This window comes from Apium graveolens, chromosome 1 (genome assembly GCF_009905375.1).
Source record: "Apium graveolens cultivar Ventura chromosome 1, ASM990537v1, whole genome shotgun sequence".
NCBI lineage: Eukaryota > Viridiplantae > Streptophyta > Magnoliopsida > Apiales > Apiaceae > Apium > Apium graveolens.
In genome coordinates, this window is record NC_133647.1 from 56,578,310 (window position 1) to 57,155,025 (window position 576,716).

General features: G+C 36.2%; 5 protein-coding genes, 2 long non-coding RNA genes and 2 other non-coding genes across 13 annotated transcripts; 5 read left to right on the forward strand and 4 right to left on the reverse strand.

Annotated features, from left to right (window-relative positions):
• Nucleotides 1-2,718: 2,718 nt before the first annotated feature.
• On the reverse strand, nucleotides 2,719-2,824 carry LOC141681550 (small nucleolar RNA R71). The gene has a single exon (XR_012558984.1). It is a non-coding gene; the product is annotated as a small nucleolar RNA R71 (small nucleolar RNA).
• Nucleotides 2,825-120,136: 117,312 nt separating this feature from the next.
• LOC141671793 (uncharacterized) lies at nucleotides 120,137-122,583 on the forward strand. The gene is made up of 3 exons (XM_074478185.1): nucleotides 120,137-121,286; nucleotides 121,755-122,179; nucleotides 122,281-122,583. Exons 1-3 carry the CDS (start codon nucleotides 120,137-120,139, stop codon nucleotides 122,581-122,583), a joined length of 1,878 nt encoding a protein of 625 aa, XP_074334286.1.
• Nucleotides 122,584-138,264: 15,681 nt separating this feature from the next.
• Nucleotides 138,265-374,823, reverse strand: LOC141671929 (dol-P-Man:Man(7)GlcNAc(2)-PP-Dol alpha-1,6-mannosyltransferase-like). Its single transcript, XM_074478418.1, has 12 exons — nucleotides 374,616-374,823; nucleotides 374,448-374,506; nucleotides 374,204-374,275; nucleotides 316,440-316,503; nucleotides 311,372-311,468; nucleotides 296,315-296,326; nucleotides 218,147-218,160; nucleotides 191,732-191,755; nucleotides 140,659-140,731; nucleotides 139,227-139,292; nucleotides 139,008-139,121; nucleotides 138,265-138,376 (listed from the first exon to the last, which is right to left on the reverse strand). The coding sequence occupies exons 1-12, from the start codon at nucleotides 374,821-374,823 to the stop codon at nucleotides 138,265-138,267; spliced, it is 915 nt and encodes a 304-aa protein (XP_074334519.1).
• On the forward strand, nucleotides 275,973-276,824 carry LOC141719824 (uncharacterized). Its single transcript, XR_012574168.1, has 4 exons — nucleotides 275,973-276,154; nucleotides 276,301-276,383; nucleotides 276,493-276,629; nucleotides 276,709-276,824. It is a non-coding gene; the product is annotated as an uncharacterized LOC141719824 (long non-coding RNA).
• On the forward strand, nucleotides 277,705-279,111 carry LOC141719826 (uncharacterized). 5 transcript variants are annotated; one of them, XR_012574169.1, is made up of 5 exons: nucleotides 277,707-277,862; nucleotides 278,002-278,114; nucleotides 278,420-278,666; nucleotides 278,768-278,876; nucleotides 278,986-279,111. XR_012574169.1 is itself a non-coding variant. In XM_074522198.1 (4 exons), the coding sequence occupies exons 1-4, from the start codon at nucleotides 277,794-277,796 to the stop codon at nucleotides 278,819-278,821; spliced, it is 483 nt and encodes a 160-aa protein (XP_074378299.1). In that variant the 5' UTR covers nucleotides 277,707-277,793; the 3' UTR covers nucleotides 278,822-278,902. The 5 variants fall into 5 exon arrangements, 2 of the variants coding, with proteins under 2 accessions (XP_074378299.1, XP_074378304.1); XR_012574170.1 differs by having other exon boundaries at nucleotides 277,709-277,862; nucleotides 278,771-278,876; XR_012574171.1 differs by lacking the exon at nucleotides 278,986-279,111 and having other exon boundaries at nucleotides 277,705-277,862; nucleotides 278,002-278,104; nucleotides 278,768-278,902.
• A 430-nt stretch (nucleotides 374,824-375,253) lies between the features above and the next one.
• LOC141664011 (uncharacterized) lies at nucleotides 375,254-386,027 on the forward strand. The gene is made up of 5 exons (XR_012551783.1): nucleotides 375,254-375,400; nucleotides 375,487-375,596; nucleotides 383,291-383,372; nucleotides 384,489-385,564; nucleotides 385,646-386,027. It is a non-coding gene; the product is annotated as an uncharacterized LOC141664011 (long non-coding RNA).
• A 101,123-nt stretch (nucleotides 386,028-487,150) lies between these two features.
• On the reverse strand, nucleotides 487,151-487,257 carry LOC141681043 (small nucleolar RNA R71). The gene has a single exon (XR_012558491.1). It is a non-coding gene; the product is annotated as a small nucleolar RNA R71 (small nucleolar RNA).
• A 20,820-nt stretch (nucleotides 487,258-508,077) lies between these two features.
• Nucleotides 508,078-510,352, forward strand: LOC141672007 (uncharacterized). Its single transcript, XM_074478521.1, has 2 exons — nucleotides 508,078-509,252; nucleotides 509,635-510,352. The coding sequence occupies exons 1-2, from the start codon at nucleotides 508,078-508,080 to the stop codon at nucleotides 510,350-510,352; spliced, it is 1,893 nt and encodes a 630-aa protein (XP_074334622.1).
• A 43,496-nt stretch (nucleotides 510,353-553,848) lies between these two features.
• LOC141672090 (uncharacterized) lies at nucleotides 553,849-554,430 on the reverse strand. Its single transcript, XM_074478613.1, has one exon. It carries the CDS (start codon nucleotides 554,428-554,430, stop codon nucleotides 553,849-553,851), a length of 582 nt encoding a protein of 193 aa, XP_074334714.1.
• Between the last annotated feature and the right edge of the window lie 22,286 nt (nucleotides 554,431-576,716).

Genomic DNA, 576,716 nt, shown 5'->3' on the forward strand with positions numbered 1-576,716 from the left:
CTAGATATTCTAGAATGGAAATGGGAGCATTTAGCAATGGATTTCGTAGTAGGACTTCCAAGGACCAGGGCAAATCACAATACGATTTGGGTTATCATTGACAGATTAACCAAGTCAGCACATTTCCTTCCAATTACCGAAAGGTTTCCACTTGACAAATTAGTACATCTATATCTCAAGGAAATTGTAATGCACCATGGGGTGCCTGTATCCATTGTATCTGATAGAGATCCCCGTTTTAACTCAAGATTTTGGAGACAATTCCAGGAATGTCTAGGAACCAAGCTAAACATGAGCACCGCTTATCATCCACAAACAGATGAGCAAAGTAAAAGGACTACCCAGATGATTGAGGATATGTTACGTGTTTGTGCAATAGATTTTGAAGGCAGTTAGGATGAGCATTTACCGCTAGTGGAATTCTCTTACAACAACAGCTATCATGCGAGTATTGGAATGCCACCTTATGAAGCTTTATATGGAAGAAAATGCAAATCACCTACATGTTGGGATGAAGTTGGAGAGCGCAAAATTCTGGGTCCAGAGTTAATTCAACAGACCAATGAGAAAGTAGAACTTATTCAAAAGCGACTCGAGGCAGCGCAAGATCGACAATATAAATATGCTGATCCAACCAGAAGAGATATAGACTACCAAGAAGGGGAACATGTATTGCTGAAGATATCACCCTGAAAGGGATTGACTAGGTTTGGCAATAAAGGCAAGTGATAAGTGGATTTTATATCCACTTGGAATGCTTTATTACAAGCTTAAATTGGTGTTTTGGACTCAAGTTGTTGGTATTTTGATGTGTTTTTGTGTTATTACATTTCAGGTATCAATTATATGAAGAAATGAGATTTTAAAGGAAATATGATAAAAAGTGATCAGATTCGGAAGCCAAGTCCATTGCCAAGTTGTAGAGAATCTCGTTAGCTTCACGTGGGTAGTTGAATTGCCTAATTCTGACGAGTAGAACTCAAGTTATGGCCAAAACAAGATTCATCATAAAATTTTCGAGACAGGAGCTGAGGGCCCGCCCAGGAGAGCTAAGCGCCCGCCCGGAGAGCTCAACGGCCGCCCAAGGCGCGGTTGGTCACTGATTTCGCTGAAAAAGCTTTTTTTTGAGTGGAATTTGATGATTTTAAGGGTCCAGGTCCACTAGGGGCGTATATATACTTAAAAAAAGGGTTTTCATCATCCGGGAAGATTGGGATACCAAGGAGAAGACCTAGAAGCACAGAACAACTCCGAAAAAGAAGATCTTGTTTTCAACTTGTGATTCTTTAAATTAGTTATAACTTTGGATGCTCATTTTCGTTCTTGTTGAACCTAGATCTCGTTTATTCGTACTTTAATTATTATTCACTTTTTTAAGACCTTGTTTATACCATGCTTTCATTGGAACCCATGGTGACGATGAGTTCGATTATGGGCTAATCATTGTCATGGGGTTCTAGCGGATTTACTTATGGATTTCAATAGTTAATTATTTTGATATCTTGGTGTGTGGTGATTGATTGATATCCTAGTATTGGTTGTGCTTATTCGTATTATGTGCGTAGCTAACATATAAGATAGCGTGTTAATCTCTATTGAAGCGACAGTGAATATAGAGGTTTAGAACTTGCCATGCTAGCATAGGTTCATGTATTGTGTGCATGATTAGTGGGTAACTCTAACCGTTTTACTTGCCCTATGTAATCATTATGGATAATTTATGCTTAAACCGTTATGTTGTCAAATTCTATAGACATATAGGGTCTCAATATAATTGGTGCCTATTCAGCTTCTATATCATTTATGGATGCTGGTAGAATGGTACTCGTGCAACAAAAGTTGGCGTTTAGCAATTTCATGTTATCTGATTAGTGTCATCACCATCACATGCTAAGGTTAAGAACAATAAGGCTATTGAATGAAGTAGTAATGAAGTTAGAATCCCATGTTTGTCATATATAGTAATTCAACCTCAATTCTCTTAGTTATAATTGTTAGTTTAATTCTTAGTTTAATAAAAACCCAATTTGTTATTTGTCTTAGCATTCAACGATAACCATACATTGTTGCATAGGTGCATAAATTGAACTTAACCTAAACCAGTCTCTGTGGGAACGAATCTGATTTATATCTTATACTACTTGCGAACGCGTATACTTGCGTGAATATTAGCGCATGTTTTCGCCCTAACAAGTTTTTGGCACCGCTGCCGGGGACTAGGTGTTAATTTTTAGTTTATGTACTTGTCATCAGTGGTCGTTAAAGTTTACTGACTCGGATTCTTTTACTTTCACGATTTATTTGTTTATGTTTCAGGTACTCATTACAATGGGAGATCCAGCAGCACGAACGAAAGCCTTGATGGATTTTTCTCAACCCAAGATCAATGACATTCAATCTAGCATTGTTCGGCCTGCTATCACAGCTAATACCTTTGAGATCAAGCCTGGAATAATTCAATGGGTGTAAAATTCAATCCAGTTTGGGGGTTCTCCAACAGAAGATCCCAATATGCACATTAGGGACTTTATTGAGATTCGTGATACCTTCAAGTTCAACGGTGTTTCTGAAGATGCTGTGAAGCTGAGACTGTTCCCATTCTCTCTGAGGGACAAGGCTAAGAGATGGTTACACTCTCTACCAGCTGGTTCAATTACTACTTGGGAAGATCTTGCTCAGAAATTTCTTACTAAATTCTTCCCTATGGCGAAGATAGCTGCAATCAGGAATGCTCTTACTCGATTTGTGCAGCAATCAGGAGAATCTTTATATGAAGCTTGGGAGCGTACAAGGAGATGCTTAGGAAGTGTCCTCATCATGGAATGCCTGATTGGATGATCATCAATTGTTTTTACAATGGGTTGGGAGCACAGTCCAGACCCATGCTCAATGCAGCAGCAGGTGGAGCATTATGGGTAAAGAGCTATGAGGAAGCTTATGATCTAATTGAACTGATGGCTGCTAATGAATATCAGTATCCATCCCAGAGATTGCCCCAGAGCAAGGTAGCAGGAGTTCTTGAGGTGGATACAGCTACGTCTATCACTTCTCAACTAAAGGCGTTGTCTATGAAGATCGATTTTCTGGCTAACTATGGTGTGAATCATATAATTAGTGTTTGTGAGCTGTGTGCAGGTTCGCATTCGACGGAGCAATGCGCTATATCTAGTGAATCAGCTCAGTTTATGAGCAACTTTCAAAGATCGCAGCAACCAGTTCCAGACACTTATCATCCTAACTTCAGCTGGAGCAACAATTAAAATACGATGCAACAGCCGTTCCAGCAGTTTGAAAATAAGGAATTCAATCCTCCTGGTTTTCAGCAACAACTCACATCAAGACAACAACTCCAATTTCAAACTCAAGATGCAGGTCATTCGAATGAAAAATCTGAATTGGAGGAGTTGAGGCTTATGTGCAAAAACCAGGCTCTTATATGCCAAAGCTAGGCTGTTTCTATCAAGACTCTGGAGGACCAAATAGGGCAAATTGCTAATGCCTTATTGAATCGACCACCAGGAACACTTCTTAGTGATACAGAAGCCAATCCAGGAAAGAGGGAAGTTGAAGAACAGGTGAACGCCATCACCTTGAGGTCTGGAAAGATCACAAGCCCCAAAATTCAGCAAGATGAAGAGCCTGAAAAATCTCAAGATTCAGAAAATGCGGTTGTGGCTGAAGAAGAAGTGCAGAAGGAAGCAGAGGTGGAACCAAGGAAGACTACTGTGGAACACACTCCTCCTGAGGGTAATACAGGGGAGAAACAAATCTATCATCCACCTCCTTTTCCTAAGAGGCTGTAGAAGAAAAAGCTGGATAAGCAGTTTGAGAAGTTTTTGGAGGTGTTCAAGAAACTTCATATCAATATACCTTTCGCTGAAGCTCTTGAACAGATGCCTAGCTATGCGAGGTTTATGAAAGGTATTCTCTCTCAGAAAGTGAAGCTCGATGACTTAGAGATCGTTGCTCTAACGGAGGAATGCAGTGCTGTGCTGCAACAGAAGTTTCCTCCGAAGCTTAAAGATCCTGGAAGCTTTACTATTCCTTGCACCATCGGAAACTTGTTGTTCGATAAGTGTTTATGTGATTTAGGAGCTAGCATCAATCTGATGCCCTTATATATCTTCAAGAAGCTTGGTCTGCCTGATCCGAAACCAATATACATGTCATTATAACTAGCTGTCCGTTCCATCGCTTATCCACGAGGTATAATGGAGGATGTCTTGGTCAAGGTGGATAAACTCATCTTTCCTGCTGACTTTGTAATTCTTGATTTCGAGGAAGATAAGAAGATTCCCATTATCTTGGGAAGACCATTCTTGGCTACAGGCCAAACTATGATCGATGTGCAAAAAGGAGAGCTTTCGATGAAGGTTCAAGATCAAAAGGTCACTTTTAATGTGTTCAAGGAAATAAAGTTACCTACAGTTAAAGAGGAGTTCTTTAAAGTAGAGCAACTACAGGTTTTGAATGCACCTCCGTGGAAGAGGAAGTTGGATATGCCATTCGATTCTCTTGGGTTAGCAGATGATGAATGGAACACCGCGATCCTTGATGCTAGAAATCTCTCGATTAGTTCATTGGTTAGAGCACTATTTTTGAAGACGATTGAGTATTTTGATGAAATGCGTTTGGAAATTGCAACCGGTTTATCTAAAGGTCGGTTGTTTACTAATCATGCAAGCAAGAGGTTGAGTCGGTCCATTGTGCGTGCTAGGGGTCATAGTGTTAAAGTCTATGATCAAAATTCTTTGTTGTTTGAAGTAGTCACTAAGAAAGTTGTCCAAAAGGGGAGGAATAAATATACCGTTAGGATTCCCGAGTACTTGTGTTCTTGTGGAAAATGGCAAACGTATCGTATTCCTTGTTCTCATGTTATAGCATGTTGCGCGCATTTGAAATTAAGCCATGAATCGTTGGTTGACGAAATCTATAGGTTAGAGAATGTATCGATGGTTTACAATGGTGTTTTCGAACCCATTCCGAGCAAAGGAGATTCTCGTTGACCGACGGGTATTAACTTTCCAAACGTGATCCAAGATGTTGAGAAAAAAAGGAAGAAGGAAGTCGACGAGGTATCAAAATGCGATGGATTTTCAAGAACCCAAGGGGAAAAAAATGAGTTATTTTAGTGATTGGTTTAGTAATAATGTTGCCTAAAAAATGTATTGAATTTGGAGATTTTTATTGATCATTTTAATGTATTCGTGTGTTTTGTTATTGTCAATTTAACTATATGCTTTAATTCCATGAAATAGCAAAAATTTTATAGCGTTTTGATGTATTTTAGTAAAAAATTAAAAAAATTCCAGTAGGTAGTGAAAAGAACAGAAGCCACTGAAGTTTATCTGGAAAAACGGTTCTTTAAATGGTATTTAGCATAAAACGGCGGTTCGTCTTACGTTTTGGTCCTAAACGTTTCTTTAACCCCAGTTTTACTTTTTTTTTTTATTTTATAAAATAGGAAAACATTTCTTAATGTGTCGTTTATTATATTTATTTTATTTAAATAATCATCAGCATTTACACTCTAAACAATTTTTAACCCCCCTTTTAGTTTTTTTATTATTTTACAAAATAGGTAAACATTTCTTAATGTGCCGTTTATAATGTTTATTTTATTTAAATAATCATTAGCATTTACCCTCTAAATGATTCTTTAACCCCCGTTTTACTTTTTAAAAAACAGAAAAATGACTTTTTAACTTCCGTTTTAGCTTAAATGTACCGTTTATGTTTTTTATTTTATTTTAATAAAATCATCAGCATAACGATTTATTAAGTGCTGTTTTACCTATTTTAATTTCTTTTAAAAATGTAACGGTTTACGATACCACATTTTAGAGGTTTTTACTGTACTCCCAACAGTACACGAAGTTCCGTTTTATGTTTAAAAAAAACGCTAGATGAACTTCTATTATGAGGTGACATATAGGGCCTTAATTTTCAGAGATGACAATTTGGACCATTATTTACACAAAAGTGACAAATAAAGCCACCACCCATAATTTTGTTCATATGTGATATTCAAGTCTTTGGCTCTTGCTAAAAACATCCCACGTTTATATTGTTCTCTCCCAAGATACAATATAATGCCTATAACTACACGTTAAAGTCACTCCCATGATCAATCAACATATAATTATAAACTGTTAAAATCCAAGAAATTCATGTTTCATAACTTGCATATTAATCTCCCAATTAAGTAATTAAATTATGTATATCGCATCATAAACTATAATTATAAATCCTCTCCCGATTCTTTACAATTCCTAAAGATACAACAAAGGGCTCGCGACTTCCTCAAATGTGTTAGGCACTCAACAACAGATTAGCAAGGCAGAGAAATCATAGTACAGTCACACAATCATATTTAACTAATGAGTACTACCTAATTCCCAGATTATGATATTAGTTACTCGTAATATATTGTTAGGTAATGAATAACACACAGAGGATGGTGAATGTGTTTTAGTGTTTTAGTGTTTTTATGCTTTTCTTGGTTTATGAATGGTGATGAACAAATTAAATTAAATCTTGTAGTGAAATGTGTTAAAGTTGAAGTTTAAACATAAAATAATTATAACACTGATCTTTCAAAACTCACTTAATTTTATATTAAAATTAAGAATGTCTTGCTACAAAATTTCTAGGCTCTTTTTTAATAAAGAGCTTAGCTTCTTCCTTGAGAGAATACAAGATTTTTCTGATCTAAATTGTTACTCCTAAACAAAGCACCCAGTGTTTAATTTATAGAACAGTTAAACACTGGTTATTACACAACGTGCATTAGTATGTACTAAACCCTATTTTTGGATAATCAAATCTTTCTATTTCTGGCTTAGTGTATCTTTGCTAATCTTGCACGCTTGTGACTTTATTTTGCCTTTTAATCTTGGCCCTTCATCTTGTACTCTTCAAGCTGCTTTTGTAGACTTGTCAATCCAACTGATTAGATTGTTTGTTGCTTGATAATCTTGAATATTGAACTGGTCTGTAATTTGTACTTTGAGATTTACCTCGAGATCTCCAGTTAGGGATATAGAGAACTTGACATCTCGATAATTATATTGACTTATCGAGATCTCTAATCACTGTATAGTTGTTTTGACTTGTAGAGGTCTCTGAGTTCTCTATAAGAGAATTTAGCTTGTCGAGATCTCTCATCTTCATATCTTCACTTTGACTTATCGATATCTCTGAGTTCTCTAGTGGCAAATGACTTATCAATATCTCAAAGATCTCTAGTGATATTTTGACTTGTTGATATCTCTAGAGTTCTCTAGTGAAGAAATGACTTGTCGATATCTCCAAATCTTCATGTCTTAAATTTGGCTTTTCGATATCTATGAGTTCTCTAGTAGCTTTCCTGACTTCTCGATAAGTCATTCTGGAGTTCTCGAGTGACTTCTCTATAATACTTAATCTGTGACTTGTAGAGAATTTTACTTAGAATATTTTTCCTAGAACAGATTTATTCAATTCTAAGCTTCTTCATAATTCTTCTGAGGCATGATCTTCTTGATCTTTTTCCAGATAGAATTCTTAGGCTTGATACTGTTTACAGAAAAAGACTCCAGTCTGCCCTTGAACATTTTTACAGACTTAAAAATTACAATACATAATGCAAACATAGATTATCATACAACTTACTTAGGGTTGTCAATTTGATTTAGTCTTGTTAATGTACAAGCATGTCTTGCACAACAATCTCCCCTAATTTGTGAGAAGATTGCTTAACATAAATTTATTCCTGTTAATAAGACTAACCCCAAGCTAAAATGGAAAATGAGACTAATATATAAAAATTGACACAATTACAATCATTTATATAATTAGGTAAAGACAGTTTTTGCTTCTGTTTCTTCTCTAATGAGATCCTCTAATTAAACAAAAATTTCTAGTTCTTCTATGATTTGAGTCCCACTTAGAGCTTCCACAAGCTTGAGTCTGTCTGGATTTGGATACCCATCTAGTATATCAATCCTGAATTTTGTGAATTTTCCAGCTTTTATATTTAGAATTTTTCCATCCTTGGAAATTCTGCTCATTCTTTTTGCTTTGAGTTCTTCTGATCTTTTGTTGAACATTTAAATCTCCTCACCATACTTCCTCTTTCTCTCCTCATTTTCATCCTTATTCATTTCTCTTCTTTCCCCCTTACAATCAACCACTCAGTCAAAACAAATCTCCATGCTCTTGTAGCAGTATCCTTATCTTTTAGCAAACTTATCACTCTCTTGATTTCTGTGGGGGAGAGAGAGTCCATTAAGGTACATCCAAGAAATGTGAATGACCCATCTTCATAGTAGATTTTTACTTCCCTTAGTGTTACAACCCAGACTATAACTATTTCCTCAGCTAGTTGTTGAAAATAATCTCCATCTGAGATGCACCAATTTAAAGGTAGAAAGTCATTTTGCTTCAAACAATTCTAGATGGCCCTTTCAGTAACTTGTACTTTTTCAGCATCCTTAGTCCTCTTAGGTTTCCTCCCAACAGTCTTGTAGTGAATTTTGAGTGAAGGCTTGACAGAAGGTAGGTTTGTGATTTTCTTAAGAAATGTTTGGCTTGATGTGATTGGTAATTTTAGAAAGGTGTTAGCAGTTTGTTTTTATAGGAATTTAGGCTTAGAGGTTTGAGGTGGTTTGATGATTGAGTTTTTTGGCTTTGAAGGTTGAGCTAGATTTGTTTGGATTTTTAGGGTTTGTTGTGGTTCTGAACCATCATGCCTTTGCCTGCTTCTCCTTTCTCCTCTTCTTTTCTTGTCACCATCCTTCTTCTCATCCTCCTTCTTTTCTTTTTGCTTCTTGTCCTTGTTGCCAGTTGCTTTAGAAGATTTACTTGGATTTGAGCCATAAGGCTTTTTTTGTCATACTTCTGCTCATCATCATCCTTGTCTTTTCTTAAATTGTATTGAGTATTTGGCAACACGGTGTCAGCATTTATAAGATATCTGTCTAATATTTGTATATCTCCACATTATCATGCTTCTTATTCCTTTTGTACTTTAGATCAGACCATGAAGTCATGATCGGCCTCATATTTGATCTAACACAGTGTTTAGGAATAAGAAGATGTTTGCTCTGTTTGGTTATTGGATAAACGTAGACTACTCCTTTGTTTGGATATAGATAGGCTTTAGGAAAAGCTGCTATTTGTGCGTTTTTGAGCTCATGGAGAAGTTGAGTGTCTTCTGGAATTACTGGATTCAGACTGTCAATCATTACATCCAGTTCAGATGCTCTTAAAGTTTGAAGATTTGGAAGAGTCACCTGAAGACACATGTCCACACCACCATCATTAATGTTCACAACAATCCTTTTCTCCAAGAAGTCATCATTTTTCACAACCACTGCCCTGATGAAGTTGATGTTCTTGGCCAAAGCTTTCTTGCAGGTCACATAATTATTTTGAAGAGACATTCTTAGTACTTGCAAGAAGTTTACTGAATTCCTGATCTTGATTGGGTCCTTCTGCTGCCTTTAGAAGTCTTTCTTTTCCAACATCAACTTGAGAGGAGCTTTGACCAACCTGAATAGGCTCTTTAGACTTTGCTTTAGCATCCCTAGATTGTTGAATCCTAGCCTCAATCTCCCCCTTACTCTTGGTGACAGGCATGAGTAGGGGAGTTGGTATTTCTGGCCTTATTTGTTCAGGTAAAGAGGGCAATGGTATGTTGAGCTTCCCCATGATGACCCCCAAAGCAACAAAATTATGCATTTAGAGATGTTTGTGAGAGTCCACCAGGGTCTGGATATCTGATTGTTAAATCTTCACTAGAGAAGTCAAGGCTTGAATTTGAGCATTGAGGGAGGCATTTGAGGTCTGTAAGTCTGAGACTTGTTATTGAAGAGATTGGATTTGAATATTTGTAAAGGTTGAGATAGGATGATGAGAACTTGTAGATGTTGAGAAGCCAAAAGTTGCTTCCACGGCTTTTTTGATGCCATCCATAAGCAATGCAGAAGGCTCATATCTGTTCTGGTGAAGCTGGTCCGGCTTGATCTTTGTATCATTTGAATTTGTGATTTGTTGTTGAACCACTACATAAAGAGCAATGAAAGATTGTTTGAGATTTTTGACATCTTTTTCAATAGTAGTCAGATCTATCCTTGCCATTTGATCAGCAAAATGTTTGAACTTAGAAGTGATCTTGACTTGTGATGGTATAATCTCATCCATCTTCTCTTTCACTAGTTTCCTTATTTTGTCATCATGACCAACCAACTTGAGTTCTAGTGCTTTTCCAAAGAGATGGAAAGCTTTGAGTTGAGCCTTGGAAACTTCATTAATTGCATCATAAACTTTACCGGGTGTCAGGGCTTTAGCATTGCTTCCCAAGATAGTGAGATAGTCTTCCCTGAATTTTGTAAAAACATCCTCCATCTAAAGATTATAGTCCTTGTTCATCCAAGCATCACATCTGCCATCCTGTTCAGCTTCATTAACAATTTTATCTTGTTGTTTTTAGACAGTTGTTTGATAAGAGAGCATAATGGCTTGGTAATTCTGGTTAGACATATCTGAGGTTAAAAGTTGCTGAGAGATCTGTGCAAGTCCTGGTCGTTGATTCACCCTAAAATCTTCAAGATTTGATTGAGGTGCAGCTTCTTGTAGCCAGTTGGAGACAAGGTGTGGTTGTTGATATTGTGAGATTGAGGGTTGTGGAGTTGGATCAGAACAACCTGTGACAGAAGTCACAGTTTGACTCAGAGTAGGTACTATGGTTATGACAAGTTGTTGTTCCACACTAGTTGTGGGAACCTCCAATTTGAATTGGAGGGGATTTGACTGGGTTATTGTTATGTACACCAGTCTCAAACCCCTGTGTGTCTTGCACCACACTGTTACTTGAATGTGCTATTCTTGCCTCCTCTATGACAGGATCATTGACAATTGTACTCTTAGCATCTATTGCTAATGCAATTTCTGCTAGGGTTTTGAGGGGAGTTGTTCCTGGAACAGGAACCTCCAATTGAATTGGAGAGGATTTAGATAGCTCCCCCTCAGGAGTACTACCCTCAAACCTAACAGCCTGTGAGGGATGATTTGCACATGAAGGTGTATTTGTGACATCCATGGGGTCTTTAGTAAAAACTGATGAATCCCCCATGGTTTTGATGGTGTCTTTAAGGTCTACCCCAGCTAGTAGCCTCTCACCATCTAAATTTAGTATCTGGGTGGTGAGTAAGGTTTCTTGAACCAAGTCACTTGATTGGGGCAACACTTGAGAATTTGATTCAAGTGTTTTAGTAAATTGAGAAGAAATATTTGATATAGGATTTTGAAGTTCAGAATTGAGTGTTGGCATCTCCCCCGGAATGGATGAAGGAGCTTCAAGGGATATGCTCTCCTTGTGTGTACCATCCTTATTTCTCCTACCATACATTTGAATTTGTTCAGGTGTTGGTTGTGTAGACTCTTTACAAGGTGCATTGGGGATAATGCTCTTTTTAGTAGAAACACCCTATTGAGAGGATGCTTCTAGAGTCTGTTTAGGCCTCATTTTTACAACTACATCCTTTTGGGAGGATACAGAGGTGGTATGAGTGGTCAGCTCAGTTTTCTTAGCCTTCTTTGTCTTTTTAACCAATGCTGACTTAGGTTCTGTATGTTCCACACCACTCTCATTTATGATTGGTAAAGGTGCCTGCTTTCTCTTTTTTTTACTCACTTCATCCTTTTGGGAGGATGAAGTAGTTAGTTTCCTAGATGCTATAGGTATAGAAGGAAGGGTCTCAGCGTTGGAAGGTCCCTGTTGGTGTTCCTGTGTTTGTACTTCCAAAGGTTCAGGGACCATTGTTGTACTAGATTGAGCATTAGCCCTCATGTCAGGCATGGGTTAAGGGTAAGTCCTAAACCTCTCCATCATGAATAGAGCGATTTTGAGACTTACAGGTACCCTGTTCTTTGTAATAAGTTATCCAAATAGAATTTGGACACTTGCTTACAATTGCCTATTTATGATCTATCTACACCATTTATCAAATATATGTCATTCACTTTATAGTTCAAAGCAGACATAATGAATCTAGGAAGAAAAATTTCCTTACCTCTTGACTCCAATGGCATTGTTAGCTTGGTGCTCAACTCCTCTAGTATGTAGTGACCTACATTGATCTGTTTGTTGTGAGCCATTGAGTAGACCAGCTTCTAGACAATACTAGATATGTTGTCGAACCCTGATTTCCTGCAAGTGAAGGCCCTTATCACTGACTCAAAAAGAAATGACCATTCCCTCCTTAGATACTTCTTGTTCATGCTTGACATGTTGATCTTCTCAGAATAGTTAATGAAGTCCATAAATTCATAGAGTTCATCCTGAGTTGGAGCCTCCACCAGCTTGTCAGTAGGTATTTCTAATGCCATATTGACATCATTCTCAAAGATCTCCACATGTTGTCCCTTGATTGTGTAGTTTATTACAATTGATGCATCCTGGTTCTTATGCATGATTGTCCTTGTTACTGCTGTGTTCCAAAAATCCCCTAACACATCCAAGTGAAGCACATGATTAGCAGTAAGAGCCCTTACAAAGTAAGTCTCAGACAAGAACTTGACAAAACTTTTGAAAGTTTTAGGAGCTTGATTTGCATCTAAGAATGTAAGGAAGTTAGTCTCCTTTGGGATGAAGGGTACAATATTGTTTGTTGCCATTGTTATGAGTATGAAGTTTAGTGGGTAAGAAAAATTAATGAGAGAAAGCTTAAAATGAGAGAAAAATCAGTTTTGGATTGAAAAAGCTAGGTCACTTAGAGTTCTCGAAGGCGTAAGTATATGTATCTAGATGTCTGGGTATTTATAATAAAAGCAGATGACTTATCGAGAAGTCAAAAATAGACGTATGGAATATGCTTATCGAAAAGTCATTTTGAATGAGAATTACATATCGAGAAGTCATTTTTATTTACTCTTTTAGAGAACTAAAAATTAACTTATCGGGATGTTTAAATAAATACCCAGTTTGTCCAAAATGGACTGAATTATTTCCAATTTTTATTTGAATAAATCAAACTAAAAATTAGAATAATTTTGTCAAAAGTATTTTACCAAAATAATTTATTGGATTAAATTATTTTAGTTCTGAGTTATTTATAAGTCTAAAAAGATACTTGTAGAGAACTCTGTGAGTTAGTACTTATAGAGAACTCTACAATGACTTATCGATAAGTCATTAAAAAGCTTATCGAGAAGTCACTCGAGAAGTCAATAAATTGATTTATCGATAACTCACTCGAGAAGTCTTAAAATGACTTGTCGAGATGTCAGTTCTCTATATATTTTTGATCACTTTGATTCTGCCTTGTGTTAATTTTACATATTACACATGTAAATTAACAGTTAGGCAGTTTTCTTAGAATTTGGAAAATTCCAAGAAGGATTTTGAATTTTGAAAGATAAATATGCAGAGATTTCTGAAATATTTATAATTCATATTTCAGTTAATCTCTAATTAAATCAAATTAATTTTGATTTACTAGAAATTAATCTGCTGCAACATATTTGCTGAGTTCTTGCCTTAGGATGAAAAATTTAACATTCCAATTTCACCTATAAGTCTAGTGAAAGTTGCTTCATTCAAAGGTTTAGTAAAAATATCAGCTAATTATTTTTTTTGTTAGAACAAAAATGAGCTCAATGGTACCATTTGCAGCATGTTCTCTAATAAAATGGTACCTTACATCTATGTGCTTTATCCTAGAATGATTAACTGGATTATCCATAATAGATATATCACTAGTATTGTCACACATAATTGCAATTTTGTGTAACACTAGGCCATAGTCCATTAGCTGATTTCTAATCCAAAGCACTTGAGCACAACAACTTCCAGCAGCTATGTATTCTGCTTCAGCTGTGGAAGTTGACACATATTGTTATTTCTTACTATGCCTGGATACAAGTCTTTGTCCAAGAAACTGATAGCTTCCAGTAGTGCTCTTTCTGTCCACCCCGCATCCAGCAAAATCTGCATCAGTATATCTAACAGCTTCAAAACCAGTTCCCTTAGGATACCATAATCCCAAGTTAGGAGTCCCCTTCAAATATCTGAAAATTCTCTTAACAGCCATCAAATATGATTCTTTTGGATTGGCTTGAAATCTTGCACATAGACATGTTGCAAACATGATGTCTGGTCTACTTGTAGTTAAGTAAAGCAATGATCCAATCATTCCTCTATAGCTTGAAATATCTACACTTTTGCCTTTTCTATCTTCACCCAACTTTGTTGCTGTAGACATAGGTGTAGAAGCAGGTGAACAATCAATCATACCAAACTTTTTCAATAAATCTTTGACATACATAGTTTGGCTGATGAAGATCCCATCACTTCTTCGACTGGCTTGAAGTCCAAGAAAGTAACTTAATTTCCCCATCATACTCATTTTATATTCACTCTGCATAAGCTTAGAGAATCTTTGACAAAGCTTTTCATTTGTAGAACCAAAGATAATATCATCCACATAGATCTGAACTAGGATCATATCATCATCATGCTTTTTGTAGGAGAGAGTCTTGTCTATGGTACCTCTAGTAAAACCATGTTTAAGTAAGAATTCTGACAATGTATCATACCAAGCTCTAGGTGCCTGCTTTAGTCCATATAGAGCCTTGAGTAACTTGTGAAGGGTTTTTAGCACATAAACGCAGCGAAAACGTAAATTCAATCTTAAAAAAAACCGAAACCCTCCGCAGGATCCATGCGAAAAATAATATTTAATTCGTAGTTCAGTATGTTTACCTTAAGAAGATTTACGTTAATGGAAAGATGGAGGTCTTTAATAGCGATCCAAGAACGATGAACGGAGATCCTTAGCAGCTGCTCCCCAAGTGTGAAGCACTCCACCGGTATCCACGAAGAAAATGATGTAATGAAGGAGGAGAAGATGGAGAGAATTAGGGTTTTGTAAATCTTTTTGGTTGAGGCAAAAATAGGGTTTATAATAGTATATTTATAGGCAAAATTTTTAGGTGAAAATTTTCCCATAAAATATTATTATTATTAACCCTTTATTGTTCTCACTAATAATTAAAACACCTTTTAATTATTAATCCTTTTTCTAAACTCTTTAGAAATAATTCTCTCACTTGATTTAATTTCCAAAAATTAAATTCTTAATTAATAATATTTAGAACCTTTTCTTAATTAATTTATAATCAATTAAATCTCATTTAATCAATTATTAAATTTTCCAATTAATAATTTATTTCATAAATAAATAATTATCAGCCATTATTAATTAATTCCTCCACCTGGATTGGACTGATATCTGCTCGTCACACTAATTGAATAAGCAACATCAGGCCTTGTACACAACATCGCGTACATGATAGATCCTATTGATGAAGCATAAGGAATCTTACTCATACGCTCTCTTTCCTCAGGTGTCTTAGGAGACATTTTTTCGGAAAGGGATACTCCATGGCTCATCGGTATGAGACCTCTTTTGGAGTTTTCTATGCTAAACCTTTTAAGCACTTTCTGGATGTATGTACCCTGGGTAAGACCTATCATTCTTCTAGATCTATCTCTATAGATCTTCATACCGAGAATGCAAGATGCTTCTCCCAAGTCCTTCATGGTGAAGTTCTTTGATAGCCATACTTTGACTGATTGTAGCATCGGTATATCATTTCCTATAAGAAGTATGTCATCCACATACAATACAAGAAATGTTACCGCGCTCCCACTAACCTTCTTGTAGACACATGGTTCATCTATATTTTTGATAAAACCAAACTCTTTGATTGTCTCATCAAAACGGATGTTCCATCTACGAGAAGCTTGCCTTAAACCATATATGGTTCGCAGCAGCTTACACACTAGGTGTTCATTTCCCTTGGAAAGAAAACCCTCTGGCTGTGTCATATACACTTCCTCCTCAAGTTCCCATTGAGGAAGGCCGTTTTCACGTCCATTTTCCAGATCTCTTAGTCGTAGTAAGCAGCAATCGCAAGCAAAATCCGAATTGATTTTAACAGGGCTACAGGCGAAAAAAATTCATCAAAGTCAATCCCTTGCCTTTGTTTGAATCCTTTTGCCACGAGTCTGGCCTTATAGGTCTCCACCTGACCATCTGCTCCAATCTTTCTTTTGTATACCCACTTGCACCCAATAGGCTTAACACCTTCAGGCGCCTCAACCAGAGTCCATACTTGGTTGGTATACATAGATTCCATTTCGGATTTCATTGCACTATACCATTTCTCTGAGTCAACACTACTCGTAGCCTCATTATAGGTCACAGGGTTGTCATCATCAATGATTGACAACTCATTGTCATTCTCAATGACAAGGCCATAATACCTCTCAGGTTGGCGAGCCACTCTCTCTGTCCTACGAATGGGCTGTTCCACAGAAGGTTGTTCAGTCTGAACAGGTGTTTCCACTTGATCCGTAGTAGTTTGTGCTTCTTGAACTTCATCAAGTTCAATTTTGCTCCCACTGTTTCATTCAAGGATAAACTCCTTTTCCAAGAAGGTAGCATGTCTGGAGACAAACACCCGATGATCGGTGTAAAAGTAATACCCCAAAGTCTCTTTAGGATATCCTATAAAATTACATTTTACGGATCGAGATTCCAGCTTATCTGGGTCAAATTTCTTGATAAAAGCCGGACATCCCCAAATCTTAACGTGTTTAAGACTCGGTTTCCTTTCTTTCCATATCTCATATGGTGTTTGAGGAACAGATTTGGAAGGCACCTTATTCAGTAAATATGCTGAGGTTTCCAATGCATAACGCCATAGGAATACTGGAAGATTCGCATAGCTCATCATGGACCGAACCATGTCTAACAAAGTTCGATTTCTCCTTTCAGATACCCCATTTAACTGTGGAGTATGTGGAGGAGTCAACTGGGAGACTATACCATTTTCTTTGAGATAATCTAGAAACTTTGCATTCAAGTATTCACCACCTCGATCTGATCGAAGAGTTATAATACTGTGTTTGGTTTGTTTCTCCACTTCATGTTTATATTCTTTGAACTTTTGAAAGGCTTTAGACTTGTGTTTCATCAAATACACATATCCGAATCTAGATCTATCATCCATGAAAGTAATGAAGTACGAAAATCCACCCATGGCTTGCGTAGACATTGGTCCACATACATTTGTGTGTACCAATCATAGCAAATCTGCAGCCCTCTCTCCATGTCCACTAAATGGAGATTTGGTCATTTTACCCAATAGACAAGACTCGCATGTAGGATATGATTCAAAATCAAAGGGGTCAAGTAACCCTTCCTTATGCAATGTCCGCAGTCTATTTTCACTAATATGACCTAGCCTACAGTGCCATAAATAGGTCAGATTTTCATCATCTCGTTTTCTTTTATTAGTTTGTTCAATCTGAAGTAAATCATGCTCTACGTCACATACATACAGACCATTATTTAAAATGCCACGTCCAAAAAGAACATTATCTGTAAGGATAGAACATTCATTATTCTTAATAATAAATGAAAAACCATCCACATCCAACATAGGAATAGAAACAATATTCCTCACAATAGAGGGAACGTAATAACAATTATTTAAAATAATAGTCTTGCCCGTAGGCATATGTAAACTAAATGATCCTACAGATATGGCCGCAACACTTGCTCCATAGCCCATACGTAGAATCACCTCATCTTTTTCAAGAGTCCTACTTCCCTTTAGTCCTTGCAACGAATTACAAATATGAGAACCACAGGCGGTATCTAATACCCAAGTAGAAATTTGACCTAGTGACATATTAACTTCGATCATGAAAATGCCTGAATCAGAAGCGGTAGTCTTACTACCCTTCTTCTTCAATTCTGCAAGGTAAACCTTGCAGTTCATCTTCCAGTGCCCCAACTTGTTACAGTGAAAACAAACAGCTAAATTAGGACCAGTCAACTTGTGAGCATCTAGTATGCTCCGGAGTGATAGTGTAGAGGACATGACGAATATAGTAAATTTGAAAATGATAAACACATAACAACACTTAGCAAATATTCAATTTCATTTCAAAATACTATATGAATCGGGTCTTTATTCATAAGTGTATCCCACTAGTTTATCTAATTTATTCAACCCCCTAAGTGAAAATTAAGCATTCATAATGCTAGTGGGAATAGGGATCCTACATTCCATCACACAACCTAGGCTGTAGCACGAAACGTCATGTGATGTTCAATAGGAAGGCAACTCTTGTCAATTATATCTTATGTTATTCCTTAATATAAGTTTAGCCTCTTGAATAATTGAGTCATGGCTGTGGTATGACAAACTCAATATTCTAAGTCAAGTCTAACCCAACATTTCGTACAATTGAATCAGTCTCCAACGGCCCACGGCTGTAGCACGTACCGACCTTTAGATTCTAATTCAATGTACACATCTCTATGTAATAGACAAGTATTTCTTATTTCGAAATCAAAGCCCTCGGCTGTAGCACGAAATGACAATGATTTAAAAATAAGAACCAATTTCTACCATGTTGGAAGGCTATGACCGACACAAGCCCGTTGTGTCATTGGCCAATTACTACTTGATATTATTTAATTTTAGAGGGATTATATTACGTTACAATCATAATCATATTATAAAGAGATTCTTCCTTTTAAATTAAATATTTCAAATCAATAATCGATAATCAGATGATTCCCAGATCGGGTGGAGCATTGTCAAGAGGCGTCACTTAATAACCCTTTCTTACAGATAAAAATCTGTTGTTGACAGAATCATCCTTTCTCTCAATATTGAAAATTCATATTCAATTACGTGTTTCATAAACACAAGAATCTCATGATCGTATTCATAATATTTATTGTTAAGGCAAGAAAAATGATTTCTATTCTAGATTTTCTAGAGCACGCCTTATATTGATTTAAGTTCACCTAAATCTATCATCGCATGGTACACATAGGCATATATCTCATATATAAAATTAAATAAACAAGTAAATGTAAAGTACAATAAAGTAAATGTGTTTGGTTATGGCCCCATCCTATGTGATCTTTATCAAGCTCATGATAAAGATCAAGGTCAATCTAATATGGTGATGAAAATAAATACAACTACTTATTACATAAGTCTTCTTCTTTGTTTAAACTTCTTGTATGCCTCGTCTTCTTCTTTGTATCACCTCCATTGGATAGCCTTCTTGAGTCTTCAATTACATTACATGATTGAAAGTAAAACTAATCTAATAAACTTACAAGAATAACTCGAGTTACATTCGAGATTTATGATTACAAAGATTGACGATATGCAAGTCGTATTTAAAACCAAAACCAAAACCATTACACTAAGGTCGAAAGGCCATAACCATCCACCATGCTCATACAACACATAAAAGCATGTTAAAACACATAATCTGATCTTAACATATCATATTATCCATGATCTAATCATAAAAAGAAAATATGACAAAAATTAGAAAAATCAGAATCAAATTAGAAAAACAAGAATCACTGTTTACGGGTAGTAAACGACGTCAAACGCCTTACAGACGAGTCGTTGATACCTTTAGCTATTAGTTTTGTTCAGACGCTCATTTACCTATGGAATAGGGTATTCGTTTGCGTAAATCGGACACCAGACCCAAATTTCAGCAAATCTGCAGCAGCCAATTCAGAATCCGTATCTAATATGATTCTCATAATTAGAACAAATATAAATCATGTATATATCAGTATATATACAGATTACATAATCATCTTAAGATTATACAACTCACATGAATATCATATATTCAAAACCATACATATATAAGCATATTAAATGAACATCAAATCATGGCGAATCAGGTACATGCTCATATATCGAAAACAGTTAAACACATAAACGAATTAAAAACTTTTCGCAAGTAGCTCTGATGCCATTGAAGGGTTTTTAGCACATAAACGCAGCGAAAATATAAATTTAATCTTAAAAAAAACCGAAACCCTCTGCAGGATCCATGCGAAAAATAATATTTAATTCGTAGTTCAGTATGTTTACCTTAAGAAGCTTTACGTTAATGGAAAGATGGAGATCTTTAATAGCGATCCAAGAATGATGAACGGAGATCCTTAGCAGCTGCTCCTCAAGTGTGAAGCACTCCACCGGTATCCACCAAGAAAATGATGTAATGAAGGAGGAGGAGATGGAGAGAATTAGGGTTTTGTAAATCTTTTTGGTTGAGGCAAAAATAGGGTTTATAATAGTATAATTATAGGCAAAATTTTTATCTGTAAATTTTCCCATAAAATATTATTATTATTATTAACCCTTTATTATTTTCACTAATAATTAAAACACCTTTTAATTATTAATCCTTTTTCTGAACTCTTTAGAAATAATTCTCACTTAATTTAATTTCCAAAAATTAAATTCTTAATTAATAATATTAAGAACCTTTTCTTAATTAATTTATAATCAATTAAATCTCATTTAATCAATTATTAAATTTTCCAATTAATTATTTATTTCATAAATAAATAATTATCATCCATTATTAATTAATTCCTCCACCATTAAATCATTCTCTTTTATGGTGTGACCCTGTAGGTTCAATATTAAGCCGATAGTAGAAATAAATAATAATAAAACTATTTTATCATTATTTATATAAATTCTCTAATTCATTAAATATGATTAATTAATTAATCATATTTATTCTACATCGTGAGGGATATTTCTCAGAATATCGCGACTATCCGGATAATACGAATTCACTGCTTAGAATACCAAGAACCTATTTAGTGAGTAGTTACCGTACAATTAATTCCTTCTACCCTGCAATATCACGATTAAATACAATGCATGGAACTTGTGTCAAGCCTATCTTATTTAATCACTTGCTTTCCAATTCACTATGCTTAGTTCTATTTAATGTAAATTAGAAACTCCTTTCTAATTTCATTCACTCTGGCCAGAGATTCCTGAACTAACATAAGTGGATCAGCATTGAACATTCTCTTCCTACACTGGAAGGGGTAGATCCTTTATTGATCATACACTATCTTCGTGTACAAATTCCTATACCCAGTAGAGCCCTTATAATTGTCCCTTGAGACTAAGAACTAAACCAAAGCATAGTTCAGTGTACACAAGATGACTATGATGACCTCAAGTCTAAGGATACTTGTAAAACTATCACTATGTGAACAACTGCTGACACGTGAGTGAACTCCATCAGTTGTTCCGCTGTGTGAGTCATGTTCAGTGAACTTATTCTATAATAAGCACCTACATACTAGCTATAGTGTCATCACACAAATGTCTATGAGAACAGACATCCTTCATAATGAAGCAAACATAGTATGTACCGATCTTTGCGGATTATTAATTACCAGTTAGTAATCCTACGACCAGGAACTATTTAAGTTTAGAGTTATCATCTTTTAGGTCTCATTATTATTATCTCATCACAATCCATAAAAAGCTTTACTCTAAACTGTGGTATATCTAATTTAAACATTTAAATAGATAGAGCCCACAATAAAAACAAAACAAGTCTTTTATTAATATCAATGAAATCAAAACAAATTACATAAAAGTTATTCCTAAATCCTCATACATGATTGGACTTAGGACATATCTCTTTCAACTTGTACATAAAATTTGGAAATTCTGGATCTTCAAAGCCAGGTGGCTGTTGCACATAAACTTATTCTTCTAACTCACCATTTAGGATGACACTCTTAACATCCATTTGATACACTTTGAAATTTGAATATGTAGCAAATGCTAGAAAAATCCTTATTACTTCAAGTCTTGCAACTGGAGCAAAAGTTTCATCATAATCAATTCCTTCTTCATGTGAGTAGCCTTTTGCAACCAACCTTACCTTGTTTCTGGTAACTATACCATTTTCATCCATCTTGTTCCTGAACACCCATTTTGTTCCAATTATACTTCTATTCTTTGATACAGAAACTAGCTCCCAAACTTTGTTTCTTTCAAACTGATTAAGCTCCTCTTGCATGGTAGATATCCAATCAGGATCCATTAGAGCTTCTTCAGTTTTCTTGGGGTCTACTTGAGATAGAAAGCATGCATGTAGACACTCATTAGTAGTTGTACTTCTAGCCCTTACACCAACATTTGGATCACCAATTATTGCATTTGGATTATGACTTCTATCCCATTTTCTGGTGTGAGTTTGTTGATTGGTGCCTTCATCATTTTCTTCATTATTGGTATGATTTGTAGATCATTCTTCTCTTTCTCCCCCTGAGTTTGTGCTATCAAAATCAGGTGTTTGAGATGAGCTTCCAGTTTCATGATTTTCCTGTTCAATAGACTCTTCATTCATTATTTGTTGTGCATTGACTTAACCTTCTTCATCAGAATCACTGTTAATGTTGAGATTTTCAAATGCAAGGGCTTCAGCTTCTTTATCATCAAGGCATTCCAAGCGTGGACACTTGTTATCATCAAAAGTCACATATGTGCTCTCCATGATTTTCTTTTGATCAATTACATAGACTTTGTAGGCAGTTTTCTCCAATGAATATCCAAGAAAAATTGCTTCAAAAACCTTTGAGTCAAATTTTCCCACATATTCAGAGTTGTCTTTTAAAATGTAACACTTGCTTCCATACACATGAAGATGCTTATAGTAGGATTTCTTTTAGACATGATTGAGTAAGGTGATTTGCCATGTATCTTGTTGATGAGATATCTATTTTGAGTGTAGCATGCAGTATTAACAGCTTCTTCCAAAAAACTAGTTGGCATCTTGTAGCATGGTCCTTTCCGCTTCTACTAATGTTCTGTTCTTTCTATCAACTACACCATTTTGTTGAGGTGTTCTAGCAGCAGAAAATTCTTGAACAATGCCTTTGCTTTTGCAGAATTCACTCAATGTTGCATTTCTAAATTCTGCCCGTTATCACTTCTCAATCTCTTACACAGTTTTGATCTTCAGCCTGTTTTTCTCTCTTCTTTATGTGCTCAATTATGATGTGTGAAGTTTCATCTTTAGAGTGTATAAATTCTTCCCAAGTATATCTTGAGAAATCATCCACCATCACAAGTTCATATTTGTTCCTTGAAATTGATAAGACATTTACTAGCCCAAACAAGTCCATGTAAATAAGTTACAATGGTGCACTTATGAAATTCACAGTTTTTGACTTATGACTTGATCTTTTCATTTTTCCTTTCTGACAGGCTTCACAGACTTCAATTTGAGCAAACTCTAATTTTGGCATGTCTCTCACCAACTCTTTCTTGACTAGAGTGTTGATTTCCTTGTAGTTTAGATGTGAGAGTTTCTTATGCCATAACTTACTTTGCTCTGTGGATGCCTTGGTGTAGAAGCAAAAAATTTCACCCTTATTTGTTGAGTCCAAGTCTTCAACAAGCAAGCTTCCTTTCCTTGCTCCTTTTAGAGCAACTTCATTGGTTTTCTTGCTGATGAAGATGTATTTTTCTTTGTCAAATATAACTATAAAACCCTTGTCTGCAAACTGGCTGACACTGAGAAGATTTACTTCAAGACCAGCTACCAATGCTACATCATCAATGACAACATTTCCAGAAATAATCTTGCCATATCCCATTGTGAATCCTTTGTTGTTGTCTCCAAAGGTCACCAAAGGGCCAGCTTTCTCCTCAAATTGTGACAACAGGGCCTTATCACCTGTCATATGTCTGGAGCATCCACTGTCTATGATCCATATGACCTTCTTCATTTTTCCCTACACACATTGAGTTTTAAGTGTGTTTAGCAACCCAAGAAGTGTTGGGTACTTTCTTCTTGTTAACTGATTTAGCAGAAGTAGAGTTAGAAGTCTCAGAAAGAATAGTGTTCATAGATGTTCGTGCATTCTCCCTTGCAGCTGTAGATCCAATATTAACTTCTTTAAGATATACTCTCAGCTTGTGGCAACCCTTTATTACTTTTAAATTACAGGGAATGCAGTCAAACTTATCACATAATGAATATGGATAATTTGTCTTGGCTTTATTATACTTGAAGGCTCCCTCAACTAGCTTGCTAACCATCTTTTTACAAAGATAGGTTAGGTAATTAACAGAGCCACACTTTTCATATTTGTTTCTTGGAGCATCTGCAACATAATCAAAGTTGTTGCTTTTGTTTATTCCAATTTTACCATTCATATTCTTCTTCTTCTTTCTTGCATTTTGAGTTTTTATTTCCTTGACAGGTGTCTTGAAGTCTTAATTATCCATGAGCTTCATTTTAACTTCAATAACAGGAGAGCTTTCTTCACTTGTCCTTGCAGCATCTTCATCTGCTAGCTCTTGTTTGAATATTAACTCATTTTCACTAAAGTTAATTTCTCTAGCCTTGAACACAGGTGACTTTACTTTTCTCAGAATTACTGGGACATCTTCACTAACAATGCTCTTGTCTTTATCATCTGCAACTTTCTTTTTTCTATTCAAGGCTTCATAATCAAATCCAATGGCTATGTTAGCACATGGTTTGTTTTTCTTATGATATAATCCAACCAACTCAGATGCATTCTTGAAGGATTTTAATTTAACTTCATTTTTCTCTAGCTTCCCCTTAACACAGCTTCAACCTCATTTGCACACTTGAGCTTATTTTTCAAGTAAGCGTTTTCTTGTTTCACAACTTCAAGCTCTACCATCAACAATTCAGTTTTTTGTTTCTCATTTTCAAGCTTCTCATTTATCTTTGTCAGTCTGCTAACTTCTTCATTAGCAACAACCATACTTGTATGAATGTGAAATATTTATGTGCTCATCTTTTCAACAGTTTCCTTTCATTGATTCACATTTAAATCAATGATGGTAAGAGTTGGTACCTGTGTTTTTGATGAGGATGACTCTCCTTGATCCAAGGCCATTAGTGCATAATTTCCAACTTCCTCATCTTCATCATTATTAGAATCATCCCAACTCTTTCCCTCTGCAATATAAGATTTGCTTTGTTGTTTCTTTAGAAGAGCTTCATACTTTGCTTCTAACTCAAGATAAGCTTTGTTTTTCTTTGATTTCTTGGGTTTCCTGCATTCTATAGCAAAATGGCCTCTCATCACAGTTATAGCACCTTATCTTTGATCTGTCAACAGATCCAGTTTTGTAACCATTTTTGCTATCAGATGTGTACTTCCCTTTTCCTTTCCGGTTGCTATCTTTGTTGAAGGATTGTCCTTTACCCTTGAAGAATCTTGGCTTATTTACTCTAATGTTAGAGAAATTTCTTGCCAGATAGTCCATTGACTGATCTAGCTCATCAAGTTCATCCAGGGTGTAGAACTCATCTACTTCCAATTCCAGTATGACTTGTTCCTGTGAATCATTATTTCTTTGCTCACTTGTTGAGGCAACTGGAGTCTGAAATCTTGGCTCATCATTAGAGGTCTGGTTTTTACTAACAATAGGAGCACTTGAACCATCTACAACATGCCCTTAACCAGATCTTAATGATTTCTTTGAATCATTTCCAATTCATATGTTTTTAAGATTCCATATAAGACTTCCAAAGTTATTTTTCTCAAGTCTCTCCCTTCTCAGATTGCTGAGATTTTCTGTTCCAAATGATCAGGGAGAGTGAGCAAAAACTTCAAGTTCACTTCTTCAGTTTTATAATATTTATCATGCAACTGCAAGTCATTTATCAGCTTTTTAAACCTTTTAAACACATCAGTAATGCTTTCCTTTGGCTTAGCCATGAAACCCTCATACTATGAAATCAGTATACTTCTTTGATTTGACCTAACTTCCTCAGTTCCTTCACATAATATCTCTATCTTTTCCCAGATCTGCTTAGCAGTGTCACAGTTGACAATGTTGTTGTACATTACATTGTCAAGTGACTCTATTAAGATCAGCTGCAAGCCACTATCTAGGGAGACTTTTTCTTTCTTAGGCTCAGTGTATTCTGAAGGATCTTTAGGAGCATAATAAGATGGGATAACCATGTCTCCATCTGTAGATTCCTCAACTCTCATCATAGGAGTGAAGGGCCCATTCTTAAGGATCTAAATGTATAGTGCATTGGCCATCCTGACAAACAACAATATTTTCTTCTTCCATAGAGTGTAGTTAGTTTTTTCAAAAGTAGGGATTTTGATGCTACTGATTTTCTGTGTATGTTAGGAAATGAATAACACACAGGGGGTGAATGTGTTTTAGGTGTTTTTGTGCTTTTCTTGAAATTATTATGGTTTAAACAAAGTAAATGTAATCTTGTAGTGATATGTGTTAATACTGAAATTTAAACAATCAATAACAGTGAACACAGATCTTTCAAAACTCAATTAATTTTATATTAAAATTAAGAATGCTTTGCTACAAAATTTCTAGGCTCTTTGTTAATAAAGAGCTTAGCTTCTTCTTGAGAGAAATATAAGATTTTCTATCTAAATTATTGTAACTAACAAAGGACCAGTATTAAATTTATATTTCAGTTAACTACTGGTTTACACAGTGTATAATAAGATATGCTATTCAATTTAGTAAGCTGTCACTAATTATTTTCATTTTGGGAAAAGTATAACTTCCATTTCTGGCTTAGCATATCTTTGCACCCTGTTTTAACTTTGATCTTCCTTTGTCAGTTAATCTTCACCATTGATCTTGCACATTCTTCAAGATGCTTTTTGTAGACTTTTCAATCCAGCTGGTTGGATTATTTGTTGATTGTAAATCTTGGATATTGAACTGGTCTGCAATTTATACTTTGAGATTTTACCTCAAGATCTCCAGTTAGGCATATAGAGATCTTGACATCTCGATAAGTATAATGACTTATCAAGATCTCTAATTCTCCATAGTAGATTTGACTTGTAGAGGTCTCTGAGTTCTCTATAAGAGAATTTGGCTTGTCGAGTTCTCTCAGTTTCATGTCTTCACTTTGACTTGTCGATAACTCTGAAATCTCTAATGATATTTTGACTTGTCGATATCTCAGAGATCTCTAGTAATATTTGACTTGTCGATATCTCTAGAGTTTTCTAGTGAAGAAATGACTTGTCGATATCTCCAATCTTCATGTCTTCAATTGGCTTGTTGATATCTCTGAGAGTTCTCTAGTAGCTTTACTGGCTTCTCGATAAGTCATTTGGAGTTCTCGGATGACTTCTCTATAACACTAAATCTGTGAATTTTAGAGATCTTGACTTAGAAATTTTTTATCAAAACAGATTTAGTCAACTCCAAGCTTCTTCATAATTCTTCTAAGGCATGATCTTCTTGATCTTCTTCCATATAGAATTCTTAGGCTTGATACTGTTTAAACAAAAAGACTCCAGTCTGCTCTTTGACATTTTTACAGACTTTAAATGTTACAATACAAAATACAAACTAAGATTACAATACAACTTACTTAGGGTTGTCAATTTAACATAGTCTTGTTAAAGTACAAGCATGTCTTGCACAACAATCTCCCCCAATTTGTGAGAAGATTGCTTAATACAAATTCATGCCTGTTAACAAGACTAACCCCAAGCTAAGATGGAAAATAAAGTAATTACATGAAAATTGACACAATTACATCTTTTATACATTAGAAGATTTACAAAGTTTGAGTAGTTACAAGCATCAGGTAAAGACTGTTTTTGCTTCTGTTTCTTCTCTAATGATATCCTTTAACTGAACAAGAAGTTCAAGTTCTTCTACAATAGGTATCCCACTTAGAGCTTCTACAAGTTTGATTATGTCTGCTTTTGGATAACCACTAATTAGTAAATCGATTCTAAATTTAGAGAATTGGCCAGCTTTGATGTTTAGAAACTTCCCATCTTTAGATATTCTTCTCCTTCCCTTTGCTTTCAGTTCTTCTGACATTTTTATGAACATTTCAATTTCCTCATCATATTTTCTCTTTGTTTCCTCATATTCAGCTTCATTTCTTTTTCTTCTTTCTTCTCTTTCAATCAACCACTCAGCCAGAATTGATCTTCATGCTCTTGTAGCAGAATCCTTATCCTTTAGCAGGCTTATCACTCTCTTGATTTCTGTGGGAGAGAGAAAATCCATTAAAGTGCAACCAAGGAAGGTGAAGGACCCATCTTCATAGTAAATTCTAACTTCTCTTAGAGATACAACCCAGACTCTAACTATTTCCTCAGCAAGTTGTTGAAAATAATCTCCATCTGAGATGCACCAATTCAAAGGTAGAAAGTCAGTTTGATTGAAACAATTCTAGATGGCCCTTTAAGTGACTTCTACTTTTTCTGTAGGCTTGGCTTTCTTAGGCTTCCTCCCAACAGATTTGTGATTGACTTTTAGTGAAGGCTTGGCTAAAGGTAAGTTTGTGATTTTCTTGAGAAATGTTTGGCTTGTGGTGATTGGAATTTTTAGAAAAGAGTTAGTTGTTTGTTTGTATAAATTTTTTGGCTTAGAGGTTAGAAGTGGTTTATTGATTGATGTTGTTGGCATAGAAGATTAAGCTAGAGGTTGAGCTAGAGCTGTTTGGATTTTTAGGGTTTGTTGTGGTTCTGAGCCATCATGTCTCCTCTTACTTCTTCTCTCACTTGCTCTCTTCTTCTCATCATTTTTCTTTTCATCCTCCTTCTTCTTCTCTCCACCCTTGCTTCCAGATAGCTTAGTGGATTGACTTGGATTTGAGCCAGAAGGATTTTGATCATCTTTCTTCTGCTCATCATCATCCAAATTATCCTTGTTGATTTGAGTTTTGGGCAAGTTGGCTTCAGCATTACTCAGGTATCTCCCCAACAGCTTTATCATCTCTACATCATCAAAATTCTCATTCTTCTTTGATTTTAAACCAGTTTCCAGAATCATGATAAGCTTCTTGTTGGAAATGACACACTGTTTAGGGATTTGGAAGTGTTTGAAGTGTTTGGTGTTAGGACATATGTATGTTATTCCCTTGTTTGGCTGTAGGTATGCTTCAAGAAAAGCAGCCACTTGTGCATTTTTCAATTCAGTTAGCAGTAGGGTGTCTTCATGAGTCACAACTCTGACTTTGGTTATCAGAATGTCCAACTCAGATGCCCTCCTTGAGACAAGATAATTGAGGGACACCTGCATACACCTATCTATCCCAGAGCCATTTGTATTGATCACTATCCTCTTTTGTTGAAAATTGTCTTGAGTTACCATGATCACCCTTAAGAAGTTTATTGTCTTGTCCAGGGCCTTTTTGTATGTGAAGTGATTATTTTTGAGAGAAGCTTTTAGAGCCTTGAGCAATTCATCAAATTCTCTTCTCAGACTTGGTCCTTCAGAAGCCCTAATAAGCCTCTCCATGTCAAGATCTACTTCTTGATTTAAGCTCTTTTCAGCACCCTGGACTTATTGATTAGATGATCTGGATCTTGCTAGCCTAGACTCTATCTCCCCCTTAGTCTTGTTGTCAGGCATGAGGAGGGGAGTAGGAATTTCAGGCCTTATCTATTCTGAAAGTGTTGGTAGAGGGATGTTGAGCTTCCCTGTGGTGGCTCCCAAAGCAACATAGTTTTGCATTTGAAGGTGCTTATGAGAGTCCATCGGGGTCTTTATGTCTGTTTGTTGACTTTTGACTAGAGAAGTCAAAGCCTGAACTTGAGTGTTGAGAGATGCATTGGAGGTTTCCAGAGAAGCTACTTGAGTCTTGAGTTCTTGAATGTCTTGTGAAGAGGAGCTTATAGTAGATAGAGTAGTAGATTGTCCAAAAGTAGCTTGCACAAATTTCTAAATTTAATCCATGACCAAAGGTGAATGAGTGTATCTTGCAGTGTGCATTTGATCCAACTTCAACCTTGTGTCATTGGATTTAGTGATGTGATCTTGAACTACTTTGTGCAAGGCTACAAATAATTCTTTGAGTTGATTTATACTTTTATCAATCCCACTGAGATCATACCTTGACATCTGTTCTGAGAAGGTTTTGAATTGGTTTTTTATCTCAGTTTGAGAGGGGATGATTTGGTCCATATTTTCCCTGGCCATCTTCATGACTTCGTCTTGATGTCCATTCAATGTGATTTGTAATGCTTTTCCAAAGTTATGGAAAGCCTTGATCTGAGCTTTGTAGACCTCATTGATGGCATCATACACCTCTTGTGGAGTGAGGGATATGGCATTGCTTCCCAGAATTATAATGTAGTCCTCCCTGAATTTTGCTAACACAACATCCATCTCAATTGTGAATTCCTTGTCCAACCAAGCATCACAGTTAGCATCTTGACCAGCTTCACCAATAAATTTTGCTTGATTATCTTCAACATCATCATGGTAGAAGAGCTGTTGTGAGATTTGAGCAAGGCCTCCAAGTTGATCAACTCTAAGATCTTCAATTGTAGAAGGTTGATTTTCAGTGTCTTGGAGCCATTGGGAGATGAGGTGTGATTGAGAGGTGGAAGGGTGTGAATCAAAACCACCTGTGACTGAAGTCACAATTTTACTCACAGATTGCTCTGTGATTTTGACAAGTTGATGTTCCTCACATAAAGTGGGAACCTCCAATTAAATTGGAGGGGATTTGACTGGGTTACTGTCATGTGCACTAGTCTCAAACCCTTATGCTTCTTGCAAAGCACTATCACTTGAATGTGACAGACTTGCCTCTCCTATAGCAGTTGTATGCAACCATTATGAAATGAGATATGGTTGTTGACGTTGAGAGGTTGAAGGTTGGTGTGTAGGGTCAAAACAACCTATGACAGGAGTCATAGTTTGACTCACAGGTTGCTTTGTGTTTATGACAGTGTGTTGTCCTCCACTTGTAGTGGGAACCTCCAATTAAATTGGAGGGGATTTGACTAGATTACTGTGTAATAACCCCAATTTTTGGAATTTTTGAAACCCTTATGAATAGTGTTTTGCTGATTATGCTGAATAAGAAAACTTTTCATGCCACACTATGTAGGGGCTCTTTTATTGATCTTCTGGGATATTATTAGTACTCTATATGATAAATAAGTGTATGTAAAGATCGTCAGAATCCAATTCGAACATTTTGATTTTTCCCGAAAATCTACCAGATACAGAAAGAATTGAGTATAAGGTAACAGAATAAAAAGGATTTAAATTGAAGGATTAAAAGAGAGGATCATGAAAGGAATATAATGTATTGAGAAAGGTTAAAGAAACCTAAGTAATAAGATCCCGGGTATGATCCCTCAAACGATAAACAAAAACGAAAGTTAAGCGAACCGTATAACAGATCAGCGGTCATTAGGCAAGCAATTAAGAGTTAATCAAGGAGGTTAGGGATGATGATGTCATCAAACCAACAAGAAGAGGACAAGTATGGAGGGTGACATCACATGATGACCAAAGCATGACATAAAGGAAAGAAGTGTGGTTGATTTATAACCACACAATTTTTTTTTCATGGTTAAAAATGATTAAAACAAAACAAAAGTCAACCAACCAAGGCAAATCAAAACAAATCACAAAAAACACAAAAGCTCTTCCCTTTTCTTCATCAAGCTCTCGGCCAAAATAAACACAGCAACTTCAAACTGCCATATCTCCTTCAATACTCACTCAAATGTTGTGTTCTATAGCTCGTTGGAAAGGTATTGAGATGGCCTACAACTCTTGTTCACACGTCTCTTCCAAATAAGCAGGGTAAGACCCTCATTTTTACAGTTCTTTCAATCAGACTTTTAGAAACTTTAAAGCCTAACTTTTTGTTCTTGATTTCTTTGGAAAGATCAAGCTTGTAGGAGGCTCCATAAGGCTTCCTAGTAACTTTCCACCCTCCAAGAAAGGTATAAATCTTCACACCCTTTAGTAATAAGTTTGAATGTTGAAGTTTGGAGATGGTTTGGATGGATGAGTAGTAATTTGAATGATAAGCATGATTCGAGCTTAATTGTTAAGTAGTTTAGTTGAATTTGGAGATGTTATAATATATTATTGGATTGAGGTCCTTGAGCTTATTATGACTGAAATCATTAGCATTGATGTGTATCTTGAGTTGTTGTTGATTGGTAGTTGGATTGATATGATTTGGAATGGTAAAAATTTGGGAAATCGCGTAAACATAGTCGTCGTAATGTCCGATTTACTTTAGACTATTTTTGCTCTTAACATCAGGACCCGAGAACTCCCTGTTAGGTTTTGACCATTGCCATGATTAGATAGTTCATGTTACGAGCTTCGTTTTGATATGTGGTTCGTTTGAATCCGATGTACGGTTTAGGAGAAACGACCGTTTTATGTAACGGCATTTCGCGACCGAACCATTACCCCTCGCCTTACTTTGAAACCTTGGTTAAGGACTTTAAATGACTATTTGGGGTATGAAACATTTATGTAAAGTGGATTAGGCAGTTGGTAAGGTGCTCGTAAAAGAATCGCCTTAAAACTCTTAATGGCTAATTTATTAAAAATGGTGGAGCCGAGGGTACTCGAGCGACTTAAGTGAATCGTTAAGCGCGAAAGCGAACATTAGGACTCTAAATGGTTAAAGTCTAGTTTCTTAAGCGACCGGGGTTTAATTCCGACTTATGTTGTTGTTCATAGGTTATCGGACCCACTCTAAGCTTAAGTCTATCCGGGAGCACTCAGGAAAGTTTTCTACCCGTTATACTGTTGTTGTGATGTATATATGTATATGCATTATCTTGTGATAAGTGCATGATTGTTATTAGCAAATTCTTGCGATATATTGGAGCATGTTGATATGATATATATGCATGCCTGTTTCGTATTCTTGATTTATATATCTGTTGGTTCAAATGCTTATTAGTTGCATATTACCTATTCTAGAGATAAACAGTAGTTGCGTATACCCTGAGTGTAGGGGACCCAAAGGTGAACCCTTTTCTAAAACTGGGAGTAGATGTTCCCGAGTATATTATATTGTTAGGAATATGTGTATTAGTTTGATGATAAGTTCATCAAAACACTTAAGTAGAAATCTAGTGTTTGTAGCCTCAACGGATAAGACCATCTTGGCTATCCGTTGAAGGAGTAGCCTTACTTAGCAATAAATTTGGTATTGTAGCACATCTCACTCTCTGGTTTCAAGCTGTAATTCTTAGATGTTGTTAGGAGATAATCAGTCATGTTGACTACTAATGGATGTACAAGTAGGAGGGCTAATTGTAAATATTTCATGCCTTGTAATTTTGTATAAGTGAAGAAGTATCAACTGATATTGAAGATCTTCAACGGATAAGAAACTAAGCTTCAACGGATGTCTCTAACGCTTCAACGGATAAGCGCTTCAACGGATAAGTGCTTCAACGGATAAAGCTTCAACTGCTAGAGCATCAACGGATAAAGCCATCAACGGATGAAAGCTTCAACGGATGCTCAGTCTCATAGCAGTTGATAGTGACAGTTAACAAAGCTGACAGAGGCACATGGATTGACAGAGATGTGGTAGCCTATTTCAGGAACAGCAGAAAAAGCAGCCGTTTTTAGTCTGGTTCAAAATGGAAAGTCAACAGATAATTCCATATTACACTGGATAAAAATGGAATAGAAACAAGTGGAGAACTATTGTCTTATTGTACTTTATCTTTGTCTTAACTTGTAAACTTGGGATATATAAACCAAGTAGTAGCTAGTAATTAGATATGAATTTTCCCTGAGCTGTTTAGAAATATCAAGAGAGAAAATCATCTAGTTTGTACTAGGAAGCAGCTGTGATTTAATTTTGAATCATAGATTTTCTGAAATAACACATCTCTGGTGGAATAACAAATCCACTAGAAAAGTTTTTAAGTTCCTCGTGTTCATTACATTTGTGTTTGAATATATATCTGTCTGCATCAGCTCCAAGTAATTCACACACATTTGATCACTCAAACACTTAGTCTTACAAACTGCTTAAAACTTGAAAAAGTTTTGAGATTTACATTCAACCCCCCTTCTGTAAATCTCATTGTTAGTCCACTGGGAATAACAATTGGTATCAGAGCAAGCTCTTAACATACAGAGAGTTTAAAGATCTATTCTGCTAACATCATGAGTAAGAAGGACATTGGTATAAAAATTCCAATCCTGGAAAGAGATAACTATCATCACTGGAAGGTGAAGATGCATTTACATCTTCTCTCTCAAGATGAAAGCTACATCAACTGCATTGAGAATGGTCCTCACATCCCACACAAGGTGGCCACAGCTGCTACTGCTACAGTTGCTGTTGGACAGTCTATTCCCAAGCCAAAGGCAGAATGGACTGTTGAAGATATTGAAGAGGTCCACAAGGACAAGAAAGCCATGAACATTTTGTTTAATGGCCTGGATCAAGATATGTGTGACAATGTCATCAATAGCTAAACTGCTAAGTAAATTTGGGATACTGTGCAGCTTATCTGTGAAGGCACGGAGCAAGTTAGAGAAAACAAAATGCAGCTTCTCATTCAACAATATGAATATTTCCACTTTGAAGAAGGAGAATCATTGAATGATACATTCAACAGATTTCAGAAACTATTGAATGGATTAAAGCTGTATGGGAGAATGTACCAAGTCAAGGACTCCAATCTAAAATTTCTAAGGTCTCTACCAAAGGAATGGAAGCCTATGACTGTTTCTCTAAGAAATTCTCAAGATTATAAGGACTTCACACTTGAAAGATTATATGGAATTTTGAAGACTTATGAACTTGAGATGGAGCAAGATGAGCTGTTGGAAAAGGGAAAGAGAAAAGGAGGATCAGTTGCACTTGTAGCTGACAGTGAAAAAGTTGAAGCCAGAAATGAGGGAAAGACAATGCCAAGTCTCAAAATTGGCACATATAAATCAGAATCAAGCAAGGGTAAAGAGCAAGTTGCTGAGGATGAAGACAATTCCAGTCAGGATGAATCTGATGATATTGATGAACATCTGGCCTTTCTGTCCAGGAGGTTTGCAAAGATGAAGTTCAGGAAAAACACAAAGTTCACTAAGCCAAACAAAAACATGGTGGACAAATCAAAGTTCAAATGTTACAACTGTGGCATTAGTGGACACTTTGCAAGTGAGTGTAGGAAGCCAAATTCTGAGAAAAAGAAATTTGAGCAAGTTGATTACAAAAGGAAGTATTTTGATTTGCTCAAACAAAAAGAAAGAGCTTTTCTCACTCAAGATGATTGGGCAGCAGATGGGGTAAATGAAGATGATGATATGGAATATGTCAACCTAGCCCTGATGGCTAATTCTGATGAAATTGAAACTAGTTCATCAAGCAACCAGGTAATTACTACTGATCTCTCTCAGCTTTCTAAACATGAATGCAATGAAGCCATAAATGATATTTCCAATGAATTATATCATTTGCGTGTTTCTCTTAAATCACTAGCTAAAGAAAACACTAGGATCAAAGAAAATAATGTGTTTTTAAGTGATAGGAATGCTGTGTTAGAGAGTCAGGTAATTGAGCTTGAAAAGATTAAACTTAAATGCTTGACTGTCGAGAGTGAACTAGAAGAAGCTGTTAAGAAAGTAGAAATTCTTTCTAAATAGTTAGAAAGTGAGCAAGAGGTAATCAAGGCCTGGAAAACATCTAGGGATGTTGGTGTTCAAATTGCCAAGGTTCAGGGAATTGAATCATTCTGTGAGGATGCCTGGAAGAAAAACAAAAAGAAGTTAGAATTAATTGATGGATTGTCAACGGATGTGGAATCAACGGATGATGAAAGTTATTCGTTGAAGGAAGAAAAGGAGCATCCGTTGAAGGCTCATCAATTAAAACAGGCAAGTTCTTTTAAAAATAAAAAGAATGATTCAACTCTCAAGAACTTTGTCAGAGAAGGAGCAAGTACATCCAGAGATGTCAGTAAGGTGAATATAGGACACATGACTTTAGATCAGTTGAAAGATAGGCTTAAGTTGGTTGAGGATAAGAAGGAAACTAAAAGAAAATCTAAAAGAAATGGGAAGGTAGGGATTAATAAACATAACAATTACACACCTGATAGGTATGCTCCTAGAAAAAGCTGTGTACATTGTAAAAGTGTTAATCACCTATCTGATAATTGCAAATCTGTTAAAAATGCTCCCATGCCTTCAAATCCCTCCATGTCTAACATGTCTATGTCACCTCTGCATGATATGCCTGTTATGTCTCACCAGAATCCCCATGCACATTTTGCAAACATGCCATACATTAACAATCCTTACTTTACTGCATTTAGTATGCCTCAAATGCCATACAATATGCCTATGTGGAATAACATGTTTGCACAACCTATGCCTTATCAAATTCAATCAAATGTGTTAAATGATTCCGTGACTAACCCTACACTTCAACCAACCACATCTGAGACCAAGGTTGATCCAAAGTTACCTAAGTCAAAAGATGCAGGAGGAATGAAGTCTAGGAAAAAGACTAACAAGGCTGGACCCAAGGAAACTTGGGTACCAAAATCAACTTGATTGATTTTGTTGTGTACAGGGACAAAGAAGGAATCTATGGTACTTGGACAGTGGTTGTTCAAGACACATGACAGGAGATTTCACCCTGCTCACAGAATTTAAGGAGAGAGCTGGCCCTAGCATAACCTTTGGAGATGACAGCAAAGGATTCACTATGGGATATGGCTTGATTTCAAAAGAAAATGTCATCATTGATGAAGTTGCATTGGTTGATGGTCTCAAACACAATTTACTGAGCATCAGTCAACTATGTGATAGAGGGAATACTGTTTCCTTCAATTCTGAAGCCTGTATTGTCACAAGTAAAAAGGACAATAAAGTGGTTCTAACTGGAGTTAGAAAAGGAAATGTGTACTTAGCTGATTTCAACTCTACAGATGCAGAATCCATTACTTGTCTTCTCAGCAAAGCAAGTACAGTTGAAAGTTGGCTATGGCATAAGAAGCTGTCCCATTTGAATTTCAAAACAATGAATGATCTGGTCAAAAAGGACTTAGTTAGAGGAATGCCTCTAGTGGAATTCACAAGGGATGGACTGTGTGATGCTTATCAGAAAGGAAAGCAAAAGAAAGTATCATTCAGTAAGAAGCTTGAATCTGCAATTGATGAACCACTGCAACTTCTTCACATGGATCTCTTTGGACCAGTCAATGTACTGTCAATTTCAAGGAAAAGATACTGCCTAGTGATTGTAGATGATTTCTCAAAGTTTTCATGGGTTTATTTTCTTGGATCAAAGGATGAAGCTAGTGAAATCATCATCAATCATATCAAGCAAGTCAACAATCATCCTGATTTCAAAGTAAGGAATATTAGGAGTGACAATGGAACTGAGTTCAAGAATTCAACCATGAAGATGTTCTGTGGAGTAAATGGGATCATGCATGAGTTCTCAGCTCCAAGAACTCCACAACAAAATGGTGTGGTGGAAAGGAAGAACAGATCACTAATTGAAGCTGCAAGGATAATGCTTGAGGAGTCAAAGCTCCCAACTTATTTTTGGGCTGAGGCTGTTAACTGTGCATGTTACACTCAGAATATTTCTCTAATCAAACAAGCAAAATGCATGACTCCCTATCAATTATTCAAGAGAAGAAAACCAACTTTAAACTTTCTACATGTCTTTGGTTGCAAATGTTACATCTTAAGGAATCAATCTGATCACAAAGGAAAGTTTGATGCAAAGGCTGATGAAGGAATATTTGTTGGTTATTCTGCTGGAAAATCATATAGGGTCTACAATCTAAGAACCAACATTGTCATGGAATCTGTACATGTTGTGTTTGATGATAAAAAGATTGATGGACTAACAGATGAGGGACATCATGAAGGACTCAAATTTGAAAATATTGAGATATATTGTGATGATAGTGAAGATGAGAATGATGAAGAAGACATCTCAAGAAGAAACCAGAGTCTGTCTTTGGATAATGCACAGAATGCTGCATCCGTTGAAAGTCAGAATTCAGCTTCCGTTAAAAGAAGCAATGCAGCATCCGTTGAAAGACAAAGTGCATCATCCGTTGAAGTTCATAACGAAGCATCCGTTGATCACAGTCTGTCAACGGATAATCACTTCACCTCATCAGTTGATAGAACTCCCATTTCCTTTCAAAGGATCAGCAACTCAGGGGGAGTTTCAACAAATCAACATTCTATCTCTCATCATGACAATACTGAGGCAACCTCATTAAGGGCTAATCTACCACCTCAAAGGAAATGGACCAAGAATCACCCTTTTGAACTGATCATTGGTGATGCTACATCAAAAGTACAAACTAGAAGGGCTACTCAAGATGAATGTCTGTATAGTAGCTTTCTATCACAGGAGGAACCTAAGAGAGTGGAAGAAGCTCTATTGGATCCAGATTGGATTTTAGCAATGCAAGAGGAGCTAAACCAATTTGAGAGGAACAAAGTATGGAAGCTGGTACCCAAGCCAAAGAACAAGAGTTCTATTGACACAAAATGGGTATTCAGAAACAAGATGGATGAAAATGGCATTGTCAAAAGGAATAAAGCCAGATTGGTTGCCAAAGGCTATTCTCAACAAGAGGGAATAGATTTTGATGAAACATTTGCTCCAGTTGCAAGACTAGAAGCCATCAGAATCTTTCTAGCCTATGCAGCTAATGCCAATTTCAAAGTCTATCAGATGGATGTCAAGAGTGCATTTCTAAATGGGGAATTGGAGGAAGAAGTTTATGTAACCCAACCTCCTGGTTTTGAAGATCCAAATTTTCCAGACAAAGTGTATTATTTGTTGAAAGCACTCTATGGACTAAAGCAAGCACCTAGAGCCTGGTATGAGACTTTATCAAAGTTCCTTCTAGATAATCACTTCACAAGAGGTACTGTTGACAAAACTCTCTTCTTTAGAAATGTTAATGGCTCTAAGATACTTGTACAAATTTATGTAGATGACATTATATTTGGATCTACAGATGATAAACTTTGTAAAAAGTTTGCTAAATTAATGTAAAGTAAATATGAAATGAGCATGATGGGAGAGCTAACTTACTTTCTTGGTTTACAAGTTAAACAAGTTAGTGGTGGAATTTTCATTAGTCAAACTAAATATATTTATGATCTTTTAAAGAAGTTTGACTTAATGGATTGTTCACCTGCAAAAACTCCCATGGCCACTGCAGCCAAGCTTGAATTAAACAAGGCTGAAAAGTCTGTGGATATTACAAGTTATAGAGGCATGGTTGGCTCACTTTTATATTTAACTGCCAGTAGACCTGATATTATGTTTTCTACATGTCTCTGTGCTAGATTTCAAGCTGACCCTAAAGAATCTCACTTAGTGGCTATTAAAAGAATTTTCAGATATCTCAAAGGGACTCCAAATCTAGGAATTTGGTACCCTAGAGAGTCTGGTTTTGATCTAATTGGCTACTCAGATGCAGATTATGCAGGTTGCAAATTAGACAGGAAAAGCACAACAGGCACCTGTCAATTTCTAGGAAACAAGCTTGTATCATGGTTCGGCAAGAAGCAGAATTCTGTTTCCACATCAACAGCTGAAGCTGAATACATTGTAGCTGGTAGTTGCTGTGCACAAATACTGTGGATGAGGAATCAGTTATTTGACTATGGTATAACTGTTGACAAAATTCCAATATTTTGTGACAACACAAGTGCCATTGCCATTACTGAAAATCCAGTGCAACACTCAAGAACCAAGCACATTGATATCAAGTACCACTTCATTAGGGAACATGTGATGAAAGGTACAGTGGAACTTCATTTTGTTCCAAGTGAAAAGCAGATTGCAGACATATTTAACAAGCCACTTGATGAATCAACATTCACAAGATTAGTAAGTGAGTTAGGTATGCTTAACTATTTATAATCTATATCATCTATGTAATCTGTCTTGTAGCCTGAAATGAATCTGCTGCAAGAACAAAGTTGGCTTTAATCAAGACTTATCCTATCAACGGATATTCCCTATCCGTTGAAAGCCAAAATTGTTCTATCAACGGATATTCATTATCCGTTGAAAGACAAATACATTTCTAGTAATTTTATCCTTCAACGGATAAAATAATGTTGTTCATCAACGGATAACTATTTACCTTATCCGTTGATGTGTCACGTTAGTGAGTCACAGCCGTTGATTCTTTTACTCAACCGTTGATACAGATATACAGTGTTGTATGTATTTGTATTTACGGTAGTTTTCAGAATTTCTACAGTTTCTTTTATTCCTGAACGGCTTTCACTTACTTAAAAGTATCATTTAATTGTTTTAAGTTGTGTTTTAATTCAAGAAAGTATAAAAGCCCAATTGAATTCTTATTTTCACTTTACGCTTTCTTGCAATTATCATTCTCTTTCTCTCTCAATTCTCAAGTTCTTCTCTGCAACCTCTACTCACAAAAATGGCACCAGTAGTCAAAATTATGTCTCAAACAGGATTTGTTTATGAAAAGAATAATTTCATAGTCTTGGTTGAAAAGAAGGAAGCCCATTCTGATTATCACAAGATGATGGACTTCATAAAGAACTGCAAACTGAGCTATGCAATGCTGGAAGCCCCAACCATCTACTGTGAAGGGATTGAGGAGATTTGGACAACTGCAGAGTTCAACTCCACATATATGACCATTGCCTTCTCTCTCAAAGGTAAGGACTATTGTATTAATTGTGATGATTTACAATCTTGCTTTAAGTTGCCTGAGAATAATGCCATGACACCACACACTGATAAAGATGTCTCTGCTATGCTAGATTCCATAGGCTATGCTTTTGATTCTACTAGTTTAGGTAGTATTAGAAGGAAAGGCCTTAGGAAAGAATGGAGTTTTCTTGGAGATGCCTTTATTAAGGTTTTCTCTGGGAAGATTAGCAATTTTGATGCTATCACTTCATCTCTTGTTAATATGCTCTATATGCTAGTTTCTGATAGGTACTTTAATTTTAGCAACCGTGTTATGCTAGAATTAGGTTCCAAATTAGGTAACAAAGCTAATAGACCACATAACATCTACTTTGTTAGATTCTTTATGTTATTGGCTAACCATGTTGCTGAAGGTTTAGTTATATCCAATGAGAATAATAAACTCAAATGCTGGGCACAAGAGAAAAGGGTCCTTGCAGACCTTTTGAGAATGAACCTCAACAGCCAGGTGCCATTGGTATACTTGCCAATCATGAATGCACCACAGGTAAGTGAGGTAAATGTTTCTATAACTCCTACCATTTCCAACCCCAATGTTTCTTTGCCTTCTAGTGTGGCTATGGAACCTGTGTCATTGTCCAAACAGGCTCCTACCAAAGCCACCAAATCTAAAATCTCCAAAGTCAAGTCAAAGAAACCTACCTCTGTTGTTTCTCAAAAGACAACAGTTGTAACAACTACCATAAACCCTGAAGGGAGTGAACAGGGTGTGAGTGGTGAGGGGAGGGGTGAACATCAAAAAGCCCCCCAGGATAAGGTGAGAGAGGTGAGTGGTACCCATTCCAGCCAAGCCACGGTCTCTCAAAAGACTGTAGTGGTTCAAAAGGAGTCCATCACATCCCTAGTTGCATCCTCCCAAAAGGATGTAACTATTGAAAATAGTCCCCACCCAGGGAAACAGAACAAAAGAGGGAGGGACACTGAAGCTAAACATTCACCAATTCAAGCCTTTTCAAGGAAGAAGAAGGCCAAAACCCTAGTTTCCACACAAGGGGCACACACAGCACAAATACACCCACCAGTATCTGTGCCTTCTCAAATTCCGCTTGATGTGATTCCAGCAAATGTGGAATCACAACCCCATTCTCTCAATATAGACACACACCATTCCTCAAACTCTCCTACTCCCTCTCTGGATGTGGATATGATATTCACATCAATTCCTGATTCTCCCTCATTAAAACTCAGGGAGGAGCCCCACTCAAAACCTGGTGATCATCATCTTTTAGATGATTTGTTGGATCATCAGCCAATTCTTTCAGATGTAGTTGCAGAATTTGTGTCACCTCACTTAAAATCAATCCACACAGATTCAAAAATTATATCACTTTCTATCTCTACATCATTTCCTTCTTCAACGGATATCTCTCATCCGTTGACAAGTGGTTGTTCTTCAACGGATAAGCTTAACAGAAGTTATCCGTTGATACCATCAGTTTCCACTTCAACGGATACTCCCTATCCGTTGATGGCCTCTACACACTTAACAGAAACAACTCCAACTGTAGAGGACATGGCAACTGTACAATCACTTTTAGGCTTGAGGGAAGGGAGTGATTTTTTGAGTGAGAGGCTGGGTTGCTCCCAGGAAAAAGGAGAGGATGAGAGTCACCAAATGCATGCTATTTCTTCCAGCATGGCAAAAGTAAGTGAGAGGAGTGCCACCTTAGAAGGTGAAGGTGAGGGTGTGAGGGTGTGTGTGAGCCAGGGGGAGCCCCTGATGCAAGAAAAGAGAGAAATTGAGAGAAAGGCAGGTACAGAAGCTATAAGGGTGGATCCAGCCATTGCTAGTGAGTTAATGAAAGTGGATGATGCAGATAAGGGAAGACAATTTCAGCAACACTACAAAGCAGTCATTGATAACATTTCCTTGGATGCTGACACTTTTACTCACCCTGTTTCAGCCTATCAATTATTGGCTGCACAGGGCAATGTGGAGGCAGAACAGACACTACACATTGTACACACTTCAGAATCTCTTCTAAGAGACAAAGCTGCTGTTAACAGGCTGCCTTCTCAAGCTGGTGAGCCACACAATCTAAGTGTGGATGAGCTCAAGCTGGACATTGCTGATCTGAAATCCTACAATGCTGAGAAATTGGATTCAGTTATACCCTATGGTACTATGCAAGATTTGTTGGGGAGACTAAGGAAGGCCTCTGATGCTGATAAGAGGTTGGCCAGATTGGAAGATAGGGTTCAAATAATTGAAGACTCTATGGTCGCCATTCTTCAGAATCAACAAACTCAAACAAATCTCCTCATGCAGCTGGCACAAGCACAAGGCTTGACCCCTACCCTTGATGATAATAAAAAGGGGGAGAATAAAGGGGAAGGGGAAGGAGATCCATCTACAACAGTTCACATTTCTCAAGTGCTAGTTCCTGTCATCACAATTTCTCCACCAATTCAAGTCAAAGGAAAGCTAGATGTAATTGATCTAATCCAGATAACAGCAGCTGAATTGCAAGTCAAAGAGCAAAGGAAGAAGATTGATGAAAAGATGCAACTAATATTTGGTTCTACAACTTCTCAATCACAATCTGTGAAGCATAGCATAAAAGTGGAATCAATTATTATGGAACTCAAGCCAGTAGGGAGGCATAAGGATGGAGAAACTTCTTCCAAAGATCTGCAACCTATGGTTCTCAAGCCCAACAACAGATCCAATAAGGACTCTACAAAGAATCCTCTAAAAGAGGTGGATTTTCCTCTTCCAAAAGCAGATGAGGACAAGCTTTTAGGAAGGAGTATTGCATATCTCAAAGAGACCATGGATGAGGCTGTAAGGAGAAACATGGCTATTATTTTCAGAGAGGGAAAGAGCATATGTGTGATGCAAGGACATCCCAAATTCTCAATAGCCAAGAAGGAAGAAACCAAAAGGTTGAAGGAAGAAGCCAAACAGCTAAAGGCTGACAAAAGAGCACAAGCAAAGCTTGAAAAACAGCTAGAGTCAAGTCAGGCTGAAGATCAAAAAGTAATTGAAGACAAAGGTGAAGATGAAGCTATGGGGGACATGGTTGGTACTGAGATGGAGGAAAGAAGTAAGGAAGAATGGCAGAAAGGGAAAAGAAAGAAGGTCAATGCAAAGAGAAAGAAGGTAGATAAGACTGAAGAAACCCAATCAATATCCAAACCACTACCCTCCATTCCTGAACCCATTGTACCTGACCCCTTCATGAACATTCATGGTGAAACAATCATTCCCAAGGAGGAACCAATTGATTGGGACACCATCAAATTGCCCACCTTCCTAACCTCTTCTCCATCATCAAAGAAGCAGAAAAGAAGAATCAAATCAACACCCTCTAAAGCCTCAATCAAATTCACACAGAAGCCTAAGTCCAAACCTCAAAACTCTAAAGATGATTATGTTCACATCTGTGACATAAAAGAATTTTCAGACATTGAACTCTATCTGGATGAGCTGGAGGATGTAAGGGGAATAGCTGCCTACAGACAGCTATCAGAAAGACTAGTGTTCAAATACAAAGGAGCTGGGGAAAGAACATGGCCTCTTCACAGAATTCTGAATGAAGGCTACACTACCTTGATTAGAGTCTACTCAGCCATACATAAGGATTCTGGCTTTACCAGAACTGCCAGGACTGAGATTCTCAACAAGATTGCCAACATAAGGAAAACTTGGAGGGAGCCCAATGCTTTGCATAGAACTTTACTTATTCAAGAGAGAGGTATTACAATTCACAAATCACCTCATTGGTTGATGGAGTTCAGAGACAACAAAGGAGTCAGAAGATTTTTCAGAATTGAAGATCAGCTAAAGATTGCCAGTAATGAAACTCTCAAGGATATGCAATCTAAGTTAGATATCAATGAAGAAGATGAAGCTGAATTCTACAGACAACTTCAACTTCAAATGGAGGAAAATGACAGGAGGCTAGGAAAGAAAACCAGGGATCAAAGGAAAAGAAAGTAATTTGCTCAAGCTAAAGGAGCACCCTTGGAAACAATGTATTTCTTCAATTTCATCTCAGCATATACATTTTTGCAGCACTTTTGAATTTCTGCTTAGTTATAGTTTATATATTTGTTAAGTGTTTTGTTATCATCAAGCTTAACCCAAATTTATGCCTACAGTTCTAGTAGACATAAATAGAGGGAGACTGTTAGGAATATGTGTATTAGTTTGATGATAAGTTCAGCAAAACACTTAAGTAGAAATCTAGTGTTTGTAGCCTCAACGGATAAGACCATCTTGGCTATCCGTCGAAGGAGTAGCCTTACTTAGCAATAAGTTTGGTATTGTAGAACATCTCACTCTCTGGTTTCAAGCTGTAATTCTTAGATGTTGTTAGGAGATAATCAGTCATGTTGACTACTAATGGATGTACAAGTAGGAGGGCTAATTGTAAATATTTCATGCCTTGTAATTTTGTATAAGTGAAGAAGTATCAACTGATATTGAAGATCTTCAACGGATAAGAAACTAAGCTTCAACGGATGTCTCTAACGCTTCAATGGATAAGCGCGTCAACGGATAAGTGCTTCAACGGATAAAGCTTCAACTGCTAGAGCATCAACGGATAAAGCCATCAACGGATGAAAGCTTCAACGGATGCTCAGTCTCATAGCAGTTGATAGTGACAGTTAACAAAGCTGACAGAGGCACATGGATTGACAGAGATGTGGTAGCCTATTTCAGGAACAGCAGAAAAAGCAGCCATTTTTAGTCTGGTTCAAAATGGAAAGTCAACAGATAATTCCATATTACACTGGATAAAAATGGAACAGAAACAAGTGGAGAACTATTGTCTTATTGTACTTTATCTTTGTCTTAACTTGTAAACTTGGGATATATAAACCAAGTAGTAGCTAGTAATTAGATATGAATTTTCCCTGAGCTGTTTAGAAATATCAAGAGAGAAAATCATCTAGTTTGTACTAGGAAGCAGCTGTGATTTAATTTTGAATCACAGATTTTCTGAAATAACACATCTCTGGTGGAACAACAAATCCACCAGAAAAGTTTTTAAGTTCCTTGTGTTCATTACATTTATGTTTGAATATAAATCTGTCTACATCAGCTCCAAGCAATTCACACACATTTGATCACTCAAACACTTAGTCTTACAAACTGCTCAAAACTTGAAAAAGTTTTGAGATTTACATTCAACGCCCCTTCTGTAAATCTCATTGTTAGTCCACTGGGAATAACATATATATATATATATATATATATATTTATATATATATATTGATGTAGTTTTCAAAACTATTAATCGAATAAGGTTTATTAGATAACTTTATATTATTTAATGAATATTATTTCGAATATTCATTCGGGGGCTTATGACTCCTTTTATTTTATTTAATGAATATTATTTCGAATATTCATTCGGGGGCTTATGACTCCTTTTATTTTATTTAATGAATATTATTTCAAATATTCATTCGGGGGCTTATGACTCCTTTTATTTTATTTAATGAATATTATTTCGAATATTCATTCGGGGGCTTATGACTCCTTTTTTTATTGAATATTATTCGAATATTCATTCGAGGGCTTATGACTTCTTTTATTTTATTTAATGAATATTATTTCGAATATTCATTCGAGGGCTTATGACTCAGTTTATTTTATTAACTGAATAGTATTTGAATATTCATTCGGGGACTTATGACTCAGTTTATATTATTTAATGAATATTATTTGAATATCCATTTGAGGACCTATGACTCCGATTATTTACTGAAATATATTCTTTATTTTATTAAAGAATAAGGTGTCGATAATCAAACTTATTTTTGATTATTCAAATAAAGATAGTACTTTCGTATAAGTATCTCTTTGGTTATTTAATACTCATTTCAAGTATAAGTTTTACAACTTCTACTTCAATTATTTGTATAAAGATTATTCTTTATTGGAATATTATTTAAATAATAATATTCAAATATTTTCTAATATATTGGGACTGATTTACTTTATTAAATCAGCATTACTCCAAACACTCTTTAAAGCGTTTTCGAGTCTTTAAAATGATTTTTAAAAGTTAGAGCGGATCCCAAAACTCATTTTTGCCTTTTTCTTAGTGCTCATAGAACCTTCCCATTATATATTTAAGATCTTCCTTTTAAAGGGGATTTAAATACTCGCTCAAAACCAGAGGGATCCGGCTCTGTGGTGTATTTTATATTCGCAACAAGGTTGCGGTTTTGGTAAATGAATTGATTACTTACCCAACGTTCGGGAAGTAAGTCCATCTATTTGAGTCGGCATAAGCAACATGGGCTCAGTGGGCGCCCATGAAAGTGTAAGTGGCTCAGTGGGAGTCCATCAAATGCGTAAGTGGCTGAGTGGCAGTCCAGCATAAGGTCCTATTGCGACCAGGGTGATGACCAGTGGGGAATTCGTCCGTCTACTAGTAGAAAAGGTTACTTATTGGTATCTTTGCCTGATCAGCAAGATATCAGGTTTATGCCAAGGTTTTCTCCTTTCCAAAATTCATTGGATATTGCAACTCTGTTTATAATTTTTATAACAGAGGTTTTCAAGGAGTGTATGAAATGTATATATATATAGGTGTATATATATATATATATCGGGACTTAATGAAGTATCTCGTAACTTCATTATTTATAATGATATTTCAAGGATTGAATCTATTCAAGTCTTATCTTGTAGTCTCATCTGGGTGATGAACTTTTGAAACTGATTATAACTTGAACGGTGGTAGTTCAAGAGGTATTCAGATATAAGTATATTGGAGTATCTTGTAACTTCATCTTTTAAACTTATATCTAGTAAATGATTATTTTGTGCATGTCAAAGATTTCGGAAAAACGTTGAGACAAGGTTAGATATAGGAGATCACCTTGCAACGATATTTTATACAGTTATAAACTGGAACTCTGTGTAAATTATACATGTCAGAGGATTTCAAAGATTGTGAAAAGTATATATGTATATATATACTGAATATTTTGTGACTTGGTCACGTTAAGGTATCAACTTGGTTCATTTCTTCTTGACCAAGACTTTCATGAGTACTATGAGAATGCTCATATATTGTTAATTATTATACATATTTTTTCGGTGGGCTTGTTGCTCACCCTTGCTTTCTTCTTTCATCACACAACATCATATAGACAAGATGAACAGGACCAAGCTCCCAATTCACGAGCGGATAGGAAACATTCCGCAGTTTTCTATAGGCGTTGATGTCGCTGTAGCTGAGGTAGGAACTACCAATAGGCTAGGCTTTCAACTTTTGATGTATCAGACTTATGTATCTCTATCAATTGTAATAATGGCAAAGAAATGTAAATTTATTCAGAAACCCTTTTAAGGTGTAATGGCATATAATTTTGGAATAAAATGACTCGTGTTATTTTTGGATATTCATCTCTGAGACTATAACTTGTGGTGTGTGTGTTTATTATGGGGTCACAGTACAGAGTAGTTGATTTTTATTAAGATTGGGTGTTATTAAGGGAAATGGAACTCGTGACAACCCAGATCCCCGACCCCGGATTTGGGGGTGTTACAGAAATGGTATCAGAGTTAAGCGTTATAAACCTCAGAGATGATATGACGTTAAAATAATAAGTTCACTAAGATAATAAGAACTCTTGCCAAGTCATAGTCGGGCTACCTAACGTAGTACTGACAGTTAAAACCCTTATGGGAACCCTTATAAATATCGTGATAGAAGCGTAGTTCGTTATCGTAGATGGTAGCGGGACTCCGAACCCTGAGGTTGAGGAGCAACAACGCGATGATGTTTTATTACTAATTGGAGATCGGATTGTGGATCCGATAGAGCGTCCTAACGCAGGACCGGATGATGTTCATATTGAGGATGTAGTGGTTGAGGATGTTGTCCTAGATGGGATTGTTGCTGAGGAGGATCTCGTGGAGGATCCTAACAAGAATGAATAAAGGACCACTGAGGAATTGATGACCATGGTTAGGGCGACTACCAGAGGTAGGATTGGCCGGTCACTACAAAATGTTCGTTCAAGTTTGTAAAGATAGTAGCCCCTTTAATGCGGCTTACTCATAAGACTGAGAAGTTCGAATGGACAGAGAAATGTGAGAACAACTTTTAAGAACTGAAGCAATGATTGGTGACGGCCCCTATGATGGCATTGCCGGATGGAAAAGGAGATTTTGTGATCTGTAGTGACGCTTCGCATAAGGAATTAAGGTGCTTATTATACAGCACATCAAGGTAATCGTGTACGTGTCAAGACAATTAAGGGAATATAAAATTCGATATTCCCACCCATGAGCTTGGGCTCGTGGCAATAGTTTTGCCCTAAAGATTTGAGGCACTACTTGTATGGAGAGAAGTGCGAGATTTACCTAAGCCATAAGTGCTCTAATACATTTTCACGCAGAAAGAGCTCAACATGCGCCAAATGAGGTGGTTAGAGCTAATCAAGGATTACGATTATGAGATTCTTTATCATTCGGGGAAAGCCAATGTGGTGGCTGATGCCCTTAGTAAAAAGGAGAGACTCAAGATGATAATGTCTTTGAGAGAGTTTATAAGAGGTTTTGAGAAAATGGAAATATAAGTGAAGGTAACCGGAGCCGGTACCGAAAAGCTGTTTGAGATTGCAATACAGCCCGAATTATTGGAAAACAACAGATTGTGCCAGAAAAATGATGAATGAAGGCAGAGAGCCAACAAATAGATAAGAGATTAATACCGAGAAAGATGATAAGGGAATAATGAGGTATTCCTACAGAATTTGGGTTCCAAATGTTCAGGAGCTTAAAGATGAGATCTTAGATGAAAGCTAGTTTGAGGAATAAGATTTAGAGCAAACCCTGAACGTGATAGTCAGGGAGGTCGCCATCAAGATAGAAGGAACCCATAACATGATGAAGTGGAAAATGAGGATTTAAAATATGTAGGAGGACCCCGATTATGGGGAGGAGGAGGGAATGTTCAGACTAAGGAAACAGAAGTTGAGTAAGGAAAGGAGACCCGAGACGGTACTCCTATACGAAAATTTATGGACCTTTCTAGACAGAACTTAGACTATTATCCCCAACGACCACCCTGAGGAAACAATGCGGTGAGAAATTCTTTCAGGACCTTTAAGTCGCTAAGCCCTTAGAGTTCCAAGGAACAAGCTGACCCAGTCGAGGCAAGAGCCTGGCTAAAGGAAATATAGGAATCATTTGAGATTCTAAATGATGGACGAATCACAAAAGACTATTTTTGTCACTTACCCTCCTAAGAGAAGGGCCACCACTGGTGAAAGACCAAGAAAGACACAGAGCCAAAGGTTAGAATAAACTGATTAAAGTTCAGTCAATTGTTTTCGGGAAAGTAATTCCCAAGGTTATTGAGATAGTGTAAAAGCTTTAGAGTCAGAACAAAGGCGGACGAGTATGATGAAATATGAAGCTAAGTTGTAAAAGTTGTCAAGATTCGTTCTGATGACAAGAATCCCAGAACGATGTGATGCTTGAAGTCAATGATTAGTGGGTTCATGAAATAATGATAAGAGAAAGGAAAATAAAAAGAAACTGAAGTGGAAAGGAATATAAAGGCAATAGAGTTTGAGGAATGATAAAGGAGTTGGGTATGAGGAAACCCTAAAGACTCGTAGCAATAGAAATAGAAAAGTATGTAATCGTCAGGATGAGGGTGATTCACCATGAGTTAAAGTTGATGATTGAAGGAATAAGAGATATATATATTTTATCCCCTGTAAGTTGGGAGGATTTGAGGAAACCTTGAGATAGTTCGAAGGATAATTATTGAGACGCGGATAGACTGAGGAGACAAGGAAGTAAGAAATTAGGAAAATTGGATGAAGGAAGTGACCTTCAAGAATGTGAAGTGTAAGACCGGTGGCTTGATACCCAGGAAGGGAGACGCCAGGTATGAGAGATATCCCAACATTGAGCTGACTGTTGAGATAAACAACAAAAGTAAATACAGAATTATTAAGAAGAAGTTCACGTTGAACACGACCAATGTCTTCCAGAACATCCTTGTTATCGTTACCAAATCAAGCAAGAAAAGTAGATAACCGTAGTTATCTTTGGAGGCCATATTGATTGACCTCATTTTGAATACAGATGTTATTGTGAAATTAGGCATATACTATCGAGGTGGGAATGATTGAATAAGACACCCTTATCAGGGATATATGACTTGATTTATCCATGGAAGGATGCATGTACCTTTTTAAAGGTGGCATTAAAGATAGAACATCGGTAACTTAAAATGAATCCTAGGGGAATGCATAAAGGTTGGCATTTCACCCTTTATAGGGATAGTATGAGTTTTGACAGTATGAATTGGAAAGGATTAAGGTAATAATAACGTTTAAGTATCAGTGGGGAAATTTTTCAGAAACATATAGACAATGGTTCTAGTATTAATAAAGGGTATTTCGATATGCCCTGTATCTAGGGAATACAGGAGGAACGATTCAAGGATAACCTTATAGGTTTTACAAGGAGAAAGGTAATATTCAAAATTCTCAGGAGTAAAAATGTTGATAAAGGAAATATGACGTAATTATAATAATGCCAAGTGGGGCACGTGTTAAACCACGAGAAAGTATGGATCGAACCAGTAAAGGTCGAAATTGTTCAGGGCCATTAAGGCCTAAGATAAAAGATGTTCTAAGTATGATTGAGAGTCAGTCGTGGCAATGTTCACATCTAATGACTAAGGCAATGACTTATGGAAAAAAATGGTGATTTTTTTTTCTTCTCACCAGGATTTAAGAAAAGCATTTTCACATAAGCAGTGATTGAAATGAGGTAGAAATTTTAGTTGGAGGTGGTTAAAATGACATTGATTGTAAGGAAATTTTACTATCAGGAAAGGCCAAAGAGGTGGCCGACACTTTAAATGTAAGAGGATAATTATAGGCGCTCGTGTGAGAGGAATACATTGATGATGGTTGAAGCCGGGAAGGTTGTATTACGGTTCGGAAGATTGACATTCCTTCTGATGACTGTGCAATACTCAACCGTAATAGTAGTTGGGTAAAGGTTTAATTCGTGTAATCGCCATGAGCGGGCTATCTATCTTAGAAGGTACTATCTTGAGATAAGCCAGGACCATGTTTCAAGAAGGACTAAACGAACCTTTGAGTTAAGTCTTCTATTGAAGGCATATGATTAAGAAGGGTATTAACCTGCTATCGTTGCTTTGATTGAAACTCTTCTGCAATTTTATCTGCTTCATGTCATGAATGTACGCCAGGATCTGGAGTGTTCTTCATGAATTATGAATGGTGATTATGTTAACTCCTTAGAAGAATTCGATAAGGTAGGTATGGACTTTGTATGGTTATATATAAAGATTTCATGGAAAATGAATGACTACAGTAGGTCAGTGGTAGACCATAGTAATGCTCCAATGAGTCTATTAATAATGAGACAATGACAACTGTGAGAGTTGTACTGTAATGAATGTTGAGATTGAGTACCACTAATGGGTCATGGTGATGTATAAGTTATCATTGAATAGACTAATTAAGTAGATTATTTACCTATTGAATATTTATTCCTCCTTATCAATAGAGGGTCGTATGACTATACGAGGAAGGTTACGATGCAAGCATAGAATTCTAGTAACGATGATGTCTAGAATGAGATCCCAGATTTGATTTTCAATGTCGAGGGAGTTTCAAAGGTGATTGTGTATAAGCTCGAGGAAGAGCATGGGTCCATAGAATGATGGACGGAATAGCAAAAATATTTAAGCATGTGAAATGCGATGCGATAATACTTGATGTTGATATATATACGTATATGATTTGTTCTCCTATGACAAACCTCTATAGTTCAGAGGTAGATTCCAAGCCAGATTTTTTGTGGCAGTATATTTTATATATATACAATTCTCTTCAGTTCGTTCTTTTCTCTCCTTTTCATTTCATATAAGCTGAGAAGAACAACCCTTCCAGAAGGGGAGGTATTACCGAATGACTATCTATCTGTGTGATAGAAGCCTAGTAGGATACCATCTATTGTTTAATTGCTTGTCAAGTACTAAAGGCTGACCACCTTCTGTACTAACTATGCGATATAACAAGTGTTCATGATCATAGTGATATCTCAATAAATTCTTTTACTTCTATATGAAGGACCAAGCTTTCGACGATGGAAGCAACTAAAGGAAGTAGTATCAGTACGGTGGTATTCCGATTCTAACGCGTTCGTGATACTAAGGTTGACGTGGTTATTAAAAGGTTATAGAACGCTAACGAGCAAAAGTGTAACCAGTATAGTATTATGTACGGAAGATAGTAATGACTACAAACTGGAAAAGAATGGGTATTGAGAAGCAAAAGCCATAGTGCTAGAAGCTATGATGAGAGTCTGTGCAATAGACTTGAATGAATTTAGAATGATTACTTAACGCGGATTGAGTTTTCTTATGAAAATAGATCATATGTCATTATCGAGATATCGCCTTATAAGATCCTTGAGGGAAGACAATGTCGATCTCCCTTATGATATGATGATGTTGCAGAGCGCAAGATGCTTAGACCAGCAGTGGTCCAAAGGACCAAGGATATAATAGATTTAATTAGAGGACGGCTGGTAGTAGCCCAAGATGGGCACACGAAGTATGTTGATTTGATATGAAAAGACAGGGAATAGGAAGTAGGGGACCTAGTGCTGTGATAGGTATTCCCTTGGAAAGGATGGATGAGGTTCGGAAAGAAAAGAAAGCTAAGCCCACGAATTGTTGGACCCTTTGAGGTATTAAGATGTACTGGGAAGTTAGCATATGAGCTAGCCCTACCCCCGAACATGTAGCAAGTTCATAACGTGTTCCACGTATCAAAATTAAGGAAGTCTAATTCGGATGCCAGACAAATAAGGGCATATGAGCGCATAGACATGCAACACGACGTAACCTATATGGAGCAACCAGGAAGGGTTATAGATTGAAAAAGGAACAAGTGCTTAGGAGAAGGGTTATCAAACTATTCAGAGTTTGATGGAAGAACCACAATGTGGGAAAATTTACTTGAGAATTAGAAAGTGCAATGCTAAGAAAGTATCCCAATTCATTTTCTATCTGATTCCGGGACGGAATCCTTTTAAGGAGGGGAGACTGTAATAACCCCAATTTTTGGAATTTTTGAAACCCTTATGAATAGTGTTTTGCTGATTATGCTGAATAAGAAAACTTTTCATGTCACACTATGTAGGGGCTCTTTTATTGATCTTCTGAGATATTATTAGTACTCTATATGATAAATAAGTGTATGTAAAGATTGTCAGAATCCAAATTCGAACACTTTGATTTTTCCCGAAAATCTACCAGATACAGAAAGAATTGAGTATAAGGTAACAGAATAAAAAGGATTTAAATTGAAGGATTAAAAGAGAGGATCATGAAAGGAATATAATGTATTGAGAAAGGTTAAAGAATCCTAAGTAATAAGATCCCGGGTATGATCCCTCAAACGATAAACGGAAACGAAAGTTAAGCGAACCGTATAACAGATCAGCGGTCATTAGGCAAGCAATTAAGAGTTAATCAAGGAGGTTAGGGATGATGATGTCATCAAACCAACAAGAAGAGGACAAGTGTGACGCCCTCCAAACCCGGGGTCTAGATTTGGGGGTCACTTGCCACTAAATTATAATAAAATAATCACAGCGGAATAATATAATAAATACGACCCCTTTACCTGCACTGGATCGATCACAGGTTATAGTATGGAACAGGCACTACTACAAATCAAGTGTTATTACAACCCATAAGTCTAATTAGTTTTACAGATTATTCAAATTTTATTACAAACCTCTAGACTATCCAAGCGTCCCAAAACAGTCTACCTGGAGTACACACCACTATTTACAAACACTCGACTTCTGACCAAACCTGGATCTCAAGCTTGCTCTGGCTTAGCTGAAAAATTAGATTGATAAACAAGTATGAGCGAAAGAAATGCTCAGCAAGCAATATAAAATGTACTTGTAATGATAAACCACATTCCAATAATAACTGAACAAAAGAATAAAAGCAGTAATATTTGATCATTAATAAAAGCTTCACAAACTATCAACAATAAACGATAACTTTTAGATTGGAATCTAACTCCGACGGACGTACTATCACATGCTGATCAGCCCGTGTGATAGCACAAGGTCATGATTCATAGAAACATGTCCCCAAAATACGAGTACTCAATTAAAAAGGCAATATACCTGCCTGTGGCAAAAATGGTGTCATAGTATTTCATACAACACATAGAAATAGCCCTCCGCTGGACCGTCCGTCCCGGTCACTTACGCATTCATCCAATCCATAAAACCATTTTCCGTCAAAGGAGTCGAATCAAATGACATCCTTAACCATATAACTCCCCATTTCTCATGGTCCGGAGTTTTCTCAACAACCAATGGCGAAATAACCAGAACAATTAGTTATTCGCTAGTCTCAATTCAAAGCTTCACTGTATAGAGTAAGTTATAGCGAAATGTAAAAATATTTAACTATTCTGAACTTAGAATAGTAGAGAAATTGAAAGAATAAAGTTCAGAGTCAATATCGATTGAATGATAAATGAAGATATAGGTACTTGCATAATATAATTCAAATTAAACGTCACTTGAACAATAAGTGAAGTCAGGGATACTTGCCTGGTATGCTCAATAACTTCTTACTTTAACTCTGCTTATAACTGCTGGCTACTATCTCCGTCTAACACTTGACTGTACTCCTTGCTACTCGATTCTATAAACAAAAGGACTATTTTAATTGACAAAACTAAACTCAATTGACGTAACTATACGTCTTGACATCTACCCGATCGTTTATAACTAGCATGGCATTTTAAAACTGTAACAGACAGCATGTATATCACGTATCACGTAATCATGGTATTTATATAACACATACTCACATATTTTATGTAACACATAAGTCAAATCATTAAGAGATACATCTCCGTGCGTTCAGAATAAAATTTAGGTCATTATTAGCATTTACCGACCAAATACCGACTTAAACTGATACACAAATCAAATGACATTGCAATACAAAAGAAATTAGGTCTCAAAAGTATTTTTATTAAAAGCGCAATATTTTTCTGAATCTGTACGCGTTCGTTTCGTATTAAACGGACAAACGGTTGATTTATTATGAATTTTTGAACATTTTTCGGAATAAAACGGGTCTCCGAATCATTTAATAATTAAATAATAAGGCTCGAACACTCGAAAATAATTTTATAAAAATTATCGAGTTTGGAAAATAATTTAAAATAATATTTTAAAGCTCGAAACTATTTTTCAGAATTTTTAAATCAATTTTAAATAATTAAATCTAATTAAATAATCAATTAAAATTAATTAATAACTAATTAAATTAATTAATCAATTAATATTTAAATTAATTGACTAATTAAATAATTAATTATCAACTAAAATTAATTAACAAAATAATTTGGATTTATTTTTGAATTAAAATAAATTTTCAGAATTAAAATAATGATTTTTAAAATAAAAATAAATTTTCAGAAATTAAAAATAGGATTTTTGAATTATTTGTAAAAAGAAAATCCAGAAACATATTTTTAGAAATGTTAATGGACAGGCAAGGATCAAAGTCGGGTTTTCTGGCGGGTCAAAACCCGGGTCATAATTGACCCGAACGGGTCGCCTAAGTCTGAAGAACACGGTGGTCGGGAAAGAATCCGGCGAGACAATTCTTGACAGAAACGGGGCTGCTGAACTCGATTAGTGCGGGGTTATCATTCTAAACTCAGCCAGGAACACATTGGAATCGTTTAAACCAACAACTTACTTCCTGAACTCTGATTCCGGTGAAAATCGAACCAAGCCCGACGAATATCCGGCGAGCTTCGTTCATAGTCTTCCCGGAATCGATTGTAACATTAAGATATATATTTCGACTGCAAATCGAGCCAGGAACATAATCATGCTATCATAATCAGCTAATAAACCCTAGTTAAGAAATACCCAAAATTAATCAAGAACATTCAACAAATAAACCCTAATTCGAATTTTTAACAGAATCAACCCCATTTTCACCATGTTATTGACCTCTATTTTTGACATATAATATACCAAATTGACCAGAAAAACATGCTCTACAACATGGAAGCATCAAATCACATCAACAACATCAAGAACAAAAATTCGTAATTTAATTATCAAATAATTCGAATATAAATAATTAAATAAGAAAATTACTGTGATTTCTGGAAAGAAACTGATGATTGATTCAGATAGAAGATTTCGAGAGCTTCGTTTTGATATGCTGCACGCCCGAATCGGAGTTCGATAACGCCTTCGTTCGTGTGTTTGATTCTCGGGAACGTATCGGTTTTCTCGGGTTTTTCTCTGTATTTACGGTGTTTTAACTGGTTGCAAATGAAAAACGGAATAAACGAAATAAGAAATAGGCTATTTATATTTATGGAATATTGGATCGTTCTGGATCGTTTTGGATCATTTTGGATCATTAAATTAGTTGCTTAGCCGCTAAGTAACTGCAGTAACGATCCGATTCAATACCAAAATTGGATAATTATCAAAACCGGGCTTTTTATAAAACACCATATACGAACATAACGTAAAAATATCCCGTCTCTCGAAAATACGGGTTTTATTGATTACCGAAATAACTATCGTATCGAAAATATTGCGCCGGGCCGCGCACGGGTCAAACCGTAATCCGGATCGAAAAAGTCAAAACACGGAAAATGTCCGGAATTACCAGATTAGGTTAGGAAGGAGTTTTCGGAAGAGTTTCGGGTTGTAAAAACGCAAAACGGTTGAAGTTGGAAGATTCCCGGCTTTATAAAATAATTTTATAATTATTCTGAAAATAATTAATAATTCATAAATCATTATAAATTCATATAACACTCCAAAAATTACCAGAAAAATACCACAATTATCTATATTTTATTCTGGACATATAAAAATTCAAATATTCAAATAATGTCACATATAACATTCAGATATCTATTCTACTTTTCAGATAATTTACCAAAAATTCACATAAAATCACATAAACAATTCCAAATAATAATAATAATATTTGAAAATATATGGGATATTACAATCTACCCCCCCTTAACAGGATTCTGTCCTCAGAATCAGCCTAGGAAAATAAATAAGGATACTTGGATCGCATTTCGCTTTCCAATTCCCAAGTCGACTCTTCAATCTTGGGATTCCTCCACAAGACTCGCACTAAAGATACAGACTTATTCCTAAGTACTCTTTCTTTCTTATCTAAAATCTGTACTGGTTGCTCTACAAAAGATAAATCTGGTTGGATCTCGATTGGCTCGTATTCTATCACATGGTTCGAATCAGGCAAATAATACTTCAACATTGACACGTGGAACACGTTATGAATATGTTGCATGTGAGGGGGTAACGCTAATTCGTAAGCAACCTTTCCCACAAGCTTCAAAATCTCAAAAGGGCCAACATAACGCGGACTTAGCTTTCCTTTCTTTCCAAATCTTGATAAACCTTTCCAAGGTGAGACCTTTAATAGCACTGCTTCACCAACTTCAAATTCCATATCTTTTCTGGTAGGATCAGCATATTTGCGTTGACGATCTTGAGCTGCTGTTAGTCTTTTCCGAATGAGTTCTATTTTCTCCTTCGTCTGTTGGATCAATTCTGGACCCAAAATCTTTCTTTCACCAACTTCTTCCCAACATATTGGAGATCTGCATCTTCTACCGTATAAAGCTTCGTAAGGCGGCATTCCAATACTGGCATGATAGCTGTTGTTGTAGGAGAATTCAACTAATGGCAAATGCTCGTCCCAACTACCTTCAAAATCTAGTGCACATACCCTTAGCATATCTTCAATAGTCTGAATCGTTCTTTCACTTTGACCGTCTGTCTGCGGATGATACGCGGTACTCATGTTCAGCTTCGTTCCGAGACAATCTTGAAAACTTCTCCAAAATCTTGAGTTAAATCGAGGATCTCTGTCTGAAACTATGGATACTGGAACTCCGTGTCTTGTCACAATTTCTTTAAGATATAACCGTACCAATTTATCCATTGAGAATCTCTCGTTGATAGGAAGAAAATGCGCTGACTTCGTCAATCTGTCGATAATAACCCAAATAACATCATGATTCGCCCTGGTCCTCGGTAATCCGACTACAAAATCCATCGCTATATGCTCCCATTTCCATTCTGGAATGTCCAATGGTTGTATCAGTCCACTGGGCCTTTGATGTTCCGCTTTGACTCGCTGGCAAGTGTAACACTTATTTACCCATTCTACAATTTCCTTCTTCATGCTTGGCCACCAAAAGTTTTCTCTTAAGTCTCTGTACATCTTCGTACTCCCGGGATGAATTGAATATCTAGAGTTGTGAGCGTCTCGAAGAATTTCATCTTTCAACTCGGCTACATTGGGTATCCATATTCTGGAAGAAAATCTTAATATCCCTTTATCATCCTTTTGACTCCCTGTTTCTTCTCCTGTCAAACTGTCTCGTTTATGGCTCATCACTTCTTCCTGACATCTTCTTATTTTCTCTAATAATTCTGGTTGAAAAGACATTGCACACAATACCTCTGTAGACATACTTGGAATATTAACCTCTATTTCCAGCTTCTCAAATTCCCTGATTAATTCCTCGGATGAAGTTATCATGTTCAACCTTTCTTTTCTGCTCAGCGCGTCGGCCACCACATTTGCTTTGCCTGGATGATAGTTAATAGTACAGTCGTAATCCTTGATTAGTTCTAACCATCTTCTCTGCCTCATGTTCAATTCCTTCTGGGTGAAGATATACTTTAAACTCTTGTGGTCCGTGTAGATCTCGCACTTTTCCCCATAAAGATAATGCCTCCAAATCTTCAATGCAAATACTATAGCTGCCAATTCCAGATCATGTGTTGGATACTTCTCTTCGTGTGGTTTCAATTGTCTTGAAGCGTAAGCTATCACCTTGTCATGCTGCATCAAAACACATCCTAATCCTTTGTACGATGCGTCACTGTAGATCACAAAATTTCCTTGTTCATCTGGCAAGACTAGTACTGGAGAAGATACTAATCTATTCTTTAATTCCTGGAAACTTTCTTCGCACTTCTCATCCCATTCAAATTTCTGGTTCTTCCTGGTGAGCTTTGTCAATGGCGTAGCTATTTTTGCAAAATCTTGCACAAATCTTCTGTAGTAACCTGCCAATCCCATGAAACTTCTTACTTCCGTTGATGTTTTTGGCCTCTCCCAGTTGATTACGGCTTCAATCTTTGCTGGATCCACTTCCACTCCTTTATTGCTAATTACGTGCCCAAGAAATCGTACTTCTTTTAACCAAAATTCACACTTGGAAAACTTTGCGTATAATTTCTCCTGTCGCAGTATCTCCAGAACTATCCTCAAATGTTCTACATGCTCCTCTTCTGTTTTGGAATAGATCAAGATGTCGTCTATAAACACGATCACGAATTTATCCAAATACTTTTTAAATACTCGATTCATCAGATCCATGAAAGCTGCTGGTGCGTTAGTTAATCCAAATGCCATCACTAGAAACTCATAATGCCCATATCTGGTTCTAAATGCGGTCTTCGGAATGTCTTCAGGCTTGATCTTTAATTGATGATATCCGGATCTTAAATCAATCTTAGAAAACCATACAGCGCCTCTCAATTGGTCAAACAAATCATCGATCCTTGGTAACGGATACTTGTTCTTAATGGTTAGCTTATTCAGTTCTCGATAGTCGATACACAGTCGCATACTCCCATCCTTCTTTTTGACAAACAGTACTGGTGCGCCCCATGGGGATACACTGGGTCTTATAACTCCTTTCTCCAAAAGATCTTGCAGCTGAGATGCCAATTCTTTCATTTCCACTGGTGCCATCCGGTACGGGGCTTTAGAAACTGGTTCTGTTCCGGGTGCTAGATCAATCGCAAATTCAATTTCTCTGTCGGGAGGTAATCCTGGTAGATCATCTGGGAAAACATCTGAAAATTCGTTGACAACTGGAATCGCTTCTAGTGCTGGAACTTCTTTACTGGTGTCTACCACATGGGCCAAATATGCTTCACAATTCTGACGCAATAACTTTTTCACTTGAGCGATCGTTAAGAACTTCTTCTCTTGCTTATTTCCTCGAAATATTATCTTCTCTTTACTATCCAAAGTCTGAAGTCTCACTTTCCTATTCTTACAATCAATCTGAGCGTTATTTTCTGACAACCAATCCATTCCTAAAATAACATCAAATTCTCCCAACTTAAAAGGTATTAGGTCGGCATAGAAATGATGTCCTCCTATCTTAATATCGCACTTCGGGCACACTCGGTCGACGGAAACTTGATCCTTATTAGCTAACTCTATCATTAATGCTTGTTCTAACAACTTAACTTCACAATACAGTTTATCGACAAAACTTTGAGAAATAAATAACCTTGTAGCTCCAGAGTCAAATAGAACTTTAGCATCTACGGAATTGACTGGAAGCGTACCTGCAACCACGTCTGAACTCTGAACAGCATCCTTCATAGTCATGTTAAATGTCCTGGCTTTTGGTTGGTCCTTTGCTGGTGGTCCTTCAATTCTTGGCAGGTTCTGAGATGGAGCACCTGTAAGCCTTGGGGTGTTGCTCGTCGTAGCTTGTGTTGGGCAATTCCTGGCGATATGTCCTGGCTTTCCACACTTATAACATCCAGTTCCCACATTCTGACCTTGAGTCTGATTCTGACACACATTAGCAAAGTGTCCCTTCCTGCCGCACCTGAAACACGTCACATTAGCATTACAATTTCCAAAGTGCTTCCTACCACAAAACTGACAATCTGGTATTGGTGGACGATTGGGCCTCTGCTGATTTGAATTCTGAAAACGGTTGCCTTGTCCTCCATTTCCTGATAATGGTCTTCTGAATCCCATATTCCTATTACCCTGAAAATCTGGCCTTTTGTTGAAACGGCCCTGAAAATTACTTGACTGCTGACCTCCCTCTGAGGTTTCCATTTTCCTTTTCTTCCCATCTTTTCCTTTCTGAGACATATCACTCCTACTCTCAATCACCATTGCCTTCTGAACCACTGCCACATATGAAGTCAACTCAAACATGGCCACTCTGTTCTGAATCCAAAATTTCAATCCCTGTTCAAACCTTCTTGCTTTCTTTTCATCTGTATCAACCTGGTCTGGCACGAACCTTGCTAACTCAGTAAACTTAGCCTCGTACTCAGCCACAGTAAGATCACCCTGGGTCAGGTTCAAGAACTTAATCTCCATTTGATTCTTCATATACCTCGGGAAATATTTCTCCAGGAACAACTCTGTGAATCTCTCCCAAGTTATAAACTCACCTCCTTCCAATGCTCGCGTGGATTCCCACCAATAGTTCGCCTCGCCCTTCAAAAAGTAGCTTGCAAACTTGGTCTTCTGCTCAGTTCCCGCTCCGACTAATTCAAAAGCCTTTTCCATTTCCTTGAGCCATGCATTGGCTTCCACAGGATCAGCACTTCCCTTGAACTCAGGTGGCTTCACTGCTTGAAACTGCTTAAAAGTCACTACAGATGGTGCTGCTCGCTGCTGCTGTTGCTGCTGCGTAAGATGTAACATCTGCTGCTGCATTAGTCCCAACATCTGGATAATCGCTGGATCTGTACGACTCTCGGTACTACCCTCTCCTGAATTATTCCTTCTCTTTGGTGCCATTATTCTGGTAAGAAACAAGCAATATATATAATAATCTGTCAAGCATTGTGTCAAATATGTAGCAATTCCTTAGCATATTAAAGTTCGCAAACACTATCTCTTCTCCAAAATATCATAAACTTGCTACCATATTAACACAAGCGACATGATTATCACATAATCCTGCTTATTATCTCGAGAATAATAACATAAAGAAAATTTACCCCGAATTATCCAAACTTTTAAAATCCTCTCTTGAAATCTTAACTAAACCAACAAAATAGCAGGGCAATGACATAAGGCCTAAAGCTAAACGCAAAACAGGAAACCTAACAACTTAACTATAACCCAGCCCAATATCCTAAATTTAATCCTATAAAAGCTAAACTACACGCACCTATCTTATGTGATTTTCCTATGACTCATCTATGACAATCCTACGCCTGTTTCAGTGACCATAACCTGTAGCTCTGATACCAACCTGTGACGCCCTCCAAACCCGGGGTCTAGATTTGGGGGTCACTTGCCACTAAATTATAATAAAATAATCACAGCGGAATAATATAATAAATACGACCCCTTTACCTGCACTGGATCGATCACAGGTTATAGTATGGAACAGGCACTGCTACAAATCAAGTGTTATTACAACCCATAAGTCTAATTAGTTTTACAGATTATTCAAATTTTATTACAAACCTCTAGACTATCCAAGCGTCCCAAAACAGTCTACCTGGAGTACACACCACTATTTACAAACACTCGACTTCTGACCAAACCTGGATCTCAAGCTTGCTCTGGCTTAGCTGAAAAATTAGATTGATAAACAAGTATGAGCGAAAGAAATGCTCAGCAAGCAATATAAAATGTACTTGTAATGATAAACCACATTCCAATAATAACTGAACAAAAGAATAAAAGCAGTAATATTTGATCATTAATAAAAGCTTCACAAACTATCAACAATAAACGATAACTTTTAGATTGGAATCTAACTCCGACGGACGTACTATCACATGCTGATCAGCCCGTGTGATAGCACAAGGTCATGATTCATAGAAACATGTCCCCAAAATACGAGTACTCAATTAAAAAGGCAATATACCTGCCTGTGGCAAAAATGGTGTCATAGTATTTCATACAACACATAGAAATAGCCCTCCGCTGGACCGTCCGTCCCGGTCACTTACGCATTCATCCAATCCATAAAACCATTTTCCGTCAAAGGAGTCGAATCAAATGACATCCTTAACCACATAACTCCCCATTTCTCATGGTCCGGAGTTTTCTCAACAACCAATGGCGAAATAACCAGAACAATTAGTTATTCGCTAGTCTCAATTCAAAGCTTCACTGTATAGAGTAAGTTATAGCGAAATGTAAAAATATTTAACTATTCTGAACTTAGAATAGTAGAGAAATTGAAAGAATAAAGTTCAGAGTCAATATCGATTGAATGATAAATGAAGATATAGGTACTTGCATAATATAATTCAAAATAAACGTCACTTGAACAATAAGTGAAGTCAGGGATACTTGCCTGGTATGCTCAATAACTTCTTACTTTAACTCTGCTTATAACTGCTGGCTACTATCTCCGTCTAACACTTGACTGTACTCCTTGCTACTCGATTCTATAAACAAAAGGACTATTTTAATTGACAAAACTAAACTCAATTGACGTAACTATACGTCTTGACATCTACCCGATCGTTTATAACTAGCATGGCATTTTAAAACTGTAACAGACAGCATGTATATCACGTATCACGTAATCATGGTATTTATATAACACATACTCACATATTTTATGTAACACATAAGTCAAATCATTAAGAGATACATCTCCGTGCGTTCAGAATAAAATTTAGGTCATTATTAGCATTTACCGACCAAATACCGACTTAAACTGATACACAAATCAAATGACATTGCAATACAAAAGAAATTAGGTCTCAAAAGTATTTTTATTAAAAGCGCAATATTTTTCTGAATCTGTACGCGTTCGTTTCGTATTAAACGGACAAACGGTTGATTTATTATGAATTTTTGAACATTTTTCGGAATAAAACGGGTCTCCGAATCATTTAATAATTAAATAATAAGGCTCGAACACTCGAAAATAATTTTATAAAAATTATCGAGTTTGGAAAATAATTTAAAATAATATTTTAAAGCTCGAAACTATTTTTCAGAATTTTTAAATCAATTTTAAATAATTAAATCTAATTAAATAATCAATTAAAATTAATTAATAACTAATTAAATTAATTAATCAATTAATATTTAAATTAATTGACTAATTAAATAATTAATTATCAACTAAAATTAATTAACAAAATAATTTGGATTTATTTTTGAATTAAAATAAATTTTTAGAATTAAAATAATGATTTTTAAAATAAAAATAAATTTTCAGAAATTAAAAATAGGATTTTTGAATTATTTGTAAAAAGAAAATCCAGAAACATATTTTTAGAAATGTTAATGGACAGGCAAGGATCAAAGTCGGGTTTTCTGGCGGGTCAAAACCCGGGTCATAATTGACCCGAACGGGTCGCCTAAGTCTGAAGAACACGGTGGTCGGGAAAGAATCCGGCGAGACAATTCTTGACAGAAACGGGGCTGCTGAACTCGATTAGTGCGGGGTTATCATTCTAAACTCAGCCAGGAACACATTGGAATCGTTTAAACCAACAACTTACTTCCTGAACTCTGATTCCGGTGAAAATCGAACCAAGCCCGACGAATATCCGGCGAGCTTCGTTCATAGTCTTCCCGGAATCGATTGTAACATTAAGATATATATTTCGACTGCAAATCGAGCCAGGAACATAATCATGCTATCATAATCAGCTAATAAACCCTAGTTAAGAAATACCCAAAATTAATCAAGAACATTCAACAAATAAACCCTAATTCGAATTTTTAACAGAATCAACCCCATTTTCACCATGTTATTGACCTCTATTTTTGACATATAATATACCAAATTGACCAGAAAAATATGCTCTACAACATGGAAGCATCAAGTCACATCAACAACATCAAGAACAAAAATTCATAATTTAATTATCAAATAATTCGAATATAAATAATTAAATAAGAAAATTACTGTGATTTCTGGAAAGAAACTGATGATTGATTCAGATAGAAGATTTCGAGAGCTTCGTTTTGATATGCTGCACGCCCGAATCGGAGTTCGATAACGCCTTCGTTCGTGTGTTTGATTCTCGGGAACGTATCGGTTTTCTCGGGTTTTTCTCTGTATTTACGGTGTTTTAACTGGTTGCAAATGAAAAACGGAATAAACGAAATAAGAAATAGGCTATTTATATTTATGGAATATTGGATCGTTCTGGATCGTTTTGGATCATTTTGGATCATTAAATTAGTTTCTTAGCCGCTAAGTAACTGCAGTAACGATCCGATTCAATACCAAAATTGGATAATTATAAAAACCGGGCTTTTTATAAAACACCATATACGAACATAACGTAAAAATATCCCGTCTCTCGAAAATACGGGTTTTATTGATTACCGAAATAACTATCGTATCGAAAATATTGCGCCGGGCCGCGCACGGGTCAAACCGTAATCCGGATCGAAAAAGTCAAAACACGGAAAATGTCCGGAATTACCAGATTAGGTTAGGAAGGAGTTTTCGGAAGAGTTTCGGGTTGTAAAAACGCAAAACGGTTGAAGTTGGAAGATTCCCGGCTTTATAAAATAATTTTATAATTATTCTGAAAATAATTAATAATTCATAAATCATTATAAATTCATATAACACTCCAAAAATTACCAGAAAAATACCACAATTATCTATATTTTATTCTGGACATATAAAAATTCAAATATTCAAATAATGTCACATATAACATTCAGATATCTATTCTACTTTTCAGATAATTTACCAAAAATTCACATAAAATCACATAAACAATTCCAAATAATAATAATAATATTTGAAAATATATGGGATATTACAACAAGTGTGGAGGGTGACATCACATGATGACCAAAGCATGACATAAAGGAAAGAAGTGTGGTTGATTTATAACCACACAATTTTTTTTCATGGTTAAAAATGATTAAAACAAAACAAAAGTCAACCAACCAAGGCAAATCAAAACAAATCACAAAAAACACAAAAGCTCTTCCCTTTTCTTCATCAAGCTCTCGGCCAAAATAAACACAGCAACTTCAAACTGCCATATCTCCTTCAATACTCACTCAAATATTGTGTTCTATAGCTCGTTGGAGAGGTATTGAGATGGCCTACAACTCTTGTTCACAAGTCTCGTCCAAATAAGCAGGGTAAGTCCGTCATTGTTACAGTTCTTTCAATCAGACATTTAGAAACTTTAAAGCCTAACTTTGTGTTCTTGATTTCTTTGGAAAGATCAAGCTTGTAGGAGGCTCCATAAGGCTTCCTAGTAACTTTCCACCCTCCAAGAAAGGTATAAATCTTCACACCCTTTAGTAATAAGTTTGAATGTTGAAGTTTGGAGATGGTTTGGTTGGATGAGTAGTAATTTGAATGATAAGCATGATTCGAGCTTAATTGTTAAGTAGTTTAGTTGAATTTGGAGATGTTATAATATATGATTGGATTGAGGTCCTTGAGATTATTATGACTGAAATCAGTAGCATTGATGTGTATCTTGAGTTGTTGTTGATTGGTAGTTGGATTGATATGATTTGGAATGGTAAAAATTTGGGAAATCGCATAAACATAGCCGTCGTAATGTCCGATTTACTTTAGACTGTTTTTGCTCTTAACATCAGGACCCGAGAACTCCCTGTTAGGTTTTGACCATTGCCATGATTAGATAGTTCATGTTACGAGCTTCGTTTTGATATGTGGTTCGTTTGAATTCGATGTACGGTTTAGGAGAAACGATCGTTTTATGTAACGGCATTTCGCGACCGAACCATTACCCCTCGCCTTACTTTGAAACCTTGGTTAAGGACTTTAAATGACTATTTGGGGTATGAAACATTTATATAAAGTGGATTAGGCAGTTGGTAAGGTGCTCGCGAAAGAATCGCCTTAAAACTCTTAATGGCTAATTTATTAAAAATGGTGGAGCCGAGGGTACTCGAGCGACTTAAGTGAATCGTTAAGCGCGAAAGTGAACGTTAGGACTCTAAATTGTTAAAGTCTAGTTTCTTATGCGACCGGGGTTTAGTTCCGACTTATATTATTGTTCATAGGTTATCGGACCCACTCTAAGCTTAAGTCTATCCGGGAGCACTCAGGCAAGTTTTCTACCCGTTATACTGTTGTTGTGATGTATATATGTATATGCATTATCTTGTGATAAGTGCATGATTGTTATTAGCAAATTCTTGCGATATATTGGAGCATGTTGATATGATATATAAGCATGCCTGTTTCGTATTCTTGATTTATATATCTATTGGTTCAAATGCTTATTAGTTGCATAATACCTATTCTAGAGATAAGCAGTAGTTGCGTATACCCTGAGTGTTGGGGACCCAAAGGTGAACCATTTTCTTAAACCGAGAGTAGATGTTCCCGAGTATATTATATATATATATATATATATTTATATATATATATATTGATGTAGTTTTCAAAACTATTAATCGAATAAGGTTTATTCGATAACTTTATATTATTTAATGAATATTATTTCGAATATTCATTCGGGGGCTTATGACTCCTTTTATTTTATTTAATGAATATTATTTCGAATATTCATTCGGGGGCTTATGACTCCTTTTATTTTATTTAATGAATATTATTTCGAATATTCATTCGGGGGCTTATGACTGCTTTTATTTTATTTAATGAATATTATTTCGAATATTCATTCGGGGGCTTATGACTCCTTTTTTTATTGAATATTATTCGAATATTCATTCGAGGGCTTATGACTCCTTTTATTTTATTTAATGAATATTATTTCGAATATTCATTCGAGGGCTTATGACTCAGTTTATTTTATTAACTGAATATTATTTGAATATTCATTCGGGGACTTATGACTCAGTTTATATTATTTAATGAATATTATTTGAGTATCCATTTGAGGACCTATGACTCCGATTATTTACTGAAATATATTCTTTATTTTATTAAAGAATAAGGTGTCGATAATCAAACTTATTTTTGATTATTCAAATAAAGATAGTACTTCCGTATAAGTATATCTTTGGTTATTTAATACTCATTTAAAGTATAAGTTTTACAACTTCTACTTCAATTATTTGTATAAAGATTATTCTTTATTGGAATATTATTTAAATAATAATATTCAGATATTTTCTAATATATTGGGACTGATTTACTTTATTAAATCAGCATTACTCCAAACACTCTTTAAAGTGTTTTCGAGTCTTTAAAATGATTTTTAAAAGTTAGAGCGGATCCCAAAACTCATTTTTTTATATATTTAAGATCTTCCTTTTAAAGGGGATTTAAATACTCGCTCAAAACCAGAGGGATCCGGCTCTGTGGTGTATTTTATATTCGCAACAAGGTTGCGGTTTTGGTAAATAAATTGATTACTTACCCAACATTCGGGAAGTAAGTCCATCTATTTGAGTCGGCATAAGCAACATGGGCTCAGTGGGCATCCATGAAAGTGTAAGTGGCTCAGTGGAAGTCCATCAAATGCGTAAGTGGCTGAGTGGCAGTCCATCATAAGGTCCTATTGCGATCAGGGTGATGACCAGTAGGGAATTCGTCCGTTTACTAGTAGAAAAGGTTACTTATTGGTATCTTTGCCTGATCAGCAAGATATCAGGTTTATGCCAAGGTTTTCTCCTTTCCAAAATTCATTGGATATTGCAAGTCTGTTTATAATTTTCATAACAGAGGTTTTCAAGGAGTGTATGAAATGTATATATATATAGGTGTATATATATATATATCGGGACTTAATGAAGTATCTCGTAACTTCATTATTTATAATGATATTTCAAGGATTGAATCTATTCAAGTCTTATCTTGTAGTCTCATCTGGGTGATGAACTTTTGAAACTGATTAAAACTTGAACGGTGGTAGTTCAAGCAGTATTCGGATATAAGTATATTGGAGTATCTTGTAACTTCATCTTTTAAACTTATATCTAGTAAATGATTATCTTGTGCATGTCAAAGATTTTCGGAAAAACGTTGAGATAAGGTTAGATATAGGAGATCACATTGCAACGATATTTTTTACAGTTATAAACTGGAACTCTGTGTATATTATACATGTCAGAGGATTTCAAAGATTGTGAAAAGTATATATATATATATATACTGAATATTTTGTGACTTGGTCGCGTTAAGATATCAGCTTGGTTCATTTCTTCTTGACCAAGACTTTCATGAGTACTATGAGAATGCTCATATATTGTTAATTATTATACATATTATTTCGGTGGGCTTGTTGCTCACCCTTGCTTTCTTCTTTCATCATACAACATCAGATAGACAAGATGAACAGGACCAAGCTCCCAATTCGCGAGCGGATAGGAAACGTTCCGCAGTTTCCTATAGGCGTTGATGTCGCTGTAGCTGAGGTAGGAACTACCAATAGGCTAGGCTTTCAACTTTTGATGTACCAGACTTATGTATCTCTATCAATTGTAATAATGGCAAAAAAATGTAAATTTATTCAAAAACCCTTTTAAGGTGTAATGGCATATAATTTTGGAATAAAATGACTCATGTTATTTTTGGATATTCATCTCTTAGACTATAACTTGTGGTGTGTGTGTTTATTATGGGGTCACAGTACAGAGTAGTTGATTTTTATTAAGATTGGGTGTTATTAAGGGAAATGGAACTCGTGACAACCCGGATCCCCGACCCCGGATTTGGGGGTGTTACAGAAATGGTATGAGAGCTAAGCGTTATAAACCTCAGAGATGATATGACGTTAAAATAATAAGTTCACTAAGATAATAAGAACTCTTGCCAAGTTCATAGTCGGGCTACCTAACGTAGTACTGAGAGTTAAAACCCTTATGGGAACCCTTATAAATATCGTGATAGAAGCGTAGTTCGTTATCGTAGATGGTAGCGGGACTCCGAACCCTGAGGTTGAGGAGCAACAACGTGATGATGTTTTATTACTAATTGGAGATCGGATTGTGGATCCGATAGAGCGTCCTAACGCAGGACCGGATGATGTTCATATTGAGGATGTAGTGGTTGAGGATGTTGTCCTAGATGGGATTGTTGCTGAGGAGGATCTCATGGAGGATCCTAACAAGAATGAATAAAGGACCACTGAGGAATTGATGACCATGGTTAGGGCGACTACCAGAGGTAGGATTGGCCGGTCACTACCAAAGGTTCGTTCAAGTTTGTAAAGATAGTAGCCCCTTTAACGCGGCTTACTCATAAGACTGAGAAGTTCGAATGGACAGAGAAATGTGAGAACAGCTTTTAAGAACTGAAGCAATGATTGGTGACGGCCCCTATGATGGCATTGCCGGATGGAAAAGGAGATTTTGTGATCTGTAGTGACGCTTCGCATAAGGAATTAAGGTGCTTCTTATACAGCACATCAAGGTAATCGTGTACGCGTCAAGACAATTAAGGGAATATAAAATTCGATATCCCCACCCATGAGCTTGGGCTCGTGGCAATAGTTTTGTCCTAAAGATTTGAGGCACTACTTGTATGGAGAGAAGTGCGAGATTTACCTAAGCCATAAGTGCTCTAGTACATTTTCACACAGAAAGAGCTCAACATGCGCCAAATGAGGTGGTTAGAGCTAATCAAGGATTACGATTATGAGATTCTTTATCATTCGGGGAAAGCCAATGTGGTGGCTGATGCCCTTAGTAAAAAGGAGAGACTCAAGATGATAATGTCTTTGAGAGAGTTTATAAGAGGTTTTGAGAAAATGGAAATAGAAGTGAAGGTAACCGAGCCGGTACCGAAAAGCTGTTTGAGATTGCAATACAACCCGAATTATTGGAAAAGAACAGATTGTGCCAGAAAAAGTGATGAATGAAGGCAGAGAGCCAACAAATAGATAAGAGATTAATACCGAGAAAGATGATAAGGGAATAATGAGGTATTCCTCTAGAATTTGGGTTCCAAATGTTCAAGAGCTTAAAGATGAGATCTTAGATAAAAGCTAGTTTGAGGAATAAGATTTAGAGCAAACCCTGAACGTGATAGTCAGGGAGGTCGCCATCAAGATAAAAGGAACCCATAACATGATGAAGTGGAAAATGAGGATTTAAAATATGTAGGAGGACCCCGATTATGGGGAGGAGGAGGGAATGTTCAGACTAAGGAAACAGAAGTCGAGTAAGGAAAGGAGACCCGAGACGGTACTCCTATACAAAAATTTATGGACCTTTCTAGACAGAACTTAGACTATTATCCCCAACCACCACCCTGAGGAAACAATGCGGTGAGAAATTCTTTCACGACCTTTAAGTCGCTAAGCCCTTAGAGTTCCAAGGAACAAGCTAACCCAGTCGAGGCAAAAGCCTGGCTAAAGGAAATATAGGAATCATTTGAGATTCTAAATGATGGACGAATCACAAAAGACTATTTTTGTCACTTACCCTCCTAAGAGAAGGGCCACCATTGGTGAAAGACCAAGAAAGGCACGGAGCCAGAGGTTAGAATAAACTGATTAAAGTTCAGTCAATTGTTTTCGGGAAAGTAATTCCCAAGGTTATGGAGATAGTGTAAAAGCTTTAGAGTCAGAACAAAGGCGGACGAGTATGATGAAATATGAAGCTAAGTTGTAAAAGTTGTCAAGATTCATTCTGATGACAAGAATCCCAGAACGATGTGATGCTTGAAGTCAATGATTAGTGGGTTCATGAAATAATGATAAGAGAAAGGAAAATAAAAAGAAACTGAAGTGGAAAGGAATATAAAGGCAATAGAGTTTGAGGAATGATAAGGGAGTTGGGTATGAGGAAACCCTAAAGACTCATAGCAATAGAAATAGAAAAGTATGTAATCGTCAGGATGAGGGTGATTCACCATGAGTTAAAGTTGATGATTGAAGGAATAAGAGATACATATATTTTATCCCCTGTAAGTTGGGAGGATTTGAGGAAACCTTGAGATAGTTCGAAGGATAAATATTAAGACGTGGATAGACTGAGTGGACAAGGAAGTAAGAAATTAGGAAAATTGGATTAAGAAAGTGACCTTAAAAAATGTGAAGTGTAAGACCGGTGGCTTGATACCCAGGAAGGGAGACGCCAGGTATGAGAGATATCCCAACATTGAGATGACTGTTGAGATAAACAACAAAAGTAAATACGGAATTATTAAGAAGAAGTTCACGTTGAACACGACCAATATCTTCCAGAACATCCTTGTTATCATTACCAAATCAAGCAAGAAAAGTAGATAACCGTAGTTATCTTTTGGAGGCCATATTGATTGACCTCATTTTGAATACAGATGTTATTGTGAAATTAGGCATATACTATCGAGGTGGGAATGATTGAATAAGACACCCTTATCAGGGATATATGACTTGATTTATCCATGGAAGGATGCATGTACCTTTTTAAAGGTGGCATTAAAGATAGAACATCGGTAACTTAAAATGAATCCTAGGGGAATGCATAAAGGTTGGCATTTCACCCTTAATAGGGATAGTATGAGTTTTGACAGTATGAATTGGAAATGATTAAGGTAATAACAACCTTTAAGTATCAGTGGGGAAATTTTTCAGAAACATATAGACAATGGTTCTAGTATTAGTAACGGGTATTTCGATATGCCCTGTATCTAGGGAATACAGGAGGAACGATTCAAGGATAACCTTAGAGGTTTTACAAGGAGAAAGGTAATATTCAAAATTCTCAAGAGTAAAAATGTTGATAAAGGAAATATGACGTAATTATAATGATGCCAAGTGGGGCACGTGTTAAACCACGAAAAAGTATGGATCGAACCAGTAAAGGTCGAAATTGTTCAGGGCCATTAGGGCCTAAGATAAAAGATGTTCTAAGTATGATTGAGAGTCAGTCGTGGCAATGTTCACATCTAATGACTAAGGCAATGACTTATGGAAAAAAATGGTGATTTTTTTTCTTCTCACTAGGACTTAAGAAAAGCTCACATAAGCAGTGATTGAAATGAGGTAGAAATTTTAGTTGGAGGTGGTTAAAATGACATTGATTGTAAAGAAATTTTACTATCAGGAAAGGACAAAGAGGTGGCCTACACTTTAAATGTAAGAGGATAATTATAGGCGCTCGTGCGAGAGGAATACAGTGATGATGGTTGAAGCTGGGAAGGTTGTATTACGGTTCGGAAGATTGACATTCCTTCTGATGACTGTGCAATACTCAACCCTAATAGTAGTTGGGTAAAGGTTTAATTCGTGTAATCACCATGAGCGGGCTATCTATCTTAGAAGGTACTATCTTGAGATAAGCCAGGACCATGTTTCAAGAAGGACTAAACGAACCTTTGAGTTAAGTCTTCTATTGAAGGCATATGATTAAGAAGGGTATTAACCTGCTATCGTTGCTTTGATTGAAACTCTTCTGTAATTTTATCTGCTTCATGTCATGAATGTACGCCAGGATCTGGAGTGTTCTTCATGAATTATGAATGGTTATTATGTTAACTCCTTAGAAGAATTCGATAAGGTAGGTATGGACTTTGTATGGTTAGATATGAAGATTTCATGGAAAATGAATGACTACAGTAGGTCAGTGGTAGACCATAGTAATGCTCCAATGAGTCTATTAATAATGAGACAATGACAACTGTGAGAGTTGTACTGTAATGAATGTTGAGATTGAGTACCACTAATCGGGTCATGGTGATGTATAAGTTATCATTGAATAGACTAATTAAGTAGATTATTTACCTATTGAATATTTATTCCTCCTTATCAATAGAGGGTCGTATGACTATACGAGGAAGATTATGATGTAAGCATAGAATTCTAGTTACGATGATGTCTAGAATGAGATCCCAGATTCGATTTTCAATGTCGAGGGAGTTTCAAAGGTGATTGTGTATAAGCTCGAGGAAGAGCATGGGTCCATAGAATGATGGACGAAATAGCAAAATTATTTAAGCATGTGAAATGTGATGCGATTATACTTGATGTTGATATATATACGTATATGATTTGTTCTCCTATGATAAACCTCTATAGTTCAGAGGTAGATTCCAAGCCAGATATTTTGTGGCAGTATATTTTATATATATACAATTCTCTTTAGTTCGTTCTTTTCTCTCCTTTTCATTTCATATAAGCTGAGAAGAACAACCCTTCCAGAAGGGGAGGTATTGCCGAATGACTATCTATCTGTGTGATAGAAGCCTAGTAGGATACCATCTATTGTTTAATTACTTGTCAAGTACTAAAGGCTGGCCACCTTCTGTACTAACTATGCGATATAACAAGTGTTCATGATCATAGTGATATCTCAATAAATTCTTTTACTTCTATATGAAGGACCAAGCTTTCGAAGATGGAAGCAACTAAAGGAAGTAGTATCAGTACGGTGGTATTCCGATTCTAACGCGTTCGTGATACTAAGGTTGACGTGGTTATTAAAAGGTTATAGAACGCTAACGAGCAAAAGTGTAACCAGTATAGTATTATGTACGGAAGATAGTAATGACTACAAACTGGAAAAGAATGGGTATTGAGAAGCAAAAGCCATAGTGCTAGAAGCAATGATGAGAGTCTGTACAATAGACTTGAATGAATTTAGAATGATCACTTAACGCGGATTGAGTTTTCTTATGAAAATAGATCATATGTCATTATCGAGATGTCGCCTTATAAGATCCTTGAGGGAAGACAATGTCGATCTCCCTTATGATATGATGATGTTGCAGAGCGCAAGATGCTTAGACCAGCAGTGGTCCAAAGGACCAAGGATATAATAGATTTAATTAGAGGACGGATGGTAGTAGCCCAAGATGGGCACACGAAGTATGTTGATTTGATATGAAAGGACAAGGAATAGGAAGTAGGGGACCTAGTGCTATTATAGGTATTCCCTTGGAAAGGATGGATGAGGTTCGGAAAGAAAAGAAAGCTAAGCCCAAGAATTGTTGGACCCTTTGAGGTATTAAGACGTACTGGGAAGTTAGCATATGAGCTAGCCCTACCCCCGAACATGTAGCAAGTTCATAACGTTATCCACGTATCAATATTAAGGAAGTATAATTCGGATGCCAGACAAATAAGGGCATATGAGCGCATAGACATGCAACACGACGTAACCTATATGGAGCAACCAGGAAGGGTTATAGATTGAAAAAGGAACAAGTGCTTAGGAGAAGGGTTATCAAACTATTCAGAGTTTGATGGAAGAACCACAATGTGAGAAAATTTACTTGAGAATTAGAAAGTGCAATGCTAAGAAAGTATCCCTATTCATTTTCTATCTGATTCCGGGACGGAATCCTTTTAAGGAGGGGAGACTGTAATAACCCCAATTTTTGGAATTTTTGAAACCCTTATAAATAGTGTTTCGCTGATTATGCTGAATAAGAAAACTTTTCAGGCCACACTATGTAGGGGCTCTTTTATTGATCTTCTGGGATATTATTAGTACTCTATATGATAAATAAGTGTATGTAAAGATCGTCAGAATCCAAATTCGAACACTTTGATTTTTCCCGAAAATCTACCAGATACAGAAAGAATTGAGTATAAGGTAACAGAATAAAAATGATTTAAATTGAAGGATTAAAAGAGAGGATCATGAAAGGAATATAATGTATTGAGAAAGGTTAAAGAAACCTAAGTAATAAGATCCCGGGTATGATCCCTCAAACGATAAACGAAAACGAAAGTTAAGTGAACCGTATAACAGATCAGCGGTCATTAGGCAAGCAATTAAGAGTTAATCAAGGAGGTTAGGGATGATGATGTCATCAAACCAACAAGAAGAGGACAAGTGTGGAGGGTGACATCACATGATGACCAAAGCATGACATAAAGGAAAGAAGTGTGGTTGATTTATAACCACACAATTTTTTTTCATGGTTAAAAATGATTAAAACAAAACAAAAGTCAACCAACCAAGGCAAATCAAAACAAATCACAAAAAACACAAAAGCTCTTCCCTTTTCTTCATCAAGCTCTCGGCCAAAATAAACACAGAAACTTCAAACTGCCATATCTCCTTCAATACTCACTCAAATGTTGTGTTCTATAGCTCGTTGGAAAGGTATTGAGATGGCCTACAACTCTTGTTCACAAGTGTCGTCTAAATAACCAGGGTAAGACCCTCATTGTTGCAGTTCTTTCAATCGGACTTTTAGAAACTTTAAAGCCTAACTTTGTGTTCTTGATTTCTTTGGAAAGATCAAGCTTGTAGGAGGCTCCATAAGGCTTCCTAGTAACTTTCCACCCTCCAAGAAAGGTATAAATCTTCACACCCTTTAGTAATAAGTTTGAATGTTGAAGTTTGGAGATGGTTTGGATGGATGAGTAGTAATTTGAATGATAAGCATGATCCGAGCTTAATTGTTAAGTAGTTTAGTTGAATTTGGAGATGTTATAATATATGATTGGATTGAGGTTCTTGAGCTTATTATGACTGAAATCAGTAGTATTGATGTGTATCTTGAGTTGTTGTTGATTGGTAGTTGGATTGATATGATTTGGAATGGTAAAAATTTGGGAAATCGCATAAACATAGCCGTCGTAATGTCCGATTTACTTTAGACTGTTTTTGATCTTAACATCAGGACCCGAGAACTCCCTGTTAGGTTTTGACCATTGCCATGATTAGATATTTCATGTTACGAGCTTCGTTTTGATATGTGGTTCGTTTGAATCCGATGTTCGGTTTAGGAGAAACGACCGTTTTATGTAACGGCATTTCGCGACCGAACCATTACCCCTCGCCTTACTTTGAAACCTTGGTTAAGGACTTTAAATGACTATTTGGGGTATAAAATATTTATGTAAAGTGGATTAGGCAGTTGGTAAGGTGTTCGCGAAAGAATCGCCTTAAAACTCTTAATGGCTAATTTATTAAAAATGGTGGAGCCGAGGGTACTCGAACGACTTAAGTGAATCGTTAAGCGCGAAAGCGAACATTAGGACTCTAAATGGTTAAAGTCTAGTTTCTTAAGCGACCGGGGTTTAATTCCGACTTATGTTGTTGTTCATAGGTTATCGGACCCACTCTAAGCTTAAGTCTATCCGGGAGCACTCAGGCAAGTTTTCTACCCGTTATACTGTTGTTGTGATGTATATATGTATATGCATTATCTTGTGATAAGTGCATGATTGTTATTAGCAAATTCTTGCGATATATTGGAGCATGTTGATATGATATATAAGCATGCCTGTTTCGTATTCTTGATTTATATATCTGTTGGTTCAAATGCTTATTACTTGCATAATACCTATTCTAGAGATAAGCAGTAGTTGCGTATATCCTGAGTGTAGGGGACCCAAAGGTGAACCCTTTTCTAAAACCGGGAGTAGATGTTCCCGAGTATATTATATATATATATTTATATATATATATATTGATGTAGTTTTCAAAACTATTAATCGAATAAGGTTTATTCGATAACTTTATATTATTTAATGAATATTATTTCGAATATTTATTCGGGGGCTTATGACTCCTTTTATTTTATTTAATGAATATTATTTCGAATATTCATTCGGGGGCTTATGACTCCTTTTATTTTATTTAATGAATATTATTTCGAATATTCATTCGGGGGCTTATGACTCCTTTTATTTTATTTAATGAATATTATTTCGAATATTCATTCGGGGGCTTATGACTCCTTTTTTTATTGAATATTATTCGAATATTCATTCGAGGGCTTATGACTCCTTTTATTTTATTTAATGAATATTATTTCGAATATTCATTCGAGGGCTTATGACTCAGTTTATTTTATTAACTGAATATTATTTGAATATTCATTCGGGGACTTATGACTCAGTTTATATTATTTAATGAATATTATTTGAGTATCCATTTGAGGACCTATGACTCCGATTATTTACTGAAATATATTCTTTATTTTATTAAAGAATAAGGTGTCGATAATCAAACTTATTTTTGATTATTCAAATAAAGATAGTAATTCCGTATAAGTATATCTTTGGTTATTTAATACTCATTTCAAGTATAAGTTTTACAACTTCTACTTCAATTATTTGTATAAAGATTATTCTTTATTGGAATATTATTTAAATAATAATATTAAGATATTTTCTAATATATTGGGACTGTTTTACTTTATTAAATCAGCATTACTCCAAACACTCTTTAAAGTGTTTTCGAGTCTTTAAAATGATTTTTAAAAGTTAGAGCGGATCCCAAAACTCATTTTTTTATATATTTAAGATCGTCCTTTTAAAGGGGATTTAAATACTCGCTCAAAACCAGAGGGATCCGGCTCTGTGGTGTACTTTATATTCGCAACAAGGTTGCGGTTTCGGTAAATGAATTGATTACTTACCCAACGTTCGGGAAATATGTCCATTTATTTGAGTCGGCATAAGCAACATGGGCTCAGTGGGCGTCCATAAAAGTGTAAGTGGCTCAGTGGGAGTCCATCAAATGCATAAGTGGCTGAGTGGCAGTCCAGCATAAGGTCCTATTGCGACCAGGGTGATGACCAGTGGGGAATTCGTCCGTCTACTAGTAGAAAAGGTTGCTTTTTGGTATCTTTGCCTGATCAACAATATATCAGGTTTATGCCAAGGTTTTCTCCTTTCCAAAATTCATTGGATATTGCAACTCTGTTTATAATTTTCATAACAGAGGTTTTCAAGGAGTGTATGAAATGTATATATATATAGGTGTATATATATATATATCGGGACTTAATGAAGTATCTCGTAACTTTATTATTTATAATGATATTTCAAGGATTGAATCTATTCAAGTCTTATCTTGTAGTCTCATCTGGGTGATGAACTTTTGAAACTGATTATAACTTGAACGGTGGTAGTTCAAGCAGTATTCGGATATAAGTATATTGGAGTATCTTGTAACTTCATCTTTTAAACTTATATCTAGTAAATGATTATCTTGTGCATGTCAAAGATTTTCGGAAAAACGTTGAGACAAGGTTAGATATAGGAGATCACCTTGCAACGATATTTTATACAGTTATAAACTGGAACTCTGTGTAAATTATACATGTCAGAGGATTTCAAAGATTGTGAAAAGTATATATGTATATATATACTGAATATTTTACGACTTGGTCGCGTTAAGATATCAGCTTGGTTCATTTCTTCTTGACCAAGGCTTTCATGAGTACTATGAGAATGCTCATATATTGTTAATTATTATACATATTATTTCGGTGGGCTTGTTGCTCACCCTTGCTTTCTTCTTTCATCACACAACATCAGATAGACAAGATGAACAGGACCAAGCTCCCTATTCGCGAGCGGATAGGAAATGTTCCGCAGTTTCCTATAGGCGTTGATGTCGCTGTAGCTGAGGTAGGAACTACCAATAGGCTAGGCTTTCAACTTTTGATGTACCAGACTTGTGTATCTCTATCAATTGTAATAATGGCAAAGAAATGTAAATTTATTCAGAAACCCTTTGAAGGTGTAATGGCATATAATTTTGGTATAAAATGACTCGTGTTATTTTTGGATATTCATCTCTGAGACTATAACTTGTGGTGTGTGTGTTTATTATGGGGTCACAGTACAGAGTAGTTGATTTTTATTAAGATTGGGTGTTATTAAGGGAAATGGAACTCGTGACAACCCGGATCCCCGACCCCGGATTTGGGGGTGTTACAGAAATGGTATCAGAGCTAAGCGTTATAAACCTCAGAGATGATATGACGTTAAAATAATAAGTTCACTAAGATAATAAGAACTCTTGCCAAGTTCATAGTCGGGCTACCTAACGTAGTACTGACAGTTAAAACCCTTATGGGAACCCTTATAAATATCGTGATAGAAGCGTAGTTCGTTATCGTAGATGGTAGCGGGACTCCGAACCCTGAGGTTGAGGAGCAACAACGCGATGATGTTTTATTACTAATTGGACATCGGATTGTGGATCCGATAGAGCGTCCTAACGCAGGACCGGATGATGTTCATATTGAGGATGTAGTGGTTGAGGATGTTATTCTATATGGGATTGTTGCTGAGGAGGATCTCGTGGAGGATCCTAACAAGAATGAATAAAGGACCACTGAGGAATTGATGACCATGGTTAGGGCGACTACCAGAGGTAGGATTGGCCGATCACTACAAGAGGTTCGTTCAAGTTTGTAAAGATAGTAGCCCCTTTAACGCGGCTTACTCATAAGACTGAGAAGTTCGAATGGACAGAGAAATGCGAGAACAGCTTTTAAGAACTGAAGCAATGATTGGTGACGGCCCCTATGATGGCATTGCCGGATGGAAAAGGAGATTTTGTGATCTATAGTGACGCTTCGCATAAGGAATTAAGGTGCTTCTTATACAGCACATCAAGGTAATCGTGTACGCGTCAAGACAATTAAGGGAATATAAAATTCGATATTCCCACCCATGAGCTTGGGCTCGTGGCAATAGTTTTGCCCTAAAGATTTGAGGCACTACTTGTATGGAGAGAAGTGCGAGATTTACCTAAGCCATAAGTGCTCTAATACATTTTCACGCAGAAAGAGCTCAACATGCGCCAAATGAGGTGGTTAGAGCTAATCAAGGATTACGATTATGAGATTCTTTATCATTCGGGGAAAGCCAATGTGGTGGCTGATGCCCTTAGTAAAAAGGAGAGACTCAAGATGATAATGTCTTTGAGAGAGTTTATAAGAGGTTTTGAGAAAATGGAAATAGAAGTGAAATTAACCGGAGCCGGTACCAAAAAGCTGTTTGAGATTGCAATACAGCCTGAATTATTGGAAAAGAACAGATTGTGCCAGAAAAATGATGAATAAAGGCAGAGAGCCAACAAATAGATAAGAGATTAATACCGAGAAAGATGATAAGGGAATAATGAGGTATTCCTACAGAATTTGGGTTCCAAATGTTCAGGAGCTTAAAGATGAGATCTTAGATGAAAGCTAGTTTGAGGAATAAGATTTAGAGCAAACCCTGAACGTGATAGTCAGGGAGGTCGCCATCAAGATAGAAGGAACCATAATTTGATGAAGTGGAAAATGAGGATTTAATATATGTAGGAGGACCCCGATTATGGGGAGGAGGAGGGAATGTTCAGACTAAGGAAACAGAAGTCGAGTAAGGAAAGGATATAGGAATCATTTGAGATTCTAAATGATGGATATAGGAATCATTTGAGATTCTAAATGATGGACGAATCACAAAAGACTATATTTGTCACTTACCCTCCTAAGAGAAGGGCCACCACTGGTGAAAGACCAAGAAAGGCACGGAGCCAGAGGTTAGAATAAACTGATTAAAGTTCAGTCAATTGTTTTCGGGAAAGTAATTCCCAAGGTTATGGAGATAGTGTAAAAGCTTTAGAGTCAGAACAAAGGCGGACGAGTATGATGAAATATGAAGCTAAGTTGTAAAAGTTGTCAAGATTCATTCTGATGACAAGAATCCCAGAACGATGTGATGCTTGAAGTCAATGATTAGTGGGTTCATGAAATAATGATAAGAGAAAGGAAAATAAAAAGAAACTGAAGTGGAAAGGAATATAAAGGCAATAGAGTTTGGGGAATGATAAGGGAGTTGGGTATGAGGAAACCCTAAAGACTCGTAGCAATAGAAATAGAAAAGTATGTAATCGTCAGGATGAGGGTGATTCACCATGAGTTAAAGTTGATGATTGAAGGAATAAGAGATACATATATTTTATCCCCTGTAAGTTGGGAGGATTTGAGGAAACCTTGAGATAGTTCGAAGGATAAATATTAAGACGTGGATAGACTGAGTGGACAAGGAAGTAAGAAATTAGGAAAATTGGATGAAGGAAGTGACCTTCAAAAATGTGAAGTGTAAGACCGGTGGCTTGATACCCAGGAAGGGAGACGCCAGGTATGAGAGATATCCCAACATTGAGATGACTGTTGAGATAAACAACAAAAGTAAATACGGAATTATTAAGAAGAAGTTCACGTTGAACACGACCAATATCTTCCAGAACATCCTTGTTATCATTACCAAATCAAGCAAGAAAAGTAGATAACCGTAGTTATCTTTTGGAGGCCATATTGATTGACCTCATTTTGAATACAGATGTTATTGTGAAATTAGGCATATACTATCAAGGTGGGAATGATTGAATAAGATACCCTTATCAGGGATATATGACTTGATTTATCCATGGAAGGATGCATGTACCTTTTTAAAGGTGGCATTAAAGATAGAACATCGGTAACTTAAAATGAATCCTAGGGGAATGCATACAGGTTGGCATTTCACCCTTAATAGGGATAGTATGAGTTTTGACAGTATGAATTGGAAAGGATTAAGGTTATAACAACCTTTAAGTATCAGTGGGGAAATTTTTTAGAAACATATAGACAATGGTTCTAGTATTAGTAAAGGGTATTTCGATATGCCCTGTATCTAGGGAATACAAGAGGAACGATTCAAGGATAACCTTAGAGGTTTTACAAGGAGAAAGGTAATATTCAAAATTCTCAAGAGTAAAAATGTTGATAAAAGAAATATGACGTAATTATAATGATGCCAAGTGGGGCACGTGTTAAACCACGAGAAAGTATGGATCGAACCAGTAAAGGTCGAAATTGTTCAGGGCCATTAGGGCCTAAGATAAAAGATGTTCTAAGTATGATTGAGAGTCAGTCGTGGCAATGTTCACATCTAATGACTAAGGCAATGACTTATGGAAAAAAAATGGTGATTTTTTTTCTTCTCACCAGGACTTAAGAAAAGCATTTTCACATAAGCAGTGATTGAAATGAGGTAGAAATTTTAGTTGGAGGTGGTTAAAATGACATTGATTGTAAGGAAATTTTACTATCAGGAAAGGCCAAAGAGGTGGCCGACACTTTAAATGTAAGAGGATAATTATAGGCGCTCGTGCGAGAGGAATACAGTGATGATGGTTGAAGCCGGGAAGGTTGTATTACGGTTCAGAAGATTGACATTCCTTCTGATGACTGTGCAATACTCAACCGTAATAGTAGTTGGGTAAAGGTTTAATTCTTGTAATCGCCATGAGCGGGCTATCTATCTTAGAAGGTACTATCTTGAGATAAGCCAGGACCATGTTTTAAGAAGGACTAAACGAACCTTTGAGTTAAGTCTTCTATTGAAGGCATATGATTAAAAAGGGTATTAACCTGCTATCGTTGCTTTGACTGAAACTCTTCTGCAATTTTATCTACTTCATGTCATGAATGTACGCCAGGATCTGGAGTGTTCTTCATGAATTATGAATGGTGATTATGTTAACTCCTTAGAAGAATTCGATAAGGTAGGTATGGACTTTGTATGGTTAGATATGAAGATTTCATGGAAAATGAATGACTACAGTAGGTCAGTGGTAGACCATAGTAATGCTCCAATGAGTCTATTAATAATGAGACAATGACAACTGTGAGAGTTGTACTGTAATGAATGTTGAGATTGAGTACCACTAATCGGGTCATGGTGATGTATAAGTTATCATTGAATAGACTAATTAAGTAGATTATTTACCTATTGAATATTTATTCCTCCTTATCAATAGAGGGTCGTATGACTATACGAGGAAGGTTGCGATGTAAGCATAGAATTCTAGTAACGATGATGTCTAGAATGAGATCCCAGATTCGATTTTCAATGTCGAGGGAGTTTCAAAGGTGATTGTGTATAAGCTGGAGGAAGAGCATAGGTCCATAGAATGATGGACTGAATAGCAAAAATATTTAAGCATGTGAAATGCGATGCGATAATACTTGATGTTGATATATATACGTATATGATTTGTTCTCCTATGACAAACCTCTATAGTTCAGAGGTAGATTCCAAGCCAGATATTTTGTGGCAGTATATTTTATATATATACAATTCTCTTCAGTTCGTTCTTTTCTCTCCTTTTCATTTCATATAAGTTGAGAAGAACAACCCTTCCAGAAGGGGAGGTATTGCCGAATGACTATCTATCTGTGTGATAGAAGCCTAGTAGGATACCATCTATTGTTTAATTGCTTGTCAAGTACTAAAGGCTGGCCACCTTCTGTACTAACTATGTGATATAACAAGTGTTCATGATCATAGTGATATCTCAATAAATTCTTTTACTTCTATATGAAGGACCAAGCTTTCGAAGATGGAAGCAACTAAAGGAAGTAGTATCAGTACGGTGGTATTCCGATTCTAACGCGTTCGTGATACTAAGGTTGACGTGGTTATTAAAAGGTTATAGAACGCTAACGAGCAAAAGTGTAACCAGTATAGTATTATGTACGAAAGATAGTAATGACTACAAACTGGAAAAGAATGGGTATTGAGAAGCAAAAGCCATAGTGCTAGAAGCTATGATGAGAGTCTGTGCAATAGACTTGAATGAATTTAGAATGATCACTTAACGCGGATTGAGTTTTCTTATGAAAATAGATCATATGTCATTATCGAGATGTCGCCTTATAAGATCCTTGAGGGAAGACAATGTCGATCTCCCTTATGATATGATGATATTGCAGAGCGCAAGATGCTTAGACCAGCAGTGGTCCAAAGGACCAAGGATATAATAGATTTAATTAGAGGACGGCTGGTAGTAGCCCAAGATGGGCACACGAAGTATGTTGATTTGATATGAAAGGAAAAGGAATAGGAAGTAGGGGACCTAGTGCTGTTATAGGTATTCCCTTGGAAAGGATGGATGAGGTTCGGAAAGAAAAGAAAGCTAAGCCCACGAATTGTTGGACCCTTGGAGGTATTAAGACGTACTGGGAAGTTAGCATATGAGCTAGCCCTACCCCCGAACATGTAGCAAGTTCATAACGTGTTCCACGTATCAATATTAAGGAAGTATAATTCGGATGCCAGACAAATAAGGGCATATGAGCGCATAGACATGCAACACGACGTAACATATATGGAGCAACCAGGAAGGGTTATAGATTGAAAAAGGAACAAGTGCTTAGGAGAAGGGTTATCAAACTATTCAGAGTTTGATGGAAGAACCACAATGTGGGAAAATTTACTTGAGAATTAGAAAGTGCAATACTAAGAAAGTATCCTTATTCATTTTCTATCTGATTCCAGGACGGAATCCTTTTAAGGAGGGGAGACTGTAATAACCCCAATTTTTGGAATTTTTGAAACCCTTATGAATATTGTTTTGCTGATTATGCTGAATAAGAAAACTTTTCATGCCACACTATGTAGGGGCTCTTTTATTGATCTTCTGGGATATTATTAGTGCTCTATATGATAAATAAGTGTATGTAAAGATCGTCAGAATCCAAATTCGAACACTTTGATTTTTCCCGAAAATCTACCAGATACAGAAAGAATTGAGTATAAGGTAATAGAATAAAAACGATTTAAATTGAAGGATTAAAAGAAAGGATCATGAAAGGAATATAATGTATTGAGAAAGGTTAAAGAAACCTAAGTAATAAGATCCCGGATATGATCCCTCAAACGATAAACGAAAACGAAAGTTAAGCGAACCGTATAACAGATCAGCGATCATTAGGCAAGCAATTAAGAGTTAATCAAGGAGGTTAGGGATGATGATGTCATCAAACCAACAAGAAGAGGACAAGTGTGGAGGGTGACATCACATGATGACCAAAGCATGACATAAAGGAAAGAAGTGTGGTTGATTTATAACCACACAATTTTTTTTCATGGTTAAAAATGATTAAAACAAAACAAAAGTCAACCAACCAAGGCAAATCAAAACAAATCACAAAAAACACAAAAGCTCTCCCCTTTTCTTCATCAAGCTCTCGGCCAAAATAAATACAGCAACTTCAAACTGCCATATCTCCTTCAATACTCACTCAAATGTTGTGTTCTATAGCTCGTTGGAAAGGTATTGAGATGGCCTACAACTCTTGTTCACAAGTCTCGTCCAAATAAGCAGGGTAAGACCCTCAGTTTTACAATTCTTTCAATCGGACTTTTAGAAACTTTAAAGCCTAACTTTGTGTTCTTGATTTCTTTGGAAAGATCAAGCTTGTAGGAGGCTCCATAAGGCTTCCTAGTAACTTTCCACCCTCCACAAAAGGTATAAATCTTCACACCCTTTAGTAATAAGTTTGAATGTTGAAGTTTGGAGATGGTTTGGATGGATGAGTAGTAATTTGAATGATAAGCATGATTCGAGCTTAATTGTTAAGTAGTTTAGTTGAATTTGGAGATGTTATAATATATGATTGGATTGAGTTCCTTGAGCTTATTATGACTGAAATCAGTAGCATTGATGTGTATCTTGAGTTGTTGTTGATTGGTAGTTGGATTGATATGATTTGGAATGGTAAAAATTTGGGAAATCGCGTAAACATAGCCGTCATAATGTCCGATTTACTTTAGACTATTTTTGCTCTTAACATCAGGACCCGAGAACTACCGGTTAGGTTTTTACCATTGCCATTATTAGATAGTTCATGTTACGAGCTTCGTTTTGATATGTGGTTCATTTGAATCCGATGTACGGTTTAGGAGAAACGACCGTTTTATGTAACGACATTTCGGGACCGAACCATTACCCCCCGCCTTACTTTGAAACCTTGGTTAAGGACTTTAAATGACTATTTGGGGTATGAAACATTTATGTAAAGTGGATTAGGCAGTTGGTAAGGTGCTCGCGAAAGAATCTCCTTAAAACTCTTAATGGCTAATTTATTAAAAATGGTGGAGCCGAGGGTACTCGAGCGACTTAAGTGAATCGTTAAGCGCGAAAGCGAACGTTAGGACTCTAAATGGTTAAAGTCTAGTTTCTTAAGCGACCGGGGTTTAATTCCGACTTATGTTGTTATTCATAGTTTATCGGACCCACTCTAAGCTTAAGTCTATCCGGGAGCACTCAGGCAAGTTTTCTACCCGTTATACTGTTGTTGTGATGTATATATGTATATGAATTATCTTGTGATAAGTGCATGATTGTTATTAGCAAATTCTTGTGATATATTGGAGCATGTTGATATGATATATATGCATGCCTGTTTCGTATTCTTGATTTATATATCTGTTGGTTCAAATGCTTATTAGTTTCATAATACCTATTCTAGAGATAAGCAGTAGTTGCGTATACCCTGAGTGTAGGGGACCCAAAGGTGAACCCTTTTCTAAAACCGGGAGTAGATGTTCCCGAGTATATTATATATATATATTGATGTAGTTTTCAAAACTATTAATCGAATAAGGTTTATTCGATAACTTTATATTATTTAATGAATATTATTTCGAATATTCATTCGGGGGCTTATGACTCCTTTTATTTTATTTAATGAATATTATTTCGAATATTCATTCGGGGGCTTATGACTCCTTTTATTTTATTTAATGAATATTATTTCGAATATTCATTCGGGGGCTTATGACTCCTTTTTTTATTGAATATTATTCGAATATTCATTCGAGGGCTTATGACTCCTTTTATTTTATTTAATGAATATTATTTCGAATATTCATTCGAGGGCTTATGACTCAGTTTATTTTATTAACTGAATATTATTTGAATATTCATTCGGGGACTTATGACTCAGTTTATATTATTTAATGAATATTATTTGAATATCCATTTGAGGACCTATGACTCCGATTATTTACTGAAATATATTCTTTATTTTATTAAAGAATAAGGTGTCGATAATCAAACTTATTTTTGATTATTCAAATAAAGATAGTACTTTCGTATAAGTATATATTTGGTTATTTAATACTCATTTCAAGTATAAGTTTTACAACTTCTACTTTAATTATTTGTATAAAGATTATTCTTTATTGGAATATTTTTTAAATAATAATATTAAGATATTTTCTAATATATTGGGACTGATTTACTTTATTAAATCAGCATTACTCCAAACACTCTTTAAAGTGTTTTCGAGTCTTTAAAATGATTTTTAAATGTTAGAGCGGATCCCAAAACTCATTTTTTTATATATTTAAGATCTTCCTTTTAAAGGGGATTTAAATACTCGCTCAAAACCAGAGGGATCCGGCTCTGTGGTGTATTTTATATTCACAACAAGGTTGCGGTTTTGGTAAATGAATTGATTACTTACCCAACGTTCGGGAAGTAAGTCCATCTATTTGAGTCGGCATAAGCAACATGGGCTCAGTGGGCGTCCATGAAAGTGTAAGTGGCTCAGTGGGAGTCCATCAAATGCGTAAGTGGCTAAGTGGCAGTCCAACATAAGGTCCTATTGCGACCAGGGTGATGACCAGTGGGGAATTCGTCCGTCTACTAGTAGAAAAGGTTACTTATTGGTATCTTTGCCTGATCAGCAAGAAATCAGGTTTATGCCAAGGTTTTCTCCTTTCCAAAATTCATTGGATATTGCAACTCTGTTTATAATTTTCATAACAGAGGTTTTCAAGGAGTGTTTGAAATGTATATATAGGTATATATATATATATCGGGACTTAATGAAGTATCTCGTAACTTCATTATTTATAATGGTATTTCAAGGATTGAATCTATTCAAGTCTTATCTTGTAGTCTCATCTAGGTGATGAACTTTTGAAACTGATTATAACTTGAACGGTGGTAGTTCAAGCAGTATTCGGATATAAGTATATTGGAGTATCTTGTAACTTCATCTTTTAAACTTATATCTAGTAAATGATTATCTTGTGCATGTCAAAGATTTTCGGAAAAATGTTGAAACAAGGTTAGATATAGGAGATCACCTTGCAACGATATTTTATACAGTTATAAACTGGAACTCTGTGTATATTATACATGTCAGAGGATTTCAAAGATTGTGAAAAGTATATATGTATATATACTGAATATTTTGCGACTTGGTCGCGTTAAGATATCAACTTGGTTCATTTCTTCTTGACCAAGACTTTCATGAGTACTATGAGAATGCTCATATATTGTTAATTATTATACATATTATTTCGGTGGGCTTGTTGCTCACCCTTGCTTTCTTCTTTCATCACACAACATCAGATAGAAAAGATGAATAGGACCAAGCTCCCAATTCGCGAGCGGATAGGAAACGTTCCGCAGTTTCCTATAGGCGTTGATGTCGCTGTAGCTGAGGTAGGAACTACCAATGGGCTAGGCTTTCAACTTTTGATGTACCAGACTTATGTATCTCTATCAATTGTAATAATGGCAAAGAAATGTAAATTTATTCAGAAACCCTTTTAAGGTGTAATGGCATATAATTTTGGAATAAAATGACTCGTGTTATTTTTGAATATTCATCTCTGAGACTATAACTTGTGGTGTGTGTGTTTATTATGGGGTCACAGTACAGAGCAGTTGATTTTTATTAAGATTGGGTGTTATTAAGGGAAATGGAACTCGTGACAACCCGGATCCCCGACCCCGGATTTGGGGGTGTTACATACTGTCATGTATACCAGCCTCAAACCCTTATATTTCTTTCAAAGCACTATCACATGAATGTGATATACTTGCCTCTCCCATAGCAGGGTCATTGGCAATTGTACTCCCAACTTCAATTGTTAGAGCAATTTCAGCCAGGGTTTTGAGGGGAGTTGTTCCTGGGATAGGAACCTCCAATTGAATTGGAGAGGATTTAGATGGCTCCCCCTCAAGAGTACTACCCTCATACCTAACAACCTGTGAAGGCCGATTTGCACATGAAAGTGCATTTATAACATCCATGGGGTCTTCAGTAAAAACTGATGAATCCCCCATGGTTTTGATGGTGTCATCAAGGTCTACCTTAGCTAGTAGCCTCTCACCATCTGAATATAGTGTCTGGGTGGTGAGCAAGGTTGCTTGAACGAAGTCACTTGAGTTAGTTTGCACTTGAGAATTGGATTCAAGTGCTTTAGGTAGAGAATAAATTTGTGAGATTAGAAGTTATTGCTCAGTAATGAGTGTTGGCAGCTCCCCCTGAATGGATGAGGGAGCTTCAAAAGATGTGCTCTCACCGTGTGTGCCATCCTTATTTCTTCTACCATACACTTGGATTTGATCAAGGGCAGGCTGTGCAGACTCTATACAGGATGCATTTGGGTGAATGCTCTTTTCAATAGACACAACCTGTTGAGAGGATGTATCTAGAGTCTGTTTAATCCCTATATTTACAACTGCATCCTTTTGAGAGGATGCAGAGGTGGCTTGAGTGGCCAGCTTAGATTTCTTACTCTTCTTTGATCTTTTGACCAATGGTGACTCAGTCTCTGTTTGTTCCTCACCACTCTCATGCATAACTGTTAAGGTTACCCTCTTTCTCTTCTTTTTACTCACCACATCCTTTTGAGAAGATGAGGTGGTTGGTTTCCTAGCTACTACATGATTTGAAGAAATTGTTTTAGCTTGGGAAGGTCCCTGTGGGTGTTCTTGTGTTTGTACTTCCACAGGTTCAGGGACCATGGTTGTGTTAGTTTGTGCATTAAATCTCATCTCTGACATTGGGTAAGGGTAAGTTCTAAATCTCTTCATCATATATGGAGTGATTTTCAGACACACATTTACCTTGTTCTTTGTAGTAAGTGAGCCAAATATTATTTTGGACACTTACTTATAGTTTCCAATTTTAATGTTATTTATACCATTTAATAAGTTTATGTCTGTTACTCTATTATTTAAAGTAGACATAATGAATCTAGGAAATAATATTTCCTTACCTCTAGTAGATAGGGGCATTGTCAGCCTGGTTGCAAGTTATTCCAGGATCAATAGACCAACATTCAAGTGTCTGTTGTGGGCTATTGAGTACACCAGCTTTTGCACCACACTTGAAATGTTGTCATACCCTGTCTTCCTGCATGTGAAGGCCCTCACCATAGAATCAAAGACAAAGGACCACTCCTTCCTTAAATTGGTCATGTTCAAGCTTGACAAGTTGATTCTTCCACCATAATTTATGAATTCCATAAACTCAGTCAGGAGTTGGCACCTCCACCAGATTTGCAGTTGGCAGCCCCAAAGCTTTATTCACATCTTGTTCATTAAACTCTATTTGTTAGCCTCTAATTATGCAGGTTACCACCATAGAGAGAGAGTTATCATTCATATCTGTCCTCACTTCTGCTGTTGTCCAAAATTCATGCAGAACATCCAGATACAGAACAGGGTTAGCAGTCAAAGCTCCTGAAAGGTAATATTTAGACAAAAGTTTCAAAAACCCCCTGAAATTGTCAGGAGCTTGGTTAGCATCAGTAAAAGTGAGGTAATTTGTTCCTTTTTCTGGAATAGTATCTCTTATAATATTGAGTGCCATTGTTGATTGATGAGAGTGAATGAGTAAGATTTTTTTTTGAGAAAGGAGTAAAAATGAGAGAGAAATCGGTTTTGGATTGAAAAGCTAGGTCACTTGAGTTCTCGAAAATGTAAGTATGTATATGTATCGAGAAGTCTGGGTATTTATAGTAAAAGTTAATGACTTGTCGAGAAGTCAAAAATAGACGTTTGGCATATACTTATCAAGAAGTCATTTTGAAATGAGAGACATATCGATAAGTCATTTTATTTATTTTTGTAGAAAATAAATAAAGATTGACTTATTGAGATGTGAAATAAATACCCAGTTTGTCCAAAGTGGACTAAAAAGTTTCTAATTTTTATTTGAATAAATTCAAAATAAAATCATAATATTTCTGCCAAGAGTATTTTACCAAAATAATTTATTGGATTAAATTATTTCAGTTTTAAGTTATTGATAAGTCTAAAAATAATACTTTTTTATCGCAGGTCACCTTGTCGAGAATTCACTCGAGAAGTAAGTAAATTGACTTGTTGAGAACTCATTCTAGAAGTCTTAAAATGACTTGTCGATAAGTCAATTAGACTTATCGAGAACTCGGTTCTCTATATACTCCTGATTAATTTAATTCTGACCTGTGTTAATTTTACATATTAAGAATGTAAATTAACAACTGAGCATTTTACTTAGAATTTGGAAAATTCCAAGTTGAATTTTTATTTTTGAAGAATAAATATGCGGAGATTTCTGAAATATTCATACTTCATATTTCAGTTAATTTCTAATAAAATCAAATTAATTTTGATTTACTGGAAATTAATCTGCTGCAATACATTAACTGAGTTATTTCCTTAGGATGAAGAATTTAGCATTCCAATATCACATATAAGTCTAGTGAAAGTAGCTTCATCCAAAGGTTTAGTAAAAATGTCAGCTAATTTTTTCTCTGTTGGAATAAAAATAAGCTCAATGGTACCATTTGCAGCATGTTCTCTAATAAAATGGTACCTTACATCATTGTGTTTTGTCCTAGAATGATTAACTGGATTAGCCACAATAGATGTAGCACTAGTATTGTCACACATAATAGGAATTTTGTGTAACACTAGGCCATAGTCCATTAGCTGATTTCTAATCCAAAGCACTTGAGCACAACAACTTGCAGCAGCTATGTATTCTGCTTTAGTTGTGGAAGTTGACACATATTGTTGTTTCTTGCTATGCCAGGATACAAGTCTTTGTCCAAGAAACTGACAGTTCTCAATTGTACTCTTTATGTTCACCCTGCATCCAGCAAAATCTGCATTTGTGTATCCAACAGCTTCAAAACCAGTTCCCTTAGGATACCATAATCCCAAGTTAGGAGTCACCTTCAAGTATCTGAAAATTCTTTTAACAGCCATCAAATGTGATTCTTTTGGATTGGCATGAAATCTCGCACAAAGACATGTTACAAACATTATGTCTGGTCTATTTGCAGTCATGTAAAGCAATGATCCAATCATTCCTCTATATCTTGAAATATCTACACTTTTTCCTTTTCTGTCTTCATCCAACTTTGTTGCTGTAGACATAAGTGTAGAAGCAGGTGAACAATCAACCATACCAAATTTCTTTAATAAATCCTTGACATACTTAGTTTGGCTGATGAAGATTCCATCATTTCTTTGACTAACTTGAAGTCCAAGAAAGAAACTTAATCCCCCCATCATGCTCATTTTATATTCACTCTGCATAAGCTTAGAAAATTTTTGGCACAACTTTTCATTTGTAGAGCCAAAGATAATGTCATCCACATAGATCTGGACTAAAATCATGTCATCACCATGGTTTTTATAGAAGAGAGTCTTGTCTATGGTACCTCTAGTAAAACCATGCTTAAGCAAGAATTCTGACAATGTATCATACCAGGCTCTAGGTGTCTGCTTTAATCCATATAGAGCCTTGAGTAACTTGTAAACAAAATTTGGAAATTTTGGATCTTCAAAGCCAGGTGGCTGTTGCACATACACTTCTTCTTCTAACTCACCATTTAGGAAGGCACTGTTAACATCCATTTGATACACTTTGAAATTTGAGTGTGTAGCAAATGCTAGAAAAATTCTTATTGCTTCAAGTCTTACAACTGGAGTAAAAGTTTCATCATAATCAATTCCTTCTTCCTATGAGTAGCCCTTTACAATCTGGCTTGCTTTGTTTCTGGTAACCACACCATTTTCATCCATATTGTTCCTGAACACCCACTTTGTTCCAATTACACTTCTATTCTTTGATGAGAGAACTAACTCACAAACTTTATTTCTTTCAAACTGATTAAGCTCCTCTTACATAGCAGATATCCAATTAGGGTCCATTAGAGCTTGTTCAGTTTTCTTGGGCTCAACTTGAGAGAGAAGGCTTGCATGTAGGAACTCATTAGCAGTTGTACTTCTAGTCCTTACACCAGCATTTGGATCACCAATTATTGTATTTGGGTAGTGACTTCTATCCCATTTTCTGGTTTGAGTTTGTTGACTGGTGCATTCATCATTTTCTCCATTATTGGTATGATTTGTAGATTCTTCTTCTCTTTCTCCCCCTGAGTTTGTACTGTCAAAATCAGGTGTTTGAGATGAGCTTCCATTTTCATGATTCTATTATCCTGTAGATTCTTCATTTATTATTTGTTGTGCATTGTCTTCACCTTCTTCATCAGAATCACTGTTGATGTTTAGATTTTCAAATACAAGGGCTTCAGCTTCATTTTTATCAAGACATTCCAAGCCTGGACATTTGTCATCATCAAAAGTCACATATGTGCTTTCCATGATTTTCTTTTGATCAACCACATAAACCTTGTAGGCAGTTCTCTCCAATGAATATCCCAAAATAATTGCTTGAAAAACTTTTGAGTCAAATTTTCCCACATATTCAGAGTTATCTTTTAGAATGTAACACTTGCTTCCAAACACATGAAGATGCTTTACTGTAGGCTTTCTTTTAGACATGATTGAGTAGGGTGATTTGCCATGCATTTTGTCTGCAATTTGGCTAACACTGAGAAGATTCACTTCAAGACCAGCTACCAGTGCTACATCATCAATGACAACATTTCCATAAACAATCTTGTCATATCCCATTGTGAATCCTTTGCTATTGTCTCCAAAGGTCACCACACATCCCGCTCTTGCAATCTACGCTCTATCGGTATCCAGACGAATGCTTGAACTCAAGGATTGAATGTGTACTAGCACAAACTCATTTCTTCTCGCTCTCTCCATCTTCTCCCTTGGTGGCTAGGGTTTTAGTAAAAGTCTTGCTTACAAAATCAGCCACACAAGAGATATTATATAGAGAGTATAATAAGAATTATAAATCTTAACTAATTAGGAGTTATTATTAATTCGAAATTCCTATTTGTATAATAATTAAGTCGCACTTAATTATTTAACAAATGAATTTTATAATTAATATTAGTAAATTCGAATATCAATATTTATCTAATTAATTAAGTCATACTCAATTAATATTATAAATAATTCGAATTACTTTAATATAATTTAAATCCAATTTAAATTAAATAATCCTTCAAGCATTCTTAGTGTGTGACCCTATAGGTTATTATTACGTTGGCAATGAATTTTAAATCTAATTTAAAATCGTAAACAATGAGCGGCATCTAGTAATACATCATTGTTATCCAAGTAATAATAATTGAATCGGTGATCGATTAAACCTTTCGTGAATAACGTACAATATAATATAATCCATTTAACCAAATATTATAGAATTGCATATCATATTCCAAGGATATTTTTTAATCTAAAATTTATATCGCAATAAATTAAGAATTAATAAATTATAAAGAGAAAAATTGATAGAACATAAACATTAATAATCCTAATGTCTTAAACTAAAATATCATAGTGTTGTCTCTAGGGCACAAACACTAACAATTACGATAGTCTATCTGAGCATCATGCTTAGATAACCAATCCATTCCTGAAATAACGTCAAACTCTCCTAACTTAAATGGTATCAGATCCACACAAAACTTATTACCAGAAATTTCAATCTCATAATTTACACAAACTTGATTAACAGATACACGTTCTTGATTGGCTAATTCTACAGTCATTATTTCAGTTAAACACTCCACCGGATAATTTAGCTTATTAACAAAATCCTGAGAAATAAACGATCGAGTTGCCCCCGAATCTATTAATACTTTGGCATAGGGGTGAGCAAACAAAAACCGAAAAATCGAAACCGGACAGAAAAACTGAAAAACCGCACCGAAAAAACCAAAACCGAAGAAAACCGAAGAAAACCGTAACCAAACCGAACCGATAGAACGGTTTGGTAATGGTTATGGTTTTTCCCTTATAACCGAACCGAAAAACCGAACCATTTATATAATATAATAAAATATAAAAAAATAAAATATTAGATGATTATATACAGTGCATTATTGACTATATGCTAAGATAATGCATACAGAAACTAATGTTTTTTTCTTTTGCTTTTTTGCTGTAAACTAACCTCTGGCCCCTGAAGAAATTCTATGCAACATCTTCTTCATAAATAGCTTATATATTTTAGCAGAAAAAAATGAAAAGACCTACAATTCCATGGATGTGTGTTGTCAATATACAATCCAAACCCTATAGTTTTATGTTAACTGAAACTTTACCCCTGTAAATTTATATTAATTTTCTTTTATGTTATAATAATTTTAAGTTTTTTACAAAATTTGTACAAAATTTTTTAATTAATTAAAAACCGAAAAAACCGAAACTGATTCACGGTTAACTGAAGTGAAAAAAACCGTTATGAACGGTTCAGTTACGGTTAATAGCTAGAAACCAAACCGAACCGACATGCACGGTTTGGTAACGGTTTCGGTAAAAACTGAGCCGAACCGAACCGTGCACACCCCTGCTTTGGCACATAAAGAATTCACATTAAGCATACCTGCCACGACATTCAACTTGTTACAAACTCCTCCATGTTTCTTCTCACATACCTGACAATCTGGAAAAGTTAACCTTAGCTAATTTGGCTGGTTCACATTGGCTGGACGGTTGCCTTGACCTCCTTCGCCTGCATTTTATTTCTTGAAATTAAAATTTCTCCCTGGCTGAAACTTGCCTTTCTTTTGGTTGAAATTTGGAAACTTCCCTGCTTGGGTCTGACCTTCAGTTCCTTCAAACTTTCTTTTCTTACTCTCCTTCTCCTTTTGTGATATTTCACTCTCCGTCTCTGCAATCATGGCCTTCTATACAACTCTTGCATAGGTATCCAATTCAAATATGGCTACCTTCCCTCTGATCCATGGCTTTAAACCTTGCTGAAATCTCTTAGCTTTCTTCCTATCCGTATCATCCACATATGATGGTACAAACCTTGACAATTCCTCAAACTTACTTTCATAATCAGCTACCGACATATTCCCTTGCATTAGTTCCAAGAACTTCAACTCCATTTGATCTTGAACAAACTGAGGAACATACTTCTCTAGAAACAATTCTCTGAATCTCTCCGAAGTAATAGCATCTATACCTTCCAATGTCTTCACAGTTTCCCACCAGTAGGTGGCTTCATTCTTCAAATAATAACTTGCAAACTCAACCTTCTGTTCCTCCTTTACCTTAACCAAAGCAAATGACTTCTCTATTTCCTTTAACCAAACACTTGCTTCAATTGGATCTAAAGAACCTTTGAATTCCGGTGGATTCACTGCTTGAAAAGTCTTAAAAGTTACCTGAGGGTTAGTTTGTCTTTGTTGTTGTTGGGTCAGGTTGAGGGTCTGTTGAGCCAAGATATGAAGAATCTGGGCTACTGTTGGGTCTATGGGACCTGGATTTGCATTCTGGTTGTTATTGTCTTGGTTTTTGTTGTTGGTTTCTTCATTCTGGTTGGTAGAACGGGTATTTCTTCTGGGAGGCATTTTCTGTATAGAATCAAACAACTTATTTTGCCTTCAAATCAAATCCTTTTTATGAAAAGTTTTTGTAAAACAAAAATATCTCTTTTTGAAAACATTTATAACAGTAGAACTAAGTAAATTGCATGCTTCTTTACAGAATTTAAACAGTTAAGGGGATAGGGTACATGGTATCACAAGAGTTATAACTGGTACAATAAATAAAGTAAAATAGAACAGGTGCAATAGCGTAAATGAGAATGCTGGAAAAGAAAAGGTACTGATATATATAGATCAAAGTTTTGGTATTACAAGCGTGAAAATGTTTCAAAAGTAAAAGCAAAAGGGTACAACAGGCCTACACACTACTCAGCAGATCTAGTCTATAAATACAAGCCAAAAGTCTACTGATAGACACTACACACTAATGTACATAATAAAACAACCACAACTCTAGCTCAGCATCTCTGACTCTGCATCTTTGTCTCTAGCTCATGGCAAATCTGGACCTCCAATCTCTTCAAGCTCCTCTAAAACCCACTTAGCCCACTCCACAAGAAAGTCAGGGGTAATATCCTCATGAGTATCCTCAGTTATCTTCACAGCAGCCGCTCTCCGAAACACCTGAATCCTCTCTCTGAGCCGCCTCTCTCCACTCCCAATATCCCTGGTACGTATAATATGTAGTAACTCCCGAATCTGTCCCTGTAGATGTCGATGCTCCATAAGACAAGCCTCAAACTGATGGTAAGGAACAGGGTGCGGAGAAAACTGAAAAGGTACACCCGTAACTGAATGCCCAGTAGAATCTGAACCAGCAGGTCGGGGGTTCTCGGATAGGTGGCCTCATACTAGGAGGTGGAATAGTCCGCAGTGGTACAACCTTTGTCACAACAAGAGGTAGTATAGCCAACACCGGTGGAATAACATGATGCGGATCAGCTGACGGTCCTCCTACTGAAGGCTCTAAATGATCAGATGGTACCGGAATGATAGAATCTGCCATCTCTGCTATCTGAGATCATATCGCAAGAATAAGAATCTCGAATCACCTCACGAATCATACTAATACCTATTATTCAATCGCACTCAACCTCTCGACGTTCTATCTTTCTATTCTTACTTCTAATTCTAACCCTCTACTCATTCCCGACAATCTGGGCTTGTGTCAGTGACTTATAACCTGTAGCTCTAATACCAAACCTGTGGCGCCCTCCAAACCCGGGTCAGAAGTTTGGGGTCCACAACAACCACACACACAATATATATATATATACCTGCTTATAACAATAATAAAGATAATAATAATAATATGCAGTGACCCTACTTACCAACATACACGGATCGCAACAGGTTTAAGTTTGCACACAAGCCACACACACACACACACTTATATTACAAACGCCCAAATCCCAACTATTCAAACCTACAACTGAATATTAAGCGTTCTTACAAACTCCCAAATATAACTATTATAAAAGTCTTCAGCTAGCTTAATCTGCTTAACCTGCAATCCTAGCTCGTGCACTTGGTTGGGGATCCTCGTTACGAACAGATTCCTTCTTAACTGGAAAAGAACATAAACAGAATCGCACAAATGAGCCAACTAGCTCAGTAAGTCATATTGACAATACTGAGATTAAACAATGATCAAGTGAAATGATTTAAGGTATCAAATGTATGGCTAAGCAATGATTTAGAATTGGATATTAACTTTTCATTTTAAAAACCAAGGTTAGGCTGCTGATTAGTCACGCACTAACCCCGAGCAAGGCACACAGCTCTGCTATAATTAATGGATCCAAGGCATACATTGGCCTAATATGACCATCAATCTGGTCTGACCACGAATCTGGTCCGACCACGAATCTGGTGCCCATTTAATAAAATAATCCAATTCTATAATAATAACAGGATAAAATAATGTAAAGTAATAAACAGAATTATAAACAACATGAAGTGCCAAGTATAAGATGGTTCTCAATCTTCACAAAGGAACAACATGGTAAATAAAAAGATTGACTATCAAATAGTATAAAGGTTTGAGTGTTTAACAATCTCGGTTCGGTGATTAGTATTTAGTTTGTATGTATTTGTGAAGTAGTATCGTATATCTGTGGTTCGTGTTTGGGTGTTCAACAATCAATGGTTCAGAAAGAATAAGACTTATGGCTCAAAGATCAATAACTGGAATCAAGGTTTAGGGTTCAATACTTCAAAGCACTTGCAATATAAAACAAAACTATCAATCATTCACAACATATCTTGAGAAGGTTCAGAACACATGATGTTAGTCCCTTAACAATATAGCAAGAATTACAGAAGGGGGTTGAATGGAATTCTTGAACCTTTTTCTTGAAATAAAAATGTTCAACTCGAATATAGATATAAGTGTTTTGATAGCACAATACGGAATAGAAACTTAATTGAATCAAAACATAAGTAATTAAAAATAAGAGTCTTTAAAAACTTTCTGGTGGATTTAAACAATTCCACCAGAGATATATATATTATATATCGAGAGGACTCTGTGTGCAAGAATGCTTACAGCTGCTTACAAATCGAACTACTGAGAATACAGGGAAATGCTAAGAATTCTGCTTACAAAGATTTCTCTATTTTGTATCTCAGCTATCTTCTTTTATTTGCTACGTTCTTGGTTTATATATTACCAAGATTACAAAGTCAAAAAGACTAAATAAATATAAAAACTATCCGTCTTAAGCTTTGCTACTTTTCATTCCTAATTACCCAGTTAATGGGCTTCCACAATAGATTTGTATACATTTCGACGGTTGTGCTCAGTTTTCACTGTTCAACTGCTGTTTGAATTCTTTATATGATCATCCGTTGGACTTTATGAATATCCGTTGGATATATGATCATCCGTCAACTTTCTGAATCATCCGTTGATGGCTTCATTGATCATCCTTCGACTGCTATATTAAACATCCGTTAATAGTCATTTGATCATCCGTCGATGGCTTTGTTAATCATCCGTCGGTAGCTATTTTGGCACTTGACTTCATTTCACTTATGCAGAATTACAAGACATCATTTATATACAATTAATCAACCTATTCTGTATATCTAGTTAAAGTCAACATGACTTATAGGCTACTACACAATCTATACAAAGATGTATACATAACTGTGCTACAGACTCAATATTACATAAGCTACTCATTTGATGGATAATAAGTTAACATCCGTCGGGACTATAATGAGTTATCCGTCGGGACTATAATTCTTATCCATCGAGTGCTACATTATTTCACTAAGTAAAATATACTTAGATGTTTTGTTTATAAAATCATCAAGTACACAACATATGCACAACAATCTCCCCCAATTTATGTTTACTGGAATTATAGCCATAAATTAAGAGATACTTGATGATAACAAAACATCCAAAACATACAGCTTTAAAGATAAGCAGATAATACTGAAAGTGTTTCAATTAATCAAAATGTACAAAGTTTGGCTCACAGTCATTTCAAGATGCTCCTCTAGCCTGAGCAGATTTTTCTAGTTTCTTGAAGGTCTGGATCTTCTTCCAAGCTTCCTGTTGTTTTCATCAATCTGATTTTGGAGCTGCATGTGGAATTCCTATTCATCAGATTCTGAGAGATCTAGCTTCTCTTGCATTTCCAAGAGAGACTCATTGCTAGAGATACTCAATTGGTCTTCTAACCTGAAGAATCTTCTCACACCTTTGTCATCTATGAACTCCATCAGCCAGTAGGGCCTTAGATGCACTCTTCTCCCTGTGTATGGGATGATTAGAGTCATTGGGAGTGCATCTTTAGCTCTAATACTCCTTAGTTCTTCAATCTTCTTCAATACTAGTCTTCTTGTAGTTACATTGAACCCAAATTTCTTCTTGAAGGATGAATAAACTTTAATTAGTACAACTTGGCTTTCTTGAAGAATCCTGTGAAGTGGCCACACAATCTCCTTTCCTCCTTTATACTTGAACACTAACCTTTCAGGTAGGTTTCTGTATGCATCAATTCCCCTCACTTCATCTAGTTCATCCATATAGAGGTTTAGATCAGAAAATTCCTTGATGTCACACAAGTACAAGTAGTCTCCCCTGTTAACTTTGGGTTGAACTTTAACCACTGATTTGGATTTGAGAGGTGACAGCTTCACTTTCTTGAGTGCCCTTGACTTTGTCCTTTTTGGCTTGCTAAGGATTGGTAAACTGAAGTCAGGAATTGGTATTTTATCCCACTCTATTGGCTCATCCTTAGGCACAATAGGTTCACCATGAATATTCCTGTAGGGATCCACCACCCTTATATCTTCAAATACCACAGAGGGCTTTGATGCTTGAGTTGTAACTGGTGTGGGTACCTTAGGAAATTGATCTTCCAATCCTTTGTCAACATTATCCAGTTTCCTTTTTGTTCTTCTAGACAATTCTTTCTTTCTTGGAGATTTCTTCTGTTCTTCAATTTTCTTCTTTGATTCAGCAGCTTCAGATGGTTGAGAGGGAATTTGTTGAGATGAATTCACAGCCTGTAGTTTGGCCAAGATAGCAATCTGCTCTTTCTTTTGTTTAGTCTTCTTTGCATCTAGAGCAGCTTGCTTCTTTTCCTTCTTTAATCTGGCTTTTTCTTCTCTCTTTGATTGAGCAAATTGTGGATGTCCATCTACCACACAAATTTCCTTTCCATTTCTGAATATCTTAGCAATTCTCCTTTTTGAAGCTGAATCAGCTGGATCTTTATAGAAGACAATTGATCTTGACAGAAGCTTCTTCTCATCAGGCTTGGGTGTCTCATACACAGTGTTCAAGGGGTTCTTTAAAGATGATTTTGGATAGTTTGCCCTTGGTTTAAGAATTATTTCAGCCTTTGTAGACTTGATGCATGAAGATTGTCCTCTTTCCAGATAATTCATGCTCATCTCATTCACACTGATTTGCTTGAGTTGAGAGTGATGGATGGCTGACTTAACTGGCTCCTTAACAAGTTCAAACTTTTTATGTATCTCCTCATCAATCTTATCCCAGTTGATCAAACTCAACTTTCCTTTCTCAGCAACTTTCAAATTTGCTGCTGCTGCTTTAATTAGATCTATACCATCTGCAACTGGTGGCTTGGAGACAGTAATTGAAGGTACAATTACTTTGCTGATTTGAACTTGAAGTTTCTCCCCCTCACTTGGTTCTCTCTCCCCCTTTTTGTTATCATCAAGTTGAGGAGTTAGGCCTTGTGCTTTAGCCAGTTGCATGAGAAGATTTGTCTGAGACTGTTGATTTTGAAGAAGGGTAGCCACTGAATTCTCAATAATTTGAACTCTATCTTCCAGCTTGGCCAGCTTCTTTTCAGAATCTAATTCTCTCTTCAGTCTCAGTAATAGATCCTGCATAGTACCATATGGCATGATTGAATCCAGCTTATCAGAATTGTAGGTCTTCAAGTCAGCTATATCCTTTTTGAGTTCATCCACACTCAGATTCTGTCTTAATTGATGGATCTTCATGAGATGTAGAGAGTCTAGGTGAGCTTGAAGAATAGCCTTGGTACCAGCATTTGAAGTTTCCTGAAGGGCCTTTTGAATAGGCATAACCTGCTTAACCAAAGATACACCAAATTGTCCTGGTGTAGATTCCTTTGTCCATGCCCATTCTGGTAAATTTGGAACATAACTTGGGCTTTCATCTCCCCCTAAGTTCATGCTTCCATCCAAAGAACCAGAGTCATCATCATTAGAATTTACTTCAAATTCTTCAGATGGCTCACCAGCTTGAGAAGGCATCCTATTGACAGCAGCTTTATCTCTTTGAAGAGATTATGAAGTGTGTACTAAGTTTAAAGTCTGTTCTGCCTCCACATTACCCTGAGCAGCCAACAGTTGATAGGCTGGCACAGGGTGAGTAAAAGTGTCAGCATCCAAGGAAATGTTATCAATTACAGCTTTGTAATGTTGCTGAAATTGTCTTTCCTTTTCAGCATCATCCACAATCATTGACTCACTAGCAATGGCTGGATCCACCCTTATAGCTTATGTACCTGCTTTTCTCTCATAATCTCTCTTTTGTTGCATCAGGGTCTCACCCTGGCTCCCCACCCTCACACCCTCACCTTCACCTACTAAGGTGGGACTCCTCTCACTCACTTTTGCCAATCCTGAAAAAATGGATTGCTGATTTTCACTCTTTTCCTCTCCTTTTTCCTGGGAGCAACCCAGCCTCTCACTCAATACACTCTCCTCTCTCAGTCCTAAGAGTGACTGTACAACCACTAAATCTTCTGCACTTGAAATAATTGAGGTTTGAAGTTGTGCAGAGATACTCGACAGATAAGTGATATCCGTCGAGTGAGTGGTAATGCTATCCGACGGATAACTGCTGTTAAGCTTATCCGTCGGGATACAATCACTACTCGACGGATGAGCAATATCCATCGAGAGAGTAGAAATGAATGAGGTGGGAAGAGAAACTATTGTTGACTCTGTGTTGATTGAAGATATTTGGGGCACATATGTCACAATAGAATCTGAAAGAATTGGCAAGTGAGCCAACAAATCATCTAAAAGATGATGCTCACTTGCACTAGATTTTGGCTTCCCCAACAGAGTTAAAGAAGGGGAATCAGGAATTAAAGTGTTTATCAAATCCACTTCCAGAGAGTTTGTTGGTGAGTATGGTGTTTCAGATGCTTCTATTATTAGAGATTTTGTCTGTGACTCCACATTTATTGGAGCTACATCAAACTGAATTTGAGAGAGTGCAGGGACTGTGTCTTTAGCACCAGTTTGCACTGTGTGTGTGCCCTATGCATCCCCAAAGGTCATAGATTTCTTATTTCTTGTGTAAGTTTGGGGTGAGATTGTGTCCCTAACCCTTTTGGCCAGTGCTCTTGGCTGAGAGCTTTGTTAAATAACTGCATCCTTTTGGGAGGATGTAGCTAGAAGTGAGCTTTTATCCTTTTTAAGCACTGCAATTTGTTGGGAAACTGCAGTGTGGCTAGGCTGGGATTCACTCAACTCTCCATCCTTATTCTTGGGGTTTCTTTGATGTTCACCCCTTCCCTCACCTGACTTTCCCTCCTTCACACTCCCCTCTTTTGGTTTTGTGGATTTTACAACTGGTATCTTTTGAGAGATACCAGAGGGGGTTTTCTTTGATTTAGATTTGGAAATTGTAGAGGGTTTGGAGGCTTTGGTAGGCAACTATTTGGTCATTGGCACAGTTGCCATAGCTATTCCTGAAGTCAAAGAAATAATGGAGGTTGGAATAGTTGTAGGGATGGATGAACTTACCTCCACTTACCTGAGGTGCCTGCATTACAGGAAAGTAGAACATTGGCACATCCCTGTGATGGTTGGCCCTGTTCAGATCTGCAATTATCCTCCTCTCTTGAACCCAACAATCAAGTTTGTTGTTAGGGTTCTCAAGAACTATTTCTTCACAGAGGTGGTTAGCCAATAACATAAAAAATCTGGCATAATAAACATTCTTCCCTCTTTTATTTAGCTCTCCTAATTTGTATCCTAACTCAAACATGATAAGGTCACTGAAGTTGTAAAATTTATCTGTAACTAGCATGTATAGCATGTTAAGCATGGAAATATTCACTGAATCAAAATTACTGATTTTTCCAGAGAAGACCTTAGTAACTACATCACACATGAAACTCCATTCCTTCCTAAGACCCATTCTCCTAATATCACTCATTTTAGAAGTGGAAAGTGCATATGAATGGAATTAAGCATATTGATAATATCAGTGTCAGTGTGTGGTGAAGTCACATTGTTATCAGGTATTTTGAAACATGCTTTTATCACATCACTATTGGTACAAAATTCTTTACCTTTGATAGTTACAGTGATGGTCTTGTCAGTAGAGTTGTATATAGCAGTGGTCCACATCTCTTCAACCACTTCACAGAAGATTGTGGGTGATTCCAGCATGGCGTAATTGAGCTTGCAATTCTTCACGAAGTCCATCATCTTGTGGTAGTCCTCTGATTGCTGAATACCCTTATTGACCAATGCAGTAAAATTGTTCTTCTCATAAATGAACCCAGTTTGAGACATAATCTTTACTACAGGTGCCATTGTTAGAGAATGAAAGCTTGAAGAGAAGGAAGGTAATTACTTGAGAGAGAATGGAATTAGAGCAGTTGAATTTGAGAATGATAAAAGAGAACAATTGCAATAAAATAAGCTTTTATACTATCTCAAAAATAACTGATAAAAATAATAAAGTAAAGTAAATTAACCAATAGAAATCGCCTAAAATAGCCGTTTAAAATTAAACTGTAAAAATTCCACCCATTATCCGTCATGTAATGCTTACAAACTGTAAGTATACTCGATGGATAATGTTCAGGGAATTAACGGCTGAGATTTAGACAATTCGACAGATGAGGATAAACTGATATCCGTCGAGACATAAAGTATTCCAGAAAAATAATTGACTTTTATTAGCAAGTAGTATATCGACGGATGACTAAACTCGATGGATAAGGGTCATCCGTTGAGATGCAAATTTTGACTTAGCCAAAATTTCATCCAAGATTTAAAGATCAATTGAATTTCTGGCTGCATTACAACTTGCAACATAACTCAGATAAATTTAAGAGTAATTAAGCATACCTAACTCACTTACCAACCTTGAAAAGGTGGATTCATCCATTGGCTTGGTAAAGATATCTGCAAGATGCTTCTCTCTTGGAACAAAATGTAATTCCACAGTACCATTCATTACATGTTCCCTTATGAAATGGTACTTGATGTCTATGTGCTTTGTCCTTGAATGTTGCACTGGATTTTCAGTGATGGCAATTGCACTTGTGTTATCACAGAAAATAGGAATCCTTTCAACTTGCAAACCATAGTCTAGCAATTGATTTTTCATCCATAAAATCTGTGCACAGCAACTGCTAGCAGCAATATATTCAGCTTCAGCTGTAGAAGTAGAAACTGAATTTTGCTTTTTACTGAACCAGGACACAAGCTTGTTTCCTAGAAATTGACAGGTTCCTATTGTGCTCTTTCTATCAATTCTACAACCTGCATAATCTGCATCTGAATAACCAGTTAGATCAAAGCCAGAATCTCTAGGGTACCAAATGCCAAATTTTGGTGTTCCCTTCAGATATCTGAAAATTCTTTTAATAGCTATCAAGTGAGATTCTCTAGGATCAGCCTGAAATCTAGCACATAAACATGTAGCAAATATTATATCTAGCCTACTAGCTGTTAAGTACAGAAGTGAGCCAACCATGCCTCTATAACTTGAAATATCCACAGACTTTTCAGTCGTGTTTAGTTCAAGCTTAGTTGCAGTGGCCATGAGAGTTTTTACAGATGTGCAATCCATTAGATCAAACTTCTTTAAAAGATCAAAAATATATTTAGTTTGACTAATGAATATTCCATCACTAACTTGCTTAACTTGCAAACCAAGAAAGTAAGTTAGTTCTCCCATCATACTCATTTTATACTTACTTTGCATCAATTTGGCAAACTTTTTGCAAAGTTTCTCATCTGTAGAGCCAAAAATAATATCATCTACATAAATTTGAATAAGTATACTAGAGCCATTAACATTTCTGAAAAATAAAGTTTTATCTACAGTACCTCTTGTGAAATGATTTTCCAAAAGGAACTTTCATAAAGTGTCATACCAGGCTCTAGGTGCTTGCTTCAGTCCATAAAGTGCTTTCAGAAGATAATAGACATATTCTGGAAAATTTGGATCTTCAAAACCAGGAGGTTGACTAACATACACTTCTTCCTCCAAATCTCCATTTAGAAAGGCACTTTTGACATCCATTTGATAGACCTTGAAATTGGCATGGGCTGCATAGGCTAAGAAGATTCTGATGGCTTCAAGTCTTGCAATAGGAGCAAAAGTTTTATCAAAATCTATTCCTTCTTGCTGACAATAACCCTTAGCAACCAATGTAGCTTTATTCCTGATTACTATGCCATTTTCATCCATCTTGTTTCTGAATACCCACTTGGTGTCTATTTGATTCTTTCCTTTAGGCTTGGGTACCAGCTTCCATATATTATTCCTTTCAAATTGGTTTAGCTCCTCCTGCATAGCTAAGATCCAATCAGGATCCAACAAAGCTTCTTCTACCTTCTTTGGTTCTTCCTTTGATAGAAAGCTGCTGTATAGACATTCTTCCTGAGTTGCTCTTCTTGTTTGAACTCTAGAAGAAACATCACCAATGATAAGCTCAAAGGGGTGATCTTTTTTCCATTTTCTTTGCTGAGGTAGATTAGCTCTAGATGAAGAGACCTCATGATTGTCTTGATGTGTGATTGAGTTTTGATTGCTAGAAACCCCCCCTGAGTTTGTGGATCTTTAATTTGAGAAAGGAGAATTTTCTGTAGGTGATCTGTCTTGACCTCCTGCTCCTTTTGATAACCTGACGGATGGTGAATTTTGAGTACCGACGGATGAGGCAGGTTGTCTTCCGACGGATAACACAGATTTCCTTCCGACGGATGAAGCATTATGCAACTCGACGGATGTTGAGTTTTATGCTTCATTGGTGGTAGATTTGTCTGCATTATCCTTAGACACTGTTTCTTGATCACTCTCATCATCACTGTCATCACTAACCATCTCCACATTGTCGAATTTGAGGCTCTCATGGTAATCTCCATCTTCCAGTCCTTCAATCTTTTTATCATCAAACACAACATGTATAGATTCCATAACAATGTTGGTTCTTAGATTATAGACTCATATGCTTTACCAACAACATATCCAACAAAAATTCCTTCATCTGCTTTAGCATCAAACTTCCTATTTTGATCAGTTTGATTTCTCAGGATATAGCATTTGCAGCCAAAGACATGAAGAAAGTTTAGAGTTGGCTTCTTGTTCTTAAACAATTGATAGGGAGTCATGCATCTTGCTTGATTAATCAGAGAAATGTTCTGAGTGTAGCATGCAGTATTTACAGCTTCGGCCCAGAAATATGTTGGTAGTTTAGATTCTTCAAGCATTGTCCTTGCAACTTCAAAAAGTGATATGTTCTTCCTTTCCACTACTCCATTCTGTTGTGGAGTCCTTGCTGCTGAAAACTCATGCAGTATCCCATTTTCTTCACAAAATGCTCTCATGACAGAATTCTTAAACTCTATTCCATTGTCACTCCTGATTCTTCTAACTTTGAAATCAGGATGATTGTGACTTGCCTTATGTGATTGATGATGATTTCACTAGCCTCATCTTTAGACTTTAGAAAATATGTCCAAGAGAACTTTGAGAAATCATCTACAATTACTAGGCAAAATCTTTTCCTAGAGATGGACAATACATTGACTGGTCCAAACAAATCCATGTGAAGCAGTTGTAAAGGCTCTTCAATTGCCGAATCAAGTTTCTTCCTGAATGATGCTTTGATCTGCTTCCCTTTTTGGCAGGCATCACACAGTCCATCCTTTGAAAACTCCACTAGAGGAATACCTCTTACCAGTTCTTTCTTTACCAGCTCATTCATGGTCTTCAAGTTTAAATGAGATAGCTTCTTGTGCCATAGCCAACTTTCATCCTGACTTGCTTTACTGAGAAGACAAGTTACAGATTCTGCTTTAGTTGAGTTAAAATCAGCTAGGTACACATTTCCTCCTCTCACACCAGTGAGAACCACTTTGTTGCTTTAATTATTAGTCACAACACAGGCTTCTTTGTTGAAGGATACTGAATTTCCTTTGTCACAAAGCTGGCTGATACTCAACAGATTGTGTTTGAGACCATCCACTAAGGCAACCTCCTCAATGATGACATTGTCTTTTGAAATCAAGCCATATCCCACAGTATAACCCTAGTTGTCATCTCCAAAAGTAATACTTGGGCCAGCTCTCTCCTTAAACTCTGTGAGCAAGGTAGAATCACCAGTCATGTGTCTTGAACAACCACTGTCCAAGTACCAAAGATTCCTTCTGTTTCCCTGCACACATCAAAATCAAATCAAATTGATTTTGGTACCCAAGTTTCATTGGGTCCTGCCTTGTTAGCTTTCTTCTTCTGTTTCTTAGGTCTTAACTCATTTGACTTAAGAATTTCAGATTCTTCCTTAGTCATTTGGGTTGGGCCTTTGAAACTGTTTAATGCAACAGAATTATCATGCATATTATGGCTAACAGGAAATGGCATGCTTGGTGTAAACATGTTATTCAAGTAAGGCATGCTAAATGGCATTTGAGGCATACTGTATGCAGCATAATATGGATTAGGTGCAAATGGCATATTAGCAAAGTGTACATTCATGTTCTGTGTAGGCATATCATTAACAGGCATGGGAGGCATTGCATTCATGTTAGGAAATTGAGACTGAACAGACATGGGAGTAGGCATGGCAGATTTGCAATTAACAAACAAATGGTTTACACTACCACACTTGGCACAGATTTTTCTAAGAGCATATTTATCAGGTGTGTAGTTATTGTATTTGTTAATCCTTACTTTACCATTCCTGTTGTTTTTCCTTTTAGTCTCTGTTTTTATCTCAATTTTCTCAAGTCTGTCACTTAACTGTTTGACAGTCATGTGACCAACATTAGCCCTTTTTCCTTTCTTAACTTGACTTGACTCTCCTGAAACAAAGTTCTTGGAAACAGACCCATACTTCTCATTTAGCTTGATTAGTTTGGCTTTGCTAATGGGCTTGCTCACAGCCGACAGATGAGGATTTTCATCTTTCGACGGATAACACTTTTTGTTATCCGACGGATAGTCCTCATCATCCGTCGAGTCTACATCTGTCAGCAAACCATCTACCAAATTAGGTTCTAGTTTCTCTTTGCTCTTTTTCCAGGCTTCATCACAAAAAGACTCAATTCCTTGAACTTTGGTGATTTGAGTATGGACATCCCTGAATGTTTTCCATGCTTTAATCACCTCTTGTTCATGCTCGAGCTGCTTCTTTAAAATCTCTTCCTTTTTCAAGGACTCAGTTAATTCCTCCTTGGCAATCTTACACTCAATCCTTAGTTTCTCAAAATCAACAAACTGAGACTCAAGCACATTATTCCTCTCACTTAAAAATAAGTTTTTTTCTTTGATTTTAGCATTTTCTTTAGTGAGCGACTTAAGTGTAACACACAAATGATATAATTCTGTAGACATGTCATTTATGGCATCATTACACTCAGCTTTAGATAAATGTGCAAGGTTTGTAGTAATTACCTGATTGCTTGAGAAACTTGTCTCTGTTTTATCAGACTTGGCCATTAGGGCTAGATTGACATAGCTGACATCTTCATCTTCACCCAAACCATATGCTGCCCAGTCATTCTCTTGTGTAATAAAAGCCCTTTCCTTTTGTTTGAGTAGATCAAAGTATTTTTGCTTATAATCCACAGACTCAAACCTTTTCTTACTGGAATCTGACTTTCTACACTCATTTGCAAAATGCCCTGCCAAGCCACATTTGAAACATTTGAATTTTGACTAATCCACCATGTTTCTATTTGGCTTGGCTGCTCCAAAGTTCTTTTTAAAATTGAGCTTGGCAAATCTCCTGGAAAGAAATGCTAGGTGCTCATCAATGTCCTCCATATCATCTTGACTCAATGAATCTTCACTTTCTACTGCAAGCCCCTTACCCTTGCTTTCACAGACCTTAGAATTTGACTCAACAGCTTCCATCTTCACTTCCTTCTCCTTTTCCAAATCAGCAACTAGTGCAATGGATCCTCCTTTCTTCTTTCCTCTCTCCATCCTTTCATCCTGCTCTATCTCAAGCTCATAGGTCTTCAGGATGCCATACAGTCTCTCCAAAGTAAACTCTTTATAATCTTGTGAGTTTCTTAATGAGACTGTCATTGGTTTCCATTCCTTTGGAAGAGATCTAAGGAATTTCAGATTAGAGTCTTTAGTCTGATAGACTCTTCCATGCAACTTAAGAGCATTCAATAGTTTTTGGAATCTACTAAAAATGTCAGTGAGTGACTCAGTTTCCTCATTGTGAAAATGCTCATATTGCTGAATCAAGAGCTGCATTTTATTTTCTCTAACTTTCTCGGTGCCATCACAGATTATCTGTATAGTATCCCAGACTTCCTTGGCAGTTTTGCAGTTAATAATGTTGTCAAACATGTCTGCATCAACTCCATTGAACAGAATGTTCATGGCCTTTTTATCCTTCCTGACTTGTTCAATGTCAGGATCAGACCATTCGTGCCTTGGCTTGGGAACTGGTGGCTCATTTCCTGTTATAGCTCTCATTGGAACATGATGACCTCTTTCTATGCAGTCCACATAGGCCTCATCTTGAGAAAGCATATGAAGATGCATCTTTACCTTCCAATTATGGTAATTATCTTTATCTAGAAAAGGAATCTTGACTCCAACGTCTTTCTTGTTCATCTTGCTGAATTGTTTTGATCTTTAAACTCTTTGTAGATTAAGAGCTTGCTCTGATACCAATTGTTAGTCCCTTAACAATATAGCAAGAATTACAGAAGGGGGGTTGAATGGAATTCTTGAACCTTTTTCTTGAAAAAAAAATGTTCAACTCGAATATAGATATAAGTGTTTTGATTAGCACAATGCGGAATAGAAACTTAATTGAATCAAAATATAAGTAATTAAAAACAATAGTCTTTAAAAACTTTCTGGTGGATTTAAACAATTCCACCAGAGATATATATATTATATATCGAGAGGACTCTGTGTGCAAGAATGCTCACAGCTGCTTATAAATCGAACTACTGAGAATACAGGGAAATGCTAAGAATTCTGCTTACAAAGATTTCTCTATTTTGTATCTCAGCTATCTTCTTTTATTTGCTACGTTCTTGGTTTATATATTACCAAGATTACAAAGTCAAAAAGACTAAATAAATATAAAAACTATCAGTCTTAAGCTTTGCTACTTTTCATTCCTAATTACCCAGTTAATGGGCTTCCACAATAGATTTGTATACATCTCGACGGCTGTGCTCAGTTTTCACTGTTCTACTGCTGTTTGAATTCTTTATATGATCATCCATTGGACTTTATGAATATCCGTTGGATATATGATCATCCATCGACTTTCTGAATCATCCGTTGATGGCTTCATTGATCATCCGTCGACTGCTATATTAAACATCCGTTGATAGTCATTTGATCATCCATCGATGGCTTTGTTAATCATCCGTCGGTAGCTATTTTGGCACTTGACTTCATTTCACTTATGCAGAATTATAAGACATCATTTATATATAATTAATCAACCTATTCTGCATATCTAGTTAAAGTTAACATGACTTATAGGCTACTACAGAATCTATACAAAGATGTATACAGAACTGTGCTACAGACTCATTATTACATAAGCTACTCACTCGATGGATAATAAGTTAACATCCGTCGGGACTATAATGAGTTATCCGTCGAGACTATAATTCTTATCCGTCGAGTGCTACATTATTTCACTAAGTAAAATCTACTTAGATGTTTTGTTTATGAAATCATCAAGTACACAAGATATGCACAACACATGCCTTGTCTTATCTCGCTAACACTTCACTGGCTTTCGATCACTATCTCTTATTCCTTGACTACTTGCTTCCCTTTCCTACGCCTGGCTTCTTCTGTTCAAACACCATAAGTATCTATCAATACGAATCTCACTTGACTCTATACTGTATAAGCTTCTATCTACCCTTCGTTTCACCCAAATCCGATTTACGGATGGAAATTTACGATTAAAACAGTCAAACGATACACGTATACACATATAACACATCAATAAGTTCACATATGGCACATAACACATACAATATTCAATAAAAATACTTTTTCAAAGAGGATTTGATGTTAAAATGATTTTTCAGAGATTTAATATGAATTTTTGAATATTTTTCGGGATTAAAACGGGTCGTTGAATCATTTTAAAACAATAAACAGGGTTCGATTGCCCGAATCTGACTTTAAAATCATTTTATAGTAATTACCGAGCCTTGAAAATATTTTAAAATAATATTTTAAAACTCGAAACTATTTTTTAAAAAATTTAAATCAAATAAATAATTAAATCTAATTAAATAATTAATTAAAATTAATTAACAATTAATTAAATCAATTAATCAATTAATTTTTGAATTAACTGACCAATTAACTAATTAATTATTAACTAAAATTAATTAACTAATTAATTCAGATTTATTTTTGAATTAAAAATAATTTTTAGAATTAAAATAATAATTTTTAGGATTTTTAATAATTAAAAACAAAATTTTATAATCAAAATAAATAACAAATATGATTTTTAAATATTTTTAAAACAGGAATCCTAAATATGAAAATTCTGGAAACCTTGGGAACTAAACTGTATCATTTTCGAAAGTACAGTGGCCTGTGCAATTTTTGCAAACCCCGTCGTCGACTCGCCGGAGATTGGCCGGAGAACACGAGTCCGGCCACCTCAGGCCACCAAACTCTCCAGAATTAAAGTATGGTTACAAGGAACATGTACGAGCAATCAAAACACACAACCCTTTCCAGAATCAGCCGAAAAATGATCAAGAAACTCATCGTCTCCGGCGAGTTTTGTTTGCTTCAATTTGAGCAAATCAAGAATCGTCTGTTGATGTACTATACATGAATCGTTTGCAAATTCAACCAGGATCACGATGCAATCAACAAAAACATCTAATAACCCCTGGGGAAGAAACCCCCAAATTTCAATTAAAAACATTCATACGGGTTATAAATCCTAATTTTGAAATTCGAAATTAAAACACAGATTTGAGCATGTTATTGAACTCCAAATCAGTCATATAATATATCAAAATCATCAGGAAGAAAAGCTCTACAACATGCAATCATCAAATCATACAAACAATCCCTCGAACAAAATTTATATTTTAAATCAAATTAATTCAAAAATAAATAAAAATATAGAAAATAAACCTTTGATTCTGCAGTTAAACAAGCTCTGCAATCTGAAAGTACTCTTCAAATCCTTCGTTTTGGTTACTTGAGCGTTCCAATCGGACTTCGGTAACGCCTTGAAATTAGGGTTTAATTCTCAAAAACATATATGAATATATTGTTTTCTCTGGAAAATTATATAATTAACTTCTTGCAAATGATTTTTTTGTACGAAATAAAATACGGTAAAGGCTATTTATATTTACGGAATATTGGTACCCCATTGGATCATACCGGATATAAATTAATACGTTTATTTGAGAAAACAGATCCAAAACGGTACCAGTTTTAGGATAATTATCCAAATCTATACATTTTGTACTGCGGTCTTGGTCTCAGCGCTTTGGTTACACGTACTACGAGATGATAATTATAATAGTTTAATAAAAAGATCCCGTTTCTCGAAAATACGGGTTTTATCGATTTACCGAAACCAATTTTGTATCGAAAATATTGCGCCGGGACCCGTACGGGGAAAACCGTACGCCGGATTGAAAAAGTCAAAACATGGAAAATGTTCGGAATATTGGAATTAGGATAGGAAGAAGTTCTCGAAAGAGTTTCAGGTTATAAAAACATAAGAACGGTTGAAGCCGGTTGGTTCCCGTTATACAAAATAGTTTTTAATTACTCGGAAAAATAATGTATTAAATCTATAAATACTTTATACAATCATAAAGCAACATAAAAATTAATAGAAAGATATGACAATTATCTATAATTTATTTTGAACATATAAAAATTAAAATACCCAAACTATATCATTTTTAAATATCCAACCACATATGTCACTAAACAAATAGTTCACGGAACAATTAAGATAAATACATAATATACATTTATTAGCAAAAATAATTACACATTATGTCCCAGATATTACAAAGTATACCACTTTTTACTTCTTTTTTTCTTTTTTCTTTCTTTCTTGCGTGTAATTTATTACTAATATCATACATCTTTTTTTAAAGACATGTATACCCCCATAGTTTTCCCCAAACTAAAGCATTTACGTACCAAGTTCAAAAGGGAATAGTCAAAATTCTAACTATTAACAAGTAGTTATTCCTCAAGAAACAAGGATATCTAAATCTCAGTTCTAGAGCATAATAAAGTTGTGTCAAGAAATAAGTTTTTGCACTTGTAACACTATGCATGTAATATCATTAAAATGCGATCATAGCAAAAATCAGTCAAAAACAAGCTACACATAGTATCATCATCGGTCACTAATTTGGACTACTACTAATATGAGATCATGATGTAATATGTGATGCAATTCAACTACATGGTACAATGCTATTTTTTATGTTTTCAATTTGTTTGTTTATAATATACTTTTTACTACTAATACACTTCTAGATAACTCACACATACATAAACACACCCCCCAACTTAGCATGTTCCTTGTCCCAAAGGAACAACAATCACCAACTATAACAATATGCATAATTAAGCTAAAATAGATACGTAATAGAATACAACAGTAAGGAGAAAGGAAATTAACTTCCCCGATTCATGGTAGCGATGGCTTAAAGCTAACAAATGCAAGTACACATAGCTAATTCTCAGCCTAGTGTTAATTGAATTGCTTCTGTAATAATGAACAAAACCAAAGTACTCAGTTGCTCCTAGAGTGTGCAAAACACTTAGAGTACAAATCAATTTGCGCCTAGAGTGAAACTCATTGCCTTGGAAAATTGCTTAGTTGCGCCCAGAGTATTATAAAGTGTTTGTCTTAGAATTTGTTTCCACTTGCGCCAAGAAAGGAGAATATGCCTTGGAGATTTTAACTCCAAAGGGAAAACAAAATTCTTGACTTAGAATTATTTTTTCACTTGAGCCAAAAGGGAAAGGCTATTGTGCCTTAGAAAATTTCAGCTCAGTTGTTCCTAGAGGTGACCATGGGAACCCCACTAGCGCCTAGAGTGGGAGTGCTTCCACACTTGGAATATTTTCTAGGTTTCTTGAGTAAAGCTCTAATCTTTCCCTTGTTAATCCTCTCTTTTTTATAACAGCCTCATTTCTTCTGAATGATTAATTTAATCCTTTTCTGATGTGCTGACGTTTAAAGCGCTGGTCTGGTTCATAAAAGACTCGCACTGAATTGGATTTACTCAATCTTATTTATAATTCTGAACTAATACAACCTTTTGGTCATTCATTACTTTAATCATTGAAACCCTTGATCTTCAATACTTCAAATCAATACATTTCTTTATCACAATAAGTCCTTTGACATTTTATTCTTCACAGAGGCTTAAACATATTAATGAACTTCTTTCAATGTCCTAGTTACAGACTTGGAGCATTAATTCCATGTTTTGATTCTTTGTATTTATCCAATCTTCATCTTCATGGTTCATGTGCTTCAAAGTTAATATTATTTATCTATTTCTATTTCATGTTGAGTTATAATTCCTCAATTACATATTGCGTTACATAATGCTTTACACCACTTCCTTCAACCTCAAGGTATAAAGACATCATGTAAGGTGGGTTGGTAGTTCCTAGAGTCACGACCATTGAGAACTCATTCCCCACGGGCTGAGAGTTTAATGGCGTGTGCAGCTGTTTAAGGGGGGGTTCGTTTCTTGGAGAGTTGAGGAATTCATCCCTAGAGGTGGATCTTGGATCAGGGTATTCGTTCCTTGAGGTTGGGCGTCAGCAGCCGGTGCTGGAACTCCTCCTCTTTGTATGGCTTAGGTCAAGTGCACTGGGATCTCAACGGAGGACGAGATTGTCCTTGTAGGGATTGAATCGCCAGTTTCAATGTTAATTCTGCTTCATGTGTTTACCATGGTTGTTGTTGTTGTTATCTTCACACGGACGATGCCAAATATTGTGAAATGAAAACTAGAGTTTGTTAGTATTTAATGTTAAAATTTGTGAGTTTCGAGTTTTAATGAGTTCTCGTGTTCGTGAACTGGTTGTCCTCGCAAGATGCCTAGTATCTCTATGTTGTAGAGAACCAAGCCAAAAATATAGTTCTTGATTGAGGGATAAAGCCATTTATATAAAGGTGGGTCTACGGTTAGAATTGTGTTAGGAGACTCGGTGGACAAGTCTTCAACTTAGATGGTAAATAGGAATCTTGTAAGGCAGCGGACTCTAAATCCTTCCTTGTAGGAGTTAGTGTCCTTGGACGTCATGTCTCGAGTCTTCCAACCGTATTGGGCCTCGTCTACGAACAACTTATGTTTGTGGGATTTAACGACCCAGATCGTTCTTAATTCATGACAGGCCTTGACCGACCGGGTTTGTATTGGATTTGAATATAAATTTTAAGTGTAATTATTTGACATTTAATGTGTTTTTAAAATGTATTTTTCATCCATATCAATAATCATCACTAACACAACACTCTTACACTAATTTAACAATATTTTTTTTTGTATGAAATGTGATACGACTCCGTGAGTCCATATCAAGTAACATTCTCAGCTACAATTAGATCGAGTCAAATTCACGAGAAACAAAATACAAATTCGCGAAAATCGTTCTTTTAATATGTCACTTTGAATATAATTTTATTTGAGGTATTTAGTATATGGCAACTTTCAAGATTTTATAAAATAGTGTCTTAAGTAGTTTTTATTAATATTTTATATTTTTTTGGGGTTTTACATTGGTTTTTAAAGTATTAAGTTAATAATTATTAATTTTAGATATAAGCGTTAATTCTATTTCAACAATTTTTAATATTTTAGGGTTTAATATTTTTCATTTGAATTTTAGATTTTTTTTAAAAAAGTAATAATTAAATCGATTTAGAGTTAATATTTAAGGCCTATGGCATAAAGACTCTATACCCTAAACTAAGCGGTGACCATATTTAATAAATTTAATATATTAAGATTCACAATTTTCAATTTAAATTTCAGAAATGTAATTTAAAAAATTATTATTTGTATTTGCTTAACACCACCTAAAACGGTGTTTCCACTTTATAACACGAGTTAAGTGATGGTAAATTTTTTACTATACACATAATGGAAACATCCGTTTTTTTAAGAATATTATATTGTTATGGATCAAAAACTAGAGTATATTAATTGTTGTGCTTATTGCTAAGGTTCGGGAGCTCAAGGCCTTTAATGGCTGCTCTCGTGTTTCGTGACTTAATTATGCCTTTACGAGATGCCTACGTATCTCTGTGAATTAGAGAATCAAGCCAAAAAACGTAGTTCTGATTTGTGGGGTGAGACCCCTTATATAGATGTTGGGAGTCCTTAAATTGGACTTGGGTTAGGAGACTTGGTGGACAAGTCTCTGAATTAGAATGGACTTTGGAGTCCTAAGAAGTAGGAAGCTGATTCCTTATCCCATGAGGTTCCTTGGAGGCCAATCTACAAGGATTTATATCCTCACTAGGACTCATCTTAATAGTTGTTTTTCTCCCTTATTAATTAATTACGAAATTAATTGATATTCAGGGTTTTGGGCATTCTTTGTTCCATCAGGCCTGATCTGGTCCATCAGGCCTGATCAATGTGTTAACCTTTTTGGTTTGAATGTCATACATCTTCTTATTGGGCTTCGTGGCCCAAGTCATGTGTAATTAATGCAATATTAATTACGTAATCACGATTTATTTACTCCCTATCAGTAAAACATATATTGAAACTAAGTACTTAATAGTAATGAAAGACGTAACTCTTTTTTTCATTCTCCCTTATTGTAGAATAAGATTTATTAAAAGAAGATAAATTTGTGTGCATTGCAATAGTAAACATCTCTTTTAGTTATGTAAACACGTTTCATTTGACGGTAGCAGGCCTGAGACTAGGTGTTGTACGGGGACCAATTGTATATAATTAATTAGTTACCACAGCAGACTAGTTAGCAGACTAGTTACCCAATGACCCTAGAATGGAATATAAATAAGCTATAGGACCATAATATGAAGAACGAGACAAGACAGTCAACTGCTTTGTGAATGTTAGATTCTCATTTACCCTGGTTTTCCAATGAAACTAGGCATTTTCTTTTCATCTCCACTCAGCAATAGTCAGAACTCAGAAGGGCAGTAGTCCGATAAAAGTTGCAGTCTCGCAGAATACTGATTTCCGTTAGGATATCACGCCAAAGCTCTCTTTAACACTTGGTAAGTGGGGAAATATGCCGACACGTCACCACTATCAACCTTTTATTCGCCAACTCCAGAACATTCTTGCCAATTTTCACCGGAGACATACATGTTTGTTATACTTCCAAGAATATGCACTTTCGGCTCTTTGACCTGCAACAGAGACAATGGTGGACTTTTTTTGTAATATCTTTTTTATTATATAGGATACAAATTTATGCAAGTCCTAAGTCCTTGTTAGAATTTCAAACTCTTTTAGATTCATTATTAATATAATTAACTTCTTGGAGTAATATGAATGAAAGAAAATAAGAATCACATTAATAGTAATACAACTATGGAGTTGAAGGTGCATGCATGAACCAGTTGGAGAAATCAACGAGAAAGAATCACTGCAGCTGTAAAATTTCAAAAGAACAATAAAAGTCAAAGAATGTGGCTATCTAGAAGAATTATTAGTAGAAATGCAAAGCTGGAACCTGGTTGTTAATTAATTATCCCATGAAAAATGGTGGTCTGTAGTTTGACAATCTTTAGGAGCCTGCATGGTAATCTGGTCATACTAGAAGATACAATTGTTGCTGATCGGATAGTCTAGTTTGTAGGCTGTAGTATTAATTAAGGCATGATGTAAGGCATGATGTAAACTCTAAGTCTTAAGACTATAAATAAGGCACCCTCTGTGTAATATTATGTATTAAGTGAATTGTAAGAGTAAAAAGAAAAGAGCTGTAGCTCCAGAGAGATAAAAAGGCTGAAGCCTGTGAAAGAAAATCTGTTGTATGCTCTATATACAAAGTGCGTTGAGTGTGAGTTTTATTATCAAAATAATATAAACATACAGCCTGTGTTCTTGAGTCAAAGAAGTTGTGTAAAGCCCATTCACGTTTCCAACAAGTGGCATCAGAGCTAAGGTTCCGTTCGTGAAAAATGGCGACGATGGTGCAACCACAAATCCCGAAATTGATGGCAACAAATTACGAGAACTGGAGTATCCAAATGAAGGTGTTACTCGGTTCATACGATAATTGGGATATTGTTGAAAGTGGTTATGACGAGCCCGTAGATGCTACCACTGAAGCGGCCCTTTCAAATGCGGAGAAGATGATTTTGAAAGAGACCCGGAAAAAAGATAAAAAGGCGTTATATACAATTATTCAAGGAGTTGACGAATCAACCTTTGAAAAAATTTCAAATGCAAAAACGGCGAAAGAAGCATGGGAGATTCTGCAAAAATCATTCCAAGGAGTCGAAAAAGTCAAAAAGGTGCGGCTCCAGGTGTTACGCGGGGAATTTGAAAATTTAAAGATGAAGAATTCAGAAAATATTGGTGAATTTGTTACGCGCTTGAAAGCCGTGACAAACGAGATGAAAAGAAATGGTGAAAGTCTCGATGATATTCGGGTGATGGAAAAATTACTCCGTTCGTTGACGAGGAAATTTGATTACGTTGTTACTTCTATCGAGGAATCAAAGGACTTGTCCATAATTTCTATTGATGAGCTCGTAGGTTCACTTCAAGCTCATGAGCAGCGGATGAACCAGTATGATGATGCAAGCCATTTGGAAAAGGCGTTGCAAAGTAAGGTGTCTATTGGTGACAGTTTTGGAAGTAGCAGTTCTGCACGTGGAAGAGGTGGCTTTAGAGGTGGCTACCGTGGTGAACGAGGACGAGGAAGGCAATCCTTCAATAGAGGCCATAATTCTGAAGGGTATCGGCCATCTAGTCGTGGTCAAAATTTCAGAGGCCGTGGAAGAGGCGGATTTCAACAACGAGGTGACAAGTCTCAATTTCAATGTTATAATTGTAATAAATTTGGTCACTTCAGTTATGAGTGTAGAGCACCAAAAGTGGAAGAAAGGAGTCACTTTGCTGCAACAAAAGAAGATAAAGACGTTGGCACTGCTATGTTCCTCACTTATAAAGGAGATGAGGAAAACAAGAAGAATGTTTGGTATCTTGACTCAGGGGCCAGTAATCACATGACTGGTCACAAGGAATTATTCACGGAGATAGACGACACCATCAGCGGAGAGGTTACTTTTGGTGACTTGTCAAAGATTCCGGTGAAAGGAAAAGGTACCGTCACGATCATGTCAAAGAAAGGTGAAAAGAAATATATAAATGATGTTTATTATATTCCTGCATTGAAAAATAATATTATCAGTCTTGGCCAGCTTGTGGAGAAATGATATAATATATAGATGCAGGACAATTCCCTCATTATCAGAAATCAAGCTCGGGAATTGATTGCAAATGTGGAGATGTCAAAGAATTGTTTGTTTACGCTTGATATGCAAACAAATATGAAGAAGTGCTTAAAGTCGGTCATTAGAAATGACTCGTGGTTGTGGCATTTGAGATATGGTCATCTTGGATTTTCTGGTCTGAAATTATTGTCAAAGACAAAAATGGTGGATGGTTTGCCAGAAATCAACGAACCAGAAAATTTGTGTGAAGCATGTGTAAAGGGGAAGCAACATTGACAAAGTTTTCCCGTTGGAAAATCTTGGAGAGCCAGGAGGCCATTGGAGATTGTTCACACAGATATTGCTGGTCCATTTGATATCTCATCACTTGGAGGTAATATGTATTACCTAACTTTTATTGATGATTTTAGCAGGAAAAGTTGGGTGTATATCATCAAAGAAAAGTCAGAGACTCTTGATAAATTCAAGGAGTTCAAAGCACTGGCAGAAAAGCAAAGTTGTCATTATTTGAAGGTACTCAGATCAGACAGAGGAGGCAAGTATACTTCTAATCTGTTTAAAAGCTTTTATAGAGCACATGGAATCAATCATCAGTTGACAACGACCTATACTCCTCAACAAAATGGCGTTGCAGAAAGAAAGAATCGCACTATTCTTGACATGGCAAGGAGCATGGTGAAAGCAAAACACTTGCCGAGAACCTTTTGGGCCGAAGCCGTTTTATGTGCAGTTTATTTGTTGAATCGCTGTCTAACAAAAAGTGTTAGAAACAAAACTCCAAATGAAACATGGAGTGGTAGCAAACCATCAGTGGGACATCTCAAAATTTTTGGGTGTATTGATATGCCCATGTTCCTGATCAGAAAAGAAAGAAGTTGGATTATAAAGGCGAGAAGTGCATATTTACTGGATATGACAAAAGGAGCAAGGCGTACAGACTTTACAATCCCCTGACGAAGAAATTAATCATTTCTCGAGATGTTGAGTTCGATGAATCAGATTACTGGAGATGGAGCGAGGATGAAAGAAAAGTTGCTGGTTTATTTTTCAATGGCGATGACGATAACGGTGATAACCAGAACATTAAAGATGACGGAGATGATGATCAAACTCCTCCACCAAGTCCAAATCAACAAACTCCTAGATCGACACCATCCACGGGATGAAGCAGCAGCTCAGGGGGAGCACCACGAAAGATGCGGAGTCTGGATAATATCTACGAAGCTACAAGTCCGGTACAAACATCCTTTGATTATTCCTTGTTTTGCTTAATGGCTGAATGTGACCCAGTTACATTTGAGGAAGCTTCTGAAGAAAGCAAATGGAACAAAGACATGGATGAAGAAATTGGCGTAATCAAGAAAAATGATACATGGGATCTCACAGATCTTTCAGAAGGACAGAAAGCAATTGGTGTCAAATGGGTCTACAAGACCAAGACGAATCAAGATCGAGAAGTGGAGAAATACAAGGCAAGGTTGGTGGCTAAAGGCTACAAGCAAAGATACGGAATTGACTATGATGAAGTGTTTGCTCCAGTTGCACGAGTTGACACAATCAGACTTCTTACAGCAATTGCCGCTCAGAATCAGTGGAAGATTTATCAGATGGATGTGAAGTCGGCATTTCTAAATGGTTATCTCGAAGAAGAAGTTTACATCGAGCAACCTCCCGGATATGTTCAAAAAGGCCAGGAAAATAAAGTCTACAAACTGAAGAAAGCACTATACGGGTTAAAGCAAATCCCGAGAGCATGGAACACAAGGGTTGATGAATACTTCCAGAAAAATGGTTTTGTAAAGAGTCCATACGAGCATGCCCTCTATACGAAGACAAATTCAGGGGGAGATATTATGATTGTGTGCTTGTACGTGGATGACATGATCTTTACAGGAAACAACCCTGGTATGTTTGATGATTTTAAGAAAGTTATGACTAACGAATTTGAGATGACAGATATTGGTCAAATGTCATACTTTCTTGGAGTCGAGGTGAAGCAAAACAAAGACGGGATTTTTATGTCTTAGAAAAAATATGCGGAGCAGATTTTAAAGAAGTTCGGAATGGAGGAATGCAAACCAGTGAGCACTGTTATTCCCAGTGGACTAACAATAAGATTTACAGAAGGGGGGTTGAATGTAAATCTCAAAACTTTTTTAAGTTTTGAGCAGTTTCTAAGGCTAAGTGTTTGAGTGATCAAATGTGTGTGAATTGCTTGAAGTTGATGCAGACAGATATATATTCAAACACAAATGTAATGAACACAAAGAACTTAAAAACTTTTCTGGTGGATTTGTTGTTCCACCAGATATATGTTATTTCAGAAAATCTGTGATTCAAAGAATTAAATCACAGCTGCTTCCTAGTACAAACTAGATGATTTTCTCTTTTGATATTTCTAAATAGCTCAGGAAAATTCATATCTAATTACTAGCTGCTACTTGGTTCATATATCACCAAGTTTACAAGTAAAGACAAACTGTAAAATACAATTGAAAAGATTCTTCACATGTTTCTTCTTCATTTCTCTATCCAATGCAATCTAGGATAATCTGTAAATCCTTGAATACTTCCTTGTTTGCATCAGAATGGAAATGCTGCATTTTCTTGATTCCTCCTAGAGGCTTCCACATTCCAGTGTGTCTCTGTCAACCCATGTGCCTCTGTCAGCTTGTGAATTGTCACTATCAACTGCTAATGAACTAAGCATCCGTTGAAGCTTTCATCCATTGATGCCTTATCCATTGAGGCTTTATCCGTTGAAGCTTTATCCGTTGATGCATTATCAGTTGAAGTCTTTATCCGTTGAAGCACTTATCCGTTGATGGATATTATCCGTTGAAGCATTAGAGACATCCGTTGAAGCTTTGTTTCTTATCCGTTGAAGGTCTTCAATATCCGTTGACACTTCTTCACTTATACAAAATTACAAGGCATGAAATATTTACATTTAGCCCTCCTATTTGTACATCCATTAGTAGTCAACATGACTGATCATTTCCTAACAACGTCTAAGAATTACAGCTTGAAACCAGAGAGTGAAATGTGCTACAATACTAAACTTATTGCTAAGTAAAGCTACTCCTTCAACGGATAGCCAAGATGGTCTTATCCGTTGAGGCTACAAACACTAGATTTCTACTTAAGTATTTTGCTTAACTTATCATCAAACTAATACACATATTCCTAACAATCTCCCCCTATTTATGTCTACTAGAACTGTAGGCATAAATTTGGGTTTAGCTTGATGATAACAAAACACTTAACAAATATATAAACTGTAATAAAGCAGAAATTCAAAAGTGCTACAAAAATGTATATGCTGAGATGGAATTGAAGAATTACATTGTTTCCAAGGGTGCTCCTTTAGCCTGAGCAAATTACTTTCTTTTCCTTTGATCCCTGGTTTTCTTTCCTAGCCTCCTGTCATTCTCCTCTATTTGAAGTTGAAGTTGTCTGTAGAATTCAGCTTCATCTTCTTCATTGATATCTAACTTAGATTGTATATCCTTGAGAGTTTCATTACTGGCAATCTTTAGCTAATCTTCAATTCTGAAAAATCTTCTGACTCCTTTGTTGTCTCTGAACTCCATCAACCAATGAGGTGATTTGTGAATTGTAATTCCTCTTTCTTGAATGAGTAAAGTTCTAGGCAAAACATTGGGCTCCCTCCAAGTTTTCCTTATGTTGGCAATCTTGTTGAGAATCTCAATCTTGGAAGTCCTGGTAAAGCCAGAATCCTTTTGTATGGCTGAGTAGACTCTAATCAAGGTAGAGTAGCCTTCATTCAGAATTCTGTGAAGAGGCCATGTTCTTTCCCCAGCTTCTTTGTATTTGAACACTAGACTTTCTGGTAGCTGTCTGTAGGCAGCTATTCCCCTTACTTCCTCCAGCTCATCCAGATAGAGTTCAATGTCTGAAAATTCTTTTATGTCACAGATGTGAACATAATCATCTTTAGAGGTTTGAGGTTTAGGCTTAGGCTTCTGTGTGAATTTGATTGAGGCTTTAGAGGGTGTTGATTTGATTCTTCTTTTCTGCTTCTTTGATGGTGGAGAAGAGGTTAGGAAGGTGGGCAATTTGATGGTGTCCCAATCAGTTGGTTCCTCCTTGGGAATGATTGTTTCACCATGAATGTTCATGAAGGGGTCAGGTACAATTGGTTCAGGAATAGAGGGTAGTGGTTTGGATATTGATTGGGTTTCTTCAGTCTTATCTACCTTCTTTCTCTTTGCATTGACCTTATTTCTTTTCCCTTTCTGCCATTCTTCCTTACTTCTTTCCTCCATCTCAGTACCAACCATGTCCCCCATAGCTTCATCTTCACCTTTGTCTTCAATTTCTTTCTGTTCTTCAGCTGACTTGACTTTAGCTGTTTTTCAAGCTTTGCTTGTGCTCTTTTGTCAGCCTTTAGCTGTTTGGCTTCTTCCTTCAACCTTTTGGTTTCTTCCCTCTTGGCTATTGAGATTTTGGGATGTCCTTGCATCACACATATGCTCTTTCCCTCTCTGAAGATAATAGCCATGTTTCTCCTTACAGCCTCATCCATGGTCTCTTTGAGATATGCAATACTTCTACCTAAAAGCTTGTCCTCATCAGCTTTTGGAAGAGGAAAATCCACCTCTTTTAGAGGATTCTTTGTAGAGTCCTTATTGGATCTGTTGTTGGGCTTGAGAACCATAGGTTGCAGATCTTTGGAAGAAGTTTCTCCATCCTTATGCCTCCCTACTGGCTTGAGTTCCATAATAATTGATTCCACTTTTGTGCTATGCTTCACAGATTGTGATTGAGAAGTTGTAGAACCAAATATTAGTTGCATCTTTTCATCAATCTTCTTCCTTTGCTCTTTGACTTGCAATTCAGCTGCTGCTATCTGGATTAGATCAATTCCATCTAGCTTTCCTTTGACTTGAATAGTTGGAGAAGTTGCGATGACAGGAACTAGCACTTGAGAAATCTGAACTGTTGTAGATGGCTCTCCTTCCCCTTCCCCTTTATTCTCCCCCTTTTTGTTATCATCAAGGGTAGGGGTCAAGCCTTGTGCTTGTGCCAGCTGTATGAGTAGATTTGTTTGAGTTTGTTGATTCTGAAGAATGGTGACCATAGAATCTTCAATGATTTGAACCCTATCTTCCAGTCTGGCCAGCCTCTTGTCAGCATCAGATGCTTTCTTCAGTCTCCCCAACAAATCTTGCATAGTACCATAGGGTATAACTGAATCCAATTTCTCAGCATTGTAGGATTTCAGGTCAGCAATGTCCAGCTTGAGCTCATCCACACTTAGATTGTGCTGGTAATGCTGCAACTGCAAGAGATGCAGAGATTCCAGATGAACTTGAAGAATTGCCTTGGTACCAGCATCCTGAGTCTCCTGAAGGGCCTGCTGAATTATCATGACTTGTCTGACCAAAGTGACACCAAATTCTCCTGGTGTTGATGGTTTTGCCCATGCCCATGCAGAAAGATTAGGAACAGAACTTGTGCCTGCTACTCCCCCTAAGTTCATGCTCTCATTCAAAGAATTAGAGTCATCATCATTAGAATTTACTCCAAATTCTTCAGATGGCTCACCAGCTTGAGAAGGCAGCCTGTTGACAGCAGCTTTGTCTCTGAGAAGAGATTCTGAAGTGTGTACAATGTGTAGTGTCTGTTCTGCCTCCACATTGCCCTGTGCAACCAATAATTGATAGGCTGAAACAGGGTGAGTAAAAGTGTCAGCATCCAAGGAAATGTTATCAATGACAGCTTTGTAATGTTGCTGAAATTGTCTTTCCTTATCTGCATAATCCACTTTCATTAACTCACTAGCAATGGCTGGATCCACCCTTATAGCTTCTGTACCTGCCTTTCTCTCAATTTCTCTCTGTTCTTGCATCAGGGGCTCCCCCTGGCTCACACACACCCTCACACCCTCACCTTCACCTTCTAAGGTGGCACTCCTCTCACTCACTTTTGCCATGCTGGAAGAAATAGCATGCATTTGGTGACTCTCAACCTCTCCTTTTGCCTGGGAGCAACCCAGCCTCTCACTCAAAAGATCACTCCCTTCCCTCAAACCTAAAAGTGATTGTACAGTTGCCATGTCCTCTACAGTTGGAATTGTTTTTGTTAAGTGTGTAGAGGCCATCAACGGATAGGGAGTATCCGTTGAACTAGAAACTGATGGTATCAACGGATAACTGCTGTTAAGCTTATCCGTTGAAGAACAACCACTTATCAACGGATGAGAGATATCCGTTGAAGAAGGAAAAGATGTAGATATAGAAAGTGACATAATTGTTGAATCTGTGTGGATTGATTTTAAGTGAGGTAACACAGAATCTTCAACTACATCTGAAAGAATTGGCTGATGATCCAACAAATCATCTAAAAGATGATGATCATCAGGTTTTGAGTGGGGCTCCTCCCTGAGTTTTAATGAGGGAGAATCAGGAATTGATGTGAATATCATATCCACATCCAGAGAGGGTGTTGGAGAGTTTGATGAATGGTGTGTTTCTATATTGAGAGAATGGGGCTGTGATTCCACATTTGCTGGAATCATATCAAGCTGAATTTGAGAAGGCACAGATACTGGTTGATGTATCTGTGCTGTGTGTGTCCCTTGTGTGGAAACTAGGGTTTTGGCCTTTGTCTTCCTTGAAAAGGCTTTAAATGGTGAATGTGTGGCTTCAGTGTCCCTCCCTCTTTTGTTCTGTGTCCCTGGTTGGGGACTATTTTCAATAGTTACATCCTTTTGGGAGGATGCAACTAGGGATGTGCTGGACTCCTTTTGAACCACCACAGTCTTTTGAGAGACTGTGGCTTGGATGGTTTGGGTACCACTCACCTCTCCCACCTTATCCTGGGGGGCTTTTTGATGTTCACCCCTCCCCTCACCACTCACACCCTGTTCACTCCCTTCAGGGTTTATGGTAGTTGTTACAACTGTTGTCTTTTGAGAAACAACAGAGGTAGGTTTCTTTGACTTGACTTTGGAAACTTTAGATTTGGTGGCTTTGGTAGGAGCCTGTTTGGACAAAGACACAGGTTCCATAGCCACACTAGAAGGCAAAGAAACATTGGGGTTGGAAATAGTAGGAGTTATAGAAATATTTACCTCACTTACCTGTGGTGCATTCATGATTGGCAAGTATACCAATGGCACCTGACTGTTGAGGTTCATTCTCAAAAGATCTGCAAGGACCCTTTTCTCTTGTGCCCAGCATTTGAGTTTATTATTCTCATTGGATATAACCAAACCTTCAGCAACATGGTTAGCCAATAACATAAAGAATCTAGCATAGTAGATGTTATGTGGTCTATTAGCTTTGTTACCTAATCTGGAACCTAATTCTAGCATAACACAGTTGCTAAAATTAAAGTACCTATCAGAAACTAGCATATATAGCATATTAACAAGAGATGAAGTGATAGCATCAAAATTGCTAATCTTCCCAGAGAAAACCTTAATAAAGGCATCTCCAAGAAAACTCCATTCTTTCCTAAGGCCTTTCCTTCTAATACTACCTAAACTAGAAGAATCAAAAGCATAGCCTATGGAATCTAGCATAGCAGAGACATCTTTATCAGTATGTGGTGTCATGGCATTATTCTCAGGCAACTTAAAGCAAGATTGTATATCATCACAATTAATGCAATAGTCCTTACCTTTGAGAGAGAAGGCAGTCATATCTGTGGAGTTGAACTTTGCAGTTGTCCAAATCTCCTCAATTACCTCACAATAGATGGTTGGGGCTTCCAGCATTGCATAGCTTAGTTTGCAGTTTTTGATGAAGTCCATCATCTTGTGATAATCAGAATGGGCTTCATTCTTTTCAACCAAGGCTATGAAATTATTCTTTTCATAAACAAATCCTGTTTGAGACATAATTTTGACTACTGGTGCCATTGTTGTGAGTAGAGGTTGTAGAGAAAAACTTGAGAATTTAGAGAGAAAGAGAATAAGAATTGCAAGAAAGCGTAAAGTGAGAATAAGAGTTCAATTGGGCTTTTATACTTTCTTGAATTAAAACATAAATAAAATGATTGAATGATTATTTTAAGTAAGTTACAGCCGTTCAAGAATAAATAAAACTGTAGAAATTCTGAAAACTACCTTAAATACAATTACATACAACACTGTATATCTGTATCAACGGTTGAGTAAAAGAATCAACGGCTGTGACTCACTTATAGTAACTGACGTGACACTTCAACGGATAAGGGAAATAGTTATCCGTTGATGAACAACACCATTTTATCCGTTGAAGGATAAAATTACCAGAAATGTATTTGTCTTTCAACGAATAATGAACATCCGTTGATAGAACAATTTTGGCTTTCAACGGATAGAGAATATCCGTTAATAGGATAAGTCTTAATTAAAGCCAACTTTGTTCTTGCAGCAAATTTCATTTCAGGCTTCAAGACAGATTATATAGATGACATAGATTATGAATAATTAAGCATACCTAACTCACTTACTAATCTTGTGAATGTTGATTCATCAAGTGGCTTGGTAAATATGTCTGCAATCTGCTTTTCACTTGGAACAAAATAAAGTTCCACTGTACCTTTCATCACATGTTCCCTAATGAAGTGGTACTTGATATCAATGTGCTTGGTTCTTGAGTGCTGCACTGGATTTTCAGTAATGGCAATGGCACTTGTGTTGTCACAGAATATTGGAATTTTGTCAACAGTCAGACCATAGTCAAATAGTTGATTCCTCATCCATAGTATATGTGCACAACAACTACCAGCAACAATGTACTCAGCTTCAGCTGTTGATGTGGAAACAGAATTCTGCTTCTTGCTGAACCATGATACAAGCTTGTTCCCTAGAAATTGACAGGTGCCTATTGTGCTTTTCCTGTCTATTTTGCAACCTGCATAATCTGCATCTGAGTAGCCAATTAGATCAAAACCAGACTCTCTAGGGTACCAAATTCCTAGATTTGGAGTTCCCTAGAGATATCTGAAAATTCTTTTAATAGCCACTAAGTGAGATTCTTTAGGGTCAGCTTGAAATCTAGCACAGAGACATGTAGAAAACATTATATCAGGTCTACTAGCAGTTAAATATAAAAGTGAGCCAACCATGCCTCTATAACTTGTAATATCCACAGACTTTTCAGCCTTGTTTAATTCAAGCTTGGTGGCAGTGGCCATGGGAGTTTTTGCAGGTGAACAATCCATTAAGTCAAACTTCTTTAAAAGATCATAAATATATTTAGTTTGACTAATGAAAATTCCACCACTAACTTGTTTAACTTGTAAACCAAGAAAGTAAGTTAGCTCTCCCATCATGCTCATTTCATATTTACTTTGCATTAATTTAGCAAACTTTTTACAAAGTTTATCATCTGTAGATCCAAATATAATGTCATCTACATAAATTTGTACAAGTATCTTAGAGCCATTAATATTTCTAAAGAAGAGAGTTTTGTCAACAGTACCTCTTGTGAAGTGATTATCTAGAAGGAACTTTGACAAAGTCTCATACCAGGCTCTAGGTGCTTGCTTTAGTCCATAGAGTGCTTTCAACAGATAATACACATGGTCTGGAAAATTTGGATCTTCAAAACCTGGAGGTTGGCTTACATAAACTTCTTCCTCCAATTCCCCATTTAGAAATGCACTCTTGACATCCATCTGATAGACTTTGAAATTGGCATTAGCTGCATAGGCTAGAAAGATTCGGATGGCTTCAAGTCTGGCAACTGGAGCAAATGTTTCATCAAAATCTATTCCCTCTTGTTGAGAATAACCTTTAGCAACCAATCTGGCTTTATTCCTTATGACAATGCCATTTTCATCCATCTTATTTCTGAATACCCATTTTGTGTCAATAGAACTCTTGTTCTTTGGCTTGGGTACCAGCTTCCATACTTTATTCCTCTCAAATTGGTTTAGCTCCTCTTGCATTGCTAAAATCCAATCTGGATCCAATAGAGCTTCTTCCACTCGCTTAGGTTCCACCTGTGATAGAAAGCTACTATACAGACATTCATCTTGAGTAGCCCTTCTAGTTTGTACTTTTGATGTAGCATCATCAATGATCAGTTCAAAAGGGTGATTCTTGGTCCATTTCCTTTGAGGTGTTAGATTAGCCCTAGATGAGGTTGCCTCAGTATTGTCATGATGTGAGATAGAATGTTGATTTGTTGAAACTCCCCCTGAATTGCTGATCCTTTGAAAGGAATTGGGAGCTCTATCAACTGATGAAGTGAATTGATTATCCGTTGACAGACTGTGATCAATGGATGCTTCATTATGAACTTCAACGGATGATGCACTTTGTCTTTCAACGGATGCTGCATTGCTTCTTTCAACGGAAGCTGAATTATGACTTTCAACGGATGCAACATTCTGTACATTATCCAAAGGCAGATTCTGAATTCTTCTTGAGATGCCTTCTTTATCATTCTCATCTTCACTATCATCACAGTATATCTCAATGTTGTCAAATTTGAGTCCTTAATGATGTCCCTCATCTGTTAGTCCATCAATCTTTTTATCATCAAACACAACATGTACAGATTCCATGACAATGTTGGTTCTTAGATTGTAGACCCTATATGATTTTCCAGCAGAATAACCAACAAATATTCCTTCATCAGCCTTTGCATCAAACTTCCCTTTATGATCAGATTGATTCCTTAAGATGTAGCATTTGCAACCAAAGACATGTAGAAAGTTTAAAGTTGGTTTTCTTCTCTTGAATAATTGATAGGGAGTCATGCATTTTGCCTGATTGATTAGAGAAATATTCTGAGTGTAACATGCACAGTTAACAGCCTCAGCCCAAAAATAAGTTGGGAGTTTTGACTCTTCAAGCATTGTCCTTGCAGCTTCAATTAGTGATCTATTCTTCCTTTCCACCACACCATTTTGTTATGGAGTTCTTGGAGCTGAGAACTCATGCATGATCCCAATTTCTTCACAGAACAACTTCATGGTTGAATTCTTGAACTCAGTTCCATTGTCACTCCTAATATTCCTTACTTTGAAATCAGGATGATTGTTGACTTGCTTGATATGATTGATGATGATTTCACTAGCTTCATCCTTTGATCCAAGAAAATAAACCCATGAAAACTTTGAGAAATCATCTACAATCACTAGGCAGTATCTTTTCCTTGAAATTGACAATACATTGACTGGTCCAAAAAGATCCATGTGTAGAAGTTGTAGTGGTTCATCAATTGCAGATTCAAGCTTCTTACTGAATGATACTTTCTTTTGCTTTCCTTTCTGACAAGCATCACACAGTCCATCCCTTGTGAATTCCACTAGAGGCATTCCTCTAACTAAGTCCTTTTTGACTAGATCATTCATTATCTTGAAATTCAAATGGGACAGCTTCTTGTGCCATAGCCAACTTTCAACTGGACTTGCTTTGCTGAGAAGACAAGTAATGGATTCTGCATCTGTAGAGTTGAAATCAGCTAAGTACACATTCCCTTTTCTAACTCCAGTTAGAACCACTTTATTGTCCTTTTTACTTGTGACAATACAGGCTTCAGAATTGAAGGAAACAGTATTCCCTCTGTCACATAGTTGACTGATGCTCAATAAATTGTGTTTGAGACCATCAACCAATGCAACTTAATCAATGATGACATTTTCTTTTGAAATCAAGCCATATCCCATAGTGAATCCTTTGCTGTCATCTCCAAAGGTTATGCTAGGGCCAGCTCTCTCCTTAAACTCTGTGAGCAGGGTGAAATCTCCTGTCATGTGTCTTGAACAACCACTGTCCAAGTACCATAGATTCCTTCTTTGTCCCTGCACACAACAAAATCAATCAAGTTGATTTTGGTACCCAAGTTTCCTTGGGTCCAGCCTTGTTAGTCTTTTCCCTAGACTTCATTCCTCCTGCATCTTTTGACTTAGGTAACTTTGGGTCAACCTTGGTCTCAGATGTGGTCGGTTGAAGTGTAGGGTTAGTCACAGAATCATTTAACACATTTGATTGAATTTGATAAGGCATAGGTTGTGCAAACATGTTATTCCACCTAGGCATATTGTATGGCATTTGAGGCATACTAAATGCAGTAAAATAAGGATTGTTAATATATGGCATGTTTGCAAAATGTGCATGGGGATTCTGGTGAGACATAACAGGCATAGCATGCAGAGGTGACATAGACATGTTAGGCATGGAGGGATTTGAAGGCATGGGAGTATTTTTAACAGATTTGCAATTATCAGATAGGTGATTAACACTTTTACAATGCACACAGCTTTTTCTAGGAGCATACCTATCAGGTGTGTAATTGTTATATTTATTAATCCCTACCTTCCCATTTCTTTTAGATTTTCTTTTAGTTTCCTTCTTATCCTCAACCAACTTAAGCCTATCTTTTAGCTGATCTAAAGTCATGTGTCCTATATTCACCTTACTGACATCTCTGGATGTGCTAGCTCCTTCTTTGACAAAGTTCTTGAGAGTGGAATCATTCTTTTTATTGAGACTTTTATTTTTAAAAGAACTTGCCTGTTTTAATTGATGAGCCTTCAACGGATGCTCCTTTTCTTCCTTCAACGGATAACTTTCATCATCCGTTGATTCCACATCCGTTGGCAATCCATCAATTAATTCTAACTCCTTTTTGTTTTTCTTCCAGGCATCCTCACAGAATGATTCAACTCCCTGAACCTTTGCAATCTGAACACTAACATCCCTAGATGTTTTCCAGACCTTGATTACCTCTTGCTCACTTTCTAACTGTGTAGAAAGAATTTCTACTTTCTTAACAGCTTCTGCTAGTTCACTCTCAACAGTCAAGCATTTAAGTTTTATCTTTTCAAGCTCAATTACCTGATCCTCTAACACAGCATTCCTATCACTTAAAAACACATTATTCTCCTTGATCCTAGTGTTTTCTTTAGCTAGTGATTTAAGGGAAACACGCAAATGATATAATTCATTTATGGCTTCATTGCATTCATGTTTAGAAAGCTGAGAGAGATCAGTAGTAATTACCTGGTTGCTTGATGAACTAGTTTCGTTTTCATCAGAATCAGCCATCAGGGCTAGGTTGACATATTCCACATCATCATCTTCATTTACCCCATCCGCTGCCCAATCATCTTGAGTGAGAAAAGCTCTTTCCTTTTGTTTGAGCAAATTAAAATACTTCTTTTTGTAATCAACTTGCTCAAATTTCTTTTTCTCAGAATTGGGCTTCCTACACTCACTTGCAAATTGTCCACTAATGCCACAGTTGTAACATTTGAACTTTGATTTGTCCACCATGTTTTTGTTTGGCTTAGTGAACTTTGTGTTTTTCCTGAACTTCATTTTTGCAAACCTCCTGGACAGAAAGGCCAAATGTTCTTCAATATCATCAGATTCATCCTGACTGGAATTGTCTTCATCCTCAGCAACTTGCTCTTTACCCTTGCTTGATTCTGATTTGCTTGTGCCAATTTTGAGACTTGGCATTGTCTTCTCCTCATTCCTGGCTTCCATCTTCTCACTGTCAGCTACAAGAGCAACTGTTCCTCCTTTTCTCTTTCCCTTTTCCAACAGCTCATCCTGCTCCATTTCAAGTTCATAAGTCTTCAGAATTCCATATAGTCTTTCAAGTGTGAAGTTCTTATAATCTTGAGAATTTCTCAAAGAGACAGTCATTGGCTTCCATTCCTTTGGCAGAGACCTAAGAAATTTTAAGTTGGAATCCTTGACTTGGTACACTCTACCATACAACTTCAATCCATTCAACAGTTTCTGAAACCTGTTGAAGGTATCATTTAATGATTCACCTTCTTCACAGTGAAAATATTCATACTGTTGAATAAGAAGCTGCATCTTATTCTCTCTGACCTGCTCGGTACCTTCACAGATGATTTGTACAGTATCCCAAACTTCCTTTGCAGTTTGGCTATTGATGACATTGTCAAACATATCTTGATCTAAGCCATTAAATAAAATGTTCATAGCTCTCTTATCCTTGCGGATTTCTTCCATGTCTTCAATAGTCCATTCTGCTTTTGGCTTGGGAATGGACTGTCCAACAACAACTGTTGCAGTAGCAGCTGTGGCTACTTTGTGAGGGATATGAGGACCATTTTCAATACAGTTGATGTAGCTTTCATCTTGAGAAAGAAGATGTAAATGCATCTTCACTTTCCAGTGATGATAATTATCTTTTTCCAGGACTGGGATCTTTACACCAATATCCTTCCTACTCATGATGTTAGCAGGATGATTCTTCTGTGAACTCATGATGTTAGCAGAATAGATCTTTAAACTCTTTGTATGTTAAGAGCTCGCTCTGATACCAATTGTTATTCCCAGTGGACTAACAATGAGATTTACAGAAGGGGGGTTGAATGTAAATCTCAAAACTTTTTTAAGTTTTGAGCAGTTTCTAAGGCTAAGTGTTTGAGTGATCAAATGTGTGTGAATTGCTTGAAGCTGATGCAGATAGATATATATTCAAACACAAATGTAATGAACACAAAGAACTTAAAAACTTTTCTGGTGGATTTGTTGTTCCACCAGAGATGTGTTATTTCAGAAAATCTGTGATTCAAAGAATTAAATCACAGCTGCTTCCTAGTACAAACTAGATGATTTTCTCTTTTGATATTTCTAAATAGCTCAGGAAAATTCATATCTAATTACTAGCTGCTATTTGGTTTATATATCACCAAGTTTACAAGTAAAGACAAACTGTAAAATACAATTGAAAAGATTCTTCACATGTTTCTTCTTCATTTCTCTATCCAATGCAATCTAGGATAATCTGTAAATCCTTGAATACTTCCTTATTTGCATCAGAATGGAAATGCTGCATTTTCTTGATTCCTCCTAAAGGCTTCCACATTCCAGTGTGTCTCTGTCAACCCATGTGCCTCTGTCAGCTTGTGAATTGTCACTATCAACTGCTAATGAACTAAGCATCCGTTGAAACTTTCATCCGTTGATGCCTTATCCGTTGAGGCTTTATCCGTTGAAGCTTTATCCGTTGATGCATTATCAGTTGAAGTCTTTATCCGTTGAAGCACTTATCCGTTGATGGATATTATCCGTTGAAGCATTAGAGACATCCGTTGAAGCTTTGTTTCTTATCCGTTAAAGGTCTTCAATATCCGTTGACACTTCTTCACTTATACAAAATTACAAGGCATGAAATATTTACACTTAGCCCTCCTATTTGTACATCCATTAGTAGTCAACATGACTGATCATTTCCTAACAACGTCTAAGAATTACAGCTTGAAACCAGAGAGTGAAATGTGCTACAATACTAAACTTATTGCTAAGTAAAGCTACTCCTTCAACGGATAGCCAAGATGGTCTTATCCGTTGAGGCTACAAATACTAGATTTCTACTTAAGTGTTTTTCTTAACTTATCATCAAACTAATACACATATATTCCTAACAAGCATGCCAGCAGAACCGAGCATAAAGCTCAGAGTTGATTCAACGAGGGAGTCGGTAAATCCGACACTATTCAAAAGTTTAGTTGGAAGTCTGAGGTACCTAACTTTTACTCGTCCAGATATTATGTATGCAGTTGGATTGGTTAGTAGGTACATGGAGAAGCCAAAGCAAGATCATTTCATGACGGCTAAAAGAATTTTGAGATACATAAAAGGTACGCTAGATCATGGCTTATTTTACACGCATTCTCAAGATTCGAAATTAGTTGGCTACTCAGACAGTGATTATGGCGGTGATTTGGATGACGGAAAAAGCACACCGGGATATGCTTTTCATATCGGTTCAGCAATATTTTCATGGTCATCAAAGAAGCAACAGACAGTTGCCCTCTCAACATGTGAGGCGGAGTACATGGCAGCAGCAGCATGCGCATGTCAGGCTATGTGGCTAGGCTACATATTGGGCGAGTTAAATCTTGCGAAGGAAGGTCCGGTTAAAATTTATGTGGATAATAAATCTGCAATTTCTCTAGCGAAAAATCCAGTATCACACAGTCGGAGCAAGCACATCAATATCAAATATCACTTCATTCGAGAACAGGTGAACGAGAAAATTGTGAAGTTAGTGCACTGCAAGACAGAAGAAAATTTAGCGGATATATTTACAAAGCCGTTGAAGCCGAACGTGTTCTATAAAATGAAAGAGAAGCTTGGAATGCAAAGTCGAGTTTGAGGGGGAGTGTTAGAATTTCAAACTCTTTTAGATTCATTATTAATATAATTAACTTCTTGGAGTAATATGAATGAAAGAAAATAAGAATCACATTAATAGTAATACAGCTATGGAGTTGAAGGTGCATGCATGAACCAGTTGGAGAAATCAATGAGAAAGAATCACTGCAGCTGTAAAATTTCAAAAGAACAATAAAAGTCAAAGAAGGTGGCTATCTAGAAGAATTATTAGTAGAAATGCAAAGCTGGAACCTGGTTGTTAATTAATTATCCCATGAAAAATGGTGGTCTGTAGTTTGACAATCTTTAGGAGCCTGCATGGTAATCTGGTCATACTAGAAGATACAATTGTTGCTGATCGGATAGTCTAGTTTGTAGGCTGTAGTATTAATTAAGGCATGATGTAAGGCATGATGTAAACTCTAAGTCTTAAGCCTATAAATAAGGCATCCTCTGTGTAATATTATGTACTAAGTGAATTGTAAGAGTAAAAAGAAAAGAGCTGTAGCTTCAGAGAGATAAAAAGGCTGAAGCCTGTGAAAGAAAATCTGTTCTATGCTCTATTTATATAATATATATACAAAGTGCGTTGAGTGTGAGTTTTATTATCAAAATAATATAAACATACAGCCTGTGTTCTTGAGTCAAAGAAGTTGTGTAAAGCCCATTCATGTTTCCAACAGTCCTTTCAAGCCAGATCCTGAAAGTATCAATCACTGTAGCATCTGGCTGGCTAGTGAAGGGATTCATTGAATAAACTGCGTAGCAAGTTCGGCTGTCTTTGTAACAAATTTATGGCATTCTCTACTTGGGCACAACCATTAGGTTGCATGCTAATTTCCCACCTTGCATCGACATGGAACTTATATTAAACCTCACAATTTTTGCCCTCAATCCAAGAAAGGACACCACTCTCCAAGACAATAAATCTAAACTAATCATCAGTGTCCAGAAGCTCATGCAGAACTTTAGTACAAACTGGTCGTCGTATAGACATACAGATGTATTTATGGGCTTAAAGGGTCAGAACCAGCTGTAACGATCTCTTCTTCCCATTCGTTCATTCTTCCTTTCTCGCAAGAATGGCACAACATTTTTTGAAATAAGAACAAGTCCATTTGGAGGAACCTTGTATAGCTTAGTCTTTGTTAAGCATATGTAATTTCAACTAAAGCGGATGGACAGTTAACCCTCCTCATTAAGTTTTTTTGTGGTTCAATATTGATGCAGGAGCCTCTTTGTGACACAACAGATTTATGAGCAAGATTTCGAACCTCGGTAACCCCAAAATTTTGGAAACATATCATTGGTGACATTGAGGTCTAATATTGCTGGCTCCTACTGATCCACTCTTTAGCACCAAATGGGATTTCAAGTGAGGGGGCGTAATGACATAAAATTTATAATTATATCGAGTCCTCCAATCACCTTACGATTTCAGAAAAGTTGGTAATCTTACAATATATATATAAAAACCTAGAAAATGTGAAGCTTACCAGTGAAACCTGGGGAAAACCAGTTTGAAGTTGAAGATGCGAGAAACCATTTACAGTAAATAAACACTTGAAACCTCTGATATCGCGGTTCTCACTACATTGAATATGGATGTCAGAGAAGATACTAAGCTCAAGAACTATAACATTGCAGTTCATTGCTGGTAATGTTTTTTAAGAAAAAATAAATATTGGAACTCACTTCAGAAGATACGTAAATTTTCTGTGACGGTATTCATCCAGAGGTATATCCTCTTCTTTAGAATACCTGGACACCAAATCAACCCAAGTACAAATTGTCAAACAAACGTGCAGGTAGGAGATATTAATGATACTAGAACATAATATGGCAATCATCTTAGACTTTGTCAAGAAAGCAAACTCACATAAAAGAACTATGGTGGCTTACATAAGCAAATTGCTCATTCTACAAACATTCAATAAAATGTGATGCATCCAATGCTAATGCAAAAGATGATATTTGAGACATTCCAGTTAGTTAATAAATAATTCATATAGTACATGATTGCTCTGGAATACTATTTGCGGCACAGTAGAAAGATTGGTTTGGAATTCGAGTAGATGGCAGGCATATCACCATCTATTTCACAAAATATGACAGAAGATTGTTATATATTGACGCACATCAAAGATCAAGCCACGTCTGAATTAAGGGGGCGTTTAGTTCGTACTAGGTAAACGGATTGGAGCTTAGAAAGGAAAAGAAGGAGATAGGAAAGAAATAACCCAGAATCATTTCCCCTGTGTGCCTTTGATTTGAAACAGAATGAACAACCCCTAACTTATTTATTTATTCTTTTGAAAAAATCAATATCATTAGATTGATTTTTGTAACGAGTTGAACCCTAAGCAAAAACAAGAACATCTAATTAATACAATCTAGTTACCCATTTCGTTTATACGCATATGAGTGAGTGAATTTGCAGAGTAAACATGTTGATATCTAGATATGATGCACATCAAAGAGAAAGCCACGTCTAAATTAAAGGAGCATTTAGTTCGTATTAGGTAAAAGGAATGGAACTTAAAAAGAGAAATAAGGAAAAGGAAAGGAATAACCCATAATTGTTTTCCCTATTTGGATTTGATTAAAAACAAAATGAAGAATCACTTAAATATTATTTTTTATGAAAAACCTCAATATCATTATATCGATTTGTAACAGGTTCACCCTAAGCAGAAAAAAGTTAGAGAAGAATAGGGACATCTAATTGGGCCGGAGGAATGAACCTATTTCAAGTGGCTCATATCGTACCAGAAAAGCCTATATCGTACCAGAGGGCGGGAGAGAGGGGAGAGAGAGGGGGAAGGGAAGAGAGAGAGGGGGCGAGAGACGGGGGGAGAGAGACGTGGAAGATTTCCTAAACGGTAAAAGTTATTCCTTAGCATTGAGGCCTAGTAAATACCTCTTAACGATCGAGGGTTTAAGGCTCAATGAAGGCTGGGGTGTAAGTATTAATTGACCATTGAGAAAATATAAATATATTCAACCCAATTGTAATCAAAATCAAATTCATCTTTTGCATGAATGGTTACTACGACAACAAAAGGAAACAGTTTACTTAATGACAGTGACAAAGTTTTAGCTAAATTACTGAAATTCATTACTACACCTCCATGGGAAACCATTTTCACAGAATCTGGATACTCCATTCATTGCAGAGAAGGTATCTACGTCAACCCACACTTTTTAGCTAATGATGAAACATAATTTTTCTTTGTCATCTGTACTGTTGGTGACATAACCTGTGTACGTAGAACAAAATTACTTTATATGAAAAAACTAAAGAAATTATAAAAAAAACATATCTAGTTCTACTGACATCAAGAGATTTGTACTGAAAAAGGTGAAAGAGCACAAACAAAAATGCGCAAGATGGTTAATGGGATTGCATTTTAAGACTATTAATCGAAGGCCTAGCTCCACAAACTGTTGAACCAAAGATAAACAAGAGGAATATATGCAAACCATGAAATTTACTACGCTTGGTTTTTATTTAACAAAGTGCGTGTATGTGTGTAGGGAAACAACTTCTGTGGAATTTGACATTACGGCTCTGTTTGGGATTGTTGTTAAAAATTGTTGTGCTGGTAGAAAAAGTGCTGCTGAAAAAAGTGTTGTTGTAAAAATCAGATGACTGTTTTGTAATTTTTTTGATACGTATATGTTTTGATGCAAAAAATTAAAAATAATGATGCTTTTGATAAGGTTTGATGGTGAAATCGACATCTGCTTCCCGCAACAGCTGAAAAACAGCTTTCTCTAAAAGCATGGGGAACTTACTTTCTCTAACAACAGCTTTTAGGCTAAAAGCACTTTTCCGAAAAGCAGCTTTTAAATTTTACCAAACAGTTTTTTAACTGCGCTGTTGTTGCTGTCTGCAACAGCAATACCAAACACACCCTACATTACGATCAGCAACAGCAATATCAAACACACCCTACATTACGATCAAAATTATGATTGATTGATATTCAAGAGTGGTATGTATTGTCCAAGCCCATATGTTTAGACTGCACAAACCAGAATGAACACCTTAATCTGGTGCGGTGGTTTTATCATATATATGATACTGATGCCATGACTCTCAAAGTGAATGCAACCCAACATAGATCACCCTGTTGGTAGCTCTGGCATGATAGTTTTCCTTTGTGCTTGATTTCGAGAACTTCCTATTTAATAAGTGCACCAGGTAATCTGAGGATGACCAATATAGGCTCATATTCTGTGACAGACAGACAGGTACGGTGGGGGTGCAGGGATAGCATGAGAGGATGCTACGTTCCTTATGTCAAAGTTGCAAGGAATATATAGTTATTGTTGCAGGATGGGGAGGGGTTAGTTCATCAGGAGTAAATTTTAAACTGCAGCCAAAGGGATAACAATTCAAATAAGTACCATTTACCAAGGAATAAACCCATCCACACTGACAAAACAAAATAGTTTTAGCAAATAGCTATTCTCATGGATCCCAATTATACTTCAACCTGCCACCCGTCCTGAGATTAAAGTTAATGCGTGTAAGATATTAATTTGGTGTATTCTGCACACCCATAACACAGGGTTGCAAGTTATATATATAGCAGAGTTCATTACAATTTATCACCGGTTGGATATACATGAGATCCACAAATTTAGAGCTACAAATATATCTTGATACAATGAGGAGATAACTATTAACCATAACATTATGTGTTATCATCGTTATCCTTATCTAGAGATTGACTAACTCTAACAGGCCCCCTCAAGCGAAGCGGATGTGAAACAACCGTGAGCTTGTCACGAAGAAGCAGGAACCGAGCACGAGATAAAGGTTTGGTAAGAGCATCATTAATCTGATCTGAGGTGTCAATATGCTGAACAATGAGTTGTTTTTGAGCAACTCTCTCTCGAACAAAGTGAAAATCAATTTCCACGTGCTTAGTTCGAGCATGGAAGACAAGATTCTTGGTGAGAAAAGTGGCACCTAGATTGTCACACCATAGGACTGGTGGTGGAAGTAAACCGATGTGAAGCTCACACAGCAATTGTTGAATCCAAATAGTTTCCGTAGTGGCACATGCAAGGCTTCGAAATTCAGATTCGGTACTCGAACGAGATACTGTATTTTGCTTACGAGAACTCCAAGAGATCAGATTTGGGCCCAAGAAAATACAAAATGCACCTTGAGATCTACGATCATCGGGGCAACCTGCCCAATCAGCATCAGAGAACACTTGAAGAGTAAATGAAGGACATTTCTGAATTAACAAACCATGGGAGATAGTATCCTTCAGGTAGCGTAAAATACGCTTCATAGCCACCCAATGTAATTGTGTAGGAGACTGCATATACTGACAAACCTTGTTAACCACGAAAGAGATGTCAGGTCTCGTAATAGTTAAGTACTGGAGAGCACCAACTATACTCCGATACAATGTTGGATCTGGAAATAATTCACCAATATGGGAACTTAAGCGGGTTGAAGCAGACATAGGAGTGGCTATGGGCTTACACTCTCCCATTTTGGTTCTCAATAATAAATCCTTTATATATTTCTATTGGGACAACATCATGCCAGCAGGAGTTTGTGAAGCTTCAATACCCAAGAAAAAATGAAGAGAGCCAAGATCTTTCAACGCAAATGATAATGATAATGCTTGAATAACCTTTTCTATATCTTCAGATGATGAGCCAGTAATTAATATGTGTCAACGTAAACTAAGACATATGAAACAGAAGAAGAGTTATGCTTAATAAAAAGAGAGACATCAATATGTGATTCCACGAACCCCATTTGAAGTAAACTGTCTAAACCATTCACGAGGTGATTGTCGTAAGCCATATATGAAAGGAATATGTCCTAAGTCCAATCATGTATTAGGATTTAGGAATAAGTTCCTGTGTAATCTGTTTTGATTTCATTGATATTAATAAAAGACTAGTTTTGTTTTTATTACGGGCTTTATCTATTTAAGTGTTTAAATAAGATATACCATAGTTTAGAGTAAAGCTTTTTATGGATTATGATGAGATCATAATAGTGAGACCTAAAAGATGATAACTCTAAACTTAAATAGTTCCTGGTCGTAAGATTACTAACTGGTAATTAATAATCCGCAGAGATCGGTACATACTATGCTTGCTTCATTATGAAGGATGTCTGTTCTCATAGACATTTGTGTGGTGACACTATAGCTAGTATGTAGGTGCTTATTATAGAATAAGTTCACTGAACATGACTCGCCCAGCTGAACAACTGATGGAGTTCACTCACGTGTCAGCAGTTGTTCACATAGTGATAGTTGTACAAGAATCCTTAGATTTGAGGTCATCATAGTCGTCTTGTGTACACTGAACTATGCTTTGGTTTAGTTCTTAGTCTCCAGGAACAATTATTAGGGGTCTACTGGGTATAGGAATTTGTACGCAAAGATAGTGTATGATCAATAAAGGATCTACCCCTTCCAGTGAAGGAAGCGAATGTTCAAGGCTGATCCACTTATGCTAGTTTAGGAATCTCTGGCCAGAGTGAATGAAATTAGAAAGGAGTTTCTAATTTGCATAGAAGTAAGTATTGTAAATGGTAAGCAAGTGATTAAATTAGATAGGCTTGACACGAGATCCATGTCTTGTATTTAATCGGGATATTGTAGGGTAGAAGGAGTTTATTGTACGGTAACTATTCACTGAATAGGTTCTAGGTATTCTAAACAGTGAATTCATATTATCCGGATAGTTGCGATATGCTGAGAAGTATCCCTCACGATGTAGAATTAATGTGATTAATTAATTAATTATATTTAATAAATTAGAGAATTTATATAAATAATGATAAAATAGTTTTATTATTATTTATTTCTACTACCGGCTTAATATTGAACCTACATGGTCACACCATAAAAAGAGAATGATTTAATGGTGGAGGAATTAATTAATAATGGCTAATAATTATTTATTTGTGAAATAAATAATTAATTGGCAAATTTAATAATTGATTAAATGAGATTTAATTGATTATAAATTAATTAAGAAAAGTTCTTAATATTATTAATTAAGGATTTAATTTTTTGGAAATTAAATCAAGAGAGAGAATTATTTCTAAAGTGTTTAGAAAAAGGATTAATAATTAAAAGGTGTTTTAATTATTAATGAGAATAATAAATGGGATAATAATAATAATATTTATGGGAAAATTTCAGCTGAAAATTTTGCCTATAAATATACTATTATAAACCCTATTTTTATTCTAACCCCAAAATTTTATAAAACCTAATTCTCTCCACCTCCTCCTCCTCCTTAACATCGTTTTCTTGGTGGATACCGGTGGAGTGCTTCACGTTTGAGGAGCAGCTGCTAAGGATCTCCGATCGTTGCTCTTGGATCGCATATTAAAGGTTAGTAATCGATCCCTATATTTTTACCACGATTTATATGCTTTTATTTGGATTTTGTATGTGTAAAAGTGCTTTTACATGCTTCCGCTGCGATTAAAATCCAACATTGGTATCAGAGCTTAGGTTGTATGCATATAGATATGTGATAAAAATTTCAGAATTTTATGTGCTTGTATGAATTAATTATGATTTTTACAAGTTATATTATGGATTAATTTTGTCTGATGAGAAATCGTTTCTCATAATAATTTTGAATGTTGATCTGGGTTCTACAAGTGTTGTAGATCGTCTGAGTATTTTTTTCATAATTTTATGATGTATAGATTTTTTATCATGAATTTTTGAATTTGTTGCAATTAAATTCGTAATTAAATAATCATATATATATAAAAATTGTTAGTACGTATATATATATATCTGCTGTGTTGGGTTCTACTGTTGAATGCACGGAAGAAAAGGTACAGAAAAGACAGTCAGGACGGCGACACGCTAATCGAGAAAAGGCGGCGACTCACAGCAAAGGGAAGGACCGCGCGACTAGCGTTCACGTACGGCGCGTGCCGGACACGCGCTGGTCAAAGGTCAGACGGATGCTGACGTCATCAGATGACGTCATGCTGACGTCAGCACAGGGGTTCGGGCGCGTGGGGAACAGTCACACACGCGCCTGACAGTGCGTGTGCACGTGGCCGCGCGTGGGGAAACTTCTTTCGGCGCGTGAGGGCGCGTGCGAGCTCAGAATAGGGCGATTTTGGTGCCGTTGGATTCGTCTTTTCGAGACGCTTCTAATGGTATATTATATGATATTTTATGAAATTATTTCGAACTGTTTATAGCTAACATAAGTGTTTTTAAGCTGTTTTTGACTGTTTTAATTGCTTTTAAATGCTTCATGTGATACATAGAGATGTATAATGCTTAGACTAATGTGCTAGATGATATAACATGCCTACCTTGATGTTTATTCATGTTTATATATGTGATATATGCTTAGTTTATCATGCGATGATAGATTTAGGTGAACTTAAATGAACATAAGGCGCTTGTTAGACAATCTAGTATAGTGAAATTGTTTCATAACCTTAAGAATAATATTATGAATACAATCATGAGATTCTTGTGTTTATGAAACACGTAATTGAATATGAATTTTCAATATGAGAGAAAGGATGATTCTGTCAACAACAGATTTTTATCTGTAAGAAAGGGTTATTAAGTGACGCCTCTTGACAATGCTCCACCCGATCTGGGAATCATCTGATTATTGATTATTGATTTGAAATATTTAATTGAAAAGGAAGAATCTCTTTATAATATGATTATGATTGTAACGTAATATAATCCCTCTAAAATTAAATAATATCAAGTAGTAATTGGCCAATGACACAACGGGCTTGTGTCTGTCATAGCCTTCCAACATGATAGAAAAGTAGTTCTTATTTTTGAATCATTGTCGTTTCGTGCTACAGCCGAGGGCTTTGATTTCGAAATAAGAAATAATTGTCTATAACATAGAGATGTGTATATTGAATAACAATCTAAAGGTCGTTACGTGCCACAGCCGTGGGCCTTTGGGGACTGATTCAATTGTATAGAATGTTGGGTTAGACTTGACTTAGAATATTGACTTTGTCGTGCCACAGTCGTGACTCAATTATTCAAGAGGCTAAAGTTTGATTAGGGAATAACATTAGATGTAATTGACAAGAGTTGTCTGCCTATTGAACATTACATGGCTGTTCGTGCCACAGCCGGGGTTGTGTAATGGAATGTAGGATCCCTATTCCCACTAGCATTATGAATGCTTAATTTTTCACGTAGGGGGTTGAATAAATTAGATAAACTAGTGGGAGCCACTTATGAATAAAGACCCGATTCATATAGTGATTTGAAATGAAATTGAATATTTGCTAAGTGTTGTTATGTGTTTATCATTTACAGATTTACAATATACATTATGTCTTCTACACTATCACTCAGGAGCGTACTGGATGCTCACAAGTTGACTGGTCCTAATTATGCTGACTGGCTTCGAAACTTGAGAATTGTTCTCAGGATTGAGAAGCTGGAATACGTGATTGACTCACCTAAGCCTACTGAACCTGCTAGTGATGCACATAATGATGAACATGTTGTGTATCGTAAGTGGATAGATGATGCAAATGTTGCTCAATGCATCATGCTAGCTTCCATGAACATTGAGCTACAGAAGCAACATGAGCATATGGATGCTCACACTATCCTCATGCATCTACAAGAGTTGTATGATGTGGCGGGGATGACAGCTCGATATGAGATATCGAAGGAGCTGTTCGGTTGTAGGATGTCTGAGGGATCATCTGTGAATGACCATGTACTTAAGATGATCAATTTGATTGAACGTCTTGGACAACTTGGTTTTGCCATGGATGGGGAGCTGAGCCAAGACTTGGTCTTGCAATCGCTTCCGAGTTCGTTCTCGCAGTTTGTTGTGAACTTTCACATGAATAAGTTGGATGTCAGCCTGCCTGAACTCCACAACATGTTGAAGACTGCGGAATCGAATTTTCCCCCTAAGAAGAGTTCTGTTCTTCTAATTGGTGAAGGTTCCAATCCTAAGAAAAGGAAGAGAAACTCTTCCAAGAAGAAGAAAGTAGGTGAAGAAAAGCCGGTTCCACCAAAAGCTGAAGACCCCAAGAGCAAAGTTGTTTGCTTTCACTGTAACAAGGTGGGGCACTGGAAGAGGAACTGCAAGGTTTACCTTGCAGAATTGAAGAAGAAGAAGGGTAGTGAGAATGCCGCTTCTGATTTAGGTATGTTCATGATAGAAGTGAATATGTCATTAAGCCAAATTTCTACTTGGGTATTATGTAACACCCCCAGATCCGGGGTCGGGGATCCGGGTCGTCACGGTCTTTCTTTCCACAATATCACTTCACTTAATTAATAAATAACCTTATGCAGTGACCCCACACTAACACACACCACAACCCGTTATAGTCTCAGAGATGAAATTTAAATAAGTACAAGTCTTTGAATCCACAATTTAAAAGTTATTACAACCCAAAATGATTACTTGATAAATTTACAGTTAATTGCCATTATCTGCCACAAGTTATAATTATACATAATTGATTCTCGAAAGTAGATGGTCTGATCTACAATAGATCTACCTCTGCAGCTATAGCAGCTACAACATCAACGGGAAGACGCAGGACGCTTCCCACGCGCTTGCGCTGGGTCTGCTGGAGTCTGGCCATCTTTCCTAACTGTTGTTGTGTGATGAAGAAATAAAGCAAGGGTGAGCAGCAAGCCCACCAAAATAATATGTATAATGATTAACAATATATGAGTCTTCTCATAGTACTCATGAAAGTCTTGGTCAAAAGAAATGAACCAAGTTTGATATCATAATGCGATGAAGTCGCAAAATATTCAGTATATATACATATATACTTTTCAAAATATTGGAAGTCCTCTTCCATGCATAATACACACAGAGTTCCAGTGTATAACTGTATAAAAATATCGTTGCAAGGTGATCTCATATATCTAACCTTGTCTCAACATTATTCTGAAAATCTTTATCATGCATAAGATAATAATTTACTAGATATAAGTTTAAAAGATGAAGTTACCAGATACTCCAATATACTTATATCTTTTCCAAATACTACTTGAACTACCACCGTTCAAGTTATAATTAGTTCAAAAGTTCATCACATAGATGAGACTACAAGATAATACTTGAATAGATTCAACCTTTAAAATATCATCAAAATAAAATGAAGTTATGAGATACTTCATTTGATGCAAACATTATTTTGAAAACTTGACCCTGCCAACACTCAACAATCGCCCAACCGTAGCCTTTCTATCGAAGTGCTTTGGGTAGTGTTGCAGAAATATCCAATTGGATGATGAACTCATTACGGGAGTTTACCGCGCCAGGAAGACCACTTACGATGATCAGTCGTAGTAGTACAACCCCACCATTTTCTACATGTAGAGGAGAACCTGTCGGATTTACTTGTCAACCGAACACTGAACTCCTAAGGAATGGACCGCCTTAGCGGAACTTCCAGGCCATTTGGGCCAATATAATAAGGCTGGGCCGGCGCTACTCGACCACTTACGCCACTCCTAGTTCAGATGAAATCCATGACTCTGAAACGTAAAGCTCGTTTCCCCCTTTCCCCAAGTAGAAACTTGTTGATACGGCTCCACCAAGAAGTCGTACCTAGTTGGAAAGGAAAACTCACCGATATTTCCCAGGCGATGCCTGTTAATGGATTAACTTGTTCCAAGAATTTTACTTCCCGAATATTGGGTAAGTAATCAAAAACTCTTTTACCAAGACAGCAACCTTGTTGCGAATATAAAACACACCACCGAGCCGGATCCCCCAGGTTTTGAGCGAGTATTTAAATCCCCTTTTTAAAAGGAAGATCTTAAATATAAAAATAGTTTTGGGATCCGCTCTAACTTTTGAAAATCATTTTAAAGACTCGAAAACACTTTAAAGAGTGTTTGGAGTAAAACTGATTTAATGAAGTAAATCAGTCCCCAGAATATTTAGAAAATGTCTGAATATTATTATTTAAATAATATTCCCATAAAAAAATAATCTTTATAAAATAATTGAAGTAGAAGTATTAAAACTTATACTTGAAATGAATAGCAAATAATCAAAGATATACTTATACGAAAGTAATATCTTTATTTGAATAATCAAAAATAAGTTTGATTATCGACACCTTATTCTTTAATAAAATAAAGAATATATCTCAGCAAATAATCGGAGTCATAGATCCTCAAATGAATATTCAAATAATATTCAATAAATAAAATAAGCTGAGTCATAATACCTCGAATGAATATTATAAATAATATTCATTAAATAAAATAAAGGAGTCATACATCCTCAAATGAATGTCCAAGTAATATCCAATAAATAATGTAAAGGAGTCATACGCCTTCGAATAATATTCGAAATAATATTCAATAATAAAATAAAGTTAAAGTTATCGAATAAACCTTATTCGATTAATAGTTTTAAAAACTATATCCATATATATATATATAAATAAATATATATATATATAATATACTCGGGAACATCGAATCCCGGTTTAGAAATATGTTCACCTTTTATCCCCTATACTAAGGGTATACGCAACTACTTGCTTATTTCTAGCATAGGTATTATGCAACTATAAGTATTGAAATCAACAGATAGATAACCAGATTACGAAACAGACATGCATATATACCATATTAGCATGCTCCAATATATCGCAAAATTTGCTAATAACAATCATGCAATATCACAAGATAATGCATATACATATATTTACATCACAACAACAGTATAACGGGTAGAAAACTTGCCAGAGCGACTGGGGTTACGAATGGCTCGGGACGAGTCTGGTAACCTATAAACAACAAGTAAGTTGGAATTAAACCAAAGTCACTTGTAAATCTATACTTTAACTAACTTAGACTCTAACGCTTGTTTTGCGCTCACTGATTCGCTTAAGCCACTCGGGTACCCTCGGCTCCACCATTTTTAATAATTTAACCTTTACGAGTTTTAAAGCGATTCCTTCGCGAGTGTCTTACCAACTGCCTAACACACTTACCATAAATGTTTCATACATTAATTAACCCTTTTTGGTCTTTAACCTATGTTTCGAAGTAAGGCGAGGGAAAAAGTTTCGTTCACAAAACGCCGTTACTTGAAACGGTCGTTTCTCCTAAACCGTGCATCGGAATCGAACGAACTACATATCAAAACGAAGCTCGTAACATGAGCTATCTAAACATGGCAGTGGTCATAATCTAGCAGGGGGTTCTCGGGTCCTAATGCTATGCACAAAAACAGTCCAAAGAAAATCGGACGTTACGACGGCTATGTTTACGCGATTTCCCAATTTTAAGCCATTCAAAACCAACCACAAATCAACCCCAAATCAATCACACAACCAATATCCCTCCAAACCACATCATAACAGCCCCAACAAATCCACATTAACCATTTATACTTATTCCTCACATGAACTAAAAGCTTTACTTAGGTTCTTTAACTAATTACCAAGATTTACAACTCCAACAATGCAACAAAACCAACTAATCTCTACAAACTCAACCAAACTTCAACCAATCAAGCATCATGCTTCACATATGCTATATCAAACACATTCAATCCTAATTACTCAAAACTAAAGCTAGGGTTTGTAGTTTATACCTTCCTTGAAGTGGTGGGTGGAGCTAGGAAGCCTTAAGAAGCTTTGAGAAGTCTTAAGAATGCTTGGATCTTCAAGAAAACAAGAAAAAGTTCAAGTTAAAAACTTGAAAACACTATTCATTGTCTTCTTCTTTGATTAAATGAAGAAGATTGAGAAGGAATTAATGGCTTAAACTCATGATATAGTCCTAACTAAGCATGAAGATGATTAGGGAATTATCTTACCAATTTAGGAAGCTTGGATCTTGGATTTTGAATTTCTCTTGCCTTTTGAATAGTGAAAAGCCGTGAGCAATGAAGAACAAAGCCTTGGTTGCTTTTGATTTTTGATGAAAATGATTTTACTTGGCTTGGTTGATTGGTTTTTGTGCTTGCTTTAGTCAATTACCTTCTTGCCCTTGGATTTGTGTGGTTACAAAGCCACCACACCTCCTTCCTTCCCATGTCATGCTTATGTCATCCTCATGATGTCATCCTCACTTCCTTGTCCTCTTTCTATTGGTTGGATGACATCATTCCCACTAATCCCTTTGATTAACTTCCTAATCGTTTGCCTAATGACCGCTGATCTGTTATACGGTTCGCTTAACTTTCGTTCTCGTTTATCGTTTGAAGGATCATACCCGGGATCTTATTACTTAGGTTCCCTTAACCTTTCTCAATACATTATATTCCTTTTTATGATCCTCTATTATAATCCTTTACTTTAAATCCTTTTTATCCTGTTACCTTATACTCAATTCTCTCCGTATCTTGTGGATTTCCGGGAAAAACCAAAGTGTTCGGAATTGGATTCTGACGATCTTTACATACACTTATATACTTCATAGAGTACTAATAATACCCCATAAGATCAATAACAGAACCCCTACATAGCGTGGCATGAAAAGTTTTCTCGTTCAGCAAAAACACTATTCATAAGGGTTTCAAAATTTCTCAAAAATTGGGGTTATTACAGTCTCCCCTCCTTAAAAGGATTCCGTCCCGGAATCAGATAGAAAACAAATGGGGATACTTTCTTAGCATTACACTTTCTAACTCTCGAGTCAATTTTCCCACATTGTGGTTCTACCACCAAACTCTGCCTAGTTTGATAATCCTTCTCCTAAGCACTTGTTCCTTTTCACTCTATAACCCTTCCTGGTTGCTCCATATAGGTTACGTCGGGTTGCATATCTATGCGCTCATATGCCCCTATTTATCTGGCATCTGAATTACACTTCCTTAACATTGATACGTGAAACACGTTACGACCTGCTACATGTTCGGGGTTAGGGCTAGCTCATATGCTAACTTCCCAAACGTCTTAATATATCCAAGGGTCCAACAAATTGTAGTCTTAGCTTTCCTTTCTTTCCGAACCTCATCAATCCTTTCCAAGGGGTACCTATAACATTACTAGGTCCCCTATTTCATACTCTTTATCCTTTCGTGTCAAATCAACATACTTATCATGTCCATCTTGGGCTACTACCAGCCGTCCTCTGATTAGATCTATCATATCCTTGGTCCTTTGGACTACTGCGGGTCCGAGCATCTTGCGCTCTACAACTTCATCCTAACATAAGGGAGATCGACATTGTCTTCCCTCAAGGATCTCATAAGACGATATCTCAATACTGACATATGATCTATTGTCATAAGAAAACTCAATCCGCGTTATGTGATCATTCAAATTTCTTTCAAGTCTATTGCACAGACTCTCATTATAGCTTCTAGATTTATAGCTTTTGCTTATTAATACCCATTCTTTTCCAGTTCGTTATCGCTATCACCTTCGGTTCCTAATATTATACTGGTTATACTTTTGCTCGTTAGCGTTCTATAACCTTTTAATAACCACGTCAACCTTAGTATCACGAATGTGTTTCCATTCCGCATACTACCACCACTTTATTACTCCTTTTTCAGTTGTTTCTATTTTCCAAAATTTGATCAATCAAATAGAAGTAAAGGAATTTGTTGAGAGATCACTATGATCATGAACACTTGTTATATCGCATAGTTAGTACAGAAGGTGGCCAGCCTTTAGTACTTGACAAGCAACTAAACAATAGATGGTATCCTACTAGGCTTCTATCACAAAGATAGATAGTCATTCGGCAATACCTCCCCTTCTGGAAGGGTTGTTCTTCTCAGCTTACATGAAATGAAAAGAAGAGAAAAGAACGAATTGAAGAGAATTGTATATATGAAAAAAATATACAGCCACAAAATATCTGGCTTGGAACCTACCTCTGAACTATAGAGGTTTGTCATAGGAGAACAAAACATATATGTATTTATATCAACATCAAGTATTATAGCATCGCATTTCACGTGCCTAAATATTTTCGCTATCCCGTCCATCATTCTATGGACCCATGCTCTTCCTCGAGCTTATACACAATCACCTTTGAAACTCCCTCGATTCCGAAAATCGAATCTGGGATCTCATTCTAGATATCATCGTTACTAGAGTTCTATGCTTGCACCGCAACCTTCCTCGTATAATAATACGACTCTCTATTGGTAAGAAAGAATAAATATACAATAGGTAGATACTCTACTTAATTAGTCTATCAATGATAACTTATACACTACCACGACCCGATTAGTGGTACTCAATCTCAACACCCATTCCAATACAACTCTCACGGTTGTAATCAGCGCAATACTCGCAGAATCATTGCTGCCTTACTATGGTCCACCACTGACCTACTGTAGTCATTCATTTTCCATGAAGTCTTAATAGCTAACCATACGGAGTCCATACATCTCATATCAAATTCTTCTAAGGAGGTAACATAGTCACCATTCAGGATTCATGGAGTACACTCCTGATTCTGACATACATACATGACATGAAGCAGATAAAATTGCAGAAGAGTTTCAATCAAAGCAACAATAGCAGGTTAATACCATTCTTAATCATATGCCTTAAATAGAAGACTTACTCAAAGGTTCGTCTAGTCCTTTTTGAAACATGGTCCTGGCTTATCTCAAGATAGGACCTTCTAAGATAGATAGCCCGTTCATGGCGATTACGCAAATTAAACCTTTACCAACTACTATTACGGTCGGGTATTGCACAGTCATCAGAAGGAATGTCAATCTTCCAAACCATAATACAACCTTCACAGCTTTAACCATCATCACTGTATTCCTCTCGCACGAGCGCCTATAATTATCCTCTTACCTTTAAAGTGTCGGCCACCTCTTTGGCCTTTCCTGATAGTAAAATTTCCTTACAGTCAATGTCACATTAACCACCTCCAATAAATTTCTACCTTATTTCAATCACAGCTTATGTGAAAATGCTTTCCTTAAAATCTGATGAGTAAAAAAAAATCACCATTTTTTCCATAAGTTATTGCCTCAGTCTTTAGAGGTTAATCACTGTCAAGACTGACTCTCGATCATACTTAGAACATCTTCTATCTTAAGTCCTAATTGCCCTGAACAATTTCGACCATTACTGGTTCGATCCATACCTTCTCGTGGTTTAACACGTGCCTCACTTGGCATCAATATAATTACGTCATATTTCCTTTATCAACATTTTTATTCTTGAGAATTTCGAATATTTCCTTTCTCCTTGTAAAACCTCTAAGGTTATCCTTCAATCGTTCCTCCTGTATTCCCTAGATACAGGGCATATCACAATACCATTTACTAATAGTAGAACCATTGTCTATATACTTCTGAAAAATTTCTCCACTGATTCTTAAAGGTTGTTGCTACCTTAACCCTTTCCCAATCATATTGTCAAAACTCATACTGTCCCTATTAAGGGTGAAATTCCAACCTTTATAAATTCCCCTAGGATTCATTTTAAGTTACCGATGTTCTATCCTTAATTCCACCTTTAAAAGGTACCTGCATCCTTTCGTGGATAAATCAAGTCATATATCCCTGATAAGGGTGTCTTATTCAATCATTCCCACCTCGATAGTCTATACCTAACTTCATAATAGCATCATTATTCAAATTGAGGTCAATCCATATGGCCTCCAAAAGATAACAATGGTCATCTGCTTTTCTTTCCTGATTTGGTAATGATCACATGGATGATCTGGAAGATATTGGTCGCGTTCAACGTGAACTTCTTCTTAATAAATCCTTATTTACTTTTGTTGTTTATCTCAACAGTCATCTCAATGTTGGGATATCTTTCATACCTGGCGTCCCCTTTCCTGGGTATCAAGCCACCGGTCTTACACTTCACATTCTTGAAGGTCACTTCCTTCATCCAATTTTCTTAATTTCTTACTTTCTTGTCTCCTCAGTCTATCCGCGTCTCATTATTTATCCTTCGAACTATCTCAAGGTTTCTTCGAATCCTCCCAACTTACAGGGGATAATATATATGTATCTCTTATGCCCTCAACCATCAATTTTAACTCATGGTGAATCACCCTCATCCTGACGATTACATACTCTTCTATTTCTATTTCTACGAGTCTTTAGGGTTTCCTCATACCCAACTCCCTTATCATTCCTCAAACTCTCTTGCCTTTATATTCCTTTCTCTTATCGTTATTTCATGAACCAACACAACATAAGCATTGATTTCAAACATCCCGTCATTCTGGATTCGTGTCTTCAGAACGAATCTTGATAACTTTTATAACTTAGATTCATAATTCATCATACTCGTCTGCCTTTGTTCTGGCTCTAAAGCTTTTACACTATTCCATAACCTTGGGAATTACTTTCCCGAAAACAATTGGCTGAACTTTAATCAGTTTATTATAATCTCTTGCTCCGTGCCTTCCTTGGCCTTTCACCAGTAGGTGGTCTCTCTCTCTTAGGAGGGTGAGTGATAAAAACAGTCTTTTGTGATTCGTCAATCATTTAGAATCTCAAATGATTCCTATATTTCCTTTAGCCAGGCTCTTGCCTCGACTAGGTCAACCTGTTCCTTGGAACTCTGAGAGCTTAACGATTTAAAGGTCATGAAAGAATTTTCTGCCGCATTGTCCCCTCAGGGTGGTGGTTGGGGATAATAGTCTAAGTTCTCTTTAGGCAGGTCCATGAATTGCCGTATAGGAGTACCGTCTCGGGTCTCCTTTCCTTACTCGACTTTCCGTTTCCTTAGTATGGAATGTTTCATCCTTCTCCCATACTTGGGGTTATCTTGTACGTTAAAATCCTCATTTTCCACTTCATTATGTTATGGGTTCCTTCTATCTTGATGGCGTCCTCCCTGACTATCACATTCAGGGTTTGCTCTAACTCTTATTCCTCAAACTAGCTTTCATCTAAGATTTCATCTTTAAGCTCTTAAACATTTGGAACCCAAATTCTATAGGAATACCTCATTATTCCCTTATCATCTCTCTCGGTATTAATCTCATATCTATTTGTTGGCTCTCTGCCTTCATTCATCACTTTTTCTGGCACAATATGTTCCTTTCCAATAATTCGGGCTGTATTGCAATCTCAAACAACTTTTCGGTACCGGCTCCGGTTACCTTCATATCTATTTCCATTTTTTTTTCAAAATCTCTTATCAACCCTCCCAAAGTCATTATCATCTTGAGTCTCTCCTTTTTACTAAGGGCATCAGCCACCACATTGGCTTTCCCCGAATGATAAAGAATCTCCCAATCATAATTCTTGATTAGCTCTAACCGCCTCCTCTGGCGTATGTTGAGCTCTTTCTACGTAAAAAGGTACTAGAGCTCCTATGGTTTGTGTAAATCTTGCACTTCTCTCCATACAAGTAGTGCCTCCAATCTTTAGGGAAAAACTATTGCCACGAGCCCAAGCTCATGGGTGGGGATATCGAATTTTATATCCCCTTAATTATCTTGACGCGTACGCGATTACCTTGCTGTGCTGTATAAGAAGCACCCTAATTCCTTATGCGAAGCGTCACTACATTTCACAAAATCTCATTTTCCATCCGGCAACGCCAACATAGGGAACGTCACCAACCTTTGCTTCGGTTCTTAAAAGTTGTTCTCGCATTTCTCTGTCCATTCGAACTTCTCAGTCTTACGAGTAAGCCGCGTTAAAGGGGCTACTATCTTTACAAACTTGAACGAACCTCTGGTAGTGACCGGCCAATCCTACCTCTGGTAGTCGACCCAACCAGGGTCATCAATTCATCAGTGGTCCTTTATCCAATCTCGTCAGGATCCTCCATGGGATCCTCCTTAGCAACTATCCCTTCTAGGACAACATCCTCAACCGCTACATCCTCAATATCAACATCATTCGGTCCTGCGTTAGGACGCTCTATTGAATCCACAATCTGATCTCCAATTAGTAATAAAACATCATCGCGTTGATGTTCCTCAACTTCAGGGTTCGGAGTCCCGCTACCATATACGATAACGAACTACGCTTCTATCGCTACATTTATAAGGGTTCCCATAAGGGTTTTAACTGTCAGTACTACGTTAGGTAGTCCGACTATGAACTTGGCAAGAGTTCTTATTATCTTAGTGAACTTATTATCTTAACGTCCCATCATCTCTGAGGTTTATAACGCTTAGCTCTGATACCACTTCTGTAACACCCCCAGATCCGGGGTCGGGGATCCGGGTCGTCACGGTCTTTCTTTCCACAATATCACTTCACTTAATTAATAAATAACCTTATGCAGTGACCCCACACTAACACACACCACAACCCGTTATAGTCTCAGAGATGAAATTTAAATAAGTACAAGTCTTTGAATCCACAATTTAAAAGTTATTACAACCCAAAATGATTACTTGATAAATTTACAGTTAATTGCCATTATCTGCCACAAGTTATAATTATACATAATTGATTCTCGAAAGTAGATGGTCTGATCTACAATAGATCTACCTCTGCAGCTATAGCAGCTACAACATCAACGGGAAGACGCAGGACGCTTCCCACGCGCTTGCGCTGGGTCTGCTGGAGTCTGGCCATCTTTCCTAACTGTTGTTGTGTGATGAAGAAATAAAGCAAGGGTGAGCAGCAAGCCCACCAAAATAATATGTATAATGATTAACAATATATGAGTCTTCTCATAGTACTCATGAAAGTCTTGGTCAAAAGAAATGAACCAAGTTTGATATCATAATGCGATGAAGTCGCAAAATATTCAGTATATATACATATATACTTTTCAAAATATTGGAAGTCCTCTTCCATGCATAATACACACAGAGTTCCAGTGTATAACTGTATAAAAATATCGTTGCAAGGTGATCTCATATATCTAACCTTGTCTCAACATTATTCTGAAAATCTTTATCATGCATAAGATAATAATTTACTAGATATAAGTTTAAAAGATGAAGTTACCAGATACTCCAATATACTTATATCTTTTCCAAATACTACTTGAACTACCACCGTTCAAGTTATAATTAGTTCAAAAGTTCATCACATAGATGAGACTACAAGATAATACTTGAATAGATTCAACCTTTAAAATATCATCAAAATAAAATGAAGTTATGAGATACTTCATTTGATGCAAACATTATTTTGAAAACTTGACCCTGCCAACACTCAACAATCGCCCAACCGTAGCCTTTCTATCGAAGTGCTTTGGGTAGTGTTGCAGAAATATCCAATTGGATGATGAACTCATTACGGGAGTTTACCGCGCCAGGAAGACCACTTACGATGATCAGTCGTAGTAGTACAACCCCACCATTTTCTACATGTAGAGGAGAACCTGTCGGATTTACTTGTCAACCGAACACTGAACTCCTAAGGAATGGACCGCCTTAGCGGAACTTCCAGGCCATTTGGGCCAATATAATAAGGCTGGGCCGGCGCTACTCGACCACTTACGCCACTCCTAGTTCAGATGAAATCCATGACTCTGAAACGTAAAGCTCGTTTCCCCCTTTCCCCAAGTAGAAACTTGTTGATACGGCTCCACCAAGAAGTCGTACCTAGTTGGAAAGGAAAACTCACCGATATTTCCCAGGCGATGCCTGTTAATGGATTAACTTGTTCCAAGAATTTTACTTCCCGAATATTGGGTAAGTAATCAAAAACTCTTTTACCAAGACAGCAACCTTGTTGCGAATATAAAACACACCACCGAGCCGGATCCCCCAGGTTTTGAGCGAGTATTTAAATCCCCTTTTTAAAAGGAAGATCTTAAATATAAAAATAGTTTTGGGATCCGCTCTAACTTTTGAAAATCATTTTAAAGACTCGAAAACACTTTAAAGAGTGTTTGGAGTAAAACTGATTTAATGAAGTAAATCAGTCCCCAGAATATTTAGAAAATGTCTGAATATTATTATTTAAATAATATTCCCATAAAAAAATAATCTTTATAAAATAATTGAAGTAGAAGTATTAAAACTTATACTTGAAATGAATAGCAAATAATCAAAGATATACTTATACGAAAGTAATATCTTTATTTGAATAATCAAAAATAAGTTTGATTATCGACACCTTATTCTTTAATAAAATAAAGAATATATCTCAGCAAATAATCGGAGTCATAGATCCTCAAATGAATATTCAAATAATATTCAATAAATAAAATAAGCTGAGTCATAATACCTCGAATGAATATTATAAATAATATTCATTAAATAAAATAAAGGAGTCATACATCCTCAAATGAATGTCCAAGTAATATCCAATAAATAATGTAAAGGAGTCATACGCCTTCGAATAATATTCGAAATAATATTCAATAATAAAATAAAGTTAAAGTTATCGAATAAACCTTATTCGATTAATAGTTTTAAAAACTATATCCATATATATATATATAAATAAATATATATATATATAATATACTCGGGAACATCGAATCCCGGTTTAGAAATATGTTCACCTTTTATCCCCTATACTAAGGGTATACGCAACTACTTGCTTATTTCTAGCATAGGTATTATGCAACTATAAGTATTGAAATCAACAGATAGATAACCAGATTACGAAACAGACATGCATATATACCATATTAGCATGCTCCAATATATCGCAAAATTTGCTAATAACAATCATGCAATATCACAAGATAATGCATATACATATATTTACATCACAACAACAGTATAACGGGTAGAAAACTTGCCAGAGCGACTGGGGTTACGAATGGCTCGGGACGAGTCTGGTAACCTATAAACAACAAGTAAGTTGGAATTAAACCAAAGTCACTTGTAAATCTATACTTTAACTAACTTAGACTCTAACGCTTGTTTTGCGCTCACTGATTCGCTTAAGCCACTCGGGTACCCTCGGCTCCACCATTTTTAATAATTTAACCTTTACGAGTTTTAAAGCGATTCCTTCGCGAGTGTCTTACCAACTGCCTAACACACTTACCATAAATGTTTCATACATTAATTAACCCTTTTTGGTCTTTAACCTATGTTTCGAAGTAAGGCGAGGGAAAAAGTTTCGTTCACAAAACGCCGTTACTTGAAACGGTCGTTTCTCCTAAACCGTGCATCGGAATCGAACGAACTACATATCAAAACGAAGCTCGTAACATGAGCTATCTAAACATGGCAGTGGTCATAATCTAGCAGGGGGTTCTCGGGTCCTAATGCTATGCACAAAAACAGTCCAAAGAAAATCGGACGTTACGACGGCTATGTTTACGCGATTTCCCAATTTTAAGCCATTCAAAACCAACCACAAATCAACCCCAAATCAATCACACAACCAATATCCCTCCAAACCACATCATAACAGCCCCAACAAATCCACATTAACCATTTATACTTATTCCTCACATGAACTAAAAGCTTTACTTAGGTTCTTTAACTAATTACCAAGATTTACAACTCCAACAATGCAACAAAACCAACTAATCTCTACAAACTCAACCAAACTTCAACCAATCAAGCATCATGCTTCACATATGCTATATCAAACACATTCAATCCTAATTACTCAAAACTAAAGCTAGGGTTTGTAGTTTATACCTTCCTTGAAGTGGTGGGTGGAGCTAGGAAGCCTTAAGAAGCTTTGAGAAGTCTTAAGAATGCTTGGATCTTCAAGAAAACAAGAAAAAGTTCAAGTTAAAAACTTGAAAACACTATTCATTGTCTTCTTCTTTGATTAAATGAAGAAGATTGAGAAGGAATTAATGGCTTAAACTCATGATATAGTCCTAACTAAGCATGAAGATGATTAGGGAATTATCTTACCAATTTAGGAAGCTTGGATCTTGGATTTTGAATTTCTCTTGCCTTTTGAATAGTGAAAAGCCGTGAGCAATGAAGAACAAAGCCTTGGTTGCTTTTGATTTTTGATGAAAATGATTTTACTTGGCTTGGTTGATTGGTTTTTGTGCTTGCTTTAGTCAATTACCTTCTTGCCCTTGGATTTGTGTGGTTACAAAGCCACCACACCTCCTTCCTTCCCATGTCATGCTTATGTCATCCTCATGATGTCATCCTCACTTCCTTGTCCTCTTTCTATTGGTTGGATGACATCATTCCCACTAATCCCTTTGATTAACTTCCTAATCGTTTGCCTAATGACCGCTGATCTGTTATACGGTTCGCTTAACTTTCGTTCTCGTTTATCGTTTGAAGGATCATACCCGGGATCTTATTACTTAGGTTCCCTTAACCTTTCTCAATACATTATATTCCTTTTTATGATCCTCTATTATAATCCTTTACTTTAAATCCTTTTTATCCTGTTACCTTATACTCAATTCTCTCCGTATCTTGTGGATTTCCGGGAAAAACCAAAGTGTTCGGAATTGGATTCTGACGATCTTTACATACACTTATATACTTCATAGAGTACTAATAATACCCCATAAGATCAATAACAGAACCCCTACATAGCGTGGCATGAAAAGTTTTCTCGTTCAGCAAAAACACTATTCATAAGGGTTTCAAAATTTCTCAAAAATTGGGGTTATTACATATTAGATACCGCCTATGGTTCTGACATCTGCAATTCATTGCAGGGACTAAGAAGAAGTAGGACTCTTGAGGAAGAGGAGGTGATTCTACTGATGGGAAATGGAGCAAGAGTTGCTGCTGAAGATGTAGAATCATTTCATTTACATAGGCCTACGGGCAAGACTATTGTTTTTTAAATAATTGTTATTTTGTTCCCTCGATTGTGAGGAATATTATTCCCATGTTAGGATTGGCTAAATTTTCATTTATTATTGAGAATAATGAATGTTTTATTCTTAGAGATAATATTCTTTATGGACGTGGTACTTTAAATAATGGTCTGTATGTATGTGACATAATTTACTTCAGATTGAACAAACTAATAAAAGAAAAGGGATGATGAAAATCTCACTTTATAGTGGCACTACAGTCTCCATTTAGAAGACATGGAGAGAGGACTGCAAATTTGCTAGGAATGGTACACACAGATGTATGTGGACCAATGTCTAAGCAAGCCATGGGTGGATTTTCATACTTCATTACTTTCATAGATGATAGATGTAGATTCGGATATGTGTTTGATGAAACACAAGTCTGAAGCCTTTGAAAACTTCAAAGAGTATAAGTATGAAGTGGAGAAACAAACCAAACATAGTATTATAATTCTTCGATTAGATCGAGGTGGTGAATACTTGAATGGAGAGTTTCTGGATTATCTCAAAGTAAATGGTATAGTCTCCCAGTGGACGCCTCTAGATTGGTATCTGAAAGGAGAAATCGAACTTTGTTAGACATAGTTCGGTCCATGATGAGCTATGCAAATCTTCCAGTATTCCTATGGGGTTATGCATTGGAAACCTCAGCATATTTACTGAATAAGGTGCCTTCCAAATCTGTTCCTCAAACTCCGTATGAGATATGGAAAGAAAGGAAACCGAGTCTTAAACACGTTAAGATTTGGGGATGTCTAGCTTATGTCAAATAAGTTGACCCATATAAGCTGGAATATCGATCCGTAAAATGTAGTTTTGTGGGATATCCTAAAGAGACTTTAGGGTAATACTTTTACACCGATCATCGGGTGTTTATCTCCAGACATGCTACCTTCTTGGAAAAGGAGTTTATCCTTGAAGGAAACAGTGGGAGAAAAATTGAACTTGATGAAGTTCAAGAAGCACAAACTACTACGGATCAAGTGGAAACACCTGTTCTGACTGAACAACCTTCTGTGGAACAGCCCATTCGTAGGTCAGGGAGAGTGTCTCGCCAACTTGAGAGGTAATATGGCCTTGTCATTGAGAATGACAATGAGTTGTCGATCATTGATGATGACGACCCTGTGACCTATAATGAGGCTATTAGTAGTGTTGACTCAGAGAAATGGCAAAGTGCCATGAAATCCGGAATGGAATCTATGTATACGGTATACAAAAGAATGATTAGAGCAGATGGCCAGGTGGAGACCTATAAGGCCAGGCTTTTGGCAAAAGGATTCAAACAAAGGCAATGGATTGACTTTGATGAAACCTTTTACCTGTAGCCCTGTTAAAATCAGTTCGGATTTTGCTTGCGATTGCTGCTTACTACGACTATGAAATCTGGAAAATGGTCAGATGGTTTTCTTTCCAAGGGAAATGAAAACCTAGTGTGTAAGCTGCTGCGAACCATATGTGGTTTAAAGCAAGCTTCTCGTAGATGGAACATCCGTTTTGATGAGACAATCAAAGAGTTTGGTTTTATGAAAAACGTAGATGAACCAGGTGTCTACAAAAGGGTTAGTGGGAGCGCGATAACATTTCTTGTTTTGTATTGAAATGGAGTTGACACATATAACAACATAGCAGATCCACTCACAAAGCTACTTTCTGAAAGTCACTTTGATCGTCATAAAGACTAGATGGGTATTAGATACCAGAGTGATTGGCTTTAGTACAAGTGGGAGATTGAAAGGAATATGTCCTAAGTCCAATCATGTATTAGGATTTAGGAATAACTTCCTGGGTAATATGTTTTGATTTCATTGATATTAATAAAAGACTAGTTTTGTTTTTATTACGGGCTTTATCTATTTAAGTGTTTAAATAAGATATACCATAGTTTAGAGTAAAGCTTTTTATGGATTATGATGAGATCATAATAGTGAGACCTAAAAGATGATAACTCTAAACTTAAATAGTTCCTGGTCGTAGGATTACTAACTGGTAATTAATAATCCGCAGAGATCGGTACATACTATGCTTGCTTCATTATGAAGGATGTCTGTTCTCATAGACATTTGTGTGGTGACACTATAGCTAGTATGTAGGTGCATATTATAGAATAAGTTCACTGAACATGACTCGCCCAGCTGAACAACTGATGGAGTTCACTCACGTGTCAGCAGTTGTTCACATAATGATAGTTGTACAAGTATCCTTAGACTTGAGGTCATCATAGTCGTCTTGTGTACACTGAACTATGCTTTGGTTTAGTTCTTAGTCTCAAGGGACAATTATTAGGGCTCTACTGGGTATATGAATTTGTACGCGAAGATATTGTATGATCAATAAAGGATCTACCCCTTCCAGTGAAGGAAGCGAATGTTTAAGGCTGATCCACTTATGCTAGTTCAGGAATCTCTGGCCAGAGTGAATGAAATTAGAAAGGAGTTTCTAATTTACATAGAAGTAAGCATAGTAAATGGTAAGCAAGTGATTAAATTAGATAGGCTTGACACGAGATCCATGCCTTGTATTTAATCGGGACATTGTAGGGTAGAAGGAGTTTATTGTACGGTAACTATTCACTGAATAGGTTCTAGGTATTCTAAGCAGTGAATTCATATTATCCGGATAGTCGCGTATGCTGAGAAGTATCCCTCACGATGTTGAATAAATGTGATTAATTAATTAATTATATTTAATAAATTAGAGAATTTATATAAATAATGATAAAATAGTTTTATTATTATTTATTTCTACTACCGGCTTAATATTGAACCTACAGGGTCACACCATAAAAAGAGAATGATTTAATGGTGGAGGAATTAATTAATAATGGCTAATAATTATTTATTTGTGAAATAAATAATTAATTGGAAAATTTAATAATTGATTAAATGAGATTTAATTGATTATAAATTAATTAAGAAAAGTTCTTAATATTATTAATTAAGGATTTAATTTTTTGGAAATTAAATCAAGAGAGAGAATTATTTCTAAAGTGTTTAGAAAAAGGATTAATAATTAAAAGGTGTTTTAATTATTAATGAGAATAATAAATGGGATAATAATAATAATATTTATGAGAAAATTTCAGCTGAAAATTTTGCTTTTAAATATACTATTATAAACCCTATTTTTATTCTAACCCCAAAATTTTATAAAACCTAATTCTCTCCACCTCCTCTTCCTCCTTAACGTCGTTTTCTTGGTGGATACCGGTGGATTGCTTCACGTTTGAGGAGCAGCTGCTAAGGATCTCCGATCGTTGCTCTTGGATCGCATATTAAAGGTTAGTAATCGATCCCTATGTTTTTACCACGATTTATATGCTTTTATTTGGATTTTGTATGTGTATAAGTGCTTTTACATGCTTCCGCTGCGATTAAAATCCAACAATATATAGATTTGTGTAAGAGACAAACATGATGAGGAAAACGTGGATCAACAAACCCAATTGGCTGTTTCATATAAACTTTTTCTTGAAGAATTCCATGTAAAAAGGCATTAGAAAAATCCTACTGCTTTATGGACCAGTTATATGTAACAACAAGACTGATAATTAAAAGAATGGTTACCGGCTTAATGACTGGACTAAATGTCTCTTCAAAATCAACTCCATGTTGTTGATTATAGCCTTTAGCCACTAAACGGGCCTTAAATCTTTCCACGGAGCCATCAGATTTGCGTTTGATACGGAAAACCCATTTATTACCAACAATATTTTTGTCTCGAGTAGGTGGAACCAATGTCCAGGTGTTATTCTGAATGAGAGCTTTGTACTCATCTGCCATTGCTAATTGCCATCTTGGATCCTTTGCTGCAGAAGTATAAGATGTGGGCTCTATTTCTGCAGGACAAGATGTTAGCAAAGCATATTTTGGATTAGGTTTGCGTATACCTAATTGGGATCTGGTTTGCATAGGATGAACAGAAATCTGATTTGGAACAGAAACAGTACTATTTGATATAGCAGGAGAGGATGTCCGTCCAGGTCCTAAAGAAGTGGTTTGATGACTTTCAAAAGTTGAGTCTGCGGTAAATGATTGATGAGTAGTGCCAATCGGGGGACCAGGTAATGCAATAGGAATGGGACCAAGAATGGATGGTTCACTAGAATGGGGAACAGATTACAGAGACCTATCTCCTACAAAAGGAAAATTGGATTCATCAAATACCACATTGCGGGCAATATAAATGCGACGAGATTCAAGATGAAAGCATTTGTAACCACGATGACGACCACTATAACCCAAAAACACACACTTAGCAGAACAATATTGTAATTTATTTCGGTTATATGGTCTCAGGTGAGGATAACAAGCACAACCAAATACTTTCAAAAATGTATAATCTGGAGGAGAGTGAAATAATTTGTGCCAAGGAGAGACAAAACCAATGACTTTGGATGGCAAATGATTAATTAAAAAAGTGGCAGACTCAAAAACATCAAACCAGTAGCTAAGCGGCACAGAAGCATTAGCAAGGAGTGTTAATCCAGTCTCGACGATGTGTTTATTTTTTCGTTCAGCGGATCCATTTTGCTTATGTGTATATGGACATGATTGACGATGTGTAATTCCTGATCTTAAAAAGATAGAAGAAAGTGCTTTGAACTCAGTTCCCCCATCTGAGTGAAAAGATTTAATTTTACGTTCAAAAAATATTTCAACTTTATTTTTAAAATATAAAAAAATAGTTGAAACTTCAGATTTGAATTTCATTGGAAATATCCATGTATATCGACTAAAAGCATCAACAAAATGGATATAATAATTAGCACCACAAACAGAAGAAATAGGAGCAGGTCCTCAAATATCTGAATAAATTAAGTCTAAAGGATGTTGAACAATGCTAGTACTGGGAAAGAATGGCAATTTATGACTTTTGCCAAGTGGACAAGAATTACAAAAAACTTCAGATTTATTTGATATTGGTAAGGAAAATTTTGACAAAACACGTCGAGTTATAGCAGGGCTGTGGTGTCCAAGACGTTGATGCCAAATATTTATTGGAGCTCGCTCAGCAACTAAAGCATGATGATTACTTGGAGCACAATGGGAGGAATTTGAAAGTCGATACAAACCATCTTTAAGCGGTCCCTGGAGGAGTACAGTTCCTGTCCTGTTGTCCTGAACATTAAAACCAGAAGCATTGAATTGAAAAGTACTATCATGATCTTTGCAAAACTGAGAAACATAAAGCAAATTTTTATTTATGGAGGGAACATGAAGAACATTATTTAAAACAAGAGGACCATGAGATGTTTGAAGAGAAGTGGAACCAATATGTTGAATAGGCAAACCTGTACCATTACTGACGACTATCTTTTCCGTTCCATTGTACGATGAATGCAGCGAAAGATTGTTAAGATCAGTAGTAAGGTGATTTGTAGCCCCAGAATCAGGATACCAATTGGAATCATAAATTGGTGATTGTGCTGCAATAAAGGCAGATGGTTGTGAGTTTCCACCTTGATAAGAGATATCAAAACGATGACGATAAGTGATTGCAGTATGGCCTGAAATTCCACAGAGTTGACATTGAATGGTTCCACCAGAATGTGTGTGTGGTCTATTACTTGAAACATTAAAGTTACTACGACCACGTCGATGAAAATTACCATTGCGGTTAAATGAACCACTACGATTGCTTCCAGAATAATGAGACTTGGTAGAAGTATTTCCACCACTATTATAAGAAGATGTCACATTGGCAACAGATGCAACATTTGCTGATAACGGAACTGGGTCCATTCTAGGATGTGCATGACATTTGAGACGTCGATCATAACTTAATAGAAAGCTGTGAACATCATCAATTGACAGATCATCTAATTTTGTGTAAACGGAGATGACAAAAGTGTCATATGTAGGTCCCAGACCATTTAAAGTATAATCGATAAGATCCTGTGATGAGACAACATTTTCGGTTGCTGCAAGAGAATCAGAAAGAGATTTAATTTGCTTAATATAATCAGCCATTGAAAGTGATCCTTTGGTGACGTTAGAGAGATCATGTTTCAAGTCATGAATTCTTGTTCGAGAAGATGAAGCAAATAAAGTTTGAAGTGTTGTCCAGGCTGAATGAGAAGTCTGACAACTGATTACTTGGGCAAGAACATTTTCTTTAAGAGAAGAAAGAAGCCAACCAAGAATCAACTGATCTTGTTCATGCCAAGCCGTGTACTCTGGATTTGGGTGGAGTGGAGCAGAAGAAGCAGAAGAGCCCGATTCTGATGTCGAGGAAGAAGAAGAACTTTGAAGAAATTGGGATGGACAAGGAAATGTTCCATCAACATAGCCTAGAAGCCGTAAGCCACGTAAAGTAGGAAGAAATTGAGCCCTCCATAGGAGATAGTTCGGACCATCAAGCTTAACAGAGACCATATGAAAAATATTTTTATTTTGCATTTGAGTGTCCAAGGAGGGTAAAGGAGAAGAAGAAGCCATGAAGGAAAATAAGACGATTAGTCTGTGAGGACGTCTGATACCATGTAAGATATTAATTTGGTGTTTTCTGCACACCCATAACACAGGGTTGCAAGTTATATATATAGCAGAGTTCATTACAATTTACCACCGGTTGGATATACATGAGATCCACAAATTTAGAGCTACAAATATATCTTGATACAATGAGGAGATAACTATTAACCATAACATTATGTGTTATCATCTTTATCCTTATCTGGAGATTGACTAACTCTAACAATGCGAGTCAAAAAAAGAATACAAGTATCAATCCTTTGCCACATCCTACTTATATGATGCACAAATCCTTCCTTTACTAAAGCCAATGACATGATACACAATCTGTACCCTTCAAAATCTCATCTCTGTTTTACATATATTGGCGTCTCAACGATGTAAGGTTTAAATGTAGAAATAGTCTATCACTCACACATGATATATTGGTTGAGAACTGTACACAAACTGATTGAAGCAATTATATTACCTAGGATATGTAAATATAGCAAGATCAAAGAGAAACAACTCTGAAAATGAAAACTAAAAACTAATCTAAGCCTTGGACCAATCTAATTTAATGGCCCCTTAAAGCAACCACAGAGTATTAAACTACACCCTCCCACACAATCTCAGCTATCCTCACCCTCCCACAGAATCTCAGCTATCCTCCCGTTTTGAATTTAATTTTTCTCATTAAAGGGCAAGTATTTTTTGAAATCCGACTTCACTAATTTTTCTCCATATATCAACAATCAGTGTGCATATCGTATGTGCTATATTTCGACGCGATTTAGAATTTTTTTTTATTTTAGTTTCTAGTTTTCATTATAAGGAAGTTTTCAATGAAGTAAGACCCAATAAATATATAGTATCATGATGAGTTCTTTTTATCTTCTTTTTTAATTAATTTATGATGAGTTTTTTTACTCTTAAAATATAAATTTTCATGTTAGTGTTTAGTGTTTATTTTCCCATGTCACATAATGTACCGTTGATTATTTATATCCTATAAAATTAAGATTCCATCTTCATTAATGTTATTCATGTGGAAAGATAACTCCAAAGTCATGTCAAACAAGTAGTCTGGTAAACACAAATAGGTAACAGGGATCAACATCTTGTTTGCTATCAAGATACCTAGGGTTTAGTGACACCTATGTAATTATATAATTTTAAATTTCGGCTTACACCCAAGACTCGACTTATTTATGGCAACCAAGAATTTTGGTATAAATACAATTCATCTCAGATCATTGCTCCAAAAATTTGTATGGTTGTACCACTTATTATATCTCCCAAAAAAAATTTAGCCAACAAATGATAAACATCAGACAGAATAAATACAACATGTAAACTTTATACACCTTGTTCATTGAAAAATAATCAGATGCTGGATTCAACTAGATGGTGGATTCAACTGTGGGCAAGAACTCACGTGAACAGGGCAATACTATTATTTAACGCATTATTAACACCTTTACACTAGATTTCGAGGATATGTTGTACAAGAGAACCAAGTGGTGATAACTTAATTTAGCAAGAAAAAAAGTGGTGATAACTTGGTATATTATTTGAGCCAGATCCAGCACCTACGTACAACCTCTTTCATTCACTAATCCTTATTACTTTATACTGGAGGTTTTCCCTTATGCTTTCTACATCTTGCCAAGTTGAGATGCAGGACCCCTATACCACATCTTCGGAGAAGTACGGAATCGATAAGTACATGGAAAGAAAACTCAACACTACAGAAAAAATAATTTCAATTTATTTCCCAAAAGACAGGATGTGTATCAACATAATTACACACATTACACATAGTGAAGGGCCAGAAATAACCAAACCCAAATAAAAGAACAGAAGCCCAGAGAGATAACACCTCAGGCCCAAACTGGGGTGGTTCCTGGTGCCACGTGACACAGGACAAAAAAGTCAACTGTCTCATGTTACCCAAAATGGAACAATTGCATCACAGCCATTCATGTGCGAAGATCCCAAGGCAACACTGGTGGAAGAAGGACACCTGAGCCCACAGTCCATCCAAACCGTCCAATCAATCACCAACCAAAAATGATCAAAGGTTAGGATGAAGAGGTACAAACCCCAAAAACCCTAAATCTTGGGACCTATAAAAGGCCCAAAAAAGAGGGTTTTAGGGGTTGAAAAATATTTGACTGCTACACACCTATACACACACTACTATACATATTTTTGAATAGCTCCTTCTTCCCTCTTCTTCTTCATCTTCTTTTTCTTCTTCTTCTTCTTCTTCAAGAAACCCCATTTCTTATTCTCACACCGGAGTTGCCTCGAGAAACAACCCCCCTCTGGTTCTGTTTTGCAGAGTCCCCTACCAAGTAGGTTAACCTCACTCCGGCTGCCACGTGGACAGGGCTCTAGCGTATGTGAGAGAGGAGAAGACCCAGGAAGAAATAGAGTTAACATTGGCGTTAGAAGGAGGGCTCGAACCTCCGGTGGTGTGGTGCCATCTCCAGCTACATTACACAGCTCCAAGAACCAAGAAAACCCCCTCCCAAGTATGAACAAGACCCTCACGACTCATTTTTCTTATCTTCCCTTCCAAACACAGTCACACACCCTGTTGCACCTTGTCTACCGTTCCCCATAATCTGTTCTGAAAAAATGACCACAAGAAAGAGCAAAACTTTGGTCTCGGGAACTATTCAACCCACCGTTGTCCCACCCAGGGATGGCGAGATGGAGGAGATAGAAGAGGAGCCCCCCATAACTCGTGCTTCATCTCAAATCCAGCCCGGAGACCAGAGAGTAACTGTAGAGAAAGCAGCCCACAAGTATGCAGAAACCTCAACAAATCCTTGGAGAAACATGACTCCGGAGCAGATCCAAGAAGCTATGGATCTGTGGAAAGAAAAGAACAAGGCCCCTGAGATCCATCCCGGGGACCAAGAAGAGCACTCTGAAGAATCTCGGGGTTCAGTCTTGGTCCGGATTGGCAAAACTAAGAGGCCATCAGAAGATGTCTGGGACGAGATCAAGAGGGCTACACTCCGGGACCGCATCCGGAAGGAAGAAGAGGCCAATGCCAACATTGAAAAGAGGATCCAAGAGGAGGAGGCGAAACAAAAGAAGAGGACACGCAGGGTTCATGACTCTTCAGATTCAGAGTAGGAGAAGGAATCTAAACAGGAGCAGTTGGCCCGGGCTCTCCGGGATCTTAAAAGAAAAGTTGAGGGGGACGTGGAGGTCGGAGCTGAAAGAGATATGTCCTAAGTCCAATCATGTATGAGGATTTAGGAATAACTTTTATGTAATCTGTTTTGATTTCATTGATATTAATAAAAGACTTATTTTGTTTTTATTGCGGGCTCTATCTATTTTAAGTGTTTAAATAAGATGTACCACAGTTTAGAGTAAATACTTTTATGGATTGTGATGAGATCATAATAATGAGACCTAAAAGATGATAACTCTAAACTTAAATAGTTCCTGGTCGTAGGATTACTAACTGGTAATTAATAATCCGCAAAGATCGGTACATACTATGCTTGCTTCATTATGAAGGATGTCTGTTCTCATAGATATTTGTGTGGTGACACTATAGCTAGTATGTAGGTGCTTATTATAGAATAAGTTCACTGAACATGACTCACACAGCTGAACAACTGATGGAGTTCACTCACGTGTCAGCAGTTGTTCACATAGTGATAGTTGTACAAGTATCCTTAGACTTGAGGTCATCATAGTCATTTTGTGTACACTGAACTATGCTTTGGTTTAGTTCTTAGTCTCCAGGGACAATTATAAGGGCTCTACTGGGTATAGGAATTTGTACACGAAGATAGTGTATGATCAATAAAGGATTTACCCCTTCCAATGAAGGAAGAGAATGTTCAATACTGATCCACTTATGCTAGTTCAGGAATCTCTGGCCAGAGTGAATGAAATTAGAAAGGTGTTTCTAATTTACATTAAATAGATCTAAGCATAGTAAATGGGAAAGCAAGTGATTAAATAAGATAGGCTTGACACAAATTTCATGCCTTGTATTTAATCGTGACATTGCAGGGTAGAAGGAATTAATTGTACGGTAACTATTCACTGAATAGGTTCTTGGTATTCTAAGCAGTGAATTCGTATTATCCGGATAGTCGCGATATGCTGAGAAGTATCTCTCACGATGTAGAATAAATATGATTAATTAATTAATCATATTTAATGAATTAGAGAATTTATATAAATAATGATAAAATAGTTTTATTATTATTTATTTCTACTCCCGGCTTAATATTGAACCTACAGGGTCACACCATAAAAGAGAATGATTTAATGGTGGAGAAATTAATTAATAATGGCTGATAATTATTTATTTACGAAATAAATAATTAATTGGAAAAATTAATAATTGATTAAATGAGATTTAATTGATTATAAATTAATTAAGAAAAGTTCTTAATATTATTAATTAAGAATTTAATTTTTGGAAATTAAATCAAGAGAGAGAATTATTTCTAAAGTGTTTAAAAAGAGAATTAATAATTAAAAGGTGTTTTAATTATTAGTGAGAATAATAAAGGGTTAATAATAATAATTATTATGAGAAATTTTCAGCTGAAAATTTTGCCTATAAATATACCATTATAAACCCTATTTTTGCCTCAACCCAAAGATTTATAAAACCCTAATTCTCTCCACCTCCTCCTCCTTCATTACATCGTTTTCTTGGTGGATACCGGTGGAGTGTTTCACACTTGAGGAGCAGCTGCTAAGGATCTCCGCTCGTTGTTCTTGGATCGCTTTTAAAGGTTAGAAATCGATCCCTCGATTTTATTTACGATCTGTATGCATATTATATGGATTTTATATGTGTAAAATTGTTTTGCCATGCTTTCCTGATAGATAAAATCCTACAATGGTATCAGAGCATAGGTTGTATGCATATAGATCTGTGGTAAAAATTTCAGAATTTTATGTGCTTGTATGAATTAATTATGATTTTTACAAGTTATATCATGGATTAATTATGACTAATTAGAAATCATTTCTCAGAATTATTTTGACTGTAGATCTGGGTTCTATAAGTGTTGTAGATCATCTGGGTATTTTTTTCATAATTTTATGATGTATGGATTAATTGTTATGAATTTTTGAAGTTGTTTCAATTAAATTCGTAATTAAATAAATAAATATATATATATAATCTATTAGTATACATATATATTTTCTGGCTACTGTGGTGTTATTGTGAGGGCACGATGCTCGAAGAAAGAACAGGGTACGGTGGCACATCGTTTGAGGAGCGGCGGCGGCAACAGTCTGAAACGGGCAGAGGAGCACGCGTCTGGCATGCGCGTGTGGGGCATACCCGCTCGTGTGTCACGCGCGGCGCGTGTCAGACACGCGCGGGTCAATGGTCAGCGTATTGCTGACGTCAGCAGATGACGTCATGCTAACGTCAGCTTAGGGTTTAGGGCGCCTGAAGCGCGTGCGCGCGTGGGGGCGCGTGGAGGACAGTCACACACGCGCCTGACAGCGCGTGTGCGCGTGGGGGCACGTGGATTTGCTTCTTTCGGCGCGTGCTTTGTCAGAATGAGGCATTTTTGGTGCCGTTGGATTCGTCTTTTCGAGACACATCTAATGGTATATTATATGATATTTTCTGAAATAGTTTCGAACTGTTTATAGCTAACAATAGTGTTTTAAAGATGTTTTTGACTGTTTTAATTGCTTTTAAATGCCTCATGTGATACATAGAGATGTATAATGCTTAGACCAATATGCTACATGATGTAACATGCATACCTTGACGTTTATTCATGCTTATATATGTGATATATGCTTAGTTTATCATGCGATGATAGATTTAGGTGAACTTAATTAACATAAGGCGTTTGTTAGAAAATCTAGTATAGTGAAATTGTTTCATGACCTTAATATAAATATTATGAATACGATCATGAGATTCTTGTGTTTATGAAACACGTAATTGAATATGAATTTTCAATATTGAGAGAAAGGATGATTCTGTCAACAATAGATTTCTATCTGTAAGAAAGGGTTATTAAGTGACGCCTCTTGACAATGCTCCACCCGATCTGGGAATCATCTGATTATCGATTATTGAATTGAAATATTTAATTTAAAAGGAAGAATCTCTTTATAATATGATTATGATTGTAACGTAATATAATCCCTCTAAAATTAAATAATATCAAGTAGTAATTGGCCAATGACACAACGGGCTTGTGTCGGTCAAAGCCTTCCAACATGGTAGAAAGTAGTTCTTATTTTAATATCATTGTCGTTTCGTGCTACAGCCGAGGGCTTTGATTTCGAAATAAGAAATACTTGTCTATTACATAAAGATGTGTACATTGAATTAGAATCTAAAGGTCGTTATGTGCTACAGCCGTGGGCCGTTGGAGACTGATTTAATTGTACGAAATGTTGGGTTAGACTTGACTTAGAATATTGAGTTTGTCGTGCCACAACCGTGACTCAATTATTCAAGAGGCTAAAGTTATATTAGGGAATAACTTAAGATGTAACTGACAAGAGTTGTCTGCCTATTGAACATCACATGACGTTTCGTGCTACAGCCTAGGTTGTGTGATGGAATGTAGGATCCCTATTCCCACTAGCATTATGAATGCTTAATTTTCACTTAGGGGGTTGAATAAATTAGATAAACTAGTGGGATACACTTATGAATAAAGACCCGATTCATATAGTATTTTGAAATGAAATTGAATATTTGCTAAGTGTTGTTATGTGTTTATCATTTTCAAATTTACTATATTCGTCATGTCCTCTACACTATCACTCCGGAGCATACTAGATGCTCACAAGTTGACTAGTCCTAATTTAGCTGTTTGTTTTCACTGTAACAAGTTGGGGCACTGGAAGAGGAACTGCAAGGTTTACCTTGCATAATTGAAGAAGAAGAAGGGTAGTAAGACTACCGCTTCTGATTCAGGCATGTTCATGATCGAAGTTAATATGTCACTAGGTCAAATTTCTACTTGGGTATTAGATACCGCCTGTGGTTCTCATATTTGCAATTCGTTGCAAGGACTAAAGGGAAATAGGACTTTTGAAAAAGATGAGGTGATTCTACGTATGGGCAATGGAGTAAGGGTTGCGGCCATATCTGTAGGATCATTTAGTTTACATATGCCTACGGGCAAGACTATTATTTTGAATAATTGTTATTACGTTCTCTCTATTGTGAGGAATATTGTTTCTATTCCTATGTTGGATTTGGATAGGTTTTCATTTATTATTAAGAATAATGAATGGTCTATCCTTAGAGATAATGTTCTTTATGGACGTGGTATTTTAAATAATGGTCTGTATGTATGTGACGTAGAGCATGATTTACTTCAGATTGAACAAACTCACAAAATAAAATGAGATAATGAAAATCTGACCTATTTATGGCATTATAGGCTAGGTCATATTAGTGAAAATAGACCGCGGACATTGCATAAGGAAGGGTTACTTGACCCCTTTGATTTTGAATCATATTCTACATGCGAGTCTTGTCTATTGGGTAAAATGACCAAATCTCCATTTAGTGGACATGGAGAGGGCTGCAGATTTGCTAGGATTGGTACACACAGATGTATGTGGACCAATGTCTATGCAAGCCATGGGTGGATTTTCGTACTTCATAACTTTCATAGATGATAGATCTAGATTCGGATATGTGTATTTGATGAAACACAAGTCTGAAGCCTTTGAAAAGTTCAAAGAATATAAACATGAAGTGGAGAAACAAACCAAACACAGTATTATAACTCTTCGATCAGATCGAGGTGGTGAATACTTGAATGGAGAGTTTCTAGATTATCTCAAAGAAAATGGTATAGTCTCCCAGTGGACTCCTCCATATACTCCACAATTAAATGGGGTATCTGAAAGGAGAAATCGAACTTTGTTAGACATGGTTCGGTCCATGATGAGCTATGCGAATCTTCCAGTATTCCTATGGGGTTATGCATTTGAAACCTTAGCATATTTACTGAATAAGGTGCCTTCCAAATCTGTTCCTCAAGCTCCATATGAGATATGGAAAGAAAGGAAACCGAGTCTTAAACACGTTAAGATTTGGGGATGTCCAACTTATGTCAAGAAAGTTGACCCAGATAAGCTGGAATCTCGATCCGTAAAATGTAATTTTGTGGGATATCCTAAAGAGACTTTGGGGTATTACTTTTACACCGATCATCGGGTGTTTGTCTCCAAACATGCTACCTTCTTGGAAAAGGAGTTTATCCTTGAAGGAAACAGTGGGAGCAAAATTGAACTTGATGAAGTTCAAGAAGCACAAACTACTACGGATCAAGTGGAAACACCTGTTCAGACTGAATAACCTTCTGTGGAACAGCCCATTCGTAGGACAGGGAGAGTGTCTCGCCAACCTGAGAGGTATTATGGCCTTGTCATTGAGAATGGCAATGAGTTGTCAATCATTGATGATGACGACCCTGTGACCTATAATGAGGCTATGATTAGTGTTGACTCAGAGAAATGGCATAGTGCCATGAAATCCGAAATGGGATCTATGTAAACCGACCAAGTATGGACTCTGGTTGAGGCGCCTGAAGGTGTTAAGCCTATTGGGTGCAAGTGGGTATACAAAAGAAAGATTGGAGCAGATGGCCAGGTGGAGACCTATAAGGCCAGGCTCGTGGCAAAAGGATTCAAACAAAGGCAAGGGATTGACTTTGATGAAACTTTTTCGCCTGTAGCCCTGTTAAAATCAATTTAGATTTTGCTTGCGATTGCTGCTTACTACGACTATGAGATCTGGCAAATGGACGTGAAAACGGCCTTCCTCAATGGGGAACTTGAGGAGGAAGTGTATATGACACAACCAGAGAGTTTTCTTTCCAAGGGAAATGAACACCTAGTGTGTAAGCTGCTGCGAACCATATATGGTTTAAGGCAAGCTTCTCGTAGATGGAACATCCGTTTTGATGAGATAATCAAAGAGTTTGGTTTTATCAAAAACATAGATGAACCATGTGTCTACAAGAAGGTTAGTGGGAGCACGGTAACATTTCTTGTATTGTATGTGGATGACATACTTCTTATTGAAAATGATATACCGATGTTATAATCAGTCAAAGTATGGCTATCAAAGAACTTCACCATGAAGGACTTGGGAGAAGCATCCTACATTCTCGGTATGAAGATCTATAGAGATAGATCTAGAAGAATGATAGGTCTTACCCAGGGTACATACATCCAGAAAGTTCTTAAAAGGTTTAGCATGGAAAACTCCAAAAGAGGTCTCATACCGATGAGCCATGGAGTGTCCCTTTCCGAAAAAATGTCTCCTAAGACACCTGAGGAAAGAGAGCGTATAAGTAAGATTCCTTATGCTTCAGCAATAGGATCTATCATGTACACGATGTTGTGTACTAGGCCTGATGTTGCTTATTCAATTAGCGTGACAAACATATATCAGTCCAATCCAGGTGAAGACCACTGGAAAGCAGTGAAAAACATTCTTAAGTACTTGCGAAGGACTCATGACGTTTTTCTTGTTTTTGGTGGTGAATCTGAGTTGAAAATAGAGGGTTATACTGACTCTAGTTTTCAATCAGAGAGTGATAGCAAATCCATGTCAGGGTACGTGTTTACTCTGAATGGTGGTGCGATTAGTTGGAAGAGTTCCAAACAGTCTACAACGGCTGACTCCACAGCGGAAGCAGAATATATAGCTGCAAGTGAGGCTGCAAAAGAAGCCATTTGGATGAGGAAATTTGTTTCTGAGTTGGGAGTTGTTCCTAGCGTTGAAGAGCCTATTGTGTTGTATTGTGATAACAACGCAGCAATAGCACAAGCCAAGGAACCTAGGTCTCATAAAAATTCCAAACATGTCCTGCGGCGCTTTCATCTGATTAGGGAGATTGTTGAAAGATGAGATGTCAACGTTGAGAGAGTTGACACACATAACAACGTAGCAGACCCACTCACAAAGCCACTTTCTCAAAGTCACTTTGATCGTCATAAAGACAAGATGGGTATTAGATACCAGATTGATTGGCTTTAGTACAAGTGGGAGATTGAAAGAGATATGTCCTAAGTCCAATCATGTATGAGGATTTAGGAATAACTTTTATGTAATTTGTTTTGATTTCATTGATATTAATAAAAGACTTGTTTTGTTTTTATTGCGGGCTCTATCTATTTTAAGTGTTTAAATAAGATGTACCACAGTTTAGAGTAAAGCTTTTTATGGATTGTGATGAGATCATAATAATGAGACCTAAAAGATGATAACTCTAAACTTAAATAGTTCCTGGTCGTAGGATTACTAACTGGTAATTAATAATCCGCAAAGATCGGTACATACTATGCTTGCTTCATTATGAATGATGTCTGTTCTCATAGACATTTGTGTGGTGACACTATAGCTAGTATGTAGGTGCTTATTATAGAATAAGTTCACTGAACATGACTCACACAGCTGAACAACTGATGGAGTTCACTCACATGTCAGCAGTTGTTCACATAGTGATAATTGTACAAGTATCCTTAGATTTGAGGTCATCATAGTCATCTTGTGTACACTGAACTATGCTTTGGTTTAGTTCTTAGTCTCCAGGGATAATTATAAGGGCTCTACTGGGTATAGGAATTTGTACACGAAGATAGTGTATGATCAATAAAGGATCTACCCCTTCCAGTGAAGGAAGAGAATGTTTAATGCTGATTCACTTATGCTAGTTCAGGAATCTCTAACCAGAGTGAATGAAATTAGAAAGGAGTTTCTAATTTATATTAAATAGAACTAAGCATAGTGAATGGGAAAGCAAGTGATTAAATAAGAAAAGCTTGACACAAGTTCCATGCCTTGTATTTAATCGTGACATTGCAGGGTAGAAGAAATTAATTGTACGGTAACTATTCACTGAATAAGTTCTTGGTATTCTAAGCAGTGAATTCGTATTATCCGGATAGTAGCGATATGCTGAGAAGTATCCCTCACGATGTAGAATAAATATGATTAATTAATTAATTAATTATATTTAATGAATTAGAGAATTTATATAAATAATGATAAAATAGTTTTATTATTATTTCTACTACCGGCTTAATATTGAACCTACAGGGTCACACCATAAAAGAGAATGATTTAATGGTGGAGGAATTAATTAATAATGGCTGATAATTATTTATTTATGAAATAAATAATTAATTGGTAAATTTAAAAATTGATTAAATGAGATTTAATTGATTATAAATTAATTAAGAAAAGTTCTTAATATTATTAATTAAGAATTTAATTTTTGGAAATTAAATCAAGAGAGAATTATTTCTAAAGTGTTTAGAAAAAGAATTAATAATTAAAAGGTATTTTAATTATTAGTGAGAATAATAAAGGCTTAATAATAATAATATTTTATGGGAAATTTTCAGCTAAAAATTTTGCTTATAAATATACCATTATAAACCCTATTTTTGCCTCAACCCAAAGATTTACAAAACCCTAATTCTCTCCACCTCCTCCTCCTTCATTACATCGTTTTCTTGGTGGATACCGGTGGAGTGTTTCACACTTGAGGAGCAGCTGCTAAGGATCTCCGCTCATTGTTCTTGGATCGCTTTTAAAGGTTAGAAATCGATCCCTCGATTTTATTTACGATCTGTATGCATATTATATGGATTTTATATGTGTAAAATTGTTTTACCATGTTTCCGTGATAGATAAAATCCTATAGGAGCGGCGGCCACACCCTTCACTAGAAAATTGGAATCCACTGCCGGGGAACCCACACTCAAACACTTCAACTTCGACTCTTTTGACGGGCTTGCCGACCCTGAAGAACATCTGAACTACTTCGAACAGATCTCAAACATATATGATTACAACGACCTCACCAAGTGTCGTTTCTTTGCTTCAACACTAAAGGGAAGAGCGCAAAAATGGTTCAGTAGAATCTCATCCCGGAGCATCAACTCTTGGAAAGAGTTCCGGGAAATATTTCTGAAGAGGTTCAGGGCGAACCGCATGAACAAGCTCCAGATGTGCCACTTGGAAACCATTCAACAACGAAGCAGAGAAACTCTACCAGAATTCATCAAAAGGTTTTAGGAAGCGGTCAACCAGCTCTCCAACCTCAAAGAAAAGGAAGCCGTGAATATTTTCCGACGAAATCTCCACCCGGTTTTATGCGAAGGCTACGTAAAAGACCTGATCCATAGGGAACCCCAAAGCCCTGCTTCTGCTTATGTGATGGCTTCAAAGTTTATCAAAGAAAATGATTTCCTCACATCCATGAAGATGAACAGGCGAATCCAGGAGGATGATGAGTTCCCGGAGCATCGCTCCTCCTACAGAAAAGAAAAGAGGCACAAGGCAGACAGGCAGACCAAATATGTGCACCAGTCTCGGGGAACCCCACCCTGAGACGACTACTCCATATCTCAAAAGTTTGGGAGGAAGCCCAACCCTAAAAAGGAGCCAAAGCCAGAGCCCGAGTGGACACCGCTCAACCGACCCCGATCTGACATCTTAAGAGCGGTCAAGGGGAAACCCTTTTACTACCCCCAAAGCCGCTGCTATCACCTCCCGAGAACAGGGCGCGAGACAAACATTGCGGATATCACGAGGACCACGGCCATACCACGGAGAACTGCTTTTCTTTCAAAATGTTCATTGAAGACCAAATCAAGAAGGGCAACATGAACCAGTACCTGCAAAGAAAACTCAATGACAGAGATAAGCCCTCTAGCGGCGGCAAGCATGTGGTCAACGTGATCTTCGAGGGAACCTTCTCCCCTGTAACACCCCCAGATCCGGGGTCGGGGATCCGGGTCGTCACGGTCTTTCTTTCCACAATATCACTTAACTTAATTAATAATAAATAACCTCATGCTGTGACCCCACACTAACACACACCATAACACGTTATAGTCTCAGAGATGAAATTGAAATAAGTACAAGTCCTTGAATCCGCAATTTAAAAGTTATTACAACCCAAAATGATTACTTGATAAGTTTACAGTTAGTTGCCATTATCTGCCACAAGTTATAATTATACATAATTGATTCCCAAAAGTAGAATGCCTGATCTACAAATAGATCTACCTCTGCAGCTATAGCAGCTACGATATCAACGGGAAGACGCGGAACGCTTCCCACGCGCTTGCGCTGGGTCTGCTTGAGTCGGGCCATCTTTCCTAACTGTTGTTGTGTGATGAAGAAATGAAGCAAGAGTGAGCATTACAGCTCGCAAGATAATATATAGTGTAAACAATAATGCAAGTATCTAAATGGATAACTTACTAGAATCCTTTATCAAGTGTAAGGTAATTACTTACTGGATATAAGCTTAAAGGAAGATGAAGTTACCAATTACTCCACTATACTTATACCATTTTTAGAAAACTACTTGAACTACCACTGTTCAAAGTATAATAAGTTTCAAAAGTTCGTCCCATAGATGAGACCACAAGTTAAGACTTGAATAGATTCAATCTTTGAAATATTTTTTAAAGGAAATGAAGTTACGAGATACTTCATTTGATGGAAACACCATTATAACTATTTGACCCTGTCAATGCTTCGGCAACCACCCATTCGTAGCCTTTCGATCAAAATGCTCCGGGTAGTGTTGCAGAAATATCCAACTGGATGATGAACTCATTACGGGAGTTTGCCGCGCCAGGAAGACCACTTACGATGATCAGTCGCAGTAGTGCAACCCCACCATTTTCTACATGTAGAGGAGAACCTGTCGGATTTACTTGTCAACCGAACACTGGACTCCTAAGGAATGGACCGTCTTAGCGGAACTTCCAGGCCATTTGGGCCAATATAATAAGGCTGGGCCGGTGCCACTCAACCACTTACGCCACTCCTAGTTCAGATGAAATCCATGTCTCTGAAACATAAAGCTCGTCCCCCCTTTCCCCAAGTATAAACTTGTTGATACGGCTCCACCAAGAAGTCGTATCTAGTTGGAAAGGAAAACTCACCGATATTTCTCAGGCGATGCCTGTTAATGGATTAACTTGTTCCAAGAATTTTACTTCCCGAGTGTTGGGTAAGTAATCAAAAACTCTTTTATCAAAATAGCAACCTTGTTGCGAATATAAAACACACCACAGAGCCGGATCCCTCAGGTTTTAAGCGAGTATTTAAATCCCCTTCGAAAGGAGGATCTTAAATATAAAAATGAGTTTTGGGATCCGCCCTAACTTTTAAAATCATTTTGAAGACTCGAAAACATTTTAAAGAATGTTTAGAGTAACGCAGATTTAATAAAATAAATCAGTCCCGATATGCTAGAAAGTATCTGAATATTATTATTTAAATAATATTCCCATAAGGGTGATCCTTATAAAAATAATCGAGGTAGGAGTTTTAAAACTCATACTTGAAATGAATAATAAATAACCAAAGATATACTTATACGAAAGTATGATCTTTATTTGAATAATCGAAAATAAGTTTGATTATCGAAACATTATTCTTTAATAAAATAAAGAATATTATTTAGTAAATAAGCGGAGTCATAAGTCCTCGAATGAATATTCAAAAATAATATTCATTAAATAGAATAAACGGAGTCATAAGTCCTTGAATGAATATTCAAAATAATATTCATTAATAAAAATAAAGTTATCGAATAAACCTTATTCGATTAATAATTTTAAAAACTATATCTATATCTATATATATAAATATATATAATATACTCGGGAACATCGACTCCCGGTTTTAGAAAATGTTCACCTTTGGGTCCCCTATACTAAGGGTATACGCAATTACTATTTATCTCTAGCATAAGTATTATGCAACTATAAGCATTGGAATCAACAGATAGATATCAAGATTACGAAACAGACATGCATATATCCCATTTCACCATGCTCCAATATATCGCAAGATTTGCTAATTAACCATCATGCATCTATCACCAGATAATGCATATACATATATACATCACAACAACAGGATAACGGGTAGAAAACTTGCCTGAGCGACTGGGGGTGGTAAAAGTCCTGGGATGAGTCTGGTAACCTATAAACATCATATAAGTTGGAATTAAACCAAAGTCGCTTAAGAATCTATACTTTAACCAATTAGACCTTAACGTTCATTTTTGCGCTTAACGATTCACTTACGTCGCTCGAGTACCCTCGGCTCCACCATTTTTAATAAATTAACCATTAACAGTTTTAAGGCCATTCTTTCGCGAGTACCCTACCAACTGTCTAACCCACTTTACATAATTGTTTCATAATCCAATTAGTCATTTAAGGGCCTTAACCAATGTTTCAAAGTAAGGCAAGGGGTAATGGTTCGTTCGCGAAACTCCGTTACTTAAAACGGTCGTTTCTCCTAAACCGTACATCGGATTCAAGCGAACCACATATCAAAACGAAGCTCGTAACATGAAATATCTAATCATGGCAATGGTCAAAACCTAACAGTGAGTTCACGGGTCCTAATTTTAAGAACAAAAACAGTCTAAGGTAAATCGGGCATTACGACCGCTATGTTTACGCGATTACCAAAATTTAAACTACTCTAATCAACCACAAATCAACCACAAATCAACCATACAACCAAACTTCATCCAAATCCTATTAAATCAGTCCATTACTTCATGTTTTATCCATCTTATTCAATCACAACAAGAGCTACTATCTATACTTAAGGTTCATTAACCAATAACCAAGATTTACAACTCAAACTCATTACAAATCCAACCAAACTCTAAATATACATGAATCATGCTCTCATGAACTATAACAACAAAACCAAACCTAATACTCAAAGTAAAGTTAGGGTTTGGAGGGGTTATACCTTCCTTGGAGTGATTAGAGTAGCTAGGAAGCCTTAAGAAGCCTTGAGATAGCTTAGGAATGCTTGGATCTTAAAGGAAATTAAAGAAAATAAAGTTAGTAATCTTGAAAACACTATTCATCATCTTCTTCCTTGATTTATTGGAAGAGATTCATGAAGAAATAGAAGCTTAAACTCCTAGGATATGATTATCTAATCATAAAGGACCTTGGGTAATTACCTTGCAATTTAACAAAGCTAGAATCTTGATTTTTGGAAATTTTCTCCTTGAAAACATGAAAAAGCCGAGATCTAGGTGTTCTTGGGAGAGTGTTTTCTTTGTTGAATGTTTTTGTTGTGGAAAATGAAGTAAATGGGATATTTGGATGATTTGTTGGTTAATTAAAGTGAGTGGAGTATGACTAAGCATGACATCATCTTGGTGACTTCATCATTTGCCACTTGTCATCACTTGGTGGTGGAAGCATCTTCTTAAGCTAATCCTTGATTAATTGCTTGATTATCATCCATAATTATTGCACTAATCTCTCTTGCATTACTTGTCGTTTAATTGTTTTACGACTCGTTTATCGTTCGTTCTTGCTAATCGTTTGAGGGATCATATCCGGGATCTTATTACTTGGGTTCCCTTAACCTTTCTCAATATATTATATCCCTTTTATAATCCTTTCTTATAATCCTTGAATTTAAATCCTTTTAGTTATGTTACCTTATACTCAATTCTTTCGGTATCTGGTGGATTTTCGGGAAAAATTAAAGTGTTCGAATTTGGATTCTGATGATCTTTACATACACTTATATACCATATAGAGTACTAATAAGATCTCAGAATAACCATAAAAGAACCCCTACAAAGTGTGGCATGAAAAGTTTTCTTATTCAACATAATCAGAAAAATCACTATTAATAAGTATTACAAAAAGTCTCCCCTCCTTAAAAGGATTCCGTCCCGGAATCAGATAGAAAATAAATGGGGGTACTTTTCTAGCATTGCGCTCTCTAGTTCCCAAGTTGATTCTTCCACATTATGATTCTGCCATTGCACTCTGACTAGCTTGATCACTTTATTCCGAAGCACCTGCTCCTTCTTATCCATAATCTTTACTGGTTTCTCCACGTAAGTCAGATCTGGTTGCATATCCACCTGCTCGTACTCCACTATGTGTCTGGCATCCCGATGATACTTCCTTAGCATTGACACATGGAACATATTATGAACTTGTTGTATGTTCGGGGGTAAGGCTAGCTCGTAAGCTAACTTCCCAATCCGTCTTAATATCTCAAAAGGTCCAATGTATCTTGGGCTTAGTTTCCCTTTCTTTCCGAACCTCATTAATCCCTTCCAAGGGGATACTTTTAGCAGTACTAAGTCCCCTACTTCATACTCCTTGTCCTTTCGGGCTAGGTCTGCATATTTCTTCTGTCTGTCTTGGGCTGCTACTAGCCGTCCTCTGATGAGATCCACTATGTCTTTGGTCCTTTGGACCACTTCGGGTCCGAGCATCTTCCACTCTCCTACTTCATCCCAGTATAAGGGAGATCGACACCTTCTTCCGTACAGGGCCTCATAAGGCGGCATTCCGATGCTGGCATGAAAGCTATTGTTATAAGAAAACTCGATCAACGGCAAGTGATCATCCCAACTTCCTTTAAAGTCTATTGCACAGACTCTCAACATATCCTCTAGTGTCTGGATGGTCCTTTCACTTTTCCCATCCGTTTGGGGATGGTAAGCGGTACTCATATTTAACTTGGTCCCCGCACATTCTTGTAAGCTCCTCCAAAATCTGGAGTTGAACCTGGGGTCTCGGTTTGAGACAATGGACGATGGGACTCCATGTCGCGTCACTATTTCCTTAAGGTAAATGTCCACCAATCTATCGACCGTGTATCTCTCATTGATAGGAATGAAATGAGCTGACTTTGTCAGTCGGTCTATAATTACCCATATGGCATCATGATTGGCTTTCGTCCTTGGTAAGCCGACAACAAAATTCATGGCTATCTGTTTCCATTTCCATTCGGGAATCTCCAGGGGTCGTAAAAGTCCACTGGGTCTCTGGTGCTCTGCCTTTACTCTTTGGAAAGTCAAACATTTGCTTACCCATTCTGCTACGTCCCTCTTCATGTTGGGCCACCAGTAATATTCCTTCAAATCCCTATACATCTTGGTGCTTCCCGGGTGAATGGAATACCTTGAACTATGGCTTTCATCCAAAATCTCATCTTTAAGCTCTTGAACATTCGGAACCCAAATCCGGTAGGAGTACCTCATTATCCTTTTATCATCTCTCTCAGTATGGATCTCTTCTCCAGTCATTGACTCTCTGCCTTCATTCATTACTTTCTTTTGGCACAATCTAATCTTTTCCAATAACCCTGGCTGCATCGAGATCTCAAACAGCTTTTCAGTTCCGGCTCCGGTTACCTTTACTTCTATTTCCATTCTCTCGAAATCCCTTATAAATTCCTCCGAAGTCATTATCATTTTGAGTCTTTCCTTCCTGCGAAGGGCGTCAGCCACCACATTCGCTTTCCCTGGATGATAGAGAATCTCACAATCATAGTCCTTGATTAGTTCTAACCATCTCCTCTGGCGCATGTTGAGCTCTTTCTGCGTAAATATGTACTTGAGGCTCTTACGGTCTGTGAAAATCTCGCACTTCTCTCCATACAAGTAGTGCCTCCAAATCTTTAAGGCAAAAACTATTACCGCGAGCTCAAGGTCATGAGTAGGATATCTAATCTCGTATTCCTTCAGTTGTCTTGACGCATACGCAATCACATTATCATGCTGCATAAGCACACACCCTAATCCTTTGTGCGACGCGTCACTATATATCACAAAATCTCCTTTTCCGTCTGGCAATGCCAACACCGGGGCTGTTACCAACCTATTCTTTAATTCTTGAAAACTGTTCTCGCATTTTTCCGTCCATTCAAACTTCTCTGTCTTACGAGTAAGTCGTGTCGAAGGGGCTGCGATCTTCGCAAAGTCCTGTACAAATCTACGATAGTAGCCGGTCAATCCTATGAAACTTCTTACCTCTGTGGGTGTGGTTGGCCTTTCCCAATTTGAGACCGCCTCTATCTTGGAGGGGTCGACCAATACTCCTTCTTTATTGATCACATGTCCTAAAAACTGTACTTCATTCCGCCAGAATTTACACTTCGAGAATTTGGCAAATAACTGTTCCTCTCTGAGTATTCCTAGAGCTATCCTCAAATGCTCTGCATGTTCTGCCTCGGTCCTTGAGTAGATTAAAATATCATCGATAAAAACTATCACACACTTGTCCAAGTACTTCTTGAATACTCTCTTCATCAAATCCATGAAAGCCACTGGGGTGTTGGTTAATCCAAAGGACATTACCAAGAACTCATAGTGCCCATACCTGGTACGGAATGTGGTCTTAGGAATATCTTCGGGTTTAATCTTTAGTTGGTGATATCCAGTTCTCAGGTCAATCTTGGAAAAATAAACAACATCCTTTAACTGGTCGAACAGATCGTCTATTCTAGGTAACGGGTACCTGTTCTTTATGGTTAGCTTGTTCAACTCTCGGTAGTCGATGCACAGCCTCATGCTCCCATCTTTCTTCTTAACAAATAACACTGGTGCTCCCCACAGAGACACACTGGGTCTTATCATACCCTTATCCAAAAGTTCCTGTAATTGGGTAGCTAATTCCTTCATTTCTAATGGGGCTAACCGGTAAGGTGCCTTTGAAACTGGCGCCGCCCCTGGGGCCAACTCAATAGAAAATTCAATCACTCTATCGGGGGGTAATCCCGGAAGGTCTTGTGGGAAGACATCCTCAAATTCGTTGACTACCGGAATATCTTGCAAGTTGGACACCTCTTTCTGTGTGTCAACCAGATAGGCTAGGTAAGCCTCATTTCCTTTTCGTAGCATCTTATTGGCCTGGGCCATGGTCAAAAATTTCTGTGTCTGCCTCTTTCCTCTAAATATGACTTCTTTCTTCCCTGGGATATTCAACTTAACTTTCTTCCCCTTACAGTCTATCTGAGCATCATTGCTAGATAGCCAGTCCATTCCCAAAATTACATCAAACTCCCCTAATTTAAAAGGAATCAGATCAACACTAAAAGATTGTTCCCCTATGCTTAACTCATAGGCGGGGTGAATCTGGTTAACAGGAATAATTTCATGGTTGGTTATTTCCACTTGAAAGGATTCTATCAAGGGTTCAGCCTTAAGTCTTAATTTATGCGCAAAGTCCTTTGATATAAAAGATTTAGTTGCTCCAAAATTAAATAAAACATTTGCACTGATTGAATTTAGAGAAAGGGTACCTGCTATCACATCTGAGTCTTTCATAGCATCTTGGACTGTCATATTGAAAGTCCTCGCAGTAGGTGGCTTATTGGAGGCAGCTCTGCTTGCTCCTGAAGCTGCTGGTTTGTTCATTGGGCATTCCCTCTTCCCATGACCCGGGCGTCCACACTGATGACAAGTGGTGGTTGGAATGACGGCAGGGGCTGACGAAGGGCATTTGTGGGAATAGTGGCCCACTTGTCCATACTTAAAGTAGGTTACTGGCTTTCCCTTACACTCCCCAGAATGCATCCTTCCACAAGTGTTACAGGCTGGCAATGGGGGTCGAGACTGGTTGGAATAGGACATTCTTGACTTCTGGCCGCTCTGGCTCACATTCACACTCATTGGCCGCTTAAACCCAGTGTTCTTTCCCGGTAGGGACACTGCTCCTCGATTAAATCTAGTTGGGAAGCTCCCTTCTACGGAACCTCCACCCATGCTCATACTTTTCCTCTTTATTCCCTTCTTCTCTCTTTCCTTCTGCATCTGTTCACTTCCGACTTCTACAATTGTTGCCTTTTGCACCAGAGTGGCATAATCAGTAAGCTCAAGGATTGCCACCCTATTCTGAATCCACGGTTTCAGTCCCTACTGAAACCTCCTAGCTTTCTTTTCTTCGGTGCTCACAAACTCCGGCACAAACCTTGATAACTCAGTAAATTTCGCTTCGTACTCTGCTACAAATAAGTTATTCTGCTTTAGCTCCAAGAACTTGAGCTCCATCTAGTTTTCCATAAACCTCGGGAAATATTTTCCCAGAAACAACTGACTGAATCTCCCCCAGGTTATAATAGCATCTGTCTCCATATTTTTCTTGGCCTCCCACCAGTAGTTAGCCTCTCCTTTCAGAAGGTAGGTAGCAAATACAGTTTTCTGTGCCTCATCGGTACTCAGAATCTCGAAGGATTTCTCCATTTCCTTTAGCCATGCCCTTGCCTCAACTGGGTCGGCTGATCTGTGGAACTCGGGGGGCTTAAGGGACTTGAAAGCCCTGAAAGAGTTTTCCACAACATTGTTATTTCCTTGAGGGGGTGGGTTGGGTTGACGTTCCAAGTTCTGCCTTAGTAGTTGCATGAACTGTCCCATGGGATCCATGCCTGGGTTTGGTACTGGTTGCTCAACCTCAGTTTCTCCTTCTTCAACCTCTATCTCAAATCCTTCAACATCATATGTTTCCTCCTCCTCTTCATACAGGGAGTCATCCTGTTCAACGTAATCCTCATCTTCCTCTTCACTGTGTTCTTGGTTCCTACCGTCCTGGTTATGGCTTCCCTGGTCCTCAGATCCAGGGTTCGCCCTAGTTCCAATCTTTCTTGGCGGCATGATACTGATAAATTTTTGGGAAATTCAACGTTAGGTCACAATAATACATGAAATTGTGCCTTGCACAGCTCTATAATGGGGAGAATGTATCTCGCAATTCTATTATATTATGACAGTTCTAATAAGAAGTGAAGTAATAATAATGATAAAAACAGTGATCTCGTCACTAAGGAACTGAACTGAAAGGAAACAAATATATACATAATGCGGGAAATACATAGTTTGATCTGGTCAAAAGTACAACAGTTCTACAGCCATCTATCCAAAAGTGATACACAAGAGTCTATATGTCTAGTCAGAGAAAGGGATGCTATATACAAGTCAACTATCCCGGAAAATTGGCTCTTACTATAGCCTCGACTAATTAGACGACTAGACTACCCCATCACCGGTCCTGAATCACACACCGGAGCAGGTCAGCTCCCACACCCTTTTTATCGCACGACGGAAGATGTAGTCAGCCTGCCTCCTAGAAATCCTGCCGTGCCTGTCCCCTTGGAGTGATCGGAGTCTCGCACGAGCCGTGAGCTCTATCCCCGTCAGCTCCCTCCTCAAGGATCGGGGTATAATAGCCCTAGTCTCATAAGCTCGGGCACGCCTACCCGCCCTCTCCGCATCCAACTCCCTCCTGACCTCATCCAGCCGGGCCTCAGCAACAACCACTCGGGTCCTCAGTACATCCTGAACATAGCCGTGAGCTAACAAAGACTGCCTATGGGCATGGTCGAAAGGTGGTGAATCCGGAGCCGCTGGGGGTGCCTCCTCGGTCTGCCTAGGCTCGGGAGTATGGGTCTCTAAGCTGTCATCATAGGGTCTCTAAGATAGTGGTGGAGGGGTAGGAGCTCTGACCACCGGGAGTGAGGGTAAAAGGGTACCAGTGTACTCTACCATAGCTCCGACATGCTCCTCAGCTACTAGGACCTTATCCGGGTCCTCCTCATCTGAACTCGCAATAACCTTTGTCTCTGACTCCTCTGAGGGGTCCTCCTCCTCCTCCATCTCAGGCTCCTCCTGATCCTCGGCATCTAGCAGTGCCTCATCATGCTCACGCTCGAACATCTCTGGGTCCTCTATCTCATGAGCCTACACATTAAATGAGCTAAGTTACTATCATGATACTTATAAGGGTTCCCGTAAGGGTTTTAACTGTCAGTGCTACTTTAAGTAGTCTGACTATGAACTTGGCAAGAGTTCTTATTATCTTTGTGAGTTTATTATTATATCGTCGCATCATCTCTAAGGTTTATAACGCTTAGCTCTGATACCATTTCTGTAACACCCCAGATCCGGGGTCGGGGATCCGGGTCGTCTCGGTCTTTCTTTCCACAATATCACTTAACTTAATTAATAATAAATAACCTCATGCTGTGACCCCATACTAACACACACCACAACACGTTATAGTCTCAGAGATAAAATTGAAATAAGTACAAGTCCTTGAATCCATAATTTAAAAGTTATTAAAACCCAAAATGATTACTTGATAAGTTTACAGTTAATTGCCATTATCTGCCACAAGTTATAATTATACATAATTGATTCCCAAAAGTAGAATGCCTGATCTACAAATAGATCTACCTCTGCAGCTATAGCAGCTACGATATCAACCGGAAGACGCGGGACGCTTCCCACGCGCTTGCGCTGGGTCTGCTTGAGTCGGGCCATCTTTCCTAACTGTTGTTGTGTGATGAAGAAATGAAGCAAGAGTGAGCATTACAGCTCGTAAGATAATATATAGTGTAAACAATAATGCAATTATCTAAATGGATAACTTACTAGAATCCTTTATCAAGTGTAAGGTAATTACTTACTGGATATAAGCTTAAAGGAAGATGAAGTTACCAATTACTTCACTATACTTATACTATTTTTAGAAAACTACTTGAACTACCACTGTTCAAAGTATAATAAGTTTCAAAAGTTTGTCCCATAGATGAGACCACAAGTTAAGACTTGAATAGATTCAATCTTTGAAATATTTTTTTAAAGGAAATGAAGTTACGAGATACTTCATTTGATGGAAACACCATTATAACTATTTGACCCTGTCAATGCTTCGGCAACCACCCATTCGTAGCCTTTCGATCGAAATGCTCCGGGTAGTGTTGCAGAAATATCCAACTGGATGATGAACTCATTACGGGAGTTTGCCGAGCCAGGAAGACCACTTACGATGATCAGTCGCAGTAGTGCAACCCCACCATTTTCTACATGTAGAGGAGAACCTGTCGGATTTACTTGTCAACCGAACACTGGACTCCTAAGGAATGGACCGTCTTAGCGGAACTTCCAGGCCATTTGGGCCAATATAATAAGGCTGGGCCGGCGCCACTCGACCACTTACGCCACTCCTAGTTCAGATGAAATCCATGATTCTGAAACGTAAAGCTCTTCCCCCCTTTCCCCAAGTAGAAACTTGTTGATACGGCTCCACCAAGAAGTCGTATCTATTTGGAAAGGAAAACTCACCGATATTTCCCAGGCGATGCCTGTTAATGGATTAACTTGTTCCAAGAATTTTACTTCCCGAGTGTTGGGTAAGTAATCAAAAACTCTTATATCAAAATAGCAACTTTGTTGCGAATATAAAACACACCACAGAGCCGGATCCCTCAGGTTTTGAGCGAGTATTTAAATCCCCTTCGAAAGGAGGATCTTAAATATAAAAATGAGTTTTGGGATCCGCCCTAACTTTTAAAATCATTTTGAAGACTCGAAAACATTTTAAAGAATGTTTAGAGCAACGCTGATCTAATAAAATAAATCAGTCCCAATATGTTAGAAAGTATCTGAATATTATTATTTAAATAATATTCCCATAAGGGTGATCCTTATAAAAATAATCGAGGTAGGAGTTTTAAAACTCATACTTGAAATGAATAATAAATAACCAAAGATATACTTATACGAAAGTATGATCTTTATTTGAATAATCGAAAATAAGTTTGATTATCGAAGCATTATTCTTTAATAAAATAGAGAATATTATTTAGTAAATAAGATGACTCATAAGTCCTCGAATGAATATTCAAAAATAATATTCATTAAATAAAATAAACGGAGTCATAAGTCTTTGAATGAATATTCAAAATAATATTCATTAATAAAAATAAAGTTATCGAAACCTTATTCAATTAATAATTTTGAAAACTATATCTATATATATATAAATATATATAATATACTCGGTAACATCGACTCCCGATTTTAGAAAATGTTCACCTTTGGGTCCCCTATACTAAGGGTATACGCAATTACTGTTTATCTCTAGCATATGTATTATGCAACTATAAGCATTGGAATCAACAGATAGATATCAAGATTACGAAACAGACATGCATATATCCCATATCAGCATGCTCCAATATATCGCAAGATTTTCTAATTAACCATCATGCATCTATCACCAGATAATGCATATACATATATACATCACAACAACAGTATAACGGGTAGAAAACTTGCATGAGTGACTGGGGGTGGTAAAAGTCCTGGGATGAGTCTGGTAACCTATAAACATCATATAAGTTAGAATTAAACCAAAGTCGCTTAAGAATCTATACTTTAACCAATTAGACCCTAACGTTCGCTTTTGCGCTTAACGATTCACTTAAGTCGCTCGAGTACCCTCGGCTCCACCATATTTAATAAATTAACCATTAACAGTTTTAAGGCCATTCTTTCGCGAGTACCCTACCAACTGTCTAACTCACTTTAAGTAATTGTTTCATAATCCAATTAGTCATTTAAGGGCCTTAACTAATGTTTCAAAGTAAGACAAGGGGTAATGGTTCGTTCGCGAACCTCCGTTACTTAAAACGGTCGTTTCTCCTAAACCGTACATCGGATTCAAGCGAACCACATATCAAAATGAAGCTCGTAACATGAGCTATCTAATCATGGCAATGATCAAAAACTAACAGTGAGTTCATGGGTCCTGATGTTAAGAACAAAAATAGTCTAAGGTAAATCGGGCATTACGACGGCCATGTTTACGCGATTACCAAAATTTAAACTACTCTAATCAACCACAAATCAACCACAAATCAACCATACAACCAAAATTCATCCAAATCCTATTAAATCAGTCCATTACTTCATGTTTTATCCATCTTATTCAATCACAACAAGAGCTACTATCTATACTTAAGGTTCATTAACCAATAACCAAGATTTACAACTCAAACTCATTACAAATCCAACCAAACTCTAAATATACATGAATCATACTCTCATGAACTATAACAACAAAACCAAACCTAATACTCAAAGTAAAGTTAGGGTTTGGAGGGGTTATACCTTCCTTGGAGTGATTAGAGTAGCTAGGAAGCCTTAAGAACCCTTGAGATAGCTTAGGAATGCTTGGATCTTAAAGGAAATCAAAGAAAATAAAGTTAGTAATCTTGAAAACACTATTCATCATCTTCTTCCTTGATTTATTGGAAGAGATTCATGAAGAAATAGAAGCTTAAACTCCTAGGATATGATTATCTAATCATAAAGGACCTTGGGTAATTACCTTGCAATTTAACAAAGCTAGAATCTTGATTTTTGGAAATTTTCTCCTTGAAAACATGAAAAAGCTGAGAGCTAGGTGTTCTTGGGAGAGTGTTTGCTTTGTTGAATGTTTTTGTGGTGGAAAATGAAGTGAATGGGATATTTGGATGATTTGTTGGTTAATTAAAGTGAGTGGAGTATGACTAAGCATGACATCATCTTGGTGACTTCATCATTTACCACTTGTCATCACTTGGTGGTGGAAGCATCTTCTTATGCTAATCCTTGCTTAATTGCTTGATTATCATCCATAATCCTTGCACTAATCTCTCTTGCATTACTTGTCGTTTAATTATTTTACGAGTCGTTTATCGTTCGTTCTTGCTAATCGTTTGAGGGATCATATCCGGGATCTTATTAATTGGGTTCCCTTAACCTTTCTCAATATATTATATTCCTTTTATGATCCTCTCTTATAATCCTTGAATTTAAATTCTTTTAGTCATGTTACCTTATACTCAATTCTTTCGGTATCTGGTGGATTTTCGGGAAAAATCAAAATGTTCGGATTTGGATTCTGACGATCTTTACATACACTTATATACCATATAGAGTACTAATAAGATCTCAGAATAACCATAAAAGAACCCCTACAAAGTGTGGCATGAAAAGTTTTCTTATTCAGCATAATCAGCAAAATCACTATTCATAAGGGTTACAAAAAGTCCAAAATTTTGGGGTTATTACATCCCGCCCCCGGAGCCCAGATATGGACAGTGATATCATGATGATCCAGCCCGCTGAAGATGAACCCATATACTTCTCTAATGCCGATTATGAGGGACTGGATCCGGAACACAACCAAGCCCTGGTCGTGACTCTCGACATTGCCGAAAATGAGGTACAAAGAATTTTGGTTGATAATGGTTCCTCATCTAACATTGTCTTTGAGCACACACTTAACAGGATGAAGCTGGGACACCTTCACATGGATCCCTGCCTCGAAGACCCCCTCTATGGATTTGGGAATAATATGATCCCGATCCGCGGGGTAATATACCTCCTAATGGTCTTCAGGACCGCACCCCTGCAAGTCTCTCATGACATGAAGTTCTACGTGATCAGTGCTACCTCCTCTTACAACATGATTTTGGGAAGGCCCACCATCACCAAGCTCCGGGCCATCCCATCAACAATTCACTTGAAGCTAAAGTTTCCCACTCCGGGAGGCATCGGAGAACTCAGAGGGGACCGGGGCATATCTGCAAGATGCTACGGGCAAGCCCTGGTCATGGCCGAAACTGACCCGGAGAATAGGAAGAAGGCAATGGCCTTACCCAAAGGCCAAAGCCGCAAGAAGCATCGCGAACATTTCAGCAAAAGGCCAAAGTTGGACGTCAACATGATAGAGGATTCGGGGTACAGCGTAACCAACGCCGATGCCCGGATATAGAAGTTTGTTAAGGAAGTGCTCCGCCCAGGAACCTACAAGCTAAGCTATCTCAGCGGGACCAAAGTCCCAAATACTTGACACGGAGCTCGCCTAAGGAAATTCTACCAGTAAAGGTAAGGCGCACATTCCGGGATCACCTCTACTTTTATGCTATGACAGCTTGATGTAAACTCTCATCGTACACCCCGGAATGTAATTTTTGCTTTATTTTGATTTAAATGAAAAACTTCACTTCGAGCACCCCATAGCTCAAGATAATCTTACTGTCATTTGATTACTGTCGCCATATTATTAGAAAAATTTTATCCAGTTAAAATTTTAAACCCCATCCCGGGGACCATAAACCATGTGTACTTAAAAAAAAATTATTCAGTTATAATTTTAAACCCCATCCCGGGGACCATAACACAAACCATGTGTACTTAAAAAAAATTTATTCAGTTAAAATTTTAAACCCCATCTCGGGGACCATAATACAAACCATGTGTACTTGGAAAAATTTTATTCAGTTAAAATTTTAAACCCCATCGCGGGGACCATAACACAAACCATGTGTACTTAGAAAAATTTTATCCAGTTAAAATTTTAAACCCCATCCCAGGGACCATAACACAAACCATGTGTACTTAAAAAAATTTTATCCAGTTAAAATTTTAAACCCCATCCCGGGGACCATAAACCATGTGTACTTAAAAAAAAAATTATTCAGTTATAATTTTAAACCCCATCCCGGGGACCATAACACAAACCATGCGTACTTAAAAAAATTTATTCAGTTAAAATTTTAAACCCCATCTCGGGGACTATAATACAAACCATGTGTACTTAGAAAAATTTTATTCAGTTAAAATTTTAAACCCCATCCCGGGGACCATAACACAAACCATGTGTACTTAGAAAAATTTTATCCAGTTAAAATTTTAAACCCCATCCCGGGGACCATAAACCATGTGTACTTAAAAAAAATTATTCAGTTAAAATTTTAAACCCCATCCCGGGGACCATAACACAAACCATGTGTACTTAAAAAAAATTTATTCAGTTAAAATTTTAAACCCCGTCTCGGGGACCATAACACAAACCATGTGTACTTTGAAAAATTTTATTCAGTTAAAATTTTAAACCCCATCCCGGAGACAATAACACAAACCATGTGTACTTAGAAAAATTTCGACGAAAGAAAGCAAAACCAAATGCAGAAAGGGAAATATATTTACATGCATACCCAGGGCAAACCAAGCCCCAGATTAAATTCAAACCAGAGTCACACGAAATTCAAATAACAAGTCTAAAAGCCACTAGGGCTAAGTATGAAGTGATAAGCAAACTAGGAAAACAAATTATAAGGCACGAAGCCTGGGTCTTCATCCTTCAGTTCTCGGGAGGGGGAAGAGTCTTTTCGCGGACCTCTTCGGGAGGCGGAGGCGGCTGCATCCCGGAGGTACCCGCTTTAGCGGCTTTGGCCTCCTCATGACGAAGCTCTTCGGCGAGGTACAGCTCTATGAACCCATCCATATCACCATCCGGGTTCTCAGGCGGATAAGCAGAGGCAATGTCCCATCAGATGTTGACCTTCTCGAAGATCTTGTTGTTCAGCTCTTCGTAGTAGGCTGGAGTACCCCGGAAAGACTCAAGGACCTCCTCCGCTCGGGGCCTAGAAGCAAGCTCCTTCTTCAAGTTCTCCACCTCCGCCCGGAGGGATCCAACCATCTGCTCAGCAGCCTCTCGAGCCTTCATTGCCTCAGCAACAACCTTCTTATGCTCACAGGATTCTCTCTCATTTACCTCCCTGTACTTGGTGAAGGTTTCCTTCTCACTAGCCAACTCCTTCACCGCGACCTTATTCTTAGCCGCCCTTATGCGGTAGTTATGAAGAATGGTAGAACAGCCGCTGATCCGAGCATTAGCCTGAAAAAAGATGACTCAGTACTGATGCAAAGGGAAAAAAAGATAATAAGGGAACACTCTTACCTCCGAAACATCCCAAACAAGATGATCAAGGAAGGTATCCAGATCCTCCTTGGCATAGCACTCGAAGTCAACATGGGAGGCATAGTTTTCGAACATCTCGTTCCGATGATCATCCAGAGTCATCCGGGCTAAGAGGTTCTTCAACGCATCCTACCAGGAAAACTATACATATTTTTGAATAGCTCCTTCTTCCCTCTTCTTCTTTTTCAAGAAACCCCATTTCTTATTTTCACACCGGAGTTGTCGGGGGAAATAACCCCCTCCGGTTTTGTTTTGCAGAGTCCCCTACCAAGCAGGTTAACCTCACTCCGGCTGCCACGTGGATAGGGTTCTAGCGTATGTGAGAGAGGAGAAGACCCGGGAAGAAATAGAGTTATCACATAATTTACATGGAAAAAATAAATAACTATTTTTATAAAATAACGAAGCGGTTTAGCACATAGTCCATAACAAAAATTAATTTAAAATGCAATAAATGTCTTTACTAAGTACAGAGACTATATGAAAAGTTGACTTTGAATTACCATAATTAAGAAATAAATCAGTGACTTTTTTAGTATGTAAATATCTTGGGCTTATTCCCCTAGATTTTGTCATTACTGTTATAATCTCCACCCAAAAACGTGTTTTTAGTTTTCACATAAAGACTACTGCCTCAAGGTACGCAACCTACATGTGATCTCCATTTGGTTATTTGCTTGTCAATTTAAAAATCTGGGAAAGTCAGAACATACGAAGTGGTCTTGCAAAATCTCCAAAACCATTTAATACAAACTTGAAAAGAAAATCTTTTAGATAAAACAATATCTACAAATAATTTTACTGGTCCAGTAGATTAAAATTCGATCCCTAAACTTGCGAAAGTACCAAGATGACCTCGTGGGTTACTACCAGTAATTTCAGCGTTTTGACTTGCAACTAGTACGAGATATAATATTCCAAAACATATTCGAGCAGCAAACAAGACGGAAGAGCAGAGCAACATAGATTTGATAAATTTTTTGCTTATCAGTTGCACAATTCTGACTGTTGGTAAACTCACCGCAAAGAGAGGATATGCAGCAAGCAAGTAGCGTGGAAGCGCGGAACTGAAGTATCAGGGGAAGGAATGTGTCTAAAATAGCATATTAAGGATGAAAAATTGTATGTACTACGGAAAGATGATATCTTACAACAGATTAGTCATCAAAATTTTTTGTAAAATTTGACTTTATGTGATATACAATAATGTCAGTACTTACAGCCAAGGTAAACATTTCTCATCAACTTAAGCTTTATTGTGTAATATACAACAATGTAAGTATTTAACAACCAAAGTTAGAATTTCTCATTAACTTATACTTATACCACAAAGATGATTTGGATTAGACATTGAACTTTATCAAATCCGCTGGCTAATTTGACATAACCTTGTTATCGTTTTAAAATCATGGCAGAGATGGCATAGAATTTATATATATATATATAAAAGAAAAAAGGATACAACCCACTCAGAACTCCTATTCAAAATAGAATTGAACCAAAAAACTTCGAATTCAGGCCACAATGGCTTCCTCCATATAAACGAATCAACCAACACCGTAAGACCTGCATACATAAAAAGCTTTAAATCAAATGATGTCAAGCATGGTTCCTGTGTGATTACCGTCTCCACCTCTATGGTCATATTGACCATTATAAACATAGATCATACCATTTTAGCATTCATTGTCATGCAAAGATAAGTTGTTGAGAATGAGAAGTTATACATACATTATCTACTAGTACTCAAAAAGGTTTTGCAAACTTTAAAAATTCTCAAACTTTATATATAGGGGAACGTCCAGGGAACATGTTTGCCCTGCACCATTTGGTTCAGTTCAACAACAAAGATTAAACTTTCGTAACCTGAAGAGTGCTTCAATTCCATGCCTAAAAGTGTAGAAGAAAAAGTTCTTGCGGTGCCGAATAGGAACGTATACCAAGTATTAAGTTTATAACCAGGTAAAATGGCTATTTGGTCATAGTCACTAGTAACTTCCAAGTGAGTCACCAAGTTAAAAAAGCTCTCAATCGCATCATAAACTTGTAATTAACTTGCAATCCCATCACTAAGTTCAGAATACTTGCACCACCGTTAAAATGTGTCGACCTTTAACGGAGACCGTTAAACTGTGTAACATCATCTTTAAATTTTCAAATTCATCACTGAATTATGTATTAATTTTCGATTAGGTCACTTACTGGAAATAAATTGAATATTAAAAATATAACAAACGAAAATTTTCAAATTCATCACTGATATCAATTATAACTATTAGAAAAATTGAATTTAGAAATAAGATATTTTAAATATTTTATCAATTTTAAATATATTTATATTTTAATTACACATAAAACATCAACACTATTAATGGAGGAAACAAAATTATTGGGAAAAACATGTTATCAAAATATTTGTTCACTTGTATCGATTATAGGTATATGGGTATACACGAATTTAAATTTAGTTAAAGGGTAACATTTTAGAAAAAATTAAAAAAATTAAAATATAAATTAAATGGTTATGAAAATTTAAATTTAATTAGAGTGTAGTGCAACTATTCATAGAAAAATTAATTAAACTGAAAATTGTGATATTTTTTTAAGTATATGAAATAAATGAGTATATTCTATTTTAAACTTAGAGAATTTGTATAATATATCCCATATTTATAGTTTACTTTATAAATATATCCCATTTTAGTTAGCAATTATAAATAAGTCCCACAGTTAAATTTTAACTCTTATATAACTCATATATATATAATTAATTAATATACATATTTTTTGTCTACTTGAATGGACTTAAATATACCCAGTAATATACATATATATTATTAAGTTAGAAAAGTCAAAAAAATTGAAAATGGGATATGTTTATAAATTATATTATAAATGAGATAAATTTGTAAATGGGTTTTTAAAATGGGACTTAATAATTAAAAACCCGTAAATTTAATATATTTTAAAACCAAAATTAGTTGATAACCTAATTGAAAATTGAGATAAAGTTAATGGTCTAATTGAAAATTGAGATAAAGTTAATGACCAAATTGAAAATTGAGATGAACTTGAGAGTATGGCATGACATTTTTCCGTTAGGGAATTTAACGGAACTAACAGTAATGATGAATTTGTAAGTTTCAAAATACTTCATGATTTGACTGAAAGCTTAACTTGGTGACTCAGTTGCAAGTTACTACTGACTACAGTGACCAAATAACCATTTTAACCGTTTATAACCTGACCTACAAGGCACCAATAAATAAAATGCTTCCGTTTGCAAATTACATCTCTCCACGCGAAACACATCCCTTTTCATGCCACGCAGAATACATCTCCTTTTGTAATTAATAGCCATGGAAGATTTGATGATCTTGCTGATCCCACTCGTTCAATATTGGATCATACAGCTAGGAGATCATATAAAGAAAATATACCTATTGAGAAGAAGGGTATGGGAGGATGAGATGTACGCAGAAAGGTCGTCTCAGAAAAAACCCGTGCCCTTTGAATTTTTTTTCGGCAAGTTTGGAAATATAGTGAAAATTATAGAAAATTTGAAAGTTCACATATAATTAAAAAGTTTTAATTTTTTTAATAAAATGCAAAAAGGTAGATTGTATTATGTCTATGATCTTAATCACTATGATTATATCCTTTTTGTATATTTGGGATCGTCGTATGTTAAATTCATAATTTAGTGGAAAACAGATGCAAGTAATAGGACAAAAAAGAGAAGGTACCGAGTAGATCCACCTGAACGCAGATGACACAACTTAGCACCTAAAAAATGACATATAGAGGATGTTTGGTACAGCGTAATTTGCCTCATATAGGTGCAAAATAACCCTATTTTTAACAAGTGTATAATATAATGAAAAGTATGTAATGAATATAAGTTCGTATGAAAATGTCTGAAAATTATGAAATCAATGACGCCAATCTTGTTGTTCCCACAACCACTTATCAAATCCCAGCCACTAAAATAAACCACTCTGAATCCCATTATGTCCAGATTACTACCATATGACTGAATGGGATGAATTTCTTGAGATGGTCGCAATCGGTGAGGATGTACGTTCGTGGGAGAGGCAAGATGGGTTACTTGACCGGTGACACTAAGGCTTCAGAGACAACTGATGCCAATTACGCTCTCTGGGATGCAAAAAACTCCATGATTATGGTTTGGTTAGTAAATTTTATGATCGAAAATATTAGTGCTAACTATATGTGTTATTCAACAACAAAAGAATTATGGGATAAACAACTCAGATGTACTCTAATTAGAGGTGTACGCAGGTCGGGTTGGCCGGGTTTAAGACGTTTCAGCAACACAACCCGATTAAATCGGTTTCAAAATTTTTAACCCAACCCGTAATTAATTTTGCAAAATGATTGGCCCTTATATCAACTTGACATAAAAAATGCATTTCTGAATGGGAAATTAGAAGAAGTGGTGTTCATGGAGTTACCTCCTGGTTTTGAAAGAAAATATGGATATGCAAAAGTATGTAGGCTGGAAAATTCATATACAACGTAAAACAATCCTCACAAACCTGGTTTGGAGGAGGTTTTAAAACAACATGGCTATAAGCTGAGCCAGGTAGATGATAGCATGTTCTACAAACACTCGAAGAGTGGAAAAAAACAATTATAATCGTCTATGTTGATGATATAAATTTTGACAAGAGATGATTGCACAAAACTCCAAAATATTAAAGGTCAGCTAGCAAAAGAATTAGAAGTAAAAGACCTTGGAAACCTCAAATATTTCCTTGGTATGGAATTTGCACGTTCTAAAAATGGGCTTGTCTCACAGTGCAAGTATGTTTTGGATCTTTTATATGAAACTGGTCTACTGGGATGCAAACCTGCTGAAACACCTATGGAAGCCAATGTGAAGCTTCAGCCTACAACCTTAGAAGAGCAAGTGAACAAAGAGCAGTTTCAACGACTTGTGGGAGAACTAATATGTTTTTCTGACACTCGGTCGGATATTGCATTTGCAGTTAGTGTTGTAAGTCAATTTATGCATAATCCTGGAGTGAACATTTTGATGTTGTCAAGAGGGTGCTTCGGTACTTAAAAGGTACACCAGGAAAGGGATTGTTGTTTAGTAAATGAGTTTCTTGGAATAGAAGTTTACACCGATGCTGATTGGGCAGGAGTGTTACTGATAGAAGATCAACTTCGGGATATTGTACTTTTGTAGGAGGAAACTTAGTAACATGGAGCAACAGAAAGCAGAGCGTGGTGGCACGAAGTAGCTGAAGCTGATTCAGCGCAGTTGCACTTGGCATTTGTGAGATTTTGTGGATTAAAAGACTTCTGGAAGAGCTAAGGATGAGAACAAAATAACCAATGAAGGCATATTGTGACAACAAATCAGGAATTTTGATAGCTCATAATCCAATTCTCCATGAGAGGACCAAACTTATAGAAATCTAAGCCAACATGCTCTTCAATACAGTCCACTCCTCATCCACTCCCTTCACCATTTACATCCTTTTTTATAAAAGAGAAGCCGGAGAATGGACTAGTCTGTATGCCGTATGTTCCCATTGGAGTCCGGATTGCTGAAACTCTCACCAAAGCATTACCAAGAAAATAATTTGAGAACTTAATTGGCGAACTGTCCATGAAAGATATCTTCACTCCAGCTTGGGGGGATGGGGGAGGAGTGTAAAAAATATGAATCAAATCAGAAATGATTGGGAAGTTACTGTACAACAACTATAATATTTGTTTCCTAACGTTCCCTGATTCTTAGGGATTGTTCTTATTTGATTCTTAGGAATTAGTATTAAATTAGAATAACTAACAGGCCTGTATATGCCTACTTATCTCCCTATTATATGAATACATAAGAGAGTTGAACTTAAGTTGATAGAAACCTAGGGACTAATAGCCTAACAACTAAAATAGAACTCTTCAACCACATACACAACTTATAAATTATATAAAGACATTCAAATGATGTTATAATGAATAAAATCTGAAACAATAATAATTACTCAGCCTCATTCAAGTACTCATAACTGATTTGGCAGTAGTTTAAAATTGTGTATTAGTCTAGTTAAAGGCTATATAGCTTTAAGTTATAAAAACCGTATGTGCACTTTGGTAATGAGTCGGACAGTCGGTTGTAACGACAATTCATACAAGCATCGTTAGCTTTTTAAACTAAACATGTTTAATAAGTTTTGAGTTGAAAAAATAAACCACTTGAGTTTGACAATCTGGAGCTGTACCCAACATATTAGATATTGCATGACATAGGGAACTTGGGGAAAAGATGAATTAATTAGCTAGTATAACATATATCAACTGGCATTAGAAATATGTAAATCACAAACCTATGGAGAACAAGGCAGCTCCAACGCAGTACCTGAATGCTTTCCAGAATGAAATTGACTTGATCTGCAATAAATATGAGGATCATCTTTCTAGCAAGAAAAACTAAATAAAATAGGAATGGCTCTTGGAATAGGCATATAGACTATGTAACTATCTTCACTATTACAAGCATGCTACAAGAAACTGGAGATCAAATGCGTTGATAATCAACTTGATGCTAGTCAAGAATCCATGCAAGCAACATTTTATTTTTTTAACGATTAGCCGTCAATGTGAAAAAACAAATCGGACTGACAACAACAACAGTAAAACAGGAGTTTGAGAAGGAATAACTAGGGACAAGTAAATATGTACAAGAATTGGTTAAAATAGTGGAAATAACCGATCTCATCAGAGAGACAGTAAAACAAATTAATCTTCAGAATTATCAAATATTCAAATCTAATTAAAATATGATAACAATGTCTCAATATATAGAAGTATAACCCCTCTATGACACGAAGTTGATTCCAATAAGTATTTAGATCCCTAACAAATAAATAACATAATCTAGATATTAGAAATAGATATTACATATATCTACATCATAAAAAAAAATTAACAGCTACTTTAACTAATTTTCTTCTCTGCATCATTCTTCCCTGGAAGTTTCATTGACATCTTCAAGAAGGGACTTGGGATCAGTAACATCCCCTTATACAATTTCTACGTCATCAACGTGTGTCTTTTCGCGTCTTGAAATAACGGAAACATTAAATTGAGGAGAAAGAAGCTTCTCATTATCAACATTTATATCTAAATTCAGTGAAGATTACTTTTGATGATATACGGAGTTGCCAATTACAATTTTTCCAACATATGGCTTCACGGTATGTATATAGGATGTGAGCTTAATGCACAAACCATCAAATAGAGTAATTAATCCATCTTGGCCATTTCAGATCAATCATATCATTCTTTATGTTTCTTTGTTGTCCAATAGAATAACCTCAAAGAGCAGAAGTAATACATCAAGTTGAAATTTTCAAATTCCAAGTTCTTAGGAATCTTATTAAGAAAACATGTTACTACGTCGTGGCATGGTCCAAATTATAAAATCCTGAACGTATGAAGCCTTTGGGTTTGTGCTCAGAGGTCAGTTTTCCACATTAACAAGGCTTGATGAACATTTATCATAAGTTGGTTGTTCGTAACGAGGAAAGGTTTCGTTTCTTGGCTGGAAGGTGTAGAGAAGTTGTGCTATCAGTATGACATAAATTTTATAGAAAAGACGGCGAAAGGGTTTAAAGGTGGGGATAAACGTTATCTCCGAGGAAAATGGGTAGAAACATAAATAAATTCTCAGATTAATTGCACACTAATAAATTTAAAATCTGAATAATATTCTATTATTACATCTCCTTCTATAAAAGCGAAACCTTATCTTACATAATAAGAAACTAATCCTAATAATTATCTAGATCCTTAATACTCCCCGTCTCAAAGTGAATGAGTCACTTCTTCGTGCACACTTAAAGACATGCAAAACAGGTACTTGTATAGAATACCTATTTTCAAAACTTTTGTTTTGTACAAATTTCTGCAAGCCTTGGAATGCGTGAACAATGAAATGGCTCATTCATTTTGGAAACGAAGTGAGCATATAACTCTTAGCAAGATCATTCATTTTTAAAATAAAGAGAGTATATTACTCTTATCATATATCTAAATTTCTTGCAAATAGTCATCATATATCTATATTTCCTGCTCCGTATTAATTATGTGAACTATTGCACAAAAAGAAAACTAGTCTACTTCAATTTAAGATATAAGAACATTTTGCAGAATTAATTACTACAACTAGCTCCTAAAACCGTGTAAGGTACGAGAATTCTTATCTATTAAATTTTAAATCTTTTAATATTTATTAAATATATATTTTACAAATATTTATAACTGAAAAATACGAGTATATTTATAAAAAAATATGTACGAACGTGTAATATTCAAAGTGATTGTAGTATAAAGGAAAACATTATTTTAATTTTCTTTATCGAACATTATACTCTTTAAAATAAATGATTTGAATTAACTAGGCAATAAGAATTGATCCAAATCACTGAAGTAGAGCATGATTATTATTAATGATGGTAGCTAAACATTTCATACCGAGATGTTTTTAGTTTTTAACGGTAATGAAAATTTTAAAATTATCGTGAAATGAGCGATGGTCATTATGTGCGTTGTATTAGAGTTTTTTTTATCTTCTCACCATGTTCAAATATCAGCGGTATTAATTACTTCCCCATGCAATTCATGGGCATACTCGACGTCACATATTATGTGCTTACGGGGTATAGATTGATTCTAAATTATTTATTCATAAATATGATTTTATGTTCATAATTTTTAACTAATTATCGATTCATAGGGAATGATCCTCTGCTCTTATTATAAGATCGTAAATGGATATACATATATTTTGGTAAAGAGAAAAATCTTTTTCTTTAAATATTTTCGTCTCAAATCTATTTCTTTACGACCTCCTTTCATAGATGACTAAAAAAAGTACTGAGTTATTTGCGTACCGGCCTATCCCCTTATCATTTTGCTCCTATTGGGATTAACATGATTATTTGATTGTTTTGTAAGACATATATAAATTATACGTCAATTTTAATGGTAAAAAAGTAATCAACCAAATTACCAAGATAATGAAAATGGAGGGTAATCAATTGACTTGTGAATTACAGATGTGTTGAAAATTTGTGAAGGGTTTGGTTCAGTTGGTTTGTATGTGGTTTAAAAAATATTAAAACCAAAACCGCAACCATATTATCGGATCGGTTTTTATTCGGTCTGGTTATTAATTGGTCCGGGTTTACTCATTCCTAGAACAATCACAAACATGTACAATAAAATCTCGATGAATGAATACATTCGGGAATGTAATTTTTTTATTCACCGAGATTATTAATTTATTTGATGAGTTTATATATTTATTGAATGTTCGTCTATCGATACTGTATATTTTATGCTTATGAATATTCTACATTATTTTTTTATAAAATTAGTATAAAGAGGCTAACATGGTTCAATGGTTACAGAGAAAAATATATTTTTAAAATTAATATGATTAGAAGATCATGCTTTGGTTCGTTGATTAGAATAAGTTAGCTATGTTACACATAAAATTTGGGTTTAAAACGAATTTTTTTATTAAAGTTGTCTATGAACTCTAAATTTAATTATAAATAGAAAGTTGTACAATTAAAATATATATACTCTTGTTGTTTTGCCCTAGTATAAAGCTAGTATATAGAAATGAATTAATTAATTAAGCCTCAAATCGTTATATTTTATAGATATATCAAAATAAATATAGAGTAAGACATAGTGTAAATAAATAAGCTCTACCTCAACACTTAATGTTATCAAGAGTTTCACAAATGTGTCTCTAGCTTAAGTGGTTGATATGTTAAATTTATAAATAGTTGACTTGGGTTCGATTCATATCCATAACAACAATTTTTAACATTTAAAAAAATACAGGGGTAAAATAGTAATTATGAATAAAATGTTTCCCCAGAAACTTGAATGAGTTAATTAGTCAAGCCTCAAATCGTTATATTTTATAGATATATTAAAATAAATATTAAATTAAATATAGAGTAAGACACAGTGTAAATAAATAACCTCTACCTCAACATTTAATGTTATCAAGAGTTTCACAAATGTGTCTGTAGCTCAAGTGGTTAATATGCTAAATTTACAAATAGTTGACTTGGATTCGATTCTCATCCAAAACAATAATTTTTAATATTTAATAAAATACAAAGGTAAAATAGTAATTATGAATAAAATATTTTGCCAAAAACTTGATGTTATAATATTATATATATAATAGATGTGTCCAAATAGTAATATAAAATAATTAATGCGTAATTTAATTATTTTTCCTCTGTACTAATGATGTGAACCTTGCACAAAAAGGTAATCTAGTGTACTTCAAGCCAAGATTTAAGGCCATTTTGCAGAATTGATCACTACAATATACTCTGTTTGAGTGACACTAAGTTTTCTCATTTTGTTTGACATCTCTTAAAACAAATGACGTCTTCCTGATATTGAATTCTCCAAGGAAACTTAAACCAACTATATATTCCATATTTACAATCAATTTGGGATTTTGATACAAAAAAAATACAGGTGCCTATTTAATGTAGAATTAAGTTTCCTCCAGTAAAGCACGTTTTGTTTCAAGTTTACTTTATGAAGATAAGTTGTAAAATTATTGCTGAGCTCCTTTTAAACCCTACATTTCTAAAACAACGGGCTTTTGAGTTATACTACCTCAAAGATAGAAAATTATCTTCGGACAGAAGTGTATGTTAAATCTCTTAATAGCAGGTTGCACATATCGGATATTAAGAGGTAGCAAGTCTTTGAATTGGACTTGGGTTAGGAGACTTGGTGGGCAAGTCTCAGAATTAGAATGGATTTTGGAGTCCTAAGAAGTAGCAAGCTGATTCCTTATCCCACTAGGTTCCTTGGAGGACAATCTATAATGATTTATTTCTCTACTAGGATTCATCTTATCAGCTGACTTATCCCTTATTAATTAATTACGAAATTAATTAATATTCAGGGTTTTGGGCCTTCTTTGTTCCATCAGGCCTGATCTGGTCCATCAGGCCTGATCAATGTGTTAACCTTTTTGGTCTGAATGTCATACATCTTCTTATTGGGCTTGTAGTCCAAATCATATGTAATTAACGCAACATTAACTACGTAATCAGGATTTATTTATTCCCTATCATTTCCCCTCAACTTTTGGGAAACACTGGCTTGGTTTCACAGAAGTTAAGTTTACTTGTTTCCTTACAGGGTATCATTTTTTCGTAAAGTGTGGAGCTACCTACACATTTGCAACAATTTGCTTTTATCCCTATTATTTAGAAATTATCTTAATTTCTAGAAATTTTTCCCTTAATTCTGGGATTTTTCCTTAATTTTCTGGATTTTTTTCTTAATTCCGGGATCTGGATTTTTCCCTCAATTCTGTAATTTATCCTTAATTTTCAGGAATTTTTCCCTTAATTCTGGGATTTTTCCTTAATTTTCTGGATTTATTCCTTATTTTCTGAAAATATTTACATTTTCAGGAAAATATTTCAAGGAATTTCCTTTAATTATTATTTTTTTCCAGGATTGTTCTTCCCTCTTTTTCTTTTTTTCTTTCTTTCTTCTTCTTTTCTCTTTTTTTAATGCCTGGTTCGACCAGGAATCCTGTTCGACCAGGATCCTGGTCGAATTAGCCATCAAAATGCCCTGGTCGACAGGGTTTCGAGCAGGATCCATTCAAGCTCATTCCTGGTCGAATTTCGACCAGGATTTTATACTATATATATATATTTTATTTTATTTTTTGTTCAGGAATATTTCGGTCAGGATCACTATTTGTTGACCGAATTAGCTTCCTTAGTTTGCCCTAATCGAGACCACTTCGACTCAAGAACTTCGACCAGCATTTCTACATAATTTCTGGTCGAATAGGGTCAAATTTTGGTCGAATTATCCCTCTTTTTCAGCCCTGGTCGTAGTCATTTCGACCTAAATTATTCGACCAAGAACATAGTACTAGTTCTGGTCGAATTAGTTCAGAAAACTTTTGTCCCTATTTCCCTGGGCTCTTTATCTTGGGCCATCCTTCTTGGGCCTATTTCAACAGGCCCCTTTTTTTCTGGGCTTTGTCTTTGGGCCAACCTTAACTTCAATTACCTGGGTCTTTTTTTGGGCTTGTATTAAATCTGAACTGGGCTTATCCTTTGGGTTTTAACTTGGGCCCATTGTTTCAACTGGGCTTTTCTTCCTTTTTCATTTTCTTTAAAAAGTTTAAGTTTGGGCCCTGAGCTGGGCTTGCTTTATCCCTAGGCCCAATAAGATTTGGGTTGGGCCTCCTTTTACATCCCAAATTCCAGATTTTTCTGGATTTTTCCAGAATGTTCTCAAATATATATGTTTAATCAAAATTCTTCCAACATTTTCTAGAACCTTCCTGATTTTTCCATTATTTGGGCCCAAATGGGCTTTTTCAGGCCCAATTTTGCCCTACCAGGGGCTATATAAGAGTGAGGTGTGGGGGTGTGATTTCACATTTCTCATTTCCACTCTCCACAACTTCTTACTCTCTTCTCAACATTCTACTCTCCTCTCAACACTCTCCAGCCTTCAAAACCATTTCGGCCTTCTTCCAAGCTTCCAAGCTTTCCTCATTCTCCATTAATGGTGGACAAAGGTGCTGAGAGAGCGGCCAAGATTGCCTCGGCTTCAAAACGAGGTAAGGATGTCGAGATCCGCTTTTCTTACATGTCTTTGATTGATATGATTAATACTAGGGGGGACGAATATCCCTCCACCGCTCATCTCAACTCTTTTAATCATTGCAACACTTGGCACAATATAGATTATGATAAGTTAAATGCATATTATAACGTCCGTCCTCCCCTTAGGCTAGTTCCAGTTTCTGGTGGCGACCGTACTTGCCACTGGAAACCCGATACTCTTTTTGTTTACACAGATGCCCTTGATGCTGGGCTTAGGTTTCCTTTTCATCCCTTCATTCCTCACCTTCTAGCTGATTTACAAATAAACCCATGTCAACTTCCTCCAAACGCTTGGAGGTACATTCTATGTTTTATGGTTTGTTTTTTTAGGGGAGGTAATATACCTCCCCATGGTCTGCGGGACCGCACCCCTGCAAGTCTCTGATATCATGAAGTTCTGCGTGATCAGTGCTACCTCCTCTTATAACATGATTTTGGGAAGGCCCACCATCGCCAAGCTCCGGGCCATCCCATCAACAATTCACTTGAAGCTAAAGTTTCCCACCCCGGGAGGCATCGGAGAACTCAGAGGGGACCGGGGCATATCTGGAAGATGCTACAGGCAAGCCCTGGTCATGGCCGAAACTGACCCGGAGAACAGGAAGAAGGCAATGGCCTTATCCAAAGGCCAAAGACGCAAGAAGCATCGTGAATATTTCAGCAAAAGGCCAAAGTTGGACGTCAACATGATAGAGGATTCAGGGTACAACGTAACCAACGCCGATGCCCGGATACAGAAGTTTGTTAAGGAAGTGCTCCACCCAGGAACCTACAAGCTAAGCTATCTCAGCAGGACCGAAGTCCCAAATACTTGGCACGGAGCTCTCCTAAGGAAATTCTACCAATAAAGGTAAGGCGCACAATGAAGGAATTTACGGATGAGCGGAAGCGTGAAATAACATTTATTCCGTAAAAACATATACCGCACATATAGAAAAATGTATAAAAAGGAAAAACTGAGGAATCGTAACCATACCTTGTGAATCAAAACTTTATAAAAATGGAGTGCTAGCAGTTGCTCCTCAGTGTGTGAAGCACTCTACCGGTATCCACCAAGAACGATCCTCTTCGATGAACCTTTTATAAAACCGAGCTTTTATAAAAATGGAGTTTTTAGGAGAGAGAGAGAGAGATGAAGAAGATGGAGGCTAGGGTTTTCACAAAAACAAAATTGTGTAAATAGAATGAGCCATCTCATTTTATATATATATATATTAACCCCCACATTTTATCTTTATAAAATTCTTTAATAATAATTAAAACTATTTTAATCATTATATCTTTTTCTAAACTATTCAGAAAATAATTCTCTCTCTCATTATTTCATCAAAGAAAATATTCTTTTATGGTGTGATCCTGTAGGTTCAATATTATTCCGGTAGTAGAAATAAATAATAATAAACTTTTATTAATTATTTATATGAATATTAAAATTCACTAAATATAATTAACTGATTAATTATATTTATTCTACATCGTGAGTGATGCTTCTCAACATATCGCGACTATCCGGATAATATGAATTCACTGCTTAGAATACCAAGAACCTGTTAGTGACTAGTTACCGTACAATGAATTCCTTCTACCCTTACAATATCCCGATTAAATACAAGGCATGAATCTTGTGTCAGGCCTATCAAATTTAATCATATGATTTCTTATTCATAATGCAAAGTTCATATTAATGCAAATTAGAAACTCCTTTCTAATTTCATACACTCTGGCCAGAGATTCCAGAACTCGCATACTAAGAATAACATAGGATATTCTCTTCCTATACTAGAAGGGGTAGATCCTCTGTTGACGTTAACTATCTCTGTACACAAATCCCTATGCCCAGAATAGACCTAATGGATGTCCTTGAGACAAAGGACTAAACCAAAGCACAGTTCATTATATACAAGATAACTTTAACGATCTCAAGTCTCAGGACACTTGTACAACTATCACTCAGTGAACCACTATTGACACGCGAGTAATCTCCATTAGTTGTTCAACTTATCGAGTCATGTTTAGTGAACTTATTCCCTAATAAGCACCTACATACTAGCTATAGTGTTACCACACAAATGCCTATGAGAACAGACATCCTCCTGAAGGGAGCAAGCATAGTATATACCAATCTTTGTGGATCCACTAACATCCGATTATTTATCCTATGATCAGGAACTGTTTAAGTCTAGAGGTGACGTCTTCTAGATCTCACTAATATAATCTCATTATATTCTAGAAGCTTTACTCTAAACTAAGGAACATCTTATTTAATACACTTTAAATAGATAAAGCCCATAGTAAAATAAAATAAGTCTTTTATTAATTTCAATGAAATCAAATAGGAATACAAGAAAGTTCTTCCTAACTCATCATACATGATTGGATTTAGGACAAACACTTTCACACATTCCGGAATCACCTCTACTTTTATGCTATGACAGCTTGATGTAAACTCTCATCGTACACCCCGGAATGTAATTTTTGCTTTATTTTGATTTAATTGAAAAACTTCGCTTCGAGCACCCCATAGCTCAAGATAATCTTACTGTCATTTGATTACTGTCGCCATATTATTAGAAAAATTTTATTCAGTTAAAATTTTAAACCCCATCCCGGGGACCATAACACAAACCATGTGTACTTAAAAAAAATTTATCCAGTTAAAATTTTAAACCCCATCCCGGGGACCATAAACCATGTTTACTTAAAAAAAATTATTCAGTTAAAATTTTAAACCCCATCCCGGGGACCATAACATAAACCATGTGTACTTAAAAAAATTTATTCAGTTAAAATTTTAAACCCCATCTCGGGGACCATAACACAAACCATGTGTACTTTGAAAAATTTTATTCAGTTAAAATTTTAAACCCCATCCCGGAGACAATAACACAAACCATGTGTACTTAGAAAAATTTCGACGAAAGAAAGCAAAACCAAATGCAGAAAGGGAAATATATTTACATGCATACCCAGGGCAAACCAAGCCCCGGATCAAATTCAAACCAGAGTCACACGAAATTCAAATAACAAGTCTAAAAGCCACTAGGGCTAAGTCTGAAGCGATAAGCAAACTAGGAAAACAAATTATAAGGCACGAAGCCTAGGTCTTCATCCTTCAGTTCTCGGGAAGGGGAGGAGTCTTTTCGCGGACCTCTTCGGGAGGCGGAGGCGGCTGTGTTAGATATATTTGATAATATCATGGCTAATATGATTTATGTTTAGTTTTCAGATCTTACTTAAACAGGATAAATCAGTACTTACTGGAAGTCAGGACTTAAGGATATCAGTACTTATATTATCAGGAGATAATCATCAGAAGATGGATATCAGAACTTAAGTGCTGAAGGACGTTCAGATAAGGACAGTAGCTGATTAAAGGAAAGAAGATCGAGATAAACATAAGAAGAGATATGCATGAAGAAGGAGTTCCGTGAAGAATGGAATACTTGGAAGAAAAGATATCTGATTGATATATTTTCGGAAGCAGAATTATATTCCATATCAATTAGCGATTATCTTGTAACTATTTAGTATATAAACACAGACACACTAAAAGTGTTATCGTATTCGAAGAGATTATTCATTGTAACCCTAGCAGCTCTCGTGATATTTGTTCATCACTGAGAGGTAACAGTTCCATACTGTAACAGAGTTTATTGTTTCAATAAAGTTTGTTTTCTGTTACTTGAAATATTAAAAGTTCGATTTGATTGTATTTTACACTGTATTCACCCCCTCTACAGTGTGTGTAACGCCCCCAAATCCGGGGTCAGAGGATTTGGTCATCACGAAGAAACCTCAATCCAAAACAACCTATTTAATCGATAAATAAATGCCAGCGGAAGATATTTGACATAAATGACCCCAAACTACTCCAAGATCTTTTAAGGTTACAGTTCTAGAAACAAGAATTCCAAATTCCACAAATAAATTTTTCACTTTCTTTTAAAACTCTTTTAATAATTCTCAACCTTAAAACTTAACCCGCTAGTATAACTTCGAAAAGAAGTATACTAGGCCTAAATACAATACACAATTATAATATAATATAATATAAACAACTTTACATAATAAAACTTATACTAGTCCGCAAACCCTGGACCAACCACCTTCGAAAAGCTTCCTCTTGCTTCCTCGAATTACGCGGCTAAACAGCAAGCTAATCCTCACTGGAGGTTAAATTTAAAAACAGGCAAGCATGAGCGAAAGAAATGCTCAGCAAGATCATTATGACATATATAGGGACTTTTTGATATAAAACCGACATCTGCATTAGAGCAGAACATTTAAAATCATAATTGCTGAATCATAAAACTCTTTTTGATATTTTCAAATGAAAGGCTTCAGCAATACTTTGAATCTTGACGAGAATAAAACTCGTAAAACAGTTGTAAGTCATATGTCATAGCATATTTGTATATTCGAGGATTTAACTCAACTCAAATAAGAATGTAATAAGTAAATAGTGGATCTACCGTCAAAGAGATCTCGCTAAGTAACATCTGTCAAAGGATTCAGAAACAAGGTTCATCTACAGACTTGAGGAATTAATTCACTGGAAGAAGTTCAAGAAATTGATCAAGCCTCAGTGATATAAATCAAGAGTGTGTATTTAATCAAGTGACAGAGATCTCGTCAGAGTATCATTAATTACAAGGATTTAATCTGAAGAAAATCAAAGTGTCAAAGTCAAGACATGAAGAAATGTCACGGAAGTTAGTCACTCATGAACCAGACAGTACATCGAGTGTCAACATTGAAGTGGTGGAATTGATTCATATATTTCAGTGATTTTCAGAAGATCTTCAGAAAAATGGTTGATGCTCAAGATTAGTATTAATTCTCTATTAATTAATTAAGTCATATAATTTAATTAAGAAAATAAATTATATCTGCAAAGATTAATTTATTGATTAATTGAATTAATTGATTAATTAATTCTGAATTAATTTTAAGGTTTTTCAGAATTTTAATTGGATTAAAATCTGCATTAAATCAGCAAGACAATTGAAAATAAACTAGCATGACAATCAGGATTGTCATACCGATTGTCATGCTAGGCCATTTTCAATAGTCTCACCGAATGTCCTAGCAGCTAAGAGGATTGTCTTGCTAGTTCATTCTGATAGTCTTGCTAGTTCATTTGATTGTCATACCGAAAGTTTTGCTGAGCTCAGGATTGTCATTCCAGTTCAATTCAATTCTGTTGAATGAATTAAAAAGAAAAAGAAGCAGCAGAAAGAAAAAATAATCCAATACATAAGTCAAAAAACAAGAACACAGCAGCCGCAGCAAATATTTCATTTTCATCTGCTTTATTCAAGATCAATTTCTAGATTGTAAAGTTAAATCCAATCAACTAGAAATCTTCATCTTGTTCTTGTGTAACAATCTAGCGGATCAAAATCCCTAGAACTTAATCTCAAATTGCGCTTAGCATTTGAATCTTTTTATTACAAAAATAGAAAAAGTTCATGTCAAATTTATTCTAGATTTGTGATAATTAATTTGAGATTAATTCCTTGTAATCGATACAGTTGTTGTAACACCTTTCAAGTTTAATAATATTTTTATTTAACTTGAATTTTGTTTCACATTTTTTATTCCGCATTTAATTCGATTATTCGGTACTGTTTGTATTCACCCCCCCTTCTACAAACACATTGGGACCTAACAATTGGTATCAGAGCCTTCTGATTAACGAACAAATCAAGATCCTAGACTTTTGTGATTTTTCAACTCCTTGAATTTTTATTTATTCAAAAATTCATAATGACTTCACAAAAAGTTGGAACCGTTAAAATTCCACTATTTGATAAAGAAAATTATATCATGTGGAAGAAGAAGATGCTATTATTTTTACAAGTTGCAAATCCCAAATATCTGAACTTGTTAAAGAAGGGTCTAAAAACTCCGATGGTTATTGAACCAGAGGTGATAGTAGATGATGTTGTGATTACCATAGCTAGAACCTATCCAAAAGAGCATGAAGATTTTACTCCTGCTGAGAAGGAAGAAGCCTCCTTGGATGCCAGCCTTCAATTAATATTAATTGATTCCCTTGATCACTTGATGAACAGACATGTGATGAACTGTAAAAATTCCAAACACATGTGGGAAACTATTGAGGTAATTAATGAAGGCACAGAGGAAGTTAGGGAGAACAAGTTGGAAATCTTAACCTCTGAATATGAACATTTCAAATCAAATCCAGGAGAAGGAATTACTGAAGTGTTTGAGAGGTACAATGCGTTGATCAACAACCTGAACATCAATGGAAAGTATTATTCAATCAGGGAGGTCAACAAAAAGTTCCTTTTAACACTGCCAGCTCATCTTGAACATAGAATCACTGCCATTAGAGAAGCTAGAGATCTGAGTGAGATTTCTTTGGACAGGCTCTATGGAGTGTTAAAAACCTATGAGTTGGAGCAGATTCAACAGAAGGAAGTCTACGGGAAGGATAGAATGGTCAGCACATCTACTGCACTTGTAGCTGAAGGTCAACAACAACAGCAATCTCAACAATTGGAGAGAATGGTACAGTGTTCCAAGGCTGAGGAAAATATGTTAGTAGCAGAATATGATCCTCCTACTACAAATCAATCAAGTGATGATTTTTATTCCTTGGAAGAGCTGGAGCAATTGGAAGATGAATTAATGGCCCAAATTGTCAAGAGATTCTCTAATGTCAGATTCAGGAGGAATCCCAAGCTTAAGTACAAGTCCAACTACAACAAATTCCAGAAAGGTGGATCTTCATCCTCTAACACCAGCAGTGGTGGGTACAAAACAGGGATGGTTGATCGAAGCACCATTAGATGCTATAACTGCAATGAGTTGGGACACTTTGCCACAGAATGTAGGAAGCCAAAGCAAGTAAGAAAGAACTCTGAAAGGGCTTATCTGGCAAAGGGAAAAAGCTGGGATGATACTGACAGTGAAGATGAAGAAGAAGGAAATCTTGCTCTTATGGCTATTGATGGAAAAGCTTCATCGTCAAGAATAGAGGTAAAACTTTCTGATGCTGAAATGGTTTATCATCTAAGAGGTAACTTAGATTGTGCACGTCGTGATAATGAACTGTTAAGTTTACAGATCACAGACCTTGAGAAAGAGGTCAATGAATTAAGACTTGTGCACATTAATCAAGACAAATTAAAAGAACAGGTATCTTTTCTAGAGAATAGAGTTGACTGTTATAGAAAACTCGAAACTATTCTCAAAGACAAGACCACCGGTCTTGAGACTAAGGTTAGAGCCTACTTCAATTCTTGTTCGAAGGCTAAAGAGTTCTACAGTAAGCAAGCCGTTAATCAAACATCTGGAATAGGTTATGATTACAATGCTGCTATTGGAGAATTAGGCATAAACTCCCTTCCTCATGTCTGTGCTAAAGGGAGGGAAGTACCACATGTGCTTAAGGGTGTTGATGAACCCCTCTATAAAGCATCAATTGCTGAACCATTTGATGCGACCTCTTCTGTTATTCAAGAAGAAATACGTGCTGAGGATCATGCTTATGAGAAGATTGTTTCCAAGTCAAGTGAGTCGAAAGTTCCAGTCAAAGTTGTGAAAGCAACTGAGACTAACTCAGACACACATGAGTTGGATAACAATAATGCCATGTCTACCATGCATAAATTACCTGCTGTTAATCACTCTCATAAAGCATGTGGTGTTGCTAATTGTATGTCTTGTGCTTTTAATATGATGTATGCTTATTTTAATGGTAAGCATGTGTCTAATGATAAGACTACTCCTCGTCAGCATGTGAATAACAAGAAGCATGATAGGTCTAAGACTGCTAGTCCTTCTAAGGCTAGAAAGGAGACATTTGTGCCTAAGCTTAAACAGAAATTTGTTAAGGCTGTTTACAAGGTCAAATGTTCAGTCATTGAGAAAGTTGAGACCATTAAAATTAAAAATGTTGTTTTGACTAACAAAGGACAATTCTATAAGTATGCCGGGCCCAACCAAGTTTGGGTTCCGAAGAAGGTCTAATCCATTTGTAGTGCAGGGCATTAAACAGGTGAAACCGGGAGTGTGGAGTCTTGACAGTGGATCATCAAGACATATGACCGGAGATAGAGCCCTGCTATCAAATGTGGATTGAAAAAGCTGGCCCCCTGGTTACCTTTGGAGATAACAGCAAAGGTTTATCTGAGGGATATGGCTGTTTGCAAGCTGGTAATGTTATCATTGAACTTTTAAATAGTTTCTATATTTTTGCTATATTTATATAAGTTTTTATTTGTATTTTCTGTAATTGTAAATATTGTATGATATATGAAATTGAATGTTGATATCTTGTTGATAGATATTAGGTATTTAATTCATTGATATTTGTTTTTATTATTATTATTTGTATTGTATTATTTTTTATTTTATTTTTATTTTATTTTAAATTTTATGCAACATAACAATTAGTATCTAAAGTACTTGACAAGTATCGGTCAATGATATCTTGTTAACATTTTGTTGCAGATATTTGTAAGCTTTTGACATGAATGAGAATTACTTAGACTTTACCCTAAGTGATCAATGTTTTATCAAAAACTCATTCATATTGAAAAACAAAATCAAACTTCTTTCTACATTAGTGATTTCTTATTTCATGTAAAATCTTTTGAAATCACTATTGTAAATCATTTTCTCTCTATCACCATATGTTCTGTGTTACAGGTTCAGACTCCAATGACTTTCTTTCATTGACAGTCATGAGGTTGAAAACCCACAACATCTATCCCAGACTGTAAAGACAAACACAGAAATAGAACCAACCAACACTCTCTTACCACTAAATATAGTATGAATGAGCGTGAGGGAGATAGTGCCTTAGTGCACCACATAAGGAAGGTTCTGTAGTCAACACAGTAGCTCTGTCTCCTACATAGATGAGTAGTATTTAAACCGAGACAACTGCTAGCCCCCATACATCTTCTCAAAAAGATGTAATGGCTGAAAAGGCACAAAAACAGTTACTAGATTCATTCTCTCAACAGGGTGCGTCTATTGAATTTTGCCTGTCGGCCAAGGCATCCGATGTGGTGTCACCACTTCTAACATAAACAATTCTTGATGCACAAGGAAAGGTTACACACACAAAGGATGAGTTGACGGAAATAAGAGTTTCGACCATTTTAAGGTCAGATTCGATTGTTCAAGGTTCGTTAATGGACCAATTGCCTTTACAGGTGTTAGGAGAGGATACTGATCCAAAAGCCATATGTCAGTGGTCAGTGTCTACCTCCCCAGGCTTAAATCCCCTGGATGCATCTGCGGATAGTGGATCTGACATAGGTGCAGATCGACAACTTGTTGACAATGATTCAGATATTACCTGATGAGTCACAAGGAAATGTCTTCACAGACATTAGAAGGGAACTTTGATCTTTATGCTATATTCGTTGGATCATTGTTTACCTTCCCAGAATTCAAATCTGGAACCCTAAAAGGGAAACTAGCAACTTGTAGATTATGACTCAGATTTATCTGACGAGTTTAACAAGGATGGGGATTTGCGAACTCCCATTGCACCACCTATGACCTCCTTAAGGATGGCTAAGGTGATTTTCCTTGCAGGTACAGCTGGATTATGGAGCTATGAGAGAAGAGTGATACACTTGTGAGAATGAGTATAAACACGAGTGGAGAGAAGAGTGAAACACATGTGAGGTACACTAAACAAAATCACACACTCACAGTGAGGAAGAAAGAGAAACTACTTGTTATTTCTTTTCCAACCAAGTGAAATATGAGAACTCCTTCAGACGACGGCATACATTCCTTCACTAAGGGGGAGATAAAAGCTTAAGTAATAGTTTGGAGGATTCCTCAACTAAGGGGGAGAAATAGCAGGGATTAAGAAAAAGATCCTACATGTACACTACACCACACCATTGTTGTTTGTAACTACGGATCCTATTATACGGGAGAGGTGGTAAACACAAGGTGATTTTCTAAGTAAGGGAAGAAGCTGTTTTCAAAAGGGGAGTACCATTGGTTTTTATCTGCGGATCCTATTGTACGGGAGAGGTGGTAAACGAAGGTGATCTTCTTTAATCAGTTGATTCTCATAGGGGGAGAAGCAAGAGAGATATGGGCTTCTTAACAGGAAATGTGGTTGTACAAATGAAGATGGAACTACTTGAAGATATGTTCAGTCTAGAGGAACATCTACTTGGAATCTGGAAAATGTTAAATCTAGTCCAGAACTTTTCTGCTATTTACTTTGTATTTCTTTTTATATCTTTTTCTTATTTGTTAGTTGAGTTATCCTCTAGGTATTTGTGTGTTATTGTCTAACAAACAAATAGGGGGAGATTGTAAGTCATATGTCATAGCATATTTGTATATTCGAGGATTTAACTCAACTCAAATAAGAATGTAATAAGTAAATAGTGGATCTACCGTCAAAGAGATCTCGCTAAGTAACATCTGTCAAAGGATTCAGAAACAAGGTTCATCTACAGACTTGAGGAATTAATTCACTGGAAGAAGTTCAAGAAATTGATCAAGCCTCAGTGATAAAAATCAAGAGTGTGGATTTAATCAAGTGACAGAGATCTCGTCAGAGTATCATTAATTACAAGGATTTAATCTGAAGAAAATCAAAGTGTCAAAGTCAAGACATGAAGAAATATCACGGAAGTTAGTCACTCATGAACCAGACAGTACATCGAGTGTCAACATTGAAGTGGTGGAATTGATTCATATATTTTAGTGATTTTCAGAAGATCTTCAGAAGAATGGTTGATGCTCAAGATTAGTATTAATTCTCTATTAATTAATTAAGTCATATAATTTAATTAAGAAAATAAATTATATCTGCAAAGATTAATTTATTGATTAATTGAATTAATTGATTAATTAATTCTGAATTAATATTAAGGTTTTTCAGAATTTTAATTGGATTAAAATCTGCATTAAATCAGCAAGACAATTGAAAATGAACTAGCATAACAATCAGGATTGTCATACCGATTGTCATGCTAGGCCATTTTCAATAGTCTCACCGAATGTCCTAGCAGCTAAGAGGATTGTCTTGCTAGTTCATTCTGATAGTCTTGCTAGTTCATTTGATTGTCATACCGAAAGTCTTGCTGAGCTCAGGATTGTCATTCCAGTTCAACTCAATTCTGTTGAATGATTTAAAAAGAAAAAGAAGCAGCCGAAAGAAAACATAATCCAATACACAAGTCAAAAAACAAGAACACAGCAGCTGCAGCAAATATTTCATTTTCATCTGCTTTATTCAAGATAAATTTCTAGATTGTAAAGTTAAATCCAATCAACTAGAAATCTTTATCTTGTTCTTGTGTAACAATCTAGCGGATCAAAATCCCTAGAACTTAATCTCAAATTGCGTTTAGCATTTGAATCTTTTTATTACAAAAATAGAAAAAGTTCATGTCGAATTTATTCTAGATTTGTGATAATTAATTTGAGATTAATTCCTTGTAATCGATACAGTTGTTGTAACACCTTTCAAGTTTAATAATATTTTTATTTAACTTGAATTTTGTTTCACATTTTTTATTCCGCATTTAATTCGATTATTCGGTACTGTTTGTATTCAACCCCCCTTCTACAAACACATTGGGACCTAACAACAGTGTTTACAGAAATATAGTAAATAATTCTAATATGAAACAATGATTATGGATTTAATCGTAAACTTTATTCAAAACTGAACTCTTCAAATTAATACTTATTTTGTTATCATATCAAATTAGATATAACTACGAACTTTGATGCTCACAACATCCCATACTGAAGTCAACACCAATCATCTGTACTAATACCACATTTGATATTTAACAACAAACTAAGTATTCTCAAAATAAGAAACTGAATCAAAACCACATTTCATCTTTTATCCGAAAACAAAATACTTAATAAATCATTCCTTGTAAGATGCCAAAAGCAATATAATAATTTAGACTGGAATCCTCGAACGACGGTGTGTTGCCGCCGGTGATCAGCCGCGGAGCAACACCGGTATGCCGAAGCATATCCAACTAAACAAAGGGGTACCCAAGGCACATATCGGCCTAGCAAGGTGTTATATCCTGTATAACACATAGCTCACGCTGGACCGCTGCCACGGCCTCTTACGCAACCATCCAATCTTAAAACATTTTTATTGAAAGGGGTCATAATACTCGACACCCTTATAAATTTTATTCGCGCATTCACTTGAGCAGAAAACCAAAACAACGTCATCTTTCTCAAAATCCACAACATTTATAAATCCGATAATTGAATAAGTAAAATCACTTAGCTACTCTGAACATAGAATAGCGGAAGAATACTTGCATAAACAGAATTATTTAATTCAGCGGTATGTAAAACATTTATCGATTCTAAACTGAGAATAGGGAAAACAATACTTGCATGATACGATTCAAAATAAATATCACTTGAATAATAAGTGATGATAGAAATACTTGCATAAAATGATTCGAAATAAATATCACTTGAACGATAAGTGAAGTCAGGGGTACTTGCCTTTGGGTTTTTAGCATTTAGCACACTCGCAAACACGTATCTATTCTGACATTCTGTCTCAAGACATCACCGTCCTTCTTTTCAACACTTGACTGATATGCTGCTCCTGCGATTGCTAGAAGCCAAACACCCAATACCATTCAATTTCACTCTTTATCCAACATCTTGCCCTGATCAACTCGAGAGATCCGCATCTATAATTAAAATATATAACTTTAATCGCCCAAACGATAATCACTCAACGGACTGCGCGTCAAAAACCTATCGTCTACCCATACGATAGCCAACACATAAATATAACAAACAAACACAGGACTCTTGATCCACATATGCACATAATTCATATAGCACATAAGCACACAACTAATGTATCACATAATTCATATCACATATGACTCAGTTCGTCAAAAGGTTCGACTCGATACGTTTAAAACTGAAATCGGGTCAAAATATGATTTATCGATCAAAAATCGACTCAGAATGATTCGTAAAACAAACGACTTTTCGAAACAAAAGGATTTGGGTCTCGAAAGTATTTTTATTGAAAGCGGAATATTTTTCTGAGTCTGTACGCGTTCGTTTCTTATTAAACGAATGAACGATTGATTTATTATGAATTTTTGAACATTTTCGGAACAAAAACGATCTCCGAATCATTTAATAATAAAATAATAGGGTTCGAACACCCTAAAATAATTTTATAAAAATTATCGAGCTTGGAAAATAATTTAAAATAATAATTTAAAGCTCGAAACTATTTTTCAGAATTTTTAAATGAAAAATAAATAATTAAATCTATTTATTAAATCAATTAGAAGCAATTAATAATTAATTAAGTTAATTAATCAATTAATATTAAATTAATCAATTAATTAAAATAATTAAAAACTAATTGAAATTAATTAATAAAATAAATCAGATTTATTTTTGAATTAAAAATGAATTTTGGAATTAAAATAATGATTTTAGGAATTTAAAATCGAATTTTGAATTAAATAAATAAAATTTAAATGGCAGAAACAGTTTTGCAGTTAATGTCTTCTTCCTAAACAGATCAAACGACGGAGTAGGGGGGGAGAACTCGCCGGGAAAGGGGGAAGACGACCGGAACGATGAACTCATCGCCGGTTTCTGGAAAACCCAGAAATCCGGCTAACGTTTTGTCGGTTTCCGGCGTCCTATAATCAACAAAATCAGTACTGATTCCTCTGGTTTTTAACGTCAAACTGCTCTAAATCGTAATCTAAACTCGATTACGATCCTAGCATTACCATGGCAACACCAGAACTTAATCTCCGATCAAAATCAATAATTCTCCGATGAACTCATCGGAAACTTCGGTTTTTAGCGATTCTTCAACCAAATCAAACGAATAAGAGCTCAAATTGAAGCTAGGAACGTTTACAATCTACTCAGGTCATCACAAACAATCAAAAACCACTAAATCATAAACCCCCAAAAATTCGAATATTACCCTAAAAATCGATTTTAAAATTTAACAACTGTTGGAACGATTTGATGATATAAAATGATAGAGAATCGTCTGTGATTCATTTTGGTTATTCATACTTGTGATTTGGTGTTCAAAAACGCCTTCAAAATTAACTTTGATTTTCAGAATTCTCCAAGAACACCAAGAACACATATTCAAAAAATTTTCAGAAAATCAAACCTTAATTTCTATATGATATTGAACTATATTTTTGAAGTATAATATACCAAATCGACCAGAAAAACATGCTCTACAACATGGAAGCATCAAATCACAGCAACAACATCAAGAACAAATTTTCATAATTTAATTATCAAATAATTCGAATATAAATAATTAAATAAGAAAATTACCATGATTTCTGGAAAGAAACTGATGATTGATTCAGAAAGAAGATTTCGAGAGCTTCGTTTTGATATGCGGCACGCCCGAATCGGAGTTCGATAACGCCTTCGTTCGTGTGTTTGATTCTCGGAAGCGTATCGGTTTCTCGGGTTTTTCTCTGTATTTACGGTGTTTTAACTGGTTGCAAATGAATAAACGGAATAAACGAAATAAGAAATAGGCTATTTATATTTATGGAATATTGGATCGTTCTGGATCGTTTTGGATCGTTAAATTAGTTACTTAGCCACTAAGTAACTTTAAAAACGATACAATTCAATACCAGAATTGGATAATTATCAAAACCGGGCTTTTTATAAAACACTATATACGAAAATAACGTAAAAATATCCCGTCTCTCGAGAATACGGGTTTTTGTCGATTACCGAAATGATTATCGTATCGAAAATATTGTGCCGGCCCACGCACGGGTCAAACCGTAATCCGGATCGAAAAAGTCAAAACACGGAAAATGTCCGGAATTACCAGATTAGGTTTGGAAGGAGTTTTCGGAAGAGTTTCGGGTTATAAAAAAGGCAAAAAGGTTGAGGTTGGACGATTCCCGGCTTTATAAAATAATTTTGGTAATTATTCAGAAAATAATTAATAATACATAAATCATATAAAATCATCTAACAATCCAAAAATTACCAGAAAAATATCATAATTATCTATATTTTATTCTGGACATATAAAAATTCAAATATTCAAATAATGTCACATATAAACATCCAAACATCAATTCTACTTATCATATAATTTACTAAAATTCACATAAAATCACATAAATAATTCCAAATAATTATAAAAATAATTTCTAAAAATATGGGATATTACAATCTACCCCCCTTATAAGGATTCCGTCCTCGGAATCAGCAGAAGAAAATATTAAGGGTCTTGTTACCAACTTTCCAAATCCTGCAAACGCAACTTTTCTCAAAATTTCTAATAACACTACAATTCCTTATACCACACAATTATCACGTGAGCTTCACTTCGCATTGTTGTTCCATCCATATCCTTTGACCAATTTCTCAATAGAATCACTTTTACTGATTGCGAGAAAGAAGAATAGAGAGAAAGATAAAGAGAAAGAAAAAGAAAGAGAGAGGGAGAGATAAGTGGAGAAAGAAATAAGAAACAGACTGACTTCGTTGTATGCCATTGATATTTTAATCATATTGCAATCCACTGTTGCTGTTGGTAATCCCATCACATAGCCTTACTTTGACTCGAAAAGGATAACTGAGCTTAACTTGATTGGTAAACCTTCGAATATTTGAGTTAATAAAATTATGGAATTTCGAAAAGAAAAGAAGTTGATACCATAACGGAACCAAAATCTGAATTTAAGAAAAAATATTGTTGAAATAAAAGAATAACTGAGAGATCAATATGATCAAATGAACTTGGTATTGCATGCCCAAACTAGGACACTACTAAAGGTTATTAACCTTCATGTATTCACAATACACACAAATGATGGCGTCCCATCCAACTCCTATCACACAGACAGGGATACCTTGTGTCCCCTATAATTAGGGTTGTTCATCTCAGTCAGAATAAAAGAATATCAAAGGAATCCAAAATCAAATGAATAAAAATGAAAAGATTTCAAAGCTGATATTTCTAGAGGAAATGAAATCCAGAGAACAAAATTCTGGCACCAAATGAGCAAGTGGTGTCACATCACTAAGAAACTATCCATCAAATTAGAAAAGTGGAATTAAATTATCATAACTTTGCAGAGCTATCAAAACCTGAAAAATAGGCTTCATGACAGCCTCTGGCACATTTGAAACATAGATATAATTGAAAATGAGTGTTAGGGAATATATCCTCTAACAGATACCTCTTTTGAGAGAGGTCAAAAGAAATTATAGAAAGAGAAGGTATTGCCAAGGTCTTAATACTTATCTTCTATCTGAACTCTTCTGTTGACTTGTCATCCACTTCTAGACATTTCTTCACGTTCCAAGGATATCGATAATCTCCATCATCGTCAAATCATAGTATCCTCGGAAGATTCCACCATAGAAGTTTTGCAACTGCAGGAGTTCCATCCAGCTCAGCACAACCATCTCAAACGAATGCGCCTATCTTAACTTACTCGTTGGCACTATATCCGATAGTCCAACAGGAACTCGATATGAGCTCAAACGTCCTCACATAGCTATACACACTCCTACACACTCTCGTTTCTAGTTTACTATAACCTCAGCTCTGATACCAACCTGTAACGCCCCCAAATCCGGGGTCAGAGGATTTGGTCATCACGAAGAAACCTCAATCCAAAACAACCTATTTAATCGATAAATAAATGCCAGCGGAAGATATTTGACATAAATGACCCCAAACTACTCCAAGATCTTTTAAGGTTACAGTTCTAGAAACAAGAATTCCAAATTTCATAAATAAATTTTTCACTTTCTTTTAAAACTCTTTTAATAATTCTCAACCTTAAAACTTAACCCGCTAGTATAACTTCGAAAAAAAGTATACTAGGCCTAAATACAATACACAATTATAATATAATATAATATAATATAAACAACTTTACATAATAAAACTTACACTAGTCCGCAAACCCTGGACCAACCACCTTCGAAAAGCTTCCTCTTGCTTCCTCGAATTACGCGGCTAAACAGCAAGCTAATCCTCACTGGAGGTTAAATTTAAAAACAGGCAAGTATGAGCGAAAGAAATGCTCAGCAAGATCATTATGACATATATAGGGACTTTTTGATAACATCTGCATTAGAGCAGAACATTTAAAATCATAATTGCTGAATCATAAAACTCTTTTTGATATTTTCAAACGAAAGGCTTCAGCAATACTTTGAATCTTGACGAGAATAAAACTCGTAAAACAGTGTTTACAGAAATATCGTAAACAATTCTAACATGAAACAATGATTATGGATTTAATCGTAAACTTTATTCAAAACTGAACTCTTCAAATTAATACTTATTTTGTTATCATATCAAATTAGATATCACTACGAACTTTGATGCTCACAACATCCCATACTGAAGTCAACACCAATCATCTGTACTAATACCACATTTGATATTTAACAACAAACTAAGTATTCTCAAAATAAGAAACTGAATCAAAACCACATTTCATCTTTTATCCGAAAACAAAATACTTAATAAATCATTCCTTGTAAGATGCCAAAAGCAATATAATAATTTAGACTGGAATCCTCGAACGACGGTGTGTTGCCGCCGGTGATCAGCCGCGGAGCAACATCGGTATGCCGAAGCATATCCAACTAAACAAAGGGGTACCCAAGGCACATATCGGCCTAGCAAGGTGTTATATCCTGTGTACCACATAGCTCACGCGGGACCGCCGCCACGGCCTCTTACGCAACCATCCAATCTTAAAACATTTTTATTGAAAGGGGTCATAATACTCGACACCCTTATAAATTTTATTCGCGCATTCACTTGAGTAGAAAACCAAAACAACGTCATCTTTCTCAAAATCCATAACATTTATAAATCCGATAATTGGATAAGTAAAATCACTTAGCTACTCTGAACATAGAATAGCGGAAGAATACTTGCATAAACAGAATTATTTAATTCAGCAGTATGTAAAACATTTATTGATTCTAAACTGAGAATAGGGAAAACAATACTTGCATGATACGATTCAAAATAAATATCACTTGAACAATAAGTGATGATAGAAATACTTGCATAAAATGATTCGAAATAAACATCACTTGAACGATAAGTGAACTCAGGGGTGCTTGCCTTTGGGTTTTTAGCAGTTAGCACACTCGCAAACACGTATCTATTCTGACATTCTCTCTCAAGACATCACTGTCCTTCTTTTCAATACTTGACTGATATGCTGCTCCTGCGATTACTAGAAGCCAGACACCCAATACCATTCCATTTCACTCTTTATCCAACATCTTGTCCCGATCAACTCAAGAGATCCGCATCTATAATTAAAATATAGAACTTTAATCGCCCAAACGATAATCACTCAACGAACTGCGCGTCAAAAACCTATCGTCTACCCATACGATAGCCAACACATAAATATAACAAACAAACACAGGACTCTTGATCCACATACGCACATAATTCATATAGCACATAAGCACACAACTAATGTATCACATAATTCATATCACATATGACTCAGTTCGTCAAAAGGTTCGACTCGATACGTTTAAAACTAAAATCGGGTCAAAATATGATTTATCGATCAAAAATCGACTCAGAATGATTCGTAAAATAAACGACCTTTCGAAACAAAAGGATTTGGGTCTTGAAAGTATTTTTATTGAAAGCGGAATATTTTTCTGAGTCTGTACGCGTTCGTTTCTTATTAAACGGACGAACGATTGATTTATTATGAATTTTTGAACATTTTCGGAACAAAAACGATCTCCGAATCATTTAATAATAAAATAATAGGGTTCAAACACCCTAAAATAATTTTATAAAAATTATCGAGCTTGAAAAATAATTTAAAATAATAATTTAAAACTCGAAACTATTTTTCGGAATTTTTAAATCAAAAATAAATAATTAAATCTATTTATTAAATCAATTAGAATCAATTAATAATTAATTAAGTTAATTAATCAATTAATATTAAATTAACCGATTAATTAAAATAATTAAAATTAATTAAAATTAATTAATAAAATAAATCAGATTTATTTTTGAATTAAAAATGAATTTTGGAATTAAAATAATGATTTTAGGAATTTAAAATCGAATTTTGAATTAAATAAATAAAATTTAAATGGCAGAAACAGTTTTGCAGTTACTGTCTTCTTCCTAAACAGATCAAATGACGGAGTGGGGGGGAGAACTCGCCGGGAAAGGGGGAAGACGACCGGAACGATGAATTCATCGCCGGTTTCTGGAAAACCCAGAAATCCGGCCGACGTTTTGTCGGTTTCCAGCATCCTATAATCAACAAAATCAGTACTGATTCCTCTGGTTTTTAACGTCAAACTGCTCTAAATCGTAATCTAAACTCGATTACGATCCTAGCATTACCATGGCAACACCAGAACTTAATCTCCCATCAAAATCAACAATTCTCCGATGAACTCATCGGAAACTTCGGTTTTTAGCGATTCTTCAACCAAATCAAATGAATAAGAGCTCAAATTGAAGCTAGGAACGTTTACAATCTACTCAGGTCTTCACAAACAATCAAAAACCACTAAATCATAAACCCCCAAAAATTCGAATATTACCCTAAAAATCGATTTTAAAATTTAACAACTGTTGGAACGATTTGATGATATAAAATGATAGAGAATCGTCTATGATTCATTTTGGTTATTCATACTCGTGATTTGGTGTTCAAAAACGCCTTCAAAATTAACTTTGATTTTCAGAATTCTCCAAGAACACCAAGAACACATATTCAAAAAAATTTCAGAAAATCAAACCTTAATTTATATATGATATTGAACTCTATTTTTGAAGTATAATATACCAAATCGACCAGAAAAACATGCTCTACAACATGGAAGCATCAAATCACAGCAACAACATCAAGAACAAATGTTCATAATTTAATTATCAAATAATTCGAATATAAATAATTAAATAAGAAAATTACCATGATTTCTGGAAAGAAACTGATGATTGATTCAGAAAGAAGATTTCGAGAGCTTCGTTTTGATATGCGGCACGCCCGAATCGGAGTTCGATAACGCCTTCGTTCGTGTGTTTGATTCTCGGAAGCGTATCGGTTTCTCGGGTTTTTCTCTGTATTTACGGTGTTTTAACTGGTTGCAAATGAATAAACGGAATAAACGAAATAAGAAATAGAATATTTATATTTATGGAATATTGGATCGTTCTGGATCGTTTTGGATCGTTAAATTAGTTACTTAGCCACTAAGTAACTTTAAAAACGATACAATTCAATACCAGAATTGGATAATTATCAAAACCGGGCTTTTTATAAAACACTATATACGAAAATAACGTAAAAATATCCCGTCTCTCGAGAATACGGGTTTTTGTCGATTACCGAAATGATTATCGTATCGAAAATATTGCGCCGGGCCACGCACGGGTCAAACCGTAATCCGGATCGAAAAAGTCAAAACACGGAAAATGTCCGGAATTACCAGATTAGGTTAGGAAGGAGTTTTCGGAAGAGTTTCGGGTTATAAAAACGCAAAAACGGTTGAGGTTGGACGATTCCCGGCTTTATAAAATAATTTTGGTAATTATTCAGAAAATAATTAATAATACATAAATCATATAAAATCATCTAACAGTCCAAAAATTACCAGGAAAATATCATAATTATCTATATTTTATTCTGGACATATAAAAATTCAAATATTCAAATAATGTCACATATAAACATCCAAACATCAATTCTACTTATCATATAATTCACTAAAATTCACATAAATAATTCCAAATAATTATAAAAATAATTTCTAAAAATATGGGATATTACAGTGTGTGTGACCTAACAAGTGGTATCAGAGCCTATCTGTTAACACACATACAGTTAAAGATCCAAACACAATCATGTCTGACACAGAAACTCCAACTAAGCCTACCAAAACTGAAGAACCTCCAAAGACACAAATTCAAAGTCGGTATGAAACCATCAGAGTTCCCATACTGAGACCATCTGAATATGCCATATGAAAGGTGAGGATGACCATGTTTCTGGAAGCTACAGATCCAGAATATATTGATAGAATCAAGGAAGGGCCTCACAAACCAACCAAGCTCGCTGTTGCAGTTGCAGGTGAAGCAGCAAAGACCGTACCAAAGGAGAAGAGTGATTATACTGCTGAAGATATCGCATCAATTGCTAAGGATGCTAAGGTACGACACTTACTGCATAGTGCCATTGATAATGTAATGTCAAACAGGGTAATTAACTGCAAGACTGCTAAGGAGATATGGGATGCTCTGGAAACAAGGTATCAGGGAACTGATACAATTAAGAAGAACAGGAAGACAATACTCACTCAAGAGTATGAACACTTTGACTCAAAGGCTAATGAGTCATTGACTGATTTATATGATAGATTTGTCAAACTCTTGAATGATCTGTCACTGGTTAATAAGGAGTATGATCTTGAAGATTCAAACCTTAAATTCATGTTAGCTCTTCCTGAATGTTGGGATTTGAAGGCAACAACAATAAGAGACAACTATAGTCTTGATGAAACAACTCTTGATGAAATTTATGGAATGCTCAAGACTCATGAACTTGAGATGGAACAAAGAAGCAAGAGGAAAGGAGGAAAGTCAAGGACAGTTGCTCTTAAGGCTGAAGAAGAATCCCCCAAGGCAGCTACCTCAAGAAAAAACAAGGGTAAAGCTCTTTTCACAAAGTCTGATACTGAGTCATCAAGTTCTGAAAGTGATGATGACTCAGATTCTGAAAGCTTGCCTGAGACTGATGCTAATGAGGAGATGATGAAGCTGTGTGCTCTTATGGTGAAAGGGATCACAAAGATTGCATACAGGAAGTTCAGGAAGGGAAAGAAGTTTTCCAGGAAAGGCACAAGTTCTGATAAGAAGAATTTCAGAAGATCTGAAGGCAGAGGAGGAAAGTCTGATAGAGGAGATTATACCAATGTCAAATGCTATAACTGTGGTGAGAAAGGCCACATATCTCCTGATTGCAAGAAAGTAAAGGGTGACAAAGGCAAGGCTCTTGTCACAAAGCAGAAAAGCTGGACATACACCTCAAACTCTGAAAGTGAGGAGAACTATGCATTGATGGCAAATGCTGATAAAGAAAGTGCTGAGAGCAGTTCTGAAGCTGCTGAAACAAAGGTACCTCAGACTACTTATGCTTTTCATACTGATGATATTAATGAGTTGAGAAGATATCTTAAAACCATGTTTGTTAGTTATAGAGATCAAACTTTAACATGTGAAAGATTAACTTCTGAAAATCTTGCTTTTAAGAAAAGAAATGATTTCTTAGAAAAAGAGTTAGTTATGTTCCATCAAACTCAGAAGGATAGAGATGATGCTTTTTTATGTTAGGGATGAAGTGCTAAAAATGAATGAATCTCTAAAAACTGAGTTAGAAAAGGAAAGAGAGATAATCAGGACTTGGACTAACTCTGGCAGAACAACTCAAAATTTGCTAAGTAGTGAAAATTGGAAAGAGGGCTTAGGTTATGGAGAGGATAAGAATGATAAAGGAACTGTAGAAATTAAGCCTGTTGTTAAGCAAAAGCCAAAGTTAAAACTTGTTAAGTTTGTAACTGTAAAGTCTGATAATGATAAATCAGAAGTTAGAGAGGGATTAACTTCTGACAAACTAAAACAGGAAAAGACATCTGAAGTAAACATAGGCTTAATGACTAAGAAGCAGCTTAAACATAAGCTGAAAGATGTTAAGAATGCAAACAAGGTAAAATCACCTAGGAAAAATAGGAATGGAAAGGAAGGTGTAAATAAAAGCAATGATTATAAACCTGTTCCTGATGCTCCTAGGAAAACATATCATAACTGTGGAAGTTCTAACCATCTGGCCTCTTTTTGCAGGAAGAATAAGAACATAAACTCCTTACCTTCAAAATCAGGAGTTAAGAGTCAGTCTGTTAGATTTAAACCACAAAATCCTTGTTTTCATTGTGGTAGTTTATGGCATTCCATTTATACTTGTAAGGAATATCATAGTTTGTACTATGATTATTATCAATTAAAACCTTCTTTGAAGAAAGTTTCCATTGTTCCTTCTAGTGTAAATTCTGATTCAAAGTCTGATAGTGTAAGTTCTGATAAGAAAAATGTTAACATAAACTCTGATGCTAAATCCGCTGCAAATGTTAACAAACTTGATAAGGCCAAAGGATCCAAGCAAGTCTGGATCCTTAAAACTAATCATTAGTGGTCTTTGTGATTGCAGGGTGACAGGAAAAATATTCTAGTTCTGGACAGTGGATGTTCAGGACATATGACTGGAAATAAAGCCCTGCTATCAGACTTTGTGGAGAAAGCTGGCCCAAGTGTTTCTTATGGAGATGGCAACATTGGAAAAACATTGGGATATGGCAATATCAATCTTGGGAATGTCATCATTAAAGATGTAGCTTTGGTCTCAGGACTTAAACACAATCTGCTGAGTATAAGTCAAATCTGTGATAGAAGTTATCATGTTGATTTCTTTGAAGAACACTGTGAAGTTGTGAGTAAATCCAAAGGCAAAGTTGTTCTAAAAGGATACAGGCGTGGTAACATTTATGAAGCTAAGCTTTCAACAAGTACTGATGGTTCTGCAATCTGTCTAATGAGTAGAGCATCAATTGAAGAAAGCTGGAATTGGCACAAGAAACTCTCTCATTTAAATTTCAACAATATAAATGAACTAGTCAAGAAAGATCTTGTGAGAGGACTGCCAAAGTCAGTATTTGCTCCTGATGGCCTTTGTGATTCTTGTCAGAAGGCCAAACAAAGAAAATCTTCATTCAAGAGCAAGACTGAATCATCAATTCTTGAGCCTTATCATCTACTACATGTTGATCTATTTGGTCCAGTGAATGTCATGTCTATTGTAAAGAAGAAATATGCGTTGGTCATAGTGGATGAGTTCACCAGATACACATGGGTGTATTTCTTGCACACAAAAAGTGAAACTGCATCTATCTTGATTGATCATGTCAAACATCTGGATAAATTGGTCAAAGATTCTGTGAAAACCATAAGGAGTGATAATGGCACTGAGTTCAAGAATTTGATAATGGAAGAGTTCTGCAAAAACCATGGAATTAAGCAGGAATTTTCTGCTCCTGGAACTCCACAGTAAAATGGAGTTGTTGAAAGAAAGAATAGAACTCTCATTGAAGCTGCACGTACAATGCTTGAAGAAGCAAAGCTTCCAACCTATTTCTGGGCTGAAGCTATGCAGACTGCTTGTTTTACTCAAAATGCAACACTCATTAACAAGCAAGGAAAAACACCATATGAGATGGTGAAGAAAAAGAAGCCAAATCTGAAGTACTTTCATGTATTTGCATGCAAGTGTTTTGTTCTCAAGACTCATCCTGAACAGCTATCTAAATTTGATCTAAAAGCTGATGAAGGAATCTTTGTTGGATATCCACTTTCCACAAAAGCCTTCAGAGTCTATAATTTGAGAACAAGAGTGGTCATGAAATCTATCAATGACTCTTTTGATGACAAGAATATTACTGGTCTTGAAGATTTTATTGATCATGATCAGCTGAGATTTGAAAATGAAGACTCAAGTACTGATACTGAAAATCCTGACAGTCTAAGTCCTCATACTGTAAACTCTGATGGATTAAACTCTGATGTTATTGAAACTATGGTGACTACGCCAAAGGAAGATGCATCTATGCAGGGGGAGCATACTCAAGAACATACCACATCTTAAGAAGCATCAGAACACACATCTGGCTCTTCAAGTTCTGATTAGTCAAGTTCTGATAGTGCTGAAAATCTAAATTCTGAAGAATCCAACTCAGAGAGCATAGTTTCAGGGGGAGCATCAGAAAATGAAAATGAAGACAGCATGGATCATGGGGGAGCATCCAGTTCTAGAGAAAACCTTCCATCTGCAAGAAAGTGGACTAAATCACATACACTTGATTTGATAATTGGAAATCCTGATGCAGGTGTCAGAACTAGAACAGGTACTTCAGACGAATGTCTTTACAATTCTTTTCTCTCTCAGATTGAGCCAAAGAAAGTGGAAGAAGCTCTTCAAGATGCTGATTGGGTGCAAGCAATGCAGGAAGAGTTAAATGAATTTGAAAGAAACAAAGTCTGGACCCTAGTGCCAAGACCAAAGAATAGATCTGTTATTGGTACAAAGTGGGTGTTCAGAAACAAAACTGACAGTGATGGCATAATTATAAGGAATAAGGCAAGGCTGGTTGCAAAAGGATATTCTCAACAAGAGGGAATTGATTATGATGAAACATTTGCACCAGTTGCTAGGTTAGAAGCCATAAGGATATTTTTGGCTTATGCTGCTCACAAAAAGTTTACTGTCTTTTAAATGGATATGAAAAGTGCTTTTCTCAATGGAGAATTGGAGGAGGGAAGTATATGTTGAACAACCTCCAGGCTTTGTAGATTCCAAACATCCAGATTATGTCTACAGGCTTGATAAAAGCACTTTATGGACTTAAGCAAGCTCCTAGAGCATGATATGAGACTTTAGCTCAGTTTCTTCTAAAAAGTGGATTCAACAGAGGAACAATAGACAAAACACTGTTCTACCTCAACCATGGAAAGAACTTACTTCTGGTCCAGATTTATGTTGATGATATCATTTTTGGATCTACAAATGACAGACTTTGCAAGAAGTTTGCCAAACTGATGCAGTCAAGGTATCAGATGAGTATGATGGGAGAACTTAGCTATTTTCTGGGCCTTCAAGTCAAGCAAAATGAAGAAGGCACTTTTATTTGTCAAACTAAGTACACCAGAAACTTGCTGAAGAAATTTGGAATGCAAGATTGTTCAAGTGCATCCACTCCCATGGCCACTGCAACAAAACTGGATAAGGATACTGGTAAATCAGTAGATATTACTGATTACAGAGGTATGATTGGCTCTCTACTCTATCTAACTGCTAGTAGACCTGATATCATGTATGCTACCTGTCTTTGTGCAAGATTTCAAGCAGATCCAAGAGAACCTCACTTAACAACTGTGAAAATAATTTTTAAATATCTTAAGGGAACAGCTGATCTGGGATTATGGTATCCCAGAGAATCAGATTTTAAACTAATAGGTTACTCAGATGCAGATTTTGCAGGTTGCAAAATTGACAGGAAAAGCACAAGTGGAAGCTATCAATTTCTTGGAGGCAGATTGGTTTCTTGGTTTAGCAAGAAACAAAAGTCAATTTCCACATCAACTGCAGAACCAGAATATATTGCAGCAGGAAGTTGTTGTGCACATATTCTTTGGATGAAGAATCAGTTACTGGATTATGGGTTAACATATTTTAAAATCCCTATTTACTGTGATAATCAAAGTGCTATTGCTATGAAAGGTAATCCAGTTCAACACTCTATGACAAAGCACATCAGCATCAGGTACCACTTTATCAGGGAACATGTAGATGAAGGTACAGTGGAATTGCACTTTGTTCCAACAGATCAACAACTAGCAGATATCTTCACAAAACCATTGTGTGAAGCTACTTTTACAAGATTGGTAAATGAACTTGGAATGGTTTCAGGTTTTTTCTCTAAATCTGCTTAGTTTTGTTCTGTTACATCAGATTTTATGATCAGTATTTACAGAATTCAATCTCTTTGTGTATTCCGTGCTTAAATGAAAAATATGATTAAGTACTGACTGTTGTCTGATCAATGTTTCTAAACTCTGATAGTGATATGTCTGTTTAGGTAACTATTCAATCCTATGAGGATAACTGTGCTAGATGCTGACCTAGTAGTCTTCAATAAACAAGGGATCCCATGTAAGAAGTAATTATTTTTGTGGAAATCTATTGACCAAGCAAATTCTGATAATTGAGCTTAGTTGAGTTTACTTTGTCTATCTTATTACTAAGTCACAAACTAGAATAATGCTGCTCATCTGTTAAGTTCTGATGCTAGTAAACCTGTTGAATGAACTAAGTGCTGATAAACCTCACTTATCAAAAGAAAAAAAATTGATACAAGGATTAAAAATCAGGTACTCCTTTGAGATCTAGAGTAAAAATGTGGAAGGGAAGACCCAAGTGCATTGCTGGTATTAAGTAATATGCATCAGAAAAGCAAATAAAATATTTTCTTGGTGACTTTTCACACTCTATGATTACTGGAGAAATACTCTAATAATAGCATAAATTCTGATAAGCAGTCGTGACTCACTTACACTGAGAAGCCACTGTAAAAAGGAATTTAAAAAGATGCACAAAATTAGCACACAATAGTTGAGGTGGACTCAAGCATGAACTCATTCACCAGTAGATTTCAGGATAATGACAGCTCTTTAGCAAAGTTTTAGTTATGCCTTATTTCTAAGATGTACTGAAGTGAATCAGACTTTACTCTTTGTCTGATATTTAGCTTAATGCACACACTAACCACTCCATATGAATGATGAAAATCACTGTGGTGATCTATGTTGTTTTAGATGAACAGTCATTGTGTCACATTGCACAAATTCTGAGGACAAGTTTTGATTACATGTTCTGATGATTATGTTCTGAAGAATATAAATCAAAATTTGTGTGAGGATTTACTAAGATAGGCATTCATTTTTCGAGTTAAGAGATTATGTTCTGATGACTGTTAAGTTCTGATATAAGTCTAAGTTCCGATATTCACGTCTGATTCTTTACTTGACTTATTTGTGGATAAAATTTGACCTAACAGTCTCAGTTTAAACCTGAATATGTTGAAGTGGAAGATTAATAGTCACTATGGTTAGGGATAGTGGTACTCGTACTTGAACAATCAACTTTTACTTGCTTCTTGTGCGCATTAAACCATGTTTTCTCTTTCAAATGAATGTTTTTCTTTTTCCAAGTCTGGGGAGACGAGGTAGAATTAATTCCACCTGTAAGCATTAAATTTCTTTACGTCTCCTGGCATTCTCTTGCCTATATAAGCAACCACTTCACATCAGCCTTCCCATCAAATCTCTTCTCACAAACTCACCTTCATACTTTTTATATCAAAAACACCATGGTTAGATACAATATATTTTTGAACTACGAAACTTTCAACATGGAGCTGAGCTGTGCTGATTGGCAGCAGGAATGGCACGTCACTGCCATTCCTGATGAGATATGGGACTCAGTTCCCCAGGAGGTACTTACCCACCTTCTGTTCTTCTATATGGATTACCATCGCCATCTGGAACGATTGGAGGAGGAAAGGATGGAAGCTCTCCGCCAGCAAGAACGAATCATTCGACTTGCTATTCTGTTTATTGAGAGTAGGAAGAAGAAATGATTTATTTTCTTCTTCCTGTTTTTCTTCATCATCAGCCTTGCCCTGCTTCTTGAGCTAGGACAAAGGCTGTTGACGTTAGGTTTAGCAGCTTAGGGAAATCTTGTACAAGTTCTGATGTAATTTAAATTTCATGAATGTATTCTCTTGATATATTAATGAAATTTGTTTTTGTTTCAAGATCTTGTCTCTGAGATATTTTGTAATGCATTGATAAATCCTGATATCATTGATAAATCCTGATATATATTCATATTCTGATGACCATATAAATTCTGTTTTCATTTAAGTTCTGATTTTATTTTATCAGTACTTGCTCATCTGATTTATTATGGTCCTTTTCACTTGATTTTTTTTTCAGAATATTGATGTTGCAGTGATAAATAATTAAATAAGTGGGAACAGTTTCAATTTTGAATTAAAACTGTTTCAACTTGATTAATGGAATAACTGGGTAAGTGGAACATTTTTTTCCTTAAAAAACTGCAAGTGGGTAAGTAATGATTACTGTTTTCTCGAGCCCAGTAACTATCCGTTATTACTGCATGTCTGACAGGTGTCCAACGGTTACATTTTTTTAAGGTATAAGTAAGACAGAGAGAGGATTTTTTTTAATCTTTTATTTCCTTTCACATTTTTTCTCTCTAATTGCTTTTACTCTCTTACTTCTTCTAACGTTGGTTTTTCATATAGACATTCTATCAAACACCTAACAGGCACTTACACATCTCGATTAATTTCATGGCACCAAAGGATTTAATCATTGATGGAGCTAAATTTGTTCCAAACAATTATGCTGTTATTCTTGATAATGCTGAAGCTTCATCTGAATTGCATTTTGTGCAAGATCTTCTTGCACATAGTGAAATTGGGTATGCGTTGACCCAACCTTCCGTCTTCTCCAGTCAACAAGTTCTGACACTTTGGAGGACTGGAAACTTTGATAATGGTGGTCCAAATGGTACTCCTAGTATTGTTTTCGAAGTGGGTGATTCTTCATATGCAGTCACTCCTGGTACAATACGTAAGGCTCTACATCTCCCAGAAGGATGTACTTTTTCAATTCCAGAGGAATTAGCTCTTCAGGAGTTAATGGCCAGTTTGGGATATGAACAGAGTTTGGCAAAGCTTGGGCAGTTGAAACGGGCTCATATCAGGAGGGAATGGAGCTTCTTCTTCGACTGCATCACTAAAGCTTTTGGGAACAAGTGTTCAAATTTTGATGCCATCCCCATAATGAGTCAGCACATCAGGTATGCCATTATAAACCAAACTCATTTTGATTTTGCAACGGCTATAAATGGTTTTATTGGGGATAGGATGACAGAGGATAGGAATGTTGTCTACTTTTCTAGATTCTGTCAACTTATATATACTTTTTGTACTGATGAACCTCAACTAATTAGTACCTCAACTAATTAGTACCTCAACTCCACCTTTTAAAGTTGCAAAATGATACTTTAATGACCTGGTAAATGCTGACACTAAGAAACCAGTGGTTAGACCTTTACAGATTCCTCAGTCTGTAAAACAGATCTTAGTAAATGCTGATCCTAATACTTATAAATCTATTTATCCTGATATCCAATCAACAATAACCTCCCAAACACCACAACAACCATCAGCACCTACCACCCATACTACTCAACCTACACTAAGGCAATATCTTAGATCATATCTCTCAACTTCACAGACAGTTCAACCCTCATCCTCAGAACCTCCTGTGAACCCTTCATCTTCTAAGCCTAAGAGGACAAAGACTGTTCCTCAAACACCTCAAAAGAGAAGGATGATTGCTTTGAGAGATGAATCTGATACTGAGGAACAGGTTCCTTCTTCAGAACCTGTTGTTAAAGAAGCTGAGAAAGTGACTTCTCAGAAGGATTCTGGAATTGGGGGATCTAGGCTTCTCAAGAGGCTTAGAAGAATGACTGTTCCTGAAACTCCCAAGGAATCCATATCTACAAAGAGATACAAGAAACAGAGGGAAAAAAGGCCAGTTTCAGATGATGAAGAAGCAGCAGCTAAGGAAGGGGATCATGAATCTCTGATCTCACAAGAAAAGGAATCTGCTCCAGTCCCTACTTCTCCATCAACTTCATCTCAGGAAGCTGTTACTGAAAAGGCCAACACACCATCTGTGTCTCCTGTTCAAAAGTCTATATCTCCTGTTGTTCCAGGCACAAGTGCTGATATTGATATCCAGACCTTGGTTGTGCCTGAAGTAATTCTCTTAGAAGCTCCAACAACAACTAATCCATCAAAACCACCTGTTACTGATGCTGCTCACACTCCAGAATTATCTACTACACCTTCTCTGCATCTAGATGCTGATGATCAGAATTTAGGTGAGCATCAGGATATGGCTGTTGATCAGAACTTAGAACCAGATCAGCAATTAGAGGATGCTGAAGCCTCCATTGCTACTCACACTGTTGTTCTATCAGAAGATACTGATTCTGTAAGTTCTGATGCTGCAAATGTTGGAGATACTGGTGATGCTGCTCTACAAGCAGATACTGATGAAGCAGGTCCTTCAGGACATGCCCCTCAACAAACAGTTCTTAAATCTGAACTTGTTAAGAAGTTTGTTACCAGAGAAGCACCTGTGCCTTGGAGTGAAACTCCTGCTGGTCAGGAGTGGACTAAGGAATGGAACTCAATTATTTGTGTTCCATCTGCAAAGAATCTGGCTGAGCAATTGACAAAAGCTGATGAGATGTTAAATACTGATGATTTCAAAACCCAGCTTCGAGTCACTGCATTGAGTACTAAACATCTACAAGGTCTCCATTCAACTACTCATGCAGAGCTACACAAGATTCAGGAAGAATTCATAAAACAGGACCAAATTCAGAAAATTGACAAGAAAAAGTTCTTCCAACCTACCTTTGACATGATTGCTTATATTAAGAAGACTCAAGAGAAACAACAAGCTCAGATTGATGATATTCTGAAAAATCAAGCTTCTCAGCAATCTCAACTTACTGAAATCCAAGCCTCAGTGGAATTGCTTGTCTCTCTTCTACTACCTGCTGATGCCAAAAAGGGGGAGAAAGTAATTAAGTCCAAATGCAAGACTGACAAGACACTGAAAGGGAAGGATGATGAAAAGGATGATCAAGGAAACTCTGGAATGGGTAGAGGTCATAGTCAAGGTAGAGGTTTCTCATCAAGAAAAGCTGAAATCACAAGTTACAGGACAAGTTCTGATACTGGGAAAAGAATTAGTTCTGCTACTGGTAAAAGGATAAGTTCTGATGAACTTTTAAATCTTGATGAAGAAATGTCAAGATAGTCATTTCTTCGGGAAAATCCAGGAATGGACTTGGAGAGTTTAATGGAAGAAGAAGCCAGACTTAAATCAGAGAAAGTCACATCTAAATCTGAAGCTTCTGATAAAAAGACACTTCCAAAACTCAAAGGCATTGTGATAAAAGAAAGGACAAATACTGAAGCAACATTGGCTAAATCACAACCGCAGATAGATCCAAGATCCAAGGGTAAAGAAAAGGTTGGTGAACCTATCAAGGTTTATGTGCCTCCTGAGAATGAAGAAATCACTGATGAAAAGGATGATCTTGCTCTGACTTCAAGAAAAATTCTTAAAACAACCTCTGACATGGCTCAAGTTGTTCAGAGTCAAGAGACAGTAAGTTCTGATATTCCAAAGAAGCAAGTAACCTCTGACATAGCTCAAGTTAACTTGATATCAGAAGATAGACCAAAGAAACTCCTACCAGCATTCACTAAAGCAAAACAGACTCAACCTTTGAAGACTGCTGCAAGTGGTTTTGAAGCGAGAGTAGTTACTGGAAAGGAAGCAAGAGATAAAACTGGATTGGGAAGTGCTGATGAAAGAAGAATACAGAACACTACCAATGATCCAACTTCCTTAAGTGAACTAGGTATTGGAGCAACTCCTGAGAGATTGAATCAACTAGAGTCTGTACAAATGGTTTACCATACCTACTTGAAAGAACACGTCTTTTTGTACTTCATCACAGATGGTAGGGTTTATCATACAAGGCAAAATGCCATTCCATTGAAGTATTTTGAAGAACTGGAGCATGTACTATTCTTACTTCAAGTGGATGACAGATTGACAGGAAGTGCTGCAAACTATTTGAAGGATCAGATTCAGAGACAGAAAAGACTTTATTCGGTTAAGTCTGATAGCACATATGTTCCAAAGTACAGAGATCACAAGGGTGATATAGTTGAAATGAAGCCCAACACTGCTAAGATTATAACTACCTTTCTAGGTTACAGGGCTGTGGAATTCAATCTTGAGTCTGATAAAGCTTACTTGATCAGACTGGATCAGGATATAAGAAAAGCAAAGATTAATGATCTCAGGGCTGCAATCTTTCAAATTGGTGAAGATAATGCAGAGCTTAAAGATGCTAAAAGGAGGATGATTGATGAACTTTGATATGCTGAGAGATGTTTGTTGAAGAACTATCTCAGAACAACTCCTGACATCAGAGAGATCAGAAGATGAAGCCAAGTCAAGATCTACAACTGATTAAATTCTGATATTTGTACAGACTGAAGCTGTTATCAGAAGTTAAATGTTGGTAAAGCTTTAAGGACTGTAAGTTGTAGTTATCTAGTCTAATTCTCATGCATTTGTACTTAATATTTTTGACATCATCAAATATCTGTTAAACTTGTATATTATGCTAATTTACAAGTTGGGAGAGATTGTTAGATATATTTGATAATGTCATGACTAATATGATTTATGTTTAGTTTTCAGATCTTACTTAAACAGGATAAATCAGTACTTACTGGAAGTCAGGACTTAAGGATATCAGTACTTATATTATCAGGAGATAATCATCAGAAGATGGATATCAGAACTTAAGTGTTGAAGGACGTTCAGATAAGGACAGTAGCTGATTAAAGGAAAGAAGATCGAGATAAACATAAGAAGAGATATGCATGAAGAAGGAGTTCCGTGAAGAATGGAGTACTTGGAAGAAAAGATATCTGATTGATATATTTTAGGAAGCAAAATTATATTCCATATCAATTAGCGATTATCTTGTAACTATTTAGTATATAAACACAGACATAGGGTTTACACTAAAAGTGTTATCATATTCGAAGAGATTATTCATTGTAACCCTATCAGCTCTCGTGATATTTGTTCATCACTGAGAGGTAACAGTTCCATACTGTAACAGAGTTTATTGTTTCAATAAAGTTTGTTTTCTGTTACTTGAAATATTAAAAGTTCGATTTGATTGTATTTTACACTGTATTCACCCCCTCTACAGTGTGTGTGACCTAACAGGCTGCGTCCCGGAGGTACCCGCTTCAGCGTCTTTGGCCTCCTCATGACGAAGCTCTTCGGCAAGGTACAGCTCTATGAACCGATCTATATCACCATCCGGGTTCTCAGGCAGATAAGCAGAGGCAATGTCCCAGCAGATGTTGACTTTCTCGAAGATCTTGTTGTTCAGCTATTCGTAGTAGGCTGGAGTACCCCGGAAAGACTCAAGGACCTCCTCCGCTCGGGGCCTAAAAGCAAGCTCCTTCTTCAAGTTCTCCACCTCCACCCGGAGGGATCCAACCATCTGCTCAGCAGCCTCCCGAGCCTTCATCGCCTCAGCAACAACCTTCTTATGCTCACGGGATTCTCTCTCCTTCACCTCCCGGTACTTGGTGAAGGTTTCCTTCTCACTAGCCCACTCCTTCACCGCGACCTTATTCTTAGCCGCCCTTATGTGGTAGTTATGAAGAATGGTAGAGCAGCCGCTGATCCGAGCATTAGCCTGAAAAATGATGACTCAGTACTGATGCAAAGGGAAAAAAAGATAATAAGGGAACACTCTTACCTCCGAAACATCCCGAACAAGATGATCAAGGAAGGTATCCAGATCCTCCTTGGCATAGCACTCGAAGTCAACAGGGGAGGCATAGTTTTCGAACATCTCGTTCCGACGATCATCCAGAGTCATCCGGGCTAATAAGAGGTTCTTCAACGCATCCTACCAGGAAAACTATACATATTTTTGAATCGCTCCTTCTTTCCTCTTCTTCTTCTTCAAGAAACCCCATTTCTTATTCTCAAACCGGAGTTACGGGGGGAAATAACCCCCTCCGGTATCGTTTTGCAGAGTCCCCTACCAAGCAGGTTAACCTCACTCCGGCTGCCATGTGGATAGGGCTCTAGCGTATGTGAGAGAGGAGAAGACCCGGGAAGAAATAGAGTTATCACATAATTTGCATGGAAAAAATAAATAACTATTTTTATAAAACAACGAAGCGGTTTAGCACATAGTCCATAACAAAAATTAATTTAAAATGCAATAAATGTCTTTACTAAGTACAAAGACTATATGAAAAGTTGACTTCGAATCACCATAATTAAGAAATAAATCAGTGACTTTTTTAGTATGTAAATATCTTGGGCTTATTCCCCTAGATTTTGTCATTACTGTTATAATCTCCACCCAAAAACGTGTTTTTAGTTATCACATAAAGACTACTGCCTCAAGGTACGCAACCTACATGTGATCTCCATTTGGTTATTTGCTTGTCAATTTAAAAATCTTGGAAAGTCAGAAGACTTCATACGAAGTGGTCTTGCAAAATCTCCAAAACCATTTAATACAAACTTGAAAAGAAAATCTTTTAGATAAAACAGTATCTACAAATAATTTTACTGATCCAGTAGATTAAAATTCGATCCCTAAACTTGCCAAAGTACCAAGATGACCTCGTGGGTTACTACCAGTAATTTCAGCGTTTTGACTTGCAACTAGTACGAGATATAATATTCCAAAACGTATTCGAGCAGCAAACAAGACGGAAGAGCAGCAAACAAGATGACGGAAGATCCAGTCATCAATTTTTTTTGTGAAATATGACTTTATGTGATATACAATAATGTCAGTACTTACAGCCAAGGTAAGCATTTCTCATCAACTTAAGCTTTATTGTGTAATATACAACAATGTAAGTATTTAACTGCCAAAGTTAGCATTTCTCATTAACTTATACTTATGCCATAAAGATGATTTGGATTAGACATTGAACTTTATCAAATCCGCTGCTAATTTGACATAACCTTGTTATCGTTTTAAAATCATGGCAGAGATGGCATTGAATTTATATATATATATATAAAAAAAAGAAAAAAAGATACAACCCACTCAGAACTCCTGTCCAAAACAGAATTGAACCAAAAAACTTTGAATTCAGGCCACAATGGCTTCCTCCATATAAACGAATCAACCAACACCGTAAGACCTGCATACATAAAAAGCTTTAAATCGAATGATGTCAAGGATGGTTCCTGTGTGATTACCGTCTCCACCTCTATGGTCATATTGACCATTATAAACATAGATCATACCATTTTAGCATTCGTTGTCATGCAAAGATAAGTTGTTGAGAATGAGAAGCTATACATACATTATCTACTAATACTCAAAAAGGTTTTGCAAACTTTAAAAAATCTCAAACTTTATATATAGGGGAACGTCCAGGGAACATGTTTGCCCTGCACCATTTGGTTCAGTTCAACAACAAAAATTAAACTTTCATAACCTGAAGAGTGCTTCAATTCCATGCCTAAATGTGCAGAAGAAAAAGTTCTTGCGGTGCCGAATAGGAACGTATACCAAGTATTAAGTTTATAACCAGGTAAAATGGCTATTTGGTCATAGTCAATAGTAACTTCCAAGTGAGTCACCAAGTTAAAAAAGCTCTCAATCGCATCATAAACTTGTAATTAACTTGCAATCACATCACTAAGTTCAGAATACTTGCACCGCCGTTAAAATGTATTGACCTTTAACGGAGACCGTTAAACTGTGTAACATCATCTTTAAATTTTCAAATTCATCACTGAATTATGTGTTAATTTTCGATTAGGTCACTTACTGGAAAAAAATTGAATATTAAAAATATAACAAACGAAAATTTTCAATTTCATCACTGATATCAATTAAAACTATTAGAAAATTTGAATTTAGAAATAAGATATTTTAAATTTTTTATCAATTCTAAATTTATTTATATTTTAATTATACAGAAAACATCTGTTAGGTCTCAATATATTTGTAGAAGGGGGGTTGAATACAAACAATACCGTTTAATCGAATAAAATGCGGAATAAAAAAGGTAAAACAAAATTCAAGTTAAATAAAATTATTATTAAACTTGAAAGGTGTTACAACAACGGTATCGTTTACAAGGGATTAATCTCAAATCAATTATTACAAATCTAGAATAAATTCGACATGAACTTTTTCTATTTTTGCAATAAAAAGATCAAATGCTAAAAGCGATTTGAGATTAAGTTCTAGGGATTTCGATCCGCTAGATAGTTACACAAGAACAAGAAAAGTAATTCTAGTGGATTGGATTTAACAATAAATACTAGAAATAAATGATCTGTGAATTTGCAATAATTTCTCTGCAGGTTTCTTTTGTTCTGTGTTCTGCTGAAAGATATTCAATGCTATGCTCTGATAATGAATTATGTTGCTTCTGCTTCTTTTTATCAAACAGCCGAATAGAATGAACTGCAATGACAATCCAATTAGCTCAGCAAGACAATCCATTTGAACTAGAAAGACTTTCGGTAGGACTATCAAATTTCCAGTAGAACTTTTGGCAAGACCATTGTTTGTACTAACATGACTTTCGGTAGGACTATCAATTGTCATACCGATTGTCATATTAGTACAATCAGATTGTCTTGTTGAATTTAAATAGATTTTAATCCAATTTAAATTCTGAAATAATTAATCAATTAATTCCATTAATCAATAAATTAATCTTTGCAGATATAATTTATTTTCTTAATTAAATTATATGACTTAATTAATTAATAGAGAATTAATACTGATCTTGAGCAGCAACCATTCTTTTGAATATCTTCTGAAAATCATTGAAAATTATGAATCAATTCCACCACTTCAATGTTGACACTCGATGTACTGTCTGGTTCATGAGTGACTAACTTTCGTGACGTTTCTTCATGCCTTGACCTTGATACTCTTGATTTTCTTCAGACTAAATCCTTGTAATTAATTGATACCCTGACGAGATCTCTGTCACTTGATTAAACCCACAATCTTGATTTATATCCCTGAGGCTTGATCAATTGCTTGAGCTTCTTCCAGTGAATTAAGTCATCATGTCTGTAGAAGAATAATGTTACTTAATCCTTTGATATATGTTACTCTGTGAGATCTCTCTGATGATAGATCCACTATTTACTTATTACATTCTTATTTGAGTTGAGTTAAATCCTCGAATAAACAAATAGGCTATGACATATGCCTTTCAATCTCCCCCTATTTGTTTGTTAGACAATAACAACAAATACCTAGAGGATAACTCAACTAACAAATAAGAAAAAGATATAAACAGTAATGCAAAGTAAATAGCAGAAAAGTTCTGGATTATATTTAACATTTTCCAGATTCCAAACAAAATTTACAAGTGAATACAAGATAGATATTCCTCTAGCCTGAACATGTAACTACATTAGTCTATCTTGATTCATAAATCTCTAATCATATTACATTGAGTTTTGAGCTAATTGAATTCAGTTGTCTTCTCTTTCGACTTCACCTTCTTCCAACTCATCACCTTCTTCCAAATCTTGAAGCAACTCCTTGTCAAAGACACGATCCTTTTCTGAAGTGAAGATGTCTGGCCTGACTGGTTGAACTCCAACTGTCTTTAGTTTATTCTTGAGTTGATTGTACCTTTTAATATTCTTTTCACAATAAGCTTGAATCAAATCAGCTGCTTGAGTTTTCAACATGGATGAATATCCAGCAGTTCTTAGGTGATGTTCCATCCAGACCAGATGCTTAGCTGAGTAGTCTTTAAGAGATTGTGAATTGAGCTGGCAGATTTGAAGACAGTCAGACTTAAAGAATCTTACCTGATGAGGATTGTTGACCACTTGAGGACTAGCCCTGCAAGCAAACTCTTTGAGTCTTTCTCTAAGAACTTCATTCAATTCTGAGCTTCTTTTGATTTTGTTGAGAAGAACCCAAATCTCTGACAAAGAATGATTCTGAAACAGATGAAGTGACACCTTGAAAGATCCTTCGCTCTGACAATATATAAATATGCTCATCTCATTTAGTGATCTGTCAAAGGCAGTTGTGATCCTTGAGACTTCAGTCTTTATAGCATTCATGTACATGTCATTGTTTGGATTAGAGATCTCTAGCTTGTCCAGAAGATGTAGAAACTGTCTATCATTGTTTGTGCTCAGCTGAGGCATATCAAGTACTCTCCTAGCTTCATCCCATTTTTCACCCATCTTCAGTCTGACATCTCTTCTCCTTTCTTGAGCCTTAATATCATGAAGACATTACTTTTGAAGAGTTTCTGTTCTTTGTATGTCTTTCCTCATGTCAATGATCTGGGATACCTTTTTGAGTTCAGCTTCTTTTCTTTTCATCTCTGACTGCTGCTGCTGAAACTCTTTCTCAAACAGAGGATACACTTGAGCTTCCTCTTCCCATTCTCCAAAATCACTTTCCTCCTCAGCTTCAAAGAAACCATCTTTATCTTCCAAGACTGGTTCAGTGGGAATGTCACAAATATCAAAGTCATCCTGTTCTCCACTATAGTAGATATCATCAGGCTTCCCTGTGCCTCCAGCAGACGACTATTTTTCTTTTCCCTTTTCACTTCTCCCTTTCTTCTCCCCCTTAGTTGAGGAATCCTCTACAGACTTTCCCTTAGATCCTTCATGACCTCCATCACCTCCCGAGCCTGAGCCTCCACCAGACGGCCCTTCAAAGAAAGTCCTTTATTCTTCATTGGGATAGTGAGAATTTTTTATCATGTAGTACAGGTGCTTCATCCCTTCATTCAGATGTTCCATACCCGTCTCTATCTTCAGAAATCTGGAGGAATCCAGTGAATGATTCATTTCAACCAAGTCTTCAAGAGAAGTCATTCTTGTATGTAGAGAGCATAAGTTTGAAATGTCGTCAGCTGATAACGTTGGAGATGCCTGGATTGAGTTTAGCTTCGGTACAACAGATGTCTTCAAATCTGATATTTCCGTCCTGATAAGAGCCAGCTGATTATTGACAGAGGTGGAAGAAGAAGACCTTTCAACCACTTGTGCTTTGAATGATTGAGCTTTAGCCTGACTTTTTGCAAGTTGTTCCTTGAGATCAGCAATTTGAGCTAACAGATTTTCAGTGTTTATGTCTGTGTGTGCACTCACCTGAATATCTCTCCTGTTTAATTCACTCAACTCACGTGCATGTGTATCTCTCAATATAATTGCTCGTGAGGAGTCTTCCTGAGGCTGATCTTCTGTACCTGCATTTAAAATCACCCTAGCCTCTTCAAGAGAGGTCAGTGGTGGTGCAATGGGAATTTGCGAGTCCCGATCCTCAGTCAAACCTATCATTTCATATGAAATAGATGTCTGAATTGCTTCAGGGATAGATTGACCGAGTTGCCCTCCATTTTCTCCAGATAAATCTGCAAGTGGAGAATCCCGTGAGGGAGCCAGAGGTGTTGGATCTGGGAGGGGAGAAAATGACTCTATTAAAGGTGGCTGAGAGTCAGATTTTCCCTCAGAAGCATGTGACTGCTCTTCTGCCGTAACTATGACAGGCACTGTAACCGACTCTATGTGCACTCCTCGCTCCGTGTCCTGAGTATCATCTACTGGTCTGTATGCTTCCATTGTGAGTAATGGAATTGTGCTTGACTCAGTACAGGATGCCATGGCCCTATGGCGAATTTCAATAGATTCATCCTGTTGAGAGAATGTTTCTAGTAACTGTTCAGTGGCCATTTCAAAGTCCATGTCCTGTTGGGAGGACAAGGATGGGCTTTCAGATGCCTCAGTAAATGTTCTTCTTTTCTTCGGAGGAGGTAGAGCTGAGGGTTCATTCACATCCACCAACAAACTACTTCCTATTAACCTTCTAGGCCACATTTTAGACAGTGGGGGAGAGGTTGAGATAGGTTATGACTCTGTGTTTGGCTCTATGACTGGGATTGAAGCTGTGGTTCTACAACTTCATGGTCAGTCCTATCAACCACTGGGGGTCTTTCAACAGAAGTAGGAATAGGTTGAGTTTGAGGAACTATTACCTGTAGAGGAAGAGCATCTGATGCTTGAGCCTGGGTGGTTTGAACCACTGGAGGTTGAGCTTGCTGTTCATGACCGGGAAGATTGAAGATAGGTAAGGGAATATAAGTGGCCATGAAAGAAGATACAAGTACTGAAACTTGCATGAATTTGAAAGTTGGGTCTTGGCGGGTGTAAATCTTTTTGCTTACAGAAGGGGGTTCGGTTACTGCGGAGTTAGCAAAAAGGGTTTTATGCTCAGGTGAGAGAATATGTTCTGCTATGAGCATGAGAAAACGAGCATAGTAACATGAGACCCTACGATTTGTAGAATGATCACGTAAAGCAGTAGTGAGACGTCTCAAAAGAATGGGTAAAAGTAGTTTGCCAAAATTGATTCTTTGATTGAAAACAACCGCAAGACCAATATACTGCAGAGTGGAAGTGATGTTGTGAAAGTTGGATTTAGTGCAGTTGGCAAACACTTTAGAAAGTGTATCGAAGAAAATATCCCATTCAGACACCAAATTGGATTTTGATAACTTGGTTAAATTAATTACCCCCTGATAGTGAATAGCATGGAAAAAGTTTAAAATATCATTATCAGAGGGCAAATTATAGAAATTGTCCATAGGAAAATTTAAAGCTCGATTGACGACTGTTTCATCAACCACATACTGTGTGTTTGCCACGGTGAATGAAAAAGATTTAAAATCATCGGCCACAGTAGAGGTTGTGCAAATCAGTCTTAGCAGATCAACATTTAAAATCACATTTGATTTAATAGCAGAGCTAACAATCGAATGGTCATTTAAAAATTAATCCACGGCTTAAATTTTTCTACATCACATTTATCTGGATTAAAATAACCAACAAGATTATGCGAAATAATTTGGAAATTGAGAGCCATTTAAAAATAATGATAAGACACACACTTTCAGAATTTTAAGAATAATATTAAGAAAATTCGAATTAATTAAATTAATTTAATAATTCGAATGAAATTAATTATAATCAAAAAATTTAGAAAGAAATGTATCTCGTTAAAATTCTTAACTCACAAAAGCAGATTTGAAAAACCACAAGACACAAAACAGAAATTAAAATAAAAATACCCAAAATCAAACAATCACAAACTGATTTTTTTTTAACAAAAAATCGACAACACTTCTGTATGTATATACGTGTATGTATATATATCACAGGAGTGATGATTTTTTGAGAAGCTGAGTAAAAACTCGAGCAATAAGACAATGGAGGCAGTTTGATTAAGATCGAGTAGAGAGAGAGAGAGAGAAAAACGAGAGAAAAACTGATGGAATTTGAAAGAAAAACTGAAGTGAATGAATTATAAAACAAGACAAACAAAAACTAATAAGTAGACAACTGGTATGACAATTCGGGATAGTCTTACCGGTTGTCATACCGATAGTCATACAAGGCAAATTTGAGAAAACAAAAAACAAAACAAACAAACAAAACAAATAATAATATATATAACTGGTATGATAATCTGATAGTCATACCGATTGTCTTGCCAGTTATAAAATTAAACTGACTTAAAAATAAACATGTATTTGTACTAGAATGACTTTCAGCAAGACAATTTCAATTGTCTTGCCGATTGTCATTCTAGTATAAAATAAATTAAGTATTTAAATATACCGAATAATTAACATAAAAACTGTTAAAAACACATAAAAAACAGAATATAGAAAATATTATAATTACAGAAAACTGAAATGAATATGGCAGAAAATATTTACATAAATAAAATATTTCAGAGATAATAATATTTTCAATCCAAAAATAGATTTCTTTTGAATTTTAGCAAATAAAATTCATAGAAAAATATTTTTAGAGAAAATAAAATATTCTGAGACATTAAAATTAACAAGTTGAGTAAATAAATAAGATAAGATAATAAAAATTATATAGAAATAAGCAAGAAAATTTGGAAAATGATAAAATAAATTTGCAAATGAACTTTTCATTTATGAAAAATTCATTTGTAAATTCACTCAAGAACAGATTTCAGATATTCACAAGTTTAATTACTAAAGCTATTCAACATACCCAATTTACCAACTAATTTGGTAAATGTGGATTCATCAAGAGGTTTGGTGAAAATATCTGCTATTTGTTCTTCTGTTGGAACAAAAAATAGTTCAACAGTACCATTCATGACGTGCTCTCTAATAAAATGATACCTGATGTCAATGTGCTTGGTCCTTGTATGCTGCACAGGGTTGTTGGTGATGGCTATTGCACTTGTATTGTCATATAGAATAGGTATTTTGTTCAATACAGAGCCATAGTCCCATAGCTGATTCCTAATCCACAAGATCTGAGCACAGCAGCTTCCAGCAGCAATATATTCAGCCTCGGCCGTTGAATTTGAAACTGTTTGCTGTTTCATGCTGTACCATGAGACTAGTCTGCTACCTAGGAATTGACAACTCCCTGAGGTGCTTTTCCTATCAACAACACTTCCTGCGTAATCTGAATCTGTATATCCAACAAGGTTAAAACCAGATTCTTTAGGGTACCAAATACCTAGATTTGGTGTTCCCTTAAGATATCTTAAGATTCATTTAACAGCAACGAGATGAATATCTCTAGGATCCGCTTGGAACCTTGCACATAAGCATATAGCATACATAATATCTGGTCTACTTGCAGTAAGATAGAGTAACGAGCCAATCATACCTCTGTAGCTTGTGACATCTACCTTAATGGAGTTTTCACATGGTCCAAGCTTGACAGCTGTAGTTGACGGAGTCCTTGCTGATGCAGAATCCTCTAGATTGTACTTTTTGAGGAGTTCTTTGAGATACTTGTATTGACAAATAAAAGTTCCATCTAACCTTTGATTTACTTGTAATCCAAGAAAGAACTTCAGCTCTCCCATCATGCTCATTTCAAATTTGCTGTGCATTAACTTAGCAAATCTCTTACAGAGATTATCATTAGTAGACCCAAATATTATATCATCCACATAGACTTGGACTAATATAGTATCATTCTTATGCTTTTTAGAAAAGAGAGTTTTGTCTATGACACCTCTAATAAAGCTATTTTCAATAAGAAATTCAGAAAGAGTGTCATACCATTTTCTCGGAGACTGTTTGAGTCCATAGATAGCCTTGAACAGAAAGTAGACAAAATCCAAATGATCTGGATCTTCAAAACCAGGAGGTTGCTCTACAAATACCTCTTCATCCAGCTTTCCATTCAGAAAGGCACTCTTGACATCCATTTGATGAACTTTAAAGTTAGAGAATGTTGCAAATGCCAGAAATATCCTGATGGCCTCTAGTCTTGCCACTGGAGCATAGGTTTCATCATAATCAATGCCTTCAGCTTGAGAATACCCTTTAGCTACCAGTCTTTCTTTGTTTCTTGTAACCACACCATCTTCATCTAGTTTATTCCTGAATACCCACCTAGTACCAACAGCTTTTTTGTGTGTAGGTCTAGGTACCAGTTTCCAGACTTGTTGATGTTCAAACTGATTGAGTTCATCTTGCATAGCAATCATCCAATATGGATCAGTCAGTGTTTCCTCAATCTTCTTAGGTTCCATCTCAGAAAGAAATCCTGAGAACAGACACTCATTTTGAGTTGCACGTCTAGTTCTGACTCCAACATCTGGATCACCAATAATCAACTCAAAAGGATGAGCTTTATTCCAGACAGTCTGTCTTGGAAGATTTGATCTTGATGATTCGCCTTGAAATTCATTGGGATGTTGTGTCCTACTAGTTGATCCGTCAGCATCTCCCCCTGAGTTGTTGCCATGTTGACTTGAAGATTCTCCGACAGTAGCAGTGGTATCTCCATTGTTACCAAAGTTTCCATCACCATTACCTTGAGTATCATCATGATTAACAGGTTCTTCACCAGCAACAACCTCAGGTTCTTGACCATGTTCTGATTCTGAATCTGACATATCATCAAACTTCAGTTTCTCAGAAGGATCTTCAGTTTGGATACTAGGGAGTTTAGTGTCATCAAATATAATATTGACACTTTCAGTTACTTTGTGTTGATCAATGATATACACTCTGTATGATCTTCTTCCATATCCAACAAAAATACCGTCATATGCCTTTGCCTTGAATTTACCACGACGATCATCTCCATCCTTGAGCACGAAGCATCTAGCACCAAATACATGAAAGTATTTGATAGAAGGTTTCTATTCATTCAAAATCTCATAAGGAGTTTTCATGAAGTCTTTGTTGATTAGAGTTCGATTCTGAGTATAACATGCAGTATTGACAGCTTCAGCCCAAAAGTACATTGGAAGACCTGATTCACTTAACATCGTTCTTGCAGCTTCAATCAATGTACGATTCTTCCTTTCTACCACTCCATTTTGCTGAGGGGTTCTAGGAGCTGAAAATTGTCTGGTAATCCCTTTGTCTGTACAAAATCCATTGAGAAGTGAATTCTTGAATTTTGTTCCATTATCTGACCTTATTGCTCTAACAGGGACATTAGAATCTAACTCGATCAACTTGATATGATCAATCACAACTTGTGGTGTTTCATCCTTAGAGTGAAGGAATAAAACCCACGTATACTTGGAATAGTCATCAACTATCACAAGACAGTAACACTTCTTTGACATTGAAAGGACATTAACTGGTCCAAATAAATCCATGTGCAATAATTGCAGAACACCAGTTATGGAAGATGTGACAGTGCCTCTGTGACTTGCTTTCTTTGACTTTCCTTTCTGGCAAGCCTCGCATAGTCCTTCTCGGGAGAATTCCAGCTGAGGCAGACCTCTGACCAATTCTCTTTTGATAAGAAAATTCATTGTTTTGAAATTGAGATGAGAAAGTCTCTTATGCCATAGCCAACTCTCATCTAACGATGCCTTTTCATAGAAACAATTGACTTTAGGACTGCTTCCAGAGTTCATGTCAGCTACGAACAGATTTCCTTTCCGGATTCCCATCAAGGAGGGTTTTTCATTTTTCTTGTGCAGAATCTGACACTTCAGCTTGTCGAATAAAATATTATAGCCGTTGTCACAGAACTGACTAATGCTAAGCAGATTGTGTTCAAGTCCTTGCACAACATACACATTTTCAATGATAACATTTCCAGCTAGCAAACAGCCATATCCCTTCATTAAACCTTTGATGTTATCTCCAAAGGTAACCACTGGGCCAGCTTTCTTAACCACATTTGATAGCAGGGCTCTATCTCCGGTCATATGTCTTGACGATCCGCTGTCAAGAATCCACACTACCGGTTGTACCTGTTTAATGCCCTGCAATACAAATGGATTAGACCTTCTTCGGAACCCAAGCTTGGATGGGTCCGGCATACTTGTAAAATTGGCCTTTATCAGGCAAAACAACATTCTTAATTTAAATGTTCTCAACTTTCTCAATGACTGGACATTTGACCTTGTGAACAGCCTTGACAAATTTCTGTTTAGGCTTAGGCACAAATGTCTCCTTTCTAGCTTTAGGAGGACTAGCAGTCTTAGACCTATCATACTTTCTATTATTCCCATGCTGACGAGGAGTAGTCTTATCATTAGAAACATGCTTACCATCAAAATAAGCATACATCAAATTAAAAGCACAAGACATACAATCAAGAACACCACATGCTTTATGAGAGGGATTAATAATAGGCAACTTATGCATGGTAGACATGGCATGTGTGTTATCCAACTCATGTGTGTCTGAGTTAGTCTCAGTTGCTTTCACAACTTTTACTGGAACCTTTGACACACTTGACTTGGAGACAGCTTTCTCATTAGCATGATCTTCAGCACGGATTTCTTCTTGAATAATAAATGAGGTCTCATCAAATGGTTCAGCAATTGATTCTTTATAGAGGGGTTCATCAACACCCTTAAGCACATGTGTTACTTCCCTGCCTTTAGCACATACATGAGGAGGGGAGTTTATGCCTAATTTTCCAATAGCAACATTGTAATCATAACCTATTCCAGATGTTTGATTAACAGCTTGCTTATTGTAAAACTCTTTGGACTTCGAACAAGAATTAAAGTAAGCTTTAACCTTAGCCTCAAGACCGGTGATCTTGTCTTTGAGAATAGTTTCAAGTTGTCTATAACAGTCAACTCTATTCTCTAGAAAAGATACTTATTCTTTTAATTTATCTTGATTAATGTGCACAAGTCTTAATTCATTGACCTCTTTCTCAAGGTCTTTGATTTATTGATTTAACAATTCATTATCACGATGAGCACAATCTAAGGAACCTCTTAGATGATAAACTAATTCAGCATTAGTAAATTTTACCTCTTTTCTTGATGATGAGGTGTTTGCATTACTAGCCATGAGAGCAAGATTCCCAACTTCTTCATCTTCACTGTCAGTATCATCCCAGCTTCTTCCCTTTGCCAGGTAAGCCCTTTCAGATTTACTCTTCTGATTAGAATAGTAAGAGTTCTTCCTAACTTGTTTTGGCTTCCTGCATTCTGTGGCAAAGTGTCCCAACTCATTACAGTTGAAGCATCCAATGGTGCTTCGATCAACCATCCCTGTTTTGTACCCACCACTGCTGGTGTTAGAGGATGAAGATCCACCTTTCTGGAATCTGTTGTAGTTGGACTTGTACTTGAACTTGGGATTCCTTTTGAATCTGACATTTGAGAATCTCTTGACAATCAGGGCCATTGACTCATCCTCCAATTGCTCAAGTTCTTCCAAGGAATAAAAATCATCTCCTGATTGATTTGTAGTAGGAGGATCAAATTCTGCTACTATCACATTTTCTTCAACCTTGGAAGACTGTACCATTGTTTCTGACTGTTGAGATTGTTGTTGATATTGTGGTTGTTGTTGTTGTTCATCAGCTACTAGAGCAGTAGACGTGCTGACCACTCTTCCTTTCTCGTAAAGTTCCTTCTGCTGAATCTGCTCCAACTCATAAGTCTTTAACACACCATAGAGCCTTTCCAAAGAAATCTCACTCAGATCTCTTGCTTCTCTTATGGCAGTGATTCTATGTTCGAGATGAGTTGGCAGTGTTAAAAGGAACTTTTTGTTGACCTCCCTGATGGAATAGTATTTACCATTAATGTTCAGGTTGTTCATCAATGCATTGTACCTCTCAAACACTTCAGTGATTCCTTCTCCTGGATTGGATTTAAAGTATTCATACTCAGAGGTTAGGATTTCTAACTTGTTCTCCCTAACTTCCTCTGTGCCTTCATTAATAACCTCAATAGTTTCCCAGATATGTTTGGAATCTTTACAGTTCATCACATGTCTATTCATCAAGGGATCAAGGGAATCTACTAAAATTAATTGAAGGCTAGCATCCAGGGAGGCTTCTTCTTTTTCAGCAGGAGAAAAATCCTCAGGATCTTTCACATAAGTTTTTGCTTTGGTAATCACCACATCATTTTCTATTACCTCTGGTTCAATAACCATCGGAATTTTAGGACCCTTCTTTAACACTTCCAGATATTTGGAATTTGCAACTTGTAAAAACAATAGCATCTTCTTCTTCCACATAACATAATTTTCTTTATCGAATAGTGGAATTTTAACGGTTCCAACTTTTTGTGTAGTCATTATGAATTTTTGAGTGAATATAAAATTCAAGGAGTGAAAGAAACACAAAAGTCTAGGATCTTGATTTGTACGTTAATCAGAAGGCTGTGATACCAATTGTTAGGTCTCAATATGTTTGTAGAAGGGGGGTTGAATACAAACAATACCGTTTAATCGAATAAAATGCGGAATAAAAAAGGTGAAACAAAATTCAAGTTAAATAAAATTATTATGAAACTTGAAAGGTGTTACAACAACGGTATCATTTACAAGGGATTAATCTCAAATCAATTATTACAAATCTAGAATAAATTTGACATGAACTTTTTCTATTTTTGCAATAAAAAGATCAAATGCTAAAAGCGATTTGAGATTAAGTTCTAGGGATTTCGATCCGCTAGATAGTTACACAAGAACAAGAAAAATATTTCTAGTGGATTGAATTTAACAATAAATACTAGAAATAAATGATCTGTGAATTTACAATATTCAATGCTATGCTCTGATAATGAATTATGTTGCTTCTGCTTCTTTTTATCAAACAGCCGAATAGAATGAACTGCAATGACAATCCAATTAGCTCAGCAAGACAATCCATTTGAACTAGAAAGACTTTCGGTAGGACTATCAAATTTCCAGTAGAACTTTCGGCAAGACCATTGTTTGTACTAGCATGACTTTCGGTAGGACTATCAATTGTCATACCAATTGTCATATTAGTACAATCAGATTGTCTTGTTGAATTTAAATAGATTTTAATCCAATTTAAATTCTGAATTAATTAATCAATTAATTCCATTAATCAATAAATTAATCTTTGCAGATATAATTTATTTTCTTAATTAAATTATGACTTAATTAATTAATAGAGAATTAATACTGATCTTGAGCAGCAACCATTCTTTTGAATATCTTCTGAAAATCACTGAAAATTATGAATCAATTCCACCACTTCAATGTTGACACTCGATGTACTGTCTGGTTCATGAGTGACTAACTTCCGTGACGTTTCTTCATGCCTTGACCTTGATACTCTTGATTTTCTTCAGACTAAATCCTTGTAATTAATTGATACCCTGACGAGATCTCTGTCACTTGATTATATCCACAATCTTGATTTATATCACTGAGGCTTGATCAATTGCTTGAGCTTCTTCCAGTGAATTAAGTCATCAAGTCTGTAGAAGAACAATGTTACTTAATCCTTTGACATATGTTACTCTGTGAGATCTCTCTGACGATAGATCCACTATTTACTTATTACATTCTTATTTGAGTTGAGTTAAATCCTCGAATAAACAAATAGGCTATGACTTATGCCTTTCAACATCAACACTATTAATGGAGGAAACAAAATTATCGGTAAAAACATGTTATCAAAATATTTGTTCACTTGTATCGATTATAGGTATATGGGTATACACGAATTTAAATTTAGTTAAAGGGTAACATTTTAGAAAAAACTAAAAAAATTAAAATATAAATTAAATGGTTATGAAAATTTAAATTTAATTAAAGTGTAGTGCAACTATTCAGAGAAAAATTAATTAAACTGAAAATTGTGATTTTTTTAAGTATATGAAATAAATGAGTATGTTCTATTTTAAACTTAAAGAATTTGTATAATATATCCCATATTTATAGGTTACTTTATAAATATGTCCCATTTTAGTTAGCAATTATAAATAAGTCCCACAGTTAAATTTTAACTCTTATATAACTCATATATATATAATTAATTAATATACATATTTTCGTCTACTTGAATGGACTTAAATGTACCCAATAATATACATATATATTATTAAGTTAAAAAAGTCAAAAAAATTAAAAATGGGATATGTTTATAAATTATATTATAAATGAGATAAATTTGTAATGGGTTTTTAAAAAGGGACTTAATAATTAAAAACCCTTAAATTTAATATATTTTAATACCAAAATTAGTTGATAACCTAATTGAAAATTGAGATAAAGTTAATGATCTAATTGAAAATTGAGATAAAGTTAATGACCAAATTGAAAATTGAGATGAACTTGAGAGTATGGCACGCCATTTTTCCGTTAGGGAATTTAACGGAACTAACGGTAATGATGAATTTGTAAGTTTTAAAATACATCATGATTTGACCGAAAGCTTAACTTGGTGACTCGGTTGCAAGTTACTACTGACTATAGTGACCAAATAGCCATTTTAACCGTTTATAACCTGACCTACAAGGCACCAATAAATAAAATGCTTCCGTTTGCAAATTACATCTCTCCACGCGAAACACATCTCTTTTCATGCCGCGCAGAATACATCTCCTTTTATAATTAATAGTCATGGAAGATTTGATGATCTTGTTGATCCCACTCGTTCAATATTGGATCATACAGCTAGGAGATCATATAAAGAAAATATACCTATTGAGAAGAAGGGTATGGGAGGATGAGATGTACGCAGAAAGGTCGTCTTAGAAAAAACTCGTGCCCTTTGAATTTTTTTCGGCAAGTTTGGAAATATAGTGAAAATTATAGAAAATTTGAAAGTTCACGTATAATTAAAAAGTTTTAATATTTTTAATAAAATGCAAAAAGGTTTATTGTATTATGTCTATGATCTTAATCACTATGATTATATCCATTATGTATATTTGGGATTGTCGTATGTTAAATTCATGATTTAGTGGAAAACAGATGCAATTAATAGGACAAAAAAGAGAAGGTACCAAGTAGATCCACCTGAACGCAGATGACACAACTAAGCGCCTAAAAAATGAAATATAGAGGATGTTTGGTACATCGTAATTTCCCTCATATAGGTGCAAAATAACCCTATTTTTAACAAGTGTATAATATAATGGAAAGTATGTAATGAATATAAGTTCGTATGAAAATGTCTGAAAATTCTGAAATCAATGACGCCAATACTATTGTTCCCACAACCACTTATCAAATCCCAGCCACTAAAATAAACCACTCTGAATCCCATTATGTCCAGATTACTACCATATGACTGAATGGGATGAATTTTTTGAGATGGTCATAATCGGTGAGGATGTACGTGCGTGGGAGAGGCAAGATGGGTTACTTTACCGGTGACACTAAGGCTCCAGAGACAACTGATGCCAATTACGCTCTCTGGGATGCAAAAAACTCCATGATTATGGCTTGGTTAGTAAATTCTATGGTCGAAAATATTAGTGCAAACTATATATGTTATTCAACAACAAAAGAATTATGGGATAAATAACTCGGATGTACTCTAATTAGAGGTGTACGCAGGTCGGGTTGGCCGGGTTTAAGACGTTTCGGCAACACAACCCGTTTAAATCGGTTTCAAAATTTTTAACCCAACCCCTAATTAATTTTGCATATAAAACCTATATAAATGGGTTGAATGTAAATGGGTTGTTACAGTAAAATATAATGCTGATGGCAGTGTCGAAAGATACAAAACGAGTCTGGTGGCAAAAGGCTTTACTCAAACTTATAGCACCGATTATCAAGAGACCTTCGCACATGTTGCTAAGTTGAAATCAGTACGCATCTTACTTTCTCTGGCAGTTCAAAATGATTGGCCCTTATATCAACTTGACATAAAAAATGCATTTCTGAATGGGAAATTAGAAGAAGTGGTGTTCATGGAGTTACCTCCTGGTTTTGAAAGAAAATATGGATATGCAAAAGTATGTAGGCTGAAAAATTCATATACAACGTAAAGCAATCCTCACGAACCTGGTTTGGAGGAGGTTGTAAAACGACATGGCTATAAGTTGAGCCAGGTAGATGATAGCATGTTCTACAAACACTCGAAGAGTGGAAAAAAACAATTATAATCGTCTATGTTGATGATATAAATTTTGACAAGAGATGATTACACAAAACTCCAAAATATTAAAGGTCAGCTAGCAAAAGAATTAGAAGTAAAAGACCTTCGAAACCTCAAATATTTCCTTGGTATGGAATTTGCACGTTCTAAAAATGGGCTTTTCTCACAGCGCAAGTATGTTTTGGATCTTTTACATGAAACTGGTCTACTCGGATGCAAACCTGCTGAAACACCTATGGAAGCCAATATGAAGCTTCAGCCTCCAACCTTAGAAGAGCAAATGAACAAAGAGCAGTTTCAACGACTTGTGGGAGAACTAATATGTTTTTCTGACACTCGGCCAGATATTGAATTTGCAGTTAGTGTTGTAAGTCAATTTATGCATAATCCTAGAGTTCAACATTTTTATGCTGTCAAGAGGGTGCTTCGGTACTTAAAATGTACATCAGGAAGGGATTGTTGTTTAGTAAATGAGTTTCTTAGAATAGAAGTTTACACCGATGCTGATTGGGCAGGAGTGTTACGGATAGAAGATCAACTTCGGGATATTGTACTTTTGTAGGAGGAAACTTAGTAACTTGGCGCAGCAGAAAGCAGAGCGTGGTGGCACGAAGTAGCTGAAGCTGATTTAGCGCAGTTGCACTTGGCATTTGTGAGATATTGTGGATTAATAGACTTCTGAAAGAGCTAAGGATGAGAACAAAATTACCAATAAAGGCATATTGTGACAACAAATCAGCAGTTTTGATAGCTCATAATCCAATTCTCCATGAGAGGACCAAACTTATAGAAATCTAAGACAACATGCTCTTCAATGCAGTCCACTCCTCATCCACTCCCTTCACCATTTACATCCTTTTTTATAAAAGAGAAGCCGGAGAATGGACTAGTCTGTATGCCGTATGTTCCCACTGGAGTCCGGATTGCTGAAACTCTCACCAAAGCATTACCAAGAAAATAATTTGAGAACTTAATTGGCTAGCTGTCCATGAAAGACATCTTCACTCCAGCTTGAGGGGATGGGGAGGAGTGTAGAAAATATTAATCAAATCAGAAATGATTGGGAAGTTACTGTACAACAGCTCTAATATTTGTTTCCTAGTATAGAGACAATGTTCCCTGATTCTTAGGGATTGTTCTTAGTTGATTCTTAGGAATTAGTATTAAATTAGAATAACTAACAGGCTTGTATATGCCTACTTATCTCCCTATTATATGAATACATAAGAGAGTTGAACTTAAGTTGATAGAAACCCAGGGACTAATAGCCTAACAACTAAAATAGAACTCTTCAACCACATACACAACTTATAAATTATATAAAGACATTCAAATGATGTTATAATGAATAAAATCTGAAATAATAATAATTACTCAGCCTCATTCAAGTACTCATAACTGATTTGGCAGTAGTTTAAAATTGTGTATTAATCTAGTTAAAGGCTATATAGCTTTAAGTTATAAAAACCATATGTGCACTTTGGTAATGAGTCGGACAGTCGGTTGTAATGACAATTCATACAAGTATCATTAGCTTTTTAAACTAAACATGTTCAATAAGTTTTGAGTTGAAAAAATAAACCACTTGAGTTTGACAATCTGGAGCTGTACCCATCATATTAGATATTGCATGACCTAGGGAACTTGGGGAAAAGATGAATTAATTAGCTAGTAGAACATGTAGCAACTGGCATTAGAAATATGTAAAACACAAACCTATGGAGAACAAGGCAGCTCCAACGCAGTACTTGAATGCTTTCCAGAATGAAATTGACTTGATCTGCAATAAATATGAGGTTCATCTTTCTAGCAAGAAAAACTAAATAAATTAGGAATGGCTCTTGGAATATGCATAGACACTAGGTGACTATCTTCACTATTACAAGCATGCTACAAGAAACTGGAGATCAAATGCGTTGATAATCAACTTGATGCTAGTCAAGAATCCATGCAAGCAACATTTGATATTTTTAACGATTAGACGTCAATGTGAAAAAACAAATAGGACTGACAGCAACAACAATAAAACAGGAGGCTGGGAAGGAATAACTAGGGACAAGTAAATATGTACAAGAATTGGTTAAAATAGTGGAAATAACCGATCTCATCAGAGAGACAGTAAAACAAATTAAACTTCAGAATTATCAAATATTCAAATCTAATTAAAATATGATAACAATGTCTCAATATATAGAAGTGTAACCCTCTATGACACGAAGTTGATTCCAATAAGTATTTAGATCCCTAACAAATAAATAACATAATCTAGACATTAGAAATAGATATTACATATATCTATCATAAAAAAAAATTAACAGCTACTTTAACTAATTTTCTTCTCTGCATCATTCTTCCCTGGAAGTTTCATTGACATCTTCAAGAAGGGACTAGGGATTAGTAACATCCCCTTATACAATTTCTACGTCATCAACGTGTGTCTTTTCGCGTCTTGAAATAACGGAAACATTAAATTGAGGAGAAAGAAGCTTCTCATTATCAACATTTATATCTAAATTCAGTGAAGATTACTTTTGATGATATACGGAGTTGCCATTTACAATTTTTCCAACATATGGCTTCACGGTATGTATAGGGGATGTGAGCTTAATGCACAAACCATCAAATAGAGTAATTAATCCATCTTGGCTATTTCAGATCAATCATATCATTCTTTACGTTCCTTTGCTATCCAATAAAATAATCTCAAAGAGCAGAAGTAATACATCAGTTGAAATTTTCAAATTCCAAGTTCTTAGGGATCTTATTAAGAAAATATGTTACTACGTTGTGGCATGGTCCAAACTATAAAATCCTGAACGTATGAATCCTTTGGGTTTGTGCTCAGAGGTCAGTTTTCCACATTAACAAGGCTTGATGAACATTTATCATAAGTTGGTTGTTCGTAACGAGGAAAGGTTTCGTTTCTTGGCTGGAAGGTGTAGAGAAGTTGTGCTATCAGTATGACATAAATTTTATAGAAAAGACGGCGAAAGGGTTTAAAGGTGGAAATAAAAGTTATCTCCGAGGAAAATGGGTAGAAACATAAATAAATTCTCAGATTAATTGCACACTAATAAATTTAAAATCTGAATAATATTCTATTATTACATCTCCTTCTATAAAAGCAAAACCTTATCTTACATAATAAGAAACTAATCCTAATAATTATCTAGATCCTTAATACTCCCCATCTCAAAGTGAATGAGTCACTTCTTCATGCACACTTAAAGACATGCAAAACAGGTACTTGTATAGAATACCTATTTTCAAAACTTTTGTTTTGTACAAATTTCTGCAAGCCTTGGAATGTGTGCACAATGAAATGGCTCATTCATTTTGGAAACGAAGTGAGCATATAACTCTTAGCAAGATCATTCATTTTTGAAATAAAGAGAGTATATTACTCTTATCATATATCTAAATTTCTTGCAAATAGTCATCATAAATCTATATTTCCTGCTTCATATTAATTATGTGAACTATTGCACAAAAAGAAAACTAGTCTACTTCAATTTAAGATATAAGAACCTTTTGCAGAATTAATTACTACAACTAGCTCCTAAACCCGTGCAAGGTACGAGAATTCTTATCTATTAAATTTTAAATATTTTAATATTTATTAAATATATATTTTATAAATATTTATAACTAAAAAATATGAGTATATTTATAAAAAATATGTAAGAACATGTAATATTCAAAGTGATTGTAGTAATAAATGATTATAAGGAAAACATTATTTTAATTTTCTTTATCGAACATTATACTCTTTAAAATAAATGATTTGAATTAACTACGCAATAAGAATTGATCCAAATCATTAAAGTAGAGCATAATTATTATTAATGATGGTAGCTAAACATTTTATACCGAGATGTTTTTAGTTTTTAACGGTAATGAAAATTTTAAAATTATCGTGAAATGAGCGATGGTCGTTATGTGCGTTGTTTTAGAGTTTTTTTATCTTCTCACCATGTTCAAATATCATCGGTATTAATTACATCCCCATGCAATTCATGGGCATACTCGACGTCACATATTATGTGCTTACGGGGTATAGATTGATTCTAAATTATTTATTCATAAATATGATTTTATGTTCATAATTTTTAACTAATTATCGATTCATAGGGAATGATCCTCTGCTCTTATTATAAGATCGTAAATGGATATACATATATTTTGGAAAAAAGAAAAATCTTTTTCTTTAAATATTTTCGTCTCAAATCTATTTCTTTACGACCTCCTTTCATAGATGACTAAAAAAAGTACTGAGTTATTTGTGTACCGGCCTATCCCCTTATCATTTTGCTCCTGTTGGGATTAACATGATTATTTGATTGTTTTGTAAAACATATATAAATTATACGTCAATTTTAATGGTAAAAAAGTAATCAACCAAATTACCAAGATAATGAAAATAGAGGGTAATCAATTGACTTGTCAATTACAGATGTGTTGAAAATTTGTGAAGGGTTTGGTTCAGTCGGTTTGTATGTGGTTTAAAAAATATTAAAACCAAACCGCAACCATATTATCGGATCGGTTTTTATTCGGTTTGGTTATTAATTGGTCCGGGTTTACTCATTCCTAGAACAATCACAAACTTGTACAATAAAATCTCGATGAATGAATACATTCGGGAATGTAATTTTTTTATTTATCGAGATTATTAATTTATTTGATGAGTTTATTTATTTATCGAATGTTCGTCTATCGATACTGTACATTTTATGCTTATGAATATTCTACATTATTTTTTTATAAAATTAGTATAAAGAGGCTAACATGGTTCGATGGTTACAGAGAAAAATATATTTTTAAAATTACTATGATTAGAAGATCATGCTTCGGTTCGTTGATTAGAATAAGTTAGCTATGTTACACAAGAAATTTGGGTTTAAAACGAATTTTTTTATTAAAGTTGTCTATGAACTCTAAATTTAATTATAAATAGAAAGTTGTACAATTAAAATATATATACTCTTGTTGTTTTGCCCTAGTATAAAGCTAGTATATAGAAATGAGTTAATTCATCAAGTTTCAAATGATTATATTTTATAGATATATCAAAATAAATATAGAGTAAGACACAGTGTAAATAAATAACCTCTACCTCAACACTTAATGTTATCAAGAGTTTCACAAATGTGTCTCTAGCTTAAGTGGTTGATATGTTAAATTTACAAATAGTTGACTTGGGTTCGATTCATATCCATAACAACAATTTTTAATATTTAATAAAATACAAGGGTAAAATAGTAATTATGAATAAAATGTTTCCCCAGAAACTTATTAAAATAAATATTAAATTAAATATAGGGTAAGACACGGTGTAAATAAATAACCTCTACCTCAACACTTAATGTTATCAAGAGTTTCACAAATGTGTCTGTAGCTCAAGTGGTTAATATGCTAAATTTACAAATAGTTGACTTGGATTCGATTCTCATCCAAAAAAATAATTTTTAATATTTAATAAAATACAAGGGTCAAATAGTAATTATGAATAAAATATTTCGCCAAAAACTTGATGTTATAATATTATATATATAATAGATGTGTCCAAATAGTAATATAAAATAATGAATGCGTAATTTAATTATTTTTCCTCTGTACTAATGATGTGAACCTTGCACAAAAAGGTAATCTAGTGTACTTCAAGCCAAAATTTAAGGCCATTTTGCAGAATTGATCACTACAATATACTTTGTTTAAGTGACACTAAGTTTTCTCATTTTGTTTGACATTTCTTAAAACAAATGACGTCTTCCTATATTGTATTCTTCAAAGAAACTTAAACCAACTATATATTCCATATTTACAATCAATTTGGAATTTTGATACAAAAAAATACAGGTGCCTATTTAATGTAGAATTAAGTTTCCTCCAGTAAAGCACGTTATGTTTCAAGTTTACTTTATGAAGATAAGTTGTAAAATTATTGCTGAGCTCCTTTTAAACCCTACATTTCTAAAACAACGGGCTTTTGAGTTATACTACCTCAAAGATAGAAAATTATCTTCGCACGGAAGTGTATGTTAAATCTCTTAATAGCAGGTTGTACATATCGGATATTAAGAGGTAGCAAGTCTTTGAATTGGACTTGGGTTAGGAGACTTAGTGGTCAAGTTTTAAAATTAGAATGGATTTTGGAGTCCTAAGAGGTAGCAAGCTGATTCCTTATCCCACTAGGTTGCTTGGAGGACAATCTACAAGGATTTATTTCTCTACTAGGATTCATCTTATCAGCTGACTTATCCCTTATTAATTAATTACGAAATTAATTAATATTCAGGGTTTTGGGCCTTCTTTGTTCCATCAGGCCTGATCTGGTCCATCAGGCCTGATCAATGTGTTAACCTTTTTGGTCTGAATATCATACATCTTCTTATTGGGCTTGTAGTCCAAATCATGTATAATTAACGCAACATTAACTACGTAATCAGGATTTATTTATTCCCTATCATTTGCCTCTCAACTTTTGGGAAACACTGGCTTGGTTTCGCAGAAGTTAAGTTTACTTGTTTCCTTACAAGGTATCGTTTTTTCGTAAAGTGTGGAGTGACGAACACATTTACAACGATTTGCTTTTATCCCTATTATTTAGCAATTATCTTAATTTCTAGAAATTTTTCCCTTAATTCTGGGATTTTTCCTTAATTTTCTGGATTTTTCCCTTAATTCCGGGATCTGGATTTTTCCCTCAATTCTAGAATTTATCCTTAATTTTCAGGAATTTTCCCCTTAATTCTGGGATTTTTCCTTAATTTTCAGGAATTTTTCCCTTAATTCTGGGATTTTTCCTTATTTTTCCCTTAATTCTGGGATTTTCCCTTAATTTTCTGGATTTATTCCTTATTTTCTGAAAATATTTACATTTTCAGGAAAATATTTTAAGGAATTTCCTTTAATTTTTATTTTTTTCCAGGATTGTTCTTCCCTCTATTTCTTTTTTTCTTTCTTTCTTCTTTTTTCTCTTTTTTTATGCCTGGTTCGACGAGGATTCCTGTTCGACCAGGATCCTGGTCGAATTAGCCATCAAAATGCCCTGGTCGACAGGGTTTCGAGCAGGATCCATTCGAGCTCATTCCTGGTCGAATTTCGACCAGGATTTTATACTATATATATATTTTTTTTTATTTTACTTTTTGTTCAGGAATATTCCGGTCAGGATCACTGTTTTTGACCGAATTAGCTTCCTTAGTTTGCCCTAATCGAGACCACTTCGACTCAAGAACATCGATCATCATTTCTACATAATTTCTGGTCGAATAGGGTCAAATTTTGGTCGAATTATCCCTCTTTTTCAGCCCTGGTCGCAGTCATTTCGACCTAAATTATTCGTCCAAGAACATAGTACTAGTTCTGGTCGAATTAGGTCAGAAAACTTTTGTCCCTATTTCCCTGGGCTCTTTATCTTGGGCCATCCTTCTTGGGCCTATTTCAACAGGCCCCCTTTTTTCTGGGCTTTGTTTTTGGGCCAACCTTAACTTCAATTGCCTGGGTCTTTTTTTGGGCTTGTATTAAATCTGAACTGGGCTTATCCTTTGGGTTTTAACTTGGGCCCATTGTTTCAACTGGGCTTTTCTTCCTTTTTCATTTTCTTTAAAAAGTTTAAGTTTGGGCCCTGAGCTGGGCTTGCTTTATCCCTAGGCCCAATAAGATTTGGGCTGGGCCTCCTTTTACATCCCAAATTCCAGATTTTTCTCGATTTTTCCAAAATGTTCTCAAATATATATGTTTAATCAAAATTCTTCCAACATTTTCTAGAACCTTCCTGATTTTTCCATTATTTGGGCCCAAATGGGCTTTTTCAGGCCCAACTTTGCCCTACCAGGGGCTATATAAGAGTGAGGTGTGGGGGGTATGATTTCACATTTCTCATTTCCACTCTCCATAACTTCTTACTCTCTTCTCAACTTTCTAGTCTCCTCTCAACACTCTCCAGCCTTCAAAACCATTTCGGCCTTCTTCCAAGCTTCCAAGCCTTCCTCATTCTCCATTAATGGCGGACAAAGGTGCTGAGAGAGCGGCCAAGATTGCCTCGGCTTCAAAACGAGGTAAGGATGTCGAGATCCGCTTTTCTTACATGTATTTGATTGATATGATTAATACTAGGGGGACGAATATCCCTCCACCGCTCATCTCGACTCTTTTAATCATTGCAACACTTGGCACAATATAGATTATGATAAGTTAAATGCACATTATAACGTTCGTCCTCCCCTTAGGCTAGTTCCAGTTTCTGGTGGCGACCGTACTTGCCACTGGAAACCCGATACTCTTTTTGTTTACACAGATGCCCTTGATGCTGGGCTTAGGTTTCCTTTTCATCTCTTCATTCCTCACCTTCTAGCTGATTTACAAATAAACCCATGCCAGCTTCCTCCAAACGCTTGGAGGAACATTCTATGTTTTATGGTTTGTTGTTTTAGGGGAGGTAATATACCTCCACATGGTCTTCGGGCCCTGCAAGTCTCTCATGTCATGAACTTATACGTGATCAGTGCTACCTCCTCTTATAACATGATTTTGGGAAGGCCCACCATCACCAAGCTCCGGGCCATCCCATCAACAATTCACTTGAAGTTAAAGTTTCCCACCCCGGGAGGCATCGGAGAACTCAGAGGGGACCGGGGCATATCTGGAAGATGCTACAGGCAAGCCCTGGTCATGGCCGAAACTGACCCGCAGAACAGGAAGAAGGCAATGGCCTTATCCAAAGGCCAAAGCCACAAGAAGCATCGCGAATATTTCAGCAAAAGGCCAAAGTTGGACGTCAACATGATAGAGGATTCGAGGTACAGCGTAACCAACGTCGATGCCTGGATACAGAAGTTTGTTAAGGAAGTGCTCCGCCCAGGAACCTACAAGCTAAGCTGTCTCAGCGGGACCGAAGTCCCAAATACTTGGCACGGAGCTCGCCTAAGGAAATTCTACCAATAAAGGTAAGGCACACATTGAAGGAATTTACGGATGAACGGAAGTGTGAAATAACATTTATTCCGTAAAAACCATATACCGCACATATAGAAAAATGTATAAAAAGGAAAAACTGAGGAATCGTAAATATACCTTGTGAATCGAAGCTTTATAAAAATGGAGTGCTAGCAGTTGCTCCTCAGTGTGTGAAGCACTCTACCGGTATCCACCAAGAACGATCATATTCGATGAACCTTTTATAAAACCGAGCTTTTATAAAAATGGAGTTTTTGGGAGAGAGAGAGAGATGAAGAAGATGGAGGCTAGGGTTTTCACAAAACCAAAATTGTGTAAATAGAATGAGCTATCTCATTTTATTTATAGGGCTCTCTTAGGGTTATAAACTATATCTTTATATATATATATTAACCCCCACATTTTATCTTTATAAAATTCTTTAATAATAATTAAAACTATTTTAATCATTATATCTTTTTCTAAACTATTTAGAAAATAATTCTCTCTCTCATTATTTCATCAAAGAAAATATTCTTTTATGGTGTGACCTTGTAGGTTCAATATTATTCCGGTAGTAGAAATAAATAATAATAAACTTTTATTAATCATTTATATGAATACTAAAATTCACTAAATATAATTAATTGATTAATTATATTTATTCTACATCGTGAGTGATGCTTCTCAACATATCGCGACTATCCGGATAATATGAATTCACTACTTAGAATACCAAGAACCTGTCAGTGACTAATTACCGTACAATGAATTCCTTCTACCCTTACAATATCCCGATTAAATACAAGGCTTGAATCTTGTGTCAGGCCTATCAAATTTAATCATATGATTTCTTATTCATAATGCAAAGTTCATATTAATGCAAATTAGAAACTCTTTTCTAATTTCATACACTCTAGCCAGAGATTCCAGAACTCGCATACTAAGAATAACATAGGATATTCTCTTTCTATACTGGAAGGGGTAGATCCTCTGTTGACGTTAACTATCTCTGTACACAAATCCCTATGCCCTGAATAGACCTAATGGATGTCCTTGAGACAAAGGACTAAACCAAAGCACAGTTCATTATATACAAGATAACTTTAACGATCTCAAGTCTAAGGACACTTGTACAAATATCACTCAGTGAACCACTATTGACACGTGAGTGATCTCCATTAGTTGTTCAACTTATCAAGTCATGTTCAGTGAACTTATTCCCTAACAAGCACCTACGTACTAGCTATAGTGTCACCACATAAATGCCTATGAGAACAGACATCCTCCTGAAGGGAGCAAGCATAGTATGTACCAATCTTTGCGGATCCACTAACATCCGATTAGTTATCCTATGATCAGGAACTGGTTAAGTCTAGAGGTGTCGTCTTCTAGATCTCACTATTATAATCTCATTATAATTCTAGAAGCTTTACTCTAAACTAAGAAACGTCTTATTTAATACACTTTAAATAGATAAAGCCCATAATAAAACAAAATAAGTCTTTTATTAATTTCAATGAAATCAAATAGGAATACAAGAAAGTTCTTCCTAACTGATCATACATGATTGGATTTAGGACAAACACTTTCACACATTCCGGAATCACCTCTACTTTTATGCTATGACAGCTTGATGTAAACTCTCATCGTACACCCCGGAATGTAATTTTTGCTTTATTTTGATTTAATTGAAAAACTACACCCCATAGCTCAAGATAATCTTACTGTCATTTGATTACTGTTGCCATATTATTAGAAAAATTTTATTCAGTTAAAATTTTAAACCCCATCCCCGGGACCATAACACAAACCATGTGTACTTAGAAAAAATTTATCCAGTTAAAATTTTAAACCCAATCCCGGGGACCATAAACCATGTGTACGTAAAAAAAATTATTCAGTTAAAATTTTAAACCCCATCCCGGGGACCATAACATAAACCATGTGTACTTAAAAAAATTTATTCAGTTAAAATTTTTAACCCCATCTCGGGGACCATAACACAAACCATGTGTACTTTGAAAAATTTTATTCAGTTAAAATTTTAAACCCCATCCCGGAGACAATAACACAAACCATGTGTACTTAGAAAAATTTCGATGAAAGAAAGCAAAACCAAATGCAGAAAGGGAAATATATTTACATGCATACCCAGGGCAAACACAGCCCCGGATCAAATTCAAACCAGAGTCACACGAAATTCAAATAACAAGTCTAAAAGCCACTAGGGCTAAGTCTGAAGCGATAAGCAAACTAGGAAAACAAATTACAAGGCACGAAGCCTGGGTCTTCATCCTTCATTTCTCGGGAGGGGGAGGAGTCTTTTCGCGGACCTCTTCGGGAGGCGGAGGCGGCTGCGTCCTGGAGGTACCCGCTTCAGCGGCTTTGGCCTCCTCATGACGAAGCTCTTCGGTGAGGTACAGCTCTATGAACCCATCCATATCACCATCCGGGTTCTCAGGCAGATAAGCAGAGGCAATGTCCCAGCAGATGTTGACATTCTCGAAGATCTTGTTGTTCAGCTCTTCGTAGTAGGCTGGAGTACCCCCGAAAGACTCAAGGACCTCCTCCGCTCGGGGCCTAGAAGCAAGCTCCTTCTTCAAGTTCTCCACCTCCGCCCGGAGGGATCCAACCATCTGCTCAGCGGCCTCCCGAGCCTTCATCGCCTCAGCAACAACCTTCTTATGCTCACGGGATTCTCTCTCCTTCACCTCCCGGTACTTGGTGAAGGTTTCCTTCTCACTAGCCAACTCCTTCACCGCGATCTTATTCTTAGCCGCCCTTATGCGGTAGTTATGAAGAATGGTAGAGCAGCCGCTGATCCGAGCATTAGCCTGAAAAATGATGACTCAGTACTGATGCAAAGGGAAAAAAAAGATAATAAGGGAACACTCTTACCTCTGAAACATCCCGAACAAGATGATAAAGGAAGGTATCCAGATCCTCCTTGGCATAGCACTCGAAGTCAACAGGGGAGGCATAGTTTTCGAACATCTCATTCCGACGATCATCCAGAGTCATCCGGGCTAAGAGGTTCTTCAACGCATCCTACCAGGAAAACTATACATATTTTTGAATAGCTCCTTCTTCCCTCTTCTTCTTTTTCAAGAAACCCCATTTCTTATTCTCACACCGGAGTTGCCGGGGAAACAACCCCCTCTGGTTCTGTTTTGCACAGTCCCCTACCAAGCAGGTTAACCTCACTCTGGCTGCCACGTGGATAGGGCTCTAGCGTATGTGAGAGAGGAGAAGACCCGGGAAGAAATAGAGTTATCACATAATTTGCATGGAAAAAATAAATAACTATTTTTATAAAACAACGAAGCGGTTTAGCACATAGTCCATAACAAAAATTAATTTAAAATGCAATAAAAGTCTTTACTAAGTACAGAGACTATATGAAAAGTTGACTTCGAATCACCATAATTAAGAAATAAATCAGTGACTTTTTTAGTATGTAAATATCTTGGGCTTATTCCCCTAGATTTTGTCATTACTGTAATAATCTCCACCCAAAAACGTGTTTTTAGTTTTCACATAAAGACTACTGCCTCAAGGTACGCAACCTACATGTGATCTCCATTTGGTTATTTGCTTGTCAATTTAAAAATCTGGGAAAGTCAGAAGACTTCATACGAAGTGGTCTTGCAAAATCTCCAAAACCATTTAATACAAACTTGAAAAGAAAATCTTTTAGATAAAACAGTATCTACAACTAATTTTACTGGTCCAGTAGATTAAAATTTGATCCCTAAACTTGCGAAAGTACCAAGATGACCTCGTGGGTTACTACCAATAATTTCAGCGTTTTGACTTGCAACTAGTACGAGATATAATATTCCAAAACGTATTCGAGCAGCAAACAAGACGGAAGAGCAGAGCAACATAGATTAGATAAATTTTTTGCTTATCAGTTGCACAATTCTGACTGTTGGTAAACTCACCGCAAAGAGAGGATATGCACCAAGCAAGTAGCGTTGAAGCGCGGAACTGAAGTACCAGTGGAAGGAATGTGTCTAAAATAGCATATTAAGGATAAAAAATTGTATGTACTCACTACAAGAAAAAAGATAATAGACATCACACATTAGACATCAGTCATTCATGCCACTGTTGTTAAAAACTTCATTAACATCATCCCGCGTTAATGTGATGTCTTTGTATTATTAACACATCACTTCCTTAACAGACCGATGTCTTAAATACTGAAAAAATTCAAAGCGCGGCACTTCAAATTATTTTCCCCTACTTGTTAAAATTTTCCCCGCTTACTTACCAAATGATACCGCCTCAGCTAAATTTTTGTTCCCCCTCTTTTTTCACTATCTTGTGATTAAACAAACAAAATAAGTAAAATATATTTTATCTCTTCTCTGGTCTCTTCTCGATCCTCACCACTCTGGCTCTCTCTCTCTCAAGTCTCAACTCTCATATCTGCAACGTTATCTCTACTCTCAACCATCTCTTCCATGTCCTCTCCTTACCTCTCTCCTCTGGTCTCTCTCGACTTTAACCTCTCTCGATTTGGTTGTTTCATCTCGAATGGGTAACTCGAATTGTAAGCTCGAAATTTATTGATCTCTGACAACACGATATTGGTTGGGAGTTTGAAGCTCGAACTGAAATGATATTGATTTGGAGTTTCGAAACTCGAATTGGTGAGTATGTAAGCATTTGTAAAGGGGTTTTCTGAAACTTGGAACCCTAATTTTAAATAAGGGTTTTATTTTTAAATTATAATATTTGTTATAAGGAGCCTTTTTAAAGTAATAATGATATAATGGTATGCCTGATGTTAATGCAGTTCCTTTTTTGTGCTTTGGATGATGGTGGCTGGAGGCCAGTCCATGGACCGAGATAGAACTTCTAGTATGGGTGCTCGAACAGGTAACTGCTTCATTTCTTTCTATACTACACCTAATAATAGTTCATGCTTGATAGATCAAACATTTTCTATAATAATGTTTTGGTAAATCAGTTGATAAATCATATGCAGGCAGTGGTCAGTATCTAGATTTGAACTTGTTAATTTCTCCACCTTATTTTCCTGATGGTGCTAAAGGGATGGATGATTTTGGGAGTTTAAGTTTCCAGAATCATTTAGATGAAACCCCTGAGGTTTCAAAATCTAGGGTAAGTTAAATATTAGTAGTTCAATACCTAGTTACATTTCAGCAAAGCTAGCTTATCGGTAATACTCTGTCATCCGCAGAAGGTCACTCGAAAAGAGGAGAGTTCTGCTTCCACAATAATGGGCATTCAACTGCCTCTAGGCCAAGTTTATACACCAGAGCACCACTTCTTTCTGGAGTGGTGTAAATTCAAGTTTTCTTCCTGTCTTTGAGGTATATAAAAAGTACATTATGTTGCCATGGCTGTTCATTATGTTGCTCCAGTTATACTTGACTATAAGTGACTGGTTAGTACTTCAATTTCTCAAATTTTATGTCACACTGAAGCAGAAAATCAATAATTCTAATGATAGCTAGGTTCCCATAAGTTGTCAATCTCCTTACCACATAGTTATTTAAATTACCTAAAATATTAGTTACCTCTGTCTTCTTGAACGAAGAGGGCTTATGCAACCCACATATATCAGGGTTTTTTTTAAGATGGTATACTTTCATCTTGAACATGACAAGTCGATGTAAGGCCTTGTATAATTGGTCTCAGTTTTATATGTGTTCTATCCTATATGTGATCATGTAACAGGGAAGAGCAATAGAGAAGAGTATAGGAGTTGATTCGCAGCCACCCTGGGCGTGGATTGATCAAGGACCTTATGCTGAAGCGACTTCAGTGCCACTCTTCTCGACTGCAACATCATCAGGATTCGTTACTTCAAAGATTACTGATTCATCAGCTGGTGTTTATTATCCTCACTTCACCATCCCACCTCATCACTACGCTTCTACGCCTTGTCAAATCATGCCAAACACTAACAGCGTGTCTTATTTCTGAAATCACAAGTGTTAGGCCACGACTCGAGTTCAGCATCTTCTTCGTCTTCGTTTAAGTATAAGAAGACACTAATTGGCCTAAAACAACTGATTGGGTCTTTTGTGACATGTTAAATTGTTTGTTTTGTATTTGTTATGCTTTATGTTTGTATGGAACATCTTATTCTGCATTTCAACTCATTTCTATAATAATAGTTCATGCTTGACAGATAGAACAGGTAAACTGGTAAACATAAACGTTAAATGAAAATGGTTCATTTAATTTCTCTTTATTAGGTGTAGTATAGTTAGATGATATATAATTTAATTATTGTTTTAAATATATTTATTTATCTTAATGCAGGAAAACAAGGCTCAGGATGACAGTACCTATTTTCTTTCAGATTTTTTTATCTTCTATATTTGGGTATCATCACCTACTAAACTTCAAATCTTTTGTTTTAATAATATATAAACTAGCTACTACTACATAGTGTTAAAAGATTTTAGCAGTGTGTCGCAAACTTGCAATATACAATGAGTTGTGTGTTGATATATTTGTGCAGGATGACATTGAACCAGATTACATACTTTGTTGGGCTAAAACATTCAACACCAACAGTAGCTTGCGCATTGACAAACTTACTTCCGGCTGTCACTTTCCTCATGGTTGTTCCTTGTCGGTAATTACTTTATTTCTTGTTTCATCTTCTTCGCTAGCTCGGTTTAAATCCCCTTTGCCAAGAAAATTATACTGTGATTTAATTTTTTGATCCGAAACACCACACTGAGATACAAATTTCTTAGTAGCGTAGAGTACAAGGTGGTGGTTTTATCTTATCATTCGATGTGTATGTTCCAAATACGCATTTCAAAGTTTTGAATATTTTCTACTGCTTTGCAGTTGATCTATGTGACACATGTTTACATCTCCATATGATTGTACCCTTGATTATTTTGTTTATCAATTTTTGTGTTCTGTAGAATAGAGAGTGTTGCAATCAAGAGTAGAGCAGGGCAAGCGAAAGTTATAGGAACTATAATCTACGTAGGAGGTGCAATGTTGCTTTCATTCTACCATGGCTCCAAAGTTCCCATTGGAGAATCCCCAATTCACTGGAATTATGTTATACGGAATTCTCAAGATCCCTCAAACCAAAATAATCATCAAAAGTATTTGGTATTTGTAATAAGCCAGATTGCTTCAAGTAACTTTGAAGGTGTAGTGCAGGTAGTCCTTAAATCTTATATGCTTATAAGCTTATATTGTTAAATTGCTTTTCTTTAAGATATAATCTATTTGCTTATTTATCATACATGGGATGTTACAAGAAGTCAAGTGTCCTTGGCAATGAAAGATCCAATAATGTTGGCCAGTGGGAGTGATGATGGTTCAGTGAAGCTCTGGAATATCAATCAGGCAATTATATTTTTTCTCATGGTGAATGTCATCTTTAAAATTAAATGTACTGCAGTAATCTAATTACCTATTCAATGGAATAATTTGGATGTATAATAAGTTGTCTGTCTTACATGTGTTGCTATTGCAGGGAGCAAATATTGGTACCATAAAAACCAAAGTCAATGTATGCGTCCACGGATAACATATTGAAGCTTTGGGATTTATCAATGAGCACATCTTGGGTCCTTGATTGTCCTCTTCAGTCATATACAGGCCACTTGAATGTGAAGGTAATTTAACTATATCTGCCTAATTTATATGTGACATGTTTTGTGATACAACTAATATGAGGCGTCTCTTTTCTAGAACATAATTAGTCATGGTGATGTTTATTGCATGTCTTGAATACGAACAGATACATCATTAACAATTATTTTTAGACAGTGTGTCCAATGTGTGTCTGCTATGAACCTCAGGAAGCCATGAATTGCAGACTACAAGTTATATTTCCTTCTATTTGATTGGTGAAAATTTCATATATGAGTGATGTCATCATTATTAAAAAGTAAGAGCCAATCAAATATAATTAAATATATAAATATAATTAAATATATAAAATTTAGTGTTTGGTGTGTATACATGATCACGTCACGGACAAACAGTTAATATAATAATAATTTAATTATAAAGTAGTAGAAAGTACAAGGGGGTCATGACTTGAAGAAGCAGAAGGTAAGATCACTAATCAAAACCACATGCTAATATGCTATATGATAAGGGCCCTGGTGGATATAAATGCGGTGTTTCCTTTACTATGGTTTGTAGATATGTTAAGTTCTTCATATCTGATTCTTCAACCCATTTTCCACTTACCACATTGCGGTCCAGCTCCTCTTTAGCTAAGTTTAGGGAAGTTGGATTGTTAAGTAGTAATGACACGGCCCATGTTAGTGTCTCAGATATGCTTTTTGAACCAGTCATGATAATAACCTGAAATAGTTTAAAACTAATTTTATTACAGGGGACTTATGAAGGTCAGCCTGGTTGGATCGTTAGTGAATGAACCTTTTTTTAGTGCATGAAACTCTATATATTAATTTAACTCCAAAGTCAAAAGTGTTACAATAGTGATTACTAGAAACGGATTTCCTACCATTTATATAAAGCCAAAATCGATGTGGCTCTAATTTTTATCGGCTGGAGATCAGAAAAGTCAACAAGAACCTTCTGAAAAGGTTTCCAATATTTTTGTGTTTGTGTTTGTATTTATGCGTGTATTCATTCAAGTAAAGTGTATCTTCTGCTGCTGCATATTAGATTTTCTTCTAGGAGCTCATATTAAGTGGTATGCTGTCTAAAATCTGTTTGAACTATGTAAGTTCTGCATAGTGAAGAGGAAGCAGAATGTCAGACGGCATATGATTTAGCTGCTGAAGTGTATATGTCGACATTTGACCGCTCAAAACCTCCCGAGGAAGTACGTTCTACCTTTTCCACTCTTAAATCTTCAACTAGTGTTCAAACTTTACAATATTTTGTGCCATTTGATATGATAAACTGAATGTTTCATATGTTTGTACAGTTGGTGATCGCGAGGTAGATTCGTTCGATCAGAGAAGAATACATTGGGTCGGGTCATGTACTGCTTCTAACAACATTTAGAAGCTATAATTCAAACTCGAAATATTTTTACATATCAATGTATTAACAATTTGGTTTTAATAGAATATGAATTGCAAGTCATATTTGTTTTACTCATTAATGTGAGAATGATAATATTGGTTGTTATTTTGGTGTAAAAATAATTTGATTTTTTTGTATTGTGTAAGTAGTGTAATAACTAAGTATACATCACTTTTATTGTGTAAAAATTGATGTCAACAATAAAATACAAATCAGTTTTTATGAGATAAAACTGATATCTATGTGACAATATAGACATCACTTTTAAAGAAGAAAAATTGATGTCAAAAAATTTAATGTACATCGCTTTTAGATAAGCAACCGATGTCAAAGAATGACATGTTCAAGTCTAAATTGAACATAGATATCACTTTATTTGGGATAAAACTGATGTCTATATGCCAATATAGACATCACCTTTAAGTAAAGAAATTGATGTTTAATATCTGATTTTACATCACATAAATGAAAATATTCGATGTCTATGTGGAAAAAAACATAGCTCATTATATGTTTAATCTGTTATAATAGGGGTAATTTATTTATTAAATTATTTATTTCTAACATTTTTTGTAAAAAAACAATGCATGGACATCAGCTTTTTTGCCAGAAATGATGTCTAAGCCAGTATAGACATCGGGTTATGGCCGATGTCTAGAATAGACATCACCGACATCAACATCGGTTGCTAAACAGCATAGACATCGGCCAAAAACCGATGTCTAGGGACTTTTTTCTTGTAGTGACTACGGAAAGATGATATCTTACAACAGATCAGTCATCAAATTTTTTTGTGAAATATGACTTTATGTGATATACAATAATGTCAGTACTTACATCCAAGGTAAGCATTTCTCATCAACTTAAGCTTTATTGTGTAATATACAACAATGTAAGTATTTAACAGCCAAAGTTAGCATTTCTCATTAACTTATAATTATGCCATAAAAATGATTTGGATTAGACATTGAACTTTATCAAATCCGTTGGCTAATTTGACATAACCTTGTTATCGTTTTAAAATCATGGCAGAGATGGCATAGAATTTATATATATATATATAAGAAAAAAGGATACAACCCACTCAGAACTCCTGTTCAAAATAGAATTGAACCAAAAAACTTCGAATTCAGGCCACAATGGCTTCCTCCATATAAACGAATCAACCAACACCGTAAGACCTGCATACATAAAAAGCTTTAAATCAAATGATGTCAAGCATGGTTCCTGTGTGATTACCGTCTCCACCTCTATGGTCATATTGACCATTATAAACATAGATCATACCATTTTAGCATTCGTTGTTATGCAAAGATAAGTTGTTGAGAATGAGAAGCTATACATACATTATCTACTAATACTCAAAAAGGTTTTGCAAACTTTAAAAAATCTCAAACTTTATATATAGGGGAACGTCCAGGGAACATGTTTGCCCTGCACCATTTGGTTCAGTTCAACAGCAAAGATTAAACTTTCATAACCTGAAGAGTGCTTCAATTCCATGCCTAAATGTGCAGAAGAAAAAGTTCTTGCGGTGCCGAATAGGAACGTATACCAAGTATTAAGTTTATAAGCAGGTAAAATGGCTATTTGGTCATAGTCACTAGTAACTTCCAAGTGAGTCACCAAGTTAAAAAAGCTCTCAATCGCATCATAAACTTTTAATTAACTTGCAATCACATCACTAAGTTCAGAATACTTGCACCGCCGTTAAAATGTGTTGACCTTTAACGGAGACCGTTAAACTGTGTAACATCATCTTTAAATTTTCAAATTCATCACTGAATTATGTGTTAATTTTCGATTAGGTCACTTACTTGAAAAAAATTGAATATTAAAAAAATAACAAACGAAAATTTTCAATTTCATCACTGATATCAATTATAACTATTAGAAAAATTGAATTTAGAAATAAGATATTTTAAATGTTTTATCAATTCTAAATTTATTTATATTCTAATTACACAGAAAACATCAACACTATTAATGGAGGAAACAAAATTATCGGGAAAAACATGTTATCAAAATATTTGTTCACTTGTATCGATTATAGGTATATGGGTATACACGAATTTAAATTTAGTTAAAGGGTAACATTTTAGAAAAAACTAAAAAAATTAAAATATAAATTAAATGGTTATGAAAATTTAAATTTAATTAAAGTGTAGTGCAACTATTCAGAGAAAAATTAATTAAACTAAAAATTGTGATATTTTTTTAAGTATATGAAATAAATTAGTATGTTCTATTTTAAACTTAAAGAATTTGTATAATATATCCCATATTTATAGGTTACTTTATAAATACGTCCCATTTTAGTTAGCAATTATAAATAAGTCCCACAATTAAATTTTAACTCTTATATAACTCATATATATATAATTAATTAATATACATATTTTCGTCTACTTGAATGGACTTAAATGTACCCAATAATATACATATATATATTATTAAGTTAAAAAAGTCAAAAAAATTGAAAATGGGATATGTTTATAAATTATATTATAAATGAGATATATTTATAATGCGTTTTTAAAATGGGACTTAATAATGAAAAACCCTTAAATTTAATATATTTTAAAACCAAAATTAGTTGATAACCTAATTGAAAATTGAGATAAAGTTAATGATCTAATTGAAAGTTGAGATAAAGTTAATGACCAAATTGAAAATTAAGATGAACTTGAGAGTATGGCACGTCATTTTTCCGTTAGGGAATTTAACGGAACTAACGGTAATGATGAATTTGTAAGTTTTAAAATACTTCATGATTTGACTGAAAGCTTAACTTGGTGACTCAGTTGCAAGTTACTACTGACTACAGTGACCAAATAGCCATTTTAACCGTTTATAACCTGACCTACAAGGCAACAATAACTAAAATGCTTCCGTTTGCAAATTACATCTTTCCACGCGAAACACATCTCTTTTCATGCCACGCAGAATACATCTCCTTTTGTAATTAATAGTCATGGAAGATTTGATGATCTTGCTGATGCCACTCGTTCAATATTGGATCATACAGCTAGGAGATCATATAAAGAAAATATACTTATTGAGAAGAAGGGTATGGGAGGATGAGATGTACGCAGAAAGGTCGTCTCAGAAAAAACCCGTGCCCTTTGAATTTTTTTTCGGCAAGTTTGGAAATATAGTGAAAATTATAGAAAATTTGAAAGTTCACATATAATTAAAAAGTTTTATTTTTTTGATAAAATGCAAAATGGTAGATTGTATTATGTCTATGATCTTAATCACTATATTATATCCTTTTTGTATATTTGGGATCGTCGTATGTTAAATTCATGATTTAGTGGAAAACAGATGTAAGTAATAGGACAAAAAAGAGAAGGTACCAAGTAGATCCACCTGAACGCAGATGACACAACTTAGCGCCTAAAAAATGACATATAGAGGATGTTTGGTACATCGTAATTTGCCTAATATAGGTACAAAATAACCCTATTTTTAATAAGTGTATAATATAATGGAAAGTACGTAATGAATATAAGTTCGTATAAAAATATCTGAAAATTCTGAAATCAATGACGCCAATACCGTTGTTCCCACAACCACTTATCAAATCCCAGCCACTAAAATAAACCACTCTGAATCCCATTATGTCCATATTACTACCATATGACTTAATGGGATGAATTTCTTGAGATGGTCACAATCGGTGAGGATGTACGTGCGTGGGAGAGGCAAGATGGGTTACTTGACCGGTGACACTAAGGCTCCAGAGACAACTGATGCCAATTACGCTCTCTGGGATGCAAAAAACTCCATGATTATGGCTTGATTAGTAAATTCTATGATCGAAAATATTAGTGCTAACTATATGTGTTATTCAATAACAAAAGAATTATGGGAATTAGAGGTGTACGCAGGTCGGGTTGGCCGGGTTTAAGACGTTTCGGCAACACAACCCGATTAAATCGGTTTCAAAATTTTTAACCCAACCCGTAATTAATTTTGCATATAAAACCTATGTAAATGGGTTGAATGTAAATGGGTTGTTACAGTAAAATATAATGTTGATGGCAGTGTCGAAAGATACAAAACGAGTCTGGTGGCAAAAGGCTTTACTCAAACTTATAGCACCGATTATCAAGAGACCTTCGCACCTGTTGTTAAGTTGAAATCAGTACGCATCTTACTTTCTCTGGCAGTTCAAAATGATTGGCCCTTATATCAACTTGACATAAAAAATGCATTTCTGAATGGGAAATTAGAAGAAGTGGTGTTCATGGAGTTACCTCCTGGTTTTGAAAGAAAATATGGATATGCAAAAGTATGTAGGCTGAAAAATTTATATACAACGTAAAGCAATCCTCACGAACCTGGTTTGGAGGAGGTTGTAAAACGACATGGCTATAAGCTGAGCCAGGTAGATGATAGCATGTTCTACAAACACTCGAAGAGTGGAAAAAAACAATTATAATCGTGTATGTTGATGCTATAAATTTTGACAAGAGATGATTACACAAAACTCCAAAATATTAAAGGTCCGCTAGCAAAAGAATTAGAAGTAAAAGACCTTGGAAACCTCAAATATTTCCTTGGTATGGAATTTGCACATTCTAAAAATGGGCTTTTCTCACAGCGCAAGTATGTTTTGGATCTTTTACATGAAACTGGTCTACTCGGATGCAAACCTGCTGAAACACCTATGGAAGCCAATGTGAAGCTTCACCCTGCAACCTTAGAAGAGCAAATGAACAAAAAGCAGTTTCAACGACTTGTGGGAGAACTAATATGTTTTTCTGACACTCGACCGTATATTGAATTTGCAGTTAGTGTTGTAAGTCAATTTATGCATAATCCTGGAGTACAACATTTTGATGCTGTCAAGAAGGTGCTTCGGTACTTAAAATGTACACCAGGAAAGGGATTGTTGTTTAGTAAATGAGTTTCTTGGAATAGAAGTTTACACCGATGCTGATTGGGCAGGAGTGTTACTGATAGAAGATCAACTTCGGGATATTGTACTTTTGTAGGAGGAAACTTAGTAACTTGGCGCAGCAGAAAGCAGAGCGTGGTGGCACGAAGTAGCTGAAGCTGATTCAGCGCAGTTGCACTTGGCATTTGTGAGATTTTGTGGATTAAAAGACTTCTGGAAGAGCTAAGGATGAGAACAAAATTACCAATGAAGGCATATTGTGACAACAAATCAGCAATTTTGATAGCTCATAATCCAATTCTCCATGAGAGGACCAAACTTATAGAAATCTAAGCCAACATGCTCTTAAATGCAGTCCACTCCTCATCCACTACCTTTACCATTTACATCCTTTTTTTATAAAAGAGAAGCCGGAGAATGGACTAGTCTGTATGCCGTATGTTCCCACTAGAGTCCGGATTGCTGAAACTCTCACCAAAACATTACCAAGAAAATAATTTGAGAACTTAATTGGCGAGCTATCCATGAAAGACATCTTCACTCCAGCTTGGGGGGATGGGGGAGGAGTGTAGAAAATATGAATCAAATCAGAAATGATTGGGAAGTTACTGTACAGCAGCTGTAATATTTGTTTCCTAATATAGAGACAACGTTCCCTGATTCTTAGGGATTGTTCTTAGTTGATTCTTAGGAATTAGTATTATATTAGAATAACTAACATGCCTGTATATGCCTACTTATCTCCCTATTATATGAATACATAAGTGAGTTGAACTTAAGTTGATGGAAACCCAGGGACTAATAGCCTAAAAACTAAAATAGAACTCTTCAACCACATACACAACTTATAAATTATATAAAGACATTCAAATGATGTTATAATGAATAAAATCCGAAACAATAATAATTACTCAGCCTCATTCAAGTACTCATAACTGATTTGGCAGTAGTTTAAAATTGTGTATTAGTCTAGTTAAAGGCTATATAGCTTTAAGTTATAAAAACCATATGTGCACTTTGGTAATGAGTCGGACAGTCGGTTGTAACGACAATTCATACAAGCGTCGTTAGCTTTTTAAACTAAACATGTTCAATAAGTTTTGAGTTGAAAAAATAAACCACTTGAGTTTGACAACCTGGAGCTGTACCCATCATATTAGATATTGCATGACCTAGGGAACTTGGGGAAAAGATGAATTAATTAGCTAGAAGAACATGTAGCAACTGACATTAGAAATATGTAAAACACAAACCTATGGAGAACAAGGCAGCTCCAACGCAGTACCTGAATGCTTTTCAGAATGAAATTGACTTGATCTGTAATAAATATGAGGATCATCTTTCTAGCAAGAAAAACTAAATAAAATAGGAATGGCTCTTGGAATAGGTATATACACTAGGTGGCTATCTTCACTATTACAAGCATGATCCAAGAAACCGGAGATCAAATGCGTTGATAATCAACTTGATGCTAGTCAAGAATCCATGCAAGCAACATTTGATATTTTTAACGATTAAACGTCAATGTGAAAAAACAAATAGGACTGACAGCAACAACAGTAAAACAGGAGGCTGGGAAGGAATAACTAGGGACAAGTAAATATGTACAAGAATTGGTTAAAATAGTGGAAATAACTGATCTCATCAGAGAGACAGTAAAACAAATTAAACTTCAGAATTATCAAATATTCAAATCTAATTAAAATATGATAACAATGTCTCAATATATAGAAGTGTAACCCTCTATGACACGAAGTTGATTCCAATAAGTATTTAGATCCCTAACAAATAAATAACATAATCTAGACATTAGAAATAGATATTACATATATTTACATCATAAAAAAAAATTAACAGCTACTTTAACTAATTTTCTTCTCTGCATCATTCTTCCCTGGAAGTTTCATTGACATCTTCAAGAAGGGACTTGGATCAGTAACATCCCCTTATACAATTTCTACATCATCAACGTGTGTCTTTTCGCGTCTTGAAATAACGGAAACATTAAATTGAGGAGAAAAAAGCTTCTCATTATCAACATTTATATCTAAATTCAGTGAAGATTACTTTTGATGATATACGGAGTTGCCAATTACAATTTTTCCAACATATGGCTTCACGGTATGTATAGGGGATGTGAGCTTAATGTACAAACCATCAAATAGAGTAATTAATCCATCTTGGCCATTTCAGATCAATCATATCATTCTTCACGTTCCTTTGCTGTCCAATAGAATAACCTCAAAGAGCAGAAGTAATACATCAAGTTGAAATTTTCAAATTCCAAGTTCTTAGGGATCTTATTAAGAAAACATGTTACTACGTTGTGGCATGGTCCAAACTATAAAATCCTAAACGTATGAAGCCTTTGGGTTTGTGCTCAGAGGTCAGTTTTCCACATTAACAAGGCTTGATGAATATTTATCATAAGTTGGTTGTTCGTAACGAGGAAAGGTTTCGTTTCTTGGCTGGAAGGTGTAGAGAAGTTGTGCTATTAGTGTGACATAAATTTTATAGAATAGACGGCGAAAGGGTTTAAAGGTGGGGATAAAAATTATCTCCGAGGAAAATGGGTAGAAATATAAATAAATTCTCAGATTAATTGCACACTAATAAATTTAAAATCTGAATAATATTCTATTATTACATCTCCTTCTATAAAAGCAAAACCTTATCTTACATAATAAGAAACTAATCCTAATAATTATCTAGATCCTTAATACTCCCCATCTCAAAGTGAATGAGTCACTTCTTCGTGCACACTTAAAGACATGCAAAACAGGTACTTGTATAGAATACCTATTTTCAAAACTTTTGTTTTGTACAAATCTGCAAGCCTTGGAATGCGTGCACAATGAAATGGCTCATTCATTTTGGAAACGAAGTGAGCATATAACTCTTAGCAAGATCATTCATTTCTGAAATAAAGAGAGTATATTACTCTTATCATATATCTAAATTTCTTGCAAATAGTCATCATATATCTATATTTCCTGCTCCGTATTAATTATGTGAACTATTGCACAAAAAGAAAACTAGTCTACTTCAATTTAAGATATAAGAACATTTTGCAGAATTAATTACTACAACTAGCTCCTAAACCCGTGCAAGGTACGAGAATTCTTATCTATTAAATTTTAAATATTTTAATATTTATTAAATATATATTTTATAAATATTTATAACTGAAAAATATGAGTATATTTATAAAAAATATGTAAGAACGTGTAATATTCAAAGTGATTGTAGTATAAAGGAAAACATTATTTTAATTTTCTTTATCGAACATTATACTCTTTAAAATAAATGATTTGAATTAACTACGCAATAAGAATTGATCCAAATCATTGAAGTAGAGCATGATTATTATTAATGATGGTAGCTAAACATTTCATACCGATATGTTTTTAGTTTTTAACGGTAATGAAAATTTTAAAATTATCGTGAAATGAGCGATGGTCGTTATGTGTGTTGTTTTAGAGTTTTTTTATCTTCTCACCATGTTCAAATATCAGTGGTATTAATTACTTCCCCATGCAATTCATGGGCATAGTCGACGTCACATATTATGTGCTTACGGGGTATAGATTAATTCTAAATTATTTATTCATAAATATGATTTTATGTTCATAATTTTTAACTAATTATCGATTCATAGGGAATAATCCTCTGCTCTTATTATAAGATCGTAAATGGATATACATATATTTTGGTAAAGAGAAAAATCTTTTTCTTTAAATATTTTTGTCTCAAATCTATTTCTTTACGACCTCCTTTCATAGATGACTAAAAAAAGTACTGAGTTATTTGTGTACCGGCCTATCCCCTTATCATTTTGCTCCTGTTGGGATTAACATGATTATTTTATTGTTTTGTAAGACATATATAAATTATACTCAATTTTAATGGTAAAAAAGTAATCAACCAAATTACCAAGATAATGAAAATGGAGGGTAATCAGTTGACTTGTGAATTACAGATGTGTTGCAAATTTGTGAAGGGTTTGGTTCAGTCGGTTTGTATGTGGTTTAAAAAATATTAAAACCAAACCGCAACCATATTATCGGATCGGTTTTTATTCGATCTAGTTATTAATTGGTCCGGGTTTACTCATTCCTAGAACAATCACAAACATGTACAATAAAATCTCGATGAATGAATACATTCGGGAATGTAATTTTTTTTATTCACCGAGATTATTAATTTATTTGATGAGTTTATTTATTTATCGAATGTTCATCTATCGATACTGTATATTTTATGCTTATGAATATTCTACATTATTTTTTTATAAAATTAGTATAAAGAGGCTAACATGGTTCGATGGTTACAGAGAAAAATATATTTTTAAAATTACTATGATTAGAAGATCATGCTTCGGTTCGTTGATTAGAATAAGTTAGCTATGTTACACAAGAAATTTGGGTTTAAAACGAAATTTTTTATTAAAGTTGTCTATGAACTCTAAATTTAATTATAAATAGAAAGTTGTACAATTAAAATATATATACTCTTGTTGTTTTGCCCTAGTATAAAGCTAGTATATATAAATGAGTTAATTAATCAAGCCTCAAATCGTTATATTTTATAGATATATCAAAATAAATATAGAGTAAGACACAGTGTAAATAAATAACCTCTACCTCAACACTTAATGTTATCAAGAGTTTCACAAATGTGTCTCTAGCTTAAGTGGTTGATATGTTAAATTTAAAAAGAGTTGACTTGGGTTCGATTCATATCCATAACAACAATTTTTAACATTTAATAAAATACAGGGTTAAAATAGTAATTATGAATAAAATGTTTCCCCAGAAACTTGAATAAGTTAATTAGTCAAGCCTCAAATCGTTATATTTTATAGATATATTAAAATAAATATTAAATTAAATATAGAGTAAGACACGGTGTAAATAAATAACCTCTACCTCAACACTTAATGTTATCAAGAGTTTCACAAATGTGTCTGTAGCTCAAGTGGTTAATATGCTAAATTTACAAATAATTGACTTGGATTCGATTCTCATCCAAAACAATAATTTTTAATATTTAATAAAATACAAGGGTCAAATAGTAATTATGAATAAAATATTTCGCCAAAAACTTGATGTTATAATATTATATATATAATAGATGTTTCCAAATAGTAATATAAAATAATTAATGCATAATTTAATTATTTTTCCTCTGTACTAATGATGTGAACCTTGCACAAAAAGGTAATCTAGTGTACTTCAAGCCAAGATTTAAGGCCATTTTGTAGAATTGATCACTACAATATACTCTGTTTGAGTGACACTATGTTTTCTCATTTTGTTTGACATCTCTTAAAACAAATGACGTCTTCCTATATTGTATTCTCCAAAGAAACTTAAACCAACTATATATTCCATATTTACAATCAATTTGAAATTTTGATACAAAAAAATACAGGTGCCTATTTAATGTAGAATTAAGTTTCCTCCAGTAAAGCACATTCTGTTTCAAGTTTACTTTATGAAGATAAGTTGTAAAATTATTGCTGAGCTCCTGTTAAACCCTACATTTCTAAAACAACGGGCTTTTGAGTTATACTACCTCAAAGATAGAAAATTATCTTCGCACAGAAGTGTATGTTAAATCTCTTAATAGCAGGTTGCACATATCGGATATTAAGAGGTAGCAAGTCTTTGAATTGGACTTGGGTTAGGAGACTTGGTGGGCAAATCTCAGAATTAGAATGGATTTTGGAGTCCTAAGAGGTAGCAAGCTGATTCCTTATCCCACTAGGTTCCTTGGAGGACAATCTACAAGGATTTATTTCTCTACTAGGATTCATCTTATCAGCTGACTTATCCCTTATTAATTAATTATGAAATTAATTAATATTCAGGGTTTTGGGCCTTCTTTGTTCCATCAGGCCTGATCTGGTCCATCAGGCCTGATCAATGTGTTAACCTTTTTGGTCTGAATGTCATACATCTTCTTATTGGGCTTATAGTCCAAATCATGTGTAATTAACGCAACATTAACTACGTAATCAGGATTTATTTATTCCCTATTATTTGCCCCTCAACTTTTGGGAAACACTGGCTTGGTTTCGCAGAAGTTAAGTTTACTTGTTTCCTTACAGGGTATCATTTTTTCGTAAAGTGTGGAGCGACCTACACATTTGCAATGATTTGTTTTTATCCCTATTATTTAGGAATTATCTTAATTTTTAGAAATTTTTCCCTTAATTCTGGGATTTTTCCTTAATTTTCAGGATTTTTCCCTTAATTCCGGGATCTGGATTTTTCCCTCAATTCTGGAATTTATCCTTAATTTTCAGGAATTTTTCCCTTAATTATGGGATTTTTCCTTAATTTTCAGGAATTTTTCCCTTAATTCTAGGATTTTCCTTATTTTTAAGGAATTTTTCCCTTAATTCTAGGATTTTTCCCTTAATTTTCCGGATTTATTCCTTATTTTCTGAAAATATTTACATTTTTAGGAAAATATTTTAAGGAATTTCCTTTATTTATTATTTTTTTCCAGGATTGTTCTTCCCTCTTTTTCTTTTTTCTTTCTTTCTTCTTCTTTTCTCTTTTTTTATGCCTGGTTCGACCAGGAATCCTGGTCGAATTAGCCATCAAAATGCCTTGGTCGACAGGGTTTCGAGCAGGATCCATTCGAGCTCATTCCTGGCCGAAGTTCGACCAGGATTTTATACTATATATATATTTTATTTTATTTTCAGGAATATTTCGGTCAGGATCACTGTTTTTGACCGAATTAGCTTCCTTAGTTTGCCCTAATCGAGACCACTTCGACTCAAGAACTTCGACCAGCATTTCTACATAATTTCTGGTCGAATAGGGTCAAATTTTGGTCGAATTATCCCTCTTTTTCTGCCTTGGTCGCAGTCATTTCGACCTAAATTATTCAACCAAGAACATAGTACTAGTTCTGGTCGAATTAGGTCAGAAAACTTTTTGTCCCTATTTCCCTGGGCTCTTTATCTTGGTCCATCCTTCTTGGGCCTATTTCAACAGGCCCCCTTTTTTCTGGGCTTTGTTTTTGGGCCAACCTTAACTTCAATTACCTGGGTCTTTTTTTGGGCTTGTATTAAATCTGAACTGGGCTTATCCTTTGGGTTTTAACTTGGGCCCATTGTTTCAACTGGGCTTTTCTTCCTTTTATATTTTCTTTAAAAAGTTTAAGTTTGGGCCCTGAGCTGGGCTTGCTTTATCCCTAGGCCCAATAAGATTTGGGCTGGGCCTCCTTTTACATCCCAAATTCCAGATTTTTCTGGATTTTTTCAGAATGTTCTCAAATATATATGTTTAATCAAAATTCTTCCAACATTTTCTAGAACCTTCCTGATTTTTCCATTATTTGGACCCAAATAGGCTTTTTCAGGCCCAACTTTGCCCTACCAGGGGCTATATAAGAGTGAGGTGTGGGGGGTGTGATTTCACATTTCTCATTTCCACTCTCCACAACTTCTTACTCTCTTCTCAACTTTCTACTCTCCTCTCAACACTCTCCAGCCTTCAAAACCATTTCGTCCTTCTTCCAAGCTTTCAAGCCTTCCTCATTCTCCATTAATGGCGGACAAAGGTGCTGAGAAAGCGGTCAATATTGCCTCGGCTTCAAAATGAGGTAAGGATGTCGAGATCCGCTTTTCTTACATGTCTTTGATTGATATGATTAATACTAGGGGGGACGAATATCCCTCCACCGCTCATCTCGACTCTTTTAATCATTGCAACACTTGGCACAATATAGATTATGATAAGGTAAATGCACATTATAACGTTCATCCTCCCCTTAGGCTAGTTCCAGTTTCTGGTGGCGACCGTACTTGCCACTGGAAACCCGATACTCTTTTTGTTTACACAGATGCCCTTGATGCTGGGCTTAGGTTTCCTTTTCATCCCTTCATTCCTCACCTTCTAGCTGATTTACAAATAAACCCATGCAAGCTTCCTCCAAATGCTTGGACAAACATTCTATGTTTTATGGTTTGTTGTTTTAGGGGAGGTAATGTACCTCCCCATGGTCTTCGGGACCGCACCCCTGCAAGTCTCTCATGTCATGAAGTTCTACGTGATCAGTGCTACCTCCTCTTATAACATGATTTTGGGAAGGCCCACCATCACCAAGCTCCGGGCCATCCCATCAACAATTCACTTGAAGCTAAAGTTTCCCACCCCGGGAGGCATCGGAGAACTCAGAGGGGACCGGGGCATATCTGGAAGATGCTACAGGCAAGCCCTGGTCATGGCCGAAACTGACCCGGAGAACAGGAAGAAGGCAATGGCCTTATCCAAAGGCCAAAGCCGCAAGAAGCATCGCGAATATTTCAGCAAAAGGCCAAAGTTAGACGTCAACATGATAGAGGATTCGGGGCACAGCGTAACCAACGCCGATGCCCGGATACAGAAGTTTGTTAAGGAAGTGCTCCGCCCAGGAACCTACAAGCTAAGCTATCTCAGCGGGACCGAAGTCCTAAATACTTGGCACGGAGCTCTCCTAAGGAAATTCTACCAATAAAGGTAAGGCGCACATTGTAGGAATTTACGGATGAGTGGAAGCTTGAAATAATATTTATTCCGTAAAATCCATATACCGCACATATAGAAAAATGTATAAAAAGGAAAAACTGAGGAATCGTAACCATACCTTGTGAATCGAAGCTTTATAAAAATGGAGTGCTAGCAGTTGCTCCTCAGTGTGTGAAGCACTCTACTGGTATCCACCAAGAATGATCCTCTTCGATGAACCTGTTATAAAACCGAGCTTTTATAAATATGGAGTTTTTGGGAGAGAGAGAGATGAAGAAGATGGAGGCTAGGGTTTTCACAAAACCAAAATTGTGTAAATAGAATGAGCCATCTCATTTTATTTATAGGGCTCTCCTAGGGTTATAAAATATATCTTTATATATATATATATATTAACCCCCACATTTTATCTTTATAAAATTCTTTAATAATAATTAAAACTATTTTAATCATTATATCTTTTTCTAAACTATTTAGAAAATAATTCTCTCTCTCATTATTTCATCAAAGAAAATATTCTTTTATGGTGTGACCATGTAGGTTCAATATTATTCCGGTAGTAGAAATAAATAATAATAAACTTTTATTAATCATTTATATGAATACTAAAATTCACTAAATATAATTAACTGATTAATAATATTTATTCTACATCGTGAGTGATGCTTCTCAACATATCGCGACTATCCGGATAATGTAAATTCACTGCTTAGAATACCAAGAACCTGTCAGTGACTAGTTAACGTACAATGAATTCCTTCTACCCTTATAATATCCCGATTAAATACAAGGCATGAATCTTGTGTCAGGCCTATCAAATTTAATCATATGATTTCTTATTCATAATGCAAAGTTCATATTAATGCAAATTAGAAACTCCTTTCTAGTTTCATACACTCTGGCCAGAGATTCCAGAACTCGCATACTAAGAATAACATAGGATATTCTCTTCCTATACTGGAAGGGGTAGATCCTCTGTTGACGTTAACTATCTCTGTACACAAATCCCTATGCCCAGAATAGACCTAATGGATGTCCTTGAGACAAAGGACTAAACCAAAGCACAGTTCATTATATACAAGATAACTTTAACGATCTCAAGTCTAAGGACACTTGTACAACTATCACTCAGTGAACCACTATTGACATGTGAGTAATCTCCATTAGTTGTTCAACTTATCGAGTCATGTTCAGTGAACTTAGTCCCTAATAAGCACCTACATACTAGCTATAGTGTCACCACACAAATGCCTATGAGAACAGACATCCTCCTGAAGAGAGCAAACATAGTATGTACCAATCTTTGCGGATCCACTAACATCCGATTAGTTATCCTATAATCAGGAACTATTTAAGTCTAGAGGTGTCGTCTTCTAGATCTCACTATTATAATCTCATTATAATTCTAGAAGCTTTACTCTAAACTAAGGAACATCTTATTTAATATACTTTAAATAGATAAAGCCCATAATAAAACAAAATAAGTCTTTTATTAATTTCAATGAAATCATATAGAAATACAAGAAAGTTCTTCCTAACTCATCATACATGATTGGATTTAGGAAAAACACTTTCACACATTCCGGAATCACCTCTACTTTTATACTATGTCAGCTTGATGTAAACTCTCATCGTACACCCCAGAATGTAATTTTTGCTTTATTTTGATTTAATTGAAAAACTTCGCTTCGAGCACCCCATAGCTCAAGATAATCTTACTGTCATTTGATTACTGTCGCCATATTATTAGAAAAATTTTATTCAGTTTGTTAGGTCACACACACACTGTAGAGGGGGTGAATACAGTGTAAAGTACAATCAAATTGAACTTTTATAACTTAAGTAACAGAAAACAAACTTTATTGAAATAATAAACTCTGTTACAGTATTGAACTGTTACCTCTCAGTGATGAACAAATATCACGAGAGCTGCTAGGGTTACAACTAAAAATCTTCTCGAATATGATAACACTTATAGCGTAAACCCTATGTCTGTGTTTATATACTACACAGTTACAAGATAATCGCTAATTGATATGGAATATAATTCTGCTTCCTAAAATATATCAATCAAATATCTTTTCTTCCAAGTATTCTATTCTTCATAGAATTCCTTCTTCATGCATATCTCTTCTTATGTTTATCTCGATCTTCTTTCCTTTAATCAGCTGATGTCCTTATCTGAACATCCTTCAGTACTTAAGTTCTGATATCCATCTTCTGATGATTATCTCTTGATAATATAAGTACTGATATCCTTAAGTCCTGACTTTCAGTAAGTATTGATTTATCCTGTTTAAGTAAGATCTGAAAACTAAACATAAATCATATTAGCCATGACATTATCATATATATCTAACAATCTCCCCCAACTTGTAAATTAGCATAATATACAAGTTTAACAGATATTTGATGATGTCAAAAATATTAAGTACAAATGCATGAGAATTAGACTAGATAACTACAACTTACAGTCCTTAAAGCTTTACCAATGTTTAACTTCTGATAACAGCTTCAGTCTGTACAAATATCAGAATTTAATCAGTTGTAGATCTTGACTTGGCTTCATCTTCTGATCTCTCTGATGTCAGGAGTTGTTCTGAGATAGTTCTTCAACAAACATCTCTCAGCATATCTAAGTTCATCAATCATTCTCCTTTTAGCATCTTTAAGCTCTGCAGTATCTTCACCAATTTGAAAGATTGCAGCCCTGAGATCATTAATCTTAGCTTTTCTTATATCCTGATCCAGTCTGATCAAATAAGCTTTATCAGACTCAAGATTGAATTCCACAGCCCTGTAACCCAGAAAGGTAGTTATAATCTTAGCAGTGTTGGGCTTCATTTCAACTATATCACCCTTGTGATCTCTGTACTTTGGAACATATGTGCTGTCAGACTTAATAGAATAAAGCCTTTTCTGTCTCTGAATCTGATCCTTTAAATAGTTTGCAGCACTTCCTGTCAATCTGTTATTCACTTGAAGTAAGAATAGTACATGCTCCAATTCTTAAAATACTTCAATGGAATGACATTTTGCCTTATATGATAAACCCTACCATCTGTCATGAAGTACAACAAGATGTGTTCTTTCAAGTAGGTATGGTAAACCATTTGTACAGATTCCAGTTGATTCAATCTCTCAGGAGTTGCTCCAATACCTGGTTCACTCAAGGAAGTTGGATCATTGGTAGTGTTCTGTATTCTTCTTTCATCAGCACTTCCCAATCCAGTTTTATCTCTTGCTTCCTTTCCAGTAACTACTCTTGCTTCAAAACCACTTGCAGCAGTCTTCAAAGGTTGAGTCTATTTTGCCTTAGTGAATCCTGGTAGGAGTTTCTTTGATTTATCTTCTGATATCAAGTTAACTTGAGCTAAGTCAGAGGTTACTTGCTTCTTCGAAATATCAGAACTTACTGTCTCTTGATTCTGAACAACTTGAGCCATGTCAGAGGTTGTCTTAAGAACTTTTCTTGAAGTCAGAGCAAGATCAGCATCTTCATCAGTAATTTCTTCATTCTCAGGAGGCACATAAACCTTGATAGGTTCACCAACCTTTTCTTTACCCTTGGATCTTGGATCTATCTGCGGTTGTGATTTAGCCAATGTTGCTTCAGTATTTGTCCTTTCTTTTATCACAATGCCTTTGAGTTTTGGAAGTATCTTTTTACCAGAAGCTTCAGATTTAGACTTGACTTTTTCTGTTTTAAGTCTGGCTTCTTCTTCCATTAAACTCTCCAAGTCCATTCCTGGATTTTCCTGAAGAAATAACTGTCTTGACATTTCTTCATCAAGATCTAAAAGTTCATCAGAACTTATCCTTTTACCAGTAGCAGAACTAATTCTTTTCCCAGTATCAGAACTTGTCCTGTGACTTGTGATTTCAGCTTTTCTTGATGAGAAACCTCTACCATGACTATGACCTCTACCCATTCCAGAGTTTCCTTGGTCATCCTTTTCTTCATCCTTCCCCTTCAGTGTCTTATCAGTCTTGCATTTGGACTTAATTACTTTCTCCCCCTTTTTGGCATCAGCAGGTAATAGAAGAGAGACAAGCGATTCCAAGGAGGTTTGGATTTCATTAAGTTGAGATTGCTGAGAAGCTTGATTTTTCAGAATATCATCAATCTGAGCTAGTTGTTTCTCTTGAGTCTTCTCAATATAAGCAACTCGGTCAAAGGTAGGTTGGAAGAATTTTTTCTTGTCAATTTTCTGAATTTGTTCCTGTTTGATGAATTCTTCCTGAATCTTGTGTAGCTCTGCATGAGTAGTTGAATGGAGACCTTGTAGATGTTTAGTACTCAATGCAGTGACTCTAAGCTATATTTTGAAATCATCAGTATTTAACATCTCATCAGCTTTTGTCAAGTGCTCAGCCAGATTCTTTGCAGATGGAACACAAGTAATTGAGTTCCATTCCTTAGTCCACTCCTGACCAGCAGGAGTTTCACCCCAAGGCACTGGTGCTTCTCTTATAACAAACTTCTTAACAAGTTCAGATTTAAGAACAGTTTGTTGAGGGGCATGTCCTGAAGGACCTGCTTCATCAGCATCTGCATTTGGAGCAGCATCACCAGTATCTCCAGCATTTGCAGCATCAGAACTTACAAAATCAGTATCTTCTGATAAAACAACAGTATGAGTAGCAATGGAGGCTTCAGCAGCATCCTCTAATTGATGATCTGGTTCCAAGTTCTGATCAATAGCCATATCCTGATGCTCACTTATATTCTGATCATCAGCATCTAGATGCAGAGAAGATGTAGTAGATAATTCTGAAGTTTGAGCAGCATCAGTAACATGTGTTGTTGATGGATTAGTTGCTGTTGGAGCTTCTAAGTAAAGAGTGTCAGGCACAACCAGGTTCTGAATATCAATATCAGCACTTGTGCTTGGGTCAACAGGAAATACAGACTTTTGAACAGGAGACACAGATGGTGTGTTGGCCTTTTCAGTAACAGCTTCCTGAGTTGGAGTTGATGAAGAAGTAGTGGCCTTAGCAGATTCTGGTTCTTGTGAGATCAGAGATTCCTGATCTCCTTCCTTAGCTGCTGCTTCCTCATCATCTGAAACTGGCCTTTTTGCCCTATGTTTCTTGTATCTCTTTGAAGATATGGATTCCTTGGGAGTTTCATCAACAGTCATTCTTCTAAGCCTTTTGAGAAGCTTAGATCACCCAATTCCGAAATCCTTATGAGAAGTCACTTTCTCAGCTTCTTTTACAATAGGTTCTGATGTAGGAACCTGTTCCTCACTATCAGACTCATCTCTCAAAGCAATCCTCCTTCTCTTCTGAGGTGTTTGAGAAACATTCTTTCTCCTCTTTGGCTTGGAGGATGAGGGCCTCACAGTAGGTCCTGAGGATGAAGGTTGGGCTGTCTGTGAAGTTGAGAGATATGACTTGAGATATGTCCTGAGTGTAGGTTGAGTAGTATGAGTAGTATGTTCTGATGAGTGTTGTGGTGTTGGGGAGGTGGTTGGTTGGACATTAGGATAAACAGATCTATAGGTATCAGGATCAACATTTACCAAGATTTGTTTTACAGACTGAGGAATCTGTAAAGGTCTAACCACCTTTTTCTTAACATCAGCATTTACCAAATCAGTAAAGGCTCGTTGTGCAATTTTGAAAGATGGGGTGAAGTCAGTGGTAGGTTGGGGGTCATCAGCACAACAATGGTTATAAATAAGCTGACAAAAACCTATCACAGCATTTGCAAAATCACAATGAGTTTGGTTAATGATAGCATACCCGATGTGCTGACTCATGATAGGGATAACATCAAAGTTTGAACACTTATTCCCAAAAGCTTTAGTGATACAGTCAAAGAAGAAGCTCCACTCCTTTCTGAGATGAGCCCGTTTTAACTGCCCAAGCTTTGCCAAACTCTGCTCATACCCCAAACTAGCCATAAACTCTTTAAGAGCTGATTCCTCTGGGATTGAATAAGTACATCCTTCTGGTAGATGTAGGGCCTGGCGAATTGTACCAGGAGTTACCCCATATGTAGAATCACCCACTTCGAAAACAATACTAGGAGTACCATTTTGACCACCATTATCAAAGTTTAAGAGTGCCTGTTAGGTGTTTGATAAAATGTATGTATGAAAAACCAACGTCAGGAGTAGAAAGAGAGTAAAAGCAAATAGAGAGATAAAGTATAAAAGTGAATAAAAGATTAAAAAATCCTCTCTCTGTCTTACTTATACTTTGAAAAAAAAATGTTACCGTTGGACACCTGTCAGACATGCAGTAATAACGAATAGTTAATGGGCACGGGAAAACAATAATCATTACTTACCCACTTGCAGTTATTCAAGGAAAAACCGTTCTACTTACCCAGTAATTCCATTAATCAAGGTAAATCAGTTTTAATTCAAAATTGAAATTGTTCCCACTTATTCAATTATTTTTCACTGCAACACCAATATTCTGAAAAAAAATTCGAGTGAGAATGACCAAAATAAATCAAGGATTCAAGTACTAATAACGTAAAATCAGAACTTAATTTACATTTGTTAGGTCATCAGAACATGAATATTTATCAGGATTTATCAATGCAGTTCAGAACATCTCAGAGACAAAAACTTGCAAAAAAAAGAAATTTCATTAATATATTAAGAGAATACATTCATGAAATTTAAATTACATCAGAACTTTTACAATTTTGTCCTAAGCTGCTAAACCTAACATCAACAGCCTTAGTCCTAGCTCAAGAAGCAGGGCAAGTCTGATGATGAAGAAAAACAAGAAGAAGAAAATAAATCATTTCTTTTTCCTACTCTCGACAAACAGAATAGCGAGTCGTATGGTTCGCTCTTGCTGGCGGAGAGCTTCCAGCCTTTCCTCCTCCAATCGCTCCAGATGGCGATGGTAGTCCATGTAGAAGAACAGGAGGTGGGTGAGTACCTCCTGGGCAACTGAGTCCTATATCTCATCAGGAATGGCAGTGACGTGCCATTCCTGCTGTCATGCTTCACAGCTCAGCTCCATGTTAAATGTTTCATAGTTCAAAAACATATTGTAATTGACCATGGTGTTTTTGATATAAAGATTATGAAGGTGAGTTTGTGATAAAAGATTTGATGTGAAGGCTGATGTGAAGTGGTTGTTTATATAGGCAAGAGAATGCCAGGAGATGCAAAGAAATTTAATGCTGACAGGTAGAATTAATTCTACCTCGTCTCCCCAGACTTGGAAAAAGAAAAACAATCATTGGAAAGGTAAAACATGGTTTAATGTGCACAAGTAGCAAGTAAAAAAAATGACTGTGCATGTACGAGTACCACTATCCCTAAATATAGTGACTGGTAATCTTCCACTTCAACATATTCTCATTTAAACTGAGACTGTTTTTAAATTTTATCCATAAATAAGTCAAGTAAAGAATCATAATTTAATATCAGAACTTAGACATATATCAGAACTTAACGGTCATCAGAACATGATTTCTTAACTCGAAAAATGAATGCCTATCTTAGTAAGTCCTCACACAAATTCTGATATTGATTCTTCAGAACTTAATCATCAGAACATGCAATCAGAACTTGTCCTCAGAATTTGTGCAATGTGACACAATAACTGTTCATCTAAAACAACATAGATCACCACAATAATTTTCATCATTCATATGGAGTGTTTAGTGTGTGCATTAAGCTAAATATCAGATAAAGAGTAAAGTCTGATTCACTTCAGTATATCTTAGAAATAAGGCATAACTAAAACTTTAATAAAAACCTGTCATTATTCTGAAACCTACTATTGAATGAGTTCATGCTTGAGTCCACCTCAACTATTTTGTGCTAATTTTGTGCATCTTTTTAAATTCCATTTTACAGTGGCTTCTCACTGTAAGTGAGTCACGACTGCTTATCAGAATTTATGCTATTATCAGAGTATTTCTCCAGTAATCATAGAGTGTGAAAAGTCACCAAGAAAATATTTTGCTTTTCTGATGTATATTTACTTAATACCAGCAATGCACTTGGGTCGTTCCTTCCACATTTGTACTCTAGATCTCAAAGGAGTACCTGAATTTTAATCCTTGATTCTTTTTCTTTTTCTTTTGATAAGTGAGGTTTATCAGCACTTAGTACATCCAAATAGATTTACTAGCATCAGAACTCAATAGATGAGAAACAATATTCTAGTTTGTGACAGTAATAAGATAGACAAAGTAAACTCAACTAAGCTCAATATCAGAATTTGCTTGTGTCAATGGATTTCCACAGAAATAATTACTTCTAACATGGGGTCCCTTGTTTATTGAAGACTACTAGGACAACATCTAGCACAAGTATCCTCATAGGATAGAATAGTTACATAAACAGACATATCATTTTCAGAGTTTAGAAAGTTACATCAGACAACAGTCAGTATTTAAGCAAATTTTCAATTAAGCACAGAATACACAAAGAGAGTAAATTCTGTAAATACTGATCATAAAGTCTGATGCATCAGAACAAAAACTAAGCAGATTTAGAGAAAGAACCTGAAACCATTCCAAGTTTATTTACCAATTTTGTAAAAGTAGCTTCACATAATGGTTTTGTGAAGATATCTGCTAGTTGTTGATCTGTTGGAACAAAGTGCAATTCCACTGTACCGTCATCCACATGTTCCCTGATGAAGTGGTACCTGATGCTGATGTGCTTTGTCATAGAGTGTTGAACTGGATTACCTGTTATAGCCATAGCACTTTGATTATCACAGTAAATAGGGATTTTGAAATATGTTAACCCATAATCCAGTAACTGATTCTTCATCCAAAGAATCTGTGCACAACGGCTTCCTGCAACAATATACTCTACTTCTGCAGTTGATGTGGAAATTGACTTTTGTTTCTTGCTAAACCAAGAAACCAATCTTTCTCCAAGAAATTGGCAGCTTCCACTTGTGCTTTTCCTGTCAATTTTGCAACCTGCAAAATCTGCATCTGAGTAACCTATTAGTTTAAAATCTGATTCTCTGGGATACCACAATCCCAGATCAGCTGTTCCTTTAAGATACTTGAAAATTCTTTTCACAGCTGTTAAGTGAGGTTCTCTTGGATCTGCTTGAAATCTTGCACAAAGACAGGTAGCATACATGATATCAGGTCTACTAGCAGTTAGATAGAGTAGAGAGCCAACCATACCTCTGTAATCAGTAATATCTACTGATTTACCAGTATCCTTGTCCAGTTTTATTGCAGTGGTCATGGGAGTGGATGCACTTGAACAATTTTGCATTCCAAATTTCTTCAGCAAGTTTCTGTTGTACATAGGTTGACAAATAAAAGTGCCTTCTTCATTCTGCTTGACTTGAAGGCCCAGAAAATAGCTAAGTTCCCCCATCATACTCATCTGATACCTTGACTACATCAGTTTGGCAAACTTTTTGCAAAGTCTGTCATTTGTAGATCCAAAAATGATATCATCAACATAAATCTGGACCAGAAGTAAGTCCTTTCCATGGTTGAGGTAGAACAGTGTTTTGTCTATTGTTCCTCTGTTAAATCCACTTTCCAGAAGAAACTGAGCTAAAGTCTCATACCATGCTCTAGGAGCTTGCTTAAGTCCATAAAGTGCTTTATCTAGCCTGTAGACATAATCTAGATATTTGGAATCAACAAAGCCTGGAGGTTGTTCAATATATACTTCCTCCTCCAATTCTCCATTGAGAAAAGCACTTTTCACATCCATTTGAAAGACAGTAAACTTTTTGTGAGCAGCATAAGCCAAAAATATCCTTATGGCTTCTAACCTAGCAACTGGTGCAAATGTTTCATCATAATCAATTCCCTCCTGTTGAGAATATCCTTTTGCAACCAACCTTGCCTTATTCCTTGTACTTATGCCATCACTGTCAGTTTTGTTTCTGAATACCCACTTTGTACCAACAACAGATCTATTCTTTGGTCTTGGTACTAGGGTCCGGACTTTGTTTCTTTCAAATTCATTTAACTCTTCCTGCATTGTTTGCACCCAATCAGCATCTTGAAGAGCTTCTTCCACATTCTTTGGCTCAGTCTGAGAAAGAAAAGAATTATAAAGACATTCATTTGAAGTACCTGTTCTAGTTCTGACATCTGCATCAGGATTTCCAATTATCAAATCAGGTGTATGTGATTTAGTCCACTTCCTTGCAGATGGAAGGTTTTCTATAGAACTGGATGCTCCCCCATGATCCATGCTGACTTCATTTTCATTTTCTGATGCTCCCCCTGAAACTATGCTCTCTGAGTTGGATTCTTCAGAATTTAGATTTTCAGTACTATCAGAACTTGGCTTATCAGAACTTGATGAATCAGAACTTGAAGAGCCAGATTTATGTTCTGATGCTTCTTCTGATATGGTAAGATCTTGAGTATGCTCCCCCTGCATAGGTGCATCTTCCTTTGGCGTAGTCACCACAGTTTCAATAACATCAGAGTTTAATCCATCAGAGTTTGTAGTATCAGGACTTAGATTGTCAGGATTTTCAGTATCAGAATCTGAGTCTTCATTTTCAAATCTCAGCTGATCATGATCAATAAAATCTTCAAGTCCAGTAATTTTCTTGTCATCAAAAGAGACATTGATAGATTCCATGACCACTCTTGTTCTCAAATTATAGACTCTGAAGGCTTTTGTGGAAAGTGGATATCCAACAAAGATTCCTTCATCAACTTTTAGATCAAATTTGGATAGCTGTTCAGGATGAGTCTTGAGAACAAAACACTTGCATCCAAATACATGAAAATACTTCAGATTTGGCTTCTTTTTCTTCACCATCTCATATGGTGTCTTTCCTTGTTTGTTAATGAGTGTTGCATTTTGAGTAAAACAAGCAGTCTGCACAGCTTCAGCCCAGAAATAGGTTGGAAGCTTTGCTTCTTCAAGCATTGTACGTGCAGCTTCAATGAGAGTTCTATTCTTCCTTTCAACAACTCCATTTTGTTGTGGAGTTCCAGGAGCAGAGAATTCCTGCTTAATTCTATGGTTTTTGCAGAACTCTTCCATTATTAAATTCTTGAACTCAGTGCCATTATCACTCCTTATTATCTTCACAGAATCTTTGACCAATTTATCCAGTTGTTTGACATGATCAATCAAGATAGATGCAGTTTCACTTTGTGTGTGCAAGAAATACACCCATGTGTATCTGGTGAACTCATCCACTATGACCATAGCATATTTCTTCTTTGCAATAGACATGACATTTACTGGACCAAATAGATCAACATGTAGAAGGTGATAAGGCTAAAGAATTGATGATTCAGTCTTGCTCTTGAATGAAGATTTTCTTTGTTTGGCCTTCTGACAAGAATCACAAAGGCCATCAGGAGCAAATACTGACTTTGGCAGTCCTCTCACAAGATCTTTCTTGACCAACTCATTTATATTGTTAAAATTTAAATGAGAGAGTTTCTTGTGCCAATTCCAGCTTTCTTCAATTGATGCTCTACTCATCAGGCAGATTGCAGAACCATCAGTACTTGTTGAAAGCTTAGCTTCATAAATGTTACCACGCTTGTATCCTTTCAGAACAACTTTGCCTTTAAATTTACTCACAACTTCACAGTGTTCTTCAAAGAAATCAACATGATAACCTCTGTCACAGATTTGACTTATACTCAACAGATTATGTTCAAGTCCTGAGACCAGAGCTACTTCTTTAATGATGACATTCCCAAGATTGATATTGCCATATCCCAAAGTTTTTCCAATGTTGCCATCTCCATAAGAAACACTTGGGTCAGCTTTCTCCACAAAATCTGATAGCAGGGCTTTATTTCCAGTCATATGTCCTGAACATCCACTGTCCAGAACTAAGATATTTTTCCTGTTGCCCTGCAATCACAAAGACCACTAATGATTAATTTTAAGGACCCAGACTTGCTTGGATCCTTTGGCCTTATCAAGTTTGTTAACATTTGCAGCGGATTTAGCATCAGAGTTTATGTTAACATTTTTCTTATCAGAACTTACACTATCAGACTTTGAATCAGAATTTACACTAGAAGGAACAAGGGAAACTTTCTTTAAAGAAGGTTTTATTTGATAATATTCATAGTACAAACTATGATATTCCTTACAAGTATAAATGGAATGCCATAAACTACCACAATGAAAACAAGGATTTTGTGGCGTATATCTAACAAACTGACTCTTAACTCCTGACTTTGAAGGTAAGGAGTTTATGTTCTTATTCTTCCTGCAAAAAGAGGCCAGATGATTAGAATTTCCACAGTTATGACACGTTTTCCTAGGAGCTTTAGGAACAGGCTTATAATCATTGCTTTTATTCACACCTTACTTTCCATTCCTATTTTTCCTAGGTGATTTTACCTTATTTGCGTTCTTAACATCTTTCAGCTTATGCTTAAGCTGCTTCTTAGTCATTAAACCTATATTTACTTCAGCTGTCTTTTCTTGTTTAAGTTTGTCAGAAGTTAATCCCTCTTTAACTTCTGATTTCTCATTATCAGACTTTACAGTTACAAACTTAACAGGTTTTAACTTTGGCTTTTGCTTAACAACAGGCTTAATTTCTACAGTTCCTTTATCATTCTTATCCTCTCCATAACCTAAGCCCTATTTCTAATTTTCACTACTTAGCAAATTTTGAGTTGTTCTGCCAGAGTTAGTCCAAGTCCTGATAATCTCTCTTTCCTTTTCTAACTCAGTTTTTAGAGATTCATTCATTTTTAGCACTTCATCCCTAACATAAAAAGCATCATCTCTATCCTTCTGAGTTTGATGAAACATAAGTAACTCTTTTTCTAAGAAATCATTTCTTTTCTTAAAAGCAAGATTTTCAGAAGTTAATCTTTCATATGTTAAAGTTTGATCTCTATAACTAACAAACATGGTTTTAAGATATCTTCTCAACTCATTAATATCATCAGTATGAAAAGCATAAGTAGTCTGAGGTACCTTTAATTCAGCAGCTTCAGAACTGCTTTCAGCACTTGCTTTATCAGCATTTGCCATCAAAGCATAATTCTCCTCACTTTCAGAGTCTGAGGTATCTGTCCAGCTTTTCTTCTTTGTGACAAGAGCCTTGCCTTTGTCACCCTTCACTTTCTTGCAATCAGGAGATATGTGGCCTTTCTCCCCACAATTATAGCATTTGACATTGGTATAATCTCCTCTATCAGACTTTCCTCCTCTGCCCTCAGATCTTCTGAAATTCTTCTTATCAGAACTTGTGCCTTTCCTGCAAAACTTATTTCCCTTCCTGAACTTCATGTATGCAATCTTTGTGATCCCTTTCACCATAAGAGCACACAGCTTCATCATCTCCTCATCAGCATCAGTCTCAAGCAAGCTTTCAGAATCTGAGTCATCATCACTTTCAGAACTTGATGACTCAGTATCAGACTTTGTGAAAAGAGCTTTACCCTTGTCTTTCCTTGAGGTAGCTTCCTTGGGGGATTCTTCTTCAGCCTGAAGAGCAACTGTCCTTGACTTTCCTCCTTTCCTCTTGCTTCTTTGTTCCATCTCAAGTTCATGAGTCTTGAGCATTCCATAAATTTCATCAAGAGTTGTTTCATCAAGATTGTAGTTGTCTCTTATTGTTGTTTCCTTCAAATCCCAGCATTCAGGAAGAGCTAACAGGAATTTGAGGTTTGAATCTTCAAGATCATACTCCTTATTAACCAGTGACAAATCATTCAAGAGTTTGACAAATCTATCATATAAATCAGTCAATGACTTATTAGCCTTTGAGTCAAAGTGTTCATACTCTTGAGTGAGTATTGTCTTCCTGTTCTTCTTAATTGTATCAGTTCCCTGACACCTTGTTTCCAGAGCATCCCATATCTCCTTTACAGTCGTGCAATTAATTACCCTGTTTGACATTACATTATCAATGATACTATGCAGTAAGTGTCGTACCTTAGCATCCTTAGCAATTGATGCGATATCTTCAGCAGTATAATCACTCTTCTCCTTTGGTACAGTCTTTGCTGCTTCACCTGCAACTGCAACTGCGAGCTTGGTTGGTTTGTGAGGTCCTTCCTTGATTCTATCAAGATATTTTGGATCTGTAGCTTCCAGAAACATGGTCATCCTCACCTTCCATATGGCATATTTAAATGGTCTCAGTATGGGAATTCTGATGGTCTCATACCGACTTTGGATTTGTGTCTTTGGAGGTTCTTCAGTTTTGTTAGGCTTAGTTGGAGTTTCTGTGTCAAACATGATTGTGTTTGGATCTTAAACTGTATGTGCGTTAACAGATAGGCTCTGATACCACTTGTTAGGTCACACACACACTGTAGAGGGGGTGAATACAGTGTAAAGTACAATCAAATCGAACTTTTATAACTTAAGTAACATAAAACAAACTTTATTGAAACAATAAACTCTGTTACAGTATGGAACTGTTACCTCTCCGTGATGAACAAATATCACGAGAGCTACTAGGGTTACAATTAATAATCTTCTCGAATATGATAAGACTTATAGTGTAAACCTTATGTCTGTGTTTATATACTACACAGTTACAAGATAATCGCTAATTGATATGGAATATAATTCTGCTTCCTAAAATATATCAATCAGATATCTTTTCTTCCAAGTATTCTATTCTTCATAGAATTCCTTCTTCATGCATATCTCTTCTTATGTTTTCTCGATCTTCTTTCCTTTAATCAACTGATGTCCTTATCAGAACATCCTTCAGTACTTAAGTTCTGATATCCATCTTCTGATGATTATCTCCTGATAATATAAGTACTGATATCCTTAAGTCTTGACTTCCAGTAAGTACTGATTTATCCTGTTTAAGTAAGATCTGAAAACTAAACATAAATCATATTAGCCATGACATTATCAAATATATCTAACACAGTTAAAATTTTAAACCCCATCCCGGGGACCATAACACAAACCATGTGTACTTAGAAAAATTTTATCCAGTTAAAATTTTAAACCCCATCCCGGGGACCATAAACCATGTGTACTTAAAAAAATTATTCAGTTAAAATTTTAAACCCCATCCCAGGGACCATAACATAAACCATGTATACTTAAAAAATTTATTCAGTTAAAATTTTAAACCACAACTCGGGGACCATAACACAAACCATGTGTACTTTGAAAAATTTTATTCAGTTAAAATTTTAAACCCCATCCCGGAGACAATAACACAAACCATGTGTACTTAGAAAAATTTCGACGAAAGAAAGCAAAACCAAATGCAGAAAGGGAAATATATTTACATATATACCCAGGGCAAATCAAGCCCCGGATCAAATTCAAACCAGAGTCACACGAAATTCAAATAACAAGTCTAAAAGCCACTAGGGCTAAGTCTGAAGAACAAATTACAAGGCACGAAGCTTGGGTCTTCATCCTTCAGTTCTCGGGAGGGGGACGAGTCTTTTCGCGGACCTCTCCGGGAGGCGGAGGCGGCTGCGTCCCGGAGGTACCCACTTCAGTGGCTTTGGCCTCCTCATGACGAAGCTCTTCGGTGAGGTACAGCTCTATGAACCCATCCATATCACCATTCGGGTTCTCAGGCAGATAAGCAGAGGCAATGTCCCAGCAGATGTTGACCTTCTCGAAGATCTTGTTGTTCAGCTCTTCGTAGTAGGCTGGAGTACCCCGGAAAGACTCAAGGACCTCCTCCGCTCGGGGCCTAGAAGCAAGTTCCTTCTTCAAGTTCTCCACCTCCGCCCGGAGGGATCCAACCATCTGCTCAGCAGCCTCCCGAGCCTTCATCGCCTCAGCAACAACCTTCTTATGCTCACGGGATTCTCTCTCCTTCACCTCCCAATACTTGGTGAAGGTTTCCTTCTCACTAGCCAACTCCTTCACCGCGACCTTATTCTTAGCCGCCCTTATGCGGTAGTTATGAAGAATGGTAGAGCAGCCGCTGATCCGAGTATTAGCCTGAAAAATGATGACTCAGTACTGATGCAAAGGGAAAAAACAGATAATAAGGGAACACTCTTACCTGTGAAACATCCCGAACAAGATGATCAAGGAAGGTATCCAGATCCTCCTTGGAATAGCACTCGAATTCAACAGTGGAGGCATAGTTTTTGAACATCTCGTTACGACGATCATCCAGAGTCATTCGGGCTAAGAGGTTCTTCAACGCATCCTACCAGGAAAACTATACATATTTTTGAATAGCTCCTTCTTCCCTATTCTTCTTTTTCAAGAAACCCCATTTCTTATTCTCACACCGGAGTTGTCGGGGGAAACAACCCCCTCCGGTTCTGTTTTGCAGAGTCCCCTACCAAGCATGTTAACCTCACTCCGGTTGCCACGTGGATAGGGCTCTAGTGTATGTGAGAGAGGAGAAGACCCGGGAAGATATAGAGTTATCACATAATTTGCATGGAAAAAATAAATAACTATTTTTATAATACAACGAAGCGGTTTAGCACATAGTCCATAACAAAAATTAATTTAAAATGCAATAAATGTCTTTACTAAGTACAGAAACTATATGAAAAGTTGACTTTGAATCACCATAATTAAGAAATAAATCAGTGACTTTTTTAGTATGTAAATATCTTGGGCTTATTCCCCTAGATTTTGTCATTACTGTTATAATCTCCACCCAAAAACGTGTTTTTAGTTTTCACATAAAGACTACTGCCTCAAGGTACGCAACCTACATGTGATCTCCATTTGGTTATTTGCTTGTCAATTTAAAAATCTGGGAAAGTCAGAACATACGAAGTGGTCTTGCAAAATCTCCAAAACCATTTAATACAAACTTGAAAAGAAAATCTTTTAGATAAAACAATATCTACAAATAATTTTACTGGTCCAGTAGATTAAAATTCGATCCCTAAACTTGCGAAAGTACCAAGATGACCTCGTGGGTTACTACCAGTAATTTCAGCGTTTTGACTTGCAACTAGTACGAGATATAATATTCCAAAACATATTCGAGCAGCAAACAAGACGGAAGAGCAGAGCAACATAGATTTGATAAATTTTTTGCTTATCAGTTGCACAATTCTGACTGTTGGTAAACTCACCGCAAAGAGAGGATATGCAGCAAGCAAGTAGCGTGGAAGCGCGGAACTGAAGTATCAGGGGAAGGAATGTGTCTAAAATAGCATATTAAGGATGAAAAATTGTATGTACTACGGAAAGATGATATCTTACAACAGATTAGTCATCAAAATTTTTTGTAAAATTTGACTTTATGTGATATACAATAATGTCAGTACTTACAGCCAAGGTAAACATTTCTCATCAACTTAAGCTTTATTGTGTAATATACAACAATGTAAGTATTTAACAACCAAAGTTAGAATTTCTCATTAACTTATACTTATACCACAAAGATGATTTGGATTAGACATTGAACTTTATCAAATCCGCTGGCTAATTTGACATAACCTTGTTATCGTTTTAAAATCATGGCAGAGATGGCATAGAATTTATATATATATATATAAAAGAAAAAAGGATACAACCCACTCAGAACTCCTATTCAAAATAGAATTGAACCAAAAAACTTCGAATTCAGGCCACAATGGCTTCCTCCATATAAACGAATCAACCAACACCGTAAGACCTGCATACATAAAAAGCTTTAAATCAAATGATGTCAAGCATGGTTCCTGTGTGATTACCGTCTCCACCTCTATGGTCATATTGACCATTATAAACATAGATCATACCATTTTAGCATTCATTGTCATGCAAAGATAAGTTGTTGAGAATGAGAAGTTATACATACATTATCTACTAGTACTCAAAAAGGTTTTGCAAACTTTAAAAATTCTCAAACTTTATATATAGGGGAACGTCCAGGGAACATGTTTGCCCTGCACCATTTGGTTCAGTTCAACAACAAAGATTAAACTTTCGTAACCTGAAGAGTGCTTCAATTCCATGCCTAAAAGTGTAGAAGAAAAAGTTCTTGCGGTGCCGAATAGGAACGTATACCAAGTATTAAGTTTATAACCAGGTAAAATGGCTATTTGGTCATAGTCACTAGTAACTTCCAAGTGAGTCACCAAGTCAAAAAAGCTCTCAATCGCATCATAAACTTGTAATTATCTTGCAATCACATCACTAAGTTCAGAATACTTGCACCGCCGTTAAAATGTGTTGACCTTTAACGGAGACCGTTAAACTGTGTAACATCATCTTTAAATTTTCAAATTCATCACTGAATTATGTGTTAATTTTCTATTAGGTCACTTACTGGAAAAAAATTGAATATTAAAAATATAACAAACGAAAATTTTCAAATTCATCACTGATATCAATTATAACTATTAGAAAAATTGAATTTAGAAATAAGATATTTTAAATGTTTTATCAATTCTAAATTTATTAATATTTTAATTACACAGAAAACATCAACACTATTAATGGAGGAAACAAAATTACCGGGAAAAACATGTTATCAAAATATTTGTTCACTTGTATCGATTATAGGTATATGGGTATACACGAATTTAAATTTAGTTAAAGGGTAACAATTTAGAAAAAACTAAAAAAATTAAAATATAAATTAAATGGTTATGAAAATTTAAATTTAATTAAAGTGTAGTGCAACTATTCAGAGAAAAATTAATTAAACTGAAAATTTTGATATTTTTTTAAGTATATGAAATAAATGGGTATGTTCTATTTTAAACTTAGAGAATTTGTATAATATATCCCATATTTATAGGTTACTTTATAAATATGTTCCATTTTAGTTAGCAATTATAAATAAGTCCCACAGTTAAATTTTAACTCTTATATAACTCATATATATATAATTAATTAATATACATATTTTTCGTCTACTTGAATGAACTTAAATGTACCCAATAATATACATATATATTATTAAGTTAAAAAAGTCAAAAAATTTGAAAATGGGATATGTTTATAAATTATATTATAAATGAGATAAATTTGTAAATGGGGTTTTAAAATGGGACTTAATAATTAAAAACCCTTAAATTTAATATATTTTAAAACCAAAATTAGTTGATAACCTAATTGAAAATTGAGATAAAGTTAATGATCTAATTGAAAATTGAGATAAAGTTAATGACCAAATTGAAAATTTAGATGAACTTGAGAGTATGGCACGTCATTTTTCCGTTAGGGAATTTAACGGAACTAACGGTAATGATGAATTTGTAAGTTTTAAAATACTTTATGATTTGACTGAAAGCTTAACTTAGTGACTCAGTTGCAAGTTACTATTGACTACAGTGACCAAATAGCCATTTTAACCGTTTATAACCTGACCTACAAGCCACCAATAAATAAAATGCTTCCGTTTGCAAATTACATCTCTTCACGCGAAACACATCTCTTTTCATGCAACGCAGAATACATCTCCTTTTGTAATTAATAGTCATGGAAGATTTGATGATCTTGCTGATCCCACTCGTTCAATATTGGATCATACAGCTAGGAGATCATATAAAGAAAATATACCTATTGAGAAGAAGGGTATGGGAGGATGAGATGTACGCAGAAAGGTCGTCTCAAAAAAAACCCGTGCCCTTTGAATTTTTTTTCGGCAAGTTTGGAAATATAGTGAAAATTATAGAAAATTTGAAAGTTCACATATAATTAAAAAGTTTTAATTTTTTTAATAAAATGCAAAAAGGTAGATTGTATTATGTCTATGATCTTAATCACTATGATTATATCCTTTTTGTATATTTGGGATCGTCGTATATTAAATTCATGATTTAGTGGAAAACAGATGTAAGTAATAGAACAAAAAAGAGAAGGTACCAAGTAGATCCACCTGAACGCAAATGACACAACTTAGCGCCTAAAAAACGACATATAGAGGATGTTTGGTACAGCGTAATTTGCCTCATATAGGTGCAAAATAACCATATTTTTAGCAAGTGTATAATATAATGGAAAGTATGTAATGAATATAAGTTTGTATGAAAATATCTGAAAATTCTGAAATCAATGACGCCAATACTGTTGTTCCCACAACCACTTATCAAATCCCAGCCACTAAAATAAACCACTCTGAATCCCATTATGTCTAGATTACTACCATATGACTGAATGGGATGAATTTCTTGAGATGGTCGAAATCGGTGAGGATTTACGTGCGTGGGAGAGGCAAGATGGGTTACTTGACCGGTGACACTAAGGCTCCAGAGACAACTGAAGCCAATTACGCTCTTTGGGATGCAAAAAACTCCATGATTATGGCTTGGTTAGTAAATTCTATGATCGAAAATATTAGTGCTAACTATATGTGTTATTCAACAACAAAAGAATTATGGGATAAACAACTCAGATGTACTCTAATTAGAGGTGTACGCAGGTCGGGTTGGCCGGGTTTAAGACGTTTCGGCAACACAATCCGATTAAATCGGTTTTAAAATTTTTAACCCAACCCGTAATTAATTTTGCATATAAAACCTATGTAAATGGGTTGAATGTAAATGGGTTGTTACAGTAAAATATAATATTGATGGCAGTGTCGAAAGATACAAAACGAGTCTGGTGGCAAAAGGCTTTACTCAAACTTATAGCACCGATTATCAAGAGACCTTCGCACCTGTTGCTAAGTTGAAATCAGAACATATAGCCCTTATATTAACTTGACATAAAAAACGCATTTCTGAATGGGAAATTAGAAGAAGTGGTGTTCATGGAGTTACCTCCTGGTTTTGAAAGAAAATATGGATATGCAAAAGTATGTAGGCTGAAAAATTCATATACAACGTAAAGCAATCCTGACGAACCTGGTTTGGAGGAGGTTGTAAAACGACATGGCTATAAGCTGAGCCAGGTAAATGATATCATGTTCTACAAACACTCGAAGAGTGGAAAAAAACAATTATAATCGTCTATGTTGATGATATAAATTTTGACAAGAGATGATTACACAAAACTCCAAAATCTTAAAGGTCGGCTAGCAAAAGAATTAGAAGTAAAAGACCTTGGAAACCTCAAATATTTCCTTGGTATGGAATTTGCACGTTCTAAAAATGGGCTTGTCTCACAGCGCAAGTATGTTTTAGATCTTTTACATGAAACTGGTCTGCTCGGATGCAAACCTGCTGAAACACCTATGGAAGCCAATGTGAAGCTTCAGCCTGCAACCTTAGAAGAGCAAGTGAACAAAGAGCAGTTTCAATGACTTGTGGGAGAACTAATATGTTTTTCTGACACTCGGCCAGATATTGCATTTGCAGTTAGTGTTGTAAGTCAATTTATGCATAATCCTGGAGTTCAACATTTTGATGCTGTCAAGAGGGTGCTTCGGTACTTATAAGGTACACCAGGAAAGGGATTGTTGTTTAGTAAATGAGTTTCTTGGAATAGAAGTTTACACCGATGCTGATTGGGCAGGAGTGTTACGGATAGAAGATCAACTTCGGGATATTATACTTTTGTAGGAGGAAACTTAGTAACTTGGCGCAGCAGAAAGCAGAGCGTGGTGGCACGAAGTAGCTGAAGCTGATTTAGCGCAGTTGCACTTGGCATTTGTGAGATATTGTGGATTAATAGACTTCTGAAAGAGCTAAGGATGAGAACAAAATTACCAATAAAGGCATATTGTGACAACAAATCAGCAGTTTTGATAGCTCATAATCCAATTCTCCATGAGAGGACCAAACTTATAGAAATCTAAGACAACATGCTCTTCAATGCAGTCCACTCCTCATCCACTCCCTTCACCATTTACATCCTTTTTTATAAAAGAGAAGCCGGAGAATGGACTAGTCTGTATGCCGTATGTTCCCACTGGAGTCCGGATTGCTGAGACTCTCACCAAAGCATTACCAAGAAAATAATTTGAGAACTTAATTGGCGAGCTGTCCATGAAAGATATCTTCACTCCAGCTTGGGGGGATGGGGGAGGAGTGTAGAAAATATGAATCAAATCAGAAATGATTGGGAAGTTATTGTACATTAGCTGTAATATTTGTTTCCTAGTATAGAGACAACGTTCCCTGATTCTTAGGGATTGTTCTTAGTTGATTCTTAAGAATTAGTTTTAAATTAGAATAACTAACAGGCCTGTATATGCCTACTTATCTCCCTATTATATGAATACATAAGAGAGTTGAACTTAAGTTGATAGAAACCCAGGGACTAATAGCCTAACAACTAAAATAGAACTCTTCAACCACATACACAACTTATAAATTATATAAAGATATTCAAATGATTTTATAATGAATAAAATCTGAAACAATAATAATTACTCAGCCTCATTCAAGTACTCATAACTGATTTGGCAGTAGTTTAAAATTGTGTATTAGTCAGTTAAAGGCTATATAGCTTTAAGTTATAAAAACCATATGTGCACTTTGGTAATGAGTCGGACAGTCGGTTGTAACGACAATTCATACAAGCATCGTTAGCTTTTTAAACTAAACATGTTCAATAAGTTTTGAGTTGAAAAAATAAACCACTTGAGTTTGACAATCTGGAGCTGTACCCATCATATTAGATATTGCATGACCTAGGGAACTTGGGGAAAAGATGAATTAATTAGCTAGTAGAACATGTAGCAACTGGCATTAGAAATATGTAAAACACAAACCTATGGAGAACAAGGCAGCTCCAACGCAGTACCTGAATGCTTTCCAGAATGAAATTGACTTGATCTGCAATAAATATGAGGATCATCATTCTAGCAAGAAAAACTAAATAAAATAGGAATGGCTCTTGGAATAGGCATAGACACTAGGTGATCACTATTACAAGCATGCTACAAGAAACTGGAGATCAAATGCGTTGATAATCAACTTGATGCTAGTCAAGAATCCATGCAAGCAACATTTGATATTTTTAACGATTAGACGTCAATGTGAAAAAACAAATAGGACTGACAGGAACAATAGTAAAACAGGAGGCTGGGAAACATTAAATTGAGGATAAAGAAGCTTCTCATTATCAACATTTATATCTAAATTCAGTGAAGATTACTTTTGATGATATACGGAGTTGTCAATTACAATTTTTCCAACATATGGCTTCAAGGTATGTATAGGGGATGTGAGCTTAATGCACAAACCACCAAATAGAGTAATTAATCCATCTTGGCCATTTCAGATCAATCATATCATTCTTTACGTTCCTTTGTTGTCCAATAGAATAACCTCAAAGAGCAAAAGTAATACATCAAGTTGAAATTTTCAAATTCCAAGTTCTTAGGGATCTTATTAAGAAAACATGTTACTACGTTGTGGCATGGTCCAAACTATAAAATCCTGAATGTATGAAGCCTTTGGGTTTGTGCTCAGAGGTCAGTTTTCCACATTAACAAGGCTTGATGAACATTTATCATAAGTTGGTTGTTCGTAATGAGGAAAGGTTTTGTTTCTTGGCTGGAAGGTGTAGAGAAGTTTTGCTATCAGTATGACATAAATTTTATAGAAAAGACGGCGAAAGGGTTTAAAGGTGGGGATAAAAGTTATCTCTGAGGAAAATGGGTAGAAACATAAATAAATTCTCAGATTAATTGCACACTAATAAATTTAAAATCTTAATAATATTCTATTATTACATCTCCTTCTATAAAAGCAAAACCTTATCTTACATAATAAGAAACTAATCCTAATAATTATCTAGATCCTTAATACTCCCGTCTCAAAGTGAATGAGTCACTTCTTCGTGCACACTTAAAGACATGCAAAACAGGTACTTGTATAGAATACCTATTTTCATAACTTTTGTTTTGTACAAATTTTTGCAAGCCTCGGAATGCGTGCACAATGAAATGGCTCATTCATTTTGGAAACAAAGTGAGCATATAACTCTTAGCAAGATCATTCATTTTTGAAATAAAGAGAGTATATTACTCTTATCATATATCTAAATTTCTTGCAAATAGTCATCATATATCTATATTTCCTGCTCCGTATTAATTATGTGAACTATTGCACAAAAAGAAAACTAGTCTACTTCAATTTAAGATATAAGAACATTTTGCAGAATTAATTACTACAACTAGCTCCTAAACCCGTGCAAGGTACGAGAATTCTTATCTATTAAATTTTAAATATTTTAATATTTATTAAATATATATTTTATAAATATTTATAACTGAAAAATATGAGTATATTTATAAAAAATATGTAAGAACATGTAATATTCAAAGTGATTGTAGTATAAAGGAAAACATTATTTTAATTTTCTTTATTGAACATTATACTCTTTAAACTAAATGATTTGAATTAACTACGCAATAAGAATTGATCCAAATCATTGAAGTAGAGCATGATTATTAGTAATGATGGTAGCTAAACATTTCATACCGAGATGTTTCTAGTTTTTAACGGTAATGAAAATTTTAAAATTATCGTGAAATGAGCGATGGTCGTTATGTGCGTTGTTTTAGAGTTTTTTTATCTTCTCACCATGTTCAAATATCAGCGGTATTAATTACTTCCCCATGCAATTCATGGGCATACTTGACGTAACATATTATGTGCTTACGGGGTATAGATTGATTCTAAATTATTTATTCATAAATATGATTTTATGTTCATAATTTTTAACTAATTATCGATTCATAGGGAATGATCCTCTACTCTTATTATAAGATCGTAAATGGATATACATATATTTTGGTAAAGAGAAAAATCTTTTTCTTCAAATATTTTCGTCTCAAATCTATTTCTTTACGACCTCCTTTCATAGACGACTAAAAAAAGTACTGAGTTATTTGTGTACCGGCCTATCCCCTTATCATTTTGCTCCTGTTGGGATTAACATGATTATTTGATTGTTTTGTAATATAAATTATACGTCAATTTTAATGGTAAAAAAGTAATCAACCAAATTACCAAGATAATGAAAATGGAGGGTAATCAATTGACTTGTGAATTACATATGTGTTGAAAATTTGTGAAGGGTTTGGTTCAGTCGGTTTGTATGTGGTTTAAAAAATATTAAAACCAAACCGCAACCATATTATCGGATCGGTTTTTATTCGGTGTGGTTATTAATTGGTCCGGGTTTACTCATTCCTAGAACAATCACAAACATGTACAATAAAATCTCAATGAATGAATACATTCGGGAATGTAATTTTTTTTATTCACCGAGATTATTAATTTATTTGATGAGTTTATTTATTTATCGAATGTTCGTCTATCGATATCGTATATTTTATGCTTATGAATATTCTACATTATATTTTTATAAAATTAGTATAAAGAGGCTAACATGGTTCGATGGTTACAGAGAAAAATATATTTTTAAAATTACTATGATTAGAAGATCATGCTTCAGTTCGTTGATTAGAATAATTTAGCTATGTTACACAAAAAATTTGGGTTTAAAACGAAATTTTTTATTAAAGTTGTCTATGAACACTAAATTTAATTATAAATAGAAAGTTGTACAATTAAAATATATATACTGTAATAACTCGAATTTTTGAGACCCTGTAAAACGTTTAATGAATAGTAACCCCGACAGACAGGAAAAACTTTTGAGCCCACACTATATAGTGCATAAGAAAATGAGTTTTGGAATCGATATTACGACTATACGTACCAAGTGAGTATATGTAAACGCTATTAGTTTTCGAAGAAAACGAACTTTGAAAAATGACCGTAATTACGACTTATCAAGGACTACGGGAATCACAATATAATTACGAGATTAAAATCCTACGGATTTATATTCAATTAGGATAAATAAAAATATAAGGAATAGAAACGAAAAGAATTACATTGCGAACCATTTACGAATAAGTATTGCGGAGAACGTTTAAGTAATCGAGCGAACGCGTAAACGATTAATTAAACGTAATGCACTAACTAAACTATGGTAAGGAAGTAACCATGGTTACTTCATCAAATAGTGAGCTAACCCTAGGATGACCAAGCTAGCTAGCAAATAGTGTGCTAAGGAGCTAACCTTGTAGTTTAGCTTGTAAGCTAGCAAGCTACAAAGATTTGTCCATGGATTTGGAGTCAAGGAATAAACCTAAGCTATCCTAGGAAGAATAAAGATCAACTTGTAAAGATATCAAGTCACCTTCCAAGAAGCAACCTAGAAATCATCCAAGAGAAGCAACCAAGTGCTATAAATACCCCCCTCCCCACCCCAATTTAGCTCCATTCGGCTATTTTGAAGAAAAAAAGGGAATTGCAATTCAAAACTCCAAGCTCTAGTTCTTGTAAAATCACACAATTATTTCCCAAGCCTCCTAGCAACTAAAATAAGGTAAGAAAAATCTTTCATCTCTTTTTATCAAGGTTTGATGGGTGGAATAAATTCAAGAAACTCATTAGTGAATAGTGTGAATAGTAACATTTTTTTGGTTTCTTGATTTTAATGGTGGTTTTAGGTTCCAAAAATCATACCAAGCACTTCCAAGCCTCCACCATCCTCAAGAAAACATCTCAAGCTTTCAAGAAAGGTAAAAATCTTTGGCCTAACTTTATTTAAGGTTCATGTTTAAGATCCATTTAGTGGGTGTTAGTAATCCTAGCTTACTAAGTGTTGTTGATATTTTGATGATTAAGTTAAGTAGATTTAAGGTTGGTTGTTGTTGCCTCAAGAACATGATGAGAGGAGTTTGTGTGTTGATGATGATATGATGATTGTTGGTGGTTGTGTTGATAGTTAAGGTGTAAGCGAAACCCCGATCGTAAATGTAACTTCATTAAAATCAACAAACCGTAACTTTAAGTTTCTGCAGAAAGTCTCGAAGTTTTAAACTGTAGATTCTTGAGAAATATCCTTTTTTTAAGATGGACAATGTTATAAGGATTGTTTAGGCGCTTGAATCGCTTAATTCCGATTTACGGATCAAAAGTTATGATCGTTTTAGTAAAAGTGTTTTATGTGACAAAAACTGCTACGAATCACGAACTTTGAAAATATAAAGGATAGACTTAAAAGTATTCGTAAATCATGAAATTTTTACAGAGAGTAAAATGTGGAGTTTCCTAACTGTCATAAAAATTTCACGTGAAAATAATGATTTCTCAATTTTATAAATATGTCGGAGCCGAGACCGCGCGAGTAGAAACCGTAAGAATCCTTAAGCGGAGCCGACAACGATAATGAGAATGAACTCAAGATACTTAGGAAAATGAAGTGACCATAAAGTGTTTATGACTTAAAATAAATGTTAAGGGTATTAGGAGTTGAGAGGGTGTATAATGAGTAGCACATGAGTGCGAGTTACCGTGAATTAGGACGGAACCTACCGAAATGAAATGTGTTTATGGTTATAGATTCCGAGCGGAACCTAGAGCATCCTCCACCTCGAGATACCCAGGCAAGTTTACAAACCCAACTCCATTTTACTGTTGTGTTGTGAAAGGATTGTTTTAATGTCATCGCATAAATACCATGTTTTCCATGATACGTAGTTGTTGAATTTTCGCATAATATAGCGATGTTGTACGATAAGTATATATCGTGAAATGATTATTTCGCTTTAAGCGTGACGTATTATATAAGACCGAGGGTCGGTCGGGGATTAAGATAAAACCCGGGAATCATTCCGGAGATATTATAGGACGGTTATACGTCCATAGTGGTACATTTTAAAGGGACTCATCGTCCACTTACGAAACATTAAAACACCTCGAACTTTTAAAACTATTTCCCAATGAGCATATTCCCTCAACTATATTTTATTGATTCGGATATTAAATATTATATACGTATTCCTTTATTATAGGAGTAGTATACTTCAACGTTATTGATTTCAAACCCGATTAATCATTATAGATTATTAATTATGTAAACACAAACTAGTTGAGGAATACTATTTAAATAAATATTTTAAAAGAATAACTCATTCGAGGTATGATTAATATCAATTATCATTTAATTATTTATAGACTACTATTTAATTAATGATTATTTATTTAAGGATTGTTATTGATTTAAAGATCATAGATCCTGATATACCTTTAGATTTAGAAGTATCATTCGAATAATTTCAGATCGTCGGTGAATATTATCCCGACTTATTATTATATTGAATATAGTTTCAAGAAGAAACTTTTCCCCTTATTAATTATCTGTTGACAACGGTCAACACACATCCCTAGTACTTCCTCCGAAATTCTCGGAAGTACGTATATACATATATATACACTTATATTTTAAAAAGATAAACTATCTCTATCAACAAGCAAAACGCTTGGGGAACTTCGATGTGGTTCAAGTTCCCGAGATTGATAGAATTCTGTTGAAGGACAATGGAGGGGTAGACTCTGGTACTACGTGTGCTGGATGGGCTACCAAAGGTACCGCAGGCGAAGGTACTTTGTGTACTCGGGAACTTGTGAAGTATGTGTATACCCGAAAATGGGACACGTAGCCCGAATGCGGCCAGGGTGATACCCGAGAGATGACGGTATTCGTCCTTTCACTAGTAAAGAAGGTTACTTTCCGTAGGACGACTGATCATCGTATGCGGTGGCTCCTGTGAGATGTCCAAAATCTTCCAATTGGAATTGATATGCGATACCGTAACCCAAGCCTAGGTGCTGGGATTACTATTAGGGTATTCGCTGGTTATAAAACCCCCTTAAAAGAATTATTTTCATAAGAAGGTGTGGGACACCAAGAAATCTACTCTTAAATAAAATATATATATAATATATGATGTTATTATATAGTCATTTTCATACTGTACATTATTATGCTGAGCATCTTAGCTCACACTTGTTTTCTTAAATTGACACAACACAACAGTGAATCAAGATGCCTGCCATGAGAACCACAGCCAGGAAACGGGTAGGAAATGGCCAGCTGTTCTATAGATTGTTTGGTGCAGTACCTCAGGTAGTCGAAATAAGCTGGATTAGTTTTCAGTTGTTTATAGTTCGTCTTATTTATAAGTATGGGTTATGTAAAATAAGAAATAAGAAACATATATTCGGCCGGCGGATTAACCTTACTTAAAGGTCACCCCCGGTAAGACTAATTACATTTGGGTTGTAATAAAATTTCTCTAGTAATGATGGTTTGTTTCCAAGACAATAACCTGTAGTGTGTGTGTTAAGTATGGGGTCGCGAAGCATGAGTATTTACATATTGTAGCGAAATGGTATCAGAGCCTTAGGTTATCAAATCTTGGAAACGATTGGATATAAAATATGTAGACCTAAGAATAATAAAACAATCAATTAGAGCTCAAGTCGAGTTCGTCGTCGGGCTACACGGGTAGTCTTGACTATTTTACCCTCAAAGGAATTCCAACTCTAAGTTAGTAACACCTTGCCTATTGTGTCAGGTACCAGTGGAGCCTAGTAGGGAGGTTGAACCTGTTGATGATTTGATGATTCCTGAGCATAACCCTATTCCCGAGCCAGAGAGCCCACGCATTGATGATTCAGACGATGACCCTGCTGAGGATGTCCTAGAGGAGGAGACTGAGCTTCCTGTCCCCGTAGCTAATGGCGTAGTATGGAGAGATGTAGAGATGTACCCACACCAGGCTATTCGCTCTCCTACACCACCCTCAGGGATCCAGAGCCCTATGTCCTATACTGATGACGATGATGAGGAGGCGATACGCGCACAGTTCGATGAGGTCCATGACATATCCTCTAGCGACCCGGACTCACCTCTACCACCACCGGCGACCAGGCATGTAGCCGTACACGACTGGGTAGTGAGTCAGCTTAACACTGAGATCACAGCGGCATCTGCCCGCATTGCTGAGTTACGCCAGGCACTGACAGCTGAGAGAGCTACCCGACTAGGATACCCCGGAGATTTCAGAGCTGCTTCCCCAGCCATAGCCAGTAGAGAGATCGATGGGATCGAGCTCCGTACCAGGGTTCAGATGACGATGACATCAGTGGGAGGATACATCCCAGTAGTCGATGCAGAGATGATGATTGCAGGAGCGATGAGGAGGGTGCGTGACCTCACTCGTAGTGATAGTAACTGAGAGATTAGTGATTAGATGTAGACCTTGAAGAAGGCTGAGTGACTTGTCACCAATTTTGATAGGATTGCTAGTAGTAGATAGCGTTCCTAGCCTTTCAGGGTACACGGCTTATGTATTTTCATTTCAGTATTTAGAACTAGCAGTGATAGATTGTAACCAGGCATGTATGAACTCGGCTAGTTGTTTCATTCCCAGGATATAACTGGGAGATATTATGAATATATATCTAAGCAGTTATTAAAGAATTGATGTCTATATTAATGCACTTTATAAAACCTGTTAAGTAATAAATGACATGCTTATATATGAATAAAATAACCTAACTATTATAATCATGTGACCAATTTTCCTTATCAGAATAATGCCACCCCGTAGAAGAGGAACCAGGGCACAGCCTGTAGAGTCTGTTAACCAACAACGAGGTGACCCAGTAGTAAATGAGGAGAGTGAAGAAGACATAGACTATAATGAATATGATGAGGAAGAATATGTAGAAGAAGAGGCTAAGGATACCCATCAGGGAGGGAACCCCGTAAATGAATTTATGGAACTGCTGAGAGCAAATCTGAACCAACAGCTTATTCCACCACAGCCCCTTGCTGCCCAACAGACTGCAGCTACTGTCTTTAGAGCCTTCAAATCCCTCAAACCCCCAGAGTTTCTAGGATCTGCTGACCCCGTTGAAGCACATGCCTGGCTCAAAGAGATAGAAAAGTCCTTCGAGATACTAGGAGTTGAGGAACAACATAAGACCATTTTCGCTTCTTACATGCTGAAAGGAGAAGCTAACTATTGGTGGGAGTCCAAACGAAACCTAGAAACTGATGTTGTGATCCCATGGGATAGATTTACCCGACTGTTCTTAGACAAGTACTTCCCTAGGTTTATGGAAACCCAGATGGAGATTAGATTTCTGGAGTTGAAACAGGATAAGATGACCGTGGCAGAATATGAGGCCAAATTTACTGAGTTGTCTAGATTTGTGCCTGAGTTTGTGAATACCGAAGAAAAGAAAGCGTGAAGGTTCCAGCTTGGTCTAAAACAATGGATACAGAACCGAGTAGCAGTGTTAGAGCTGACAGACTATGCCACCTTAGTACAGAAAGCCTCGATTGTTGAAGCTGATAGTGAGCAGACTGTGAAAGAAAAGGAGAATAGGAAGAGAAAGATAGGAAGCCAAGGAATAGGAACCGAAAATAGGAGCCTTCCAAGTAGGTTCATCAGGGGAGCGGTGTCCCAACCTGCAAGAGGCCCCGGATTCAGAAAGGCCCCAAGTGAGAGCGTTGGCCAGGGCGGCGGACAATCTAGGGCAACATTTCATAGCCAACCACGTGCCCCAATACCAGAATGTCAAACCTGTAAGAAGAGGCACCTTGGAGTGTGTAACCAGACAAGAGTCCCTCTGAGATGTTACCTTTGTGACCAAATTGGGCACCTTGCCAACTAACGTGTTTCCAATGAGGGAAGGTAGGACACATGAAGCGGGATTACCCAACGTTGATGCCCCCAGCCTCAGGAATGAGTAGAGCTGTATCTAACCGACCTCCAGCCGCTAGGACCTTCAACATAACTGTTCAGGATGCTGTCCGAAACACTGACGTGATAGCAGGTACCCTTTTGTTAAATTCCGAACATGCAAATGTCCTATTTGATTCTGGAGCAACCAAGTCTTTTATATCTCAAGATTTTGCTAGCAAGTTAAAACTTAATGACAGACCCTTACGTGAGGTATTACGAGTGGAAATAGCAAACAAAGAAATAATCCCTGTAAATCAAATATACCCTAAGTACAAGCTGAAATTAGAAGAGAAGATCTTCGAGGTCGACTTACTACCATTCGCGTTAGGAGAATTTGATGTGATCTTAGGAATGGATTGGTTATCCAGTAACGGAGCGCAAATAGATTGTGAACAGAAGAAAGTTAAGATAAGAGTGCAGAATGATAAAGAAGTAGTGTTTAAAGGTGAATGACAGAACCAGAAATTTTTGACCATGCTTCACGCAAAAAGATTGTTAAGGAAAGGTAATGAGGCCTATTTGGCTTATGTGATAGATACCCAGAAGGAAGTCCCCAACATATAGGGCATACCCATATTAAACGAATTCGAGGATGTATTTCCAGAAAACTTACCAGGATTGCCACCTGACAGAGAAATAGAGTTCGCTATAGAGTTAGCACCAGGGACGGCACCAGTATCCAAGGCCCCATATAGGTTAGCCCCAGTTGAGATGAAAGAACTAGCTTCTCAACTGCAAGAATTATTAGATAATGGAATGATAAGGCCCAGTGTGTCACCATGGGGAGCACCAGTATTATTCGTAAAGAAAAAGGACGGCAGCATGAGATTATGTATAGACTATCGAGAGCTGAATAAGCTGACTATAAAGAATAGGTACCCTCTTCCCAGAATTAACGACCTATTCGACCAACTCAAAGGAGCTTGTAATAACCCCAATTTTTGGGAAATTTTTGAAACCCTTATGAATAGTGTTTTTGCTGAATGAGAAAACTTTTCATGCCACACTATGTAGGGGTTCTGATATGGATATTCTGAGATTTTATTAGTACTTTATATGGGATATAAGTGTATGTAAAGATCGTCAGAATCCAAATCCGAACACTTTGATTTTTCCCGGAAATACACTAGATACAGAAAGATTTGAGAAAAAGGTAACAGGATAAAAAGGATTTAAATTAAAGGATTATAGGAGAGGATCATAAAAGGAATATAATATATTGAGAAAGGTTAAGGGAACCTAAGTAATAAGATCCCGGGTATGATCCCTCAAACGATAAACGAAAACGAAAGTTAAGCGAACCGTATAACAGATCAGCGGTCATTAGGCAAACGATTAGGAAGTTAATCAAAGGGATTAATGGGAATGATGTCATCCAACCAATAGAAAGAAGACAAGGAAGGAAGGATGACATCATGAGGATGAGGTAAGCATGACATGGGAAGGAAGGAGGTGTGGTTGATTAAGGACCACACAAATTCAAGGGCAAGGTAGTAATTTACTAAATCAAATACAAATCAAGCCAACCAAGCTAGCAAAATCATTTCATCAAAAATCAAAAACAACCAAGGCATTTGTTCTTCATCTTAGCTCTCGGCTTTTTACATTTTTAAAGGCAAGATTTTTCAAAATCAAGATCCAAGCATCCTAAATTGGTAAGAAAATTCCCTAATCATCTTTATGCTTAGTTATGGCTATATCATGAGTTTAAGCCATTAATTCTTTCTCTAACTTCTTCATTTAATCAAAGAAGAAGACAATGAATAGTGTTTTCAAGTTTTTAACTTGAACTTTTTCTTGTTTTCTTGAAGATCCAAGCTTTCCTAAGGCTTCTCAAAGCTTCTTAAGGCTTCCTAGCTCCACCCACCACTTCAAGGAAGTTATACCATTTCCAAACCCTAGGTTCATATATATTATAAGGTGATTTTGATGAGTAGGATGTTATTGTAGTTGTTATGATTTAGAGTTTGGGATTTGGAATGGTAGTGTAATGGAATGGTAATTTTGTGGTTTTGATTTAAAGGAGCTTAAGTATGATTAAAGTTAGGTTTAAGCACATGTATGAATGATTAAATTGAATTGGTTGGGGTTGTTATGATGTGATAAGGATGGATGTTTGTTGTGTGTTGGATTTGAGGATGGTTTGGGTTGATTGTGGATGGTTTAAAAATTGGAAATCGCGTAAACATAGCCGTCGTAACGTCCGATTTTCTTTGGACTGTTTTTGTGCATAGCATTAGGACCCGAGGACCCCCTGCTAGATTGTGACCACTGCCATGTTTAGATAGCTCATGTTACGAGCTTCGTTTTGATATGTAGTTCGTTCGATTCCGATTTACGGTTTAGGAGAAACGACCATTTCAAGTAACGGCGTTTCGCGAACGAAACTTTTTCCCTCGCCTTACTTTGGAATGTAGGTTAAAGACCAAAAAGGGTTAATTAATGTATGAAACATTTATGGTAAGTGTGTTAGGCAGTTGGTAAGACATTCGCGAAGGAATCGCTTTAAAACTCGTAAAGGTTAAATTATTAAAAATGGTGGAGCCGAGGGTACCCGAGTGACTTAAGCGAATCGGTGAGCGCAAAACAAGCGTTAGAGTCTAAGTTAGTTATAGTATAGATTTACAAGTGATTTTGGTTTAATTCCAACTTACTTGTTGTTTATAGGTTATCAGACTCGTCCCGAGCCTTTCTCACCCCCAAGTCGCTCAGGCAAGTTTTCTACCCGTTATACTGTTGTTGTGATGAATATATGTATATGCATTATCTTGTGATATTGCATGATTGTTATTAGAAAATTTTGCGATATATTGGAGCATGCTAATATGGTATATATGCATGTCTGTTTCGTAATCTGGTTATCTATCTGTTGATTTCAATGCTTATAGTTGCATAATACATATGCTAGAAATAAGCAAGTAGTTGCGTATACCCTTAGTATAGGGGATAAAAGGTGAACATATTTCTAAACCGGGAGTCGATGTTCCCGAGTATATTATATATATATATATATATATTTATATATATATATATGGATATAGTTTTTAAAACTATTAATCGAATAAGGTTTATTCGATAACTTTAACTTTATTTTATTAATGAATATTATTTTGAATATTCATTCGAGGACTTATGACTCCTTTTACTTTATTAATGAATATTATTTTGAATATTATTCGAAGGCGTATGACTCCTTTTATTTATTTATTGAATATTATTTGAATATTCATTCGAGGGCTTATGACTCTTTTATATTATTTATTGAATATTATTTGAATATTCATTCGAAGGCTTATGACTCAGTTTATATTATTTAATGAATATTATTTGAATATTCATTTGAGGATCTATGACTCCGATTATTTGCTGAAATATATTCTTTATTTTATTAAAGAATAAGATGTCAATAATCAAACTTATTTTCGATTATTCAAATAAAGATAGTACTTTCATATAAGTATATCTTTGGTTATTTAATACTCGTTTCAAGTATAAGTTTTAATACTTCTACTTCAATTATTTTTATAAAGATTATTCTTTATGGGAATATTATTTCAATAATAATATTCAGATATTTTCTAATATATGGGGACTGATTTACTTCATTAAATCAGCTTTACTCCAAACACTCTTTAAAGTGTTTTCGAGTCTTCAAAATGATTTTTAAAAGTTAGAGCGGATCCCAAAACTCATTTTTATATTTAAGATCTTCCTTTTTAAGGGGATTTAAATACTCGCTCAAAACCTGGGGAATCCGGCTCTGTGATGTGTTTTATATTCGCAACGAGGTTGCAGTTTTGGTAAATGAATTGATTACTTGCCCAACGTTCGGGAAGTAAGCCCATCTCATTGAGTCGGCATAAGCGACAGGCCGGGGTACGGTCTATTATTGTGTAAGTGGCTGGGTGGCAGTCCATCAACGCGTGAGGGGCCGGGGTACGGTCTAGCGCGAGGTCCTAATGCGGCCAGGGTGATGACCGGTGAGGAATTCATCCATCTACAGTAGAAAAGGTTACTTATTGGTATCTTTGCCTGATCAGCGAGATATCGGGTTTATGCCAAAATTCTTTTCCTTTCCAAAATTCATTGGATGTTTCAAACTCTGTTCATACTTTACATAACAGAGGTTCCAGGAAATGTTTAAAGGGGTATATATATGTGGATATATATATACCGGGACTAAATAAAGTATCTCGTAACTTTATTTCATTCAATAATATTTCAAAGATTGAATCTATTCAAATCTTGTCTTGTAGTCTCATCTATGTGATGAACTTTTGAAACTGATTGTAACTTGAACGGTGGTAGTTCAAGTGGTATTGGGAAAGATATAAGTATATTGGGGTATTTGGTAACCTCATCTTTTAAACTTATATCTAATTAATAATTGTCTTATGAATGACAAAGATTTTCAGAAAAACGTTGAGACAAGGTTAGATATATGAGATCACCTTGCAACGATATTTTTTTATACAGTTATACACTGGGACTTTGTGTATATTATGCATGGAAGAGGACTTCCAATATTTTGAAAAGTATATATGTATATATACTGAATATTTTGCGACTTCATCGCATTAAGATATCAAACTTGGTTCATTTCTTTTGACCAAGACTTTCATGAGTATTATGAGTAGGCTCATATACTATTAATCATTATACATATTATTTTGGTGGGCTTGCTGCTCACCCTTGCTTTATTTCTTCATCACACAACAACAGTTAGGAGAGATGGCCAGACTCCAGCAGACCCAGCGCAAGCGCGTGGGAAGCGCCCCGCGTCTTCCCGATGATGTTGTAGCTGCTATAGCTGCAGAGGTAGATCCATTGTAGTTCAGACCATCTACTTTTGAGAATCAAATTATGTATAATTATAACTTGTGGCAGATAATGGCAATTAACTGTAAATTTATCAAGTAATCATTTTGGGTTGTAATAATTTTAAATTGTGGATTCAAAGACTTGTACTTATTTCAATTTCATCTCTGAGACTATAACGGGTTGTGGTGTGTGTTAGTGTGGGGTCACAGTATGAGGTTATTTATTATTAATTAAGTGAAGTGATATTGTGGAAAGAAAGACCGTGACAACCCGGATCCCCGACCCCGGATCTGGGGGTGTTACAGAAATGGTATCAGAGCCAAGCGTTATAAACCTCAGAGATGATGGGACGTTAAGATAATAAGTTCACTAAGATAATAAAAACTCTTGCCAAGTTCATAGTCGGGCTACCTAACGTAGTACTGACAGTTAAAACCCTTATGGGAACCCTTATAAATATCGTGATAGGAGCGTAGTTCGTTATCGTATATGGTAGCGGGACTCCGAACCCTGAGGTTGAGGAGCAACATCGCGATGATATTTTATTACTAATTGGAGATCGGATTGTGGATCCGATAGAGTGTCCTAATGCAGGACCGGATGTGTAATAACCCCAATTTTTGGGAAATTTTGAAACCCTTATGAATAGTGTTTTTGCTGAATGAGAAAACTTTTCATGCCACACTATATAGGGGTTCTGATATGGATATTCTGAGATTTTATTAGTACTTTATATGGGATATAAGTGTATGTAAAGATCGTCAGAATCCAAATCCGAACACTTTGATTTTTCCCGGAAATCCACAATATACGGAGAGAATTAAGTATAAGGTGACAGGATAAAAAGGATTTAAATTAAAGGATTATAAGAGAGGATCATAGAAGGAATATAATATATTGAGAAAGGTTAAGGGAACCTAAGTAATAAGATCCCGGGTATGATCCTTCAAACGATAGACGAGAACGAAAGTTAAGCGAACCGTACAACAGATCAGCGGTCATTAGGCAAACGATTAGGAAGTTAATCAAAGGGATTAATGGGAATGATGTCATCCAACCAATAGAAAGAAGACAAGGAAGGAAGGATGACATCATGTGGATGAGATAAGCATGACATGGGAAGGAGGAGGTGTGGTGGCTTTGTAACCACACAAATCCAAGGGCAAGAAGGTAAATTACTAAATCAAAAACAAAAACCAAATCAACCAACCAAAAAAAAAATCAAAACAAGGCAAAACACAAAATTTTCTCTTCTTCTTTCTCCATGGAAGCTCACGGGTCCTTTTCTTAATTTTTGAAGATCCAAGCTCCTCCACTTACTATTTAGCAAGGTAATTATCCTAGCTTCTCCTAGTTAAGTTACATACTTCCTATAAGTTTAAGCTTCTAAATCCAAGCCAATCTTTTTCTATAAATCATCAAAGAAGATGGTGAATAGTGTTTTCAAGAACTAAAATTTGTGTTCTTGAAGTTTTGTTTAGATTAAGCTTGGATAAGGGCTTTAAAGATGATTCCAAGCCATCCCCTTGATTCTCCACTCTCCAAGGAAGGTATAATCTCTTAACCAAGCTTTGTTATTGAAAGTTAAGAGCATAAAATGAGTATTAGAGTTCATGAGAGGCTTGATGATTGTGTATGTAGAGATTAATGGGTTTTGGGTTGTTTTTGAAGTTGTAAATCTTGGTTGTTGATTAATGAACTTAAGTGTAGTTTAAATTCATGATAAAGAATAGTATAAATGGTTAATGTGGATTTGTTGGGTTTGTTATGATGTGATAAGGATGGATGTTTGTTGTATGATGGATTTGAGGTTGGATTTGGGGTTGATTTGGAATGGGTTTGAATGGCTTAAAATTGGGAAATCGCGTAAACATAGCCGTCGTAACGTCCGATTTTCTTTGGACTGTTTTTGTGCATAGCATTAGGACCCGAGAACCCCCTGCTAGATTATGACCACTGCCATGTTTAGATAGCTCATGTTACGAGCTTCGTTTTGATATGTAGTTCGTTCGATTCCGATGCACGGTTTAGGAGAAACGACCGTTTCAAGTAACGGCGTTTCGCGAACGAAACTTTTCCCCTTGCCTTACTTTGAAACATAGGTTAAAGACCAAAAAGGGTTAATTAATGTATGAAACATTTATGGTAAGTGTTTTAGGCAGTTGGTAAGACACTCGCGAAGGAATCGCTTTAAAACTCGTAAAGGTTAAATTATTAAAAATGGTGGAGCCGAGGGTACCCGAGTGACTTAAGCGAATCAGTGAGCGCAAAACAAGCGTTAGAGTCTAAGTTAGTTAAAGTATAGATTTACAAGTGATTTTGGTTTAATTCCAACTTACTTGTTGTTTATAGGTTACCAGACTCGTCCCGAGCCTTTTATCACCCCAAGTCGCTCAGGCAAGTTTTCTACCCGTTATACTGTTGTTGTGATGTAAATATATGTATATGCATTATCTTGTGATAGTGCATGATTGTTATTAGCAAATTTTGCGATATATTGGAGCATGCTGATATGGTATATATGCATGTCTGCTTCGTAATCTGGTTATCTATCTGTGGATTTCAATGCTTATAGTTGCATAATACCTATGCTAAAAATAAGCAAGTAGTTGCGTATACCCTTAGTATAAGGGATAAAAGGTGAACATATTTCTAAACCGGGAGTCGAGGATCCCGAGTAGATTTTGTATATATGTATATAAATATATATATATATATATGGTTATAGTTTTCCAAACTATTAATCGAATAAGGTTTATTCGATAACTTTTAATTTATTAATTGAATCCTATTTCGAATATTCATTCGAGGGCTTATGACTCAGTTTGTTTTATCATTTGAATATTACTTGAATATTCTTTTGAGGACTTATGACTCCTTTATTTTATTATTGAATATTATTTCGAATATTCATTTGGGGAGGTATGACTCCTTTATTTTATTATTGAATATGATTTCGAATATTCATTCGAGGGCTTATGACTCCGTTTATATTAATTAATGATTATTAATTGGACAGTCATTTGAGGATGTATTGACTCCTTTATTTCATTTAATGAATATTATTTATAGTATTCATTCGAGGTATTATGACTCCGTTTATTACTTAATAATATTCTTTATTGTATTAAAGAATAAGGTGTCGATAATCAAACTTATTTTTATAAAGATTAGTCTTTATGGGAATATTATTTAAATAATAATATTCAGATATTTTCTAAATATATTGGGACTGATTTATTTTAATAAATCAGCAGTACTCCAAACATTCTTAAAAATGTTTTCGAGTCTTCAAAATGATTTTTAAAAGTTAGAGCGGATCCCAAAACTCATTTTTATATTTAAGATCTTCCTTTTAAGGGGATTTAAATACTCGCTCAAAACTGAGGGATCCGGCTCTGTGGTGTATTTTATATTCGCAACAAGGTTGCAGTTTTGGTAAATGAATTGATTACTTACCCAACACTCGGGAAGTAAAATTCTTGGAACAAGTTAATCCATTAACAGGCATCGCCTGGGAAATATCGGTGAGTTCTCCTTTCCAAATAGATACGACTTCTTGGTGGAGCCGTATCAACAAGTTTCTACTTGGGGAAAGTGGGGACGAGCTTTACGTTTCAGAGTCATGGATTTCATCTGAACTAGGAGTGGCGTAAGTGGCCGAGTAGCGCCGGCCCAGCCTTATTATATTGGCCCAAATGGCCTGGAAGTTCCGCTAAGGCGGTCCATTCCTTAGGAGTTCAGTGTTCGGTTGACAAGTAAATCCGACAGGTTCTCCTCTACATGTAGAAAATGGTGGGGTTGTACTACTACGACTGATCATCGTAAGTGGTCTTCCTGGCACGGCAAACTCCCGTAATGAGTTCATCATCCAATTGGATAATTTCTGCAACACTACCCAGAGCACTTCGATAGAAAGGCTACGGTTGGGCGATTGTTGAGTGTTGGCAGGGTCAAGTTTTCAAAATGATGTTTACATCAAATGAAGTATCTCGTAACTTCATTTTATTTTGATAATATTTTAAAGATTTAATCTATTCAAATCTTGCCTTATAGTCTCATCTATGTGATGAACTTTTGAAGCTAATTATAACTTGAACGGTGGTAGTTCAAGTAGTATTTGGGAAAGATATAAGTATATTGGGGTATCTTGTAACTTCATCTTTTAAACTTATATCTAATTAATAATTGTCTTATGAATGACAAAGATTTTCAGAAAAACGTTGAGACAAGGTTAGATATATGAGATCACCTTGCAACGATATTTTTTTTTTATATATATACAGTTATATGCTGGGACTTTGTGTATATTATGCATGGAAGAGGACTTCCAATATTTTGAAAAGTATATATGTATATATATATATACTGAATATTTTGCGACTTCATCGCATTAAGTTATCAACTTGGTTCATTTCTTTTGACCAAGACTTTCGTGAGTATTATGAGTAGGTTCATATATTGTTAATCATTATACATATTATTTTGGTGGGCTTGCTGCTCACCCTTGCTTTCTTCTTTCATCACACAACAACAGTTAGGAAAGATGACCAGACTCCAGCAGACCCAGCGCAAGCGTGTGGAAAGCGTTCCGCGTCTTCCCGTTGATGTCGTAGCTGCTATAGCTGCAGAGGTAGATCTATTGTAGATTAGACCATCTGCTTTTGAGAATCAATTATGTATAATTATAACTTGTGGCAGATAATGGCAATTATGTGTAAATTTATCAAGTAATCGTTTTGGGTTGTAATAACTTTTAAATTGTGGATTCAAAGACTTGTACTTATTTGAATTTCATCTCTGAGACTATAACGGGTTGTGGTGTATGTTAGTGTGGGGTCACAGCATAAGGTTGGTTATTATTAATTAAGTGAAGTGATATTGTGGAAAGAAAGACCGTGACGACCCGGATCCCCGACCCCGGATCTGGGGGTGTTACAGAAATGGTATCAGAGCTAAGCGTTATAAACCTCAGAGATGATGGGACGTTAAGATAATAAGTTCACTAAGATAATAAGAACTCTTGCCAAGTTCATAGTCGGACTACCCAACGTAGTACTGACAGTTAAAACCCTTATGGGAACCCTTATAAATGTAGCGATAGAAGCGTAGTTCGTTATCGTATATGGTAGCGGGACTCCGAACCCTGAAGTTGAGGAACATCAACGCGATGATGTTTTATTATTTATTGGGGATCAGATTATGGATCCGATAGAGCGTCCTAACGCGGGACCGGATGATGTTGATATTGAGGGTGTAGCGGTTGAGGATGTTGTCCTAGAAGGGATAGTTGCTGAGAAGGATCCCATGGAGGATCCTCACAAGAATGAATAAAGGACCACTGATGAATTGATGACCATGGTTAGGTCGACTACCAGAGGTAGGATTGGTCGGTCACTACCGGAGGTTCGTTCAAGTTGTAAAGATAGTAGCCCCTTTAACGCGGCTTACTCGTAAGACTGAGAAGTTCGAATGGACTGAGAAATGCGAGAACAGCTTTCAAGAACTGAAGCAGAGGTTGGTGATGGCCCCTATACTGGCATTGCCGGATGGAAAAAGGAGATTTTGTGATTTGTAAGTGACGCTTCGCATAAGGAATTAAGGTGCTTCTTAGCACAGCAAGATAATCGCGTATGCGTCAAGACAATTAAGGTAATATGAAATTCAATATCCCCGCCCATGAGCTTAGGCTCGTGGCAATAGTTTACCCTAAAGATTGGAGGCACTACTTGTATGGAGAGAAGTGCGAGAATTACCTAAGCCATAAGTGCTCTAGTACATTCTTACGTAGAAGGAGCTCAATATACGCCAGAGGATGCGGTTAGAGCTAATCAAGAATAATGATTGGGAGATTCTTTATCATTCGGGGAAAGCCAATATGGTGGCTGATGCCCTTAGTAAAAAGGAGAGACTCAAGATGGTAATGTCTTTTGGAGAGTTTATAAGAGATTTTGAGAAAATGAAAATAGAAGTGAAGGTAACCGGAGCCGGTACCGAAAAGCTGTTTGAGATTGCAATACAGCCCGAATTATTGGAAAAGATCATATTGTGCCAGAAAAAGTTATGAATGAAGGCAGAGAGCCAACAATTAGATAAAAGATTAATATCGAGAAAGATGATAAGGGAATAATGAGGTATTCTTATAGAATTTGGGTTCCGAAAGTTCAAGAACGTAAGGATGAGAACTTAGATGAGAGCCATAGTTTGAGGAATAAGATTTAGAGCAAACCCTGAACGTGATAATCAGGGAGGTTGCAATTAAGATATAAAGAACCCGGAATATAATAAAGTGGAAAATGAAGATTTTAAATTAAAAGATGACCCCAAATTATGGGGAGTAGGAAGAAACATTTAGACTGAGGAAACAAAAGTCGAGCGAGATAAGGAGACCCAAGACGGTACTCCTATACGGAAATTCATGGACCTGTCTTAAAAGAACTTAGACTATTATCCCCAACCACCACCTTGAGGAAACAATGCGGTAGGAAATTCTTCATGACCTTTAAGTCGTTAAGCTCTCAGAGTTCCAAGGAACAGGTTGACCCAGTCGAGGCAAGAGCCTGGCTAAAGGGAATAGATGAATCATTTGAGATTCTAAATGATTGACGAATCACAAAAGACTATTTTTATCACTTACCCTCCTAAGAGAGAGACCACCCGCTGGTGAAAGATCAAGAAAGGCACGGAGCCAGAGGTTAGAATAAACTGATTTAAGTTCAGTCAATTGTTTTAAGAAAGTACTTTCCAAGGTTATGGAGATAGTGTAAAAGCTTTAGAGTCAGAACAAAGGCAGACGAGTATGATGAATTATGAATCTAAGTTGTAAAAGTTATCAAGATTCGTTCTGAAGACACGAATCCAGAATGACGTGATGTTTGAAAACAATGTTTATGTTGTGTTGGTTCATGAAATAATGATAAGAGAAAGGAATATAACGGCAATACAGTTTGAGGAATGATAAGGGAGTAGGGTATGAGGAAACCCTAACGACTCGTAGCAATAGAAATAGAAAAGTATGCAATCGTCAGGATGAGGGTGATTCAACATAAGTTAAAATTGATGGTTGAGGGCATAAGAGATACATATAGTTTATCCCCTGTAAGTTGGGAGGATTCGAGGAAACCTTGAGATAATTCGAAGGATAAATAATGAGACGCGGATAGACTAAGGGGATAGCGAAAATATTTAGGCACGTGAAATGTGATGCTATAACACTTGATGTTGATATAAATACATATATGTTTTGTTCTTCTATGACAAACCTCTATAGTTCAGAGGTAGATTCCAAGCCAGATATTTTATGGCAATAAAATTTTTTTTTATGAATATACAATTCTCTTCGATTCGTTCTTTTCTCTTCTTTCATTTCATATAAACTGAGAAGAACAACCCTTCCAGAAGGGGAGGTATTGCCGAATGACTATCTATCTGTGTGATAGAAGCCTAGTAGGATACCATCTATTGTTTAATTGATTGTCAAGTACTAAAGGCTGGCCACCTTCTGTACTAACTATGCGATATAACAAGTGTTCATGATCATAGTGATCTCTCAACAAATTCCTTTAATTCTATTTGATTGATCAAATTTTGGAAAATAGAAACAGCTGAAAAAGGAGTAATAAAGTTGTGGTAGTATTCGGAATGGAAACACATTCGTGATACTAAGGTTGGCATGGTTATTAAAAGGTTATAGAACGCTAACGAGCAAAAGTATAACCAGTATAATATTAGGAACGGAAGGTGATAGCGATTACGAACTGGAAAAGAATGGGTATTGAGAAGCAAAAGCTTTAATGTTAAAAGCTAAAATGAAAGTCTGTGCAATAGACTTGAAAGAAATTAGAATGATCACTTAACACGGATTGAGTTTTCTTACGACAATAGATCATATGTCAGTATTGAGATATCGCCTTATGAAATCCTTGAGGGAAGACAATGTCGATCTCCCTTATGTTAGGATGAAGTTGTAGAGCGCAAGATGCTCGGACCCGCAGTAGTCCAAAGGACCAAGGATATGATAGATCTAATCAGAGGACGGCTGGTAGTAGCCCAAGATGGACATGATAAGTATGTTGATTTGACACGAAAGGAAAAAGAGTATGAAATAGGGGACCTAGTGTTGTTATAGGTATTTCCTTGGAAAGGAAGGATGAGGTTCGGAAAGAAATGAAAGCTAAGTCCACGAATTGTTGGACCCTTGGATATATTAAGACGTATTGGGAGGATAGCATAGGAGCTAGCCCTAACCCCGAACATGTAGCAGGTCGTAACGTGTCTCACGTATCAGTGTTAAGGAAGTGTAATTCAGATGCCAGATAAATAGGGGCATATGAGCGCATAGATATGCAACCCGACGTAACCTATATGGAGCAACCAGGAAGGGTTGTAGAGTGAAAAGGGAACAAGTGCTTAGGAGAAGGGTTATCAAACTATTCAGAGTTTGATGGAAGAACCACAATGTGGGAAAATTTATTTGAGAGTTAGAAAGTGTAATGCTAAGAAAGTATCCCAATTCATTTTCTATCTGATTCCGGGACGGAATCCTTTTAAGGAGGGGAGACTGTAATAACCCCAATTTTTGGGAAATTTTGAAACCCTTATGAATAGTGTTTTTGCTGAATGAGAAAACTTTTCATGCCACACTATATAGGGGTTCTGATATGGATATTCTGAGATTTTATTAGTACTTTATATGGGATATAAGTGTATGTAAAGATCGTCAGAATCCAAATCCGAACACTTTGATTTTTCCCGGAAATCCACAATATACGGAGAGAATTAAGTATAAGGTGACAGGATAAAAAGGATTTAAATTAAAGGATTATAAGAGAGGATCATAGAAGGAATATAATATATTGAGAAAGGTTAAGGGAACCTAAGTAATAAGATCCCGGGTATGATCCTTCAAACGATAGACGAGAACGAAAGTTAAGCGAACCGTACAACAGATCAGCGGTCATTAGGCAAACGATTAGGAAGTTAATCAAAGGGATTAATGGGAATGATGTCATCCAACCAATAGAAAGAAGACAAGGAAGGAAGGATGACATCATGTGGATGAGATAAGCATGACATGGGAAGGAGGAGGTGTGGTGGCTTTGTAACCACACAAATCCAAGGGCAAGAAGGTAAATTACTAAATCAAAAACAAAAACCAAATCAACCAACCAAAAAAAAAATCAAAACAAGGCAAAACACAAAATTTTCTCTTCTTCTTTCTCCATGGAAGCTCACGGGTCCTTTTCTTAATTTTTGAAGATCCAAGCTCCTCCACTTACTATTTAGCAAGGTAATTATCCTAGCTTCTCCTAGTTAAGTTACATACTTCCTATAAGTTTAAGCTTCTAAATCCAAGCCAATCTTTTTCTATAAATCATCAAAGAAGATGGTGAATAGTGTTTTCAAGAACTAAAATTTGTGTTCTTGAAGTTTTGTTTAGATTAAGCTTGGATAAGGGCTTTAAAGATGATTCCAAGCCATCCCCTTGATTCTCCACTCTCCAAGGAAGGTATAATCTCTTAACCAAGCTTTGTTATTGAAAGTTAAGAGCATAAAATGAGTATTAGAGTTCATGAGAGGCTTGATGATTGTGTATGTAGAGATTAATGGGTTTTGGGTTGTTTTTGAAGTTGTAAATCTTGGTTGTTGATTAATGAACTTAAGTGTAGTTTAAATTCATGATAAAGAATAGTATAAATGGTTAATGTGGATTTGTTGGGTTTGTTATGATGTGATAAGGATGGATGTTTGTTGTATGATGGATTTGAGGTTGGATTTGGGGTTGATTTGGAATGGGTTTGAATGGCTTAAAATTGGGAAATCGCGTAAACATAGCCGTCGTAACGTCCGATTTTCTTTGGACTGTTTTTGTGCATAGCATTAGGACCCGAGAACCCCCTGCTAGATTATGACCACTGCCATGTTTAGATAGCTCATGTTATGAGCTTCGTTTTGATATGTAGTTCGTTCGATTCCGATGCACGGTTTAGGAGAAACGACCGTTTCAAGTAACGGCGTTTTGCGAACGAAACTTTTCCCCTTGCCTTACTTTGAAACATAGGTTAAAGACCAAAAAGGGTTAATTAATGTATGAAACATTTATGGTAAGTGTTTTAGGCAGTTGGTAAGACACTCGCGAAGGAATCGCTTTAAAACTCGTAAAGGTTAAATTATTAAAAATGGTGGAGCCGAGGGTACCCGAGTGACTTAAGCGAATCAGTGAGCGCAAAACAAGCGTTAGAGTCTAAGTTAGTTAAAGTATAGATTTACAAGTGATTTTGGTTTAATTCCAACTTACTTGTTGTTTATAGGTTACCAGACTCGTCCCGAGCCTTTTATCACCCCAAGTCGCTCAGGCAAGTTTTCTACCCGTTATACTGTTGTTGTGATGTAAATATATGTATATGCATTATCTTGTGATAGTGCATGATTGTTATTAGCAAATTTTGCGATATATTGGAGCATGCTGATATGGTATATATGCATGTCTGCTTCGTAATCTGGTTATCTATCTGTGGATTTCAATGCTTATAGTTGCATAATACCTATGCTAGAAATAAGCAAGTAGTTGCGTATACCCTTAGTATAAGGGATAAAAGGTGAACATATTTCTAAACCGGGAGTCGAGGATCCCGAGTAGATTTTGTATATATGTATATAAATATATATATATATATATGGTTATAGTTTTCCAAACTATTAATCGAATAAGGTTTATTCGATAACTTTTAATTTATTAATTGAATCCTATTTCGAATATTCATTCGAGGGCTTATGACTCAGTTTGTTTTATCATTTGAATATTACTTGAATATTCTTTTGAGGACTTATGACTCCTTTATTTTATTATTGAATATTATTTCGAATATTCATTTGGGGAGGTATGACTCCTTTATTTTATTATTGAATATGATTTCGAATATTCATTCGAGGGCTTATGACTCCGTTTATATTAATTAATGATTATTAATTGGACAGTCATTTGAGGATGTATTGACTCCTTTATTTCATTTAATGAATATTATTTATAGTATTCATTCGAGGTATTATGACTCCGTTTATTACTTAATAATATTCTTTATTGTATTAAAGAATAAGGTGTCGATAATCAAACTTATTTTTATAAAGATTAGTCTTTATGGGAATATTATTTAAATAATAATATTCAGATATTTTCTAAATATATTGGGACTGATTTATTTTAATAAATCAGCAGTACTCCAAACATTCTTAAAAATGTTTTCGAGTCTTCAAAATGATTTTTAAAAGTTAGAGCGGATCCCAAAACTCATTTTTATATTTAAGATCTTCCTTTTAAGGGGATTTAAATACTCGCTCAAAACTGAGGGATCCGGCTCTGTGGTGTATTTTATATTCGCAAGAAGGTTGCAGTTTTGGTAAATGAATTGATTACTTACCCAACACTCGGGAAGTAAAATTCTTGGAACAAGTTAATCCATTAACAGGCATCGCCTGGGAAATATCGGTGAGTTCTCCTTTCCAAATAGATACGACTTCTTGGTGGAGCCGTATCAACAAGTTTCTACTTGGGGAAAGTGGGGACGAGCTTTACGTTTCAGAGTCATGGATTTCATCTGAACTAGGAGTGGCGTAAGTGGCCGAGTAGCGCCGGCCCAGCCTTATTATATTGGCCCAAATGGCCTGGAAGTTCCGCTAAGGCGGTCCATTCCTTAGGAGTTCAGTGTTCGGTTGACAAGTAAATCCGACAGGTTCTCCTCTACATGTAGAAAATGGTGGGGTTGTACTACTACGACTGATCATCGTAAGTGGTCTTCCTGGCGCGGCAAACTCCCGTAATGAGTTCATCATCCAATTGGATAATTTCTGCAACACTACCCAGAGCACTTCGATAGAAAGGCTACGGTTGGGCGATTGTTGAGTGTTGGCAGGGTCAAGTTTTCAAAATGATGTTTACATCAAATGAAGTATCTCGTAACTTCATTTTATTTTGATAATATTTTAAAGATTTAATCTATTCAAATCTTGCCTTATAGTCTCATCTATGTGATGAACTTTTGAAGCTAATTATAACTTGAACGGTGGTAGTTCAAGTAGTATTTGGGAAAGATATAAGTATATTGGGGTATCTTGTAACTTCATCTTTTAAACTTATATCTAATTAATAATTGTCTTATGAATGACAAAGATTTTCAGAAAAACGTTGAGACAAGGTTAGATATATGAGATCACCTTGCAACGATATTTTTTTTTTATATATATACAGTTATATGCTGGGACTTTGTGTATATTATGCATGGAAGAGGACTTCCAATATTTTGAAAAGTATATATGTATATATATATATACTGAATATTTTGCGACTTCATCGCATTAAGTTATCAACTTGGTTCATTTCTTTTGACCAAGACTTTCGTGAGTATTATGAGTAGGTTCATATATTGTTAATCATTATACATATTATTTTGGTGGGCTTGCTGCTCACCCTTGCTTTCTTCTTTCATCACACAACAACAGTTAGGAAAGATGACCAGACTCCAGCAGACCCAGCGCAAGCGTGTGGAAAGCGTTTCGCGTCTTCCCGTTGATGTCGTAGCTGCTATAGCTGCAGAGGTAGATCTATTGTAGATTAGACCATCTGCTTTTGAGAATCAATTATGTATAATTATAACTTGTGGCAGATAATGGCAATTAACTGTAAATTTATCAAGTAATCGTTTTGGGTTGTAATAACTTTTAAATTGTGGATTCAAAGACTTGTACTTATTTGAATTTCATCTCTGAGACTATAACGGGTTGTGGTGTATGTTAGTGTGGGGTCACAGCATAAGGTTGGTTATTATTAATTAAGTGAAGTGATATTGTGGAAAGAAAGACCGTGACGACCCGGATCCCCGACCCCGGATCTGGGGGTGTTACAGGATGATGTTGATATTGAGGATTTAGCGGTTAAGGATGTTGTCCTAGAAGGGATAGTTGTTGAGGAGGATCCCATGGAGGATCCTAACAGGATTGGATAAAGGACCACTGATGAATTGATGACCATGGTTTGGTCGACTACCAGAGGTAGGATTGGCCGGTCACTACCGGAGGTTCGTTCAAGTTGTAAAGATAGTAGCCCCTTTAACGCGGCTTACTCGTAAGACTGAGAAGTTCGAATGGACAGAGAAATGCGAGAACAGCTTTCAAGAACTGAAGCAGAGGTTGGTGATGGCCCTTATGCTGGCGTTGCCGGATGGAAAAAGAGATTTTGTGAAGTGTAGTGACGCTTCGCACAAGGGCTTAGGGTGCGTGCTTATGCAGCACGGTAAGGTAATCGCGTACATGTCAAGACAATTAAGGTAATATGAAATTCGATATCCCCGCTCATGAGCTTAGGCTCGTGGTAATAGTTTTACCCTAAGGATTGGAGGCACTACTTGTATGGAGAGAAGTGCAAGAATTACCTAAGCCATAAGTGCTCTAGTACATTTTCACGTAGAAAGAGCTCAACATATGCCAGAGGAGGCAGTTAGAGCTAATCAAGAATAATGATTGGGAGATTCTTTATCATTCGGGGAAAGCCAATATGGTGGCTGATGCCCTTAGTAAAAAGGAGAGACTCCAGATGATAATGTCTTTTGGAGAGTTTATAAGAGATTTTGAGAAAATGGAAATAGAAGTGAAGGTAACCGGAGCCGGTACCGAAAAGCTGTTTGAGATTGCAATACAGCCCGAATTATTGGAAAAGATCATATTGTGCCAGAAAAAGTTATGAATGAAGGCAGGGAGCCAACAATTAGATAAAAGATTAATATCGAGAAAGATGATAAGGGAATAATGAGGTATTCCTATAGAATTTGGGTTCCAAAAGTTCAAGAGCGTAAGGATGAGAACTTAGATGAGAGACATAGTTTGAGGAATAAGATTTAGAGCAAACCCTGAACGTGATAGTCAGGGAGGTCGCCATCAAGATAGAAGGAACCCATGACATAATGGAGTGGAAAATGAGGATTTTAAATTAAAAGATGACCCCAATTATGGGGAGTAGGATGAAACATTTCATACTAAGGAAACAGAAAGTCGAGTAAGGAAAGGAGACCCGAGACGGTACTCCTATACGGCAATTCATGGACCTGTCTAAAAAGAACTTAGACTATTATCCCCAACCACCACCCTGAGGAGACAGTGCGGTGAGAAATTCTTTCAGGACCTTTAAATCGCTAAGCTCTCAGAGTTCCAAGGAACAAGCTGACCCAGTCGAGGCAAGAGCCTGGCTAAAGGAAATATAGGAATCATTTGAGATTCTAAATGATTGACGAATCACAAAAGACTGTTTTTATCACTTACCCTCCTAAGAGAGAGACCACCCGCCGGTAAAAGGCCAAGGAAGGCACGGAGCAAGAGATTATAATAAACTGATTTAAGTTCAGTCAATTGTTTTCGGGAAAGTAATTCCCAAAGATAAGGAGATAGTGTAAAAGCTTTAGAGCCAGAACAAAGGCAGACGAGTATGATAAATTATGAATCTAAGTTGTAAAAGTTATCAAGATTCGTTCTGAGGACACGAATCCAGAATGACGGGATGTTTGAAATCAATGCTTATGTTGTGTTGGTTCATGAAATAATGATAAGAGAAAGGAAAATAAAAAGAAATTGAAGTGGAAAGGAATATAACGGCAATAGAGTTTGAGGTATGATAAGGGAGTTGGGTATGAGGAAACCCTAACGACTCGTAGCAATAGAAATAGAAAAGTATGCATTCGTCAGGATGAGGGTGATTCACCATAAGTTAAAATTGATGGTTGAGGGCATAAGAGATACATATAGTTTATCCCCTGTAAGTTGGGAGGATTCGAGGAAACCTTGAGATAATTCGAAGGATAAATAATGAGACGCGGATAGACTAAGGGGATAAGGAAGTAAGAAATTAGGAAAAATTGGATGAAGGAAGTGACCTTCAAGAAGGAAATATAAGACCGGTGGCTTGATACCCAGAAAGGGAGACGCCAGGTATGAAAGATATCCCAACATTGAGGTGACTGTTGAGATAAACAACAGAAGTAAATAAGGAATTATTAAGAAGAAGTTCACGTTGAACACGACCAATATCTTCCAGAACATCCTTGTTATCGTTACCAAATTAGGCAAGACAAGCGGATAACCGTTGTTATCTTTTGGAGGCCATATGGATTGACCTCAATTTGAATAAGGATGCTATTATAAAGTTAGGTATAGACTATCGAGGTGGGAATGATGAATATGATAATCTATCAAGGAAATATGACTTGATTTATTTGTGGAAGGATGCAGGTACCTTTTAAAGGTGGAATTAAGGATAGAACATTGGTAACTTAAAATGAATCCTAGGGGACTGCATAAAGGTTGGCATGTCACCCTTAATAGGGACAATATGAGTTTTGACAGTATGATTGGGAAAGGGTTAAGGTAACAACAACCTTTAAGAATCAGTGGAGAAATTTTGCATAAGTATATAGACAATGGTTCTACTATTAGTAAATGGTATTGTGATATGCCCTGTATCTAGGGAATACAGGAGGAACGATTGAAGGATAACCTTAGAGGTTTTATAAGGAAAAAGGTAATATTCAAAATTCTCAAGAATAGAAATGTGGATAAAGGAAATATGACGTAATTATAATGATGCCAAGTGGGGCACGTGTTAAACCACGAGAAAGTATGGATCGAACCAGTAATGGTCGAAATTGTTCAGGGCAATTAGGACTTAAGATAAAAAAAAATGTTCTAAGTATGATTGAGAGTCAGTCTTGACAGTGATTAGCCTCTAAAGACTGAGGCAATAACTTATGGAAAAATGGTGATATTTTTTTCCCATCTGATTTTAAGGAAAACATCTTCACTCAAGCAGTGATCGGAAATAAGGTAGAAAATTTATTTGGAGGTGGTTAAAATGACATTGACTGTAAGGAAATTTTACTATCAGGAAAGGCCAAAGAGGTGGCCGACACTTTAAGGGTAAGAGGATAATTATAGGCGCGTGTGCCAAAAGAATACAGTGATGATGGTTAAAAATGTGAAGGTTGAATTATGGTTTGGAAGATTGACATTCCTTCTGATGACTGTGCAATACCCAACCGTAATAGTAGTTGGTAAAGGTTTAATTCGTGTAATCGCCATGAACGGGCTATCTATCTTAGAAGGTCCTATCTTGAGATAATCCAGGACCATGTTTCAAAAAGGACTAGATGAACCCTTGAGTTAATTCTTCTATTTAGGGCGTATGATTAAGAATAGTATTAACCTGCTATCGTTGCTTTGATTGAAACTCTTCTGCACTTTTATCTGCTTCATGTCATGTATGTATGTCAGGATCAGGAGTGTTCTTCATGAATCAGAAATGGTGATTATGTTACCTCCTTAGAAGGATTTGATACGACATGTATGGACTCCGTATGGTTAGCTATTAAGATTTCATGGAAAGTGAATGATGACAGTGGGTCAGTGGTGGACCATAGTAAGGCAGTAATGATTCTGCGAGTAGTGAGCTGATTACAACCGTGAGAGTTGTATTGGAATGGGTGTTGAGATTGAGTACCACTAATCGGGTCGTGGTAGTGTATAAGTTATCATTGATAGACTAATTAAGTAGAGTATCTACCTGGTGAATAATTATTCTTTCTTATCAATAGAGAGTCGTATTATTATACGAGGAAGGTTGCGGTGCAAGCATAGAATTATAGTAACGATGATGTATAGAATGAGATCCCAGATTCGATTTTCGATGTCGAGGGAGTTTCAAAGGTGATTATGTATAAGCTCGAGGAAGAGTGTGGGTCCATGGAATGATGGACGGAATAGAAATATTTAGGCATGGGAAATACGATGCTATAATACTTGATGCTGATATAAATACGTTTATGTTTTGTTCTCCTATGACAAACCTCTATAATTCAGAGGTAGGTTCCAAGCCAGATATTTTGTGGCAGTATATATATTTTTTTTATATATACAATTCTCTTCAGTTCGTTCTTTTCTCTTCTTTTCATTTCATGTAATCTGAGAAGAACAACCCTTCCAGAAGGGGAGGTATTGCCGAATGACTATCTATCTGTGTGATAGAAGCCTAGTAGGATACCATCTATTGTTTAATTGCTTATCAAGTACTAAAGGCTGGCCACCTTCTGTACTAACTATGCAATATAACAAGTGTTCATGATCATAGTGATCTCTCAACAAATTCCTTTACTTCTATATGATTGATCAAGCTTCCAAAGATAGAAGCAGCTGAAAAAGGAGTAATAAAGTGGTGGTAGTATGCGGAATGGGAACACATTCGTGATACTAAGGTTGACGTGATTATTAAAAGGTTATAGAACGCTAACGAGCAAAAGTATAACTAGTATAATATTAGGAACGGAAGGTTGTAGCGATTACAAACTAGAAAAGAATGGGTATTGAGAAGTAAAAGCTCTAATGCTAAACGCTATAATGAGAGTCTGTGCAATAGACTTGAAAGAATTTGGAATGATCACTTAACGCGGATTTAGTTATATCACGACAATAGATCATATGTCATTATCGAGGTGTCACCTTATGAGATCCTTGAGGGAAGATAATGTCGATCTCCCTTATGTTAGGATGAAGTTGTAGAGCGCAAGATGCTCGGACCCGCAGTAGTCCAAAGGACCAGGGATATAATAGATCTAATCAGAGGACGGCTGGTAGTAACCCAAGATGGACATAAGAGGTATGCTGATTTGACTCAAAAAAGGATAAAGAGTATGAAATAGGGGGCCTAGTAATGTTATAGGTATCCCCTTGGAAACCCTTGAAAAGGATTGATGAGGTTCGGAAAGAAAGGAAAGCTAAGTCTACAATTTGTTGGACCCTTGGATATATTAAGACGTTTGGGAAGTTAGCATATGAGCTAGCCCTACCCCCGAACCTGTAGCAAGTTCATAACGTGTTCCACGTATCAATGTTAAGGAAGTGTAATTCGGATGCCAGACAAATAGGGGCATATGAGCGCATAGACATGCAACCAGACGTAACCTATATGGAGCAACCAGGAAGGGTATAGAGTAAAAAGGAACGAGTGCTTAGGAGAAGGGTTATCAAACTAGTAAGAGTTTGATGGTAGAACCATAATGTGGGAAAATTTACTCGAGAGTTAGAAAGTGCAATGCTAAGAGAGTATCCCTATTCACTTTCTATCTGATTCCGGGACGGAATCCTTTTAAGGAGGGGAGACTGTAATAACCCCAATTTTTGGGAAATTTTTGAAACCCTTATGAATAGTGTTTTTGCTGAATGAGAAAACTTTTCATGCCACACTATGTAGGGGTTCTGATATGGATATTCTGAGATTTTATTAGTACTTTATATGGGATATAAGTGTATGTAAAGATCGTCAGAATCCAAATCCGAACACTTTGATTTTTCCCGGAAATACACTAGATACAGAAAGATTTGAGAAAAAGGTAACAGGATAAAAAGGATTTAAATTAAAGGATTATAGGAGAGGATCATAAAAGGAATATAATATATTGAGAAAGGTTAAGGGAACCTAAGTAATAAGATCCCGGGTATGATCCCTCAAACGATAAACGAAAACGAAAGTTAAGCGAACCGTATAACAGATCAGCGGTCATTAGGCAAACGATTAGGAAGTTAATCAAAGGGATTAATGGGAATGATGTCATCCAACCAATAGAAAGAAGACAAGGAAGGAAGGATGACATCATGAGGATGAGGTAAGCATGACATGGGAAGGAAGGAGGTGTGGTTGATTAAGGACCACACAAATTCAAGGGCAAGGTAGTAATTTACTAAATCAAATACAAATCAAGCCAACCAAGCTAGCAAAATCATTTCATCAAAAATCAAAAACAACCAAGGCATTTGTTCTTCATCTTAGCTCTCGGCTTTTTACATTTTTAAAGGCAAGATTTTTCAAAATCAAGATCCAAGCATCCTAAATTGGTAAGAAAATTCCCTAATCATCTTTATGCTTAGTTATGGCTATATCATGAGTTTAAGCCATTAATTCTTTCTCTAACTTCTTCATTTAATCAAAGAAGAAGACAATGAATAGTGTTTTCAAGTTTTTAACTTGAACTTTTTCTTGTTTTCTTGAAGATCCAAGCTTTCCTAAGGCTTCTCAAAGCTTCTTAAGGCTTCCTAGCTCCACCCACCACTTCAAGGAAGGTATACCATTTCCAAACCCTAGGTTCATATATATTATAAGGTGATTTTGATGAGTAGGATGTTATTGTAGTTGTTGTTATGATTTAGAGTTTGGGATTTGGAATGGTAGTGTAATGGAATGGTAATTTTGTGGTTTTGATTTAAAGGAGCTTAAGTATGATTAAAGTTAGGTTTAAGCACATGTATGAATGATTAAATTGAATTGGTTGGGGTTGTTATGATGTGATAAGGATGGATGTTTGTTGTGTGTTGGATTTGAGGATGGTTTGGGTTGATTGTGGATGGTTTAAAAATTGGAAATCGCGTAAACATAGCCGTCGTAACGTCCGATTTTCTTTGGACTGTTTTTGTGCATAGCATTAGGACCCGAGGACCCCCTGCTAGATTGTTACCACTGCCATGTTTAGATAGCTCATGTTACGAGCTTCGTTTTGATATGTAGTTCGTTCGATTCCGATTTACGGTTTAGGAGAAACGACCATTTCAAGTAACGGCGTTTCGCGAACGAAACTTTTTCCCTCGCCTTACTTTGGAATGTAGGTTAAAGACCAAAAAGGGTTAATTAATGTATGAAACATTTATGGTAAGTGTGTTAGGCAGTTGGTAAGACATTCGCGAAGGAATCGCTTTAAAACTCGTAAAGGTTAAATTATTAAAAATGGTGGAGCCGAGGGTACCCGAGTGACTTAAGCGAATCGGTGAGCGCAAATTAAGCGTTAGAGTCTAAGTTAGTTATAGTATAGATTTACAAGTGATTTTGGTTTAATTCCAACTTACTTGTTGTTTATAGGTTATCAGACTCGTCCCGAGCCTTTCTCACCCCCAAGTCGCTCAGGCAAGTTTTCTACCCGTTATACTGTTGTTGTGATGAATATATGTATATGCATTATCTTGTGATATTGCATGATTGTTATTAGCAAATTTTGCGATATATTGGAGCATGCTAATATGGTATATATGCATGTCTGTTTCGTAATCTGGTTATCTATCTGTTGATTTCAATGCTTATAGTTGCATAATACCTATGCTAGAAATAAGCAAGTAGTTGCGTATACCCTTAGTATAGGGGATAAAAGGTGAACATATTTCTAAACCGGGAGTCGATGTTCCCGAGTATATTATATATATATATATATATATATATATATATATTTATATATATATATATTTATATATATATATATGGATATAGTTTTTAAAACTATTAATCGAATAAGGTTTATTCGATAACTTTAACTTTATTTTATTAATGAATATTATTTTGAATATTCATTCGAGGACTTATGACTCCTTTTACTTTATTAATGAATATTATTTTGAATATTATTCGAAGGCGTATGACTCCTTTTATTTATTTATTGAATATTATTTGAATATTCATTCGAGGGCTTATGACTCTTTTATATTATTTATTGAATATTATTTGAATATTCATTCGAAGGCTTATGACTCAGTTTATATTATTTAATGAATATTATTTGAATATTCATTTGAGGATCTATGACTCCGATTATTTGCTGAAATATATTCTTTATTTTATTAAAGAATAAGATGTCAATAATCAAACTTATTTTCGATTATTCAAATAAAGATAGTACTTTCATATAAGTATATCTTTGGTTATTTAATACTCGTTTCAAGTATAAGTTTTAATACTTCTACTTCAATTATTTTTATAAAGATTATTCTTTATGGGAATATTATTTAAATAATAATATTCAGATATTTTCTAATATATGGGGACTGATTTACTTCATTAAATCAGCTTTACTCCAAACATTCTTTAAAGTGTTTTCGAGTCTTCAAAATGATTTTTAAAAGTTAGAGCGGATCCCAAAACTCATTTTCATATTTAAGATCTTCCTTTTTAAGGGGATTTAAATACTCGCTCAAAACCTGGGGAATCCGGCTCTGTGATGTGTTTTATATTCGCAACGAGGTTGCAGTTTTGGTAAATGAATTGATTACTTGCCCAACGTTCGGGAAGTAAGCCCATCTCATTGAGTCGGCATAAGCGACAGGCCGGGGTACGGTCTATTATTGTGTAAGTGGCTGGGTGGCAGTCCATCAACGCGTGAGGGGCCGGGGTACGGTCTAGCGCGAGGTCCTAATGCGGCCAGGGTGATGACCGGTGAGGAATTCATCCATCTACAGTAGAAAAGGTTACTTATTGGTATCTTTGCCTGATCAGCGAGATATCGGGTTTATGCCAAAATTCTTTTCCTTTCCAAAATTCATTGGATGTTTCAAACTCTGTTCATACTTTACATAACAGAGGTTCCAGGAAATGTTTAAAGGGGTATATATATGTGGATATATATATACCGGGACTAAATAAAGTATCTCGTAACTTTATTTCATTCAATAATATTTCAAAGATTGAATCTATTCAAATCTTGTCTTGTAGTCTCATCTATGTGATGAACTTTTGAAACTGATTGTAACTTGAACGGTGGTAGTTCAAGTGGTATTGGGAAAGATATAAGTATATTGGGGTATTTGGTAACCTCATCTTTTAAACTTATATCTAATTAATAATTGTCTTATGAATGACAAAGATTTTCAGAAAAACGTTGAGACAAGGTTAGATATATGAGATCACCTTGCAACGATATTTTTTTATACAGTTATACACTGGGACTTTGTGTATATTATGCATGGAAGAGGACTTCCAATATTTTGAAAAGTATATATGTATATATACTGAATATTTTGCGACTTCATCGCATTAAGATATCAAACTTGGTTCATTTCTTTTGACCAAGACTTTCATGAGTATTATGAGTAGGCTCATATACTATTAATCATTATACATATTATTTTGGTGGGCTTGCTGCTCACCCTTGCTTTATTTCTTCATCACACAACAACAGTTAGGAGAGATGGCCAGACTCCAGCAGACCCAGCGCAAGCGCGTGGGAAGCGCCCCGCGTCTTCCCGATGATGTTGTAGCTGCTATAGCTGCAGAGGTAGATCCATTGTAGTTCAGACCATCTACTTTTGAGAATCAAATTATGTATAATTATAACTTGTGGCAGATAATGGCAATTAACTGTAAATTTATCAAGTAATCATTTTGGGTTGTAATAATTTTAAATTGTGGATTCAAAGACTTGTACTTATTTCAATTTCATCTCTGAGACTATAACGGGTTGTGGTGTGTGTTAGTGTGGGGTCACAGTATGAGGTTATTTATTATTAATTAAGTGAAGTGATATTGTGGAAAGAAAGACCGTGACAACCCGGATCCCCGACCCCGGATCTGGGGGTGTTACAGAGCTGTACATTTTTCCAAAATAGATTTAAGGACAGGATACCACCAGTTGAAAATCAAACCGGAAGATATACCAAAGACTGCTTTTCGCACTAGGTATGGACACTATGAGTTCTTAGTCATGTCGTTTGGATTAACCAATGCACCCGCAACCTTTATGGATTTGATGAACAGAGTGTTCAAAAAGTACCTGGACATATGTGTGATAGTTTTTATAGATGATATTCTGATCTACTCAAGGACAGAGCAAGAACATGCAGAACATTTAAGGATAGTCTTAGAAATCTTGAGGAATGAGAAATTGTATGCCAAATTTTCGAAGTGCGAATTTTGGTTGAGAGAAGTTCAGTTTTAGGACATGTGGTGAGTAGCAAAGGAGTTTTAGTTGACCCTGCCAAGATAGAGGCGGTATCCAATTGGGAAAGACCAGCAACCCCAACAGAGGTTAGGAGTTTCGTAGGTTGAGCAGGATATTACCAGAGATTCGTGCAAGACTTTCCTAAGATAGCCGGTCCACTGACTAGACTTACCCGGAAGGCAGAAAAGTTCGTATGGACGGAAAAGTGTGAGGAGAGTTTTCAAGAACTGAAAAAGAGGCTGGTGTCAGCACCAGTGCTCGCTCTTGCCGATGGAAAGGGAGAGTTTGTGATATACAACGACGCATCACTTAAAGGATTAGAATGTGTACTAATGCAGCACGACAAGGTTATAGCGTATGCCTCTCGACAATTGAAGGAATATGAGAGCCGATACCCTAAGGATGACCTAGAATTAGCAGCTATAGTATTTTCCCTAAAAATCTGGAGACACTACCTATACGGTGAGAAATGCGAGATCTACACTGACCATAAAAGCCTCAAATATATTTTTACTCAGAAGGAACTGAACATGAGACAGAGGAGATGGTTAGAGTTGATAAGGGCTACGACTGTGAAATTTTGTATCACTCGGGTAAAGCCAATGTGGTGGCTGATGCCCTTAGTAGGAAGGAAAGACTCAAGATGATAATGACATCGCAGGAATTAGTTAAGGAATTTGAGAAGATGGAAATCGACGTAAGAATGACCGGTGAGGGAACGGAAGGATTATTTGAGATTAAGCTAGTACCAGAACTGACTGCAAAGATACGAGTATGTCAGGAAAAGAAGATGAGTGAGGAAAAAGGGACATTGACCGGTGAAGAAGGGAGATGCGAGAAGGATGAGGAAGGGATCATGAGGTATGCATCCCGGATTTGGATTCCGAATGTGCAAGAATTAAAGGACGATCTGTTGCATGAAGGGCACAGCTCTAGATATTCAATCCACCCAGGAAGTACGAAAATGTACCGTGACCTTAAGGAATATTATTGGTGGCCTAACATGAAGAGAGAAGTAGCGGAGTGGGTTAGCAAGTGCTTGACATGCCAAAGAGTGAAGGCAGAACACCAGCGACCAAGTGGACTGTTACGACCCCTAGAAATTCCGGAATGGAAATGGGAACACATAGCCATGGATTTTGTGACAGGCTTACCTAGGACAAAGACTAATCATGATGCTATATGGGTTATCATTGATAGACTGACCAAGTTCGCACACTTCCTACCAATCAACGAAAGGTATACCGTAGACAAGTTGGTAGATATTTACTTGAAGGAAATTGTAATAAGACACGGCGTTCCTGTAGCCCTAGTGTCAGATAGAGACCCGAGGTTTAATTCCCGATTTTGGAGAAGCTTCCAGGAATGTGTAGGCACCAGACTAAACATGAGTACTGCTTACCACCCCCAGACGGATGGACAAAGTGAAAGGACTATACAGACCTTAGAAGATATGCTGCGAGTATGTGCCACCGACTTCAAAGGAAATTGGGATGATCACTTACCCCTGATAGAATTTTCTTACAACAATAGCTATCACGCTAGCATAGGAATGCCCCCGTATGAAGCTCTTTACGGGAGAAGATGTCGCTCTCCCCTGTGTTGGGATGAAGTTGGAGAACATAAGCTATTAGGACCAAAGTTAGTTCAGCAGACTAGAGAAATGGTAAAACTCATCAGGAAGAGACTGGTAGCAGCCCAGGACAGACAAAAGAGGTATGCCGATCAGACCAGGAAGGATAGGGAATATGAAGTAGGAGATTCTGTGTTATTGAAGGTATCTCTGTGGAAGGGAGTGATGAGATTTGGAAAGAAAGGGAAGCTGAGTCCTAGATTCATAGGACCCTTTGAAATTTTGAGGAGGATAGGACCTCTAGCTTACGAGCTCGCCTTGCCTCCTAATTTGCAACAAGTACACAACGTGTTTCACGTATCCATGTTGAGAAAGTACCATGCCGATGCCCGTCATGTAATAGAGTACGAGCAGGTAGATTTACAACCAGACCTGACCTACATCGAGCAGCCAATAAGGATAATGGACCAGAAAGAATAAGTGTTGAGGAACAAAACAGTGAAGCTAGTTAGGATCTTGTGGAAAAATCAAAATGTTGAGGAATCAACTTGGGAACTTGAAGACACCATGAGGAATAGATATCCCCACATATTTTTCTAATTGATTCCGGGACGGAATCCTTGTTAGAGGTCAAGACTGTAATAACTCGAATTTTTGAGACCTGTAAAACGTTTAATGAATAGTAACCCCGACAGACGGGAAAAACTTTTGAGCCCACACTATATAGTGCATAAGAAAATGAGTTTTGGAATCGATATTACGACTAAACGTACCAAATGAGTGTATGTAAACGCTATTAATTTTCGAAGAAAACAAACTTTGAAAAATGACCGTAATTACGACTTATCAAGGACTACGGGAATCACAATATAATTACGAGATTAAAATCCTACGGATTTATATTCAATTAGGATAAATAAAAATATAAGGAATAAAAATGAAAAGAATTACATTGCGAACCATTTACGAATAAGTATTGCGGAGAACGTTTAAGTAACTGAGCGAACGCGTAAACGATTAATTAAACGTAACGCACTAACTAAACCATGGTAAGGAAGTAACCATGGTTACTTTATCAAATAGTGAGCTAACCCTAGGATGACCAAGCTAGCTAGCAAATAGTGTGCTAAGAAGCTAACCTTGTAGTTTAGCTTGTAAGCTAGCAAGCTACAAAGATTTTCCATGGATTTGGAGACAAAGAATAAACCTAAGCTATCCTAGGAAGAATAAAGATCAACTTGCAAAGATATCAAGTCACCTTCCAAGAAGCAACCTAGAAATCATCCAAGAGAAGCAACCAAGTGCTATAAATACCCCCCCACCCCCATTTAGCTCCATTCGGCTACTTTGAAGAAAAAAGGGGAATTGCAATTCAAAACTCCAAGCTCTAGTTCTTGTAAAATCACACAATTATTTCCCAAGCCTCCTAGCAACTAAAATAAGGTAAGAAAAATCTTTCATCTCTTTTTATCAAGGTTTGATGGGTGGAATAAATTCAAAAAACTCACTAGTGAATAGTGTGAATAGTAACCTCTCTTTGGTTTCTTGATTTTAATGGTGGTTTTAGGTTCCAAAAATCATACCAAGCACTTCCAAGCCTCAACCATCCTCAATAACACATCTCAAGCTTTCAAGAAAGGTAAAAATCTTTGGCCTAACTTTATTTATGGTTCATGTTTAAGATCCATTTAGTGGGTGTTAGTAAACCTAGCTTATTAAGTGTTGTTGATATCTTGATGATTAAGTTAAGTAGATTTAAGGTCGGTTGTTGTTGCCTCAAGAACATGATGTTCTTGAGAGGATTTTGTGTGTTGATGATGATATGATGATTGTTGGTGGTTGTGTTGATAGTTAAGGCGTAAACGAAACCCCGATCGTAAACGTAACTTCGTTAAAACCAACAAACCGTAACTTTAAGTTTATGCAGAAAGTCTCGAAGTTGTAAACTGTATATTCTTGAGAAATAACCTTTGCTTAAGATATACAATATTATAAGGATCGTTTAGGTGCTTGAATCGCTTAATTCCGATTTACGGATCAAACGTTATGATCATTTTAGTAAAAGTGTTTTATGTGACAAAAACTGCTACGAATCACGAACTTTAAAAATATAAAGGATAGACTTAAAAGTATTCATAAATCATGAAATATTTACAGAGAGTAAAATGTGGAGTTTCCTAACTTTCATAAAAATTTCAAGTGAAAATAATGATTTCTGAATTTTATAAAAATGTCGGAGCCGAGACTGCGCGAGTAGAAACCGTAAGTATCCTTAAGCGGAGCTGACAACGATAATGAGAATGAACTCAAGATACTTAGGAAAATGAAGTGACCATAAAGTGTTTATGAATTAAAAGAAATTTTAAGGGTAGTATGAGTTGAGAGGGTGTATAATGAGTAGCGCATGAGTGCGAGTTACCGTGAATTAGGACGGAACCTAACGAAATGAAATGTGTTTATGGTTATAGATTCCGAGCAGAACCTAGAGCATCCTCCACCTTGAGATACCCAGGCAAGTTTACAAACCCAACTCCATTTTACTGTTATGTTGTGAAAGGATTTTTTTACTGTCATCGCATAAATACCATGTTTGCCATGATACGTAGTTGTTGAATTTTCGCATAATATAGCGATGTTGTACGATAAGTATATATCGTGAAATGATTATTTCGCTTTAAGCGTGACGTATTATATAAGACCGAGGGTTGGTCGGGGATTAAGATAAAACCCACGAATCACTCCGGAGATATTATAGGACGGTTATACGTCCATAGTGGTACGTTTTAAAGGGACTCATCGTCCACTTACGAAACATTAAAACACCTCGAACTTTTAAAACGATTTACCAATAAGCATATTCCCTCAACTATATTTTATTGATTCGGATATTAAATATTATATACGTATTCCTTTATTATAGGAGTAGTATACTTCAATATTATTGATTTCAAACCCGATTAATCATTATAGATTATTAATTATGTAAACACAAACTAGTTGAGGAATACTATTTAAATAAATCTTTTAAAAGAATAACTCATTCGAGGTATGATTAATATCAATTATCATGTAATTATTTATAGACTACTATTTAATTAATGATTATTTATTTAAGGATTGTTATTGATTTAAAGATCATAGATCCTGATATACCTTTAGATTTAGAAGTATCATTCGAATAATTTCAGATCGTCGGTGAATATTATCCCGACTTATTATTATATTGAATATAGTTTCAAGAAGAAACTTTTCCCCTTATTAATTATCTGTTGGCAACGGTCAACACACATCCCTAGTACTTCCTCCGAAATTCTCGGAAGTACGTATATACATATATATATACACTTATATTTTAAAAATATAAACTATCTCTATCAACAAGCAAAACGCTTGGGAAACTTCGATGTGGTTCAAGTTCCCGAGATTGATAGAATTCTGTTGAAGGACAATGGAGGGGTAGACTCTGGTACTACGTGTGCTGGATGGGCTACCAAAGGTACCGCAGGCGAAGGTACTTTGTGTACTCAGGAACTTGTGAAGTATGTGTATACCCGAAAATGGGACACGTAGCCCGAATGCGGCCAGGGTGATACCCGAGAGATGACGGTATTCGTCCTTTTACTTGTGAAGAATGTTACTTTCCATAGGACGATTGATTATCGTATACGGTGGCTCCTGTGAGATGTCCAAAATCTTCCAATTAGAATTGATATGCGATACCGTAACCCAAGCCTAGGTGCTGGGATTACTATTAGGGTATTCGCTGGTTATAAAACCCCCTTAAAAGAATTATTTTCATAAGAAGGTGTGGGACACCAAGAAATCTACTCTTAAATAAAACATATATAATATATGATGTTATTATACAGTCATTTTCATATTGTACATTATTATGCTGAGCATCTTAGCTCACACTTGTTTTCTTAAATTGACACAACACAACAGTGAATCAAGATGCCTGCCATGAGAACCACAGCCAGGAAACGGGTAGGAAATGGCCAGCTGTTCCATAGATTGTTTGGTACAGTACCTCAGGTAGTCGGAATAAGCTGGATTAGTTTTCAGTTGTTTATAGTTCGGCTTATTTATAAGTATGGGTTATGTAAAATAAGAAATAAGAAACGTATATTCGGCCGGCGGATTAACCTTACTTAAAGGTCACCCCGGTAAGACTAATTACATTTGGGTTGTAATAAAATTTCTCTAGTAATGATGGTTCGTTTCCAAGACAATAACCTGTAGTGTGTGTGTTAAGTGTGGGGTCGCGAAGCGTGAGTATTTACATATTGTAGTGTGAGTTGTGTGCGTTTAGATAGCGTGGCTTCCGAGACTCCTGACCCCGGGTTTTGGGATGCCACATATACTCTTGATGTTTTGCCCTAGTATAAATCTAGTATATAAAAATGAGTTAATTAATCAAGCCTCAAATGTTTATATTTTATAGATATATCAAAATAAATATAGAGTAAGACACAGTGTAAATAAAAAACCTCTACCTCAACACTTAATGTTATCAAGAGTTTCAAAAATGTGTCTCTAGCTTAAGTGGTTGATATGTTAAATTTATAAATAGTTGACTTGGGTACGATTCATATCCATAACAACAATTTTTAACATTTAATAAAATACAGGGGTAAAATAGTAATTATGAATAAAATATTTCCCCAGAAACTTGAATGAGTTAATTAGTAAAGCCTCAAATCGTTATATTTTATAGATATATTAAAATAAATATTAAATTAAATATATAGTAAGATACAGTGTAAATAAATAACCTCTACCTCAACACTTAATGTTATCAAGAGTTTCACAAATGTGTCTATAACTCAAGTGGTTAATATGCTAAATTTACAAATAGTTGACTTGGATTCGATTCTCATCCAAAACAATAATTTTTAATATTTAATAAAATACAAGGGTAAAATAGTAATTATAAATAAAATATTTCGCCAAAAACTTGATGTTATAATATTATATATATATAATAGATGTGTCCAAATAGTAATATAAAATAATTAAAGCGTAATTTATTTATTTTTCCTCTGTACTAATGATGTGAACCTTGCACAAAAAGGTAATCTAGTGTACTTCAAGCCAAGATTTAAGGCCATTTTGCAGAATTGATCACTACAATATACTCTATTTGAGTGACACTAAGTTTTCTCATTTTGTTTGACATCTCTTAAAACAAATGACGTCTTCCTATATTGTATTCTCCAAAGAAACTTAAACCAACTATATATTCCATATTTACAATCAATTTGGGATTTTGATAAAAAAAAATACAGGTGCCTATTTAATGTAGAATTAAGTTTCCTCCAGTAAAGCACGTTCTGTTTCAAGTTTACTTTATGAAGATAAGTTGTAAAATTATTGTTGAGCTCCTTTTAAACCCTACATTTCTAAAACAACGGGCTTTTCAGTTATACTACCTCAAAGATAGAAAATTATCTTCGCACAGAAGCGTATGTTAAATCTCTTAATAGCAGGTTGCACATATCGGATATTAAGAGGTAGCAAGTCTTTGAATTAGACTTGGGTTAGGAGACTTGGTGGGCAAGTCTCAGAATTAGAATGGATTTTGGAGTCCTAAGAGGTAGCAAGCTGATTCCTTATCCCACTAGGTTCCTTGGAGGACAATCTACAAGGATTTATTTCTCTACTAGGATTCATCTTATCAACTGACTTATCCCTTATTAATTAATTATGAAATTAATTAATATTCAGGGTTTTGGGCCTTCTTTGTTCCATCAGGCCTGATCTGGTCCATCAGGCCTGATCAATGTGTTAACCTTTTTGGTCTGAATGTCATACATCTTCTTATTGGGCTTGTAGTCCAAATCATGTGTAATTAACGCAACATTAACTACGTAATCAGGATTTATTTATTCCCTATCATTTGCCCCTCAACTTTTGGAAAACACTGGCTTGGTTTCGCAGAAGTTAAGTTTACTTGTTTCCTTACAGGGTATCATTTTTCGTAAAGTGTGGAGCGACCTACACATTTGCAACGATTTGCTTTTATCCCTATTATTTAGGAATTATCTTAATTTCTAGAAATTTTTCCCTTAATTCTGGGATTTTTCCTTAATTTTCTGGATTTTTCCCTTAATTCCGGGATCTGGATTTTTCCCTCAATTCTGGAATTTATCCTTAATTTTCAAGAATTTTTCCCTTAATTCTGGGATTTTTCCTTAATTTTCAGGAATTTTTCCCTTAATTCTGGGATTTTTCCTTATTTTTCAGGAATTTTTCCCTTAATTCTGGGATTTTTCCTTAAATTTCTGGATTTATTCCTTATTTTCTGAAAATATTTACATTTTTAGGAAATATTTTAAGGAATTTCCTTTAATTATTATTTTTTTCCAGGATAGTTCTTCCCTCTTTTTCTTTTTTCTTTCTTTCTTCTTCTTTTCTTTTTTTTTTATGCCTGGTTCGACCAGGAATCCTGTTCGACCAGGATCCTGGTCGAATTAGCCATCAAAATGCCCTGATCGACAGGGTTTCGAGCAGGATCCATTCGAGCTCATTCCTGGTCGAATTTCGACCAGGATTTTATACTATATATATTATTTTATTTTTTGTTCAGGAATATTTCGGTCAGGATCACTGTTTTTGACCGAATTAGCTTCCTTAGTTTGCCCTAATCGGGACCACTTTGACCTCAAGAACTTCGACCAGCATTTCTACATAATTTCTGGTCGAATAGGGTCAAATTTTTGTCGAATTATCCCTCTTTTTCAGCCTTGGTCGCAGTCATTTCGACCTAAATTATTCGACCAAGAACATAGTACTAGTTCTAGTCGAATTAGGTCAGAAAACTTTTTGTCCCTATTTCCCTGAGTTCTTTATCTTGGGCCATCCTTCTTGGGCCTATTTCAACAGGCCCCCTTTTTTCTGGGCTTTATTTTTGGGCCAACCTTAACTTCAATTACCTGGGTCTTTTTTTGGGCTTGTATTAAATCTGAACTGGGCTTATCCTTTGGGTTTTAACTTGGGCCCATTGTTTCAACTGGGCTTTTCTTCCTTTTTCATTTTCTTTAAAAAGTTTAAGTTTGGGCCCTGAGCTGGGCTTGCTTTATCCCTAGGCCCAATAAGATTTGGGCTGGGCCTCCTTTTACATTCGAAATTCCAGATTTTTCTGGATTTTTCCAGAATGTTCTCAAATATATATGTTTAATCAAAATTCTTCCAACATTTTCTAGAACCTTCCAGATTTTTCCATTATTTGGGCCCAAATGGGCTTTTTCAGGCCCAACTTTGCCCTACTAGGGGCTATATAAGAGTGAGGTATGGGGGGTGTGATTTCACATTTCTCATTTCCACTCTACACAACTTCTTACTCTCTTCTCAACTTTCTACTCTCCTCTCAACACTCTCCAGCCTTCAAAACCATTTCAGCCTTCTTCCAAGCTTCCAAGCCTTCCTCATTCTCCATTAATGGCGGACAAAGGTTCTGAGAGAGCGGCCAAGATTGCCTCGGCTTCAAAACGAGGTAAAGATGTCGAGATCCGCTTTTCTTACATGTCTTTGATTGATATGATTAATACTAGGGGGACGAATATCCCTCCACCGCTCATCTCGACTCTTTTAATCATTGCAACACTTGGCACAATATAGATTATGATAAGTTAAATGCACATTATAACGTTCGTCATCCCCTTAGGCTAGTTCCAGTTTCTGGTGGCGACCGTACTTGCCACTAGAAACCCGATACTCTTTTTGTTTACACAGATGCCCTTGATGCTGGGCTTAGGTTTCCTTTTCATCCATTCATTCCTCACCTTCCAGCTGATTTACAAATAAACCCATGTCAGCTTCCTCCAAATGCTTGGAGGAACATTCTATGTTTTATGGTTTGTTGTTTTAGGGGAGGTTTTCCCTTATCCGTAGCTATTTTTAGGAAGGTTTTTCAATGTTACAACAGTTCTTCTGGTAATTATGGTTGGGTCTATGTTAAACAAAGGCCCAAGTGTAAGCATATTTTTAACAGCGCCTCCATTCCCGACAATAACCAAAATTGGAGGAATAGTTTTGTCGGGTTAAGGTGGGAGAATGGTGACTGGGGCACCCTCTTCAAATCTTCTTTCGGGAAGGTTAGTGATGGTAGCCTCAAATCCATTCACTTAACCCCCGAGGAAACTATCATTTATGAGGAGCTTACTCGGGATGACGGTGCCACTATCAGCTGGACTCTTTTAGAGGAGTTATCCCTCATCCACGTGGGGCTATCCTTTATTTCTCAACAGGGTATTTTTCTTCCCTTCTCATTTCAATTTTATTTCATGCATTATTGACACCACTTATCTTATTTTTTATCTTGTTTTGCAGCTGCTAATGAAATCAACGAGGATAATGTGCCTCTCGTTGAGGAGACTGCCAGGATGAAGAAGGCTCGTCTTGCGGGCCTGGATACTCGAATAAAGGCTACGGAGACTAGCTTCCTATGGAAGCATAAGGAGCCCATGGTGGAGGTTCCGACTGAGGGAGCTGAGGGCCACAGTGCCCCTATCACTACTGCTGCTCCTGCCTCTACTGCTACAGGCGCCTTTCAGCCTCTCTGGGGATTCCGCCAAGGGGATACCGTGGTTGGATCCATGAAGCACGTCTGGGATTGGTCTTACCATGGCGTAACTCCCAAGGACTTCACCGATGTGGTGGCTACTCCTGACTTGGAGAGGATAAAGCTCATGGGAGCTCAGTCCTTAGCCTTGGTATGATTATTTCTTGAAATTTTTCTTTCTTACTTGTAGCATTCACTTGCCTTACACTTTTGTTTATTGTTTCATTTCATTATAATGCCTACTTCCAAGGTGCTGTGAGGTAGGCTGAATCATGGAAGAGGGCCTCTGACAAAGCTGATAATGCCCTCAGGAGGCAGCAGAAGAAGTACGCCGCTTTGGAGCTGAAGCATAAGGAGGAGGAGCTCGGAGAGTTCAACGCTGAGCTGGTGGTGCTAAGGGCAGAGAAAGATAAGGCGATTGACAACTATTTGGACTCGGAGGAGTTTACCCAGTCCATGAGGGTGAGAGACGATTCAGTCTTCCTTGGGTTTTTTAGGACTAGCTGGGACACGGCCCTTAGGACCGTGAACGAGGCCTGTCCTGATATTAACCCGACGGACTATGTCTGTCCTGATGACGAGGCTTTCTTGAAGAGGTTTCGTACCCGAGTGGTTGTCTCGGATCGTATCCCTCAGGACCCGCTTCTTCCTCCTCCCGAGTCATCTTCCAGGACGGCTGAGGATGATAGCTTTTCCTCCTCCGAGATGACAGAGACTTCCAGCGAGAGCGAAGGAGATGATGATATGGATGCCGAGGGCACATCTGCTCCTTAGAGCTTTTCCAGCCCTGCATGGCTTATCTATTTTATCTTGTCTTCGAGACTTTATTTATCAGACTTTGTATTATTTATTTGAACTTGTTTTATTTATCGAACTTTATGCTTTCATCTCATGCACTTAGTTTACTTGTTTTGTTACTGGAATTCAAAACTTATTTTGAAAACTTTCTGAATTTCACAAATTGTTGAGATTCATCCCTTACACCAGTCTTAATAAACCTCAAAACAAAACTAAAATATGTAAATCCTAAGCAAGCAAAGCTTCAAGGTGCTTTTCAACTTACTTGTCATCTTGACAAGTGAGAATCGTGCTCAACCATTTCACACATAGTAAATCTTCAGGTTTTGTGCATGCCAAGTTCTCGGGACTTCAAAACCATCCATAGTTTCAAGCTTGTAGGTTCCTCTACCTTGAACACTCTTGACCTTGTATGGCCCTTCCCAATTTGGGGCAAGCTTCCCTTTCTGTCCTACACTAGAAGCTTCCACTTTCCTTAAGACTAAGTCACCCTATTTGAAGAACCTTTCTTTAACCCTTAGGTTGTAGTAGAATGAAGATCTGATATTCCACTATCTTCGCATGTGCCTCATCTCACACTTCATCAATTAGATCCAGGATTAACCTTTGTCCTTCCTCATTTTCCTCAGTATTGAAAGCATGAATCCTGGGGGAGGAATGTGATATCTCTACAGGAACAACTGCTTCTGCCCCATATGCTAATATGAAGGGAGTTGCTCCAGTCGTGACTCTACAGGTAGTCCTATAGGCCCATAGTATTGGGAGTATTTCATCCACCCAGTTATTCCTCGACTTCTCGATCCTCTTCTTTAGTCCATCCAGGATTATTCGATTCGCCACTTCTGCTTGCCCATTGGCTTTCGGGTGAGCCATAGAGGTGAATCGTAACTCAATTTCATTCTCCTCACAATACTTCTTAAATTCATCATTGTTAAATTGAGTTCCATTGTCAGTGACTAGGATGCGAGGAATTTCATACCGGCACATGATATTTTCCCACAAGAATTGTGCAACCTGCTTAGTTGTGATTTTGGCCAAAGGCTTGGCTTCAATCCACTTAGTAAAATAATCAGTGGCTGCAATCAGGAACTTCCTTTGTGTCGTGGCCATGGGGAATAGTCCAAGTATATCCATCCCCCACATAGCAAAAGGGATGGGTGAGTTGATGGAGGTCAGCATCTTGGGGGGTTGCCTAACGACAGGTGCATGCTTCTGACAGCGGTCACACTTTTTCACATATTCTTTGGCGTCATCCATCATTTCTAGCTAATAGAAGCCTAAGTGGGTTATCTTATGAGCTAGGGCCCTGCCCCTAACTGTTGTCCACAGATACCTTCATGCACTTCTTCAAGAGCCAAGCGTGCCTCATCGGGCCTGAGACACCTTAGGTAAAGAACCACAAAAGATCTTTTATACAAAATCCCATCTATCAAAGAGTATCTTAGTGCTCGAACAGCCAACTTCCGTGCTTCAGTAGCATCATTTGGCAACCAACCGGTTTCAATATGAGTCTTAATGGGATCTATCCATGACGTCCCCAGACCTATAGGAGCTACAAGCTTAACATCAATGCTCCGTGTCTTCAAAACGCGAAAGTATACACTTCCTGAACTTTCTTCTATCTCAGATGAAGCAAACTTGGATAAGGCATCCGCCTTGACATTTTTCCCCCTTGGAATGTGCTCAACATGGCATTCATCGAATTGGGTCATCACAACCCTTACTAGGCAGATATATTTAGCCATCATATTATCCCTTGCCTCAAACTCTCCCTTCACCTGGGATATGACCAGCTTCGAGTCTCCACAGACTTTTAAGTTCTTGACTCTAAGTGTCACTGCTAAGCCAAGACCAGCTATCAGAGCTTCATATTCCGCCTCATTGTTTGTGGTCGGAAAGTCTAACTTCATGGCATAGTCAATTAAGAACCTATCAGGGCTTTGTAAAACCAAACCTGCTCCACTTGAATTTGTTTTTGATGCTCCATCAAAATAGAGAACCCAATATTCTTTCTCCTTATCATCATGTTCCTTGTCCCCCTTATCAACTTCCTTGTCTTGAGGTATGGTATCCTCCTGCCCCCGACTTCTTGGTTGGGTATGGTACATTCCACCACGAAGTCAGCCAATGTTTGGGCTTTTATTGCCGTTCATGGCTTATACTTGATATCGAATTCTCCCAGCTCTATTGCCCACTTGATCAACCTCCCACTAGCATTGGGACTATGAATGATATTTCTCAGGGGTTGATTTGTTAGCACCTCAATCTTATGAGCCTGGAAGTAAGGACGCGACTTTCTCGAAGCCATTACCAAGGCTAAAGCAAACTTCTCAATAGTTGAATACAACTCAGCTCCATGCAGAATTTTACTAACATAGTATACGGGTTTCTGGATTTTTAGTTCCTCCTTAACCAATACAGCGCTCAAGGCACTCTCTGAAACGGCCAAGTATAAGTATAAAACTTCATTCGAAGCTGGCTTGGCCAGCAACTGGGCCTGAGCCATATATTTCTTTAATTCCTCGAATGCCTTCTGGATTTCTTCACTCCATACAAAATCCTTAACTTTCTTTAAAGACTTGAAGAACGACAAACACTTGTCTCCAGACTTTGAGATGAATCGTCCCAATGCAGCAACCCTTCCAGTGAGCTTTTGAACATCTTTAATAGTTTTTGCCGGCTCCATGTCCAGGATTGCCCTTATTTTATCGGGATTGGACTCGATTCCTCTCTTGGAGACCATCAATCCCAAAAAATTTCCAGATCCTACTCCGAAAGCACACTTTGTAGGATTTAACATCATCTTGTGGTATCTCAGGACCTCAAAAAATTCCCTCAAATGGGTTATATGGTCAGTCTTCACTAAACTTTTGACTAACATGTCATCAACATAAACTTCCATGGTCTTGCCAATAAGATTCTTAAAAATTTTATTTACCAACCTTTGATAGGTGGCTCCTGCATTCTTGAGACTAAATGCCATAACAAGATAACAATAAACACCAAAGTCAGTGATGAATGATACCTTTGGGATGTCGTCCTTGTGCATCTTGATCTGATTGTATCCACTAAATCCATCCATGAAGCTCAGCATCTCATGTCCAGCAGTGGCATCTATCAAAGTATCTATCCTTGGCAACGGGAAACAGTCCTTAGGGCATTCGTCATCAAATCAGTGAAGTCCACACACATTCTCCACTTTCCATTGGCCTTCATCACCATTACAGGGTTTGCTAACCATTCTGGAAATTGAATCTCCTCAATGAAACCAGCCTCTAAGAGCTTCTCTACTTCCTGTTTTATAGCTTCTTGCCTCTCTGGGGCAAAACTTCTTTTCTTTTGTTTTACCGTCTTCCGACTCGGATCCACATTTAGCTTGTGAGTAATTAGTTCTGGGCCTATGTCCGGCATATCAACTGCCGACCATGCAAATACATCACTATTTTCTTGCAAAAATTTCACTAACTTCCCTCTAAGGGGCTCCTCTAGTGTGGCTCCAACAAAAGTAACTTTCTCAGGATCCTCAAGAGCTAAAGGAATCGAAACCAAGTCTTCAGCTGGCTTTCCTCTTTTCTCATCTTGAATATCCAGATCTTCAATAGGCAGAACTTGCCCCCCAACTCTATCTGCCCTCAAAGAGGCTACATAACAACTTCTAGCCATTTTTTGATCTCCTCTTTCTTCTCCAATCTCATTCCGGGTGGGAAACTTCATAACTGAATGGTAGGAAGAAGGGACTGCCTTGAAGGCATGTATCCCTATTCTCCCCATGATAGCATTGTAAGGTGAACTAGTTTTTACTACCACAAAGTCCAACATCTGTGTTGCTTGCCTTGGTTCCTGTCCTATGGTTGTTGGCAACTTGATTATCCCTTCCACGGGGCACTCCACTCCCGCAAATCCATATATCGGCATGTCGGTTGGGGTCAATTGGGAGTCATTATATCCCATCCCTAAAAAGGTGTCATGGAGCAAGATATCCACTGAAGGACCATTATCCACAAGGACCCTCTTAACCGGGCTATTTCCTATTATAGGTGTTATGACCAACGGGTCGTCATGAGGAAATTTTACACCCTCTAGGTCAGAATCATCAAAAGCCATTGTTACTCCTGTCCTGGCCCTCTTCGGGGCTTCTCCAACAATATGCATAACCTCCCTGGCATAAGCTTTCCTGGAGTTCTTGGATAATCCAGCAGCAGTCGGTCCTCCAAAAATCGTGTTTATTACAGGTCCTCGGGATCGTGGTCCTCCAAAGATTGTATTTATCATCGGTCCCCTAGGTTGGGGATTCCGCCCCTGATCGTCTTGGTCCCTCCTACGATCTTCGAAGTTCTTTCTCCCATTGTTATTCCTATCTCTTCCTTCCCCAGTGTACTTGTTTAATCTTCCTTTCCGAATGAGGAACTCTATTTCATATTTCAGTTGCCTACACTCATCGGTGTCATGACCAACATCTTTGTGAAATCTACAATATTTGCTCTTGTCTAGCTTGGCTGGATCTGCCTTCAAGGGCTTAGGCCAACGAATATCTTGGTCTTTCTCGATTTCCATCAAGATCTGGCTTCTAGGAGCGTTGAACTTAGCGTATTCAGCGAATTTTTGTCCAGATCCTCCCTTCTTAGGGGTTGAATCAAGGTTTTACTCAGTTCTAGGATACTTGCCCTTAGCGATATACTCCAGATCGATTTTCCGCTTCTTGCCTCCATCGGGCTCGTTGCTCACTACGGTCTTCCTCATGCTTTCTTCCACCTTGATGTACTTCACGGCCCTATCTTGGAGCTGTAACATGCTCTCAGGGTGGCGCTTGGCCAAGGACATCTTGAAGAACTCATCCCTAGTTCCCTGTTGTAGTGCTATCATGGCTACCTTGTCATCAAGGTCCGGGAGTTTTAAAGCTTCCTTCGTGAAACGATTCAGGTAGTCTCTTAAGGATTCCTTCGCTCCCTGCACAATACTCATGAGGGATGCTGAACTTTTCTCATGCACTTTCCCACTGATGAACTGCTTAATACAAACCTAACTTAATTCTCTGAAGGACCCAATAGAGTTCGGGGGCAAACGACTATACCATCTTTGGGCCATACCCGACAGGGTTTGAGGAAAGGCCTGACACTTAATAGCGTCATTCACGGGCTGCAGCAACAGTGCATTAGAGAATGTCCTGACATGATTGGCGGGATCTCCAATGCCATCATAAGCTTTGATAGTGGGCATCTTGAACTTCCTTGAGATATGGGCATTCATTATTTCTTCAGTGAATGGTGGGGTAGGATCATCAGGATCTCCAAGGGGAAGAAGATTGCTCGGATCAGCCCTTGGGGCAACAGCCCTTCTCTGTATTGAACCATCCAGGTCTATGATAGGAGAGAATTCCTCCCCCTTGGAGGTAGTGGGAGTCTGCTGTTCTGGTGCGCCTCCAAGTCGCGCTTCAGCCTTTGAATATCAGCCTCATGAGCCCTGATCATTTCCTGCACTTCTTAGGAATTCGTCCCTTGGGTGCTCCTAGGACGTTGGCGACCATCAGCCATCGGCTCTTTGCCAGCATGCCTCCTTCTTGGGGCCACTTCTTCATCTGAAGATTTGGAGTCTCTCTCAGTGTAAGGACCAGAAAATTCCTGATCCTCAGGTATAGGAGCCAAACCTTGTATATAGGGGGCGATCGCCCTCGTGCTTCACTTCGTCCAACATGTCCACTTCCTCCAGCCTCGGGGTAAAGGGGCATCCCATATGGGGGGTTAGTAGTCACAACAGTTGAATACTCATACCCAATGGGTCGAGAATTCACAGGTGCATGTAGTTGAAGTTGGGGATTCGTACCTTGAGTAGCCGAGGGAATCGTCCCTTGTGTCTGAGGTTCAGTTGCCCCTACCTGGGCTCCTCCTTGGGTGGTGGAATAGGTTGAATGAGGAGGTACCTCCATGGTTGACGAAATCGTTTGGGTTGTCCCCGTGGGTGTTCCTCCTTCAATGGCCCTGATTGTTCTCCGTGTTCTCGCCATGGTTGTTGTGCTTCCCACAGATGGCGCCAAATGTTATGGATCAAAAACTAAGGTATAATAATTGTTGTATCTATTACTAAGAAACGTGAGCTTCGAGGCTCGATTTGACTACTCTTGTGTTTCGTGACTCAATCTACCTTAACAAGATGCCTACGTACCTTCCTGATTGCTAAGGATCAAGTCAAAAACGCAGTTCTGATTGTTGGGGTTAAACCCAATAGGTAGTATGGGCTTGGTGATAGAAACATAATTGAATTGGGTAATAATTATATGGGTAGACAATTATTATCATAATTGAGTTGGGTAATAATTACATGTATTGAAAATTATTATTATAATGAGAATGAGTAATAATTGTATGGGTAGACAATTATTATTGTAATCAGATTAGGTATATCTTGTTGGCTAAGTTTGTGATGGTTATATATACATAGTCATGTTATTGTTTTAATGTATGCTTGAGTATTATTTTACTTAAGTATCGCTTGAGTGAATACCGTTTGGTGAGATTGATTGTATTATTGATAATTGTTTTGATTAATAATACAAGTTGGGACGTGGGTTTTTCCGCGTCATATATTGAGTGTGTGTTTTGCATTGTTTGTTTGTTTCTATACTTGTGTGTGTTCCCCCTAACAATTGGTATCAAGATCCAAGGTTCATGATGGAGAAGGTTGGGGGATTTGAGATTGAATTGTTTAATGGAAGAAACAATTTTACCTTGTGGCAAAGCACAGTAAAAGAACTGTTAATTCAACGAGGGTTATATGCGACTCTCGGAGGGAAGAAGCCTACTGAAGTTGATGATACAAAGTGGGGAAACATGAAGTTACGTGCGGCATCAACGATCCGATTGGCCCTTGCACCGGAAATCAAGTATAATGTTCTTGAAGAGGACAATCCCAAGAATTTGTGGGAGAAGTTAACGAAGACTTATCACTCAAAATCTTTGGCCAACAAGCTGTTTCTCAAGAAAGATTTGTTCGGACTCAAGATGGAAGAAGACGGAGATTTAAGAGATCATCTGAATCGTTTTAATGGCTTAATCAACCAGCTAAATAATTTGGATGAAAAATTAAAGGATGAGGACAAAGTTGTTCTACTACTAGTGTCTCTACTAAAGAAGTATAATATTGTGATGACTTCTTTATTGGTTGGGAAAACGAAGTTAGATTTGGATGAGACTATTGTTGTTCTTCTGGAGGCCGAAAGATTGAGGAAACAAGAATCGAGTGACACATCTGATGGAAGTGCATTCGTGGTACGTGCACGTGACACGGAAAAGAAGTATGCTAAGAAACATAACCCTAATATCATGTGTTTTTATTGTAAGGAATTGGGTCATATACAATTTATGTGTCCAAAGGCAAGATAAGACTTGAGAGAGTTAAAGAAAAATCGAGGGGGTAGTGTTTCGCTTGTAGAAGATGATGAAGATGTTCTTTTGGTTCAAGAAGAGAAGGGATCAAAAGAAGAATGGGTGCTTGACTCGGGATGTTCTCATCACATATGTGGTAGGAGAGAGTGGTTCACGTCCTACAAAAAGTGTGAGGGAAAGATTGTAACTTTACCGAACGGTAAAACGGTAAAGGTTGCTGGCATCGGTGAGGTAACAATGAAATGTCACAACGGTCGTGTTCAGAAGTTAACTCAAGTAAGATACATACCGGAGTTAAATCGAAATCTAATTTCCTTGGGTAAATTAGTTGATTTTGGATATACTGTTATGATGAAGAACAGTATGTTGAAAGTCACTAAGGGAGATTTAGAGATACTCGAAGGTCGAAAAGATAAGAGAAATCTTTTTGTACTAGAAGGAGGGGTTATTGTTCGAGGGGAGGTATTGGGCGATCGACGTCGATGGCTTGATGGTGACTGTTAATTCGGTTGTGCATGAAATCATATTGGGTTGAAGGGGAGGATTGTTGGGGTTAAACCCAATAGGTAGTATGGGCTTGGTGATAGAAAATATAATTGAATTGGGTAATAATTGTATGGGTAGACAATTATTATCATAATTGAGTTGGGTAATAATTGTATGTGTTGATAATTATTATTATAATGGGAATGAGTAATAATTGTATGGGTAGACAATTATTATTGTAATCAGATTAGGTATGTCTTGTTGGTTAAGTTTGTGATGGCTATATATACATAGTCATGTTATTGTTTTGATGTATGCTTGAGTATTATTTGACTTAAGTATCGCTTGAGTGAATACCGTTTGGTGAGATTGATTGTATTATTGATAATTATTTTGATTAATAATACAAGTTGGGACGTGGGTTTTTCCGCGTCATATATTGAGTGTGTGTTTTGCATTGTTTGTTTGGTTCTATACTTGTGTGTGTTCCCCTTAACACTGATTTGTGGGGTGAGGCCCCTTATATAGATGTTGAGAGTCCTTGAATTGGACTTGGGTTAGGAGACTTGGTGGGCAAGTCTCAGAATTAGAATGGACTTTGGAGTCATAAGAGGTAGGAAGTTGATTTCTTATCCCACCAGATTCCTTGGAGGACAATCTACAAAGATTTATTTCTCCACTAGGATTCATCTTATCAACTGACTTATCCCTTATTAATTAATTATGAAATTAATTAATATTCAGCATTTTGGGTCTTTTTTGTTCCATCAGACCTGATCTGGTCCATCAAGCCTGATCAATGTGTTAACCTTTTTTATCTGAATGTCATACATCTTCTTATTGGACTTGTAGCCCAAATCATGTGTAATTAACGCAACATTAACTACGTAATCAGGATTTATTTATTCTCTATCAATACTTGATGTCATCTGTTTGGTTCAAAAATGGGATGAGAATGATACTGGTTGATAAACTAATTGGAATCAAGAATCAAAAGACATTTATTATTTTTTTTGTTACTTTATTATATTAATATTAAAAACTAAAATCATACACGATCACTTGATTTAATCATAATTAGTAATAGAGTTTTTTTGAAAAATACCTAAGGCTAAAAATATTTTTACAAATATACTATAATTGTTTTAAAAAATTTGCAAAAATACTTTTATATTTTCAAAAATACTATTTTCCAATTTTTTTATGAAAATACTGTTTTATGCAACTTGATTCAGTTCGACGAATTTATGTCATTCCATGTAACCTCAAATGCAACAAAAAAAACTGGATTCAACTATTTGTATGTCTTTTTTATTTTGGTTGATTCCATATTTTTGCAAAAAAATTTAAAAGATAGTAAAATCGCCAAAAAAATAAAATAAAAACTAGTATTTTGGATAATTTTTTTTATTAAAATATGAGTTTATAAATATTTTTATATAATATCTAAAAAAATAAAATATACATTCACATTTTTTATTCATCAATATTGTAATTTGTGATAAAAAAAGAATTATATTTTAGTTAAAAAGAAAGACGAGCCAGAGTATAAAATGAAAATGATACCCAAGAGTTTAATTTAGCTCATACTCACCTACTCACATGCGTTTCTAAACCCTATACTTCATGGGTATCAGGAATGAGTTTTAAAATAAAAAAAATTCAACCAAACACATGGTATGGGTTTTATCCATTTCAATTCCATATCTCATACTCAGAATTGTTGAACCAAACACTCCATTGTGTTTTCTGGTTAATAGAGTAGTACAACAGCTAGATAATGTGAAATGAGAGCAGAAATGTGGAGTTTAGACAGAGAAGAAGGATAACAGAAAGAGACTTGAGAAAGAAGATAGGTTTAGAGAGAGAGAATTCAGTTATGGAGAGAGAAAGTACAGAGAGGAGATGGTGGCAAATGCCTTTTCCAAATTATCATTCATAAACTAAAATGTTACAACTGACTAGGTATTTATAGTCTACTCCTTACTAGCAGATTACTAATAGTACTTGAAAAGACCTAATTACCCTTACTAATACTAACAACACACTCCCATTGTTTATATTATTCAGTCCCTTCCTAACGTTATTAGTCAGGAATTAGTAAGTTCCTGACCTAATTTCTTACTATTTTTGGTGTTTTCTGGTTAATACTTAATAGAGTAGCAGCAGCTAGATAATGTGAAATGAGAGCAGAAATGTAGAGTTTAGACAGAGAAGAAGGAGATCAGAGAGAGAGTAGAGAGACTTGAGAAAGAAGATAGGTTTAGAGAGAGAGAAATTCAGTTATAGAGAGAGAAGGAGATGGTGGCAAATGTCTTTTCCATATTATCATTCATAACCTGAAATGTTACAACTGACTAGGTATTTATAGTCTACTCCTTACTAGCACATTACTAATAGTACTTGAAAGACCTAATTAGCCTTACTAATACTAACAACATACTCCCATTGTTTATACTATTCAGTCCCTTCCTGACACACAGAGAAAAAGAGAAGCCCCCAACATGTACCAGCAAGAGTTCTAGTCCAAGAGGGCCGAGCAGCAGCAATATGTTGCATCGGAAGATGACTGTAGCAAAAATCTGGCCAACAAGAAAGATACAGCGTTTGAACAAAATTTGGCGAAGTTTAATAAGGCTTAAAATTTAGTAGCCAGCGCAACAATTTACGTCTGCATAATTATTATCGTTTTATTTAATAATCTTATAATCAAATGTCGCTAGTAATAGAGGTTATATCTCAAAGATGACATACCAGACAATTTAAGGCTGCATAAAAACTCCCTCTAAACCAGTACCCATAAGCCATATTAACTGCAAAAGGTCAACAAATCATCAGTACAAAATGTTTGTACAGTGAAGTGCATGTATCAATATGAACTTCATAACAATCGCATATAGTAGTGATGTCCACTGTAATTACCAACACCCAGCGCCATAATATTAGGAAGAGAATGTGTACAGTAGAACAGCATATGAAATTGGATGGAGACAAATATCACAAAAAAAGCTTCAACTTGACGGCCAAACTTATCTCTAATCTGTTTATGAAAATGTACATTTTCATCATTACAGCAGAAGACTATACAAGTATAGTGCTTTTGGTCATAATTCTGGTCAACAAGTTCCATCTGTTTAGAGAAATTAACAAACTAGAATCAATATTTGCAACTGCTAATAACGTTATCATTAAAATCTAAGAATATTAATAATTGTTTACAAAATATGAGACATTTTTGCAGTAATTTAATTCTAAATTATTTTTATATCTACAAATACTTGTCATTGCAATATGTATTCCTATAGTCATGAGAGTTGAGGTCATATTTATCCAACACTAGAGTTTTAAAACTTCAATTGTAGTTTAGTTTTCAACCAAAACCATACGCAAGACAAAGGAATAGTCAAATTCACGAGCAACTAGAGGAGACCCCAAACAGAAGGTAGTTGAGATTACATTTAAATATTTAATAGGTCCATATAATATTAAGATAAAAGGCAACACTGTACTAGCAACTGCAAAAGTTTTTCCAACAATGTATGAGTGCTTGCATTGCTCCAATCAGGATCTTGGAATGGCTTTTATAATTACTGCAACAGGTTTAAAATGGCTAAACTGTTGAAAGTATAATTTCATATTGGACAGGTACTAAATTTCATGTGGCTGAAGTTCTTTCTATCTGGCGCTACTTTCTGTTCTGGGCGCTGGTATGCTCCTTGAACCGGTGTACTAATAATATGTTCTATTTCTCTTTTATTAACAAAAACTCCTCTGTACTGCTATATGAATTTAGGTAAGTGGTATCGAGAAACCTGAAAATATGCCCAAGTGTATAAATAATTGCTATAACTTGGAAAGCTTTTGGAAAAACTGGCATGCTTCCTTCAACAAATGGCTTGTTAGGTAAGCTCTTTTATCTTATGTTTGCATTATTTTTTTTTTTGCATTTAATCATTGGTGAGAGAACACAAGTGAGAAAGTAGCATGTTAACACTGATGTGATGATTAAGTTACCTGTATCTGGGGACTTTGTGTTAGTTAAGTAATAGTACAAGTACGTGAGGATTTTTTTAGATATAAAAATGAATATATAGAAAGATGATACTGCATATAACTTATATAATCTGATTGTTTTTTTCTGAGATACAAAGCAGATCAGTACACTTGAATTTATAGATGCCTTGGATCATTGTAGATAGCTAATTAATAAGCTTAGAATTTAGAGTAATTGAATATATCTCTTAGACTTCTAATAACTCCCAGACTATTGACTTTTCACCTTAATGTAATATCTTAAAGATTTTTCTAGATTATTTTCAACACTCCCCCTAATCTGGTAAAATCTAGAGAGTCCACGCAAATTTTGAAAATAATTAAACTTAGAGGCCGACAGCGGTTTTGTAAAGACATCTGCTATTTGTTCTCCGGTTTGACAATGCAGAATTTTCAGCTCACCATCTTCAACAAGTTCTCAAATGAAATGATGACGAATTTCAATATGTTTTGTTCGGCTGTGAAAAACAGGGTTCTTTTTCAGTGCAATAGCTGATATGTTGTCACAATATATAACAGTAGATTCATCCTCTTGTAGTTGCATGTCTGCTAGAATCCTCTTTAACTATATTGCTTCACAGGCTGCACTTGTGGCTGCCACATATTCTGCTTCAGCGGAGGAGAGGGCTACTGCCTTTTGCTTCCTAGATGACTAGGAGAAGGCTTTTGTACCAAGACTGAACAAGTACACCTGCCCAATCGCTATCCGTGAAACCTACCAGCTTGTTATCTTCTTCAGACCTGTAGAGCAGTCCGTAGTTTTTTGTCCCTTTGAGATATCGCAGTATCCTCTTTGCTGCTGCAAAATGAGCTTTACATGGCTCACTCATAAATCTTGAAACACCAAATCTGGCCTTGTGTTAGTAAGATAAATTAAAGAGCCAACTAAGCTTCTATACACTTTCTCGTCAACCTTCTTACTTTTCATCATATTTGGATAATTTTTCATTGATTGCCATAGGAGTAGCAAGAGACTAACTTCTTGAGTATATCATATGCGTACTTCTCTTGTGAAATAAATATTTCACCCGGTGATTGCTTTACTTGCATTCCGAGGAAATATTTCATATGTCCAAGGTCAGTCATCTCGTACTCCTTCATCATGGCTTTTTTGAAATCTTCAACCATTTTTTCATTTGTACAAGTGTCGATCAGATCATCTACGTACAATCAAACAATCAGAAAATTTATATTCTCCTTCTTGACATAGAGTGAAGGTTCATATGGACTTCTTAGAAACTTGTTTCGTTGGAAATAGGAATTGATTTTTCTATTCCAAGCTCGGGGGGCCTGCTTTAATCTGTAAAGGGCCTTTTTGAGGTGATAAATTTTATTCTTGTGTTCCTTAATGACGTATCCTTGTGACTGTTCTACAAATATCTCTTCTTCGAGATCACCGTTAAGAAATGCAGATTTTACATCTAGTTGATACACATTCAACTTGAGTTGCGCAGCTAGAGCAAGGACTGTTCTTATAGTTTCCATCCGAACAACCGGTGCAAAAGTCTCGTTGAAGATAACTCAAGGTTGTTGTGAATAACCTTTCATGACCAAACGAGCCTTATATTTCGTACCGAACCATTGTCGTTATATTTTTTTTATATACCCATTTTAGTCCAATAACATCTTTGTTTTTAGGCCTCTTTATGAGCTCCCAAGTCTGATTTTTCTCAGTTCTTCATCCATTGCCATCCTCCATGAATTTTCTTGTGAAGCTTCCTCAAAACTTTGTGGTTCGATAGATAGTAAGACCATGTCATTTAAATATCGAGTCTTCTACGGTGGAAATTCTGAATATGCATCGACATCTTCGGGCCGAATGCTAATTTCTTTAACTTGTTGATTTTCTGGTTCTCTTTCTTGTGAAAATAGATGCTCAACAAAGTCAATTTTTTGAAAGTTATCAACCACATATGTCCAAATTCCATGTTGCCGCTTCGTCAAAAATAACTTCTCTAGAAATCACAAGTTGACTGGTTATAGGATTAAACAACCGAAATATGTTCGATTTCTTACTATAACCAAAGAATATGCACTTTTCCCCATTCCATCCAGCTTGTCTCAGTTTTCTTTAGGAACATGAGCATAAGCGATGCTGCCAAATATTTTAAAATGATAAACCTTGGGTTTTTCTTCAAACCATGCTTCATTAGGTGTTCTATTTCTCACAGCTTTTGTAGGAGATCTATTCAAAATGTAAACTGTTGTATTAACAGCCTCTACCCATAAATTTGTAGGCAAATTTCTTTACCTTGGAGCATACTTCTGGCCATCTCAAGTCCTATTTTTTCATTAGGCGACACCGTTCTGTTGAGGCGTACGTCATACAGTGAGCTCCCTTTTTATTCCGTGTTCTTTGCAGAATTTTTGGAACTCATTATTTGTGAATACACCTCCACGATCAGATCTTAAAATTTTCAGAGGATGACCACACTGTTTTTCTGGTTGAGCTTTAAATGTAGTAAAATGAAGAAATGCCTCAAATTTGTGCTCCAGAAAATATACCCAATTAATGCGGGTGTAATCATCAATAAATAGCAGAAAATATCTTTTTCCAGCAAGAGAAGGGCTTGTTGCAGGAATAACATAATCTAAATTCTGATCAGCAGAATTTATCTCCAGAGCTGGTGTCTTTGATGTAGATGGAGCTTCCAGATAAAGAACTTCAGGTATATTCAAATTATGAATATCTATTTCAGAATTATCAGTTTGTTCTTTAGCATCATCTGTATCTTTAATAGGAGAGACATGAGGGGTAACAACTGTGTCATTAGCAATGTCTTTGGCTTGAGCTGGAAGGGCTTCAATGATAATTGGTTCTTCTGAGATCAGAGATTCCTGATCCCCTTCCTCGGCTTCTTCAGTCTCTTCTGATATAGCCTTAGCCAAATACCTCCTAGCCTTCATTTTCTTCAATCTCCAGGCCAATGAAGGAGTTGCTGCAGCAACATCAGAATTTACAGATTTCCTTTTCAAAGTATCAGAACTTTGAGCTGCTGTTTCTTTCTGAGAAGTAACATTCTCAGCTTCAATTATCACAGGTTCAGATGCATGAACCCGTGCTTCAATTGTTTCCTCTAATCATCAAAATTTAATCAAAACATTCATCACAAGATAAAGTTAAAAATCGATGAAGTAAAGATTAACAAATTGCAATTAAAACATGCACAGTCATATAATTTGAGTAACAAAGACCAAATCTTGCAATTAAAGGAAATTTCATTCATATATCAGACGAGTATATTTCATAAAATTTATCAATTACATGCAAAAATTACAAGATAGTCCTATTCTAAGAATCTTAACATCAACAGCCTTAGTCCTAGTCTAAGAAAACCTATCGACTAGTTCAAGTGGGAATTTAGCTCTCCAAGATGACTTAGAAAAAGGCAAACGATGCTGTTTTCCAAAAATGCAGCCTTCACGTAAGTTTTGATTCTTTTCCGCAATTGTAGGCACGCCAAGAACCATTTCTTTTTCCTTTAATAATTTTATGCCATTGAAATGAAGATGACCAAATCTAAGATGCCATAGTAGGGACTCATCACTTTCAGCTTTCAGAGAATAATTTTCAATAGAAGGCATTTTCAAAGGCTAAACCTTGTTAGGTGTCATGTGGATATTAGTAATCAACTGATATGTCTTCTTGTCAATGAGTAGACAATGATTTCCTTCAAATTTAACAATATATCCTTTTTGTGCCAATTGACCAACACTTGAAAGATTTTGTGTTAGGCTTGGAACAAAAAGAACATCGTGAATGAGTTTAGAAGCTCCTTCCTTAGTTTGTACAACAACTACTCATTTGCCTTCAACGTTGTGACGTTTTCCATCTCGAAGAGTGACTTACGATTTCATATTCTCATTAAGCTTAACAAAGAAGTTCCTGCCTCCTGTCATGTGGTTAGAGCAACCGCTGTCAACGTACCAAATATCACTTGTTTCCTGAGTATTAAGGTAAGAATAAAACAACTGAGCTGAAGCTTCACTGCTCTCAGAAAAATTGGCCTTTTGTTTTTGTCGAAACCAACAATCTTTGTCAAAATGATTAGGGCGGGTGCACCTCGTACATTTTTACCTAAAATCATTTGTATGATGCCCATTTTTACGACACAAGTTGCAGTACAAACAGGAATTTTGATGCTGATTCTTTCTTCCCTTGTCGTGGGGATGTCCTCTCCCCCTTCCTCGATAATTGCTTCCTGATTTTTGGAATTTCGGACTAGGACCTTCATAATTCTTCCTTTCTTTGTTTGTGAAGCTTAACTTGGACTCGGACTATGGGCTGGTTAGTAAACCTGGACATTCTGCTTTCATGAGTTTCAAGCGATCCAATTAACTCAACAAGAGTTAATTGAGATAAATCATTTGATTCTTTGATAGCAGCCACAACATTATCATATCTGATCGGTAAACTTCTCAATATCTTTTCAATAATTTTCTTATCTTCAATTGTGTCTCCAAAACTCCGAATTTGATAAATGATATTTGAAACACGAGAGAAGAATACTTTTATCTATTCACCTTCTTTCATTAACAAATTATCAAACTCTTTCCAAAGAGATTGAAGTTTGATCGATATTACCTTTTCTGAGCTTTTAAATTTATTCTTCAGAATTTCCGAGGCCTCCTTTGAAGTTGTTGCTCCCATGATTCTTGGAAATATTACCTTGCTGATACCTTCCTGAATGTAAAGCAAAGCAGGGCCTTCGCATCCTTCATGATATTATTGTTGTATTGCTTCCTTCTATCTGCATCCCAGGCTGCAAGTGCTGCTACATCTTCGGGTTGTTCATATCCATTTTGAACAAGTTCCCATAATCCTTGTGAAATCTATACTATACTATAATAACGGGAATGATGTATAATTTGTATACCCTTGTTTTTGTTGGTTTGTTTATTCTTTCAATCATGACCGTCGGATTTTCTTCATCAAATGATCAGGACCGTTCGATCTAAATATTAAAAGAATACAATACTTAGGTTCTCTGGTTCGAATCTCACTAACAACAAAGATTTATATTATTATTTATGTATTATTAAAGTTATCAGGTTCAAATTTCGCCAACAATAAATATTTATATTATTTATATATACTATCTACACTAAACTATAATAATCGGTAATTTTTGCTGAATCTCTTGATTTAGTTATTCTCTCTTTTTAATATTTCTATTAATCCCAACCGTTAGATCTTTTAAATCAAATGATCATATAATCGTTTGATTTTAGTACTAAAAATATAAATAATAAAAAATTTTAGATTCGAATATCACCATCTACATTCAAAATTAGACATTAATTTAAAACCAATCAAGTACATATTATTTTAATACAAACAAAAATATAAGATATTAATAGAGACTCGCACGGGTTTTAAGCTAGTAAATATAGTTCTCATTTGGATGCTCCAAAAATCATAAACATCACCATCGAATACTGGAACTGAGGTCTGAGATAAAGCAAAGGTTGCTGCATTGTTTGAACTTGATGCCATTTCTTTTGACCTTGTCGCTGATTTGCACAAGAGTTTATATGGCTACTGGATTTATGGATTCCAGAGACCAGGGCTCTGACACCACCAGATGAATATATAGAAAGATGCTACTGCATATAACTTATATAATCTGATTGAGTTTTTTGAGATACAAAGCAGATCAATACACTTGAATTTATAGATGCATTGGATCATTCTAGATAGCTAATTAATAAACTCATAATTTAGAGTAACTGAATATATCTCTTAGACTTCTAATAACCCCCAACTCTTGACTTTAAAGATTTTTCTAGATTATTTTCAACCGTATGGGTAGTTTTAAATTATGTCCTTCTATATATTAATAGAGGACTATTGTATTGTATCTACAAATAATCGAACCCAAGACCTTGTACTCAAAGATTTCATATCACTACCATTATGCTACATCACTTATTGAGTTGACTTTAAAATTTTTATTAGATAAGTCATATACTCTATTTTTTATCTAATTCGTTTTTATTACTTTAATTTTTGAGTAAATAAATGTTGATTTATATTATTTACGTGCCTCCTTTTTATTTAGTTTTATTATAGAATTTCATTTGTTTCGCTTACTTCCCATGTATAAATTCTCTTAATCAACTCCGATTTGTTTATATATATATATATATTATATTGTAATGTAAAAAAATAGATCAATAAAATTATAGATTATTTTAAAATTATTATAATTCTTTAAATACTATTTTTATAAAACTTTATTTGATAAATTTGTTTATATATTTTATCAAATAAAGTTTTATAAAAAATAGTATTTAAAAATTATAATAATTTTAAAATAATCTATAGTTTTATTGATCTATTTTTTTACATTACAATATAATATAAATTTTTAATTTGTCATTCATTTACATTATAAATCAGTTTAAATATGATTTGATATAAAAAATCTGAGATATTATCAATGTTTTTATATATTACGAATTAGTAGATGGTTTTTTCTATATATACTAAAAATATAAAATTCTTTTTTTTAATTATTCCCCGCATCCCCGTTCCGGCGTAGATCGGTAATGAAAAAATCTCCGTTTGGGATTCAAGGTGTGTTCGGGGATCATCAGCGGGGATAGTAATCCCCGACCCCGAAGTGACACGATGCATATCCTTACAAACAATTTCAAATTTTTTTGTCATAATGATGTAGTTTTTTATTTTTTTATTAATTAAGATCATCTAGCTTTCAATAAATATCTAATCTCAAAATTGTCGGGGTAAGTTAAAATTGAACTCTACGATAAAAAATAAGCTCTTACCACTAAAATTATCTAATACCGCTCTAATAGTATATATGAAATGAAAATTAAATAAGACAATCTAGTAAAAAGTTAAAATAATCATTTATTGTATTTAAAAATTATTTATATATGTATACAAACTCATTCAACATAATATTTTAATATATATAGAGGCGCACGGACTTTTACGCTAGTTAATCATTGTTAGTTACTGTGTTAATTATTTTTTTGTATCTAAATTTTTGGACCATCTGCACAAATTGGTCACTTGGATTATTATTATATTTAAATATGTATTGCTTTACTATTTGCTCATATGTTGTACCACTCTGCCACTTTACATATCCTTTTTTATTTTTCTCAGTTAATTTGTAAAACCTATCTTTTTTTCCCTTGGCAGTTCATGTTTATAATTTCTAGTGTTTATTTGTGACAAGTGTAATTCATGTTGCCTCATAATTATAGGTACATGTACATCCCTCTTGGGGGTTCCCACAGAAAGCTTTTAAATGTGTGGGTGATCTTCACAATTGTTGCCATAAAGTGGATACTCTACTGATAGTTTGGGTATCCTATCGGCTAAAATTGACTAACTTTTCAGAAATTGGTTATTTTCTCAATTTTGTGTAAAAATAAGCTAAATTTGTCATTTATCCTGATTTGGAGTGGTACTTCACAATTTTTAAATATTGATTTCTCATAATGACCTTTGTCAGTTAAAGAGCATATGTTTCTGTTCCTCGTCTGACAGTTTATTTCCTTTGCTTCAGGAAGCTTCTCTCATGAGCATGGTTAACGTGTATTTTTTTTATTCCCGAGATGATAGTGAAATCGGCTGCAAATATGCTTAAGGTGGTGCAATTGTTAAATTTCTGTTTTATATCCTAACGATCAGTATTGAATTTTTCAAAGTAGATTTAAAACTTTGAATATGAATTGCGGTTAACATGAAAAGATTTTCATTTATTCCTTGACAATAAATAATCTTTGGTCGTGGGGTTGACTTTGGCCTGGTTAATGTATTTCAATAACTAAGAATTGTGGTATTTACAATTACCTAGGTATGCACGGGGTTTATTTCTGGTCAAAACTGCTTAATTTAAGAGTCTCTCTATGTGATTTCTTTTATTCTGACTAAAATCCTTTTCGTGTGTAGATATTTAGTATTAAGTTCTAGGAATTGTTGTAGAAACTAATAAAATCAGAGTACAAGCTTTAAAGTTTCATTTCCCCATGTATGGCCTAATGTTCAATGTTGGTTAACCCTTGTGGGGGGGGGGGGGTTGTTGACCCTGTTACAGTCATTTGCACTTAAATTATTTTGTGGCCGTGTTGTTCTCCTGCAGTCCTAGGAGGGGGTTGTTCTTTGTGTCATTTTCTGTTGTAAGTTGTATGAACACTAATTTGGGTTGGCCATCTATGTTTTGTACACTGATGCCAAATTAATTTGCAAAACATTGTTATTACTGCTAAATGCTAATAGTATTTAAAAAAAAAAAAATACATAAATCAGAAATCTCCTCGTGCTAGTACACCGTGATTGTCTTGAGAAGACAATGTGAAATTTCTAACTATGATACAAGCAATTGGTTTAATTAGTATAGGTCCGGTTCATTGCACATATAAAGCTTCAATGCCTTTGTTACTTTTTTTTTATTTTTATTTTGGGGTAAGTTTATTTACTAAGAATTTTTACCACTCAGTGAGGGCATCAATAGAAAGACAAGCTAGGAGAGGCACTCATATTTTGCTTCGACATAAAAATATTGAACTCGTCTAGTCATGGTCATTTGCTTTATGTGTCCTGAAGTGGTCATCTTCCCTTTACCATATCTTTGAAATTACCTTTTTTCTAACCTCTTCCATGCTTTACCTTTTCTGCAGACAAACTCTTTTCTTAGCAGTACATAGTTAGTTGCTATTAAATCTTCTGTTTTGATGACTTTTAGTTCTTTCTTTCTTTGGTAGGTGGAAAGCACTTTTGGCGTGGTTATCTGGCATGAACTTCAAGCAGTTTCTGGAGCTATTACTATTACTTGTCTCATGATCTGTCTCTCTTTGACTTGTCACCGAGAAATTTTTGTTTGCATTTAGTTTTTTAAGATTTTCTGCTTGTTTAATCCTGACCGCTACTGTTTAAGTTTATTATCTTGTCATTATGTCAACCATTTAATTTAGGAATCCATTGCAGTGGTATGGAGCTATTTTTATTTACCACTGCATTTCATCACACTTACCAGCATAGGCAAGAAAGTGTAGAATTTTGAATTTCTAGTTTAAATTTTGGGTGATTAGAAGTGAGGTGAAGAACTCTACTTACTAGGAAACACATGTATTTGGCTCCTTGCTATTCTATTATTGAGAAGATAATAGTGATTAATTGATTAGAGGGATAGTGCCTGTATCTTGTGCATACTCCTGCTCCAGCACTAATATGAAACCTTTATCTGTTTATCAAATATTGAGTGCTGGAAATTTTGCATTTTTGTGGGAGTTGCTCTGATTTTATGATGTATGGCTGATGAGTATCAAAATAAGGCTTGGTTCCTGATACAGAGTATTCCTTTTTTAGGAAGTACATCAGTGGAGTGCCACAACCATCAAAAGTTCACATGAGTTGGGTTAATTTGCATTGGTCATCAATCTTGTAGTTTCTTAGCAAATAAAGATCTAATGATTGAATAGAAATAGACTGTAAGAATTCTTTCTTCTACATTTTGCAACAACTATAAGATAAAGCAATCTCATTTGCCAATGTCCATCTAAATCTGAGGACTTCGCTTACATTAGGCTCAATCAATATTATTTTTTATTGTTGGTCTGTAATCTGTGCAGGTTGCCAACCTCATTGGCTTTGTTATTATACCATCAGGCTTTAATTGGTTGTATTCTGTTTTTTTTCCAGAGAGAAGGCTTTTGTCTATAAATATTTCTGCAATTTCCTTTAAATTTTTCTTGTCAACACAATTACATCCAACATTATACCATTTGCAGAATTACCTGTTCTTGGAGGCCTATTTCTTACATTTTATGTCGGAACGAAGGTGCATAATCATTAATATCTGTTATTCTAGTGTATATACTTTGCCTTTTTAAAAATTTAACATGCTAATTGTGTATTGCAGCTTATGATCCACGTTTCTGATGTCAAACAAAGGAGGCTTTTGAAGTGAGGATATAGAGGTCTTTATTTCCTCTTGGATAGTTATATCACTACTGATAATATTATGCTGAATGCTGATGTGCGATATGATGTAGATAGATTTCTTGTTGCTAGGCTTAATTTCCTGTACATGCACAATTTGAATGGTATTTGGTCTATTAAGCTAGCAAATAGGTGCATGACAGTTCACTATATCAAGCACACTACTCTTCTGGTTGTACATGCTTGCGTGTTTGTAGACCACACACTTTAGTTATCGTTATCGTCTTAATTCATTGAATAGTTGCAAATTACAGACTGTTTGCGACTTTATATGCCAATTGACTCGATTAAACTTCGAAGTTGCTGATGTTGAATTGTCTATTTACCTTTATTGTATTTTCAATTAGTGTATATTTACACGAGGTTCTCACTAGTGTTCAGCCAATGCCTTGGAGAAGAGTTCATTTTGGTGCCAGCATGCTATGCTTATGAGTGATGGATATCACTAGAAAGGTGCTGTATTTAAAATTAATGTATGGCCAATGATTAATGCCTAAGAATTAATTTAATAATTAATTGTAAAAGCTTAACAAAGACGGGGAAAGCTAAGAAGGCATAGACATGAACAGTTATTTGCCAGAATAATGTAGTGTGTATTCACACATATCTCAAGCATTAATCTTGCTGCAACTCTTTGCAATCTCTCCCTTGAAACCAGTCAAGGGGGAAATGTTACCCATCTAAACCATGGACTAGGAAATTTGTTCAAACAACTCCAACACAATTTTCCGCGTATTTCCACACTAGTTCCAGAGATGCTCATTCTTTGTCACAACAAGTTGGTCAGAGTTTAGCAGACCCTCTGAAGCTAGCAAGTTCTTGAAATAGTTGTCAAACTTTGTTGGAAACAAAGTCTAAATTGAAGAGGTTTTGATATCCTCCCAAAATTGAAATAATGGTAAATATCATACTAAAGACATGTACCTTCATATTTTTTAATTATACTTGTATATAACTAGTTTGACAACTTTAAGTGCTAATTATTGAAATAAATTTTGATAAAAAGAGTGCCAAAAGTTCAATCGAAAAATGAAACAATAATATATTAGTATTATGAGTTAATTACACTTTGCAACCCCCACCTTTCGTTTAAAATCAAAACAGTATACCTACTTTGCAGAATACAGTTCCAACCCTTAACTTTCAATATCAACTACAACATGCATCCCTTGCGGTTGTAAAATTGAAATTGAGATGTTAATATTAATAACTAAAATTTTAAATTAATTAAAATATTTATTTTAATGCATCTTTTACATGAAAAAAATTATAGCTATTTTTTATTAGTAATACTCTAAATTAATCATAATGCAAAATACTTAAAATATATTTATTAAGCAAAATATATGTTTATATATATAATCATAAAGTTTCTAAATATATCTATATTTTAAAATTTTAAAAATTATACTGAGTAATAAAATAATTGACATTAATATTATTTTTATAATTTGAAATTCTAAATTTTAGTCTAATTTAAAAAAAAAATTATTATTTAAATATTTTGCTGAATTTCAATTTTACCCTCCACAATATAAATATTTTTAACAAAATAATTAAAGGGATGCATATTGTATTTAATGTCTAAAGTTAGGGGTTGCAAACTGTATTTTTGAAAATAAGTATATAGTTTTGTTATTCAATGAAAGGTAGGGGTTACAAACTGCAATTAACTCTAGTATTATTGATGAGTTGACGATTGACAATTTTGATTTAACAACCCGTCGCAACAACAGAAGCATTTGATTAAGATGTGCAGAGTGTTGCACTTACCAGAACTGTAGAGTCCCTAACTGCCAGAGCCATGACATCAGCACAAGAGAATGTCTAAGGGCAGTAGGGCCTTCATGCCAAGTGCAGATTTTATTTGGTCTATCATCGAAACCAAGGACAGATTTTCGGTTAGGGTTGGAACCCTTTTCGCTGATTATGCTCCTACTGTCTAATGGTATTGATGCATCACATCCTTGCATGGTTAAAAAAAAATGCATACATGGTCTTTTTAAAGCTAGGTAGCCAACGAAAATAAGTAGTTCAACGTTAGCTGGCAAACCTTAACAAAGCAGTTATGGGAAGTGGAGGCGGAGCGTGGAAGCAGCAATGCGAGTTTCTTTTGCAACAGGACTAGAAACTATAGACTTAACCATTTCGAGATTGCATTTAGGCATGAATGATCACAGAACTGAGGGTATAAATAACCTGTATTGATTTTGTAAGGAGAGTTGCAAGCATGATGATGCTAATTGCTAACAAATCTAGCCATTTTTCATCTACTGTCTTGATGGGTCAATAGTACGCATGCTTGTTATAATTAAAGGTGATAACAAGTTGATGTTTATAACATAGATATCAGGGAGCAGGAACTTGAAGGTGTCAGAAAAAGGGAGAGAAAGAGTTTAATAGACATCAGTTCAGAAATGATGTCTATTTTCTTCAAAACCGATATCTACGCGGGTATAATGAAAAATAATATTTTTTTTACATCGGTCATATCATCCCAGACATCAGTTTCATCTTTTTCACATCGGTCCAAAACTGTTGTAAAATGTCACCCCAGACATCAGTTCGATGACTAACAATTACAACGGCCAATGCTGATTATAGCTACTGATAGTGACGTACTTTGCATGTGATATTGGATTCTGAAGAAGAAGAAACATTTCAATTTCGTGCATGGCAATTTGGAGAGATATTCAAGGCTGTATGTCAAGATAATATTTATCCTCATTTGTCAAGCATCACGGGAAAGAGAATGAAGAAGCAACCTTATTGGACCTCGAAGAATGCAATATGTTTAGTTTAACATGCTTTGTAACTTGGTGATATATAAACCAAGTGGCAGCAGTGTTTTACTTAATAAATAGGTTTTTCATTTTCACAGGACTAATAGAGATATCCTCTATTAGTCTCAAAGTAACGTAGAGGGGGGGGGGGGGTTTAATACGATATCTGCAATCTTTTTCTATTCATTTCAAGTTCTTCATCAAATATACGGAATCAAAATAGACACAAAATAATTCGAAGAATATATTATTTTATTAATATAAATCTTGAGTTTGCTACACTCTAATCAATCAAATGATTAGCTATAATTATTCAACAGCATAACAGTATTTTTACAAGTTTAATAAATTTGACCTTCAATAATGCTTCTTAAAATACAGTTGGGAGCTGAAGAAGATAACTGAATGAATTAAAATCATTTTGCTTCTTTTGTGTGTAGACTTCAATTCATTTGTACACGTGGCTTATTCTCAACCAAGTAAAAAATATATTGCTTCTGAGTTCAATGAATTCACAAGTCACAAGTGGCGACTAGAGTGAGTAGCTTTTTCTTAAAAGTTATCACTTGTGCACACAAGAGCTCTTAGACACACAAATTGCGCCTACTAGCTTCATATAGGGGTTTTGCCTTAGAATATTTCCCCAGTTGCGTCTACAAGGCTTCTAGAAACACTACTGGCGCCACTTGACTTCTAGCATACATTTTGCCTTAGTTTTCCTTCTCAGTTGCGACAAGAAGGTTCTCCTGTAATGTCACTTGCGCCAAGAAGGAGACTAGAGACTTATAATTATTTTCCCTTGATCAATTTACAACTCAGTTGCGCCTAGAGGGCAATTCATAGGACTTAGAAACTTTTCTTATTTTGATAATGCGGATCAATTTCTCTTATCCTTTGAACCATTCTATATTGTATCAACTTCAATTCTTATGCATGATTTAATCAATTCTTTTTTGTTTTGCTGATGTTTAGTGCACTGGTCTGGTTCACAAACATTTAGTACCGAATTGAATTCACTCAATCTATTTACAATTCTGCGCTGATACAACTTGTTGGTCATTCATGGCTTAGTCACTAAAACCCTTGATCTTCACTATTTCAAACCAATACATTTCATTATGACTAGAAGGCCTTTGATATTTTATTCTTGACGAAGACTTGAACATATTAATGAACTTCTTTAATGACATGGTTACGGACTTAGAGCATTAGTTCCATATTTTGATTCTTTGTATTTATCCATTCTTCATCTTCAGGGTTCTTGTGCTTCACAGTTAATATTATTTACCTGATTCTATTTCATGTTGAGTTATATTTCATCGTTTACATATTACGTTCCATTATGCTTTACAATTTCCTCCTATTTGATTGTTAGAGTTTGACAAGAAAATCCCTAAAGAAAAACTCAACTGACAATAAGAAAAAGTATGTATTGAATATAGAGAATAATATTAAATACATTCTGGATTACATATACAATTCTAGATTTCTTAAATTACAAGTTACAAAGATAAGAAGCGTTCCTCTAGCTTGAAAAAATAAACCATGTCTTCTTTGTCTTTGTTTTCTTCAATTTCTTGCATGACGACCTTCTGTTTCCTGAGTAGATTCAGCCTGAACAGACTTTATTTTAATATCTTTCTTCTTAAGGTTTCATGCCTCTTTCTCCTTTTCTTTCTGTAGATTCAGAAGTTCATTTAATCTAGACTGAACAGAATCACAAACATCAATTTCAAGTGCATTTTTGGGTGGTGGATTGTTCAGCTGTTTGAGCATCAGTTGAAGGTACCTGATGTTGGAAACTCTGTGAAGAAGACTGAACAACAATGTTGATTTTCTTGCCATTATAAAGACTGTTATCCTTTTAGGAAAGTCTTGTACTCTTTTCTTGTTGTTGATAGACTCTTCTTCCAACACTTCCTCAAGTAATTCCATAATTGGAATCAAGGAAATCTTGTCTTTTGTGCATGTTGAGATTTTGGCATCCAACAAGGCTTACTTGATTGAATTTAATTCACTTGCTCAAAGACTAGATCCCCTTCATCATCCTTGCTGATAATTGGTTCACTATCTTTTAGAAGATCAATTTCTCCCACCGTATTTATGAACACCATCTCATGATATGCTCTGTTCAGCTTCTTCATATCTTTCTCTGAATCTATGATCATTTTATCATTTAACCTGTAAGCACACAGTGCTTCAGCAGTTTTGAGATCTGCTTATGATCTTTTCACTCCAGGAGCTCCCAGCTTTGCTCTTTTGCTTCCAAGTTGACTTTGAAGAAAAGTGAGCTGAAGATATCGAATGAGTCTCAAATGTTCATCAGATAAGGTTATATTCTGCATTCTTCCATCTGCAAACCTCTTGATCACAAATGGTTCAAGGAATGCTTGAGGAGACACATCCATCATCATCTTGTGAAGCTTCTCTCTGAAGTATTCATTCTCCACTGAGGTCAACCATGGGATTTTTGTATTTAGGACAAACAGTTCAACTATGTTTAGTTTCCTCAGCACACTGGTGTATATTTTCATTTGGATCCCGTATATGTGATTAACATAAATTCTCCACCCATTCTTCAAAGTATTCACCGTGATACCAGCGATTGTCTGACTGAACTCGTGAAATAAGACATGAATATTCAAAAAGCGTTACCTGAATTTTTCCACAACATTTAAGAGCTTCCTGTTTTCAGTATCTGTCTTCAGATATGTTTCTGGGTTGTCCAATTTTCTTTTCACTTCCTCCCACTTGCTTCCTCTTTGGTTCTTTGAAGGTATGACTTTCTATCTTCTCTAGCTTCTTTTCTTTGAACAGCTCTTAGGACTCTTGCTCTTGATCTGACTATCACATCTTGAATTGCTTCATATGATAATTTGTAGTGTTCGGCAGCTCCATTGAATATGCAGTCATTCGTGAAAATATCTTCGTCCTCATATTCTTCATCTTCAGATATATTCTTCCTTGATTCTGTTAGGCACAAAACACGCGCTAATAATTCATGCAAGTATACGCGTTCGCAAGTAATATAGAATAATTTCTAGTTCGTTCCCACAAAGACTCAGACTAATTATGTTCAATTAACACTTACTCACCAATGTATGATTACTTCTCAATTTTAAGACAATAACACTTAGAATTGATTAACTAATTATTAACTATAATTAACTACGAGAATTAAACACTTAATTGAACTTGATTTAACAATATTAAACACACATGAGATCATAACTTCATTACTACTTTCTTCAATAGTTATTGTTATTACCCTTAACATGTAACAGTGATGATATTAATCGAACAACATGAAACTGATAAAAGCCAACTTTCGTTGTACCAATACCATTCTACCAAACATCCACAAGTAAGATAGAAATTGAATAGGCATCAATTATGTTGAGACCCTATATGTCTACAGAATTTGACAACATAATGATTTAAGCACAAGTTATTCCTTTTGATTACAAAGGGCAAGTAAAACGGTTAGAGTTACCCACTAATCATGCATACACATACATGAACCTATGCTAGCATGGCAAATTCTAAACCTCAAGATCCACCGTCACTTCACAAGAGATTAACACCCTATCTTATATGTTCGCGACGCACATAAGACGAATAAGCGCAACCTATACTATATATCATACAATCATCACACACTAAGATATTAAACAACTAACTAAAGAATTCCATAGTAAATCCGTTACGACCCCATGATCACGATTAGCCAATGATAGAACTCATCGTCACCATGGGTTCATATGAAAACATGATAATAACACACAAGATAAACTAATAAAAATACTTATTAAAACCAGAGTACGTCACAAGAGTAATAAGGTTCAAAGTAAAGAAAACTAGCATTCACTGATACAACGAATAAAAGAATCACAAGAAAACGTATGCTTCCTCTTCTTCGTTGCGATGTGCTAAAACGGTCTTCTTCCTTCTCTCTTTGCTCTTTGATTGATACCACGATTATATATGAAACGTCTCTGAAACTACTTATATAGAAACCCCACAAGACCCAGCCATCTCAGACGTTAGAAGTCCAACAGAATCAGGAGCTAAAAATCAGTATTTTAATTTACGCCCCTGAGCAGCCGCCCAGCCTTCCTGAGCGGGCGCCCAGCCAGGCTGAGCGGGCGCCCAACACCTTACTGGAAAAAACTTTATTCTGCTCCCGTTTTCTGCTGCGTTCTGCTCCTAACTTCCCACTTGCAATGCCAAGCACTCCCCTAGGCTTATTCATAATGAAATCTCCCCACAAACGCAAGTTATACCCTGAAATGCACAAATACTAGAAAAACGCATCAAATACACAAAATACTTGATTTCAAGACATAAATTCAAGCCATTATAAGACGTTCTAAGTGGTATAAAATGTCACTTATCACACCCCCAAACTTAAATCGATGCTTGTCCTCAAGCATTACAGACTCAAAAATAAAACAAAAGCATGCTTGAATGCAATCTACATGAAATGCAGTGATCCCCCTCACAATGACTAAACCGACCAACTCATAACATCTCAACAAATGCAGTTAGGTGGATAAAGATCAATCAAATCATGCACACTAACATACAACTAGAAACGAGGTGTGTGCGGATGCTTAACATATATGCTTCGAAACTAGATCAATTATCATAACTCGACTATCCTCAAGGCAATCACATGATTATACGAAGAATAAATTCTAGGCACAAAATGACTTATAACACTTCAAGATCACTGGAGTTTATTACGAAATTATGCTTTTTATTCAACACAACAACAAATGCTTATTTGACCATCCACAAAAGACTTATGCAATGGCATCCATTTAGCGAGCGTTAGGTTAGTGGATCCCAGACTATAAAAGCCTTAGGTCACTAGGCACAAAGTCCCCTAAGAACTTAATAACTCGAATACCAAAGAGCCCACTCGTGATCAATTATGCATCAACTCTTATTTTTTTTCTTTCTTTTTTTTCTATTTTTTCTATTTTTTTCTTTTTTTCTATTTTTTTCTATTTTTTTCTTTTTCAAATTTCTGAGCAAGTGCATTTCGCTCCATCTTGCTCAACCCTAGACTACTCGCATAAAAATATGAGCCGGCTACTAGCCATTTGAAGCCTAGCCACAATTAGCAATGAATTCCAATTTTTACTCCAATTTTTTTCTTTTCATGCCTTTTATCATTAAGAGCCTATCATAAATTCTAAGCATATTCAATAGATTATCCTCAAAAACCATCAAACCATGACAACAATCTAGTCCTTAAGCATACTCTAAGACTTAGTGAAATTATAAGTGTTTCTAGCATGCATGTCAACCTACAAGACTCAACATCACTCTAACGCTATCACTACACTCGCATCAATATCACAAATCAATCGGTAAAGCAACGCAAAAGGGATCATGGTATATGTATGAGCTAAATGACATGATAAATAAAGCTATAAAAAATAAAAAAAACTATATGGCAAAAATATGCAATTATATGAACTAAACTATCATGAATTTGCAACTACATGACACACACACAAAAATATTCCTTAACTACCACCCCCAAATTTAAAATCTTCACTGTCCCCAGTGAAGGTAGTAGAAAGGAACACAGGGTATACCTACTCGGAGAAATCATCATCATCACCCTCAGAGGGTGGAGTATCAGGAGGCGGATAAGCAGAGTCCTCACCAAAAACAGGCCACTGGATGTCAGCTCCAAGGCCTCTGAAAGCAGTCCCAAGTGCAAGGGTGAGCTCCTGAGTGAACCTACTCTGCGACTCATACATCGCATCCATCCTCCTCGACAGCCTCCTATACTGGGCATCAGCCATCCCAATACCCTCCTGAGCTCTAGAAGAGCCTGCCTCATCACGAACCTGAGTGGGCCTAGCCATGGTAGCACCAGCTGCTGGACGTCCTCCTGGAAGATGATAACCAAAACCATGCTCCTCGGGCTCTCCACCCGTCCACTCCTGCATCGCATTCAGAATCGCTGAGTCAATAGGAGCGGTCGACATCCGCAACTGCTCGTGAGAAGGCCAATGAAATCCCACTGCTCGGCATAGCTTCGTGATAGTAGATGCAAAGGGATGTTCATGTGCTTTGCTCCCCTCAAAAAATTCAAAATCCCTTGGTAGATGAACTTACCAAGGTCCACATAATACTCCTCATTCAAGATCCCCCATAACAACCTTGCTCGCTCAACTGTAACCTCATGTGCATGTGATGTAGGAAAAATATTAGCACAAATAAAGGCATTCCATGCACGGGCATACCTATTCATCGCAATCGCTAGAAAAGCACGATACTCGTTAGAACCAGTCTTGAACCTCCACACCGTGCCCGGCTGACAGAGAGTAGCACAAATCAAATCCAAATCAAAGTCCTCGGGGGTCTTCTCATTCCAATTCTCCTCCGTGGGCTTCCGCTGTCGCTGTCCAATCACACGGTGAATCGCCTCAGGATGATAATCCACAGTAAGCCCACGAACAACAGTAAACCCATTCTTTTCAGCCTTTGCGTTTGCATAAAACTCACGAACCACACTCATCGGAACTGCCTCCGGTGACTCACAAAAAGAAATCCACCCCTTTTCAGCAATCATCGGCAACAACTCACCATCCCTCCCCGATGGTAAGAATCCCCTCTCCTTCAAAATCGGCTTAGCCAGAAGCCTAGTATACTCCTCCTCAGCAGCCCTATCAAACAAACGAGGTCTCGCAGCAGTTCCCCTCGAAGAATCAGCAGTAGGAACGGTGCTGCTGCTATCAATAGTTCGGGATCTCTTAGGTGCCATTGAAACTGAGAAAAAGTGTTTAAGAGTTGTGTTTTGAGTGTAGGAGAGAGTTTTGAAGTTGAAAGTATATGGGAGTGTATATGGAGGAGTTGTGTGTATATATAGGGTAGGAATTAGGGTTAAAAATTGAGTAGGAGTGGGGTTTATGGGAGATAAAACGTGGGTTACGGGAAAAGAAATCGTGGGTTGTGGGTTTTTATTTTTTTTTGTTTTTTTTTTCTGATTTTTTTGGATTTTTTTTAAGGCAAATTTTTTTTTTCAGACAGTCGGGACCTGAGCGGCCGCTCAGCAAAGCTGCGCGGGTGTCCAACATCCTGAGCGGCCGCCCAGCAAAGCTGAGCGGGCGCTCAGAGGGTGTTTGGAAATTTTTTTTCTTGCCCAAATTTTTCTGATTTTTTTATGATTTTGGATAGGTTACTAACTTCTAAGGGTTCCTATAGTCATAAATCTTGGGTTGCCTCTCAAGTAGTGCTTCTTTTACGTTATTAGCTTGACATAGAGTACTTCGATCAAGTTGACAATAAAACAGCACTAACCACTTCCCGGTTTGCCGTGTCCCCATAGTAATGCTTCAAACGCTGACCATTAACCTTGAATGCTTGGCCCGGATCATTCTCAAAAATCTCCGCCGCTCCATGTGGAAACACAATTTTGACAATAAAAGGTCCAGACCACCTTGATTTCAACTTTCCAGGAAAAAGTCAGAGACGAGAGTTGAATAAAAGAACTTGTTGCCCTTGAACGAATGACTTAGGAGATAGCTTCCTGTCGTGCCACCTTTTCACTTTTTCCTTGTACATTTTGTTGTTCTCGTATGCTTGAAGTCAAAATTCATCAAGTTCATTTAACTGAAGCATTCGCTTCTTCCCAGCTGCATCTAGATCAAGGTTCAACTTCTTCAACGCCCAATAAGCCTTATGCTCAAGTTCCGTAGGTGAATGACATCCCTTACCATAAACAAGTTGAAACGGGGACATCCCAAGTGGAGTCCTGTATGCTGTTCTGTAAGCCCAAACAGCTTCATCGAGCTTTAAAGACCAATCCTTCCTTGACGGACAAACAACTTTCTCTAGAATGCGCTTGATCTCTCTATTAGACACTTCAGCTTGACCATTCATTTATGGATGATAGGCAGCAGCAACACGATGATTCATATTGTAGCGCTGCATCATAGAAGTGAACTTACGATTGCAGAAGTGCGACCCTTCATCACTTATGATTACTCGTGGCGTTCAAAACCTTGTGAAAATCTGCTTATGAAAAAAATTCAACACTACCTTTGCATCATTCGTCGGTAGAGCCTTGAGTTCTACCCATTTTGAAACATAATCGACTGCCAGCAAGATGTACTGATTATTGCAGGATGAGACAAATGGTCCCATGAAATCGATTCCCCAAACATCAAAGACCTCGACTTCAAGCATCACATTTAACGGCATCTCATCCTTCCTCGTAAGATTCCCCACTCTTTGGCAACGATCACACCTTAAAACGAACTGATGTGCATCCCTAAACAAAGTAGGCCAGAAAAAACCTGCTTGTAGAATACGAGCTGCTGTCTTTTCACTACCATAATGTCCACCATAAACTGTGGAATGGCAGTCTCGTAATATCCCCTCCGTCTCACAGAATGGGATACATCTCCTGATGATCTGGTCAGCTCCCTGTCTAAATAAATATGGTTCATCCCACATGTACCACTTCACCTCATGCATAAACTTCTTCTTTTGAGCTGCATTCATATTAGGAGGCATTATGTTATTGACAAGATAGTTCACAATATCTGCGAACCATGGCTCTTCCTCCTGAACTGTGAACAACTGCTCATCCGGAAAAGATTCGTTGATCAATGTCTTATCATGTGAAGTAGAATCGGGATTCTCCAATCTAGAGAGATGGTCAGCTACTTGATTCTCAGTACCTTTTCGATCCTTGATCTCTAACTCAAATTCCTGTAGCAAGAGCACCCAACGAATAAGTCTAGGCTTCGAATGCTTCTTTGAGACCAGATAGCGAATGACAACATGATCAGTGAATACTGTCACCTTTGTCCCAAGCAGATAAGATCGAAAGTTTTTGAAACCAAAGACTATAGCCAAAAGCTCCTTCTCAGTAGTGGTGTAGTTCATTGAGCTCCAGTTATAGTCTTACTAGAATAGTAGACCACATGAAAAAGATTATTCTTGCGCTGCCCAAGAACTGCTCCCACCGCATTATCACTCGCATCACACATCATCTCAAAAGGTTCTGTCCAATCAGGTGCCGTAAAACTGGTGAAGTTATCAAACTCTTCTTGAGAGTCTCGAATGCCGCCAAACATTCATCATCAAATTTAAAAGGCACATCTTTCTCGAGCAAGTTGTACAACAGCTTAGATATCTTCGAGAAGTCCTTGATGAAACGCCGATAAAAACCCACATGACCAAGAAAACTACGGATTCCTTTCACAGAAATAGGTGGTGGAAGATTTTTAATGACTCCCACCTTGGCTTTGTCCACCTCAAGACCCTTGCTAGAGACCTTATGCCCAAGTATAATGCCTTCACGCACCATAAAGTGACATTTTTCCCAATTGAGCACCAAATTAGTTTCCACACACCTTTTGAGCACTGAACGAAGATTATTCAAACATTCATCATACGAATGTCCAAATACGGAGAAGTCGTCCATGAACACTTCGACATTGTTTCCAATCATATCGGAGAATATAGCCATCATACATCTCTGAAAAGTGGAAGGTGCACCACATAAGCCAAACGATACTCTGTGAAAAGCAAACGTGCCAAATGGACAAGTGAAAGTAGTCTTTTCTTGATCTTCTAGTGCAATGCAAATCTAATTATACCCTGAATAGCCATCCAGAAGACAATAATACTCATGACCGGCCAACCTGTCAAGCATCTGATCAATAAATGGAAGAGGGAAGTGATCCTTTCTTGTGGCTTTGTTCAACTTTCTGTAATCCATGCATACCCTCCATCCTATGATTGTTCGAGTGAGGATGAGCTCGTTCTTCTCATTTGCTACCACAGTTATACCTCCTTTCTTAGGTACACATTGCACGGGGCTCACCCAAAAACTGTCAGAAATAGGATATATAATTCCTGCATCCAGCCACTTTAGAATTTCTTTCTTCACCACTTCTTTCATGATAGGATTAAGTCATCGTTGTTGCTCAACAGTCGGCTTACTACCTTCCTCTAGCAGAATTTTATGCATGCAGTACGAAGGGCTGATCCCTTTGATATCTGTTATAGTTCATCCGATAGCCGATTTGAATTCTCTCAAGATCCTCAAGAGCTTCTCCTCCTCACTACCTGAAAGGTCAGATGCAATAATAACAGGTAAAGTAGATGCATCACCTAAAAAGGCATACCTCAAGTGTTCAGGCAATGGTTTAAGCTCCAAAGTAGGTGCTTCCTCAATAGATGGTTTGAGCTTTCCTTCAGCATTCTTGAGATCAGAAGTACCAAGAGATTCAAATGGCATGTCTAGCTTTCACCTCCAAGGAGAAGCATTTAGATATTGTAGTTGCTCATTGCCATCCTCATCATCACTGTCAAACTCCCCCACTGAGGCCTTTTCTAAGGCATCAGACATTAGCATATGATCAAGTTCTGAAGTTACCGCAGAATCAATCAAATCCACCTTTAAGCACTCCTTATCTTCTATAGGGAATTTCATCACCTTGAATACATTGAATGTCACATCCTGATCCTGCACCCTCATAGTAAGTTCACCTTTCTGCACATCTATCAAGGTACAGCCTGTAGCCAAGAAAGGTCTTCCCAAGATAATGGGAATATTCTTATCTTCCTCGAAATCCAAAATGACAAAGTCTGCAGGGAAGAAGAGCTTATCCACCTTTACTAACACATCCTCCACTATGCCTCGTGGATATGTAATAAAACGATCAGCCAATTGTAGAGACATGTAGGTGGGCTTTGGATCAGACAAATTCAACTTTTTAAAGATAGACAATGTCATCAGATTGATGCTTGCTCCCAAATTACACAGGCATTTGTCGAAAGACAGCTTGCCAATGGTGCAAGGAATGATGAAGCTACCTGGATCTTTAAGCTTTGGAGGTAGTTTTTGTTGCAGCATAGCACTGCACTCTTCCGTTAAAGCAACGGTCTCAAGGTCATCCAGTTTCACCTTCCTTGAAAGAATACTCTTCATGAATTTTGCATAACTAGGCATTTGCTCCAGAGCCTCAGCGAAAGGTATATTGATGTGAAGTTTCTTGAACACCTCCAAAAACTTATCGAACTGCTTATCCAATTTTTGTTGTTGCAATCTCTTAAGGAAAGGTGGTGGAGGATAGAGCTGTTTCTCCCCTGTATTACCCTCAGGCAGAGTGTGTTCAACAGTAGTCTTTCTTGGTTCCGCCGCTTTCTCTTTTTGCTTCTCTTCTTCATTAACAACTTCAGCTTCTCCGTCTTTCGCTTTTTCAGCATCAGCAACTTTTCCAGACCTTAAGATAATAGCCTTGACTTGCTCTTTAGCTTCCTTCTTACCTGGCATTTCAGTATCGCTGGGAAGTGTGCCAGGTTGACGGTTGAGCACTGCATTGGCTATTTGACCAATTTGATTTTCCAAGGTCTTGATAGAAACAACCTGACTTTTGCACAACAGCTTGAGCTCCTCAAAATCAGCACTAAAAGGTGGAGCAGTACCTCCTTGTTGAAGATATGATTGCCTTTGAGCGTAATGCTGTGGTTGCTGGAATCCAGGTGGATTAAACTGCTTACTGATAGGCTGCTGATATGGTTGCCGAACAGCATTCTGAGTATTGCTCCAGCTGAAATTGGGATGATTTCTGTTGTTAGGATGATAAGTAGCTGGCACGGGCTGCTACGGTCGCTGATAATTATTCACATACTGAACATATTCATTCACAAGAGAACATTGATCCGTAGCATGAGAGTCTGCACAAAGCTCACAGACCATAGCTATCTGATTGACTCCATAGGTGGCTAAATAATCGACCTTCAAAGACAGCGCTTGGAGCTGCGCTATAATAGCTGTAGCTGCATCAACTTCCAGAATACCTGCTACCTTCCCAGGCATCATCCTTTGAGTTGGGTTTTGATGCTCATTTGCAACCATAGTTTTAATAAGATTATAAGCCTCAGTATAGCTTTTGGCCCACAAGGCGCTTCCAGCTGCTGCATCGAGCATTGGCCGAGATTGGGCCCCCAAACCATTATTGAAACCAGTGATCACCATCCAATCACGCATACCATGATGTGGACACTTTCTCAACATCTCCTTGTAGCGCTCCCAAGCTTCGCACATAGATTCAGTTGGTTTCTGCGCAAACTGAGTAAGAGCACTCCTCATAGCTGCAGTCTTCGACATTGGATAGAACTTCACTAGAAACTTCTGCGCAAGATCTTGCCAAGTAGTGATGGACCTAGCTAGTTCAGAATGTAACCAGTCCTTAGCTTTATCCCACAGAGAGAATGGGAAAAGCCTCAGCTTGATAGCCTCATCAGTCACACCATTATATTTGAAAGTACTACAGATCTCGACAAAATTCCTGATGTGCATGTTGGGGTCTTCAGTCGCAGCACCTCCGAAAGAAACAGAATTCTACACCATCTGAATAGTGCCCGGCTTGATTTCAAAAGTGTTGGCCTGAATAGCCGGATGAAGGATGCTTGACTGAATGTCATCAATTTTAGGCCGAGAAAAGTCCATAAGAGCCGGATCTGCCGGAACTATACGATCACCCATAATTATTGGTTCTTTCTGCTCACTCTCTTTATCTGAATCTTCAAAATCTATCTTCTCCGGAATATCAAGAACTGAGTCTGTCTCCTCAGCCGTATCTAAAGTCCTCTTGCGAGTACGAGAACGTGTTTGCATAAACGCTCGCTAAAGTACCTGAAACACAACCGGAAACAATAAGTAACACGTCTTAATCAATGAGTCCTAATGACCACTGATGGTAAGTACATAAACTAAACAAATACGTCGAGTCCCCGACAGCGGCGCCAAAAACTTGTTAGGCACAAAACACACGCTAATAATTCATGCAAGTATACGCGTTCGCAAGTAATATAGAATAATTTCTAGTTTGTTCCCACAGAGACTCAGACTAATTATGTTCAATTAACACTTACTCACCAATGTATGATTACTTCTCAATGTCAAGACAATAACACTTAGAATTGATTAACTAATTATTAACTACGAGAATTAAACACTTAATTGAACTTGATTTAACAATATTAAACACACATGAGATCATAACTTCATTACTACTTTCTTCAATAGTTATTGTTATTACCCTTAGCATGTAACAATGATGATATTAATCGAACAACACGAAACTGATAAAAGCCAACTTTCGTTGTACCAATACCATTCTACCAAACATCCACAACTAAGATAGAAGTTGAATATGCATCAATTATGTTGAGACTCTATATTTCTACAGAATTTGACAACATAAAGATTTAAGCATAAGTTATTCCTTTTGATTACACAGGGCAAGTGAAACGGTTAGAGTTACCCACTAATCATGCATACACATACATGAACCTATGCTAGCATGGAAAGTCTAAACCTCAAGATCCACCGTCGCTTCACAAGAGATTAACACCCTATCTTATATGTTCATGATGCACATAAGACGAATAAGCGCAACCTATACTAGATATCATACAATCATCACACACTAAAATATTAAACAACTAACTAAATAATTCCATAGTAAATCCTTACGACCCCTTGATCACGATTAGCCCATGATAGAACTCATCGTCACCATGGGTTCATATGAAAATATGATAATAACATACAAGATAAACTAATAAAAATACTTATTAAAACCAGAGTACGTCACAAGAGCAATAAGGTTCAAAGTAAAGAAAACTAGCATCCACTGATACAACGAATAAAAGAATCACAAGAAAACGTATGCTTCCTCTTCTTCGTTGTGATGTGCTAAAACGGTCTTCTTCCTTCTCTCCTTGCTCTTTGATTGATACCACGATTATATATGAAACGTCTATGAAACTACTTATATAGAAACCCCACAAGACTCAGCCATCTCAGAGTTCAGAAGTCCAACATAATCAGGAGTCTAAAAATCAGTAATTTAATTTACGCCCCTGAGCGGCCGCCCAACAATCCTGAGCGGGCGCCCAACTTCCTGAGCGGCCGCCCAGCCACGCTGAGCAGGCGCCTAGCACCTTACTGGAAAAAACTTTATTCTGCTCCCGTTTTATGCTGCGTTCTGCTCCTAACTTCCCACTTGCAATGCCAAGCACTCCCCTAGGATTATTCATAATGAAATCTCCCCACAAACGCAAGTTATACCCTGAAATGCACAAACACTAGAAAAACGCATCAAATACACAAAATACTTGATTTCAAGACATCAATTCAAGCCATTATAAGACGTTCTAAGTGGTATAAAATGCCACTTATCAGATTCTATCTCAACTTCTTCAAACACAGTCGCAAACCCTTGAGGAACGTCACTTTCATCAATCTCCCCTTCTTCCATTTCTTCCTCATCTAGCTCTGTGAATAGGGGCCTCAAAGCATATACATCTGATAGAAGATTCCTATGAGCTTTTAGAACTTAGCTCAGAAGATCTTTCTTTAATATTGATTGCTCCCCTTGAGTTGTAGAACTCTTCTTACTTGCTCTGGCTTTAATAAGCACCCTTTCATCTATTCTTTCTTCAACTCTCTCTTCTTCCATTATGTAATAACCCAAAATTTTGGACTAATTTAAATTTTTTGATAAATAGTATTTTTGGTGACTTGAAATATTTCAGACGACCATATGTACGAGTTCCAATAATGAAATTCTAAGATCATATTAGTGTTCTATGATGAAAAATAGTGAATGTAAATGTCGTTAGAGTTCAGAAATTTAGAAATTTTATTTAGACCCTAAGCAAGCCGTATTGGCCAGAATTTGGATGAATAGTGATTAAGATGAATAATAACTTTTGTTGATTGTGCAATATTATCAGACCACCATATATAGAAGTTCTTTTATGAAAATTACGAGTCTGTATTAGTGTTCGGTAATGAATATGAGTGTATGTAAAAACTGACAGAATTTGAAGACAAGCACTTTTATTTTTCCCCTCAGATTCCACCAGACACTGAAGGAATTAAGTATATAATGTTAAGATTGAAGGATTTAAATCCAAGGGTTATAAAAGGAGATTAATGAAGGAATAAAAGGTACCAAAAAGGTTCTAGCAAACCCATAATAATAAAACCCATGATATATTCCTCCAACGATCAATGAGATTGAACGATAACCGAGCAGAAAAACAATTAAACGATCAAGGGCAAGAACATGCAAGTACCATGAGAATGAAGTATCCATTATAAACTAAATAAGTGGTTAGAGCCTAATGACATCATTAAACCACAAGCAACCAATACATGGCCAGTGGATGAGGTCATAATAATGATGTAAGCACTTTATTAAAATAACCAACCAAGATATTATCTATCTGACCTCTTCAACACACTTATCAAAAACACCCAAGAAATAAAAAAGAGCAGCCCTTCCCCCATTTTAGAAGGTGTAAGTCGAGCTTAATGAAAAGAGGAAGAAGAAGATCAAAACTTGTTTGTTTCTTTGTGGATCATCGTGTTTAATAGCTTAAAACAAAGAGGAAAGCGAACCCATTTTTTGATGGTAACATCTCTTATACCCACTCATTATAGCTTCTCATTTTTGCAAGTTAAGAGATGATGAATAGTAATCTCATAAAAATTTCATGATTTTTAAATATTGTTTATAACTTGTATAGTTAGTAAGTGGTTTGTTGATTTTTGATGAATGGATGATGTGTTTGTCAAGTTTTGAGTTGTTTGTTAAGTTTTTTAAGTTGGGTTTTAAATGTTAATGGATTATTTGATTGAGTGGAGGTAGTATAAGGTGGATGATGAGTTGATGGGTTGGTTTTGATGTAGTTTAAATATTGGAAATGTTAAGTTTTAAGCCGTCGTAATGCCGGATTTTATATTACACTTAATTTAAGCAAGGACCCGAGAGGCCTACTGCCTTGTTCCGGACAGAGAGTTAACATAATTGTGTAGAAATTTATTTCTAGTTTGCGCACATGAAAGAATCATGTCATTTGAGTTTATGGTTTAAGAATTAGACCGAATTAGTGAACATTGCGCGAAGTCGAAATTCTAGAAAACACCACTGCCTAAAAACTGGGATTTCAAAAATTTCACTGTTCAACCTAAACAAACTTTTGGCATAGTCTTATTATAGACATTCTCTAAATCATGCACGCAAAAATGATGTGTCATTTGAGTTAACGGTTAAGGAGAGAGAGGCGTTTTAGTGAAACTAGCGCAAATAGTACAACTCCATAGTCGACTTGGATTCTAAAATGTGTTTCACCTATATAAACTTGGAATTTCCAAATAGAAACATTTTTGATAAATATGTAAAATACTCAAGAAGCTCCCTGAGGTGATTTTGTATTTAATTACAAATTTTCTGATTTACTAAAAATGATGAAGTGTGAGTTGGGTAATAGTGATTCTATGAAAACTCAACTCTAGAAGTACTACTTTGACCATCCATTTTGGATAAGTTAAGATAATAATTTGGAGTTGATCAAGAAATGAAAGTTATTGAGGACAACCATGTTTACATATTGGAGTAAAGAATTGGATTGAAAGCCATTGATAAGATAGTATTACGAGTAGTGAAACTAGACCCAAAATAAGAAAATAAATAAGATTCATAAATACAAAAAAGTTAGAGATCACATGACTTGTTAATAAAGTTGAGTGTACTTACTAGTAGTGTAGATAACTATTCGATTGAGAAGGGTAATTGAGATTTGGAATATGTTTTTAGAACAATCAGGAATGAGTGAAATCGGGGAGATGCACTATGGACCCTAAGCAAGTTTTCCAACCTTGTACTCTATTTTCAAAATATTATAACTTTGTTTTGCATATAAGATGTAAGTATGTTATGAAAATTTTCGAACCCTAATTACTGTTGTTGTGATGATTACAAATATATGCAATATCTTGTGAAATAAATGCATGAACATTTTGAAAACGTAATCTTGCGATATAGATGCATGTATGATTTGAAGTTAAAATTCTAGGATATCTTTGCATGCATTTTTGAAATCATGATATTTCGTTAGTGAAATACGATTGCTTAAAGTTGAGCTTACGAGCTATATAATACATATGCTAGCGATAAGTTATGTTTTGCATATACCCTTAGTATAGGACATACAAGTTTGAACATTGTACTTTAAACCGGGAGACGATGTTCCCGAGTATGTTACATACGATTTTCTATAACTAATAATTGAATAAATTTTATTCGATAGTTTTAAATCCTAAAGTGAATATTAATTCGAATATTCATTTAATATTTTATTTACGAACAAGTATTATTAATAAAAATCATTATGATAATTCGACTAAAGATTTTACTTATGAATATTTATATATTTATTAAATGAATATTAGTTTTGAATATTCATTTAAAACTTTAACTCTGATTATTTTATTTCAATATATTCTTTAAATAATAATTATTTAATTAATAATATTTAAATACTCATTAAATATTTTCAAATGTGATTGACAAATGATTTATATTATTTAAATCGTTTTAACCTTAACTGTTTTCGAAATATATTTTCGAACTTTATCAAATGGTTTTAAAAGTAAAGAGGGGATCCCAAAACCCCGTTTTCAAATTTAAATCCTTCCTTAGGAAGGAGATTTAAATACTCGCTCAAAATAAATATGGTAGATCCTACTCAGTGATGTATTTTATATTCGCAACGAAGTTGCTGAATAGATAAATAAATAAAGTTTTTTATTACTTGCCCAACATTCCAGAAGTAAGTCATGGAACAAGTTTACTCCATTAGCAAGCATTGCTTGGGAAAGATTGGTGAGTTTCCTATTTCCAACTAGATATGACTTCTTGGTGGAGTCTTATCAACAAGTTTCTACTTGGGGAAAAGGGACACGAGCTTTACGTTTCAGGGTCATGGATTTTATTCGAACTAGGAGGGGCGTAAGTGGTCGAGTGGCTCCAGTCCAACATTATTTATTAGGCACAAATGGACAGGAAGTTCCGGAAAGGCGTTTCATTCCTTAGGAGTCCAGCATTCAGTCGACAAATAAATCCGACTGTTCTCCCCTACATGTTGGTATATGGTGGAGTTGTACGACTGCGACTGATCATCGTAATTTGCACTTCTCGCCCGACACAACTCCATAATTAGTTCATCATCCAGATTGGATATTTTCTGCAATATTATCAAGAGCAACCCGATCGGAAAGCTACGGGCTGGGTGACCGAATGTTGGCAGGGTCAAGCGTTCAAAATGATGTTTTGAAAATGAAGTATATGTAACACCCCCAAATCCGGGGTAAGAGGATTTGGTCGTCACGATGAAACCTCAATCCAAATTAACCTGATTAATCAATAAACAAATGCCAGTGGAAGATATTTATCATTTATGACCCCAAACTAATTCAAGATCTTTTAAGGTTACAGTTCTAGAAACAAGATTTCCAAATTCCATAAATAGTTTTCACTTCCTTTTAAACCTCTTTTCAACAAATTCCAATTCAATACTTACCCGCTAGTATAACTTCGAAAAGAAGTATAATAGGCCCAACTATAAAATAACATAATTATAATATAATATAATATAAACAACTTTTCATAACAGAACTTACACTAGCCCGCAAACTCTGGACCAACCACCTTCAAAGAGCTTCTTCTTTGCTTCCTCGAATTATGCGGCTAAACAGCGCAAGCTAATCCTCCCTGGAGGTTAAATTTAAAAATAGGCAAGTATGAGCGGAAGAAATGCTCAACAAGTTCGTTATAGCATATATAGGGTTGTTTTGATACAAAACCGACATCTGCAATAGAGCAGAACCTTTAAAATCATAATTGCTGAACCAGAAAATTTGTTAAAGGAATCCCAGAATTGATTCCTCCTCGGTATTCAAAATCCTTTTGATATTTTTGAGCGAAATACTTAAGCATTACTTTGAATCTTGACTTTATTCAAAACCGAACTCTTGATATTAATACTTATTTTGTTATCATATCAAATTAGATATCACTACGAACTTTGATGCTCACAACATCCCATACTGAAGTCAACACCAATCATCTGTACTAATACCACCTTTGATATTTAACAACAAACTAAGTATCCACAAAATCAGAAACTAAATCAAAACTGCATTTCACCTTTAATCCAAAACAGAAACAGCTGATAAATCATTTATTCTATGAATATCAAAAATGATATGATAATTTAGATTGGGATCATCCTCCGACGGACGTACTATCACATGCTAATCAGCCTGTGTGATAGCACAAGGTCATGATTTATAGAAACATGTCCCCAAAATACGAGTACTCAAACAAAAAGGCAATATACCTGCCCGTGGCAAAAATTGTATCATAATATATGTTGTGTATATGTTGTGTACTTGATGATTTCATGAACAAAACACCTTAGTAGATTTTACTTAGTGACATAATGTAGCACTCGACGGATAAGATTTATAGTCCCGAAGGATGACTCATTATAGTCCCGACGGATGATGATTATTATCCATCGAGTGAGTAGCTTATGTAACAATAAGTCTGTAGCACATTTCTGCATTCACCATTGTATAGATTCTGTAAGTAGTATTCAAGTCATGTTGACTTTAATTAGATATGCAGAATAGGTTGATTAATTGTACATAGATGATGTCTTGTAATTTTGCATAAATGAAATAAAGTCAAGCGCCAGTTTGCTACCTGACGGATAACCTACAATGAAGTCGACGGATGATAAATAGACAACCTGACGGATGATCAATAACTCGACGGATGATCATAAACCCGACGGATAAAAAATTCAAATATCAGTTGACAGTGACAACATAGTCACATGCGTCGAGTGGATGCAAATGGAATGTGGTAGCCTATTCAACTGGGTTCTCGAGAACAAAGAAGCATTACCATTTCCATGCTATTATGAAGATATTCAAAGATGCTGGAATAGAGTAATGAAGTAGCATTGTAATAGATTAGATAGTTTTTGTTTTATTATCTTGTCTTATTACTTTGAAATCTTGGTGATATATAAACCAAGAAGTAGCAACTAAGAAACTATCGATCTAAGCAAGACAGCAGAAAAACATTTGTAAGAAGGATTCTTAGCATTTCTCTGTAGTCTTAGAAGTTCAATTGTTGTAAGTAGCTGTGAGCATTTATGCACACAGAGTTCTCTCGATATATAATATATATCTCTGGTGGAATCATTCAAGTCCACCAGAAAGTTTTTAAAGACTTTTGTTTTTAATTACTTGTGTTTTGATTCACTTAAGTTTTTATTCCGCATTGTGCTAATCAATACACTTATATTTATATTTGAGTTTGAACATTTTATTTCAAGAAAAAATTTCAAGAATTCCATTCAACCCCCATTCTGTAATTCTTGTCATATTGTTAAGGGACTAACAATTGGTATCAGAGCAAGCTCTTAACTTACAAAGAGTATAAAGATCAAAACAATACAGCAAGATGAACAAGAAGGATGTTGGAGTCAAGATCCCTTTTCTGGATAAAGATAATTACCATCATTGGAAGGTAAAGATGCATCTTCACTTGCTTTCTCAAGATGAGGCCTATGTTGACTGCATAGAAAGAGGCCCTCATGTTCCAATGAGAGCAGCAACAGGAAACGAGCCATCAGTCCCCAAGCCAAGGCATGAATGGTCTGATCCTGACATTGAACAAGTCAGGAAGGATAAAAAGGCCATGAACATCCTGTTCAATGGAGTTGATGGAGATATGTTTGACAACATTATGAACTGCAAAACTGCCAAGGATGTTTGGGATACAATACAGATAATCTGTGATGGCACTAAGCAAGTTAGAGAAAATAAGATGCAGCTCTTGATTCAGCAATATGAGCATTTTCACAATGAAGAAAGTGAGTCTCTCACTGACATTTTTAGTAGGTTTCAAAAACTACTAAATGCTCTAAAGTTGTATGGAAGGGTCTATCAGACAAAGGACTCCAATCTAAAATTCCTTAGATCTCTTCTAAAAGAATGGAAACCAATGACAGTCTCATTAAGAAACTTACAGGATTATAAGGAGTTTACTTTGGAGAGACTGTATGGCATCCTGAAAACCTATGTGCTTGAAATAGAGCAGGATGAAAGGATGGAGAGAGGAAAGAAGAAAGGAGGATCCATTGCACTAGTTGCTGAGTTGGAAAAGGAGAAGGAAGTGAAGATGGAAGCTGCTGAATCAACTTCAAGGGTCTGTGAGAACAAGGGCAAGGGACTTGCAGTAGAAAGTGAAGATTCTCTGAGCCAAGATGACATGGAAGACATCGATGAACACCTAGCATTTCTTTCCAGGAGATTTGCCAAGCTCAAGTTCAAAAAGAACTTTGGAGCAGCCAAGCCAAATAGAAACACTGTGCATAAATCAAAATTCAAATGTTTCAAATGTGGCTTGGCATGGCATTTTGCTAGTGAGTGTAGGAAGTCAGATTCCAATAAGAAAAAGTTTGAGCCAGTGGATTATAACCAAAAATACTTTGAGCTGCTCAAACAAAAGAAAAGGGCTTTCATAACACAAGAAAATGACTGGGCAGCAGATGGTCTGGATGAAGATGAAGATGTCAGTTATGTCAATTTAGCCCTAATGGCCAAGTCTGATGAGACAAAAACAAGTTCTTCAAGTAATCAGGTAATTACTACAAACCTTGCACATTTATCTAAAGTTGAGTGTAATGATGCCATAAATGATATGTCTACAGAGCTATATCATTTGCGTGTTACACTTAAGTCTCTTACTAAAAAAAATTGCTAAAATCAAAGAAAAAAATTTATTTTTGAGTGAGAGAAATAATGTGCTTGAGTCTCAGTTCATTGATTTTGAAAAATTAAGAACTGAGTGTAAAATTGCCAAGGAGGAATTAACTGAGTCCTTGAAGAAAGAGGAAATTTTAAAGAAGCAGCTCGAGCGTGAACAAGAGGTGATTAAAGCATGGAAAACATCCAGGGATGTCCATGTTCAAATCACCAAACTTCAAGGAATTGAGTCTTTCTGTGATGTAGCCTGAAAAAGAACAAAGAGAAACTAGAACCAAATTTGGTAGCTGGAGTGCTTACAGATGTAGACTCGACGGATGATGAGGATCATCCGTCGGATAACAAAAAGTGTTATCCGTCGAATGATGAGAATCCTCATCCATCGGCTGTAAGCAAGCCTATCAGTAAAGCCAAACTTGTTAAGCTGAATGAGAAGTATGGGTCTGTTTCCAAGAACTTTGTTTCAGGAGAATCGAGTCAGGTTAAGAAAGGGAAAAAGGCCAATGTTGGTTACATGACTGTCAAACAGTTAAGTGACAGACTTGAAAAGATTGAGGTAAAAACAGAGACTAAAAAGAAAAGCAATAGGAATGGTAAAGTAGGGATTAACAAACACAATAACTACACACCTGATAAATATGCTCCTAGAAAAATCTGTGTCAAGTGTGGTAGTGTAAATCATTTGTCTGTTAATTGCAAATCTGCCATGCCTACTTCCATGTATGTGCAACCTCAATTTCCTAACATGAATGCCATGCCTCCCATGCCTATTAATGCTATGTCTACACAGAACATGAATGCACAGTTTTCTAATATGCCATTTGCACCTAATCCTTCTTATGCTGCATATAGTATGCCACAAATGCCATTTAGCTTGCCTTACTGGAATAACATGTTTACACATAGCATGTCATTTTCTGTTAGTCATAATATGCATGATAATTCTGTTGCAATGAATGGTTTCAAAGGCCCAACTCAAATGATTAAGATTGAATTTGAGATTCCTAAGTCAAATGAGATAAAGCCTAAAAACAGAAAAAGAAAGCTAACAAGGCAGGACCCAAGGAAACTTGGGTACCAAAATCAACTTGATTTGATTTTTATGTGTGCAGGGAAACATAAAGAATCTTTGGTACTTGGATAGTGGCTGTACAAGACACATGACTGTTGATTCTACCCTGCTCACAGAGTTTAAGGAGAGAGCTGGCCCAGTATTACTTTTGGAGATGACAATAAGGGTTATACTGTGGGATATGGCTTGATTTCAAAGGACAATATCATCATTGAGGAGGTTGCCTTAGTGGATAGTCTCAAACACAACTTGTTGAGTATCAGCCAGCTTTGTGATAAAGGCAACTCAGTAACCTTCAACTCAGAAGCCTGTGTTGTGACTAATAAAAGAAGCAAGAAAGTGGTTCTCACTGGTGTGAGAAAAGGAAATGTGTACCTAGTTGATTTCAACTCATCTAATGCAGAATCTGTAACTTGTCTTCTCAGTAAAGCAAGTCAGGATGAAAGTTGGCTATGACACAAGAAGCTGTCCCATTTAAACTTCAAGACCATGAATGAGCTAGTAAAGAATGAACTGGTTAGAGGCATTCCTCTAGTGGAGTTTTCTAAGGATGGACTATGTGATGCCTGCCAAAAAGGGAAGCAGATTAAAGCATCATTCAGGAAGAAACTTGATTCAACAATTGAAGAGCCTTTGCAACTGCTTCACATGGATTTGTTTGGACCAGTCAATGTATTGTCCATCTCAAGGAAAAGATTTTGCCTAGTAATTGTAGATGATTTCTCAAAGTTCTCTTGGACATATTTCCTAAAGTATAAAGATGAGGCTAGTGAAATCATCATCAATCACATAAGGCAAGTCAATAATCATCCTGGTTTCCAGGTTAGAAGAATCAGGAGTGACAATGGAACTGAGTTCAAGAATTCAGTCATGAGAGCATTTTGTGAGGAAAATAGGATTCTGCATGAGTTTTCAGCAGCAAGGACTTCACAACAGAATGGAGTAGTGGAAAGGAAGAACAGATCACTTATTAAAGCTGCAAGGGCAATGCTTGAAGAGTCAAAACTGCCAACATATTTCTGGGCTGAAGCTGTAAATACTGCATGCTACACTCAGAATATTTCTCTGGTTAATCAAGCAAGATGCATGACTCCCTATCAATTGTTCAAGAACAAGAAGCCAACTCTAAATTTTCTTCATGTCTTTGGCTGCAAGTGCTATATTCTGAGAAATCAAACTGATCAAAATGGAAAGTTTGATGCTAAAGCAGATGAAGGAATTTTTGTTGGATATGTTGTTGGTAAAGCATATAGAGTCTACAATCTAAGAACCAACATTGTTGTGGAATCAATATATGTTGTGTTTGATGATAAAAAGATTGAAGGACTGAAAGATGGAGATTACCATGAGAGCCTCAAATTCAACAACGTGGAGATGGTTAGTGATGACAGTGATGATGAGAGTGATCAAGAAACAGTATCTAAGGATAATGCAGATAAATCTACTACCAATAAAGCACAAAACTCAACATCTGTCGAGTTGCATAATGCTTCATCCGTCGGAAGGCAATCTGCGTTATCCGTCGGGAGACAACCAGCTTCATCCGTCGATACTCAAAATTCACCATCCGTCGGGTTATCAAAAGGAGCAGGAAGTCAAGATAGATCACCTATAGAAAGTTCCCCTTTCTCAAATCAAAGATCCACAAACTCAGGGGGAGTTTCTAACAATCAAAACGCAATCACACATCAAGACAACAATGAGGTTTCTTCATCTAGAGCTAATCTACCTCAACAAAGGAAATGGACAAAAGATCACCCCTTTGAGCTTATCATTGGTGATGTTTCTTCTAGAGTTCAAACAAGAAGAGCAACTCAGGAAGAATGTCTGTACAATAGCTTTCTTTCCAAGGAAGAACCAAAGAAGGTAGAAGAAGCTTTGTTGGATCCTGATTGGATATTAGCTATGCAGGAGGAGCTAAACCAATTTGAAAGGAATAATGTGTGGAAGCTGGTACCCAAGCCTAAAGGAAAGAATCCAATAGACACCAAGTGGGTATTCAGAAACAAGATGGATGAAAATGGCATAGTTGTCAGGAATAAAGCTAGATTGGTTGCCAAAGACTACTGTCAATAAGAAGGAATAGATTTTGATGAAACATTTGCTCCTGTTGCAAGATGAAAAGCCATCAGAATCTTCTTAGCCTATGCAGCCCATGCCAACTTCAAGGTATATCAAATGGATGTCAAAAGTGCCTTTCTGAATGGAGATTTGGAGGAAGAAGTCTATGTCAGTCAACCTCCTGGCTTTGAAGATCCAAATTTTCCAGAACATGTCTATTATCTCTTGAAAGTACTTTATGGACTGAAGCAAGCACCTAGAGCCTGGTATGACACTTTATCAAAGTTCCTTTTGGAAAATCACTTCACAAGAGGTACCGTAGATAAAACTTTATTTTTCAGAAATGTTAATGGCTCTAGTATACTTGTTCAAATTTATGTAGATGATATTATTTTTGGCTCTACAGATGAGAAACTTTGCAAAAAGTTTGCCAAATTGATGCAAAGTAAGTATGAAATGAGTATGATGGGAGAACTAACTTACTTTCTTGGCTTACAAGTTAGGCAAGTTAGTGATGGAATATTCATTAGTCAAACTAAATATATTTTTGATCTTTTAAGGAAGTTTGATCTAATGGATTGCACATCTGCAAAAACTCCCATGGCCACTGCAACTAAGCTTGAATTAAACACTACTGAAAAGTCTGTGGATATTTCAAGTTATAGGGGCATGGTTGGCTCACTTCTGTACTTAACAGCTAGTAGACCAGACATAATGTTTGCTACATGTTTATGTGCTAGATTTCAGGATGATCCTAGAAAATCTCACTTAATAGCTATTAAGAGATTTTTCAGATATCTCAAGGGTACACCAAATCTTGGCATTTGGTACCCTAGAGAATCTGGTTTTGATCTAACTGGTTATTCAGATGCAGATTATGCAGGTTGTAGAATTGATAGAAAGAGTACAACAGGAACCTGTCAATTTCTAGGAAACAAGCTTGTATCCTGGTTCAGTAAAAAGCAAAATTCAGTCTCTACTTCCACAGCTGAAGCTGAATATATTGTTGCTGGCAGTTGCTGTGCACAGACTATGGTTTGCAAGTTGAGAGGATTCCTATTTTCTGTGATAACACAAGTGCAATTGCCATCACTGAAAATCCAGTACAACATTCAAGGACAAAGCACATAGATATCAAGTACCATTTCATAAGGGAACATGTAATGAATGGTACTGTGGAGCTACACTTTGTTCTAAGTGAGAAAGTAGCTTACAGATATCTTTACCAAGCCATTGGATGAATCCACCTTTTCAAGGTTGATTATGTCTCAAGCTGGGTACATTTATGAGAAGAACAATTTCACCGCACTAGTGAATAAGGGTATTCAGCAATCTGGAGACTATCACAAGATGATGGACTTTGTAAAGAATTACAAGCTCAACTATGCCATGCTGGAATCACCCACAATCTTCTGTGAAGTTATTGAAGAGATGTGGACCACTGCTACCTACAACTCTACAGATAAGACCATCACTCTAACCATTAAAGGTAAAGAATTATGTATCAATAGTGATGTGATAAAAGCATGTTTTAAAATTCCAGATAACAATGTGACTTCACCATACACTGACACTGATATAATCAATATGCTTAATTCCATGCACTATGCACTTCCTACTTCTAAACTGAGTGATATTAGAAGAATGGGTCTTAGAAAAGATTGGAGTTTCTTGTGTGATGTAGTTACAAAAGTTTTCTCAGGAAAGGTCAGTAATTTTGATTCAGTGAATATTTCCATGCTTAACATGCTCTACATGCTAGTTACAGATAAATTCTACAATTTCAGTGACCTTGTCTTGTTTGAGTTAGGTTTTAAATTAGGAGAGTTAAATAAAAGAGGTAAGAATGTGTATTATGCTAGATTTCATATGTTATTAGCTAACCACATCAGTGAAGAAATTGTGCTTGAGAACCCTAACAACAAACTAGATTGTTGGGTTCAAGAGAGAAGGCTCATTGCAGATTTGAACAGGGCCAATCATCACAAGGATGTGCCAATGTTCTACTTTCCTGTAATGCAAACACCTTAGGTAAGTGAGGTAAGTTCACTAATACCTACAACTATTCCAACCTCCACAATTTCTTTGAGTTCAAGTGCAGCTATGGCAACTATGTCAATGACCAAACAGTTGCCTACCAAAGCTGCCAAACCTACAATTATTTCAAAATCCAAGTCAAAGAAAGCCCCCTCTAGCATCTCCCAAAAGATGCCAGTTGAAAAATCCACTAAAGCCAAAAAGGGGAGTGTGAAGGAGGGTAAGTTAGGTGAGGGAATGGGTGAACATAGAAGAAACCCCAAGAATAAGGTTGGAGAGTTGAGTGAATCCCAGCCTAGCCACACTGCAGTTTCCCAACAAACTGCAGTGCTTAAAAAGGACAAAAGCTCATTTCTAGCTGCATCCTCCCAAAAGGATGTAGCTATTGAACAAAGCTCTCAACCAAGAGCACAGGCCAAGAGGGTTAGGGACACAAGCTCACCCCAAACTTATGCCAGAAAGAAGAAATCTAAAACCTTTGGGGATGCACAGGGTACACACACTGTGCAAACTGGTGCTAAAGACACAGTCAATGCACCTTCACAAATTCAGTTTGATGTGGCTCCAATAAATATGGAGTCACAGCCAAAATCTCTAGTCATAGAAGCGCCTCAAACACCAAATTCACCAACAATTCTCTGGATGTGGATATGATAAACACATCAATTCCTGATTCCCCTTCTTTAACTCTGTTGGGGAAGCCAAAATCCAGTTCAAGTGAGCATCATCTTTTAGATGATTTGTTGGCTCACTTGCCAATTCTTTTAGGAACTGTTGTGTCATCTGCGCCTAAAATATCTTCAATCAGCACAGAGTCAACAATATTTTCTATTCCCAGCTCATTGATTTCTACTCTCTCGACTGATATTGCTCATCCGTTGAGTAGTGATTGTATCCCGATGGATAAGCCTAACAACAGTTATCCATCGGATAGCAAAACCACTCACTCGATGGATATCACTCATCCGTCGAGTATCTCTGCACAATTTCAAACTTCAATTATTTCAAGTGCAGAAGATTTGGTGGTTGTACAGTCACTCTTAGGATTGAGAGAGAAGAGTATTTTGAGTGAGAGTCTGGGTTGCTCCCAGGAAAAAGGAGGGGAAATGAGTGAAAATCTGCAATCCATTTCTTCAGGATTGGCAAGAGAGAGTGAGAGGAGTCCCACCTTAGTAGGTGAAGGTGAGGGTGTGAGGGTGGGGAGCCAGGGTGAGACCCTGATGTAACAAAAGAGAGAACATGAGAGAAATGCAGGTACTGGAGTAATAAGGATGTATATCATTGCCAGTGAGTCAATGAATGTCCAGGATGCAGACAGGGAAGGACTATCTCAGCATCCTAAAGTTGTTATAGATTCCACTTCCCTTGATGCTGAGGCATTTACTCACCCTATTCCAGCTTATCAACTTCTAGCTGAACAGGGCAATGACAATGCAGAAAGGATGCTGAATTTGGTGTATACCACACAGTCCCTAATGAGAGCTAAAGATGCCATCACAGCTTTGCCCTCTACAGCTGGTGATGTGGACTATGAGACTGGTGGTTCAGCTGATTTCTTTGGAGATGGGAGTGGGGATAGTGAAGATGAAGCAATGGACACAGGGGGGGAAGTAGGCTCAAGTTCAAGGTCAGGTATGCCATCATGGGCATTCACAAAACACTGTGATGAGCATTACTTCAAGACAACTCTGATCCAGTTAATCAATCAGATAAATATTGCTCTTCAAACCACTACCAATGCCATCACCAAGAAGCTCCTTCAGGCACATCTAGCCTCCCTGCAACTTCAACAAATCCAGGGCTTCCAGCATGCTAGAGATGTGAATTCTATGAAGAATGATATTGAGGAGATGAAAAAGGCTATTTCAGACAGGATAGACTCTAAACTTCCAGAAGCTACAATGCTTGACATCAAGAGGCAATTAAGGAAAAATTCTGATCTGTCAACCAAGATAGATGCCTTGGACACAAGTATGTCAGCCATGGAAGCATCTTTAACTGCCATTCATCTCCATCAAGCCCAACAGACTGATCTACTTCAAAAACTGGTGGCTGCTCAAACCCCCTCCTCTACTCAAATTGATGATTACAAAAAAGGGGAGAAAGGATCAAGTGAGGGGGAGAGGCTTCAGATTCAAATCAGTAAAGTAATTGTACCTTCAATTACTATCTCAAAGCCATCAGTTACAGATAGTATAGATCTGATCAATGCAGCAGCAGCCAACTTAAGAGCAGCTGATAAGGATAAGTTGAGTTTAGTCAACTGGGAGAAGATTGATGAGGAAATACATAAAAAGTTTGAACTTATCAAGGAACCAGTTAAGTCAGCCATCCATCACTCTCAAGTCAAGCAAATTTGTGTGAATGAGATGAGCATGAATTATCTGGAAAGAGGACAACCTTCCTGCATTAAATCTCCAAAGGCTGAAACAATTTTGAAACCAAGGGTAAACTACTCAAAATCATCACTGAAGAACCCTTTGGACACTGTGTATGAGACACCCAAGCCTGATGAGAAGAAGCTTCTGTCAAGGTCAATTGCTTTGTACAAAGATCCAGCTGATTCAGAATCCAAAAGGAGAATTGCCAAGATTTTCAAAAATGGGAAAGAAATTTGTGTGGTGGCTGGACATCCTCAATTTGCTCAAGCAAAGAGAGAAGAAAAAGCTAGATTGAAGCAGGAAAAGAAGCAAGCTGCTCTGGATGCTAAAAAGACTAAACAAAATGAAGAGCAGATTGCTATCTTGGCCAAGCTACATGTTGTAAATACATCACAACAAATTCCTTCCCAACCATTTGAAGCTATTGAATCAAAGAAGCAAGTTGAACAACAGAAGAACTCTCCAAGAAAGAAGGAATTGGCTAAAATAACTAAAAGGAAACTAGATATTGTTGACAGGGAATTGGAAGATCAATTTCCTAAGGAATCCACACCATCTACAACTCAAGCATCAATGCCCTCTGTGATATTTGAAGATATCAGGGTGGTGGATCCCTACAGGAATATTCATGGTGAACCTATTGTGCCCAAGGATAAGCCAATAGAATGGGAGAACATACCAATTCCTGACTTCAATCTACCAATCCTTAGCAAGCCAAAAAGAACAAAGTCAAGAGCAGTCAAGAAAGTGAAGCTGTCACCTCTCAAGTCCAAGTCACAAGTCAAAGCTCAATCTAAAGTTAGTAAGGGAGACTATTTGTACTTGTGTGACATCAAAGAATTTTATGATCTAAACCTCTATCTGGATGAACTAGATGAAGTGAGAGGAATTGATGCATACAAAAACCTACCTGAAAGGTTAGTGTTCAAGTACAAAGGAGGAAAGGAGACTCAGTGGCCTCTTCACATGATCCTTCAAGAAAGCCAAGCTGTACTGATTAAAGTTTATGCATCCTTCAAGAAGAACGTTGGGTTCAACATTACTGCAAGAAGATTGGTATTGAAGAAGATTGAAGAACTAAGGAGTGTTAGAGCTAAAGATGCACTCCCAAAGACTCTAATTATCCCTTACACAGGGAGAAGAGTGCATCTAAGGCCCTACTGGCTGATGGAGTTCATAGATGATAAAGGTGTGAGAAGATTCTTCAGATTAGAAGACCAATTGAGCATCTCTAGCAATGAGACTCTTTTGGAAATGCAAAGAAAGCTAAACCTCTCAGAATCTGATGAACTGGAATTCCATAGGCAGTTCCAAAATCAGATTGAGGAAAACAACAGAAAGCTTAGAAAGAGATCCAGACCTTCAAGAAACTAGACAAATTTGCTCAGGCTAGAGGAGCATCTCCAAAAATGATTGTGAGCAAAACTTTGTATTTTTTTAATTGAAGCACTTTTTAGTAATATCTACTTTCTCTTAAAGTCATATTTTTAGGGTATTTTGTTATCATCGAGTATCTCTTAATTTATGGCTACAATTCCAGTAGACATAAATTGGGGGAGATTGTTGTGTATATGTTGTGTACTTGATGATTTCATGAACAAAAAACCTTAGTGGATTTTACTTAGTGAAATAATGTAGCACTCGACGGATAAGATTTATAGTCCCGATGGATGACTCATTATAGTCCCGACGGATGATGACTTATTATCCATCGAGTGAGTAGCTTATGTAATAATAAGTCTGTAGCACATTTCTGCATTCACCATTATATAGATTATGTAAGTAGTATTCAAGTCATGTTGACTTTAATTAGATATGCAGAATAGGTTGATTAATTGTACATAGATGATGTCTTTTAATTCTGTATAAATGAAATAAAGTCAAGTGCCAGTTTGCTACCCGATGGATAACCTACAATGAAGTCGATGGATGATCAAATAGACAACCTGATGGATGATCAATAACTCGATGAATGATCATAAACCCGACGGATAAAGAATTCAAATATCAGTTGACAGTGACAACACAGTCACATGCGTCGAGTGGATGCAAATGGAATGTGGTAGCCTATTCAACTGGGTTCTCGAGAACAAAGAAGCATTACCATTTCCATGCTATTATGAAGATATTGAAAGATGCTGGAATAGAGTAATGAAGTAGCATTGTAATAGATTATATATTTTTTGTTTTATTATCTTGTCTTATTACTTTTTAATCTTGGTGATATATAAACCAAGAAGTAGCAACCAAGAAACTATCGATCTAAGCAAGAAAGCAGAGAAACATTTGTAAGCAGGATTCTTAGCATTTCTCTGTAGTCTTAGAAGTTCAAATGTTGTAAGCAGCTGTGAGCATTTCTGCACACAGAGTCCTCTCGATATATAATATATACCTCTGGTGGAATAATTCAAATCCACCAGAAAGTTTTTGAAGACTTTTGTTTTTAATTACTTGTGTTTTGATTCACTTAAGTTTTTATTCCGCATTGTGCTAATCAATACACTTATATTTATATTTGAGTTTGAACATTTTATTTCAAAAAAAAGTTTCAAGAATTCCATTCAACTCCCCTTCTGTAATTCTTGTCATATTGTTAAGGGACTAACAATATGACACTTAGAAATAGCCCTCCGCTGGACCGTCCGTCCCGGTCACTTACGTATTTATGATCCAATCTTAAAACCTTTTATTGAAAAAGGGGTCATAATAATTGACACCCAAAATAATTTTATTCCCCCATTTACTTGGGTAGGAATATTTGCAACCAAATCACTTTTCTCAAAATCCAAAACATTTATAAATCCAGTACTTTGATAAGTAAAATCGCTTAGCTATTCTGAACATAGAATAGCAGAAGAGTGCTTGCATAGGCAGAATCATTTAATTCAGCGATATATAAAATATTTATCTATTACGAACTGAATAGGGAAAGCAATACTTGCGTAATAGGATTTAAAATAAATATCACTTGAACAATAAGTGATGATAGGGATACTTGCCTTTGGGTTTTTAGTAGTTAGTCACACTCGTATAAACGCATTTATCTCAGTCTGGCATCTCAAGACATCACCGTCTTTTACTGCGCTAAATCTCTAATCTGCTGCTCATACAGTGCTGCAACCTAATATTCCACACTACTCAACTTTAGTCTTCATCCATTCCATCTGGACCCTGATCAACTCAAATTATCTGTATTTATAATTGAAAGATATAGCTTTAATCGTCTAAACGATAATAACTCGACGAACTGCACGTCAAAACCCTATTGTCTACCCATACGATAACCCGCACATACGTCATTCACATAGCACGTAAACACATAACTCACGTATCATATAATTCATATCACATATGACTTGGTTCATCAAAAGATTTGACTCGGTATGTTTAAAACTAAAATCAGGTCAAAAATAAGATATTTAGATAAATAAGCGACTCAGAACTGACTTGCAAAACAAGCGACCTTTCGAAATAAAAGAATTTAGGTCTCAAAAGTATTTTTAATGAAAGCGGAATATTTTTCTGAGTCTGTACGCGTTCGTTTCGTATTAAATGGACGAACGGTTTAATTATTACGAATAGAATAAGAAATAAATAGAATTATGTTATGGATAAAAAAACCAAGGTTATTACTTGCTGTATTTAATACTAAGATTTGGGAGCTCAAGGCCTTTAATGGCTGCTCTCGTGTTTCGTGACTCAATCTGCCTTTACGAGATGCCTACGTATCTCTGTGAATTAGAGAATCAAGCCAAAAAACGTAGTTCTGATTGGTGGGGGTGAGACCCCTTATATAGATGCTGGGAGTCCTTGAATTGGACTTGGTATAGGAGACTTGGTGGGCAAGTCTCATAATTAGAATGGACTTTGGAGTCCTAGATAGTAGGAAACTGTTTCCTTATCCTTTTAGGTCCCCTTGAGGCTAATCTCCAAGGATTTATATCCTTATCGGGACTCTTTTCAACATCTGATTTGTCCCTTATTAATTAATTACGAAATTAATTAATAATCAGGGCTTTTGGGCCTTTTTTATTCCATCAGGCCTGATCTGGTCCATCAGGCTTAACCTTTCTGGTCTGAGTATCATATATCTTTTTATTGGGCCTGGCAGCCCACAGTTTGTACAATTAATGCAGTATTTAATTATACAAACATAATTTATTTATCCCTATCATTTGCCCCCCAACTTTTGGGAAACATTGATTAGGTTTTGCAGAAGTTAAGTCTATTTGTTCCCTTACAGGGTTTCGTTTTTCCGTAAAGTGTGGAGCGACCTACACATTTACAACGAATTTTTCCTTTTATTCAGGAATTATCTTAATTTCCAGGAATTTTTCCCTTATTTCCGGGATTTTTCCCTTATTTTCTGGAATTTTTCCCTAATTTTCTGGGATTTTCCCTAATTTTCTGGGATTTTTCCCTAATTTTCTGGAATTTTCTGGGATTTTTCCTTATTTTCTGGAATTTTCCCTAATTTTCTGGGATTTTTCCTTATTTTCTGGAATTTTCTGGGATTTTTCCTTATTTTCTGGAATTTTCAAATTTCCAGCCCTTTTTTCGACCAGGATCCAGGTCGAAATGTCGACCAGGATCCTAGTCGAAAAATGGGGCCAGCCTTGTCATCCTGGTCGAAGGAATTCGACTAGGATCCACGACCTGGAATTCGACCAGGATCCTAGTCGAAATTTCGACCTGGATCTAGGACCTGAAATTCGACCAGGATCCTAGTCGAAAATTCGACCTGGATCGAGGTCGAAAATTCAACCCCTTTTTTTTTTTTTTTTTTTATAAGCCTATCGACTAGGATTTCGACTAGGATTCTAGTCGATATTTCGGCCTGAATCCTGTTCAAAAATTCTTTGGTTTTCTTGCTTCCTGGTCGAAGGATTTCGACTAGGATCCACGACCTGGAATTCGACCAGGATCCTAGTCGAACTTCGACCTGGGTTTTTAATCCCTATTTTTTGAAAGATGCTTGGTTTTATTCGACCTCATTCCTGGTCGAAGCTTCGACCTCAATTCAGTTCCGTTATTCCAGCTATTTTCGGGTGTCTGCTCGAAAGATTTCGGGCAGGATTCACGACCTGGAATTCGACCTGGATTCTGGTCTTTTTTACCCGCTATTTTCGGATGTCTGCTCGAAAGATTTCGGGCAGGATTCACGACCTGGATTTCGACCTGGATTCTGGTCTTTTTTTACCCACTATTTTCGGGTGTCTGCTCGAAAGATTTCGGGCAGGATTCACGACCTGGATTTCGACCTGGATTCTGGTCTTTTTTTACCCGCTATTTTCGGGTGTCTGCTCGAAAGATTTCGGGCAGGATTCACGACCTGGATTTCGACCTGGTTCCTGGTCTTCCACTAGCCTTCTTTATTTAGCTTTAATTTAGGGTATTGTATTTTCCAAATCCTAATTGGATTTGGGCCTAGCCTTTTTTGTTGGGCCTTATTAAATTTTTCCGAGCCTCTATTATTGGGCTTTTCCAAATCTTATTGGGCCTCTTTTATTGGGCCTTTTCAAATCTTATTGGGCCTCTTTTATTGGGCCTTTTCAAATCTTATTGGGCCTCTTTTTATTGATCTGGGCTTAATACACCCTGTTAAGAATGCTCTAGAATTCCTTGGAATATTCTGGAATATTCTTTTTTCTGGGCTTTTTCTTATGGGCTTTTGTCCTCAATGGGCTTTTCGTCCCTTCAACTTCCTTTTCCTCTTATATAAAGGAATGAGGAAAGGCTATTACTCCTCACTTTCTCATTTCTTAGTTTTCTTCTTCATCTTCCTGCTAAGATTCTCAGAGGAATAACAGCAAGTCGGAGCTCAAAGCCTTTTTTCAGGAGCGCTTCTTCAGGTAAGATTCCTCCCTTTGCTTTTCATTATTTTTCCATTGTGTGCCATTTTAAGATAGCCTATTTATATGCCTCATACTTTTTTTCAGATGGCTGACAAAAGAATGACTCGTTTGGCCAAGATGAACGTGGCTAGAAAGTCCAATGATTTTCCTATTCGATCGAGGTATACTTCCTTAATCGACATGATCAACACTCGAGGGGACGAGTATCCGTCTGATGCGCATCTGGACGCGCACGATCATATCAGTGCTTTACGGGATCCCAAGGAGCTGGAAAAGTTGAGCAGCTGCTTCAAAATCAAGGAGCCTTTTAAGCTGGTTCTTGCGGGTCCGGCCGACAGGGCCTGTCAGTGGAAGAAGGACGCGCTATGCGTCTATAGGGATACTCTGAGGGCAGGTATTAGACTCCCTTTTCATCCATTCATTCCTTTGCTACTGGCTGATGTGGGCATCAGCCCTTGCCAACTTCCCCCTAATTTCTGGAGGTTGATTCTGTGTTATCTGTCGCAATGCGCCAAGCACAATGTCCCCACATCTGTTGCTGTCTTCAGGAAGATTTTTCAGTTTAAAAACAGCCCTGATAAAAGTCCGGGTTGGGTTTCTATCAACCAGCGCCCCACTATCCCCCATATCGTAAATGGGAAGTCCATCCCTGACAACAACTTGGGGTGGAAGAAAGATTTTTTGTTTGTTATTTGGGAAGGTGGAGATTGGGGCTCCCTGTTTCGATCATCCTTTGGGCTGGCCGTAGACGGGAGCCCGAATGACATAACTTTGTCTGAGGAGGAGGCTAGAGGTTTCAACCTCCTTACGCAAGACAACGGCACTTCCCATTGTTGGGACCTTATCCGGGAGACCGTCCTGGTAGAACGCGGCCTTTCGCCCGTTAATAAGAAAAGTAAGTTCCCTTTCTTATCTCCTTTATTTCCTGCACTTTTATTTCATTGATTTTCAACTGACTTTGTTTGTTGCAGTGGCTGAGAAGATTGAGGAGGCTACCAAGCTGAAGGACCTGGAGACAACCAGGATGAAGAGGGCCGGGAAGATCTTTAAGGACCCTCGACTGGGTGACCGCTTCCCGGAGTTCCTTCTTCAGGCGACGGAGCCAGATGAGGAAGGCCCCAGCCAAGTTCTGCGCACCAAGAAGAGGCCAGGTGCCTACTTACAACCTGCTTGGGGGATCCGGGGCAAGGACTCAATTGTGGGCAGCACAGCCCTGTCCAAGGAATGGTCTAAGCATTCCATTTCCCCGGTGGATTATCAAGATTTTGTCCTTCAACAGGACTTGGAGGGGAATGAGCTGTTTGGAGCCCAAGCTCTGGCGACGGTATGTACTTTACTTATGCTTTTTACAATTCTCTTTTCTTTCTTTTCTAAACCTTTGCTGTTTTCTCCTGCAGGCTAACGCCCATTTTCAAGGGGCTATTCACCAAGCCAAGGCTTGGAAGGTTGGCCTGGAAGATGCCAACAAGAAGTTGGAGGAGGCCAATCAAAAAATTGAGGCCCTTGAAGCTCAATTGGCCTCTTCCACTTCTGACCTGGAGACGGCCCGGGCTGAAAATGTCATCTTGAAGGCGCAGAAGGAAAAAGCCTTTGATGGCTGGATGGACACTCAAGAATTCAAAGACTTGATGGTGGAGCATGACGCCCTTCTTCATCCTGTTAGCTATAAGGAAGGCTGGGACGCTGCTGTGGAGGCCATCCAGGATGAGTTTCCCGAGGTCCTTGAGCAGTTGCCCTTTCCTTGCCCAGTGCGGGTTCCAGAGCTTGGAGGTGTTACTGAAAAGCTTGCTGGTATGATCAAGGATGGAGAGGAGGAAGATTCCCCCGAGGAGGAATTCGAGCCTATTGCTAAGAAGGCCAGGGTGGAAGAATCTCCCAAAGCAGCGCCTCAACAGCCATCATCTTCTGCCGAGGGAACTTCTACAGGGACTTCGGAGGGGACGACCGAGACGTCCGAAGAAACGACTGAAACTTCCGAAGAGACTTCGGATAGTGGTTCTGAGGAATCTCATCCTTCCAAGGCCTAGCTTTTTGTATATCTTCTTTTTGAACTTTATTTATATCAGAACTTGTTACCCTTCGGGGTTATGTTTTATACGTTGCTTTTCTTGCCTTTTTTTTGTTTTATCTTTACAATCTTAATATGCATTTGAACCTTAAACATCCTTAGATAGAAATAATTTCAAACTCTTTAATATGAAGTCTGGTTTTCCAAAACCTTACATAGCATGGGTTCGACCCTAATCAACAATAACTAGACAATGTAAATTCTACTGGAATATAAAATCCTATGCAAGCAAAGCTTCAAGGTGCTTTTAAACCTACTTGTCAATGACAAGTGAGAATCGTACTTCTCCTATCTTACACATAGTAAACCTTCAGGTTTTGTGCGTGCCAGGTCCTCGGGACTTCAAAACCTTCCATAGTTTCCAGCTTGTAGGTTCCTCTACCCTGAACGCTCTTGACTCTGTACGGCCCTTCCCAATTCGGGGCAAGCTTTCCTTTCTGTCCAACACCAGAAGCCTCTATTTTTCTCAAGACTAGATCTCCTTGTTTAAAAAATCTCTCTTTAACCCTTAGGTTGTAATAGAATGAAGCCTTTTTCCGATATTCTACTATCTTTGCATGTGCCTCATCTCGCACTTCATCAATTAGATCCAGGGCTAACCTCTGCCCTTCCTCATTTTCTACAGCATTGAAAGTCTGAATCCTTGGAGAGGAATGCGATATCTCCACGGGAACTACTGCTTCTGCCCCATATGCCAACATGAAAGGAGTTGCTCCTGTCGTGACTCTACAGGTAGTCCTATAGGCCCATAATATTGGAAGTATCTCATCCACCCAATTATTTCTTGACTTCTCGATCCTCTTTTTTAGTCCATCCAGGATTATCCGATTTGCTACCTCTGCTTGCCCATTGGCTTACGGGTGAGCCACAGAGGTGAATCGTAACTCAATTTCATTTTCTTCACAATACTTCTTGAATTCCTCATTATTGAATTGTGTTCCATTGTCAGTGACGAGGATACGGGGAATTCCATATCGGCACATAATGTTTTCCCACAGGAATTGTGCAACCTGCTTAGTTGTGATTTTGGCCAAGGGTTTGGCTTCGATCCACTTGGTGAAATAATCAATGGCTACAATCAGAAATTTCCTTTGTGCCGTGGCCATAGGAAAAGGCCCTAGAATATCCATCCCCCCACATGGCAAAGGGAATAGGCGAGTTGATAGAGGTCAGCATCTCGGGGGGTTGTCTAACAACTGGTGCATGCTTCTGACAGCGATCACACTTCTTCACATATTCTTTGGCATCAGCCATCATTTCTGGCCAATAGAAGCCTAAACGGGTTATTTTATGAGCCAATGCCCTGCCCCCCAGGTGTTGTCCACAAATACCTTCATGCACTTCTTCAAGAGCCAAGCGTGCCTCATCGGGCCTGAGACACCTCAGGTAAGGAACCACGAAAGATCTTTTATATAGAATCCCATCTATCAAAGAGTACCTTAGTGCTCGAACAGTTAACTTCCGTGCCTCAATTGCATCGCTTGGCAACCAACCGGTCTGAATGTGAGCCTTGATGGGATCAATCCATGACGTCCCCAAGCCTACGGGAGCCACAAGCTTAACATCTATGCTTCGTGTCTTCAAAACACGGAAGTACACACTTCCTGAACTTTCTTCAATCTCAGATGAAGTAAACTTTGATAGCGCATCTGCTTTAGCATTTTCTTCCCTTGGAATGTGTTCAACATGGCATTCATTAAATTGGGTCATCACAGCCCTTACTAGGCGAACATACTTAGCCATCGTATCATCCCTTGCCTCAAATTCTCCCTTTACCTGGGATATGATCAGCTTCGAGTCTCCACGGACCTTTAAGTTTTTGACTCTAAGTGTCCCAGCTAGACCAAGGCCAGCAATCAGGGCTTCATACTCTGCCTCATTGTTTGTTGTTGGGAAGTCTAGCTTCATGGCATACTCAATTAAGAATCCATCAGGGCTTTGCAAAACCAACCCTGCTCCACTGGAATTTGTTTTTGATGCTCCATCAAAATAGAGAACCCAATATTCTTTCTCCTTGTCCCCATTGTCGACTCCCTTGTCTTGAGGTATGGTATCTTCCTGCCCCCCGACTTCTTGGTTGGGTATGGTACATTCCACCACGAAGTCAGCTAGTGCCTGGGCTTTTATGGCCGTACGTGGCTTATACTTGAGATCGAACTCTCCCAACTCTATTGCCCACTTAATCAGTCTCCCACTTGCCTTGGGACTGTGAATGATATTTCTCAGTGGCTGATTTGTTAGCACTTCAATTTGGTGAGCTTGAAAATAAGGACGCAGCTTTCTTGAAGCCAGTACCAAGGCTAAAGCGAATTTCTCAATGGCTGAATAATTCAACTCAGCACCATGCAAAATTTTGCTGACATAGTATACGGGTTTCTGGACTTTCAGTTCCTCCTTAACCAACACGGCGCTCAAGGCGCTCTCTGAAACAGCCAAGTACAAAAATAAAACTTCATTCAGAACTGGCTTGGCCAACAACGGGGCCTGGCCCATATACTTCTTTAACTCTTCAAATGCCTTCTGATTTTCCTCATTCCATACAAAGTCTTTGATGTTCTTCAGTGACTTGAAAAATGACAAGCACTTGTCTCCTGACTTGGAGATGAATCGTCCTAATGCAGCAACCCTTCCTGTGAGCTTCTGAACATCCTTGACAGTTTTGGGGGGTTCCATGTCCAGGATCGCCTTTATTTTATCGGGATTTGCCTCAATTCCCCTCTTCGAGACCATCAATCCCAAGAATTTTCCAGATCCTACTCCGAAAGCACACTTCGTCGGATTCAACATCATCTTGTGGTACCTCAGGACCTCAAAAGCTTCCCTTAAATGGGCTATATGATCAGTCTTTACTAGACTCTTGACTAACATGTCATCAACAAAGACTTCCATAGTCTTACCAATAAGATCCTTAAAAATTCTATTCACCAACCTTTGATAGGTGGCTCCTGCATTCTTGAGACCAAATGCCATAACAAGATAACAATAAACACCAAAGTCAGTGATAAATGATACCTTTGGAATGTCATCCTTATGCATTTTGATCTGGTTGTATCCGCTAAACCCATCCATGAAACTCAGCATCTCATGTCCAGCGGTAGCATCAATCAAAGTATCAATTCTAGGCAGCGGAAAACAGTCTTTGGGGCATGCATCATTCAGATCGGTGAAGTCTATACACATCCTCCACTTTCCATTAGCCTTCTTCACCATTATAGGGTTTGCTAACCACTCCGGAAATTGAATCTCCTCAATGAATCCAGCCTCTAAGAGCTTTTTCACTTCCTGCTTTATAGCCTCTTGTCTTTCCGGGGCAAAATTTCTTTTCTTTTATTTCACTGTCTTCCGGCTTGGATCTACGTTTAGCTTGTGAGTAATTAACTCCGGGTCTATGCCTGGCATATCAGCTGCTGACCATGCAAACACATCACTATTTTCTTGCAAAAATTTCACTAACTTCCCTTTAAGGGGCTCCTCTAATGTGGCTCCAATGAAAGTCGTCCTCTCAGGATTCTCGGGGTATAAAGGAACCGAGACCAATTCTTCTGCTGGCCTTCCTCTATTCTCATCATTTTCTCGAACATCCATATCTTCAATAGGAAGAACCTGCCCCCCGACTCCATCTGCCCTCAAAGAGGCCACATAACAGCTTCTAGCCATTTTTTGATCTCCTCTCTCTTCTCCAATCCCGTTTCGGGTGGGAAACTTCATGACTGAATGGTAGGAAGAGGGGACTGCCTTGAAGGCATGTATCCCTGTTCTCCCCATGATAGCATTATAAGTTGAACTAGCCTTTACCACTACGAAATCCAGCATCTGCGTTGCTTGCCTTGGCTCCGTACCTATGGTGGTTGGCAACTTGATTATCCCTTCCACAGGACATTCTACTCCAGCAAATCCATATATCGGCATGTCGGTTGGTGTTAACTGGGAGTCGTTATACCCCATCCTTAGAAAGGTGTCGTGGAGCAAGATATCCACAGAAGCACCATTATCCACAAGGACCCTCTTAACCGGGCTATTTCCTATTATTGGTGTTATGACCAGCGGGTCGTCATGGGGAAACTTCACACCCTCTAGGTCGGAATCATCAAAAGCCAATGTTACTTCTGTCCTGGCCCTCTTCGGGGCTTCTCCAACAATATGCATAACCTCTCTAGTATATGCCTTTCTGGAATTTTTGAACAATCCAGCAGCAGTTGGACCTCCAAAGATCGTGTTTATCACAGGCCCTCGAGGTCTCGGCCCTCCATAAATGGTGTTTATAACTGGTCCTCTAGGCTGGGGGTTTCGCCCCTGATCGTCTTGGTCCCTCCTACGATCTTCAAAGTTCTTCCTTCCATTATTATTTCTGTCCCCTCCATCTCCAGTATACTTGTTCAATCTTCCTTTTCGAATCAAAAACTCAATTTCATCTTTCAATTTCCTACACTCATCGGTGTCATGGCCAACATCTTTGTGAAACCTGCAATACTTGCCCTTATCTAGCTTGGCGGGATCAGCCTTCAAGGGCTTAGGCCAGCGAATATCTCTGTCTTTCTCAATCTCCATCAAAATCTGACTTCTGGGAGCATTCAACTTAGCGTATTCAGTGAACTTTTGCCCAGGTCCTCCCTTCTTGGGGGTTGAATCAGGGTTTTGTTCGGTTCTAGGATATTTGTCCTTAGCGATATACTCCAAATCAGTTTTTCGTTTCTTGCCTCCAGTGGGCTCATTACTTACTACGGTCTTCCTCATACTTTCTTCAACCTTGATATACTTCTCTGCCCTCTCTTGGAGCTGCAACATGCTCTCAGGGGGTCGTTTGGCCAAAGACATCTTGAAAAACTCATCCCTAGTTCCTTGTTGCAGTGCTATCATGGCTACCTTATCATCAAGGTCTGGGACTTTTAAAGCCTCCTTTGTAAAACGATTCAGGTAATCTCTTAAGGATTCCTTAGCTCCCTGCACAAGACTCATAAGAGATGCTGAACTTTTCTCATGGACTCTTCTACTGATGAATTGCTTAATAAAAGCCTGACTTAATTCTCTGAATGATCCAATAGAATTTGGGGGTAGGCGACTGTACCATCTTTGAGCCATACCCGACAGGGTTTGAGGAAAGGCCCGACATTTTATAGCATCGTTCACGGGTTGCAGCAGCAGTGCATTAGAGAATGTCCTAACATGATTAGCGGGGTCTCTCGTGCCATCATAGGCTTTGATAGTGGGCATCTTGAATTTCCTTGAGATATGGGCATTCATTATCTCTTCTGTGAAGGGTGGAGTTGGATCATCAGGATCTCCAAGGGGAAGGAGATTGCTTGGATCAGTTCTTGGGACAGCAGCCCTTCTTCTTACCGGACCATCCAGGTCTATGATAGGAGGAGGATTTCTCCCCCTAGGAGGTATGTGGGTTCTGGTGGCTTGGTGAGCCTCCAAGTCACGCCTCAGCCTTTGGATTTCAGCCTTATGAGCCCTGATCTTTTCCTGCACTTCTTGGGGATTCGCCCCTGGGGTGCTTTGGGGGCGTTGCCTTCCATCGGCCATTGGCTCTTTTCCAGGACGCCTCCTTCTCGGGGCCACTTCATCATCCGAAGATTCGGAGTCTCTCTCAGTGTATGGACCAGAAAATTCCCGATCCTCAGGGATAGGATCCAAACCTCGTATATAGGGGGGCGACCGCCCTCGTGCTTCGCTTCGCCCAGCATATCCGCTTCCTCCAACCTCAGGATGAAGGGGCATCCCATAAGGGGGGTTAGTAGTAACAATAGTTGAATATTCATACCCGACGGGTCGAGAATTCACAGGTATATGTATTTGTTGAACTTGAGGATTCGTACCTTGAATAGTCGGGGGAGTTGTCCCTTGTGGCTGAGGATGAGTTGCCCCTGTCTGGGCTTCCCCCTGAGTAGATGCATAAGTTGAATGGGGAGGAACCTCCACGGTTGATGAAATCACCTGGGTTGCCTCTAATGGTGTTCCTTCCTCTAGAGCTCCAATTGTTCACCGTGTTCTCGCCATGGTTGTTGTTATGTTTCCCACAGACGGCGCCAAATATTATGGATAAAAAAACCAAGGTTATTACTTGCTGTATTTAATACTAAGATTCGGGAGCTCAAGGCCTTTAATGGCTGCTCTCGTGTTTCGTGACTCAATCTGCCTTTACGAGATGCCTACGTATCTCTGTGAATTAGAGAATCAAGCCAAAAAACGTAGTTCTGATTGGTGGGGGTGAGACCCCTTATATAGATGCTGGGAGTCCTTGAATTGGACTTGGTATAGGAGACTTGGTGGGCAAGTCTCATAATTAGAATGGACTTTGGAGTCCTAGATAGTAGGAAACTGTTTCCTTATCCTTTTAGGTCCCCTTGAGGCTAATCTCCAAGGATTTATATCCTTATCGGGACTCTTTTCAACATCTGATTTGTCCCTTATTAATTAATTACGAAATTAATTAATAATCAGGGCTTTTGGGCCTTTTTTATTCCATCAGGCCTGATCTGGTCCATCAGGCTTAACCTTTCTGGTCTGAGTATCATATATCTTTTTATTGGGCCTAGCAGCCCACAGTTTGTACAATTAATGCAGTATTTAATTATACAAACATAATTTATTTATCCCTATCAAATTAAATTAGTTAGTAATAATATTAATTGATTTTTAAATACCAAAATATAATTTTTAAAAGCTTTAAAATAATTTTTAGGAATTATTTGAATTAATTATAAATAATTTATATTTATTTAACTATTTATAAATAAAATTAATTGATTAAATGAATTAATCAATTAATTAAATTCATAAATAATTAACTAAAATAAATTATAAATAATTAAATCAAATTGGATTTTTGAAAATAATAAAAGAAATAGAATTTTTGAATTTACAATAATTCAGTTAATTATTAAAGTAATTAACTAAATTAAATTTGGACTTTAAAAAAATGATTTTAAGAATTAAAATAAAAGATTTTAGAATTAAAAATCAAATTTTGATTCAAAAATAAAAGAAAATACTGCAGAAACATGTTTTTGCAAACAGGAAAGGGGTTTTTTGGATTGAACTCGGGTTTTAAACCGGGTCCTGAAGAACAGCTGTCGGGTCGGGTCGAACCCGGCCGGAAACTGGGGTTGAACCCAGAATCCGATGGGTTCTGCTGGACTCCGGCGACCCAAAACGGAGCCATTAGCTTCGTTCCTAAACCAGACAACATAATCAACAACAGTAGCAGCTTAGAATCCTGAAAGCCCACCAGAAATGGCCCGCCGTTTGTCCTCTCCGGCGAGCTCAACCCCAACGCCGGCGAACTCAACTTTATCCAGCCAACACCTCAACTCCTCGATTTCTCACCCAAAACAAACGTTCAATACATCAAATTAAAGCCCAAACACGCCTAAACTATTGCTGTTAATCTTATAATCAAACAATCAAGAACAAAACCTTAAACAATTCAAAATTCATTTATATAAAACTAAACATTCGATTTTGTCAAAACAGAATCACACTCACACAAGTCATATATCAAAATGAAGCTATGGGTCTCTAGAATCACTCCCTATGATCAAAATCATTCAACACATCAACAATAATCCAGAAAGTTCAATAATTAAATCGAACTACATAAACTTCGATTTTGCAAATTACTCAATCTTAAATCGAAATAATTATACCAAAAGATCGGCCGTGAATAAAGCTTCAATTTGACTAATCGAGTGTCCGATTTGGTTTGCTAAATCGATCAAAAAGAGTGATTGAAGTTGAAGAAGGAATTTCACCCCCAAGGATTTGTTCTTGGCTTTTCAGAAAATAAAAATAAAATAAATAAGATAATCAGCTATTTATAATATCTGAAAGATAAATACCCAAAATCAATTTAGGGTGTTTTTATTCCCATAATTAAAATAATTAAGCCCCAAAATGATAATTACAGGGAATAATTTTAAAAATTGTAAAATATAAAATTTGTATCAAATTTTCCCCAAAATTGTGAATAATTCAAAAATATAAAATTACAGGATATTTGAAATACGTATAATTTTATAAAAATGAAACACATATTTTGTGGGGTTTGACGTCCCGGTGGGGTCCCGGTCTGTTTATTTTTGAAAAATTGAATCGATGCCTAACTAAATAGAAAACCCCGAAGACACATAAAATACATTCAGACTCACATAAAACGAGTAACGCAAGTAAACACGCGTCCAAATTACGGATCGATTCATATAGATGCAATTTAAACAAGTAACGAGTATCCCATTGGATCATATCGGATCCGAATATACATTACTTAGCCGCTAAGTAACTATAAAACGATACAATTTAATATCAGATGTAGATAATTATCAAAACCGGGCATCTTATAAAACACCTTATACAAAAATAATATAATAATATCCCGCCTTTCGAGAATACGGGTTTTGTTGAATTATCAAAACGATTATCGTATTGAAAATTTTGAGCTGGGACGCGTACAGGTCAAACCATAATCCGGATCGAAAAATTTAGAACACGAAAAATGTCTGGAATTACCAGATTAGGTTAGGAAGGAGTTTTCGGAAGAGTTTCGGGTTGTAAACACGCAAAAACAGTTGAAGTTGGACGATTCCCGACTTTATAAAATAGTTTTATAATTACTCGAAAAATAATTAATAAATCCATAAATCATTATAAATCATATAATAGTCCAAAAATTACCATAAAATTACCACAATTACCTATATTTATTCTGTACATATAAAAATTAGTATACTAAAAAAATATCACATATAAACATCCAAAACATCACTCCAATTACCAGATAATTCACCAAAATTCACATAAAATCACATAAACAATTTCAAATATTAATAATAATAATATCTGAAATTATGGGATATTACAGTATCTCATAACTTCATCAGTTAAAATATATTTTGAGACTGCATGTTAGTTTTATAATGAGTTTTATATGAAAAACTATGATATTTCACTAGTTCATTCGAAAGCATGCATGAATTGTTTAAATCCTTGAATTTCAAATTTGTTGTGCATATTAGGAGTTGTTACCATGTTGTTTTGCTAAATTTAGTTAAGGTAAGATAGTATGCATAATTATTATTATTGGGTAAGTGTTAAAAGTAGAATTTATAAGGAGCAATCTCCCTTATTTAGTCGAAATCTTGTTGATGGTTAACTTGCATTATTTTTGGTAATTTATTTGCATGAAGGTGCACTAGGGTATAAATAATCTCCACACTTGTTGAGATATTAGTTGAGAGTATTAGGGCAGTAGGGTTTCTTGGTTAAAGGTTGATCTTTTGGTTTTAAAGTGGGAGTTAAGGTGGAAATGGTTAGAGTAGGACACTTTGATTTTCCAGATTTGCACACTAGTTGTAGGTGAGTTTTGAATGGGCATTTCTTAGAACTTGGTAGGAACGAGCTACATAGAGTTGGGACTTGATATATATTTGAGTCCAGGGGCAATAGAATTAATAAAACCTACCATTTAGTGAGGTGCACAAGCGGAAACACTAAATCTACCCGAACAGGGGATAGTTTAGGTTTAGTGTAGTTTGGAGGTCAAAAAGTGGTGTTATATGTAGGTCCTCAGTAGGCCTTGATTAGTATTGATACTAGAAAGTCCAGGGAAGGTTTTCAAGTCGAAATATGTTAATTTAGAGTTAGAATCAATGGTCAAATGTGAGTAAAAAACAGGGCAGTTTTTAAGGCACCAAGCAGATTTGTGTCAACTTTGAGGGTAGGCCCAGGGAGGCCTAGGTTAGACCTTGGTGTCATTACAAGTGCATAAGTTATATTTAGGTCATAAGAATCCATTGGGTTAGTTTTGGGAGAAATACCTAAAGCAAAAGAGTGTCAAAGACCCTAAGTCGCCCAAGGTGTCGCCAAGAGAGTGCAAGTGAGAACACTTCAACTTAACACTTAGTTTTGTGAACTATATGAGCGAAGCTTAAGTAAGAGTTAGTGTTTACAATTAAATAAAGATAATTAGGGTTTAAGTCCATAGGTATGATGAAGAGAAATGAGATCACCAAGTTTAGGCACTTCGAGTTTCGAGATTAGTAGAGTTGCACTATGATAGTCAATTTGTGGAGATTAGTTGAGTGAGATCATTCAATACCCAATGATGCACCAAGTATAAATAATATATTGCATGTAATTATCTGTGCTTATGTGCTCCAAGATATTATAGTACTATAGATATAGTAATGTGTGTTGACTTGAGGTCTAATGCAAAGTAAGACGCTAAATGCTACTTGGAGTCAAATTGTGCATTAGCATTATGATCAATTGTTCTTATAAGAGTCTTTTATAATGAGAGCTATTATTGTTGTATAGAATCAAGCGAATATAGGAAGCTTTCCTTCAAGGTCGCGTAGTGCTCCCTGTTGCTCCTAAGCCAAGTCGAGTTTCAGTTAAAGCCTTATTTAAGGCAAGTGTCCTTAAACCTTCATGAGATATATTTTTATGCAAGTACCTTGATACAAATGTATTGCCATTCCTGTGATTATTGTAATTGTTCCAAGTTCACTTATGCACTAATAAAGATCATTCGTTTATCTACGCTTTGCCATAATTTGACTTAGTACCTATAATTACTATACTTCGATTACTGATATCATACCAAAATACCTTTGTAAGCTCCAACATTTCAATTTCCATGATCACAAAACCCCTATTAATTTGATATTATATCCCTATACCCTTGATATCTTGAGATATCAGTAATCCAACTTCATACTTCTTTATTATTCTTTATATCATACCTAAACTTTGTTACTAGATATATGCCATGTATTACCCTCCAAATTCGAGATCCCTATCTTGTTGATGATCGTTATGATTCCTTTTCAATACTTTCTTCCTTGGTTGATAAACCATTGTTAATTATCATCGATGACCCTTCTAGTGAGAAGTTAATTCATTTCTGATAAGAGTTTCAAATCCTGGCTTTATAATTTAAGCTCTATTGTTTAAAATCCTAATAATTTCTCCCTGGCATCAGTTTTATAAAAGATAATTGCTTTTCAAACAAAAGAATGTTTTCTTGTGATTGGTGGATTGGACTAAGATGCAAGTCCCTTTCACACTTATTATTTTAGTCTTAAAAGTTGCCTAGGGATCCCAACTAAAATTTATTAGAACCCAGCGAGGTTCGGGATTACTTCGTGGCTGATCACCGGCTGTAATCCGTAGCGTCATAAAATGATTTTGAGCAATGATTTGATTTTTACTTGAATAATGATGCCATCCACCCTAATTTCGAATTATAAATTAATATGATGTTAATTTCTGTCTTATGATATATCTTGCTGAGCGTTTGGCTCACTTCTTTCTATTTATTCATGTTATTTCAGCTAGCAAGTATGGTTTGATTCAAGCAGACTGCTCGTAAATTTATCGGTGGAGATGTTGAGGCTTATGTGAGAGCTCGGGTAGTATAGTTGGTGTCTGTGTGAGGAGCGGTAGTTATGTAAAGTTGTAATAATTGTAGTATTGGATTGTTCAAACACTGAACCTTTGTGTTAGGCCCTTAATCAACTGTAGGGGGAGTGAATACAGTTAATGTAATCAACTCGACAAAGCTTCTAAAGAATCAACAGTTTTTATATTATTTGATAAAAACTTATTGCACATGTACTCTCTCGAAAGGATTAACAAATATCCTTGAGAGCTGCTAGGTTTTGCTAAAGATATAACAATGTATCAATGCATATAGCATGAACCTAAGTTATGCTTTATATAGAGCACAACTACCAATATATAAGGAATCCTATTCTATTAACAACAAGGAAACCTATACTATTGCTTCTGAGATAAAGTCCTTCACCGCCTTGAAGTTCCTATTTCTTTTTCCTCTTTGAAGATCAACTGATGTGACAAATACTGATTTCATCATCTGTTGATATTGTTATCCTTCGAATATCAACATCCGTCGATGTCATCATCATCCGTCGATGCTTGTAACTATCATCCGTCGATGTTAGTAATCATCATCTGTCGATGCTTATGATAGTTTCTGTTTGATATCATCAATTGCTCCTAACAATCTCCCCCTACTTGTTCATTATGGAATTATGGACAATTTCAGTTGATCATGTTAAAACTATCTAAATGCAGGAATCAAGTATGCATATTCAATCTTACTTCAGTGAATATCAGAATTTTACTCTTCATCCTGAACTGCTTCTTTAACTTGAGCAATGTCATAGGTTAATTCCACTTCCTCGGCTTATAATGCTTCCAGAAATCTTCCTTTTTTGACCAGCTTGGATGATTTTTGCTTCAATTAAATTTTCTTCAGTATCAAGAGCTTGAATTACTGTATAGATTAAATCTACCAGAGTTTAAAATTTAGATTCCTTAGATACTGACTCCAGCTTTGGCTTTAGTCTTTGAAATCCTTGACTTTTTCTTCTATCTTCTCCTTTCCTTTAAGCTTCATGTCAGCAATTCCAATAGCTTGTGATCTGAGAGATCTTTCACTTTCTGCCTGACTGATTTCCCTTATAACTACACCTCTGGTTGGTCTATTAGAAGGATCATCTTCATAAAGTACTTGAGAAACAACAGCAATATTAGCATTTGCTATCTTCATAGAATTTTTAAGGTCTTCCTCCATTTTCCTTAACTGTTCAATATCAACTCCAGGATTTTCTTTTACAAATATTCTTCTACTCATCTAAGAGTCGAATAATTAAATCTTTGGATCTTTGTAGTACAGAGTTGTCTTTCTTCCTTTAACTTTCAGAGTTTGAAGATATTGGTTTGCTTCAGCACCAGCTTCTTTCTCCAGAATACCTTGGTCTTCATCAGCAACAGTTGTGACTTGTGAAGATTTTAGTAGTCACAGTCAATTTTTCAACTCTTCTTTCATTCCTCTTGCTTTCTCTTCCTTGTCTAGACTAAAATTTAGTGATTTCTTTTTATGAACCACTAACTCCAACTAGATCTTCACCTCTTCTCTTTTTGTTTTTCTTCTGTCCCCCTTATTACCTCCATCATAATTTTCATCATCAGTACCTATCAATGACAGTTGTTTGCATTTAGATTTATCAATTTTCTCCCCCTTTTTGGCATCTTCACCAAGTAGTAAAGAAAGAATCAGCTCCATTGAATTATGTACTTCGGTAAGTTGATCAGACATTTGAGCTTGATGAGCTTCCAATCTTGCTTGACTGGCTTCAATTGCAGTTTATATGGTAACTATTGGTGAAATTTGTTTCTGAATTTCCTGATGAGTAAGCAGCTTTGAAAAAATCAATGATTCTTTAATCTGATTGATTTGATTAGTAGTTGCTTCATGAGCTGTGTATAAGGATCTGACAACCAAAGTTGATGTTTTCAGATGATTCAGCATATCAGGAATTGTAATCTTCTGTTCTGCTGTTTCCGGATGTTCAACTGCTTGTGTTCTAGAAATAGGATACATATTATCTTTCCAATAAGCATTCCAGAGATTATCAGAATAATCCCGCTTCTTCTTAAAATCTAACTCTTTCATTTTTTGTTGTCTCACATGCATAGGCATATCTTCAGGAAAGAAAAGATCAATCTCAAGATCTAACATAGCATCAGATACATGAGTTTCTTTACCATCATTAGATTCTTCAATAGCACCTGGAATTGAATGAGAAATTGATCTGGTGGCTTTAAAAGCTTCCACACCTTCAGCAGTTATCTCCACATATTCAATTATTGTAGATAAATGAATTGGAGCTTCAAAATTAACTTCCAGGAGCTTAGGTCCTGTAGAATGCTGTGGTGATTCTAAAATGGATGAATCATTATAAATGGACTGTTGTGCTACTACATCTTAAACAACAACGGGGATTTCTTCAGGTGATGGAAAATTAGAATGAATGGACTATTTTTCAACAAAAACAAGGATTATCTCATGTGGTGGAATAGTAGAATATATGGACTGCAAGAAAGTATCAGTACTTAGACTTGCAGGGAGATTAATAACCTTTGATACATCTGTTATTCCCAAACAATGCAACAAGAATTACAGAAGGGGGGTTGAATGTAATTCTGGTTTCTTTTTCTGATTTTAAGACTGTTCTTACTTAATAATATAACTGTACAGATTTTTCTATATTGCAGAATGATAAAGATATGAAAATAAAAAATAAAGAAATAAAACACAAGGATTTAAAACTTTCTGGTGGATTTGAACTTATACACCATATATATATATATATTAAGATGAGAACTCTGTGATGCTTGAATAGCACACAACTGCTTACAAGTGAACTTGCATAATTACAAAGAGATGCTTAACAGATACATCCTTTTCTTTCTCTCTAAAAATTAATGCTTGCTTTCTTAGTTATTTGTTCTACTTGCTACACTTGGTTTATATACTACCAAGTTCCATGATAAAAAGACAAACAAGTAAAACAAGAATTGTTTCTAGTCTAATTTCATGCTACTTCATTACATTATCCAGCATCTTTGAATATCTTCATAATTGCATGGAAATGGTAATGCTTCTTTGTTCTCTAAATCCTGCAATTAGGCTGCCACATTCCATTTGCAAACACCCGACGCATGTGACTGTGTTGTCACTGTCAACAGCTATTTTGAATATGATCATTCGTCGGGACTATGTTGGTCATCCGTCGGATTCCTTGTTAATTATCTGTCGGGAGCCTTTGTAGATCATCCGTTGGGAGCCTTTCTGTCACTTGACTCTATTTCACTTGTACAGAATTACAAGACATCTTATATTTACATTTAGCCAACCTATTCTGTATATCAATCCAGTAGTCAACATGACTTAAAGAATCCTACAGCATCTACTGAACTAATGCATTGTTGTTTACAGACATGTGCTACAAGACTTATTATTACATAAGTTATAGTCTCGATGGATGTTCAGTGGTCATCCATCGGGACTATAAAGTTCATCCGTCGGGACTATTGTAGAACATCCGTCGAGAGCTACAAAAACACTGAGTTAAATCTACTAAGGTATTTTGTTCAACTTATCATCAAGTTCACAACATATTCTTAACAATCTCCCCCAATTTATGTCTACTGGGATTGTAGCCATAAATTAAGAGAAACTTGATGATAACAAAATACCCTAAATGTACAGATTGAATTATGGTAGATAAAACTAGTAATTGCTACAATTTATTTGGAAATTGAACAAAGTAAAGTGTACAAAGAGTTCTCACAATCATTTTCAAGGTGCTCCTCTAGTCTGAGAAGATTTGATCTATCTCCTTGATTGTCTTGATTTCTTCCCAAGCTTCCTGTTATTTTCTTCTATTTGGTTTTGGAGTTGTCTGTGAAATTCAAGTTCTTCAGTATTTGATAGATCCAGCTTTTCTTGGATTTCCAATAGAGTCTCATTGCTTGAGATGCTCAATTGGTCATCCAGTCTGAAGAATCTCCTAACACCTTTTTCATCCTTGAATTCCATCAGCCAGTAAAGCCTCAAGTGCACTCTGTTTCCTGTAAAGGGAATTGATAGAGTCCTTGGGAGTGCATCTGAGGCTTTTCTACTCCTTAGTTCTTTGATCTTCTTTAGAATCATTCTCTTGGCATTCACATTAAATCCAAAATCTTTCTTGAAAGATGAGAAGATCTTTATCAGAACAGAACAACTCTCTTGAAGAATCCCGTGAAGGGGCCATACGAACTCTTTCCCACCCTTGTATTTGAACACCGGTCTTTCAGGGAGATTTCTATGAGCATCAATTGCTCTTACTTCTTCTAGCTCATCCATGTAGAGATTTATATCTGAAAATTCCTTGACGTTACTGATATATAGAAGATCTCCCTTGTTGACAGTTGATTGAATTTTGGTTAAGATTTTGGTTTTGAGTCTCACAGGCTTGACCTTCTTATTTGCTCTTGTCTTTGTCTTCCTTAACTTGTTGAAGATAAGTAAATTAAGCTCATGAAGAGGAAAACTATCCCAGTCTACTGGCTCATCTGTGGGACCTATTGGCTCACCATGAAAATTCCTTGTAGGATCCACTTTAAATTCCCCCTGCACCACTGAGGGTTTGGATGTTTGAGCTGTAGATGTTGACTGGTTGCGAACGTAATCTTCCATCTCATTATCATTGAAGTCCAATCTTCTTTTGATTCTTTGTTTGTATCTTGGCTTCTTTGTCTATTGAGGTTTCTTGTGCATTTTCTGATCCTGAGCTTCAGCTATCACAGGTTGCTTCTCGAAAATCTCAGTTGCAGTTTTCACAGCTTGGAGCTTGGCTACTATAGCAGCTTGCGTTTTAATCTATTTGAGCTTCTTAGCATCTAAAGCAGCTTCCTTCTTTCTTGTTTAGTTCTCTCATTTTCTTCCTTCTTAGCTTCTACAAACTGAGGGTGTCCAACCACCACACAGATTTTTTTCCCATTCCTATAGATTTTAGCAATTCTTCTCTTTAGTACAGAGTCAGTTGGATCCTTGAAGAATGCAATGGACCTTGCCAACAGCTTCTTTTCATTTGGCCTTGCAGTCTCAAACATAAGATCCAAGGGGTTTTTGTCAGATGACTTTTGTAACGACTGGGAAATTTACGTTGTATTATATCATATTTATAATAAAATTATGTGTATTAATATGTCAATTATATGTGATTATATGTTAAACCCTAACTATTACGTGTTACGTGGATTTCGTGTTATTTCTGTATTTTTAAGGTATTTTCCAGATGTTTTATTTCGCATTCATAGGTTTCATTTCAAACGTTTTATGACCCAAACCACGATTTTAAAGCCAGTATTTCAAATAAAATAATGGGCCTTATTTTTCATCAAACGGCTTTTACCATCGCCTTATTCTGAATATCTAGATATTTTATAAATTTTCTCGTTTTGCGAAAAATGACTTTTCCGGGCCCCATTGGGTGTTAAAAACCCCACAAAAATCACATTTTTATTTTTATAAAATTATAGGAATTTTATTTATACCATTTCTTTGTATTTTTGCATTATTCACAATTTTTGGGAAATTTTGGCATATATATTGCATATATAAAATATTTATAAATTAAATTTTAATACTAAAAAATTATAAAAATTAGGGCCCAATATTTTTATTAGATGTATAATTAGCCCCTTAATTTTATTTAGGAGTATTAATTTTACTACTATAAATAGCCTAATTATTAATTAATTATAATTAATAAATCATTAAAAATAAGAATTTTCTTTGAAATTCGGATCGGGAAGAACTAGAATCGGGTCGAGAATCAAACCGTGATTTCTAGCTGAATTCTTCATCAAATCGTGTGATTCCAGTAACCAAATCAAAGGTTTTGATATGGTCTTTCCATTTCTAGCATCAATTTCACGTTTTAATTCGTAGTTTTTGATTTCCGATTTCTAGGGTTTATGTTCGAATTATGCCTTTTTGATTTTAAGGTTATTTTGATGTTTTGATGATTGATATAGCTTTGTTAGATGATTTACAGTCGATTTATGGTGTTTAATTGATTAAACGATGTCTGTATAGTGATTCACGATTTCTAGGGTTTATACTGAATTTTCAAATTACAACTCGATGTTTTCTGTGAATCTTTGGTTCTTGAAAGGTTAGGGCTTTGATTGTATATGTTCTTAGCTTTGATTTGCACTATAGAACGTTGAGTTTGGTTTACAGAATCAAAAGATAGGTTTTTGGCCGGAGTTGAAGTTGGTTTTGATCGGAGAATGATATCCAGGGATGTTTCTGATTGACTTTGGCCTGAATTAGGTTGGGGAAGTGATTTGCAGTGATTTGGGATTAAAAACGATTTCAGACGATGTGTTTTTGACCCCGAATCAGACTCGCCGGAGTCCGGTGAAGTCGCCGGATTCTGGGTTTAAACCCAGATTCCGGTGGTGTTCTTCACTGACCCGGATTCCAACCCGGTTGACCCGTTTGGTTAACCCGGTTTTGATCTGTTTTGTCAGATGGTTGGTTTATGACAAATTTTCTGGATTTTTAATTATTTAATTATAATTTTATAAAATAAAATTTGTTTTATTAATTCTGAAAATCAATTAAAAATTAGTTTTAAATTCTGTAAAATATTATTAATAATTCCTAAATTATTTTCTTAATTTATAAATTCGAATTTAGTGATTTAATTAAGTATTTAATTATTTATTTAATCATTTATCTATTTATTATTTAGTAATTAAGTAATTACTTAATAAATAAGGATTAAAGAAATTAATCGAATATTATGATTAAAGATTCGATAATTAGGGGAATAAAACGAATAACTCGTAATTATACGGATGATTAAACGATAAGTTCGATTATTATTATTATTATTATTATTATTATTTTTATTATTCAGATGATATTAATTATTCGTAAAATATCGTAATAATTACTCGTAGCGGGTAATTAAATACAGATAGTTAATTTAAGTCGCATAAATTGTAATAATAACTGTAATATTTCGATGATTAAGCGAGAAATGCGGATAACTCGTAGAAATGCGAGTAGTGGATCGTTGAGTTGAATTCTGATGCTGATAATAGTTTATTTATTCGATAGTTATCGTATCAGTTGATTGTATCGATTATTTATTTGTAAATAATCGATCTAATCAAATAAATTATAATAAATTATAAATATTTGCAATAAATTGTGATTAATCCTAATAATTAGGGATTAATTATTTTAAATTATTAAATAATTACTTATTAATTATTTATTAGTTATTTATTTATTAAATCATTAAAAGTGATTAATTATTCTGATAATTAATCAAATAACTTTCAATAAATCATAACTTATTCAATTTAACTCCAAAAATTATAGAAAAATTATTTTTGACTTTGATTTTTCTTAAATAATTATTATAGGATTTAAAAAATTTGTAATAATTATTTATATTGAATAATAAATTGAATTAACGGTGTTTAATTGATAATAATTCAACCGTTAGTCCGATTCGAGTGAAACGAAAGCCATTTTACTCAGAAAAATGAATTCTTTTCATTAAAAATAATAAGAAGACCTAATTTATTCTAGAAATTAGTTGACCTTATTAATTGCTTGATTATCAGTCGAAATGCGTGCCGAGACGAGTCCGAAAAATTCTAGGAAAATGGGAAATGAGGCAGAAGGTGATTAGCGGAGCAATCAGCGAGTCGATTTTGATTCTAAAAATTATTTTAACTATAAAAATGATTATGTGCTTATGTGTATAATATGGTTAATCGAGTCTTACTTGCTTATATGTAATATAAGAGTCAGTCATAAGCGTATGGGTAGATAATAGGAACAAAATGAAGTCGATTCAAGATACAATTGAAGTAGAAAATGACTTAACCAGTCTATTTTACTAACAGAAGCTAAGCCAACAAGGCAGGTCGAGTAGGTGATAGACGAAAGTGATTTAATTGCAGTGAGTCACGCAGAAGGCAAGTTTCTCCCCTATTCTACTTTCAGAATAGTAATATTCATTTCAAATTCTTATTACGCTTGTACTCCTTTAATTCTTTTGTTCATATTTCAGTTTGATTCTTGAATTATTCTCTTAATTTGAATTCATTATTCATATTTCAATTGTTACTCACAATTATTGATATATTTTGGTGATTAGAATATATCAAAGCATACTGATTGTTCCGGTTGCTATTCCAGGGACTGGATAATACTACTTTTGGGATTAAGTCTACTTAATCCTAAGGACCGGGACATAACCGGATCCTTGAGATGGGTCGTAGTGCCTGGGTGCCCGATATGATCTATATAGTGAGATATAGATCTGCACTGTATCCTGGCTGATCATCAGGGTATAGCTGCGAACTTGAATCTAGTTTAGTTCGTTTGTATTTGCCAGTAATGGCTTTCTTTCTATTCTCGTGGGGTTATATCTTTGCAGATATACCCAGGTTACGGATTCAATTACATTGCTTTAACACTATTTATATTTTGTGGACTTGTTGAGCAATTTTTGGCTCACCCTTTTGTTGTTATTCACCTTATTGTTTTCAGTTAGGAAGGAATATGAAACCCATCAGGACTCGAGTGGTAAAGAAGCGGGTCAAGCCTGGGGATCCTCTCATACCCAAGGTGTTGATCCCAATTCAGGAAGAAAGCTTTGAGTTACCCGAGCAGGTGGAGTGTTGATAAATAGTGTGTGCGTTTGAATAAAAGATGAACTTAGTTAAAAAATGAATTAGACAATGGTTTGTAATAAAAAGAGTTTGTGAGATTTTGTATGTTGGTTTGTAATAAAAGTTGTTAGCAGTTCTTGTTTTCATACTTCAACCTAAAAAGATCTTGGTTAGTGTTAAAGGGGTTTAGTGTCATTTTTTTATTATTTATTAATCAAATTATACAGGTTTGGTGATTAGCTAGTAACCCCCAGACTTATACCCCGGGTCTGGAGGGCGTTGCAGGTTTGGCATCAGAGCTGTAGGTTTCGTCCCTGAAAACAAGAACATTAGGGTTAAGATAAGATAGGGAGATCACATAGGATAGGAATAGTAAATAGGGAGATCACTGTTAGGATTTAGGTCAGATTGGATTAGGAAGTATAAATCTTAGGATTGTTTAGTGACTTTTTCTTTTCTTTGGTATATTATCAGATGGCATCTTCTGGTTATTCTGCATCTTCCGAGAGGACAGTCACCGGGCCAGCAGCACCAGTTATACCTCCAGTATCTGAGTATATGTTTTCTCCTCTACCACCTCCACCACCATTTCCATAGGAGCCGGTACCACCAATGCAGGAAATAGTTCATGACCCCATAGAGATGTTTGATCCATATGAGTTCTTTGAGCCGATGGTTCCTTTACCTGTTGAGCATCAGTTTATACCGGGTATTGAGCATGAGTTAGCACCACCACCATTGTTACACCCTATACCAGTGCATGCCCCAGAGCCGGACATAGTTCAGATGATTCCAGTCGAGGGGATGGGAGAGCATAATATAGATCTACAGTTAGGTTTACCACAGCAGGGTGCAGGTATTCCAAGGGTTCCTTCACAAGAGTCAGTAGGTCAGGTTGCTCAGCCGTATATGGTACCATACCATGAGTATAGAGTTATGAGGGATGATGTGGAGTATTGGCGGGCACAGTGTCGAGAGATCATGTATCTGTTTGATCAGAGGGACAGAGGACCGTTAGCGGCCCTACAGCCGGATTACTATATGAGATAAAGATTGCAGTCGGTGTTGATGAGCGCCACTTGGGAGCTTGATGATTTGACCCATGAGGGACCACCTTCTTTCGCAGAGTTCTACCAGATATTCCGCTTGGCACAGACTTTGGTCCAGGCACTTAGAGAGGAGCTTAGGCATATTCCGCCTGGGTTTTGAGATAGTGACAGTTGAGACAGTGACTTTAGAGTACAGATGTATATAGAGGCAGCATAGTATAACCTAGTGAGTAGTGTGTATGCGTGTATTAGTAGATTAACCTGTAGTAGGATTTTGACCTGTAGTGGTAGTATGACTTGTACCCGTAGTGATTACCAGTAGCATGAGACTTTTTGTATCAAGCATTTACACCTGAGGCTGATATCACATATATATAAACTGAACTTTTCATATTTCTTTTATTTAAATTTCATTCTTTACAGTTTTACAACATTTACTTTCACTTTATTATTTTACAGCTTTCCATATTATAATCCTGTTAAAAAAAGGGAGAGAGAAAAGAATAACCATTTTAATTAACTGCTTACATTTCCAGTTTTTATATTTAACAATTGTTTTCTTTATTTAAAGCATGTTGTTAATACAGAATAAATTGTTTTCTTACCTACTGTCAATTGTTTATTAAACTTTTAAAGAAATATCACCTGTTTTATTATCAGAAGAAGATGGCACCAAAGAGAAAGACTAGGGCTGAGACATCTAACAGCAATTCTGAAGATCAGACTAATGAGACCATGAACCAAATGTTCCATCTGATGCAACAACAGATGGTAATGATGCAGCAGCAGATGCAGCATCAACAACGGCAAATCCAACAACAAATGTTACAGCAGCCACCTCGTCTTGAGCCTTAATTACCACCAACATTACCAGTTGTTACTTTTAAGCAGTTTCAGGCAGTTAAACCTCCATAATTTGATGGGTCTACTGATCCCATTAAAGCCACCACCTGTTAAAAGAAATAGAGAAAGCGTTTGCACTATTGAAGATAGGTGAGGACCAGAAGACTGATTTTGCTAGTTATTTGTTGAAAGGAGAAGCAAATTATTGGTGGGAATCTAAAAATGCTTTAGAGGGTGAAGATGTTATTGCCTGGGATAGGTTTAAAGAGTTGTTTTTAGAGAAGCATTTTCCTCGCTACGTGAGAAATCAGATGCAGATAAAGTTTTTGGAACTGAAGCAGGGAAATATGTCTGTAATAGAGTATGAAGCCAAATTTAATGAATTGGCTAGGTTTGTTTCGGAATAGGTGGACACTGACGAGAAACGAGTTCAGAGGTTTCAAGAGGGATTACGACCATGGATTCGTGGACAGGTTGCAGTTTTTGAAGTAACAACATATACCGCTGTAGTCCAGAAAGCCTTGATCATCGAAGGAGAAAGTGAAAGATCTCAACGAGATAGAGGACATGGAAGTTTCCAAGACTGTTCCTACAGGAAGCCGGGATTTCAAGCCCGGGAAAATTTGAATTTCAAAAAGATAGGACAAAGTACACAAAAAGCAGGTAATCATTTCCAAGCCTCCAAACAACAGGGAATTGTCAAGGTTCCAGTGCCGTATTGCAAAACTTGTGGACGCAAGCATACCGGCGTATGCATTAAAGCAGATGTGACATGTTTTAAATGCAAGCAAAAAGGGCACTATTCTAACGAATGTCCAACAGGAAAAATAGCAGAAATCACTTGCTATCAATGCGGAAAGAAAGGGCATATCGCTAGAAACTGTAAAGGACCAGCCATGGCAGCCAGTATTCCAAAAGTATTGGCATTACCTCCGCCGCCGCCGCCGAATCAACCCAAAGCAAGGACTTTTAACATGACAATGAAAGAAGCAGTGCAGAGTCCGAGTGTTATTGTAGGTACACTTTTGGTGAATTCAGTAAGTTCAAAAGTATTAATTGATTCTGGAGCTACCCGTTCATTTATTTCTGAAGAATTTCTTGATAAATTACATTACGAAATCGAATGGTTGGGCGAGACGTTAATTATAAAATTAGCGAATGACGACCAAGTTATAGTGGATCGGATATGTCCTGCGTGTGATATAGAAATAGCTGGACATCATTTTTCTATAGACTTGATTTCTTTTAAGGTAGGAGAATTCGATATTATTTTGGGAATGGATTGGTTAGCATGTCATAATGCTCAGATAGACTGCGCGAATAAGAAAGTCAAATTGCGAACTGCGGAAAATGCAACGGTGATATTCAAGGGTGAAAAACAGCGAAAGAAATTTCTTACAGTAATGCAGACCAAACGATTGCTTCGACAAGGATGTGAGGTGTACATAGCTTACATGTTAGATACTGAAAAGGGAAGTCCTAGAATAGAAGATATTCCAGTTGTGTGTTAGTTTCCAGACGTCTTTCCAGAAGAGCTTCCAGGGTTACCGCCAGATCGAGAAATCGAGTTCACGATTGATCTAGCACCAGGCACAGAACCAGTGTCGAAAGCTCCATATCGAATGGCTCCAGTCGAGATGAAAGAATTATCAATGCAACTGCAAGATCTGCTAAACTGAGGCATCATACGACCTAGTGTATCCCCATGGGGTGCACCGGTGTTATTCGTGAAGAAGAAGGACGGCAGCATGCGATTATGCATTGACTATCGGGAGTTGAATAAGCTCACCATTAAGAACAAGTATCTGCTACCGAGAATCGACGATTTGTTCGATCAGCTAAAAGGAGCTGCATGGTTTTCGAAGATAGATTTACGATCAGGCTATCATCAATTGAAGATTAAAGCCGAAGATATTCCAAAGACTGCGTTTCGTACGAGATATGGGCATTACGAGTTTTTGGTATTGGCATTCAGTTTGACAAACGCGCCAGCTGCATTCATGGATTTGATGAACAGGGTATTCAAGAAATACTTGGACAAATTCGTGATTGTATTCATTGATGACATCTTGATTTATTCCAAGACGGAAGAAGAGCATGCAGAGCACTTGAGGATAGCTTTGGAAATTCTGAGGAAAGAGCAACTGTACGCGAAATTCTCAAAATGTGAATTCTGGTTAAAGGAAGTACAATTTCTAGGGCATATCATCAGTAGAGAAGGCATCAAAGTCGATCCAGCAAAGATTGAAGCTGTGTTAAATTGGGAAAGACCAAAGACACCGATAGAGGTTCGAAGTTTCTTGGGATTGGCAGGATATTATCGAAGATTTGTTAAAGATTTTGCGAAAATAGCAACGCCGTTGATCAAGTTAACTCGAAAAAGTGAAAAGTTCATATGGAATGATAAATGCGAAGAAAGTTTCCAAGAACTGAAGAATCGGTTAGTAACCGCACCATTACTAGTATTTCCAGACGAGCAAGGGAATTTCATCATTTACAGCGACGCTTCGTATCACGGACTAGGACGCGTATTGATGCAGCACGGTAATGTCATCGTATATGCTTCGAGACAACTTAAACCTCATGAACAGAAATATCCCACTTATGACCTGGAATTGGCAGCGATCGTATTTGCATTGAAACTTTGGAGACATTATCTCTACGGTGAAAAATGCAAAATTTACACGGATCATAAAAGTCTGAAGTATATCTTTACGGAAAAAGAATTGAACATGCGTCAACGTCGATGACTGGAATTGATAAAGGATTATGATGTCACAATCATTTATCATCCAGGGAAAGCAAATGTTGTAGCAGATGCGCTGAGCAGAAAAGAAAGATTGAATCGGTTAACTTCATGCAAAGAATTAGCTAGGGAATTTGACAAATTGGAAATCGAGATTCATATTCCCAATGAATCTGTAGAAGCTATCTACGCTATGACTTTCCAACCAGAGTTGCTAGAGAAGATTCGTCGTTGTCAAGAAGAAGTGATGAGTCAAGATGACGACCTAATGGGAGAAGAGATCACAACTCAGAAGGATAATGAAGGAATTTTACGCTTTGCATCGAGAATCTGGATTCCTAACATGACAGAATTAAAAGAAGAAATATTGCGAGATGCGCACAGTTCGAAGTATTCCATTCATCCAGGAAGCACAAAGATGTATCGCGATCTGAAGGAAAACTTTTGGTGGCCAAATATGATAAAGGAAATAGCAGAATGGGTAAGTAAATGCTACACATGCTAGCGAGTTAAAGCGGAACATCAACGTCCAAGCGGATTATTACAACCGTTAGACATTCCAGAATGGAAATGGGAACATCTAGCGTTGGATTTTGTAGTAGGACTACCGAGGACTAGGGCAAATCATGATGCGATATGGGTAATCATTGACAAACTCATGAAGTCGGTACATTTTCTACCAATTAACGAAAGATTTTCGCTTGACAAGCTAGTGCATTTGTATCTCAAGGAAATTATGATGCGACATGGAGTTCCAATATCTATCGTGTCTGATCGAGATCCTCGTTTCAACTCAAGATTTTGGAGACAATTTCAAGAATACCTTGGAACAAAATTAAACATGAGTACCGCTTATCATCCGCAAACCGATGGGCAAAGTGAAAGAACAATCCAAACGATTGAAGACATGCTACGAGTTTGTGCGATCAATTTCGAAGGCAGTTGGGATGAGCATTTACCTTTGGTGGAATTTTCTTATAATTACAGCTATCACGCAAGCATTGGAATGCCACCGTACGAAGCATTATATGGAAGAAAGTGCAGATCACCAGTACATTGGGATGAAGTTGGAGAATGGAAGATTTTGGGTCCAGAATTAATCCAACAGACTAAAGAAAAGATTGAACTTATTCGGAAACGAATCGATGCAGCACAAAACAGGCAACGCAAATATGCAGACCAAGCAAGGAAGAATATGGACTATCAGGAAGGAGAAAACATATTACTTAAAATATCGCCATGGAAAGGATTGACCAGATTTGGCAATAAGGGTAAATTGAAACCACGATACGTCGGACCGTTTGAAATTTTGAAGAAAGTGGGAAAAGTTACGTATGAATTAGCTTTACCGCCTCATATGCAACATATTCACAATGTGTTTTACGTGTCGATGCTTAAGCGATATAATCCTGATTCTAGGCATGTAATAGAGTATAAACCGATAGATATCCAACCTGATTTATCTTTTGTAGAACAACCGGTAAGGATTTTAGATCGGCGAGAGAAAGTATTGAGAAATAAGTCTGTATATTTAGTGCGAGTGTTGTGGAGAAATCCTATGGTTGAAGAATCAACCTGGGAACTTGAAAGTGAAATGTTAGATAAATACCCTCATTTATTTTCATAGAAGATTCTGGGGACAGAATCCTATTAAGGGGGGAAGGATGTAACGACTGGGAAATTTATGTTGTATTATATCATATTTATAATAAAATTATGTGTATTAATATGTCAATTATGTGTGATTATCTGTTAGACCCTAACTGTTACGGGTTACGTGCATTCCGTGTCATTTCTCTATTTTTAAGGTATTTTCCAGATGTTTTATTTCACATTCATAGGTTTCATTTCAAACGTTTTATGACCCAAACCACGATTTTAAAGCCAGTATTTCAAATAAAATAATGGGCCTTATTTTTCATCAAATGGCTTTTACCATCGCCTTATCCTGAACATCTAGATATTTTATAAATTTTCTCGTTTTGCGAAAAATGACTTTTCCGGGCCCCATTGGGTGTTAAAAACCCCACAAAAATCACATTTTTATTTTTATAAAATTATAGGACTTTTATTTATACCATTTCTTTGTATTTTTGCATTATTCACAATTTTTGGGAAATTTTGGCATATATATTGCATATATAAAATATTTATAAATTAAATTTTAATACTCAAAATTATAAAAATTAGGGCCCAATATTTTTATTAGATGTATAATTAGCCCCTTAATTTTATTTAGGAGTATTAATTTTACTACTATAAATAGCCTAATTATTAATTAATTATAATTAATAAATCATTAAAAATCAGAATTTTCTCTGAAATTCGGGTCGGGAAGAACTTGAATCGGGTCGAGAATCAAACCGTGATTTCTAGCTGAATTCTTCATCAAATCGTGTGATTCCAGTAACCAAATCAAAGGTTTTGATATGTTCTTTCCATTTCTAGCATCAATTTCACGTTTTAATTCGTAGTTTTTGATTTCCGATTTCTAGGGTTTATGTTCGAATTATGCCTTTTTGATTTTAAGGTTATTTTGATGTTTTGATGATTGATATAGCTTTGTTAGATGATTTATAGTCGATTTATGGTGTTTAATTGATTAAACGATGTCTGTATAGTGATTCACGATTTCTAGGGTTTATACTGAATTTTCAAATTACAACTCGATGTTTTCTGTGAATCTTTGGTTCTTGAAAGGTTAGGGCTTTGATTGTATATGTTCTTAGCTTTGATTTGCACTATAGAACGTTGAGTTTGGTTTACAGAATCAAAAGATAGGTTTTTGGCCGGAGTTGAAGTCGGTTTTGATCGGAGAATGATATCCAGGGATGTTTCTAATTGACTTTGGCCTGAATTAGGTTGGGGAAGTGATTTGCAGTGATTTGGGATTAAAAATGATTTCAGACGATGTGTTTTTGACCCCGAATCAGACTCGCCGGAGTCCGGTGAAGTCGCTTCACTGACCTGGATTCCAACCCGGTTGACCTGTTTGGTTACCCCGGTTTTGATTTGTTTTGTCAGATGGTTGGTTTCTGACAAATGTTTCTGAATTTTTAATTATTTAATTATATTTTTATAAAATAAAATTTGTTTTATTAATTCTGAAAATCAATTAAAAATTAGTTTTAAATTCTGTAAAATATTATTAATAATTCCTAAATTATTTTTTTAATTTATAAATTCGAATTTAGTGATTTAATTAAGTATTTAATTATTTATTTAATCATTTATCTATTTATTATTTAGTAATTAAGTAATTACTTAATAAATAAGGATTAAAGAAATTAATCGAATATTATGATTAAAGATTGGATAATTAGGGGAATAAAACGAATAACTCGTAATTATACGGATGATTGAATGATAAGTTCGATTATTATTATTATTATTATTATTATTATTATTATTATTATTACTATTATTATTATTATTATTTTTATTATTCAGACAATAGTTAATTGTTCATAAAATATCGTAATAATTACTCGTAGCGGGTAATTAAATATAAATAGTTAATTTAAGTCGCATAAATTGTAATAATAACTGTAATATTTCGATGATTATGCGAGAAATGCGGATAACTCGTAGAAATACGAGTAGTGGATCGTTGAGTTGAATTCTGTTGGGTATAATTCTAACTACATAGCAACAATGGGCAGTTATATATATAATAACAAGAACATGGCAAATAACCAACTAACGAAATAAAACACGAAAGCAATAACATACTATAAAGACTGTAATTGACAAAGAAAGTAAAGAAAACTTATCTCTTATCGCTTTCCAAATTCTGATAAGAAGAAGAACACAACAGCTGAGTCGTCAAACCCTTCAAGAGGACTTGACTGTTCTTGAAGAGATTATTGCCCCCCACTTAAGCTGTGATGGAATGCAGCAATATCGCTTCCAGGATAAAACAACAACAGATCAATCTGGCCACAGAACCAACAATGATCAACAGCGACTCGCACCTCAGTTTACCCAAAAAACCTATGCAACTCATATATGTTTGCGAGGTAGGCACCGAGACTTGTGTCATTTTAATCTCAAGTATACCTCTCAATATATAGGCATCTCAAGTTGCTCTTCTTCTATTTTACTCGATGTGGTACACCAAGTAACAAAACAGAAAAAGTAAACAAAATGGGTTTTCTTTATTATTTATATTATATCCTGATTAATTAATATTAATATTACAAAATATATTCGGAGTATGATTAAAATAATCCTTACTCAATATATTTTATATTAATAATTAAATAATCAATATCAATATAAATAATTAAACTTGTAATAGAAAAGAAAAATATAAGAGTTCCCACTAGCACTAGGCCACACAAGCATTCCACTTATGCTAGTAGTTGTAAACAACACTAACACAAGATGCTATATAAACTCAATATCTTTCTTTTACAATACCAATGTGGGACAAAATCCCCATAACCCATTTCAAACAAGTAACTTTGTCTCAATATATTCATGGATTCCACTAAGAAAATATCTTAGATCCAAGTATGAAAGTTTAAGTCCTCATATCAAGGAACAACCTCCAAGTGTTAGTTTCCGGAAATTATATCAAGAACATATACAAAATATGCCTCAAACTTTCCATTTTCTAACAATCCCCCATAAATCAATAATTAAATTGCATACCAGATTTTATCATGACTTGCTTTTCAGAGTCGGTACCCTCCCGGGTTTGAACCCTCTTAAGTCCTCTACTTCGAAAGCTACCGGATATAGATGGAATGTTTCACCTTGATTCTTTATCCGTTGGGTGTAACCACACTCCATAGACGACGACAAGTCAAAGGCTATGGTGCCAATCTACGGCTTTGGGACTTTAATGGTCATGTCTCGATCCTGTTCGTCGAATGTTTCGAGGAATAAGCCTTTCCTCTAATTGAGACCACACAATTACATTCGCTTAGCTGGGCATCTCCAGAGATGTACTGCTATCATCTCATCAAACGACTTGACCCCATTCAGAGTTCAAATAACTCTTGCTAACTAGCAGTTCAAGTACCTCTTAAGGTTTATAGGGAATAGACTCAGATACATAAGTATCTAAATGTATATGGTAGAGGTACTACCAATTCATCCTTACAACTTGTTATTACCATATTGAATACACTTTGAGGGATCTCCTCTCAGGTGTACTGGGTTCCCGCTGTTGATGAATTATGATGGGTTATCAGTCCCATCCCCAACCTCGACTTAAGGACCATAGCATGCTCAATCCCTTTAGTCAGCGGATCAGCTATATTATCCTGAGTTCCTATGAACTTTATAGCAATAATCCTATCAGACACAAGACCCCTTATGGACTTTAGTCTAACTTGGATGTGTCTCTTTGTTTTAGCATTATACTTTACACTTCTGACTTTGTCGATTGTTGTACGGCTATCACAATGAACAGAAATGGCAGGAAGCGGCTTGCTTACTACAGGTAACATAGTCATGAGTCCATGTAACCATTCAGCCTCCGTCCCCGTGGCATCAAGTGCACACAACTCAGCCTCAAAAGTAGACCGAGTAATCAAAGTCTGTCTAGAAGACTTTCAGGACACTGCTCCACCCGCAAGGGTAAACACATATCCAGTCACTCCATTGGAACCAGATTTCTTAGCTATCCAACTTGCATCACTGTACCCCTCGAGTACCCCCGGAAATCTCTGATAATGCAAGTCAAGGGAAATAGTTCCCTTCAGATATCTAAGAACTCTATCATGTGCCTCCCAATGAGTCTTGTTTGGACAGCTTGTATATCTAGCCAACTTAGACACAGAATAAGAAATATCTGGCCTAGTCACATTAGCAAGATATAGAAAACTCCCAATAATATGAAAATACCTTAACTGAGACACAGGAACTCCTGACCTATTCTTGACTAAGGCAACTTTTGAATCATATGGTGTACTAGCGATTCTACAATTTGAATAACCGTACTTCTCAAGTATAGATTTCTCTATATAATGAGACTGTGACAAAGTTATTCCATTAGTTGACTGAGTCTACTTGATCCCAAGAATCACACTAGCCTCACCCATATCCTTCATCTCAAAGTGCCTCTTCAAGAAACTCTTTGTCTCGTTAATAATCTTAATATTGGTTCCAAACAACAAGATATCATCTACATACAAGCACACGATCACACAATCATTACCTCTAACCTTATAGTAGACACACTTGTCACTTTCATTAACTAAAAACTCGAAGTCTAAAACAGTTTCATCAAACTTTTTATGCCAGTCTATAGGTGCTTTGTTTAAGGCCATAGATGGACTTGACTACTCTACATACTTTCCTCTCATTACCAGAAGCAACAAATCCCTCAGGCTGATCCATATAAATCTCTTCTTCAAGGTCACCATGAAGAAAAGCTGTCTTTACATCCATTTGATGGATGATAAGACCATGTACAGAATCCAATGCAATAAGCATTCTGATAGTTGTCATTCAGGCAACTGGAGAATATGTATCAAAATAATCAATGCCTTCACTTTGCCTAAAGCCCTTAGCAACTAGCCTAGCCTTGTACTTATCTATTGATCCATCAGGGTTTAGCTTCCTCTTGAAGATCCATTTACATCCAATAGTAGAACACCCAGGAGGGAGATCAACTAACTCCCATGTTCCGTTTGAAACAATTGAGTCAATTTCACTCTTTACAGCGCCTTTCCAATGCCTTGACTCCGAAGAATCCTTGGCTTGACGGAAAGTTAAAGGCTCATCCTCGACATTGTAAGTGATAAAGTCACTTCCAAAGTCCTTGACTACCTTTGCACGCTTACTCCTTCTAGGTTCCTCTATTTTGTTAGGAGTAGAGCTATTACCAGGATCCACTCCCACATTTGTCATCTTTTCCACATGACCAGGAATAGAAGTCGATGTGTGAGTGGGATCATCCTCAGAACTACCCAAAGGTATACCAGTCTTCATTGGGAATACTTCCTCAAAGAAAGTTGTATCACGAAACTCAACTATCGTATTTGCCACAATACCATATATGTAAGATTTTAATACTAAAAATCTCATAGAGGTTGTGGTTTCAAGATAGCCCAGAAAGATACAATCAACAGTTTTCAGACCCAGTTTCTTTCTCTTGTGTTCAGGGACAAACACCTTAGCAAGGCACCCCCACACACGAAGATAACTCAAACTTGTCCTACGCTTTCTCCATAATACATATGGTATCTTGTCCATATATTTCAGAGGGACTCTATTCAGAATATGGCAAGCCGTATTCAGAGCCTCTCCCCACATGTACTTAGGCAACCCAGAATTAATTAGCATACTGTTAATCATGTCTTTAAAAGTTCTGTTCTTTCATTCTGCCACCCCATTAGACTCAGGTGTGTATGGTGGAGTAACCTCATGAACTATACCATTGCTTGCACAAAATTCATTAAACAAGGTACTCGTACACTCACCACCTCTATCAGACCTCAAACGTTTAAGTACTTTGCCAATTTGTGTTTCAGCTTCATTTTTATACATAATGAATTTATCTAGTGCTTCATCCTTATGTTTAAGCAAATAAACATAACAATATGTACTACAATCATCTATAAAGTTAATGAAATATCTACAGTGATCCTTAGTCAACACACCACCAAATTCACATATGTCTGAGTGTACTAAATCTAACAAGTCTGAATCCCTAACAACATTATGAAAAGGTTTCCTTGTTTGTTTAGAAGTTACACACACTTGACACTTAGATTTCTTATCAATGGCGTACTTTGGAATCAACTCTAAATTCATCATATTCTTTAGAGCACCAAAATTTAAATGACCAAGTCGTAAGTGCCACAAATCAGATGATTCTACACAATTAACAGAAGGTGCAACACTATCATTAATAAAACCACCCAAAACGGGTTTAACATTTATTAAAAATAAACCATCAGACAAGTAACCCTTGCCAAAGAATGTACCAGTATGAGTAATAACTACTTTATTACACTTCAAAGAAAGTTCAAAGCCGTTTTTAACTAAACAACTTCCACTTATAATATTTTTACGAATAGAGGGAACATGATACACTCTAGTGAGAGATAGAATCCTCCCAGAAGCAAACTTCAGGTCCACGTTTCCTATTCCAAGCACTTGTGCAGCACTAGCATTCCCCATCGTCACTGTCACTCTATGACTCTGTTGATAAGATACAAACAAGCTAATATCAGCACAAATATGTACATTAGCTCCAGTATCAATCAACCACTCATGTGACAAATAAGTGGAAAGTAGTACAGGGTTGTAAGTAACATACCCGTCATCGGTTCCAGAGGCAACAACCTCACCAATGACCATGTTAGATACTGGCCCATTCGTGGTTCCAAGTCCAAGCACAGTATTTGCTTGAGCTACCACTCCAGCTTTCTTAGCTTTCTTACTTGGACAGTTCTTGCTCCAATGACCAACCCGTCCATAAGACCAACATGGTTTGTTCACCTTTGGTTTCTTAGCCTTGTTCTTGTCAAGTTTAATGTTAGCCTTCTTAGTGACTACCTTTCTTTTATGTCCTATAGTCACTACATTTACCTTCGAGCTCCCATGTTCCACAGGCAACACATGTCCCTATTTTGACTTGTGTTGCTCCCGTACTGAGATGTCCAACATCAAGTTAGTCCATGTGATCTCTCCTTTCTGTCTTTTCAGGGAGAGAGCAAACTCTTCCCAAGACTTAGGGAGCTTTTCAATCACAGACATCACTCGAAACTTCTTAAACAAGACCATACCGGACTCACCCAAATCATGAACTAACATCTCAAACTCATGAACCTGTTCAGTCATGGATTTTCCATCCACAAGCTTAAAATCAAGAAACCTAGCCACAGAATACTTCTCAAATCCTTGAGAATCAGTATTATGGGTTTGGTCCAGCTTATCCCATAAGACTTTAACAGTATAGGCATCTGATGAATAAACATCGAACAAGGTGTTCTCCAAGGATGCCAAAATTGGCTGCCCTAGCCACCCCATCCTTCTCAGCCCATAAAGCATAAACCTTAACAGATTCAGCTTTCTCTTGATCTAACCCAGGAGGATCATACTGTACCACTAACAATAGACCCTTAACCGTTAACTAGAGCTTCGTCTTTTTTTCTGCCAAAGAGAAAAGAAGCTCCACCACTAAATTTATTAGGCATACCCGATAAATCAATTGGATGGGGAAAACGATACGTGGTCAAGTCAATGGTTGTAGTACCACCAGAACCAAAACCAGTCTCAACAATTTTAGGAACATCAGCAGTTTCGTTAACCATCTTGCTAATTAACTATATATAACTATAATCTCTTCAAGATTGTTGGGTATAATTCTAACTACACAGCAACAATGGGCAGTTATATATATAATAACAAGAACATGACAAATAACCAACTAACGAAATAAAACACGAAGGCAATAACAAACTATAAAGACTGTAATTGACAAAGAAAGTAAAGAAAACTTATCTCTTATCGCTTTCCAAATTCTGATAAGAAGAAGAATACAACAGCTGAGTCGCCAAACCGTTCAAGAGGACTTGACTGTTCTTGAAGAGATTATTGCCCCCCACTTAAGCTGTGATAGAATGCAGCAATATCGCTTCCAGGATAAAACAGCAACATATCAATCTGGCCACAGAACCAACAATGATCAACGGCGACTCGTACCTCAGTTTACCCAAAAAACCTATGCAACTCATATATGCTTGCGAGGTAGGCACCGAGACTTGTGTCATTTGAATCTCAAGTATACCTCTCAATATATAGGCATCTCAAGTTGCTCTTCTTCTATTTTACTCGATGTGGTACACCAAGTAACAAAACAGAAAAAGTAAACAAAATGGGTTTTCTTTATTATTTATATTATATCCTGATTAATTAATATTAATATTACAAAATATATTCAGAGTATGATTAAAATAATCCTTACTCAATATATTTTATATTAATAATTAAATAATCAATATCAATATAAATAATTAAACTTGTAATAGAAAAAAAAATATAAGAGTTCCCACTAGCACTAGGCCACACAAGCATTCCACTTATGCTAGTAGTTGTAAACAACACTAACACAAGATGCTATATAAACTCAATATCTTTCTTTTACAATACCAATGTGGGACAAAATCCCCATAACCCATTTCAAACAAGTAACTTTGTCTCAATATATTCATGGATTCCACTAAGAAAATATCTTAGATTCAAGTATGAAAGTTTAAGTCCTCATATCAAGGAACAACCTCCAAGTGTTAGTTTCCGAAAATCATATCAAGAACATATATAAAATATGCCTAAAACTTTCCATTTTCTAATAATAGTTTATTTATTCGATAGTTATCGTATCAGTTGATTGTATCGATTATTTATTTGTAAATAATCGATCTAATCAAATAAATTATAATAAATTATAAATATTTGCAATAAATGGTGATTAATCCTAATAATTAGGGATTAATTATTTTAAATTATTAAATATTTACTTATTAATTATTTATTAGTTATTTATTTATTAAATCATTAAAAGTGATTAATTATTCCGATAATTAATCAAATAACATTCAATAAATCATAACTTATTCATTTTAACTCCAAAAATTATAGAAAAATTATTTTTGACTTTGATTTTTCTTAAATAATTATTTTAGGATTTAAAAAATTTGTAATAATTATTTATATTGAATAATAAATTGAATTAACGGTATTTAATTGATAATAATTCAACCGTTAGTCCGATTCGAGTGAAACGAAAACTATTTTACTCAAAAAAATGAATTCTTTCATTAAAAATAATAAGAAGACCTAATTTCTTCTAGAAATTAGTTGACCTTATTAATTGCTTGATTATAACAGTCAAAATGTGTGCCGAGACGAGTCCGAAAAATTCTGAGAAAATGGGAAATGAGGCAGAAGGTGATCAGCGGAGCAATCAGCGAGTCGATTTTGATTCTAAAAATTATTTTAACTATAAAAATGATTATGTGCTTATGTGCTTATGTGTATTATGTGGTTAATCAAGTCTTACTTGCTTATATATAATATAAGAGTCAGTCATAAGCGTATGGGTTGATAATAGGAACGAAATGAAGTCGATTCAAGATACAATTGAAGTACCAAATGACTTAACCCGTCTATTTTGCTAACAGAAGCTAAGCCAGCAAGGCAGGTCGAGTAGGTGATAGACGAAAGTGATTTAATTGCAGTGAGTCGCGCAGAAGGCAAGTTTCTCCCCTATTCTACTTTCAGAATAGTAATATTCATTTCAAATTCTTATTACGCTTGTACTCCTTTAATTCTTTTGTTCATATTTCAGTTCGATTCTTGAATTATTCTCTTCATTTGAATTCATTATATATACCAATTGTTACTCACAATTATTGATATATTCTGGTGATTAGAATATATCAAAGCATACCGATTGTTCCGGTTGCTATTCCAGGGACTGGATAATACTACTTTTGGGATTAAGTCTACTTAATCCTAAGGACCGGGATATAACCGGATCCTTGAGATGGGCCGTAGTGCCTGGGTGCCGACATGATCTATATAGTGAGATATAGATCTACACTGTATCATGGTTGATCAGCAGGGTATAGCTGCGAACTTGAATCCAGTTTAGTTCGTTTGTATTTGCCAATAATGGCCTTCTTTCTATTCTCGTGGGGTTATATCTTTGCAGATATACCCGGGTGACGGATTCAATTAGATTGCTTTAACACTATTTATATTTTGTGGACTTGTTGAGTAATTTTTGGCTCACCCTTTTGTTGTTATTCACCTTATTGTTTTCAGTTAAGAAGGAATATGAAACCCATCAGGACTCGAGTGGTAAAGAAGCGGGTCAAGCCTCGGGATCCTCTTATACCCAAGGTGTTGATCCCAATTCAGGAAGAAAGCTTTGAGTTGCCCGAGCAGGTGGAGTGTTGATAAATAGTATGTGTGTTTGAATAAAAGATGAACTTAGTTAATAAATGAATTAGACAATGGTTTGTAATAAAAAGAGTTTGTGAGATTTTGAATGTTGGTTTGTAATAAAAGTAGCTAGCAGTTTTTGTTTTCATACTTCAACCTAAAAAGATCCTGGTTAGTGTTAAAGGAGTTTAGTGTCATTTCTTTATTATTTGTTAATCAAATTATATAGGTTTGGTGATTAGCTAGTAACCCCCAGACTTATACCCCGGGTTTGGAGGGCGTTGCAACTTTGGATAATTTCTTTTGGGCTTCAAAACCGAGTTGACTTTTGGAGACTTTATACATGAAGGTTGTCCCTTTTCCATATTACCCAGACTCATTTCATTCACTGAAATTTGCTTGATTTGAGATAAGTGATGAAAGATCTTGTCTGGTTTCTCTATTTGTACAAACTTCTCTTCGATGTTTTCACCAAGCTTATTCCACTGTGCATCTAGTTCTTGTTCAACAGCTGCTACATCAATTTGTTTTAATTGTTCATTTGACTCCAACTTGGCAGCTGCTAACTTGATTAGATAAATGATGTCCAAGGCTGGTGGCTTTGTAAAAGCAATTGATGGCACTATTACTTTACTGACTTGAATACTTAGCACTTGCTCCCCCTCACTTGTTGACTCTCCTTGGCTAACTGGAACAATTGAATCTTTCTCCCCCTTTTTGTTAGCATCAAGTTGAGCAGAGGAAGGAGTTGGTGCAACCACCAGTTTTTCAAGAAGTTGAGTCTGTTGAGCCTAATGTAGATAAATTGCAGTCATGGATGCTTCCAGTATTTTGAGTCTTATATCCAAGGAGTCCACCTTGATGGCTAGATCAATTTTTTCCTTAGTTGTCTATTGATGTCAAGCATGGTTGTGTTGGGAAACTTATCATCCAGTCTCTCAGAGACATCCTGCTTGACTTGATCAATTCCTGTATTAATTGCAGTGACATCCAGATTGTGTTGAAGAGATTGAATTTTGTGCAGTTGAAGAGAATTGAGATGTGCTTGAAGAATCTTCTTGGTGTTAGCATTGGTTGTAGCTTGAAGAGCTGTCTGAGTTTGTTGAATGATATGAAAAAGAGTAGACTTGAAATATTGCTCATCACATTCTTTGGAAAACACCCAAGATGCAGTGTTTGACCTGGAGCTAGGGTATGTTTCTCCCCCTATATCCATGAACTCTTCTTCATCACCGTCTTCATCCCCAAAAATATCCTCAGAACCACCAGTTCCATAATCAACATCATCACTAGCTGTGGCTGGCATGACTGTGATGACATCTTTATCCCTTTGCATAGAAGCTGTAGTGTGCACCAAGTTGAGTAGCTTCTCAGCCTCCTCATTACCCTATCCAGCCAAAATTTGATATGCTGTAACAGGATGAGTAAATGTCTCAGCATACAAAGAGATAGAATAAATTACAGCTTGATATTCTTGCTGAAATAGTTTCTCGTTTTCTGCATCACAGACATTCATTGACTCACTATGAATGGGTTCCATCCTTATCTCTCCTGTACCTGCTTTTCTCTCATTTTTTCTCACTTTTTGCATCAAGGGCTCCCCTTGGTTCACCACCCTCACCTTCACCTACTAAGGTGGAACTCCCCTCACTTACTTTTGCCAGGCTGGAAGAAATAGCCTGCAAATTTTCTCTCTTTTCCTCTCTTTTTTCCTGAGAGCAACTCGGCCTCTCAGTCCCTTCCCTCAATCCTATGAGTGATTGTACAACTACTAGCTCATCTGCACTTGTAACAATTGTTGAAAATTCAGCTTATGTAGTGAGTACCGGCGGATGAGGAACATCCATCAGGGTAGTAGTTAGGATAGCCGACGGATGACTACTATTAGGAACATCCGTCGGGATACAATCACTAGCCGATGGATGAACAATATCCATCGGAATAGAGGAAATGATAGAGTTTGGAGTAGAAATTATCATGGACTCTGTGCAGATTGATGATAATTTAGGAACAAAAGTCTCAATAGTTCCTGAAAGAATTGGTAGGTGAGCCAATAGATCATCTAGAAGATGATGCTCACTTACACTGAATTTTGACTTCTCCAATAGAGTTAAAGAAGGAGAATCAGGAGCTGATGTGTGAATCATATCCACATCCATAGAATTGGTGGGAGAGTTTTGTGTATCTAGTGTGTGTGAGATGTTTATTGTTTGAGATTTTGGCTGTGACTGTACAGTTATTGGAGCCACATTCAACTGAGTTTGAGAAGGTACAGTGAATGAGTCTTTAGCTGTAGTTTGCACTGTGTGTGATCCCTGTGCATCCCCAAGTTTTCTAGACTTCTTATTTCTTACATAAGTATGGGGTGAGTCTGTGTCCCTAACCCTTTTGGCCTGTGCTCCTGATTGGGAGCTTGTTTCAATAGTAACATCCTTTTGGGAGGATGAAAGTAGAGATGTGTTAATTTCCTTATTAAGTACCACAGTTTGTTGGGAAACTTTGGTGTGGCTACACTCACCTCACCATCCTTATTCTTAGGGTTTCTTTGATGTTCACCCTGTCCCTCACCAATCTCACCTACTTTCACACTCCCCTCTTTGTTTTTGGTAGATTTTGAAACTGACATCTTTTGAGAGACACCAGAGTGTGGTTTCTTTGATTTGGATTTTGAAGGTTTGGATTTTGTGACTTGGGTAGGCATCTGTTGGGTCATTGACATAGATGCCATACCCATAGTCAGTGGCAAAGAAACTTGAGAGATAGAAGGAGTAGGGATAGAAGTTTTTACCTCACTTACCTGAGGGCCCTCCATTATAGGTAAATAAACAAGGGGCACCTCCTTGTGGTGATTAGCTCTATTTAAGTTTGCAATTATTCTTCTTTCTTGAACCCAAAAATCCAGTTTGTTGGTTGGGTTCTCAATCACAAGATCTTCACAAATATGGTTAGCAATAATCATAAAGAATCTAACAAAATAAACATGCCTAGATCTCTTTTTAATCTCCCCTAACTTATAGCCTAACTCAAACATGATAGCATCACTAAAATTATAGTAATAATCAGTAAGCAGCATGTAGAGCATGTTAAGCACAGTACTATTGATAGAATAAAAGTTGCTTATTTTACCAGAAAACACCTTGGTAACCACATCACACAGAAAGCTCCATTCTTTTCTAAGACCTAATCTCCTAATTTCACTTAATTTAGTGGTAGGGAGTGCATAGCCAATAGAATTAAGCAAGTTAACTAAATCAGCATTTGTGGGTGGTTTAGTAGTAGTGTTTTTAGGAATTTTAAAGCATCATTGGATAGTATCACTGTTAATACAAAATTCCTTACCTTTAATGGAGAGAGTTATAGTTTTGTCAGTTGCCTGATACACAGCAGTGGTCCACATCTCCTCCAGAACTTCACAGTAGATTATGGGTGATTCCAGCAAGGCATAGCTAAGCTTGCATCCCTTCACAAAATCCATTATTTTGTGATAATCTTTAGAGGCTAGAATTTCTTTGTTCACAAGACCCACAAAATTGTTCTTCCATAAATGAATCCAGACTGAGACATGATCTTGACTACTGGTGCCATTGTTGAAGCAAGGAAATTTACAAAAAGAAAAAGGGTTTTGCTTTGAGGAAGAAGAGAGCAGTTAATTACAGTAGAGAAAGATAAAAGCTAAAATAAACTTGAAGTTAGGCTTTTATGTATTCTCAGATAAAATGGGATTAAAATTAAAGGTAAAAATTAAAGACCCAATGAAAATTTCCCAAAATAGCCGTTTAAAAGTAATATAAACTGTCAAAATTCTGTCAATTATCCGTCATGATATACTTACAGACTATAAGTAAATCCGATGGATAATGTTCAGAACTTTAACGACTAAGATGTAGACAATTCGACGGATGAGAATAAAGAAATTATCCGTCGGGTTTAAAATAATCCAGAAAAGTAATTGATTTTTACCAAGCTATTATATTTCAATGGATGATCAAACTTGATGGATAATGAACATCCGTCGAGATGTAGAATTTGACTTAGCTAAATTTTCATCCAAAATATAAGAATCAATTAAGTTTCTGGATGCATTTCAACTTGCACAATTATCAAAAATGATTTAATAATAATTAAGCATACCTAACTCACTTACCAACCTAGTAAAGGTGGATTCATTAAGTGGCTTGGTAAAGATATCTGCAAGTTATTTTTCACTTGGAACAAACTGAAGTTCTACAGTACCATTCATTATATGTTCTCTAATGAAGTGGTACTTGATGTCTATGTGCTTTGTTCTTGAATGTTGTACTTGATTTTTAGTAATGGCAATTGCACTTGTGTTATCACAGAAAATAGGAATTTTTTCCACTTGCAGACCATAGTCCAACAATTGGTTTTTAATCCATAGAATTTGTGCACAGCAACTGCCAGCAGCAATATATTCAGCTTCAGATGTAGAAGTAGAAACTGAATTCTTCTTTTTACTGAACCAGGATACCAGCTTGTTTCCTAGAAATTGACAGGTTCTTGTTGTTCTTTTTTTATTAATTTTACAACCTGCATAATCTGCATCTGAATAACCAGTTAGATCAAAATCAGAATCTCTAGGGTACTAAATGCCAAGTTTTGGTGTACCCTTGAGATATCTGAAAATTCTCTTAATAGCTATTAAATGGGATTCTCTAGGATCAGCCTGAAATCTAGCACATAAAAAAGTAGCAAATATTATATCTGGCCTACTAGCTGTTAAGTACAAAAGTGAGCTAACCATGCCTCTATAGCTTGAAATATTCACAGGCTTTTCAGTAGTGTTTACTTCAAGTTTAGTTGCAGTGGCCATGGGAGTTTTTGCAGATGTGCAATCCATTTGATCAAACTTCTTTAAAAGATCATAAATATATTTGGTTTGACTAATGAATATTCCATCACTAACTTGCTTAACTTGTAAACCAAGAAAGTAAGTTAGTTCTCCCACCATGCTCATTTCATACTTTGCATCAATTTGGCAAACTTTTTGCAAAGTTTTTCATCTGTAGAGCCAAATATAATATCATCTACATAAATTTGAACAAGTATTCTAGAGCCATTAACATTTCTATAGAATAAAGTTTTGTTAATAGTACCTCTTATGAAGTATTTTCTAAGAGAAACTTTGACAAAGTATCATACCAGGCTCTGGGTGCTTGCTTCAATCCATAAAGTGCTTTCAAAGGATAGTAGACATATTTTGGAAAATTTGGATCTTCAAAACCAGGAGGCTGACTGACATAGACTTCCTCCTCCAAATCTCTATTTAGAAAGACACTTTTGACATCCATTTGATGGACTTTGAAATTGGCATGGGCTGCATAGGCTAGGAAAATTATGATGGCTTCAAGTCTTGCAATAGGAGCAAAAGTTTCATCAAAATCTAATCCTTCTTGTTGACAATAGCCCTTAGCAACCAATCTAGCTTTTTTCCTGACAACTATGCCATTTTCATCCATCTTGTTTCTGAATACCCACTTGGTATCAATTGGATTCTTTCCTTTAGGCTTGGGTACTAGCTTACATACCTTGTTTCTTTCAAATTGGTTTAGCTCCTCTTGCATAGATAAAACCCAATCAGGATCCAACAGATCTTCTTCTACCTTTTTAGGCTCTTCCTTAAATAGAAAACTGCTATCTAGACATTCCTCTTGAGTTGCTTTCCTTGTTTACACTCTTTAGGACATATCACCAATGATCAATTCAAATGGGTGATTTCTAGTCCATTTTCTCTGTTGAGGTAGATTAGCTCTAGATAAAGAGGCCTCATTGTTGTCTTGATGTGTGACTGAGTTTTGATTAGAAGAAGCTCCCCTTGAGTTTGTGGATCTTTGATTTGAAGAGGGAGTTCTTTATGTAGGTGATCTATTTTGACTCTCGGCTTCTCTGACTGTTCCGAGGGATGATGCACTTTGTATCCCGACGGATGAAGCTGATTTTCTACCGACGGATGATGCATTTTGTACCTCAACTGATGCTGAATTTTGTGCATCATTGTAGATAGACTTTTCTACATTATCCTTAGCCACTATTTCTTGATCACTATCATTATCACTGTCATCACAAATTATCTCAACATTGTCAAATTTGAGGTTATCATGGAAACCTTCATCTTTTAGTCCTTCCATCTTCTTATCATCAAACACAATATATATACAGATTCCATAACAATGTTTGTTCCAAGATTGTAGACTTTATATGCTTTTCCAACAGCATATCCAACAAAAATTTCTTCATCTGCTTTAGCATCAAACTTTCCATATTGTTCAGTTTGATTCCTTAGAATGTAACATTTGCATTCAAAGACATGAAGAAAATTTCATATTCTTGAAAAATTGGTAGGGTGTCATGCATTTTGCTTGATTTTCCAAAGAAATATTCTAAGTGTAGCATGCAGTATTCACAGCTTTAGCCCAAAAATATGTTGGTAACTTTGATTCTTCTAGCATTGTTCTTGCAGCTTCAATAAGAGATCTATTTTTCCTTTCCACCACTCTATTTTATTATGGAGTTCTAGCTGCAGAAAACTCATGCATGGTCCCATTCTCTTCACAAAATAATCTCATCACAGAATTCTTGAACTCAGTTCCATTATCACTCCTGATTTTTCTTACTTTGAAATCAGGATGATTGTTGACTTGCCTTATGTGATTGATGATTATTTCACTAGCTTCATCTTTGGATTTTAGAAAATATGTCCAAGAGAACTTTAAGAAATCATCTACAATTACTAGGAAATATCTTTTCCTTGAGATGGACAACACATTGACTGGTCCAAACAAATCCATGTGCAATAGTTGCAAAGATTCTTCCATTGTTGAATCAAGCTTCTTTTTGAATGATGTTTTAATCTGCTTTCCTTTCTGGTATGCATCACACAATCCATCCTTTGAAAACTTCACTTGAGGAATACCTCTAACCAATTCTTTCTTGACTAACTCATTCATGGTTTTGAAGTTTAGATGGGACAGCTTCTTGTGCCATAACCAACTTTCATCTTGACTTGCTTTACTGAGAAGATAAGTTACAGATTCTGCATTTGTTGAGTTGAATTCAGCTAGATACACATTGCCTTTTCTCACTCCAGTGAGAACCACTTTGTTGCTTTTCTTGTCAGTCACAACACAGGCTTCTGCATTAAAAGTGACTGAGTTACCCCTATCACAAAGCTGGATGTACTCAACAGATTGTGCTTGAGACCATCCACTAAGGAAACTTCCTCAATGATGACATTATCCTTTGAAATCAAGCCACATCCCACAGTATAACCCTTGCTATCATCTCCAAAAGTGATACTTGGGCCAGCTCTTTCCTTGAACCCAGTGAGCAGGGTAGAATCTCCAGTCATGTGCCTTGAGCAACCACTATCTAGATACCAAAGATTCTTTATGTTTACCTGCACGCATCAAAATCAAATCAAGTTGATTTTGCTACCCAAGTTTCCTTGGGTCCTTCCTTGTTAGCCTTTTTCGTTGGTTTCTTAGGTTTGACCTCATTTGACTTGGGTATTTCAGATTCATCCTTTGTCATTTGAGTTGGACATTTGAAACCATTCATGATTGCAGAATTATCATGCACGGGTTGGTTAACATGAAAAGGCATACTTTGTGCAAACATGTTATTCCAGTAAGGCATGCTAAATGGCATTTATGGCATACTAAATGCAGCATAATTTGGATTTTATGCAAATGGCATGTTAACATACTGTGCATTCAAAATGTGTGCAGGCATAACATTGACATGCATTGTAGGCATGTTAGGAAATGAAAGTGATGCAGACATAGGAGTAGGCGTAGTAAGTTTGCAATTAACAGACAAATGATTAACACTACCATACTTAACACAAATTTTTCTTGGTGCATATTTATCAGGTGTGTAGTTATTATGTTTGTTAATTCCTACTTTCCCATTTCTATTGTTTTCCCTTTTTGACTCTGCTTTCACTTCAATTTTCTCCAATCTGTCATTCAATTGCTTGATAGACAGATGACCTACATTCACTCTTTTGTTCTATTTCACTTGACATTTTTCTCCTGGAACAAAGTTCTTAGAAACTGATCCATATTTTTCATTCAACTTAGCTAGCTTAGCTTTACTAACTGGCTTGCTTACACTCAACAGATGTGGCTCATTGTCTTCCGATGGATAATCCTTGTGATTATTCGACGGATAATTTTCATCATCCGTCGAATTCACATGTGTTAACAGTCCTTCAACCATATTAGAATCTAGCTTCTCCTTGTTCTTTTTCCAGGCTGCATCACAAAAAGATTCTATTCCTTGAACTTTAGTAATTTGAGCATGAACATCTCTAGATGATTTACATGCCTTAATTACTTCCTGTTCCCGTTCAAGTTATTTTCTTAAAATCTCCTATTTCTTTAAGGATTCAGCTAGTTCATATATAGCAATCTTGCATTCTATTTTCAATTTTTCAAACTCAACAAATTGAGTCTCTAGCACATTGTTTCTTTCACTTAAAAACACATTGTTCTCTTTAATTTTATTGTTTTCTTTAGTGAGAGACTTGAGTGTAACACGCAGGTGATATAACTCAGTAGACATGTCATTTATGGCACCATTACACTCAGCTTTAGATAAATGAGCTAGGTTGGTAGTGATTACCTGATTGCTTGATGAACTTGTCTCTGTTTCATCTGATTTGGCCATAAGTGCTAGATTGACATAGCTTGTATCTTCATCCTCTTCCAATCCATCTGCAGCCCAGTCATTTTCTTGTGTAATGAAAGCCCTTTCCTTTTGCTTGAGCAACTCAAAGTATTTCTGCTTCTAATCAACAGGCTCAAACTTTTTTTTACCAGAATCAGGCTTTCTGCATTCACTAGCAAAATGACCTGCCAAGCCACACTTGAAACATTTGAACTTACACTTATCAACCATGTTTCTGTTTGACTTGGCTGCTCTAAAATTCTTCTTGAATTTGATCTTGGCAAATCTCCTGGATAGAAAAGTAAGATGCTCATCTATGTCATCTATGTCATCTTGACTAAGATGGTCTTCATGTTCAGCTACTAGTCCTTTTCCCTTGCCTTCACAAACTCTAGGGTTTGGTGCAGAATCAATAGCTTCAACCTTTATCTCCTTTTCCTTTTCTTGCTCAACAACCAATGCAATGGATCCTCCTTTCTTTCTTCCTTTATCCATCTTTTCATCTTGCTCTATTTCAAGCTCATAGGTTTTTAGGATACCATACAGTCTATCCAAGGTGAACTCCTTGTAATCTTGAGAATTTCTCAATGAGACTGTCATTGGTTTCCATTCCTTTGGCAGAGATCTAAGGAATTTGAGGTTTGAGTCTTTTTTTATAGACCCTTCCATGCAGTTTTAGAGCATTCAATAGTTTTTGGAATCTACTGTAAATGTCAGTGAGTTACTCACCTTCTTCACTATGGAAATGCTCATATTGCTGAATCAAGAGTTGCATCTTGTTATCCCTTACTTTCTCAGTTCCATCACATATAACTTGAATTGTATCCCAGCATCCTTAGTAGTCTTGCAGTTTATGATGTTGTCAAACATGTCACTGTCAACACCATTAAACAAAATGTTCATGGCCTTTTTATCCTTTTAAACTTGTTCTTTATGTGGATCTGGCCATTCTACTTGTGGCTTTGGGACTGATGCTTCATTTCCTGTAGCAGCTCTCATAGGGACATGCGGACCATTTTCAATGCAGTCCACATATGCTTCATCTTGAGATAGGAGATGCAGGTGCATCTTCACCTTCCAATGGTGATAGTTGTCTTTGTCCAGAAATGGAAACTTTACTCCAACATATTTTTCGTTCATCTTGTTGATTGTGGTGATCTTTATACTATTTGTACTTCAAGAGCTTGCTCTGATACCAATTGTTATTCCCAAATAATGCAACAAGAATTACAGAAGGGGGGGTTGAATGTAATTTTGGTTTCTTTTTCTGATTTTAAGACTGTTCTTACTTAATAATATAATTGTGCAGATTTTTCTATATTGCGGAATGATAAAGATATGAAAATTAAACTCAAAGAAATAAAATACATGGCTTTAAAACTTTCTGGTGGATTTGAACTTATCCACCAGAGATATATATATATTAAGATGAGAACTCTTTGATGCTTGAATAGCACACAGCTGCTTACAAGTGAACTTGCAGAATTACAAAGAGATGCTTAACAGATACATCATTTTCTTTCTCTCTGAAAATAATGCTTGCTTTCTTAGTTATTTGTTCTACTTGCTACACTTGGTTTATATACTACCAAGTTATATAATAAAAAAGACAAACAAGTAAAACAAGAATTGTTTCTAGTCTAATTTCATGCTACTTCATTACACTATCCAACATCTTTGAATATCTTTATAATTGCATGAAAATGATAATGCTTCTTTATTCTCTAAATCCTGCAATTAGGCTGCCACATTCCATTTGCAAACACCTGAAGCATGTGACTGTATTGTCACTGTCAGCGGCTATTTTGAATATGATCATCCGTCGGGTCTATGTTGGTCCTCCGTCGAATTCCTTGTTCATTTTCAGAGGCTCTTGTGCTTCAATATCTGCTACACCACTTTGAGATGCAGGTTCTTGTGTGATTAGGTTAGAAGATGTAGCTGCTATACCCCTTTGAGATACAGGTTCTTGTGTGCTTGATCCAGGAAAAAGTCCTTTCCCTTGCAGCCTCTTGACACTAGCTTGTACTTGCTCATGAGAGACTTCCCTTGTTCTCTTGTGATATTGCATGACTAGAGTTTCAGACAGTTCTACAAGCGCCTCAGCAGTAGACTGGATATCAGAATTTAGATTTAATGCACTCTGTGTCTCCTTAGCAATTTCCTGTTTAAGCTTGAGCAAGTGCTGATTGTAATAAGCTTTAACCAATCTTCTTCTCTTTGGTCTGGAAGTTGTATGAAAATCAGCAGCTGTGTCTTTTCCAGTTGTTGAAACAACTAGTTTTGGAGAAGAATCAGACGAAAGATTTCCAAATCTGGAAGATAAGGTAGCATTGTCCTCATCTGAATCTGATTCTAATCCAGCAAGTACAAGTTTCCTCTTTACAATATCTGAAGGTTTCGAAGAATGAGGAACTTGAGATGTTTCGAGTTTTGACTTAGCTACAGCAGGATTTGTAGCTTTTTGTACCAAGTCTTTTTGTCTTTTTACAACAAGTATCTTTTGAGAGACACGAGGTGGCTTCTGTTTGAGATGGTTTTAGTGTTTGAGTTATTGTGCTGAGGTGAGTTGCAGGGGGGTTTCCACTGGTTATTTCCTACAGCTTAGCACTTTGACTTTTAAGCAAACCATAAGTCTCATGAAGTCTTGCTAAGAGCAAGTTTCTTGCAACTAAAGGTAACCTCAAGGGAGCTAAATGCAACCACTTTTCATCTTGTGAAATTAAGTTAGAAAAAGCCCTTTTGTCAACTTAAACACAGACACTATTTGATTAGAGGGGATAGGGGTATTAGGAAAATAAGGATTGAAAATCAACTGACAGAATCTAGCATAATATACTATATTTCTATCAGCATTTATCGTATCACCAATAAAAGACAGAACTACTATACCATAATCATAATGTGAACCATGAATTAGAGAGTACCCTATCTGTTCTGTCATAATGGGCAAGGCATCAAAATTTGAGGATTTTTTGTTGAACGCCTTTGTCATGCAATCAAAGAAGAAATTCCATTCCTTCCTTAGCCCATTCCATTTTATTTGACCAAGATTCTTCAAATCCTTGTCATAACCGATCTCAGTAAAGAATCTCCTCATCTCAGTATCACCTACCAAACTTGAGTAGGAGGTATGAGTAGGCAACTGCAATGCATCCCGTACAGTTTGAGGAGTTACTATCTTTGTTGTATTGTCAAATTCAAAAACTAGGCTTTGAGATCCATTAGCTCCTCCATCATCAAATATGCCAGTTCTCCAGAGATTGTGGGTGGAGTTGTGAGAGCAAACCCAATCTTACTGGATCTAAGAAAGTCCTGAAAAGTGTGAAAATCAACTTTCACGCTGTTGTTAGACAAGATAGCTGAATAGTTGTTAGTCACAAACTTGGCACCACCATAATCAAATGGTTTTGAAGCAGTAAGTGAAGTCATGGTTAATTTTTCAAGAAGAATTTACGAACAGTAGTTAGGGTTTCAGAGTTTACAATTTTGATAAGGGGAAAGTAGCAGAGAGAGAACAACACAGATAAACATGTTATCATGGTATCAAGCATTTAGCATAAGAATCAGTATCTAACAAGTACTGACAAATAATAAGATACCATGCTTCAAAAATATCAGCAGACTTAATTATCAGAGTTTGAGAACTGTCCTGAAATTATACCCAATTCATTCACCAATGTTATGATTGTAGCTTCACAGAGAGGCTTAGTGAATATATCTACTACTTGATGATCTGTTGTAACAAAGACCAATTCCACTGTACCAGCTTCCACATGTTCCCTTATGAAATGGTATCTTATACTGATGTGCTTAGTCATTGAATGTTGCACTGGATTTCCTATCATTGCAATAGCACTTTGATTATCATAATATATCGGAATTGAAGAATAGTCTAACCCATAATCCAGTAACTGATTCTTCATCCATAGAATCTGAGCATAACAGCTTCCTGCAACAATCTATTCTGCTTTTGCAGTAGAAGTGGAAATTGACTTTTGTTTCTTGATATACCAAGAAACCAATCTGCCTCCAAGAAATTGGCAGCTTCCTAAAGTACTTTTCCTGTCTATTTTGCATCCAGTAAAATCAGCATATGAATATTGAATTAGCTTGAAGTCTGAATCTTTAGGATACCATAATCCCAGATTTATGGTGCCTTTGAGATACCTAAAAATTCTTTTCACAGCTAATAGATGTGGTTCTCTAGGGTCATCTTGGAACCTTGCATACAAACATGTAGCATACATGATATCAAGTCTACTAGCAGTCAGATATAGGAGTCAGCCAATCATACCTCTGTAGTTAGTTATATCTACTGAAGAACCAGTATATAAATCTAACTTGGTTGTAGTGGCCATAGGAGTTGATGCAGTTGAGCAGTCTTGCATTCCAAATCTTTTGAGTAAATTCCTGGTGTATTTGGTTGATTTATGAAGATTCCTTCATTAGTCTGTTTGACTTGTAATCCCAGAAAGTAACTCAATTCTCCCATCATACTCATTTGATACCTGGACTGCATTAGCTTTGCAAATCTCTCACAGAGTTTATCATTAGTAGATCCAAAAATGATATCATCAACATATATTTGTACTAATAACAAGTCCTTACCATGATATTTATAAAAGAGAGTTTTATCAATTGTACCTCTTATGAAACCACTCTCTAGCAGAAATAGAGCAAGTGTTTCATACCAGGCCCTTGGAGCTTGCTTCAATCCATAGAGTGCTTTATCCAGTAAGTAGACATGATCTTGATACCTTGGATCAATGAACCCTGGGGGATGTTCAACATAAACTTCCTCTTCGAGTTCTCCAATTAAGAATGCACTCTATGGATTCTTATTGCCTCTAACCTTGTAACTGGAGAAAATGTCTCATAATAAATAATACCTTCTTGTTGTGAATAACCCATTGCAACCAGTCTTGCTTTGTTCCTTGTAACAATGCCCTCACTTTCAGTTTTGTTTCTGAATACCCACTTTGTGACAACTACAGATCTGTTCTTTGGTCCTGGCATAAGAGTCCAGACTTTGTTCCTTTCAAATTTATTGAGCTCTTCTTGCATTGTTGTGACCCAATCAGCATCTTGTAGAGCTTCTTCAACCTTTTTAGGTTCAGTTTGAGATAAAAAAGAATGACAGAGACATTCATTTTGAGTGGATTTTCTTGTTCTTCACCACTGTCATCCAATGATTAAGTCAGGTGTGTGTGACTTAGGCCATTTTCTTGCAGATGGAAGTTGAATCCTAGAAGTCGAACCTCCCTTTGATCCATAAATTTTCTGTTATTTCTTTTGAGTAGTACCACTATTATTTCCCGATGCTCCCCTTGAATCAGTGTTCCCATAGTTATCAGTATTTGACTCATCAGAATTTAAGGAAGATGAGTCTGATGATCTATCTACTGATGTCTCTTGAAATGAATCACTTGTTGTAGTCTCTGGATTTAAATTATATTGCTCCCCCTCAACATATGCTTCAGTGTCAAAAGAATTTCCACTATTCTGTGGAATCTAAGAGCTTTGAGTGATATCAGGACTTACTGTATCAGAGTTAGGATTTAAGAATTCAGCGTAAGATACTTCATTTTCAAATCTCAACTTATCACGGTCATCTGCATCTCCTAGACCTGTTATCTTCTTATCATCAAAAGATACATGTATAGATTTCATGATTGTTTTTGTTCTCAGATTGTAAACTCTGAAGGCTTTTGTAGTCAACGGATAACCTACAAATATTCATTCATCAGCTTTCATATCAAACTTGGTCAGCCGCTCCGGATGAGTTTTGAGAACAAAACATTTACAACCAAAAATATGAAAGAACTTTAAATTTGGTTTCTTTTCTTTTACCATCTCAAATGATGTCTTTCCATGCTTGTTGATCAATGTTTCATTTTGTGTAAAGCAAGGAGTTTGACAGCCTCAGCCCAGAAGTAGGTAGGAAATCTTGCTTCTTCTAGCATGGTTCTTGCAGCTTCTATCAGAGTTCTATTCTTTCTTTTAACAACTACATTTTGTTGTGGAGTTCCGAGAGCAGAAAACTATTATTTTATCCCCTTAAGTTTGAAGGACTCTTCCAAAGAGCTATTCTTGAATTCAATTCTATTATCACTTCTGATTATCTTCACTTTGTATCTTGATCCTTTCTCTAGCTCCCTCATATGATCAAGAAGAATGGATGGAGATTCATCCTTGGTGTGCATAAAATACACCCATGTGTATCTTGTATATTCATCAACAATTATGAGTGCATACCTCTTCTTGGAAATAGACATAACATTCAATGGACCAAAGAAATCAATATAAAGTTGATGATATGGTTCAAGAATGGAGGATTCAGTTTTACTCTTGAAATATATCTTCCTTTGCTTGGCTTTCTGGCATGAATCACATAAGCCATCAGGAGTAAACACTGCATTAGACAATCCTCTTACTAGATCTTTCCTCACAAGTTCATTGATGTTGTTGAAGTTGAGGTGAGAAAGTCTTTTATGCCAGTTCCAGCTGTCTTCCACAGATGCTCTACTTAGTAAAAAAAATTGAATTATCAAAATTTATGGAGACCCTGACTTCATATAAACTACCATGTCTCACACCAGTCAATGTGATCTTGCCATCAAACTTACTGACAATTTTACAATGCCCCTTGTAAAAGTTGACATGGTAAATTCTGTCACAGATTTTACTCACACTAATCAGATTATGCTTGAGTCCTGCCACTAGAGCTACATTTTTAATGATGACATTTTCATCTTTGATTTTTCCATATCCCAAGATTTTTCCTAAGTTTCCATCTCCATAGGAAACGCTTAGGCCAGCCTTCTCCTCAAATTCTGATAGCAAGGATTTATAATCAGTCATATGTCATGAGCATCCACTGTTCAAGACTAGAGCATTCCTCCTGTCACCCTGCAATCAGTAATTTGAATCAGTTAGTGTTTTTAAGGACCTAGACTTGCTTGGATTCTTTGGCCTTTTTAAGTTTGTTAACATATGCAGCAGAAGACTTCATATCAGAATTTATGTTAACATTCTTACTATCAGTAATTATACATGCAGAAATATATTTTTCTTTAACTAAAGAGGTTTTAGTTTATAAAAATCATAATACAAACTGTGATACTCTTTACATGTATAAATAGAGTGCCAAACACAGCTACAATGAAAACAAGGATTTTGTGGTTTATATCTAGTTGTTCTATTCCTAAACTATGATTTAGAAGGAACAACTTTTATCTCTTTATTCTTACTGTAAGAATTAGCAAGATGATTAGTGCTACCACAGTTTGAACAGGTGTTTCTAGGTGCATTAGGAGGAGTCACATAATTTTTATTCTTATTAACACCTACCTTGCCATTCCTATTTTTCCTAGACCTTTTCCTCTTGTCTTTCATGTGTAAATCCTTTAGCTTTTGCTTAAGCTGTTTCTGAGTCATTGAACCAATATTTATTGAGTTTGTGTGAACTTGTTCACTCTATTCTGTAGTTAGGTTTAATCTAGGTGCTGAGGTAGTACCTTCCTCATGGATTGATTTAACATTATTAGCACTTGGATTAAACTTAATGGTCTTTATTTAAACCTTGTTCAATTTGACCTGACTATCAGTTTTTTTTGGTTCTGTTTTCTCAGTTTCTTCTCCACTTTTCTTATCAAAATTAGATCTAGCTGAATATCCTAATCCTAATCCCCAACAACCATTCTTTAAGATTTCTCGGGTTGCTTTTCCTGAGTTAGTCCAAAGTTTAATGACTTCTCTTTCTTTAGCTAGCTCCTTTTCTAGATAAGCATGTTTTTGTAACAATTTTTCTTTAACATAAACAACATTATCTATTTCTTTATGAATTTCTAGCATAGAAAGCAACTCAGTTTCTAGGTAATCATTCCTTTTCTTAAGCACAGAGTTTTCACTCTTGATTCTATTATTCTCTAAGGTTTGATCCCTAAAACTAACATGCAGAGACTTAAGAAATAATCTTAATTCATAGATATCATTAGTATCAAATGCAAGAGTAGACTGAGGTACCTTTAATTCAGCATTGTTGGTCTCAGCATTAGCATTTTTCATGAGAGAAAAATTGATCCCATCATCTGAGTCTGATGAATCATCCCAGTTTCTCTTCTTTGAGATCAAAGCTTGTTTCTTCTTAGCTCTGGGTTTTCTGCAGTCAGCTGCAAAGTGTCCAATTCCATCACAGTTGTAACATCTCTCTTTTGACTTGTCAAGTTTTCCAAATCCTGATTCCTTATTTCTTCTATTGTTCCTCTTATCAGAGTTTGAGGAACTATAACCTTTTCTGGAAAATCTTCTCCCTTTCCTGAAATTCTTGTAGACCATCTTCTTGAAGCTTTTAACCAGTAGGGCGGCCATTTGTTCCATATCTTCATTGTTTTTGTGAACAATATCAGTATCTGATTCGGTATCAGGATTTGAGTCATCATCAGAATTTGATGATTCAGTATCTGACTTAGCAATTATGGCTTTCCCTTTGGAGCAGCTTTTCCTTCTAGGTTTCTCCTCTGGCTTCTCTTCAACTTTAAGTACAACTGGTCTATCTTTTGATTCTTTCCTCTTGCTTCTTTGCTCCATCTCTAGTTCAAGAGTTTTCAAAATTCCGTAGATCTCATCTACAGGTGTTTCATCAAGATTATAGTTATCCCTTATTGATGTGACCTTATAGACCCACTTTTCAGGGAGAGCAAGTAGGAACTTCAGGTTTGATTCCTCCAAATCATATTCTTTGTCGACAAGGGATAAGTCATTCATCAACTTCTGAAATCTGTCATAGATCTCAGTTAAGGACTCATTGTCCCTTTAGTCAAAGTGATCATATTCTTGAGTAAGTATTGTCCTCCTGTTCTTTTTGATAGTAGTTTTACCTTGACACTTTACTTCTAAAGCATCCCATATCTCTTTTGATATTTTACATCCAATGACTCTATTGGATATAACACTATCAAGACTGCTGTGCAGGATATGTTTAACCTTAGCATCCTTCATGATAAATGAGATATCTTCAGGAGAGTAGTCCTTCCTGTCTTTTTCTATCATCTTCTCTGGTTCTCCTGCAACCGAGACAACTACCTTCATTGGTTTATGAGGACAATCATAGATCCTGTTCATATATTTAGGATATGTGGCTTCCAAGCACATGGTCATCCCGACTTTCTAGATTGGATATTCATGTATCTTTAGGATAGGCACCTTGATTGCTTCATATCTACTCATGTTGCTGCTTATCTGTGATGTGGCTGGGGGTTATGGCTTCGGATCCAGATTCTATGTTTATTCTTCTCCTTTGTCTGATATGGTTGATTAATCTTCAGATCTTAAACTGTTTGTACATCAACAACAAGCTTTGATACCAATCGTTAGGCCCTTAATCAACTGTAGGGGGTGAATACAGTTAATATAATAAACTCGACAAAGCTTCTACAGTTACAACAATTTTTATATTATTTGATAAAAACTTATTACACATGTACTCTCTCGAAAGGATGGACAAATATCCTTGAGAGCTGTTAGGTTATGCGAAAGATATAAAAATGTCGTAATGTATATAGCATGAACCTAAACTATGATTTATATAGAGCACAGCTACCAATATATAAGGAATCCTATTCTATTAACAAAAAGGAAACCTAAACTATTGCTTATGAGATAAAGTCCTTCACCGCCTTGAAGTTCTTGTTTCCTTTTCCTCTTCGAAGATCAACTGATGTGACAAATACTGATTTCATCATCCGTTGACATCATCATCCATTAATATTGTTATCCATCGAATATCAACATCCGTCGATGCTTGTAATCATCCATCGATGCTTGTAACTATCATCCATCGATGTTAGTAATCATCATATGTCGATGCTTCTGATAGTTTCTGTTTGATATCATCAATTGCTCCTAACACTTTGCGATCTTGGATTTTGTTGTTAACAGTCGTTTGTAATGACTTAATATTTATCAGTTGTTATATGTTAGTTTTATTTTTGGGCTGTGACAGGTCTTGGTATCAGAGCTAAGTTTTAGAGTCCCTGAACAGCCCACATAAGTTATAGGATATATATAGGAAATACGAGAGTGTAGGTAGATATTATTCGAGTAAGTCGCTAATATTTTCCTTCATATATATTGTTTTTCAGCAAATGATGCATTCTTCCTCGTCCTTGGCATCATCCGAAACTATTATTTTTTCCGTGTACGCTGACTTGAGGCTTCAGTTTGATAAGCTCCAAGGGAAGTATGACCGACTTATGGAGCGACTGGATGTAGCTTTTCAGGATCATACTCGGCTTAAGAAGGAACCTAAGGCACAGTTGATTACGAGACTCGAGTCCTTGATGCAGTTTGTTAACACTAAGCTCGGTGAGATGCCATCATACCCTGACCGCAGCAGCCAGTACACCATCCAGATGGTAGCAGATGAGCTTCAGGGCATTGTGAAGGTACTTCAGGGAGAGCAGTGGGAAGAGGTCCCGATAGCTCGAGATGATAACAAGGAGACTTAGGAAGATGACCGTTAGGCCAAACTAGGAGCCAGATTTCCTATTTCGTTTCCAGTTGCCTATCCTTTATGTTGATTATATCTCTTGATCTATGTAGTTTCCTTATTTCCTCTCGGAACTATGATGTTGTTGACCTGTAAATTCGAACCTTATTTGGTTGTGTTGTCAGATAAACTTTGTTTTAATGATTAATGCATTACCGTATCGTTTCAGTTTCACTTTCGTTTTTATATCTAGAATTGTATATCACCTTTATTGCTAATAATCGAAATCTGAATGCATGTGAACCCCTTAACTTCGTAACACCTTGATTTTGAAATAATTTCCATATTCACAACTATTTTGTTAAACCTTTTATTTCAGAATCATGCCACCTAAAAAGGCGAAGCAAACCGGTACTTCTTTTGTAACCAACCCCAATATCCTTTGAATATTGGAAACCCTGCAACAACAAACCAACGCAATTGCTCATCAACAACAAACTCTTCAACAACAATTCCAATAACAACAATTTCGAAACCCATAGAATCATGATCAACACCAACATTAACCAGACCCACCAGTACCACCTCAACCAGTTGTGACTTTTAAAGCTTTTCCGAATGTGAACCCTCCAGCTTTTCATGATACCACTGATCCAGTAGTAGCCAACACTTGGATAATAGAAATGGAGAGATCTTTCGATTTGGTTCGATTAGGGAAGGATCAGAAGACTGTATACGCCACTTATTTTCTGAAAGGGAAGTAATTTATTGGCGGGATTCAGTTAAGGCTTTGGAAGAGGTTCAACCAGTTACTTGGGCAAGATTTAAGGAACTGTTTTTATAGAAGTATTATCCCAAGTATGCAGAAGCAAATGGAAGTGAAGTTCCTAGAACTGAAGCAAGGGAATATGACAGTCTTGGAATATGAGAAGAAGTTTATGAAATTGTCGAGGTTTGTGACCAAGTATGTGGGTACCGAAGAAGAAAAGGCTCAAAGGTTCCAACAAGGGCTCGAATATTGGATTCGAGATAAAGTGTCGATGTTTGAGATTGATACATGTGCAGGAGTAGTTCAGAAAGCGGCCTTTATTGAAAGTAATGGAGTACAATCTAGGAAGGAAAGAGTTAACAAGAAGAGGAAAGTGTTTCATCAGGGGGAAAGGTCAGAATGAGGGAGTCAGTCAGATAAGAATATAAAGAGAATTGGATTCCAGAAGGATGGAATGCACTAAAGAAAGGAGAAGCAAATAAGAGGCAAGATAATAGAGGGAGCTATCAGAAAAATCAAGGACAAGCAAGTGAGAATAGGAAGCCAAGAGTTGAATGCAAGCATTATGGAAAGAAGCATGTGGGAGTTTGCAACAAGATTAACATGACATGTTATCGATGCAATCAGAAGGGGCACTTGGAAAATGAATGTAAAGCTCAGAAGACGGGAGTTACGTGTTTCAAGTGTGGGAAGCCAGGACACATGGCTTGGGAGTGCAAATCGGCAGGACCAATCAGGAGTATGATGAGCATAATAACGACCAGTTCGACTGTACCAGCTGAGGTATTAGCTTTACCTCCACCATCAGAACCAATTCCACAAGCATCAACAAGAACTTTTAATTTGAAAATGAAGGACGCTATTCAGAATTCAGAGGTGATAGCAGGTAAGCTTTCTGTGAACAATGTTGAAGCTAAAATATTAATTGATTCAGGAGCTACAAGATCTTTTATATCAGAAACATTTGCTGGTAGACTAAATTGTGATAAGAAGAATAAGAGGGAATTAATGAATATAGTAATTGCTAACCAAGAAAAGGTACCTGTGAGTCAATTCTGCCCAGAGTGTGAGATTGATATCTCCGGGCACAAGTTCCCAGTTGACTTGATACTCTTCAAGCTAGGAGAGTTTGATTTAATCTTAGGGATGGATTGGTTAGGGAAGAATAATGCTCATATAGACTGTAGATCTAAAAAGGTTTGTTTAAGAGCGGAAAGTGGAGAAGGAGTAATATATAGAGGTCAAAAATAAGGACAAATGTTTCTTTCAGTTGTCCAGGCTAATAAGTTACTTAGGAAGGGTTTTGAAGTATTCTTAGCTTATATAGTGGATACGGAAAAAGAAGTTCCTAGTATAGAGGAGATTCTGGTGGTGAAAGAGTTTCCAGATGTGTTTCCAGAAGAACTACCAGGACTACCGCCAGACCGATAGATTGAGTTTGAGATTAATCTTGCTCCAGGAGCCGAACCTGTTTCGAAGGTACCATACAGAATGGCACCATCAGAGATGAAGGAGTTAGCGAGTTAGTTACAAGAACTTTTGGATAAAGGAGTCATAAGGCCAAGTACGTCACCATGGAGAACACCAGTTTTGTTCGTAAAGAAGAAGGACGGAAGTATGAGACTCTGTATAGATTATCAGGAGCTGAACAATTGATAAATAAGAACAGATATCCGTTACCTAGGACTGATGATCTATTCGACCAATTAAAATGAGATAAGTGTTTCTCCAAGATTAATTGAGGTCAGGATACCATTAGTTGAAGATCAAACCAGAGGATATCTCGAAGACGGCATTCAGGACAAGATACGAATATTAAGAGTTTTTAGTAATGCCATTTGGGTTAACAAACGCCCTGCAGCTTTCATGGATCTAATGAATATAGTTTTCAAGAAATATTTGGACAAGTTTTTCATGGTATTCATCGATGACATTCTGATATATTCAAGGTCAGAAGAAGAACATGAGCAACACTTATGGATAACATTGGAAATTCTTAGACAAGAGAAGATGTACGCTAAATTTTCAAAGTGCGAGTTTTGGTTGCGAGAAGTTCAATTTTTGGGACATATAATCGGAAGTGAAGGAATTAGAGTGGACCTTGCGAAGACTGAAGCAGTTATGAGTTGGGAAAGACCAAAGACTCCTACAGAAGTAAGAAGTTTTCTAGGATTGGATGGATACTACATGAGATTTGTGAAGGATTTCTCAAAGATTGCCATGCCACTGACCAAGCTGACAAGGAAAAATCACAAGTTTGAATGGAATGAGGAATGTGAAGGAAGTTTCCAAGAGTTAAAGCAGAAATTGGTTACCGCCCCAGTGTTGGTATTACTAGACGATATAGTAGAATTTGTGATATATAGCGACGCTTCACATAAAGGATTAGGCCATGTGCTAATGCAACACAATAAGGTGATTGTATATGCATCCAGACAGCTTAATTATCATGAACTGAAATATCCGACTCATGATCTGGAACTAGCCACCATAGTGTTCACACTCAAGATATGGAGGCATTACTTATACGGAGAAAAGTGTGAAATCTACACGGATCATAAGAGCTTGAAGTTTATATTTACCCAGAAAGAACTCAACATGAGACAACGGAGATGGTTGGAGCTAATCAAAGATTATAATTGTTCGATACATTACCATCCAGAGAAGGTGAATGTAGTAGCCGACACTCTCAGTAGAAAGGAAAGAATGAATATGATCATGTTGTGAAGGGAGTTATCTTAAGAGATTGAAAGATTTGACTTAGAATTTTGTGCTCGTGTAAGGTTAGAAGAGATTTGTCATGCTATGACCTTTCAGCCAGAATTGATAGAGAAGATAAGGAAATGTTGTTGAGTGGAATTTATGACACTTTATTATGCTCTAATAAGATTCGAATTGATGGATTTATACTCAAGTTGTTAAGTGTTTTAATGTGTTTTCTAGTGTTTTTGCATTTCAGGCATTATCTAGGTAATCGGGTGAATTAGCAATTTTTTGGTGCTAATTTGGTGTCCAAGTGGTGTTGGAATAAAAGCTCGTGGAAAGCCAACTCAAAGCAGCAAGATTCAAGAAGAAATCTGAGTTTTTCCTAAAAGGACGGTGCACCCGCGCGCTATCGCGGCCGCGTCGGGATTCCAGAGATGCAACGCGCCCGCGGTGTGATAGCGCGTGGCCGTGCCGGTGCCGAATTCAAGAATCATGTTTCTACTTTGATTCTAAATGGGAAGACTTCCAGATTGTTTAGGGCTGCTATATATATTCAAATAAGGTTGTTTTTAATAGAGAGATGTACCAGAGCGCAAGGAGAGCCGTAAGAAGACCGTTTTAGCATGGATTAATGAAGACGAAGAAGATCTTGTTTCTTACTTTTGAAACTTTGTTCTAAGTTATAACTTGGATGCTAGTTTTCTTATTTGTGAACCTTACTCTTGTTTCGTACTTTGTTTTATTCATTCGTTATAAAGGCTACATTTATTACACCATGCTTTCATCGGAACCCACGTTGATGATGAGTCCGATTATGGGCTAATCGTTATCGTGGGGTTCTAGCAGATTTATTTATGGATTTCTTTAGTTAAAGTGTTTGTATGCCTTAGTGTGTGGTGATTGTATGATAACCTAGTATTGGTTGTGCTTACTCGTCTTATAAGAGTCGCGAACTTGTAAGATAGCGTGTTAATTTTTAATGAAGCGATAGTGAATTTAAGGATTTAGAACTTGCCATGCTAGCATAGGTTCATGTGTTATTGTTATGCATGATTTGTAGGTAATTTTACCCATCTTACTTGCCCTGCGTAATCATGATAGATAACTTGTGCTTTAAACCTTTATGTTGTCAAATTCTACAGACATGTAGGGTCTCAATATAATTGGTGTTTATTTAGCTTCTATCTCTTTTGTGGATGTCTGTTAGTATGTTCTTCGTGCAACGAAAGTTGGCAATTAGCAGTTTCATGTTATCTGATTAGTGTCATCACCATTGCATGCTAAGGTTAAGAACAATAAGGCTATTGAATGAAGTATTTAATGAAGTTAGAATCCCATGTTTGTCTCATATAATTCACAACAATCTTTACTCTCTTAGTATAATCATTAGTATAATTTGTAGTATAAACAACCCAAAATTGTTATCGTCTTAGCATTGGATAATAACCATATCATCGGTGCATAGGTGCATAAATTACATAAGTTAACCAATTTAGTCTCTGTGGGATTGAACTAGAAAAGATTCTATATTACTTGCGAACGCGAATACTTGCCTGAATTATTAGCGCGTGTTTTAAGCCTAACAAGTTTTTGGCGCCGCAGCTGGGGATTGCATTGTTAAATTTTAGTTTATGTGTTTATCATCAGTGATCATTAAAGTTCATTGACTCAGACATTGTTACTTACACATTTTTTCTTTCTTGTTGTCTTTCAGGTAATCTAGCGATCGTTTATGCAAACAGGTTCACGAGTTCGTAGGAGAATTCTGGAAAAAGACGATGAAGAATTTGTAGTTGATCGTAGGGAAGTTGTTGAGGATGAAGAGAAAGTAGTTGAAGAAGAGAAATTCGAAAAACCGCCTTTATTAGAGATGGAGGAGCAAGCAGATAATTCTAAGGCTTTGATGGACTTTTCTAAGCCTAAGATCAATGACATTCAGTCAAGCATCATCAGGCCAACCATCAAGGCTAACACTTTTGAGATCAAGTCGAGCACGATTCAGATGATACAAAACTCAGTTCAGTTTTGGGGGTAATCCTACTGAAGACCCAAACATGCACATCAGGGATTTCATCGAGATATGTGACATTTTCAAGTTCAACGATGTGTTTGAAGATGCCAAAGCAAAGTGTTGGTTATATTCTTTACCACCGGGGTCTATCACCAAATGGAAGGATCTTGCTCAAAAGTTTCTCACTAAATTCTTTCCTATGGCGAAGACTACTGCAATCAGGAATGCTCTTACTCAGTTTGCTCAGCAAACTGGTGAATCTCTGTGTGAGGCTTGGGATCATTATAAGGAGATGCTAAGGAAGTGCCCACACCACGGCATGCCTGATTGGATAATCATAAACTATTTTTAAAATGGTCTAGGTGCACATTCTAGACCTATGCTTGATGCAACATCTGGTGGAGCCTTATGGGCTAAAAACTATAATGAAGCTTATGAGTCGATTAAGCTAATGGCAGCCAATGAATACCAGAATTATACGCAAAGAATGTTGCAAGTAAAGGTAGCAGGAATTCTGGAAGTGGATCAAGCTATTGCTATAGCTGCTCAACTATAAGCTTTGACGATGAAAGTGGACTCTTTGGCAAATTATGGAGTTAACCAGATTACTAACATTTGTGAACTTTGTGCGAGAGCACATGAAACTAAGCAGTGTGCTATTTCTAGAGAATCAGCTCAATATGTGAGCAACTACCAGAGATCATAACAACAAGCTCCAGCCACTTATCTTCCGAACAACCGTAATCATCCTAACTTCAGTTGGAGCAACAATCATAATACGGTGCAACAATCTTATCAGCCATATACAGCAAGGAAATATAACCCTCCTAGTTTTCAGCAACCGCAATATGCCCCGAAGCAACAACTTTAACTTCAGCAGCTACCGCAAGCTAATGAAAAATCTGAATTGGATGAGTTGAGACTCATGTGCAAGAGCCAAGCCATCTCTATCAAGACCTTGGAGAATCAAATTGGGCAAATTCCGAATGTCTTACTTAATCACAAACCTAGTATGCTTCCTAGCGATACTAAAGTGCCAGGCAAGAAGGAAGCTCAGGAGCATGTTAAGGAAATTACATTGAAGTCTGGTAAGGTTGCGAATCCTGAAGTAGCTAAAACTCCAATTTCTGAAGTAGAGGCTGATGAAGAAGAAGAGCATAAGGAAGCCGAAGTGGAACCAAAGAAGACTACTATTGAGCATACTCCTCATGAGAGTAATACAGGGGAGAAACAGATCTATCCTCCACCTCCTTTTCCTAAGAGGCTGCAAAAGAAGAAATTGGATAAGCAGCTTGCGAAGTTTCTGGAGGTGTTCAAGAAACTTCACATCAACATACCTTTCACTGAAGCTCTTGAGCAAATGCCTAGTTACGCGAAATTTATGAAAGGTATTCTCTCTTGAAAGGTGAAGCTTGATGACTTAGAGACCGTTGCACTCACAGAGGAATGCAGTGTTGTGCTGCAACCGAAATTGCCTCTGAAGCTTAAAGATCCTGGAAGCTTCACTATTCCTTACACCATTGGAAATGTGTCATTTGATAAATATCTATGCGACTTGGGAGCTAGCATCAATCTGATGCCATTGTCAATCTTCAAAAAGTTGTACTTGCCTGATCCAAAGCCTACATACATGACTTTGCAGTTAGCCGATCGTTCTATTACATATCTGTAAGGTATTGTGGAGGATGTGTTGGTCAAGGTGGATAAACTCATTTTCTCTGCTGATTTTGAAATTCTTGATTTCGAGGAGGATAAGAAGATTCCCATAATCTTAGGAAGACCTTTCTTGGCTACTGTCCGAACCTTGATAGATGTGCAGAAAGGTGAGCTTATCATGCGAGTGATGGATCAGGATGTGACTTTTAATGTGTTCAATGTCATGAAATTCCCTACAGAAAATAACGAGTGTTTTAAGGTGAAAATGGTCGATACTGTGGTTAATTCTAAACTCGATCATTTGCTAAGGTCTGATGCCTTAGAGAAGGCCTTATTGGGGAATTCTGATAGTGAAGATGATGAGGGTGACGAGCACTTGCAATATTTGAATGCTTCTCCTTGGAAGTGAAATATGGACATGCCTTTTGAATCTCTTGGATTAGAGGAGTTGAAAAGTTCTCTGGAACGTCTTAAGCCATCTATTGAGGAAGCTCCTACTCTTGAGCTTAAGCCTTTACCTGAGCACTTGAGGTGTGTATTTTTAGGTGAAGCATCTACTTTTCCTGTTATTATTGCATCTGACCTTTAAGGTACTGATAAGGAAAAGCTGTTGAGGATTCTTAGAGAGTTCAAATCGGCAATTGGTTGGACTATAGCAGATATCAAGGGAATCATTCCTTTTTATTGTATGCATAAAATTCTGCTAGAGGAAGGAATCAAGCCTATTGTTGAGCAACAGAGAAGGCTAAATCCGATCATGAAAGAGGTTGTGAAGAAGGAAATTCTCAAGAGGCTAGATGCAGGAATTATCTATCCTATTTCTGACAGTTCATGGGCAAGCCCGGTTCAGTGTGTGTCAAAGAAAGGTGGTATCACTGAGGTGGCTAATGAGAAGAATGAGCTTATTCTGACACAAACAGTCACAGGGTGGAGAGTTTGCATGGATTATAGGAAGATGAACAAAGCCACAAGGAAAGATCACTTCCCTCTTCCTTTCATTGATCAGATGCTTGATAGATTGGATGGGCATGGTTACTATTGTCTTCAGGATGGCTAATCAGGTTATAATCAGATTTGTATCACTCCAGAGGATCAAGAAAAGGCTACATTCACATGTTCGTATGGCATTTTTGCATTCCGCAGAGTTTCTTTTGGGCTATGTGGAGCGCCAGCCACTTTTCAGAGATGTATGATGGCTATCTTCTCTAACATGATTGGGAATAACGTAGAAGTGTTCATGGATGATTTCTCGATCTTTGGAACTTTTTATGATGAATGCTTGCATAATCTGGATTTAGTATTGAAAGGTGCGTTAAGACCAACTTGGTACTTAATTAGGAGAAATGTCATTTTATGGAGCGCCAATGCATCATTCTTGGGCACAAGGTCTCTTGCAAGGGTCTTGAGGTGGACAAAGCCAAGGTGGGGTTGATCGAAAATCTTCCTCCACCCATATCTGTTAAGGGAATTTGCAGTTTTCTTGGTCATGCGGGTTTCTATAGGCATTTCATCAAAGATTTCTCAAAGATTTCGAAGCCGTTATGCAATTTGTTAGAGAAAGACGTTCCTTTCAATTTTGATGACGAGTGCCCTACTGCTTTTGAGATATTGAAGAAGAGCTTGATTACGACACCTGTCATAACTGCACCTGATTGGTCTGAACCATTTGAAATGATGTGCGATGCAAGCGACTATGCAGTTGGAGCAGTTCTAGGGCAACGCAATAACAACATATTTCATGTAGTCTACTATGCTAGTAAGACTATTAATGGTGCTCAACTGAATTATACCACTACTGAGAAAGAACTTTTGGCTATCGTCTGTGGTTTTGAGAAATTTCGATCATATCTCCTTGGGACGAAAGTGACAGTATTCACTGATCACGCTGCAATTCGATATCTCGTCTCAAAGAAGGACTCGAAGCCAAGGTTGATTCGATGGGTTCTTTTACTTCAGGAGTTTGAGTTAGAGATCAAGGACGGAAAGGGGACTGAGAATCAAGTCGCCGATCATCTCTTGCGTTTAGAGGATCCAATTGCTACTTCACAAGATAAGTCTTTGATTAATGAGTCTTTTCCCGATGAGCAGTTAATTGGAGTGCAAGCAGAAGAACCGTGGTTTGCAGATATTGTAAACTACCTTGTGAGTAATGTCATGCCTCCAGAATTGACTCCTGCTCAAAGGGAAAAGTTTTTACATGAAGTGAAGTGGTATATGTGGGATGAGCCGTTTTTTTTTCATCAAGGAGTTGACCAAATCATCAGGAGATGTATTCTTTACAGCGAAACGTGGGGGATCTTGTGAGATTGCCACTCAAGGCTTATGAAGGACATTATGGTGGAGAAAAGACAACATCTCGTATTCTTCAAGTAGGTTTCTTTTGGCCAACGTTGTTTAAGGATGCTCATCAGTTTGTTTTGAAATGTGATCGATGTCAACGAGTGGGGAATATGTCTAAAATGGATGAGATGCCTCTTAATGTGCTTCTCGAGGTCGAAGTCTTCGATTTTTGGGGAATTGACTTCATGGGGCTATTTGTCTCATCTTGTAACAATCAGTACATCTTGTTGGCAGTTGATTATGTGTCAAAATGGGTTGAAGTTATGGCGTTGCCAATGAGCGATGCTAAGGTGGTGCTTAATTTTCTTCACAAGCAGATTTTCACAAGAATTGGGACTCCAAGAGTCATAATCAGTGATGAGGGGTCGCATTTCTGTAACCGCAAGTTCACTGCGATGATGAAAAGGTACAATGTGAATCATCGCATTGCTACGGCTTACCTCCTCAGACTAATGGTCACACCGAGGTATCTAACAGAGAGATCAAGCGCATTCTAGAGAAGGTGGTGTGCCCATCGAGAACAGATTGGTCTTTGAAGCTTGATGAAGTTGTTTGGGCTTATAGAACAGCATACAAGACTTCGCTAGGAATGTCACCATATCAGTTGGTTTATGGTAAGGGGTGTCATCTGTATAACGACTCGTATACTTTTATATTATTTAGAAGTGTAATTATTAAATAAATAGTTAAATAAAATATGTGTGTTGGTTTTGATCGCTATGTGCAGTTTTATTATGATCCCTGTGTGAATTAAGGTGTATCGGGTTGTTTGTGTAATTAACTATTGAGTTGTATTGAATCGTTTTCACTTTTAAAAGTGAATTTAGTGCAAATTTATTTTCATAAATAGTTGTAGTATCTCTAAAATTGTTTCTATGGGTTCATAATTACAATAATTATTTTTGGGATTTTATAAAATTCAGAAATCAATATTTCATCAATTATTTAACCCAGTATGATTTTCTGATTGCATTTATCTGTAAAATCTGTATTTAATTCCCGAATTCTTCAAAAATTATGAAACTCATATTTATTTAAGTTGGGAATATTCTGGGAATTTTAAAATTATTTTGGGAATTTTCGGGATTAATCTCACCCGCGCGTCGTTTCGTTTAATTGTTAAAAGCGGGTATAATTTACATTTCAGAATCTATTTTAAAATTACGAAATTTATGTTTTTATGAACTTCGGGATATTTGTAACAATTTAAAACTATTCTCGTAATTTTCTGAAATTGTTTTATGTGCACTTCGGTCCATTAATATCGAATTGCAGGTATGTTGTGTGTTTCAAGAATGCTTTAAAAATTTTAGAAAATTTTATTTTATCAGTTCCAGGATTTTTAAGAAATATTAAAATTATTTTGAAAATATCCGGGTTTATTTTATGTACAACTTGGTTCGTTAAGTCAAGAGAAACGAATCAGATTTCAGTTTTCGGGAATAACAGGACACGTGTCCAGTTTTTATAAAAAGGGGGGGACACGTATCTGTTTGCAACTGTGTGGCAGCTTCTCGATTTTTCTCGACTGAACTCATAAGAGTTTTGGGGGGGGTGCAATCGATCTCTACTTTCTCTCTTGTCTGTCCCCTCTCTCCCTCTTCTGTTTCTCTCGATTCGATGTCGTTTTCCTTCTCTTTCCAGCGACTCCGATGTTGGTTCCTACTATTCCGATGATCTGTTCTGTTCTGGCCGTTTGGGTTGTGGTTCAGTCATGATTATGGGTGAGTATATATAAACACAGGTGTGTGTATATTTCTATTGAGGATGTTGTTTGTGCTTCGCTTGTCCGATTTTATCTCCTGTTTCCGGTTGTGGTCGTTTGTTCCGGTGTCAGCAGCACGTGTATGCGTGTGTTGCTGTGGTTATTATTTATTTATTTAATTATATCTGATTTTCTGCAGAAATGTTCGAGTAATATTCGTGAGATTAAAAGATTTTTCGTGCGGGAAATTATTAAGAATAATCGGTGAAATTCGTGATCGGAAACCCGATTCGGGTACCTCCGAATTTTGCCGCCGTTGACGATGAGCCTCGGCGAGTCGACGGTGGACCGTGATGATCGTTATCTAAGTCCTAAATTTTTAAAATATTAATGTAGTTTATAAATTATTTTTGGGATGTAAATAATTGGATAATAATTATTTGATTTAGATTGACGTTTGGGAATTTGTGACTTGTGATTGTGTTATTGGTTCGAGATTGTTGGATTGCGTGGTTGGGTTATGAATTTCAGTTAATTGGATTGATTGTTGATTGAGATGTCGAATTGTATCGACGGGTAGTCCGATAAACAAAGGAGTCACTGCCCGATTTCCTGGAAATCAAACTACAGAAATACGGGAGCGTATTGGGGAATTATCGGGACGTCGAGCAAGTATAAACGTGTATATATGTATATATTCTGTGCAAAACGTGATTTCATGTTGTGGTGAATGTTTTGTTAAAACCCAATGACCCTAATTTCGTAAAAGGACGAGTAAGCGTATTTTCTGAAAATGAACACCAAACCGATTTTGAGAACGTGAACCCTACATTGATGCGTGTATTATAATAATATATAAGTACGAGTCGGGATTTGATATCGATTGGGTAGATGTGTTATTGAGGATATGTCAAGCATACCTAGACGTCTAACGTAGGGTATTTCGACTCTGTAGGTTCTAGACGAAGGACTCAAGAATTGAAGTCGAACTTAAGATAACCTAGTGATCAGTCGACAAGCATAGCGATGGTCCAAGCGAAGAACCTGAACGTTGAAGTCGGATCCAGGATAGTCTGTTAGTAAGGCAATAAAGCCGAGTGTCCAAGTTAGTCCAAGGTCAATCAGTAATAGTGGTAAAGCTCTGCAAGGCAAGTACCCAGACCATTCTTTTATTGTTCAGTATATGTGAATAACTAAATGTTTTACTTTCATAATGGAACATAAATGTTTTAAGTTACGTATCCCCCGTATTTGAAAATGTTGTTAAAATTATGTTTTGGGGAAAAGTAACTTCTGAAAACACCTATCTCTAAATATGATTTAAATGAAAAGAGGATTTGAATAGTGTGCCGTGACATAATTGATTTTTAAAAGAGATAGGTAAAAGTGATGATTTTGAAAACTGGATTAAAACGATCAGATATGGAATACGTTGGGGCCAGAGTAGGCCTATTGAGGTGGCGTAAGAGGCTAATTCGGTTGCGCGCACTGTATAACCGATTAGTCCAGCAGGTCAGAGACCTAGCTAGTCTCTGAGTTCCGGAATTGGTAAATGAGATGGCAGTTGGAGCCATAAATGAGATGGCAGTTGGAGCTGTCTGGTGTTGATAGCCTGATCAGCTGTCTTCACATATCCGTTACGTATCTGATTTGGTTTTGTGATACCTGTAAGGGTACGAATAATTGATACAGTAATTTTATAAGTATGACTAGCATGCTAAAATTTGGACTCTGGTGTTTTTACAGCACACTGCTATGTTGTTTTGATGAAGCATGCTAGCTAGTGATATCCAGTTTTCTCTGATTTTGTTGCATAATGTTGATATCATGATTACAGTTCTGTTCCTATTATTGTTACATTACTGTTTTATTCTGTTATTCATATTTTGGTATTGTTGAGCGATTATGCTCACCCTTGCAGAATATTTTATATGTATTGCAGATGCCTAGGTGATTCTCGCGCGGTAGTCAGGGCAGAGTTCCAGCTCCTTTCGAGTCAGACTCCTCTGAGGTTGTTGTGCTCAGACCAGATTAGGTCTGTTGAGTCGTTGCGTTAAATTAGTGGCCAGGATTGTGTAAGGTAATTTGGGTTGTATTAGTTGAGTAACCTAAATCATACTTAAACCTGGAAAAGGTCTTGGTAAAAGGGGTCGTAGTTATGTATTATTAATGATAGGGATCAAATTATAATTGTTATTATTGTTGTTGATGACGTCAACTCCTGACCCCGGGGTTGAGGCCGTCACAGTTGGTATCAGAGCTACAGGTTTGAGTCCCTGATTCAGGTTAAGAGTGAAGTTAAAAGAGTGTAAAAAGGTATATATATATATATATATGTGAGTCAGCAACTCAATTAGAGGAGCGAGTCTATAAGTTTAGTTAAGAGTTTCGGAAGCGTAACCCTGACGTTTGTTGAGGAGTGACTGGAACTGCCCTAGTTTAGAGTACGTCTCCTTCGTATATGTATTATTAGTAATGTTCAATAGAGATTTCTAGTTTCCCCTCGAGAAAACAAGTCTGATTGCGAGAGCTCATCTTTTGAGTGGATCTCAGTGTGTCAACTATAGAGACACCCATATTATCCCTAAATATAGCATTTTCGACATCAAGGGAGGTTGGTGGACCGAATGTGTGACCTCGGTGAGTTCAGATAGTATGATAACGGTCAGCAGCTGCTATGACAGCCAAGTTTTATAGTGAATACGGATCAGTACCGTGGTTTGTATCTTTGAACCCTTATACCTCTTTCTTGAGACGCATTTTGTTTCTAAAGTAATTATTTCCTATTCCATAAGTTGCTTATTTTTCCTATGAGAAATTTGAGAACTCGGAATAAGCGACTTAGGATTCTGTTGATTCCATTATAATTAGGATTTTTTTCCCTCTTTATTTGTGAATTTTCTATTTAAACATTGTTTCTTTACTTGGTGACTCTTTTGGTTGATTGGGGCGAATAATGCATAGGAGTTGACCGTTTGTCTGTGTGACAAAAGGGTATGGTAGGATGCCACCGAGTTATGTGTTGTGATCGTATGGTACGAAGACTGGCCATCTTATGTACTTGTATGGTTGCTCTCAGTCATACCTACATCTTCTTCACAGTTTCTTCTTATTCGATTCCCTTGAGTTGAAATTTCCTTTAATATTCTATGATAATGAATTTCTACGATTGGATGGTCCTCGTTATTGAAAGCAAGTCAGAGTAACTGTCAGGAAGAAGGAAAGCTTTATAGCAGAGTGTTATTTAAGAGTATTTGGTGACCGTGAGAGCTCAGGATCTAAGGATGGAGTTATAGCCTTGAGAAAGGTAATTCAGTGATTGATGGATCATTTAAGGGTGATAAGAAATAATCCCTGGAGAAAAGATTGATTGAATTTTGAACTGGGGTGCCTGGAAGAGTTTAGTGTCCCTTAAGTTGACTTGGTTTACCAATTTGCTCTAGGTAATCGGTGGTTAATATAGCTAGATAAGTCTCGTAGTATATCTGATTGGTGTTAATGTGATAATTAAGTAGTGGCGGAAAGTTGGTCAGTTGCTGTTGAATCGAGGAGCTATGCTATGGTATTTGGTTTCTTTGTATTTCAGTTCGCTGAACTGTTGTTGATTCTGCTACTGTCATTGTTACTGTGATTGCTAGTGCTATTAATCTAGATTTCTTTGGTAAATGGGCCTTGGTATTAAAGACACGGGTATTTTATTGGGCAGCATTTTCCTGATACAGGCGCACCGTTTAAACGGTGATATCTTTTGTTAAACATTTTGCTATGTTTTGAATAAATTCAAGGAAAATGCCACCCAAGAAAGTTACCCAGTCAAACGAGAATAGTAGTAGATTTGTAGAGGGTCCAATTATAAGTAAAATTCTAGACTTGTTGCGCTAGCAGTAGCGACAACAGTTGCAGTTAATCTAACAGGTTCAGCAGCGGTAACTACTATTGCAGCAGCAACAACAAGGAGTGAACCCAAGTGCTTATTTCAAATCTTTTCATAATGTTAACCATTCTAAGTTTAAAGGTGAACCTGATCCAGTAGCCGCTGGAGCATGGTTAAAAGAAATGGAGGAAGTTTTTGATCTTGTGCAAGTAAGTGGTAATCTTAAGATCGATTATATAAATTATTTCTTGAAAAAAAATGAAGCGAATTATTGGTGGGAGTCAACCAGAGTGTTAGAAGGAGAAGGCCCTGTTCCATGGGCTAAGTTTACTGAGTTGTTTTTGAAAAGGTATTTCCCAGATGGTGAGCGGAGTCAAATGGAAATTGAGTTTCTAGAACTGAAATAAGGTGAAAGAGGTGTGTAGGAATATGAGGCCAAATTTACAAAAGTGACCCGATTAGTTCCTGAGTATATAAGTATGGAGATTCAGAAAGTAAGAAAGTTCCAACAAGGGTTGAAGCCTGAAATTCGCAGAGAAGTTGTGGCATTGCAACCTAAGACATACTCCTCTATGGTTCAGGCCGCCCCGGTAATGGAAAGTGACCAAAAGTTGACTGTTAAGGATAAAAGTGCTAAGAAAAGGAAGTCGGAAGGTGTTAAGAATAGAGCAAACCAAGGAGAATCCATTCAAGGAATTGAGAATTGGTTTGCCGGAGTAGGAGTTAGAGATTCCGGAGATAGAGTTTAATATAGGCTAGGTCTAGTGCTATTCCAGTTGCTTCCACTCCAACCCAGTCAGTCAATCGAGCAGTAGATTGCAAGTCCTGTGACAAGAGACGAAATGGTGCATGTAAAAAGAATGTGCAATGTTTCAAGTGTGGATGTAAGGGTCATTATGCATTGGAATGTAACCCAGAAAATCCAGGAGTTACGTGTTATAATTGTGAAAAAGTTGGGCATGTTGCAAGGAGTTGTAGAACGGTTATTCAAGATACTACATCACAAGTGTATAGAAGTTGGACGTAGTTGCAATTGATCTGACACCCTCCGAGTTAGAGGGGTTTGATGTGATTTTAGGAATCAGGTTGGTTGTCCTCTAGTAAGGTAAGGAGTGGTCTTTAGAAGAAATGAAGTGTATAGTGTATAGAAGCCAATAGTAAGGTAAGTTTCTGGATACAGAAGCAATATAAGAAGTTCTTCCAATCATGCAAGGAAAGGAGTAATAAGCTAAGGATATAAGGTAGATCCACCATGAGTAAAGATGCGAAGAAGAAGATACTTAAGTTGGAGAAATTTTGAGTAATAAATAGATGCCTTGGAGTTCTGGAGGCCATTGGAATGATATAATTAGTTCGATAATTGTAAAAGTTATTAGAAGGAGGAGAATGAACATACCGGATATAGTCTATTGAGGTGCACCAGTGATGTTGCTGGGAAAGAGGAATGAAATAATGAGATTGTGTACTGATTATCGGGAATTTAACAGAATGATGAATAAGAATAGGTAACCTCTATAAAGGATTGATTATTCATGTGACCTAATTCAAGGAGTGTGTGATTTCGGCCGGATTGACTTAAAATCCAGCTTGAGGACATATCAAAGATTGCAATTAGAATGAGTTATGAGTGCTGTAAGTTTTGGTAATAATATGTAGAGTAACGAGTGTATCAGTTGTCTATAAGGAATTAAGGAATATGGTGTATCAGGAGTACTTGGATGGTATAATCGTATTTATTGATAACATCCTCGCCCATCTAAGGGCTAAGGAAGGCCAACTTGAAAACCTAAAGAAATGCCGTGAAGGGTTGACCAGTAGCAATTGTATATTAAACTTTAAAAGTATGAAGTTCTAGTAAGGAGCCCGGTTGTTTGAGTAACTACCAACCAAGCAAGGTCCATTTAAGGACCGATGTCCTGAATAGAAGAAAAGAAATGAATATGATTAAGATTACTGAGGAATTAATAGAAGAATTGGAAAGAGTAAAAGTTAGAGTTCGAATACCTAAAGGTGATAAGAAGTGAATGTATGAGACTACTTTCTAACCTTGACGGATGAGAATAAGTAAGAGGTGTTCGAATGTTTGGAACTAAGTGAAAATGAGTACTGCCTATCATCCTTAGATGAAGGGTCAAAGTGAGAAGGTGATTCGGACAATATAAGATTTGTTGAAAGAATATATGATGGGTTTAAAAAAGGAAACTGTGGTAATTATTTACCATAGATTGAGTTTCTATGATAATAGTTATCATGTTAGTAAGAGAATGCTACTTTACGAAGTGTTATATGGACATAAGCGTGGGTCCTCACTCTATTGAGAGAAAGCGGATTTGTATCGCAATAATATGAATATATAAAATTAGAAATGTGGTACAGGCAGGAGTTTCACCTTGAAAGAGATTGGTTAAGTTTAAATAGGAGGGACAAGTAGAGTCCTAAATATATTGAACCGTTAGAAATATAAATAAACGTAAGTAAAGTTGTCCATGAGTTGATGTTGCCGTTTCAGTTGCAGTATATGTATATAATGTGTTCTACGTATTGATATTAAGGTGATAAGTAGATGATTTAAACCAAGTTGTCAATTGGGAGCCAAGAGACTCTCATCTGAATTTGTTTTGCGTGGAATAATCGATCTGAATTCTAGATCGTTAAGAGCGAGTCCTTAGGAATGAGTTGTGTCTATAGTGAGTATGCGATGAATAAATCCTCGAGTAAAAACAAAAAGTCTACCTGGAATTTAGAATCAGATATGCTTGACAAATATCCTCACTTGTTTAGTAGATCAGATTCTGAGGACAAAATCTTTTTAAGGGGGGAAGGATATAACGACTCGTATACTTTTATATTATTTAAAAGTGTAATTATTAAATAAATAGTTAAATAAAATATGTGTGTTGGTTTTGATCGCTATGTGTTGTTTTATTATGATCCCTGTGTGAATTAAGGTGTACCGGGTTGTTTGTGTAATTAACTATTGAGTTGTATTGAATCGTTTTCACTTTTAAAAGTAAATTTAGTGCAAATTTATTTGCATAAATAGTTGGAGTATCTCTAAAATGGTTTTTATGGGTTCATAATTACAATAATTATTTTTAGGATTTTATAAAATTCAGAAATCAATATTTCATCAATTATTTAACCCAGTATGATTTTCTGATTGCATTTATCTGTAAAATCTATATTTAATTCCCGAATTCTTCAAAAATTATGAAACTCATATTTATTTAAGTGGGGAATATTCTGGGAATTTTAAAATTATTTTGGGAATTTTCGGGATTATTCTCACCCGCACGTCGTTTCGTTTAATTGTTAAAAGCGGGTATAATTTACATTTCAGAATCTATTTTAAAATTACGAAATTTATGCTTTTATGAACTTCGCAATATTTGTAACATTTTAAAACTATTCTCGTAATTTTCTGAAATTGTTTTATGTGCACTTCGATCCCTTAATATCGAATTGCGGGTATGTTGTGTGTTTCAAGAATGCTTTAAAAATTTTAGAAAATTTTATTTTATTAGTTTCAAGATTTTTAAGAAATATTAAAATTATTTTGAAAATTTTCGGGTTTATTTTATGTACAACTTGGTTCGTTAAGTCAAGAGAAACGAATCAGATTTCAGTTTTCGGGAATAACAGGACACGTGTCCAGTTTTTATAAAAAGGGGGGGACACGTATCAGTTTGCAACTGTGTGGCAGCTTCTCGATTTTTCTCGACTGAACTCATAAGAATTTATAGAAACAAATTGTTTGGGGGGGGGGTGCAATCGATCTCTACTCTCTCTCTTGTCTGTCCCCTCTCTCCCTCTTTTGTTTCTCTCGATTCGATGTCGTTTTCCTTCTCTTTCCGGCGACTCCGCCGTTGGTTCCTACTATTCCGATGATCTGTTCTGTTCCGGCCGTTTGGGTTGTGGTTCCGTCATGATTATGGGTGAGTATATATATACACAGGTGTGTGTATATCTCTGTTGAGGATGTTGTTTGTGCTTCGCTTGTCCGATTTTATCTCCTGTTTCCGGCTGTGGTCGTTTGTTCCGGTGTCAGCAGCGCGTGTATGCGTGTGTTGCTGTGGTTATTATTTATTTATTTAATTAAATCTGATTTTCTGCAGAAATGTTCGAGTAATATTCGAGAGATTAAAAGATTTTTCGTGCGGGAAATTATTAAGAATAATCGGTGAAATTCGTGATTGGAAACCCGATTCGGGTACCTCCGAATTTTGCCGCCGTTGACGATGAGCCTCGGCGAGTCGATGGTGGACCGTGATAATCGTTATCTGAGTCCTAAAATTTTAAAATATTAATGTAGTTCATAAATTATTTTCGGGATGTAAATAATCGGATAATAATTATTTGATTTAGATTGACGTTTGGGAATTTATGACTTGTGATTGTGTTATTGGTTCGAGATTGTTGGATTGCGTGGTTGGGTTATGAATTTCAGTTAATTGGATTGATTGTTGATTGAGACGTCGAATTGTATCAACAAGTAGTCCGATAAACAAAGGAGACGCTGCCCGATTTTCTGGAAATCGAACTACAGAAATACGGGAGCGTATCCGGTAAGTATCGGGACGTCGAGCAAGTATAAACGTGTATATATGTATATATTCTATGCGAAACGTGATTTCATGTTGTGGTGAATGTTTTGTTAAAACCCAATGACCCTAATTTCGTAAAAGGACGAGTAAGCGTATTTTCTGAAAATGAACACCAAACCGATTTTAAGAACGTGAACCCTACATTGATGCGTGTATTATAATAATATATAAATACGAGTCGGGATTTGATATCGATTGGGTAGATGTGTTATTGAGGATATGTCAAGCATACCTAGACGTCTAACGTAGGGTATTTCGACTCTGTAGGTTCTAGACGAAGGACTCAAGAACTGAAGTCGAACTAAAGATAACCTAGTTATCAGTCAACAAGCGTAGCGAGGTTCCAAGCGAAGAACCTGAACGTTGAAGTCGGATCCAGGATAGTCTGTTAGTAAGGCGATAAAGCCGAGTGTCCAAGTTAGTCCAAGGTAAATCAGTAATAGTGGTAAAGCTCTGCAAGGCAAGTACCCTGACCATTCTTTTATGGTTCAGTATATGTGAATAACTAAATGTTTTACTTTCGTAATGGAACAGAAATATTTTAAGTTACGTATCCCCCGTATTTGAAAATGTTGTTAAAATTATGTTTTGGGAAAAAGTAACTTCTGAAAACACCTATCTCTAAATGTGATTTAAATGAAAAGAGGATTTGAATAGTGTGATGTGACAAAATTGATTTTTAAAAGAGATAGGTAAAAGTGACGATTATAAAAACTGGATTAAAATGATCAGATATGGAATACGTTGGGGCCAGAGTAGGCCTATTGAGGTGGCGTAAGAGGCTAATTCGGTTGCGCGCACTGTATAACCGATTAGTCCAGCAGGTCAGAGACCTAGCTAGTCTCTGAGTTCCAGAACAGGTAAATGAGATGGCAGTTGGAGCCATAAATGAGATGGCAGTTGGAGCCGTCTGGTGTTGATAGCCTGATCAGCTGTCTTCACATATCCGTTATTTATCTGATTTAGTTTTGTGATACCCGTACGGGTACGAATAATTGATACAGTAATTTTATAAGTATGAATAGCATGCTAAAATTTGGACTCTGGTGTTTTTACAACACACTGCTATGTTGTTTTGATGAAGCATGCTAGTTAGTGATATCCAGTTTTCTCTGATTTTGTTGCATAATGTTGATATCATGATTACAGTTCTGTTCCTATTATTGTTACATTACTGTTTTATTCTGTTATTCATATTTTGGTATTGTTGAGCGATTATGCTCACCCTTGCAGAATATTTTATATGTATTGCAGATGCCTAGGTGATTCTCGCGCGGTAGTCAGGGCAGAGTTCCAGCTCCTTTCGAGTCAGACTCCTCTGAGGTTGTTGTGCTCAGACCAGATTAGGTCTGTTGAGTCGTTGCGTTAAATTAGTGGCCAGGATTGTGTAAGGTAATTTGGGTTGTATTAGTTGAGTAACCTAAATCATACTTAAACCTGGAAAAGGTCTTGGTAAAAGGGGTCGTAGTTATGTATTATTAATGATAGGGATCAAATTATAATTGTATTATTGTTGTTGATGACGTCAACTCCTGACCCCGGGGTTGAGGCCGTCACAATCTGCCGGTGGAGCTAAAGCATAAGGCATATTGGGCTTTGAAGAAATTGAATCTGAATTTGGATACAGCTGGAAAGAAGAGGATGCTTCAATTGAATGAATTCGACGAGTTTCCACTTCAAGCTTATGAGAACAACAAAATGTATAAGGAGAAAGCCAAGAGGTGGCACGATCGGGGTCTAGTGCTCAAATCATTTGTGCTGAGGCAACAAGTTTTGTTGTTCAACTCTCGTCTCCGTCTTTTTCCTGGAAAGTTGAAGTCAAGATGGTCAGGGCCGTTTATTGTCAAAACTGTGTTTCCACATGGAGCGTGGAGATTTTTAAGAATGATCTGGGCCAAGCATTCAAGGTTAATGGTCAGAGATTGAAGCATTACTATGGTGACACGGCAAATCGTGAGGTGGTTAGTGCCATTTTATTGTCAGTTTGATCTCAAGTTCTATGTCAAGCTAACGACGTAAATCAAGCGCTTCTTGGGAGGCAACCCAAGTTTGTTATATATTATTAAGTAGAGGAAGCAAGAAGATAAGAGAAAATCAGAAAAAAATCAGAAAAAGAAAAAAATTCAGGGCCAACTTCAGAAGCCTGGCGCGCCCGCGCTGTTACAGCGCGCGGCCGCGCCGATTTGGCAAAAGTAGCGCTCGCCCGCACCGTCCCAGCACGCGGCCGCACCGTGTCCCGACTTTGGAAAAAAATAAAAGGTAGTTTAAGGGGGGGAAGACGGGAATATTGTCCCAAAATCAATTCCCAACCGAATTTTACTCTCCCACATCCCATAATTCCCTCTCCAAATCAAACCCATTTTTCCCATTATTCCCATAATCAAGTCGCACTTCTATTCCATATATAATTCTATTTTCACCACCTATATATACATACACCCTATACACAAACTTCTTCACCAATTCACAACTTCTTAAACACAAATTCTCTCTCAAACACAACTCTTATTCTCTCTAATCAATTTCCCTGGCACCAAGAGGCAAAGAACACAAGTTAGCAGCAGCACCACCAGATCATCAAGTGTGGGTGGTGTAAGGCCGAGGATCTCTACTCCTGAGACTGAAGCGAAGTATACTAGGCTTCTTTCGAAGCCAATCGTCATGGAGCGAGGCTTTCTGCCATCAGGGAAGGATGGTCAGTTGTTGGAGATGATTCTTGAGATGGGTTGGGTTCCTATTTGTGAGGCACCTACTGTTGTGCGCATGAGTGTGGTTCGTGAGTTCTATGCGAACGCCAGGGCTGAGAAGAATGGCTTCACTGTGGTTCGAGGGAGGATGGTGGAGTATAGTGCAGAGGCTATCAGGACTGTGATTGAGCAGCCCATGAGGAAGGCCAGGTAGGATACCTAGAACGATAAGACTCCAGAGGACTTTGATCTGGATCTTATTGTTGCTACTCTGTTCCAGCCCGACACTCACTAGAAGATCAAAAGCGGCACAGTCGCCGAGTATTCTACGTTCCCGGCTTCCAGCATGAACAGGTTTTCCCGTGCATGGAACGCTTTTATATGTGCTAATATCATGCCATCTTCACATATGCATGAGATTACTGTGAAGTGTGCACGACTGTTATAGGGCATTCTGCAGGGTGATTATATAGATTTGGGGATGGTTATCTATCAGGGGATTCTGAAGTTCTTGAGTATTCTTTTGACCACCTACCTGGTGGCAGGCTAGCTGTTGGTCAGGCGAGTAGGACTGCATAGAGATCTCAGCTAGGAGATGAAGGAGGACCATCGCAGCAGGCACAAGAGGAGGAGGAAAGAGCTAATATAGGAGCTGGTTTGGGCATGACACAGTACTAGCGTCTAGCAAGGAGAATGGATGCTATGCATGACATCCACAGCAGGTTCGCACGAGATCTCACCCAGGCATTCGGGACAGCTTTTAGAGCCACTGGTGTTGACATCCAGTGGCCAGTTTTTGGTAAGGATTCCGTGTATCCACCTCCGGACACACCTGACACTCCACCCGTTGAGGGTGAGGAGCCTGACTCTGATTAGGTATGTCTGAATTCCTTACTATTACCTTCACTGAGGACAGTGAATATTTTAAGTTTGGGGTAGTAGTTGAAGGAATAGTTTATGTGAGTCTCATATAGTTTTGCATATTCATAATAGTTTAGTTCATATAGTTTTGCATATTTTGCCATGTAGTTTTTTTTGTTAGTTTTTATGTTAGTTTGTTCATATAGTTCATGCATTTGCATTATAACATGATCCCTTAGATAATTTCTCCAGTTAACTTGTGATATTGATGCTAGTGTAGTGATGTCGTGTTTAGAGATGTTAAGTTATACTAAGTTGATTTGCATGCTAGAGACACTTGTATTTCACTAAGTCTTATAGGTTGCTTAAGTGCTAGATCATGATCATGGTTTATTTGTTTGTTGAGGTTTAATCGCTTGTTTATATTTAAAATTTAGGATATTCTCTTAATAAGAAAATAACATGATTTTTAAAAATTAGAGAATAATTGGAGTTCATTGCTAGTTGTTGTGGCTAGGTATCAAATGGCTAGTAGCCGACTCATATTTATATGAGTAGTCTAGGGTTAACGAGATGGAGCGAAACGCACTCGTTCAGAAATTGAAAAAAAAAAGAAAAGAGAAAAAAAAGAAAAGAATAAGTGTTACGTATAATTGATCACGAGTGGGCTCTTTAGTACTCGAGTTATTAAGTTCTTAGGGGACTTTTTGCCTAGTGACCTAAGGCTTTTATAGTCTGGGATCCGCTAACCTAACGCTCGCTACATGGGTACTATTGTATAAGTCTTTTGTGGACCTCACTCATTGCACGGTCAAATAAACATATATGTGGTGTTTGTTTTGAATAAAAGCTTGAATCCATATAAAACTCTAATATAAGAATTGAAGTGTTATAAGTTATTTTGAGTCTAGCTTTTTATTTTATTTATAACCTTGCGATTACCTTGATAAGTAATGAGTCATGATTATTGATCTAGTTGTCATAGTATATCTTTAAGCATCTTCACACACGCACGTCTCTAGTTTGTAAGTTGATTTGTATGATTTGATTGATCTTCATGCGTGTAACTGCATTTGTGGATATGTTGCTTGTTGAGTGATTGAGTTATTCTATTGGGATCGTTGCATTCATTTAGTTGCATTCATGTATTTTTGTTTCTTGTTCTTTGAGTCTGTTTATGCTTGAGGACAAACATCGATTCAAGTTTGGGGGTATGTTGAGTGGCATTTATGACACTTTATTGTGCTCTAATAAGCTTCGAATTGATGCATTTGTACTCAAGTTATTAAGTGTTTTAATGTATTTTCTAGTATTTTTGCATTTTAAGCCACTACACCATATATGGGCTATTGCAAGCCCAATATGTATTAGTGTTGCATGAAGTGTTGCTAAAAACATAAAACTTGGTAATCTATTGCAATACTTTTAAAATGGTTACATAAAATATAAAAATGTTGCAAGTAAAATGAGAGTTTTGAAATTTTCAATACAATTGCAATACTATTACAAAGTGTTACAATAAACGAAACACTTTTTATTATTTTTTACTAAAATTATAGGCGGGAACTTTTTTTCATTGGGCGGGATGTTTATACGCCAAAATTTTTCAGACAAAATATTTCTAACACCTAAGCTCCTCTCTCTCTCATCTCTCTCGCTCTCTCTCATCTCTCTCCCTCTCTCTCCCGACCACTCTCTCCCGAAGCTCCTCTCTCCCCCCTCACGACTCTCCTTTCCTCTCTCTTTCTCTCTATCCCCCACTCTCTCATCTCCAATTAAGCCGAAGCCCAAAACCCCAAACCTAATTGAGCAAGATTTGTGCAAAAATCGAATTAAAGATTCAATTAGAGCTATTTTACTCATCTTTTATGCTTATACTTGTATATATATGTATGCATGTGAACAACTTTACCTGAAAGACAGTGTATGTGAAATTTGTTGGATTTTTGTATTAATTAGTTGACTATATGTGTTAATTTTGTTGTGATATATAACCCGCATGTTAAATTGTTCTTATATTTGTGATTTATTCTTGTAATTTAGTAGATATTTGGTGATTTATGATTTTGCTGGACGGTTTGTGGTATAATTTGTTTGTTGTTTTAAATGGATTTGTTTGTGTTAATCTCTATTGAGCTTGATGTTGTAATGTTGTCATTAATTAAGGTTTAAAACTTGGGGCTGTTAATTAATGTTTAAAGTTTTAATTTTAAGTACGATAAAAGCATGTTAATGTTGTAATATATGTGCTTTGTCTCCACTGTCCCTCTGTCTTTGTTAGTATTTGATATACTTTGTTTTTTTGTCCAATTTATTTATGTAGAAAATGGATGTTGAAGGAGAGAAATGGATATTTCTTCCTAAGTACAGTGATAAATATAGGAAGGGGTGGAAGATTTTGTTACTATAGCATTTTCTAAATATGTCGTAGGAAAGGAGTTAACCTGTCCTTGTAAAACCTATAGTAATCGTTTCTGGAGTGATGCCAAGGGTATACGTGAGCATCTCATATGTAATGGTCCTCGTCCCCATTATCTTGAATGGATTTACGAGGTCTCAACCCTTAGGATAGAAAACATGATCGACGACATGGATGAGATGGATACTGATATAGGTATGGGTTTAGGCGATGAGTTCGAGGCGATGATGCAAAATATATATGGAACTGGTAATGATACTGGTGAACACGGAGTTAGAAAGGGAATGAATGCTGATGCGAGGAAATTTTATAGGCTTGTTAACGAGGGTAGGCAGCCTTTATATCCCGAGTCTAAAAATTTTACTCGTTTAAGTTTCATAGTTAGGCTTTACCAACTAAAGTGCATTCATGGATTTAGCGAGGCGGCATTTAGCGATTTGCTTGACTTAATAAAGGAGGCTTTTCCCAATGTTAACGTGTCGTCATCTTTCAATTCAGCTAAGGTTATGATTAAAGACTTGGGTCTTGATTACCAAAAAATACATGCATGTCCAAATGACTACATGCTATTTTGGGCTGAAAATGAGGGGCTGGATATTTGCAAAAAGTGTAAAACATCTAGGTGGAAAGTAGTTGAAGATAAAAATGGGCCTAATATGAATATATCTAAGTCGAAGGAACATAAAGTCCCAGCAAAAGTGTTGAGGTATTTTCCTTTGAAGCCAAGGCTACAAAGAATGTTCCTGAGCTCTGATTATTCTAACTCAATGATATGGCATGCGTTAACACGAAAAAAGGATGGCAAGTTGAGGCATCCGGCTAACGGCAAGGGCTGGAAGTCGCTAGATACCAAATATCCAGAATTCGGGGCAGAAATGCGAAATGTTAGGTTAGGATTAGCTGCCGACGGATTTAATCCATATCGGTCAATGAATATTTCTCATAGCACCTGGCCAGTTGTGCTAGTGAATTACAACCTTCCCCCTTAGTTAATCATGAAACCTGAAAATTTAATTCTTTCAACCTTAATTCTTTGCCCTATTTATCCTGGCAACGAGATTGGTGTTTATATGCAGCCGTTAATCAAAGAATTGAAAGAATTATGGGAGGTTGGGATAGAAACTTATGATGCAAGGGTAGACAACACATTTAGGCTGCACGCAGGCCTCTTATGGACGATAAGTGACTTTCCGGGATATGCAGTTTTATCGGGTTGGAGCACGAAAGGTAAATTGGCTTGCCCTTCATGCCACTACAAGACCTCGTCAATATATTTAAAACATAGCAAGAAGGTGGTATATTTAAACCACAAAAAATTTCTTCCTCCCGACCACAAGTGGAGGTCTGATAGGCGGAGATTCAATAGGGATGTAAAATTGTTAGGAAGTCCTGAACTGTTAACAGGAACAGAGGTTGAGCATCTTTTGTGTGGCTATAAAAATGACTTCGGGAAGCAACAGAAAAAACATAGGGGTTCTTCATCAGATTTCCCTTGGAAGAAAAAGTCCATCTTTTTCGAGTTACCATATTGGAGCAGTAATATGGTAAGGCATAACCTAGATGTGATGCATATTGAAAAGAACATTTGTGATAAAATTCTGGGTACTTTATTAAATATCGGGGGCAGGACAAAAGATCATCTTAGTGTTAATCAAGATCTAGAAGAAATGGGGAATAGGAAAGACCTTCATCCAGTCAGAAGTGATGATAACAAACATGTTAAAATTAGGGCAGCTAGTTTTAATATGACCAAAAAAGAAAAAGAAATCTTCTGTTCAGTTCTGATGAATGCTAAGTTACCCCACGGATCTGCCTCTAATATTAGCCGCTGTGTTCAAATGAATGAGCGGAAGATATCGGGTTATAAGAGTCATGACGCACATTTTATTCTTCAATTTCTATTACAATTTGCTATGGTTAAAACTCTAAAACCTGAGGTAGCAATACCTTTAATGAGGTTGGGGGCATTTTTTCGGGGTATAAGTGGCAAAGTCATCGAATTAGAAGATGTTGAGAAGTTACAAAATGAAATCATTGAGATACTTTGTGAACTTGAAATGATCTTTCCACCTGCGTTTTTTGACATAATGGTTCACTTACCAATTCACTTGTGTAAGGAAATCGAATTTGGAGGTCCGGTGCACTTAAGGTGGATGTTTGGAGTTGAAAGGTATTTGTGCAAGTTAAAATCCTACGTTCAAAATAGGAGCAAGCCAGAGGGGTGCATAGCTGAGGGGTACTTGGTTGAGGAATGTTTAACATTTTGTTCTCGATTTTTTGATGAGCAGTGTAAAAACAGAAGTGTTCAGAAGGACTGTAACAAAGATGCTGGATATCCTATTGGATCTCATAAAAGAAAAGATGGGAAATCTATATACCTAGAAGATAAAGTATGGACTAAGGCTCATTGATACATATTATTCAACTGTGACAACGAAGAAATTGAGAAGCTTAAAAAGTAAGTGTTTCTGGGAACAAAGAAAGCTGATCCAAATTTTATAAACTGTTAACCATCATAATCTTATGCTAATTTGGTGTTATTATAATTGCAGTGAACACCGTAGCTTGGTTGAAAAAGATGTGAAGGTAAAGAAGTATAAACGTGAAAGAACACATGCAATTGAATTTCACAAGTGGTTAAAAGAGGTGGTTCGAAATAAAAATGACATATCAATGGAATTGTCATCTTTGACAAGAGGGTCTCATTGGGCAGCTAAGCAATTTACAGGTTATAATGTCAATGGGTTTAGATTTCACACCAAGTATAGAGATAGTAGGTGTACTACACAAAATAGTGGTGTCTTCCTCACTGCTTTTACCACTAGTTTCGCGACTGTTAAAGACAAAAATCCAGTGGTTGGGGAAGTTAGTTATTATGGCGCAATTGAGGACATCATTGAGGTTGACTACTGGGGAGCACTGGCTGTAGTCATATTTAGGTGTTGTTGGTATCAAAAAGAAAAGGATTGTCACGGGTTAACAAGAGTGAATTTTAATCAATTATATGAAAAAGATGATCCTTTCGTTTTAGCTACACAAGTTCAGCAAGTCTTCTATGTAGAAGACCCTACTGAAAAGAATGTGCATTTTGTCATCAAGAAATTTCCGAAGGATCAGTATTCTGATATAGAAGACGAGATAAATGCAGTAGTAGAAATCACCGAAGAACGATTACCTACAGATGATATCATGAGTTGGTGCAGAGATGACGTTCCGATAAAACAAATTCCGGTTACCCCTGATGAAGAAGTAGATAATAATGAAATCTGACAAAAAGAGAATTTATTTTCTCTTTATAGTTCTACTACTTTGTAGTTATTTCATATTTTGATCAGTTTCAATTGTGGTAGTTTAAATTAAAAGAATCATTTGTATTCCTTAGTTGTAAATGAATGTTGTATTTAGTTGAATTTTGTGCTAATTTGGTGTTCTATTTCTCTTGTTCATAAAATCTGTTGTGTTTCCATTACTCGTGTTTTCTTTTTCTTTTTTTTGTAAAATCTAATTATGGTAGTTTAAGTTAAAAGGATCATTTGTAGTCTCTTATTCAAATATAAATGTGGTATTCAGTTCATTTTTTTTGTTCTAGTCAGTGTTTCTATTATTCATGTTAGTTTTTGTTGTATTTCCCTTTGTCATATTTGTGCACGTTTCAATTACTAATTTTTCTTAAAATGTTCTTATTTTCAGGATGGCGTCTAAGGATTACATTCTCAGATTTTTCCATAAGGGACAATTCACAAGGACAAGATATGTTGGTGGTTTATGTAAGGAGATAGTGGAATATGTTGATTCTGATAGGTTCTCGTACACTGTCGTGATGGAATATGTGAAGGATGATGTCAAATATGGAGAAATAGGCGGTGTTTATGTTAAAAAGGTGCCAACTGGTTGGAAGCTTATTGAAAATGATCAGGACTTACAGGAGTTTGTACAGACAGTTGAAAGGGATAGGTTGGATTTTTATGTTGATGAGATTGTTGACAAATCTGTGGAGCCTAAGCCACAGATGCAGCCATATGTGATTGTGCGACCAAGAACTCATTTTTTTGAAGGTATATTTATTTTGTCGAGTTGCGTTCATATTTTTTGGTTATTACTCATGTATTGTGGTGTCAAAATAATATTTTGTATCCACTTAATGTACCAACATGTTTAGAAGCGAAGAGTAAGTTTGTGACGATAGACGGACTGCAGAAACAAAGAACTAGTCATCGTTTGCTTGTTGATAATCCCGAGGCTGAGAATGAGCAGGGAAACTCAAAGAAAGTTGTTCCAAAGGTAATAAGTTCAATCTGGTAGTTATTCTTCTACCATAATTGCCTTGAGTCTAACTTAAAATTTATGTTTTCTCTATCAGATATCAGAGTATGAGAAGAAAAGGATGGTGCAGGTAGTAGAAAATAAAAAGAAAATTGAAGAGTTGGGATTAAAAAGGATCGCTCATGGTCTGACCAATAAGAACAAATAAAAAGTTCAAGTGGATGATGACTTGGAACTTAATGGGGAGTACGTTCCTGGACAAGATAGCTGCGAAGCTGAAGACGATGAAGACATGGTTGCTAAGAAGGTTGCTAAAGAAAAACAATCTTTCAAGATTAAAGCTAAAACGGTGAAGAAAGTGTCCAATCCTATTGGCAGGGCGCCAATGACACGTTCAAGGACCGTAGGTCCTTCATCTACACAGGTATGTAATTTCATTTGTGTTGTGGACTTTTTAACAGTTTTTGGTTCTTACACTATTTTTAATTGCGTTAATAACTACTAACATTCTGAAAACTCACTTCATCCTCCATCTTGAAAGTCAACCCCTCCGGTAACTGAACCATCATCCCCTGTTTTACCACCTCCCCCTCCCTTGCCTAAAGATATATCACCAACCTTTCCTCAGAGAGTGGCACCACCAAAAAAGTATAGTAATCAGGGTATTGGTTCAATGGAGGCTTATACTTGATGAAAGAACGCCAGAAAACATTAGAAAAAGAAAAAAACCAAACTGATGATGGTGGTCAGCCATGTGAAGAAGAAACTCATGAGGAAGCCACATCTCCTGGTAATAACTATTTTTTCTACTATTGGCTTGGTTCAATAATTTGAATAGGTTCTTGGCTTAATCTTTTTTACAACTTTTTGGTCCAGAAAAGAAGAGGAAGCGTAGAGGACCCACTTTAATGAAAGCAGTGTACACAAGAAAAGAAGATGAGAAGAAGATTATTAAGCTGAACAAGGAGTTGCAGGCCGTGGTTGATGATGACAAAACCTTGTCTGAATTCAAGGATTTTTTGGGGACATTGGGTAGGCAGTCTGTCCCCCTTGATTCAATTATCTGGCATAGAGTTCCTGAGCAACTGAAGGAGGATTTATGGAAATTTGTGAAGGTAAACACAAAAAATAATCTATGTATAATATCTATTTTTGTATTTTTGTTCATAGTATATGATTAATTAAAATTGACACTCTATATCCCTGAGATGTAAAAGGCAGCTAATAATTTAACTTAATTTATTTAGACAAAATATGAGATTCCCGAAGAGGGAAGAACTTACACATTAAGGACCATTGGTGCTCTGTGGAGGCTGCACAAAAGCCGAGTTAAGCAGAGTCATTATTTTGCTTATGATAATGATGACGACAGGCTGAAAAACAAGCCTAATGTCATTCCACTTGAAGAATTCAAGGTGCTTCTTAAATATTGGGGGAATGAAGAAGTTTAGGTATATGTATTTATTTATCAATCACTTAGCTAGATGTCCACCTTATCGCAATGTTTTTTTGAAAAATTGGTGGAACTTATTTTATATTTATGCACCTTATTGGATAATCAGGATCGAGCTAGGAAAAATGCAAAAAATCGTACATTGATTATAGAAACACACACAACTGGTCGTAAAAGTTTTGCTCAAATTGGCAAGAAAATTGTATGTCCAGCGTTTAAAAATTGATTTCCTTTTCTCTGTTTTAATCATCGCATTTCTGTTTTCTTGCATTATATTAGTTTGACATAATGCCATTCTTTGCATTTTTTCACAAAAAGAGGAAAAGAAAATTGATCCATCTGAATTAGCTCCAAAAGATGATATTTACTCAAAAACTCGCAAACGGGAACCAGGATGACAGTATTTTATTGCAACACCATCAATATCTTGCTAAAACTGGCAAAAATGTTGCAATAAAGCAAGTTATTGTGACACATTTAAATGTTGCAATAAGTCCAAAAAATGTTGTTATAGGTTTCTATTGCAACGGCAGTAAATGCAACGCCGAATTTTAGTAAAAATGTTGCAAAAACTCTATTATAACATATTTGGTATCTTTTACTACACTTTATTGGGGTTGCAATAGCCCATATATGGTGTAGTGAGCATTATCTAAGTAATCAGGTGAATTAGAATTGTTTTGGTGCTAATTTGGTGTCCAGGTGGGGTTGGAATAAAAGCTCATGGAAAGCGAAATCGAAGCAGCAAGATTCAAGAAGAAATATGAGTTTTTCCCAGAAGGACGGCGCGCACGAGCTGTGATAGCGCGCGGCCACGCCGGGATTCCAGAGATGCAGCGCGCCCCCACTATGATAGCGTGCGGCCGCGCCGGTGCCGAATTCAAGAATCCTGTTTCTACTTTGATTCTAAAAGGGAAGACTTCCAGATTGTTTAGGGCTGCTAAATATATTCAAATAAGGTTGTTTTAACAGAGAGACGTACCAGAGCGCAAGGAGAGCCGTAAGAAGACCGTTTTAGCACGGTTTCAACGAAGATGAAGAAGATCTTGTTTTTTACTTGTGAAACTTTGTTCTAAGTTGTAACTTGGATGCTAGTTTTCTTATTTGTGAAACTTACTCTTGTTTCATACTTGGTTTTATTCATTTGTTATAAGGACTATGTTTATTACACCATGCTTTCATCAGAACCAACGTTGATGATGAGTCCGATTATAGGATAATCATTATCGTGGGGTTCTAGCGGATTTATTTATGGATTTATTTTGTTAAATTGTTTTTATGCCTTAGTGTGTGGTGATTGTATGATAACCTAGTATTGGGTGTGCTTACTCCTCTTATAAGAGTCGCGAACTTGTAAGATTTTGTGTTAATTCTTAATGAAGCAACAGTGAATTTAAGGATTTAGAACTTGCCATGCTAGCATAGGTTCATGTGTTATTGTTATGCATGATTCGTAGGTAATTTTACCCGTCTTACTTGCCATGTGTAATCATGATAGATAACTTGTGCTTTAAACCTTTATATTGTCAATATCTACAGACATGTAGGGTCTCAATATAATTGGTGTCTATTCAGCTTCTATCTCTTTTGTGGATGTCTGTTAGTATGTTCTTCGTGCAACGAAAGTTGGCGATTAGCAATTTCGTGTTATCTGATTATTGTCATCACCATTGCATGCTAAGGTTAAGAATAATAAGTCTATTGAATGAAATATTTAATGAAGTTAGAAACCCATGTTTATCTCATATAATCACAACAATCTTTACTCTCTTAGTATAATCATTAGTATAATTCGTAGTATATGAAAGGAATATGTCTTAAGTCCAATCATGTATTAGGATTTAGGAATAACTTTTTATGTAATCTGTTTTGATTTCATTGATATTAATAAAAGACTTGTTTTGTTTTTATTACGGGCTCTATCTATTTAAGTGTTTAAATAAGATATACCATAGTTTAGAGTAAAGCTTTTTATGGATTATGATGAGATCATAATAGTGAGACCTAAAAGATGATAACTCTAAACTTAAATAGTTCCTGGTCGTAGGATTACTAACTGGTAATTAATAATCCGCAGAGATCGGTACATACTATGCTTGCTTCATTATGAAGGATGTCTGTTCTCATAGACATTTGTGTGGTAATACTATAGCTAGTATGTAGGTGTTTATTATAGAATAAGTTCAATGAACATGACTCGCACAGCTGAACAACTGGTGGAGTTCACTCACGTGTCAGCAGTTGTTCACATAGTGATAGTAGTACAAGTATCCTTAGACTTGAGGTCATCATAGTCATCTTGTGTACACTGAACTATGCTTTGGTTTAGTTCTTAGTCTCCAGGGACAATTATTAGGGCTCTACTGGGTATAGGAATTTGTACACGAAGATAGTGTATGATCAATAAAGGATCTACCCCTTTCAGTGAAGGAAGATAATGTTCAAGGCTGATCCACTTATGCTAGTTCAGGAATCTCTGGCCAGAGTAAATGAAATTAGAAAGGAGTTTCTAATTTACATAGAACTGAGCATAGTAAATGGGAAAGCAAGTGATTAAATTAGATAGGCTTGACACGAGATCCATGCCTTGTATTTAATCGGGACATTGTAGGGTAGAAGGAGTTTATTGTACGGTAACTATTCAATGAATAGGTTCTTGGTATTCTAAGCAGTGAATTCATATTATCCGGATAGTCGCGATATGCTGAGAAGTATCCCTCACGATGTAGAATAAATGTGATTAATTAATTAATCATATTTAATAAATTAGAGAATTTATATAAATAATGATAAAATAGTTTTATTATTATTTATTTCTACTACCGGCTTAATATTGAACCTACAGGGTCACACCATAAAAGGAGAATGATTTAATGGTGGAGGAATTAATTAATAATGGCTGATAATTATTTATTTATGAAATAAATAATTAATTGGCAAATTTAATAATTGATTAAATGAGATTTAATTGATTATAAATTAATTAAGAAAAGTTCTTAATATTATTAATTAAGAATTTAATTTTTGGAAATTAAATCAAGAGAGAGAATTATTTCTAAAGTGTTTAGAAAAAGGATTAATAATTAAAAGGTGTTTTAATTATTAATGAGAATAATAAATGGGTTAATAATAATAATATTTTATGGGAAAATTTTAGCTGAAAATTTTTCCTATAAATATACTATTATAAACCCTATTTTTATTCTAACCCAAAACCCCTAAATTTTATAAAACCTAATTCTCTCCACCTCCTCCTCCTTAACATCGTTTTCTTGGTGGATACCGGTGGAGTGCTTCACGTTTGAGGAGCAGCTGCTAAAGATCTCCGATCATTGCTTTTGGATCGCATATTAAAGGTTAGTAATCGATCTATATGTTTTTACCATGATTTATATGCTTTTATTTGGATTTTGTATGTGTAAAAGTGTTTTACGATGCCTCCGCTGCGATTAAAATCCAACAGTATAAACAACCCAAAATTGTTATCGTCTTAGCATTAGATAATAACCATATCATCGGTGCATAGGTGCATAAATTACATAAGTTAACCAATTCAGTCTCTGTGGGAATGAACTAGAAAAGATTCTATATTACTTGCGAACGCGTATACTTGCGTGAATTATTAGCGCATGTTTTCATCCTAACAAATGTCAAGAAGAAGTGATACGTCAAGGGAATAACCAACTGACATGAGAGGAAATATGTACGCAAAGAGACGAACAAGGTATATTATGGTTTTCATCAAGAATTTGGATTCCTCAAGTAACTGAACTGAAAAATGAGATACTGCAAGAAGCCCACAACTCGAGACTTTCGATTCATCCGGGAAGTACTAAAATGAACGAAGATTTGAGAAAGAAGTTTTGGTGGCCGAACATGAAAAGAGAAATTGCAGAATGGGTCGCAAAATGCTATACATGTCAATGGGTAAAAGCGGAACACCCAAGACCGAGCGGTTTGATTCAACCATTAAAGCTTCCAGAATGGACGTGGGAAAATATTTCCATGGATTTTATAGTGGGATTACCTCGAACAAAATCTGGACACGACACCATATGGGTTGTAGTTGATCACCTTACAAAATCGGCGCATTTTCTACCAATCAACGAGAGAACTTCATTAGATAGGTTGGTTCACATGTATGTGCGCGAAATCGTATTACGTCACGGCGTACCTGTATCGATAGTTTCAGATCGACATTCATGATTCAACTCAAGATTTTGGAGACAATTCCAAGAAAGTCTTGGCACCAAGCTGAACATGAGCATGGCATATCATCCATAAACGGACGGTCATAGAGAGCGGACAATACAAAAAATTGAAGACATGTTACGAAGTTGCGTTATCGATTTTTCAGGAAGTTGGGACGATCATTTATCACTGGTGGAATTCTCCTACAACAATAGCCATCACTCTAATATTGGCATGCCGTTGTACGAAGCCTTATATGGAAGAAAATGCAGATCACCAACAAGTTAGGATGAAGTTGGAGAAGGAAAGATTTTAGGTCCCGAATTGGTCCAATAAATGAAAGAAACAGTCAAACTGATCCAGAAAAGATTGTTTGGTACTTAGGATAGGCAACGAAAGTACGCAAATCCTTCTCCGAAGGATGTGATTTTCCAAGTAGGAGAAGTTGTATTGTTAAAAGTGTCACCATGGAAAGGGTTGACTAGGTTTGGGAAGAAAGGGAAATTATCACCTCGATATATAGGTCCTTTTGATGTTTTGAATCAAGTAGGGAAGGTGACTTACGAATTAGCTCTGCCGCATCAGTATCAGCATGTTCATAATGTATTCCATGTGTCTTTGCTTAAAAAGTATAATTCGGATGTCAATCATGTGATAGAGTATGAGCCGATAGAAATTCAGGCAGATATGTTATATGTGGAGAAACCTGTTAAAATACTCGACTGACAAGAGAAGAATCTTAGAAATAAGTCGGTAAGGTTGGTAATAGTGCTATGGAGGAATTCCAATGTAACACCCCCAAATCCGGGGTCGGGGATCCGGGTTGTCACGAGTTCCATTTCCCTTAATAACACCCAATCTTAATAAATAATCAACTACTCTGTACTGTGACCCCACAATAAACACACACACCACACGTTATAGTCTCAGAGATGAACATCCAAAAAATAATCACAAGTCATTTTATTCCACAATTATCTGCCAATAGACCTTAAAAGGTTTTCTGAATAAATTTACATTTTCTTTGCCATTATTACAATTCATAAATATACATAATCTGATACATCAAAAGTTCAAAGCCTAGCCTATTGGTAGTTCCTACCTCAGCTACAGCGACATCAACGCCTATAGGAAACTGCGGAACGTTTCCTAATCGCTTGCGAATTAGAAGCTTGGTCCTATTCATCTTGTCTATCTGATGTTGTGTGATGAAAGAAGAAAGCAAGGGTGAGCAGCAAGCCCACCAAAATAATATGTATAATAATTAACAATATATGAGCATTCTCATAGTACTCATGAAAGTCTTGGTCAAGAAGAAATGAACCAAGTTTGATATCTTAATGCGATGAAGTCGCAAAATATTCAGTATATATACATATATACTTTTCAAAATCTTGGAAGTCCTCTTCCATGTATAATATACACAAAGTTCCAGTGTATAACTGTATAAAAATACCGTTGCAAGGTGATCTCATATATCTAACCTTGTCTCAACGTTTTTCTGAAAATCTTTGTTATGCATAAGATAATCATTTACTAGATATAAGTTTAAAAGATGAAGTTACAAGATACTCCAATATACTTATATCTTTTCCAAATACTACTTGAACTACCACCGTTCAAGTTATAATTAGTTCAAAAGTTCATCACATAGATGAGACTACAAGATAATACTTGAATAGATTCAATCTTTGAAATATTATTGAATGAAATGAAGTTACGAGATACTTCATTAAGTCCCGATATATATATACACCTATATATATCTCTCATACATTTCCTAAAAACCTCTGTCATATAAAGTATGAACAGGGTTGCAATATCCAATGAATTTGGAAAGAAAAGAAATTTTGGCATAAACCTGATATCTTGCTGATCAGGCAAAGATACCAATAAGTAACTTTTTCTACTAGTAGATGGATGAATCCCCCACCGGTCATCACCCTAGCCACATAAGGACCTTGTGCTGGACCGCCACCCGGCCTCTTACGCGTTGATGGACTGCCACCCAGCCACTTACACTTTGATAGACCGTACCCCGACCTGTCGCTTATGCCGACTCAATTAGATGGGCTTACTTCCCGAACGTTGGGTAAGTAATCAATTCATTTGTTTTCTCAAAACAGCAACCACGTTGCGAATGTAAAATGCACCACAGAGCTGGATCCCCCAGGTTTTGAGTGAGTATTTAAATCCCCTTTAAAAGGAAGATCTTAAATATAAAAAAAATGAGTTTTGGGGTCCACTCTAACTTTAAAAATCATTTTGAAGACTCGAAAACATTTTTAAGAATGTTTGGAGTACTGCTGATTTATTAAAATAAATCAGTACCGATATATTAGAAAATATCTGGATATTATTATTTAAATAATATTCTCATAAAGATAATCCTTATAAAAATAATTGAAGTAGAAGTTTTAAAACTTATACTTGAAATGGATATTAAATAACCAAAGATATACTTATATGAAAGTACTATCTTTATTTGAATAATCGAAAGTAAGTTTGATTATTGACACCTTATTCTTTAATAAAATAAAGAATATATTTCAGTAATAAGCGGAGTCATAATACCTCGAATGAATATTATAAATAATATTCATTAAATAAAATAAAGGAGTCATACATCCTCAAATGAATATTCAAATAATATTCAATTAATAAAATAAAAGGAGTCATAAGCCTTCGAATGAATATTCGAAATAATATTCAATAAATAATATAAAGTTATCGAATAACCCTGATTCGATTAATAGTTGTGAAAACTATAACCATATATATATAAATATATATATATAAAATCTACTCGGGATTCTCGACTCCCGATTTTAGAAAATGTTTTCACCTTTGGGTCCCTATACTAAGGGTATACGCAATTTACCGCTATTCTCTAGCATAGGTATTATCAACTGAACCAACAGATATATATGGCAAGAATATGAAATAGGCATGCATATGTACCATATCACATGCTACAATATATCGCAAGAATTTGCTAATATAACCGTCATGCATTTATTACAAGATAATGCATATACAAGTGTATACATCACAACAACAGTATAACGGATAGAAAACTTGCCTGAGCGACTGGGGGTTACGAATGGCTCGGGACGAGTCTGGTAACCTATAAGCAACAAGTAAGTTGGAATTAAACCAAAGTCACTTGTAAATCTATACTCTAACCAACTCAGACTTTAACGCTCGTTTTGCGCTTACTGATTCTCTTAAGTCACTCGAGTACCCTCGGCTCCACCATTTTTAATAATTTAATCATTATGAGTTTTAAGGCGATTCCTTCGCGAGTGCCTTACCAACTGCCTAATCCACTTTACATAATTGTTTCATACTCCAATTAGTCCCTTTAGGTCTTTAACCAAGGTTTCAAAGTAAGGCGAGGGGTAATGGTTCGTTCACGAAACGTCGTTACTTAAAATGACCGTTTCTCCTAAACCGTACATCGGAATCAAACGAACCACATATCAAAACGAAGCTCGTAACATGAACTATCTAAACATGGCAATGGTCATAATCTAGCAGGGAGTTCTCGGGTCCAAATGTTATGAACAAAAGCAGTCTAAAGTAAATCGGATATTACGACGGCTATGTTTACGCGATTTCCCAAATTTAAACCATTCCAAAACCATCACAATTCAACCCCAATTCACAATCCAATCAAACCTCCATCCAAAATACATTACAACAGCCCCAAACCAACTCATTATAATCCATTTACTTACTCCTAAAACTTGAATTTAAACTATACTTAAGTTCTTTTAACCAAAACAACAAGATTCACCATTCCATTTCACTACTACTCCAACCCAAACTCTAAACCACAAGCATTAAGCTACTATATCATCATAACAATCAAAATCATCTTATTATACAAAGGAATCTAGGGTTTGGAGATGATATACCTTCCTTGAAGTGGTGGGAGTAGCTAGGAAGCCTTAGGAAGCCTTGAGGAGTCTTAGGAAAGCTTGGATCTTAAAGGAAAAGCAAGAAAAATCAAGTTAAAAACCTTGAAATCACTATTCATTGTCTTCTTCATTGATTTATTGGAGAAGATAGAGAATGAATGGGATGCTTAAACTCATAATATAGCCATATCTATGCATAAGGAACACTAGGGAATTATCTTACCAATTTAGGAAGCTTGGATCTTGGATTTTGAAAATTTTCCCTTTGAAATTGAAGAAAAGCCGAGAGCAACCTTGGTGAAGAGAAATATTTTGTGTTTTGTTTGATGAAAATGAAATGATTGGCTTGGTGGATGAAGTTTTGTTTTTGTTTTGGTTAATTACCTTTTTAGCCTTAACTTTGTGTGGTTTTAATTCAACCACATCTCCTTCCTTCCCATATCATGCTTATGTCATGCTCATGATGTCATCCTCCCCTCCTTGTCCTCTTCTCATTGGTTGGGTGACATCATCCTCTCTAATCCCTTTGATTAACTTCCTAATTGTTTGCCTAATGACCGCTGATCTGTTATACGGTTCGCTTAACTTTCGTTTTCGTTTATCGTTTGAGGGATCATACTCGGGATCTTATTACTTAGGTTCCCTTAACCTTTCTCAATATATTATATTCCTTTTATGATCCTCTCTTATAATCCTTTAATTTAAATCCTTTTTATCCTGTTACCTTATACTCAATTATTTCCGTATCTAGTGGATTTCCGGGAAAAATCAAAGTGTTCGGAATTGGATTCTGACGATCTTTACATACACTTATATACCACATAGAGTACTAATAATATCCCAGAAGATCAATAACAGAACCCCTACATAGCGTGGCATGAAAAGTTTTCTCATTCAGCAAAAACACTATTCATAAGGGTTTCAAAAATTTTCCAAAAATTGGGGTTATTACAGTCTCCCCTCCTTAAAAGGATTCCGTCCCGGAATCAGATGGAAAATGAATAGGGATACTCTCTTAGCATTACACTTTCTAACTCTCAAGTAAATTTTCCCACATTATGGTCCTACCACCAAACTCCTCCTAGTTTGATAACCCTTCTCCTAAGCACTTGTTCCTTTTCACTCTATAACCCTTCCTGGTTGTTCCATATAGGTTACGTCTGGTTGCATGTCTATGCGCTCATATGCCCCTATTTATCTGGCATCTGAATTACACTTCCTTAACATTGATACGTGAAACACGTTATGACTTGCTACATGTTCTGGGGTAAGTCTAGCTCATATGCTAACTTCCCAATACTTCTTAATATATCCAAGGGTCCAACAATTGGTGGACTTAGCTTTCCTTTCTTTCCGAATCTCATTAATTCTTTTCAAGGGAATACTTTTAACAATACAAGGTTCCCTCCTTCCTATTCTTTGTCCTTTTGTGTCAAATCGTCATACTTCTTATGTCCTTCCTGGCTACTACCAGTCGTCCTCTGATTAGATCTATTATATCCCTGGTCCTTTGGACTACTGCAGGTCCGAGCATCTTGCGCTCTATAACTTCATCCTAACATAAGGGAGATCGACATTGTCTTCCCTCAAGGATCTCATAAGGCGATACCTCAATACTGACATATGATCTATTGTCGTAAGAAAACTCAACCCGTGTTAAGTGATCATTCCAATTTCTTTCAAGTCTATTGCACAGACTCTCATTATAGCTTTTAGCATTAGAGCTTTTGCTTCTCAATACCCATTCTTTTCGAGTTCGTAATCGCTACTACCTTCCGTTCCTAATATTATACTGGTTATACTTTTGTTCGTTAGTGTTCTATAACCTTTTAATACCCATGTCAACCTTAGTATCACGAATGTGTTTCCATTCCGAATACCACCGCAACTTTACTACTCCTTTTTCAGCTGTTTCTATTTCCCAAAGTTTGATCAATCATATAGAAGTAAAGGAATTTGTTGAGAGATCACTATGATCATGAACACTTGTTATATCGCATAGTTAGTACAGAAGGTGGCCAGCCTTTAGTACTTGACAAGCAATTAAACAATAGATGGTATCCTACTAGGCTTCTATCACACAGATAGATAGTCATTCGGCAATACCTCCCCTTCTGGAAAGGTTGTTCTTCTCAGCTTACATGAAATAAAAAGAAGAGAAAAGAACGAATTGAAGAGAATTGTATATATGAAAAAAAAATATACTGCCACCAAATATTTGGCTTGGAACCTACCTCTGAACTATAGAGGTTTGTCACAGGAGAACAAAATATATATGTATTTATATCAACATCCAGTATTATAACATCGTATTTCACATGCCTAAATATTTTCGCCATCCCGTCCATCATTCTATGGACCCATGCTCTTCCTCGAGCTTATACACAATCACATTTGAAACTCCCTCGACATCGAAAATCGAATCTGGGATCTCATTCTATATATCACCGTTACTAGAATTCTATGCTTGCACCACAACCTTCCTCATATAGTAATACGACTCTCTTTTCATAAGAGGGAATAAATATTCAATAGGTAGATACTCTACTTAATTAGTCTATCAATGATAACTTATACACTACCACGACCCGATTAGTGGTACTCAATCTCAACATCCATTCCAATACAACTCTCATGGTTGTAATCAGCTCATTACTCGCAGAATCATTGCTGCATTACTATGGTCCACCACTGAACTACTGTCGTCATTCACTTTCCATGAAATCTTCATATCTAACCATACGGAGTCCATACATGTCGTATAGAATACTTCTAAGGAGTTAACATAACCACCAATCATAATTCATGAAGAACACTCCAAACTCTGACGTACTTTCATGACATGAAGTAGATAAAATTGCAGAAGAGTTTCAGTCAAAGCAACGATAGCAGGTTAATACCATTCTTAATCGTATGCCTTAAATAGAAGATTTAACTCAAGGGTTCGTCTAGCCCTTTTTGAAACATGGTCCTGGCTTATTTCAAGATAATATCTTCTGAGATAGATAGCCCGCTCATGGAGATTACACGAATTAAACCTTTACCAACTACTATTACGGTTGGGTATTGCACAGTCATCAGAAGGAATGTCAATCTTCCAAACCATAATACAACCTGCATAGCTTTAACCATCATCACTGTATTCCTTTGGCACAAGCACCTATAATTATCCTCTTACCTTTAAAGTGTCGGCCACCTCTTTGGCCTTTCCTGATAGTAAAATTTCCTTACAGTCAATGTCATTTTAACCACCTCCAAATAAATTTTCTACCTTATTTCAATCACAGCTTATGTGAAGATGTTTTCCTTAAAATCTGATGAGTAAAAAAAAATTACCATTTTTCCATAAGTTATTGCCTCAGTCTTTAGAGGTTAATCACTGTCACGACTGACTCTCAATCATACTTAGAACATCTTTTATCTTAAGTCCTAATTGCCCTGAACAATTTCGACCATTACTGGTTCGATCCATACTTTCTCGTGGTTTAACACGTGCCCCACTTGGCATCATTATAATTATGTCATATTTCCTTTATCAACATTTCTATTCTTGAGAATTTTGAGTATTACCTTTCTCCTTGTAAAACCTCTAAGGTTATCCTTGAATCGTTCCTCCTGTATTCCCTAGATACAGGCATATCAAAATACCATTTACTAATACTAAAACCATTGTCTATATACTTCTGAAAAATTTCTCCACTGATTCTTAAAGGTTGTTGTTACCTTAACCCTTTTCAAATCATACTGTCAAAACTCATACTATCCCTATTAAGGGTGAAATGCCAACCTTTATGCATTCCCCTAGGATTCATTTTAAGTTATCGATGTTCTATCCGTAATTCCACCTTTAAAAGGTACCTGCATCCTTCCATGGATAAATCAAGTCATATATCCCTGATAAGGGTGTCTTATTCAATCATTCCCACCTCGATAGTATATGCCTAATTTCACAATAACATCTGTATACAAAATGAGGTTAATCAAAATGGCCTCCAAAAGATAACAACGGTTATCCGCTTTCCTTGCCTAATCTGGTAACGATAACAAGGATGTTCTGGAAGATATTGGTCGTGTTCAACGGGAACTTCTTCTTAATAATTCCTTATTTACTTTTGTTGTTTATTTCAACAGTCATCTCAATGTTGAGATATCTTTCATACCTGACATCTCCCTTTCTGGGTATCAAGCCACCGGTCTTACACTTCACATTCTTGAAGGTCACTTCCTTCATCCAATTTTCCTAATTTCTTACTTCCTTGTCTCCTCAGTCTATCCGCGTCTCATTATTTATCCTTCGAATTATCTCAAGGTTTCCTCGAATCCTCCGAACTTACAGGGGATAAAATATATGTATCTCTTGTGCCTTCAACCATCAATTTTAACTCATGGTGAATCACCCTCATCCTGACGATTACATACTTTTCTATTTCTATTGCTACGAGTCTTTAGGGTTTCCTCATACCCAATTCCTTTATCATTCCTCAAACTCTATTGCCTTTATATTCCTTTCCACTTCAGTTTCTTTTTATTTTCCTTTCTCTTATCATTATTTCATGAACCAACACAACATAAGCATTGATTTCAACATCCCGTCATTCTGGATTCGTATCCTCAAAATGAATCTTGATAACTTTTACAGCTTAGATTCATAATTCATCATACTCGTCTGCCTTTGTTCTGGCTTTAAAGCTTTTACACTATCTCCATAACCTTGGGAAGTACTTTCCTGAAAACAATTGACTGAACTTTAATCAGTTTATTCTAACCTCTGGCTCCGTGCCTTTCTTGGTCTTTCACCAGTGGTGGCCCTTCTCTTAGGAGGGTAAGTGACAAAAATAGTCTTTTGTGATTCGTCCATCATTTAGAATCTCAAATGATTCCTATATTTCCTTTAGCCAGGCTCTTGCCTCGACTGGGTCAACCTGCTCCTTGGAACTCTGAGAGCTTAGCGACTGAAAAGTCATGAAAGAATTTCCTACCGCATTGTTTCCTCAAGGTGGTGGTTGGGGATAATAGTCTAAGTTCTTTTTAGACAGGTCCATGAATTGTCGTATAGGATTACCGTCTCGGGTCTCCTTTCCTTACTCGACTTCTGTTTCCTTAGTCTGAACGTTCCCTCCTCCTCCCCATAATTGGGGTCATCCTATATGTTTTAAATCCTCATTTTCCACTTCATTATGTTATGGGTTCCTTCTATCTTGATGGCGACCTCCCTGACTATCACGTTCTGGGTTTGCTCTAAATCTTATTCCTCAAACTAGCTTTCATCTAAGATTTCATCCTTAAGCTCTTGAACATTTGGAACCCAAATTCTGTAGGAATACCTCATTATTCCCTTATCATCTTTCTCGGTATTAATCTTTTATCTAATTGTTGGCTCTCTTCCTTCATTCATCACCTTTTTTTCTGGCACAATATGTTCTTTTCCGATAATTCGGACTGTATTGCAATCTCAAACAGCTTTTCGGTACCGGCTCCGGTTACCTTCACTTCTATTTCCATTTTCTCAAAATCTCTTATAAACTCTCCCAAAGACATTATCATCTTGAGTCTCTCCTTTTTACTAAGGGCATCAGCCACCACATTGGCTATCCCCGAATGATAAAGCATCTCCCAATCATAATTCTTGATTAGCTCTAACCGCCTCCTCTAGCGTATGTTGAGCTCTTTCTACGGGAAAATATACTAGAGCACTTATGGCTTAGGTAAATCTCGCACTTCTCTCCATACAAGTAGTGCCTCCAATCTTTAGGGCAAAACTATTGCCACGAGCCCAAGCTCATGGGTGGGGATATCGAATTTTATATTTCCTTAATTTTCTTGACGCGTACGCGATTACCTTGTTGTGCTGTATAAGAGCACCCTAATTCCTTATGCGAAGCGTCAATACAAATCACAAAATCTCCTTTTTCCATCCGGCAACGCCAACATAGGGGTCGTCACCAACCTTTGCTTCAGTTCTTAAAAGCTGTTCTCGTATTTCTCTGTCTATTCGAACTTCTCAGTCTTACGAGTAAGCCACGTTAAAGGGGCTACTATCTTTACAAACTTGAACGAACCTCCGGTAGTGATCGACCAATCCTACCTCTGGTAGTTGACCTAACCATGGTCATCAATTCATTAGTGGTCCTTTATTCATTCTTGTCAGGATCCTCCATGGGATCCTCCTCAGCAACTGTCCCTTCTAGGACAACATCCTCAACCGCTACATCCTCAATATGAACATCATCCGATCCCGCGTTAGGACGCTCTATCGGATCCATAATCTGATCTCCAATAAGTAATAAAACATCATCGCGTTGTTGCTCCTCAACCTCAGGATTCGGAGTCCCGCTACCATCTACGATAACGAACTACGCTTCTATCACGATATTTATAAGGGTTCCCATAAGGGTTTTAACTTTCAGTACTACGTTAGGTAGCCCGACTAAGAACTTGGCAAGAGTTCTTATTATCTTAATGAACTTATTATCTTAAAGTCATATCATCTCTGAGGTTTATAACGCTTAGCTCTGATACCATTTCTGTAACACCACAAAATCCGGGGTCGGGGATCCGGGTTGTCACGAGTTCCATTTCCCTTAATAACACCCAATCTTAATAAATAATCAACTACTCTGTACTGTGACCCCACAATAAACACACACACCACACGTTATAGTCTCAGAGATGAACATCCAAAAAATAATCACAAGTCATTTTATTCCACAATTATCTGCCAATACACCTTAAAAGGTTTTCTGAATAAATTTACATTTTCTTTGCCATTATTACAATTCATAAATATACATAATCTGATACATCAAAAGTTGAAAGCCTAGCCTATTGGTAGTTCCTACCTCAGCTACAGCGACATCAACGCCTATAGGAAACTGCGGAACGTTTCCTAATCGCTTGCGAATTAGAAGCTTGGTCCTGTTCATCTTGTCTATCTGATGTTGTGTGATGAAAGAAGAAAGCAAGGGTGAGCAGCAAGCCCACCAAAATAATATGTATAATAATTAACAATATATGAGCATTCTCATAGTACTCATGAAAGTCTTGGTCAAGAAGAAATGAACCAAGTTTGATATCTTAATGCGATGAAGTCGCAAAATATTCAGTATATATACATATATACTTTTCAAAATCTTGGAAGTCCTCTTCAATGTATAATATACACAAAGTTCCAGTGTATAACTGTATAAAAATACCGTTGCAAGGTGATCTCATATATCTAACCTTGTCTCAACGTTTTTCTGAAAATCTTTGTCATGCATAAGATAATCATTTACTAGATATAAGTTTAAAAGATGAAGTTACAAGATACTCCAATATACTTATATCTTTTCCAAATACTACTTGAACTACCACCGTTCAAGTTATAATTAGTTCAAAAGTTCCTCACATAGATGAGACTACAAGATAATCCTTGAATAGATTCAATCTTTGAAATATTATTGAATGAAATGAAGTTACGAGATACTTCATTAAGTCCCGATATATATATATATACACCTATATATATCTCTCATACATTTCCTGAAAACCTCTGTCATGTAAAGTATGAACAGGGTTGCAATATCCAATGAATTTGGAAAGAAAATTTTTTTTGGCATAAACCTGATATCTTGCTAATCAGGCAAAGATACCAATAAGTAACCTTTTCTACTAGTAGATGGATGAATCCCCCACCGGTCATCACCCTGGCCACATAAGGACTTGTGCTGGACCGCCACCCGGCCTCTTACGCGTTGATGGACTGCCACCCAGCCACTTACACTTTGATAGACCGTACCCCGGCCTGTCGCTTATGCCGACTCAATTAGATGGGCTTACTTCCCGAACGTTGGGTAACTAATCAATTCATTTGTTTTCTCAAAACAGCAACCACGTTGCGAATATAAAATGCACCACAGAGCTGGATCCCCCAGGTTTTGAGCGAGTATTTAAATCCCCTTTGAAAGAAAGATCTTAAATATAAAAAAAATGAGTTTTGGGGTCCACTCTAACTTTAAAAATCATTTTGAAGACTCGAAAACATTTTTAAGAATGTTTGGAGTACTGATGATTTATTAAAATAAATCAGTCCCGATATATTAGAAAATATCTGAATATTATTATTTAAATAATATTCTCATTAAGATAATCCTTATAAAAATAATCGAAGTAGAAGTTTTAAAACTTATACGTGAAATGGATATTAAATAACCAAAGATATACTTATATGAAAGTACTATCTTTATTTGAATAATCGAAAGTAAGTTTGATTATTGACACCTTATTCTTTAATAAAATAAAGAATATATTTCAGTAATAAGCGGAGTCATAATACCTCGAATGAATATTATAAATAATATTCATTAAATAAAATAAAGGAGTCATACATCCTCAAATGAATATTCAAATAATATTCAATTAATAAAATAAAAGGAGTCATAAGCCCTCGAATGAATATTCGAAATAATATTCAATAAATAATATAAAGTTATCGAATAACCCTTATTCGATTAATAGTTGTGAAAACTATAACCATATATATATAAATATATATATATATATATATATAAAATCTACTCGGGATCCTCGACTCCCGGTTTTAGAAAATGTTTTCACCTTTGGGTCCCTATACTAAGGGTATACGCAATTTACCGCTATTCTCTAGCATAGGTATTATCAACTGAACCAACAGATATATATGGCAAGAATACGAAATAGGCATGCATATGTACCATATCACATGCTACAATATATCACAAGAATTTGCTAATATAACCGTCATGCATTTATTACAAGATAATGCATATACAAGTGTATACATCACAACAACAGTATAACGGATAGAAAACTTGCCTGAGCGACTGGGGGTTACGAATGGCTCGGGACGAGTCTGGTAACCTATAAGCAACAAGTAAGTTGGAATTAAACCAAAGTCACTTCTAAATCTATACTCTAACCAACTCAGACTTTAACGCTCGTTTTGCGCTTACTAATTCTCTTAAGTCACTCGAGTACCCTCGGCTCCACCATTTTTTATAATTTAACCATTACGAGTTTTAAGGCGATTCCTTCGTGAGTGCCTTACCAACTGCCTAATCCACTTTACATAATTGTTTCATAATCCAATTAGTCCCTTTAGGTCTTTAACCTAGGTTTCAAATTAAGGCGAGGGGTAATGGTTCGTTCGCGAAACGTCGTTACTTAAAACGGTCGTTTCTCCTAAACCGTACATCGGAATCAAACGAACCACATATCAAAACGAAGCACGTAACATGAACTATCTAAACATGGCAATGTTCATAATCTAGCAGGGAGTTCTCGGGTCCAAATGTTATGAACAAAAGCAGTCTAAAGTAAATCGGACATTACGACGGCTATGTTTACGCGATTTCCCAAATTTAAACCATTCCAAAACCATCACAATTCAACCCCAATTCACAACCCAATCAAACCTCCATCCAAAATACATTACAACAGCCCCAAACCAACTCATTATAATCCATTTACTTACTCCTAAAACTTGAATTTAAACTATACTTAAGTTCTTTTAACCAAAACAACAAGATTCACCATTCCATTTCACTACCACTCCAACCCAAACTCTAAACCACAAGCATTAAGCTACTATATCATCATAACAATCAAAATCATCTTATTATACAAAGGAATCTAGGGTTTGGAGATGATATACCTTCCTTGAAGTGGTGGGAGTAGCTAGGAAGCCTTGAGGAGTCTTAGGAAAGCTTGGATCTTAAAGGAAAAGGAAGAAAAATCAAGTTAAAAACCTTAAAATCACTATTCATTGTCTTCTTCATTGATTTATTGGAGAAGATAGAGAATGAATGGGATGCTTAAACTCATAATATAGCCATATCTATGCATAAGGAACACTAGGGAATTATCTTACCAATTTAGGAAGCTTGGATCTTGGATTTTGAAAATTTTCCCTTTGAAATTGAAGAAAAGCCGAGAGCAACCTTGGTGAAGAGAAATATTTTGTGTTTTGTTTGATGAAAATGAAATGATTGGCTTGGTGGATGAAGTTTTGTTTTTTTTTTGGTTAATTACCTTTTTAACCTTAACTTTGTGTGGTTTTAATTCAACCACATCTCCTTCCTTCCCATATCATGCTTATGTCATGCTCATGATGTCATCCTCCCCTCCTTGTCCTCTTCTCATTGGTTGGGTGACATCATCCTCTCTAATCCCTTTGATTAACTTCCTAATTGTTTGCCTAATGACCGCTGATCTGTTATACGGTTCGCTTAACTTTCGTTTTCGTTTATCGTTTGAGGGATCATACCCGGGATCTTATTACTTAGGTTCCCTTAACCTTTCTCAATATATTATATTCCTTTTATGATCCTCTCTTATAATCCTTTAATTTAAATCATTTTTATCCTGTTACCTTATACTCAATTCTTTCCGTATCTAGTGGATTTCCGGGAAAAATCAAAGTGTTCGGAATTGGATTCTGACGATCTTTACATACACTTATATACCACATAGAGTACTAATAATATCCCAGAAGATCAATAACAAAACCCCTACATAGCGTGGCATGAAAAGTTTTCTCATTCAGCAAAAACACTATTCATAAGGGTTTCAAAAATTTTCCAAAAATTGGGGTTATTACACCCAAGGTTGAAGAGTCAACATGGGAGCTAGAGTCTGAAATGCGATCCCGGTATCCTCACCTGTTCTCTTAGATTCTGAGGACAGAATTCTTTAGGGGGTAGAGGATGTTACGAACGGTATTCCATTTAATCTGTAATTGAATATTATATAATTGTAATGGAGTCATTTATAAAAATTATATGGATATGTGCTTGTGTGCTTGTGTGCTTGTGTGATTGTATTGGTGCATAGTAATTGTGTTAATTATTTAAAAAAAATTGAAGCAAGGAATGTATTATTTGCTCTTTTATGTGATTTATAGAGTGAATTTCTTATTTTGAGAAAAATCATTTTTAAAATATTTTTATCAATAAAATTTCAGAAGTGATCTTATAAAATTCCTAAAATTCTAATTCATTATATGATACCACTCTTGTAATTTATGGATATATATATATTTTTATTTATAAATTTATTATTTGTAACTAATTTGATTATTAATTAGCAAATTACCTCATTACCCATTCATGCATTCTACCCCCAATTCAAAGCCAAGGGCGCAATGGGAATTTCTAACCCCATTAACTACTTTTACAGTAGCCAAATTACCAAGATAACCTTGCATGCAAACTTTGCTTTCAAAAAGGAGAGGGAGAATTTGGTAAATGCATAACCCACTCACTTTTGCATGTGGGTAAAGATAGAATATAATGATCAAACTCAAAACAACACTCTAACACAGCACACTTCACTCCACTCATTTTTCTCTCTTCTCCCTCCTCCTCCCTCTCTTCTCTCTTCTCTCGGATGAAGCCCCCTTCCCCCATTCCCTTTCATTTTTCATTCAATCTCCCACCTTTTTAGTGTAATTCCACTACTTATACCTATTTTATACACTTCCCAAAGATTCTTATGTTTAAAAGTTGATGATTCATGGGTGCATGTGATATTTTTGTTTAAACTCAAAGAGAAAACCTTTGATTCTTGTGAATCTAAGGGTTCTCTATGAGATACATTACTTATGTGCTAGTAACATATGTTTTTGCTAAGGAAACTTGATAAAAACTCTTTTCATGTTAGTGATCATTCTTGTTATAGCTATTTATAGCCTTGCATGTTAGTTTTATAATGAGTTTTGATGAAAAACTAGGATATTTCACTAGTTCATTCGAAAGCATGCATGTTTTGTTTAAATCCTTGGATTTCGAATTTGTTGTGCATATTAGGAGTTGTTACCATGTTGTCTTTCTAAACTTAGTTAAGGTAAGATAATATTCATGATTATTATTATTGGGTAAGTGCTAAAAGTCGAATTTATAAGGAGCAATTTCCCTTGTTTAGTCGAAATCTTGTTGATGGTTAACTTGCATTGCTTTTGGTAATTTATTTGCAAGAAGGTGCACTATGGTATGAATGATCTCCACACTTGTTGAGGAATTAGTTTGAGAGTATTAGGGCAGTAGGGTTGCTTGGTTAAAGGTTGATCTTTTTTGAAGTGGGAGTCAAGGTGGAAAGGTTTAAAGTAGGACACTTTGATTTTCCAGATTTGCACACTAGTTGTAGGTGAGTTTTGAATGGGCATTTCTTAGGCCTTGGTAGGCCCGAGCTACAGAGAGTTGGGACTTGATATATATTTGAGTCTAGGGGCAATAGAATTAAGAAAACCTACCATTTAGTGAGGTGCACAAGTGGAAACACTAAATCTGCCGGAATAAGGGACATTTTAGGTTTAGTGTAGTTTGGAGGTTAAAAAGTGGTGTTATGTGTAGGCCCTCATTAGTCCTTGATTATTATTGATACTAGGAAGTCTATGGAAGGTTTGAAAGTCTATATATGTTGGTTTAGAGTTAGAATAAATGGTTAAAAGTGAGTAAAAAATAAGGCAGTTTTTAAGGCACAAAGCAGATTTGTGTCAACTTTGAGGGTAGGCCCAGGGAGGCCTAGGTTATACATTGGTGTCATTCCAAGTGCGTAAGTTAAATTTAGATCATAATAATCCAGTGGGTTAGTTTTGGGAGAAAGACCTAGAGCAAAAGAGTGTCAAAGACCCTAAGTCACCCAATGTGTCGCCAAGCCAAGAGAGTGCAAGTGAGAACACTTCGACTTAATACTTAGTTTTGTGAACTCTATGAGCGAGGCTTAAGTAAGACTTAGTGTTTCCAATTAGATAAAGGTCAGTAGGGTGTAAGTCCATAGGTATGGTTAAGATAAATGATATCATCAAGTTTAGGCACTTCAAGTTTTGAGATTAGTAGAGTTGCACTATGATAGTCAATTTGTGGAGATTAGTTGAGTGAAATCATTCAATACCCAATGATGCACCAAGTCTAAATAATATATTGCATGTAATAATCTATGCTATATTACTATAGATATAGTAATGTATGTTGACTTGAGGTCTTATGCAAAGTAAGACGCTAAATGCTACTTGGAGTCAAATTGTGTATTAAGATATGGATCGATGGTTCTTATAAGAGTCTTTTATAATGAGAGTTATTATTGTTATGTAGGATCAAGTGAAGATAGGAAGCTTGCCATCAAGGTCGAGTAGTGATCCCGGTTGCTCCTAAGCCAAGTCGAGTTCTAGTTAAAGCCTTCTTTAAGGAAAGTGTCCTTAAACCTTCTTGAGATATGTTCCAAGTTTATTCTAAACATTTTAAGATATATTGCAAGTGTTTCTCCCTTGTCAATTCTATTTTTATGCAAGTACCTTGATACAAATGTATTGCCATGCTTGTGATTATCGCAATTGTTCCAAGTTCACTTATGCACTAATAAAGATCATTCGCTTATCTACGCCTTGCCACAATTTGACTTAGTACCTATAATTACTATACTTCGATTGCTCATATCATACCAAAATACCTTTGTAAACTCCAACATTTCAATTTCCATAATCATAAAACCCTATTGATTTGATACTATATCCATATACCCTTGATACCTTGATTTATCAATAATCCAACTTCATACTTCTTCATTACTCTTTATATCATACCTAAACTTTGTTACTAGATATATGCCATGTATTACCCTCCAAGTTAGAGATCCATATCTTGTTGATGATCCTTATGATTCCTTTTCAATACTTTCTCCCTTGGTTGATAAACCATTGTTATTCATCATCGATGACCCTGCTAGTGAGAAGTTAATTCATTTCTGATAATAGTTTCAAATCCTGGATTTATAATTTAAACTCTATTGTTTAGAATCCTTGTAATTTCTCCGTGGCATTAGTTTTATAAAAGATAATTGTTTTTCAAACAAAAGAATGTTTTCTTGTGATTGGTGGATTGGACTAAGACGTAAGTCCCTTTCACACTTATTATTTTAGGCTTAAAAGTTGCCTAGGGATCCCAACTAAAATTTGTTAAAACCCAGCGAGGTTCGGGATTACTTCGCGGCTGATCACCGGTTGTAATCTGTAGCGTCATAAAATAATTTTGAGTAATGATTTTATTTTGACTTGAATAATGATGACATCCACCCCAATTTCGAATTATGAATTGATATGCTGTTAATTTTTTTCTTACGATATATCTCGCTGAGCGTTTGGCTCACTTCTTGCTATTTGTTCATGTTATTTCAGCTAGCAAGTATGGTTAGATTCAAGCAGACTGCTCGTAAGTCTACCGGTGGAGATGTTGAGGCTTATGTGAGTGCTCAGGTAGTATAGTTGGCGTCTGTGTGAGGACCGGTAGTTATGTAAAAGTTGTAATAGTTGTAGTGTTGGACTGTTCAAACACTGAACCTTTGTGATCTTGGATTTTATTATTAACGGCCATCTGTAATGACTTAATATTTATCATTTTTGATATGTTAGTTTTATTTTTGGGCTGTTACATCAATTGCCAAGAAGAGGTATGCATTCGTAATTTTTGATGAATATACAAGATACACATGGGTGTATTTTATGCACACCAAGGATGAATCTTCATCCATTCTTCTTGATCATATGAGGAAGCTGGAAAAAGGATCAACATACAAAGTGAATATCATCAGACGTGATAATGGAAATGAATTCAAGAATAGCTCTATTAAAGAGTTATGCAAACTTAAGGAGATAAAACAAGAGTTTTCTACTCCTGGAACTCCACAACAAAATGGAGTTGTTTAAAGAAAGAATAGAACTCTCATAGAAGCTGCAAGAACCATGCTAGAAGAAGCAATATTGCCTACCTACTTCTGGGCTGAAGCAGTGCAAACTGCTTGCTTTACACAAAATGCAACATTGATCAACATGCATGGAAAAATACCATTTGAGATGGTGAAGCGAAAGAAGCCAAATTTGAAGTACTTTCATATTTTTGGTTGTAAGTGTTTTGTTCTTAAAACTCATATGGAGCATCTGACCAAGTTTAATCTAAAAGCTGGTGAAGGAATATTTTTGGGATATCCATTGTCCACAAAAGCCTTCGGAGTTTATAATCTGAGAACAAGAACAGTCATGGAATCTATACATGTATCTTTTGATGACAAGAATATAACAGGTCTAGAAGATGCAGATGACAATGCCAAATTGAAATTTAAAAATGAAGTACCCTATGCTGAACTTTTAAATCCTGATCCTGATACAGTAAATCCTGATATCACTCAAAGCTCTGGTGATCCATATAACAGTGGAAATTCTTCTGACACTGAAGCATATGTTGAGGGGGAGCAACATGATTTAAATCCAGAGACTTCTACAAGTGATTCAACTCAAGAAACATCAGTAGATAGATCATCAGACTCAAATTACTCAAACTCTGATGAGTCAAATGCTGATAACAATGGGAACACTGATTCAGGGGGAGCAACAGGAAATAATAGTGGTACTAGTCAAAGAAATAACAGAGAGTTCATGAATTAAGGGGGAGGTTCGTCTTGAAGGAGCCAACTTCCATCTGTAATAAAATGGTCTAAGTCAAACACACCTGACTTAATCATTGGAAACCCTAATAGTGGTGTAAGAACCAGAAAAACCACTCAAAATGAATGTCTCTACCACTCTTTTCTATCTCAAACCGAACCCAAGAAGTTTGAAGAAGCTCTGCAAGATGCTGAACGGGTTATATCAATGCAAGAGGAGCTTACTGAATTTGAAAGGAACAAAGTCTAGACTCTTATGCCAAGACCAAAGAACAGATCTCTAGTTGGCACAAAATGGGTGTTCAGAAACAAAACTGACAGTGAGGGCGTTATCATAAGGAATAAAGCAAGACTAGTTGCAAAGGGCTATGCACAACAAGATGGCATTGAATATGATGAGACATTTGCTCCAGTTGCAAGGCTTGAGGCAATTAGAATCTTTCTAGCCTATGCTGCTCACAAGAAGTTTAAGGTGTTCCAAATGGATATAAAGAGTGCATTTCTAAATGGAGACCTTTAAGAGGAAGTTTATGTTGAACAGCCTTCAGGGTTCATTGATTCAAATTATCTAGATCATGTTTACTTACTGGATAAAGCACTCTGTGGACTGAAGCAAGCTCCAAGGGCCTGGTATGAAACACTTGCCCTATTTCTGATAGAAAGTGGTTTCACAAGAGGTACAATTGACAAAACTCTCTTTTACAAATACCATGGTAAGGACTTATTATTAGTACAAATATATGTTGATGATACATTTTTGGATCTGCTGTGAGAGATTTGCAAAGCTAATGCAGTCCATGTATCAAATGAGTATGATGAGAGAATTGCGTTACCTTCTGGGGTTACAAGTTAAACAGGCTGATGAAGGGATCTTCATAAATCAATCCAAATACACCAGAAATTTACTCAAAAGATTTGGAATGTAAGACTGCTCAATTACATCAACTCACATGGTCACTGCAACCAAGTTAGATTTAAATACTGGTTCTTCAGTAGATATAATTAACTACAGAGGTATGATTGGCTCACTCCTATACCTGACTACTAGTAGAGCTGATATCATATATACTACCTATCTTTGTGCAAGGTTCCAAGATGATCCAAGAGAACCTCATCTATTAGCTGTGAAAAGAATTTTTAAGTATCTCAAAGGCATCATGAATCTGGCATTATGGTATCCTAGAGATTCAGATTTTAAGCTAATGGGATATACAGATGCTGATTTTGCATGATGTAAAATAGACAGGAAAGCAGTTCTGGAAGCTGCCAATTACTTGGTGGCGGATTGGTTTCTTGGTATAGTGTTGATGTGTATTTTAAGAGTATCGTTCACAGGGAAGGACTGAATTTAATACTAGTTCAGGTTGTAATTCTTTTACTATTTAGAAGTGAGAAGAATAATTGGGTTTGTATCTTTAAACTAATTTAAACTAATAAGCAAACAGAATTAACGATTTAACGATGATAGAAAGCAATCTTGGAGTAAGGGTTCTTCATTGATATTAACGAATATGGATCAACTGTGATATTAAAGTCTCATGCTCTTGCTAAAAACATTCCTCTACTGATTATATTGTTCTCTCCCAAGACACAATATAATGCCTACAACTACATATTGAAGTCACTCCCATGATCAATAAACATAAAATTATAAACTGTTCAAGCCCATGGAATTTCTGTTTCATAACTTGCATATTAATCTCCCAATCAAATAATAGAATTATGTCTGTCATATCATAAACTATAATTGCAATTCATCTCCCGATTCATTACAATTCCTAAAGATACAAATAAAGGGTACACGACTCCCTCAATTGTGTTAAGCACTCAACAATAGATTAGTAAGGCAGAGAAATCACAGTACAATCACACAATCATAGTTAACCAATGAATACTACCTAATTCCCAGATTATGGAATTAGTTACTCATAATATATAAAGAAAACAAACATATATATATATAACTGAAACCATGTTACAAAAGTATAGAGTTCAGAAAGATACAACTTCTCTCAAACTTGGAGTGAATCCCTTCAATCCTTGCTCAAGTTCTCTCTAAGCTTCTCTCTCAATAAAAATACACGCCCTCTCCTCTCCTCCAACTTAATAGTCATTTAAAACCTAATATAAAAGTGTTTTTAATTATTTCCTAAAATAAAATACAATCCGCATTAAAGTTGGATAATTATGAAATTCGTAGGCTGATTTGCAGGCCTGTTTCCGATCTGATCCAATCCAAAATAAAATAGGATACCACCTTCAAATTGAATATAATTCTTTTAGCTTCGCGTGGACTGGTAGATGGCCCAAATCTCATATCCAGAACTCAAGTAAAGGCCCAAACACTGATTGCTGCGCAAGCCCTCCAACAAATTTGAATTTCCATATGATTTTAGCCCAAATAGGCCAAATCCCTTCCAACTTTGAGAATTATTATTTTCGGTCATTAAAAACTAAAATAATATTAATAAATACCCAAATTAATATAAAATCATATAAATATGAGGATAAAATCAATATCCCCACACTTCGTATTTTGCACGTCCTCGGGCAAACTAATATAACATAACTACTAATATATAAACTAATAAATTTCATAAGGTGATCACGGTTGTATTTGGCATATGCAACAAGCCTTTTAAACACCAAGGTAGCCCTAGTGGACGAGTAAGGTCTCGTGAGGGCCTATGGTGAATGTACCCACAAAATCCATATAATCCATGCAATATGCAACTATATGAATGCAACTATATGTCCTGAAATGCAAAAATCTCAAACATTATAATATATTCCAAGTTAGTAATAACCCTCATCTCATGTATCAAGTTTAGACATATCAAGCTCACATACAATATTACCATATAGTTAACACAAGTAGAAAGTGTGCATGTATGCTTAGCTTAACAAACTCCTCTCTGATGAACTAAGAACAAAGACGCATAAGCTTCAACATGACAAGTCATACGAGTTAATAGCACCAACTTGAGTATTAGAATAGATCTCAAACACTTCGTTACTTAGTACTAGCCATCGTTCAAGTTTTGACAAGGGATTTTTATGTGTTTCTTCGATTCTACAATGCTACAACTAAATACGCATATGATTTTTTTTAATGCTCGGTCTATGGTTGGCTGGCTCCTCAGTGTAAGTGAGGTATGACCGCCATAAGACTTCACAATCTCGGTCCAAGGTTGGGTGGCTCCTCAGTGTAAGTGAGTTACGACCTCCATCAGACTTTGCCAACCATATTATACACACATATATATATTAAAAGGTTTATTAACTATGCAATGGTTGAGATCCCAAAAGATTTATGCACTAATATCCATGTAGCGAGCGTTGGGTCAGCAGTCCCAAACTATAAAAGGCTTTAGGTTACTAGGCACAAAGTCCCCTCAGACTTAATTACTTGAGTATTAATGAGCTCAACCTAGTCAATCATACCACAATTTTTAGCGTGTACTTTATTGCTACTATTCATACATCTACATTTTTTTATTTTTTATAAAGACATATACATCCCACTATTTTCCCCAAACTTAAGCATTTACGTACTAAGATCAAAAGAGAATAGACAAAATTATAATCATCAACAAGCGGCTACCCCTCAAGAAACAAACATATCTAAGTCTCAGTTTAAGAGCACCATAAGTAGTTGTTAAGAAATAAGCTCTGCACAAGTGAAACTACGCATGTAATATCTTTGACATGTGATCATAGCAAGACTTAGTCAAAAATAAGGTACATATAATGTCATCATAGGTCACCAACTTGGACTACTACTAATTTGAGATCATGATATGATATGATATGCAATACAATGCAATGCAACTAACTTACAATGTCACTATATGATACAATGCAATCTATATGAACTATTTTACAAGCCTAGATTTTTTTTTAAAAAGTTTAAATTATTATTTTTTATAAATTACACGGGAACACAATTGTGAACACAAAATGTGTCAATGTCCTCATTGACACACACACTAAACAAATATTTCTATAATACAAAGAAAGAAAGAAAGAAAGAAAGAAGTACTATCCTATGCATAAGCATGAAGTGCTGTTGATTTGCCACATATGTGCGAACAAATTTTAATATCTGCATGTACTTCCTCAACTTTTCTGACTCCTGTTTATTTTTTGTTGCACGATGGATGTACTCAACGCTGCGATCCTTGCTCCATGTGTCTGTACAATGCTTCTTATACCCTTGATCACCCAATCATATGTTGGTTACTGGGATTATAGATGAGTTGATGAACGTAATCCAAACATATATCCATAGTGAAAAATTAAGCGATAGAAGAGCAAATGATTTGTATTTATAAGTGCAAGCTAGTTCATGAACATGACCGCGGGAGCATGATCATACAGAATGTTAGATATATTTGATAATGTCATGTGTAATATAATTTGTGTTTATTTTTCAGATCTTAACTAACAGGACAAATCCGTACTTAACTGGAAATCAGCACTTATGCTGAAGACATGACTTAAGAGATCAGAACTTAAGTTATCAGAAGATATTTATCAGGAGATAATATCAGGACTTAAGGAGACTTTCAGATAAGGCAGACGGCTGATTGAAATGAAAGAAGATCGAGACTAAGACAGAAAGAAATATGCATGAAGAAAGAATTTAATGAAGAATAGAATACTTGGAAAAAAAGATAACTAGTTGATATATTTTAGGAAGCAGAATTATATTCCATATCAATTAGAACTTATCTTGTAACTGTGTAGTATATAAACACAGGCATAGGATTTACATTATAAGTGTTATCATTATCAAAGTTATTATTTATTATAATCCTAGAAACTCTCGTGATAATTTGTTCATCACTGAGAGAGGACAGTTCCATATTGTAACAGAGTTTATCGTGTTGAATAAAATCTGTTTTCTGTTACTTGAGTTCTAATATTCAATTTGAATGTAGTAAACACTGTATTCAACCCCCTTCTACAGTGTGTGTGACATAACAAGTGGTATCAGAGAAGATCTGTTAACACACATACAGTTTAAGATCCAAAAACAATCATGTCTGAAGAAGAACAAACTCCAACCAAGCCCACCAAAACTGAAAAACCTCCAAAGACCATAACCCATAGTCGATATGAGACTATAAGAGTTCCCATGTTGAAACCTTCTGAGTATTCCATATGGAAAGTGAAGATGGCTATGTTTCTGGAAGCTATAGATCCAGAATATCTTGACAGGATTAATGAAGGACAACATATGCCAACCAAACTCTCTGTGGAAGTTGTAGGTCAGCCAACAAAGTCTGTACCAAAGGAGAAAAGTGATTACACTGCTGAAGATATCTCATCGATTGCAAAGGATGCAAAGGTAAGACACTTGCTGCATAGTGCCATTGATAATGTCATGTCAAACAGGGTAATTCAATGCAAGACTGCAAAAGAGATATGGGATGCTTTGGAAATAAGGTGTCAGGGAACTGTTCAATCAAGAAGAACAGGAATACTATACTCACTCAAGAGTATGAGCACTTTGACTCAAAGCCTGATGAGTCATTAACTGATTTATATGACAGATTTGTCAAACTCTTGAATGATTTGTCACTAGTTGATAAAGAGTATGATATTGAAGATTCAAATCTTAAATTCATGTTAGCTCTTCCTGAAAGATGGGATTTGAAGGCCACAATAATAAGAGACAACTATAATCTTGATGAAACAACTCTTGATGAAATTTATGGGATGCTCAAAACTCATGAACTTGGGATGGTACAAAGAAGCAAGAGGAATGGAAGAAAGTCAAGGACAATTGCCTTTGTGGCTGAGGAGGAAAGTCCCAAAATTGATGCCTCAAAGAAAGGCAAGGGAAAAGCTCTCATCACAAAGTCTGATACTGAGTCATCAAGTTCTGATAGTGATGATGACTCAGAAACTGAAAGTATACCTGAGATGGACCCTGATGAAGAGATGATGAAGCTGTGTGCTCTTATGGTGAAAGGAACCACAAAGATTGCATACAGGAAATTCAGAAGAGGAAAAAAGTTTTCCAGGAAAGGTGCAAGTTCTGATAAGAAAGGTTTCAGAAAATCTGAAGGCAGAGGAGGAAAGTCTGACAGAGGAGATTACTCAAATGTTAAATGCTACAACTGTGGTGAGAAAGGCCACATATCTCCTGATTGAAGAAAAGGGAAGAGTGACAAAGGCAAAGCTCTTGTCACAAAGAAGAAAAGTTGGTCAGATCCTTCAGATTCTGAGGATGAGGAAAACTATGCTTTGATGGCAAATGCTGATAGCAGTTCTGATACTGCTGACTTTAAGGTACCTCAAACTACTTATGCCTTTCATACTGATGATATTACCGAGTTGAGAAGATATCTTAAAACCATGTTCATTAGTTAAAAAAATCAAACTTTAACATGTGAAAGATTAACTTCTGAAAATCTTGCTTATAAAAAGAGGAATGATTATTTAGAAAAAGAGTTAGTCATGTTCCATCAAACTCAGAAAGATAGAGATGATGCCTTTTATGTTAGGGATGAAGTGCTAAAAATGAATGAATCTCTAAAAACTAAGTTAGAAAAGGAAAGAGAGATTATCAGGACTTGGACTAACTCTGGTAAAGCAACTCAGGATATTCTTAGTAGTGGAAACTGGAAAGAGGGCTTAGGTTATGGAGATGATAAGAACAGTAAGGGAACTGTAGAAACTGAGCCTATAGTTGTTAAACAAAAACCAAAGGTAAATCCTGTTAAGTTTGTAACTGCAAAGTCTGATATTGAGAAATCAGAAGTTAAGGAGAAAGTAACTTCTGACAAACCTAAACAGGATAATCCAACTGAAGTTAACATTGGCTTAATGACTAAGAAGCAGCTTAAGCATAAGCTGAAAGAGGTTAAAAATGTAAACAAGGTAAAACCACCTAGGAAAAATAGGAATGGAAAGGAAGGTGTGAACAAAAGTAACAATTATAAGCCTGTTCCTAATGCTCCTATAAACACATGTCATAACTGTGGAAACTCTAACCATCTGGCTTCGTTTTGCAGGAAGAATAAGAACATAAACTCCTTACCTTCAAAATCAGGAGTTAAGAGTCAGTCTATTAGATATAAGCCATAAAATCCTTGTTTTCATTGTGGTAGTTTATCGCATTCCATTTATACTTGTAAGGAATATCATAGTTTGTACTATGATTATTATCAAATAAAACCTTCTGTAAAGAAAGTTAGCATTATTCCTTCTAGTGTAAGTTCTGATGCAAAGTCTGTATTGCAAATTCTGATAAGAAAACTGTTAACATAAACTCTGATGCTAAATCCGCTGCAAATGTTAACAAACTTAATAAGGCCAAAGGATCCAAGCAAGTCTGGGTCCTTAAAACTAATCATTAGTGGTCTTTGTGATTGGAGGGCAACAGGAAGAACATCCTAGTTCTGGACAGTGGATGTTCAGGACATATGACTGGAAATAAAGCCCTGCTATCAGACTTTATGGAGAAAGCTGGCCCATGTGTTTCTTATGGAGATGGCAATATATGAAAAACTCTGGGATATGGCAATATCAATCTTGGGAATGTCATCATTGAAAAAGTAGCTCTGGTCTCAGGACTTAAACACAATCTGCCGAGTATTAGTCAAATCTGTGACAGAGGTTATCATATGGATTTCTTTAAAGAACACTGTGAAGGTGTAAGCAAATCTACATGCAAAGTTGTTCTGAAAGGATATATGCATGGTAACATTTATGAAGCCAAGCTTTCAACAAGCACTGATGGTTCTGCAATATGTCTGTTGAGTAGAGCATCAATTAAAGAAAGCTGGAATTGGCACAAGAAACTCTCTCATTCAAATTTTAACAATATAAATGAACTAGTCAAGAAAGATCTTGTGAGAGGACTGCCAAAATCAATATTTGCTCCTGATGGCCTTTGTGATTCTTGTCAAAAAGAAAAAACAAAGAAAATCTTCATTCAAGAGCAAGACTGAATCATCAATTCTTGAGCCTTATCACCTATTGCATGTTGATCTATTTGGTCCAGTGAATGTCATGTCTATTGCAAAGAAGAAATATGATATGGTCAGAGTGGATGAGTTCACCAGATACACATGGGTGTATTTCTTGCACACAAAAAGTGAAACTTCATCTATATTGATTGATCATGTCAAACATCTGGATAAATTGGTCAAAGACTCTGTGAAAATCATAAGGAGTGATAATGGCATTGAGTTCAAGAATTTGATTATGGAAGAGTTCTGCAAAGACCATGGAATAAAGTAGGAATTTTCTGCTCCTGGAATACCACAGAAAAATGGAGTTGTTGAAAGAAAGAATATAACTCTTATTGAAGCTGCACGAACTATGCTTGATGAAGCAAAGTTACCAACCTACTTTTGGGCTGAAGCTGTGCAAACTGCTTGTTTTACTCAGAATGCAACACTTATCAATAAGCATGGAAAAACACCATATGAGATGGTGAAGAAAAAGAAGCCAAATCTGAAGTATTTTCATGTATTTGGATGCAAGTGCTTTGTTATTAAGACTCATCCTGAATAGTTATCCGAATTTGATCTAAAAGCTGATGAAGGAATTTTTGTTGGATATCCACTTTCTACAAAAGCCTTCAGAGTCTACAATTTAAGAACAAGGGTTGTCATGGAATCTATCAATATCTCTTTTGATGATAAGAAGATTACTGGACTTGAAAATTTCAATGATCATGATCAGCTGAGATTCGAAAATGAAGTGTTAAATTCTGATTCTATAAATCCTGACAGTCTAAATCCTGATACTGCAAACTCCGATGGATTAAACTCTGATGTTATTAAAACTGTGGTGTCTACGCCAAAGGAAGATGCACCTGTGCAGGGGGAGCATACTGAAGATCCAACCACATCTCAAGAAGCATCAGAACCTACAACAGGCTCTTCAAGTTCTGATGGGCCAAGTTCTGATAATTCTGGAAACTCATGTTCTGATATTTCTGGAAACTCAAATTCTGAAGGATCTAACTCAGACAGTATAATTTCAGGGGAAACATCAGAAAATGTTGATGGAGACAGCAAGGATTATGGGGGAGCATCCAGTTCTAGAGATAACCTTCCATCCGCAAGAAAGTGGACTAAAGCATATACACCTGACTTAATTATTGGAAATCCTGATGCAGGTGTCAAAACTAGAACAGCTACATCAAATGAATGTCTTTATCACTCTTTTCTATCTCAGACTGAACCAAAGAAAGTGGAAGAAGCTCTTCAAGATTCTGATTGGGTGCAAGTAATGCCGGAAGAGTTAAATGAATTTAAAAGAAATAAAGTCTGGACCTTAGTGCCAAGACCAAATAACAGGTCTGTTGTTGGTACAAAGTGGGTGTTCAGAAATAAAACTGACAGTGATGGCATAATTACAAGGAATAAAGCAAGACTGGTTGCTAAGGGCTACTCTCAACAAGAGGGTATTGATTATGATGAAACATTTGCACCAGTTGCTAGATTGGAAGCCATAAGGATATTTTTGGCTTATGCTGCTCACAAGAAGTTTAAAGTCTTTCAAATGGATGGAAAAGTGCTTTTCTCAATGGAGAATTGGAAGAAGAGGTATATGTTGAACAACCTCCAGGCTTTGTAGATCCCAAATTTCCCAATCATGTCTACAGGCTTGATAAAGCACTTTATGGCCTTAAGCAAGCTCCAAGAATATGGTATGAGACTTTAGCTCAGTTTCTTCTGGAAAGTGGATTTAATAGAGGGACTATTAACAAAACACTGTTCTACCTCAACCATGGAAAGGACTTACTTTTGGTGCAAATATATGTTGATGATATCATTTTTGGTTCTACAAATGACAGACTTTGTAAGAAGTTTGCCAAGCTGATGCAGTCAAGATATTAAATGAGTATGATGGGATAACTTAACTATTTTCTGGGCCTTCAAGTCAAGCAGAATGAAGAAGGAACTTTTATTTGTCAATCTAAGTACACCAGAAATTTGTTGAAAAAGTTTGGAATGCAAGATTGTTCAAATGCATCCACTCCTATGGCCACTGCACCAAAGTTGGATAAGGATACTGGTAAATCAGTATATATTACTGATTACAGAGGTATGATTGGTTCACTACTCTATCTAACTGCAAGTAGACCTGATATCATGTATGCCACCTGTCTTTGTGCAAGATTTCAAGCAGATCCAAGAGAACCTCACTTAACAGCTGTGAAAAGAATTTTCAAGTACCTTAAGGGTACAGCTGATCTAGGATTGTGGTATCCTAGAGAATCAGACTTTAAGCTAATAGGTTACTCAGATGCAGATTTTGCAGGATGCAAAATTGACAAGAAAAGCACAAGTGGAAGCTGCCAATTTCTTGAAGGCAGATTGGTTTCTTGGTTTAGCAAGAAACAGAAGTCAATTTCCACATCAACTGTAGAAGCAGAATACATTGCTGCAGGAAGCTGTTGTGCACAGATTCTTTGGATGAAGAATCAGTTACTGGATTATTGGTTAGAATTTTCTAAAATCCCTATTTACTGTGATAATCAAAGTGCTATTGCTATGACAGGTAATCCAGTTCGACACTCAATGACAAAGCAAATCAGCATTAGGTACCACTTCATAAGGGAACATGTGGATGAAGGTACAGTGGAATTGCATTTTGGTCCAACAGATCAACAACTAGCAGATATCTTCACAAAACCACTATATGAAGCTACTTTTACAAGATTGGTAAATAAACTAGGAATGGTTTCAGGTTCTTTCTCTAAATCTGCTTAGTTTATGTTCAGATACATCATATTTTATGATCAGTATTTGCAGATATTACTATCTTTGTGTATTCTGTGCTTAAATTGAAATTTTCTTAAATGTTGATTGTTGTCTAATGTGAATTTCTAAACTCCGATAGTGATATGAATATTTCTGTGACTATTCAATCCAATGAGGATAACTGTGCTAGATGCTGACCTAGTAGTCTTTAATATACTAAAGATCCCATATTTGAAGTAATTGTTTATGTGGAAATCTTTTAACACAAGCAAATTCTGATATTGAGCTTAGTTAAGTTTACTTTGTGTATCTTATTACTAAGTCAAAAACTAGAACAGTGCTTCTTATCTGTTAAGTTCTGATGTTAGTAAATCTGATGGATGTACTAAGTGCTGATAAGCCTCACTTATCAAAAGAAAAAGAAAAGAAAAGAAATAAATATCAGGTACTCCTTTGAGATCTAGAGTAAAAATGTGGAAGGGACGACCCAAGTGCATTGCTGGTATTAAGTAATATGCATTAGAAAAGCAAAAAACAAATTGGTGACTTTTCACACTCTATGATTACTGGAGAAATACTCTGACAACAGCATAAATTCTGATAAGCAGTCGTGACTCACTTACACTGAGAAGCCACTGTAAAAAGGAATTTCAAAAGATGCATAAAATGAGCACAAAACAGTTGAGGTGGACTCATGCATGAACTCATTCTAAAGTAGGCTTTAGAATAATGACAGATTTTGAGCAAAGTTGTTGGTTATGCCTTATTTCTAAGATGTACTGAAGTGAACCAGACTTTACTCTTTTTCTGATATTTAGCTTAATGCACACACATACAATCCATATGAATGATAAAAATTACTGTGGTGATAAATGTTGTTTTAGATGAACAGTTTATGTGTCAGATTGCATAAATTCCGAGGACAAGTTCTGATAGAAGTTCTGATGATTAAGTTATGATGAAACCATATCAGTATTTGTGTGAAGAATTACAGGGATAAACATTCACTTTTCGAGTTAAGGAGCCATTTCTGATGACTTTTAAATCCTAATAATAATCAAGTTCTAATGCTGACGTGACAGTATTTATTTACTTGGTTTATTTTTGGTCATTACTTGAACGATAATATTTTTACAGAATATTGGTTTATCTGAGATAAAACAGTCATAATCATTATGGGTTAGTGGTTAACGTGTATGTCTTGAACAACTACATGCACACAGTAATTGTTATTATATCCCGTGCCTATTAACTCTGGCTTTAGATCTTTTACTGACTGTTATTATTACACATCAGTCTAGGGAGTCGAGGGGTCATTATTTTTACTTGTAATTGTTGCACATTCCTCGCGTCCCTTGGTATTCTATTGGCTATTTAAACCGACTATTCATTCCAGCCAAAACATCTTTCATTTTCTCACAAACTCACTCTCTTTTTATTCTCATCAACAAAAATGGTTCGTTTCAACTTGTTCCTGAACTATGAAACCTTTAACATCGAGTTGATTTGTGATGATTGACAACAGGAGTGGCATGTCACCGCCATTCCTGACGACCTTTGGAACTCAGTTCCACAAGAGGTTCACATAGAACTCTTGTTCTTATCAATGGAGTATCACCTCCATCTTGATAGGTTGGAAGAGGAAAGGACAGAAGCTCTCCGTCTGCAAGAACGAATCATTCATCTTGCATTGCTCTTCGTCGGCAGCAGAAGAAGTAGTCGTTAGGTCTTCTTAGACTAGGACTAAGGTTGTTGATGTTAAGAATCGTAGAATAGGACTATCTTGTAATTTTTTCATGTAATTGATAAATTTCATGAAATGTAATCATCTGATATATCAATGAAATTTTCTTTAATTGCAAGATTTGTTCTTTGTTTCTCAAATTATGTGACTGTGCATGTTTAATTTCAATTTATTAATCTTTACTTCATCAATTTTTAATTTTATTTTGTGATGAATGTTTTGATTAAATTCTGTTGATTTGAGGAAACATCTGAGGAACAGGTTCCCATATCAGAACCTGTTGTTGTAGAAGCTGAGAAGGTTTCTTCTCAGAAAGATACTGTAACTGGGAGTTCTAGGCCCTTTAAAAGGCTTAGAAAGTTAAATTCTAATGATAAAACTCCTACAGTGTCTCCGCCTTTGAAGAAAATGAAAAAGCAGAGAGCTCACAGGGACATAGTTGAGTCAGATTCAGAGGATGTAGTGGAAGCAGCTAAGGAAGGGGATCAGGAATCTCTGATCTTAACAGAACCAATTGTTATTGAATCACTTGCTTCTGCACAACCAGAAACTGCTCAAGACAGAATACCTACACCTCCTATGTCACCTATAGTTGATCCAGTACATACTGAAGAACCAGGTACAAGTGCTGAAATTGATATTCATAACTTGATTGTGCCTGAGGTCTTATACTTAGAAACTCCACCAATTCAACTCACTCCACCAACAACATCAATTTTGGATATTGATCAGAACCTGGCTGCAAATCAGAATTTAGAGGATGATTTTGAAGCCTCTATAGCCTCACATACTACTATTTTATCAGAGGATGTTGATCATGCAGGATCTACAAGTTCTGATGCTACCAATGAGGAAATTACTGGTGAAGTTGCTACTAATTTAGATGCTGATGCAGCTAGTCCATCAGGACATGCACCTCAACAAATAGGTAATAAAGCTAATCTAATCAAGAAGTTTGTTCAGGAAGCACCAATACCTTGGAGTGAAACTCCTATAGGAAAGGAGTGGACTAAGAAATGGAACACAGTTAGTTTTGTTCCTTCTGAAAAGATTCTTGCTAAGCATCTGGCAAAAGCTGATGAAATGCTGATAAATGATGATTTCAAGGCACAGCTGAGAGTTATTGCATTGAGTACTAGGCACCTTCAAGGTCTACACTCAACAACTCATGCCAAGGTGAACAAAATTCAAGAAACCTTGATCCAACAAGATATGAACGTGAAACTTGAAAAGAACAGATTTTTCAAGCCAACCTTTGACAGAATTGCCTACATTGAGAAAACTCAGGAGAAGCAATAAACTCAGATTGATGAAATTCTAAAGAATCAAGCTTCTCATCAAAATCAACTCAATGAGATCCAATCCTCAGTGGAATCGCTTGTCTCTCTTTTTTTACCTGCTGATGCCAAAAAGGGGGAGAAAGTGATTAAGTCCAAATGCAAATCTATTCAGACACTGAAGGGAAAGGATGATGAAAATGATGACCAGGGAAACTCTAACAATGGTAGAGGTCAAGTTCAAGGCAAAGGATTTTCATCATGTAAAAGCTAGAATTACAAGTCAAGGAACAAGTTCTGATACTGGGAGAAGAATAAGTTCTAATACTAGTAAAAGGATAAGTTCTGGTGAATATTTGGAACTTGATGAAGAAATTTCAAAGGAGTTATTTCTTAAAGAAAATCCAGGAATGGACTTTGAGAGTCTAAAGGAAGAAGAAGCTAGACTCAAAGCAAAAGGTGTCAAGATAAAATCTAAAGCTTCTGCTGTTGAAAAGAAATTTCCAAAGCCTAAGGGTATTGTGATAAAGGAAAGAACAAATTCCGAGGCAACCAAAGCCAAATCACAAGTGGAAATTGATCCAAGGTCCAAGGGCAAAGAAAAAGTTGATGAACCTATAAAGGTTTATATGTCATTCATGGATGAAGAAATAACTGATGATGAAGAAGATGCTAGTCTTACTCTGATGCAAAAGAAGATTTTTTAAACAACCTCTGACATGGCTCATGTTGTTCAGAGTCAAGATATAGTAAGTTCTGATATGACATTGAAGCAAGCAACCTCTAACATAGCTCAAGTTGGCTTGATATCAGAAGATAAGGAAAAGGAAACCTCTGACATTGCTCATGTTAAACCTTCAAAGATACTCCTACCAGGATTCACCAAAGCTAAACAGGCTCAACCTTTAAAGACTGCAACAAGTGGTTTTGAAGCAAGAGTTGTTACAGGAAAGGAAGCAATAGATAAATCTGGATTGGGTAGTTCTGATGAAAGAAGAGTACATAACACTACCAATGATCCAACTTCATTAAGTGAACCAGGTGTTGGAGCAACTCCTGAAAGATTGAATCGACTTAAATCTGTACAAATGGTTTACCATATCTTTTTGAAAGAACATATCTTGTTATATTTTATGACAGATGGAAGGGTATACCATATTAGGCAGAATGCTATACCACTGAAGTATTTTGAGGAACTGGAACATGTTTTATTCCTACTTCAAGTGAAAGACAGATTAACAGATAGTGTTGCAGGTTATTTAAAGTCATAAATTCAAAGATAGAAGAAGCTTTATTCTGTAAAGTCTGACAGCACATACTGTCCCAAGTACAGAGATCATAAAGGTGATATTGTCAAAATGAAGCCTAACACTGCTAAGATTATAACTACTTTTCTGGGTTATAAGGCTGTGGAATTCAATCTAGAGTCTGACAAGGCATATCTAATTAGACTATATCAGGAGATAAGAAAAGCTAAGATAAATGATCTCATAGCAGCTATTTTTCAAACTGGTGAAGATACAGCTGAATTGATAAATGCTAAAAGGAGAATGGTCAATGAACTTGAATATGCTAAGAGATGTGTGTTGAAGAACTATCTCAGAACAACTCCTGACATCAAAGAGATCATAAATTGAAGCCAAGTACAAGATCTACAACTGCTTAAATTCTGAAGTGTATACAGACTGTAGCTGTTATCAAACCTTAAGGATGGTAAAACTGAAAGGACTGTAAGTTGTAGTTATCTAGTCAAATTTTCATGCATTTGTACTTAATGTTTTTTACATCATCAAATATCTGTTAAACTTGTATATTATGCTAATTTACAAGTTTGGGGAGATTGTTAGATATATTTGATAAGGTCATGTGTAATATGATTTGTGTTTAGTTTTCAGATCTTAACTAACAGGACAAATCAGTACTTAACTGGAAATCAGCACTTATACTGAAGACATGACTTAAGAGATCAGAACTTAAGTTATCAGAACTTAAGTTATCAGAAGATATTTATCATGAGATAATATCAGGACTTAAGGAGACTTTCAGATAAGGTAGGCGGCTGATTGAAAGGAAATAAGATCGAGACTAAGACAGAAAGAAATATGCATGAAGAAAGAATTCTATGAAGAATAGAATACTTGGAAGAAAAGATAACTAGTTGATATATTTTAGGAAGCAGAATTATATTCCATATCAATTAGAACTTATCTTGTAATTGTGTAGTATATAAACACAGGCATAGGGTTTACACTATAAGTGTTATCATTATCGAAGTTATTATTTATTGTAACCCTAGCAGCTCTCGTGATAATTTGTTCATCACTGAGAGAGGACAGTTCCATATTATAACAGAGTTTATTGTGTTGAATAAAATCTGTTTTCTGTTACTTGAGTTCTTATATTCGATTTGATTGTAGTAAACACTGTATTAAACCCCCTTCTACAGTGTGTGTGACCTAACACAGAATTTACAAAACATCCCAGGAGCTTGGTTGAGGCCATGCATGATCATGCTAGACTATTTTCATGATCATGCCAAACGGAAGGAACATCACAGTAGCTTGTTATACATACGACATGAGCGTGTCTGAAGAAGCATGACATGCTCCTCTAATACACTCTCTTATAGCTTGTACAAGGACATCATTGTATGATCATTCTTGATGTGCTAAAAGACCAATTCATACATGTGGCTGGAGATGGAGAGTGCGTGAGCATGTTATTTAGCAGCATGATCATGTCTAATTTTGTCGAGATGGTGATACATAAACATGTAGAGTACGTATATGGGCTGAACTACCAAGTTGCAGCAGTATAGTCCAAGCATGGATATGCTAGTGATTTTCTTCATCATGTCAAAATACAAAACAATCACAGCAGTTTGAGGCTAGACTGGGTGAGAATGTAATGGAGGAGCATGAACATGCAGGAGATTGGCATGTTCATGCCAAATCTTCAAAACATTCCAGATGCCGAACTGCGGGAGGAGCATGAACACACCACTTGAATGTCAGAGGTTTCTATATGGGTACATGATCATGCAGATATTGGCATGGACATGCCAAATTGTAAGAAAATTTTAGCCACTCCAATTCTGGGAACCCATGAGGAGCTTGATCATGTTGTGTGTTCTACATGCGGATGCTACAGTGGTGCGTGACCATGCTGCAGGCGGCATGAACATGCTGAATGTCCAAAAAAATAGTCGAAAGATGTGTATATGTGCATGATCACGCTGAGAAAGAGCATGGTCATGCAGATTTCTAAATATTGTCAGATGTTAAAATTCCATAGTAGTGAGAATCGTGGTTGCATGACCCAGATTTCTAAGCTCTTCACCCTTTAAAAAATGTCAAAAGTTGTAAAAATTTCATCCTCAACTCCTGTAAGAACAATAAAGCACATAAGTCATGCTGGGGGGAGTAACATTCAATATCAAACACGTACTAATAATATATATATTTAGTTATTTATATATACAACAGTCATGGGTTGTCTCCCAAAAAGCGCTTGTTTAACGTCATTAGCTCAACGTATGTGATTCTTTTAATTTGATGGTGGATATCTTGAAACCATCTCTAATGGTCCAACTATAATATCTACTTTATTAACACGTTGAAATTCACATGCCGGATAATAATGAGCATCAATTTCAGCTTCCACTCTACGAGTATGATCATTGACTTTGTTTACAAGTTCTTCCCTAACATCCACTAGATAATACCCAGTTTTAACTTATAATCCTTTCACCGCTTGATCAAGATCAAAGTCAACTTTTTCTTCTCCCACGTTCAATGTGAGATTACCAGCTTTCACATCAATATTAGTTCCCGCAGTTTCCAAGAATGGTCTTCCCAAAATAATTGGAATATCAACATCCTCATTCATCTCCAACACAATAAAATCATACGGAATAACAAATCTATCCACCTTTACTAAAACATCTTCAAGTACACCTAGTGGATATTTTATTGATCTATCCGTAAGCTGCAGTGAAATTCTTGTCTTCTTTAACTCTCCCAAGCCAAGTCTTTTGTAAATAGAAAGTGGCATTAAACTCACACTAGCTCTAAGATCGCACAAGGCTTTTTTAATTCCGATTTCACCAATGGTGCATGGCAAATAAAAACTCCCTGGATCCTTTAGTTTAGGAAGAATTGTGCATTGAATGACAAAACTACATTCTTTATTAAGAGTGATTGTTTTTACCTCCTCAAACTTCTTCCTATTGGATACCTCCTTCATAAATTTTACATAAAGGGGCATTTGAGCCAATACATCAGCGAACGGAATACTAATATGAATCTCAGGAAACATCTTCAAAAACTTTTCATACTGCTTCTCTAACTTGCAATTTTTTAACCTTTGTGGAAAAGGAATTGGAGGTATGTATGGTTTCATCACAGCTTTATGTGTGGCCTTCTCCTATTTTGGTTCGTTGTCAACACTTTCAGAAATCTCCACATTAACTTGATGTGTTTTTCTCTTCTTAGGAGGAAGAATCTCATCTTTAAGTGTTGAAGTCACAATTTCCGGTAGTTCTCTTCTACTCCTAATGTGACTTCAACACTTAAAGATGAGATTCTTCCTCCTAAGAAGAGAAAAACACATCAAGTTAATGTGGAGATTTCTGAAAGTGTTGACAACGAACCAAAATAGGAGAAGGCCACACATAAAGCTGTGATGAAACCATACATACCTCCAATTCCTTTTCCACAAAGGTTAAAAAATTGCAAGTTAGAGAAGCAGTATGAAAAGTTTTTGAAGATGTTTCCTGAGATTCATATTAGTATTCCGTTCGCTGATATATTGGCTCAAATTCCCCTTTATAAAAAATTTATGAAGGAGGTATTATCCAATAGGAAGAAGTTTGAGGAGGTAAAAATAATCACTCTTAATGAAGAATGTAGTTCTGTCATTCAATGCATAATTCCACCTAAACTAAAGGATCCTTGTTCAAATAAGGTTGGTGTTCTCTTGCACTACTCTTTGACATTCACATAAGGTTGACTAGGAAGTGCTCCTTGTTCATGAACACCAACCTTATTTACAATTTGGCCAATTTTTGATTCCAACATTTTTGAGATGATTCCATCTGATCAAGCCTTGAATCAAAATTTTCAAATTTAGTCTCTATATTGGCGAAGGCCCCAGTAGTTCCTTGTATCATTTTTTTGAGTGTGACTTCCCAATCAGCAGGTTCCTTCTTTTCTGTAACCAGAAGTTGATATTATTGTTGCTGCTAAAAACCTGGAGATGAATTCTGTCTTGGAACTACATATGTCGGATTTTGAGCATGGTTGTTGCTATAAGAGAGATTATTATTCGGCCTTTGATCTGGATTGTAGTAAGAATTATTTTGGACAGGCCAAGATTGTCTTCCTTGAATAAAAGATGCTTCCTCGGGAAATTTAGGAGCATATGCATATTGATCAATGCCATAATCATTATATTCTCTCATTAGAGCAGAGATAGCATTAACATTGGCCCTTTGTCCACGTACCTTTTGAGTCAAAGCATCCAATTTAAGAGTGAGCAAGTTTATTATCTCAGTATCTTGTGCTGATTTAATGAGTTTGCACCACTAGGTGCCCATTTATAGTTATTTGCGGTCAGTTGCTCGAGAAGTGCTTTTGCTTTGGTTACTGGTGATTTCTTATAATCTCCTCCAGCTGCCACATCCAAACTCAAACGAACTTCTTTTTTCGAGGACCCATAAAAAGTACTCAAAAGCATCAATTATGAATATCCATGATGTGGACATTTTCTTAACAATGACTTGTATCCCTCCCATGCCTGATATAAGCCTTCACCTAGTTTTGTCTTGAAACTTATGATGATTGCCCTCATTTGTTGAGTCTTGTCCGAAGGATAGTATTTTGACAAGGAACTTGGCTGAGAGACTTTCCCAAGTAGCCACTATATTATCAGGAAGTTGTTGAAACCATTCCAAAGATCTTCCCTTTATAGAGTAAGGGAACATGTGAAGACGAATTTGGTCAGCAGTCACTCTAGTGATTTTGAATGAACCACACATATGCACAAAATGCTGTAGATGATGGTGTGGATCCTCTCGCTCAATATCCTCTTCAAAAGCATAGTTGCTCACCATTTGGATTAAACTCGGATTAATAGTGAACTGAGCTGCATTAATCGCTGGAGTCTTGTAAATGCAGTTTGCAAGATTAGAAGTCTCATGATCCCAAATAGAAGTTCATCAGGATTGACATTATTCGCAATTTGACGGTCACCCATCTTGTCTCTTTCTTCTCTTTGCTTCGCCTCTTTCCTTAAAGCTCGAAAAGTGCGTTCAATTTCTGGGTCAAACTTTAAATTTCCCGAACCTGCAGAATGTCGTATATGAGAGTTATACCACCTGAAAAGAAAACACAATAAGATGGATTTTGGAAACAAATATGATAAAATTTAAACAATAAGGAATAATTAACCTAAAATTTATACTGATGTCTTCCCCGGCAGCGGCGCCAATTTGTTGATGTATATTTTAAGAGTATCGTTCACAAGGAAAGACTAAATTTAATACTAGTTCAGGTTTTAATTCTTTTACTGTTTAGAAGTGAGAAGAATAATTGGGTTTGTATTTTTAAACTAACTAGCGTAAAAGCCCGTGCGAGCCACAGGTCTCTATATATATTAAAATATTATCTCGAACGAGTTTGCATCTATACAGAAATAATTTTTGAATACGATAGATAATTATTTTAACTTTTCACTGGATTGTCTTTTTTCTTTTTCTTTTCATACATACTATTAGAGCGGTATTAGATAACTTTAGTGGTGAGAGCTTATTTTTTATCGTACAGTTCGTTTTAACTTAGCCCGGGAATTTTTAGATAAGATATTTATTGAAAGCAATATGATATAATTAATAAAAAAACCAAACTATATCATTATAACAAAAATATTTGAAATTGTTTGTAGGAATATGCTTCGGGTCACTTCGGGGTCGGGAATTACTATCCCCGCTCCTGATCCCCGAGTACACCTTGAATGTGAAACGGGAATTCTTTTCATTATCGATCTCCGCCAGAACGGGGATTCCTACGGGGATGGGGAATAACTAAAAATAAGAATTTTTTATTTTTAGTATATTTTTTTAAAAAAAACAATCTACTAATTCATAATATATAAAAATATTGATAATATCTCATATTTTTAATATCAAATTATAATAAAACTAATTTATAATGTAAATGAATGGAAAATTAAATATATATATATATATATTACATTATAATGTAAAAAATAGATCAATAAAATTATAGATTATTTTAAAATTATTATAATTTTTTTAAAACTGTTTTTATAAAACTTTATTTAATAAAATATGTAAAAAATATAATGTGAAGTGAGTGAAACAAATTGAAAATGAGTATGAGGTGAGTGAAATTTTATAATTAAACTACAAATACTAAATAAAAAGGAGGCATGTAAATAATATTATTTACATGCCTCCTTTTTATTTAGTATTTGTAGTTTAATTATAAAATCGTTAATTCTATTTGCTTATTAGTTTAAATCGTTAATTTTTCCAACATTAAAGGGCAAAATTGTAATTTGGAAGCCATTATAGAAGGAGATTTAAACTAATAAGCAAATAGAATTAACGATTTAACGATGATAGAAATCAATCCAGGAATAAGGGTTCTTCATTGATATTAACGAATGTGGATCAACTGTGATATTAAAGTCTCATGCTCTTGCTAAAAACATTCCTCCAATGATTATATTATTCTCTCCCAAGACACAATATAATGCTTACAACTACGTATTGAAGTCACTCCAATGATCAATCAAAATATAATTATAAACTGTTCAAGCCTATGGAATTTCTGTTTCATAACTCGCATATTAATCTCCCAATCAAATAATAGAATTATGTCTGTCATATCATAAACTAAAATTGCAATTCATCTCCCGATTCATTACAATTCCTAAAGATACAGATAAAGGGTTCTCTACTCCCTCAATTGTGTTAAGCACTCAACAACAGATTAGCAAGACAAAGAAATTACAGTATAATCACATAATCATAGTTAACCAATGAATACTACCAAATTCTCAGATTATGGAATTAGTTACTCATAATATATGAAAAAAACAAACACATATATATAATTGTAACCATGATTATAAAAGCATATAGTTAAGAAAGATACAACTTTACGAAATCTCTCAAACTTGGAGTGAATCCCTTCAATCCTCACTCAAGTTCTCTCTAAGTTTTTCTCTCAATAAAAATACACTCCCTCTCCTCTCCTCCAACTGAATAGTCATCTAAAACCTAATATAAAAGTGTTTTTAATTGTTTCCTAAAATAAAATACAATCCGCATTGAATTTGGATAATTATGAAATTCGTAGGCTGATTTGCAGGCCTGTTTCCGATTTGGTTTAATCCAAAATAAAATTTGACACCACCTCCAAATTAAAGATAATTCTTTTAGCTTCGCTTGGACTGGTAGATGGCCCAAATCTGATGTCCAGAACTCGAGTTAAGGCCAAAACACCGATTGTTGCGCAAGCCCTCCAACAAATTCGAATTTCCATATGATTTTAGCCCAAATAGGCCAAATCCCTTTCAACTTTGAGAATTATTATTTTCTGTCATTAAATAGTAAAATAATATTAATAAATACCCAAATAAATACAAAATTATATAAATATGCGGATAAAATCCCTTAGAATATATATATAAATATATATTCTATCAAATAGCAAGAAACAAAAGTCAATTTCCACATCAACTGCATAAGCATAATATATTGTTGCAGAAAGTTGTTGTGCTCAGATTCTATGGATGAAGAATCAGTTACTGGATTATGGGTTAGATTATTCTGCTATTCATATATATTGTGATAATTAAAATGCTATTACAATGACAGGAAATCCAGTGCAGCATTCAATGACTAAACACATCAGCATCATGTATCATTTCATAAGGGAACATGTGGAAGCAGGTACAATGGAATTGGTCTTTGTTCCAACAGATTAGCAAGTAGTAGATATATTCACCAAGCCTCTATATGAAGCTACCTTTACAAGATTAGTGAATGAATTGGGAATAATATCAGGACAATTCTCAAACTCTGATAATTAAGACTGCTGATATTTGAAGCATGGTATCTTATTATGTGTCAGTACTTGTTAGATACTGATTATTGTGTTAAATGTTGATGTCATGATAACATGCAATTAACTTCTGTGATTTCTATCTGAAAACTGCATATTGAATTACTGATTATGCGTATATGCTCTATTATCAGTTAAATTTGCTTTGACTAATAGATTTTATCAGTAGTTGTTAAATTCTGATATTGGTCAAACCAGTGTTGACTGATAAATCCTGATAGTCGTAACTAAAATATTGATAATGGCCAAACCATGATTGACTGTTATATTTCATTGGTTATTTTGAATTTATTCAAAATAAATGGTTAAGCGGTATTTTTAATGAACAGTGAGTTATTGGAATATCTTTTAATTGCTGAAATGGGTTAGCTACTGATGTAAGTATCTACTAAATACCCTCCACTTTCAATACTTTTCACTGCCTTTTCATTCACAACTCATCATCTCCTCATATCATCACAATGGCTCAAAACCAGTTTTGTACTCGCACTCACGATGGGGTTTACTCTCTTGATTTCAAGCTCGATAAGGGTCGAGTCTATTATGACCCATGGGGACGTAGATTCAAGATTAACAATCAAATCTTTAGTCCTCATGACGTTTCATCGTCAGTCTATGAGAAGCTTTCCTTTGAACAACAAATGGATCTCCCATTCTTTCAAGTAGAGACCACTCTTGAAGAAGGGCGCCTAGCCAAAGAAGCTGAGAGGCGTATGCTTGAGACTCTTGAGCTGTAAGAGAACATTATCTCTCTTGCAAATACTATCTCGAGGATTTATCATCGCCGAGCTATGAAGAAGTAAGAAGCATTGAAGAAGTTGAAGATGGGATAGTTTCTAGGAATAGTTTCTAGCTTGTGTTAGGACTATTTTATGATTCTGCTTTGTATTCATCTTCTAATAATTAATGAAAATCTTTAATCTTTTTTTGCTTCCTTATTTGATTATTTGTTTACTGTCGTGTTTGTGCTTGAATGCTTATGACTGTTCATATTCAAATCAGTTGTGCATGCTTAATTTCAGATATTTTTATTAGTGCATGGGAGAAACTAATCTCTGTTTAAGTTCATATGTTCACTGCAGTACAGATTGAGCACATTACAGGAAGTAACTGATGTTACAGAAGAAATTTATGAAAGATTCAATTCTCAACCAATGAGAATTATAATCTTTAAGTGTTATATTATATCCTTCTTGAAACTTTCTTTTTCTCACCAAGAAAGTTATCCACACTCAATCTCAATATCATATATCTTAAATTTCTCCCTACAACTGAAATACTTGAATCCATTTCTCAAATGTTGCCAAAAATCAAATGACAGTTGTAACGACTGGGAACTTTACGTTTATATTATATCATGATTATAATAAAATATGTGAATTAATGTGTCATTTATGTGTGATTATCTGATAAACCCTAACTGTTACGTGATACGTGTATCCCATGTCATTTCTATTTTTTTAAGGTATTTTTCAGATATTTTATTATGCATTTATAGGTTTATTTCAAACGTTTTACGACCCAAACGATGATTTTAAAGCCAGTATTTTAAATAAAATAATGGGCCTTATTTTTCATCAAATGGCTTTTACAATCGCCTTGTTCTGAACATCTAGATAATTTATAAATTTTCTAGTTTTGCGAAAAATGATTTTTCCGGGCCCAATTGGGTGTCAAAAACCCCACAAAAAATCACATTTTTATTTTTATAAAATTATAGGACTTTCATTTATATTATTTCTTTGCATTTTTGCATTATTCACAATTTTTGGGAATTTTTGGCATATATATTGCATATATAAAATATTTATAAATTAAATTTTAATACTCAAAAATTATAAAAATTAGGGCCCAATATTTTTATTTAATGTATAATTAGCCCCTTAATTTTAATTAGGAGTATTATTTTTACTACTATAAATAGCCTAATTTTTATTTAATTAATTATAATTAATCATTAAAATCTGCAAAATTACCAAAAATTCTCTGAAATCGGGTCGGGAAGAACAGGTTCGGGTCGAAGAATCAAGTCGTGATTTCTCACTGATTACAGCATCAAATCGTGTGATTCAAGTACTCAAATCGAAGGTTTTGATCCGTTCTTTCTGTTTCTTGTATCAATTTCACGTTTTATTGCATCGTTTTTTTTTATTTCTAGGGTTTATGTTCGAATTAGGGCTTTTTGATTCTGGGGTTATTTTGATGTTTTGATGATTGATATAGCTTTGTTAGATGATTTACAGTCGATTCAGATGATTTACAGTCGATTCATGGTGTTTAATTGAACAAACGATGCTTGGATAATGATTCACGATTTCTAGGGTTTAGGTCGAATTTTCAAAACACAACTCGATGATTTCTGTGAATATTTGGTTCTTGTAATGTTAGGGCTTTGATTGTATATGTTCTTAGCTTCATTTTGCACTATATAACGTTTGATTTTATGTACAAATGAATGATTTGGGTTTTTGGCCGGAGTTCATGTCGATTTTGATCGGAGAAGATGACCCAAGGTTTATTCTGTGATGTTATTACCAGAATTAGATTGCCAGAACGATTTGGAATTGAAACCCTGTGAAAAACGAACCAAACGGTTTCGTTTTTGGCCTGAAAGTGGCTCACAGGATTCTGCACCGATGGCCGGATTCTGGGCAAAATCCGGTGTGTTCTTCAAGACCCGGATTTTGACCCGTTTGACCCGTGTAAAATACCCGGGTTTGATCTGATTTTGTCAGGGATGGTTTTCTGACAACTGTTTCTGGAAATTATTTTTACTTTTTATTTTTATTAATTTTAAAAATCAGTTTTATTTATTTTGTAAATTGATTAATTAATTATTTAATTAACTAATTTATATTTTAAATAATTGTGATTTATTTTCTAAAAATCAGATTGAATTATTTTCTTAATTATTTATTATTTATTTATTACTTATTAATTATTTAAAAATGATTAATTATTTTGATAATTAATCAAATAATTTTCAATAAATCATAATAAATTCATTTTAATTTCAAAAATTATAGAAAAATTATTTTTAATTCTGATTTTCTTAAATAATGATTTAAAAATTATTTTTGGGTTTTAAAAATTAGTAATAATTATTTATAATGATTAATAAATGGAATTATCAGTATTTAATTAATAATAATTCAACCGTTAGTCCGTTTTGCGTGAAACGAAAGCCTGTTAACTCAGAAAAATGAATCCTTTTCATTGAAAATAATATCAAAGCTTAATTTCTTTTAGAAGTTAGTTGATTTTGTGACTTGTTTGATTATCAGTCAAGTTACGTGCCGAGACAAGTCCGAAAAATTCCGGAAAAATGGGAAACGAGTCAGATAACGATCAGTTGAACGATCAGCGAGTCGATTTTGGTTTTAAAAATTATTTTAACCATAAAAATGATTATGTGCTTATGTGCTTATGTGTATTACGTGGTTAATCGAGTCTTACTTGCTTATATGTAATACATGAGTCAGTCATAAGCGCATGGGTAGATGTTAGGATCGGTTTGAAGTCGATTCAAGATGCAAATGAAGTACGACGTGACTTAACCAGTCTATTTTGCCAACAGAAGCTAAGCCAGCCAGGCCAGTTGAGTCGGTAATAGTCCAAGGTGATAGACATAAGTGATTCAATTGCAGTAAGTCGCGCAGAAGGCAAGTTTTTCCTCTATTATACTTTCAGAATAGTGATATTGATTCAAATATTTATCACATTTACATTCTCTTGATTATTGTTCTTGATCACTAATATACAATCCCTATTCCTTTGTTCATATTTCATTTCAATTCTTGATTTCTCCGTTTCTTTGGATTCTTGATTCATATTCTGTTGGTAACACATGGAGATTGATATATTCTAGTGTTTGGAATATATCAAAGCATAACAATTGTCCCGGTTGATAAGCGATGGACTGGATAATGATATTTTGGGATTCAGTGTGTCTTAATCCTGAGGACCGGGATGACTGGTGCCTCGATGTGGGCCGTAGTGCCTGGGTACCCGACTGGATCTATATATTGAGATATGGATCTGCATTATATTCTGACTGATCAGCAGAATATAGATGCGAACTTGTGTCCAGTTTAGTTTATTTATACTCTCCAGTAATGGCCTTCTTTCTATTCTCGTGAGGTTATATCTTGGAAGATATACCTGGGATGGCGGATTCATTTAAAATGCTTTAACACTGTTTATATGTTTATGGACTTGTTGAGCAACTTTTGGCTCACCCCTTTTGTTGTTATTCACCTTATTGTTTTCAGTTAAGAAGGAATATGAAACCAATCAGGACTCGAGTGGTAAAGAAGCGAGTCAAGCCTCGGGATCCTCTTATACCCAAGGTGTTGATCCCAATCCAGGAAGAAAGCTTTGAGTTTCCCGAGCAGGTGGAGTGTTGATAGATAGTATGTGTGTGTGTTTGAATAAAAGTTGAACTTAGTTTAAAATGAATTAGGCAATGGTTTGTAATAAAGAGAGTTTGTGAGACTTTGAATGTTGGTTTGTAATTAAAGTAGTTAGTGGTTCTTGTTTTCATACTTCAACCTAAAAAGATCCTGGTTAGTGTTAAAGGGGTTTAATTTCATTTCTTTATTAATTGTTAATCAGATTGTACAGGTTTGGTGATTAGCAAGTAACCCCCAGACTTATACCCCGGGTCTGGAGGGCGTTACAGGTTTGGCATCAGAGCTGTAGGTTTGGTCCCTGAAAACAAGAACATTAGGATTAAGATAGGATAGGGAGATCACATAAGATAGGGATAGTCAAATTAGGATGAATAGTGTTAGGATTTAGGTCAGATTAGAATAAGGAAATAATCTTAGGATTGTTAATGACCTTTTTTTTTCTTTGGTATATTATCAGATGCCATCTTCTGGTTATTTTGCATCTTCTGAGAGGACAGTCACTGGGCCAGTAGCACCAGCCATACCTCCAGTATCTGAGTATTTGTTTCCTCCTCTACCACCTCCACCACCATTACCACAGGAGCCGGTACCACCAGTACAGGGGATAGTGCATGACCCCATAGAGATGTTTGATCCATTTGAGTTCTTCGAGCCGATGGTTCCTTTACCTATTGAGCACCAGTTTATACTAGGTATTGAGCAGGAGTTACCACCACCACCATTGCTACCTCCTATACCAGTGCATGCCCCAGAGCCGGACATAGTTCAGATGATTCCAGTAGAGGGGATGGGAGAGCATGATGTGGATTTACAGTTAGGTTTACCCCAGCAGGGTGCAGGTATTCCGAGGGTTCCTTCTCAGGAGTCAGTAGGGCAGGTTGCTCAGCCGCATATGGTACCATACCATGAGTATAGAGTTATGAGGGATGATGTGGAGTATTGGCGGGCACAGTGTCGGGAGATTATGCATCTGTTTGATCAGAGGGACAGAGGACCGTTAGCGGCCCTACAGCCGGATTATTATATGAGACAGCGATTACAGTCAGTGTTGATGAGTGCTACTTGGGAGCTGGATGATTTGACTCATGATGGACCTCCTTCTTTTGCAGAGTTCTACAGGGTTTTTCGCTTGGCACAGACTTTGGTCCAGGCACTTAGAGAGGAGCTTAGGCGTATTCCGCCTGGGTTCTGAGAGGGTTTGAGATGGTGACTCCAGAGTACATGTGTATATAGAGGCAGCATAGTATAACCTAGTGAGTAGTGTGTATGTGTGTATCAGTAGTTTAACTTGTAGTAGTAGTTTAACTTGTAGCGATAGTGTGACTTGTAGCCGTAGTGATCACCAGTAGCCCGAGACTTTTTGTATCAAGCATTTACACCTGAAGCTGGTGTCACATATATATAAGATGAACTTTTTCAAATTCTTTTATTTAAATTTCAGTCTTTACATTTTTACAGCATTTACTTTCACTTTACAGTTTTTCATATTATAATTCCTGTTGAAAAAAAAAGAACAATTATTTTATTTAACTGTTTACATTTCCAATCTGTACACTCAGCAACTGTTTTCTTTAAATAAACCATGTTATGAATACAGGATAAATTGTTTTCCATACATATTATCGATTGTTTATTAAACTGTTAAATAAATATCACCTGTTTTATTATCAGAAGAAGATGGCACCAAAAAGAAAGACTAGGGCTGAGACCTCTAACAGCAATTCTGAAGATTAGACTAATGAGACCATGAACCAAATGTTCCATCTGATGCAACAACAGATGGTAATGATGCAGCAGCAGATGCAGCATCAGCAACAGCAGATACAACAACAAATATTACAACAGCCACCTCGTCCTGAGCTTCAATTACCACAAGTATTACCTGTTGTTACTTTTAAGCAGTTTCAGTCAGTTAAACCTCCAGAGTTTGAAGGGACTACTGATCCTATTAAAGCTACCACCTGGTTAAAAGAAGTAGAGAAAGCGTTTGCACTAGTGAAGGTAGGTGAGGACCAGAAGACTGATTTTGCTAGTTACTTGTTGAAAGGAGAGGCGAATTATTGGTGGGAATCTAAAAAGGCCTTAGAGGGTGAAGAAGTTATTGCATGGGATAGGTTTAAAGAGTTGTTTTTAGAAAAGCATTTTCCTTGCTATGTGAAGAATCAAATGCAGATTAAGTTTCTAGAACTGAAGCAGGGAAATATGTCCGTGGCAGAATATGAAGCCAAATTTACTGAGTTGGCTAGGTTTGTTCCAGAACAGGTTGACACTGAAGAAAAAATAGTTCAAAGATTTCAAGAAGGGTTACGACCATGGATTCGTGGCCAAGTTGCAGTTTTCGAATTAACGACGTATACCGTCGTAGTTCAGAAAGCTTTGATTATAGAAGGGGAAAGTGAAAGATCTCAGCAAGACAAGGGATAGGGAAGTTTCCAAGATCGGTCCAGCAGAAAGCCGGGATTCCAAGCCCGGGCAAATTTGAATTTTAAAAGGATAGGACAAGGTTCACAGAAGGCAGGTAATCGTTTCCAAACCTCCAGTCAGCAGGGAATGGTCAGAGTTCCAGTGCCGTACTATAAGACATGTAATCGAAAGCATACTGGTATATGTATCAAAAGGGATGTAACGTGTTATCGGTGTAAGCAGAAAGGGCATTATTCTAACGAATGTCCAACAGGTAGAACAGCAGAGATGACTTGTTTCCAGTGTGGAAAGAAAGGGCATATCGCCAGAAATTGCAAAGGATCAGCTATGGCAGCCAGTGTTCCGAGAGTGTTAGCATTACCTCCGCCGCCGCCTAATCAACCCAAAGCAAGAACTTTTAACATGACCATGAAAGAAGCGGTGCAGAGTCCGAGTGTTATTGCAGGTACGCTTTTGGTGAATTCCGTAATTTCAAAAGTATTAATTGATTCTGGAGCTACTCGTTCATTTCTTTCTGAAGAATTTCTTGATAAGTTATATTGTGAAATCGAATGGTTGGGCGAAATGTTAATTATAAAATTAGCAGAATGACGACCAAGTTCCGGTAGATCGAGTATGTCCTGCGTGTGATATAGAAATAGCCGGACATCATTTTTCGGTAGATTTAATTCCATTTAAGCTAGGAGAATTCGATATTATCTTGGGAATGGATTGGTTAGCATGTCATAATGCTCAGATAGATTGCACGAATATGAGAGTCAAATTGCGAACTGCGGAAAATGCAACGGTAATATTCAAAGGCGAAAAACAGCAGAAGAAATTTCTTACTGTGATGCAGACTAAACGATTGCTTTGACAAGGATGTGAGGCGTACATAGCTTACGTGTTAGATACTGAAAGAGGAAGTCCTAGAATAGAAGACATTCCAATTGTGTGCGAGTTTCCAGACGTCTTTCCAGACGAGCTTCCCGGATTACCACCAGATCGAGAAATTGAGTTCACAATTGATCTAGCACCAGGTACAGAACCAGTTTCGAAAGCTCCATATCGGATGGCTCAAGTCGAAATGAAGGAATTGTCAACGCAACTGCAAGATCTTCTAGATCGAGGCATCATACGACCTAGTGTATCCCCATTGGGTGCACCGGTGTTATTTGTGAAGAAGAAAGACGGCAGCATGCGATTATGCATTGACTATAGGGAATTGAATAAACTCACTATCAAGAACAAGTATCCCTTACCGAGAATCGACGATTTGTTCGATCAGCTAAAAGGAGCAGCATGGTTTTCAAAGATAGATTTGCGATCAAGCTATCATCAATTGAAGATTAAAGCTGAAGATATTCCAAAGACTGCGTTTCGTACAAGATATGGGCATTACGAGTTTTTGGTAATGGCATTCGGTCTGACAAACGCGCCAGCAGCATTCATGGATTTGATGAACAGAGTATTCAAGAAATATTTGGATAAATTCGTGATTGTATTCATTGATGACATCTTGATTTACTCCAAGTCAGAAGAAGAGCATGCATAACACTTGAGAATAGCTTTGGAAATTCTGAGGAAAGAGCAACTATACGCAAAATTTTCGAAATATGAATTCTGGTTAAGAGAAGTACAATTTCTAGGGCATATTATCAGTAGAGAAGGCATCCAAGTCGATCCAGCGAAGATTGAAGCTGTGTTAAATTGGGAAAGACCAAGCACGCCGACAGAAGTTCGAAGTTTCTTGGGATTGGCAGGATATTATCAAAGGTTTGTCAAAGATTTTGCAAAAATAGCAACGCCGCTGACCAAGTTAACTCGAAAAAGTGAAAAGTTTGAATGGAGTGATAAGTGTGAAGAAAGTTTTCAAGAGCTGAAAAATCGGTTAGTAACCGCACCAGTACTTGTATTGCCAGACGAGCTAGGAAATTTCGTCATTTTCAGCGACGCTTCGTATCGCAGGTTAGGATGTGTACTGATGCAGCATGGTAACGTCATCGCATATGCTTCGAGACAACTTAAACCTCATAAACAAAAATATCCCAATCATGATCTGGAATTGGAAGCGATCGTATTTGCGTTGAAGCTTTGGAGACATTATCTCTACGGTGAAAAATGTGAAATTTACACATATCATAAAAGTCTAAAGTATATCTTTACGCAAAAGGAGCTGAACATGCGATAACGTCGATGGCTGGAATTGATAAAGGATTACGACGTCACGATTAGTTATCATCCAGGGAAAGCAAATGTTGTAGCAGATGCGCTGAGCAGGAAAGAAAGATTGAATCGGTTAACTTCGTGTGAAGACTTAATCAAGAAATTCGATAAATTGGAAATTGAGATTCGTATTCCCAATGAATCTGCAGAAGCTATCTACACTATGACTTTCCAACCGGAATTGTTAGAAAAGATTCGCCGCTGTCAAAATGAAGTGATGAATCAAGATGACGACCTGACGGGAGAAGAAATCACAACTCAGAAAGATAATGAAGGAATTTTACGCTTTGCGTCGAGAATCTGGATCCCTAACGTAGTAGAATTAAAAGAAGAAATAATGCGAGATGCGCACAATTCGAAGTATTCCATTCATCCAGGAAGTACAAAAATGTATCATGATCTGAAAGAAAACTTCTGGTGGCCGAACATGAAGAAGGAAATAGCTGAATGGATAAGTAAATGCTACACATGCCAGCGAGTTAAAGCGGAACATCAACGTCCGAGTGGATTATTGCAACCATTAGACATTCCAGAATGGAAATGGGAACATCTAGCGATGGATTTTGTGGTAGGACTACCAAGGACAAAGGCAAATCATGATGTTATATGGGTAATCATTGACAGACTCACGAAGTCGGCACATTTTCTACCAATCAATGAAAGATTTTCACTCGACAAGCTAGTGTACATATATCTCAAAGAAATTGTGATGCGACATGGAGTTCCAGTATCTATCGTGTCTGATCGAGATCCTCATTTCAACTCAAGATTTTGGAGATAATTTCAAGAATGTCTTGGAACTAAATTGAACATGAGTACCGCTTATCATCCGCAAACTGACGGGCAAAGTGAAAGAACTATCCAAACGATTGAAGACATGCTACGAGTTTGTGCGATCGATTTTGAAGGCAGTTGGGATGAACATCTACCCCTAGTGGAATTTTCTTATAATAACAGTTATCACGCCAGCATTGGAATGCCACCGTATGAAGCATTGTACGGGAGAAAATGCAGATCACCGGTATATTGGGATGAAGTTGGAGAACGCAAAATTTTGGGTCCAGAACTAATTCAATAGATGAAAGAAAAGATTGAACTCATTCGAAAACGACTCGATGCAGCGCAAAACAGGCAACGCAAATATGCTGATCAAGCCAGGAAAGATATGGACTATCAGGAAGGAGAAAACGTACTACTCAAAATATCGCCATGGAAAGGATTAACCAGATTTAGCAATAAGGGTAAATTGAAACCACGATACGTTGGACCGTTTGAAATTTTGAAGAAAGTGGGAAAAGTTGCATACGAATTAGCTTTACCGCCTCATATGCAGCATATTCACAATGTGTTTTATGTGTCCATGCTTAAGCGATATAATCCTGATTCTAGGCATGTAATCGAGTATGAGCCGATAGAAATCCAACCTGATTTGTCTTTTATAAAACAGCCGGTAAGAATATTAGATCGGCGAGAGAAAGTGTTGAGAAATAAGTCTGTATATTTAGTGCAAGTGTTTTGGAGAAATCCTATGGTTGAAGAATCAACCTGGGAACTCGAAAGTGAAATATTAGAGAAATACCCTCATTTGTTTTCATAGAAGATTCTGATGACAGAATCCTTTTAAGGGGGGAAAGATGTAACGACTGGGAACTTTACGTTTATATTATATCATGATTATAATAAAATATGTGAATTAATGTGTCATTTATGTGTGATTATCTGATAAACCCTAACTGTTACGTGATACGTGTATCCCATGTCATTTCTGTATTTTTAAGGTATTTTTCAGATATTTTATTATGCATTTATAGGTTTTATTTCAAACGTTTTATGACCCAAACGATGATTTTAAAACCAGTATTTCAAATAAAATAATGGGCCTTATTTTTCATCAAATGCCTTTTACAATCGCCTTGTCCTGAACATCTAGATAATTTATAAATTTTCTCGTTTTGCGAAAAATGATTTTCCGGGCCCCATTGGGTGTCAAAAACCCCACAAAAAATCACATTTTTATTTTTATAAAATTATAGAACTTTCATTTATATTATTTCTTTGCATTTTTGCATTATTCACAATTTTTGGGAATTTTTGGCATATATATTGCATATATAAAATATTTATAAATTAAATTTTAATACTCAAAAATTACAAAAATTAGGGCCCAATATTTTTATTTAATGTATAATTAGCCCCTTAATTTTAATTAGGATTATTATTTTTACTACTATATATAGCCTAATTTTTATTTAATTAATTATAATTAATCATTAAAATCTGCAAAATTACCAAAAATTCTCTGAAATCGGGTCGGGAAGAACAGGTTCGGGTCGAAGAATCAAGCCGTGATTTCTCACTGATTACAGCATCAAATCGTGTGATTCAAGTACTCAAATCGAAGGTTTTGATCCGTTCTTTCTGTTTCTTGCATCAATTTCACGTTTTATTGCATCGTTTTTGATTTTTGATTTCTAGGGTTTATGTTCGAATTAAGGCTTTTTGATTCTGGGGTTATTTTGATGTTTTGATGATTGATATAGCTTTGTTAGATGATTTACAGTCGATTCATGGTGTTTATTTGAATAAACGATGCTTGGATAATGATTCACGATTTCTAGGGTTTAGGTCGAATTTTCAAAACACAGCTCGATGATTTCTGTGAATATTTGGTTCTTGTAATGTTAGGGCTTTGATTGTATATGTTCTTAGCTTCATTTTGCACTATATAACGTTTAATTTTATGTACAAATGAATGATTTGGATTTTTGGCCGGAGTTCATGTCGATTTTGATCGGAGAAGATGACCCAAGGGTTATTCTGTGATGTTATTGCCAGAATTAGATTGCCAGAACGATTTGGAATTGAAACCCTGTGAAAAACGAACCAAACGGTTCCGTTTTTGGCCTGAAAGTGGCTCACCGGATTCTGCACCGGTGGCCGGATTCTGGGCAAAATCCGGCGTGTTCTTCACGACCCGGATTTTGACCCGTTTGACCCGTGTAAAATACCCGGGTTTGATCTGATTTTGTCAGGGTTGGTTTTCTGACAACTGTTTCTGGAAATTATTTTTACTTTTTATTTTTATTAATTTTAAAAATCAGTTTTATTTATTTTGTAAATTGATTAATTAATTAATTAATTAATTAATTTATATTATAAATAATTCTGAATTATTTTCTAAAAATCAGATTGAATTATTTTCTTAATTATTTATTATTTATTTATTACTTATTAATTATTTAAAAGTGATTAATTATTTTGATAATTAATCAAATAATTTTCAATAAATCATAATAAATTCATTTTAATTTCAAAAATTATAGAAAAATTATTTTTAATTCTGATTTTCTTAAATAATGATTTAAAAATTATTTTTGGGTTTTAAAAATTAGTAATAATTATGTATAATGATTAATAAATGGAATTATCAGTATTTAATTAATAATAATTCAACCGTTAGTCCGTTTTGCGTGAAACGAAAGCCTGTTAACTGAGAAAAATGAATCCTTTTCATTAAAAATAATATCAAAGCTTAATTTCTTTTAGAAGTTAGTTGATTTTGTGACTTGTTTGATTATCAGTCAAGTTACGTGCCGAGACGAGTCCGAAAAATTCCGGAAAAATGGGAAACGAGTCAGATAACGATCAGTTGAACGATCTGCGAGTCGATTTTGGTTTTAAAAATTATTTTAACCATAAAAATGATTATGTGCTTATGTGCTTATGTGCTTATGTGCTTATGTGTATTGCGTGGTTAATCGAGTCTTACTTGCTTATATGTAATACATGAGTCAGTCATAAGCGCATGGGTAGATGTTAGGATCGGTTTGAAGTCGATTCAAGATGCAAATGAAGTACGACGTGACTTAACCAGTCTCTTTTGCCAACAGAAGCTAAGCCAGCCAGGCCAGTTGATTCGGTAATAGTCCAAGGTGATAGACATAAGTGATTCAATTGCAGTAAGTCGCGCAGAAGGCAAGTTTTTCCTCTATTCTACTTTCTGAATAGTGATATTGATTCAAATATTTATCACATTTACATTCTCTTGATTATTGTTCTTGATCACTAATATACAATCCCTATTCCTTTGTTCATATTTTATTTCAATTCTTGATTTCTCCATTTCTTTGGATTATTGATTCACATTCTGTTGGTAACACATGGAGATTGATATATTCTAGTGTTTGGAATATATCAAAGCATACCGATTGTCCCGGTTGCTAAGCGATGGACTGGATAATGATATTTTGGGATTGAGTGTGTCTTAATCCTGAGGACCGGGATGACTGGTGCCTCGACGTGGGCCGTAGTGTCTGGGTACCCGACTGGATCTATATATTGAGATATGGATCTGCATTATATTCTGATTGATCAGCAGAATATAGATGCAAACTTGTGTCCAGTTTAGTTTATTTGTACTCGCCAGTAATGGCCTTCTTTCTATTCTCGTGAGGTTATATCTTGGTAGATATACCTGGGATGGCGGATTCATTTAAAATGCTTTAACACTGTTTATATGTTTGTGGACTTGTTGAGCAACTTTTGGCTCACCCCTTTTATTGTTATTCACCTTATTGTTTTCAGTTAAGAAGGAATATGAAACCAATCAGGACTCGAGTGGTAAAGAAGCGAGTCAAGCCTCGGGATCCTCTTATACCCAAGGTGTTGATCCCAATCCAGGAAGAAAGCTTTGAGTTGCCCGAGCTGGTGGAGTGTTGATAGATAGTATGTGTGTGTGTTTGAATAAAAGTTGAACTTAGTTTAAAATGAATTAGACAATGGTTTGTAATAAAGAGAGTTTGTGAGACTTTGAATGTTGGTTTGTAATAAAAGTAGTTAGTGGTTCTTGTTTTCATACTTCAACCTAAAAAGATCCTGGTTAGTGTTAAAGGGGTTTAATTTCATTTCTTTATTAATTGTTAATCAGATAGTACAGTTTGGTGATTAGCTAATAACCCCCAGACTTATACCCCGGGTCTGGAGGGCGTTACAACAGTTTTTGAAATTATGCTCACCACTCAGAAATAACATTAAGTTGGTTAGAGACTACATGCTGAGGTAGATCTTAATGATACTAACAGACACATGGGTTTTATCAGTTTTTACAGAAGACTCTGCGAAAGTTTTTAATAAACACATTCAAGTGTCAGTTCATTGCAAGAAGAACAAGATTTGAGATCATGGTACATGACAGTAACCTGATCAAATCCTCTTCAATTCAAATGAAGGTTTCCATAATTGGTGAACAACAACTGTCATAGCCACAGTATTAACTGTGAGTTCAATTGTGACTTCAGATTCACAAGGTATAAATATTGTTATTACTTTATCAGCATTTATTCTGAATACTGATTTGGTATTTTCAGTATTTATTTTTCATGATATAAATCATGTTGGTATGATTATTTCTAGATCTTTTTATTTAAGGACCACCTCTGGTTGTATGACCACAGATCACCCTTCTTTAGCCACCTCTTATTTCTGTAGGACAATCTTTCTGAGCTTTTATGTGAGATGTGTGAAAAGATTTAGAGTAAAACAGAATTAAAGAGAGGCATGATCCTTCCTGGAAAAAGGAGAGGTGGATGAGAGATAGGATTTAGTAATCCTTGTGAGAAAGCTCTGACTATTAAAAGTCATGAGATGTGTGGTGTGAGGAGTAGTGAGATTACTTTAAAAGAATAGAGAGATTAAGTTTTACTTGTTATATTTTTGCAGGTGCACAGAGTACTAAAGAAACAGATGCTGAACAACAGTCTGTTGAACCTCAAATAAACTCCAATGTACCAAGTGCTGTTAATATCCTTGTAAGTCTAAGTACTGATACTTTCTTACACTCCATACATTCTACTATTCCTCCAAATGAAACAATCCCTGTTTTTGTAGAAAAATAGTCCATGTACTCTACTATTCCACCACATGAAGTAATCCATGTTATTGCTGAAGATGAAGTAGCACAATAGTCCATTCACAAAGTTTCATCCATTTCGGGGTCACCACAACATTCTACAGGAACCGAGGTTCTTGAAGTAAATTTTGAAGCTCCAGTTCATTTATCTACAATTATTGAAGATGTGGAGTTAACTGCTGATGGTGGAAGCTTCTGAAGCTGGTGGATCACATACTGCACCAATTTCTAATTCTATTCTACATGCTGAAGCTGGTGATGAAATTCATCAAATAGTGCAAAATCCAGTTGCTATTGAAAAATCTAATGATGGTGAAGAAGCTAATATTTCTGATGTTCTTATAGATTCTGAAGATGATCTTTTCTTCCCTGAAGATATGCCTATACATGTAAGATAACAGAAAATGAAAGAGTTAGATGCTGAGAAGGAACATGATTATTTTGATAATCTCGGGAATGCTAAATGGAAAGATGATACATATCCTATTTTCAGAATAAAAGCTTTTGCACATCTGGAAACAGCAGAACAGAAGATTAAGAATCCTGATATGTTGAATCATCTGAAAGCATCAACTTTGATTGTCAGATACTTACATACAGCTCAAGAAGCAACTACTTCTCAAATCAATCAGATCAAAGAATCATTGATTGCTTCAAGGATGACTACTCATCAGGAAATTCAGAAACAAATTGCACCAATAGTTGTCAGAGAAAATGCAATTGAAGCCAGTCAAGCTAGATTGGAAGCTAAACAAGTTCAAATGTCTGATCAATTTACAGAAGTACAGAATTTAATGGGGATGCTTCTTTCTCTACTGCTTGCTGATGATGCCAGAAAGTGGGAGAAAATTGTTAAATCTAAATGCAAACAGCTGACATTGACAAATACTGATGATGAAAATCCTGATGGAGGTAATAAGGGGGAACAGAAGGATAGTGAAAGGTGAAGAGCTAGTTGGAGTTGGTGGTTCATCAAAAGCAATCATTAGATCTCAATCTAGACAAGGAAGGGAGAGTAAGAGAAATGAAAGAAGATTTAAAGAATTGATTGTTACTACAACAATGCAAAAATCTACACAAGTCACAACTGCTGATGAATACCAAGCTATTTTGGAGATAGAAGCTGATGCTGGAGCAAGTCAATATCTTCAAACTCTGAAAGTGAAAGGAAGGAAGATAACTCTATTCTACAAGGATCCAAATATTCAAGCATTTAACTCTGAGGTGAGTAGAAAAATCTTTGAAAGAGACAATTCTGGAGTTGATCTAGAACAGCTAAGGCAAATGGAGGAAGACTTCAAGAATTCCATGAAGAAAGCAAATGTTGATATTGTTGTTATCTCTCAAGTATTTTATGAAGATGATCCTTCTAACAGACCAACTGGAGGTGTAGTTATAAGGGAGGTAATTCAGGCAAAGGATGAAAGATCTTTTAAATCTTAGCTATCTTAACTGCTGATAGGAAGCTTAAAGGAAAAGAGAAGATAGGAGAAAAGTCAAAGATTTCAAAGCCTAAAGCCAAAGTTGTTGCAAAAAAGAAATCAGTATCTAAGGCAACTAAATCTCAAATACTGATATATCCAATTTATACAGTAGTTCAAGCATATGATACTGAAGAAAGATTTGAAGAAGAAGAAATCAGCCAAGCTCATCAAAGAAGGAAGATTTATGGAGCTGAATGGGCTGATAAACTGAAATTAACCTCTAACATTGCTCAAGTTAAAGGAGAAGTTGTTATTCAACCAATCACAACCTCTGATTCTACTCATATTGTTGTTTTCTCAAATCAAATTCAAGAAGATTTATCAAATTCTGATTCTAAAGACATAGTCTCTGATAAGCCAGAACTTACTTTTGAAGAAAAGAAGAAGTTACTGTGGGGAAGAAAGAAACTAGCACCTAGAAGAGATTCTTCTGAAATATTAAAGAGGATTTATAGTGGAAGTTCTCGATCTAGAAAACCTGGAATCACAAGTGGTCTTGGAAGATTAAATATTGATGATCCATTTATAGAAGATGCTTTGACTTTAAGAAAGCATTTTAATTTGACAGATATTGGAGACAGTATAATGCTTGAAGACTTACAGAAGATCATATCAGTGCAAATTGTTATTGATCATGCTGAAGAAAAAATAATCTATTTTATGGAGTCTGGGAGAAGCTTAAGGTTGAATCAAGAACAATTAAGAGACAAAGCATGGCAAGAATTGGAACTTATTGCCATATTTTCTCAAGGTAACCAATTATCTAACTGCCAGATGGTCTGCATTCCTAAAGAACCTGATATAGTTAAAGCAGAGAAGAATGCCTTACAAATCAAACTACATTCCAAAGTACATTGATCAAACTGAATATGCTGTTGATATGCCTATTGGAGGAGCCAAGATAGAAATGATTCTAGGGACTAAAGTTTTAACCTTTAATCCTGATGGAAAGAAAACTGGGTTTATGGAGCTGGATGATCTATCTCTTAGAAATTCAGAGTTACATAATCTCAGGGCT

Bases quoted from the DNA above. Each gene is read 5' to 3' on its own strand.
- LOC141671793 (XM_074478185.1), top strand. From the start codon at position 120,137: ATGGCGACGATGGTGCAACCACAAATCCCGAAATTGATGGCAACAAAT. The intron at 121,287-121,754 runs GTACCGTCACGA...TTGTTCACACAG, and splicing joins GATTCCGGTGAAAGGAAAAG to ATATTGCTGGTCCATTTGAT. The intron at 122,180-122,280 runs GTTAGAAACAAA...GTTCCTGATCAG, and splicing joins ATCGCTGTCTAACAAAAAGT to AAAAGAAAGAAGTTGGATTA.
- LOC141719826 (XM_074522198.1), top strand. From the start codon at position 277,794: ATGCAGGAAAACAAGGCTCAGGATGACAGTACCTATTTTCTTTCAGAT. The intron at 277,863-278,001 runs GTATCATCACCT...ATATTTGTGCAG, and splicing joins TTTTTATCTTCTATATTTGG to GATGACATTGAACCAGATTA. The intron at 278,115-278,419 runs GTCGGTAATTAC...TGTGTTCTGTAG, and splicing joins TTTCCTCATGGTTGTTCCTT to AATAGAGAGTGTTGCAATCA.
- LOC141671929 (XM_074478418.1), bottom strand. From the start codon at position 374,823: ATGGAACTTGTTGACCAGAATTATGACCAAAAGCACTATACTTGTATA. The intron at 374,276-374,447 runs GTATGTCATCTT...CTTGTTGGCCAG, and splicing joins ATGCAGCCTTAAATTGTCTG to ATTTTTGCTACAGTCATCTT. The intron at 140,732-191,731 runs GTCCCGCGTCTT...TTAGCTAAAAAG, and splicing joins AGCGCAAGCGCGTGGGAAGC to TGTGGGTTGACGTAGATACC.
- LOC141672007 (XM_074478521.1), top strand. From the start codon at position 508,078: ATGAAACCTGAAAATTTAATTCTTTCAACCTTAATTCTTTGCCCTATT. The intron at 509,253-509,634 runs GTATTTGTGCAA...TTATAATTGCAG, and splicing joins TGGATGTTTGGAGTTGAAAG to TGAACACCGTAGCTTGGTTG.
- LOC141672090 (XM_074478613.1), bottom strand. From the start codon at position 554,430: ATGTTTCCTGAGATTCATATTAGTATTCCGTTCGCTGATGTATTGGCT.